Source organism: Somniosus microcephalus, chromosome 12, assembly GCF_052327205.1.
Source record: "Somniosus microcephalus isolate GS21.2 chromosome 12, FLI_Smic_1.0, whole genome shotgun sequence".
NCBI classification, from domain to species: domain Eukaryota; kingdom Metazoa; phylum Chordata; class Chondrichthyes; order Squaliformes; family Somniosidae; genus Somniosus; species Somniosus microcephalus.
Genome location: NC_140998.1, coordinates 196,357,576 through 196,934,291, shown reverse-complemented (window position 1 = coordinate 196,934,291; position 576,716 = coordinate 196,357,576). Strand labels below are relative to the sequence as shown.

The following is a 576,716-nucleotide window of genomic DNA, read 5'->3' as shown; positions in this document are numbered from 1 at the left end:
TGCGGGGTATATTACAGTGAGGGTGCGGGGTATATTACAGTGAGGGTGCGGGGTATATTGCAGTGAGGGTGCGGGGTATATTGCAGTGAGGGTGCGGGGTATATTACAGTGAGGGTGCGGGGTATATTACAGTGAGAGTGCGGGATATATTACAGTGAGGGTGTGGGATATATTACAGTGAGGGTGTGGGATATATTACAGTGAGGGTGTGGGATATATTACAGTGAGGGTGCGGGGTATATTACAGTGAGGGTGCGGGGTATATTGCAGTGAGGGTGCGGGGTATATTACAGTGAGGGTGCGGGGTATATTACAGTGAGGGTGCGGGGTATATTACAGTGAGGGTGCGGGGTATATTACAGTGAGGGTGCGGGGTATATTGCAGTGAGGGTGCGGGGTATATAACAGTGAGAGTGTGGGGTATATTGCAGTGAGGGTGCGGGGTATATTACAGTGAGGGTGCGAGGTATATTACAGTGAGGGTGTGGGGTGTATTACAGTGAGGGTGCGGAGTATATTACAGTGAGGGTGTGGGGTAAATTACACTGAGGGTGCGGGGTATATTAGTGAGGTTGTGGGATATATTACAGTGAGGGTGCGGGCTATATTACAGTGAGGGTGCGGGATATATTACAGTGAGGGTGCGGAGTATATTACAGTGAGGGTGCGGGGTATATTTCAGTGAGGATGTGGGGTATATTAGTGAGGGTGTGGGGTATATTACAGTGAGGGTGCGGAGTATATTACAGTGAGGGTGTGGGGTATATTACAGTGAGGGTGTGGGGTATATTACAGTGAGGGTGTGGGGTATATAACACTGAGGGTGCGAGGTATATTACAGTGAGGGTGCGGGGTACATTAGTGAGGGTGTGGGGTATAATACAGTGAGGGTGTGGCGTTTGCTACAGTGACTGTGAGGTATATTACAGTGAGTGTGCGGGGTATATTACAGTGAGGGTGCGGGGTATATTACAGTGAGGGTGTGGAGTATATTACAGTGAGCGTGCGTGGTATGTTAGTGAGGGTGTGGTGTATGTTACAATGAGGGTGCGGGGTATATTACAGTGAGGGTGTGGGGTATGTTACAGTGAGGCTGCGGGGTATATTACAGTGAGGGAGTTGGGTATATTACAGTGAGGTTGTGGGGTATATTACAGTGAGATTGTGGGGTATATTGCAGTGAGGTTCTGCGCTATATTACACTGAAGGTGTGGGGTATATTACAGTGAGGGTGTGGGGTATATTGCAGTGAGGGTGCGGGGTATATTGCACTGAGGGTGCGGGGTATATTGCAGTGTGGGTGCGGGGTATATTACAGTGAGAGTGCGGGGTATATTACAGTGAGGGTGCGGGATATATTACAGTGAGGGTGTGGGATATATTACAGTGAGGGTGTGGGATATATTACAGTGAGGGTGCGGGGTATATTACAGTGAGGGTGCGGGGAATATTGCAGTGAGGGTGCGGGGTATATTACAGTGAGGGTGCGGGGTATATTACAGTGAGGGTGCGGGGTATATTGCAGTGAGGGTGCGGGGTATATTGCACTGAGGGTGCGGGGTATATTGCAGTGAGGGTGCGGGGTATATTACAGTGAGGGTGCGGGGTATATTACAGTGAGGGTGCGGGATATATTACAGTGAGGGTGCGGGATATATTACAGTGAGGGTGCGGGGTATATTACAGTGAGGGTGCGGGGTATATTGCAGTGAGGGTGCGGGGTATATTACAGTGAGGGTGCGGGGTATATTACAGTGAGGGTGCGGGGTATATTACAGTGAGGGTGCGGGGTATATTACAGTGAGGGTGCGGGGTATATTACAGTGAGGGTGCGGGGTACATTACATTGAGGGTGCGGGCTGTATTTTACAGTGAGGGTGCGGTGTATATTACAGTGAGGGTGCGGGGTATATTACAGTGAGCGTGTGGGGTATATTACACTGAGGGTGTGGGGTATATTAGTGAGGGTGTGGGATATATTACACTGAGTGTGTGGGGTATATTACAGTGAGGGTGCGAGGTATATTCGTGAGCGTGCGAGTTATAGTTCAGTGAGGGTGCAGGGTATATTACAGTGAGGTTGTGGGGATTATTACAGAGAGGGTGCGGGGTATATTACAGTGAGGGTGTGAGGTATATTACAGTGAGGGTGCGGGGTATATTACAGTGAGGGTGCGGGGTATATTACAGTGAGGGTGCGGGGTATATTACAGTGAGGGTGTGTGGTATATTACAGTGAGGATGCGGGGTATAATACAGTGAGGGTGCGGGGTATATTACAGTGAGGGTGTGGGGTATATTACAGTGAGGGTGAGGGGTATATTACAGTGAGGGTGTGTGGTATAATACAGTGAGGGTGCGGGGTATATTAGAGTGAAGGTGTGGGGTATATTACACTGAGGGTGCGGGGTATATTACAGTGAGTGTGCGGGGTATATTACAGTGAGAGTGCGGGGTATATTACAGTGAGGGTGCGGGGTATATTACAGTGAGGATGTGGGTTATATTACAGTGAGGGTGAGGGGTATATTACAGTGAGGGTGCAGGGTATATTACAGTGAGGGTGCGGGGTATATTACAGTGAGGGTGCGGGGTATATTACAGTGAGGGTGTGGGGTATATTACAGTGAGGGTGCGGGGTATATTACAGTGAGGGTGCGGGATATATTACAGTGAGGCTGAAGGGTATATTACAATGAGGGTGCGGGGTATATTACAGTGAGGTTGCGGGGTATATTACAGTGAGGGTGCGGGGCATATTACAGTGAGGGTGCGGGGTATATTACAGTGATGATGTGGGGTATATTACAGTGAGGGTGTGGGGTATATTACACTGAGGGTGCGAGGTATATTACAGTGAGGGTGCGGGGTATATTCGTGAGGGTGTGGGGTATATTACAGTGAGGGTGTGGCGTTTGTTACAGTGACTGTGAGGTATATTACAGTGAGTGTGCGGGGTATATTACAGTGAGGGTGCGGGGTATATTACAGTGAGGGTGTGGGGTATATTACAGTGAGGGTGTGGGGTATATTACAGTGGGGGTGCGGGGTATATTACAGTGAGGATGCGGGGTATATTACAGTGAGGGTGCGGGGTATATTATAGTGAGGATGCGGGGTGTATTACAGTGAGGGTGCGGGGTATATTACAGTGAGAGTGCGGGGTATATTACAGTGAGGTTGCGAGGTATATTACAGTGAGTGTGCTGGGTATATTACAGTGAAGGTGCGGGGTATATTACAGTGAGGGTGTGGGGTAGATAAAAGTGAGGGTGCGGGGTATATTACAGTGAGGGTGTCGGTTATATTACAGTGAGGGTGCGGGGGATATTACAGTGAGGTTGTGGGGTGTATTACAGTGAGGGTGTGGGGTATATTACAGTGAGGGTGTGGGGTATATTACAGTGAGGGTGCGGGGTATATTACAGTGAGGGTGTGAGGTATATTACATTGAGGTTGTGGGTATATTACAGTGAGGGTGCGGGGTATATTACAGTGATGGTGTGGGGTATATTACAGTGAGGTTGCGGGTATATTACAGTGAGGGTGCGGGCTATATTACAGTGAGCGTGTGGGGTATATTACAGTGAAGGTGTGGGGTATATTACACTGAGGGTGCGGGGTATATTACAGTGAGTGTGCGGGGTATATTACAGTGAGGGTGCGGGGTATATTACGTTGAGGGTGCGGGGTATATTACAGTGAGAATGTGGGTTATATTACAGTGAGGGTGAGGGGTATATTACAGTGAGGGTGAGGGGTATATTACAGTGAGGGTGAGGGGTATATTACAGTGAGGGTGCAGGATATATTACAGTGAGGGTGCGGGGTATATTACAGTGAGGGTGCGGTTTATATTACAGTGAGGGTGTGGGGTATATTACAGTGAGGGTGCGGGGTGTATTACAGTGAGGGTGCGGGATATATTACAGTGAGGCTGAAGGGTATATTACAGTGAGGGTGCGGGGTATATTGCAGTGAGGGTGCGGGGTATATTACAGTGAGGGTGCGGGGTATATTACAGTGAGGGTGCGGGGTATATTGCAGTGAGGGTGCGGGGTATATTACAGTGAGGGTGTGGGGTACATTTCAGTGAGGGTGCGGGGTATATTACAGTGAGGGTGCAGGGTATATTACACTGAAGGTGTGGGGTATATTAGTGAGGGTGTGGGGTATATTACAGTGAGGGTGCGGAGTATATTACAGTGAGGGTGTGGGGTATATTACAGTGAGGGTGTGGGGTATATTACACTGAGGGTGCGAGGTATATTACAGTGAGGGTGCGGGGTATATTAGTGAGGGTGTGGGGTATATTACACTGAGGGTGCGAGGTATATTACAGTGAGGGTGCGGGGTATATTAGTGAGGGTGTGGGGTATATTACAGTGAGGGTGTTGGGTATATTACACTGAAGGTGTGGGGTATATTAGTGAGGGTGTGGGGTATATTACAGTGAGGGTGCGGAGTATATTACAGTGAGGGTGCGGGGTATATTACAGTGAGGGTGCGGGGTATATTACAGTGAGCGTGCGAGGGATATTACAGTCAGGGTGCGGGGTATATTACAGTGAGGGTGCGGAGTATATTACAGTGAGGGAGCGAGGTATATTGCAGTGAGGGTGTGGGGTATGTTACAGTGAAACTGCGGGGTATATTACAGTGAGGGAGTTGGGTATATTACAGTGAGGTTGTGGGGTATATTACAGTGAGATTGTGGGGTATATTGCAGTGAGGTTCTGCGCGATATTTCACTGAAGGTGTGGGGTATATTACAGTGAGGGTGCGGGGTATATTACAGTGAGGGTGTGGAGTATATTACAGTGAGGGTGCGGGATATATTACACTGAGGGTGCGGGGTATATTACAGTGAGGGTGCGGGGTATATTACAGTGAGGGTGCGGGGTATATTGCAGTGAGGGTGCGGGGTATATTACAGTGAGGGTGCGGGGTATATTACAGTGAGGGTGCGGGATATATTGCAGTGAGGGTGTGGGATATATTACAGTGAGGGTGTGGGATATATTACAGTGAGGGTGTGGGATATATTACAGTGAGGGTGCGGGGTATATTGCAGTGAGGGTGCGGGGTATATTGCAGTGAGGGTGCGGGGTATATTACAGTGAGGGTGCGGTGTATATTACAGTGAGGGTGCGGGGTATATTACAGTGAGCGTGTGGGGTATATTACACTGAGGGTGTGGGGTATATTAGTGAGGGTGTGGGATATATTACACTGAGTGTGTGGGGTATATTACAGTGAGGGTGCGAGGTATATTAGTGAGGGTGCGAGTTATAGTTCAGTGAGGGTGCAGGGTATATTACAGTGAGGGTGTGGGGTATATTAGTGAGGGTGTGGGGTATATTACAGTGAGGTTGTGGGGATCATTACAGAGAGGGTGCGGGGTATATTACAGTGAGGGTGTGAGGGATATTACAGTGAGGGTGCGGGGTATATTACAGTGAGGGTGCGGGGTATATTACAGTGAAGGTGCGGGGTATATTACAGTGAGGGTGTGTGGTATATTACAGTGAGGATGCGGGGTATAATACAGTGAGGGTGCGGGTTATATTACAGTGAGGGTGTGGGGTATATTACAGTGAGGGTGTGGGGTATATTACAGTGAGGGTGCGAGGTATATTACAGTGAGGGTGCGGGATATATTACAGTGAGCGTGTGGGGTATATTACAGTGAGGGAGTTGGGTATATTACAGTGAGGTTGTGGGGTATATTACAGTGAGATTGTGGGGTATATTGCAGTGAGGTTCTGCGCTATATTACACTGAAGGTGTGGGGTATATTACAGTGAGGGTGCGGGGTATATTACAGTGAGGGTGTGGAGTATATTACAGTGAGGGTGTGGGATATATTACAGTGAGGGTGCGGGGTATATTACAGTGAGGGTGCGGGGTATATTACAGTGAGAGTGCGGGGTATATTGCAGTGAGGGTGCGTGGTATATTACAGTGAGGGTGCGGGGTATATTACAGTGAGGGTGCGGGATATATTACAGTGAGGGTGTGGGATATATTACAGTGAGGGTGTGGGATATATTACAGTGAGGGTGCGGGATATATTACAGTGAGGGTGCGGGGTATATTACAGTGAGGGTGCGGGGTATATTGCAGTGAGGGTGCGGGGTATATTACAGTGAGGGTGCGGGGTATATTACAGTGAGGGTGCGGGGTATATTACAGTGAGGGTGCGGGGTATATTACAGTGAGGGTGCGGGGTATATTACAGTGAGGGTGCGGGGTATATTACAGTGAGGGTGCGGGGTATATTGCATTGAGGGTGCGGGCTGTATTTTACAGTGAGGGTGCGGTGTATATTACAGTGAGGGTGCGGGGTATATTACAGTGAGCGTGTGGGGTATATTACACTGAGGGTGTGGGGTATATTAGTGAGGGTGTGGGATATATTACACTGAGTGTGTGGGGTATATTACAGTGAGGGTGCGAGGTATATTAGTGAGCGTGCGAGTTATAGTTCAGTGAGGGTGCAGGGTATATTACAGTGAGGGTGTGGGGTATATTAGTGAGGGTGTGGGGTATATTACAGTGAGGTTGTGGGGATTATTACAGAGAGGGTGAGGGGTATATTACAGTGAGGGTGTGAGGTATATTACAGTGAGGGTGCGGGGTATATTACAGTGAGGGTGCGGGGTATATTACAGTGAGGGTGCGGGGTATATTACAGTGAGGGTGTGTGGTATATTGCAGTGAGGATGCGGGGTATAATACAGTGAGGGTGCGGGGTATATTACAGTGAGCGTGTGGGGTATATTGCAGTGAGGGTGAGGGGTATATTACAGTGAGGGTGTGTGGTATATTACAGTGAGGGTGCGGGGTATATTACAGTGAAGGTGCGGGGTATATTACACTGAGGGTGCGGGGTATATTACAGTGAGTGTGCGGGGTATATTACAGTGAGAGTGCGGGGTATATTACAGTGAGGGTGCGGGGTATATTACAGTGAGGATGTGGGTTATATTACAGTGAGGGTGAGGGGTATATTACAGTGAGGGTGCAGGGTATATTACAGTGAGGCTGCGGGGTATATTACAGTGAGGGTGCGGGGTATATTACAGTGAGGGTGTGGGGTATATTACAGTGAGGGTGCGGGGTATATTACAGTGAGGGTGCGGGATATATTACAGTGAGACTGAAGGGTATATTACAATGAGGGTGCGGGGTATATTACAGTGAGGTTGCGGGGTATATTACAGTGAGGGTGCGGGGCATATTACAGTGAGGGTGCGGGATATATTACAGTGAGGGTGTGGAGTATATTACAGTGAGGGTGAGGGATATATTACAGTGAGGGTGCGGGGTATATTACAGTGAGGGTGCGGGGTATATTACAGTGAGGGTGCGGGGTATATTGCAGTGAGGGTGCGGGGTATATTGCACTGAGGGTGCGGGGTATATTGCAGTGTGGGTGCGGGGTATATTACAGTGAGAGTGCGGGGTATATTACAGTGAGGGTGCGGGATATATTACAGTGAGGGTGTGGGATATATTACAGTGAGGGTGTGGGATATATTACAGTGAGGGTGCGGGGTATATTACAGTGAGGGTGCGGGGTATATTGCAGTGAGGGTGCGGGGTATATTGCAGTGAGGGTGCGGGGTATATTACAGTGAGGGTGCGGGGTATATTGCAGTGAGGGTGCGGGGTATATTGCACTGAGGGTGCGGGGTATATTGCAGTGAGGGTGCGGGGTATATTGCAGTGAGGGTGCGGGGTATATTACAGTGAGGGTGCGGGATATATTACAGTGAGGGTGCGGGATATATTACAGTGAGGGTGCGGGGTATATTACAGTGAGGGTGCGGGGTATATTGCAGTGAGGGTGCGGGGTATATTACAGTGAGGGTGCGGGGTATATTACAGTGAGGGTGCGGGGTATATTACAGTGAGGGTGCGGGGTATATTACAGTGAGGGTGCGGGGTATATTACAGTGAGGGTGCGGGGTACATTACATTGAGGGTGCGGGCTGTATTTTACAGTGAGGGTGCGGTGTATATTACAGTGAGGGTGCGGGGTATATTACAGTGAGCGTGTGGGGTATATTACACTGAGGGTGTGGGGTATATTAGTGAGGGTGTGGGATATATTACACTGAGTGTGTGGGGTATATTACAGTGAGGGTGCGAGGTATATTAGTGAGCGTGCGAGTTATAGTTCAGTGAGGGTGCAGGGTATATTACAGTGAGGTTGTGGGGATTATTACAGAGAGGGTGCGGGGTATATTACAGTGAGGGTGTGAGGTATATTACAGTGAGGGTGCGGGGTATATTACAGTGAGGGTGCGGGGTATATTACAGTGAGGGTGCGGGGTATATTACAGTGAGGGTGTGTGGTATATTACAGTGAGGATGCGGGGTATAATACAGTGAGGGTGCGGGGTATATTACAGTGAGGGTGTGGGGTATATTACAGTGAGGGTGAGGGGTATATTACAGTGAGGGTGTGTGGTATAATACAGTGAGGGTGCGGGGTATATTAGAGTGAAGGTGTGGGGTATATTACACTGAGGGTGCGGGGTATATTACAGTGAGTGTGCGGGGTATATTACAGTGAGAGTGCGGGGTATATTACAGTGAGGGTGCGGGGTATATTACAGTGAGGATGTGGGTTATATTACAGTGAGGGTGAGGGGTATATTACAGTGAGGGTGCAGGGTATATTACAGTGAGGGTGCGGGGTATATTACAGTGAGGGTGCGGGGTATATTACAGTGAGGGTGTGGGGTATATTACAGTGAGGGTGCGGGGTATATTACAGTGAGGGTGCGGGATATATTACAGTGAGGCTGAAGGGTATATTACAATGAGGGTGCGGGGTATATTACAGTGAGGTTGCGGGGTATATTACAGTGAGGGTGCGGGGCATATTACAGTGAGGGTGCGGGGTATATTACAGTGATGATGTGGGGTATATTACAGTGAGGGTGTGGGGTATATTACACTGAGGGTGCGAGGTATATTACAGTGAGGGTGCGGGGTATATTCGTGAGGGTGTGGGGTATATTACAGTGAGGGTGTGGCGTTTGTTACAGTGACTGTGAGGTATATTACAGTGAGTGTGCGGGGTATATTACAGTGAGGGTGCGGGGTATATTACAGTGAGGGTGTGGGGTATATTACAGTGAGGGTGTGGGGTATATTACAGTGAGGGTGCGGGGTATATTACAGTGAGGATGCGGGGTATATTACAGTGAGGGTGCGGGGTATATTATAGTGAGGATGCGGGGTGTATTACAGTGAGGGTGCGGGGTATATTACAGTGAGAGTGCGGGGTATATTACAGTGAGGTTGCGAGGTATATTACAGTGAGTGTGCTGGGTATATTACAGTGAAGGTGCGGGGTATATTACAGTGAGGGTGTGGGGTAGATAAAAGTGAGGGTGCGGGGTATATTACAGTGAGGGTGTCGGTTATATTACAGTGAGGGTGCGGGGTATATTACAGTGAGGGTGCGGGGGATATTACAGTGAGGTTGTGGGGTGTATTACAGTGAGGGTGTGGGGTATATTACAGTGAGGGTGTGGGGTATATTACAGTGAGGCTGCGGGGTATATTACAGTGAGGGTGTGAGGTATATTACATTGAGGTTGTGGGTATATTACAGTGAGGGTGCGGGGTATATTACAGTGATGGTGTGGGGTATATTACAGTGAGGTTGCGGGTATATTACAGTGAGGGTGCGGGCTATATTACAGTGAGCGTGTGGGGTATATTACAGTGAAGGTGTGGGGTATATTACACTGAGGGTGCGGGGTATATTACAGTGAGTGTGCGGGGTATATTACAGTGAGGGTGCGGGGTATATTACGTTGAGGGTGCGGGGTATATTACAGTGAGAATGTGGGTTATATTACAGTGAGGGTGAGGGGTATATTACAGTGAGGGTGAGGGGTATATTACAGTGAGGGTGAGGGGTATATTACAGTGAGGGTGCAGGATATATTACAGTGAGGGTGCGGGGTATATTACAGTGAGGGTGCGGTTTATATTACAGTGAGGGTGTGGGGTATATTACAGTGAGGGTGCGGGGTGTATTACAGTGAGGGTGCGGGATATATTACAGTGAGGCTGAAGGGTATATTACAGTGAGGGTGCGGGGTATATTGCAGTGAGGGTGCGGGGTATATTACAGTGAGGGTGCGGGGTATATTACAGTGAGGGTGCGGGGTATATTGCAGTGAGGGTGCGGGGTATATTACAGTGAGGGTGTGGGGTACATTTCAGTGAGGGTGCGGGGTATATTACAGTGAGGGTGCAGGGTATATTACACTGAAGGTGTGGGGTATATTAGTGAGGGTGTGGGGTATATTACAGTGAGGGTGCGGAGTATATTACAGTGAGGGTGTGGGGTATATTACAGTGAGGGTGTGGGGTATATTACACTGAGGGTGCGAGGTATATTACAGTGAGGGTGCGGGGTATATTAGTGAGGGTGTGGGGTATATTACACTGAGGGTGCGAGGTATATTACAGTGAGGGTGCGGGGTATATTAGTGAGGGTGTGGGGTATATTACAGTGAGGGTGTTGGGTATATTACACTGAAGGTGTGGGGTATATTAGTGAGGGTGTGGGGTATATTACAGTGAGGGTGCGGAGTATATTACAGTGAGGGTGCGGGGTATATTACAGTGAGGGTGCGGGGTATATTACAGTGAGCGTGCGAGGGATATTACAGTCAGGGTGCGGGGTATATTACAGTGAGGGTGCGGAGTATATTACAGTGAGGGAGCGAGGTATATTGCAGTGAGGGTGTGGGGTATGTTACAGTGAAACTGCGGGGTATATTACAGTGAGGGAGTTGGGTATATTACAGTGAGGTTGTGGGGTATATTACAGTGAGATTGTGGGGTATATTGCAGTGAGGTTCTGCGCGATATTTCACTGAAGGTGTGGGGTATATTACAGTGAGGGTGCGGGGTATATTACAGTGAGGGTGTGGAGTATATTACAGTGAGGGTGCGGGATATATTACACTGAGGGTGCGGGGTATATTACAGTGAGGGTGCGGGGTATATTACAGTGAGGGTGCGGGGTATATTGCAGTGAGGGTGCGGGGTATATTACAGTGAGGGTGCGGGGTATATTACAGTGAGGGTGCGGGATATATTGCAGTGAGGGTGTGGGATATATTACAGTGAGGGTGTGGGATATATTACAGTGAGGGTGTGGGATATATTACAGTGAGGGTGCGGGGTATATTGCAGTGAGGGTGCGGGGTATATTGCAGTGAGGGTGCGGGGTATATTACAGTGAGGGTGCGGTGTATATTACAGTGAGGGTGCGGGGTATATTACAGTGAGCGTGTGGGGTATATTACACTGAGGGTGTGGGGTATATTAGTGAGGGTGTGGGATATATTACACTGAGTGTGTGGGGTATATTACAGTGAGGGTGCGAGGTATATTAGTGAGGGTGCGAGTTATAGTTCAGTGAGGGTGCAGGGTATATTACAGTGAGGGTGTGGGGTATATTAGTGAGGGTGTGGGGTATATTACAGTGAGGTTGTGGGGATCATTACAGAGAGGGTGCGGGGTATATTACAGTGAGGGTGTGAGGGATATTACAGTGAGGGTGCGGGGTATATTACAGTGAGGGTGCGGGGTATATTACAGTGAAGGTGCGGGGTATATTACAGTGAGGGTGTGTGGTATATTACAGTGAGGATGCGGGGTATAATACAGTGAGGGTGCGGGTTATATTACAGTGAGGGTGTGGGGTATATTACAGTGAGGGTGTGGGGTATATTACAGTGAGGGTGCAAGGTATATTACAGTGAGGGTGCGGGATATATTACAGTGAGCGTGTGGGGTATATTACAGTGAGGGAGTTGGGTATATTACAGTGAGGTTGTGGGGTATATTACAGTGAGATTGTGGGGTATATTGCAGTGAGGTTCTGCGCTATATTACACTGAAGGTGTGGGGTATATTACAGTGAGGGTGCGGGGTATATTACAGTGAGGGTGTGGAGTATATTACAGTGAGGGTGTGGGATATATTACAGTGAGGGTGCGGGGTATATTACAGTGAGGGTGCGGGGTATATTACAGTGAGAGTGCGGGGTATATTGCAGTGAGGGTGCGTGGTATATTACAGTGAGGGTGCGGGGTATATTACAGTGAGGGTGCGGGATATATTACAGTAAGGGTGTGGGATATATTACAGTGAGGGTGTGGGATATATTACAGTGAGGGTGCGGGATATATTACAGTGAGGGTGCGGGGTATATTACAGTGAGGGTGCGGGGTATATTGCAGTGAGGGTGCGGGGTATATTACAGTGAGGGTGCGGGGTATATTACAGTGAGGGTGCGGGGTATATTACAGTGAGGGTGCGGGGTATATTACAGTGAGGGTGCGGGGTATATTACAGTGAGGGTGCGGGGTATATTACAGTGAGGGTGCGGGGTATATTGCATTGAGGGTGCGGGCTGTATTTTACAGTGAGGGTGCGGTGTATATTACAGTGAGGGTGCGGGGTATATTACAGTGAGCGTGTGGGGTATATTACACTGAGGGTGTGGGGTATATTAGTGAGGGTGTGGGATATATTACACTGAGTGTGTGGGGTATATTACAGTGAGGGTGCGAGGTATATTAGTGAGCGTGCGAGTTATAGTTCAGTGAGGGTGCAGGGTATATTACAGTGAGGGTGTGGGGTATATTAGTGAGGGTGTGGGGTATATTACAGTGAGGTTGTGGGGATTATTACAGAGAGGGTGAGGGGTATATTACAGTGAGGGTGTGAGGTATATTACAGTGAGGGTGCGGGGTATATTACAGTGAGGGTGCGGGGTATATTACAGTGAGGGTGCGGGGTATATTACAGTGAGGGTGTGTGGTATATTGCAGTGAGGATGCGGGGTATAATACAGTGAGGGTGCGGGGTATATTACAGTGAGCGTGTGGGGTATATTGCAGTGAGGGTGAGGGGTATATTACAGTGAGGGTGTGTGGTATATTACAGTGAGGGTGCGGGGTATATTACAGTGAAGGTGCGGGGTATATTACACTGAGGGTGCGGGGTATATTACAGTGAGTGTGCGGGGTATATTACAGTGAGAGTGCGGGGTATATTACAGTGAGGGTGCGGGGTATATTACAGTGAGGATGTGGGTTATATTACAGTGAGGGTGAGGGGTATATTACAGTGAGGGTGCAGGGTATATTACAGTGAGGGTGCGGGGTATATTACAGTGAGGGTGCGGGGTATATTACAGTGAGGGTGTGGGGTATATTACAGTGAGGGTGCGGGGTATATTACAGTGAGGGTGCGGGATATATTACAGTGAGACTGAAGGGTATATTACAATGAGGGTGCGGGGTATATTACAGTGAGGTTGCGGGGTATATTACAGTGAGGGTGCGGGGCATATTACAGTGAGGGTGCGGGATATATTACAGTGATGATGTGGGGTATATTACAGTGAGGGTGTGGGGTATATTACACTGAGGGTGCGAGGTATATTACAGTGAGGGTGCGGGGTATATTCGTGAGGGTGTGGGGTATATTACAGTGAGGGTGTGGCGTTTGTTACAGTGACTGTGAGGTATATTACAGTGAGTGTGCGGGGTATATAACAGTGAGGGTGCGGGGTATATTACAGTGAGGATGCGGGGTATATTACAGTGAGGGTGCGGGGTATATTATAGTGAGGGTGCAGGGTGTATTACAGTGAGGGTGTGGGGTATATTACAGTGAGGGTGCGGGGTATATTATAGTGAGGTTGCGAGGTATATTACAGTGAGTGTGCGGGGTATATTACAGTGAGGGTGCAGGGTATATTACAGTGAGGGTGTGGGATAGATAAAAGTGAGGGTGCGGGGTATATTACAGTGAGGGCGTGGGTTATATTACAGTGAGGGTGCGGGGTATATTACAGTGAGGGTGCGGGGGATATTACAGTGAGGTTGTGGGGTATATTACAGTGAGGGTGTGGGGTATATTACAGTGAGGGTGCGGGGTATATTACAGTGAGGGTGTGAGGTATATTACAGTGAGGTTGTGGGTATATTACAGTGAGGGTGCGGGGTATATTACAGTGAGGTTGTGGGGTATATTACAGTGAGGGTGTGGGGTATATTACAGTGAGGGTGTGGGATATATTACATTGAGGGTGCGGGGTATATTACAGTGAGGGTGCGGGGTATATTACAGTGAGGGTGCGGGGTATATTGCAGTGAGGGTGCGGGGTATATTGCAGTGAGGGTGCGGGGTATATTACAGTGAGGGTGCGGGGTATTTTACAGTGAGGGTGCGGGATATATTACAGTGAGGGTGTGGGGTATATTACAGTGAGGGTGTGGGTTATATTACAGTGAGGGTGCGGGGTATATCACAGTGAGGGTGTGGGGTATATTACAGTGAGGGTGCAGGGTATATTACAGTGAGGGTGCGGGGCATATTACAGTGAGGGTGCGAGGTATATTAGTGAGGGTGCGAGGTATATTAGTGAGGGTGCGAGGTATATTAGTGAGGGTGCGAGGTATATTAGTGATGGTGCGAGGTATATTAGTGAGGGTGCGAGGTATATTACTGAGGGTGCGGTGTATATTACAATGAGGGTGTGGGGTATATTACAGTGAGGCTGCGGGGTATATTACAGTGAGGGTGCGGGGTATATTACAGTGAGGGTGTGGGGTATATTACAGTGAGGGTGTGGGGTATATTACAGTGAGGGTGTGGGATATATTACAGTGAGGGTGCGGGATATATTACAATGAGGGTGTGGAGTATATTACAGTGAGTGTGCGGGGTATATTACAGTGAGGGTGCGGGGTATATTACATTGAGGGTGCGGGGTATATTACAGTGAGAGTGTGGGGTATATTACAGTGAGGGTGCGCAGTATATTAGTGAGGGTGCGGGGTATATTACAGTGAGGGTGTGGGGTATATTACAGTGAGGGTGCGAGGTATATTACAGTGAGGGTGCGAGGTATATTACAGTGAGGGTGTGGGGTATATTACAGTGAGGGTGCGGAGTATATTACAGTGAGGGTGCGGGGTATATTACAGTGAGGGTGCGAGGTATATTACAGTGAGTGTGTGGGGTATATTACAGTGAGGGTGCGGAGTATATTACAGTGAGGGTGTGGGGTAAATTACAGTGAGGGTGCGGGGTATATTAGTGAGGTTGTGGGATATATTACAGTGAGGGTGCGGGCTAAATTACAGTGAGGGTGCGGGATATATTACAGTGAGGGTGCGGAGTATATTACAGTGAGGGTGCGGGGTATATTTCAGTGAGGATCTGGGGTATATTACAGTGAGGTTGAGGGGTACATTACAGTGAGGGTGCGGGGTATATTACAGTGAGGGTGCGGGGTATATTACAGTGAGGGTGCAGGGTATACTTCAGTGAGGTTGCGGCGTATATTACAGTGAGGGTGCGGGATATATTACAGGGAAGGTGCGGGGTATATTATAGTGAGGGTGAGGGATATATTACAGTGAGGTTGCGGGGTATATTACAGTGAGGGTGCGGGTTATATTATAATGAGGGTGTGGAGTATATTACAGTGAGGGTGCGGGGTATATTACAGTGAGGCTGCGGGGTATATTATATTGAGGGTGCGGGGTATATTACAGTGAGAGTGTGGGGTATATTACAGTGAGGGTGCGCAGTATATTAGTGAGGGTGTGGGGTATATTACAGTGAGGGTGTGGGGTGTATTACAGTGAGGGTGCGGAGTATATTACAGTGAGGGTGTGGGTTATATTACAGTGAGGGTGCGGGGTATATTAGTGAGGTTGTGGGATATATTACAGTGAGGGTGCGGGCTATATTACAGTGAGGGTGCGGGATATATTACAGTGAGGGTGCGGAGTATATTACAGTGAGGGTGCGGGGTATATTTCAGTGAGGATGTGGGGTATATTACAGTGAGGTTGAGGGGTACATTACAGTGAGGGTGCGGGGTATATTACAGTGAGGGTGCGGGGTATATTACAGTGAGGGTGCAGGGTATACTTCAGTGAGGTTGCGGCGTATATTACAGTGAGGGTGCGGGATATATTACAGGGAAGGTGCGGGGTATATTATAGTGAGGGTGAGGGATATATTACAGTGAGGTTGCGGGGTATATTACAGTGAGGGTGCGGGGTATATTACAGTGAGGGTGCGGGATATATTACAGTGAGGGTGTGGGGTATATTACAGTGAGGGTGCGGGGTATATTACAGTGAGGGTGGGGGGTATATTACAGTGAGGGTGCGGGGTATATTTCAGTGAGGATGCGGGGTATATTACAGTGAGGGTGAGGGGTACATTACAGTGAGGGTGCGGGGTATATTACAGTGAGGGTGCGGGGTATATTACAGTGAGGGTGCAGGGTATATTTCAGTGAGGTTGCGGCGTATATTACAGTGAGGGTGCGGGATATATTACAGGGAAGGTGCGGGGTATATTATAGTGAGTGTGAGGGGTATATTACAGTGAGGATGCGGGGTATATTACAGTGAGGGTGCGGGGTATATTTCAGTGAGGGTGCGTGGTATATTACAGTGAGGGTGCGGGGTATATTACAGTGAGTGTGTGGAGCGTATTACAGTGAGGGTGCCGGGTACATTACAGGGAGGGTGCGGGGTTTATTACAGTGAGGGTGTGGGGTATATTACAGTGAGGGTGTGGGGTATATAACAGTGAGGGTGCGGGGTATATTACAGTGAGGGTGCGGGGTATATTACAGTGAGGGTGCAGGGTATGTTACAGTGACTCTGTGGGGTATATTACTGTGAGTGTGTGGAGCGTATTACAGTGAGGGTGCCGGGTACATTACAGGGAGGGTGCGGGGTATATTACAGTGAGGGTGTGGGGTATATTACAGTGAGGATGCAGGCTATATAACACTGAGGGTGCGGGGTATATTACAGTGAGGGTGCGGGGTAAATTACAGTGAGGGTGCAGGGTATGTTACAGTGACTCTGTGGGGTATATTACTGTGAGGGTGCGGGGTATATTACAGTGAAGGTGTTGGAGTGTATTACAGTGAGGGTGTGGGATATATTACAGTGAGGGTGCGGGGTATATTACAGTGAGGGTGTGGGGTATATTACAGTGAGGGTGCGGGGTATACTACAGTGAGGGTGTGGGGTGTATTACAGTGAGGGTGCGGGGTATATTACAGTGAGCGTGTGGGGTATATTACACTGAGGGTGTGGGGTATATTAGTGAGGGTGTGGGATATATTACACTGAGTGTGTGGGGTATATTACAGTGAGGGTGCGGGGTATATTACAGTGAGGGAGTGTGGTATATTACAGTGAGGATGCGGGGTATAATACAGTGAGGGTGCGGGGTATATTACAGTGAGGGTGTGGGGTATATTACAGTGAGGGTGAGGGGTATATTACAGTGAGGGTGTGTGGTATATTACAGTGAGGGTGCGGGGTATATTACAGTGAGGGTGTGGGGTATATTACAGTGAGGGTGTGGGGTATATTACAGTGAGGGTGTGGGGTATATTACAGTGAGGGTGTGGGGTATATTACAGTGAGGGTGTGGGGTATATTACAGTGAGGGTGCGAGGTATATTACAGTGAGGGTGCGGGATATATTACAGTGAGCGTGTGGGGTATATTACAGTGAGGGTGCGGGGTATATTACAGTGAGGGTGCGGGATATATTACAGTGAGCGTGTGGGGTATATTACAGTGAGGGTGTGGGGTATATTACAGTGAGGGTGTGGGGTATATTACAGTGAGGGTGTGGGGTATATTACAGTGAGGGTGTGGGTTATATTACAGTGAAGGTGTGGGGTATATTACACTGAGGGTGCGGGGTATATTACAGTGAGTGTGCGGGGTATATTACAGTGAGGGTGCGGGGTATATTACAGTGAGGGTGCGGGGTATTTTACAGTGAGGATGTGGGTTATATTACAGTGAGGGTGAGGGGTATATTACAGTGAGGGTGCAGGGTATATTACAGTGAGGGTGCGGGGTATATTACAGTGAGGGTGCGGTTTATATTACACTGAGGGTGTGGGGTATATTACAGTGAGGGTGCGGGGTATATTACAGTGAGGGTGCGGGATATATTACAGTGATGCTGAAGGGTATATTACAGTGAGGGTGCGGGGTATATTACAGTGAGGGTGCGGGGTATATTACAGTGAGGGTGCGGGGTATATTACAGTGAGGGTGCGGGGTATATTACAGTGATGATGTGGGGTATATTACAGTGAGGGTGTGGGGTACATTTCAGTGAGGGTGCGGCGTATATTACAGTGATGGTGCAGGGTATATTACAGTGAGGGTGCGGGGTATATTACAGTGAGGGTGTGGGGTATATAACAGTGAGGGTGCGGAGTATATTACAGTGAGGGTGTGGGGTATATTACAGTGAGGGTGTGGGGTATATTACAGTGAGGGTGTGGGGTATATTACACTGAGGGTGCGAGGTATATTACAGTGAGGGTGCGGGGTACATTAGTGAGGGTGTGGGGTATATTACAGTGAGGGTGTGGCGTTTGTAACAGTGACTGTGAGGTGTATTACAGTGAGTGTGCGGGGTATATTACAGTGAGTGTGCGGGGTATATTACAGTGAGGGTGTGGAGTATATTACAGTGAGCGTGCGAGGGATATTACAGTGAGGGTGTGGGGTATATTACAGTGAGGGTGCAGGGTATATTACAGTGAGGGTGCGGGGTATATTACAGTGAGGGAGCGAGGTATATTAGTGAGGGTGCGAGAGATATGCGTGAGGGTGCGGTGTATATTACAATGAGGGTGCGGGGTATATTACAGTGAGGGTGTGGGGTATGTTACAGTGAGGCTGCAGGGTATATTACAGTGAGGGTGCGGGGTATATTACAGTGAGGGTGCGGGGTATATTACAGTGAGCGTGTGGGGTATATTACAGTGAGGGAGTTGGGTATATTACAGTGAGGTTGTGGGGTATATTACAGTGAGATTGTGGGGTATATTGCAGTGCGGTTCTGCGCTATATTACACTGAAGGTGTGGGGTATATTACAGTGAGGGTGCGGGGTATATTACAGTGAGGGTGTGGAGTATATTACAGTGAGGGTGTGGGATATATTACAGTGAGGGTGCGGGGTATATTACAGTGAGGGTGCGGGGTATATTACAGTGAGGGTGCGGGGTATATTGCAGTGAGGGTGCGGGGTATATTGCACTGAGGGTGCGGGGTATATTGCAGTGAGGGTGCGGGGTATATTACAGTGAGGGTGCGGGGTATATTACAGTGAGGGTGCGGGATATATTACAGTGAGGGTGTGGGATATATTACAGTGAGGGTGCGGGATATATTACAGTGAGGGTGCGGGATATATTACAGTGAGGGTGCGGGGTATATTACAGTGAGGGTGCGGGGTATATTGCAGTGAGGGTGCGGGGTATATTACAGTGAGGGTGCGGGGTATATTACAGTGAGGGTGCGGGGTATATTACAGTGAGGGTGCGGGGTATATGACAGTGAGGGTGCGGGGTATATTACAGTGAGGGTGCGGGGTATATTACAGTGAGGGTGCGGGGTATATTACATTGAGGGTGCGGGCTGTATTTTACAGTGAGGGTGCGGTGTATGTTACAGTGAAGGTGTGGGATATATTACACTGAGTGTGTGGGGTATATTACAGTGAGGGTGCGAGGTATATTAGTGAGCGTGCGAGTTATAGTTCAGTGAGGGTGCAGGGTATATTACAGTGAGGGTGTGGGGTATATTAGTGAGGGTGTGGGGTATATTACAGTGAGGTTGTGGGGATTATTACAGAGAGGTTGCGGGGTATATTACAGTAAGGGTGTGAGGTATATTACAGTGAGGGTGCGGGGTATATTACAGTGAGGGTGCGGGGTATATTACAGTGAGGGTGCGGGGTATATTACAGTGAGGGTGTGTGGTGTATTACAGTGAGGATGCGGGGTATAATACAGTGAGGGTGCGGGGTATATTACAGTGAGGGTGTGGGGTATATTACAGTGAGGGTGCGGGGTATATTACAGTGAGGGTGTGGGGTATATTACAGTGAGGGTGTGGGGTATATAACAGTGAGGGTGCGGGGTATATTACAGTGAGGGTGCGGGGTATATTACAGTGAGGGTGCAGGGTATGTTACAGTGACTCTGTGGGGTATATTACTGTGAGTGTGTGGAGCGTATTACAGTGAGGGTGCCGGGTACATTACAGGGAGGGTGCGGGGTATATTACAGTGAGGGTGTGGGGTATATTACAGTGAGGATGCAGGCTATATAACACTGAGGGTGCGGGGGTATATTACAGTGAGGGTGCGGGGTATATTACAGTGAGGGTGCAGGGTATGTTACAGTGACTCTGTGGGGTATATTACTGTGAGGGTGCGGGGTATATTACAGTGAAGGTGTTGGAGTGTATTACAGTGAGGGTGTGGGATATATTACAGTGAGGGAGTTGGGTATACTACAGTGAGGGTGTGGGGTGTATTACAGTGAGGGTGCGGGGTATATTACAGTGAGCGTGTGGGGTATATTACACTGAGGGTGTGGGGTATATTAGTGAGGGTGTGGGATATATTACACTGAGTGTGTGGGGTATATTACAGTGAGGGTGCGGGGTATATTACAGTGAGGGTGTGTGGTATTTTACAGTGAGGATGCGGGGTATAATACAGTGAGGGTGCGGGGTATATTACAGTGAGGGTGTGGGGTATATTACAGTGAGGGTGAGGGGTATATTACAGTGAGGGTGTGTGGTATATTACAGTGAGGGTGCGGGGTATATTACAGTGAGGGTGTGGGGTATATTACAGTGAGGGTGTGGGGTATATTACAGTGAGGGTGTGGGGTATATTACAGTGAGGGTGTGGGGTATATTACAGTGAGGGTGTGGGGTATATTACACTGAGGGTGCGGGGTATATTACAGTGAGTGTGCGGGGTATATTACAGTGAGGGTGCGGGGTATATTGCAGTGAGGGTGCGGGGTATATTACAGTGAGGGTGTGGGGTATATTACAGTGAGGGTGCGGGGTATATTACAGTGAGGGTGCGGTTTATATTACAGTGAGGGTGTGGGGTATATTACAGTGAGGGTGCGGGGTATATTACAGTGAGGGTGCGGGATATATTACAGTGATGCTGAAGGGTATATTACAGTGAGAGTGCGGGGTATATTACAGTGAGGGTGCGGGATATATTACAGTGATGCTGAAGGGTATATTACAGTGAGGGTGCGGGGTATATTACAGTGAGGGTGCGGTTTATATTACAGTGAGGATGTGGGTTATATTACAGTGAGGGTGAGGGGTATATTACAGTGAGGGTGCAGGGTATATTACAGTGAGGGAGTGGGGTATATTACAGTGAGGGTGCGGGGTATATTACAGTGAGGGTGCGGGATATATTACAGTGATGCTGAAGGGTATATTACAGTGAGGGTGCGGGGTATATTACAGTGAGGGTGCGGGGTATATTACAGTGAGGGTGCGGGGTATATTACAGTGAGGGTGCGGGGTATATTACAGTGAGGGTGCAGGGTATATTACACTGAAGGTGTGGGGTATATTAGTGAGGGTGTGGGGTATATTACAGTGAGGGTGCGGAGTATATTACAGTGAGGGTGTGGGGTATATTACAGTGAGGGTGCGGGGTATATTACAGTGAGGATGTGGGTTATATTACAGTGAGGGTGAGGGGTATATTACAGTGAGGGTGCAGGGTATATTACAGTGAGGGTGCGGGGTATATTACAGTGAGGGTGCGGGGTATATTGCAGTGAGGGTGTGGGGTATATTACAGTGAGGGAGCGGGATATATTACAGTGAGGTTGCGGGGTATATTGCAGTGAGGGTGCGGGGCATATTACAGTGAGGGTGCGGGGTATATTACAGTGAGGGTGTGGGGTATATTACAATGACGGTGCGTGGTATATTACAGTGAGGTTGCGGGGTATATTACAGTGAGGGTGCGGGGTATATTACAGTGATGATGTGGGGTATATTACAGTGAGGGTGTGGGGTATATTACACTGAGGGTGCGAGGTATATTACAGTGAGGGTGCGGGGTATATTGGTGAGGGTGTGGGGTATATTACAGTGAGGGTGTGGCGTTTGTTACAGTGACTGTGAGGTATATTACAGTGAGTGTGCGGGGTATATTACAGTGAGGGTGCGGGGTATATTACAGTGAGGATGCGGGGTATATTACAGTGAGGGTGCGGGGTATATTATAGTGAGGGTGCGGGGTGTATTACAGTGAGGGTGCGGGGTATATTACAGTGAGGGTGCGGGGTCTATTACAGTGAGGTTGCGAGGTATATTACAGTGAGTGTGCGGGGTATATTACAGTGAGGGTGCGGGGTATATTACAGTGAGGGTGTGGGGTAGATAAAAGTGAGGGTGCGGGGTATATTACAGTGTGGGTTATATTACAGTGAGGGTGCGGGGTATATTACAGTGAGGGTGCGGGGGATATTACAGTGAGGTTGTGGGGTATATTACAGTGAGGGTGTGGGGTATATTACAGTGAGGGTGTGGGGTATATTACAGTGAGGGTGCGGGGTATATTACAGTGAGGGTGTGAGGTATATTACAGTGAGGCTGTGGGTATATTACAGTGAGGGTGCGGGGTATATTACAGTGATGGTGTGGGGTACATTACAGTGAGGTTGTGGGTATATTACAGTGAGGGTGCGGGGTATATTACAGTGATGGTGTGGGGTATATTACAGTGAGGTTGTGGGTATATTGCAGTGAGGGTGCGGGGTATATTACAGTGAGCGTGTGGGGTATATTACAGTGAAGGTGTGGGGTATATTACACTGAGGGTGCGGGGTATATTACAGTGAGTGTGCAGGGTATATTACAGTGAGGGTGCGTGGTATATTACGTTGAGGGTGCGGGGTATATTACAGTGAGAATGTGGGTTATATTACAGTGAGGGTGAGGGCTATATTACAGTGAGGGTGCAGGGTATATTACAGTGAGGGTGCGGGGTATATTACAGTGAGGGTGCGGTTTATATTACAGTGAGGGTGTGGGGTATATTACAGTGAGGGTGCGGGGTATATTACAGTGAGGGTGCGGGGTATATTACAGTGATGGTGCGGGGTATATTACAGTGAGGGTGCGGGGTATATTACAGTGATGATGTGGGGTATATTACAGTGAGGGTGTGGGGTACATTTCAGTGAGGGTGCGGCGTATATTACAGTGAGGGTGCAGGGTATATTACACTGAAGGTGTGGGGTATATTACAGTGAGGGTGTGGGGTATATTACAGTGAGGGTGCGGAGTATATTACAGTGAGGGTGCGGGATATATTACAGTGAGGGTGTCGGGTATATTACAGTGAGGGTGTGGGGTATATTACACTGAGGGTGCGAGGTATATTACAGTGAGGGTGCGGGGTATATTAGTGAGTGTGTGGGGTATATTACAGTGAGGGTGCGGAGTATATTACAGTGAGGGTGCGGAGTATATTACAGTGAGGGTGTGGGGTATATTACACTGAGGGTGCGAGGTATATTACAGTGAGGGTGCGGGGTATATTACAGTGAGGGTGTGGGGTATATTACAGTGAGGGTGCGGAGTATATTACAGTGAGGGTGCGGAGTATATTACAGTGAGGGTGTGGGGTATATTACAGTGAGGGTGTCGGGTATATTACAGTGAGGGTGTGGGGTATATTACACTGAGGGTGCGAGGTATATTACAGTGAGGGTGCGGGGTATATTAGTGAGGGTGTGGGGTATATTACAGTGAGGGTGTGGCGTTTGTTACAGTGACTGTGACGTATATTACAGTGAGTGTGCGGGGTATATTACAGTGAGGGTGCGGGGTATATTACAGTGAGGGTGTGGAGTATATTACAGAGAGCGTGCGAGGGATATTACAGTGAGGGTGCGGGGTATATTACAGTGAGGGTGCGGGGTATATTACAGTGAGGGTGCGGTGTATATTACAATGAGGGTGCGGGGTATATTACAGTGAGGGTGTGGGGTATGTTACAGTGAGGCTGCGGGGTATATTACAGTGAGGGAGTTGGGTATATTACAGTGAGGTTGTGGGGTATATTACAGTGAGATTGTGGGGTATATTGCAGTGAGGTTCTGCGCCTTATTACACTGAAGGTGTGGGGTATATTACAGTGAGGGTGCGGGGTATATTACAGTGAGGGTGTGGAGTATATTGCAGTGAGGGTGAGGGATATATTACAGTGAGGGTGCGGGGTATATTACAGTGAGGGTGTGGGGTATATTACAGTGAGGGTGCGGGGTATATTACAGTGAGGGTGTGGGATATATTACAGTGAGGGTGCGGGGTATATTACAGTGAGGGTGCGGGGTATATTACAGTGAGGGTGCGGGGTATATTGCAGTGAGGGTGCGGGGTATATTGCAGTGAGGGTGCGGGGTATATTACAGTGAGGGTGCGGGATATATTACAGTGAGGGTGTGGGATATATTACAGTGAGGGTGTGGGGTATATTGCAGTGAGGGTGCGGGGTATATTGCAGTGAGGGTGCGGGGTATATTCCAGTGAGGGTGCGGGGTATATTACAGTGAGGGTGCGGGGTATATTACAGTGAGGGTGCGGGGTATATTACAGTGAGGGTGCGGGGTATATTACAGTGAGGGTGCGGGGTATATTACAGTGAGGGTGCGGGGTATATTACAGTGAGGGTGCGGTGTATATTACAGTGAGGGTGCGGGGTATATTACAGTGAGCGTGTGGGGTATATTACACTGAGGGTGTGGGGTATATTAGTGAGGGTGTGGGATATATTACACTGAGTGTGTGGGGTATATTACAGTGAGGGTGCGAGGTATATTAGTGAGGGTGCGAGTTATAGTTCAGTGAGGGTGCAGGGTATATTACAGTGAGGGTGTGGGGTATATTAGTGAGGGTGTGGGGTATATTACAGTGAGGTTGTGGGGATCATTACAGAGAGGGTGCGGGGTATATTACAGTGAGGGTGTGAGGGATATTACAGTGAGGGTGCGGGGTATATTACAGTGAGGGTGTGTGGTATATTACAGTGAGGATGCGGGGTATAATACAGTGAGGGTGCGGGGTATGTTACAGTGAGGGTGTGGGGTATATTACAGTGAGGGTGAGGGGTATATTACAGTGAGGGTGTGTGGTATATTACAGTGAGGGTGCGGGGTATATTACAGTGAGGGTGTGGGGTATATTACAGTGAGGGTGTGGGGTATATTACAGTGAGGGTGTGGGGTATATTACAGTGAGGGTGTGGGGTATATTACAGTGAGGGTGCGAGGTATATTACAGTGAGGGTGCGGGATATATTACAGTGAGCGTGTGGGGTATATTACACTGAGGGTGCGGGGTATATTACAGTGAGTGTGCGCGGTATATTACAGTGAGGGTGCGGGGTATATTACAGTGAGGGTGCGGGGTATATTACAGTGAGGATGTGGGTTATATTACAGTGAGGCTGAGGGGTATATTACAGTGAGGGTGCAGGGTTTATTACAGTGAGGGTGCGGGGTATATTACAGTGAGGGTGCGGGGTATATTACAGTGAGGGTGCGGGATATATTACAGTGAGGCTGAAGGGTAGATTACACTGAGGGTGCGAGGTATATTACAGTGAGGGTGCGGGGTATATTACAGTGAGGGTGCGGGGTATATTACAGTGAGGGTGCGGGGTATATTACAGTGATGATGTTGGGTATATTACAGTGAGGGTGTGGGGTATATTACACTGAGGGTGTGGGGTACATTTCAGTGAGGGTGCGGCGTATATTACAGTGAGGGTGCGGGGTATATTACACTGAAGGTGTTCGGTATATTAGTGAGGGTGCGGGGTATATTACAGTGATGATGTTGGGTATATTACAGTGAGGGTGTGGGGTTTATTACAGTGTGGGTGCGGGGTACATTACAGTGAGGGTGCGGGGTATATTACAGTGAGGGTGCGGAGTATATTACAGTGAGGGTGTGGGGTATATTACAGTGAGGGTGTGGGGTATATTACAGTGAGGGTGTGGGGTATATTACACTGAGGGTGCGAGGTATATTACAGTGAGGGTGCGGGGTATATTGCAGTGAGGGTGCGGGGTATATTACAGTGAGGGTGCGGGGTATATTACAGTGAGGTTGCGAGGTATATTACAGCGAGTGTGCGGGGTATATTACAGTGAGGGTGCGGGCTTTATTACAGTGAGGGTGTGGGGTAGATAAAAGTCAGGGTGCCGGGTATATTACAGTGAGGGTGTGGGTTATATTACAGTGAGGGTGCGGGGTATATTACAGTGAGGGTGCAGGGGACATTACAGTGAGGTTGTGGGGTATATTACAGTGAGGGTGCGGGGTATATTACAGTGATGGTGTGGGGTATATTACAGTGAGGTTGTGGGTATATTGCAGTGAGGGTGCGGGGTATATTACAGTGAGGGTGCGGGGTATATTACAGTGATGGTGTGGGGTATATTACAGTGAGGTTGTGGGTATATTACAGTGAGGGTGCGGGGTATATTACAGTGAGGGTGTGGGGTATATTACAGTGAGGGTGTGGGGTATGTTACAGTGAGGGTGCGGGGTATATTACAGTGAGGGTGCGGGGTATATTAAAGTGAGGGTGCGGGGTATATTACAGTGAGGTTGTGAGGTATATTACAGTGAGGGTGCGGGTATATTACAGTGAGGGTGCGGGGTATATTACAGTGAGCGTGCGGGTTATATTACAGTGAGGGTGCGAGGTATATTACAGTGAGGGTGCGGGGTACAGTACAGAGAGGGTGTGGGGTATATTACAGTGAGGGTGTGGGGTATATTACAGTGAGGGTGTGGGGTATATATAAGTGAGGGTGCGGGGTATATTACAGTGAGGGTGTGGGTTATATTACAGTGAGGGTGCGCGGTATATTAGTGAGGGTGTGGGGTATATTACAGTGAGGGTGTGGGTTATATTACACCGTGGGTCCGCGGTATATTAGTGAGGGTGCGGGGTATATTACAGTGAGGGTGAGGGGTATATTACAGTGAGGGTGCGGGGTATATTCCTGTGAGGGTGCGGGGTATGTTACAGTAAGGGTGCGGGGTATATTACACTGAGGGTGTGGGGTACATTACAGTGAGGGTTGCGGCGCATATTACAGTGAGGGTGCAGGGTATATTATAGTGAAGGTGTGGAGTATAGTAGTGAGGGTGAGGGATATATTACAGTGAGGGTGTGGAGTATATTACAGTGAGGGTGCGGAATATATTACAGTGAGGGTGCGGGGTATATTGCAGTGTGGGAGCGGGGTATATTACAGGGAGGGTGCGGGGTATATTTCAGTGAGGGTGTGAGGTATATTACAGTGAGGGTGTGGGGTATATTACAGTGAGGATGAGGGGTATATTACAGTGAGCGTGCGCATTATATTAGTGAGGGTGCGGGGTATATTACAGTGAGGGTGCAGGGTATATTACAGTGAGGGTGTGGTGTATATTACCGTGAGGGTGCGGGGTATATTACAGTGAGGGTGCGGGGTATATTACAGTGAGGGTGTGGGGTATATTACAGTGAGGGTGCGGGGTATATTACAGTGAGGGTGTGGGGTATATTACAGTGAGGGTGCGGGGTATATTACAGTGAGGGTGTGGGGTATATTACAGTGAGGGTGCGCGGTATATTAGTGAGGGTGCGGGGTATATTACAGTGAGGGTGCGCGGTATATTACTGAGGGTGCGGGGTATATTACAGTGAGGGTGTGGGGTATATTACAGTGAGGGTGCACGATATATTAGTGAGGGTGCGGGGTATATTACACTGAGGGTGTGGGGTATATTACACTGAGGGTGCAGGGTATATTACAGTGAAGGTGTGGAGTATAGTAGTGAGGGTGAGGGATATATTACAATGAGGGTGTGGAGTATATTACAGTGAGGGTGCGGAATATATTACAGTGAGGGTGCGGGGTATATTGCAGTGAGGGTGTGGGGTATATTACAGTGAGGGAGCGGGGTATATTACAGGGAGGGTGCGGGGTATATTTCAGTGAGGGTGTGAGGTATATTACAGTGAGGGTGTGGGGTATATTACAATGAGGATGAGGGGTATATTACAGTGAGCGTGCGCATTATATTAGTGAGGGTGCGGGGTATATTACAGTGAGGGTGCAGGGTATATTACAGTGAGGGTGTGGTGTATATTACCGTGAGGGTGCGGGGTATATTACAGTGAGGGTGCGGGGTATATTACAGTGAGGGTGTGGGGTATATTACAGTGAGGGTGCGCGGTATATTACTGAGGGTGAGGGGTATATTACAGTGAGGGTGCGGGGTATATTACAGGGAGGGTGTGGGGTATATTACAGTGAGGGTATGGGGTATATTACAGTGAGGGTGCGGGGTATATTACAGTGAGGGTGCGGTGTATATTAGTGTGGTTGCGGGGTATATTACAGTGAGGGTATGGGGTATATTACAGTGAGGGTGCGGGGTATATTACAGTGAGGGTGCGGGGTATATTAGTGAGGGTGTGGGGTATATTACAGTGAGGGTGTGGGGTATATTACAGTGAGGGTGCGGGGTATATTAGTGAGGGTGTGGGATATATTACAGTGAGGGTGTGGAGTATATTACAGTGAGGGTGCGGAATATATTACAGTGAGGGTGAGGGGTATATTACAGTGAGGGTGCGGGGTATATTACAGTGAGGGTGTGGGGTAAATTACAGCGAGGGTGCGGGATATATTACAGTGAGGGTGCGGGATATATTACAGTGAGGGTGAAGGGTATATTACAGTGAGGGTGCGGGGTATATTACAGTGAGGGTGCGGGGTATATTACAGAGAGGGTGCGGGGGATATTACAGTGAGGGTGTGTGGTATATTACAGTGAGGGTGCGGGGTATATTACAGTGAGGGTGTGGGGTATACTACAGTGAGGGTGTGGGGTATATTACACTGAGGGTGTGGGGTACATTTCAGTGAGGGTGCGGCGTATATTACAGTGAGGGTGCGAGGTATATTACAGTGACGGTGCGGGGTATATTAGTGAGGGTGTGAGGTATATTACAGTGAGGGTGTGGGTTATATGACAGTGAGGGTCTGCGCTATATTACAGTGAGAGTTTGGGGTATATTACAGTGAGGGTGTGGGGTATATTACAGTGAGGGTGTCGAGTATATTACAATGAGGGTGAGCGGTATATTACAGTGAGGGTGCGCAGTATATTAGTGAGGGTGCGGGGTATATTACAGTGAGGGTGAAGGGTATATTACAGTAAGGGTGCAGGGTATATTTCAGTGAGGGTGTGGGGTATATTACAGTGATGGTGTGGGGTATATTACAGTGAGGGTGTAGGGTATATTACAGTGAGGGTGCGGGGTATATTACAGTGATGGTGTGGGGTATATTACAGTGAGGGTGCGGAGTATATTACAGTGAGGGTGCGGGGTATATTACAGTGAGGGTTTGGGGCATATTACAGTGAAGGTGTGGGGTATATTACAGTGAGGTTGTGGGGTATATTACAGTGAGAGTACGCGGTATATTACAGTGAGGGTGTGAGGTTTATTACAGTGAGTGTGTGGGGTATATTACAGTGAGGGCGTGGGGTATATTACAGTGAGGGTGCGGGGTCTATTACAGTGAGGGGGTGGTGTATATTACAGTGAGTCTATAGTGTATATTACAGTGATGGTGTGGAGTATATTACAGTGAGGGTGTGTGGTATATTACAGTGAGGGTGCGGGGTATATTACAGTGAGGGTGCGGGGTCTATTACAGTGAGGGGGTGGTGTATATTACAGTGAGTCTATAGTGTATATTACAGTGAGGGTGTGGGGTATATTACAGTGAGGGTGTGTGGTATATTACAGTGAGGGTGCGGGGTATATTACAGTGAGGGTGTGGGGTATATTACAGTGAGGGTGTGGGGTATATTACAGTGAGGGTGTGGGGTATATTACAGTGAGGGTGTGGGGTATATTACAGTGAGGGTGCGAGGTATATTACAGTGAGGGTGCGGGATATATTACAGTGAGCGTGTGGGGTATATTACAGTGAAGGTGTGGGGTATATTACACTGAGGGTGAGGGGTATATTACAGTGAGGGTGCGGGGTATATTACAGTGAGGGTGCGGGGTATATTACAGTGAGGGTGCGGGGTATATTACAGTGAGGATGTGGGTTATATATCAGTGAGGGTGAGGGGTATATTACAGTGAGGGTGCAGGGTATATTACAGTGAGGGTGCGGGGTATATTACAGTGAGGGTGCGGGGTATATTACAGTGAGGGTGTGGGGTATATGACAGTGAGGGTGCGGGGTATAATACAGTGAGGGTGCGGGATATATTACAGTGAGGCTGAAGAGTATATTACAGTGAGGGTGCGGGGTATATTACAGTGAGGTTGCGGGGTATATTACAGTGAGGGTGCGGGGTATATTACAGTGAGGGTGCGGGGTATATTACAGTGAGGGTGCGGGGTATATTACAGTGATGATGTGGGGTATATTACAGTGAGGGTGTGGGGTATATTACACTGAGGGTGTGGGGTACATTTCAGTGAGGGTGTGGCATATATTACAGTGAGGGTGCGGGGTATATTACACTGAAGGTGTGGGGTATATTACAGTGAGGGTGCGGAGTATATTACAATAAGGGTGTGGGGTATATTACAGTGAGGGTGTGGGGTATATTACACTGAGGGTGCGTGGTATATTACAGTGAGGGTGTGGGGTATATTACAGTGAGGGTGCGGGGTATATTACAGTGAGGGTGTGGGGTAGATTACAGTGAGGGTGCGGGGTATATTACAGTGAGGGTGTGGGGTATATTACAGTGAGGGTGTGGGGTATATTACACTGAGGGTGCGAGGTATATTACAGTGAGGGTGCGGGGTATATTAGTGAGGGTGTGGGGTATATTACAGTGAGGGTGTGGCGTTTGTTACAGTGACTCTGAGGTGTATTACATTGAGTGTGCGGGGTATATTACAGTGAGGGTGCGGGGTATATTACAGTGAGGATGCGGGGTATATTATAGTGAGGGTGCGGGGTATATTACAGTGAGGGTGCGGGGTGTATTACAGTGAGGGTGCGGGGTATATTACAGTGAGGGTGCGGGGTGTATTACAGTGAGGTTGCGAGGTATATTACAGTGAGTGTGCGGGGTATATTACAGTGAGGGTGCGGGGTATATTACAGTGAGGGTGTGGGGTAGATAAAAGTGAGGGTGAGGGGCATATTACAGTTGAGGGTGTGGGTTATATTACAGTGAGGGTGCGGGGTATATTACAGTGAGGGTGCGGGGTATATTACAGTGAGGTTGTGGGGTATTTTACAGTGAGGGTGTGGGGTATATTACAGTGAGGGTGCGGGGTATATTACAGTGAGGGTGCGGGGTATATTACAGTGATGGTGTGGGGTATATTACAGTGAGGTTGTGGGTATATTACAGTGAGGGTGCGGGGTATATTACAGTGAGGGTGCCGGGTATATTACAGTGATGGTGTGGGGTATATTACAGTGAGGTTGTGGGTATATTACAGTGAGGGTGCGGGATATATTACAGTGAGGGTGCGGGGTATATTACAGTGAGCGTATGGGTTATATTACACTGAGGGTGCGAGGTATATTACAGTGAGGTTGTGGGGTATATTACAGTGAGGGTGTGGGGTATATTACAGTGAGGGTGTGGAGTATATATAAGTGAGGGTGCGGGGTATATTACAGTGAGGGTGTGGGTTATATTACAGTGAGGGTGCGCGGTATATTAGTGAGGGTGTGGGGTATATTACAGTGAGGGTGTGGGTTATATTACACCGTGGGTCCGCGGTATATTAGTGAGGGTGCGGGGTATATTACAGTGAGGGTGAGGGGTATATTACAGTGAGGGTGCGGGGTATATTCCTGTGAGGGTGCGGGGTATGTTACAGTAAGGGTGCGGGGTATATTACACTGATGGTGTGGGGTACATTACAGTGAGGGTTGCGGCGTATATTACAGTGAAGGTGTGGGGTATATTAGTGAGGGTGCGGGGTATATTACAGTGAGGGTGTGGGGTATATTACAGTGATGGTGTGGGGTATATTACAGTGAGGGTGTGGGGTATATTACAGTGAGGGTGTGGGGCATATTACAGTGAAGGTGTGGGGTATATTACAGTGAGGTTGTGGGGTATATTACAGTGAGAGTACGCGGTAAATTACAGTGAGGGTGTGAGGTTTATTACAGTGAGTGTGTGGGGTATATTACAGTGAGGGCGTGGGGTATATTACAGTGAGGGTGCCGGGTATATTACAGTGAGGGGGTGTTGTATATTACAGTGAGTCTATGGTGTATATTACAGTGAGGGTGTGGAGTATATTACAGTGAGGGTGTGGGGTATATTACAGTGAGGGTGTGTGGTATATTACAGTGAGGATGCGGGGTATATTACAGTGAGGGTGTGGGGTATATTACAGTGAGGGTGTGGGGTATATTACAGTGAGGGTGTGGGGTATATTACAGTGAGGGTGTGGGGTATATTACAGTGAGGGTGCGAGGTATATTACAGTGAGGGTGCGGGATATATTACAGTGAGCGTGTGGGGTATATTACAGTGAAGGTGTGGGGTATATTACACTGAGGGTGAGGGGTATATTACAGTGAGGGTGCGGGGTATATTACAGTGAGGGTGCGGGGTATATTACAGTGAGGGTGCGGGGTATATTACAGTGAGGGTGCGGGGTATATTACAGTGAGGATGTGGGTTATATATCAGTGAGGGTGAGGGGTATATTGCAGTGAGGGTGCAGGGTATATTACAGTGAGGGTGCGGGGTATATTACAGTGAAGGTGCGGGGTATATTACAGTGATGGTGTGGGGTATATTACAGTGAGGGTGCGGGGTATAATACAGTGAGGGTGCGGGATATATTACAGTGAGGCTGAAGGGTATATTACAGGGAGGGTGCGGGGTATATTACAGTGAGGTTGCGGGGTATATTACAGTGAGGGTGCGGGGTATATTACAGTGAGGGTGCGGGGTATATTACAGTGAGGGTGCGGGGTATATTACAGTGAGGGTGCAGCGTATATTACAGTGAGGGTGCGGGGTATATTACACTGAAGGTGTGGGGTATATTAGTGAGGGTGTGGGGTATATTACAGTGAGGGTGCGGAGTATATTACAGTAAGGGTGTGGGGTATATTACAGTGAGGGTGTGGGGTATATTACAGTGAGGGTGTGGGGCATATTACAGTGAGGGTGCGAGGTATATTACAGTGAGGGTGCGGGGTATATTAGTGAGGGTGTGGGCTATATTACAGTGAGGGTGTGGCGTTTGTTACAGTGACTGTGAGGTATATTACATTGAGTGTGCGGGGTATATTACAGTGAGGGTGCGGGGTATATTACAGTGAGGATGCGGGGTATATTACAGTGAGGGTGCGAGGTATATTACAGTGAGGGTGCGGGGTGTATTACAGTGAGGGTGCGGGGTATATTACAGTGAGGGTGCGGGGTATATTACAGTGAGGTTGCGAGGTATATTACAGTGAGTGTGCGGGGTATATTACAGTGAGGGAGCGGGGTATATTACAGTGAGGGTGTGGGGTAGATAAAAGTGAGGGTGCGGGGTATATTACAGTGAGGGTACGGGGTATATTACAGTGAGGGTGTGGGATATATTACAGTGAGGGTGCGGGGTATATTACAGTGAGGGTGTGAGCTATATTACAGTGAGGTTGTGGGTATATTACAGTGAGGGTGCGGGGTATATTACAGTGAGGGTGCGGGGTATATTACAATGAGGGTGCGGGGTATATTACAGTGATGGTGTGGGATATATTACAGTGAGGTTGTGGGTATATTACAGTGAGGGTGCGGGGTATATTACAGTGAGGGTGCCGGGTATATTACAGTGATGGTGTGGGGTATATTACAGTGAGGTTGTGGGTATATTACAGTGAGGGTGCGGGGTATATTACAGTGAGGCTGTGGGGTATATTACAATGAGGGTGTGGGGTATATTACAGTGAGGGTGCGGGGTATGTTGCAGTGAGGGTGCGGGGTATATTACAGTGAAGGTGCGGGATATATTACAGTGAGGGTGCGGGGTATATTACAGTGAGGTTGCGAGGTATATTACAGTGAGGATGCGGGGTATATTACAGTGAGGGTGCGGGGTATATTACAGTGAGCGTGCGGGTTATATTACAGTGAGGGTGCGAGGTATATTACAGTGAGGGTGCGGGGTACAGTACAGTGAGTGTTTGGGGTATATTACAGTGAGGGTGTGGGGTATATTACAGTGAGGGTGTGGGGTATATATCAGTGATGGTGCGGGGTATATTACAGTGAGGGTGTGGGTTATATTACAGTGAGGATGCGCGGTATATTTGTGAGGGTGTGGGGTATATTACAGTGAGGGTGTGGGTTATATTACACCGTGGGTCCGCGGTATATTAGTGAGGGTGCGGGGTATATTACAGTGAGGGTGAGGGGTATATTACAGTGAGGGTGCGGGGTATATTCCTGTGAGGGTGCGGGGTATGTTACAGTAAGGGTGCGGGGTATATTACACTGAGGGTGTGGGGTATATTACACTGAGGGTGTGGGGTACATTACAGTGATGGTTGCGGCGTATATTACAGTGAGGATGCAGGGTATATTGCAGTGAGGGTGCGGAATATATTACAGTGAGGGTGCGGGGTATATTGCAGTGTGGGAGCTGGGTATATTACAGGGAGGCTGCGGGGTATATTTCAGTGACGGTGTGAGGTATATTACAGTGAGGGTGTGGGGTATATTACAATGAGGATGAGGGGTATATTACAGTGAGCGTGCGCATTATATTAGTGAGGGTGCGGGTATATTACAGTGAGGGTGCAGGGTATATTACAGTGAGGGTGTGGTGTATATTACAGTGATGGTGTGGGGTATATTACAATGAGGTTGTGGGTATATTACAGTGAGGGTGAGGGGTATATTTCGGTGAGGGTGTGTGGTATATTACAGTGAGGGTGTGGGGTATATTACAGTGAGGGTGCGCGGTATATTAGTGAGGGTGCGGGGTATATTACAGTGAGTGTGTGGGGTATATTACAGTGAGGGAGCGCGGTATATTAGTCAGGGTGCGGGGTATATGACAGTGAGGGTGTGGGGTATATTACAGTGAGGGTGTGGGATATATTACAGTGAGCGTGTGGAGTATATTACAGTGAGGGTGCGGAATATATTACAGTGAGGGTGCGGGGTATATTGCAGCGTGTGAGCGGGGTATAATTCAGTGAGGGTGCGGGGTATATTTCAGTGAGGGTGCGGGGTATATTAGTGAGGGTGCGGGGTATATTAAAGTGACGGTGTGGGTTATATTACAGTGAGGCTGTGGGGTATATTACAGTGAGAGTGCGGGGTATATTACAGTGAGGGTACGGGGTATATTAGTGAGGGTGCGGGGTATATTACAGTGAGGGCGTGGGTTATATTACAGTGAGGCTGTGGGGTATATTACAGTGAGGGTTCGGGGTATATTACAGTGAGGGTGCGGAATATATTACAGTGAGGGTGCGGTGTATATTACAGTGAGGGTGCGGGGTATATTACAGTGAGGGTACGGGGCATATTACATTGAGGGTGTGGGGTATATAAAAGTGAGGGTGCGGGGTATATTACACTGAGGGTGTGGGTTATATTACAGTGAGGGTGTGGGTTATATTACAGTGAGGATGCGGGGTATATTACAGTGAGGGTACGGGGTATATTACAGTGAGGGTGAGGGGTATATTACAGTGAGGGCGCGGAATATATTACAGTGAGGGTGCGGGGTATATTACAGTGAGAGTGCGAGGGTATATTACAGTGAGGGTACGGGGTATATTACAATGAGGGTGCGCGATATATTAGTGAGGGTGCGGGGTATATTACAGTGAGGGTGTGGGGTATATTAAAGTGAGGGTGTGGGTTGTATTACAGTGAGGCTGTGGGGTATATTACAGTGAGTGTTCGGGGTATATTACAGTGAGAGTGCGGAATATATTACAGTGAGGGTGCGGTGTATATTACAGTGAGGGTGCGGGGTATATTACAGTGAGGGTACGGGGTATATTACAGTGAGGGTGCGGAATATATTACAGTGAGGGTGCGGGGTATTTTACAGTGAAGGTGTGGGGTATATTACAGTGAGGGTGCGGGGTATATTACAGTGAGGGTGCGGGGTATATTACAGTGAGGGTGCGGGGTATATTACAGTGAGGCTGCGAGGTATATTACAGTGAGGGTGTGGGGTATATTACAGTGAGGGTGTGGGGTATATAAAAGTGAGGGTGCAGGGTATATTACACTGAGGGTGTGGGTTATATTACAGTGAGGGTGTGGGTTATATTACAGTGAGGGTGCGGGGTATATTACAGTGAGGGTACGGTGTATATTACAGTGAGGGTGAGGGGTATATTAAAGTGAGGGTGAGGCGTATATTACAGTGAGGGTGCGGGGTATATTACAGTGAGGGTGTGGGGTATATTACAGTGAGGGTATGGGGTATATTACAGTGAGGGTGCGGGCTATATTACAGTGAGGGTGCGGTGTATATTAGTGAGGTTGCGGGGTATATTACAGTGAGGGTATGGGGTATATTACAGTGAGGGTGCGGGGTATATTACAGTGAGGGTGCGGGGTATATTAGTGAGGGTGTGGGGTATATTACAGTGAGGGTGTGGGGTATATTACAGTGAGGGTGCGGGGTATATTAGTGAGGGTGTGGGATATATTACAGTGAGGCTGTGGAGTATATTACAGTGAGGGTGCGGAATATATTACAGTGAGGGTGAGGGGTATATTACAGTGAGGGTGCGGGGTATATTACAGTGAGGGTGCGGGGTAAATTACAGTGAGGGTGCGGGGTATATTACAGTGAGGGTGCGGGATATATTACAGTGAGGGTGAAGGGTATATTACAGTGAGGGTGCGGGGTATATTACAGTGAGGGTGCGGGATATATTACAGAGAGGGTGAGGGGTACATTACAGTGATGGTGCGGGGTATATTACAGTGAGGGTGTGGGGTATATTACACTGAGGGTGTGGGGTACATTTCAGTGAGGGTGCGGCGTATATTACAGTGAGGGTGCGAGGTATATTACAGTGAGGGTGCGGGGTATATTAGTGAGGGTGTGAGGTATATTACAGTGAGTGTGTGGGTTATATGACAGTGAGGGTCTGCGCTATATTACAGTGAGGGTTTGGGGTATATTGCAGTGAGGGTGTGGGGTATATTACAGTGAGGGTGTCGAGTATATTACAATGAGGGTGAGCGGTATGTTACAGTGAGGGTGCGCAGTATATTAGTGAGGGTGCGGGGTATATTACAGTGAGGGTGAAGGGTATATTACAGTGAGGGTGCAGGGTATATTTCAGTGAGGGTGCGGGGTATGTGCGGGGTATATTACAGTGAGGGTGTGGGGTATATTACAGTGATGGTGTTGGGCGGTATATTACAGTGAGTGTGAGGGGTATATTACAGTGAGGGTGCGGGGTATATTACAGTGAGGTTGTGGGGTATATTACGGTGAGAGTACGCGGTACATTACAGTGAGGGTGTGAGGTTTATTACAGTGAGTCTATGGTGTATATTACAGTGAGGGTGTGGAGTATATTACAGTGAGGGTGTGGGGTATATTACAGTGAGGGTGTGTGGTATATTACAGTGAGGGTGCGGGGTATATTACAGTGAGGGCGTGGGGTATATTACAGTGAGGGTGTGGGGTATATTACAGTGAGGGTGTGGGGTATATTACAGTGAGGGTGTGGGGTATATTACAGTGAGGGTGAGGGGTATATTACAGTGAGGGTGCAGGGTATATTACAGTGAGGGTGCGGGGTATATTACAGTGAGGGTGCGGGGTATATTACAGTGAGGGTGTGGGGTATATAACAGTGAAGATGTGGGGTATATTACACTGAGGGTGCGGGGTATATTATAGTGAGGGTGCGGGGTATATTACAGTGAGGATGTGGGTTGTATATCAGTGAGGGTGAGGGGTATATTACAGTGAGGGTGCAGGGTATATTACAGTGAGGGTGCGGGGTATATTTAAGTGAGGGTGCGGGGTATATTACAGTGAGGGTGTGGGGTATATTACAGTGAGGGTGTGGGTATATTACAGTGAGGGTGTGGGGTATATTACAGTGAGGGTGCGGGGTATATTACAGTGAAGGTGTGGGCTATATTACACTGAGGGTGCGGGGTATATTACAGTGAGGGTGCGGGGTATATTACAGTGAGGATGTGGGTTATATACCAGTGAGGGTGAGGGGTATATTACAGTGAGGGTGCAGGGTAAATTACAGTGAGGGTGCAGGGTATATTACAGTGAGGGTGCGGGGTATATTACAGTGAGGGTGTGGGGTATATTACAGTGAGGGTGCGGGGTATAATACAGTGAGGGTGCGGGATATATTACAGTGAGGCTGAAGGGTATATTACAGTGAGGGTGCGGGGTATATTACAGTGAGGGTGCGGGGTATATTACAGTGAGGGTGCGGGGTATATTACAGTGATGATGTGGGGTATATTACAGTGAGGGTGTGGGGTATATTACACTGAGGGTGTGGGGTACATTTCAGTGAGGGTGCGGCGTATATTACAGTGAGGGTGCGGGGTATATTACACTAAAGGTGTGGGGTATATTAGTGAGGGTGTGGGGTATATTACAGTGAGGGTGCGGAGTATATTACAGTGAGGGTGTGGGGTATATTACAGTGAGGGTGTGGGGTATATTACAGTGAGGGTGTGGGGTATATTACACTGAGGGTGCGAGGTATATTACAGTGAGGGTGCGGGGTATATTAGTGAGGGTGTGCGGTATATTACAGTGAGGGTGTGGCGTTTGTTACAGTGACTGTGAGGTATATTACATTGAGTGTGCGGGGAATATTACAGTGAGAGTGCGGGGTATATTACAGTGAGGATGCGGGGTATATTACAGTGAGGGTGCGGGGTGTATTACAGTGAGGGTGCGGGGTGTATTACAGTGAGGGTGCGGGGTATATTAAAGTGAGGGTGCGGGGTATATTACAGTGAGGTTGTGAGGTATATTACAGTGAGTGTGCGGGGTATATTACAGTGAGGGTGCGGGGTATATTACAGTTGAGGGTGTGGGTTATATTACAGTGAGGGTGCGGGGTATATTACAGTGAGGGTGCGGGGTATATTACAGTGAGGTTGTGGGGTATATTACAGTGAGGGTGTGGGGTATATTACAGTGAGGGTGTGGGGTATATTACAGTGAGGGTGCGGGGTATAATACAGTGAGGGTGCGGGATATATTACAGTGAGGCTGAAGGGTATATTACAGTGAGGGTGCGGGGTATATTACAGTGAGGGTGCGGGGTATATTACAGTGAGGGTGCGGGGTATATTAGTGAGGGTGTGCGGTATATTACAGTGAGGGTGTGGCGTTTGTTACAGTGACTGTGAGGTATATTACATTGAGTGTGCGGGGAATATTACAGTGAGAGTGCGGGGTATATTACAGTGAGGATGCGGGGTATATTACAGTGAGGGTGCGGGGTGTATTACAGTGAGGGTGCGGGGTGTATTACAGTGAGGGTGCGGGGTATATTAAAGTGAGGGTGCGGGGTATATTACAGTGAGGTTGTGAGGTATATTACAGTGAGTGTGCGGGGTATATTACAGTGAGGGTGCGGGGTATATTACAGTTGAGGGTGTGGGTTATATTACAGTGAGGGTGCGGGGTATATTACAGTGAGGGTGCGGGGTATATTACAGTGAGGTTGTGGGGTATATTACAGTGAGGGTGTGGGGTATATTACAGTGAGGGTGTGGGGTATATTACAGTGAGGGTGCGGGGTATAATACAGTGAGGGTGCGGGATATATTACAGTGAGGCTGAAGGGTATATTACAGTGAGGGTGCGGGGTATATTACAGTGAGGGTGCGGGGTATATTACAGTGAGGGTGCGGGGTATATTACAGTGATGATGTGGGGTATATTACAGTGAGGGTGTGGGGTATATTACACTGAGGGTGTGGGGTACATTTCAGTGAGGGTGCGGCGTATATTACAGTGAGGGTGCGGGGTATATTACACTAAAGGTGTGGGGTATATTAGTGAGGGTGTGGGGTATATTACAGTGAGGGTGCGGAGTATATTACAGTGAGGGTGTGGGGTATATTACAGTGAGGGTGTGGGGTATATTACAGTGAGGGTGTGGGGTATATTACACTGAGGGTGCGAGGTATATTACAGTGAGGGTGCGGGGTATATTAGTGAGGGTGTGCGGTATATTACAGTGAGGGTGTGGCGTTTGTTACAGTGACTGTGAGGTATATTACATTGAGTGTGCGGGGAATATTACAGTGAGAGTGCGGGGTATATTACAGTGAGGATGCGGGGTATATTACAGTGAGGGTGCGGGGTGTATTACAGTGAGGGTGCGGGGTGTATTACAGTGAGGGTGCGGGGTATATTAAAGTGAGGGTGCGGGGTATATTACAGTGAGGTTGTGAGGTATATTACAGTGAGTGTGCGGGGTATATTACAGTGAGGGTGCGGGGTATATTACAGTTGAGGGTGTGGGTTATATTACAGTGAGGGTGCGGGGTATATTACAGTGAGGGTGCGGGGTATATTACAGTGAGGTTGTGGGGTATATTACAGTGAGGGTGTGGGGTATATTACAGTGAGGGTGTGGGGTATATTACAGTGAGGGTGCGGGGTATATTACAGTGAGGGTGTGAGGTATATTACAGTGAGGTTGTGGGTATATTACAGTGAGGGTGCGGGGTATATTACAGTGAGGGTGCGGGGTATATTACAGTGATGGTGTGGGGTATATTACAGTGAGGTTGTGGGTATATTACAGTGAGGGTGCGGGGTATATTACAGTGAGGGTGCCGGGTATATTACACTGATGGTGTGGGGTATATTACAGTGAGGTTGTGGGTATATTACAGTGAGGGTGCGGGGTATATTACAGTGAGGGTGTGGGGTATATTACAGTGTGGGTGTGGGGTATGTTACAGTGAGGGTGCGGGGTATATTACAGTGAAGCTGCGGGATATATTACAGTGAGGGTGCGGGCTATATTACAGTGAGGTTGCGAGGTATATTACAGTGAAGGTGCGGGGTATATTACAGTGAGAGTGCGGGGTATATTATAGTGAGCGTGCGGGTTATATTACAGTGAGGGTGCGAGGTATATTACAGTGAAGGTGCGGGGTACCGTACAGTGAGGGTGTGGGGTATATTACAGTGAGGGTGTGGGGTATATTACAGTGAGGGTGCGGGGTATATTACAGTGAGGGTGTGGGTTATATTACAGTGAGGGTGCGCGGTATATTAGTGAGGGTGTGGGGTATATTACAGTGAGGGTGTGGGTTATATTACACCGTGGGTCCGCGGTATATTAGTGAGGGTGCGGGGTATATTACAGTGAGGATGAGGGGTATATTACAGTGAGGGTGCGGAGTATATTCCTGTGAGGGTGCGGGTTATGTTACAGTAAGGGTGAGCGGTATATTACAGTGAAGGTGTGGGGTATATTAGTGAGGGTGTGGGATATATTACAGTGAGGGTGTGGAGTATATTACAGTGAGGGTGCGGAATATATTACTGTGAGGGTGCGGGGTATATTGCAGTGTGGGAGCGGGGTATATTACAGTGAGGGTGTGGGGTATATTACAATGAGGATGAGGGGTATATTACAGTGAGCGTGCGCATTATATTAGTGAGGGTGCGGGGTATATTACAGTGAGGGTGCAGGGTATATTACAGTGAGGGTGTGGTGTATATTACAGAGATGGTGTGGGGTATATTACAGTGAGGTTGTGGGTATATTACAGTGAGGGTGCGGGGTATATTACAGTGAGGGTGCGGGGTATATTACAGTGAGGGTGTGGGGTATATTACAGTGAGGGTGCGCGGTATATTAGTGAGGGTGCGGGGTATATTACAGTGAGGGTGTGGGGTATATTACAGTGAGGGAGCGCGGTATATTAGTGAGGGTGCGGGTATATGACAGTGAGGGTGAGGGGTATATTACAGTGAGGGTGCGCGATATATTAGTGAGGGTGCGGGGTATATTACAGTGAGGGTGTGGGGTATATTACAGTGAGGGTGTGGGATATATTACAGTGAGGGTGTGGAGTATATTACAGTGAGGGTGCGGAATATATTACAGTGAGGGTGCGGGGTATATTGCAGCGTGTGAGCGGGGTATATTACAGCGAGGGTGCGGGATATATTTCAGTGAGGGTGCGGGGTATATTAGTGAGGGTGCGGGGTATATTAAAGTAACGGTGTGGGTTATATTACAGTGAGGCTGTGGGGTATATTACAGTGAGGGTACGGGGTATATTACAGTGAGGGTGCGCGATATATTAGTGAGGGTGCGGGGTATATTACAGTGAAGCTGTGGGGTATATTACAGTGAGGCTGTGGGGTATATTACAGTGAGGGTTCGGGGTATATTACAGTGAGGGTGCGGAATATATTACAGTGAGGGTGAGGTGTATATTACAGTGAGGGTGCGGGGTATATTACAGTGAGGGTACGGGGTATATTACAGTGAGGGTGTGGGGTATATAAATGTGAGGGTGCGGGGTATATTACACTGAGGGTGTGGGTTATATTGCAGTGAGGGTGTGGGTTATATTACAGTGAGGGTGCGGGGTATATTACAGTGAGGGTACGGGGTATATTGCAGTGAGGGTGAGGGGTATATTAAAGTGAGGGTGAGGGGTATATTACAGTGAGGGTGCGGGGTATATTACAGTGAGGGTGTGGGGTATATTACAGTGAGGGTATGGGGTATATTACAGTGAGGGTGCGGGGTATATTACAGTGAGGGTGCGGTGTATATTAGTGAGGTTGCGGGGTATATTACAGTGAGGGTATGGGGTATATTACAGTGAGGGTGCGGGGTATATTACAGTGAGGGTGCGGGGTATATTAGTGAGGGTGTGGGATATATTACAGTGAGGGTGTGGAGTATATTACAGTGAGGGTGTGGGGTATATTACAGTGAGGGTGCGGGGTATATTAGTGAGGGTGAGGGGTATATTAAAGTGAGGGTGAGGGGTATATTACAGTGAGGCTGCGGGGTATATTACAGTGAGGATGTGGGGTATATTACAGTGAGGGTGAGGGGTATATTACAGTGAGGGTGCGAGGTATATTAGTGAGGGTGCGGGATACATTAGTGAGGATGCGTGGTATAGTACATTGAGGGTGCGGGGTATATTACAGTGAGGTTGTGGGGTATATTACAGTGAGGGTGCGGGGTATATTACAGTGAGGGTGTGGGGTATATTACAGTGAGGGTGCGGTATATATTACAGTGAGCGTGTGGGGTATATTACAGGGAGTGTGTGTGGGGTATATTACACTGAGGGTGTGGGGTATATTACAGTGAAGGTGTGGGGTATATTACACTGAGGGTGCGGGGTATATTACAGCGAGGGTGCGTGGTATATTACAGTGAGGGTGCGGGGTATATTACAGTGAGGATGTGGGGTATATTACAGTGAGGGTGAGGGGTATATTACAGTGAGGGTGCAGGGTATATTACAGTGAGGGTGCGGTGCATATTACAGTGAGGTTGCGAGATATATTACAGTGAGGTTGCGAGGTATATTACAGTGAGGTTGCGAGGTATATTACAGTGAGCGTGCGGGTTATATTACCGTGAGTGTGCGAGGTATATTACAGTGAGGGTGTGGGGTAGATAAAAGTGAGAGTGCGGGGTATATTACAGTGAGGGTGTGGGGTATATTACAGTGAGGGTGCGGTGTATATTACAGTGAGGGTGCGGGGTATATTACAGTGATGGTGTGGGGTATATTACAGTGAGGGTGCGGGGTATATTACAGTGATGGTGTGGGGTATATTACAGTGAGGTTGTGGGTATATTACATTAAGGGTGTGGGGTATATTACAATGACGGTGTGGGGTATATTACAGTGATGTTGTGGGTATATTACAGTGAGGGTGCGGGGTATATTACAGTGAGGGTGCGGGGTATATTGCAGTGAGCGTGCGGGGTATATTACAGTGAGGGTTCGGGTTATATTACAGTGAGGTCGCGAGGTATATTACAGTGAGGTTGCGAGGTATATTACAGCGAGGTTGCGAGGTATATTACAGTGAGCATGCGGGCTATATTACAGTGAGGGTGCGAGGTATATTACAGTGAGGGTGCGGGGTATATTACAGTGAGGGTGTGGGGTATATTACAGTGAGGGTGTGGGGTATATTACAGTGAGGGTGTGGGGTATATTTCAATGAGGGTGTGGGGTATATAAAAGTGAGGGTGCGGGGTATATTACAGTGAGGGTGTGGGTTATATTACAGTGAGGGTGCGCGGTATATTAGTGAGGGTGCGGGGTATATTACAGTGAGGGTATGGGGTATATTACAATGAGGGTGCGGGGTATATTACAGTGAGGGTGAGGGTTATTTTACAGTGAGGGTGCGCGGTATTTTAGTGAGGGTGCGGGGTATATTACAGTGAGGGTGCGCGGTATATTAGTGAGGGTGCGGGGTATATTACAGTGAGGGTGCGGGGTATATTAAAGTGAGGGTTCGGGGTATATTACAGTGAGGTTGTGAGGTATATTACAGTGAGTGTGCGAGGTATATTACAGTTGAGGGTGTGGGGTATATTACAGTGAGGGTGCGTGGTATATTACAGTTGAGGGTGTGGGTTATATTACAGTGAGGGTGCGGGGTATATTACAGTGAGGGTGCGGGGTATATTACAGTGAGGTTGTGGGGTATATTACAGTGAGGGTGTGGGGTATATTACAGTGAGGGTGTGGGGTATATTACAGTGAGGGTGCGGGGTATGTTACAGTGAGGGTGTGAGGTATATTACAGTGAGGTTGTGGGTATATTACAGTGAGGGTGCGGGGTATATTACAGTGAGGGTGCGGGGTATATTACAGTGATGGTGTGGGGTATATTACAGTGAGGTTGTGGGTATATTACAGTGAGGGTGCGGGGTATATTACAGTGAGGGTGCCGGGTATATTACACTGATGGTGTGGGGTATATTACAGTGAGGTTGTGGGTATATTACAGTGAGGGTGCGGGGTATATTACAGTGAGGGTGTGGGGTATATTACAGTGTGGGTGTGGGGTATGTTACAGTGAGGGTGTGGGTTATATTACAGTGAGGGTGCGGGGTATATTACAGTGAGGGTGTGGGTTATATTACAGTGAGGGTGCGGGGTATATTACAGTGAGGGTGCGGGGTATATTACAGTGAGGTTGTGGGGTATATTACAGTGAGGGTGTGGGGTATATTACAGTGAGGGTGTGGGGTATATTACAGTGAGGGTGTGGGGTATATTACAGTGAGGGTGAGGGGTATATTACAGTGAGGGTGCAGGGTATATTACAGTGAGGGTGCGGGGTATATTACAGTGAGGGTGCGGGGTATATTACAGTGAGGGTGTGGGGTATATAACAGTGAAGATGTGGGGTATATTACACTGAGGGTGCGGGGTATATTATAGTGAGGGTGCGGGGTATATTACAGTGAGGATGTGGGTTGTATATCAGTGAGGGTGAGGGGTATATTACAATGAGGGTGCAGGGTATATTACAGTGAGGGTGCGGGGTATATTACAGTGAGGGTGCGGGGTATATTACAGTGAGGGTGTGGGGTATATTACAGTGAGGGTGTGGGTATATTACAGTGAGGGTGTGGGGTATATTACAGTGAGGGTGCGGGGTATATTACAGTGAAGGTGTGGGCTATATTACACTGAGGGTGCGGGGTATATTACAGTGAGGGTGCGGGGTATATTACAGTGAGGATGTGGGTTATATACCAGTGAGGGTGAGGGGTATATTACAGTGAGGGTGCAGGGTAAATTACAGTGAGGGTGCAGGGTATATTACAGTGAGGGTGCGGGGTATATTACAGTGAGGGTGTGGGGTATATTACAGTGAGGTTGCGGGGTATAATACAGTGAGGGTGCGGGATATATTACAGTGAGGCTGAAGGGTATATTACAGTGAGGGTGCGGGGTATATTACAGTGAGGGTGCGGGGTATATTACAGTGAGGGTGCGGGGTATATTACAGTGATGATGTGGGGTATATTACAGTGAGGGTGTGGGGTATATTACACTGAGGGTGTGGGGTACATTTCAGTGAGGGTGCGGCGTATATTACAGTGAGGGTGCGGGGTATATTACACTAAAGGTGTGGGGTATATTAGTGAGGGTGTGGGGTATATTACAGTGAGGGTGCGGAGTATATTACAGTGCGGGTGTGGGGTATATTACAGTGAGGGTGTGGGGTATATTACAGTGAGGGTGTGGGGTATATTACACTGAGGGTGCGAGGTATATTACAGTGAGGGTGCGGGGTATATTAGTGAGGGTGTGGGGTATATTACAGTGAGGGTGTGGCGTTTGTTACAGTGACTGTGAGGTATATTACATTGAGTGTGCGGGGTATATTACAGTGAGGGTGCGGGGTATATTACAGTGAGGATGCGGGGTATATTACAGTGAGGGTGCGGGGTGTATTACAGTGAGGGTGCGGGGTGTATTACAGTGAGGGTGCGGGGTATATTAAAGTGAGGGTGCGGGGTATATTACAGTGAGGTTGTGAGGTATATTACAGTGAGTGTGCGGGGTATATTACAGTGAGGGTGCGGGGTATATTACAGTTGAGGGTGTGGGTTATATTACAGTGAGGGTGCGGGGTATATTACAGTGAGGGTGCGGGGTATATTACAGTGAGGTTGTGGGGTATATTACAGTGAGGGTGTGGGGTATATTACAGTGAGGGTGTGGGGTATATTACAGTGAGGGTGTGGGGTATATTACAGTGAGGGTGCGGGGTATATTACAGTGAGGGTGTGAGGTATATTACAGTGAGGTTGTGGGTATATTACAGTGAGGGTGCGGGGTATATTACAGTGAGGGTGCGGGGTATATTACAGTGATGGTGTGGGGTATATTACAGTGAGGTTGTGGGTATATTACAGTGAGGGTGCGGGGTATATTACAGTGAGGGTGCCGGGTATATTACACTGATGGTGTGGGGTATATTACAGTGAGGTTGTGGGTATATTACAGTGAGGGTGCGGGGTATATTACAGTGAGGGTGTGGGGTATATTACAGTGTGGGTGTGGGGTATGTTACAGTGAGGGTGCGGGGTATATTACAGTGAAGCTGCGGGATATATTACAGTGAGGGTGCGGGCTATATTACAGTGAGGTTGCGAGGTATATTACAGTGAAGGTGCGGGGTATATTACAGTGAGGGTGCGGGGTATATTACAGTGAGCGTGCGGGTTATATTACAGTGAGGGTGCGAGGTATATTACAGTGAAGGTGCGGGGTACCGTACAGTGAGGGTGTGGGGTGTATTACAGTGAGGGTGTGGGGTATATTACAGTGAGGGTGCGGGGTATATTACAGTGAGGGTGTGGGTTATATTACAGTGAGGGTGCGCGGTATATTAGTGAGGGTGTGGGGTATATTACAGTGAGGGTGTGGGGTATATTACAGTGAGGGTGCGGGGTATATTACAGTGAGGGTGTGGGTTATATTACACCGTGGGTCCGCGGTATATTAGTGAGGGTGCGGGGCATATTACAGTGAGGATGAGGGGTATATTACAGTGAGGGTGCGGAGTATATTCCTGTGAGGGTGCGGGTTATGTTACAGTAAGGGTGTGCGGTATATTACAGTGAAGGTGTGGGGTATATTAGTGAGGGTGTGGGATATATTACAGTGAGGGTGTGGAGTATATTACAGTGAGGGTGCGGAATATATTACTGTGAGGGTGCGGGGTATATTGCAGTGTGGGAGCGGGGTATATTACAGTGAGGGTGTGGGGTATATTACAATGAGGATGAGGGGTATATTACAGTGAGCGTGCGCATTATATTAGTGAGGGTGCGGGGTATATTACAGTGAGGGTGCAGGGTATATTACAGTGAGGGTGTGGTGTATATTACAGAGATGGTGTGGGGTATATTACAGTGAGGTTGTGGGTATATTACAGTGAGGGTGCGGGGTATATTACAGTGAGGGTGCGGGGTATATTACAGTGAGGGTGTGGGGTATATTACAGTGAGGGTGCGCGGTATATTAGTGAGGGTGCGGGGTATATTACAGTGAGGGTGTGGGGTATATTACAGTGAGGGAGCGCGGTATATTAGTGAGGGTGCGGGTATATGACAGTGAGGGTGAGGGGTATATTACAGTGAGGGTGCGCGATATATTAGTGAGGGTGCGGGGTATATTACAGTGAGGGTGTGGGGTATATTACAGTGAGGGTGTGGGATATATTACAGTGAGGGTGTGGAGTATATTACAGTGAGGGTGCGGAATATATTACAGTGAGGGTGCGGGGTATATTGCAGCGTGTGAGCGGGGTATATTACAGCGAGGGTGCGGGATATATTTCAGTGAGGGTGCGGGGTATATTAGTGAGGGTGCGGGGTATATTAAAGTAACGGTGTGGGTTATATTACAGTGAGGCTGTGGGGTATATTACAGTGAGGGTACGGGGTATATTACAGTGAGGGTGCGCGATATATTAGTGAGGGTGCGGGGTATATTACAGTGAAGCTGTGGGGTATATTACAGTGAGGCTGTGGGGTATATTACAGTGAGGGTTCGGGGTATATTACAGTGAGGGTGCGGAATATATTACAGTGAGGGTGAGGTGTATATTACAGTGAGGGTGCGGGGTATATTACAGTGAGGGTACGGGGTATATTACAGTGAGGGTGTGGGGTATATAAATGTGAGGGTGCGGGGTATATTACACTGAGGGTGTGGGTTATATTGCAGTGAGGGTGTGGGTTATATTACAGTGAGGGTGCGGGGTATATTACAGTGAGGGTACGGGGTATATTGCAGTGAGGGTGAGGGGTATATTAAAGTGAGGGTGAGGGGTATATTACAGTGAGGGTGCGGGGTATATTACAGTGAGGGTGTGGGGTATATTACAGTGAGGGTATGGGGTATATTACAGTGAGGGTGCGGGGTATATTACAGTGAGGGTGCGGTGTATATTAGTGAGGTTGCGGGGTATATTACAGTGAGGGTATGGGGTATATTACAGTGAGGGTGCGGGGTATATTACAGTGAGGGTGCGGGGTATATTAGTGAGGGTGTGGGATATATTACAGTGAGGGTGTGGAGTATATTACAGTGAGGGTGTGGGGTATATTACAGTGAGGGTGCGGGGTATATTAGTGAGGGTGAGGGGTATATTAAAGTGAGGGTGAGGGGTATATTACAGTGAGGCTGCGGGGTATATTACAGTGAGGATGTGGGGTATATTACAGTGAGGGTGAGGGGTATATTACAGTGAGGGTGCGAGGTATATTAGTGAGGGTGCGGGATACATTAGTGAGGATGCGTGGTATAGTACATTGAGGGTGCGGGGTATATTACAGTGAGGTTGTGGGGTATATTACAGTGAGGGTGCGGGGTATATTACAGTGAGGGTGTGGGGTATATTACAGTGAGGGTGCGGTATATATTACAGTGAGCCTGTGGGGTATATTACAGGGAGTGTGTGTGGGGTATATTACACTGAGGGTGTGGGGTATATTACAGTGAAGGTGTGGGGTATATTACAGTGAGGGTGCGGGGTATATTACAGCGAGGGTGCGTGGTATATTACAGTGAGGGTGCGGGGTATATTACAGTGAGGATGTGGGGTATATTACAGTGAGGGTGAGTGGTATATTACAGTGAGGGTGCAGGGTATATTACAGTGAGGGTGCGGTGCATATTACAGTGAGGTTGCGAGATATATTACAGTGAGGTTGCGAGGTATATTACAGTGAGGTTGCGAGGTATATTACAGTGAGCGTGCGGGTTATATTACCGTGAGTGTGCGAGGTATATTACAGTGAGGGTGTGGGGTAGATAAAAGTGAGAGTACGGGGTATATTACAGTGAGGGTGTGGGGTATATTACAGTGAGGGTGCGGTGTATATTACAGTGAGGGTGCGGGGTATATTACAGTGATGGTGTGGGGTATATTACAGTGAGGGTGCGGGGTATATTACAGTGATGGTGTGGGGTATATTACAGTGAGGTTGTGGGTATATTACATTAAGGGTGTGGGGTATATTACAATGACGGTGTGGGGTATATTACAGTGATGTTGTGGGTATATTACAGTGAGGGTGCGGGGTATATTACAGTGAGGGTGCGGGGTATATTACAGTGAGCGTGCGGGGTATATTACAGTGAGGGTTCGGGTTATATTACAGTGAGGTAGCGAGGTATATTACAGTGAGGTTGCGAGGTATATTACAGCGAGGTTGCGAGGTATATTACAGTGAGCATGCGGGCTATATTACAGTGAGGGTGCGAGGTATATTACAGTGAGGGTGCGGGGTATATTACAGTGAGGGTGTGGGGTATATTACAGTGAGGGTGTGGGGTATATTACAGTGAGGGTGTGGGGTATATTTCAATGAGGGTGTGGGGTATATAAAAGTGAGGGTGCGGGGTATATTACAGTGAGGGTGTGGGTTATATTACAGTGAGGGTGCGCGGTATATTAGTGAGGGTGCGGGGTATATTACAGTGAGGGTATGGGGTATATTACAATGAGGGTGCGGGGTATATTACAGTGAGGGTGAGGGGTATTTTACAGTGAGGGTGCGCGGTATTTTAGTGAGGGTGCGGGGTATATTACAGTGAGGGTGCGCGGTATATTAGTGAGGGTGCGGGGTATATTACAGTGAGGGTGCGGGGTATATTAAAGTGAGGGTTCGGGGTATATTACATTGAGGTTGTGAGGTATATTACAGTGAGTGTGCGGGGTATATTACAGTGAGGGTGCGGGGTATATTACAGTTGAGGGTGTGGGTTATATTACAGTGAGGGTGCGGGGTATATTACAGTGAGGGTGCGGGGTATATTACAGTGAGGTTGTGGGGTATATTACAGTGAGGGTGTGGGGTATATTACAGTGAGGGTGTGGGGTATATTACAGTGAGGGTGCGGGGTATATTACAGTGAGGGTGTGAGGTATATTACAGTGAGGTTGTGGGTATATTACAGTGAGGGTGCGGGGTATATTACAGTGAGGGTGCGGGGTATATTACAGTGATGGTGTGGGGTATATTACAGTGAGGTTGTGGGTATATTACAGTGAGGGTGCGGGGTATATTACAGTGAGGGTGCCGGGTATATTACACTGATGGTGTGGGGTATATTACAGTGAGGTTGTGGGTATATTACAGTGAGGGTGCGGGGTATATTACAGTGAGGGTGTGGGGTATATTACAGTGTGGGTGTGGGGTATGTTACAGTGAGGGTGCGGGGTATATTACAGTGAAGCTGCGGGATATATTACAGTGAGGGTGCGGGCTATATTACAGTGAGGTTGCGAGGTATATTACAGTGAAGGTGCGGGGTATATTACAGTGAGGGTGCGGGGTATATTACAGTGAGCGTGCGGGTTATATTTCAGTGAGGGTGCGAGGTATATTACAGTGAAGGTGCGGGGTACCGTACAGTGAGGGTGTGGGGTATATTACAGTGAGGGTGTGGGGTATATTACAGTGAGGGTGTGGGGTATATATAAGTGAGGGTGCGGGGTATATTACAGTGAGGGTGTGGGTTATATTACAGTGAGGGTGCGCGGTATATTAGTGAGGGTGTGGGGTATATTATAGTGAGGGTGTGGGTTATATTACACCGTGGGTCCGCGGTATATTAGTGAGGGTGCGGGGTATATTACAGTGAGGATGAGGGGTATATTACAGTGAGGGTGCGGAGTATATTCCTGTGAGGGTGCGGGTTATGTTACAGTAAGGGTGTGGGGTATATTACAGTGAAGGTGTGGGGTATATTAGTGAGGGTGTGGGATATATTACAGTGAGGGTGCGGAATATATTACTGTGAGGGTGCGGGGTATATTGCAGTGTGGGAGCGGGGTATATTACAGTGAGGGTGTGGGGTATATTACAATGAGGATGAGGGGTATATTACAGTGAGCGTGCGCATTATATTAGTGAGGGTGTGGAGTATATTACAGTGAGGGTGCGGAATATATTACTGTGAGGGTGCGGGGTATATTGCAGTGTGGGAGCGGGGTATATTACAGTGAGGGTGTGGGGTATATTACAATGAGGATGAGGGGTATATTACAGTGAGCGTGCGCATTATATTAGTGAGGGTGCGGGGTATATTACAGTGAGGGTGCAGGGTATATTACAGTGAGGGTGTGGTGTATATTACAGAGATGGTGTGGGGTATATTACAGTGAGGTTGTGGGTATATTACAGTGAGGGTGCGGGGTATATTACAGTGAGGGTGCGGGGTATATTACAGTGAGAGTGTGGGGTATATTACAGTGAGGGTGCGCGGTATATTAGTGAGGGTGCGGGGTATATTACAGTGAGGGTGTGGGGTATATTACAGTGAGGGAGCGCGGTATATTAGTGAGGGTGCGGGGTATATGACAGTGAGGGTGAGGGGTATATTACAGTGAGGGTGCGCAATATATTAGTGAGGGTGCGGGGTATATTACAGTGAGGGTGTGGGGTATATTACAGTGAGGGTGTGGGATATATTACAGTGAGGGTGTGGAGTATATTACAGTGAGGGTGCGGAATATATTACAGTGAGGGTGCGGGGTATATTGCAGCGTGTGAGCGGGGTATATTACAGCGAGGGTGCGGGATATATTTCAGTGAGGGTGCGGGGTATATTAGTGAGGGTGCGGGGTATATTAAAGTAACGGTGTGGGTTATATTACAGTGAGGCTGTGGGGTATATTACAGTGAGAGTGCGGGGTATATTACAGTGAGGGTACGGGGTATATTACAGTGAGGGTGCGCGATATATTAGTGAGGGTGCGGGGTATATTACAGTGAAGGCGTGGGGTATATTACAGTGAGGCTGTGGGGTATATTACAGTGAGGGTTCGGGGTATATTACAGTGAGGGTGCGGAATATATTACAGTGAGGGTGAGGTGTATATTACAGTGAGGGTGCGGGGTATATTACAGTGAGGGTACGGGGTATATTACAGTGAGGGTGTGGGGTATATAAAAGTGAGGGTGCGGGGTATATTACACTGAGGGTGTGGGTTATATTGCAGTGAGGGTGCGGGTTATATTACAGTGAGGGTGCGGGGTATATTACAGTGAGGGTACGGGGTATATTACAGTGAGGGTGAGGGGTATATTAAAGTGAGGGTGAGGGGTATATTACAGTGAGGGTGCGGGGTATATTACAGTGAGGGTGTGGGGTATATTACAGTGAGGGTATGGGGTATATTACAGTGAGGGTGCGGGGTATATTACAGTGAGGGTGCGGTGTATATTAGTGAGGTTGCGGGGTATATTACAGTGAGGGTATGGGGTATATTACAGTGAGGGTGCGGGGTATATTACAGTGAGGGTGCGGGGTATATTAGTGAGGGTGTGGGGTATATTACAGTGAGGGTGTGGGGTATATTACAGTGAGGGTGCGGGGTATATTAGTGAGGGTGTGGGATATATTACAGTGAGGGTGTGGAGTATATTACAGTGAGGGTGCGGAATATATTACAGCGAGGGTGCGGGGTATATTACAGTGAGGCTGCGGGGTATATTACAGTGAGGATGTGGGGTCTATTACAGTGAGGGTGAGGGGTATATTACAGTGAGGGTGCGAGGTATATTAGTGAGGGTGCGGGATACATTAGTGAGGATGCGTGGTATAGTACATTGAGGGTGCGGGGTATATTACAGTGAGGTTGTGGGGTATATTACAGTGAGGGTGCGGGGTATATTACAGTGAGGGTGTGGGGTATATTACAGTGAGGGTGCGGTATATATTACAGTGAGCGTGTGGGGTATATTACAGGGAGTGTGTGTGGGGTATATTACACTGAGGGTGTGGGGTATATTACAGTGAAGGTGTGGGGTATATTACACTGAGGGTGCGGGGTATATTACAGCGAGGGTGCGGGGTATATTACAGAGAGGGTGCGGGGTATATTACAGTGAGGATGTGGGGTATATTACAGTGAGGGTGAGGGGTATATTACAGTGAGGGTGCAGGGTATATTACAGTGAGGGTGCGGTGTATATTACAGTGAGGTTGCGAGATATATTACAGTGAGGTTGCGAGGTATATTACAGTGAGGTTGCGAGGTATATTACAGTGAGCGTGCGGGTTATATTACCGTGAGTGTGCGAGGTATATTACAGTGAGGGTGTGGGGTAGATAAAAGTGAGAGTGCGGGGTATATTACAGTGAGGGTGTGGGGTATATTACAGTGAGGATGCGGTGTATATTACAGTGAGGGTGCGGGGTATATTACAGTGATGGTGTGGGGTATATTACAGTGAGGGTGCGGGGTATATCACAGTGATGATGTGGGGTATATTACAGTGAGGTTGTGGGTATATTACATTCAGGGTGTGGGGTATATTACAATGACGGTGTGGGGTATATTACAGTGAGGGTGCGGGGTATATTACAGTGAGGGTGCGGGGTATATTACAGTGAGGGTGCGGGGTATATTACAGTGAGGCTGCGGGGTATATTACAGTGAGGGTGCGGGGTATATTACAGTGAGGGTGCGGGGTATATTACAGTGAGGGTGCGGGGTATATTACAGTGAGGGTTCGGGGTATATTACAGTGAGGTAGCGAGGTATATTACAGTGAGGTTGCGAGCTATATTACAGTGAGGTTGCGAGTTATATTACAGTGAGCATGCGGGCTATATTACAGTGAGGGTGCGAGGTATATTACAGTGAGGGTGCGGGGTATATTACAGTGAGGGTGTGGGGTATATTACAGTGAAGGTGTGGGGTATATTACAGTGAGGGTGTGGGGTATATTACAATGAGGGTGTGGGGTATATAAAAGTGAGGGTGCGGGGTATATTACAGTGAGGGTGTGGGTTATATTACAGTGAGGGTGCGCGGTATATTAGTGAGGGTGCGGGGTATATTACAGTGAGGGTGCGGGGTATATTACAGTGAGGGTGAGGGGTATATTACAGTGAGGGTGCAGTGTATATTACAGTGAGGGTGCGCGGTATTTTAGTGAGGGTGCGGGGTATATTACAGTGAGGGTGCGCGGTATATTAGTGAGGGTGCGGGGTATATTACAGTGAGGGTGCGGGGTATATTACAGTGAGGGTGCGCGGTATTTTAGTGAGGGTGCGGGGTATATTACAGTGAGGGTGCGCGGTATATTAGTGAGGGTGCGGGGTATATTACAGTGAGGGTGCGGGGTATATTACAGTGAGGGTGCGGGGTATATTACAGTGTGGGTGTAGAGTATATTACAGTGAGGGTGCGGGATATATTACAGTGAGGATGTGGAGTATATTACAGTGAGGGTGTGGGGAATATTACACTGAGGGTGTGGGGTATATTACAGTGAGGGTGCGGGGTATGTTACAGTAAGGGTGCGGGGTATATTACACTGAGGGTGTAGAGTATATTACAGTGAGGGTGCGGGGTATATTACAGTGAGGATGTAGAGTATATTACAGTAAGGGTGCGGTGTATATTACACTGAGGGTGTAGAGTATATTACAGTGAGGGTGCGGGATATATTACAGTGAGGATGTGGAGTATATTACAGTGAGGGTGTGGGGAATATTACACTGAGGGTGTGGGGTATATTACAGTGAGGGTGCGGGGTATGTTACAGTAAGGGTGCGGGGTATATTACACTGAGGGTGTAGAGTATATTACAGTGAGGGTGCGGGGTATATTACAGTGAGGATGTAGAGTATATTACAGTGAGGGTGTGGGGTATATTACACTGAGGGTGTGGAGTATATTACAGTGAGGGTGCCGGGTATATTACAGTGAGGATGTAGAGTTTATTACAGTGAGGGTTGTGTCGTATATTACAGTGAGGGTGCGAGGTATATTACAGTGAGGGTGTGGAGTATATTACAATGAGGGTGCGGAATATATTACAGTGAGGGTGCGGGGTATATTACAGTGAGGGTGTGGAGTATATTTCAGTGAGGTTGCGAGGTATATTACAGTGAGCGTGCGGGTTATATTACAGTGAGGGTCCGAGGTATATTACAGTGAGGGTGCGGGGTATATTACAGTGAGGATGTGGGGTATATTACAGTGAGGGTGTAGGGTAGATAAAAATGAGGGTGCGGGGTATGTTACAGTGAGGGTGTGGGGTATATTACAGTGAGGGTGCGGTGTATATTACAGTGAGGGTGCGGGGTATATTACAGTGATGGTGTGGGGTATATTACAGTGAGGGTGCGGGGTATATTGCAGTGATGGTGTGGGTTATATGACAGTGAGGGTCTGTGCTATATTACAGTGAGGGTTTGGGGTATATTACAGTGAGGGTGTGGGGTATATTACAGTGAGGGTGTCGAGTATATTACAATGAGGGTGAGCAGTATATTACAGTGAGGGTGCGCAGTATATTAGTGAGGGTGCGGGGTATATTACAGTGAGGGTGAAGGGTATATTACAGTGAGGGTGCGGGGTATATTACAGTGAGGGTGCGGGGTATAGTACAGTGAGGGTGCGGGGTATATTACAGTGAGGGTGTGGGTATATTACAGTGAGGGTGCGGGGTATATTACAGTGAAGGTGTGGGGTATATTACAGTGAGGTTGTGGGGTATATTACAGTGAGAGTACGCGGTATATTACAGTGAGGGTGTGAGGTTTATTACAGTGAGTGTGTGGGGTATATTACAATGATGGCGTGGGGTATATTACAGTGAGGGTGCGGGGTATATTACAGTGAGGGGGTGGTGTATATTACAGTGAGTCTATGGTGTATATTACAGTGAGGGTGTGGAGTATATTACAGTGAGTGTGCGGCGTATGCTACAGTGAGGGTGCGGTGTATATTACAGTGATGGTGTGGGTTATATTAAAGTGAGGGTGTGGAGTATATTACAGTGAGGGTGCGGGGTGTATTACACTGACCATGCGGGGTATATTACACTGTGGGTGCAGGGTATATTACAGTGAGGGTGTGGGATATATTACAGTGAGGGTGTCGGGTATATTACAGTGAGGGTGTGGGGTATATTACAGTGAGGGTGTGGGGTATATCACAGTGAGGGTGTGGGGTATATTACAGTGAGGGTGCGGGGTATATTACAGTGAGGGTGTGGGGTATATTACAGTGAGGGTGTGGGGTATATTACAGTGAGGGTGTGGGGTATATTAAAGTGATGGTGCGGGGTATATTACAGTGAGAGTGCGGGGTATATTACAGTGAGGGTGTGGGGTATATTACAGTGAGGGTGTGGGGTATATTACAGTGAGGGTGTGGGTTATATTACAGTGAGGTTGTGAGGTATATTACAGTGAGGGTGCGGGGTATATTGCAGTGAGGGTGTGCGGTATATTACAGTGCGGGTGCGGGGTATATTACAGTGAGGGTGCGGGGTATATTACAGTGAGGGTGCGAGGTATATCAGTGAGGGTGCGGGGTATATTACAGTGAGGGTGTGTGGTATATTACAGTGAGGGTGCGGGGTATATTACAGTGAGGGTGTGGGGTATATTACAGTGAGGGTGCGGGGTATATTGAACTGAAGGTGTGGAGTGTATTACAGTAAGGGTGTGGGGTATATTACAATGAAGCTGTGCGGTATATTAGTGAGGGTGCGGGGAATATTACAGTGAGGGTATGGGGTATAACACAATGCGGGTGCAGGGTATATTACAGTGAGGGTGAGGGGTATATTACAGTGAGGTTCCGCGGTATATTAGTGAGGGTGCGGGGTATATTTCAGTGAGGGTGCGGGGTATATTAGTGAGAGTGCGGGGTATATTACAGTGCGGGTGTGGGGTATATTACAGTGAGGGTGCGGGATATATTACAGTGAGGGTGCGGGGAATATTACAATGAGGGTGTGGGGTATATTACAGTGAGGGTGCAGGGTATGTTACAGTGAGGGTGCGGGGTATATTACAGTGAGGGTGTGGGGTATATTACAGTGAGGATGCAGAGTATATTACAGTGAGGGTGTGGGGTATATTACACTGAGGGTGTGGAGTATATTACAGTGAGGGTGCGGTGTATATTACAGTGAGGTTGCGAGATATATTACAGTGAGGTTGCGAGGTATATTACAGTGAGGTTGCGAGGTATATCACAGTGAGCGTGCGGGTTATATTACAGTGAGTGTGCGAGGTATATTACAGTGAGGGTGCGGGGTATATTACAGTGAGGATGTGGGGTATATTACAGTGAGGGTGTGGGGTAGATAAAAGTGAGAGTGCGGGGTATATTACAGTGAGGGTGTGGGGTGTATTACAGTGAGGGTGCGGGGTATATTACAGTGAGGGTGCGGGGTATATTACAGTGATGGTGTGGGGTATATTACAGTGAGGGTGCGGGGTATATTACAGTGATGGTGTGTGGTATATTACAGTGAGGTTGTGGGTATATTACATTAAGGGTGTGGGGTATATTACAGTGATGTTGTGGGTATATTACAGTGAGGGTGCGGGGTATATTACAGTGAGGGTGCGGGGTATATTACAGTGAGGGTGCGGGGTATATTACAGTGAGGGTGCGGGGTTTATTTCAGTGAGGGTGCGGCGTATATTACAGTGAGGGTGTGGGGTATATTACAGTGAGGGTGTGGGGTGTATTACAGTGAGGGTGCGGGGTATATTAGGGTGAGGGGTATATTACAGTGAGGGTGCGGGGATATATTACAGTGAGGTTGCGAGATATATTACAGTGAGGCTGTGGGGTATATTACAGTGAGGGTGTGGGGTATATTACAGTGAGGGTGCAGGGTATATTACAGTGAGGGTGCGGAGTATATTACAGTGAGGGTGTGGGGTATATTACAGTGAGGGTGTGGGGTGTATTACAGTGAGGGTGTGGGGTGTATTACAGTGAGGGTGCGGGGTATATTAGGGTGAGGGGTATATTACAGTGAGGGTGCGGGGTATATTACAGTGAGGTTGCGAGGTATATCACAGTGAGGCTGTGGGGTATATGACAGTGAGGGTGTGGGGTATATTACAGTGAGGGTGCAGGGTATATTACAGTGAGGGTGCGGAGTATATTACAGTGAGGGTTCGGGGCATATTACAGTGAGGGTGCGGGGTATATTACAGTGAGGGTGTGGAATATATTACAGTGAGGGTGCGGGGTATATTACAGTGTGGGTGCGGGATATATTAGCGAGGATGCGGGGTATATTACAGTGAGGGTGCGGGGTATATTACAGTGATGGTGTGTGGTATATTACAGTGAGGATGCGGGGTATATTACAGTGTGCGTGCGGGGTATATTACAGTGCGGGGTATATTACAGTGAGGGTGTGGGGTATATTACAGTGAGGGTGCGGGGTATATTACAGTGAGCGTGTGGGGTATATTACAGCGAAGGTGTGGGGTATATTACAGTGAGGGTGCGGGGTATATTACAGTAAGGATGCAGGGTATATTACAGTGAGGGTGCGGGATATATTACAGTGAGCGTGTGGGGTATATTACAGCGAAGGTGTGGGGTATATTAGAGAGAGGGTGCGGGGTATATTACAGTGAGGCTGCGGAGTATATTACAGTGAGAGTGTGGGGTATATTACAATGAGGGTGTGGGGTATATTGCAGTGAGGGTGCGAGGTATATTAGTGAGGGTGCGGGGTACATTAGTGAGGATGCGTGGTATAGTACATTGAGGGTGCGGGGTATATTACAGTGAGGTTGTGGGGTATATTACAGTGAGGTTGTGGGGTATATTACAGTGAAGGTGCGGGGTATATTACAGTGAGGGTGTGGGGTATATTACAGTGAGGGTGCGGGATATATTACAGTGAGCGTGTGGGGTATATTACAGTGAGTGTGTGTGGGGTATATTACACTGAGGGTGCGGGGTCTATTACAGCGAGGGTGCGGGGTATATTACAGTGAGGGTGCGGGGTATATTACCGTGAGGATGTGGGGTATATTACAGTGAGGGTGAGGGGTATATTACAGTGAGGGTGCAGGGTATATTACAGTGAGGGTGCGGGGTATATTACAGTGAGGTTGCGAGGTATATTACAGTGAGGTTGCGAGGTATATTACAGTGAGGTTGCGATGTATATTACAGTGAGCGTGCGGGTTATATTACAGTGAGTGTGCGAGGTATATTACACTGAGGGTGCGGGGTATATTACAGTGAGGATGTGGGGTATATTACAGTGAGGGTGTGGGGTAGATAAAAGTGAGGGTGCTGGGTATATTACAGTGAGGGTGTGGGGTATATTACAGTGAGGGTGCGGGGTATATTACAGTGAGGGTTGCGGGGTATAGTACAGTGATGGTGTGGGGTATATTACAGTGAGGGTGCGGGGTATATTACAGTGATGCTGTGGGGTATATTACAGTGAGGTTGTGGGTATATTACATTTAGGGTGTGGGGTATATTACAGTGATGGTGTGGGGTATATTACAGTGAGGTTGTGGGTATATTACAGTGAGGGTGCGGGGTATATTACAGTGAGGGTGCGGGGTTTTTTCCAGTGAGGGTGCGGGGTATATTACAGTGAGGGTGCGGGGTATATTACAGTGAGGGTGCGGGGTATATTACAGTGAGGGTGCGGGGTATATTACAGTGAGGTTGCGAGGTATATTACAGTGAGGTTGAGAGGTATATTACAGTGAGGTTGCGAGGTATATTACAGTGAGCATGCGGGTTATATTACAGTGAGGGTGCGAGGTATATTACAGGGAGGGTGCGGGGTATATTACAGTGAGGGTGTGGGGTATATTACAGTGAGGGTGTGGGGTATATTACAGTGAGGGTGTGGGGTATATTACAGCAAGGGTGTGGGGTATATAAAAGTGAGGGGGCGGGGTATATTACAGTGAGGGTGTGGGTTATATTACAGTGAGGGTGCGCGGTATATTAGTGAGGGTGCGGGGTATATTACAGTGAGGGTATGTGGTATACTACAATGAGGGTGCGGGATATATTACAGTGAGGGTCAGGGGTTTTCCAGTGAGGGTGCGCGGTATATTAGTGAGGGTGCGGGGTATATTACAGTGAGGGTGCGGGATATATTACAGTGAGCGTGTGGGGTATATTACAGCGAAGGTGTGGGGCATATTACAGTGAGGGTGCGGGTTATATTACAGTGAGGCTGCGGAGTATATTACAGTGAGAGTGTGGGGTATATTACAATGAGGGTGTGGGGTATATTGCAGTGAGTGTGCGAGGTATATTAGTGAGGGTGCGGGATACATTAGTGAGGATGCGTGGTATAGTACATTGAGGGTGCGGGGTATATTACACTGAGGTCGTGGGGTATATTACAGTGAGGGTGCGGGGTATATTACAGTGAGGGTGTGGGGTATATTACAGTGAGGGTGCTGGATATATTACAGTGAGCGTGTGGGGTATATTACAGTGAGTGTGTGTCGGGTATATTACACTGAGGGTGTGGGGTATATTACAGTGAAGGTGTGGGGTATATTACACTGAGGGTGCGGGGTATATTACAGCGAGGGTGCGGGGTATATTACAGTGAGGGTGCGGGGTATATTACAGTGAGGGTGCGGGGTATATTACAGTGAGGATGTGGGGTATATTACAGTGAGGGTGAGGGGTATATTACAGTGAGGGTGCAGGGTATATTACAGTGAGGGTGCGGTGTATATTACAGTGAGGTTGCGAGATATATTACAGTGAGGTTGCGAGGTATACTACAGTGAGGTTGCGAGGTATATTACTGTGAGCGTGCGGGTTATATTACAGTGAGTGTGCGAGGTATATTACAGTGAGGGTGCGGGGTATATTAGAGTGAGGATGTGGGGTATATTACAGTGAGGGTGTGGGGTAGATAAAAGTGAGAGTGCGGGGTATATTACAGTGAGGGTGTGGGGTATATTACAGTGAGGGTGCGGGGTATATTACAGTGAGGGTGCGGGGTATATTACAGTGATGGTGTGGGGTATATTACAGTGAGGGTGCGGGGTATATTACAGTGATGGTGTGGGGTATATTACAGTGAGGTTGTGGGTATATTACATTAAGGGTGTGGGGTATATTACAATGATGGTGTGGGGTATATTACAGTGATGTTGTGGGTATATTACAGTGAGGGTGCGGGGTATATTACAGTGAGGGTGCGGGGTATATTACAGTGAGGCTGCGGGGTATATTACAGTGAGGGTGCGGGGTATATTACAGTGAGGATGCGGGGTATATTACAGTGAGGGTGCGGGGTATATTACAGTGAGGCAGCGAGGTATATTACAGTGAGGTTGCGAGGTATATTACAGTGAGGTTGCGAGGTATATTACAGTGAGGGTGCGGGGTATATTGCAGTGAGGGTGTGGGGTATATTACAGTGAGGGTGTGGGGTATATTACAGTGAGGATGTGGCGTATATTACAATGAGGGTGTGGGGTATATAAAAGTGAGGGTGCGGGGTATATTACAGTGAGGGTGTGGGTTATATTACAGTGAGGGTGCGCGGTATATTAGTGAGGGTGCGGGATTTATTACAGTGAGGGTATGGGGTATATTACAATGAGGGTGCGGGGTATATTACAGTGAGGGTGAGGGGTATATTACTGTGAGGTTGCGAGGTATATTACAGTGAGGTTGCGAGGTATATTACAGTGAGGTTGCGAGGTATATTACAGTGAGGTTGTGAGGTATATTACAGTGAGGGTGTGGGGTATATTACAGTGAGGGTGTGGGGTATATAAAAGTGAGGGTGCGGGGTATATTACAGTGAGGGTGTGGATTATATTACAAGGAGGGTGCGGGGTATATTACAGTGAGGGTATGGGGTATATTACAATGAGGGTGCGGGGTATATTACAGTGAGGGTGTGGAGTATATTACAGTGAGGGTGCGGTGTATATTACAGTGAGGTTGCGAGATATATTACAGTGAGGTTGCGAGGTATATTACAGTGAGGTTGCGAGGTATATCACAGTGAGCGTGCGGGTTATATTACAGTGAGTGTGCGAGGTATATTACAGTGAGGGTGCGGGGTATATTACAGTGAGGATGTGGGGTATATTACAGTGAGGGTGTGGGGTAGATAAAAGTGAGAGTGCGGGGTATATTACAGTGAGGGTGTGGGGTGTATTACAGTGAGGGTGCGGGGTATATTACAGTGAGGGTGCGGGGTATATTACAGTGATGGTGTGGGGTATATTACAGTGAGGGTGCGGGGTATATTACAGTGATGGTGTGTGGTATATTACAGTGAGGTTGTGGGTATATTACATTAAGGGTGTGGGGTATATTACAGTGATGTTGTGGGTATATTACAGTGAGGGTGCGGGGTATATTACAGTGAGGGTGCGGGGTATATTACAGTGAGGGTGCGGGGTATATTACAGTGAGGGTGCGGGGTTTATTTCAGTGAGGGTGCGGCGTATATTACAGTGAGGGTGTGGGGTATATTACAGTGAGGGTGTGGGGTGTATTACAGTGAGGGTGCGGGGTATATTAGGGTGAGGGGTATATTACAGTGAGGGTGCGGGGATATATTACAGTGAGGTTGCGAGATATATTACAGTGAGGCTGTGGGGTATATTACAGTGAGGGTGTGGGGTATATTACAGTGAGGGTGCAGGGTATATTACAGTGAGGGTGCGGAGTATATTACAGTGAGGGTGTGGGGTATATTACAGTGAGGGTGTGGGGTGTATTACAGTGAGGGTGTGGGGTGTATTACAGTGAGGGTGCGGGGTATATTAGGGTGAGGGGTATATTACAGTGAGGGTGCGGGGTATATTACAGTGAGGTTGCGAGGTATATCACAGTGAGGCTGTGGGGTATATGACAGTGAGGGTGTGGGGTATATTACAGTGAGGGTGCAGGGTATATTACAGTGAGGGTGCGGAGTATATTACAGTGAGGGTTCGGGGCATATTACAGTGAGGGTGCGGGGTATATTACAGTGAGGGTGTGGAATATATTACAGTGAGGGTGCGGGGTATATTACAGTGTGGGTGCGGGATATATTAGCGAGGATGCGGGGTATATTACAGTGAGGGTGCGGGGTATATTACAGTGATGGTGTGTGGTATATTACAGTGAGGATGCGGGGTATATTACAGTGTGCGTGCGGGGTATATTACAGTGCGGGGTATATTACAGTGAGGGTGTGGGGTATATTACAGTGAGGGTGCGGGGTATATTACAGTGAGCGTGTGGGGTATATTACAGCGAAGGTGTGGGGTATATTACAGTGAGGGTGCGGGGTATATTACAGTAAGGATGCAGGGTATATTACAGTGAGGGTGCGGGATATATTACAGTGAGCGTGTGGGGTATATTACAGCGAAGGTGTGGGGTATATTAGAGAGAGGGTGCGGGGTATATTACAGTGAGGCTGCGGAGTATATTACAGTGAGAGTGTGGGGTATATTACAATGAGGGTGTGGGGTATATTGCAGTGAGGGTGCGAGGTATATTAGTGAGGGTGCGGGGTACATTAGTGAGGATGCGTGGTATAGTACATTGAGGGTGCGGGGTATATTACAGTGAGGTTGTGGGGTATATTACAGTGAGGTTGTGGGGTATATTACAGTGAAGGTGCGGGGTATATTACAGTGAGGGTGTGGGGTATATTACAGTGAGGGTGCGGGATATATTACAGTGAGCGTGTGGGGTATATTACAGTGAGTGTGTGTGGGGTATATTACACTGAGGGTGCGGGGTCTATTACAGCGAGGGTGCGGGGTATATTACAGTGAGGGTGCGGGGTATATTACCGTGAGGATGTGGGGTATATTACAGTGAGGGTGAGGGGTATATTACAGTGAGGGTGCAGGGTATATTACAGTGAGGGTGCGGGGTATATTACAGTGAGGTTGCGAGGTATATTACAGTGAGGTTGCGAGGTATATTACAGTGAGGTTGCGATGTATATTACAGTGAGCGTGCGGGTTATATTACAGTGAGTGTGCGAGGTATATTACACTGAGGGTGCGGGGTATATTACAGTGAGGATGTGGGGTATATTACAGTGAGGGTGTGGGGTAGATAAAAGTGAGGGTGCTGGGTATATTACAGTGAGGGTGTGGGGTATATTACAGTGAGGGTGCGGGGTATATTACAGTGAGGGTTGCGGGGTATAGTACAGTGATGGTGTGGGGTATATTACAGTGAGGGTGCGGGGTATATTACAGTGATGCTGTGGGGTATATTACAGTGAGGTTGTGGGTATATTACATTTAGGGTGTGGGGTATATTACAGTGATGGTGTGGGGTATATTACAGTGAGGTTGTGGGTATATTACAGTGAGGGTGCGGGGTATATTACAGTGAGGGTGCGGGGTTTTTTCCAGTGAGGGTGCGGGGTATATTACAGTGAGGGTGCGGGGTATATTACAGTGAGGGTGCGGGGTATATTACAGTGAGGGTGCGGGGTATATTACAGTGAGGTTGCGAGGTATATTACAGTGAGGTTGAGAGGTATATTACAGTGAGGTTGCGAGGTATATTACAGTGAGCATGCGGGTTATATTACAGTGAGGGTGCGAGGTATATTACAGGGAGGGTGCGGGGTATATTACAGTGAGGGTGTGGGGTATATTACAGTGAGGGTGTGGGGTATATTACAGTGAGGGTGTGGGGTATATTACAGCAAGGGTGTGGGGTATATAAAAGTGAGGGGGCGGGGTATATTACAGTGAGGGTGTGGGTTATATTACAGTGAGGGTGCGCGGTATATTAGTGAGGGTGCGGGGTATATTACAGTGAGGGTATGTGGTATACTACAATGAGGGTGCGGGATATATTACAGTGAGGGTCAGGGGTTTTCCAGTGAGGGTGCGCGGTATATTAGTGAGGGTGCGGGGTATATTACAGTGAGGGTGCGGGATATATTACAGTGAGCGTGTGGGGTATATTACAGCGAAGGTGTGGGGCATATTACAGTGAGGGTGCGGGTTATATTACAGTGAGGCTGCGGAGTATATTACAGTGAGAGTGTGGGGTATATTACAATGAGGGTGTGGGGTATATTGCAGTGAGTGTGCGAGGTATATTAGTGAGGGTGCGGGATACATTAGTGAGGATGCGTGGTATAGTACATTGAGGGTGCGGGGTATATTACACTGAGGTCGTGGGGTATATTACAGTGAGGGTGCGGGGTATATTACAGTGAGGGTGTGGGGTATATTACAGTGAGGGTGCTGGATATATTACAGTGAGCGTGTGGGGTATATTACAGTGAGTGTGTGTCGGGTATATTACACTGAGGGTGTGGGGTATATTACAGTGAAGGTGTGGGGTATATTACACTGAGGGTGCGGGGTATATTACAGCGAGGGTGCGGGGTATATTACAGTGAGGGTGCGGGGTATATTACAGTGAGGGTGCGGGGTATATTACAGTGAGGATGTGGGGTATATTACAGTGAGGGTGAGGGGTATATTACAGTGAGGGTGCAGGGTATATTACAGTGAGGGTGCGGTGTATATTACAGTGAGGTTGCGAGATATATTACAGTGAGGTTGCGAGGTATACTACAGTGAGGTTGCGAGGTATATTACTGTGAGCGTGCGGGTTATATTACAGTGAGTGTGCGAGGTATATTACAGTGAGGGTGCGGGGTATATTAGAGTGAGGATGTGGGGTATATTACAGTGAGGGTGTGGGGTAGATAAAAGTGAGAGTGCGGGGTATATTACAGTGAGGGTGTGGGGTATATTACAGTGAGGGTGCGGGGTATATTACAGTGAGGGTGCGGGGTATATTACAGTGATGGTGTGGGGTATATTACAGTGAGGGTGCGGGGTATATTACAGTGATGGTGTGGGGTATATTACAGTGAGGTTGTGGGTATATTACATTAAGGGTGTGGGGTATATTACAATGATGGTGTGGGGTATATTACAGTGATGTTGTGGGTATATTACAGTGAGGGTGCGGGGTATATTACAGTGAGGGTGCGGGGTATATTACAGTGAGGCTGCGGGGTATATTACAGTGAGGGTGCGGGGTATATTACAGTGAGGATGCGGGGTATATTACAGTGAGGGTGCGGGGTATATTACAGTGAGGCAGCGAGGTATATTACAGTGAGGTTGCGAGGTATATTACAGTGAGGTTGCGAGGTATATTACAGTGAGGGTGCGGGGTATATTGCAGTGAGGGTGTGGGGTATATTACAGTGAGGGTGTGGGGTATATTACAGTGAGGATGTGGGGTATATTACAATGAGGGTGTGGGGTATATAAAAGTGAGGGTGCGGGGTATATTACAGTGAGGGTGCGCGGTATATTAGTGAGGGTGCGGGATTTATTACAGTGAGGGTATGGGGTATATTACAATGAGGGTGCGGGGTATATTACAGTGAGGGTGAGGGGTATATTACTGTGAGGTTGCGAGGTATATTACAGTGAGGTTGCGAGGTATATTACAGTGAGGTTGTGAGGTATATTACAGTGAGGGTGTGGGGTATATTACAGTGAGGGTGTGGGGTATATAAAAGTGAGGGTGCGGGGTATATTACAGTGAGGGTGTGGATTATATTACAAGGAGGGTGCGGGGTATATTACAGTGAGGGTATGGGGTATATTACAATGAGGGTGCGGGGTATATTACAGTGAGGGTGCAGGGTATATTACAGTGAGGGTGCGGGATATATTACAGTGGGGGTGTGGGGTATATTACAATGAGGGTGCGGGGTATATTACAGTGAGGATATGGGGTATATTACAATGAGGGTGCGGAGTATATTACAGTGTGGGTGCGAGGTATGTTACAGTAAGGGTGCGGGGTATATTACACTGAGGGTGTAGAGTATATTACAGTGAGGGTGTGGGGTATATTACACTGAGGGTGTGGGGTATATGACAGTGAGGGTGCGGGGTATGTTACAGTAAGTGTGCGGGGTATATTACACTGAGTGTGTGGAGTATATTACAGTGAGGGTGCGGGGTATATTACAGTGAGGATGTAGAGTATATTACAGTGAGGGTTGCGGCGTATATTACATTGAGGGTGCGGGGTATATTACAGCGAGGGTGTGGAGTATATTACAGTGAGGGTGCGGAATATATTACAGTGAGGGTGCGGGTTATATTACAGTGAGGGTGTGGAGTAGATTACAGTGAGGGTGCGGGGTATATTACAGTGAGGGTGCGGGGTAAATTACAGTGAGGGTGTGGGGTATATTACAGTGAGGGCGCGGGGTATATTACAGTGAGGGTGCGGGGTATATTACAGTGAGGGTGCGGCGTATATTACAGTGAGGGTGTGGGGTATATTACAGTGAGGGTGTGAGGTATATTACAGTGAGGGTGCGGGGTATATTACAGTGAGGGTGCGGGGTATATTACAGTGAGGGTGCGGGGTATATTACAGTGAGTGTCTGGGGTATATTACAGTGTGGGTGCGGGGTATATTACACTGAGGGTGTGGGGTATATTACAGTGAGGGTGTGGGGTATATTACAGTGAGGGTGCGGGGTATATTACAGTGAAGGTGTGGGGTATATTACAGTGAGGGTGTGGGGTATATTACAGTGAGGGTGCGGGGTATATTACAGTGAGGGTGTGGGGTATATTACAGTGAGGGAGCGGGGTATATTACAGTGAGGGAGCGGGGTATATTACGGTGAGGGAGCGGGGTATATTACAGTGAGGGTGCGGTGTATATTACAGTGAGGGTGCGGGGTATATTACAGTGAGGGTGCGGGGTATATTACAGTGAGGGTGCGGGGTATATTGCAGCGAGGTTGCGAGGTATATTACAGTGAGGGTGCAGGGTATATTACAGTGAGGGTGCGGTGTATATTACAGTGAGGGTGTGGGGTATATTACAGTGAGGGTGCGGGGTATATCACAGTGAGGGTGCGGGGTATATTACAGTGAGGGTGCGGGGTATATTGCAGCGAGGTTGCGAGGTATATTACAGTGAGTGTGCAGGGTATATTACAGTGAGGGTGTGGGGTATATTATAGTGAGGGTGCGGGGTATATTCCTGTGAGGGTGTGGGGTATATTACAGTGAGGGTGTGGAGTACATAGGAAGTGAGGGTGTGGGGTATATTACAGTGAGGATGTGGGGTATATTACAGTGAGGGTGCGGGGTATATTACAGTGAGGGTGTGCGGTATATTACAGTGAGGGTGCGGGATATATTACAGTGAGCGTGTGGGGTATATTACAGTGAGTGTGTGTGGGGTATATTACACTGAGGGTGTGGGGTATATTACAGTGAAGGTGTGGGGTATATTACACTGAGGGTGCGGGGTATATTACAGTGAGGGTGCGGGGTATATTACAGTGAGGGTGCGGGGTATATTACAGTGAGGATGTGGGGTATATTACAGTGAGGGTGAGGGGTATATTACAGTGAGGGTGCAGGGTATATTACAGTGAGGGTGCGGTGTATATTACAGTGAGGTTGCGAGATATATTGCAGTGAGGTTGCGAGGTATATTACAGTGAGGTTGCGAGGTATATTACAGTGAGCATGCGGGTTATATTACAGTGAGTGTGTGAGGTATATTACAGTGAGGGTGCGGGGTATATTAGAGTGAGGATGTGGGGTATATTACAGTGAGGGTGTGGGGTAGATAAAAGTGAGTGCGGGGTATATTACAGTGAGGGTGTGGGGTATATTACAGTGAGGGTGCGGTGTATATTACAGTGAGGGTGCGGGGTATATTACAGTGATGGTGTGGGGTATATTACAGTGAGGGTGCGGGGTATATTACAGTGATGGTGTGGGGTATATTACAGTGAAGTTGTGGGTATATTACATTAAGGGTGTGGGGTATATTACAATGATGGTGTGGGGTATATTACAGTGATGTTGTGGGTATATTACAGTGAGGGTGCGGGGTATATTACAGTGAGGGTGCGTGGTATATTACAGTGAGGCTGCGGGGTATATTACAGTGAGGATGCGGGGTATATTACAGTGAGGGTGCAGTGTATATTACAGTGAGGTAGCGAGGTATATTACAGTGAGGTTGCGAGGTATATTACAGTGAGGTTGCGAGGTATATTACAGTGAGCATGCGGGCTATATTACAGTGAGGGTGCGAGGTATATTACAGTGAGGGTGCGGGGTATATTGCAGTGAGGGTGTGGGGTATATTACAGTGAGGGTGTGGGGTATATTACAGTGAGGATGTGGGGTATATTACAATGAGGGTGTGGGGTATATAAAAGTGAGGGTGCGGGGTATATTACAGTGAGGGTATGGGGTATATTACAATGAGGGTGCGGGGTATATTACAGTGAGGGTGAGGGGTATATTACAGTGAGGGTGCGGGGTATATTAGTGAGGGTGCGGGGTATATTACAGTGAGGGTGCGGGGTATATTACAGTGAGGGTGCGGGATACATTACAATGAGGGTGTGGGGTATATTACAGTGTGGGTGCAGGGTATGTTACAGTAAGGGTGCGGGGTATATTACACTGAGGGTGTAGAGTATATTACAGTGAGGGTGCGGGATATATTACAATGAGGGTGCGGGGTATATTACAATGAGGGTGTGGGGTATATTACAGTGTGGGTGCAGTGTATGTTACAGTAAGGGTGCGGGGTATATTACACTGAGGGTGTAGAGTATATTACAGTGAGGGTGCGGGATATATTACAGTGAGGATGTGGAGTATATTACAGTGAGGGTGTGGGGAATATTACACTGAGGGTGTGGGGTATATTACAGTGTGGGTGCGGGGTATGTTACAGTAAGGGTGCGGGGTATATTACAGTGAGGGTGTAGAGTATATTACAGTGAGGGTGCGGGGTATATTACAGTGAGGATGTAGAGTATATTACAGTGAGGGTGCGGGGTATATTACAGTGAGGGTGTAGAGTATATTACAGTGAGGGTGCGGGGTATATTACAGTGAGGATGTAGAGTATATTTCAGTGAGGGTGTGGGGTATATTACACTGAGGGTGTGGAGTATATTACAGAGAGGGTGCGGGGTATATTACAGTGAGGATGTAGAGTATATTACAGTGAGGGTTGCGTCGTATATTACAGTGAGGGTGCGGGGTATATTACAGTGAGGGTGTGGAGTATATTACAGTGAGGGTGCGGAATATATTACAGTGAGGGTGCGGGGTATATTTCCGTGAGGGTGTGGAGTATATTACAGTGAGGTTGCGAGGTATATTACAGTGAGGTTGCGAGGTATATTACAGTGAGGGTGCGGGGTATATTACAGTGAGGATGTGGGGTATATTACAGTGAGGGTGTCGGGTAGATAAAAGTGAGGGTGCGGGGTATATTACAGTGAGGGTGTGGGGTATATTACAGTGAGGGTGCGGGGTATATTACAGAGAGGGTGCGGGGTATATTACAGTGATGGTGTGGGGTATATTACAGTGAGGGTGCGGGGTATATTACAGAGAGGGTGCGGGGTATATTACAGTGATGGTGTGGGGCATATTACAGTGAGGTTGTGGGTATATTACAGTGAGGGTGCGGGGTATGTTACAGTGAGGTTGCGAGGTATATTACAGTGAGGTTGTGAGGTATATTACAGTGAGGGTGTGGGGTATATTACAGTGAGGGTGTGGGGTATATAAAAGTGAGGGTGCGGGGTAAATTACAGTGAGGGTGTGGGTTATATTACAAGGAGGGTGCGGGGTATATTACAGTGAGGGTATGGGGTATATTACAATGAGGGTGCGGGGTATATTACAGTGAGGGTGCGCGGTATATTACAGTGAGGGTGTGGGGTATATTACAGTGAGGGTGCGCGGTATATTAGTGAGGGTGCGGGGTATATTACAGTGAGGGTGCGGGATATATTACAGTGGGGGTGTGGGGTATATTACAATGAGGGTGTGGGGTATATTACAGTGTGGGTGCGAGGTATGTTACAGTAAGGGTGCGGGGTATATTACACTGAGGGTGTAGAGTATATTGCAGTGAGGGTGCGGGATATATTACAATGAGGGTGCGGGGTATATTACAATGAGGGTGTGGGGTATATTACAGTGTGGGTGCAGTGTATGTTACAGTGAGGGTGCGGGATATATTACAGTGAGGATGTGGAGTATATTACAGTGAGGGTGTGGGGAATATTACACTGAGGGTGTGGGGTATATTACAGTGAGGGTGCGGGGTATGTTACAGTAAGGGGGCGGGGTATATTACAGTGAGGGTGTAGAGTATATTACAGTGAGGGTGCGGGGTATATTACAGTGAGGATGTAGAGTATATTACAGTGAGGGTGCGGGGTATATTACAGTGAGGGTGTAGAGTATATTACAGTGAGGGTGCGGGGTATATTACAGTGAGGATGTAGAGTATATTACAGTGAGGGTGTGGGGTATATTACACTGAGGGTGTGGAGTATATTACAGAGAGGGTGCGGGGTATATTACAGTGAGGATGTAGAGTATATTACAGTGAGGGTTGCGTCGTATATTACAGAGAGGGTGCGGGGTATATTACAGTGAGGGTGTGGAGTATATTACAGTGAGGGTGCGGAATATATTACAGTGAGGGTGCGGGGTATATTTCCGTGAGGGTGTGGAGTATATTACAGTGAGGTTGCGAGGTATATTACAGTGAGGTTGCGAGGTATATTACAGAGAGGGTGCGGGGTATATTACAGTGAGGATGTGGGGTATATTACAGTGAGGGTGTCGGGTAGATAAAAGTGAGGGTGCGGGGTATATTACAGTGAGGGTGTGGGGTATATTACAGTGAGGGTGCGGGGTATATTACAGAGAGGGTGCGGGGTATATTACAGTGATGGTGTGGGGTATATTACAGTGAGGGTGCGGGGTATATTACAGAGAGGGTGCGGGGTATATTACAGTGATGGTGTGGGGCATATTACAGTGAGGTTGTGGGTATATTACAGTGAGGGTGCGGGGTATGTTACAGTGAGGTTGCGAGGTATATTACAGTGAGGTTGTGAGGTATATTACAGTGAGGGTGTGGGGTATATTACAGTGAGGGTGTGGGGTATATAAAAGTGAGGGTGCGGGGTAAATTACAGTGAGGGTGTGGGTTATATTACAAGGAGGGTGCGGGGTATATTACAGAGAGGGTATGGGGTATATTACAATGAGGGTGCGGGGTATATTACAGTGAGGGTGCGCGGTATATTAGTGAGGGTGCGGGGTATATTACAGTGAGGGTGCGGGATATATTACAGTGGGGGTGTGGGGTATATTACAATGAGGGTGTGGGGTATATTACAGTGTGGGTGCGAGGTATGTTACAGTAAGGGTGCGGGGTATATTACACTGAGGGTGTAGAGTATATTACAGTGAGGGTGCGGGGTATATTACAGTGAGGATGTAGAGTATATTACATTGAGGGTGTGGGGTATATTACACTGAGGGTGTGGGGTATATTACAGTGAGGGTGCGGGGTAAGTTACAGTAAGGGTGCGGGGTATATTACACTGAGGGTGTGGAGTATATTACAGTGAGGGTGCGGGGTATATTACAGTGAGGATGTAGAGTATATTACAGTGAGGGTTGCGGCGTATATTACAGTGAGGGTGCGGGGTATATTACAGTGAGGGTGTGGAGTATATTACAGTGAGTGTGCGGAATATATTACAGTGAGGGTGCGGGGTATATTACAGTGAGGGTGCGGGGTAAATTACAGTGAGGGTGTGGGCTATATTCCTGTGAGGGTGCGGGATATATTACAGTGAGGGTGCGGGGTATATTATAGTGAGTGTGCGGGGTATATTACAGTGAGGGTGCGGGGTATATTACAGTGAGGGTGTGGGGTATATTACAGTGAGGGTGTGAGGTATATTACAGTGAGGGTGCGGGGTATATTACAGTGAGGGTGCGGGGTATATTACAGTGAGGGTGCGGGGTATATTACAGTGAGTGTGTGGGGTATATTACAGTGTGGGTGTGGGGTATATTCCACTGAGGGTGTGGAGTATATTACAGTGAGGGTGTGGGGTATATTACAGTGAGGGTGCGGGGTATATTACAGTGAAGGTGTGGGGTATAGTACAGTGAGGGTGTGGGGTATATTACAGTGAGGGTGCGGGATATATTACAGTGAGGGAGCGGGGTATATTACAGTGAGGGTGCGGTGTATATTACAGTGAGGGTGCGGGGTATATTACAGTGAGGGTGCGGGGTATATTACAGTGAGTGTGTGGGGTATATTATAGTGAGGGTGTGGGGTATATTACAGTGAGGGTGCGGGGTATATTACAGTGAGGGTGTGGGGTATATTACAGTGAGGGAGCGGGGTATATTACAGTGAGGGAGCGGGGTATATTACAGTGAGGGAGCGGGGCATATTACAGTGAGTGTGCGGTGTATATTACAGTGAGGGTGTGGGGAATATTACACTGAGGGTGTGGGGTATATTACAGTGAGGGTGCGGGGTATGTTACAGTAAGGGGGCGGGGTATATTACAGTGAGGGTGTAGAGTATATTACAGTGAGGGTGCGGGGTATATTACAGTGAGGATGTAGAGTATATTACAGTGAGGGTGCGGGGTATATTACAGTGAGGGTGTAGAGTATATTACAGTGAGGGTGCGGGGTATATTACAGTGAGGATGTAGAGTATATTACAGTGAGGGTGTGGGGTATATTACACTGAGGGTGTGGAGTATATTACAGAGAGGGTGCGGGGTATATTACAGTGAGGATGTAGAGTATATTACAGTGAGGGTTGCGTCGTATATTACAGAGAGGGTGCGGGGTATATTACAGTGAGGGTGTGGAGTATATTACAGTGAGGGTGCGGAATATATTACAGTGAGGGTGCGGGGTATATTTCCGTGAGGGTGTGGAGTATATTACAGTGAGGTTGCGAGGTATATTACAGTGAGGTTGCGAGGTATATTACAGTGAGGGTGCGGGGTATATTACAGTGAGGATGTGGGGTATATTACAGTGAGGGTGTCGGGTAGATAAAAGTGAGGGTGCGGGGTATATTACAGTGAGGGTGTGGGGTATATTACAGTGAGGGTGCGGGGTATATTACAGAGAGGGTGCGGGGTATATTACAGTGATGGTGTGGGGTATATTACAGTGAGGGTGCGGGGTATATTACAGAGAGGGTGCGGGGTATATTACAGTGATGGTGTGGGGCATATTACAGTGAGGTTGTGGGTATATTACAGTGAGGGTGCGGGGTATGTTACAGTGAGGTTGCGAGGTATATTACAGTGAGGTTGTGAGGTATATTACAGTGAGGGTGTGGGGTATATTACAGTGAGGGTGTGGGGTATATAAAAGTGAGGGTGCGGGGTAAATTACAGTGAGGGTGTGGGTTATATTACAAGGAGGGTGCGGGGTATATTACAGAGAGGGTATGGGGTATATTACAATGAGGGTGCGGGGTATATTACAGTGAGGGTGCGCGGTATATTAGTGAGGGTGCGGGGTATATTACAGTGAGGGTGCGGGATATATTACAGTGGGGGTGTGGGGTATATTACAATGAGGGTGTGGGGTATATTACAGTGTGGGTGCGAGGTATGTTACAGTAAGGGTGCGGGGTATATTACACTGAGGGTGTAGAGTATATTACAGTGAGGGTGCGGGGTATATTACAGTGAGGATGTAGAGTATATTACATTGAGGGTGTGGGGTATATTACACTGAGGGTGTGGGGTATATTACAGTGAGGGTGCGGGGTAAGTTACAGTAAGGGTGCGGGGTATATTACACTGAGGGTGTGGAGTATATTACAGTGAGGGTGCGGGGTATATTACAGTGAGGATGTAGAGTATATTACAGTGAGGGTTGCGGCGTATATTACAGTGAGGGTGCGGGGTATATTACAGTGAGGGTGTGGAGTATATTACAGTGAGTGTGCGGAATATATTACAGTGAGGGTGCGGGGTATATTACAGTGAGGGTGCGGGGTAAATTACAGTGAGGGTGTGGGCTATATTCCTGTGAGGGTGCGGGATATATTACAGTGAGGGTGCGGGGTATATTATAGTGAGTGTGCGGGGTATATTACAGTGAGGGTGCGGGGTATATTACAGTGAGGGTGTGGGGTATATTACAGTGAGGGTGTGAGGTATATTACAGTGAGGGTGCGGGGTATATTATAGTGAGTGTGCGGGGTATATTACAGTGAGGGTGCGGGGTATATTACAGTGAGGGTGTGGGGTATATTACAGTGAGGGTGCGGGGTATATTACAGTGAGGGTGTAGAGTATATTACAGTGAGGGTGCGGGGTATATTACAGTGAGGATGTAGAGTATATTACAGTGAGGGTGCGGGGTATATTACAGTGAGGGTGTAGAGTATATTACAGTGAGGGTGCGGGGTATATTACAGTGAGGATGTAGAGTATATTACAGTGAGGGTGTGGGGTATATTACACTGAGGGTGTGGAGTATATTACAGAGAGGGTGCGGGGTATATTACAGTGAGGATGTAGAGTATATTACAGTGAGGGTTGCGTCGTATATTACAGAGAGGGTGCGGGGTATATTACAGTGAGGGTGTGGAGTATATTACAGTGAGGGTGCGGAATATATTACAGTGAGGGTGCGGGGTATATTTCCGTGAGGGTGTGGAGTATATTACAGTGAGGTTGCGAGGTATATTACAGTGAGGTTGCGAGGTATATTACAGTGAGGGTGCGGGGTATATTACAGTGAGGATGTGGGGTATATTACAGTGAGGGTGTCGGGTAGATAAAAGTGAGGGTGCGGGGTATATTACAGTGAGGGTGTGGGGTATATTACAGTGAGGGTGCGGGGTATATTACAGAGAGGGTGCGGGGTATATTACAGTGATGGTGTGGGGTATATTACAGTGAGGGTGCGGGGTATATTACAGAGAGGGTGCGGGGTATATTACAGTGATGGTGTGGGGCATATTACAGTGAGGTTGTGGGTATATTACAGTGAGGGTGCGGGGTATGTTACAGTGAGGTTGCGAGGTATATTACAGTGAGGTTGTGAGGTATATTACAGTGAGGGTGTGGGGTATATTACAGTGAGGGTGTGGGGTATATAAAAGTGAGGGTGCGGGGTAAATTACAGTGAGGGTGTGGGTTATATTACAAGGAGGGTGCGGGGTATATTACAGAGAGGGTATGGGGTATATTACAATGAGGGTGCGGGGTATATTACAGTGAGGGTGCGCGGTATATTAGTGAGGGTGCGGGGTATATTACAGTGAGGGTGCGGGATATATTACAGTGGGGGTGTGGGGTATATTACAATGAGGGTGTGGGGTATATTACAGTGTGGGTGCGAGGTATGTTACAGTAAGGGTGCGGGGTATATTACACTGAGGGTGTAGAGTATATTACAGTGAGGGTGCGGGGTATATTACAGTGAGGATGTAGAGTATATTACATTGAGGGTGTGGGGTATATTACACTGAGGGTGTGGGGTATATTACAGTGAGGGTGCGGGGTAAGTTACAGTAAGGGTGCGGGGTATATTACACTGAGGGTGTGGAGTATATTACAGTGAGGGTGCGGGGTATATTACAGTGAGGATGTAGAGTATATTACAGTGAGGGTTGCGGCGTATATTACAGTGAGGGTGCGGGGTATATTACAGTGAGGGTGTGGAGTATATTACAGTGAGTGTGCGGAATATATTACAGTGAGGGTGCGGGTTATATTACAGTGAGGGTGTGGAGTATATTACAGTGAGGGTGCGGGGTATATTACAGTGAGGGTGCGGGGTAAATTACAGTGAGGGTGTGGGCTATATTCCTGTGAGGTGCGGGATATATTACAGTGAGGGTGCGGGGTATATTATAGTGAGTGTGCGGGGTATATTACAGTGAGGGTGCGGGGTATATTACAGTGAGGGTGTGGGGTATATTACAGTGAGGGTGTGAGGTATATTACAGTGAGGGTGCGGGGTATATTACAGTGAGGGTGCGGGGTATATTACAGTGAGGGTGCGGGGTATATTACAGTGAGTGTGTGGGGTATATTACAGTGTGGGTGTGGGGTATATTCCACTGAGGGTGTGGAGTATATTACAGTGAGGGTGTGGGGTATATTACAGTGAGGGTGCGGTGTATATTACAGTGAAGGTGTGGGGTATATTACAGTGAGGGTGTGGGGTATATTACAGTGAGGGTGCGGGATATATTACAGTGAGGGAGCGGGGTATATTACAGTGAGGGTGCGGTGTATATTACAGTGAGGGTGCGGGGTATATTACAGTGAGGGTGCGGGGTATATTACAGTGAGTGTGTGGGGTATATTATAGTGAGGGTGTGGGGTATATTACAGTGAGGGTGCGGGGTATATTACAGTGAGGGTGTGGGGTATATTACAGTGAGGGAGCGGGGTATATTACAGTGAGGGAGCGGGGTATATTACAGTGAGGGAGCGGGGCATATTACAGTGAGTGTGCGGTGTATATTACAGTGAGGGTGTGGGGTATATTACAGTGAGGGTGCGGGGTATATCACAGTGAGGGTTCGGGGTATATTGCAGCGAGGTTGCGAGGTATATTACAGTGAGGATGCAGGGTATATTACAGTGAGGGTGTGGAGTATATTATAGTGAGGGTGCGGGGTATATTCCTGTGAGGGTGTGGGGTATATTACAGTGAGGGTGTGGAGTTCATAGGAAGTGAGGGTGTGGGGTATATTACAGTGAGGATGTGGGGTATATTACAGTGAGGGTGCGGGGTATATTACAGTGAGTGTGTGGGGTATAATACAGTGTGGGTGCGGGGTATATTACAGTGAGGGTGCGGGGTATATTACAGTGAGGGTGCGGGGTATGTAACAGTAAAGGTGCGGGGTATATTACACTGAGGGTGTTAAGTATATTACACTGAGGGTGTGGGGTATATTACAGTGAGGGTGCGGGGTATATTGCAGTGAGGGTGCGGGGTATATTACAGTGAAGGTGTGGGGTATATTGCAGTGTGGGAGCTGGGCATGTTTCAGTGAGGGTGCGCGGTATATTACAGGGAGGGTGTGGGGTATATTACAGTGAGGGTGCGGGGTATATTACAGTGAGGGTGTGAGGTATATTACAGTGAGGGTGCGGGGTATGTTACAGTAAGGGTGCGCGGTATATTGCAGTGAAGGTGTGGGGTATATTAGTGAGGGTGTGGGATATATTACAGTGAGGGTGTGGAGTATATTACAGTGAGGGTGCGGGGTATATTTCAGTGAGGGTGCGGGGTATATTACAGTGAGGGTGCGGGATATATTACAGTGAGGGTGTGGGGTATATTACAGTGAGGGTGTGGGGTATATTACATTGAGGTTGTGGGGTATATTACAGTGAGAGTGCGGGGTATATTACAGTGAGGGTGTGAGATATGTTACAGTGACTGTGTGGGGTATATTACAGTGAGGGTGCAGGGTATATTAGTGAGGGTGCGGGGTATATTACAGTGAGGGTGTGGGGTATATCACAGTGAGGGTGTGGGGTATATTACAGTGAGGGTGCGGGGTATATTACAGTGAGGGTGCGGGGTATATTACAGTGAGGGTGTGGGGTATATTACAGTGAGGGTGCGGGGTATATTACAGTGAGGGTGCGGGGTATATTACAGTGAGGGTGTGGGGTATATTACAGTGAGGGTGTGGGGTATATTACATTGAGGGTGTCGGGTATATTACAGTGAGGGTGCGGGGTATATTACAGTGAAGGTGCGGGGTATATCACAGTGAGGGTGCGGGGTATATTACAGTGAGGGTGCGGGGTATATTACAGTGAGGGTGCGGGGTATATTACAGTGAGGGTGTGGTGTATATTAAAGTGAGGGTGGGGGTTATATTACAGTGAGGGTGCGGGGTATATTCCTGTGAGGGTGCGGGATATATTACAGTGAGGGTGCGGGGTATATTACAGTGAGTGTGTGGGGTATATTACAGTGAGGATGTGGGGTATATTACAGTGAGGGTGTGGGGTATATTACAGTGAGGGTGTGAGGTATATTACAGTGAGGGTGCGGGGTATATTACAGTGAGGGTGCGGAGTATATTACAGTGAGGGTGTGGGATTTATTACAGTAAGGGTGTGGGGTATATTACAGTGAGGGTGTGGGGTATATTACAGTGAGGTTGTGGGGTATATTACAGTGAGAGTGCGGGGTATATTACAGTGAGGGTGTGAGGTATGTGTTAAGTATGTGTATTGTATTGAACAATTAACACAAAGACTTAAACGTATAACTCAAACAGGTCTTTACTGGTTGGAGGTAGGGACTATACGTACGTCTTTACTTCATGCCCACAGGCGGGAACTGAGGGGAGATCAGTACCCACAGTACTATTTATACCCCTATGGCCAGGAGTGGTACTGCGTATCACTACGCCCTACAAGTAGTGCAGTCCTGTCCATAGGTTTAAAGTAGCACACATATTACATACACAACATTCCTCCCTTCTTAGCTTTACAGTCATCTCCCCATTTAACATAACGTAATAACATATATACATATATAACTTCAGGTTTACATAACAGAATAACATAGATACATAGATAACTTCATGTCAAAACAGATCACAGATTCAGTCTCTGCGGAAAACAGTTCACAGATTCAATCTCTGCGGAAAATAGTTCACAGATTCAGTCTCTGTGGTGTAGTCGGTTCACGTTGCTGGAGTGACTCATTCAATAGTCCTTCCATGGATTTAACAGCTTGAACTTCCGAACTGATTTGGCTCCGTTCGGAGGGACCACGTGTGTGATCTGGTAGGGGTGATAATGGTTCAGATGGTTATCATCTTCTGCTTCGTCTTTTCCTTTTCTGCTTCTTAGAGACTCTCTGGGCTCCCCTGTCAGTTGCCAGCTGTAGCGCCACCATCTCCCTTTGTTCCTTAGACTTTAAGTGATTCATCCTGATTTCTGCACTTTGGGAGTTTTCATCACAAGCTGGGCAGACCAGGTCACTATAATATTCAGTGTCACTCAATAGGTCATGGTAATATTCGGTGTCGTCCTGATCTAGGCCAGCGAGAGGGTCTTCTATTTCCTCCATACCCAGCTGGGCGTTAGCCAGCTTTTGTTCCAAGTCCAGACATCTTTCCTGAAGAGACTTCTTCATGCGTACCTCTTCATCCAGCTTTTTCTGGGCTTTCAGCAAGTCGTTTACTAATGACCTCATTTGAGATTTTACTACTTCAACTTCTTTTGGAGATTGATTGATCGGACTATTCAATCCCTCTACCGGAGCAGCTGTTTCAGCGGTCTGTTGTTCTACGTTGACGTGAGTCAGCGTACTTTTGGCATCCAAGGGCTGCTCTGTTGCAGTCATCTCAGTCTGTGTTGCCACCTCAGCTCTTCCAATAACCTTTGAGAGCTCCGAACCCCTTTCGTTTGAATATTGAAGTTCGTGTTCAAGTTTTTCCCATTTCAGAGTCCTGTCCTTCAGCATATGCAGGAGTTGGCTGACCGTTAACTCCTCTGACATCAGACGTTTTGTGTGCTCCTGCTCCATTTGCTCCAGCAGCTGCTTCTGTTGTCTTTCCAGATGTTCCCACTCTATATCAAAGAACTCTTTCATCGCATTCATCTCTTGCTCAAAACGGCGAATCATTTGTTCTAATTGCTGTTGCAGTTTGAAATGGAGTTGAGTTCGAGCCCGGTGTCCCTCAGAAATGTGCATGTCAGTAGACTGGACAGACTCAGAATTCTCTATCTCAGTGGAATTCTGTGCTGAAACTTTATCTTTTGCACACGGGTTGGTCTTACCATCATCAGTTCCAGAGTCTGGGTTGATTATGTTCACCGAGTTCTCACTCGTTATTGTTTGTAGGAAATGCCAGTCGATATTCATTTTCCTAATCCACTCCCGTCCTAGTAGTGGAGGACCTCCTTCAGATAGCACATATAAGTCCATTATTTGACATTCTTCGCCCTTGTGGACCACTGTGACCTCAATTTTCCCGATGGGGTACATTCTTTGCCCCGTGTATGTTTTCAATATGAGCTCCGTATCCTGTAGGGGAATATGCTGGAATAACCTTCCATAATCTTTCTTATTTATGACCGTCAATGCCGATCCAGTGTCCAATTCCAGTTTTACTTGGACTCCTTCTATCTGAAGAGTAACCCAAATTGTCTGGAGGTCTGCACCCTTACCAACGTTGAGTACCCTTAAGCTAGCCAGTTCAATACTGCTTAAGCCAGCCAGTTCATTACTGCTAGCGTCTGAATCGGACTCCTGTTCGGCCACCTTGTGTACTTTTGCGTATTTTCCTTGCGGTGACTTCTTGTTGCTGGTCTTCTTCCCTGACCTGCATACTCTAGCTATGTGTCCAAGCCTACCACAAGTTCTACATTCTTGGTTTTTAAACCAACACTGGTTCTGATCATCCGTTGTCTTTCCACAACGATAACATTTGCCAGAGGGGCAGCACGGTGGCATAGTGGTTAGCACTGTTGCCTCACAGCGCCAGGGACCCGGGTTCGAATCCGGCCTCGGGCGACTGTCTGTGTGGAGTTTGCACATTCTCCCCGTGTTTGCGTGGGTTTACTCCGGGTGCTCCGGTTTCCTCCCACAGTCCAAAGATGTGCGGGTTAGGTTGATTGGCTATGATAAATTGACCCTTAGTGTTAGGGGGATTAAATACATGGGGTTACGGGGATAGGGTGGGATATGTGTTGGTGTAGGGGTTACGGGGATCGGGTGGGATATGTGTCGGTGCAGGCTCGATGGGCCGAAATGGCCTCTATCTGCACTGTGGGGTTTCTGTGATTCTGTGAACTCACACCCAATTTGTGTGCACTGAGCTCCGGTGACCGTAGCTGCATTACTGCCGTGCCTCTCGCTGCGGCTTCGTGTGCTGCTGCCATAGTGACCGCCTTCTCAAGCGTCAGCTCATTCTCCTCGAGCAGTCGCTTTTGTGTATCCTGTTTAAATAAACCACACACAAATTTGTCTCGTAGTGCATCTGTCAGTCCCGTTCCAAACTGGCAATATTTCGCTAATTTACACAATTCCAGCAAGTATTCAGCATTGCTTTCATGCTGTAGCTGCCTTCTGTCGTAAAATTTAAATCGTTCCGCTAGCATCAGCGGCGTGTGGTTTAGATGATCTTTCAGGACAGTAACAATCTCATCGAACGTCTTATCCGCCGGTTCATCTGGTGATAACAGGTGTTTCAATTGCCCGTATGTCTTCGCACCCATTAAATTTAATAATGTTAGAGCTTTATCTTGGTCACGAATTTTATTGGCCTTACAATAATTTTTTACTCTTTCAACATATATGGCCCAATCTTCGAGGTCACTATCAAAGGTGCTAATATTCCCGTGTTTAGGCATTGTTCATTTGCAATTTCTCAGATTTTATTTTCTTTACTTGTTATCAAAGATGGCGGCTTCCCGCTCTTGCCGTCGTCCTCCGCCCACAAAATGGCGGTTTTCCCGCGCTTGGCGGTCTTCACCCGTCCCCCGACGCCGTCTGCCTTCAGCCCCCGAGTGCGGCCCTTATCTTCGCCGCGATCGCCCGAGTGCGGCCCTTATCAGCGGATGCGATCGCTGGATCGCGAAGTGGCTCCCGACCGAAGCGGCTCTCGGCCCTTATCTTCTGTGCGATCGATAGCACCGCGGCTCTCGCACCTTGAGCTTCTGCAGCCGCCGCGCCTTTCAGTCCGAGTGCAGCCCTTATCTTTGGTCCCGATCGCTGGCCCGCGCTGCGCCTCGCACTTGAAAGCGGCCCGGCCTTGTCTCCGATCGCGATCGATGGCCCTTATCTCCTCCGACTTCCCCAGCCCTGTCTTTGCAGCCAACGCTGTTCGGCTTACCCACCACCGAGGTTGAAAAAGAAGCTGCAGGATGTCTTCTGCACTCCAGTTTTCAGTCGCTGATGGAGGCTTCAGGGTCCTAATGCCTGTCGCTTCCAGTGGGGTGGTGCGGTTTGAAACCTCTCTTCAACGTCCTGTCTGTGGACGAAGCTGCCGTGGAATAACTGCCGCAGGGTAAGAATCTGACTCGTCGCCAGTGTTAAGCATGTGTATTGTATTGAACAATTAACACAAAGACTTAAACGTATAACTCAAACAGGTCTTTACTGGTTGGAGGTAGGGACTACACATAGGTCTTTACTTCATGCCCACAGGCGGGAACTGAGGGGAGATCAGTACCCACAGTACTATTTATACCCCTATGGCCAGGAGTGGTACTGCGTATCACTACGCCCTACAAGTAGTGCAGTCCTGTCCATAGGTTTAAAGTAGCACACATATTACATACACAACAGTATGTTACAGTGACTGTGTGGGGTATATTACAGTGAGGGTGTAGGGTATATTAGTGAGGGTGCGGGGTATATTACAGTGAGGTTGAGGGATATATTACAGTGAGGGTGTGGGTTATATTAAAGTGAGGGTGTGGAGTATATTACAGTGAGGGTGCGGGGTATATTACACTGAGGGTGTGGGGTATATTACAGTGAGGTTGAGGGGTATAATACAGTGAGGGTGTGGGTTATATTAAAGTGAGGGTGTGGAGTATATTACAGTGAGGGTGCGGGGTATATTACAGTGAAGGTGTGGGGTATAATACAGTGAGGGTGTGGGGTATATTACAGTGAGGGTGCGGGTTTTATTACAGTGAGGGTGTGGGGTATATTACAGTGAGGGTGCGGGGTATATTACACTGTGGGTGCGGGGTATATTACAGTGAGGGTGCAGGGTATATTACAGTGAGGGTGTGGAGTATATTACAGTGAGGGTGTGGGGTATGTTACAGTGAAGGTGTGGGGTATATTACACTGTGGGTGCGGGGTATATTACAGTGAGGGTGCGGGGTATATTACAGTGAGGGTGTGGAGTATATTACAGTGAGGGTGTGGGATATATTACAGTGAGGGTGCGGGATATATTACACTGAGTGTGTAGAGTATATTACAGTGAGGGTGTCGGGTATAGTACAGTGAGGGTGCGGGGTATATTACAGTGAGGGTGCGGGGTATATTACAGTGAGGGTGTGGGGTATATCACAGTGAGGGTGTGGGGTATATTACAGTGGGTGTGCGGGGTATATTACAGTGAGGGTGCGAGGTATATTACAGTGAGGGTGCGGGGTATGTTACAGTAAGGGTGCGGGGTATATTGCAGTGAAGGTGTGGGGTATATTAGTGAGGGTGTGGGATATATTACAGTGAGGGTGTGGAGTATATTACAGTGAGGGAGCGGGGTATATTACAGTGAGGGTGAAGGGTATATTACAGTGAGGGTGCAGGGTATATTTCAGTGAGGGTGCGGGGTATATTACAGTGAGGGTGCGGGGTATATTACAGTGAGGGTGTGGGGTATATTACAGTGATGGTGTGGGGTATATTACAGTGAGGTTGCGGGTATATTGCAGTGCGGGTGCGGGGTATATTACAGTGAGGGTGTGGGGTATATTACAGTGAGGTTGTGGGGTATATTACAGTGAGAGTGCGGGGTATATTACAGTGAGGGTGTGAGGTATGTTACAGTGACTGTGTGGGGTATATTACAGTGAGGGTGCGGGGTAAATTACAGTGAGGGTGCAGGGTACATTAGTGAGGGTGTGGGGTATATTACAGTGACGTTGAGGGGTATATTACAGTGAGGGTGTGGGTTATATTAAAGTGAGGGTGTGGAGTATATTACAGTGAGGGTGCGGGGTGTATTACAGTGAGGGTGTGGGATATATTACATTGAGGGTGCGGGATATATTACAGTGAGGGTGTGAGGTATATTACAGTGAGGGTGTGAGGTATATTACAGTGAGGGTGTGGGGTATATTACAGTGAGGGTGCGGCGTATATTACAGTGAGGGTGTGGGGTATATTACATTGAGGGTGCGGGATATATTACAGTGAGGGTGTAGAGTATATTACAGTGAGGGTGCAGGGTATATTACAGTGAGGTTGTGGGGTATATTACAGTGAGGGTGTGGAGTATATTACAGTGAGGGTGTGGAGTATATTACAGTGAGGGTGTGGGATATATTACATTGAGGGTGCGGGATATATTACAGTGAGGGTGTGAGGTATATTACAGTGAGGGTGCGGGATATATTACAGTGAGGGTGTAGAGTATATTACAGTGAGGGTGTGGGGTATATTACAGTGAGGGTGTTGGGAATATTACAGTGAGGGTGCGGGGTATATTACAGTGAGGGTTTGGGGTATATCACAGTGAGGGTGCGGGGTATATTACAGTGAGGGTGCGGGGTATATTACAGTGAGGGTGCGGGGTATATTACAGTGAGGGAGTGGGGTATATTACAGTGAGGGTGCGGCGTATATTACAGTGAGGGTGTGGGGTATATTACAGTGAGGGTGCGGGGTATATTACAGTGAAGGTGTGGGGTATATCACAGTGAGGGTGCGGGGTATATTACAGTGAGGCTGTGGGGTATATTACAGTGAGGGTGCAGGGTATATTACAGTGAAGGTGTGGGGTATATTACAGTGAGGCTGTGCGGGATATTACAGTGAGGGTGCGGGGTATATTACATTGAGGGTGTGGGGTATAATACAGTGAGGGTGCGGGGTATATTGCAGCGAGGTTGTGAGGTATATTACAGTGAGGGTGCGGGGTATATTACACTGAGGGTGTGGGGTATATTAAAGTGAGGGTGTGGGGTATATTACAGTGGGGGTTCGGGGTATATTACTGTGAAGGTGCGGGGTATATTACAGTAAGGGTGTGGGGTATATTACAGTGAGGGTGCGGGGTATATTACAGTGAGGGTGAGGGGTATATTACAGTGAGGGTGAGGGGTATATTACAGTGAGGGTACGGGGTATATTACAGTGAGGGTGCGGGGTATATTACAGTGAGGGTGCGGGGTATATTACAGTGAGGGTACGGGGTATATTACAGCGAGGGTGCGGGGTATATTACAGTGAGGTTGCGGGGTATATTACAGTGAGGGTGTGGGGTATATTACAGTGAGGGTGTGGGGTATATTACAGTGAGGGTGCGGGGTATATTACAGTGAGGGTGCGGGGTATATTACAGTGAGGGTGCGGGGTATATTACAGTGAGGGTGTGGGGTATATTACATTGAGGCTGTGCGGGATATTACAGTGAGGGTGCGGGGTATATTTCAGTGAGGGTGCGGGGTAAATTACATTGAGGGTGCGGGGTATATTACAGTGAGGGTGCGGGGTATATTTCAGTAAGGGTGCGGGATAAATTACATTGAGGGTGCGGGGTATATTACAGTGAGGGTGCGGAGTATATTACAGTGAGGGAGTGGGGTATATTACAGTGAGGGTGCGGGGTATATTACAGTGCAGGGTATATTACAGTGAGGGTGTGGGGTATATTACAGTGAGGGTGCGGGGTATATTACAGTGAGAGTGCGGGGTATATTACAGTGAGGGTGCGGGGTATATTACAGTGAGGGTGTGGGGTATATTACAGTGAGGGTTGCGAGGTATATTACAGTGAGGGTGTGGGGTATATTACAGTGAGGGTTGCGAGGTATATTACAGTGAGGGTGTGGGGTATATTACAGTGAGGGTGCGGGGTATATTACAGTGAGAGTGCGGGGTATATTACAGTGAGGGTGCGGGGTATATTACAGTGAGGGTGCGGGGTATATTACAGTGAGGGTTGCGAGGTATATTACAGTGAGGGTGTGGGGTATATTACAGTGAGGGTGTGGGGTATATTACAGTGAGGGTGCGGGGTATATTACAGTGAGGGTGTGGAGTATATTACATTGAGTGTGCAGGGAATATTACAGTGAGGGTGCGGGGTATATTACACTGAAGGTGTTGGAGTGTATTACAGTGAGGGTGTGGAGTATATTACAGTGAGGGTGTGGGGTATATTACAGTGAGTGTGTGGGGTATATTACAGTGAGGGTGCGGGGCATATTACAGTGAGGGTGCGGGTTATATTAGTGAGGGTGCGAGGTATATTAGTGAGGGTGCGAGGTATATTAGTGAGGGTGCGAGGTATATTAGTGAGGGTGCGAGGTATATTAGTGAAGGTGCGGTGTATATTACAGTGAGGGTGCGGGGTATATTACAGTGAGGGTGTGGGGTATGTTACAGTGAGGCTGCGGGGTATATTACAGTGAGGGTGTTGGGTAAATTACAGGGAGGTTGTGGGGTATATTGCAGTGAAGGTGTGGGGTATATTACAGTGAGGGTGCGGAGTATATTACAGTGAGGGTGCGTGATATATTACAGTGAGGGTGCGGGGTATATTACAGTGAGGGTGTGCGCTATATTACAGTGAGGGTGTGGGGTATGTTACAGTGAGGGGCTGGGGTATATTACAATGAGGGTGAGGGGTATATTACAGTGAGGGTGTGGGGTATATTACAGTGAGGGTGCTGGGTATATTTCAGTGAGGGTGCGGGGTATATTTCAGTGAGGGTGCGGGGTATATTACAGTGAGGGTGTGGGGTATATTTCAGTGAGGGTGCGGGGTATATTACAGTGAGGGTGTGGGGTATATTACAGTGAGGGTGTGGGGTATATTACAGTGAGGGTGCGGGGTATATTACAGTGAGGGTGCGGGGTATATTACAGTGAGGGTGTGGGGTATATTACAGTGAGGGTGTGGGGTATATTACAGTGAGGGTGCGGGGTATATTACAGTGAGGGTGTGGGGGATATTACAGTGAGGGTGTGGGGTATATTACAGTGAGGGTGTGGGGTATATTACAGTGAGGGTGCTGGGTATATTACAGTGAGGGTGCGGGGTATATTACAGTGAGGGTGTGGGGTATATTACAGTGAGGGTGCGCGGTGTATTACAGTGAGGGTGCGGGGTAATTACAGTGAGGGTGCGGGGTATATTACAGTGAGGGTGTGGGGTATATTACAGTGAGGGTGCGGGTTATATTAGTGAGGGTGTGGGGTATATTACAGTGAGGGCGCGGGGTATATTACAGTGAGGGAGCGGGGTATATTACAGTGAGGGCGCGGGGTATATTACAGTGAGGGTGCGGGGTATATTACAGTGAGGGTGCGGGGTATATTACAGTGAGGGTGTGGGGTATATTACAGTGAGGGTGCGGGGTATATTACAGTGAGGGTGCGGGGTATATTACAGTGAGGGTGCGCGGTGTATTACAGTGAGGGTGCGGGGTATATTACACTGAGGGTGCGGGGTATATTACAGTGGGGGTGCGGGGTATATTACAGTGAGGGTGTGGGTTATATTACAGTGAGGGTGTGGGGTATATTACAGTGAGGGTGTGGGGTATATTAAAGTGAGGGTGCGGGGTGTATTTCAGTGAGGGTGTGGGGTATATTTCAGTGTGGGTGCGGAGTATATTACAGTGAGGGTGCGGGGTATATTACAGTGAGGGTCAGGGGTAAATTACAGTGAGGGTGCGGGCTATATTACAGTGATGGTGTGGGGTATATTACAGTGAGGGTGTGGGGTATATCACAGTGAGGGTGCGGTGTATATTACAGTGAGGGTGCGGGGTATATTACAGTGAGGGTGTGGGGTATATTACAGTGAGGGTGCGGGGTATATTACAGTGAGGGTCAGGGGTAAATTACAGTGAGGGTGCGGGGTATATTACAGTGAGGGTGTGGGGTATATTACAGTGAGGGTGTGGGGTATATCACAGTGAGGGTGCGGTGTATATTACAGTGAGGGTGCGGGGTATATTACAGTGAGGGTGTGGGGTATATTACAGTGAGGGTGCGGGGTATATTACAGTGAGGGTGTGGGGTATATTACAGTGAGGGTGTGGGGTATATTACAGTGAGGGTGTGGGGTATGTTACAGTGAGGGTGTGGGGTATATTACAGTGAGGGTGTGGAGTATATTACAGCGAGGGTGTGGGGTATATTACAGTGAGGGTGCGGGGTATATTACAGTGAGGGTGTGGGGTATATTACAGTGAGGGTGTGATGTACATTACAGTGAGGGTGTGGGGTATATTACAGTGAGGGTGCGGGGTATATTACAGTGAGGGTGTGGGGTATATTACAGTGAGGGTGCGGGGTATATTAGAGTGACGGTGCGGGGTATATTACAGTGAGGTTGTGGGGTATATTACAGTGAGAGTGCGGGGTATATTACTGTGAGTGTGTGGAGTATATTACAGTGACGGTGCGGGGTATATTACAGTGAGGGTGCGGGGTATATTACAGTGACTGTGTGGGGTATATTACAGTGAGGGTGCGGGGAATATTACAGTGAGTGTGTGGGGTATATTTCAGTGAGGGTGCGGGGTATATTACAGTGAGGGTGTGGGGTATATTACAGTGAGGGTGCGGGGTATATTACAGTGAGGGTGCGGGGTATATTACAGTGAGGGTGCGGGGTATATTACATTGAGGCTGTGCGGGATATTACAGTGAGGGTGCGGGGTATATTTCAGTGAGGGTGCGGGGTAAATTACATTGAGGGTGCGGGGTATATTACAGTGAGGGTGCGGGGTATATTACAGTGAGGGAGTGGGGCATATTACAGTGAGGGTGCGGGGTATATTACAGTGAGGGAGTGGGGCATATTACAGTGAGGGTGCGGGGTATATTACAGTGCAGGGTATATTACAATGAGGGTGTGGGGTATATTACAGTGAGGGTGCGGGGTATATTACAGTGAGGGTGCGGGGTATATTACAGTGAGGGTGCGGGGTATATTACAGTGAGGGTGTGGGGTATATTACAGTGAGGGTGTGGGGTATATTACAGTGAGGGTGTGGGGTATATTACAGTGAGGGTGTGGGGTATATTACAGTGAGGGTGTGGGGTATATTACAGTGAGGGTGTGGGGTATATTACAGTGAGGGTGCGGGGCATATTACAGTGAGGGTGTGGGGGATATTACAATGAGGGTGTGGGGTATATTACAGTGAGGGTGAGGGGTATATTACAGTGAGGGTGCGGGGTATATTACAGTGAGGGTGCGGGGTATATTACAGTGAGGGTGCGGGGTATATTACAGTGAGGGTGTGGGGTATATTACAGTGAGGGTGTGGAGTATATTACAGTGAGTGTGCGGGGTATATTACTGTGAGGGTGCGGGGTATATTACACTGAAGGTGTTGGAGTGTATTACAGTGAGGGTGTGGGGTATATTACAGTGAGGGTGTGGGGTATATTACAGTGAGGGTGTGGGGTATATTACAGTGAGGATGCGGGGTATATTACAGTGAGGGTGCAGGGTATATTACAGTGAGGGTGCGGAGTATATTACAGTGAGGGTGCGGGGCATATTACAGTGAGGGTGCGGGGTATATTTGTGAGGGTGCGAGGTATATTAGTGAGGGTGCGAGGTATATTAGTGAGGGTGCGAGGTATATTAGTGAGGGTGCGAGGTATATTACAGTGAGGGTGTGGGGTTTATTGCAGTGAGGGTGTGGGGTTTATTGCAGTGAGGTTCTGCGTTATATTACAGTGAGGGTGTGGGGTATATTACAGTGAGGGTGCGGGGTATATTACAGTGAGGGTGTGGGGTATATTACAGTGAGGGTGCGGAGTATATTACAGTGAGGGTGCGGGATATATTACAGTGAGGGTGCGGAGTATATTACAGTGAGGGTGTGGGATATATTACAATGAGGGTGAGGGGTATATTACAGTGAGGGTGTGCGCTATATTACAGTGAGGGAGTGGGGTATGTTACAGTGAGGGGCTGGGGTATATTACAATGAGGGTGAGGGGTTTATTACAGTGAGGGTGCGCGGTATATTACAGTGAGGGTGTGGGGTATATTACAGTGAGGGTGCGGGGTATATTACAGTGAGGGTGTGGGGTATATTACAGTGAGGGTGCTGGGTATATTACAGTGAGGGTGAGGGGTATATTACAGTGAGGGTTTGGGGTATATTACAGTGAGGGTGTGGGGGATATTACAGTGAGGGTGTGGGGTATATTACAGTGAGGGTGCTGGGTATATTACAGTGAGGGTGAGGGGTATATTACAGTGAGGGTGTGGGGTATATTACAGTGAGGGTGTGGGGGATATTACAGTGAGGGTGTGGGGTATATTACAGTGAGGGTGCTGGGTATATTACAGTGAGGGTGAGGGGTATATTACAGTGAGGGTGTGGGGTATATTACAGTGAGGGTGCGGGGTATATTACAGTGAGGGTGTGGGGTATATTACAGTGAGGCTGCGCGGTGTATTACAGTGAGGGTGTGGGGTAATTACAGTGAGGGTGCGGGGTATATTACAGTGAGGGTGTGGGGTATATTACAGTGAGGGTGCGGGTTATATTAGTGAGGGCGTGGGGTATATTACAGTGAGGGCGCGGGGTATATTACAGTGAGGGTGCGGGGTATATTACAGTGAGGGCGCGGGGTATATTACAGTGAGGGTGCGGGGTTTATTACAGTGAGGGTGCGGGGTATATTACAGTGAGGGTGCGGGGTATATTACAGTGAGGGTGTGGGGTATATTACAGTGAGGGTGCGGGGTATATTACAGTGAGGGTGTGGGGTAGATTACAGTGAGGGTGCGGGGTATATTACACTGAGGGTGCGGGGTATATTACAGTGAGGGTGCGGGGTATATTACAGTGAGGGTGCGGGGTATATTACAGTGAGGGTGCGGGGTGTATTTCAGTGAGGGTGTGGGGTATATTTCAGTGTGGGTGCGGAGTATATTACAGTGAGGGTGCGGGGTATATTACAGTGAGGGTGCGGGGTATATTACAGTGAGGGTGCGGGGTATATTACAGTGAGGGTGCGGGGTATATTACAGTGAGGGTGTGGGGGAAATTACAGTGAGGGTCTGGGGTAAATTACAGTGAGGGTGCGGGGTATATTACAGTGAGGGTGTGGGGTATATTACAGTAAGGGTGTGGGGTATATCACAGTGAGGGTGCGGTGTATATTACAGTGAGGGTGCGGGGTATATTACAGTGAGGGTGTGGGGTATATTACAGTGAGGGTGCGGGGTATATTACAGTGAGTGTGTGGGCTATATTACAGTGAGGGTGCGGGCTATATAACAGTGATGGTGTGGGGTATGTTACAGTGAGGGTGTGGGGTATATTACAGTGAGGGTGTGTGGTATATTACAGTGAGGGTGCGGGGTATATTACAGTGAGGGTGTGGGGTATATTACAGTGAGGGTGCGGGCTATATAACAGTGATGGTGTGGGGTATGTTACAGTGAGGGTGTGGGGTATATTACAGTGAGGGTGTGGGGTATATTACAGTGAGGGTGTGGGGTATATTACAGTGAGGGTGTGGAGTATATTACAGCGAGGGTGTGGGGTATATTACAGTGAGGGTGCGGGGTATATTACAGTGAGGGTGTGGGGTATATTACAGTGAGGGTGTGGGGTATATTAGTGAGGGTGCGGGGTATATTACAGTGAGGGTGTGGGGTATATTACAGTGAAGGTGTGGAGTGTATTACAGTGAGAGTGCGGGGTATATTACAGTGAGGCTGTGCGGGATATTACAGTGAGGGTGCGGGGTATATTACGGTGAGGGTGTGGGGTATATTACAGTGAGGGTGTGGGGTATATTACAGTGAGGCTGTGCGTGATATTACAGTGAGGGTGCGGGGTATATTACAGTGAGGGTGTGGGGTATATTACAGTGAGGGTGTGGGGTTTATTACAGTGAGGGTGTGGGGTATATTAGTGAGGGTGTGGGGTATATTACAGTGAGGGTGTGGGGTATATTAGTGAGGGTGTGGGGTATATTACACTGAGGGTGCGGGGTATATCACAGTGAGGGTGTGCGGGATATTACAGTGAGGGTGCGGGGTATATTACAGTGAGGGTGTGGGGTATATTACAGTGAGGGTGTGGGGTATATTACACTGAGGGTGCGGGGTATATTACAGTGAGGGTGTTGGGTATATTACAGTGAGGGTTTGGGGTATATAACAGTGAGGGTGTGAATTATATTGCAGTAAGATGTCACTCTGACTGAGGACCCTCTGCAGGGTTGTGACCTGTGTACGCGTTGACTGTATTAATCTGACTGTAAATGATCCCAGGAGGCGAGGTTTGTTTAACTGTACAGTTTATTTTGGATGTTTAACACTCAAGTTACAAAAATGACGTGGATTAACGTCACTGTACACATCAAGCTCGTGAAACACACCAGAACGTCTACTCACTAGCACTGGACGGAGAGACTAGCACATCTTAACAGACGCCCAAATGATAAAATCAAACTGGGGAGAGAGGCAGCGAGAGACAGACACAGGCCCTCACTTCACGACTGGACCAGGTGCTCCCTCAGGTCCCGGGAGAAGGTGGGCTAGTCAACAGAAGCCGAGATCAGACAGCAGGTACTAGTATCGGCCCGGAACAGGCTCAGTGCACCGGGGTGGTGGAAGGCTGACACTGAGCCTCACACCTGTTTGGGAAGTCAGGCTCCACTTTGCGCAGGGGTTGATCAGTACGGCATCATTCGTTACTCTTAGATCAAGCAGGCAGCACACACGTGAAGGAAAGTTTCATTTTCAGGTCAGCAGGGTGAGTGTGTCACTGTAGGAGCACAGGCCCCATCACCGGGGTTACCCTCAGGCTGTGTGTGTCTCTGTGGGAGCACAGGCCCCGTTACCAGGGTTACCCTCAGGCTGTGGGTGTCTCTGTGGGAGCACAGGCCCCGTTACCGGGGTTACCTCAGGCTGTGTGTGTCTCTGTGGAAGCACAGGCCCCTTTACCGGGGTTACCCTCAGGCTGTGTGTGTCTCTGTGGGAGCACAGGCCTCATTACCGGGGTTACCCTCAGGCTGTGTGTGTCGCTGTGGGAGCACAGGCCCCGTTACCGGGGTTACCCTCAGGCTGTGTGTGTCTCTGTGGGAGCACAGGCCCCGTTTCCGGGGTTACCTCAGGCTGTGTGTGTCTCTGTGGAAGCACAGGCCCCTTTACCGGGGTTACCCTCAGGCTGTGTGTGTCTCTGTGGGAGCACAGGCCCCGTTTCCGGGGTTACCTTCAGGCTGTGTGTGTCTCTGTGGGAGCACAGGCCCCGTTTCCGGGGTTACCTTCAGGCTGTGTGTGTCTCTGTGGGAGTACAGGCCCCGTTACCAGGGTTACCCTCAGGCTGTGTGTGTCACTGTTAGTAGCCAGTGCCAGTCTCACACTTACTCTTTCCAGGGCCTGAGACATTGCTCAGCTTGATACAAGGCTTCTCTTGTTAAAGGCACACAGTGACAGTGGGAACTGGTTTCAGCACCAGATTTATCTGAGAATGTTACTGCTGGTGGAACCTTTTACACAGGTCAGGGAGCGAGCACAGCTGGCTCGCAACATGCCCCAGGATCACAAGCTCATCAATTCAGCCCAGGTAACATTCAGACCCAATCATTTCAAACAACAATAAATTGTTCTTCCAGTCCCTCTGGTGCAGGGCCCCACGGGCTCAGGATCCCACTGGTTATAGAGTCTACACTGGCTGAGGGTCCCACTGGGCTCAGTCCCGCTGGCTCAGAGTCTTATAGGCTCAGGGTCCCACTGGTACTGGAGTCCCACTGGGCCAGGGTCCCATTGGCTCAGGGTCCCGGTGGCTCAGTGTCCACACTGGCTGAGGGTCCCGCTGGCTGAGGGTCTCACTGGCTCAGGGTCGCATTGGGATGAGGGCCCCACTGGGAGGGGGGCAGTGACTGCCAGTAACGTGACTAGAGGAGGAACAGTATGAGTGTGGAACAGTGCGTCTCACTGCACAGTATTGTCACGTCGAGCTGTACCAGAGGGCAGGGCAAGCACTGGTCAGCAGGCACTGAACCAGACACAAGGGAGGGCCCTCAGGTGCCTGGCCTGTGGAAGGAGCGTTGGTGCCCCAGAGATTCTCCAGTTGAAGATGGCGCCCATGCTTTGATCTGTGATGCGGTGACAGGGGCCAGTGAGCTGGGGAGTGTGAGAGCTTGATACTGGAGCATGGGAACACTGCTTGGCAGATTGTCTCATCCACCGCTGGTTAAATGAACTGATGCTCACAACCTGCGGGAATCGTGGGGCACAGCCTGCGGCAGATTCCACAGGGCATGGATCCATCCCAAATTCTACCCAGCAGGAACCCCGCTGTCTCAGTAGATAGGGGTCCTGCCCAGTGTGGAACTGAGCCTCCCAGACACACAGAGCAGGAAAGGCCCAGGCTCCATCCCCGGCCTGTGCTGAGTTAGCCTGATCTCACCCGGTGCGGGACTGAGCCGCACACACAGAGCAGGAAAGGCCCAGGCTCCATCCCCGGCCTGTGCTGAGTTAGCCTGATCTCACCCGGTGCGGGACTGAGCCGCACACACAGAGCAGGAAAGGCCCAGGCTCCATCCCGGCCTGTGCTGAGTTAGCCTGATCTCACCCGGTGCGGGACTGAGCCCCACACACAGAGCAGGAAAGGCCCAGGCTCCATCCCCGGCCTGTGCTGAGTTAGCCTGATCTCCCCCGGTGTGGGACTGAGCCCCCCACACACACAGAGCAGGAAAGGCCCAGGCTCCATCCCCGGCCTGTGCTGAGTTAGCCTGATCTCCCCCGGTGTGGGACTGAGCCCCCCAGACACACAGAGCAGGAAAGGCCCAGGCTCCATCCCCGGCCTGTGCTGAGTTAGCCTGATCTCCCCCGGTGTGGGACTGAGCCCCCCAGACACACAGAGCAGGAAAGGCCCAGGCTCCATCCCCGGCCTGTGCTGAGTTAGCCTGATCTCACCCGGTGTGGGACTGAGCCCCACACACAGAGCAGGAAAGGCCCAGGCTTCATTCCCGGCCTGTGCTGATTTCACCAGCTCGTGGCACTCCCGAAAGACCCAGCGAGATAACGTTCCGTGCCCAGTGACGGGCTCTGCTGTCTGATAACGGAGCAGGAGGCCTGACCCAGAACTGTCTCTCACTGAATGGGGCGGGGGGGGGGGCAGAAGGGGGGGAATGGGAGGGGGTGGTATGGGTCGTGGGGAAGGGGGTGGGGGAGATGGCAAGGGGAGGGGGTGAGGGTGGGGGTAGGGTTTTGGAGGGGAGAGGGAATGAGAAGAGGGGAATGGGGAGAGCAGGGGGATGGTGAATGGGGAGGGGTGGGGAGCGGTGGGGGAATGGGGAAGATGGGGGGAATGAGGGGTGGGGGGAATGAGGGGTGTGGAGAATGGGGAGGGGTGGGGGGAATGGAGGAACAGGGAGGGGGAACGGGGAAGGTATGGGGTGGGGGAAATGGGGAACGGTGTGGGGTAGGGGGAATGGAGAAGGGTGTGGGGTAGGGGGAATGGGGAAGGGTGTGGGGTAGGGGGAATGGGGAAGGGTGTGGGATAGGGGGAATGGGGAAGGGTGTGGGGTAGGGGAATGGGGAAGGGTGTGGGGTAGGGGAATGGGGAAGGGTGTGGGATGGGGGAATGGGGAAGGGTGTGGGGTAGGGGGAATGGGGAAGGGTGTGGGGTAGGGGGAATGGGGAAGGGTGTGGGGTAGGGGGAATGGAGAAGGGTGTGGGGAGGGGGAATGGGGAAAGGTGTGGGGATGGGGAATGGTTAGAGGAGGAGGGGGAATGGGGAAGGTAGGGGAATGGGGAAGGATATGGGGCGGGGTAATGGGGAAGGTCTGAGGTAGGGGGAATGGGAAAGGGTGTGGGGAGGGGGAGGGGAAGGGTGTGGGGAGGGGGGAGGGTGTGGGGAGGGGGAGGGGGAATGGGGAAGCTATGGGGTAGGGGGAATGGGGAAGTGTGTGGGGAGGGGGGAGGGTGTGGGGAGGGGGAATGGGGGAGGGTGTGGGGAGGGGGAATGGGGGAGATATGGGGTAGGGGGAATGGAGGGAGGAGGGGGGAGATATGGGGTAGGGGGAATGGAGGGAGGAGGGGGGAGATATGGGGTAGGGGGAATGGAGGGAGGAGGGGGGAGATATGGGGTAGGGGGAATGGAGGGAGGAGGGGGGAGATATGGGGTAGGGGGAATGGAGGGAGGAGATATGGGGTAGGGGGAATGGAGGGAGGAGATATGGGGTAGGGGGAATGGAGGGAGGAGGGGGGAGATATGGGGTAGGGGGAATGGAGGGAGGAGGGGGGAGATATGGGGTAGGGGGAATGGAGGGAGGAGGGGGGAGATATGGGGTAGGGGGAATGGAGGGAGGAGGGGGGAGATATGGGGTAGGGGGAATGGAGGGAGGAGGGGGGAGATATGGGGTAGGGGGAATGGAGGGAGGAGGGGGGAGATATGGGGTAGGGGGAATGGAGGGAGGAGGGGGGAGATATGGGGTAGGGGGAATGGAGGGAGGAGGGGGAGATATGGGGTAGGGGGGAGATATGGGGGAGGAGGGGGGAGATATGGGGGAGGGGGACAGGTTCACAAACAAGAGGAGAAAAGATTTGTTTACAAAGACGTACAGAAATACAGACAAACAGCTTCTCATCTCCTACATCTAGTGGTGTCCCCCAGCACAGGGTGCTGTCGGTACAAGAGATCGAACAAGATACAGAACATTACAAAGCTAAACCCAGGACAATATAATAAAATATACAATTTCACTTTGGCTAGCTGAGGTCAAAGGTTAAAGTTCACTTTGGCTGGGTAATTAGATTTAAACACTGAAGGTAGTGGAGTTGTGGACTTTGAAGTTTCTTTGGTTTTATTCCGCAAGAAAAGCGTTTTAATTACATTTTCATTTATTTAATACTTTGTTTCTAGCTTTGGGTTAGAGCTGTTGTACAGGTCAAAGCTCCCGCTGAATGGAGGTAAGGGCATCTCACTGTGGTCTCTCTCCCCCTCGCACTCTCCACTGTGTTCTCTCCCCTGCGCTCTCCCGCTCCCTGTGGCCTCTCCCCTGTAACTTCTCCCCCCATCTCCTCTCCCCCTGAGCGCTCTCATCTCTCTCCCTCTCCCTGTGCCCTCTCCCCTTCCACTCTTCCCCAGAACTTTCTTCTCTCTCTCCCTGTGCCCTCTCCCCTTCCACTCTTCCCCAGAACTTTCTTCTCTCTCTCCCTGTGCCCTCTCCCCTTCCACTCTCTCCCCCCGAGCTCTCTCCTCTCGCCCTCTCTCTCCTCCTGCGCTCTCTCCCGTGCCCTCTCCCCTTCCACTCTCTCCCCCCGAGCTCTCTCCTCTCGCCCTCTCTCCTCCTGCGCTCTCTCCCCCGTGCCCTCTGCCCTCTGGCCTCTACTGTGCCCTCTCCCACCCAAGGCGTTTCAGGAGAGACTGGCGCGAGCTAACGCTCTTGCAGTGCTGCTCTGACAAGTTTCCTGCATGCCGGTATTGTTTCTGAAACCAGTCTCCATCTGGAGACGGAGCTGGAGTGGAGGGGGGGTGCAGTAGAAACGATGTCAGGAACTGGGCGGCGAAGGGTCCAGTGGACAGCGGAGAGGACCACACCCATCCATTGCCACCCTTGGAAAGGAATCCAGGCAGAACAGTGGGAGGGGACTGAGCGCAGGTATGAGCTGCTCGCTCTCAGTCTGACATACCTGGCCATCTGCAGGACAGGACGGAGGCAGGGCTCGAGAATCCCCATCTCGTGCGTCGAGCACAGGCCACCTGTCCAGCTGGGCGACGGAGCAGTGGGGTTCTACATGCGGGCGTGGAGAGGAGAGAGGCAGAGACACCACCAATGCCCATCATTCAGCGGAACACGTGCCCTGGAGTGCATAAATGCGAATCACCCAGCTACGAGTGATGCCCTCCTCGTCAGTGTAGGTGCCAGCAATCACCCGCATTAGCCTCTTGCTTACTGTGGCTTACGCTTGCCTTGTTACCCTCACATGCAGAATGTCACTAAACGCCAGCTCTGGCTCAGCCAGCGGTGCCAGGGAGTCAAGGTGTGCCTCCGTTCTGGGGAAGAGGGCATCGGCGCCCAGCTCTCCCCACCTGCCCCCAGGTCAGGTCTGGAGAGAGAGCGAGACGCAGAGCTCCCTCCGCGTTCAAACACTGGGCTCTGTGAGATGCGCTGGTCCCCACATCTCAGAATCGAGCAGCTCCAATCCTAGGGGACCCTGGGGACGGGCCGCCAGTGCTGGAGGGGCTTCGACAGCGGCTCTCCCTGGCCTGGATTTGATCCCAGGTTTGCCACCACGGTAAAGTGGCGGAGGATGGGGAGAGGCGGACTTCCGCCCAGTTTGGAATGGCCGCTGCTTTACGTTGAGGTCCTGAGGTGACTGTGTCCACAGGCTAAACCAGAGCTGGCACCCAAGGGTGCCCGGGCAGAGAGCTGGGTACCAACGTTCCCACCCCCCACCCCGCCCAACAACCAGGTACCACAGTCGCCCCAGTCACACAGTCTTTGGTTGTAGAATAAGTTACCGAGCTTTTCTTTGTATATTTAGTTTTCCCCTCGTGTCCACAGTACAGGTTATTGAGAACACAAGTCTTTGCCCAGGGACACTGGCGATGTAACCTTTGGTAAGTTCCTTTGGAGGTTTGTTTTGATTTATTTCTTTTTGTTAACGTTTTTCTCTGTTTGGTTAATGAGTTCGAGGGAAGCACTCAGGCAGCTGCAGTGTGACTGCTGCCCCATTTAGACTGGAGGGGTTTCGAATATCCAGAAATCACAAGCGACAGCACGAGGCGAGAGCTCAGCACGGCATCAGTCAGGGACCCCCCACAAGCTTCGTAAGTGAGTCTGTTCCCTCTGCCAAGAGGCTTCCTTTGCTTCCAGACCCAGACTCGCCTCACAAAACCCATTGGAAACAACATGGCCACTCAGCCACGTCCCACACGGTCAGTTTGACAACCCAGAGGAACAGAGCGACCCACAATCCCCTCAGCCGCAATCCCGCCGGGATTTAGAAACAGGCCCAGGTGGTGCCACAACCCATATACCTGTCCTCACCCAGGTCTCCTCAAACTCCCCTCAAAACCCACACCTTCTGCAACCCTTTTTGGGTGTCTCATCTTCACCCAGAGCTTCTCAGCCTCTAATTCTCCCTCGCTGGATTACACTCGATGCTCTGCTCTCTCTCTCATGGGATGCGCTGTTCTCTCTCGCTGGATTACACTTGATGCTCTGCTCTCTCTCTCACTGAATTACAATGGATGCTCTGTTCTCTCTCTCTGGATTATACTGGATGCTCTGCTCTCTCTCTCACAGGATTACAATGGGTGCTTTGCTCTCTCTGGATTACAATGGATGCTCTGTTCTTGCTCACTGAATGCTCTTCTCTCTGGATTATATTGGATGTTCTGTTCTTCCCTCTGGATTACATTGGATGCTCTCCCTCTCTCTCTGGGTTGCTCTGGACGCTATGCTCGCTCTCTCTCTGGATTGCACTGGATGCTCCCTCTCTCTCTTGATTGCACCGGATGCCCTCTCTCTCTCTGGTTGCACTGGATGTTCTGTTCTGTCTCTCTCTGGGTTGCACTGGATGCTCTGTTCTCTCTCTCTGTTGCACTGGATGCTCTCTCTCTCTCTCTGGGTTGCACTGGATGCTCTGTTCTCTCTCTCTCTCTGTTGCACTGGATGCTCTCTCTCTCTCTGGGTTGCACTGGATGCTCTGTTCTCTCTGTTGCACTGGATGCTCTCTCTCTCTCTCTGGGTAGCACTGGATGCTCTGTTCTCTCTCTCTCTTGCACTGGATGCTCTCTCTCTCTCTGGGTTGCACTGGATGTTCTATTCTGTCTCTCTCTGGGTTGCACTGGATGCTCTGTTCTCTCTCTCTCGCACTGGATGCTCTCTCTCTGGGTTGCACTGGATGTTCTGTTCTGTCTCTCTGGGTTGCACTAGATGCTCTCGCTCTCTCTGGGTTGCACTGGATGCTCTGTTCTCTCTCTCTCTGTTGCACTGGATGCTATCTCTCTCTGGGTTGCACTGGATGTTCTGTTCTGTCTCTTTCTGGGTTGCACTGGATACTCTGTTCGCTCTCTCTGTGGGTTGCACTGGATGCTCTGTTTTCTCTCTCTCTCTGTTGCACTGGATGCTCTCTCTCTCTCTGGGTAGCACTGGATGCTCTGTTCTCTCTCTCTCTCTGTTGCACTGGATGCTCTCTCTCTCTCTCTCTGGGTTGCACTGGATGTTCTATTCTGTCTCTCTGTGGGTTGCACTGGATGCTCTGTTCTCTCTCTCTCTCTCTCTTGCACTGGATGCTCTCTCTCTCTGGGTTGCACTGGATGTTCTGTTCTGTCTCTCTGGGTTGCACTGGATGCTCTCTCTCTCTCTGGGTTGCACTGGATGCTCTCTCTCTCTCTGGGTTGCACTGGATGCTCTGTTCTCTCTCTCTCTGTTGCACTGGATGCTATCTCTCTCTGGGTTGCACTGGATGTTCTGTTCTGTCTCTTTCTGGGTTGCACTGGATACTCTGCTCGCTCTCTCTCTGGGTTGCACTGGATGCTCTGTTCTCTCTCTCTCTGTTGCACTGGATGCTATTTCTCTCTGCGTTGCACTGGATGTTCTGTTCTGTCTCTTTCTGGGTTGCACTGGATACTCTGTTCGCTCTCTCTGTGGGTTGCACTGGATGCTCTGTTTTCTCTCTCTCTGTATTACACGGGATGTTCTGCTCTCTATCTCTGGGTTGCACTGTGTGGAGATATTTTGTAAAGTGTTGTTCCGGGGCAGGCAGTGCGGGTTCTGGAATCAAAGAGAAGGTCTGTCTGTTGCCGATGTGTGATTGCACCCTCCACCCCGCCCTCCCGGCCCCCCACCCGCTGGATTCATTATCTGTGGCATGAGATCATCCCCTTCCCACCCAGCAGACATAGAGCATGGGCCTGAAGATATTCCCAGAGCCTGAGCCCCGTCACACCACAGCTCTTGGTGGTGGAGTCAGTGTCAACGTGTCTGACTGCTGCATGCCATCCAGTCAGAAACACAAGAGAGAGGCCAAGACCCACCCTCACCGCTGGGCAGAGCGGGGGCGGGGGGGAGAAGTCCCGGGACAGGCCGAGTTAGTGCCTCCGTGTGTCACTCAGGCCCCCCCCCGCCCCGCCCCGCGCCCGGCCTCAGACAGACCCAAAGGTCCTGTGCCGTGCCGTGCTGTGCTGGGACCCGTGCTCTCTAGTGTTCCGCGAAAGCCTTTATTTGGTTCATCAAAGTATATGAGGTATATGACGGGCTATCTCCCTACCCCCGGCGTGGCTTCATGGCGCATTCGGTCGTCAAGGTATCTGCGGTTTATTTGGTTGCGTTTGTTTAAAGCTCTTTATGTGCACGGACTTGGCCCGGACAGTGTTCACTCAGCACTGGGATAGACCCCCTGACCGGGATAAACTCCCCCTGACCTGGGATAGACCCCCTGACCCGGGATAAACCCTCTGACCTGGGATAGACCCCCTGACCTGGGATAGACCCCCTGAGCCGGGATAGACCCTCTGACCCGGGATAGACCCCCTGACCCGGGATAAACTCCACCTGACCCGGGATAGACCCCCTGACCCGGGATAGACCCCCTGACCCGGGATAGATCCCCTGAACCGGATAGACCCTCCCTGATAAAGGATAAACCACCTGACCTAGGATAAACCCTCCCTGACCCGAGATAGACCCACACTGACTCGAGATAGACCCACCCTGACCCGGGATAAATCCCCATGACCGGGATAAACTCCCCCTGATCCGGAATAAGCCCCCCTGACCCGGGATAAACCATCCCCTGACCCGGGATAAACCATCCCCTGACCCGGGATAAACCCCCTGACCCGGGATAGAGCCCCCTGACCCAGGATTACCCGCTCTGACCCGAGATAAAGTCCGCCTGATCCGAGATAAACTCCGCCTGATCCGGATAAACCCCCCCGTCCTGAGATAGATCCTCCCTGACCCGAGACAGACTCTTCCTGACCCAAGATAGGCCCTCTGACCCGGGATAGACCCCCTGACCTGGGATAAACCACACACCCCCACCCGATCCAGGAGAAATCTTCCCCCCCACTTGACCCGGAACAGACCCCCTGACGCCGTGATAATCAGATTATCCAAACCCAGTGAATATCAGTGAAACAATAACAGCCATCAATGATGCTAATTAATATTAAAGGTCCATATTAATAGTAATGGGGGTAATGAATAGTGACGGTGCTTATGAATATTAATAACGCCGATGAATATTAATAGCACGGATGAATATTAATGTGATCGACGAATATTAATGATGCTAACTGCCTCTGATGACTGAGATTCACTGGGGGAGGTGGGTCACTCGGGGAAGCCCAGTGCTGAGTGAGTGAGTGAGTGGGGCCGGGGTCGGGGCTGGGGTCAGAACCTGACCCTGACCCGAACCCTGACCCCGGCCGGGATCGGGTTTTTTTTTGGTATTTCTGTGCATCAGGATTGCGCTGACAACCACCAGCCGGTTAATGTGGAGACAGGAGAATTTTTGGTCTAAAGTCAAGTTTCTTTTCGATTTTTTTTTTTATACATATGCAATAAGAGCCGAACATAGATTTCTTCTATAAAAACTATTTAGCTAAACAGATACATTCCATCTAAAGTAGGTGAGGATCACTTCAGTTCCAGGGTTGAAAGGGGGTTTTAAAGGGAGGCAGTGAGGAGGAGGCCGGGACTCCCTCTGTTCCCTGCACACACTCTCCTAAAGCTGTACTCGTGTACCACAGTCCCGTGCACGCGCTGGTTCACACACTCGTGTACACGCTTGGTTCACAGTCTAGAGTTAAAACACCTGAAATCAGAAGTCGGGAGGCGAAAAGCTAAACTGAGGTCAGAGATTCGGGGACCAGGAGGGGAGCTGGTGGCCCCCTCCCCCGCCCGGTTTAGTCCCATCCCGTCGAAATGGCCCACTCCTCCTCTCAATAATACTTTGGTTTGTTTTTTAAAAATCATTATTAAATATATTTCAGAGGAAAGCCAGGGCTTATTTTTTGGGGGGAGACGGGAAGACCCCGGGAGCAGAGAGAGAGAGAGGAGGGTCTGGGTTTCCCGCTGTGGCCCCCACCCTGGCTATGAGGTATATTGGTAGCAGAGACACAGGTGTCTGCCACTTATTTCTAACTAAAACCCACTGTCGTTTTATTTTAAAATATTAAAATGCCGGAGAAACGTTTTAAAAAGCATTGTGTGTTTTTTGGTGAGTGTGTTATTACCGGGAGTTCAGGCACTGGATTGGAGCAATAATAAGAGATGATTCTTTCTTTTGGTTTGGTGGTTATGGGGAGGTGTTTGTATCTGAATAAAATATTTCAAAGAGTAAATAAATAGATAAATTCCCTCCCCACCAGGACATAATACAAAATAAACACTACAAATGAGATAAAAACCCCCAAATCCCAGAAAAAATGGACATAAAAAAAGCAAACTGAAATCATTGCGGAATCCATTTTGAATGAATAAAAGTCGTGAGTCAGGCTGTGAGCCCCATCCTCTGGGAGCACAGGTGACGGGGCCATCGGAGTGAGCGTCACCTCTCTGGGGTTACTCCGCCTCGGGTCCAGAGGGAGCTGATGAAGTGGAGTCAGAGCGAGTGTTACTCCCCCGTCGTCCCCGGGTCACTCTGCGCTGGATCCTGCGGGGCTGATGCTGACGGTGGGCGCCCCTGGCTCGCCGCAGGCCGGGGAGGGTTTGCTTTGGAGCGAGGCGACTGAGGCCAGACTGACAGCGGCTGGGTTACTGGCGAGGAGAGGCAGGCCGGGGTGGTTGAGGAAGAGGGGTGAGGTAACAACGCTCTGTGTCCCTGCACTGCCTGCGCCACTTGACAGCACCAGGTTACCACTGGAATCAAGGCTGGTAATTGGAATGGTTCCACCACACGCGAGGGCTGCAAGAGAAGAGGGGAGAACATGAGGCACAGTGAGAACACATCATATACAGTGAGAACAGGGCGACAGTGCACAGTGAGAACACACAGGGAGAACACAGTGAGAGCACACAGTGAGAACACACAGTGAGAGCACACAGTGAGAGCACACACTGAGAAAACACAGTGAGAGCACACAGTGAGAGCACACAGCGAGAGCACACAGTGAGAACACACAGTGAGAGCACACAGTGAGAGCACACAGTGAGAACACACAGTGAGAGCACACAGTGAGAGCACACAGCGCCAACACACAGTGAGAGCACACAGTGAGAACACATCATATACAGTGAGAACAGGGCGACAGTGCACAGTGAGAACACACAGGGAGAACACAGTGAGAGCACACAGTGAGAGCACACAGTGAGAAAACACAGTGAGAGCACACAGTGAGAGCACACAGTGAGAGCACACAGCGCCAACACACAGTGAGAGTACACAGTGAGAACACACAGCGAGAGCACAATGACAGCAGGCAGTGAGAACACACAGTGAGAACATACAGTAAGAACACACAGTGAGAACACACAGTGAGAGCACACAGTGAGAGCACACAGTGAGAGCGCACAGTAAGAACACAGTGAGAACACACACTGAGAACACACAGTGGGAGCACACAGTGAGAACACACAGAGAGCACGCAGTGAGAGCACACAGTGAGCGCACACAGTGAGAGCACACAGTGAGAGCACACAGTGAGAACACACAGCGAGAGCACAATGACAGCAGGCAGTGAGAACACACAGTGAGAACATACAGTAAGAACACACAGTGAGAACACGCAGTGAGAGCACACAGTGAGCGCACACAGTGAGAGCACACAGTGAGAGCACACAGTGAGAATACACAGTGAAAGCACACAGTGAGAGCACACAGTGAGAGCACACAGTGAGAGCACACAGTGAGAGCACACAGCGAGAACACACAGCGAGAGCACACAGTGAGACCACACAGCGAGAGCACACAGTGAGAGCACACAGTGAGAGCACACAGCGAGAACACACAGCGAGAGCACACAGTGAGACCACACAGCGAGAGCACACAGTGGGAATACACAGCGAGAACACACAGCGAGAACACACAGTGAGAACACAGTGAGAACACAGTGAGAGCACACAGTGAGGGCACACACTGAAAACACACAGTAAGAGCACACAGTGAAAACACACAGTGAGAACACACAATGAGAACACAGTGAGAACACACAGTAAGAACACACAATGAGAACACAGTGAGAGCACACAGTGAGAGCACACAGTGAGAGCACAGAGTGAAGGCACACACTGAGAACACAGAGTGAGGGCACACAGTGAGAACACACAGCGAGAACACACAGCGGGAGCACACAGCGGGAGCACACAGTGAGAGCAAACAGTGAGAACACAGAGTGGGAGCACGCACTGAGAACACACAGAGCAAACAGTGAGAGCACAGTGAGAGCGCACAGTGAGAGCACACAGTGAGAATACAAAGTGAGCACACAGCGAGAGCACACAGCGAGAACACACTGAAAGCACACAGTGAGAGCACACAGTGAGAGCACACACTGGGAGCACACAGTGAGAACACACAGTGAGAACACACAGTGAGAGCACACAGCGAGAACACACAGAGAGAACACACAGAGAGAACACAGTGAGAACACACAGTGAGGGCACACAGTGAGAGCACACAGCGAGAACACACAGTGAGAACACAGTAAGAGCACACAGTGAGAGCACACAGTGAGAGCACACAGCGAGAACACACAGCGGGAGCACACAGTGAGAACACACAGTGGGAGCACAGTGAGCACACAGTGAGAGTGTACAGTGAGTACACATAGTGAGAACACACAGTGAGAACACAGAGAGAGAGCACAGTGAGAACACACAGTGAGAGCACACAGAGAGAACACAGAATGAGCACAGTGAGAACACACAGTGAGAGCACACAGTGAGAACACACAGTGCGAGCACAGAGAGAGCATACAGTGAGAGCAAACAGAGAACACACAGAGAGCACACAGTGAGCACACTGTGAGAGCACAGAGTGGGAGCACGTAGTGGGAGCACGCAGTGGGAGCACGCAGTGGGAGCACGCAGTGAGAAAAAACAGTGAGCACACAGTTAGAACACACAGTGAGAGCACACAGTGAGAGCACACAGTGAGAACACACAGTGAGAACACACAGTGAGAGCACAAAGTGAGAACACACAGCGAGAACACACAGCGAGAGCACACAGCGAGAGCACACAGCGAGAACACACAGCGAGAACACACAGCGAGAACACACAGCGAGAACACACAGCGAGGGCACACAGCGAGGGCACACAGCGAGAGCACACAGCGAGCGCACAGCGAGGGCACACAGCGAGAACACACAGAGAGAACACACAGAGAGAACACAGTGAGAACACACAGTGAGGGCACACAGTGAGAGCACACAGCGAGAACACACAGTGAGAACACAGTAAGAGCACACAGTGAGAGCACACAGTGAGCACACACAGTGAGAGCACACAGTGAGAACACAGTGAGCGCACACAGCGAGAGCACACAGCGAGAGCACACAGCGGGAGCATACAGCGGGAGAACACAGAGTGAGGGCACAGAGTGAGGGCACAGAGTGAGCGCACAGAGAGAGCGCACAGTGAGGGCACAGTGAGTGCGCACAGTGAGAACACACAGCGAGCGCACAGTGAGAGCACACAGTGAGAGCACACAGTGAGAGCACACATTGAGAACTCACAGTGAGAACACACAGTGGGAGCACATACTGAGAACACACAGCGAGAGCACACAGCGGGAGCACACAGCGAGAACACACAGTGAGAACACAGCGAGAGCACACAGTGAGCGCACACAGTGAGCACACAGTGAAAACACACAGTGAGAACACACAGTGAGGGCACACAGTGAGAACACGGAGAGCACAGGGAGAGCACACAGTGAGAATATACAGTGACAACACACAGTGAGAGCACACAATGAGAGCACACAGAAAGAACACACAGAAAGAACACACAGTGAGAACACAGTGAGAAAAAACAGTGAGCGCACACTGAGAACACACAGTGAGAACACACACTGAGAGCACAGTGAGAACACAGTGAGAACACACAGTAAGAGCACACAGTGAGAACACACAGTGAGAACACACATTGAGAGCACACAGTGAGAACACAGTGAGGACTTCACAGTGAGAGCACACATTGAGAACACACAGTGAGAACACACAGTGAGAGCACACAGTGAGAACAAACAGTGAGAGCAAAGTGCGAGCACACAGTAAGAACACACAGTGAGAACACACAGTGAGAGCACACAGTGAGAGCACACAGTGAGAGCACACAGTGAGAACACACAGTGAGAACACAGTGAGAGCACACAGTGAGAGCACACAGTGAAACACACAGTGAGAACACAGTGAGAACACACAGTGAGAGCACAGAGTGGGAGCGCAGAGTGAGAGCGCAGAGTGAGAACGCAGAGTGAGAACGCACAGTGAGAAAACAGTGAGAACACACAGTGAGAACACAGTGAGAACACACAATGAGGGCACACAGTGAGAACACACAGTGAGAGCACACAGTGAGAACATACAGTGAGAGCACACAGTGAGAGCACACAGTGAGAGCACAAAGCGAGAGCACACAGGCAGAACACACAGCGAGAGCACACAGCGAGAGCACACAGCGAGAGCACACAGCGAGGACACACAGCGAGAACACACAGCGAGAACACACAGCGAGAGTACACAGCGAGAACACACAGCGAGAACACACAGTGAGGACACGGAGAGCACACAGTGAGAATATACAGTGACAACACACAGTGAGAGCACACAGTGAGAGCACACAGTGAGAGCACACAGAACGAACACACAGAAAGAACACACAGTGAGAACACAGTGAGAAAAAACAGTGAGCGCACACTGAGAACACACAGTGAGAACACACACTGAGAGCACAGTGAGAACACACAGTGAGAACACACAGTAAGAGCACACAGTGAGAACACACAGTGAGAACACACATTGAGAGCACACAGTGAGAACACACAGTGAGAGCACACAGTGAGAACACACAGTGAGAGCATACAGTGAGAACACAGTGAGAACACACAGTGAGAGCGCACAGTGAGAGCACACAGTGAGAACAGACAGTGAGAGCACACAGTAAGAACACACAATGAGAACACACAGTGAGAACACAGTGAGAGTACACAGTGAACACACAGTGAGAGCACACAATGAGAACACAGTGAGAACACACAGTAAGAACACACAGTGAGAACACAGTGAGAGCACGCAGTGAGAGCACGCAGTGAGAACACGCAGTGAGAGCACGCAGTGAGAGCACACAGTGGGAATACACAGCGAGAATACACAGCGAGGACACACATTGAGAGCACACACTGAAAACACACAGTGAGAGCACACAGTGAGAGCACACAGTGAGAGCACACAGTGAGAGCACACAGGCAGAAGACACAGCGAGAGCACACAGCGAGAGCACACAGCGAGAGCACACAGCGAGAGCACACAGCGGGAATACACAGCGAGAACACAGAGCGAGAACAAACAATGAGGGCACACAGTGAGAACACACAGTGAAGGCACCCACTGAGAACACACAGTGAGAGCACACAGTGAGAGCACACATAGTGAGAACACACAGTGAGAACACACAGTGAGAACACACAGTGAGAGCACACAGTGAGAACACACAGTGAGAACACAGTGAGAACACACAGTGAGAGCGCACAGTGAGAGCACACAGTGAGAACAGACAGTGAGAGCACACAGTAAGAACACACAATGAGAACACACAGTGAGAACACAGTGAGAGCACACAGTGAACACACAGTGAGAGCACACAATGAGAACACAGTGAGAACACACAGTAAGAACACACAATGAGAACACACAGTGAGAACACAGTGAGAGCACACAGTGAGAACACAGAGTTAGGGCACACACAGAGAACACAGTGAGAACACACAGTGAGAGCGCACAGTGAGAGCACACAGTGAGAACAGACAGTGAGAGCACACAGTGTACACACAGTGAGAGCACACAATGAGAACACAGTGAGAACACACAGTAAGAACACACAGTGAGAACACACAGTGAGAACACACAGTGAGAACACACAGTGGGAACACACAGCGAGAACACACAGTGAGAACAAACAGTGAGGGCACACACTGAAAACACACAGTGAGAACACACAGGGAGAGCACACACTGAGAGCAGACAGTGAGAACACAAGGTGAGAGCACAGTGAGAAAACACAGTGAGAGCAAACAGTGAGCCCACACAGTTGGAGCACACAATGAAAACACACAGCGAGAGCACACAGCGAGAACACACAGTAAGAGCACACTAACACAGTGAAAACACACAGTGAGAGCACAGTGAGTGCACACACTGAGAACAGACAGTAAGAACACACTGAGAACACACAGCAAGAACACACAGATCACACAGTGAGGGCACACAGTGAAAACACAGAGTGAGGGCACACACGGAGAACACACAGTGAGAACACACAGTGAGAGCACACAGCGAGAACACACAGTGAAACACACAGCGAGAACACACAGCGAGAGCACACAGTGAGAGCACACAGTGAGAGCACACAGTGAGAGCACACAGTGAGAGCACACAGCGAGAGCACACCGCGAGAACACACAGCGAGAGCACACAGCGAGAGCACACAGCGAGAGCACACCGCGAGAACACACAGCGAGAGCACACAGCGAGAGCTCACAGCCGGAACACACAGCCGGAACACACAGCGAGAGCACACAGCGAGAGCACACCGTGAGAACACACAGCGAGAACACACAGCGAGAGCACACAGCGAGAGCACACAGCGAGAGCACACAGCGAGAGCAAACAGTGAGAGCAAACAGCGAGAGCACACAGCGAGAGCACACAGCGAGAACACACAGCGAGAACACACAGCGAGAACACACAGCGAGAGCACACAGCGAGAGCACACCGAGAACACACAGTGAGAACACTGAGAGCACAGTGAGAGCACACAGTGAGAACATACAGGGAGAGCACACAGTGAGAATATACAGTGAGAACACACAGCGAGAGCACACAGTGAGAACACAGAGTGAGGGCACACACAGAGAACACAGTGAGAACACACAGTGAGAGCGCACAGTGAGAGCACAGAGTGAGAGCACAGAGTGAGAGCACAGAGTGAGAAAACAGTGAGAGCACACAGTGAGTACTCACAGCGAGAACACACAGCGAGAGCACAGCGAGAACACACAGTGAGAGCAGTGAAAACACACAGTAAGAACACACAGTGAGAACACACAGTGAGAGCACAGAGAGAGAACACGCAGTGAGAGCACACAGTGAGAGCACGCAGTGAGAGCACGCAGTGAGAACACGCAGTGAGAGCACACAGTGGGAATACACAGCGAGAACACACAGCGAGAACACACATTGAGAGCACACACTGAAAACACACAGTGAGAGCACACAGTGAGAGCACACAGTGAGAGCACACAGGGAGAAGACACAGCGAGAGCACACAGCGAGAGCACACAGCGAGAACACACAGCGAGAGCACACAGCGAGAACACACAGCGAGAGCACACAGCGAGAGCACACAGCGAGAGCACACAGCGGGAATACACAGCGAGAACACACAGCGAGAACACACAATGAGGGCACACAGTGAGAACACACAGTGAGGACACACACTGAGAACACACAGTGAGAGCACACAGTGAGAGCACACATAGTGAGAACACACAGTGAGAGCACACAGTGAGAACACACAGTGAGAGCACACAGTGAGAACACACAGTGAGAACACAGTGAGAACACACAGTGAGAGCGCACAGTGAGAGCACACAGTGAGAACAGACAGTGAGAGCACACAGTAAGAACACAATGAGAACACACAGTGAGAACACAGTGAGAGCACACAGTGAACACACAGTGAGAGCACACAATGAGAAAACAGTGAGAACACACAGTAAGAACACACAATGAGAACACACAGTGAGAACACAGTGAGAGCACACAGTGAGAACACAGAGTGAGGGCACACACAGAGAACACAGTGAGAACACACAGTGAGAGAGCACATTGAGAGCACACAGTGAGAACAGACAGTGAGAGCACACAGTGTACACACAGTGAGAGCACACAATGAGAACACAGTGAGAACACACAGTAAGAACACACAGTGAGAACACACAGTGAGAACACACAGTGGGAACACACAGCGAGAACACACAGCGAGAACACACAGTGAGAACAAACAGTGAGGGCACACACTGAAAACACACAGTGAGAACACGCAGAGAGAACACACAGTGAGAACACAGTGAGAACACACAGGGAGAGCACACACTGAGAGCAGACAGTGAGAACACAAGGTGAGAGCACAGTGAGAAAACACAGTGAGGGCAAACAGTGAGCCCACACAGTTGGAGCACACAATGAAAACACACAGTGAGAGCACACAGCGAGAGCACACAGTAAGAGCACACTAACACAGTGAAAACACACAGTGAGAGCACACATTGAAAACACAGAGTGAGGGCACACACGGAGAACACACAGTGAGAACACACAGTCTGAGCACACAGGAGGAATACACAGTGAGAACACACAGTGAGAGCACACAGTGAAAACACACAGCGAGAGCACACAGTGAAACACACAGCGAGAACACACAGCGAGAACACACGGCGAGAGCACACGGCGAGAGCACACGGGGAGAGCACACAGTGAGAGCACACAGTGAGAGCACACAGTGAGAGCACACAGCGAGAGCACACCGCGAGAACACACAGTGAGAGCACACAGCGAGAGCACACCGCGAGAACACACAGCGAGAGCACACAGCGAGAGCTCACAGCCGGAACACATAGCGAGAGCACACCGTCAGAACAAACAGCGAGAACACACAGCGAGAACACACAGCGAGAACACACAGCGAGAGCACACAGCGAGAACACACAGCGAGAACACACAGCGAGCACACACAGCGAGAACACACAGCGAGAACACACAGCGAGAGCACACACGAGAGCACACAGCGAGAGCACACAGTGAGAACACACAGCGAGCACACACAGCGAGAACACACAGCGAGAACACACAGCGAGAGCACACACGAGAGCACACAGTGAGAGCACACAGTGAGAGCATACAGGGAGAGCACACTGAGAGCACACAGTGAGAGCACACAGTGAGAAAAACAATGAGAACACACAGTGAGAACTCACAGTGAGAACACACAGTGAGAACACACAGTGAGACCACACAATGAGAACACACAGTGAGAGCACAGTGAGAGCACACACTGAGAACACAGTGAGAACACACAGTGAGAACTTCACTGAGAGCACACAGCGGGAACACACAGCGAGAACACACAGTGAAAAAACACATAGAGCACACAGTAAGAACACAGTGAGAGCACACAGTGAGAGCACACAGCGAGAGCACACCGTGAGAACACACAGTGAGAACACACAGCGAGAACACACAGCGAGAGCACACAGCGAGAGCACACAGCGACAGCACACAGCGACAGCACACAGCGAGAACACACAGCGAGATCACACAGCGAGAGCACACAGCGAGAACACACAGCGAGAGCACACAGAACACACAGTGAGAGCACACAGTGAGAATATACAGTGAGAATACACAGTGAGAGCACACAGCGAGAACACACAGTGAGAACACACAGCGAGAACACACAGCGAGAGCAAACAGCGACAACACACAGTGAGAACACAGTGAGAGCACACAGTGAGACGACACAGTGAGATGACACAGTGAGAGCACACAGTGAGAACACACAGTAAAAACACAATGAGAACACACAGTGAGAGCACACAGTGAGAACACACAGTGAGAAAAGACAGTGAGAGCACACAGTGCGAGCACACAGTGAGAATATACAGTGAGAGCACACTGAGAACACACAGTGAGAACACAGTAAGAACACACAATGAGCACACACACTGAGAGCACACAGTGTGAACACACAGCAAGAACACACAACGAGAAGACACAGCGAGAACACACACGAGAGCACTCAGCGAGAGCACACAGCGAGAGCACACAGCGAGAGCACACAGCGAGAGCACACAGCGAGAACACACAGCGAGAGCACGCAGCGATAACACACAGCGAGAACACACAGTGAGAACACACAGTGAGAACACAGAGCACAGTGAGAGCACACAGTGAGAACACACAGGGAGAGCACACAGTGAGAGCACACAGTGAGAGCACACAGTGAGAGCACACAGTGAGAACACACAGTGAGAACACACAGTGAGAACACACAGAGAGAACACACAGCGAGAACACACACAAGAGCACACAGCGAGAGCACACAGCGAGAGCACACAGCGAGAGCACACAGCGAGAACACACAGCGAGAACACACAGCGAGAGCACACAGTGAGAACATACAGGGAGAGCACACAGTGAGAGCACACAGTGAGAGCACACAGTGAGAACACACAGTGAGAACATACAGACTGAGCACACAGTAAGAACACACAGTGAGAACACACAGTGAGAACACACAGTGAAAACACACAGCGAGAGCAGATAGCGAGTGCAGACAGCGAGAACACAGAGCGAGAACACACAGTAATAACACACAGTAAGAACACACGGTGAGAAAAAACAGTGAGAGCACTCAGTGAGAACACACAGTGAGAGCACACAGTGAGATCACACAGTGAGATCACACAGCAAGAACACACAATGAGCACACACAGTGAGAGCAAACAGTCAGAACACTGAGAACACAGTGAAAGCACACAGTGAGAGCACACAGTGAGAACACACAGTAAGAACACACAATGAGAACACACAGCGAGAGCACACAGCGAGAACACACAGCGAGAACACACAGCGAGAACACACAGCGAGAGCACACAGCGAGAACACACAGCGAGAACACACAGTGAGAACACAGAGCACAGTGAGAGCACACAGTGAGAACATACAGGGAGAGCACACAGTGAGAGCACACAGTGAGAGCACACAGTGAGAACACACAGTGAGCGCACACTGAGAACACAGTGAGAACACACAGTGAGAGCACAGTGAGAACACACAGTGAGAACACAGTGAGAACACACAGTGAGAACACACAGTGAGAACACACAGTGAGAACAACAGTGAGAGCACACAGTGGGAACACACAGCGAGAACACACACTGAGAAAACACAGTGAGAGCACACAGTAAGAACACACAGTGAGAACACAGAGAGAACATACAGGGAGAGCACACAGTGAGAACACACTGAGGGCACACAGCGAGAATACAGTGAGAACACGCAGTGAGAACACACAGTGAGAACACAGAGTGAGAGCACACAGTGAGAACACACAGGGAGAGCACATAGTGAGAATATACAGTGAGAGCAGTGAGAGCACACAGTGAGAGCACACAGTGCGAGCACACAGTGAGAACACACAGTGCGAGCACACAGTGAGAACACACAGTAAGAACACACAATGAGAACACACAGTGAGAACACAGTGAGAACACACAGTAAGAACACACAATGAGCACACTCAGTGAGAACACCCAGTGAGAGCACCCAGTGAGAGCACCCAGTGAGCGCACCCAGTGAGAGCACACAGTGAGAACACACAGTGAGAACACACAGTGAGAACACACAAGTGAGAGCACACAGTGAGAACACACAGTGAGAACACACAGTGAGAACACACAGTGAGAGCACACAGTGAGAAATTCACAGTGAGAGGACACATTGAGAGCACACACAGCGAGAACACAGTGAGAACACAGTGAGAGCACACAGTGAGAGCACACAGTGAGAGCACACAGTGAGAACACACAGTGAGAGCACACAGTGAGAACACACAGTGAGAACACACAGTGAGAAAAAACAGTGAGCGCACAGTGAGAACACACAGTGAGAGCACACAGTTAGAGCACACAGTGAAAACACACAGTGAGAACACAGTGAGAGCACACAGTAAGAACATACAGTGAGAACATACAGGGAGAGCACACAGTGAGAGCACACAGTGAGACCACAGTGAGAACACACAGTGAGAGCACACAGTGAGACCACACAATAAGAACACACAGTGAGAACACAGTGAGAGCACATAGTGAGAACACACAGTGAGAACACACAGTGAGAACACACAGTAAGACTACACAATGAAAACGCACAGTGAGGGCACACAGTGAGAGCACACAGAGAGAACACACAATGAGAGCACAGTGAGAACACACAGTGAGAACACACAGTGAGAGCACACAGTGAGAGCACACAGTGAGAGCACACAGTGAGAACACACAGTGAGAACACACAGTGAGAGCACACATTGAGAGCACACAGTGAGAGCACACAGTGAGAGCACACAGTGAGAGCACACATTGAGAGCACACAGTGAGAGCACACAGTGAGAACACACAGTGAGAACACACAGTGAGAGCAAACAGTGAGAGCACACATTGAGAGCACACAGTGAGAACACACAGTGAGAGCTCACAGTGAGAGCACACAGTGAGAGCACACATTGAGAGCACACAGTGAGAGCACACAGTGAGAACACACAGTGAGAACACACAGTGAGAGCAAACAGTGAGAACACACAGTGAGAGCACACAGTGAGAGCACACAGTGAGAACACAGTGATAACACACAGAGCACACAGTGAGGGCACACAGTGAGAACACACAGCAAGAACACACAATGAGAACACGCAGTGAGAGCACACAGTGAGAACACAAAGCGAGAGCACACAGCGAGAACACACAGTGAGAACACACAGTGAGAACACACAGTGAGAGCACACAGTGAGGGTACACACTGAGAACACACAGTGAGAACACACAGCGAGAGCACACAGTGAGAGCACACAGTGAGAGCACACAGAGAGAACACACATTGAGAGCACACAGTGAGAGCACCACAGTGAGAACACACAGCGAGAACACGCAATGAGAACACGCAGTGAGAGCACAGTGAGAACACACAGTGAGAACACACAGCGAGAACACACAGCGAGAGCACACAGCGAGAACACACTGAGAGCACACAGTGAGAGCACACAGTGAGAGCACACAGTGAGAACACACAGTGAGAGCACACAGTGAGAACACAGAGTGAGAGCACATAGTGAGAACACACAGTGAGAAAAAACAGCGAGCGCACAGTGAGAACACACAGTGAGAGCACACAGTTAGAGCACACAGTGAAAACACACTGTGAGAACACAGTGAGAGTACACAGTAAGAACATACAGTGAGAACATACAGGGAGAGCACACAGTGAGAGCACACAGTGAGAGCACACAGTGAGAGCACACAGTGAGACCACAGTGAGAACACACAGTGAGAGCACACAGTGAGACCACACAATAAGAACACACAGTGAGAACACAGTGAGAGCACATAGTGAGAACACACAGTGAGAACACACAGTAAGAATACACAATGAAAACGCACAGTGAGGGCACACAGTGAGAGCACACAGAGAGAACACACAATGAGAGCACAGTGAGAACACACAGTGAGAACACACAGTGAGAGCACACAGTGAGAGCACACAGTGAGAACACACAGTGATAGCACACAGTGAGAGCACACATTGAGAGCACACAGTGAGAGCACACAGTGAGAGCACACAGTGAGAACACAGTGAGAACACACAGTGAGAACACACAGTGAGAACACACAGAACACACTGAGCGCACACACTGAGAACACACAGTGAGAACACAGTGAGAATACAGTGAGAACATACAGGGAGAGCACACAGTGAGAATATACAGTGAGGACACACAGTGAGAGCAAACAGTGAGAGCACACAGTGAGAACCCACAGTGAGAACACAGTGATAACACACAGAGCACACAGTGAGGGCACACAGTGAGAACACACAGCAAGAACACACAATGAGAACACGCAGTGAGAGCACACAGTGAGAACACACAGTGAGAACACACAGCGAGAACACACAGCGAGAGCACACAGTGAAAGCACAGTGAGAACACGCAGTGAGAACACACAGTGAGAGCACACAGTGAGAACACACAGTGAGGGTACACACTGAGAACACACAGTGAGAACACACAGCGAGAACACACAGCGAGAGCACACAGTGAGAGCACACAGTGAGATCACACAGAGAGAACACACATTGAGAGCACACAGTGAGAGCACACAGTGAGAACACACAGCGAGAACACGCAATGAGAACACGCAGTGAGAGCACACAGTGAGAACACACAGCAAGATCACACAATGAGAACACGCAGTGAGAGCACACAGTGGGAACACACAGTGAGAACACACAGTGAGAACACACAGCAAGAACACACAGCGAGAGCACACAGTGAGAACACACTGAGGGCACACACTGAGTACACACAGTGAGAACACACAGTGAGAACATACAGGGAGAGCACACAGTGAGAATATACAGTGAGAACACACAGTGAGAGCAAACATTGAGAACACTGTGATAACACACAGAGCACACAGTGAGAGCAAACAGTGAGAACACACAGTGAGAGCACACAGTGAGAGCACACAGTGAGAACACAGTGATAACACACAGAGCACACAGTGAGGGCACACAGTGAGAACACACAGTAAGAACACACAATGAGAACACGCAGTGAAAGCACACAGTGAGAACACACAGTGAGAACACACAGTGAGAGCACACAGTGAGAGCACACAGTGATAACACACAGAGCACACAGTGAGGGCACACAGTGAGAGCACACAGTGAGAGAACACAGTGAGAGCACACAGTGAGAGCACACAGTGCGATTGGACAGTGAGAACACACAATGAGAACATACAGGGAGAGCACACAGTGAGAGCATACAGTGAGAGCACACAGTGAGAGCACACAGTGAGAGCACAGAGTGAGAGCACACAGTGAGAACACACAGTGAGAGCACACAGTGAGAGCACACAGTGAGAGCACACAGTGAGAGCACACAGTGAGAACACACAGTGAGAACACACAGTGAGAACACACAGTGAGAACACACAGGGAGAGCACACAGTGAGAGCACAGAGTGAGAGCACAGAGTGAGAGCACAGAGTGAGAGCAGAGTGAGAACACACAGTGAGAACACACAGTGAGAAAAAAGTGAGCATACAGTAAGAGCACGCAGTGAAAACACGCAGTGAAAGCACGCAGAGAGAGCACGCAGTGAGAGCACGCAGTGAGAGCACGCAGTGCGAGCACGCAGTGAGAGCACGCAGTGAGAGCACACAGTGAGAACACACAGTGAGAACACACAGTGAGAACACACAGTGAGAGCACACAGTGAGAGCACACAGAACACACAGTGAGAGCACACAGCGAGAACACACAGCGAGAGCACACAGTGAGACGATAACAGTGAGAGGACACAGTGAGAGCACACAGTGAGAACACACAGTAAGAACACACAGTGAGAGCACACAGTGAGAGCACACACTGAGAACACACAGTGAGAACACACAGTGAGAACACACAATGAGCACACACAGTGAGAGCAAACAGTCAGAACACTGAGAACACAGTGAAAGCACACAGTGAGAGCACACAGTGAGAACACACAGTAAGAACACACAATGAGAACACACAGCGAGAGCACACAGCGAGAACACACAGCGAGAACACACAGCGAGAACACACAGCGAGAACACACAGCGAGAGCACACAGCGAGAACACACAGCGAGAACACACAGTGAGAACACAGAGCACAGTGAGAGCACACAGTGAGAACATACAGGGAGAGCACACAGTGAGAGCACACAGTGAGAACACACAGTGAGCGCACACTGAGAACACAGTGAGAACACACAGTGAGAGCACAGTGAGAACACACAGTGAGAACACAGTGAGAACACACAGTGAGAACACACAGTGAGAACAACAGTGAGAGCACACAGTGGGAACACACAGCGAGAACACACACTGAGAAAACACAGTGAGAGCACACAGTAAGAACACACAGTGAGAACACAGAGAGAACATACAGGGAGAGCACACAGTGAGAACACACTGTGAGGGCACACAGCGAGAATACAGTGAGAACGCGCAGTGAGAACACACAGTGAGAACACAGAGTGAGAGCACACAGTGAGAACACACAGGGAGAGCACATAGTGAGAATATACAGTGAGAGCAGTGAGAGCACACAGTGAGAGCACACAGTGCGAGCACACAGTGAGAACACACAGTGCGAGCACACAGTGAGAACACACAGTAAGAACACACAATGAGAACACACAGTGAGAACACAGTGAGAACACACAGTAAGAACACACAATGAGCACACTCAGTGAGAACACCCAGTGAGAGCACCCAGTGAGAGCACCCAGTGAGCGCACCCAGTGAGAGCACACAGTGAGAACACACAGTGAGAACACACAGTGAGAACACACAGTGAGAACACACAGTGAGAGCACACAGTGAGAACTTCACAGTGAGAGGACACATTGAGAGCACACACAGCGAGAACACAGTGAGAACACAGTGAGAGCACACAGTGAGAGCACACAGTGAGAGCACACAGTGAGAACACACAGTGAGAGCACACAGTGAGAACACACAGTGAGAAAAAACAGTGAGCGCACAGTGAGAACACACAGTGAGAGCACACAGTTAGAGCACACAGTGAAAACACACAGTGAGAACACAGTGAGAGCACACAGTAAGAACATACAGTGAGAACATACAGGGAGAGCACACAGTGAGAGCACACAGTGAGACCACAGTGAGAACACACAGTGAGAGCACACAGTGAGACCACACAATAAGAACACACAGTGAGAACACAGTGAGAGCACATAGTGAGAACACACAGTGAGAACACACAGTGAGAACACACAGTGAGAACACACAGTAAGACTACACAATGAAAACGCACAGTGAGGGCACACAGTGAGAGCACACAGTGAGAGCACACAGTGAGAACACACAGTGAGAACACACAGTGAGAGCACACAGTGAGAGCACACAGTGAGAACACACAGTGAGAACACACAGTGAGAGCACACAGTGAGAGCACACATTGAGAGCACACAGTGAGAGCACACAGTGAGAGCACACAGTGAGAGCACACATTGAGAGCACACAGTGAGAGCACACAGTGAGAACACACAGTGAGAACACACAGTGAGAGCAAACAGTGAGAGCACACATTGAGAGCACACAGTGAGAACACACAGTGAGAGCACACAGTGAGAGCACACAGTGAGAGCACACATTGAGAGCACACAGTGAGAGCACACAGTGAGAACACACAGTGAGAACACACAGTGAGAGCAAACAGTGAGAACACACAGTGAGAGCACACAGTGAGAGCACAAAGTGAGAACACAGTGATAACACACAGAGCACACAGTGAGGGCACACAGTGAGAACACACAGCAAGAACACACAATGAGAACACGCAGTGAGAGCACACAGTGAGAACACAAAGCGAGAGCACACAGCGAGAACACACAGTGAGAACACACAGTGAGAGCACACAGTGAGGGTACACACTGAGAACACACAGTGAGAACACACAGCGAGAGCACACAGTGAGAGCACACAGTGAGAGCACACAGAGAGAACACACATTGAGAGCACACAGTGAGAGCACCACAGTGAGAACACACAGCGAGAACACGCAATGAGAACACGCAGTGAGAGCACAGTGAGAACACACAGTGAGAACACACAGCGAGAACACACAGCGAGAGCACACAGCGAGAACACACTGAGAGCACACAGTGAGAGCACACAGTGAGAGCACACAGTGAGAACACACAGTGAGAGCACACAGTGAGAACACAGAGTGAGAGCACATAGTGAGAACACGCAGTGAGAAAAAACAGCGAGCGCACAGTGAGAACACACAGTGAGAGCACACAGTTAGAGCACACAGTGAAAACACACAGTGAGAACACAGTGAGAGTACACAGTAAGAACATACAGTGAGAACATACAGGGAGAGCACACAGTGAGAGCACACAGTGAGAGCACACAGTGAGAGCACACAGTGAGACCACAGTGAGAACACACAGTGAGAGCACACAGTGAGACCACACAATAAGAACACACAGTGAGAACACAGTGAGAGCACATAGTGAGAACACACAGTGAGAACACACAGTAAGAATACACAATGAAAACGCACAGTGAGGGCACACAGTGAGAGCACACAGAGAGAACACACAATGAGAGCACAGTGAGAACACACAGTGAGAACACACAGTGAGAGCACACAGTGAGAGCACACAGTGAGAACACACAGTGAGAACACACAGTGATAGCACACAGTGAGAGCACACATTGAGAGCACACAGTGAGAGCACACAGTGAGAACACAGTGAGAACACACAGTGAGAACACACAGTGAGAACACACAGAACACACTGAGGGCACACACTGAGAACACACAGTGAGAACACAGTGAGAATACAGTGAGAACATACAGGGAGAGCACACAGTGAGAATATACAGTGAGGACACACAGTGAGAGCAAACAGTGAGAGCACACAGTGAGAACCCACAGTGAGAACACAGTGATAACACACAGAGCACACAGTGAGGGCACACAGTGAGAACACACAGCAAGAACACACAATGAGAACACGCAGTGAGAGCACACAGTGAGAACACACAGTGAGAACACACAGCGAGAACACACAGCGAGAGCACACAGTGAAAGCACAGTGAGAACACACAGTGAGAACACAGAGTGAGAGCACACAGTGAGAACACACAGGGAGAGCACATAGTGAGAATATACAGTGAGAGCAGTGAGAGCACACAGTGAGAGCACACAGTGCGAGCACACAGTGAGAACACACAGTGCGAGCACACAGTGAGAACACACAGTAAGAACACACAATGAGAACACACAGTGAGAACACAGTGAGAACACACAGTAAGAACACACAATGAGCACACTCAGTGAGAACACCCAGTGAGAGCACCCAGTGAGAGCACCCAGTGAGCGCACCCAGTGAGAGCACACAGTGAGAACACACAGTGAGAACACACAGTGAGAACACACAGTGAGAGCACACAGTGAGAACTTCACAGTGAGAGGACACATTGAGAGCACACACAGCGAGAACACAGTGAGAACACAGTGAGAGCACACAGTGAGAGCACACAGTGAGAGCACACAGTGAGAACACACAGTGAGAGCACACAGTGAGAACACACAGTGAGAAAAAACAGTGAGCGCACAGTGAGAACACACAGTGAGAGCACACAGTTAGAGCACACAGTGAAAACACACAGTGAGAACACAGTGAGAGCACACAGTAAGAACATACAGTGAGAACATACAGGGAGAGCACACAGTGAGAGCACACAGTGAGACCACAGTGAGAACACACAGTGAGAGCACACAGTGAGACCACACAATAAGAACACACAGTGAGAACACAGTGAGAGCACATAGTGAGAACACACAGTGAGAACACACAGTGAGAACACACAGTGAGAACACACAGTAAGACTACACAATGAAAACGCACAGTGAGGGCACACAGTGAGAGCACACAGTGAGAGCACACAGTGAGAACACACAGTGAGAACACACAGTGAGAGCACACAGTGAGAGCACACAGTGAGAACACACAGTGAGAACACACAGTGAGAGCACACAGTGAGAGCACACATTGAGAGCACACAGTGAGAGCACACAGTGAGAGCACACAGTGAGAGCACACATTGAGAGCACACAGTGAGAGCACACAGTGAGAACACACAGTGAGAACACACAGTGAGAGCAAACAGTGAGAGCACACATTGAGAGCACACAGTGAGAACACACAGTGAGAGCACACAGTGAGAGCACACAGTGAGAGCACACATTGAGAGCACACAGTGAGAGCACACAGTGAGAACACACAGTGAGAACACACAGTGAGAGCAAACAGTGAGAACACACAGTGAGAGCACACAGTGAGAGCACACAGTGAGAACACAGTGATAACACACAGAGCACACAGTGAGGGCACACAGTGAGAACACACAGCAAGAACACACAATGAGAACACGCAGTGAGAGCACACAGTGAGAACACAAAGCGAGAGCACACAGCGAGAACACACAGTGAGAACACACAGTGAGAGCACACAGTGAGGGTACACACTGAGAACACACAGTGAGAACACACAGCGAGAGCACACAGTGAGAGCACACAGTGAGAGCACACAGAGAGAACACACATTGAGAGCACACAGTGAGAGCACCACAGTGAGAACACACAGCGAGAACACGCAATGAGAACACGCAGTGAGAGCACAGTGAGAACACACAGTGAGAACACACAGCGAGAACACACAGCGAGAGCACACAGCGAGAACACACTGAGAGCACACAGTGAGAGCACACAGTGAGAGCACACAGTGAGAACACACAGTGAGAGCACACAGTGAGAACACAGAGTGAGAGCACATAGTGAGAACACGCAGTGAGAAAAAACAGCGAGCGCACAGTGAGAACACACAGTGAGAGCACACAGTTAGAGCACACAGTGAAAACACACAGTGAGAACACAGTGAGAGTACACAGTAAGAACATACAGTGAGAACATACAGGGAGAGCACACAGTGAGAGCACACAGTGAGAGCACACAGTGAGAGCACACAGTGAGACCACAGTGAGAACACACAGTGAGAGCACACAGTGAGACCACACAATAAGAACACACAGTGAGAACACAGTGAGAGCACATAGTGAGAACACACAGTGAGAACACACAGTAAGAATACACAATGAAAACGCACAGTGAGGGCACACAGTGAGAGCACACAGAGAGAACACACAATGAGAGCACAGTGAGAACACACAGTGAGAACACACAGTGAGAGCACACAGTGAGAGCACACAGTGAGAACACACAGTGAGAACACACAGTGATAGCACACAGTGAGAGCACACATTGAGAGCACACAGTGAGAGCACACAGTGAGAACACAGTGAGAACACACAGTGAGAACACACAGTGAGAACACACAGAACACACTGAGGGCACACACTGAGAACACACAGTGAGAACACAGTGAGAATACAGTGAGAACATACAGGGAGAGCACACAGTGAGAATATACAGTGAGGACACACAGTGAGAGCAAACAGTGAGAGCACACAGTGAGAACCCACAGTGAGAACACAGTGATAACACACAGAGCACACAGTGAGGGCACACAGTGAGAACACACAGCAAGAACACACAATGAGAACACGCAGTGAGAGCACACAGTGAGAACACACAGTGAGAACACACAGCGAGAACACACAGCGAGAGCACACAGTGAAAGCACAGTGAGAACACACAGTGAGAACACACAGTGAGAGCACACAGTGAGAACACACAGTGAGGGTACACACTGAGAACACACAGTGAGAACACACAGCGAGAACACACAGCGAGAGCACACAGTGAGAGCACACAGTGAGATCACACAGAGAGAACACACATTGAGAGCACACAGTGAGAGCACACAGTGAGAACACACAGCAAGAACACGCAATGAGAACACGCAGTGAGAGCACACAGTGAGAACACACAGCAAGATCACACAATGAGAACACGCAGTGAGAGCACACAGTGGGAACACACAGTGAGAACACACAGTGAGAACACACAGCAAGAACACACAGCGAGAGCACACAGTGAGAACACACTGAGGGCACACACTCAGTACACACAGTGAGAACACACAGTGAGAACATACAGGGAGAGCACACAGTGAGAATATACAGTGAGAACACACAGTGAGAGCAAACATTGAGAACACTGTGATAACACACAGAGCACACAGTGAGAGCAAACAGTGAGAACACACAGTGAGAGCACACAGTGAGAGCACACAGTGAGAACACAGTGATAACACACAGAGCACACAGTGAGGGCACACAGTGAGAACACACAGTAAGAACACACAATGAGAACACGCAGTGAAAGCACACAGTGAGAACACACAGTGAGAGCACACAGTGAGAACACACAGTGAGAACACACAGTGAGAACACACAGTGAGAGCACACAGTGAGAGCACACAGTGAGAGCACACAGTGATAACACACAGAGCACACAGTGAGGGCACACAGTGAGAGCACACAGTGAGAGAACACAGTGAGAGCACACAGTGAGAGCACACAGTGCGATTGGACAGTGAGAACACACAATGAGAACATACAGGGAGAGCACACAGTGAGAGCATACAGTGAGAGCACACAGTGAGAGCACACAGTGAGAGCACAGAGTGAGAGCACACAGTGAGAACACACAGTGAGAGCACACAGTGAGAGCACACAGTGAGAGCACACAGTGAGAGCACACATTGAGAGCACACAGTGTGAACACACAGTGAGAACACAGTGAGAACACACAGTGAGAACACACTGAGGGCACACACTGAGAACACACAGTGAGAACACAGTGAGAATACAGTGAGAACACACAGTGAGAACATACAGGGAGAGCACACAGTGAGAATATACAGAGAGAACACACAGTGACAGCACACAGTGAGAGCACACAGTGAGAGCACACAGTGAGAACACAGTGATAACACACAGAGCACACAGTGAGAACACACAGCAAGAACACACAATGAGAACACGCAGTGAGAGCATACAGTGAGAGCACACAGTGAGAACACACAGCAAGAACACACAGTGAGAGCACACAGTGTGAGCACACAGTGACAGCACACAGAGAGAACACACATTGAGAGCACACAGTGAGAACATACAGTGAGAGCACACAGTGAGAACACACAGTGAGTGCACACAGTGAGAGCACACAGTGAGAGCACACAGTCAGAGCACACAGTCAGAGCACACAGAGAGAACACACATTGAGAGCACACAGTGAGAACACACAGTGAGAACACACAGTGAGAGCACACAGTGAGAGCACACAGTGAGAGCACACAGCCAGTGCACGCAGTGAGAGCACGCAGTGAGAGCACGCAGCGAGAGAACACAGCGAGAGAACACAGTGAGAACACAGTGAGAACACAGTGAAAACACACAGTGAGAGCACACAGTGAGAGCACACAGTGAGAGCACACAGTGAGAGCACACAGTGAGAACACAAAGTGAGAGCACACAGAGAACACACAGTGAGAACACAGTGATAGCACACAGTGAGAGCACACAGTGAGAACACAGAGTGAGAGCACATAGTGAGAACACAGACTGAGAGCACATAGTGAGAACACACAGTGAGAGCACAAAGTAAGAGCACACAGTGAAAACACACAGTGAGAACACAGTGAGAGCACACAGTAAGAACACACAGTGAGAACACACAGTGAGAACAAACAGTGAGCGCACAGTGAGAACACACAGTGAGAGCACACAGTTAGAGCACACAGTTAGAGCACACAGTTAGGGCACACAGTGAGAACACACAGTGAGAAAACACAGTGAGAACATACAGGGAGAGCACACAGTGAGCACAGTGACAGCACACGGTGAGAACACACAGTGAGAACACACAGTGAGAACACACAGTGAGAGCACACAGTGAGAACACACAGTGAGAGCACGCAGTGAGAGCACACAGCGAGAACACACAACGACAGCACACAGGGAGAGCACACGGCGAGAGCACACGGCGAGAGCACACGGCGAGAACACACGGCGAGAGCACACGGCGAGAGCACACGGCGAGAGCACACAGTGAGAGCACACAGTGAGAACACACAGTGAGAACACACAGTGAGAACACACAGTGAGAACACACTGAGAGCACACAGTGAGAACACACAGTGAGAGCACACAGTGAGAGCACACAGTGAGAGCACACAGTGAGAGCACACAGTGAGAGCACACTGAGAGCACACAGTGAGAGCACACACTGAAAACACAGTGAGGGTACACACTGAGAACACACAGTGAGAACACACAGCAAGAACACACAATGAGAACACGCAGTGAGAGCAAACAGTGAGAACACACAGCGAGAGCACACAGTGAGAGCACACAGTGAGAGCACACAGAGAGAACTCACATTGAGAGCACACAGTGAGAACACACAGTGAGAGCACGCAGTGAGAGCACGCGAGTGCACGCAGCGAGAGCACGCAGCGAGAACACACAGTGAGAGAACACAGTGAGAACACACAGAGAACACAGTGAGAGCACAAAGTGAGAGCAGACAGTGAGAACACACAGTGCGAGCACACAGTGAGAGCACACAATCAGAACACACAGTGAGAACACACAGTGAGAACACAGTGAGAACACACAGTGAGAACACACTGAGGGCACACACTGAGAACACACAGTGAGAACACAGTGAGAATACAGTGAGAACACACAGTGAGAACATACAGGGAGAGCACACAGTGAGAATATACAGTGAGAACACACAGTGAGAGCACACAGTGAGAACACAGTGATAACACACAGAGCACACAGTGAAGGCACATAGTGAGAACACACAGCAAGAACACACAATGAGAACACGCAGTGAGAGCACACAGCGAGAACACACAGCGAGAACACACAGCGAGAACACACAGCGAGAACACACAACGAGAGCACACAGCGAGAGCACACAGCGAGAGCACACAGCGAGAGCACACAGCGAGAACACACAGCGATAACACACAGTGAGAGCACACAGTGAGAGCACACAGTGAGAGCACACAGTGAAAACACAGTGAGGACACACAGTGAGAACACACAGCAAGAACACACAATGAGAACACACAGGGAGAGCACACAGTGAGAACACACAGTGAGAGCACACCGTGAGAGCACACAGCGAGAACACACAGCGAGAACACACAGCGACAGCACACAGGGAGAGCACACGGCGAGAGCACACGGCGAGAGCACACGGCGAGAACACACGGCGAGAACACACGGCGAGAGCACACAGTGAGAGCACACAGTGAGAACACACAGTGAGAACACACAGTGAAAGCACACAGTGAGAGCACACAGTGAGAGCACACAGTGAGAGCACACAGTGAGAGCACACAGTGTGAGCACACAGTGAGAGCACACAGTGAAAACACAGTGAGGGTACACACTGAGAACACACAGTGAGAACACACAGCAAGAACACACAATGAGAACACGCAGTGAGAGCACACAGTGAGAACACACAGTGAGAACACACAGTGAGAACACACAGTGAGAACACACAGTGAGAGCACACAGAGAGAACACACATTGAGAGCACACAGTGAGAACACACAGTGAGAGCACGCAGTGAGAGCACGCAGCGAGTGCACGCAGCGAGAGCACGCAGCGAGAGCACGCAGCGAGAACACACAGTGAGAGAACACAGTGAGAGCACACAATCAGAACACACAGTGAGAACACACAGTGAGAACACAGTGAGAACACACAGTGAGAACACACTGAGGGCACACACTGAGAACACACAGTGAGAACACAGTGAGAATACAGTGAGAACACACAGTGAGAACATACAGGGAGAGCACACAGTGAGAATATACAGTGAGAACACACAGTGAGAGCACACAGTGAGAGCACACAGTGAGAACACAGTGATAACACACAGAGCACACAGTGAAGGCACATAGTGAGAACACACAGCAAGAACACACAATGAGAACACGCAGTGAGAGCACACAGCGAGAACACACAGCGAGAACACACAGCGAGAACACACAGCGAGAACACACAACGAGAGCACACAGCGAGAGCACACAGCGAGAGCACACAGCGAGAACACACAGCGATAACACACAGTGAGAGCACACAGTGAGAGCACACAGTGAGAGCACACACTGACAGCACACAGTGAAAACACAGTGAGGACACACAGTGAGAACACACAGCAAGAACACACAATGAGAACACACAGGGAGAGCACACAGTGAGAACACACAGTGAGAGCACACCGTGAGAGCACACAGCGAGAACACACAGTGAGAACACACAGTGAGAGCACACAGTGAGAGCACACAGTGAGAACACACAGTGAGAACACAAAGTGAGAGCACACAGTGAGAGCACAGTGAGAACACACAGTGAGAGCACACAGTGAGAACACACAGTGAGAGCACACAGTGAGAACACACGCTGAGAGCAAACAGTGAGAACACACAGTGAGAACACACAGTGAGAGGACACAGTGAGAATACACACTGAGAACACACAGTGAGAACACACAGAGAGAGCACACAATGAGAGCACAGTGAGAGCACACAGTGAGAACACACTGAGAGCACACAGTGAGAGCACACAGTGAGAGCACACAGTGAGAACACACAGCGAGAGCACACAGCGAGAGCACACAGTGAGAGCACACAGAGAGAACACACAGTGAGAGCACACAGTGAGAACACACAGTGCGAGCAGACAGTGAGAACACACAATGAGAACATAGAGGGAGAGCACACAGTGAGAGCACACAGTGAGAGCACACAGTGAGAGCACACAATGAGAACACACAGTGAGAGCACACAGTGAGAGCACACAGTGAGAACACACAGTGAGAACATACAGGGAGAGCACACAGTGAGAATATACAGTGAGAACACACAGTGACAGCAAACTGTGAGAGCAAACAGTGAGAGCACACAGTGAGAGCACACAGTGACAGCACACAGTGAGAACACACAGTGAGAACACACAGTGAGAGCACACAGTGAGAGCACACAGTGAGAGCACACAGTGAGAACACACAGTGAGAACACACAGAGCACACAGTGAGGGCAAACAGGGAGAGCACACAGTGAGAGCACACAGCGAGTGCACGCAGCGAGATCACGCAGCGAGAACACACAGAGAGAGAACACAGTGAGAGAACACAGTGAGAACACACAGTGAGAACACACTGAGGGCACACACTGAGAACACACAGTGAGAATACAGTGAGAACATACAGGGAGAGCACACAGTGAGAGTATACAGTGAGAACACACAGTGAGAACATACAGGGAGAGCACACAGTGAGAATATACAGTGAGAACACACAGTGAGAGCAAACAGTGAGAGCAAACAGTGAGAGCAAACAGTGAGAGCAAACAGTGGGAGCACACAGTGAGAGCACACAGTGAGAGCACACAGTGAGTGCACCCAGTGAGAGCACACAGTGAGAACACACAGTGAGTGCACCCAGTGAGAGCACACAGCAAGAACACACAGCGGGAGGGCACAGCGAGAACACACAGCGAGAGCACACAGTGAGAACACACAGTGAGAGCACACAGTGAGAGCACACAGTGAGAACATACAGGGAGAGCACACAGTGAGAGCACACAGTGAGAACACAGTGATAACACACAGAGCACACAGTGAGGGCACACAGTGAGAACACACAGCAAGAACACACAATGAGAGCACGCAGTTAGAGCACACACTGAGAACACACAGTGAGAGCACACAGTGAGAGCACACAGTGAGAACACACAGTGAGAGCACACAGTGAAAACACAGTGAGGGTACACACTGAGAACACACAGTGAGAACACAGTGAGAATACAGTGAGAACACACAGTGAGAACATACAGGGAGAGCACACAGTGAGAATATACAGTGAGAACATACAGTGAGAGCAGTGAGAGCACACAGTGAGAACACACAGTGAGAACACACAGTGAGAACACAGTGAGAGCACACAGTGAGAACACACAGTGAGAGCACACAGTGAGAGCACACAGCGAGAACACACAATGAGAGCACACAGTGAGAGCACACAGTGAGAACACACAGCGAGAGCACACAGCGAGAGCACACAGCGAGAGCACACAGAGAGAACACACATTGAGAGCACACAGTGAGAGCACACAGCGAGTGCACGCAGCGAGATCACGCGAGAACACACAGTGAGAGAACACAGTGAGAGAACACAGTGAGAACACACAGAGAACACAGAGAGAACACAGTGAGAACACAGTGAGAACACACAGTGCGAGCAGACAGTGAGAACACACAATGAGAACATAGAGGGAGAGCACACAGTGAGAGCACACACTGAGAGCACACAGTGAGAACACACAGTGAGAACACACAGTGAGAGAACACAGTGAGAACACACAGAGAACACAGTGAGAACACAGTGAGAACACAGTGAGAACACACAGTGCGAGCAGACAGTGAGAACACACAATGAGAACATAGAGGGAGAGCACACAGTGAGAGCACACAGTGAGAGCACACAGTGAGAGCACACAGTGAGAACACACAGTGAGAACACACTGTGAGAGCACACAGTGTGAACACACAGTGATAACACACAGAGCACACAGTGAGAGCACACAGTTAGAGCACACTGAGGGCACACAGTGAGGGCACACAGTGAGAGCACACTGTGAGAGCACACAGTGAGAACACACAGTGATAACACACAGAGCACACAGTGAGGGCACACAGTGAGAGCACACAGTGAGAGCACACAGCGAGTGCACGCAGCGAGATCACGCAGCGAGAGAACACAGTGAGAGAACACAGTGAGAACGCACTGAGAACACAGTGAGAACACACAGTGCGAGCACACGGCGAGAGCACAGAGCGAGAACACACAGTGAGAGCACACAGTGAGAACACACAGTGAGAGCACACAGTGAGAACACACAGGGAGAGCACACAGCGGGAGGACACAGCGAGAACACACAGCGAGAACACAGAGTGAGAACACACAGTGAGAACACAGTGAGAGCACACAGTGAGAACACAGTGAGAACACACAGTGAGAACACATTGAGGGCACACACTGAGAACACACAGTGAGAACACAGTGAGAATACAGTGAGAACACACAGTGAGAACATACAGGGAGAGCACACAGTGAGAATATACAGTGAGAACACACAGTGAGAGCACACAGTGAGAACACACAGTGAGAGCACACAGTGAGAGCACACAGTGAGAGCACACAGTGAGAGGACACAGTGAAAACACAGTGAAAACACAGTGAGGGTACACTGAGAACACACAATGAGAACACACAGCAAGAACACACAGCAAGAACACACAATGAGAACACGCAGTGAGAGCACACAGTGAAAACACACAGCGAGAGCACACAGCGAGAGCACACAGTGAGAGCACACAGAGAGAACACACATTGAGAGCACACAGTGAGAGCACACAGTGAGAGCACACAGCGAGTGCACGCAGCGAGATCACGCAGCGAGAACACACAGTGAGAGAACACAGTGAGAGAACAGTGAGAACACACAGAGAACACACAGAGAACACAGTGAGAACACAGTGAGAACACCCAGTGCGAGCAGACAGTGAGAACACACAATGAGAACATAGAGGGAGAGCACACAGTGAGAGCACACAGTGAGAGCTCACAGTGAGAAAACACTGAGGGCACACACTGAGAACACACAGTGAGAACACAGTGAGAACATACAGGGAGAGCACACAGTGAGAACACACAGTGAGAGCACACAGTGAGAGCACACAGTGAGAGCATACAGTGAGAACACACAGTGAGAGCATACAGTGAGAACACACAGTGAGAACACAGTGAGAACACACAGTGAGAGCACACAGTGAGAGCACAGTGAGAACACACAGTGAGAGCATACAGTGAGAACACACAGTGAGAGCATACAGTGAGAACACACAGTGAGAACACACAGTGAGAACACACAGTGAGAGCACACAGTGAGAGCACACAGTGATAACACACAGAGCACACAGTGAGGGCACACAGTGAGAGCACACACTGAGAGCACGCAGCGAGTGCACGCAGCGAGAACACACAGTGAGAGAACACAGTGAGACCACACAGTAAGAACACACAATGAGAACACACAGTGAGAGCACACAGTGAGCACAGTGAGAGCACACAGTGAGAGCACACAGTAAGAACACACAATGAGAACACACAGTGAGAACACAGTGAGAACACACAGTGAGAACACACAGTGAGAGCACACAGTGAGAGCACACAGTGACAACACACAGTGAGAACACAGTGAGAACACACAGTGAGAACACAGTGAGAACACACAGTGAGAACACACAGTGAAATAACAGTGAGAGCACACAGAGAGCACAGTGAGAGCACACAGTGAGAACACACAGAGAACACAGTGAGAGCACACAGTGAGAGCACACAGTGAGAACACACAGTGAGAGCACACAGTGAGAGCACACAGTGAGAACACACAGTGAGAGCACACAGTGAGAGCACACAGTGAGAGCACACAGTGAGAGCACACAGTGAGAACATACAGGGAGAGCACACAGTGAGAATATACAGTTAGAACACACAGTGACAGCAAACTGTGAGAGCAAACAGTGAGAGCACACAGTGAGAGCACACAGTGAGAGCACACAGTGAGAACACACAGTGATAACACACAGAGCACACAGTGAGGGCAAACAGTGAGAGCACACAGTGAGAGCACACAGCGAGTGCACGCAGCGAGATCACGCAGCGAGAACACACAGTGAGAGAACACATTGAGAACTCACAGAGAACACACAGAGAACACAGTGAGAACACACAGTGCGAGCAGACAGTGAGAACACACAATGAGAACATACAGGGAGAGCACACAGTGAGAGCGCACAGTGAGAGCACAAAGTGAGAGCACAAAGTGAGAGCACACAGTGAGAGCACACAGTGAGAGCACACAGTGAGAGCACACAGTGAGAACACACAGTGAGAACACAGTGAGGACACACAGTGAGAACACACTGAGGGCACACACTGAGAACACACAGTGAGAATACAGTGAGAACACAAAGTGAGAACATACAGGGAGAGCACACAGTGAGAATATACAGTGAGAACACACAGTGAGAGCAAACAGTGAGAGCAAACAGTGAGAGCAAACAGTGGGAGCACACAGTGAGAGCACACAGTGAGAGCACACAGTGAGAACACACAGAGAGAACACACAGAACACACAGAGAGAACACACAGAGAGAACCCACAAGGAGAACACACGGCGAGAGCACACGGCGAGAGCACAGAGCGAGAACACACAGTGAGAGCACACAGTGAGAGCACACAGTGAGAACACACAGTGAGAGCACACAGTGAGAACACACAGTGAGTGCACCCAGTGAGAGCACACAGCAAGAACACACAGCGGGAGGACACAGCGAGAACACACAGCGAGAGGACACAGTGAGAGCAGACAGTGAGAACACAGTGATAACACACAGAGCACACAGTGAGGGCACACAGTGAGAACACACAGCAAGAACACACAATGAGAACACGCAGTTAGAGCACACAGTGAGAACACACAGTGAGAGCACACAGTGAGAGCACACAGTGAGAACACACAGTAAGAGCACACAGTGAAAACACAGTGAGGGTACACACTGAGAACACACAGTGAGAACTCAGTGAGAATACAGTGAGAACACACAGTGAGAACATACAGGGAGAGCACACAGTGAGAATATACAGTGAGAACACACAGTGAGAGCACACAGTGAGAACACACAGTGAGAACACACAGTGAGAGCACACAGTGAGAACACACAGTGAGAGCACACAGTGAGAGCACACAGCAAGAACACACAATGAGAGCACACAGTGAGAGCACACAGTGAGAACACACAGCGAGAGCACACAGCGAGAGCACAGAGAGAGAACACACATTGAGAGCACACAGTGAGAGCACACAGTGAGAGCACACAGTGAGAGCACACAGCGAGTGCACGCAGCGAGATCACGCGAGAACACACAGTGAGAGAACACAGTGAGAACACACAGAGAACACAGTGAGCACACAGTGAGAACACACAGTGAGAGCACACAGTGAGAACACACAGTGAGAGCACACAGTGAGAAAATACAGGGAGAGCACACAGTGAGAACACAGTGAGAACACACAGTGAGAGCACACAGTGAGAACACACAGTGAGAGGACACAGTGAGAACATACAGGGAGAGCACACAGTGAGAATATACAGTGCGAACGCACAGTGAGAACACACAGTGAGGGCACACACTGAGCACAGAGTGAGAACACGCAGTGAGAGCACGCAGTGAGAACACGCAGTGAGAGCACGCAGTGAGAACACACAGTGAGAACACACAGTGAGAACACACAGTGAGAACACACAGTGAGAGCGCACAGTGAGAGCACACAGGGAGAGCACACAGTGAGAGCACACAGTGAGAGCACACAGTGAGAACACACAGTGAGAGCACACAGTGATAACACACAGAGCACACAGTGAGGGCACACAGTGAGAGCACACAGTGAGAGCACACAGTGAGAGCACACAGTGAGAACACACAGTGAGAACACACAGAGCACACAGTGAGGGCAAACAGGGAGAGCACACAGTGAGAGCACACAGCGAGTGCACGCAGCGAGATCACGCAGCGAGAACACACAGAGAGAGAACACAGTGAGAGAACACAGTGAGAACACACAGTGAGAACACACTGAGGGCACACACTGAGAACACACAGTGAGAATACAGTGAGAACATACAGGGAGAGCACACAGTGAGAGTATACAGTGAGAACACACAGTGAGAACATACAGGGAGAGCACACAGTGAGAATATACAGTGAGAACACACAGTGAGAGCAAACAGTGAGAGCAAACAGTGAGAGCAAACAGTGGGAGCACACAGTGAGAGCACACAGTGAGAGCACACAGTGAGTGCACCCAGTGAGAGCACACAGTGAGAACACACAGTGAGTGCACCCAGTGAGAGCACACAGCAAGAACACACAGCGGGAGGGCACAGCGAGAACACACAGCGAGAGCACACAGTGAGAACACACAGTGAGAGCACACAGTGAGAGCACACAGTGAGAACATACAGGGAGAGCACACAGTGAGAGCACACAGTGAGAACACAGTGATAACACACAGAGCACACAGTGAGGGCACACAGTGAGAACACACAGCAAGAACACACAATGAGAGCACGCAGTTAGAGCACACACTGAGAACACACAGTGAGAGCACACAGTGAGAGCACACAGTGAGAACACACAGTGAGAGCACACAGTGAAAACACAGTGAGGGTACACACTGAGAACACACAGTGAGAACACAGTGAGAATACAGTGAGAACACACAGTGAGAACATACAGGGAGAGCACACAGTGAGAATATACAGTGAGAACATACAGTGAGAGCAGTGAGAGCACACAGTGAGAACACACAGTGAGAACACACAGTGAGAACACAGTGAGAGCACACAGTGAGAACACACAGTGAGAGCACACAGTGAGAGCACACAGCGAGAACACACAATGAGAGCACACAGTGAGAGCACACAGTGAGAACACACAGCGAGAGCACACAGCGAGAGCACACAGCGAGAGCACACAGAGAGAACACACATTGAGAGCACACAGTGAGAGCACACAGCGAGTGCACGCAGCGAGATCACGCGAGAACACACAGTGAGAGAACACAGTGAGAGAACACAGTGAGAACACACAGAGAACACAGAGAGAACACAGTGAGAACACAGTGAGAACACACAGTGCGAGCAGACAGTGAGAACACACAATGAGAACATAGAGGGAGAGCACACAGTGAGAGCACACACTGAGAGCACACAGTGAGAACACACAGTGAGAACACACAGTGAGAGAACACAGTGAGAACACACAGAGAACACAGTGAGAACACAGTGAGAACACAGTGAGAACACACAGTGCGAGCAGACAGTGAGAACACACAATGAGAACATAGAGGGAGAGCACACAGTGAGAGCACACAGTGAGAGCACACAGTGAGAGCACACAGTGAGAACACACAGTGAGAACACACTGTGAGAGCACACAGTGTGAACACACAGTGATAACACACAGAGCACACAGTGAGAGCACACAGTTAGAGCACACTGAGGGCACACAGTGAGGGCACACAGTGAGAGCACACTGTGAGAGCACACAGTGAGAACACACAGTGATAACACACAGAGCACACAGTGAGGGCACACAGTGAGAGCACACAGTGAGAGCACACAGTGAGAACACACAGTGAGAGCACACAGTGAGAGCACACAGTGAGAACACACAGTAAGAGCACACAGTGAAAACACAGTGAGGGTACACACTGAGAACACACAGTGAGAACTCAGTGAGAATACAGTGAGAACACACAGTGAGAACATACAGGGAGAGCACACAGTGAGAATATACAGTGAGAACACACAGTGAGAGCACACAGTGAGAACACACAGTGAGAACACACAGTGAGAGCACACAGTGAGAACACACAGTGAGAGCACACAGTGAGAGCACACAGCAAGAACACACAATGAGAGCACACAGTGAGAGCACACAGTGAGAACACACAGCGAGAGCACACAGCGAGAGCACAGAGAGAGAACACACATTGAGAGCACACAGTGAGAGCACACAGTGAGAGCACACAGTGAGAGCACACAGCGAGTGCACGCAGCGAGATCACGCGAGAACACACAGTGAGAGAACACAGTGAGAACACACAGAGAACACAGTGAGCACACAGTGAGAACACACAGTGAGAGCACACAGTGAGAACACACAGTGAGAGCACACAGTGAGAAAATACAGGGAGAGCACACAGTGAGAACACAGTGAGAACACACAGTGAGAGCACACAGTGAGAACACACAGTGAGAGGACACAGTGAGAACATACAGGGAGAGCACACAGTGAGAATATACAGTGCGAACGCACAGTGAGAACACACAGTGAGGGCACACACTGAGCACAGAGTGAGAACACGCAGTGAGAGCACGCAGTGAGAACACGCAGTGAGAGCACGCAGTGAGAACACACAGTGAGAACACACAGTGAGAACACACAGTGAGAACACACAGTGAGAGCGCACAGTGAGAGCACACAGGGAGAGCACACAGTGAGAGCACACAGTGAGAGCACACAGTGAGAACACACAGTGAGAGCACACAGTGATAACACACAGAGCACACAGTGAGGGCACACAGTGAGAGCACACAGTGAGAGCACGCACTGAGAGCACGCAGCGAGTGCACGCAGCGAGATCACGCAGCGAGAACACACAGTGAGAGAACACAGTGAGACCTCACAGTAAGAACACACAATGAGAACACACAGTGAGAGCACACAGTGAACACACATGGAGAGCACACAGTGAGCACAGTGAGAGCACACAGTGAGAGCACACAGTAAGAACACACAGTGAGAGCACACAGTGAGAACACACAGTGAGAGCACACAGTGAGAGCACACAGTGAGAGCACACAGTGAGAACACACAGTGAGAGCACACAGTGAGAACACACAGTGAGAGCACACAGCGAGAGCACACAGTGAGGACACACAGTGAGAAGACACAGCGAGAGCACACAGCGAGAGCACACAGAGAGAACACACAGCGAGAGCACACAGCGAGAGCACAGCGAGAGCACACAGTTTGAGCACATAGTGTGAGCACACAGTGAGAACACACAGTGAGAGCACACAGCAAGAACACAGTGAGAGCACACAGTGAGAGCACACAGTGAGAGCACACAGTGAGAGCACACAGCAAGAACACAGTGAGAGCGCACAGTTATAGCGCGCAGTGAGAGCGCGCAGTGAGAACATGCAGTGAGAACACGCAGTGAGAACACACAGTGAGAGCACACACTGAGAACACACAGTGAGAGCACACAGTGAGAACACAGTGAGAGCACGCAGTGAGTGCACACAGTGAGAGCACACAGTGAGCGCACACAGTGAGAACACACAGTGAGAGCACACAGCGAGAGCACACAGTGATGGCACACAGTGAAAACACACAGCAAGAACACAGTGAGGGCACACATTGAGAGCACACAGTGAGAACACAGTGAGAACACACAGTGAGAACACACAGTGAGAGCACACAGTGAGAGCACAGTGAGAACACACAGTGAGAGCACACAGTGAGAACACAGTGAGAACACACAGTGAGAACACACAGTGAAATAACAGTGAGAGCACACAGAGAGCACAGTGAGAGCATACAGTGAGAACACATACTGAGAACACGCAGTGAGAACACACAGTGAGAGCACACAGTGAGAACACACAGTGAGAACACCCAGTGAGAACACAGTGAGAGCACACAGTGAGAACAGACAATGAGGGCACACAGTGAGAACACACAGTGAGAACACAGTGACAGCACAGTGAGAGCACACAGTGAGACCACACAGTGAGAGCACACAGAGAAAACACACAGTGAGAGCACACAGTGAGAACACACAGTGAGAGCACACAGTGAGAACACACAGTGAGAACACACAGAGCACACAGTGAGGGCACAAAGTGAGAGCACACAGTGAGAGCACACAGTGGGAGCACACAGTGAAAACACAGTGAGGGTACACACTGAGAACACACAGTGAGAACACACAGTGAGAGCACACAGTGAGAACACACTGAGAGCACACAGTGAGAGCACACAGTGAGAGCACACAGTGAGAACACACAGCGAGAGCACACAGCGAGAGCACACAGCGAGAGCACACAGTGAGAGCACACAGTGAGAGCACACAGTGAGAACACACAGTGCGAGCAGACAGTGAGAACACACAATGAGAACATAGAGGGAGAGCACACAGTGAGAGCACACAGTGAGAGCACACAGTGAGAGCACACAATGAGAACACACAGTGAGAGCACACAGTGAGAGCACACAGTGAGAACACACAGTGAGAACATACAGGGAGAGCACACAGTGAGAATATACAGTGAGAACACACAGTGACAGCAAACTGTGAGAGCAAACAGTGAGAGCACACAGTGAGAGCACACAGTGACAGCACACAGTGAGAACACACAGTGAGAACACACAGTGAGAGCACACAGTGAGAGCACACAGTGAGAGCACACAGTGAGAACACACAGTGAGAACACACAGAGCACACAGTGAGGGCAAACAGGGAGAGCACACAGTGAGAGCACACAGCGAGTGCACGCAGCGAGATCACGCAGCGAGAACACACAGAGAGAGAACACAGTGAGAGAACACAGTGAGAACACACAGTGAGAACACACTGAGGGCACACACTGAGAACACACAGTGAGAATACAGTGAGAACATACAGGGAGAGCACACAGTGAGAGTATACAGTGAGAACACACAGTGAGAACATACAGGGAGAGCACACAGTGAGAATATACAGTGAGAACACACAGTGAGAGCAAACAGTGAGAGCAAACAGTGAGAGCAAACAGTGAGAGCAAACAGTGGGAGCACACAGTGAGAGCACACAGTGAGAGCACACAGTGAGTGCACCCAGTGAGAGCACACAGTGAGAACACACAGTGAGTGCACCCAGTGAGAGCACACAGCAAGAACACACAGCGGGAGGGCACAGCGAGAACACACAGCGAGAGCACACAGTGAGAACACACAGTGAGAGCACACAGTGAGAGCACACAGTGAGAACATACAGGGAGAGCACACAGTGAGAGCACACAGTGAGAACACAGTGATAACACACAGAGCACACAGTGAGGGCACACAGTGAGAACACACAGCAAGAACACACAATGAGAGCACGCAGTTAGAGCACACACTGAGAACACACAGTGAGAGCACACAGTGAGAGCACACAGTGAGAACACACAGTGAGAGCACACAGTGAAAACACAGTGAGGGTACACACTGAGAACACACAGTGAGAACACAGTGAGAATACAGTGAGAACACACAGTGAGAACATACAGGGAGAGCACACAGTGAGAATATACAGTGAGAACATACAGTGAGAGCAGTGAGAGCACACAGTGAGAACACACAGTGAGAACACACAGTGAGAACACAGTGAGAGCACACAGTGAGAACACACAGTGAGAGCACACAGTGAGAGCACACAGCGAGAACACACAATGAGAGCACACAGTGAGAGCACACAGTGAGAACACACAGCGAGAGCACACAGCGAGAGCACACAGCGAGAGCACACAGAGAGAACACACATTGAGAGCACACAGTGAGAGCACACAGCGAGTGCACGCAGCGAGATCACGCGAGAACACACAGTGAGAGAACACAGTGAGAGAACACAGTGAGAACACACAGAGAACACAGAGAGAACACAGTGAGAACACAGTGAGAACACACAGTGCGAGCAGACAGTGAGAACACACAATGAGAACATAGAGGGAGAGCACACAGTGAGAGCACACACTGAGAGCACACAGTGAGAACACACAGTGAGAACACACAGTGAGAGAACACAGTGAGAACACACAGAGAACACAGTGAGAACACAGTGAGAACACAGTGAGAACACACAGTGCGAGCAGACAGTGAGAACACACAATGAGAACATAGAGGGAGAGCACACAGTGAGAGCACACAGTGAGAGCACACAGTGAGAGCACACAGTGAGAACACACAGTGAGAACACACTGTGAGAGCACACAGTGAGAACACACAGTGATAACACACAGAGCACACAGTGAGAGCACACAGTTAGAGCACACTGAGGGCACACAGTGAGGGCACACAGTGAGAGCACACTGTGAGAGCACACAGTGAGAACACACAGTGATAACACACAGAGCACACAGTGAGGGCACACAGTGAGAGCACACAGTGAGAGCACACAGCGAGTGCACGCAGCGAGATCACGCAGCGAGAGAACACAGTGAGAGAACACAGTGAGAACGCACTGAGAACACAGTGAGAACACACAGTGCGAGCACACGGCGAGAGCACAGAGCGAGAACACACAGTGAGAGCACACAGTGAGAACACACAGTGAGAGCACACAGTGAGAACACACAGGGAGAGCACACAGCGGGAGGACACAGCGAGAACACACAGCGAGAACACAGAGTGAGAACACACAGTGAGAACACAGTGAGAGCACACAGTGAGAACACACAGTGAGAACACATTGAGGGCACACACTGAGAACACACAGTGAGAACACAGTGAGAATACAGTGAGAACACACAGTGAGAACATACAGGGAGAGCACACAGTGAGAATATACAGTGAGAACACACAGTGAGAGCACACAGTGAGAACACACAGTGAGAGCACACAGTGAGAGCACACAGTGAGAGCACACAGTGAGAGGACACAGTGAAAACACAGTGAAAACACAGTGAGGGTACACTGAGAACACACAATGAGAACACACAGCAAGAACACACAGCAAGAACACACAATGAGAACACGCAGTGAGAGCACACAGTGAAAACACACAGCGAGAGCACACAGCGAGAGCACACAGTGAGAGCACACAGAGAGAACACACATTGAGAGCACACAGTGAGAGCACACAGTGAGAGCACACAGCGAGTGCACGCAGCGAGATCACGCAGCGAGAACACACAGTGAGAGAACACAGTGAGAGAACAGTGAGAACACACAGAGAACACACAGAGAACACAGTGAGAACACAGTGAGAACACCCAGTGCGAGCAGACAGTGAGAACACACAATGAGAACATAGAGGGAGAGCACACAGTGAGAGCACACAGTGAGAGCTCACAGTGAGAAAACACTGAGGGCACACACTGAGAACACACAGTGAGAACACAGTGAGAACATACAGGGAGAGCACACAGTGAGAATATACAGTGAGAGCATGCAGTGAGAACACACAGTGAGAACACACAGTGAGAACACACAGTGAGAACACACAGTGAGAGCACACAGCGAGAGCACAGTGAGAACACACAGTGAGAACACACAGTGAGAACACACAGTGAGAGCACACAGTGAGAGCACACAGTGAGAGCATACAGTGAGAACACACAGTGAGAGCATACAGTGAGAACACACAGTGAGAACACAGTGAGAACACACAGTGAGAGCACACAGTGAGAGCACAGTGAGAACACACAGTGAGAGCATACAGTGAGAACACACAGTGAGAGCATACAGTGAGAACACACAGTGAGAACACACAGTGAGAACACACAGTGAGAGCACACAGTGAGAGCACACAGTGAGAGCACACAGTGAGAACACACAGTGAGAACACAGTGAGGACACACAGTGAGAACACACTGAGGGCACACACTGAGAACACACAGTGAGAATACAGTGAGAACACAAAGTGAGAACATACAGGGAGAGCACACAGTGAGAATATACAGTGAGAACACACAGTGAGAGCAAACAGTGAGAGCAAACAGTGAGAGCAAACAGTGGGAGCACACAGTGAGAGCACACAGTGAGAGCACACAGTGAGAACACACAGAGAGAACACACAGAACACACAGAGAGAACACACAGAGAGAACCCACAAGGAGAACACACGGCGAGAGCACACGGCGAGAGCACAGAGCGAGAACACACAGTGAGAGCACACAGTGAGAGCACACAGTGAGAACACACAGTGAGAGCACACAGTGAGAACACACAGTGAGTGCACCCAGTGAGAGCACACAGCAAGAACACACAGCGGGAGGACACAGCGAGAACACACAGCGAGAGGACACAGTGAGAGCAGACAGTGAGAACACAGTGATAACACACAGAGCACACAGTGAGGGCACACAGTGAGAACACACAGCAAGAACACACAATGAGAACACGCAGTTAGAGCACACAGTGAGAACACACAGTGAGAGCACACAGTGAGAGCACACAGTGAGAACACACAGTAAGAGCACACAGTGAAAACACAGTGAGGGTACACACTGAGAACACACAGTGAGAACTCAGTGAGAATACAGTGAGAACACACAGTGAGAACATACAGGGAGAGCACACAGTGAGAATATACAGTGAGAACACACAGTGAGAGCACACAGTGAGAACACACAGTGAGAACACACAGTGAGAGCACACAGTGAGAACACACAGTGAGAGCACACAGTGAGAGCACACAGCAAGAACACACAATGAGAGCACACAGTGAGAGCACACAGTGAGAACACACAGCGAGAGCACACAGCGAGAGCACAGAGAGAGAACACACATTGAGAGCACACAGTGAGAGCACACAGTGAGAGCACACAGTGAGAGCACACAGCGAGTGCACGCAGCGAGATCACGCGAGAACACACAGTGAGAGAACACAGTGAGAACACACAGAGAACACAGTGAGCACACAGTGAGAACACACAGTGAGAGCACACAGTGAGAACACACAGTGAGAGCACACAGTGAGAAAATACAGGGAGAGCACACAGTGAGAACACAGTGAGAACACACAGTGAGAGCACACAGTGAGAACACACAGTGAGAGGACACAGTGAGAACATACAGGGAGAGCACACAGTGAGAATATACAGTGCGAACGCACAGTGAGAACACACAGTGAGGGCACACACTGAGCACAGAGTGAGAACACGCAGTGAGAGCACGCAGTGAGAACACGCAGTGAGAGCACGCAGTGAGAACACACAGTGAGAACACACAGTGAGAACACACAGTGAGAACACACAGTGAGAGCGCACAGTGAGAGCACACAGGGAGAGCACACAGTGAGAGCACACAGTGAGAGCACACAGTGAGAACACACAGTGAGAGCACACAGTGATAACACACAGAGCACACAGTGAGGGCACACAGTGAGAGCACACAGTGAGAGCACGCACTGAGAGCACGCAGCGAGTGCACGCAGCGAGATCACGCAGCGAGAACACACAGTGAGAGAACACAGTGAGACCTCACAGTAAGAACACACAATGAGAACACACAGTGAGAGCACACAGTGAACACACATGGAGAGCACACAGTGAGCACAGTGAGAGCACACAGTGAGAGCACACAGTAAGAACACACAGTGAGAGCACACAGTGAGAACACACAGTGAGAGCACACAGTGAGAGCACACAGTGAGAGCACACAGTGAGAACACACAGTGAGAGCACACAGTGAGAACACACAGTGAGAGCACACAGCGAGAGCACACAGTGAGGACACACAGTGAGAAGACACAGCGAGAGCACACAGCGAGAGCACACAGAGAGAACACACAGCGAGAGCACACAGCGAGAGCACAGCGAGAGCACACAGTTTGAGCACATAGTGTGAGCACACAGTGAGAACACACAGTGAGAGCACACAGCAAGAACACAGTGAGAGCACACAGTGAGAGCACACAGTGAGAGCACACAGTGAGAGCACACAGCAAGAACACAGTGAGAGTGCACAGTGATAGCGCGCAGTGAGAGCGCGCAGTGAGAACACGCAGTGAGAACACGCAGTGAGAACACACAGTGAGAGCACACACTGAGAACACACAGTGAGAGCACACAGTGAGAACACAGTGAGAGCACGCAGTGAGTGCACACAGTGAGAGCACACAGTGAGCGCACACAGTGAGAACACACAGTGAGAGCACACAGCGAGAGCACACAGTGATGGCACACAGTGAAAACACACAGCAAGAACACAGTGAGGGCACACATTGAGAGCACACAGTGAGAACACAGTGAGAACACACAGTGAGAACACACAGTGAGAGCACACAGTGAGAGCACACAGTGAGAACACACAGTGAGAGCACACAGTGAGAACACAGTGAGAACACACAGTGAGAACACACAGTGAAATAACAGTGAGAGCACACAGAGAGCACAGTGAGAGCATACAGTGGGAACACATACTGAGAACACGCAGTGAGAACACACAGTGAGAGCACACAGTGAGAACACACAGTGAGAACACCCAGTGAGAACACAGTGAGAGCACACAGTGAGAACAGACAATGAGGGCACACAGTGAGAACACACAGTGAGAACACAGTGACAGCACAGTGAGAGCACACAGTGAGACCACACAGTGAGAGCACACAGAGAAAACACACAGTGAGAGCACACAGTGAGAACACACAGTGAGAGCACACAGTGAGAACACACAGTGAGAACACACAGTGAGAACACACAGTGAGAGCACACAGTGAGAGCACACAGTGAGAACACACAGTGAGAGCACACAGTGAGAACACACAGTGAGAGCACACAGTGAGAGCACACAGTGAGAGCACACAGTGAGAACACACATTGAGAGCACACAGTGAGAACACACAGCGAGAGCACACAGTGACGGTACACAGTGAAAACACACAGCAAGAACACAGTGAGGGCACACAGTGAGAGCACACAGTGAGAGCACACAGTGAGAACACAGTGAGAACACACAGTGAGAGCACACAGTGAGAACACACAGTGAGAGCACACAGCGAGAGCACACAGTGAGAGCACACAGCGAGAACACACAGCGAGAACACACAGCGAGAACACACAGCGAGAGCACACAGCGAGAGCACACAGCGAGAGCACACAGTGAGAACACACAGTGTGAACACACGGTGAGAGCACACAGTGAGAGCACACAGCGAGAGCACACAGCGAGAGCACACAGCGAGAACACACAGCGAGAACACACAGCGAGAGCAGACAGCGAGAGCACACAGCGAGAGCACACAGCGAGAACACACAGCGAGAGCACACAGCGAGAGCACACAGTGAGAACACACAGTGTGAACACACGGTGAGAGCACACAGTGAGAACACACAGTGAGAGCACACAGAGAGAACACACAGTGAGAGCACACAGTGAGAGCACACAGAGAGAACACACAGAGAGAACACACCGTGAGAGCACACAGTGAGAGCACACAGAGAGAACATACAGTGAGAGCACACACTGAGAACACGCACTGAGAACACGCACTGAGAACACGCACTGAGAACACGCACTGAGAACACAGTGAGAGGACACAGTGAGAGGACACAGTGTGAACACACAGTGAGAACACACAGTGAGAAAGCACAGTGAGAAAGCACAGCGAGAGAACAGTGAGAACACACAATGAGAACACACAGTGAGAACACACAGTGAGAACACAGTGAGAGCACACAGTGAGAACACACAGTGAGAACACACAGTGAGAACACACAGTGAGAACACACAGTGAGAGCACACAATGAGAACACACAGTGAGAGCACACAGTGAGAACACACAGTGAGAACACACAGTGAGAACACACAGTGAGAGCACACAGTGAGAGCACACAGTGAGAACACACAGCGAGAGTACACAGCGAGAGCACACAGTGAGAACACACAGTGAGAAAGCACAGCGAGAGAACAGTGAGAACACAGTGAGAACACACAGTGAGAACACACAGTGAGAACACACAGTGAGAACACACAGTGAGAACACACAGTGAGAGCACACAGTGAGAACACACAGTGAGAGCACACAGTGAGAACACACAGTGAGAGCACACAGTGAGAGCACACAGCGAGAGCACACAGCGAGAACACACAGTGAGAGCACACAGTGAGAGCACACAGTGAGAGTAAACAGTGAGAGCACACAGTGAGAGCACACAGTGAGAGTACACAGTGAGAGCACAAAGTGAGAGCAGACAGTGAGAGAACAGTGAGAGCACACAGGGAGAACACACAGTGAGAACACACAGCGAGAACACACAGCGAGAACACACAGCGAGGACACACAGCGAGAGCACTCAGAGAGAGCACACACTGAGAGCACACAGGGAGAACACACAGTGAGAACACACAGTGAGAGCACACAGTGAGAGCACACAGTGAGAACACACAGTGAGAGCACACAGTGAGAGCACACAGTGAGAACACACAGTGAGAGCACACAGAGAGAGCACACAGTGAGAGCACACAGTGAGAACACACAGTGAGAGCACACAGTGAGAACACACAGCGAGAAGACAGAGCGAGAACACACAGCGAGAGCACACAGAGAGAGCAAACAGCGAGAACACACAGTGAGAGCACACAGTGGGAACACACAGTGAGAGCACACAGTGAGAACATACAGTGAGAACACACAGTGAGGGCACACACTGAGAACACACAGTGAGAACACACAGTGAGAACACACAGTGAGAACACACAGTGAGAACATACAGGGAGAGCACACAGTGAGAATATACAGTGAGAAGACACAGTGAGAGCAAACAGTGAGAACACAGTGAGAACACACAGTAGGAACACACAATGAGAACACAGTGAGACAACACAGTGAGAACACAAAGTGAGAACACACAGTGAGAACACACAGTGAGAACACACAGTGAGAACACACAGTGAGAACACACAGCGAGTGCACACAGTGAGAGCACACAGTGAGAACACAGAGAGAACACAGAGTGAGAGCACACAGTGAGCACACACAGCAAGTACACACAGTGAGAGCACAGAGTGAGGGCACACACTGAGAACACACAGCGAGAACACACAGCGAGGACACACAGCGAGGACACACAGCGAGGACACACAACGAGGACACAGAACGAGGACACACAGCGAGGACACACAGTGAGAGCACACAGTGAGAACATACAGTGAGAACACAAAGTGAGAGCACACAGTGAGAACACACAGTGAGAACACAAAGTGAGAGCACACAGTGAGAGCACAGAGCGAGAAAACACAGTGAGAACACACAGTGAGAACACACAGGGAGAACAGACAGGGAGAACACACAGTGAGAGCACACAGTGAGAGCACACAGTGAGAACACACAGTGAGAGCACACAGTGAGAACACACAGGGAGAACACACAGTGAGAGCACACAGTGAGAGCACACAGCGAGAACACACAGCGAGAGCACACAGCGAGAGAACACAGCGAGAGCACACAGCGAGAAAACACAGCGAGAACACAGTGAGAGCACACAGTGAGAACACACAGTGAGAACAAACAGTGAGAGCACACAGTGAGAGCAAACAGTGAGAACACAGAGAGAGCATACAGTGAGAACACACAGTGAGAGCACACAGTGAGAACGCACAGTAAGAACGCACAGTGAGAGCGCACAGTGAGAGCGCACAGTGAGAGCGCACAGTTAGAGCGCACAGTGAGAACGCACAGTGAGAGCGCACAGTGAGAGCGCACAGTGAGAGCGCACAGTGAGAGCACACAGCGAGAGCAAACAGTGCGAGCACACAGTGAGAGCACACAGTGAGAGCACGCAGTGAGAACACAGTGAGAGCACACAGTGAGAGCACAGTGAGAACACACAGTGAGAACACAGTGAGAGCACACAGTGAGAACACAGTGAGAACACACAGTGAGAGCACACAGTGAGAGCACACAGTGAGAACACACAGTGCGAACACACAGTGGGAACACACAGCGAGAGCACACAGTGAGAACACACAGTGAGAGCACACAGTGAGAGCACACAGTGAGAGCACACAGTGAGAACACGCAGTGAGTGCACGCAGTGAGAGCACGCAGTGAGAGCACGCAGTGAGAGCACGCAGTGAGAAAACACAGTGAGAGCACAGTGAGAACACACAGTGAGACCACACAGTGAGAGCACACAGTGAGAGCACACAGTGAGAGCACACAGTGAGAGCACACAGTGAGTGCACACAGTGAGAACACACAGTGAGAGCACACAGTGAGAGCACACAGTGAGAACACGCAGTGAGTGCACGCAGTGAGAGCACGCAGTGAGAGCACGCAGTGAGAGCACGCAGTGAGAAAACACAGTGAGAGCACAGTGAGAACACACAGTGAGACCACACAGTGAGAGCACACAGTGAGAGCACACAGTGAGAGCACACAGTGAGAGCACACAGTGAGAGCACACAGTGAGTGCACACAGTGAGAACACACAGTGAGAGCACACAGTGAGAACACACAGTGCGAACACACAGTGGGAACACACAGCGAGAGCACACAGTGAGAACACACAGTGAGAGCACACAGTGAGAGCACACAGTGAGAGCACACAGTGAGAACAGTGTGAGAACACACAGTGAGAGCACACAGTGAGAACACACGGAGAACACACAGGGAGAACACACAGTGAGAGCACACAGTGAGAGCACACAGTGAGGACACACAGTGAGGACACAGTGAGGACACACAGTGAGAGCACACAGTGAGAACACACAGTGAGAACACACTGAGAGCAAACAGTGAGAACACACAGTGAGAGCACACAGTGAGAGCACACAGTGTGAACACACAGTGAGAGCACACAGTGAGGGCACACAGTGAGAGCACACAGTGAGAACACACAGTGACAACAGACAGCGAGAGTACACACTGTAAAAACACTGAGAACACAGTGAGAACGGTGAGGGCACAGAGTGAGAACACACATTGAGAACAAAGTGAGAACACACAGTGAGAGCACAGAGTGAGAGCACAAGTGAGAACACACAGTGAGAACACACAGTGAGAACACAGTGAGAGCACAGAGTGAGAGCACAGTGAGAGCACAAGTGAGAACACACAGTGAGAGCACACAGTGAGAAAACACAGTGAGAGCACACAGTGAGAACACACAGTGAGAGCACAGTGAGAACACACAATGACAGCACACGGAGTGAACACACAGCGAGAGCACAGAAATAGAGCACACAGTGAGAGCACACAGTGAGAGCACACAGTGAGAGCACACAGCGAGAGCACACAGTGAGACCACACAGTGAGAACACACAGCGAGAGCACACAGCGAGAACACACAGGGGGAGCACACAGTGAGAGCACACAGTGAGTGCACACGGTGAGAGCGCACGGTGAGAACACACAGTGAGAGCAAACAGTGGGAACACACAGTGAGAACACAATGGGCACATCGTGAGAACACAGTGAGAGCACACAGTTAGAACACACAGTAAGAACACACAGCGAGAACACAAAGTGAGAACACACAGTGAGAGCACACAGTGCGAGCACACAGTGAGAACACACAGTGAGAGCACAATGAGAACAAACAGTGATAGCACACAGAGAGAACACACAGTGAGAGCACACAGTGTGAGCACACAGTGAGAACACACAGTGAGAACACACAGTGAGTGCACACAGTGAGAGCAAACAGTGAGAACACACAGTGAGAGCACACAGTGAGAACACACAGTGAGAGCACAACGAGAACAAACAGTGAGAGCACACAGTGAGAAAATACAGTGAGAGCACAACGAGAACAAACAGTGAGAGCACGCAGTGAGAGCACACAGAGAGCACACAGAGAGAACACAGTGTGAGCACACAGTGAGAACATACAGTGAGAGCACACAGCGAGAACACACAGTGGGAACACACAGTGATAACACAGTAAGAACACACAGCGACAACACACAGTGAGAACACACAGTGAGAGCACACAGTGAGAGCACACAGTGAGAACACACAGTGAAAAAACAGTGAGATCACACAGTGAGAACACACAGCGAGAGCACACAGTGAGAGCACACAGTGAGAACACACAGTGAGAACACACAGTGAGAGCACAGAGTGAGAACACACAGCGAGAACACAAAGTGAGAACACACAGTGAGAGCACAGTGCGAGCACACAGTGAGAACACACAGTGAGAGCACAATGAGAACAAACAGTGATAGCACACAGAGAGAACACACAGTGAGAGCACACAGTGAGAACACACAGTGAGAACACACAGTGAGTGCACACAGTGAGAGCAAACAGTGAGAACACACAGTGAGAGCACACAGTGAGAACACACAGTGAGAGCACAACGAGAACAAACAGTGAGAGCACACAGTGAGAACACACAGTGAGAGCACAACGAGAACAAACAGTGAGAGCACGCAGTGACAGCACACAGAGAGCACACAGAGAGAACACAGTGTGAGCACACAGTGAGAACACACAGTGAGAGCACACAGCGAGAACACACTGTGGGAACACACAGTGAGAACACAGTAAGAACACACAGCGACAACACACAGTGAGAACACACAGTGAGAGCACACAGTGAGAGCACACAGTGAGAACACACAGTGACAAAACAGTGAGATCACACAGTGAGAACACACAGTGAGAGCACACAGTGAGAGCACACAGTGAGAACACACAGTGAGAACACACAGTGAGAACACACAGTGAGAGCACAGAGTGAGAACACACAGTGAGAGCACAGGCCGAGAACACAGAGCGAGAACACACAGTGAGAGCACAGTGAGATCACACAGTGTGAGCACACAGTGAGAACACACAGTGAGAGCACAATGAGAACAAACAGTGAGAGCACACAGTGTGAGCACACAGTGAGAGCACACTGTGAGAGCACACAGTGGGAACACACAGTGAGAACACACAGTGAGAGCACACAGTGAGAGCACACAGTGGGAACACACAGTGAGAGCACACAGTGAGAGCACACAGTGAGAACACACAGTGAGAACACACAGTGAGAACACACAGCGAGAGCGCAGAGCGAGAACACACAGTGAGAACACACAGTGAGAGCACACAGTGAGAGCACACAGTGAGAACACACAGTGAGAGCACACAGAGAGAGCACACAGAGAGAGCACACAGTGAGAGCACACAGTGAGAACACACAGTGGGAGCACACAGTGGGAACACACAGTGAGAACACACAGTGAGAACACACAGTGAGAGCACACAGTGGGAACACACAGTGGGAGCACACAGTGAGAACACACAGTGAGAGCACACAGTGAGAGCACACAGTGAGACCACACAGTGAGAGCACACAGTGAGAGCACACAGTGAGTGCACACGGTGAGAGCGCACGGTGAGAACACACAGTGAGAGGAAACAGTGGGAACACACAGTGAGAACACAGTGGGCACATCGTGAGAACACAGTGAGAGCACACAGTTAGAACACACAGTAAGAACACACAGCGAGAACACAAAGTGAGAACACACAGTGAGAGCACACAGTGCGAGCACACAGTGAGAACACACAGTGAGAGCACAATGAGAACAAACAGTGATAGCACACAGAGAGAACACACAGTGAGAGCACACAGTGTGAGCACACAGTGAGAGCACACAGTGAGAACACACAGTGAGAACACACAGTGAGTGCACACAGTGAGAGCAAACAGTGAGAACACACAGTGAGAGCACACAGTGAGAACACACAGTGAGAGCACAACGAGAACAGTGAGAGCACACAGTGAGAACACACAGTGAGAGCACAACGAGAACAAACAGGGAGAGCACGCAGTGAGAGCACACAGAGAGCACACAGAGAGAACACAGAGTGAGAACACACAGTCAGAACACACAGTGAGAACACACAGTGAGAGCACACAGTGCGAGCACACAGTGAGAACACACTGAGCGCACACAGTGAGAACACACAGCGAGAACACACAGCGAGAGCAAACAGTGGGAACACACAGTGAGAACACAGTGGGCACACAGTGAGAACACAGTGAGAGCACACAGTGAGAACACAGTGAGAACACACAGTGAGAGCACACTGTGAGAGCACATCGTGGGAACACACAGTGAGAGCACACAGTAAGAACACACAGCGAGAACACAAAGTGAGAACACACAGTGAGAGCACACAGTGCGAGCACACAGTGAGAACACACAGTGAGAGCACAATGAGAACAAACAGTGATAGCACACAGAGAGAACACACAGTGAGAGCACACAGTGTGAGCACACAGTGAGAGCACACAGTGAGAACACACAGTGAGAACACACAGCGAGAACACACAGCGAGAACACACAGTGAGAGCAAACAGTGGGAACACACAGCGAGAACACACAGTGAGAACACAGTGGGCACATCGTGAGAACACAGTGAGAGCACACAGTTAGAACACACAGGAAAAACACACAGTAAGAACACAGTAAGAACACACAGCGAGAACACACAGTGAGAGCACACAGTGAGAGCACAGAGCGAGAACACAGTGAGAGCACACAGTGAGAGTACACAGTGAGAGCACAGTGAGAGCACACAGTGAGAACACACAGTGAGAACACACAGTGAGAACACACAGTGAGAACACACAGTGAGACCACACAGTGAGAGCACACAGTGAGAACATACAGTAAGAATACAGAGTAAGAACACAGTGAGAGCACGCAGGGAGAGCACGCAGTGAGAACACGCAGTGAGAACATGCAGTGAGAACACTGTGAGAGCACACAGTGAGAGCACACAGTGAGAGCACACAGTGAAAGCACACAGTGGGAGCACACAGTGAGAACACACAGCGAGAGCACACAGTGAGAGCACAGAGCGAGAGCACACAGCGAGAGCACACAGTGAGAGCACTCAGTGAGAACACACAGTGAGAACACACAGTGGGACCACACAGTGAGAGCACAGAGTGAGAGCACACAGTGAGAGCACGCAGAGAGAACACACAGTGAGAGCACACACAGTAAGAACACACAGTGAGAGCACAGTGAGAAGAAACAGTGAGAACACACAGTGTGAACACAGTGAGAGCACACAGTGAGAGCACACAGTGAGTGCACACAGTGAGAACACAGTGAGAGCACACTGTGAGAACACACAGTGAGAACACACAGTGAGAACACACAGTGAGAGCACAATGAGAACAAACAGTGAGAACACACAGTGAGAGCACACAGTGAGAGCACACAGTGGGAGCACACAGTGAGAATACAAAGTGAGAGCACACAGTAAGAACAGTGAGAACACACAGCGAGAACAAACAGTGAGAGCACACAGCGAGAACACACAGCGAGAGCACACAGTGAGAGCACAGAGCGAGAACACACAATGAGAGCACACAGTGAGAGCACACAGTGAGAGCACTCAGTGAGAACACACAGTGAGAACACACAGTGAGAACACACAGGGAGAACACACAGTGAGAGCACACAGCGAGAGCACACAGTGAGAACACACAGTGAGAACACACAGTGAGAACACAGTGAGAGCACACAGTGAGAACACACAGTGAGAACACACAGTAAGAACAGTGAGAGCACACAGCGAGAACACACAGTGAGAACAAACAGTGAGAGCACACAGTGCGAACACAGTGGGCACACTGAGAACACAGTGAGAGCACACAGTTTGAACACACAGGGAGAACACAGCGAGAACACACAGTGAGAGCACACAGTGAGAACACACATGTGAGAACACACAGTGAGAGCACACAGTGAGAGCACAGAGCGAGAACACACAGCGAGAACACACAGTGAGAGCACACAGTGAGAGCACACAGTGAGAGCACACAGTGAGAGCACAGAGCGAGAACACAGTGAGAGCACACAGTGAGAACACACAGTGAGAGTACACAGTGAGAGCACAGTGAGAGCACACAGTGAGAGCACACAGTGAGAACACACAGTGAGAACACACAGTGAGAACACACAGTGAGAACACACAGTGAGAACACACAGTGAGACCACACAGTGAGAGCACACAGTGAGAACATACAGTAAGAATACAGAGTACGAACACAGTGAGAGCACGCAGGGAGAGCACGCAGTGAGAGCACGCAGTGAGAGCACGCAGTGAGAACACGCAGTGAGAACACGCAGTGAGAACATGCAGTGAGAACACTGTGAGAGCACACAGTGAGAGCACACAGTGAGAGCACACAGTGAAAGCACACAGTGAGAGCACACAGTGAGAACACACAGTGAGAGCACACAGTGAAAGCACACAGTGAGAGCACACAGTGAGAACACACAGCGAGAGCACACAGTGAGAGCACACAGCGAGAGCACACAGCGAGAGCACACAGCGAGAGCACTCAGTGAGAACACACAGTGAGAACACACAGTGAGAACACACAGTGAGAGCACACAGTGCGAGCACACAGTGAGAACACACAGTGAGAGCACAATGAGAACAAACAGTGATAGCACACAGAGAGAACACACAGTGAGAGCACACAGTGTGAGCACACAGTGAGAACACACAGTGAGAAGACACAGTGAATGCACACAGTGAGAGCAAACAGTGAGAACACACAGTGAGAGCACACAGTGAGAACACACAGTGAGAGCACAACGAGAACAAACAGTGAGAGCACACAGTGAGAACACACAGTGAGAGCACAACGAGAACAAACAGTGAGAGCACGCAGTGAGAGCACACAGAGAGCACACATAGAGAACACAGTGTGAGCACACAGTGAGAACACACAGTGAGAGCACACAGCGAGAACACACAGTGGGAACACACAGTGAGAACACAGTAAGAACACACAGCGACAACACACAGTGAGAACACACAGTGAGAGCACACAGTGAGAGCACACAGTGAGAGCACACAGTGAGAACACACAGTGACAAAACAGTGAGATCACACAGTGAGAACACACAGCGAGAGCACACAGTGAGAGCACACAGTGAGAACACACAGTGAGAACACACAGTGAGAACACACAGTGAGAGCACAGAGTGAGAACACACAGTGAGAGCACAGGCCGAGAACACAGAGCGAGAACACACAGTGAGAGCACAGTGAGAGCACACAGTGTGAGCACACAGTGAGAACACACAGTGAGAGCACAATGAGAACAAACAGTGAGAGCACACAGTGTGAGCACACAGTGAGAGCACACTGTGAGAGCACACAGTGGGAACACACAGTGAGAACACACAGCGGGAGCACACAGTGAGAGCACACAGTGGGAACACACAGTGAGAGCACACAGTGAGAGCACACAGTGAGAACACACAGTGAGAACACACAGTGAGAACACACAGCGAGAGCGCAGAGCGAGAACACACAGTGAGAACACACAGTGAGAGCACACAGTGAGAGCACACAGTGAGAACACACAGTGAGAGCACACAGAGAGAGCACACAGAGAGAGCACACAGTGAGAGCACACAGTGAGAACACACAGTGGGAGCACACAGTGGGAACACACAGTGGGAACACACAGTGAGAACACACAGTGAGAACACACAGTGAGAACACACAGTGAGAGCACACAGTGGGAACACACAGTGGGAGCACACAGTGAGAACACACAGTGAGAGCACACAGTGAGAGCACACAGTGAGAGCACTCAGTGAGAGCACACAGTGAGAACACACAGTGAGACCAAACAGTGAGAACACACAGTGAGACCACACAGTGAGAACACACAGCGAGAGCACACAGCGAGAACACACAGGGGGAGCACACAGTGAGAGCACACAGTGAGAGCACACAGTGAGAACACAGTGGGCACATCGTGAGAACACAGTGAGAGCACACAGTTAGAACACACAGTAAAAACACACAGTATGAACACAGCAAGAACACACAGCGAGAACACACAGTGAGAGCACACAGTGAGAGCACAGAGCGAGAACACAGTGAGAGCACACAGTGAGAACACACAGTGAGACCACACAGTGAGAACACACAGTGAGAGCACACAGCGAGAACACACAGGGGGAGCACACAGTGAGAGCACACAGTGAGTGCACACGGTGAGAGCGCACGGTGAGAACACACAGTGAGAGCAAACAGTGGCAACACACAGTGGGAACACACAGTGAGAACACAGTGGGCACATCGTGAGAACACAGTGAGAGCACACAGTTAGAACACACAGTAAGAACACACAGCGAGAACACAAAGTGAGAACACAGTGAGAGCACACAGTGCGAGCACACAGTGAGAACACACAGTGAGAGCACAATGAGAACAAACAGTGATAGCACACAATGAGAACACACAGTGTGAGCACACAGTGAGAGCACACAGTGAGAACACACAGTGAGTGCACACAGTGAGAGCAAACAGTGAGAACACACAGTGAGAGCACACAGTGAGAACACACAGTGAGAGCACAACGAGAACAAACAGTGAGAGCACACAGTGAGAACACACAGTGAGAGCACAACGAGAACAAACAGTGAGAGCACGCAGTGAGAGCACACAGAGAGCACACAGAGAGAACACAGTGTGAGCACACAGTGAGAACACACAGTGAGAGCACACAGCGAGAACACACAGTGGGAACACACAGTGAGAACACAGTAAGAACACACAGCGACAACACACAGTGAGAGCACACGGTGAGTGCACACGGTGAGAGCGCACGGTAAGAACGCACGGTGAGAACGCACGGTGAGAACGCACGGCGAGAACGCACGGCGAGAACGCACGGCGAGAACACACGGCGAGAACACACGGCGAGAGCACACGGTGAGAGCACACAGTGAGAACACACAGCGAGAGCACAGTGAGAACACGCAGGGAGAACACACAGTGCGAGCACACAGTGAGAACACACAGTGAGAGCACAATGAGAACAAACAGTGAGAGCACACAGTGTGAGCACACAGTAAGAGCACACAGTGTGAGCACACAGTGAGAGCACACAGTGAAAACACACAGCGAGAACACACAGGGAGAGCAAACAGTGGGAACACACAGTGAGAACACAGTGGGCACATCGTGAGAACACAGTGAGAGCACACAGTAAGAACACACAGTAAGAACACAGTAAGAAAACACAGCGAGAACACAAAGTGAGAACACACAGTGAGAGCACACAGTGAGAGCACAGAGCGAGAACACAGTGAGAGCACACAGTGAGAACACACAGTGAGAGCACACAGTGAGAGCACACAGTGAGAGCACACCGTGAGACCACACAGTGAGAGCACACAGTGAGAACATACAGTAAGAATACAGAGTAAGAACACAGTGAAAGCACACAGTGAGAGCACACAGTGAGAACACACAGTGAGAGCACACAGTGAGAACACAGAGTGAGAGCACACAGTGACAACACACAGTGAGAGCACACAATGAGAACACACAGTGAGAGCACAACGAGAACAAACAGCGAGAGCACACAGTGAGAACACACAGTGAGAGCACAACGAGAACAAACAGTGAGAGCACGCAGTGAGAGCACACAGAGAGCACACAGAGAGAACACAGTGTGAGCACACAGTGAGAACACACAGTGAGAGCACACAGCGAGAACACACAGTGTGAGCACACAGTGAGAACACACAGCGACAACACACAGTGAGAACACACAGTGAGAGCACACAGTGAGAGCACACAATGAGAACACACAGTGACAAAACAGTGAGATCACACAGTGAGAACACACAGCGAGAGCACACAGTGAGAGCACACAGTGAGAGCACACAGTGAGAACACACAGTGAGAACACACAGTGAGAACACACAGTGAGAGCACAGAGTGAGAACACACAGTGAGAGCACAGGCCGAGAACACAGAGCGAGAACACACAGTGAGAGCACAGTGAGAGCACACAGTGAGAACACACAGTGAGAGCACAATGAGAACAAACAGTGAGAGCACACAGTGTGAGCACACAGTGAGAGCACACTGTGAGAGCACACAGTGGGAACACACAGTGAGAACACACAGTGAGAGCACACAGTGAGAGCACACAGTGGGAACACACAGTGAGAGCACACAGTGAGAGCACACAGTGAGAACACACAGTGAGAACACGCAGGGAGAACACACAGTGCGAGCACACAGTGAGAACACACAGTGAGAGCACAATGAGAACAAACAGTGAGAGCACACAGTGTGAGCACACAGTAAGAGCACACAGTGTGAGCACACAGTGAGAGCACACAGTGAAAACACACAGCGAGAACACACAGGGAGAGCAAACAGTGGGAACACACAGTGAGAACACAGTGGGCACATCGTGAGAACACAGTGAGAGCACACAGTAAGAACACACAGTAAGAACACAGTAAGAAAACACAGCGAGAACACAAAGTGAGAACACACAGTGAGAGCACACAGTGAGAGCACAGAGCGAGAACACAGTGAGAGCACACAGTGAGAACACACAGTGAGAGCACACAGTGAGAGCACACAGTGAGAGCACACCGTGAGACCACACAGTGAGAGCACACAGTGAGAACATACAGTAAGAATACAGAGTAAGAACACAGTGAAAGCACACAGTGAGAGCACACAGTGAGAACACACAGTGAGAGCACACAGTGAGAACACAGAGTGAGAGCACACAGTGACAACACACAGTGAGAGCACACAATGAGAACACACAGTGAGAGCACAACGAGAACAAACAGTGAGAGCACACAGTGAGAACACACAGTGAGAGCACAACGAGAACAAACAGTGAGAGCACGCAGTGAGAGCACACAGAGAGCACACAGAGAGAACACAGTGTGAGCACACAGTGAGAACACACAGTGAGAGCACACAGCGAGAACACACAGTGTGAGCACACAGTGAGAACACACAGCGACAACACACAGTGAGAACACACAGTGAGAGCACACAGTGAGAGCACACAATGAGAACACACAGTGACAAAACAGTGAGATCACACAGTGAGAACACACAGCGAGAGCACACAGTGAGAGCACACAGTGAGAGCACACAGTGAGAACACACAGTGAGAACACACAGTGAGAACACACAGTGAGAGCACAGAGTGAGAACACACAGTGAGAGCACAGGCCGAGAACACAGAGCGAGAACACACAGTGAGAGCACAGTGAGAGCACACAGTGAGAGCACAATGAGAACAAACAGTGAGAGCACACAGTGTGAGCACACAGTGAGAGCACACTGTGAGAGCACACAGTGGGAACACACAGTGAGAACACACAGTGAGAGCACACAGTGAGAGCACACAGTGGGAACACACAGTGAGAGCACACAGTGAGAGCACACAGTGAGAACACACAGTGAGAACACACAGCGAGAGCGCAGAGCGAGAACACACAGTGAGAACACACAGTGAGAGCACACAGTGAGAGCACACAGTGAGAGCACACAGAGAGAGCACACAGAGAGAGCACACAGTGAGAGCACACAGTGAGAACACACAGTGAGAGCACACAGTGAGAGCACACAGTGAGAGCACAGAGCGAGAACACAGTGAGAGCACACAGTGAGAACACACAGTGAGAGCACACAGTGAGAGCACCGTGAGAACACACAGTGAGAACACACAGTGAGAGCACACAGTGAGAGCACACAGTGAGAGCACACCGTGAGAGCACACCGTGAGACCACACAGTGAGAGCACACAGTGAGAACATACAGTAAGAATACAGAGTAAGAACACAGTGAAAGCACACAGTGAGAGCACACAGTGAGAACACACAGTGAGAGCACACAGTGAGAACACAGAGTGAGAGCACACAGTGACAACACACAGTGAGAGCACACAATGAGACCACACAGTGAGAGCACAACGAGAACAAACAGTGAGAGCACACAGTGAGAAGACACAGTGAGAGCACAACGAGAACAAACAGTGAGAGCACGCAGTGAGAGCACACAGAGAGCACACAGAGAGAACACAGTGTGAGCACACAGTGAGAACACACAGTGAGAGCACACAGCGAGAACACACAGTGGGAACACACAGTGAGAACACAGTAAGAACACACAGTGAGAGCACACAGTGAGAACACACAGTGACAAAACAGTGAGATCACACAGTGAGAACACACAGCGAGAGCACACAGTGAGAGCACACGGTGAGAGCACACGGTGAGAGCACACAGTGAGAACACACAGTGAGAACACACAGTGAGAACACACAGTGAGAGCACAGAGTGAGAACACACAGTGAGAGCACAGGCCGAGAACACAGAGCGAGAACACACAGTGAGAGCACAGTGAGAGCACAGAGTGTGAGCACACAGTGAGAACACACAGTGAGAGCACAATGAGAACAAACAGTGAGAGCACACAGTGTGAGCACACAGTGAGAGCACACTGTGAGAGCACACAGTGGGAACACACAGTGAGAACACACAGTGAGAGCACACAGTGAGAGCACACAGTGGGAACACACAGTGAGAGCACACAGTGAGAGCACACAGTGAGAACACACAGTGAGAACACACAGTGAGAACACACAGCGAGAGCGCAGAGCGAGAACACAGTGAGAACACACAGTGAGAGCACACAGTGAGAGCACACAGTGAGAACACACAGTGAGAGCACACAGAGAGAGCACACAGAGAGAGCACACAGTGAGAGCACACAGTGAGAACACACAGTGGGAGCACACAGTGGGAACACACAGTGGGAACACACAGTGAGAACACACAGTGAGAACACACAGTGAGAGCACACAGTGGGAACACACAGTGGGAGCACACAGTGAGAACACACAGTGAGAGCACACAGTGAGAGCACACAGTGAGAGCACACAGTGAGACCACACAGTGAGAGCACACAGTGAGAGCACACAGTGAGTGCACACGGTGAGAGCGCACGGTGAGAACACACAGTGAGAGCAAACAGTGGGAACACACAGTGAGAACACAGTGGGCACATCGTGAGAACACAGTGAGAGCACACAGTTAGAACACACAGTAAGAACACACAGCGAGAACACAAAGTGAGAACACACAGTGAGAGCACACAGTGCGAGCACACAGTGAGAGCACAATGAGAACAAACAGTGATAGCACACAGAGAGAACACACAGTGAGAGCACACAGTGTGAGCACACAGTGAGAGCACACAGTGAGAACACACAGTGAGAACACACAGCGAGAACACACAGCGAGAACACACAGTGAGAGCAAACAGTGGGAACACACAGCGAGAACACACAGTGAGAACACAGTGGGCACATCGTGAGAACACAGTGAGAGCACACAGTTAGAACACACAGTAAAAACACACAGTAAGAACACAGTAAGAACACACAGCGAGAACACACAGTGAGAGCACACAGTGAGAGCACAGAGCGAGAACACAGTGAGAGCACACAGTGAGAACACACAGTGAGAGTACACAGTGAGAGCACACAGTGAGAGCACACAGTGAGAACACACAGTGAGAACACAGTGAGAACACACAGTGAGAACACACAGTGAGAACACACAGTGAGACCACACAGTGAGAGCACACAGTGAGAACATACAGTAAGAATACAGAGTAAGAACACAGTGAGAGCACGCAGGGAGAGCACGCAGTGAGAGCACGCAGTGAGAGCACGTAGTGAGAACACGCAGTGAGAACACGCAGTGAGAACACGCAGTGAGAACATGCAGTGAGAACACTGTGAGAGCACACAGTGAGAGCACACAGTGTGAGCACACAGTGAGAGCACACAGTGAGAGCAAACAGTGAGAACACACAGTGAGTGCACACAGTGAGAGCAAACAGTGAGAACACACAGTGAGAGCACACAGTGAGAACACACAGTGAGAGCACAACGAGAACAGTGAGAGCACACAGTGAGAACACACAGTGAGAGCACAACGAGAACAAACAGTGAGAGCACGCAGTGAGAGCACACAGAGAGCACACAGAGAGCACACAGAGAGAACACAGAGTGAGAACACACAGTCAGAACACACAGTGCGAGCACACAGTGAGAACACACAGTGAGAGCACACAGTGAGAACACACTGAGCGCACACAGTGAGAACACACAGCGAGAACACACAGCGAGAGCAAACAGTGGGAACACACAGTGAGAACACAGTGGGCACACAGTGAGAACACAGTGAGAGCACACAGTGAGAACACAGTGAGAGCACACAGTGAGAACACACAGTGAGAGCAACCAGTGAGAGCACACAGTGAGAACACAGTGGGCACACAGTGAGAACACAGTGAGAACACACAGTGAGAGCACACTGTGAGAGCACATCGTGGGAACACACAGTGAGAGCACACAGTGAGAGCACACAGTAAGAACACACAGCGAGAACACAAAGTGAGAACACACAGTGAGAGCACACAGTGAGAACACACAGTGAGAGCACAATGAGAACAAACAGTGAGAGCACACAGAGAGAACACACAGTGAGAGCACACAGTGTGAGCACACAGTGAGAGCACACAGTGAGCACACACAGTGAGAACACACAGCGAGAACACACAGTGAGAGCAAACAGTGGGAACACACAGCGAGAACACACAGTGAGAACACAGTGGGGACATTGTGAGAACACAGTGAGAGCACACAGTTAGAACACACAGTAAAAACACACAGTAAGAACACAGTAAGAACACACAGCGAGAACACACAGTGAGAGCACACAGTGAGAGCACAGAGCGAGAACACAGTGAGAGCACAGAGTGAGAACACACAGTGAGAGTACACAGTGAGAGCACAGTGAGAGCACACAGTGAGAACACACAGTGAGAACACACAGTGAGAACACACAGTGAGAACACACAGTGAGACCACACAGTGAGAGCACACAGTGAGAACATACAGTAAGAATACAGAGTAAGAACACAGTGAGAGCACGCAGGGAGAGCACGCAGTGAGAGCACGCAGTGAGAGCACGCAGTGAGAACACGCAGTGAGAACACGCAGTGAGAACATGCAGTGAGAACACTGTGAGAGCACACAGTGAGAGCACACAGTGAGAGCACACAGTGAGAGCACACAGTGAAAGCACACAGTGAGAGCACACAGTGAGAACACACAGCGAGAGCACACAGTGAGAGCACAGAGCGAGAGCACACAGCGAGAGCACACAGTGAGAGCACTCAATGAGAACACACAGTGAGAACACACAGTGGGACCACACAGTGAGAGCACACAGTGAGAGCACAGTGAGAAGAAACAGTGAGAACACACAGTGAGAACACAGTGAGAGCACACAGTGAGAGCACACAGTGAGTGCACACAGTGAGAACACAGTGAGAGCACACTGTGAGAACACACAGTGAGAGCACACAGTGCGAGCACACAGTGAGAACACACAGTGAGAGCACAATGAGAACAAACAGTGAGAACACACAGTGAGAGCACACAGTGTGAGCACACAGTGAGAGCACACAGTGAGAGCACACAGTGGGAGCATACAGTGAGAATACACAGTGAGAGCACACAGTAAGAACAGTGAGAACACACAGCGAGAACAAACAGTGAGAGCACACAGCGAGAACACACAGCAAGAGCACACAGTGAGAGCACAGAGCGAGAACACACAATGAGAGCACACAGTGAGAGCACACAGTGAGAGCACTCAGTGAGAACACACAGTGAGAACACACAGTGAGAACACACAGTGAGAACACACAGTGAGAACACAGTGAGAGCACACAGTGAGAGCACACAGTGAGAACACACAGTGAGAACACACAGTGAGAACACAGTGAGAGCACACAGTGAGAACACACAGTGAGAACACACAGTAAGAACAGTGAGAGCACACAGCAAGAACACACAGTGAGAACAAACAGTGAGAGCACACAGTGCGAACACAGTGGGCACACTGAGAACACAGTGAGAGCACACAGTTTGAACACACAGGGAGAACACAGCGAGAACACACAGTGAGAGCACACAGTGAGAACACACATGTGAGAACACACAGTGAGAGCACACAGTGAGAGCACAGAGCGAGAACACACAGCGAGAACACACAGTGAGAGCACACAGTGAGAGCACACAGTGAGAGCACACAGTGAGAGCACAGAGCGAGAACACAGTGAGAGCACACAGTGAGAACACACAGTGAGAGTACACAGTGAGAGCACAGTGAGAGCACACAGTGAGAACACACAGTGAGAGCACACAGTGAGAACACACAGTGAGAACACACAGTGAGACCACACAGTGAGAGCACACAGTGAGAACATACAGTAAGAATACAGAGTAAGAACACAGTGAGAGCACGCAGGGAGAGCACGCAGTGAGAGCATGCAGTGAGAGCACGCAGTGAGAACACGCAGTGAGAACACGCAGTGAGAACATGCAGTGAGAACACTGTGAGAGCACACAGTGAGAGCACACAGTGAGAGCACACAGTGAAAGCACACAGTGAGAGCACACAGTGAGAACACACAGTGAGAGCACACAGTGAAAGCACACAGTGAGAGCACACAGTGAGAACACACAGCGAGAGCACACAGTGAGAGCACACAGCGAGAGCACACAGCGAGAGCACACAGTGAGAGCACTCAGTGAGAACACACAGTGAGAACACACAGTGGGACCACACAGTGAGAGCACACAGTGAGAGCACACAGTGAGAGCAGAGTGAGAACACACAGTGAGAGCACGCAGAGAGAACACACAGTGAGAGCACACACAGTGAGAACACACAGTGAGAGCACAGTGAGAAGAAACAGTGAGAACACACAGTGAGAACACAGTGAGAGCACACAGTGAGAGCACACAGTGAGTGCACACAGTGAGAACACAGTGAGAGCACACTGTGAGAACACACAGTGAGAGCACACAGTGCGAGCACACAGTGAGAACACACAGTGAGAGCACAATGAGAACAAACAGTGAGAACACATAGTGAGAGCACACAGTGTGAGCACACAGTGAGAGCACACAGCGGGAGCACACAGTGAGAATACACAGTGAGAGCACACAGCGAGAGCACACAGTGAGAGCACAGAGCGAGAACACACAATGAGAGCACACAGTGAGAGCACACAGTGAGAGCACTCAGTGAGAACACACAGTGAGAACACACAGTGAGAACACACAGTGAGAACACACAGTGAGATCACACAGTGAGAACACAGTGAGAGCACACAGTGAGAGCACACAGTGAGAACACACAGTGAGAGTACACAGTGCGAACACAGTGGGCACACTGAGAACACAGTGAGAGCACACAGTGAGAACACACAGCGAGAACACACAGCGAGAGCAAACAGCGAGAGCAAACAGTGGGAACACACAGTTAGAACACAGTGGGCACACAGTGAGAACATAGTGAGAGCACAGAGTGAGAACACACAGTCAGAACACACAGTCAGAACACACAGTCAGAACGCACAGTGCGAGCACACAGTGAGAACACACAGTGAGAGCACAAAGTAAGAGCACACAGCGAAAACAAACAGCAGAAAACACAGCGAGAACACACAGCGAGAACACACAGCGAGAACACACAGTGACAGCACACAGTGAGAGCACACAGTGAGAGCACAAAGCGAGAACACACAGTGAGAACACACAGAGAGAGCACACAGCGAGAACACACAGCGAGAGCACACAGCGAGAACACACAGCGAGAGCTCACAGCGAGAGCACACAGCGAGAACACACAGCGAGAACACACAGTGACAGCACACAGTGAGAGCACACAGTGAGAGCACACAGTGAGAGCACAAAGCGAGAACACACAGCGCGAACACACAGCGAGAACACACAGCGAGAACACACAGGGGGAGCACACAGTGAGAGTACACAGTGAGAATGCATTGCACGAACGCACAGCGAGAACGCACAGCGAGAACACACAGCGAGAGTACACGGCGAGAGTACACAGTCTGAACACAAAGTGAGAACACACAGTGAGAACGCAGTGAGAGCACACAGTGAGAGCACACAGTGAGAAAACAGAGTGAGAGCACACAGTGAGAGCAAACAGTGAGAACACAGTGCGAGCACACAGTGAGAGCACAGTGAGAACACACAGTGAGAACACACAGTGAGAGCACACAGTGTGAGCACACAGTGAGACCACACAATGAGAACACACAGCGAGAACACACAGCGAGAGCAAACAGCGAGAGCAAACAGTGGGAACACACAGTTAGAACACAGTGGGCACACAGTGAGAACATAGTGAGAGCACAGAGTGAGAACACACAGTCAGAACACACAGTCAGAACACACAGTCAGAACGCACAGTGCGAGCACACAGTGAGAACACACAGTGAGAGCACAAAGTAAGAGCACACAGCGAAAACAAACAGCAGAAAACACACAGCGAGAACACACAGCGAGAACACACAGCGAGAACACACAGTGACAGCACACAGTGAGAGCACACAGTGAGAGCACACAGTGAGAGCACAAAGCGAGAACACACAGTGAGAACACACAGAGAGAGCACACAGCGAGAACACACAGCGAGAGCACACAGCGAGAACACACAGCGAGAGCTCACAGCGAGAGCACACAGCGAGACCACACAGCGCGAACACACAGCGAGAACACACAGCGAGAACACACAGGGGGAGCACACAGTGAGAGTACACAGTGAGAATGCATTGCACGAACGCACAGCGAGAACGCACAGCGAGAACACACAGCGAGAGTACACGGCGAGAGTACACAGTCTGAACACAAAGTGAGAACACACAGTGAGAACGCAGTGAGAGCACGCAGTGAGAGCACACAGTGAGAACACAGTAAGAACACACTAAGAACAGACAGTGAGAGCACACAGTGAGAGCACACAGTGAGAGCACACAGTGAAAACACACAGTGAGAACACAGTGAGAACACACAGTGAGAACACACAGTGAGAGCACACAGTGAGACCACACAGTGAGAACACACAGTGAGAGCACAGTGAGAACACAGAATGAGAGCACACAGTGAGAGCACACAGTGAGAGCAAACAGTGAGAACACAGTGCGAGCACACAGTGCGAGCACACAGTGAGAGCACAGTGAGAACACACAGTTAGAACACAGTGGGCACACAGTGAGAGCACAGAGTGAGAGCACAGAGTGAGAACACAGAGTGAGAACACACAGTCAGAACACACAGTCAGAACACACAGTGCGAGCACACAGTGAGAACACACAGTGAGAGCACACAGTGCGAGCACACAGTGAGAACACACTGAGCGCACACAGTGAGAACACACAGCGAGAACACACAGCGAGAGCAAACAGTGGGAACACACAGTGAGAACACAGTGGGCACACAGTGAGAACACAGTGAGAGCACACAGTGAGAACACACAGTGAGAGCAACCAGTGAGAGCACACAGTGAGAACACAGTGGGCACACAGTGAGAGCAAACAGGGAGAACACACAGTGAGAACACACAGTGAGAACACACAGTGAGAACACACAGTGAGAGCACAAAGTAAGAGCACACAGCGAAAACAAACAGCAGAAAACACACAGCGAGAACACACAGCGACAACACACAGCGAGAAAACTCAGTGACAGCACACAGTGAGAGCACACAGTGAGAGCACAAAGCGAGAACACACAGTGAGAACACACAGAGAGAGCACACAGTGAGAGCACACAGTGAGAAAACAGTGAGAACACACAGTGAGAGCAAACAGTGAGTGCACACAGTGAGAACACACAGTGAGAGCACACAGTGAGAACACACAGTGAGAACACACAGTGGGAGCACACAGTGAGAGCACACAGCGAGAGCACACAGCGAGAGCACACAGCGAGAACACACAGCGAGACCACACAGCGAGACCACACAGCGAGACCACACAGCGAGACCACACAGTGAGACCACACAGCGAGAACACACAGCAAGAGCACACAGCGAGAACACACAGGGAGAACACACAGTGAGAGCAGACAGTGAGTGCACACGGTGAGAACGCACGGCGAGAACGCACGGCGAGAACACACGGCGAGAACACACGGCGAGAACACACGGCGAGAACACACGGCGAGAGCACACAGCGAGAGCACAGTGAGAACACGCAGTGAGAACACACAGTGAGAGCACACAGTGAGAACACACATTGAGAGCACAAAGAGCACACAGAGAGAGCACACAGTGAGAGCAAACAGTGAGAACACACAGTGAGAGCACACAGCGAGAGCACACGGTGAGAGCACACAGTGAGAACACACAGCGAGAGCACAGTGAGAACACGCAGTGAGAACACACAGTGAGAGCACACATTGAGAGCACACAGTGAGAACACACATTGAGAGCACAAAGAGCACACAGAGAGAGCACACAGTGAGAGCAAACAGTGAGAACACACAGTGAGAACACACAGTGAGAACACACAGTGAGAGCACACAGCAAGAACACACAGCGAGAACATACAGCGAGAACACACAGCGAGAACACACAGCGAGAACTCACAGCGAGAGCACACAGCGAGACCACACAGCGCGAACACACAGCGAGAACACACAGCGAGAACACACAGGGGGAGCACACAGTGAGAGTACACAGTGAGAATGCATTGCACGAACGCACAGCGAGAACGCGCAGCGAGAACACGCAGCGAGAGTACGCAGCGAGAGCACGCAGTGAGAGCACACAGTGAGAACACAGTGAGAGCACACAGTGAGAGCACACAGTGAAAACACACAGTGAGAACACAGTGAGAACACACAGTGAGAGCACACAGTGAGAGCACACAGTGAGAACACACAGTGAGAACACAGAGTGAGAGCAAACAGTGAGAACACAGTGCGAGCACACAGTGCGAGCACAGTGAGAACACACAGTGAGAACACACAGTGAGAGCACACAGTGTGAGCACACAGTGAGAGCAAACAGTGGGAACACACAGTTAGAACACAGTGGGCACACAGTGAGAACACAGTGAGAGCACAGCGTGAGAATACAGAGTGAGAACACACAGTGCGAGCACACAGTGAGAACACACTGAGAGCACACAGTGCGAGCACACAGTGAGAACACTCAGTGAGAGCAACCAGTGAGAGCACACAGTGAGAACACAGTGGGCACACAGTGAGAACACACAGTGAGCAGTGAGAGCAACCAATGAGAGCACACAGTGAGAACACAGTGGGCACACAGTGAAAGCACACAGTGAGAGCACACAGTGAGAGAACATAGTGAGAACACACAGTGAGAACACACAGTGAGAAAACACAGTGAGAGCACACAGTGAGAGCACACAGTGAGAACACACAGTGAGAACACACAGTGAGAGCAAACAGTGAGAACACACAGTGAGAGCACAAAGTAAGAGCACACAGCGAAAACAAACAGCAGAAAACATACAGCGAGAACACACAGCGAGAACACACAGTGACAGCACACAGTGAGAGCACAAAGCGAGAACACACAGTGAGAGCACACAGAGCGAGCACACAGTGAGAAAACAGTGAGAACACACAGTGAGAGCACACAGTGAGAACACACAGTGAGAGCACACAGTGAGAGCACACAGTGAGAAGACACAGTGAGAACACACAGTGAGAGCACACAGTGAGAACACACAGTGGGAGCACACAGTGAGAGCACACAGTGAGAGCACACAGTTGGTACACACAGTGAGAACACACAGTGAGAGCAAACAGCGAGAGCACACAGCGAGAGCACACAGCGAGAGCACACAGTGAGAACACACAGCGAGAGCACACAGTGAGACCACACAGTGAGAGCACACAGTGAGAACATACAGTAAGAATACAGAGTAAGAACACAGTGAGAGCACGCAGGGAGAGCACGCAGTGAGAGCACGCAGTGAGAGCACGCAGTGAGAGCACGCAGTGAGAACACGCAGTGAGAACACACAGTGAGAACACTGTGAGAGCACACAGTGAGAGCACACAGTGAGAGCACAGTGAGAACACACAGTGAGAGCACACAGTGAGAACACACAGTGAGAGCACGCAGAGAGAACACACAGTGAGAGCACAGTGAGAACAAACAGTGAGAACACACTGAGAGCACACAGTGAGAGCACAGTGAGAACACAGTGAGAACACACAGCGAGAGCACACAGCGAGAACATACACTAAGAATACAGAGTAAGAACACAGTAAGAGCACGCAGGGAGAGCACACAGTGAGAGCACAGTGAGAACACACAGTGAGAGCACGCAGAGAGAACACACAGTGAGAGCACAGTGAGAGAACACACAGTGAGACCACAGTGAGAACACACAGTGAGAGCACGCAGAGAGAACACACAGTGAGAGCACAGTGAGAGAACACACAGTGAGAACACACAGTGAGACCACAGTGAGAACAAACAGTGAGAACACAGTGAGAGCACACAGTGAGAACAAACAGTGAGAACACACTGAAAGCACACAGTGAGAGCACACAGTGAGAACACACAGTGAGTGCACACAGTGAGAACACAATGAGAGCACACAGTGAGAGCACACAGTGAGAGCACACAGTGAGAACACACAGTGAGAGCACACAGTGAGAGCACACAGTGAGAGCACACAGTGAGAGCACTCAGTGAGAACACACAGTGAGAGCACAATGAGAACAAACAGTGAGAGCACACAGTGTGAGCACACAGTGTGAGCACACAGTGAGAGCACAATGAGAACAAACAGTGAGAACACGCAGTGAGAACACACAGTGAGAGCACACAGTGAGAGCACACAGTGAGAACACACAGTGAGAGCACACAGTGAGAGCACAATGAGAACAAATAGTGAGAACACGCAGTGAGAACACACAGTGAGAGCACACAGTGAGAACACACAGTGAGAGCACACAGTGAGAGCACACAGTGAGAGCACACAGTGAGAGCACACAGTGAGAGCACACAATGAGAGCACACAGTGAGAACACACAGTGAGAGCACACAGTGAGAGCACTCAGTGAGAACACACTGAGAGCACACAGTGAGAGCACACAGTGAGAGCACACGGTGAGAGCACACAGTGAGAGCACACAGTGTGAGCACACAGTGAAAGCACACAGTGAGAGCACACAGTGAGAGCACACAGTGAGAACACACAGCGAGAACACACAGCGAGAACACACAGGGAGAGGAAACAGTGGGAACACACAGTGAGAACACAGTGGGCACATCGTGAGAACACAGTGAGAGCACACAGTGAGAGCACACAGTGAGAGCACACAGTGAGAGCACAGTGAGAGCACACAGTGAGAACACACAGTGAGAGCACACAGTGAGAGCACACAGTGAGAGCACACAGTGAGACCACACAGTGAGAGCACACAGTGAGAACATACAGTAAGAATACAGAGTAAGAACACAGTGAAAGCACACAGTGAGATCACACAGTGAGAGCACACAGTGAGAGCACACAGTGAGAACACACAGTGAGAGCACACAGTGAGAGCACACAGTGAGAGCACAGAGCGAGAACACACAGTGAGAGCACACAGTGAGAGCACACAGTGAGAGCACACAGTGAGTGCACAGTGAGAGCACACAGTGAGAACAAACAGTGAGAACACACAGTGAGAGCACACCGTGAGACCACACAGTGAGAGCACACAGTGAGAACATACAGTAAGAATACAGAGTAAGAACACAGTGAGAGCACGCAGGGAGAGCACGCAGGGAGAGCACGCAGTGAGAGCACGCAGTGAGAACACACAGTGAGAACACACAGTGAGGGCACAGTAAGAACACACAGCGAGAGCACAATGAGAACAAACAGTGAGAACACGCAGTGAGAGCACACAGTGAGAGCACACAGTGAGAACACACAGTGAGAGCACACAGTGAGAGCACACAGTGAGAGCACACAGTGCGAGCACACAGTGAGAGCACACAGTGAGAACACACAGTGAGAGCACACAGTGAGAGCACACATTGAGAGCACACAGTGCGAGCACACAGTGAGAGCACACAGTGAGAGCACAATGAGAACACACAGTGAGAGCACACAGTGAGAGCACACAGTGAGAGCACACAGTGAGAGCACTCAGTGAGAACACACAGTGAGAACACACAGGGAGAACACACAGGAAGAGCAAACAGTGGGAACACACAGTGAGAGCACACAGTGAGAGCACACAGTAAGAACAGACAGTAAGAACACAGTAAGAAAACACAGCGAGAACACAAAGTGAGAACACACAGTGAGAGCACACAGTGAGAGCACAGAGCGAGAACACAGTGAGAGCACACAGTGCGAGCACACAGTGAGAGCACACAGTGAGAGCACAATGAGAACACACAGTGAGAGCACACAGTGAGAGCACACAGTGAGAGCACTCAGTGAGAACACACAGTGAGAACACACAGGGAGAACACACAGGAAGAGCAAACAGTGGGAACACACAGTGAGAACATACAGTAAGAATACAGAGTAAGAACACAGTGAAAGCACACAGTGAGATCACACAGTGAGAGCACACAGTGAGAGCACACAGTGAGAACACACAGTGAGAGCACACAGTGAGAGCACACAGTGAGAGCACAGAGCGAGAACACACAGTGAGAGCACACAGTGAGAGCACACAGTGAGAGCACACAGTGAGTGCACAGTGAGAGCACACAGTGAGAACAAACAGTGAGAACACACAGTGAGAGCACACCGTGAGACCACACAGTGAGAGCACACAGTGAGAACATACAGTAAGAATACAGAGTAAGAACACAGTGAGAGCACGCAGGGAGAGCACGCAGGGAGAGCACGCAGTGAGAGCACGCAGTGAGAACACACAGTGAGAACACACAGTGAGAACACACAGTGAGGGCACAGTAAGAACACACAGCGAGAGCACAATGAGAACAAACAGTGAGAACACGCAGTGAGAGCACACAGTGAGAGCACACAGTGAGAACACACAGTGAGAGCACACAGTGAGAGCACACAGTGAGAGCACACAGTGCGAGCACACAGTGAGAGCACACAGTGAGAACACACAGTGAGAGCACACAGTGAGAGCACACATTGAGAGCACACAGTGCGAGCACACAGTGAGAGCACACAGTGAGAGCACAATGAGAACACACAGTGAGAGCACACAGTGAGAGCACACAGTGAGAGCACACAGTGAGAGCACTCAGTGAGAACACACAGTGAGAACACACAGGGAGAACACACAGGAAGAGCAAACAGTGGGAACACACAGTGAGAGCACACAGTGAGAGCACACAGTAAGAACAGACAGTAAGAACACAGTAAGAAAACACAGCGAGAACACAAAGTGAGAACACACAGTGAGAGCACACAGTGAGAGCACAGAGCGAGAACACAGTGAGAGCACACAGTGCGAGCACACAGTGAGAGCACACAGTGAGAGCACAATGAGAACACACAGTGAGAGCACACAGTGAGAGAACACAGTGAGAGCACTCAGTGAGAACACACAGTGAGAACACACAGGGAGAACACACAGGAAGAGCAAACAGTGGGAACACACAGTGAGAACACAGTGGGCACATCGTGAGAACACAGTGAGAGCACACAGTTAGAACACACAGTAAGAACAGACAGTAAGAACACAGTAAGAAAACACAGCAAGAACACAAAGTGAGAACACACAGTGAGAGCACACAGTGAGAGCACAGTGAGAACACACAGTGAGAGCACGCAGAGAGAACACACAGTGAGAGCACAGTGAGAACACAGTGAGAGCACACAGTGAGAGCACACAGTGAGAGCACACAGTGAGAGCACTCAGTGAGAACACACACTGAGAGCACACAGTGAGAGCACACAGTGAGAGCACAGAGCGAGAACACACAGTCAGAACACACAGTGAGAGCACACAGTGAGAGCACACAGTGAGAGCACTCAGTGAGAACACACAGTAAGAACAGACAGTAAGAACAGTGAGAGCACACAGCGAGAACACAAAGCGAGAGCACACAGTGAGAGCACACAGTGAGAGCACAGAGCGAGAACACACAATGAGAGCACACAGTGAGAGCACACAGTGAGAGCACACAGTGAGAGCACTCAGTGAGAGCACACAGTGAGAACACACAGTGAGAACACACAGTGTGAGCACACAGTGAGAAAACACAGTGAGAGCACACAGCGCGAGCACACAGTCAGAACACACAGTGAGAGTACAATGAGAACAAACAGTGAGAGCACACAGTGAGAGCACACAGAGAGAACAAACAGTGAGAGCACACAGTGAATACAAACAGTGAGAGCACACACTGAGAGCACACAGTGAGAACAAACAGTGAGAACACACTGAAAGCACACAGTGAGAGCACACAGTGAGAACACACAGTGAGTGCACACAGTGAGAACACAATGAGAGCACACAGTGAGAGCACACAGTGAGAGCACACAGTGAGAGCACACAGTGAGAGCACTCAGTGAGAACACACAGTGAGAGCACAATGAGAACAAACAGTGAGAGCACACAGTGTGAGCACACAGTGTGAGCACACAGTGAGAGCACAATGAGAACAAACAGTGAGAACACGCAGTGAGAACACACAGTGAGAGCACACAATGAGAACAAACAGTGATAACACGCAGTGAGAACACACAGTGAGAGCACACAGTGAGAACACACAGTGAGAGCACGCAGTGAGAGCACACAGTGAGAGCACACAGTGAGAGCACACAGTGAGAGCACACAGTGAGAGCACACAGTGAGAGCACACAGTGAGAACACACAGTGAGAGCACACAGTGAGAGCACTCAGTGAGAACACACAGTGAGAGCACACAGTGAGAGCACACAGTGAGAGCACACGGTGAGAGCACACAGTGAGAGCACACAGTGTGAGCACACAGTGAGAGCACACAGTGAGAGCACACAGTGAGAGCACACAGTGAGAGCACACAGTGAGAACACACAGCGAGAACACACAGCGAGAACACACAGGGAGAGTAAACAGTGGGAACACACAGTGAGAACACAGTGGGCACATCGTGAGAACACAGTGAGAGCACACAGTGAGAACACACAGTGAGAGCACACAGTGAGAGCACAGTGAGAGCACACAGTGAGAACACACAGTGAGAGCACACAGTGAGAGCACACAGTGAGAGCACACAGTGAGACCACACAGTGAGAGCACACAGTGAGAACATACAGTAAGAATACAGAGTAAGAACACAGTGAAAGCACACAGTGAGATCACACAGTGAGAGCACACAGTGAGAGCACACAGTGAGAACACACAGTGAGAGCACACAGTGAGAGCACACAGTGAGAGCACAGAGCGAGAACACACAGTGAGAGCACACAGTGAGAGCACACAGTGAGAGCACACAGTGAGTGCACAGTGAGAGCACACAGTGAGAACAAACAGTGAGAACACACAGTGAGAGCACACCGTGAGACCACACAGTGAGAGCACACAGTGAGAACATACAGTAAGAATACAGAGTAAGAACACAGTGAGAGCACGCAGGGAGAGCACGCAGGGAGAGCACGCAGTGAGAGCACGCAGTGAGAGCACGCAGTGAGAACACACCGTGAGAACACACAGTGAGGGCACAGTAAGAACACACAGCGAGAGCACAATGAGAACAAACAGTGAGAACACGCAGTGAGAGCACACAGTGAGAGCACACAGTGAGAGCACACAGTGAGAACACACAGTGAGAGCACACAGTGAGAGCACACAGTGAGAGCACACAGTGAGAGCACACAATGCGAGCACACAGTGAGAGCACACAGTGAGAACACACAGTGAGAGCACACAGTGAGAGCACACATTGAGAGCACACAGTGCGAGCACACAGTGAGAGCACACAGTGAGAGCACAATGAGAACACACAGTGAGAGCACACAGTGAGAGCACACAGTGAGAGCACACAGTGAGAGCACTCAGTGAGAACACACAGTGAGAACACACAGGGAGAACACACAGGAAGAGCAAACAGTGGGAACACACAGTGAGAACACAGTGGGCACATCGTGAGAACACAGTGAGAGCACACAGTTAGAACACACAGTAAGAACAGACAGTAAGAACACAGTAAGAAAACACAGCGAGAACACAAAGTGAGAACACACAGTGAGAGCACACAGTGAGAGCACAGAGCGAGAACACAGTGAGAGCACACAGTGCGAGCACACAGTGAGAGCACACAGTGAGAGCACAATGAGAACACACAGTGAGAGCACACAGTGAGAGCACACAGTGAGAGCACTCAGTGAGAACACACAGTGAGAACACACAGTGAGAACACACAGGGAGAACACACAGGAAGAGCAAACAGTGGGAACACACAGTGAGAACACAGTGGGCACATCGTGAGAACACAGTGAGAGCACACAGTGAGAGCACACAGTGAGAGCACAGTGAGAACACACAGTGAGAGCACGCAGAGAGAACACACAGTGAGAGCACAGTGAGAGCACACAGTGAGAGCACACAGTGAGAGCACACAGTGAGAGCACTCAGTGAGAACACACAGTGAGAGCACACAGTGAGAGCACACAGTGAGAGCACAGAGCGAGAACACACAGTGAGAACACACAGTGAGAGCACACAGTGAGAGCACACAGTGAGAGCACTCAGTGAGAACACACAGTAAGAACAGACAGTAAGAACAGTGAGAACACACAGCGAGAAAAAACAGTGAGAGCACACAGCGAGAACACAAAGCGAGAGCACACAGTGAGAGCACACAGTGAGAGCACAGAGCGAGAACACACAATGAGAGCACACAGTGAGAGCACACAGTGAGAGCACACAGTGAGAGCACTCAGTGAGAGCACACAGTGAGAACACACAGTGAGAACACAGTGTGAGCACACAGTGAGAAAACACAGTGAGAGCACACAGTGCGAGCACACAGTCAGAACACACAGTGAGAGTACAATGAGAACAAACAGTGAGAGCACACAGTGAGAGCACACAGAGAGAACAAACAGTGAGAGCACACAGTGAATACAAACAGTGAGAGCACACAGTGAGAACACACAGCGAGAACACACAGCGAGAGCAAACAGTGGGAACACACAGTGAGAGCACACAGTGAGAGCACACAGTGAGAACAAACAGTGAGAACACACAGTGAGAGCACACCGTGAGACCACACAGTGAGAGCACACAGTGAGAACATACAGTAAGAATACAGAGTAAGAACACAGTGAGAGCACGCAGGGAGAGCACACAGGGAGAGCACGCAGTGAGAGCACGCAGTGAGAGCACGCAGTGAGAACACACAGTGAGAACACACAGTGAGAACACAGTAAGAACACACAGCGAGAGCACAATGAGAACAAACAGTGAGAACACGCAGTGAGAGCACACAGTGAGAGCACACTGTGAGAACACACAGTGAGTGCACACAGTGAGAGCACACAGTGAGAGCACACAGTGCGAGCACACAGTGAGAGCACAATGAGAACACACAGTGAGAGCACACAGTGAGAGCACAGTGTGAGCACACAGTGAGAGCACTCAGTGAGAACACACAGGGAGAACACACAGGGAGAGCAAACAGCGGGAACACACAGTGAGAACACAGTGGGCACATCGTGAGAACACAGTGAGAGCACACAGTTAGAACACACAGTAAGAACAGACAGTAAGAACACAGTAAGAAAACACAGCGAGAACACAAAGTGAGAACACACAGTGAGAGCACACAGTGACAGCACAGAGCGAGAACACAGTGAGAGCACACAGTGCGAGCACACAGTGAGAGCACACAGTGAGAGCACAATGAGAACACACAGTGAGAGCACACAGTGAGAGCACAGTGTGAGCACACAGTGAGAGCACTCAGTGAGAACACACAGGGAGAACACACAGGGAGAGCAAACAGCGGGAACACACAGTGAGAACACAGTGGGCACATCGTGAGAACACAGTGAGAGCACACAGTTAGAACACACAGTAAGAACAGACAGTAAGAACACAGTAAGAAAACACAGCGAGAACACAAAGTGAGAACACACAGTGAGAGCACACAGTGACAGCACAGAGCGAGAACACAGTGAGAGCACACAGTGAGAACACACAGTGAGAGCACACAGTGAGAGCACAGTGAGAGCACACAGTGAGAGCAGACAGTGAGAGCACACAGTGAGAGCACACAGTGAGAAAACACAGTGAGAGCACACAGTGAGAGCACAGAGCGAGAACACACAGTGAGAGCACACAGTGAGAGCACACAGTGAGAGCACACAGTGAAAGCACTCAGTGAGAACACACAGTGAGAACACACAGTGAGAACACAGTGAGAACACACAGTGGGACCACACGGTGAGAGCACACAGTGAGAGCACAGTGAGAACACAGTGAGAACACACAGTGAGAGCACGCAGAGAGAACACACAGTGAGAGCACAGTGAGAACAAACAGTGAGAACACACAGTGAGAGCACACAGTGAGAGCACACAGTGAGACCACACAGTGAGAGCACACAGTGAGAGCACACAGTGAGAACATACAGTAAGAATACAGAGTAAGAACACAGTGAAAGCACACAGTGAGAGCACACAGTGAGAGCACACAGTGAGAACACACAGTGAGAGCACACAGTGAGAAAACACAGTGAGAGCACACAGTGAGAGCACAGAGCGAGAACACACAGTGAGAGCACACAGTGAGAGCACACAGTGAGAACACACAGTGAGAACACACAGTGGGACCACACGGTGAGAGCACACAGTGAGAGCACACAGTGAGAGCACAGTGAGAACACACAGTGAGAGCACGCAGAGAGAACACACAGTGAGAGCACAGTGAGAACAAACAGTGAGGACACACTGAGAGCACACAGTGAGAGCACAGTGAGAACACAGTGAGAGCAAACAGTGAGAACACACAGTGAGAGCACACAGTGAGAGCACTCAGTGAGAACACACAGTGAGAGCACACAGTGAGAGCACACAGTGAGAGCACTCAGTGAGAACTTCACAGTGAGAGCACACAGTGAGAGTGCATGGGGAGAGCACACAGTGAGAGCACACAGTGAGAACACACAGCGAGAACACACAGCGAGAACACACAGTGAGAGCACAAAGTGAGAGCACACAGTGAGAGCACACAGCGAGAACACACAGCGAGAGCACACAGTGAGAGTACACAGTGAGAGCACAGAGCGAGAACACACCGTGAGAGCACACAGCGAGAACACACAGCGAGAGCACACAGTGAGAACACACAGCGAGAACGCACAGTTAGAACACACAGTGAGAACACACAATCAAAGCACACAGTGAGAACACACAGTGAGAGCACACAGTGAGAGCACACAGTGAGAGCACACAGTGAGAACACAGTGAGAACACACAGTGGGACCACACGGTGAGAGCACACAGTGAGAGCACACAGTGAGAGCACAGTGAGAACACACAGTGAGAGCACGCAGAGAGAACACACAGTGAGAGCACAGTGAGAACAAACAGTGAGAACACACTGAGAGCACACAGTGAGAGCACAGTGAGAACACAGTGAGAGCAAACAGTGAGAACACACAGTGAGAGCACACAGTGAGAGCACTCAGTGAGAACACACAGTGAGAGCACACAGTGAGAGCACTCAGTGAGAACTTCACAGTGAGAGCACACAGTGAGAGTACATGGGGAGAGCACACAGTGAGAGCACACAGTGAGAACACACAGCGAGAACACACAGCGAGAACACACAGTGAGAGCACAAAGTGAGAGCACACAGTGAGAGCACACAGCGAGAACACACAGCGAGAGCACACAGTGAGAGTACACAGTGAGAGCACAGAGCGAGAACACACCGTGAGAGCACACAGCAAGAACACACAGCGAGAGCACACAGTGAGAACACACAGCGAGAACGCACAGTTAGAAGACACAGTGAGAACACACAATCAAAGCACACAGTGAGAGCACACAGTGAGAGCACACAGTGAGAGCACACAGTAAGAACACACACAGAGAACAAACAGTCAGAACACACAGTGAGAACACACAGTGGGACCACACAGTGAGAGCAAACAGTGAGTGCACTCAGTGAGAACACACAGTGGGAACACACAGTGAGAACACACAGAGAACACAGAGAGAACATACATTGAGAATACAGTGAGAACACACAGTGAGAACACACAGTGAGGGCACACAGTGAGTGCACACAGTGAGAACACACAGTGAGAGCACACAGTGAGAGCACACAGTGAGAGCACACAGTGAGAACACACAGTGAGAACACACAGTGAGAGCACACAGTGAGAGCACACAGTGAGAGCACACAGTGAGAACACACAGTGAGAGCACAATGAGAACAAACAGTGAGAGCACACAGAGAAAACACACAGTGTGAGCACACAGTGAGAACACACAGTGAGAGCACACAATGAGAACACACAGTGAGAACACACAGTGAGAACACACAGCGAGAACACACAGTGAGAGCAAACAGTGGGAACAAACAGTGAGAACACAGTGGGCACATCGTGACAACACAGTGAGAGCACACAGTTAGAACACACAGTAAGAACACACAGTAAGAACACAGTAAGAACACACAGTGAGAACACAAAGTGAGAACACACAGTGAGAGCAAACAGTGAGAGCACAGAGCGAGAACACAGTGAGAGCACACAGTGAGAACACACAGTGAGAGCACACAGTGAGAGCACAGAGAGAGCACACAGAGAGAGCACACAGTGAGAACAGACAGTGAGAACACACAGTGAGAGCACACAGTGAGAGCACACAGTGAGAGCACATAGTGAGAGCACACAGTGAGAGCACACCGTGAGACCACACAGTGAGAACATACAGAAAGAATACAGAGTAAGAACACAGTGAGAGCACGCAGGGAGAGCATGCAGGGAGAGCACGCAGGGAGAGCACGCAGAGAGAACACGCAGTGAGAGCACGCAGTGAGAACACGCAGTGAGAACACTGTGAGAGCACACAGTGAGAGCACACAGTGAGAGCACACAGTGAGAACACACAGTGAGAGCACACAGTGAGAGCACACAGTGAGAACACACAGCGAGAGCACACAGTGAGAGCACAGAGCGAGAACACACAGTGAGAGCACACAGTGAGAGCACACAGTGAGAGCACACAGTCAGAACACACAGTGAGAACACAGTGAGAACACACAGTGTGACAACACAGTGAGAGCAAACAGTGAGAGCACACAGTGAGAGCACAGTGAGACCACACAGTGAGAGCACAGTGAGAACAAACAGTGAGAACACACTGAGAGCACACAGTGAGAGCACACAGTGAGAGCACACAGTGTGAGCACACAGTGAGAGCACACTGAGAGCACACAGTGAGAGCACACAGTGAGAATACACAATGAGAGCAAACAGTAAGAACACACAGTAAGAACAGTGAGAACACACAGCGAGAACAAACAGCGAGAGCACACAGCGAGAACACACAGCGAGAGCACACAGCGAGAGCACACAGCGAGAGCACAGAGCGAGAGCACAGAGCGAGAACACAAAGTGAGAGCACACAGTGAGAGCACACAGTGAGAGCAGAGTGAGAGCACTCAGTGAGAACACACAGTGAGAACACACAGTGAGAACACACAGTGAGAGCACACAGTGAGAGCACACAGTGAGAGCACACAGTGTGAGCACACAGTGAGAGCACACAGTGAGAGCACACAGTGAGAACACAGTGAGAACACACAGTGAGAGCACACAGCGAGAACACACAGCGAGAGAACACAGCGAGAACACACAGCGAGAGCACACAGCGAGAACACACAGCGAGAACACACAGCGAGAGCACACAGCGAGAACACACAGCGAGAGCACACAGCGAGAGCACACAGCGAGAGCACACAGCGAGAGCAGACAGCGAGAACACACAGCGAGAGCACACAGCGAGAGCACTCAGCGAGAACACACAGCGAGAACACACAGTGAGAGCACACAGTGAGAGCACACAGTGAGAGCACACAGCGAGAGCACACAGCGAGAACACACAGTGAGTGCACACAGTGAGAACACAGTGAGAGCAAACAGTGAGAACACACAGTGAGAGCACACAGTGCGAGCACACAGTGAGAGCACACAGTGAGAGCACACAGTGCGAGCACACAGCGAGTGGAAAGAGTGAGAGCACACAGTGAGAGCACACAGTGAGAGCACACAGTGAGAACACACAGTGAGAGCACACAGTGGGAACACAGTGAGAACACACAGCGAGAACACACAGCGAGAACACACAGCGAGAGCAGACAGTGGGAACACAGTGAGAGCACACAGTGAGAGCACACAGCGAGAACACACAGCGAGAGCAGACAGTGGGAACACAGTGAGAGCACACAGTGAGAACACAGTGAGAACACACAGCGAGAACACACAGCGAGAACACACAGCGAGAGCAGACAGTGGGAACACAGTGAGAACACACAGCGAGAACACACAGCGAGAACACACAGCGAGAGCAGACAGTGGGAACACAGTGAGAGCACACAGTGAGAGCACACAGTGCGAGAACACAGTGAGAACACACAGTGAGAGCACAATGAGAACAAACAGTGAGAGCACAGTGAGAGCACACAGTGAGTACACACAGTGAGAGCACACAGTGAGAGCACACAGTAAGAACAAATAGTAAGAGCACACAGTGAGAGCACGCAGAGAGAACACACAGTGAGAGCACAGTGAGAACAAACAGTGAGAACACACTGAGAGCACACAGTGAGAGCACAGTGAGAACACAGTGAGAGCAAACAGTGAGAACACACAGTGAGAGCACACAGTGAGAGCACTCAGTGAGAACATACAGTGAGAGCACACAGTGAGAGCACACAGTGAGAGCACTCAGTGAGAACTTCACAGTGAGAGCACACAGTGAGAGTACATGGGGAGAGCACACAGTGAGAGCACACAGTGAGAACACACAGTGAGAACACAGTGAGAACACACAGTGAGAACACACAGCGAGAACACACAGCGAGAACACACAGTGAGAGCACAAAGTGAGAGCACACAATGAGAGCACACAGCGAGAACACACAGCGAGAGCACACAGTGAGAGTACACAGTGAGAGCACAGAGCGAGAACACACCGTGAGAGCACACAGCGAGAACACACAGCGAGAGCACACAGTGAGAACACACAGCGAGAACGCACAGTTAGAACACACAGTGAGAGCACACAATGAAAGCATACAGTGAGAGCACACAGTGAGAGCACACAGTGAGAACACACACAGAGAACAAACAGTCAGAACACACAGTGAGAACACACAGTGGGACCACACAGTGAGAGCAAACAGTGAGAGCACTCAGTGAGAACACACAGTGGGAACACACAGTGAGAACACACAGAGAACACAGAGAGAACATACATTGAGAATACAGTGAGAACACACAGTGAGAGCACACAGTGAGAGCACACAGTGAGTGCACACAGTGAGAACACACAGTGAGAGCACACAGTGAGAGCACACAGTGAGAGCACTCAGTGAGAACTTCACAGTGAGAGCACACAGTGAGAGTACATGGGGAGAGCACACAGTGAGAGCACACAGTGAGAACACACAGTGAGAACACAGTGAGAACACACAGTGAGAACACACAGCGAGAACACACAGCGAGAACACACAGTGAGAGCACAAAGTGAGAGCACACAGTGAGAGCACACAGCGAGAACACACAGCGAGAGCACACAGCGAGAGTACACAGTGAGAGCACAGAGCGAGAACACACCGTGAGAGCACATAGCGAGAACACACAGCGAGAGCACACAGTGAGAACACACAGCGAGAACGCACAGTTAGAACACACAGTGAGAACACACAATGAAAGCACACAGTGAAAACACACAGTGAGAACACACAGTGAGAGCACACAGTGAGAGCACACAGTGAGAACACACAGTGAGAGCAAACAGTGAGAGCACTCAGTGAGAACACACAGTGGGAACACACAGTGAGAACACACAGAGAACACAGAGAGAACATACATTGAGAATACAGTGAGAACACACAGTGAGAGCACACAGTGAGAGCACACAGTGAGAGCACACAGTGAGAACACACAGTGAGAGCACACAGTGAGAACACACAGCGAGAACACACAGTGAGAGCAAACAGTGGGAACAAACAGTGAGAACACAGTGGGCACATCGTGACAACACAGTGAGAGCACACAGTTAGAACACACAGTAAGAACACACAGTAAGAACACAGTAAGAACACACAGTGAGAACACAAAGTGAGAACACACAGTGAGAGCAAACAGTGAGAGCACAGAGTGAGAACACAGTGAGAGCACACAGTGAGAACACACAGTGAGAGCACACAGTGAGAGCACAGAGAGAGCACACAGTGAGAGCAGACAGTGAGAAAAGACAGTGAGAACACACAGTGAGAGCACACAGTGAGAGCACACAGTGAGAGCACACAGTGAGAACACACAGTGGGACCACACAGTGAGAGCACACAGTGAGAGCACACAGTGAGAGCACACAGCGAGAGCACAGTGAGAACACACAGTGTTAGCACGCAGTGAGAACACACAGTGCGAGCACAAAGTGAGAACAGACAGTGAGAGCACAGTGAGAACAAACAGTGACAACACACTGAGAGCACACAGTGTGAGCACACAGTGAGAACACACTGAGAGCACACACTGAGAACACAGTGAGAGCACACAGTGAGAGCACACAGTGAGTGCACACAGTGAGAACACAGTGAGAACACACAGTGAGAACACACAGTGAGAGCACAGTGAGAACAAACAGTGAGAACACACTGAGAACACACAGTGAGAACACAGTGAGAGCACACAGTGTGAGCACACAGTGAGAACACACTGAGAGCACACAGTGAGAAAACACAGTGAGAACACAGTGAGAGCAAACAGTGAGAACACAGTGCGAGCACACAGTGAGAACACACAGTGAGTGCACACAGTGAGAAAACAGTGAGAACACACAGTGAGAGCACACAGTGAGTGCACACAGTGTGAGCACACAGTGAGAGCACACAGTGAGAGCACACAGTGAGAGCACACAGTGAGAACACACAGTGAGAACACAGTGAGAGCACACAGTGAGAGCACACAGTGAGAGCACACAGCGAGAACACACAGTGAGAACACACAGTGAGAGCACACACTGAGAGCACACAGTGCAAGCACACAGTGAGAACACACTGTGAGAGCACAATGAGAACAAACAGTGAGAGCACACAGCGAGAACACACAGTGAGAACACAGTGAGAGCAAACAGTGAGAACACACAGTGCGAGCACACAGTGAGAACACACAGTGAGAACACACAGTGAGAGCACACAGTGAGAACACACAGTGAGAACACACAGTGAGAACACAGTGAGAGCACACAGTGAGAACACAGTGAGAGCACACAGCGAGAGCACACAGTGAGAGCACTCAGTGAGAACACACAGTGCGAGCACACAGTGAGAACACACAGTGGGACCACACAGTGAGAGCACACAGTGAGAGCACACAGTTGGAGCACACAGCGAGAGCACACAGAGAGAACACACACTGAGAGCACACAGTGAGAGCACACAGTGTGAGCACAGAGTGAGAGCACACAGTGAGAGCACACAGTGAGAGCACACAGTGAGAGGACACAGTGAGAGCACACAGTGGGAGCACACAGTGAGAGCGCACAGTGAGAGCACACAGTGAGAACACACAATAAGAACACACAGTAAGAACAGTGAGAACACACAGCGAGAACACACAGCGAGAGCACAGCGAGAACACACAGCGAGAGCACACAGCGAGAGCACACAGTGAGAGCACAGAGTGAGAACACACAGCGAGAACACACAGTGAGAGCACACAGTGAGAGCACACAGTGAGAGCACACAGTGAGAGCACTCAGTGAGAGCACTCGGTGAGAACACACAGTGAGAACACACAGTGAGAGCACACAGTGAGAACACACAGTGTGAGCACACAGTGAGAACACACAGTGAGAACACACAGTAAGAACAGTGAGAACACACAGCGAGAACACACAGCGAGAACACACAGTGAGAGCACACAGCGAGAACACACAGTGGGAGCACACAGTGAGAGCACAGAACAAGAACACACAGTGAGAACACACAGTGCGAGCACACAGTGAGAACACAGTGAGTGCACACAGTGAGAACACAGTGAGAGCACACAGTGAGAGTACACAGTGAGAACACACAGTGAGAGCACACAGTGCGAGCACACAGTGAGAACACACAGTGAGAGCACAATGAGAAGGAACAGTGAGAGCACACAGTGAGAGCACACAGAGAGAACACAGTGAGAGCACACAGTGTGAGCACACAGAGTGAGAGCACACAGTGAGAACACAGTGAGAACACAGAGTAAGAGCACACAGTGAGAACACACAGTAAGAGCACAATGAGAGCACTCAGTGAGAACACACAGTGAGAGCACACAGTGAGTGCACACAGTGAGAACACAGTGAGAGCACACAGTGAGAACACACAGCGAGAACACACAGTGAGAGCACACAGTGGGAACACACAGTGAGAACACAGTGAGAGCACACAGTAAGAACACACAGTGAGAGCACACAGTGAGAACACAGTGAGAACACAGTGAAAGCAAACAGTGAGAACACACTGAGAGCACACAGTGTGAGCACACAGTGAGAACACAGTGAGAGCATACAGTGAGAACACAGTGAGTGCACACAGTGAGAACACAGTGAGAGCACACAGTGAGTGCACAGTGAGAACACAGTGAGAGCACACAGTGAGAACACACAGTGAGAGCACAATGAGAACAAACAGTGAGAGCACACAGAGAGAACACACAGTGAGAGCACACAGTGTGAGCACACAGTGAGAACACACAGTGAGAGCACAATGAGAACAAACAGTGAGAGCACACAGAGAGAACACACAGTGAGAGCACACAGTGTGAGCACACAGTGAGAACACACAGTGAGAGCACAATGAGAACAAACAGTGAGAGCACACAGAGAGAACACACAGTGAGAGCACACAGTGTGAGCACATAGTGTGAGCACACAGTGAGAACACACAGTGAGAGCACACAGTGAGAGCACACAGTGAGAACACACAGTAAGAACAGTGAGAACACACAGCGAGGACACACAGTGAGAGCACACAGTAAGAACACGCAGTGAGAGCACACAGTGAGAACACACTGAGAGCACACAGTGTGAGCACACAGTGAGAGCACACAGTGAGAACACACAGTGAGAACACAGTGAGAGCATACAGTGAGAACACAGTGAGTGCACACAGTGAGAACACAGTGAGAGCACACAGTGAGAGCACACAGTGAGTGCACACAGTGAGAACACAGTGAGAGCACACAGTGAGAGCACACAGTGAGAACACACAGCGAGAACACACAGTGAGAGCACACAGTGTGAGCACACAGAGTGAGAGCACACAGTGAGAACACAGTAAGAAGACAGTGAGAACAGACAGCGAGAACAGACAGCGAGAACACAGTGAGAGCACACAGCGAGAACACACAGCGAGAGCACACAGCGAGAGCACACAGTGAGAGCACACAGTGAGAGCACACAGTAAAAACACAAAGTGTGAGCACACAGTGAGAACACACAGTGAGAACACACAGTGAGAGCACACAGTGAGAACACACAGTAAGAGCACACAGTGAGAACACACAGTAAGAGCACAATGAGAGCACTCAGTGAGAACACACAGTGAGAACACACAGTGAGAGCACACAGTGAGAGCACTCAGTGAGAACACACAGTGAGAACACAGTGAGAACAAACAGTGGGACCACACAGTGAGAGCACACAGTGAGAGCACACAGTGAAGCACACAGTGAGAACACACAGTGAGAACACACAGTGAGAGCACAATGAGAACAAACAGTGAGAGCACACAGAGAGAACACACAGTGAGAGCACACAGTGTGAGCACATAGTGTGAGCACACAGTGAGAACACACAGTGAGAGCACACAGTGAGAGCACACAGTGAGAACACACAGTAAGAACAGTGAGAACACACAGCGAGGACACACAGTGAGAGCACACAGTAAGAACACGCAGTGAGAGCACACAGTGAGAACACACTGAGAGCACACAGTGTGAGCACACAGTGAGAGCACACAGTGAGAACACACAGTGAGAACACAGTGAGAGCATACAGTGAGAACACAGTGAGTGCACACAGTGAGAACACAGTGAGAGCACACAGTGAGAGCACACAGTGAGTGCACACAGTGAGAACACAGTGAGAGCACACAGTGAGAGCACACAGTGAGAACACACAGCGAGAACACACAGTGAGAGCACACAGTGTGAGCACACAGAGTGAGAGCACACAGTGAGAACACAGTAAGAAGACAGTGAGAACAGACAGCGAGAACAGACAGCGAGAACACAGTGAGAGCACACAGCGAGAACACACAGCGAGAGCACACAGCGAGAGCACACAGTGAGAGCACACAGTGAGAGCACACAGTAAAAACACAAAGTGTGAGCACACAGTGAGAACACACAGTGAGAACACACAGTGAGAGCACACAGTGAGAACACACAGTAAGAGCACACAGTGAGAACACACAGTAAGAGCACAATGAGAGCACTCAGTGAGAACACACAGTGAGAACACACAGTGAGAGCACACAGTGAGAGCACTCAGTGAGAACACACAGTGAGAACACAGTGAGAACAAACAGTGGGACCACACAGTGAGAGCACACAGTGAGAGCACACAGTGAAGCACACAGTGAGAACACACAGCGAGAACACACAGTGAGAGCACACAGTGGGAACACACAGTGAGAACACAGTGAGAGCACACAGTAAGAACACACAGTGAGAGCACACAGTGAGAACACAGTGAGAACACAGTGAAAGCAAACAGTGAGAACACACTGAGAGCACACAGTGAGAACACAGTGAGAGCACACAGTGAGAACACACAGAGAGAACACAGTGAGAGCATACAGTGAGAACACAGTGAGTGCACACAGTGAGAACACAGTGAGAGCACACAGTGAGAGCACACAGTGAGTGCACACAGTGAGAACACAGTGAGAGCACACAGTGAGAACACACAGTGAGAACACAGTGAGAACAAACAGTGGGACCACACAGTGAGAGCACACAGTGAGTGCACACAGTGAGAACACAGTGAGAGCACACAGTGAGAACACACAGCGAGAACACACAGTGAGAGCACACAGTGGGAACACACAGTGAGAACACAGTGAGAGCACACAGTAAGAACACACTGAGAGCACACAGTGTGAGCACACAGTGAGAACACAGTGAGAGCATACAGTGAGAACACAGTGAGTGCACACAGTGAGAACACAGTGAGAGCACACAGTGAGTGCACACAGTGAGAACACATTGAGAGCACACAGTGAGAACACACAGTGAGAGCACAATGAGAACAAACAGTGAGAGCACACAGAGAGAACACACAGTGAGAGCACACAGTGTGAGCACACAGTGAGAACACACAGTGAGAGCACAATGAGAACAAACAGTGAGAGCACACAGAGAGAACACACAGTGAGAGCACACAGTGTGAGCACACAGTGAGAACACACAGTGAGAGCACAATGAGAACAAACAGTGAGAGCACACAGAGAGAACACACAGTGAGAGCACACAGTGTGAGCACATAGTGTGAGCACACAGTGAGAACACACAGTGAGAGCACACAGTGAGAGCACACAGTGAGAGCACACAGTGAGAACACACAGTAAGAACAGTGAGAACACACAGCGAGGACACACAGTGAGAGCACACAGTAAGAACACGCAGTGAGAGCACACAGTGAGAACACACTGAGAGCACAGTGTGAGCACACAGTGAGAGCACACAGTGAGAGCACACAGTGAGAACACACAGTGAGAACACAGTGAGAGCATACAGTGAGAACACAGTGAGTGCACACAGTGAGAACACAGTGAGAGCACACAGTGAGAACACACAGTGAGAACACAGTGAGAACAAACAGTGGGACCACACAGTGAGAGCACACAGTGAGTGCACACAGTGAGAACACAGTGAGAGCACACAGTGAGAACACACAGTAAGAACACACAGTGAGAGCACACAGTGAGAACACAGTGAGAACACAGTGAAAGCAAACAGTGAGAACACACTGAGAGCACACAGTGTGAGCACACAGCGAGAACACACAGCGAGAGCACACAGCGAGAGCACACAGCGAGAGCACAGAGCGAGAGCACAGAGCGAGAACACAAAGTGAGAGCACACAGTGAGAGCACACAGTGAGAGCAGAGTGAGAGCACTCAGTGAGAACACACAGTGAGAACACACAGTGAGAACACACAGTGAGAGCACACAGTGAGAGCACACAGTGAGAGCACACAGTGTGAGCACACAGTGAGAGCACACAGTGAGAGCACACAGTGAGAACACAGTGAGAACACACAGTGAGAGCACACAGCGAGAACACACAGCGAGAGCACACAGCGAGAACACACAGCGAGAGCACACAGCGAGAACACACAGCGAGAACACACAGCGAGAGCACACAGCGAGAACACACAGCGAGAGCACACAGCGAGAGCACACAGCGAGAGCACACAGCGAGAGCAGACAGCGAGAACACACAGCGAGAGCACACAGCGAGAGCACTCAGCGAGAACACACAGCGAGAACACACAGTGAGAGCACACAGTGAGAGCACACAGTGAGAGCACACAGCGAGAGCACACAGCGAGAACACACAGTGAGTGCACACAGTGAGAACACAGTGAGAGCAAACAGTGAGAACACACAGTGAGAGCACACAGTGCGAGCACACAGTGAGAGCACACAGTGAGAGCACACAGTGCGAGCACACAGCGAGTGGAAAGAGTGAGAGCACACAGTGAGAGCACACAGTGAGAGCACACAGTGAGAACACACAGTGAGAGCACACAGTGGGAACACAGTGAGAACACACAGCGAGAACACACAGCGAGAACACACAGCGAGAGCAGACAGTGGGAACACAGTGAGAGCACACAGTGAGAGCACACAGCGAGAACACACAGCGAGAGCAGACAGTGGGAACACAGTGAGAGCACACAGTGAGAACACAGTGAGAACACACAGCGAGAACACACAGCGAGAACACACAGCGAGAGCAGACAGTGGGAACACAGTGAGAACACACAGCGAGAACACACAGCGAGAACACACAGCGAGAGCAGACAGTGGGAACACAGTGAGAGCACACAGTGAGAGCACACAGTGCGAGAACACAGTGAGAACACACAGTGAGAGCACAATGAGAACAAACAGTGAGAGCACAGTGAGAGCACACAGTGAGTACACACAGTGAGAGCACACAGTGAGAGCACACAGTAAGAACAAATAGTAAGAGCACACAGTGAGAGCACGCAGAGAGAACACACAGTGAGAGCACAGTGAGAACAAACAGTGAGAACACACTGAGAGCACACAGTGAGAGCACAGTGAGAACACAGTGAGAGCAAACAGTGAGAACACACAGTGAGAGCACACAGTGAGAGCACTCAGTGAGAACATACAGTGAGAGCACACAGTGAGAGCACACAGTGAGAGCACTCAGTGAGAACTTCACAGTGAGAGCACACAGTGAGAGTACATGGGGAGAGCACACAGTGAGAGCACACAGTGAGAACACACAGTGAGAACACAGTGAGAACACACAGTGAGAACACACAGCGAGAACACACAGCGAGAACACAGTGAGAGCACAAAGTGAGAGCACACAATGAGAGCACACAGCGAGAACACACAGCGAGAGCACACAGTGAGAGTACACAGTGAGAGCACAGAGCGAGAACACACCGTGAGAGCACACAGCGAGAACACACAGCGAGAGCACACAGTGAGAACACACAGCGAGAACGCACAGTTAGAACACACAGTGAGAGCACACAATGAAAGCATACAGTGAGAGCACACAGTGAGAGCACACAGTGAGAACACACACAGAGAACAAACAGTCAGAACACACAGTGAGAACACACAGTGGGACCACACAGTGAGAGCAAACAGTGAGAGCACTCAGTGAGAACACACAGTGGGAACACACAGTGAGAACACACAGAGAACACAGAGAGAACATACATTGAGAATACAGTGAGAACACACAGTGAGAGCACACAGTGAGAGCACACAGTGAGTGCACACAGTGAGAACACACAGTGAGAGCACACAGTGAGAGCACACAGTGAGAGCACTCAGTGAGAACTTCACAGTGAGAGCACACAGTGAGAGTACATGGGGAGAGCACACAGTGAGAGCACACAGTGAGAACACACAGTGAGAACACAGTGAGAACACACAGTGAGAACACACAGCGAGAACACACAGCGAGAACACACAGTGAGAGCACAAAGTGAGAGCACACAGTGAGAGCACACAGCGAGAACACACAGCGAGAGCACACAGTGAGAGTACACAGTGAGAGCACAGAGCGAGAACACACCGTGAGAGCACATAGCGAGAACACACAGCGAGAGCACACAGTGAGAACACACAGCGAGAACGCACAGTTAGAACACACAGTGAGAACACACAATGAAAGCACACAGTGAAAACACACAGTGAGAACACACAGTGAGAGCACACAGTGAGAGCACACAGTGAGAACACACAGTGAGAGCAAACAGTGAGAGCACTCAGTGAGAACACACAGTGGGAACACACAGTGAGAACACACAGAGAACACAGAGAGAACATACATTGAGAATACAGTGAGAACACACAGTGAGAGCACACAGTGAGAGCACACAGTGAGAGCACACAGTGAGAACACACAGTGAGAGCACACAGTGAGAACACACAGCGAGAACACACAGTGAGAGCAAACAGTGGGAACAAACAGTGAGAACACAGTGGGCACATCGTGACAACACAGTGAGAGCACACAGTTAGAACACACAGTAAGAACACACAGTAAGAACACAGTAAGAACACACAGTGAGAACACAAAGTGAGAACACACAGTGAGAGCAAACAGTGAGAGCACAGAGTGAGAACACAGTGAGAGCACACAGTGAGAACACACAGTGAGAGCACACAGTGAGAGCACAGAGAGAGCACACAGTGAGAGCAGACAGTGAGAAAAGACAGTGAGAACACACAGTGAGAGCACACAGTGAGAGCACACAGTGAGAGCACACAGTGAGAGCACACAGTGAGAACACACAGTGGGACCACACAGTGAGAGCACACAGTGAGAGCACACAGTGAGAGCACACAGCGAGAGCACAGTGAGAACACACAGTGTTAGCACGCAGTGAGAACACACAGTGCGAGCACAAAGTGAGAACAGACAGTGAGAGCACAGTGAGAACAAACAGTGACAACACACTGAGAGCACACAGTGTGAGCACACAGTGAGAACACACTGAGAGCACACACTGAGAACACAGTGAGAGCACACAGTGAGAGCACACAGTGAGTGCACACAGTGAGAACACAGTGAGAACACACAGTGAGAACACACAGTGAGAGCACAGTGAGAACAAACAGTGAGAACACACTGAGAACACACAGTGAGAACACAGTGAGAGCACACAGTGTGAGCACACAGTGAGAACACACTGAGAGCACACAGTGAGAAAACACAGTGAGAACACAGTGAGAGCAAACAGTGAGAACACAGTGCGAGCACACAGTGAGAACACACAGTGAGTGCACACAGTGAGAAAACAGTGAGAACACACAGTGAGAGCACACAGTGAGTGCACACAGTGTGAGCACACAGTGAGAGCACACAGTGAGAGCACACAGTGAGAGCACACAGTGAGAGCACACAGTGAGAACACACAGTGAGAACACAGTGAGAGCACACAGTGAGAGCACACAGCGAGAACACACAGTGAGAACACACAGTGAGAGCACACACTGAGAGCACACAGTGCAAGCACACAGTGAGAACACACTGTGAGAGCACAATGAGAACAAACAGTGAGAGCACACAGCGAGAACACACAGTGAGAACACAGTGAGAGCAAACAGTGAGAACACACAGTGCGAGCACACAGTGAGAACACACAGTGAGAACACACAGTGAGAGCACACAGTGAGAACACACAGTGAGAACACACAGTGAGAACACAGTGAGAGCACACAGTGAGAACACAGTGAGAGCACACAGCGAGAGCACACAGTGAGAGCACTCAGTGAGAACACACAGTGCGAGCACACAGTGAGAACACACAGTGGGACCACACAGTGAGAGCACACAGTGAGAGCACACAGTTGGAGCACACAGCGAGAGCACACAGAGAGAACACACACTGAGAGCACACAGTGAGAGCACACAGTGTGAGCACAGAGTGAGAGCACACAGTGAGAGCACACAGTGAGAGCACACAGTGAGAGGACACAGTGAGAGCACACAGTGGGAGCACACAGTGAGAGCGCACAGTGAGAGCACACAGTGAGAACACACAATAAGAACACACAGTAAGAACAGTGAGAACACACAGCGAGCACACACAGCGAGAGCACAGCGAGAACACACAGCGAGAGCACACAGCGAGAGCACACAGTGAGAGCACAGAGTGAGAACACACAGCGAGAACACACAGTGAGAGCACACAGTGAGAGCACACAGTGAGAGCACACAGTGAGAGCACTCAGTGAGAGCACTCGGTGAGAACACACAGTGAGAACACACAGTGAGAGCACACAGTGAGAACACACAGTGTGAGCACACAGTGAGAACACACAGTGAGAACACACAGTAAGAACAGTGAGAACACACAGCGAGAACACACAGCGAGAACACACAGTGAGAGCACACAGCGAGAACACACAGTGGGAGCACACAGTGAGAGCACAGAACAAGAACACACAGTGAGAACACACAGTGCGAGCACACAGTGAGAACACAGTGAGTGCACACAGTGAGAACACAGTGAGAGCACACAGTGAGAGTACACAGTGAGAACACACAGTGAGAGCACACAGTGCGAGCACACAGTGAGAACACACAGTGAGAGCACAATGAGAAGAAACAGTGAGAGCACACAGTGAGAGCACACAGAGAGAACACAGTGAGAGCACACAGTGTGAGCACACAGAGTGAGAGCACACAGTGAGAACACAGTGAGAACACAGAGTAAGAGCACACAGTGAGAACACACAGTAAGAGCACAATGAGAGCACTCAGTGAGAACACACAGTGAGAGCACACAGTGAGTGCACACAGTGAGAACACAGTGAGAGCACACAGTGAGAACACACAGCGAGAACACACAGTGAGAGCACACAGTGGGAACACACAGTGAGAACACAGTGAGAGCACACAGTAAGAACACACAGTGAGAGCACACAGTGAGAACACAGTGAGAACACAGTGAAAGCAAACAGTGAGAACACACTGAGAGCACACAGTGTGAGCACACAGTGAGAACACAGTGAGAGCATACAGTGAGAACACAGTGAGTGCACACAGTGAGAACACAGTGAGAGCACACAGTGAGTGCACACAGTGAGAACACAGTGAGAGCACACAGTGAGAACACACAGTGAGAGCACAATGAGAACAAACAGTGAGAGCACACAGAGAGAACACACAGTGAGAGCACACAGTGTGAGCACACAGTGAGAACACACAGTGAGAGCACAATGAGAACAAACAGTGAGAGCACACAGAGAGAACACACAGTGAGAGCACACAGTGTGAGCACACAGTGAGAACACACAGTGAGAGCACAATGAGAACAAACAGTGAGAGCACACAGAGAGAACACACAGTGAGAGCACACAGTGTGAGCACATAGTGTGAGCACACAGTGAGAACACACAGTGAGAGCACACAGTGAGAGCACACAGTGAGAGCACACAGTGAGAACACACAGTAAGAACAGTGAGAACACACAGCGAGGACACACAGTGAGAGCACACAGTAAGAACACGCAGTGAGAGCACACAGTGAGAACACACTGAGAGCACACAGTGTGAGCACACAGTGAGAGCACACAGTGAGAACACACAGTGAGAACACAGTGAGAGCATACAGTGAGAACACAGTGAGTGCACACAGTGAGAACACAGTGAGAGCACACAGTGAGAGCACACAGTGAGTGCACACAGTGAGAACACAGTGAGAGCACACAGTGAGAGCACACAGTGAGAACACACAGCGAGAACACACAGTGAGAGCACACAGTGTGAGCACACAGAGTGAGAGCACACAGTGAGAACACAGTAAGAAGACAGTGAGAACAGACAGCGAGAACAGACAGCGAGAACACAGTGAGAGCACACAGCGAGAACACACAGCGAGAGCACACAGCGAGAGCACACAGTGAGAGCACACAGTGAGAGCACACAGTAAAAACACAAAGTGTGAGCACACAGTGAGAACACACAGTGAGAACACACAGTGAGAGCACACAGTGAGAACACACAGTAAGAGCACACAGTGAGAACACACAGTAAGAGCACAATGAGAGCACTCAGTGAGAACACACAGTGAGAACACACAGTGAGAGCACACAGTGAGAGCACTCAGTGAGAACACACAGTGAGAACACAGTGAGAACAAACAGTGGGACCACACAGTGAGAGCACACAGTGAGAGCACACAGTGAAGCACACAGTGAGAACACACAGCGAGAACACACAGTGAGAGCACACAGTGGGAACACACAGTGAGAACACAGTGAGAGCACACAGTAAGAACACACAGTGAGAGCACACAGTGAGAACACAGTGAGAACACAGTGAAAGCAAACAGTGAGAACACACTGAGAGCACACAGTGTGAGCACACAGTGAGAACACAGTGAGAGCATACAGTGAGAACACAGTGAGTGCACACAGTGAGAACACAGTGAGAGCACACAGTGAGTGCACACAGTGAGAACACATTGAGAGCACACAGTGAGAACACACAGTGAGAGCACAATGAGAACAAACAGTGAGAGCACACAGAGAGAACACACAGTGAGAGCACACAGTGTGAGCACACAGTGAGAACACACAGTGAGAGCACAATGAGAACAAACAGTGAGAGCACACAGAGAGAACACACAGTGAGAGCACACAGTGTGAGCACACAGTGAGAACACACAGTGAGAGCACAATGAGAACAAACAGTGAGAGCACACAGAGAGAACACACAGTGAGAGCACACAGTGTGAGCACATAGTGTGAGCACACAGTGAGAACACACAGTGAGAGCACACAGTGAGAGCACACAGTGAGAGCACACAGTGAGAACACACAGTAAGAACAGTGAGAACACACAGCGAGGACACACAGTGAGAGCACACAGTAAGAACACGCAGTGAGAGCACACAGTGAGAACACACTGAGAGCACAGTGTGAGCACACAGTGAGAGCACACAGTGAGAACACACAGTGAGAACACAGTGAGAGCATACAGTGAGAACACAGTGAGTGCACACAGTGAGCACACAGTGAGTGCACACAGTGAGAACACAGTGAGAGCACACAGTGAGAACACACAGTGAGAACACAGTGAGAACAAACAGTGGGACCACACAGTGAGAGCACACAGTGAGTGCACACAGTGAGAACACAGTGAGAGCACACAGTGAGAACACACAGCGAGAACACACAGTGAGAGCACACAGTGGGAACACACAGTGAGAACACAGTGAGAGCACACAGTAAGAACACACAGTGAGAGCACACAGTGAGAACACAGTGAGAACACAGTGAAAGCAAACAGTGAGAACACACTGAGAGCACACAGTGTGAGCACACAGTGAGAACACAGTGAGAGCATACAGTGAGAACACAGTGAGTGCACACAGTGAGAACACAGTGAGAGCACACAGTGAGTGCACACAGTGAGAACACAGTGAGAGCACACAGTGAGAACACACAGTGAGAGCACAATGAGAACAAACAGTGAGAGCACACAGAGAGAACACACAGTGAGAGCACACAGTGTGAGCACACAGTGAGAACACACAGTGAGAGCACAATGAGAACAAACAGTGAGAGCACACAGAGAGAACACACAGTGAGAGCACACAGTGTGAGCACACAGTGAGAACACACAGTGAGAGCACAATGAGAACAAACAGTGAGAGCACACAGAGAGAACACACAGTGAGAGCACACAGTGTGAGCACATAGTGTGAGCACACAGTGAGAACACACAGTGAGAGCACACAGTGAGAGCACACAGTGAGAGCACACAGTGAGAAAACACAGTAAGAACAGTGAGAACACACAGCGAGGACACACAGTGAGAGCACACAGTGAGAACACGCAGTGAGAGCACACAGTGAGAACACACTGAGAGCACAGTGTGAGCACACAGTGAGAGCACACAGTGAGAACACACAGTGAGAACACAGTGAGAGCATACAGTGAGAACACAGTGAGTGCACACAGTGAGAACACAGTGAGAGCACACAGTGAGAGCACACAGTGAGTGCACACAGTGAGAACACAGTGAGAGCACACAGTGAGAGCACACAGTGAGAACACACAGCGAGAACACACAGTGAGAGCACACAGTGGGAACACACAGTGAGAACACAGTGAGAGCACACAGTAAGAACACACAGTGAGAGCACACAGTGAGAACACAGTGAGAACACAGTGAAAGCAAACAGTGAGAACACACTGAGAGCACACAGTGTGAGCACACAGTGAGAACACAGTGAGAGCACACAGTGAGAACACACAGTGAGAACACAGTGAGAGCATACAGTGAGAACACAGTGAGTGCACAGTGAGAACACAGTGAGAGCACACAGTGAGAGCACACAGTGAGTGCACACAGTGAGAACACAGTGAGAGCACACAGTGAGAACACACAGTGAGAACACACAGTGAGAGCACAATGAGAACAAACAGTTAGAGCACACAGAGAGAACACACAGTGAGAGCACACAGTGTGAGCACACAGTGAGAACACACAGTGAGAGCACAATGAGAACAAACAGTGAGAGCACACAGAGAGAACACACAGTGAGAGCACACAGAGTGAGCACATAGTGTGAGCACACAGTGAGAACACACAGTGAGAACACACAGTGAGAGCACACAGTGAGAACACACAGTAAGAACAGTGAGAACACACAGCAAGAACACACAGTGAGAGCACACAGCGAGAACACACAGTGACAGCACACAGTGGGAGCTCACAGTGAGAGCACAGAGCGAGAACGCACAGTGAGAGCACACAGTAAGAGCACACAGTGAGAACAGACAGCGAGAGCACACAGTGAGAACACAGTGAGAACACACAGTGAGAGCACACAGTGAGAACACACAGTGACAGCACACAGTGAGAGCACACAGTGAGAGCACACAGTGAGAGCACCGAGCGAGAACACACAGTGAGAGCACACAGTGAGAGCACACAGTGAGAACACAGTGAGAGCAAACAGTGAGAACACACAGTGCGAGCACACAGTGAGAACACTCAGTGAGAACACAGTGACAGCACACAGTGAGAACACACAGTGAGAACACAGTGAGATAAACAGTGAGAATACACAGTGCGAGCACACAGTGAGAACACACTGAGAGCACACAGTGAGAGCACACAGAGAGAACACACAGTGAGAGCACACAGTGAGAGCACACAGTGAGAACACACAGTGAGAACACACAGTGAGAACACACAGTAAGAACAGCGAGAACACACAGCGAGAACACACAGTGAGAGCACACAGTGGGAGCTCACAGTGAGAGCACAGAGCGAGGACACACAATGAGAGCACACAGTGAGAACACAGTGAGAGCACACAGTGAGAACACACAGTGAGAACACACAATGAGAGCACACAGTGAGAGCACACAGTGAGAGCAGTGAGAACACACAGTGAGAACACACAGTGAGAGCACACAGTGAGAGCAAACAGTGAGAGCACACAGTGCGAGCACACAGTGAGAACACACAGTGAGAGCACAATGAGAACCAACAGTGAGAGCACACAGTGAGAGCACACAGTGAGAGCACGCAGTGAGAACACACAGTGCGAGCACACAGTGAGAACAGACAGTGAGAGCAAACAGTGAGAACACACTGAGAGCACACAGTGTGAGCACACAGTGAGAACACACTGAGAGCACACAGTGAGAACACACAGTGAGAACGCACAGTGAGTGCACACAGTGAGAACACACAGTGAGAGCCCACAGTGAGAGCACACAGTGAGAGCACACAGTGAGAGAACACACAGTGAGAACACACAGTGAGAGCACACAGTGAGAGCACACAGCGAGAACACACAGCGAGAGCACACAGTGAGAACACACAGTGAGAGCACACAGTGAGAGCACACAGTGAGAACACAGTGTGAGCACACAGTGAGAACACACTGAGAGCACACAGTGAGAACACAGTGAGAGCACACAGTGAGAACACACAGTGAGAGCACACAGTGAGAGCACACAGTGAGAACACACAGCGAGAGCACACAGTGAGAGCACACAGTGAGAACACACAGTGAGAGCACACAGTGAGAGCTCACAGTGAGAACACACAGTGAGAACACACAGGGAGAACACACAGTGAGAACACACAGTGAGAACACACAGTGAGAACACACAGTGAGAACACAGTGAGAACAAACAGTGGGACCACACAGTGAGAGCACACAGTGAGAGCACACAGTGAGAACACACAGTGAGAGCACCGAGCGAGAACACACAGTGAGAGCACACAGTGAGAGCACACAGTGAGGACACACAGTGAGAACACAGTGAGAGCAAACAGTGAGAACACACAGTGAGAACACACAGTGAGAGCACACAGTGAGAACACACAGTGTGAGCACACAGTGAGAACACACAGTGAGAACACACAGTAAGAACAGTGAGAACACACAGCGAGAACACACAGCGAGAACACACAGTGAGAGCACACAGCGAGAACACACAGTGGGAGCACACAGTGAGAGCACAGAACAAGAACACACAGTGAGAACACACAGTGCGAGCACACAGTGAGAACACAGTGAGTGCACACAGTGAGAACACAGTGAGAGCACACAGTGAGAGTACACAGTGAGAACACACAGTGAGAGCACACAGTGCGAGCACACAGTGAGAACACACAGTGAGAGCACAATGAGAAGAAACAGTGAGAGCACACAGTGAGAGCACACAGAGAGAACACAGTGAGAGCACACAGTGTGAGCACACAGAGTGAGAGCACACAGTGAGAACACAGTGAGAACACAGAGTAAGAGCACACAGTGAGAACACACAGTAAGAGCACAATGAGAGCACTCAGTGAGAACACACAGTGAGAGCACACAGTGAGTGCACACAGTGAGAACACAGTGAGAGCACACAGTGAGAACACACAGCGAGAACACACAGTGAGAGCACACAGTGGGAACACACAGTGAGAACACAGTGAGAGCACACAGTAAGAACACACAGTGAGAGCACACAGTGAGAACACAGTGAGAACACAGTGAAAGCAAACAGTGAGAACACACTGAGAGCACACAGTGTGAGCACACAGTGAGAACACAGTGAGAGCATACAGTGAGAACACAGTGAGTGCACACAGTGAGAACACAGTGAGAGCACACAGTGAGTGCACACAGTGAGAACACAGTGAGAGCACACAGTGAGAACACACAGTGAGAGCACAATGAGAACAAACAGTGAGAGCACACAGAGAGAACACACAGTGAGAGCACACAGTGTGAGCACACAGTGAGAACACACAGTGAGAGCACAATGAGAACAAACAGTGAGAGCACACAGAGAGAACACACAGTGAGAGCACACCGTGTGAGCACACAGTGAGAACACACAGTGAGAGCACAATGAGAACAAACAGTGAGAGCACACAGAGAGAACACACAGTGAGAGCACACAGTGTGAGCACATAGTGTGAGCACACAGTGAGAACACACAGTGAGAGCACACAGTGAGAGCACACAGTGAGAGCACACAGTGAGAACACACAGTAAGAACAGTGAGAACACACAGCGAGGACACACAGTGAGAGCACACAGTAAGAACACGCAGTGAGAGCACACAGTGAGAACACACTGAGAGCACACAGTGTGAGCACACAGTGAGAGCACACAGTGAGAACACACAGTGAGAACACAGTGAGAGCATACAGTGAGAACACAGTGAGAGCACACAGTGAGAGCACACAGTGAGTGCACACAGTGAGAACACAGTGAGAGCACACAGTGAGAGCACACAGTGAGAACACACAGCGAGAACACACAGTGAGAGCACACAGTGTGAGCACACAGAGTGAGAGCACACAGTGAGAACACAGTAAGAAGACAGTGAGAACAGACAGCGAGAACAGACAGCGAGAACACAGTGAGAGCACACAGCGAGAACACACAGCGAGAGCACACAGCGAGAGCACACAGTGAGAGCACACAGTGAGAGCACACAGTAAAAACACAAAGTGTGAGCACACAGTGAGAACACACAGTGAGAACACACAGTGAGAGCACACAGTGAGAACACACAGTAAGAGCACACAGTGAGAACACACAGTAAGAGCACAATGAGAGCACTCAGTGAGAACACACAGTGAGAACACACAGTGAGAGCACACAGTGAGAGCACTCAGTGAGAACACACAGTGAGAACACAGTGAGAACAAACAGTGGGACCACACAGTGAGAGCACACAGTGAGAGCACACAGTGAAGCACACAGTGAGAACACACAGCGAGAACACACAGTGAGAGCACACAGTGGGAACACACAGTGAGAACACAGTGAGAGCACACAGTAAGAACACACAGTGAGAGCACACAGTGAGAACACAGTGAGAACACAGTGAAAGCAAACAGTGAGAACACACTGAGAGCACACAGTGAGAACACAGTGAGAGCACACAGTGAGAACACACAGAGAGAACACAGTGAGAGCATACAGTGAGAACACAGTGAGTGCACACAGTGAGAACACAGTGAGAGCACACAGTGAGAGCACACAGTGAGTGCACACAGTGAGAACACAGTGAGAGCACACAGTGAGAACACACAGTGAGAACACAGTGAGAACAAACAGTGGGACCACACAGTGAGAGCACACAGTGAGTGCACACAGTGAGAACACAGTGAGAGCACACAGTGAGAACACACAGCGAGAACACACAGTGAGAGCACACAGTGGGAACACACAGTGAGAACACAGTGAGAGCACACAGTAAGAACACACAGTGAGAGCACACAGTGAGAACACAGTGAGAACACAGTGAAAGCAAACAGTGAGAACACACTGAGAGCACACAGTGTGAGCACACAGTGAGAACACAGTGAGAGCATACAGTGAGAACACAGTGAGTGCACACAGTGAGAACACAGTGAGAGCACACAGTGAGTGCACACAGTGAGAACACAGTGAGAGCACACAGTGAGAACACACAGTGAGAGCACAATGAGAACAAACAGTGAGAGCACACAGAGAGAACACACAGTGAGAGCACACAGTGTGAGCACACAGTGAGAACACACAGTGAGAGCACAATGAGAACAAACAGTGAGAGCACACAGAGAGAACACACAGTGAGAGCACACAGTGTGAGCACACAGTGAGAACACACAGTGAGAGCACAATGAGAACAAACAGTGAGAGCACACAGAGAGAACACACAGTGAGAGCACACAGTGTGAGCACATAGTGTGAGCACACAGTGAGAACACACAGTGAGAGCACACAGTGAGAGCACACAGTGAGAGCACACAGTGAGAACACACAGTAAGAACAGTGAGAACACACAGCGAGGACACACAGTGAGAGCACACAGTAAGAACACGCAGTGAGAGCACACAGTGAGAACACACTGAGAGCACAGTGTGAGCACACAGTGAGAGCACACAGTGAGAACACACAGTGAGAACACAGTGAGTGCACACAGTGAGAACACAGTGAGAGCACACAGTGAGAGCACACAGTGAGTGCACACAGTGAGAACACAGTGAGAGCACACAGTGAGAGCACACAGTGAGAACACACAGCGAGAACACACAGTGAGAGCACACAGTGGGAACACACAGTGAGAACACAGTGAGAGCACACAGTAAGAACACACAGTGAGAGCACACAGTGAGAACACAGTGAGAACACAGTGAAAGCAAACAGTGAGAACACACTGAGAGCACACAGTGTGAGCACACAGTGAGAACACAGTGAGAACACACAGTGAGAACACAGTGAGAGCATACAGTGAGAACACAGTGAGTGCACAGTGAGAACACAGTGAGAGCACACAGTGAGAGCACACAGTGAGTGCACACAGTGAGAACACAGTGAGAGCACACAGTGAGAACACACAGTGAGAACACACAGTGAGAGCACAATGAGAACAAACAGTTAGAGCACACAGAGAGAACACACAGTGAGAGCACACAGTGTGAGCACACAGTGAGAACACACAGTGAGAGCACAATGAGAACAAACAGTGAGAGCACACAGAGAGAACACACAGTGAGAGCACACAGAGTGAGCACATAGTGTGAGCACACAGTGAGAACACACAGTGAGAACACACAGTGAGAGCACACAGTGAGAACACACAGTAAGAACAGTGAGAACACACAGCAAGAACACACAGTGAGAGCACACAGCGAGAACACACAGTGACAGCACACAGTGGGAGCTCACAGTGAGAGCACAGAGCGAGAACGCACAGTGAGAGCACACAGTAAGAGCACACAGTGAGAACAGACAGCGAGAGCACACAGTGAGAACACAGTGAGAACACACAGTGAGAGCACACAGTGAGAACACACAGTGACAGCACACAGTGAGAGCACACAGTGAGAGCACACAGTGAGAGCACCGAGCGAGAACACACAGTGAGAGCACACAGTGAGAGCACACAGTGAGAACACAGTGAGAGCAAACAGTGAGAACACACAGTGCGAGCACACAGTGAGAACACTCAGTGAGAACACAGTGACAGCACACAGTGAGAACACACAGTGAGAACACAGTGAGATAAACAGTGAGAATACACAGTGCGAGCACACAGTGAGAACACACTGAGAGCACACAGTGAGAGCACACAGAGAGAACACACAGTGAGAGCACACAGTGAGAGCACACAGTGAGAACACACAGTGAGAACACACAGTAAGAACAGCGAGAACACACAGCGAGAACACACAGTGAGAGCACACAGTGGGAGCTCACAGTGAGAGCACAGAGCGAGGACACACAATGAGAGCACACAGTGAGAACACAGTGAGAGCACACAGTGAGAACACACAGTGAGAACACACAATGAGAGCACACAGTGAGAGCACACAGTGAGAGCAGTGAGAACACACAGTGAGAACACACAGTGAGAGCACACAGTGAGAGCAAACAGTGAGAGCACACAGTGCGAGCACACAGTGAGAACACACAGTGAGAGCACAATGAGAACCAACAGTGAGAGCACACAGTGAGAGCACACAGTGAGAGCACACAGTGAGAGCACGCAGTGAGAACACACAGTGCGAGCACACAGTGAGAACAGACAGTGAGAGCAAACAGTGAGAACACACTGAGAGCACACAGTGTGAGCACACAGTGAGAACACACTGAGAGCACACAGTGAGAACACACAGTGAGAACGCACAGTGAGTGCACACAGTGAGAACACACAGTGAGAGCACACAGTGAGAGCACACAGTGAGAGCACACAGTGAGAGAACACACAGTGAGAACACACAGTGAGAGCACACAGTGAGAGCACACAGCGAGAACACACAGCGAGAGCACACAGTGAGAACACACAGTGAGAGCACACAGTGAGAGCACACAGTGAGAACACAGTGTGAGCACACAGTGAGAACACACTGAGAGCACACAGTGAGAACACAGTGAGAGCACACAGTGAGAACACACAGTGAGAGCACACAGTGAGAGCACACAGTGAGAACACACAGCGAGAGCACACAGTGAGAGCACACAGTGAGAACACACAGTGAGAGCACACAGTGAGAGCTCACAGTGAGAACACACAGTGAGAACACACAGGGAGAACACACAGTGAGAACACACAGTGAGAACACACAGTGAGAACACACAGTGAGAACACAGTGAGAACAAACAGTGGGACCACACAGTGAGAGCACACAGTGAGAGCACACAGTGAGAACACACAGTGAGAGCACCGAGCGAGAACACACAGTGAGAGCACACAGTGAGAGCACACAGTGAGGACACACAGTGAGAACACAGTGAGAGCAAACAGTGAGAACACACAGTGCGAGCACACAGTGAGAACACACAGTGAGAACACAGTGAGAGCACACAGTGAGAACACACAGTGAGAACACAGTGAGAGCAAACAGTGAGAACACACAGTGCGAGCACACAGTGAGAACACACAGTGAGAACACAGTGAGAGCACACAGTGAGAGCACAGTGAGAACACACAGTGAGAGCACACAGTGAGAGCACACAGTGAGAGCACACAGCGAGAGCACAGTGAGAACACAGTGAGAGCACACAGTGAGAGCACACAGTGAGAGCACACAGTGAGAACACACAGTGAGAACACACAGTGAGAACACGCAGTGCGAACACACAGTGAGAGCACACAGTGAGAGCACACAGTGAGAGCACACAGCGAGTACACACAGCGAGAGCACACAGTGAGAGCACACAGCGAGAGCACACAATGAGAACACACAGTGAGAGCACACAGTGAGAGCACAGAGCGAGAACACACAATGAGAGCACACAGTGAGAGCACACAGTGAGAGCACACAGTGAGAACACTCAGTGAGAACACTCAGTGAGAGCACACAGTGAGAGCACTCAGTGAGAACACACAGTGAGAGCACACAGTGGGACCACACAGTGAGAGCAGACAGTGAGAGCACTCAGTGAGAACACACAGTGAGAGCACACATTGAGAGCACACAGTGAGAGCACACAGTAAGAGCACACAGTAAGAGCACACAGTAAGAGCACACAGTCAGAGCACACAGTGAGAGCAAACAGTGAGAACACACAGTGAGAACACACAGCGAGAACACACAGCGAGAACACACAGCGAGAGCACACAGAGAGAACACACAGCGAGAGCACACAGCGAGAGCACACAGCGAGAGCACACAGTGAGAGCACAGAGCGAGAACACACAATGAGAGCACACAGTGAGAGCACACACTGAGAGCACACAGTGAGAGCACACAGTGAGAGAACACAGTGAGAGCACTCAGTGAGAACACACAGTGAGACCACACAGTGAGAGCACACATTGAGAACACACAGTGAGAGCACACAGTGAGAGCACACAGTGAGAGCACACAGTGAGAACACACAGTGAGAGCACACAGTGGGACCACACAGTGAGAGCACACAGTGAGAGCACAGAGCGAGAACACACAATGAGAGCACACAGTGAGAGCACACAGTGAGAACACACAGTGAGAGAACACAGTGAGAGCACTCAGTGAGAACACACAGTGAGAGCACACAGTGAGAGCACACAGTGAGAACACACAGTGAGAACACCCAGTGGGACCACACAGTGAGAGCACACAGTGGGACCACACAGTGAGAGCACACATTGAGAACACACAGTGAGAGCACACAGTGAGAGCACACAGTGAGAGCACACAGTGAGAACACACAGTGAGAACACACAGCAAGAACACACAGTCAGAGCACACAGCGAGAGCACACAGCGAGTGCACACAGCGAGAACACAGAGTGAGAGCACAGAGTGAGAGCACAGAGTGAGAGCGCACAGTGAGAGCACACAGTGAGAGCACACAGTGAGAGCACACTGAGAGCACACAGTGAGAACACACAGTGAGAACACACAGCGAGAACACACAGCGAGAACACACAGCGAGAACACACAGTGAGAGCACACAGTGAGAACACACAGTGAGAGAACACAGTGAGAGCACTCAGTGAGAACACACAGTGAGAGCACACAGTGAGAGCACACAGTGAGAACACACAGTGAGAACACCCAGTGGGACCACACAGTGAGAGCACACAGTGGGACCACACAGTGAGAGCACACATTGAGAACACACAGTGAGAGCACACAGTGAGAGCACACAGTGAGAGCACACAGTGAGAACACACAGTGAGAACACACAGCAAGAACACACAGTCAGAGCACACAGCGAGAGCACACAGCGAGTGCACACAGCGAGTGCACACAGCGAGAACACAGAGTGAGAGCACAGAGTGAGAGCACAGAGTGAGAGCACAGAGTGAGAGCGCACAGTGAGAGCACACAGTGAGAGCCCACAGTGAGAGCACACTGAGAGCACACAGTGAGAACACACAGTGAGAACACACAGCGAGAACACACAGCGAGAACACACAGCGATAGCAAACAGTGGGAACACACAGTGAGAACACAGTGAGAGCACACAGTGAGAACACACAGTGAGAGTAAATAGTGAGAGCACACAGTGAGCACACAGTGGGCACACAGTGAGAACAGATTGAGAGCACACAGTGAGAACACACAGTGAGAACACACAGTGAGAGCACACTGTGAGAACACAGTGAGAACACACAGGGAGAACACACAGTGAGAACACACAGTGAGAGCAAACAGTGAGAACACAGTGAGAACACACAGTGAGAACACACAGGGAGAACACACAGTGAGAACACACAGTGAGAGTAAATAGTGAGAGCACACAGTGAGAACACAGTGGGCACACAGTGAGAACACAGTGAGAACACACAGTGAGAACACACAGTGAGAGAACACAGTGAGAGAACACAGTGAGAGAACACAGTGAGAACACACAGTGAGAACACACAGTGAGAACACACAGTGAGAACACACAGGGAGAACACACAGGGAGAACACACAGTGAGAACACACAGTGAGAGAACACAGCGAGAGCACAGTGAGAACACACATTGAGAGCACAAAGTAAGAGCACACAGCGAGAACAACAGCAGAAAACACACAGCGAGAGCAGACAGCGAGAGCACACAGTGAGAGCACAGAGCGAGAACACAGTGAGAACATACAGTGAGAGCACACAGTGAGAACACACAGTGAGAGCACACAGTGAGAGCACACACTGAGAACACAGTGAGAACACACAGTGAGAGCACACAGTGGGAGCACACAGTGAGTGCACACAGTGAGAGAACACAGTGAGAACACACAGTGAGAGCACACAGCGACAACACACAGGGAGAGCACACAGGGAGTGCAAACAGTGAGAGCGCACAGTGAGAGCGTACGGCGAGAACGCACGGCGAGAACGCACGGCGAGAACACACAGTGAGAACAAACAGCAAGAACACACAGTGAGAGCAAACAGTGGGAACACACAGTGAGAACACAGTGGGCACATTGTGAGAACACAGTGAGAGCACACAGTTAGAACACACAGTAAGAACACACAGTAAGAACACAGTAAGAACACACAGCGAGAACACAAAGTGAGAACACACAGTGAGAGCACACAGTGAGCGCACAGAGCGAGAACACAGTGAGAACACACAGTGAGAGCACACACTGAGAGCACACAGTGAGAGCACACAGTGAGGGCACACCGTGAGACCACACAGTGAGAGCACACAGTGAAAACATACAGTAAGAATACAGAGTAAGAACACAGGGAGAGCACGCAGGGAGAGCACGCAGGGAGAGCACGCAGTGAGAACACACAGTGAGAGCACACAGTGAGAGCACACAGTGAGAGCACACAGTGAGAACACACAGTGAGAGCACACAGTGAGAGCACACAGTGAGAGCACACAGTGAGAACACACAGTAAGAACACACAGTAAGAACACAGTGAGAACAGACAGCGAGAACACACAGCGAGAACACACAGCGAGAGCACACAGTGAGAGCACACAGCGAGAGCACACAGTGAGAGCACAGAGCGAGAACACACAGTGAGAGCACACAGTGAGAGCACACAGTGAGAGCACTCAGTGAGAACACACAGCGCGAGCACAGTGAGAACACACAGTGGAGCACGCAGTGAGAACACACAGTGCGAGCACACAGTGAGAACAGACAGTGAGAGCACAGTGAGAACAAACAGTGAGAACACATTGAGAGCACACAGTGTGAGCACACAGTGAGAACACACTGAGAGCACGCAGTGAGAACACACAGTGAGAACACCCAGTGGGACCACACAGTGAGAGCACACAGTGACAGCACACAGTGAGAACACACAGTGAGAACACACAGTGAGAGCACACAGTGAGAACACACAGTGAGAGCACACAGTGAGAACACACAGTGTGAGCACACAGTGAGAGCAAAGAACGAGAACACACAGTGAGAACACACAGTGCGAGCACACAGTGAGAACACAGTGAGAGCACAGTGAGAACAAACAGTGAGAGCACACAGTGGGAGCACACAGTGAGAACACACAGTGAGAACACACAGTAAGAACACACAGTAAGAACAGTGAGAACACAGAGCGAGAACACAGAGCGAGAGCACACAGTGAGAGCACACAGTGACAGCACACAGTGAGAACACACAGTGAGAACACACAGTAAGAACACACAGTAAGAACAGTGAGAACACACAGCACGAACACACAGCGAGAACACACAGTGAGAGCACACAGCGAGAACACACAGTGAGAGCACACAGTGGGAGCACACAGTGAGAGCAAAGAACGAGAACACACAGTGAGAACACACAGTGCGAGCACACAGTGAGAACACAGTGAGAGCACAGTGAGAACAAACAGTGAGAATACACAGAGCACACAGTGTGAGCACACAGTGAGAGCACACAGTGAAATCACTCAGTGAGAACACAGTGAGTGCACACAGTGAGAACACAGTGAGAGCACACAGTGAGAACACGCAGTGAGAGCACACAGTGCGAGCACACAGTGAGAACACACAGTGAGAGCACAATGAGAACAAACAGTGAGAGCACACAGTGAGAGCACACAGTGAGAGCACACAGAGAGAGCACAGTGAGAACACAGTGAGAACACACAGTAAGAACACACAGTAAGAACACAGTGAGAACAGACAGCGAGAACAGACAGTGAGAACAAACAGTGAGAGCACACAGCGAGAACACACAGCGAGAGCACACAGCGAAAGCACACAGTGAGAGCACACAGTGAGAGCACACAGTGAGAGCACACAGTGACAGCACACAGTGAGAGCACACCGTGAGAACACACAGTGAGAGCACAGTGACAGCACTCAGTGCGAACACACAGTGAGAACACACAGTGAGAGCACTCAGTGAGAACACACAGTGAGAACACACAGTGAGAACACACAGTGAGAACAAACAGTGGGACCACACAGTGATAGCACACAGTGAGAACACACAGTGAGAACACACAGTGAGAATACAGTGAGAGCACACAGTGAGAGCACACAGTGCAAGCACACAGTGAGAGCACACAGAGAGAACACACAGTGATAGCACACAGTATGAGCACATAGTGTAAGCACACAGTGAGAACACACAGTGAGAGCACACAGTGAGAGCACACAGTGAGAGCACACAGTGAGAGCACACAGTGAGAACACACAGTAAGAACAGTGAGAACACACAGTGAGAGCACACAGCGAGAACACACAGTGAGAGCACACAGTGGGAGCTCACAGTGAGAGCACAGAGCGAGAACACACAATGAGAGCACACCGTGAGACCACACAGTGAGAGCACACAGTGAGAACACACAGTGAGAACACAGTGAGAACACACAGTAAGAAGACACAGTAAGAACACAGTGAGAACACACAGCGAGAACACACAGCGAGAACACACAGCGAGAACACACAGCGCGAACACACAGCGAGAGCACACAGCGAGAGCACACAGCGAGAGCACACAGTGAGAGCACAGAGCGAGAAAACACAGTGAGAACACACAGTGAGAGCACACAGTGAGAGCACACAGTGAGAACACACAGTGAGAGCACACAGTGAAAGCACACAGTGAGAGCACAGAGAGAACACACAGTGACAGCAAACAGTGAGAACACACAGTGCGAGCACACAGTGAGAACACACAGTGAGATCAAACAGTGTGAGCACACAATGAGTGCACACAGTGAGAGCACACAGTGAGAACACACAGTGAGAGCACACAGTGCGAGCACACAGTGCGAGCACACAGTGAGAACACACAGTGAGAGCACAATTAGAACAAACAGAGAGAACACACAGAGAGAGCACAATGAGAACAAACAGTGAGAGCACACAGTGAGAGCACACAGTGAGAGCACACAGTGAGAGCACTCAGTGAGAACACACAGTGAGAACACACAGTGAGAGCACACAGTGAGAACCCACAGTGAGAACACACAGTGAGAACACACAGTGGGACCACACAGTGAGAGCACACAGTGAGAGCACTCAGTGAGAACACACAGTGAGAACACACAGTGAGAACACACAGTGAGAGCACACAGTGAGAGCACACAGTGAGAGCACACAGTGAGAGCACTCAGTGAGAACACACAGTGAGAACACACAGTGAGAGCACACAGTGAGAACACACAGTGAGAACACACAGTGAGAACACACAGTGGGACCACACAGTGAGAGCACACAGTGAGAGCACTCAGCGAGAACACACAGCGAGATCACACAGCGAGAACACACAGCGAGAGCACACAGCGAGAGCACACAGCGAGAGCACACAGCGAGAACACACGAGAGCACACAGTGAGAGCACACAGTGAGAGCACACAGTGAGAACACACAGTGAGAGCATACAGTGAGAGCACTCAGTGAGAACACACAGTGAGAGCACACAGTGAGAGCACACAGTGAGAGCACACAGTGAGAACACACAGTGAGAACACACAGTGAGAACACACAGTGAGAACACACAGTGGGACCACACAGTGAGAGCACACAGTGAGACCACTCAGTGAGTACACACAGTGAGGGCACACATTGAGAACACACAGCGAGAACACACAGTCAGAGCACACAGTCAGAGCACACAGCGAGAGCACACAGCGAGTGCACACAGCGAGTGCACACAGCGAGAGCACAGAGTGAGAGCACACAGTGAGAGCAAACCGTGTGAGCACACAGTGAGAACACACAGTGAGAACACACAGCGAGAACACACAGTGAGAGCAAACAGTGGGAACACACAGTGAGAACACAGTAGGCACATCGTGAGAACACAGTGAGAGCACACATTTGGAAAACACAGCAGGAAAACACAGCGAGAACACGCAGTGAGAGCACACAGTGAGAGCACACAGCGAGAATACACAGTGAGAGCACACAGCGAGAACACACAGCGAGAGCACACAGTGAGAACACACAGCGAGAACGCACAGCGAGAGCACAGTGAGAACACACAGTGAGAGCTCACAGTGAGAGCACACAGTGAGAACACACAGTGAGATCACACAGTGAGAGGTCACTGTGAGAGGTCACAGTGAGAGCACACAGTGAGAGCACACAGTGAGAACACACAGTGAGAACACACAGAGAGAACACAGTGACAACACAGTGAGAGCACACAGTGAGAGCACACAGTGAGAACACACACTGAGAGCACCCAGTGAGAGCACCCAGCGAGAATACACAGTGAGAGCAGGCAGTGAGAACACGCAGTGAGAACACACAGTGAGAGCACCGTGAGAACACGCAGAGAGAGCACGCAGTGAGAACACATAGTGAGAGCACACAGTGAGAGCATACAGTGAGAGCACACAGTGAGAACACACAGTGAGAGCACACAGCGAGAACACACAGCGAGAGCACACAGCGAGAGCACACAGTGAGAGCACACAGTGAGAGCACACAGTGAGAACACACAGTGAGAGCACACAGCGAGAACACAGTGAGTGCGCACAGTGAGAATGCACAGTGCGAACACACAGTGAGAACACACAGTGAGGCCACTAAGTGAGACCACACAGAGAGACCCCACAGTGAGTTCACACAGTGAGAGCAAACAGTGAGAACACACAGTGCGAGCACACAGTGAGAACACACAGTGAGAGCACAGTGAGAAGATACAGCGAGAACAAACAGTGAGAGCACACAGTGAGAGCACACAGTGAGAACACACAGTGAGAGCACACAGTGAGAACACACCTTGAGAACACAGTGAGAACACAGTGAGAACACACAGTGAGAATACAGTGAGAGCACAGAGAGCACACAGTGATAGCACGCAGTGAGAGCACGCAGTGAGAACACGCAGTGAGAACACGCAGTGAGAACACACAGTGAGAGCACACAGTGAGAGCACACTGTGAGAACACACAGTGAGAGCACACAGTGAGAACACACAGCGAGAGCACAGTGAGAGCACACAGTGAAAGCACACAGTGAGAGCACACAGTGAGAGTACACTGAGAGTACACTGTGAGAACACACAGCGAGAGCACAGTGAGAGCACACAGTGAGAACAGACAGTGAGAACACACAGTGAGAACATACAGTGAGAAAACACACTGAGAACACACACTGAGAGCACACAGTGAGAGCACACAGTGAGAACACACAGTGAGAACACACAGACAGAGCACACAGTGAGCGCACACAGGGAGAACACACAGGGAGAACACACAGTGAGAGCACACAGTGAGAGCACACAGTGAGAGCACACAGTGAGAACACACAGTGAGGGCACACAGTGAGAACACACAGCGAGAACACACAGCGAGAACACAGTGAGAACACACAGTGAGAGCACACAGTGAGAACACACACACAGCACACAGTGAGCGCACACAGGGAGAACACACAGGGAGAACACACAGTGAGACCACACAGTGAGAGCACCCAGCGAGAGCGCACAGCGAGAGCGCATAGCGAGAGCGCACAGCGAGTGCGCACAGCGAGTGCGCACAGCGAGTGCGCACAGCGAGAGCGCACAGCGAGAGCGCACAGAGAGAGCACAGAGTGAGAGCGCACAGAAGAACACACAGTAAGAGCACACAGTGAAAGCACAAAGTGAGAACACACAGTGAGAACACACAGTGAGAACACAGTAAGAACACACAGTGAGAGAACACAGTGAGAACAGACAGTGAGAGCATACTTGAGAACACGCAGTGAGAACACACAGTGAAAGCACAAAGTGAGAACACACAGTGAGAACACACAGTGAGAACACAGTAAGAACACACAGTGAGAGAACACAGTGAGAACACACAGTGAGAGCATACTTGAGAACACACAGTGAGAGCAAACAGTGAGAACACGCAGTGCGAGCACATAGTGAGAACACGCAGTGAGAACACGCAATGAGAACACGCAGTGAGAGCACACAGTGGGAACACACAGTGAGAGGACACAGTGAGAATACACACTGAGAACACACAGTGAGAACACAGTGAGAGCACACTGCGAGCACACAGCAAGAACACATAGCGAGAGCACACAGTGAGAACAAACAGCGAGAACGCACAGCAAGAGCAGAGTGAGCACACACAGTGAGAACACACAGTGAGAGCACTCAGTGAGAGCACTCAGTGAGAACACAGTGAGAGCACACAGCGAGAATACAGTGAGAGCATGCAGTGAGAACACGCAGTGAGAACACGCAGTGAGAACACGCAGTGAGAGCACAGAGTGAGAGCACAGAGTGAGAGCACACAGCGAGAGCACACAGCGAGAGCACACAGCGAGAACACAGTGAGAGCACACAGAAGAACACACAGTGAGAACACACAGTGAGAACACACAGTGAGAACACACAGTGAGAACGCATAGTGAGAGCACACAATGAGAGCACACAGTGTGAGCACACAGTGAGAGCACACAGTGAGAGCACACAGTGAGAACACACAGTGAAAACACACAGTGAAAACACACAGTGAGTGCACACAGTGAGAGCGCCCATGGAGCGCAGAGTGAGAGCACACAGCGAGAACACACAGCGAGAACACACTGCGAGAACACACAGCGAGAACACAGTGAGAACACACAGTCAGAGCACACAGTGAGCGCACACAGGGAGAACACACAGGGAGAACACACAGTGAGAGCACACAGTGAGAGCACCCAGCGAGAGCGCACAGCGAGAGCGCACAGCGAGTGCGCGCAGCGAGTGCTCGCAGTGAGAGCGCACAGTGAGAGCGCACAGTGAGAGCGCACAGTGAGAGCGCACAGTGAGAGCACACAGAAGAACACACAGTAAGAGCACACAGTGAGAGCACAAATTGAGAACACACAGTGGGAACACACAGTGAGAACACACAGTGAAAGCACACAGTTAGAACACAGTGAGAGCACACAGTGAGAACACACAGTGAGAGCAAACAGTGAGAACACACAGTGAGAACACACAGTGAGAACACAGTGAGAACACACAGTGAGCGCACACTTGACAACACACAGTGAGAACACACAGTGAGAGCAAACAGTGAAAACACACAGTGAGAACACACAGTGAGAGCACACAGTGAGAGCACACAGTGAGAGCACACAGTGAGAGGACACAGTGAGAGGACACAGTGAGAATACACACTGAGAACACACAGTGAGAACACAGTGAGAAGACGCAGTGAGAGCACGTAGTGAGAGCACGTAGTGAGAACACGCTGTGAGAACACGCAATGAGAACACGCAGTGAGAGCACACAGTGGGAACACACAGTGAGAGGACACAGTGAGAACACACAGAGAGAGCCCACAATGAGAGCACACACTGCGAGCAGACAGCAAGAACACACAGCGAGAGCACACAGTGAGAACACACAGCGAGAACGCACAGCGAGAGCAGAGTGAGAACACACAGTGAGAGCACACAGTGAGAGCACACAGTGAGAACACACAGTGAGAACACACAGTGAGAGCACACAGCGAGAATACAGTGAGAGCATGCAGTGAGAACCTGCAGTGAGAACACACGTGTGAGCGCACAGTGAGAGCACACAGTGAAAACACACAGTGAGAACACACAGTGAGAGCACACAGCGAGAATACAGTGAGAGCATGCAGTGAGAACACGCAGTGAGAACACGCAGTGAGTGTACACAGTGAGAGCATAGAGTGAGAGCACAGAGTGAGAGCACACAGCAAGAACACAGTGAGTGCGCACAGTGAGAGCACACTGAGAGCACACAGAAGAACACACAGTAAGAGCACACAGTGAGAACACACAGTGAGAACGCACAGCGAGAACGCACAGCGAGAGCGCACAGCGAGAACACAGGGAGAACACAGTGAGAGCACACAGTGAGAGCACTCAGTGAGAACACACAGTGAGAACACACAGTGAGAACACACAGTGAGAGCAAACATTGAGAGCACACAGTGAGAGCACACAGTGAGAACACAGTGAGAGCACACAGTGAGAGCACACAGTGAGAACACACAGTGAGAACACAGTGAGAGGACACAGTGAGAACACACAGTGAGAACACACAGTGAGAGCACCCAGCGAGAATACACAGTGATAGCATGCAGTGAGAACACGCAGTGAGAACACACAGTGAGAGCACACTGAGAGCACGCAGTGAGAGCACTCAGTGAGAGCACGCAGTGACAGCACACAGTGAGAACACACAGTGAGAGCACACAGCGAGTACACACAGTGAGAACACACAGTGAGAACACACAGTGAGAGCACACAGAAGAACACACAGTAAGAGCACAGTGAGAACACACTGCGAGAACACACAGTGAGAGCAAACAGTGAGAACAAACAGTGCGAGCACACAGTGAGAACACACAGTGAGAGCACACAGAAGAACACACAGTAAGAGCACAGTGAGAACACACTGCGAGAACACACAGTGAGAGCAAACAGTGAGAACAAACAGTGCGAGCACACAGTGAGAACACACAGTGAGAGCAGTGAGAAGAAACAGCGAGAACACACAGTGAGGACACACAGTGGGAACACACAGTGGGAACACAGAGTGAGAGCACACAGTGAGAACACAGTGAGAACACACATTAAGAGCATACAGTGAGAGCACACAGCGAGAACACAGTGAGTGCGCACAGTGAGTGCGCACAGTGAGAGCACACTGAGAGCACACAGAAGAACACACAGTAAGAGCACACAGTGAGAACGCACAGTGAGAACGCACAGCGAGAGCGCACAGCGAGAGCGCACAGCGAGAACACAGGGAGAACACAGTGAGAGCACACAGTGAGAGCACACAGTGAGAGCACAGAGAGAACACACAGTGGGAGCACACAGTGAGAGCACACAGTGAGAGCACACAGTGGGAGCACACAGTGAGAACAGACAGTGAGAACACACAGTGAGAACATACAGTGAGAAAACACACTGAGAACACACACAGAGCACACAGTGAGAGCACACAGTGAGAACACACAGACAGAGCACACAGTGAGAACACACAGTGAGGGCACACAGTGAGAACACACAGTGAGAACACACAGCGAGAACACACAGCGAGAACACACAGTGAGAGCACATAGTGAGAACACACAGTGAGAGCAAACAGTGAGAACACACAGTGAGAACACACAGTGAGAACACACAGTGAGAGCAAACAGTGAGAACACACAGTGAGAACACACAGTGAGAGCAAACAGTGAGAACACGCAGTGAGAGCACGTAGTGAGAACACGCAGTGAGAACACGCAATGAGAACACGCAGTGAGAGCACACAGTGGGAACACACAGTGAGAGGACACAGTGAGAATACACACTGAGAACACACAGTGAGAACACACAGAGAGAGCACACAGTGAGAACACAGTGAGAGCACACTGCGAGCACACAGCAAGAATACACAGCGAGAGCAGTGAGAACCCACAGCGAGAACGCACAGCAAGAGCAGAGTGAGCAAACACAGTGAGAATACACAGTGAGAGCACTCAGTGAGAACACCTAGTGAGAACACACAGTGAGAACACACAGTGAGAGCACACAGCGAGAATACACAGTGAGAGCATGCAGTGAGAACACGCAGTGAGAACACGCAGTGAGAGCACACAGTGAGAGCATAGAGTGAGAGCACAGAGTGAGAGCACAGAGCGAGAGCACACAGCGAGAACACAGTGAGAGAACACACAGTGAGAACACACAGTGAGAACGCATAGTGAGAGCACACAATGAGAGCACACAGTGAGAGCACACAGTGAGAGCACACAGTGAGAACACACAGTGAGAACACACAGTGAGGGCACACAGTGAGAACACACAGTGAAAACACACAGTGAGTGCACACAGTGAGAGCGCCCATGGAGCGCAGAGTGAGAGCACACAGCGAGAACACACAGCGAGAACACACAGCGAGAACACACAGCGAGAACACACAGCGAGAACACAGTGAGAATACACAGTCAGAGCACACAGTGAGCGCACACAGGGAGAACACACAGGGAGAACACACAGCGAGAGCACACAGTGAGAGCACCCAGCGAGAGCGCACAGCGAGAGCGCACAGCGAGAGCGCACAGTGAGAGCGCACAGTGAGAGCACACAGTGAGAGCACACAGAAGAACACACAGTAAGAGCACACAGTGAGAGCACAAAGTGAGAACACACAGTGGGAACACACAGTGAGAACACACAATGAAAGCACACACTGAGAACACACAGTGAGAACACACAGTGAGAGCAAACAGTGAGAACACACAGTGAGAACACACAGTGAGCGCACACTTGAGAACACACAGTGAGAACACACAGTGAGAGCAAACAGTGAGAACACGCAGTGAGAACACACAGTGAGAGCACACAGTGAGAGGACACAGTGAGAGGACACAGTGAGAATAAACACTGAGAACACACAGTGAGAACACAGTGAGAAGACGCAGTGAGAGCACGTAGTGAGAACACGCAGTGACAACACGCAATGAGAGCACACAGTGAGAGCACACAGTGGGAACACACAGTGAGAGGACACAGTGAGAATACACACTGAGAACACACAGTGAGAACACACAGTGAGAACACACAGTGAGAGCACACAGTGAGAGCCCACAATGAGAGCACACAGTGGGAGCACACAGTGAGAACACACAGTGAGAGCACACTGCGAGCACACAGCAAGAACACACGGCGAGAGCACACAGTGAGAACACACAGCGAGAACGCACAGCGAGAGCAGACTGAGCACACACAGTGAGAACACACAGTGAGAGCACACATTGAGAGCACTCAGTGAGAACACAGTGAGAACACACAGTGAGAGCACACAGTGAGAACACACAGTGAGAGCACACAGCGAGAATACAGTGAGAGCACAGAGTGAGAGCACACAGCGAGAACACACAGCGAGAACGCACAGCGAGAGCAGACTGAGCACACACAGTGAGAACACACAGTGAGAGCACACATTGAGAGCACTCAGTGAGAACACAGTGAGAACACACAGTGAGAACACACAGTGAGAACACACAGAGAGAAGACACAGTGAGAACACGCAGTAAGAGTACACAGTGAGAGTACACAGTGAGAGCATAGAGTGAGAGCACAGAGTGAGAGCACACAGCGAGAACACAGTGAGTGCGCACAGTGAGTGCGCAAAGTGAGAGCACACTGAGAGCACACAGAAGAACACACAGTGAGAGCACACAGTGAGAACACACAGTGAGAACACACAGTGAGAACGCACAGCGAGAACGCACAGCGAGAACACAGGGAGAACACAGTGAGGGCCCACAGTGAGAGCACACAGTGAGAGCACAGAGAGAACACACAGTGGGAGCACACAGTGAGAACACACAGTGAGAACACACAGTGAGAGCACACAGTGAGAGCACACATTGAGAGCACACAGTAAGAACACACAGTGAGAAGACACAGTGAGAACAGTGAGACCACACAGTGAGAACACACAGCGAGAACACACAGCGAGAACACACAGCGAGAGCACACAGCGAGAAGACACAGTGAGAGCACACAGTGAGTGCACACAGTGAGAGCACACAGTGAGAACACACAGTGAGAGCAAACAGTGAGAACACACAGTGAGAACAGAGTGAGAACACACAGTGAGAGCAAACAGTGAGAACACACAGTGAGAACACAGTGAGAGCACACAGTGAGAGCACACAGTGAGAACACACAGTGAAAGCACACAGTGAAAACACACAGTGAGAACACACAGTGAGAACACAGTTCGAACACACAGTGAGAACGCACAGTGAGAGCGCACAGTGAGAGCGCACAGTGAGAACGCACAGTGAGAACGCACAGTGAGAACATACAGTGAGAACACAGTGAGAGCACGCAGTGAGAACACGCAGTGAGAACACAGTGAGAGCACACAGTGGGAACACACAGAGAGAGCACACAATGAGAGCACAGTGAGAGCACACAGTGAGAGCACACAGCGAGAACACACAGTGAGAGCACACAGCGAGAACGCACAGCGAGAGCAGAGTGAGGGCACACAGTGAGAACACACAGTGAGAACACACAGTGAGAGCTCACAGTGAGAGCTCACACTGAGAGCTCACAGTGAGAGCACTCAGTGAGAACACACAGTGAGAGCGCACAGTGAGAACACACAGTGAGAACACACAGTGAGAACACACAGTGAGAACACACAGTGAGAACACAGTGAGAACACACAGTGAGAGCACAGTGAGTGCACACAGTGAGAGCACACAGTGAGAGGACACAGTGAGAGGACACAGTGAGAACAAACACTGAGAACACACAGTGAGAACACACAGTGAGAACACGCAGTGAGAACACGCAATGAGAACACACAGTGAGAGCACACAGTGAGAGCACACAGTGGGAACACACAGTGAGAGGACACAGTGAGAATACACACTGAGAACACACAGTGAGAACACACAGTGAGAACACACAGTGAGAACACACAGTGAGAACACACAGTGAGAGCACACAGTGAGAGCACACATTGAGAGCACACAGTGAGAACACAGTGAGAACACGCAGTGAGAACACACAGCGAGAACACACAGCAAGAACACACAGCGAGAAGACAGTGAGAGCACACAGTGAGTGCACACAGTGAGAACACAGAGTGAGAGCACACAGTGAGAGCACACAGTGAGAACACACAGTGAGAGCACAGTGAGAACTCACAGTGAGAGCACACAGTGAGAGCACACAGTGAGAACACACAGTGAAAGCACACAGTGAAAGCACACAGTGAAAACACACAGTGAAAGCACACAGTGAAAGCACACAGTGAAAACACACAGTGAAAACACAGTGAGAGCAAACAGTGAGAGCACACAGTGGGAACACACAGTGAGAGCACACAGTGGGAACACACAGTGAGAGGACACAGTGAGAATACACACTGAGAACACACAGTGAGAAAACACAGAGAGAGCGCACAATGAGAGCACAGAGAGTGCACACAGTGAGAGCACAGAGCGAGAACATACAGTGAGAGCACACAGCGAGAACACACAGCGAGAACGCACAGCGAGAGCAGAGTGAGGACACACAGTGAGATCAGTGAGAACACACAGTGAGAACACACAGTGAGGACACACAGTGAGTGCACACAGTGAGTGCACACAGTGAGTGCACACAGTGGGAGCACACAGTGAGAGCACACAGTGAGAGCACACAGTGAGAGCACACAGTGAGAGCAAACAGTGAGAACACACAGTGAGAGCAAACAGTGAGAGCAAACAGTGAGAGCACACAGTGAGAGCACATAGTGAGAGCACACAGTGAGAACACACAGTGAGAGCACACAGTGAGAACACACAGTGAGAGCAAACAGTGAGAACACACAGTGAGAGGATACAGTGAGAACACACAGAGAGAGCACACAGTGAAAGCACAGAGCAAGAACACACAGAGAGCACACAGCGAGAACACACAGTGAGAGCACACTGAGAGGACACAGCGAGAACGCACAGCGAGAGCAGATTGAGAACACACAGTGAGAACTCACAGTGAGAGCTCACAGTGAGAGCACACAATGAGAACACACAGTGAGAACACAGTGAGAGCAAACAGTGAGAGCACACAGTGAGAGAACTCAGTGAGGACACACAGTGAGAACACACAGTGAGAACACACAGTGAGAGCAAACATTGAGAGCACACAGTGAGAACACACAGTGAGAGCACACAGTGAGAACACACAGAGAGCACACAGTGAGAGCACATAGTGAGAGCACACAGTGAGAGCACGCAGTGAGAGCACACAGTGAGAACACACAGTGAGAGCACAGTGAGAAGAAACAGCGAGAACACACAGTGAGAGCACACAGTGAGAACACACAATGAGAGCACACAGTGAGAGCATACAGTGATAGCGCACAGTGAGAACACACAGTGAGAGCACACAGTGAGAACACAGTGAGAACACACATTAAGAGCATACAGTGAGAGCACACAGCCAGAAGACAGTGAGTGCGCACAGTGAGTGCGCACAGTGAGAGCACACAGTGAGAGCAAACAGTGAGAACACACAGTGAGAGCAAACAGTGAGAACACACTATGAGAGCACACAGTGAGAGCATACAGTGATAGCGCACAGTGAGAACACACAGTGAGAACACACAGTGAGAACACACAGTGAGAACACACAGTGAGAACATACAGTGAGAACACACAGTGAGAACACACAGTGAGAGCAAACAGTGAGAACACACAATGAGAGCACACAGTGAGAGCACAGAACGAGAACACACAGTGAGAGCACACAGCGAGGACACACAGCGATTGCACACAGTGAGAACACACAGTGAGAGCACTCAGTGAGAACACACAGTGAGAACACACAGTGAGAACACACAGTGAGAACACACAGTGAGAACACACAGTGATGGCACACTGAGAGCACACAGTGAGAACACACACTGAGAACACGCAGTGAGAACACACAGTGAGAGCACCCAGCGAGAATACAGTGAGAGCATGCAGTGAGAACACGCAGTGAGAACACACAGAGAGAGCACACAGTGAGAGCACACAGTGAGAGCACACAGTGAGAGCACATTGTGAGAACACACAGTCGGAACACACAGTGAGAGCACACAGTGAGAACACACAGCGAGAACACACAGTGAGAACACAGTGAGAACACACAGTGAGAACACACAGTGAGAGCAAAGTGAGAATTCACACTGAGAACACACAGTGAGAGCACACAGTGAGAACACACAGTGAGAGCACACAGTGAGAGCACACAGCGAGTACACACAGTGAGAACACACAGCGAAGGCACACAGTGAGAACACACAGCGACAACGCACAGCGAGAGCAGTGAGAACACACAGTGAGAGAACTCAGTGAGAACACAAAGTGAGAACACACAGTGATGTCACACTGAGAGCACACAGTGAGAGCACACAGTGAGAACACACAGAGAGAGCACACAGTGAGAACACACAGTGAGAACACACAGTGAGAGCACACAGTGAGAGCACACAGTGAGAGCACACAGTGAGAGCACACAGCGAGAACACAAAGTGAGAGCACACAGTGAGAACACAGTGAGAACAGAGTGAGAGCACACAGCGAGGACACACAGTGAGAACACACAGTGAGAGCACACAGTGAGAGCACACAGTGAGAACACACAGTGAGAGCGCACAGCGAGAACACAGTGAGTGCGCACAGTGAGAGCGCACAGTGAGACCACCCAGTGAGTGCACACAGTGAGAGCAAACAGTGAGAACACACAGTGCGAGCACACTGAGAACACACAGTGAGAGCACAGTGAGAAGAAACAGCGAGAAGACACAGTGAGAGCACACAGTGAGAACACACAGTGTGAACACGGCGAGAACACACATTAAGAGCACACAGCGAGAGCACACAGCGAGAACATACAGTAAGAACACGTAGTGAGAGCACACAGTGAGAATACACACTGAGAACACGCAGTGAGAGCACACAGTGAGAGTGCCCATTGAGAGCACACAGCGATAACACACAGCGAGAACACAGTGTGAACACACAGTGAGAGCACACAGTGAGAACACACAAGTCAGAGCACACAGTGAGCGCACACGGGGAGAACACACAGGGAGAACACACAGTGAGAGCAAACAGTGAGAGCACACAGTGAGAGCACAGAGTGAGAGCACACAGTGCGAGCACACAGCGAGAGCACACAGTGAGAACACAGTGACTGCGCACAATGAGAGCACACAGTGAGAGCACACAGTGAGAACACACAGTGAGCACGCACAGCGAGAGTGCACAGTGAGAACACAGGGAGAACACAGTGAGAGCACACAGTGAGAACACACAGTGAGAGCACAGAGAGAACACACAGTGAGAACACACAGTGAGAACACACAGTGAGAGCACACTGAGAATACACAGTGAGAGAACACAATGAGAACACACAGTGAGAGCACACAGTGAGAACACACAATGAGAGCACACAGTGAGAACACACAGCGAGAACACACAGCGAGAGCACACAGCGAGAGCACACAGTGAGAACACACAGTGAGAACACACAGTGAGAACACACAGTGAGAGCACACAGTGAGAGCACACAGTGAGAACACACAGTGAGAGGACACAGTGAGAACACACCCTGAGAGCAAACAGTGAGAACACACAGTGAGAGGACAGTGAGAATACACACTGAGAACACACAGTGAGAACACACAGAGAGAGCACACAATGAGAGCACAGTGAGAGCACACAGTGAGAACACACAGTGAGAACACACAGTGAGAGCACACAGTGAGAACACACAGAGAGAGCGCACAGTAAGAACACACAGTAAGAACACAGTGAGAACACACTGCGAGAACACAGTGAGAACACACAGTGAGAGCACACAGCGAGAACACACAGTGAGAGCACACAGCGAGGAAACACAGCGAGAGCACACAGCGAGAACGCACAGCGAGATCAGAGTGAGAACACACAGTGAGAGCACACAGTGAGAGCACACAGTGAGAACACAGTGAGAGCACACAGCGAGAACACACAGTGAGAGCACACAGTGAGAGCACGCAGTGAGAGCACACTGTGAGAACACAGTGAGAGCACACTGTGAGAACACAGTGAGAGCACACACTGAGAGCACACAGTGAGAACACACAGTGAGAGCACACAGTGAGAACACACGCTGAGAGCAAACAGTGAGAACGCACAGAGAGAGCACACAATGAGAGCGCAGTGAGAGCACACAGTGAGAGCACACAGTGAGAGCACACAGTGAGAACACACAGTGAGAACACACAGATAGAGCACACAGTAAGAACACACAGTAAGAACACAGTGAGAACACACAGCGAGAACACAGTACGAACACACAGTGACAGCACACAGCGAGAACACACAATGAGAGCACACAGTGAGTGCACAGAGCGAGAACACACAGTGAGAGCACACAGCGAGGACACACAGCGAGAGCACACAGTGAGAACACACAGCGAGAACGCACAGCGAGAGCAGAGTGAGAACACAGTGTGAACACACAGTGAGAACATACAGTGAGAGCACACACTGATGGCACACAGTGAGAGCACACAGTGAGGCCAAACAGTGAGAACACACAGCAAGAACAGTGATGGCACACAGTGAGAGCACACAGTGAGAGCACACAGTGAGAACACACAGTGAGAACACAGAGTGAGAGCACACAGTGAGAACACACAGCGAGAACACAGCGAGAACACAGTGAGAACACACAGTGAGAGCACACAGTGAGAACACACAGCGAGAACTCAGTGAGAACACAGTGAGAGCACACAGCGAGTACACACAGTGAGAGCACACAGTGAGAACACACAGTGAGAGCACACAGTGAGAGCACACAGTGAGAACACAGTGAGAACACACAGCGAGAACACACAGCGAGAACACACAGTGAGAACAGACAGTGAGAACACACAGTGAGAACACACAGTGAGAGTACACTGTGAGAGTACACTGTGAGAGTACACAGTGAGAACACACAGTGAGAACACAGTGAGAGTACACAGTGAGAGTACACTGTGAGAGCACATAGTGAGAGCACACAATGAGAGCACACAGTGAGAACACACAGTGAGAGCACACATTGAGAGCACACAGTGAGGACACACAGTGAGAACACACAGTGAGAACACACAGGGAGAACACAGTGAGAGCACACAGCGAGAGCACACAGCGAGAGCACACAGCGAGAACATACAGTAAGAACACAGAGTGAGCACGCAGGGAGGGCACGCAGTGAGAGCACGCAGTGAGAACACGTAGTGAGAGCACACAGTGAAAACACACAGTGAGAGCACACAGTGAGAGCACACAGTGAGAACACACAGAGAGAGCACACAGTGAGAACACACAGTGAGAGCACACAGTGAGAGCACACAGTGAGAGTGCACTGTGAGAGTACACAGTGAGAACACACAGTGAGAACACAGTGAGAGTACACTGTGAGAGCACATAGTGAGAGCACACAATGAGAGCACACAGTGAGAACACACAGTGAGAGCACACAGTGATAGCACACAGTGAGGACACACAGTGAGAACACACAGTGAGAACACACAGCGAGAGCACACAGCGAGAGCACACAGCGAGAACATACAGTAAGAACACAGAGTGAGCACGCAGGGAGAGCACGCAGTGAGAGCACGCAGTGAGAACACGTAGTGAGAGCACACAGTGAAAACACACAGTGAGAGCACACAGTGAGAGCACACAGTGAGAACACACAGTGAGAGCACACAGTGAGAGCACACAGTGAGAGCACACAGCGAGAACACAAAGTGAGAGCACACAGTGAGAACACAGTGAGAACAGAGTGAGAGCACACAGCGAGAACACAGTGAGAACACACAGTGAGAGCACACAGTGAGAGCACACAGTGAGAGCACACAGAAGAACACACAGTAAGAGCACACAGTGAGAACACACCGCGAGAACACACAGTGAGAGCACACAGTGAGAACACACAGTGAGAGCGCACAGCGAGAACACAGTGAGTGCGCACAGTGAGAGCGCACAGTGAGACCACCCAGTGAGTGCACACAGTGAGAGCAAACAGTGAGAACACACAGTGCGAGCACACTGAGAACACACAGTGAGAGCACAGTGAGAAGAAACAGCGAGAAGACACAGTGAGAGCACACAGTGAGAACACACAGTGAGAACACGGTGAGAACACACATTAAGAGCACACAGCGAGAACATACAGTAAGAACACGTAGTGAGAGCACACAGTGAGAATACACACTGAGAGCACGCAGTGAGAGCACACAGTGAGAGCGCCCACTGAGAGCACACAGCGATAACACACAGCGAGAACACAGTGTGAACACACAGTGAGAGCACACAGTGAGAACACACAAGTCAGAGCACACAGTGAGCGCACACGGGGAGAACACACAGGGAGAACACACAGTGAGAGCAAACAGTGAGAGCACACAGTGAGAGCACAGAGTGAGAGCACACAGTGAGAGCACACAGCGAGAGCACACAGTGAGAACACAGTGACTGCGCACAATGAGAGCACACAGTGAGAGCACACAGTGAGAACACACAGTGAGAACGCACAGCGAGAGTGCAGTGAGAACAGTGAGAGCACACAGTGAGAACACACAGTGAGAGCACAGAGAGAACACACAGTGAGAACACACAGTGAGAACACACAGTGAGAACACAGTGAGAACACACAGTGAGAGCACACAGTGAGAGCACACAGTGAGAACACACAGTGAGAACACAGTGAGAGCACAGTGAGAACACACAGTGAGAACACACAATGAGAGCACACAGTGAGAACACACAGCGAGAACACACAGTGAGAATACACAGTGAGAGCACACAGTGAGAACACACAGTGAGAACACAAAGTGAGAACACAAAGTGAGAGCACACAGAGAACACACAGTGAGAACACACAGTGAGAGCACACAGTGAGAGCACACAGTGAGAACACACAGTGAGAGCAGACAGTGAGAGCACACAGTGAGAACACACGCTGAGAGCAAACAGTGAGAACACACAGTGAGAGCACACAGTGAGAGCACACAGTGAGAGCACACAGTGAGAACACACCGCGAGAACTCACAGTGAGAGCACACAGTGAGAGCACACAGTGAGAACACACCGCGAGAACACACAGTGAGAGCGCACAGCGACAACACAGTGAGTGCGCACAGTGAGAGCGCAGAGTGAGACCACACAGTGAGTGCACACAGTGAGAGCAAACAGTGAGAACACACAGTGCGAGCACACAGTGAGAACACACAGTGAGAGCACAGTGAGAAGAAACAGCGAAAACACACAGTGAGAGCACACAGTGAGAGCACACAGTGAGAACACACAATGAGAACACGGCGAGAACACACAGCGAGAGCACAGAGCGAGAACATACAGTAAGAACACAGAGTGAGCACGCAGGGAGAGCACGCAGTGAGAACACGCAGTGAGAACACGTAGTGAGAGCACACAGTGAGAGCACAGAGTGAGAACACACAGTGAGAGTACACTGTGAGAGTACACAGTGAGAACACACAGTGAGAACACATAGTGAGAACACACAGTGAGAGTACACTGTGAGAGTACACAGTGAGAGTACACTGTTAGAGCACATAGTGAGAGCACACAATGAGAGCGCACAGCGAGAACACAGTGAGTGCGCACAGTGAGAGCGCACAGTGAGACCACCCAGTGAGTGCACACAGTGAGAGCAAACAGTGAGAACACACAGTGAGAGCACAGTGAGAAGAAACAGCGAGAAGACACAGTGAGAGCACACAGTGAGAACACACAGTGAGAACACGGTGAGAACACACATTAAGAGCACACAGCGAGAACATACAGTAAGAACACGTAGTGAGAGCACACAGTGAGAATACACACTGAGAGCACGCAGTGAGAGCACACAGTGAGAGCGCCCACTGAGAGCACACAGCGATAACACACAGCGAGAACACAGTGTGAACACACAGTGAGAGCACACAGTGAGAACACACAAGTCAGAGCACACAGTGAGCGCACACGGGGAGAACACACAGGGAGAACACACAGTGAGAGCAAACAGTGAGAGCACACAGTGAGAGCACAGAGTGAGAGCACACAGTGAGAGCACACAGCGAGAGCACACAGTGAGAACACAGTGACTGCGCACAATGAGAGCACACAGTGAGAGCACACAGTGAGAACACACAGTGAGAACGCACAGCGAGAGTGCAGTGAGAACAGTGAGAGCACACAGTGAGAACACACAGTGAGAGCACAGAGAGAACACACAGTGAGAACACACAGTGAGAACACAGTGAGAACACACAGTGAGAGCACACAGTGAGAGCACACAGTGAGAACACACAGTGAGAACACAGTGAGAGCACACAGTGAGAACACACAGTGAGAACACACAATGAGAGCACACAGTGAGAACACACAGCGAGAACACACAGTGAGAATACACAGTGAGAGCACACAGTGAGAACACACAGTGAGAACACAAAGTGAGAACACAAAGTGAGAGCACACAGAGAACACACAGTGAGAACACACAGTGAGAGCACACAGTGAGAGCACACAGTGAGAACACACAGTGAGAGCAGACAGTGAGAGCACACAGTGAGAACACACGCTGAGAGCAAACAGTGAGAACACACAGTGAGAGCACACAGTGAGAGCACACAGTGAGAGCACACAGTGAGAACACACCGCGAGAATTCACAGTTAGACCACACAGTGAGAGCACACAGTGAGAACACACCGCGAGAACACACAGTGAGAGCGCACAGCGAGAACACAGTGAGTGCGCACAGTGAGAGCGCAGAGTGAGACCACACAGTGAGTGCACACAGTGAGAGCAAACAGTGAGAACACACAGTGCGAGCACACAGTGAGAACACACAGTGAGAGCACAGTGAGAAGAAACAGCGAAAACACACAGTGAGAGCACACAGTGAGAGCACACAGTGAGAACACACAATGAGAACACGGCGAGAACACACAGCGAGAGCACAGAGCGAGAACATACAGTAAGAACACAGAGTGAGCACGCAGGGAGAGCACGCAGTGAGAACACGCAGTGAGAACACGTAGTGAGAGCACACAGTGAGAGCACAGAGTGAGAACACACAGTGAGAGTACACTGTGAGAGTACACAGTGAGAACACACAGTGAGAACACATAGTGAGAACACACAGTGAGAGTACACTGTGAGAGTACACAGTGAGAGTACACTGTGAGAGCACATAGTGAGAGCACACAATGAGAGCACACAGTGAGAACACACAGTGAGAGCACACAGTGAGAACACACAGTGAGAACACACAGTGAGAGCACACAGTGAGAGCGCCCATTGAGCGCACAGTGAGAGCACACAGCGAGAACACACAGCGAGAGCACACAGCGAGAGCACACAGCGAGAACATACATTAAGAACACAGAGTGAGCATGCAGGGAGAGCACGCAGTGAGAGCACGCAGTGAAAACACGTAGTGAGAGCACACAGTGAAAACACACAGTGAGAGCACACAGTGGGAACACACCGTGAGAGCACACAGTGAGAGCACACAGTGTGAGCACACAGTGAGAGTACACTGAGAGTACACAGTGAGAGTGCCCATTGAGCGCACAGTGAGAGCACACAGCGAGAACACACAGCGAGAACACAGTGAGAGCACACAAGTCAGAGCACACAGTGAGAGCACACAGCGAGAGCACACAGTGAGAACACAGTGAGTGCGCACAATGAGAGCACACAGTGAGAGCACACAGTGAGAACACACAGTGAGAACGCACAGCGAGAACACAGGGAGAACACAGTGAGAGCACACAGTGAGAACACACAGTGAGAGCACAGAGAGAACACACAGTGAGAACACACAGTGAGAACACAGTGAGAACACACAGTGAGAGCACACAGTGAGAACACACAGTGAGAGCACGCAGTGAGAACACGCAGTGAGAACACGCAGTGAGAGCACACAGTGAGAGCACACAGTGAGAGCAAACAGTGAGAGCAAACAGTGAGAGCAAACAGTGAGAGCACACAGTGAGAGCACACAGTGAGAGCACACAGTGAGAACACACAGTGAGAACACACGGTGAGAGCACACGGTGAGAACACACGCTGAGAGCAAACAGTGAGAACACACAGTGAGAGGACACAGTGAGAATACACACTGAGAACACACAGTGAGAACAGACAGAGAGAGCACACAATGAGAGCACAGTGAGAGCGCACAGTGAGAGCACACAGTGAGAACACACAGTGAGAGCACACAGTGAGAGCACACAGTGAGAGCACACAGTGAGAACACACAGTGAGAACACACAGTGAGAACACACAGAGAGAGCGCATATTACGAACACACAGTAAGAACACAGTGAGAACACACAGCGAGAACACAGTGAGAACACACAGTGCGAGCACACAGCGAGAACACACAATGAGAGCACACAGTGAGAGCACAGTGAGAACACACAGTGCGAGCACACAGCGAGAACACACAATGAGAGCACAGAGCGAGAACACACAGTGAGAGCACTCAGCGAGGACACACAGCGAGAACGCACAGCGAGAGCAGAGTGAGAACACACAGTGAAAGCACACAGTGAGAACACACAGTGAGAACACACAGTGAGAACACACAGTGAGAACACAGTGAGAGCACACAGCGAGAACACACAGTGAGAGCACACAGCGAGAACACACAGTGAGAGCACACAGTGAGAACACAGTGAGAGCACAGTGAGAACACACAGTGAGAGCACACAGTGAGAACACACGCTGAGAGCAAACAGTGAGAACACACAGTGAGAACACAGTGAGAACAGACAGTGAGAACACACAATGAGCGCAGTGAGAGCACACAGATAGAGCACACAGTGAGAGTACACAGTGAGAGCACACAGTGAGAGCACACAGTGAGAGCACACAGTGAGAACACACAGTGAGAACACACAGAGAGAACACACAATGAGAGCACACAATGAGAGCACACAGTGAGTGCACAGAGCGAGAACACACAGTGAGAACACACAGCGAAGGCACACAGTGAGAACACACAGCGACAACGCACAGCGAGAGCAGTGAGAACACACAGTGAGAGCACACGGTGAGAACACACGCTGAGAGCAAACAGTGAGAACACACAGTGAGAGGACACAGTGAGAATACACACTGAGAACACACAGTGAGAACACACAGAGAGAGCACACAATGAGAGCACAGTGAGAGCGCACAGTGAGAGCACACAGTGAGAACACACAGAGAGAGCACACAGTGAGAACACAGTGAGAACACACAGAGAGAGCACACAGTGAGAACACACAGTGAGAGCACACAGTGAGAGCACACAGTGAGAGCACACAGTGAGAGCACACAGCGAGAACACAAAGTGAGAGCACACAGTGAGAACACAGTGAGAACAGAGTGAGAGCACACAGCGAGAACACACAGTGAGAAAACACAGTGAGAGCACACAGTGAGAGCACACAGAAGAACACACACTAAGAGCACACAGTGAGAACACACCGCGAGAACACACAGTGAGAGCACACAGTGAGAACACACAGTGAGAGCGCACAGCGAGAACACAGTGAGTGCGCACAGTGAGAGCGCACAGCGAGACCACGCAGTGAGTGCACACAGTGAGAGCAAACAGTGAGAACACACAGTGCGAGCACACTGAGAACACACAGTGAGAGCACAGTGAGAAGAAACAGCGAGAAGACACAGTGAGGGCACACAGTGACAACACACAGTGAGAACACGGCGAGAACACACATTAAGAGCACACAGCGAGAGCACACAGCGAGAACATACAGTCAGAACACGTAGTGAGAGCACACAGTGAGAATACACACTGAGAACACGCAGTGAGAGCACACAGTGAGAGCGCCCATTGAGAGCACACAGCGATAACACACAGCGAGAACACAGTGTGAACACACAGTGAGAGCACACAGTGAGAACACGGCGAGAACACACATTTAGAGCACACAGCGAGAGCACACAGCGAGAACATACAGAAAGAACACGTAGTGAGAGCACACAGTGAGAATACACACTGAGAACACGCAGTGAGAGCACACAGTGAGAGCGCCCATTGAGAGCACACAGCGATAACACACAGCGAGAACACAGTGTGAACACACAGTGAGAGCACACAGTGAGAACACACAAGTCAGAGCACACAGTGAGCGCACACGGGGAGAACACACAGGGAGAACACACAGTGAGAGCAAACAGTGAGAGCACACAGTGAGAGTACAGAGTGAGAGCACAGAGTGAGAGCACACAGTGCGAGCACACAGCGAGAGCACACAGTGAGAACACAGTGACTGCGCACAATGAGAGCACACAGTGAGAGCACACAGAGAGAACACACAGTGAGAACGCACAGCGAGAGTGCACAGTGAGAACACAGGGAGAACACAGTGAGAGCACACAGTGAGAACACACAGTGAGAGCACAGAGAGAACACACAGTGAGAACACACAGTAAGAACACACAGTGAGAACACAGTGAGAACACACAGTGAGAGCACACAGTGAGAACACACAGTGAGAGCACCCAGTGAGAACACACAGTGAGAACACACAATGAGAGCACACAGTGAGAACACACAGCGAGAACACACAGTAAGAATACACAGTGAGAGCACACAGTGAGAACACACAGTGAGAACACACAGTGAGAGCACACAGTGAGAGCACACAGTGAGAACAAACAGTGAGAGCACACAGTGAGAACACACGCTGAGAGCAAACAGTGAGAACACACAGTGAGAGGACACAGTGAGAATACACACTGAGAACACACAGTGAGAACACACAGAGAGAGCACACAATCAGAGCACAGTGAGAGCGCACAGTGAGAGCACACAGTGAGAACACACAGTGAGAACACACAGAGAGAGCGCATATTACGAACACACAGTAAGAACACAGTGAGAACACACAGCGAGAACACAGTGAGAACACACAGTGCGAGCACACAGCGAGAACACACAATGAGAGCACACAGTGAGAGCACAGTGAGAACACACAGTGCGAGCACACAGCGAGAACACACAATGAGAGCACAGAGCGAGAACACACAGTGAGAGCACACAGCGAGGACACACAGCGAGAACGCACAGCGAGAGCAGAGTGAGAACACACAGTGAAAGCACACAGTGAGAACACACAGTGAGAACACACAGTGAGAACACAGTGAGAGCACACAGCGAGAACACACAGTGAGAGCACACAGCGAGAACACACAGTGAGAGCACACAGTGAGAACACAGTGAGAGCACAGTGAGAACACACAGTGAGAGCACACAGTGAGAACACACGCTGAGAGCAAACAGTGAGAACACACAGTGAGAACACAGTGAGAACAGACAGTGAGAACACACAATGAGCGCAGTGAGAGCACACAGATAGAGCACACAGTGAGAGTACACAGTGAGAGCACACAGTGAGAGCACACAGTGAGAGCACACAGTGAGAACACACAGTGAGAACACACAGAGAGAACACACAATGAGAGCACACACTGAGAACACACAGTGAGAACACACAGAGAGAGCACACAATGAGAGCACAGTGAGAGCACACAGTGAGAACACACAGTGAGAACACACAGTGAGAACACACAGAGAGAGCGCACAGTAAGAACACACAGTAAGAACACAGTGAGAACAGACAGCGAGAACACACAGCGAGAACACAGTGAGAACACACAGTGAGAGCACACAGCGAGGAAACACAGCGAGAGCACACAGCGAGAACGCACAGCGAGATCAGAGTGAGAACACACAGTGAGAGCACTCAGTGAGAACACACAGTGAGAGCACACAGTGAGAGCACACAGTGAGAACACAGTGAGAGCACACAGCGAGAACACACAGTGAGAGCACACAGTGAGAGCACACAGTGAGAGCACACTGTGAGAACACAGTGAGAGCACACTGTGAGAACACAGTGAGAGCACACAGTGAGAGCACACAGTGAGAACACAGTGAGAGCACACAGTGAGAACACACGCTGAGAGCAAACAGTGAGAACACAGAGAGAGAGCACACAATGAGAGCGCAGTGAGAGCACACAGTGAGAGCACACAGTGAGAGCACAAAGTGAGAACACACAGTGAGAACACACAGTGAGAACACACAGATAGAGCACACAGTGAGAGCACACAGTGAGAACACAGTGAGAACACACAGAGAGAGCGCACAGTAAGAACACACAGTAAGAACACAGTGAGAACACACAGCGAGAACACAGTGAGAACACACAGTGACAGCACACAGCGAGAACACACAATGAGAGCACACAGTGAGTGCACAGAGCGAGAACACACAGTGAGAGCACACAGCGAGGACACACAGCGAGAGCACACAGTGAGAACACACAGCGAGAACGCACAGCGAGAGCAGAGTGAGAACACAGTGTGAACACACAGTGAGAACACACAGTGAGAACACACAGTGATGGCACACAGTGAGACCACACAGTGAGAACACACAGCAAGAACAGTGATGGCACACTGAGAGCACACAGTGAGAGCACACAGTGAGAACACACACTGAGAGCACACAGTGAGAGCACACAGTGAGAACACAGAGTGAGAGCACACAGTAAGAACACACAGCGAGAACACAGTGAGAACACAGTGAGAGCACACAGCGAGAACACACAGTGAGAGCACACAGTGAGAACACACAGCGAGAACTCAGTGAGAACACAGTGAGCGCACACAGCGAGTACACACAGTGAGAGCACACAGTGAGAAAACACAGTGAGAGCACACAGTGAGAGCACACAGTGAGAACACAGTGAGAACACACAGCGAGAACAAACAGCGAGAACACACAGTGAGAACTGACAGTGAGAACACACAGTGAGAACATACAGTGAGAGTACACTGTGAGAGTACACAGTGAGAACACACAGTGAGAACACAGTGAGAGTACACAGTGAGAGTACACTGTGAGAGCACATAGTGAGAGCACACAATGAGAGCACACAGTGAGAACACACAGTGAGAGCACACAGGGAGAGCACACAGTGAGGACACACAGTGAGAACACACAGTGAGAGCACACAGTGAGAGCGCCCATTGAGCGCACAGTGAGAGCACACAGCGAGAACACAGTGAGAGCACACAGCGAGAGCACACAGCGAGAGCACACAGCAAGAACATACAGTAAGAACACAGAGTGAGCACGCAGGGAGAGCACGCAGTGAGAGCACTCAGTGAGAACACGTAGTGAGAGCACACAGTGAAAACACACAGTGAGAGCACACAGTGGGAACACACAGTGAGAGCACACAGTGAGAGCACACAGTGTGTGCACACAGTGAGAGTACACTGTCAGAGTACACAGTGAGAGCGCCCATTGAGCGCACACTGAGAGCACACAGCGAGAACACACAGCGAGAACACAGTGAGAACACACAGTGAGAGCACACAAGTCAGAGCACACAGTGAGCGCACACGGGGAGAACACACAGGGAGAACACACAGTGAGAGCACACAGTGAGAGCACAGAGTGAGAGCACACAGTGAGAGCACACAGCGAGAGCACACAGTGAGAACACAGTGACTGCGCACAATGAGAGCACACAGTGAGAGCACACAGTGAGAACACACAGCGAGAACACAGTGAGAACACACAGTGAGAGCACACAAGTCAGAGCACACAGTGAGCGCACACGGGGAGAACACACAGGGAGAACACACAGTGAGAGCACACAGTGAGAGCACAGAGTGAGAGCACACAGTGAGAGCACACAGCGAGAGCACACAGTGAGAACACAGTGACTGCGCACAATGAGAGCACACAGTGAGAGCACACAGTGAGAACGCACAGTGAGAACGCACAGCGAGAGTGCACAGCGAGAACACAGGGAGAACACACAGTGAGAGCACAGAGAGAACACACAGTGAGAACACACAGTGAGAACACAGTGAGAACACACAGTGAGAGCACACAGTGAGAGCACACAGTGAGAACACGCAGTGAGAACACGCAGCGAGAACACGCAGCGAGAACACGCAGCGAGAGCACACAGCGAGAGCACACAGTGAGAGCACACAGTGAGAGCACACAGTGAGAGCACACAATGAGAGCACACAGTGAGAACACACAGTGAGAACACACAGCGAGAACACACAGTAAGAAGACACAGTGAGAGCACACAGTGAGAGCACACAGTGAGAACACAAAGTGAGAACACACAGTGAGAGCACAGTGAGAACACACAGTGAGAGCACAATGAGAACACACAGTGAGAGCAAACAGTGAGAACAGTGAGAACACACAGTGAGAGCAAACAGTGAGAGCAAACAGTGAGAGCACACAGTGAGAGCACACAGTGAGAGCACACAGTGAGAACACACAGTGAGAACACACAGTGAGAACACACAGTGAGAACACACAGAGCGAGCGCACAGTACGAACACACAGTAAGAACACAGTGAGAACACACAGCGAGAACACAGTGAGAACACACAGTGCGAGCACACAGCGAGAACACACAATGAGAGCACACACTGAGAGCACAGTGAGAACACACAGTGCGAGCACACAGCGAGAACACACAATGAGAGCACAGAGCGAGAACACACAGTGAGAGTACACAGCGAGGACACACAGCGAGAGCACACAGTGAGAACACACAGCGAGAACGCACAGCGAGAGCAGAGTGAGAACACACAGTGAAAGCACACAGTGAGAACACACAGTGAGAACACACAGTGAGAGCACACAGTGAGAGCACACAGTGAGAACACACAGAGAGCACACAGCGAGAACACACAGTGAGAGCACACTGCGAGAACACACAGTGAGAGCACACAGTGAGAGCACACAGTGAGAGCACAGTGAGAACAGACAGTGAGAACACACAATGAGAGCACACAGTGAGAGCACACAGATAGAGCACACAGTGAGAGCACACAGTGAGAGCACACAGTGAGAGCACAGTGAGAACACACAGTGAGAGCACACAGTGAGAACACACGCTGAGAGCAAACAGTGAGAACACACAGTGAGAACAGACAGTGAGAGCACCCAGTGGGAGCACACAGATAGAGCACACAGTGAGAGCACACAGTGAGAGCACACAGTGAGAACACACAGTGAGAACACAGAGAGAGAGCGCACAGTAAGAACACACGGTAAGAACACAGTGAGAACACACAGCGAGAACACAGTGAGAACACACAGTGAGAGCACACAGTGAGAACACACGCTGAGAGCAAACAGTGAGAACACACAGTGAGAACACAGTGAGAACAGACAGTGAGAACACACAATGAGAGCACACAGTGAGAGCACACAGATAGAGCACACAGTGAGAACACAGTGAGAGCACAGTGAGAACACACAGTGAGAGCACACAGTGAGAACACACGCTGAGAGCAAACAGTGAGAACACACAGTGAGAACACAGTGAGAACAGACAGTGAGAACACACAATGAGAGCACACAGATAGAGCACACAGTGAGAGCACACAGTGAGAGCACACAGTGAGAACACAGTGAGAGCACAGTGAGAACACACAGTGAGAGCACACAGTGAGAACACACGCTGAGAGCAAACAGTGAGAACACACAGTGAGAACACAGTGAGAACAGACAGTGAGAACACACAATGAGAGCACAGTGAGAGCACCCAGTGAGAGCACACAGATCGAGCACACAGTGAGAGCACACAGTGAGAGCACACAGTGAGAACACACAGTGAGAACACAGAGAGAGAGCGCACAGTAAGAACACACGGTGAGAACACAGTGAGAACACACAGTGAGAACACAGTGAGAACACACAGTGAGAGCACACAGTGAGAACACACACTGAGAGCACACAGTGAGAGCACACAGTGAGAACACACAGTGAGAGCACACAGTGAGAACACACAGTGAGAACACACAATGAGAGCACACAGTGAGAACACACAGCGAGAACACACAGTGAGAATACACAGTGAGAGCACACAGTGAGAGCACACAGTGAGAACACACAGTGAGAACACAAAGTGAGAACACAAAGTGAGAGCACACAGTGAGAGCACAGTGAGAGCACACAGTGAGAGCACACAGTGAGAACACACGCTGAGAGCAAACAGTGAGAACACACAGTGAGAGCACACAGTGAGAGCACACAGTGAGAATACACAGCGAGAACGCACAGCGAGAGCAGAGTGAGAACACACAGTGAAAGCACACAGTGAGAACACACAGTGAGAACACACAGTGAGAGCACACAGTGAGAGCACACAGTGAGAACACACAGTGAGAGCACACAGTGAGAACACAGTGAGAGCACAGTGAGAACACACAGTGAGAGCACACAGTGAGAACACACGCTGAGAGCAAACAGTGAGAACACAGTGAGAACAGACAGTGAGAACACACAATGAGAGCGCAGTGAGAGCACCCAGGGAGAGCACACAGATAGAGCACACAGTGAGAGCACACAGTGAGAGCACACAGTGAGAGCACACAGTGAGAACACACAGTGAGAACACACAGAGAGAACACACAGTGAGAACACAGTGAGAACACACAGTGAGAACACACAGTGAGAACACACAGAGAGAGCGCACAGTAAGAACACACAGTAAGAACACAGTGAGAACGCACAGCGAGAACACAGTGAGAACACACAGTGACAGCACACGGCGAGAACACACAATGAGAGCACACCGTGAGTGCACAGAGCGAGAACACACAGCGAAGGCACACAGTGAGAACACACAGCGACAACGCACAGCGAGAGCAGTGAGAACACACAGTGAGAGAACTCAGTGAGAACACAAAGTGAGAACACACAGTGATGTCACACTGTGAGAGCACACAGTGAGAGCACACACTGAGAACACACAGAGAGAGCACACAGTGAGAACACACAGTGAGAGCACACATTGAGAGCACACAGTGAGAGCACACAGTGAGAGCACACAGTGAGAGCACACAGCGAGAACACAAAGTGAGAGGACACAGTGAGAACAGAGTGAGAGCACACAGCGAGAACACACACTAAGAGCACACAGTGAGAACACACCGCGAGAACACACAGTGAGAGCACACAGTGAGATCACACAGTGAGTGCACACAGTGAGAGCAAACAGTGAGAACACACAGTGCGAGCACACTGAGAACACACAGTGAGAGCACAGTGAGAAGAAACAGCGAGAAGACACAGTGAGAGCACACAGTGAGAACACACAGTGAGAACACGGCGAGAACACACATTAAGAGCACACAGCGAGAGCACACAGCGAGAACATACAGTAAGAATACGTAGTGAGAGCACACAGTGATAATACACACTGAGAACACGCAGTGAGAGCACACAGTGAAAGCGCCCATTGAGAGCACACAGCGATAACACACAGCGAGAACACAGTGTGAACACACAGTGAGAGCACACAGTGAGAACACACAAGTCAGAGCACACAGTGAGCGCACACGGGGAGAACACACAGGGAGAACACACAGTGAGAGCTAACAGTGAGAGCACACAGTGAGAGCACAGAGTGAGAGCACACAGTGCGAGCACACAGCGAGAGCACACAGTGAGAACACAGTGACTGCGCACAATGAGAGCACACAGTGAGAGCACACAGTGAGAACACACAGTGAGAACGCACAGCGAGAGTGCACAGTGAGAACACAGGGAGAACACAGTGAGAGCACACAGTGAGAACACACAGTGAGAGCACAGAGAGAACACAGAGTGAGAACACACAGTGAGAACACACAGTGAGAACACACAGTGAGAACACAAAGTGAGAACACAGTGAGAACACACAGTGAGAGCACACAGTGAGAACACAGTGAGAGCACACAGTGAGAACACACAGAGAGCACACAGTGAGAACACACAGCGAGAACACACAGTGAGAATACACAGTGAGAGCACACAGTGAGAGCAGACAGTGAGAACACACAGTGAGAACACAAAGTGAGAGCACACAGTGAGAACACACAGTGAGAACACACAGTGAGAGCACACAGTGAGAGCACACAGTGAGAACACACAGTGAGAGCACACAGTGAGAACACACGCTGAGAGCAAACAGTGAGAACACACAGTGAGAGGACACAGTGAGAATACACACTGAGAACACACAGTGAGAACACACAGAGAGAGCACACAATGAGAGCACAGTGAGAGCACACAGTGAGAACACACAGTGAGAACACACAGTGAGAACACACAGTGAGAGCACACAGTGAGAACACACAGTGAGAACATACAGAGAGAGCGCATAGTAAGAACACACAGTAAGAACACAGTGAGAACACACTGCGAGAACACAGTGAGAACACACAGTGAGAGCACACAGCGAGAACACACAGTGAGAGCACACAGCGAGGAAACACAGCGAGAGCACACAGCGAGAACGCACAGCGAGATCAGAGTGAGAACACACAGTGAGAGCACTCAGTGAAAACACACAGTGAGAGCACACAGTGAGAGCACACAGTGAGAACACAGTGAGAGCACACAGCGAGAACACACAGTGAGAGCACACAGTGAGAGCACACAGTGAGAGCACACTGTGAGAACAGTGAGAGCACACACTGAGAGCACACAGTGAGAACACACAGTGAGAGCACACAGTGAGAACACACGCTGAGAGCAAACAGTGAGAACACACAGAGAGAGCACACAATGAGAGCGCAGTGAGAGCACACAGTGAGAGCACACAGTGAGAGCACACAGTGAGAACACACAGTGAGAACACACAGATAGAGCACACTGTGAGAGCACACAGTGAGAGCACACAGTGAGAACACAGTGAGAACACACAGAGAGAGCGCACAGTAAGAACACACAGTAAGAACACAGTGAGAACACACAGCAAGAACACAGTGAGAACACACAGTAGCAGCACACAGCGAGAACACACAATGAGAGCACACAGTGAGTGCACAGAGCAAGAACACACAGTGAGAGCACACAGCGAGGACACACAGCGAGAGCACACAGTGAGAACAAACAGCGAGAACGCACAGCGAGAGCAGAGTGAGAACACAGTGAGAACACACAGTGAGAACACACAGTGAGAACACACAGTGATGGCACACAGTGAGAGCACACAGTGAGACCAAACAGTGAGAACACACAGCAAGAACAGTGATGGCACACTGAGAGCACACAGTGAGAGCACACAGTGAGAACAGAGTGAGAGCACACAGTGAGAACACACAGCGAGAACACAGTGAGAACACAGTGAGAGCACACAGCAAGAACACACAGTGAGAGCACACAGTGAGAACACACAGCGAGAACTCATTGAGAACACAGTGAGCGCACACAGCGCGTACACACAGTGAGAGCACACAGTGAGAACACACAGTGAGAGCACACAGTGAAAGCACACAGTGAGAACACAGTGAGAACACACAGCGAGAACACACAGAGAGAACACACAGTGAGAACAGACAGTGAGAACACACAGTGAGAGTACACTGTGAGAGTAGACAGTGAGAACACACAGTGAGAACACACAGTGAGAGCACACAATGAGAGCACACAGTGAGAACACACAGCGAGAACACACAGCGAGAACACACAGCGAGAACACAGTGAGAGCACACAGCGAGAGCACACAGCGAGAGCACACAGCGAGAACATAGAGTAAGAACACAGAGTGAGCACGCAGGGAGAGCACGCAGTGAGAGCACGCAGTGAGAACACGTAGTGAGAGCACACAGTGAAAACACACAGTGAGAGCACACAGTGGGAACACACAGTGAGAGCACACAGTGAGAGCACACAGTGTGAGCACACAATGAGAGTACACTGTCAGAGTACACAGTGAGAGCGCCCATTGAGCACACAGCGAGAACACACAGCGAGAACACAGTGAGAACACATAGTGAGAGCACACAAGTTAGAGCACACAGTGAGCGCACACGGGGAGAACACACAGGGAGAACACACAGTGAGAGTACACAGTGAGAGCACAGAGTGAGAGCACAGAGTGAGAGCACACAGTGAGAGCACACAGCGAGAGCACACAGTGAGAACACAGTGTGTGCGCACAATGAGAGCACACAGTGAGAGCACACAGTGAGAACACACAGTGAGAACGCACAGCGAGAGTGCACAGCGAGCACACAGGGAGAACACAGTGAGAACACACAGTGAGAGCTGAGAGAGAACACACATTGAGAACACACAGTGAGAGCACACAGTGAGAGCACACAGTGAGAGCACACAGTGAGAACACAGTGAGAGCACGCAGTGAGAACACGCAGTGAGAACACGCAGTGAGAACACGCAGTGAGAACACGCAGTGAGAACACGCAGTGAGAGCACGCAGTGAGAGCACACAGTGAGAGCACACTGTGAGAACACACAGTGAGAACACAGTGAGAACACACAGCGAGAACACACAGCAAGAAGACACAGTGAGAGCACACAGTGAGAGCACACAGTGAGAACACAAAGTGAGAACACACAGTGAGAGCACAGTGAGAACACACAGTGAGAGCAAACAGTGAGAACAGTGAGAACACACAGTGAGAGCACACAGTGAGAACACACAGTGAGAGCAAACAGTGAGAGCAAACAGTGAGAGCACACAGTGAGAGCACACAGTGAGAGCACACAGTGAGAGCACACAGTGAGAACACACAGTGAGAACACACAGTGAGAACACAGTGAGAACACACAGTGAGAACACACAGTGAGAAGACACAGAGAGAGCGCACAGTACGAACACACAGTAAGAACACAGTGAGAATACACAGCGCGAACACAGTGAGAACACACAGTGCGAGCACACAGCGAGAACACACAATGAGAGCACACAGTGAGAGCACAGTGAGAACACACAGAGCGAGCACACAGCGAGAACACACAATGAGAGCACAGAGCGAGAACACACAGTGAGAGCACACAGCGAGGACACACAGCGAGAGCACACAGTGAGAACACACAGCGAGAACGCACAGCGAGAGCAGAGTGAGAACACACAGTGAAAGCACACAGTGAGAACACACAGTGAGAGCACACAGTGAGAGCACGCAGTGAGAACACACATAGAGAGCACACAGTGAGAACACACAGTGAGAGCACACAGTGAGAACACACAGTGAGAGCACACAGTGAGAGCACACAGTGAGAACACAGTGAGAGCACAGTGAGAACACACAGTGAGAGCACACAGTGAGAACACACAGTGAGAACACACAGTGAGAGCACACAGTGAGAGCACACAGTGAGAACACACAGAGAGAGCACACAGTGAGAACACACAGTGAGAGCACACAGCGAGAACACACAGTGAGAGCACACAGTGAGAACACACAGTGAGAGCACACAGTGAGAGCACACAGTGAGAACACAGTGAGAGCACAGTGAGAACACACAGTGAGAGCACACAGTGAGAACACACGATGAGAGCGCAGTGAGAGCACACAGTGAGAGCACCCAGTAAGAGCACACAGATAGAGCACACAGTGAGAGCACACAGTGAGAGCACACAGTGAGAACACACAGTGAGAACACACAGCGAGAACACAGTGAGAACACACAGTGACAGCACACAGCGAGAACACACAATGAGAGCACACAGTGAGTGCACAGAGCGAGAACACACAGTGAGAGCACACAGCGAGAACACACAGCGAAGGCACACAGTGAGAACACACAGCGACAACGCACAGCGAGAGCAGAGTGAGAACACACAGTGAGAGCACTCAGTGAGACCACAAAGTGAGAACACACAGTGATGGCACACTGAGAGCACACAGTGAGGACACACAGAGAGAGCACACAGTGAGAACACACAGTGAGAGCACACAGTGAGAACACACAGTGAGAGCACACAGTGAGAGCACACAGTGAGAGCACACAGTGAGAGCACACAGCGAGAACACAAAGTGAGAGCACACAGTGAGAACACAGTGAGAACAGAGTGAGAGCACACAGCGAGAACACACAGTGAGAACACACAGTGAGAACACACAGTGAGAGCACAGTGAGAGCACACAGTGAGAGCACACAGAAGAACACACAGTAAGAGCACACAGTGAGAACACACAGCGAGAACACACAGTGAGAACACACAGTGAGAGTGCACAGCGAGAACACAGTGAGTGCGCACAGTGAGACCACACAGTGAGTGCACACAGTGAGAGCAAACAGTGAGAACACACAGTGCGAGCACACTGAGAACACACAGTGAGAGCACAGTGAGAAGAAACAGCGAGAAGACACAGTGAGAGCACACAGTGAGAACACACAGTGAGAACACGGCGAGAACACACATTAAGAGCACACAGCGAGAACATACAGTAAGAACACATAGTGAGAGCACACAGTGAGAATACACACTGAGAACACGCAGTGAGAGCACACAGTGAGAGCGCCCATTGAGAGCACACAGGGATAACACACAGCGAGAACACAGTGTGAACACACAGTGAGAGCACACAGTGAGAACACACAAGTCAGAGCACACAGTGAGCGCACACGGGGAGAACACACAGGGAGAACACACAGTGAGAGCAAACAGTGAGAGCAAACAGTGAGAGCACAGAGTGAGAGCACACAGTGAGAGCACACAGCGAGAGCACACAGTGAGAACACAGTGACTGCGCACAATGAGAGCACACAGTGAGAGCACACAGTGAGAGCATACAGTGAGAACGCACAGAGAGAGCACAGAGAGAACACACAGTGAGAACACAGTGAGAACACACAGTGAGAGCACACAGTGAGAGCACACAGTGAGAGCACACAGTGAGAACACACAGTGAGAACACACAGTGTGAACACACAGTGAGAGCACACAGTGAGAACACACAGTGAGAACACACAATGAGAGCACACAGTGAGAACACACAGCGAGAACACAGTGAGAACACAGTGAGAGCACACAGCGAGAACACACAGCGAGAGCACACAGTGAGAACACACAGCGAGAACTCAGCGAGAACACAGTGAGCGCACACAGCGAGTACACACAGTGAGAGCACACAGTAAGAGCACACAGTGAGAACACACAGTGAGAGCACACAGTGAGAGCACACAGTGAGAACACAGTGAGAACAGACAGTGAGAACACACAGTGAGAGTACACTGTGAGAGTACACAGTGAGAACACACAGTGAGAACACAGTGAGAGTACACAGTGAGAGTACACTGTGAGAGCACATAGTGAGAGCACACAATGAGAGCACACAGTGAGAACACACAGTGAGAGCACACAGTGAGAGCACACAGTGAGGACACACAGTGAGAACACACAGTGAGAACACACAGTGAGAGCACACAGTGAGAGCGCCCATTGAGCGCACAGTGAGAGCACACAGCGAGAACACACAGCGAGAACACACAGCGAGAACACAGTGAGAGCACACAGCGAGAGCACACAGCGAGAGCACACAGCGAGAGCACACAGCGAGAACATAGAGTAAGAACAGAGAGTGAGCACGCAGGGAGAGCACGCAGTGAGAGCACGCAGTGAGAACACGTAGTGAGAGCACACAGTGAAAACACACAGTGAGAGCACACAGTGGGAACACACAGTGAGAGCACACAGTGAGAGCACACAGTGTGAGCACACAGTGAGAGTACACTGTCAGAGTACACAGTGAGAGCGCCCATTGAGCACACAGCGAGAACACACAGCGAGAACACAGTGAGAATACACAGTGAGAGCACACAAGTTAGAGCACACAGTGAGCGCACACGGGGAGAACACACAGGGAGAACACACAGTGAGAGTACACAGTGAGAGCACAGAGTGAGAGCACACAGTGAGAGCACACAGCGAGAGCACACAGTGAGAACACAGTCAGTGCGCACAATGAGAGCACAAAGTGAGAGCACACAGTGAGAACACACAGTGAGAACGCACAGCGAGAGTGCACAGCGAGAACACAGGGAGAACACAGTGAGAACACACAGTGAGAGCTCAGAGAGAACACACAGTGAGAACACACAGTGAGAGCACACAGTGAGAGCACACAGTGAGAACACACAGTGAGAGCACACAGTGAGAACACGCAGTGAGAACACGCAGTGAGAACACGCAGTGAGAACACGCAGTGAGAGCACGCAGTGAGAGCACGCAGTGAGAGCACGCAGTGAGAGCACGCAGTGAGAGCGCACAGTGAGAGCACACAATGAGAGCACACAATGAGAGCACACAGCGAGAGCACACAGTGAGAACACAAAGTGAGAACACACAGTGAGAGCACAGTGAGAACACACAGTGAGAGCACAGTGAGAACACAGTCAGAACACACAGTGAGAGCAAACAGTGAGAACAGTGAGAACACACAGTGAGAGCACACAGTGAGAACACACAGTGAGAACACACAGTGAGAGCAAACAGTGAGAGCAAACAGTGAGAGCACACAGTGAGAGCACACAGTGAGAGCACACAGTGAGAACACACAGTGAGAGCACACAGTGAGAACACACGCTGAGAGCAAACAGTGAGAACAAACAGTGAGAGCACACAGTGAGAACACACAGTGAGAACACAGTGAGAACACACAGTGAGAACACACAGTGAGAACACACAGAGAGAGCGCACAGTACGAACACACAGTAAGAACACAGTGAGAATACACAGCGAGAACACAGTGAGAACACACAGTGCGAGCACACAGCGAGAACACACAATGAGAGCACACAGTGAGAGCACAGTGAGAACACACAGTGCGAGCACACAGCGAGAACACACAATGAAAGCACAGAGCGAGAACACACAGTGAGAGCACACAGCGAGGACACACAGCGAGAGCACACAGTGAGAACACACAGCGAGAACGCACAGCGAGAGCAGAGTGAGAACACACAGTGAAAGCACACAGTGAGAACACACAGTGAGAGCACACAGTGAGAGCACACAGAGAGAGCACACAGTGAGAACACACAGTGAGAGCACACAGTGAGAACACACAGTGAGAGCACACAGCGAGAACACACAGTGAGAGCACACAGTGAGAACACACAGTGAGAGCACACAGTGAGAGCACACAGTGAGAGCACACAGTGAGAACACAGTGAGAACACACAGTGAGAGCACACAGTGAGAACACACGCTGAGAGCAGTGAGGACACACAGTGAGAACACAGTGAGAACAGACAGTGAGAACACACAATGAGAGCGCAGTGAGAGCACACAGTGAGAGCACCCAGTAAGAGCACACAGATAGAGCACACAGTGAGAGCACACAGTGAGAGCACACAGTGAGAACACACAGTGAGAACACACAGAGAGAGCGCACAGTAAGAACACACAGTAAGAACACAGTGAGAACACACAGCGAGAACACAGTGAGAACACACAGTGACAGCACACAGCGAGAACACACAATGAGAGCACACAGTGAGTGCACAGAGCGAGAACACACAGTGAGAGCACACAGCGAGAACACACAGCGAAGGCACACAGTGAGAACACACAGCGACAACGCACAGCGAGAGCAGAGTGAGAACACACAGTGAGAGCACACAGTGAGAACACACAGTGAGAGCACACAGTGAGAACACACAGTGAGAGCACACAGTGAGAGCACACACTGAGAGCACACAGTGAGAGCACACAGCGAGAACACAAAGTGAGAGCACACAGTGAGAACACAGTGAGAACAGAGTGAGAGCACACAGCGAGAACACACAGTGAGAACACACAGTGAGAACACACAGTGAGAGCACAGTGAGAGCACACAGTGAGAGCACACAGAAGAACACACAGTAAGAGCACACAGTGAGAACACACCGCAAGAACACACAGTGAGAGCACACAGTGAGAACACACAGTGAGAGTGCACAGCGAGAACACAGTGAGTGCGCACAGTGAGACCACACAGTGAGTGCACACAGTGAGAGCAAACAGTGAGAACACACAGTGCGAGCACACTGAGAAGACACAGTGAGAGCACAGTGAGAAGAAACAGCGAGAAGACACAGTGAGAGCACACAGTGAGAACACACAGTGAGAACACGGCGAGAAGACACATTAAGAGCACACAGCGAGAACATACAGTAAGAACACGTAGTGAGAGCACACAGTGAGAATACACACTGAGAACACGCAGTGAGAGCACACAGTGAGAGCGCCCATTGAGAGCACACAGCGATAACACACAGCGAGAACACAGTGTGAACACACAGTGAGAGCACACAGTGAGAACACACAAGTCAGAGCACACAGTGAGCGCACACGGGGAGAACACACAGGGAGAACACACAGTGAGAGCAAACAGTGAGAGCAAACAGTGAGAGCACAGAGTGAGAGCACACAGTGAGAACACACAGCGAGAGCACACAGTGAGAACACAGTGACTGCGCACAATGAGAGCACACAGTGAGAGCACACAGTGAGAACACACAGTGAGAACGCACAGCGAGAGTGCACAGTGAGAACACAGTGAGAGCACACAGTGAGAACACACAGTGAGAGCACAGAGAGAACACACAGTGAGAACACACAGTGAGAACACAGTGAGAACACACAGTGAGAGCACACAGTGAGAGCACACAGTGAGAACACACAGTGAGAACACACAGTGAGAGCACACAGTGAGAACACACAGTGAGAACACAGTGAGAACACACAGTGAGAGCACACAGTGAGAGCACACAGTGAGAACACACAGTGAGAACACACAGTGAGAGCACACAGTGAGAACACACAGTGAGAACACACAATGAGAGCACACAGTGAGAACACACAGCGAGAACACACAGTGAGAGCACACAGTGAGAGCACACAGTGAGAGCACACAGTGAGAGCACACAGTGAGAACACACGCTGAGAGCAAACAGTGAGAACACACAGTGAGAACACACAGTGAGAGGACACAGTGAGAATACACATTGAGAACACACAGTGAGAACACACAGAGAGAGCACACAATGAGAGCACAGTGAGAGCACACAGTGAGAACACACAGTGAGAACACACAGTGAGAGCACACAGTGAGAGCACACAGTGAGAACACACAGTGAGAACACACAGTGAGAACACACAGAGAGAGCGCACAGTAAGAACACAGTGAGAACACACAGCGAGGAAACACAGCGAGAGCACACAGCGAGAACGCACAGCGAGATCAGAGTGAGGACACACAGTGAGAGCACTCAGCGAGAACACACGGTGAGAGCACACAGTGAGAGCACACAGTGAGAACACAGTGAGAGCACACAGCGAGAACACAGAGCGAGAGCACACAGCAAGAGCACACAGTGAGAGCACACAGTGAGAGCACACTGTGAGAACACAGTGAGAGCATACAGTGAGAGCACACAGTGAGAACACACAGTGAGAGCACACAGCGAGAGCACACAGCGAGAACGCACAGCGAGATCAGAGTGAGGACACACAGTGAGAGCACTCAGCGAGAACACACGGTGAGAGCACACAGTGAGAGCACACAGTGAGAGCACACAGTGAGAACACACAGTGAGAACACACAATGAGAGCACACAGTGAGAACACACAGCGAGAACACAGTGAGAACACAGTGAGAGCACACAGCGAGAACACACAGCGAGAGCACACAGTGAGAACACACAGCGAGAACTCAGCGAGAACACAGTGAGCGCACACAGCGAGTACACACAGTGAGAGCACACAGTAAGAGCACACAGTGAGAACACACAGTGAGAGCACACAGTGAGAGCACACAGTGAGAACACAGTGAGAACAGACAGTGAGAACACACAGTGAGAGTACACTGTGAGAGTACACAGTGAGAACACACAGTGAGAACACAGTGAGAGTACACAGTGAGAGTACACTGTGAGAGCACATAGTGAGAGCACACAATGAGAGCACACAGTGAGAACACACAGTGAGAGCACACAGTGAGAGCACACAGTGAGGACACACAGTGAGAACACACAGTGAGAACACACAGTGAGAGCACACAGTGAGAGCGCCCATTGAGCGCACAGTGAGAGCACACAGCGAGAACACACAGCGAGAACACACAGCGAGAACACAGTGAGAGCACACAGCGAGAGCACACAGCGAGAGCACACAGCGAGAGCACACAGCGAGAACATAGAGTAAGAACAGAGAGTGAGCACGCAGGGAGAGCACGCAGTGAGAGCACGCAGTGAGAACACGTAGTGAGAGCACACAGTGAAAACACACAGTGAGAGCACACAGTGGGAACACACAGTGAGAGCACACAGTGAGAGCACACAGTGTGAGCACACAGTGAGAGTACACTGTCAGAGTACACAGTGAGAGCGCCCATTGAGCACACAGCGAGAACACACAGCGAGAACACAGTGAGAATACACAGTGAGAGCACACAAGTTAGAGCACACAGTGAGCGCACACGGGGAGAACACACAGGGAGAACACACAGTGAGAGTACACAGTGAGAGCACAGAGTGAGAGCACACAGTGAGAGCACACAGCGAGAGCACACAGTGAGAACACAGTCAGTGCGCACAATGAGAGCACAAAGTGAGAGCACACAGTGAGAACACACAGTGAGAACGCACAGCGAGAGTGCACAGCGAGAACACAGGGAGAACACAGTGAGAACACACAGTGAGAGCTCAGAGAGAACACACAGTGAGAACACACAGTGAGAGCACACAGTGAGAGCACACAGTGAGAACACACAGTGAGAGCACACAGTGAGAACACGCAGTGAGAACACGCAGTGAGAACACGCAGTGAGAACACGCAGTGAGAGCACGCAGTGAGAGCACGCAGTGAGAGCACGCAGTGAGAGCACGCAGTGAGAGCGCACAGTGAGAGCACACAATGAGAGCACACAATGAGAGCACACAGCGAGAGCACACAGTGAGAACACAAAGTGAGAACACACAGTGAGAGCACAGTGAGAACACACAGTGAGAGCACAGTGAGAACACAGTCAGAACACACAGTGAGAGCAAACAGTGAGAACAGTGAGAACACACAGTGAGAGCACACAGTGAGAACACACAGTGAGAACACACAGTGAGAGCAAACAGTGAGAGCAAACAGTGAGAGCACACAGTGAGAGCACACAGTGAGAGCACACAGTGAGAACACACAGTGAGAGCACACAGTGAGAACACACGCTGAGAGCAAACAGTGAGAACAAACAGTGAGAGCACACAGTGAGAACACACAGTGAGAACACAGTGAGAACACACAGTGAGAACACACAGTGAGAACACACAGAGAGAGCGCACAGTACGAACACACAGTAAGAACACAGTGAGAATACACAGCGAGAACACAGTGAGAACACACAGTGCGAGCACACAGCGAGAACACACAATGAGAGCACACAGTGAGAGCACAGTGAGAACACACAGTGCGAGCACACAGCGAGAACACACAATGAAAGCACAGAGCGAGAACACACAGTGAGAGCACACAGCGAGGACACACAGCGAGAGCACACAGTGAGAACACACAGCGAGAACGCACAGCGAGAGCAGAGTGAGAACACACAGTGAAAGCACACAGTGAGAACACACAGTGAGAGCACACAGTGAGAGCACACAGAGAGAGCACACAGTGAGAACACACAGTGAGAGCACACAGTGAGAACACACAGTGAGAGCACACAGCGAGAACACACAGTGAGAGCACACAGTGAGAACACACAGTGAGAGCACACAGTGAGAGCACACAGTGAGAGCACACAGTGAGAACACAGTGAGAACACACAGTGAGAGCACACAGTGAGAACACACGCTGAGAGCAGTGAGGACACACAGTGAGAACACAGTGAGAACAGACAGTGAGAACACACAATGAGAGCGCAGTGAGAGCACACAGTGAGAGCACCCAGTAAGAGCACACAGATAGAGCACACAGTGAGAGCACACAGTGAGAGCACACAGTGAGAACACACAGTGAGAACACACAGAGAGAGCGCACAGTAAGAACACACAGTAAGAACACAGTGAGAACACACAGCGAGAACACAGTGAGAACACACAGTGACAGCACACAGCGAGAACACACAATGAGAGCACACAGTGAGTGCACAGAGCGAGAACACACAGTGAGAGCACACAGCGAGAACACACAGCGAAGGCACACAGTGAGAACACACAGCGACAACGCACAGCGAGAGCAGAGTGAGAACACACAGTGAGAGCACACAGTGAGAACACACAGTGAGAGCACACAGTGAGAACACACAGTGAGAGCACACAGTGAGAGCACACACTGAGAGCACACAGTGAGAGCACACAGCGAGAACACAAAGTGAGAGCACACAGTGAGAACACAGTGAGAACAGAGTGAGAGCACACAGCGAGAACACACAGTGAGAACACACAGTGAGAACACACAGTGAGAGCACAGTGAGAGCACACAGTGAGAGCACACAGAAGAACACACAGTAAGAGCACACAGTGAGAACACACCGCAAGAACACACAGTGAGAGCACACAGTGAGAACACACAGTGAGAGTGCACAGCGAGAACACAGTGAGTGCGCACAGTGAGACCACACAGTGAGTGCACACAGTGAGAGCAAACAGTGAGAACACACAGTGCGAGCACACTGAGAAGACACAGTGAGAGCACAGTGAGAAGAAACAGCGAGAAGACACAGTGAGAGCACACAGTGAGAACACACAGTGAGAACACGGCGAGAAGACACATTAAGAGCACACAGCGAGAACATACAGTAAGAACACGTAGTGAGAGCACACAGTGAGAATACACACTGAGAACACGCAGTGAGAGCACACAGTGAGAGCGCCCATTGAGAGCACACAGCGATAACACACAGCGAGAACACAGTGTGAACACACAGTGAGAGCACACAGTGAGAACACACAAGTCAGAGCACACAGTGAGCGCACACGGGGAGAACACACAGGGAGAACACACAGTGAGAGCAAACAGTGAGAGCAAACAGTGAGAGCACAGAGTGAGAGCACACAGTGAGAACACACAGCGAGAGCACACAGTGAGAACACAGTGACTGCGCACAATGAGAGCACACAGTGAGAGCACACAGTGAGAACACACAGTGAGAACGCACAGCGAGAGTGCACAGTGAGAACACAGTGAGAGCACACAGTGAGAACACACAGTGAGAGCACAGAGAGAACACACAGTGAGAACACACAGTGAGAACACAGTGAGAACACACAGTGAGAGCACACAGTGAGAGCACACAGTGAGAACACACAGTGAGAACACACAGTGAGAGCACACAGTGAGAACACACAGTGAGAACACAGTGAGAACACACAGTGAGAGCACACAGTGAGAGCACACAGTGAGAACACACAGTGAGAACACACAGTGAGAGCACACAGTGAGAACACACAGTGAGAACACACAATGAGAGCACACAGTGAGAACACACAGCGAGAACACACAGTGAGAGCACACAGTGAGAGCACACAGTGAGAGCACACAGTGAGAGCACACAGTGAGAACACACGCTGAGAGCAAACAGTGAGAACACACAGTGAGAACACACAGTGAGAGGACACAGTGAGAATACACATTGAGAACACACAGTGAGAACACACAGAGAGAGCACACAATGAGAGCACAGTGAGAGCACACAGTGAGAACACACAGTGAGAACACACAGTGAGAGCACACAGTGAGAGCACACAGTGAGAACACACAGTGAGAACACACAGTGAGAACACACAGAGAGAGCGCACAGTAAGAACACAGTGAGAACACACAGCGAGGAAACACAGCGAGAGCACACAGCGAGAACGCACAGCGAGATCAGAGTGAGGACACACAGTGAGAGCACTCAGCGAGAACACACGGTGAGAGCACACAGTGAGAGCACACAGTGAGAACACAGTGAGAGCACACAGCGAGAACACAGAGCGAGAGCACACAGCAAGAGCACACAGTGAGAGCACACAGTGAGAGCACACTGTGAGAACACAGTGAGAGCATACAGTGAGAGCACACAGTGAGAACACACAGTGAGAGCACACAGTGAGAACACACGCTGAGAGCAAACAGTGAGAACACACAGAGAGAGCACACAATGAGAGCGCAGTGAGAGCACACAGTGAGAGCACACAGTGAGAGCACACAGTGAGAACACACAGATAGAGCACACAGTGAGAGCACACAGTGAGAGCACACAGTGAGAACACAGTGAGAACACACAGAGAGAGCGCACAGTAAGAACACACAGTAAGAACACAGTGAGAACACACAGCGAGAACACAGTGAGAACACACAGCGAGAGCACACAGCGAGAACGCACAGCGAGAGCAGAGTGAGAACACAGTGTGAACACACAGTGAGAACACACAGTGAGAACACACAGTGAGAACACACAGTGATGGCACACAGTGAGAGCACACAGTGAGAGCACACAGTGAGACCACACAGTGAGAACACACAGCAAGAACAGTGATGGCACACTGAGAGCACACAGTGAGAGCACACAGTGAGAACACACACCGAGAACACACAGTGAGAGCACACAGTGAGAACACACAGCGAGAACACAGTGAGAACACAGTGAGCGCACACAGCGAGTGCACACAGGGAGAGCACACAGTGAGAACACACAGTGAGAGGACACAGTGAGAGCACACAGTGAGAACACACAGCGAGAACACACAGCGAGAACACACAGCGAGAACACACAGCGAGAACACACAGTGAGAACAGACAGTGAGAACACACAGTGAAAGCACACAGTGAGAACACACAGTGAGAGCACACAGTGAGAACACACAGTGAGAGCACACAGTGAGAACACACAGTGAGAGCACACAGTGAAAGCACACAGTGAGAACACACAGTGAGAGCACACAGTGAGAACACACAGCGAGAACACACAGCGAGAACACACAGTGAGAACACACAGTGAGAACACATAGTGAGAGCACAGTGAGAACACACATTGAGAACACAGTGAGAACACACAGTGAGAACACACAGTGAGAACACAGTGAGAGCACACAGTGAGAACACAGTGAGAGCACACAGTGAGAACACACAGTGAGACCACACAGTGAGAGCACACAGTGAGAGCACACAGTGAGAGCACACAGTGAGAACACACAGTGAGAACACACAGTGAGAACACACAGTGAGAGCACACAGTGAGAGCACACAGTGATAACACACAGTGAGAGCAAAAAGTGAGAGCACACAGTGAGAACACACAGAGAGAGCACACAGAGAGAACACACAGTGAGAGCACACAGGGAGAGCACACAGCGAGAGCACACAGCGAGAACACACAGTGAGAGCACACAGTGAGAGCACACAGTGAGAACACAGTGAGAGCACACAGCGAGAACACACAGTGAGAGCACAAAGTGAGAGCACACAGTGAGAGCACACAGAAGAACACACAGTAAGAGCACACAGTGAGAACACACAGTGAGAACACACCGCGAGAACACACAGTGAGAGCGCACAGCGAGAACACAGTGAGTGCGCACAGTGAGAGCGCAGAGTGAGACCACACAGTGAGTGCACACAGTGAGAGCAAACAGTGAGAACACACAGTGAGAGCACAGTGAGAAGAAACAGCGAGAACACACAGTGAGAGCACACAGTCAGAGCACACAGTGAGAACACACAGTGAGAACACGGCGAGAACACACATTAAGAGCACACAGCGAGAGCACAGAGCGAGAACATACAGTAAGAACACAGAGTGAGCACGCAGGGAGAGCACGCAGTGAGAGCACGCAGTGAGAACACGCAGTGAGAACACGCAGTGAGAACACGTAGTGAGAGCACACAGTGAAAAAACACAGTGAGAGCACACAGAGGGAACACACAGTGAGAGCACAGAGTGAGAACACACAGTGAGAGTACACTGTGAGAGCACATAGTGAGAGCACACAATGAGAGCACACAGTGAGAACACACAGTGAGAGCACACAGTGAGAGCACACAGTGAGAACACACAGTGAGAACACACAGTGAGAGCACACAGTGAGAGCGCCCATTGAGCGCACAGTGAGAGCACACAGCGAGAACACACAGCGAGAACACAGTGAGAGCACACAGCGAGAGCACACAGCGAGAGTACACTGTGAGAGTACACAGTGAGAACACACAGTGAGAACACAGTGAGAGCACACAGTGAGAGTACGCTGTGAGAGCACATAGTGAGAGCACACAATGAGAGCACACAATGAGAGCATACAGTGAGAACACACAGTGAGAGCACACAGTGAGAACACACAGTGAGGGCACACAGTGAGGGCACACAGTGAGAACACACAGTGAGAACACACAGTGAGAGCACACAGTGAGAGCGGCCATTGAGCGCACAGTGAGAGCACACAGCGAGAACACACAGCGAGATCACAGTGAGAACACACAGTGAGAGCACACAGTGAGAGCACACAAGTCAGAGCACACAGTGAGCGCACACGGGGAGAACACACAGGGAGAACACACAGTGAGAGCACACAGTGAGAGCACAGAGTGAGAGCACACAGCGAGAGCACAGAGTGAGAACACACAGTGAGAGCACACAGTGAGAACACACAGTGAGAACGCACAGCGAGAGTGCACAGAGAGAACACAGGGAGAACACAGTGAGAGCACACAGTGAGAACACACAGTGAGAGCACAGAGAGAACACACAGTGTGAACACACAGTGGGAGCACACAGTGAGAGCACACAGTGAGAACACACAGTGAGAGCACACAGTGAGAGCACACAGTGAGAGCACACAGTGAGAGCACACAATGAGAGCACACAGTGAGAACACACAGTGAGAACACACAGCGAGAACACACAGTAAGAAGACACAGTGAGAGCACACAGTGAGAGCACACAGTGAGAATACACAGTGAGAGCAAACAGTGAGAGCAAACAGTGAGATCACACAGTGAGAGCAAACAGTGAGAGCACACAGTGAGAACACACAGTGAGAGCACACAGTGAGAACACACGCTGAGAGCAAACAGTGAGAACACACAGTGAGAGGACACAGTGAGAATACACACTGAGAACACACAGTGAGAGCACAGTGAGAGCACACAGTGAGAGCACACAGTGAGAACACACAGTGAGAGCACACAGTGAGAGCACACAGTGAGAGCACACAGTGAGAACACACAGTGAGAACACACAGTGAGGGCACACAGTGAGAGCACACAGTGAGAACAGAGAGAGAGAGCGCACAGTAAGAACACACAGTAAGAACACAGTGAGAACACACAGCGAGAACACAGTGAGAACACACAGTGACAGCACACAGCGAGGACACACAGCGAGAGCACACAGTGAGAACACACAGCGAGAATGCACAGCGAGAGCAGAGTGAGAACACAGTGTGAACACACAGTGAGAACACACAGTGAGAACACACAGTGAGAACACACAGTGATGGCACACAGTGAGAGCACACAGTGAGACCACACAGTGAGAACACACAGCAAGAACAGTGATGGCACACTGAGAGCACACAGTGAGAGCACACAGTGAGAGCACACAGTGAGAACACACACCGAGAACACAGTGAGAGCACACAGTGAGAACACACACTGAGAGCACACAGTGAGAGCACACAGTGAGAGCACACAGTGAGAACACACTCCGAGAACACAGTGAGAACACAGTGACTGCGCAAAATGAGAGCACACAGTGAGAGCACACAGTGAGAACGCACAGCGAGAGTGCACAGTGAGAACACAGGGAGAACACAGTGAGAACACACAGTGAGAGCACACAGTGAGAACACAGTGAGAACACACAGTGAGAACACACAGTGAGAGCACACAGTGAGAGCACACAGTGAGAACACAAAGTGAGAGCACACAGTGAGAACACACAGTGAGAACACACAGTGAGAGCAAACAGTGAGAGCACACAGTGAGAACACACAGTGAGAGCACACAGCGAGAACACACAGTGAGAGCACACAGCGAGAACACACAGTGAGAGCACACAGTGAGAACACAGTGAGAACACAGTGAGAACACACAGTGAGAGCACACAGTGAGAACACACGCTGAGAGCAAACAGTGAGAACACACAGTGAGAACAGACAGTGAGAACACACAATGAGAGCGCAGTGAGAGCACACACTGAGAGCACCCAGTGAGAGCACACAGATAGAGCACACAGTGAGAGCACACAGTGAGAGCACACAGTGGGAGCACACAGTGAGAACACACAGTGAGAACACACAGAGAGAGCGCACAGTAAGAACACACAGTAAGAACACACAGTAAGAACACAGTGAGAACACACAGCGAGAACACAGAGAGAACACACAGTGACAGCACAGAGCGAGAACACACAGTGAGAGCACACAGCGAGAACACACAGCGAAGGCACACAGCGACAACGCACAGCGAGAGCAGAGTGAGAACACACAGTGAGAGCACTCAGTGAGAACACAAAGTGAGAACACACAGTGAGAACACAAAGTGAGAGCACAGTGAGAACACAGTGAGAACAGAGTGAGAACACACAGCGAGAACACAGTGAGAACACACAGTGAGAGCACACAGTGAGAGCACACAGTGAGAGCACACAGCGAGAGCACACAGTGAGAGCACACAGCGAGAACACAAAGTGAGAGCACACAGTGAGAACACAGTGAGAACAGAGTGAGAGCACACAACGAGAACACAGTGAGCACACACAGTGAGAACACACAGTGAGAGCACACAGTGAGAGCACACAGTGAGAGCACACAGAAGAACACACAGTAAGAGCACACAGTGAGAACACACCGCGAGAACACACAGTGAGAGCACACAGTGAGAACGCACAGTGAGAGCGCACAGCGAGAACACAGTGAGTTTGCACAGTGAGAGCGCACAGTGAGACCACACAGTGAGTGCACACAGTGAGAGCAAACAGTGAGAACACACAGTGAGAACACACAGAGAGAGCGCACAGTAAGAACACACAGTAAGAACACAGTGAGAACACACAGCGAGAACACAGTGAGAACACACAGTGAGAGCACACAGCGAGAACACACAGTGAGAGCACACAGCGAGGAAACACAGCGAGAGCACACAGCGAGAACGCACAGCGAGATCAGAGTGAGAACACACAGTGAAAGCACTCAGTGAGAACACAGTGAGAGCACACAGTGAGAGCGCACAGTGAGAGCACACAGTGAGAACACAGTGAGACCACACAGCGAGAACACACAGTGAGAGCACACAGTGAGAGCACACAGTGAGAGCACACTGTGAGAACACAGTGAGAGCACAGTGAGAGCACACAGTGAGAACACACAGTGAGAGCACACAGTGAGAACACACGCTGAGAGCAAACAGTGAGAACACACAGAGAGAGCACACAATGAGAGCGCAGTGAGAGCACACAGTGAGGACACACAGTGAGAGCACACAGTGAGAGCACACAGTGAGAGCACACAGTGAGAACACAGTGAGAACACACAGAGAGAGCGCACAGTAAGAATACACAGTAAGAACACAGTGAGAACACACAGCGAGAACACAGTGAGAACACACAGTGACAGCACACAGCGAGAACACACAATGAGAGCACACAGTGAGTGCACAGAGCGAGAACACACAGTGAGAGCACACAGCGAGGACACACAGCAAGAGCACACAGCGAGAACGCACAGCGAGAATGCACAGCGAGAGCAGAGTGAGAACACAGTGTGAACACACAGTGAGAACACACAGTGATGGCACACAGTGAGAGCACACAGTGAGACCACACAGTGAGAACACACAGCAAGAACAGTGATGGCACACTGAGAGCACACAGTGAGAGCACACAGTGAGAGCACACAGTGAGAACACAGTGAGAGCACACAGTGAGAGCACACACTGAGAGCACACAGTGAGAGCACACAGTGAGAGCACACAGTGAGAACACACAGTGAGAGCACACAGTGAGAACACATGCTGAGAGCAAACAGTGAGAACACACAGTGAGAACACACAGTGAGAGGACACAGTGAGAATACACACTGAGAACACACAGTGAGAACACACAGAGAGAGCACACAATGAGAGCACAGTGAGAGCACACAGTGAGAACACACAGTGAGAACACACAGTGAGAACACACAGTGAGAGCACACAGTGAGAGCCCACAGTGAGAACACACAGTGAGAACACACAGTGAGAACACACCGTGAGAACACACAGAGAGAGCGCACAGTAAGAACACACACTAAGAACACAGTGAGAACACACAGCGAGAACACAGTGAGAACACACAGTGAGAGCGCACAGCGAGAACACACAGTGAGAGCACACAGCGAGGAAACACAGCGAGAGCACACAGCGAGAACGCACAGCGAGATCAGAGTGAGAACACAGTGAGAGCACTCAGTGAGAACACACATTGAGAACACACAGTGAGAGCACACAGTGAGAGCACACAGTGAGAGCACACAGTGAGAACACAGTGAGAGCACACAGCGAGAACACACAGCGAGAACACACAGTGAGAGCACACAGTGAGAGCACACAGTGAGAGCACACAGTGAGAACACAGTGAGAGCACACAGTGAGAGCACACAGTGAGAACACACAGTGAGAACACACAGATAGAGCACACAGTGAGAGCACACAGTGAGAGCACACAGTGAGAACACACAGTGAGAACACACAGAGAGAGCGCACAGTAAGAACACACAGTAAGAACACAGTGGGAACACACAGCGAGAACACAGTGAGAACACACAGTGACAGCACACAGCGAGAACACACAATGAGAGCACACAGTGAGTGCACAGAGCGAGAACACACAGTGAGAGCACACAGCGAGGACACACAGCGAAAGCACACACTGAGAACACACAGCGAGAATGCACAGCGAGAGCAGAGTGAGAACACAGTGTGAACACACAGTGAGAACACACAGTGAGAACACACAGTGATGGAACACACTGAGAGCACACAGTGAGAGCACACAGTGAGACCACACAGTGAGAACACACAGTGAGAACACACAGCAAGAACAGTGATGGCACACTGAGAGCACACAGTGAGAGCACACAGTGAGAGCACACAGTGAGAACACACACTGAGAACACAGTGAGAGCATACAGTGAGAACACACAGCGAGAACTCAGTGAGAACACAGTGTTAGCACGCAGGGAGAGCACGCAGTGAGAGCACGCAGTGAGAACACGTAGTGAGAGCACACAGTGAAAACACACAGTGAGAGCACACAGAGGGAACACACAGTGAGAGCACACAGTGAGAACACACAGTGAGAACACACAATGAGAACACACAGCGAGAACACAGTGAGAACACACAGTGACAGCACACAGCGAGAACACACAATGAGAGCACACAGTGAGTGCACAGAGCGAGAACACACAGTGAGAGCACACAGCGAGGACACACAGCGAGAGCACACAATGAGAACACACAGCGAGAACGCACAGCGAGAGCAGAGTGAAAACACAGTGTGAACACACAGTGAGAACACACAGTGATGGCACACAGTGAGAGCACACAGTGAGACCACACAGTGAGAACACACAGCAAGAACAGTGATGGCACACTGAGAGCACACAGTGAGAACACACACTGAGAACACAGTGAGAGCACACAGTGAGAACACACACTGAGAGCACACAGTGAGAACACACAGCGAGAACACACAGCGAGAGCAGAGTGAGAACACAGTGTGAACACACAGTGAGAACACACAGTGAGAACACACAGTGATGGCACACAGTGAGAGCACACAGTGAGACCACACAGTGAGAACACACAGCAAGAACAGTGATGGCACACTGAGAGCACACAGTGAGAGCACACAGTGAGAACACACACTGAGAACACACACTGAGAACACAGTGAGAGCACACAGTGAGAACACACACTGAGAGCACACAGTGAGAGCACACAGTGGGAACACAGAGTGAGAGCACACAGTGAGAACACACAGCGAGAACACAGTGAGAACACAGTGAGAGCACACAGCAAGAACACACAGTGAGAGCACACAGTGAGAACACACAGCGAGAACTCAGTGAGAACACAGTGAGCGCACACAGCGAGAACACACAGTGAGAACACACAGTGAGAACACACAGAGAGAGCGCACAGTACGAACACACAGTAAGAACACAGTGAGAACACACAGCGAGAACACAGTGAGAACACAGAGTGCGAGCACACAGCGAGAACACACAATGAGAGCACACAGTGAGAGCACAGTGAGAACACACAGTGCGAGCACACAGCGAGAACACACAATGAGAGCACAGAGCGAGAACACAAAGTGAGAGCACACAGCGAGGACACACAGCGAGAGCACAGTGAGAACACACAGCGAGAACGCACAGCGAGAGCAGAGTGAGAACACACAGTGAAAGCACACAGTGAGAACACACAGTGAGAACACACAGTGAGAGCACACAGTGAGAGCACACAGTGAGAACACAGTGAGAGCACAGTGAGAGCACACAGTGAGAACACACGCTGAGAGCAAACAGTGAGAACACACAGTGAGAACACAGTGAGAACAGACAGTGAGAACACACAATGAGAGCGCAGTGAGAGCACACACTGAGAGCACCCAGTGAGAGCACACAGATAGAGCACACAGTGAGAGCACACAGTGAGAGCACACAGTGGGAGCACACAGTGAGAACACACAGTGAGAACACACAGAGAGATCGCACAGTAAGAACACACAGTAAGAACACACAGTAAGAACACAGTGAGAACACACAGCGAGAACACAGTGAGAACACACAGTGACAGCACAGAGCGAGAACACACAGCGAGAACACACAGCGAAGGCACACAGTGAGAACACACAGCGACAACGCACAGCGAGAGCAGAGTGAGAACACACAGTGAGAGCACTCAGTGAGAACACAAAGTGAGAATACACAGTGAGAACACAAAGTGAGAGCACACAGTGAGAACACAGTGAGAACAGAGTGAGAGCACACAGCGAGAACACAGTGAGAACACACAGTGAGAGCACACAGTGAGAGCACACAGTGAGAGCACACAGCGAGAGCACACAGTGAGAGCACACAGCGAGAACACAAAGTGAGAGCACACAGTGAGAACACAGTGAGAACAGAGTGAGAGCACACAGCGAGAACACAGTGAGAACACACAGTGAGAACACAGTGAGAGCACACAGTGAGAGCACACAGTGAGAGCACACAGAAGAACACACAGTAAGAGCACACAGTGAGAACACACCGCGAGAACACACAGTGAGAGCACACAGTGAGAACACACAGTGAGAGCGCACAGCGAGAACACAGTGAGTGCGCACAGTGAGAGCGCACAGTGAGACCACACAGTGAGTGCACACAGTGAGAGCAAACAGTGAGAACACACAGTGCGAGCACACTGAGAACACACAGTGAGAGCACAGTGAGAAGAAACAGCGAGAAGACACAGTGAGAGCACACAGTGAGAACACACAGTGAGAACACGGCGAGAACACACATTAAGAGCACACAGCGACAACATGCAGTAAGAACACGTAGTGAGAGCACACAGTGAGAATACACACTGAGAACACGCAGTGAGAGCACACAGTGAGAGCGCCCATTGAGAGCACACAGCGATAACACACAGCGAGAACACAGTGTGAACACACAGTGAGAGCACACAGTGAGAACACACAAGTCAGAGCACACAGTGAGCGCACACGGGGAGAACACACAGGGAGAACACACAGTGAGAGCAAACAGTGAGAGCACACAGTGAGAGCACACAGCGAGAGCACACAGTGAGAACACAGTGACTGCGCACATTGAGAGCACACAGTGAGAGCACACAGTGAGAACACACAGTGAGAACGCACAGCGAGAGTGCACAGTGGGAACACAGGGAGAACACAGTGAGAGCACACAGTGAGAACACACAGTGAGAGCACAGAGAGAACACACAGTGAGAACACACAGTGAGAACACAGTGAGAACACAGTGAGAACACAGTGAGAACACACAGTGAGAGCACACAGTGAGAACACACAGTGAGAGCACACAGTGAGAGCACACAGTGAGAACACACAGTGAGAACACAAAGTGAGAGCACACAGTGAGAGCACAGTGAGAACACACAGTGAGAGCACACAGTGAGAACACACAGTGAGAGCACACAGTGAGAACACACGCTGAGAGCAAACAGTGAGAACACACAGTGAGAGGACACAGTGAGAATACACACTGAGAACACACAGTGAGAACACACAGAGAGAGCACACAATGAGAGCACAGTGAGAGCACACAGTGAGAACACACAGTGAGAGCACACAGTGAGAACACACAGTGAGAACACACAGAGAGAGCGCACAGTAAGAACACACAGTAAGAACACAGTGAGAAAACACAGCGAGAACAGTGAGAACACACAGTGAGAGCACACAGCGAGAACACACAGTGAGAGCACACAGCGAGGAAACACAGCGAGAGCACACAGCGAGAACGCACAGCGAGATCAGAGTGAGAACACACAGTGAGAGCACTCAGTGAGAACACACAGTGAGAGCACACAGTGAGAGCACACAGTGAGAGCACAGTGAGAACACACAGTGAGAACACACAGTGAGAGCACACAGTGAGAACACACAGTGAGAGCACACAGTGAGAACACACGCTGAGAGCAAACAGTGAGAACACACAGTGAGAACACACAGTGAGAGGACACAGTGAGAATACACACTGAGAACACACAGTGAGAACACACAGAGAGAGCACACAATGAGAGCACAGTGAGAGCACACAGTGAGAACACACAGTGAGAACACACAGTGAGAGCACACAGTGAGAGCACACAGTGAGAACACACAGTGAGAACACACAGAGAGAGCGCACAGTAAGAACACACAGTAAGAACACAGTGAGAACACACAGCGAGAACAGTGAGAACACACAGTGAGAGCACACAGCGAGAACACACAGTGAGAGCACACAGCGAGGAAACACAGCGAGAGCACACAGCGAGAACGCACAGCGAGATCAGAGTGAGAACACACAGTGAGAGCACTCAGTGAGAACACACAGTGAGAGCACACAGTGAGAGCACACAGTGAGAACACAGTGAGAGCACACAGCGAGAACACACAGTGAGAGCACACAGTGAGAGCACACAGTGAGAGCACACTGTGAGAACACAGTGAGAGCACACAGTGAGAGCACACAGTGAGAACACACAGTGAGAGCACACAGTGAGAACACACGCTGAGAGCAAACAGTGAGAACACACAGAGAGGGCACACAATGAGAGCGCAGTGAGAGCACACAGTGAGAGCACACAGTGAGAACACACAGTGAGAGCACACAGTGAGAGCACACAGTGAGAGCACACAGTGAGAACACAGTGAGAACACACAGAGAGAGCGCACAGTAAGAACACACAGTAAGAACACAGTGAGAACACACAGCGAGAACACACAGTGACAGCACACAGCGAGAACACACAATGATAGCACACAGTGAGTGCACAGAGCGAGAACACACAGTGAGAGCACACAGCGAGGACACACAGCGAGAGCACACAGTGAGAACGCACAGCGAGAATGCACAGCGAGAGCAGAGTGAGAACACAGTGTGAACACACAGTGAGAACGCACAGTGAGAACACACAGTGATGGCACACAGTGAGAGCACACAGTGAGACCACACAGTGAGAACACACAGCAAGAACAGTGATGGCACACTGAGAGCACACAGTGAGAGCACACAGTGAGAACACACACTGAGAACACAGTGAGAGCACACAGTGAGAACACACACTGAGAGCACACAGTGAGAACACACAGTGAGAGCACACAGTGAGAACACACGCTGAGAGCAAACAGTGAGAACACACAGTGAGAACACACAGTGAGAGGACACAGTGAGAATACACACTGAGAACACACAGTGAGAACACACAGAGAGAGCACACAATGAGAGCACAGTGAGAGCACACAGTGAGAACACACAGTAAGAACACACAGTAAGAACACAGTGAGAACACACAGCGAGAACACAGTGAGAACACACAGTGAGAGCGCACAGCGAGAACACACAGTGAGAGCACACAGCGAGGAAACACAGCGAGAGCACACATCAAGAACGCACAGCGAGATCAGAGTGAGAACACACAGTGAGAGCACTCAGTGAGAACACACAGTGAGAACACACAGTGAGAGCACACAGTGAGAGCACACAGTGAGAACACACAGTGATGGCACACAGTGAGAGCACACAGTGAGACCACACAGTGAGAACACACAGCAAGAACAGTGATGGCACACCGAGAGCACACAGTGAGAGCACACAGTGAGAACACACACTGAGAACACAGTGAGAGAACACAGTGAGAACACACACTGAGAGCACACAGTGAGAGCACACAGTGAGAACACAGAGTGAGAGCACACAGTGAGAACACACAGCGAGAACACAGTGAGAACACAGTGAGAACACAGTGAGCGCACACAGCGAGAACACACAGTGAGAGCACACAGTGAGAACACACAGTGAGAGCACACAGTGAGAGCACACAGTGAGAGCACACAGTGAGAACACACAGTGAGAACACACTGTGTGTTCGTACTGTGCGCTCTCTCTGTGTGTTCTCACTGTGTGTTCTCACTGTGTGTTCTCACTGTGTGCTCTCACTGTGTGCTCTCACTGTGTGTTCTCGCTGTGTGCTCGCACTGTGTTCTTACTGTATGTTCGCACTGTGCGCTCTCTCTGTGTGTTCTCACTGTAAGAACACAGTGAGAACACACAGCGAGAACACAGAGTGCGAGCACACAGCGAGAACACACAATGAGAGCACACAGTGAGAGCACAGTGAGAACACAGTGCGAGCACACAGCGAGAACACACAATGAGAGCACAGAGCGAGAACACAAAGTGAGAGCACACAGCGAGGACACACAGCGAGAGCACAGTGAGAAGACACAGCGAGAACGCACAGCGAGAGCAGAGTGAGAACACACAGTGAAAGCACACAGTGAGAACACACAGAGAGAGCACACAGAGAGAGCACACAGTGAGAACACACAGTGAGAGCACACAGCGAGAACACACAGTGAGAGCACAAAGCGAGAACACACAGTGAGAGCACACAGTGAGAGCACACAGTGAGAACACAGTGAGAGCACAGTGAGAACACACAGTGAGAGCACACAGTGAGAACACACGCTGAGAGCAAACAGTGAGAACACAGAGTGAGAACACAGTGAGAACCGACAGTGAGAACACACAATGAGAGCGCAGTGAGAGCACACACTGAGAGCACCCAGTGAGAGCACACAGATAGAGCACACAGTGAGAGCACACAGTGGGAGCACACAGTGAGAACACACAGTGAGAACACACAGAGAGAGCGCACAGTAAGAACACACAGTAAGAACACACAGTAAGAACACACACAGAGAGCGCACAGTAAGAACACACAGTAAGAACACACAGTAAGAACACAGTGAGAACACACAGCGAGAACACAGTGAGAACACACAGTGAGAACACACAGTGAGGGCACACAGTGAGAACACACAGTGCGAACACACAGAGAGAACACACAGTGAGAATACACAGTGAGAGCGCCCATGGAGCGCACAGTGAGAGCACACAGCAAGAACACACAGCGAGAACACAGTGAGAACACACAGTGAGAGCACACAGTGAGAGCACACAGTGAGAACACACAAGTCAGAGCCCACAGTGAGCGCACACGGGGAGAACACACAGTGAGAGCACACAGTGAGAGCAAACAGTGAGAGCACACAGTGCGAGCACAGAGTGAGAGCACACAGCGAGAGCACACAGTGAGAACACAGTGAGTGCGCACAATGAGAGCACACAGTGAGAGCACACAGTGAGAACACACAGTGAGAACGCACAGCGAGTGCACCGCGAGAACACAGTGAGAGCACACAGTGAGAACACACAGTGAGAGCACAGTGAGAGCACACAGTGAGAACACACAGTGAGAACACACAGTGAGAGCACACAGTGACAGCACACAATGAGAGCAGACAATGAGAGCACACAGTGACAACACACAGTGACAACACACAGCGAGAACACACAGTAAGAAGACAAAGTGAGAGCACACAGTGAGATCACACAGTGAGTGCACACAGTGAGAACACACACTGAGAGCACACAGTGAGAACACACAGTGAGAACACAAAGTGAGAAAACACAGTGAGAGCACAGTGAGAACATACAGTGAGAGCAAACAGTGAGAACACAGTGAGAGCACACAGTGAGAACACGCTGAGAGCAAACAGTGTGCGAACACACAGTGAGAACACAGTGAGAACACACAGTGAGAGGACACAGTGAGAATACACACTGAGAACACACAGTGAGAACACAGAGAGAGAGCACACAATGAGAGCACAGTGAGAGCACACAGTGACAGCACACAGTGACAGCACACAGTGAGAGCACACAGTGAGAACACACGCTGAGAGCAAACAGTGAGAACACACAGTGAGAACACAGTGAGAACACACAGTGAGAGGACACAGTGAGAATACACACTGAGAACACACAGTGAGAACACACAGAGAGAGCACACAGTGAGAACACGCAGGGAGAACGCACAGCAAGAAGACACAGTGAGAGCACACAGCCAGTGCACACAGTGAGAACACAGTGAGAGCACACAGTCATAGCACACAGTGAGAGCACACAGTGAGAGCACACAGTGAGAGCACACAGTGAGAACACACAGTGAGAACACACAGTGAGAACACACAGTGAGAACACAGTGAGAGCACACAGTGAGAATACACAGTGAGAACACACAGTGAGAACACACAGCGAGAGCACACAGTGAGAGCACACAGTGAGAGCAAACAGTGAGAGCATACAGTGAGCGCACACAGTGAGAGCACACAGTGAAAGCACACAGTGAGAACACGCAGTGAGAGCACACAGTGAGAACACACGCTGAGAGCAAACAGTGAGAACACAAAGTGAGTAGACACAGTGAGAGGACACAGTGAGAATACACAATGAGAACACACAGTGAGAACACACAGTGAGAACACACAGTGAGAACACACAGCGAGATCACACTGAGAACACACAGTGAGAGCACAGAGCGAGAACACAAAGTGACAGCACACAGCGAGGACACACAGCGAGAGCACACAGTGAGAACACACAGCGAGAGCAGAGTGAGAACACACAGTGAGAGCACTCAGTGAGAACACACAGTGAGAGCACAGTGAGAACACACAGTGAGAACACACAGTGAGAGCACACTGAGAGCATACAGTGAGAGCACACAGTGAGAGCACACAGTGAGAACACACAGTGAGAACACACAGTGAGAGCACTCAGTGAGAACACACAGTGAGAACACACAGTGAGAACACACAGTGAGAGCACACAGTGAGAACACAGTGAGAACACACAGCGAGAGGACACAGCGAGAGCACACAGTGAGAACACACAGTGAGAGCACACAGCGAGAACACACAGCGAGAGCACACAGCGAGAGCACACAGCGAGAGCACACAGTGAGAATACAGTGAGAGCACACAGTGAGAGCACACAGTGAGAGCACACAGCGAGAACACACAGTGAGAACACACAGTGAGAGCACACAGCGAGAGCACACAGCGAGAGCACACAGTGAGAACACACAGTGAGAGCACACAGCGAGAACACACAGCGAGAGCACACAGCGAGAGCACACAGCGAGAGCACACAGTGAGAATACAGTGAGAGCACACAGTGAGAGCACACAGTGAGAGCACACAGTGAGAGCACACAGCGAGAACACACAGCGAGAGCACACAGTGAGAGCACACAGAGAGAACACAGTGAGAGCACACAGCGAGAACACACAGTGAGAGCACACAGTGAGAACACACAGTGAGAGCACACAGTGAGAGCACAAAGTGAGAGCACACAGTGAGAAGACACAGTGAGAGCACACAGTGAGTGCACAGTGGAACACACAGAGAGAGCACACAGTGAGAGCAAACAGTGAGAGCACACAGTGAGAGCACACAGCGAGAGCACACAGTGAGAACACAGTGACTGCGCACAATGAGAGCACACAGTGAGAGCACACAGTGAGAACACACAGTGAGAACGCACAGCGAGAGTGCACAGTGAGAACACAGGGAGAACACAGTGAGAGCACACAGTGAGAACACACAGTGAGAGCACAGAGAGAACACACAGTGAGAACACACAGTGAGGACACACAGTGAGAACACAGTGAGAACACATTGAGAACACACAGTGAGAGCACACAGTGAGAACACACAGTGAGAGCACACAGTGAGAGCACACAGTGAGAACACACAGTGAGAACACACAGTGAGAGCACACAGTGAGAACACACAGTGAGAACACACAGTGAGAGCACACAGTGAGAACACACAGCGAGAACACACAGTGAGAATACACAGTGAGAGCACACAGTGAGAGCACACAGTGAGAACACACAGTGAGAACACAAAGTGAGAGCACACAGTGAGAGCACAGTGAGAACACACAGTGAGAACACACAGTGAGAGCACACAGTGAGAGCACACAGTGAGAACACACAGTGAGAGCACACAGTGAGAACACACGCTGAGAGCAAACAGTGAGAACACACAGTGAGAACAAACAGTGAGAGGACACAGTGAGAATACACACTGAGAACACACAGTGAGAACACACAGAGAGAGCACACAATGAGAGCACAGTGAGAGCACACAGTGAGAACACACAGTGAGAACACACAGTGAGAGCACACAGTGAGAACACACAGTGAGAACACACAGTGAGAACACACAGAGAGAGCGCACAGTAAGAACACACAGTAAGAACACAGTGAGAACACACAGCGAGAACACAGTGAGAACACACAGTGAGAGCACACAGCGAGAACACACAGTGAGAGCACACAGCGAGGAAACACAGCGAGAGCACACAGCGAGAACGCACAGCGAGATCAGAGTGAGAACACACAGTGAGAGCACTGTGAGAACACACAGTGAGAGCACACAGTGAGAACACAGTGAGAGCACACAGCGAGAACACACAGTGAGAGCACACAGTGAGAGCACACAGTGAGAGCACACTGTGAGAACACAGTGAGAGCACACACTGAGAGCACACAGTGAGAACACACAGTGAGAGCACACAGTGAGAACACACGCTGAGAGCAAACAGTGAGAACAAACAGAGAGAGCACACAATGAGAGCGCAGTGAGAGCACACAGTGAGAGCACACAGTGAGAACACACAGTGAGAGCACACAGTGAGAGCACACAGTGAGAGCACACAGTGAGAACACAGTGAGAACACACAGAGAGAGCGCACAGTAAGAGCGCACAGTAATTACACACAGTAAGAACACAGTGAGAACACACAGCGAGAACACACAGTGACAGCACATAGCGAGAACACACAATGAGAGCACACAGTGAGTGCACAGAGCGAGAACACACAGTGAGAGCACACAGCGAGGACACACCGCGAGAGCACACAGTGAGAACGCACAGCGAGAATGCACAGCGAGAGCAGAGTGAGAACACAGTGTGAACACACAGTGAGAACACACAGTGAGAACACACAGTGATGGCACACAGTGAAAGCACACAGTGAGTACACACAGCAAGAACAGTGATGGCACACTGAGAGCACACAGTGAGAGCACACACTGAGAACACAGTGAGAGCACACACTGAGAGCACACAGTGAGAACACACAGTGAGAGCACACAGTGAGAACACACGCTGAGAGCAAACAGTGAGAACACACAGTGAGAACACACAGTGAGAGGACACAGTGAGAATACACACTTAGAACACACAGTGAGAACACACAGAGAGAGCACACAATGAGAGCACAGTGAGAGCACACAGTGAGAACACACAGTGAGAACACACAGTGAGAGCACACAGTGAGAGCCCACAGTGAGAACACACAGAGAGAGCGCACAGTAAGAACACACAGTAAGAACACAGTGAGAACACACAGCGAGAACACAGTGAGAACACACAGTGAGAGCGCACAGCGAGAACACACAGTGAGAGCACACAGCGAGGAAACACAGCGAGAGCACACAGTGAGAACGCACAGCGAGATCAGAGTGAGAACACACAGTGACAGCACTCAGTGAGAACACACAGTGAGAACACACAGTGAGAGGACACAGTGAGAGCACACAGTGAGAACAGACAGTGATGGCACACAGTGAGAGCACACAGTGAGACCACACAGTGAGAACACACAGCAAGAACAGTGATGGCACACTGAAAGCACACAGTGAGAGCACACAGTGAGAACACAAACTGAGAACACAGTGAGAGCACACAGTGAGAACACACACTGAGAACACACACTGAGAGCACACAGTGAGAGCACACAGTGAGAACAAACAGCGAGAACACAGTGAGAACACAGTGAGAACACAGCGAGAACACACAGTGAGAGCACACAGTGAGAGCACACAGTGAGAACACAGTGAGAGCACAGTGAGAACACACAGTGAGAGCACACAGTGAGAACACACGCTGAGAGCAAACAGTGAGAACACACAGTGAGAACAGACAGTGAGAACACACAATGAGAGCGCAGTGAGAGCACACACTGAGAGCACCCAGTGAGAGCACACAGATAGAGCACACAGTGAGAGCACACAGTGAGAGCACACAGTGGGAGCACACAGTGAGAACACACAGTGAGAACACACAGTGAGAACACACAGAGAGAGCGCACAGTAAGAACACACAGTAAGAACACACAGTAAGAACACAGTGAGAACACACAGCGAGAACACAGTGAGAACACACAGTGAGAACACACAGTGAGGGCACACAGTGAGAACACACAGTGCGAACACACAGTGAGAACACACGGTGAGAATACACAGTGAGAGCGCCCATGGAGCGCACAGTGAGAGCACACAGCAAGAACACACAGCGAGAACACAGTGAGAACACACAGTGAGAGCACACAGTGAGAGCACACAGTGAGAACACACAAGTCAGAGCCCACAGTGAGCGCACACGGGGAGAACACACAGTGAGAGCACACAGTGAGAGCAAACAGTGAGAGCACACAGTGCGAGCACAGAGTGAGAGCACACAGCAAGAGCACACAGTGAGAACACAGTGAGGGCGCACAATGAGAGCACACAGTGAGAGCACACAGTGAGAACACACAGTGAGAACGCACAGCGAGAGTGCACCGCGAGAACACAGTGAGAGCACTCAGTGAGAACACACAGTGAGAGCACAGAGTGAACACACAGTGAGAGCACACAGTGAGAACACACAGTGAGAACACAGTGAGAGCACACAGTGAGAGCACACAATGAGAGCAGACAATGAGAGCACACAGTGACAACACACAGTGACAACACACAGCGAGAACACACAGTAAGAAGACAAAGTGAGAGCACACAGTGAGATCACACAGTGAGTGCACACAGTGAGAACACACAATGAGAGCACACAGTGAGAACACACAGTGAGAACACAAAGTGAGAAAACACAGTGAGAGCACAGTGAGAACACACAGTGAGAGCACAGTGAGAACACACAGTGAGAACACACAGTGAGAGCAAACAGTGAGAACACAGTGAGAGCACACAGTGAGAACACACAGTGAGAGCAAACAGTGAGAGCAAACAGTGAGAGCAAACAGTGAGAGCACACAGTGAGAACACACAGTGAGAGCACACAGTGAGAACACGCTGAGAGCAAACAGTGTGAGAACACACAGTGAGAACACAGTGAGAACACACAGTGAGAGGACACAGTGAGAATACACACTGAGAACACACAGTGAGAACACAGAGAGAGAGCACACAATGAGCGCACAGTGAGAGCACACAGTGAGAGCACACAGTGAGAGCACACAGTGAGAGCACACAGTGAGAACACACGCTGAGAGCAAACAGTGAGAACACACAGTGAGAACACGCAGCGAGAATGCACAGCAAGAAGACACAGTGAGAGCACACAGCCAGTGCACACAGTGAGAACACAGTGAGAGCACACAGTCATAGCACACAGTGAGAGCACACAGTGAGAGCACACAGTGAGAGCACACAGTGAGAACACACAGTGAGAACACACAGTGAGAACACAGTGAGAGCACACAGTGAGAATACACAGTGAGAACACACAGTGAGAAAACACAGCGAGAGCACACAGTGAGAGCACACAGTGAGAGCAAACAGTGAGAGCATACAGTGAGCGCACACAGTGAGAGCACACAGTGAAAGCACACAGTGAGAACACACAGTGAGAGCACACAGTGAGAACACACGCTGAGAGCAAACAGTGAGAACACAAAGTGAGTAGACACAGTGAGAGGACACAGTGAGAATACACATTGAGAACACACAGTGAGAACACACAGCGAGATCACACTGAGAACACCCAGTGAGAGCACAGAGCGAGAACACAAAGTGACAGCACACAGCGAGGACACACAGCGAGAGCACACAGTGAGAACACACAGCGAGAGCAGAGTGAGAACACACAGTGAGAGCACTCAGTGAGAACACACAGTGAGAACACACAGTGAGAGCACAGTGAGAACACACAGTGAGAACACACAGTGAGAGCACACTGAGAGCATACAGTGAGAGCACACAGTGAGAGCACACAGTGAGAGCACACAGTGAGAGCACACAGCGAGAACACACAGCGAGAGCACACAGTGAGGGCACACAGTGAGAGCACACAGTGAGAGCAGACAGTGAGAGCACACAGCGAGAACACACAGTGAGAGCACACAGTGAGAACACACAGTGAGAACACACAGTGAGAGCACACAGTGAGAGCACACAGTGAGAGCACACAGAAGAACACACAGTGAGAGCACACGGTGAGAACACACCGCGAGAACACACAGTGAGAGTGCACAACGAGAACACAGTGAGAACACACAGTGAGAGCACAGTGAGAAGAAACAGCGAGAACATACAGTGAGAGCACACAGTGAGAGCACACAGTGAGAACACGGCGAGAGCACACTGCGAGAGCACACAGCGAGAACATACAGTAAGAACACAGAGTGAGCACGCAGGGAGAGCACGCAGTGAGAACACGCATTGAGAACACGTAGTGAGAGCACACAGTGAGGATACACACTGAGAACACACAGTGAGAACACACAGTGAGAGCACACAGTGGGAACACACAGTGAGAGCACACAGTGGGAACACACAGTGAAAGCACACAGTGAGAGCACACAGTGAGAATACACTGTGAGAGTACACAGTGAGAACACACAGTGAGAACACACAGTGAGAGCACACAGTGAGAGCACACAGTGAGAGCACACAGTGAGAGCACACAGCGAGAACACACAGCGAGAGCACACAGTGAGAGCACACAGTGAGAGCACACAGTGAGAGCACACAGCGAGAACACACAGTGAGAGCACACAGTGAGAACACACAGTGAGAACACACAGTGAGAGCACACAGTGAGAGCACACAGTGAGAGCACACAGAAGAACACACAGTGAGAGCACACGGTGAGAACACACCGCGAGAACACACAGTGAGAGTGCACAACGAGAACACAGTGAGAACACACAGTGAGAGCACAGTGAGAAGAAACAGCGAGAACATACAGTGAGAGCACACAGTGAGAGCACACAGTGAGAACACGGCGAGAGCACACTGCGAGAGCACACTGCGAGAGCACACAGCGAGAACATACAGTAAGAACACAGAGTGAGCACGCAGGGAGAGCACGCAGTGAGAACACGCATTGAGAACACGTAGTGAGAGCACACAGTGAGGATACACACTGAGAACACACAGTGAGAACACACAGTGAGAGCACACAGTGGGAACACACAGTGAGAGCACACAGTGGGAACACACAGTGAAAGCACACAGTGAGAGCACACAGTGAGAATACACTGTGAGAGTACACAGTGAGAACACACAGTGAGAACACACAGTGAGAGCACACAGTGAGAGTACACTGTGAGAGAACATAGTGAGAGCACACAATGAGAGCACACAGTGAGAACACACAGTGAGGGCACACAGTGAGAACACACAGTGAGAACACACAGTGCGAACACACAGTGAGAACACACAGTGAGAGCGCCCATTGAGCGCACAGTGAGAGCACACAGCAAGAACACACAGCGAGAACATAGTGAGAACACACAGTGAGAGCACACAGTGAGAGCACACAGTGAGAACACACAAGTCAGAGCCCACAGTGAGCGCACACGGGGAGAACGCACAGCGAGAGTGCACCGCGAGAACACAGTGAGAGCACACAGTGAGAAGACAGAGAGAACACACAGTGAGAGCACACAGTGAGAACACACAATGAGAGCACACAGTGAGAACACACAGTGAGAACACACAGTGAGAACACACAGTGACAACACACACTGAGAGCACACAGTGAGAGCACACAGTGAGAACACAGAGTGAGAACACAGTGAGAAAACACAGTGAGAGCACACAGTGAGAACACACAGTGAGAGCAAACAGTGAGAGCAAACAGTGAGAGCACACAGTGAGAGCACACAGTGAGAACACACAGTGAGAACACACAGTGACAGCACACAGTGAGAACACGCTGAGAGCAAACAGTGTGAGAGCACACAGTGAGAACACAGTGAGAACACACAGTGAGAGGACACAGTGAGAATACACACTGAGACCACACAGTGAGAACACAGAGAGAGAGCACACAATGAGAGCACAGTGAGAGCACACAGTGAGAGCACACAGTGAGAACACACGCTGAGAGCAAACAGTGAGAACACACAGTGAGAACACAGTGAGAACACACAGTGAGAGGACACAGTGAGAATACACACTGAGAACACACAGTGAGAACGCACAGTGAGAACAGACAGCGAGAGCACACAGTGAGAATACACACTGAGAACACACAGTGAGAACACACAGTGAGAGCACACAGTGAGAGCACACAGTGAGAACACACAGTGAGAACACACAGAGAGCACACAGTAAGAACACACAGTAAGAACACAGTGAGAACACACAGCGAGATCACAGTGAGAACACACAGTGAGAGCACACAGCGAGAACACACAATGAGAGCACACAGTGAGAGCACAGAGCGAGAACACACAGTGAGAGCAGACAGCGAGGACACACAGCGAGAGCACACAGCGAGAGCACACAGCGAGAACACACAGCGAGAACGCACAGTGAGAGCATAGTGAGAACACACAGTGAGAGCACTCAGTGAGAACACACAGTGAGAACACACAGTGAGAGCACACAGTGAGAACACACAGTAAGAGCACACAGTGAGAGCACACAGTGATGGCACACTGAGAGCATACAGTGAGAGCACAAAGTGAGAGCAAACAGTGAGAACACACACTGAGAACACAGTGAGAGCACACAGTGAGAACACACAGTGAGAACACACAGTGAGAGCAGACAGTGAGAGCACACAGTGAGGGCACACAGTCAGAACACACAGTGAGAGCATGCAGTGAGAGCACACAGTGAGAGCACACAGTGAGAACACACAGTGAGAGCACAGAGAGAGAGCACACAGTGAGAACACACACTGAGAACAGTGAGAGCACACTGTGAGAGCACACAGTGAGAACACACAGTGAGAACACACAGTGAGAGCACACAGTGACAGCACACAGCGAGAACACACAGCGAGAGCACACAGTGAGAGCACACAGTGAGAGCACACAGCGAGAACACACAGTGAGAGCACACAGTGAGAGCACACAGTGAGAACACACAGTGAGAGCACACAGTGAGAGCCCACAGAAGAACACACAGTAAGAGCACACAGTGAAAACACACCGCGAGAACTCACAGTGAGAGCGCACAGCGAGAACACAGTGAGAACACACAGTGAGAACACACAGTGAGAGCACAGTGAGAAGAAACAGCGAGAACACAGAGTGAGAGCACACAGTGAGAGCACACAGCGAGAGCACACAGTGAGAGGACACAGTGAGAATACACACTGAGAACACACAGTGAGAACACACAGAGAGAGCACACAATGAGAGCACAGAGAGAGCACACAATGAGAGCACAGTGAGAGCACACAGTGAGAGCACACAGTGAGAACACACAGTGAGAGCACACAGTGATGGCACACTGAGAGCATACGGTGAGAGCACACAGTGAGAACACACAGTGAGAACACACAGTGAGAACACACAGTGAGAGCAGACAGTGAGAGCACACAGTGAGAGCACACAGTGAGAATCGCAGTCAGAGCATGCAGTGAGAACACGCAGTAAGAACACAGTGAGAGCACACAGTGAGAGCACACACTCATAGCACACTGTGAGAGCACACAGTGAGAACACACAGTGAGAGCACAGTGAGAACACACAGTGAGAGCAAACAGTGAGAACACAGTGAGAACAGTGAGAACACACAGTGAGAGCACACAGTGAGAACACACAGTGAGAGCACTCAGTGAGAACACACAGTGAGAGCAAACAGTGAGAACACAGTGAGAACAGTGAGAACACACAGTGAGAGCACACAGTGAGAGCACACAGTGAGAACACACAGCGAGAGCACACAGTGAGAATACACACTGAGAACACACACTGAGAACACACAGTGAGAGCACACAGTGAGCACAGTGAGAGCACACAGTGAGAACACACAGTAAGAAGACACAGTGAGAACACACAGTGAGAGCACACAGTCATAGCACACAGTGAGAGCACACAGTGAGCGCACACAGTGAGAACACACAGTGAGAGCACACAGCGAGAGCAGAGTGAGAACACACATTGAGAGCACACAGCGAGAACACACAGTAAGAAGACACAGTGAGAGCACACAGCCAGTGCACACAGTGAGAACACACAGTGAGAGCACACAGTCATAGCACACACTGAGAGCACACAGTGAGAGCACATTGAGAACACACAGTAAGAGCACAGTGAGAACACACAGTGAGAGCAAACAGTGAGAACACAGTGAGAACAGTGAGAACACACAGTGAGAGCACACAGTGAGAGCACACAGTGAGAATACACACTGAGAACACACAGTGAGAACACACAGTAAGAGCACACAGTGAGAACACACAGAGAGCACACAGTAAGAACACACAGTAAGAACACAGTGAGAACACACAGCGAGATCACAGTGAGAACACACAGTGAGAGCACACAGCGAGAACACACAATGAGAGCACACAGTGAGAGCACAGAGCGAGAACACACAGTGAGAGCACACAGCGAGGACACACAGTGAGAGCATACAGTGAGAACACACAGCGAGAACGCACAGCGAGAGCAGAGTGAGAACACACAGTGAGAGCACTCAGTGAGAACACACAGTGAGAACACACAGTGAGAGCACACAGTGAGAACACACAGTGAGAGCACACAGTGATGGCACACTGAGAGCATACATTGAGAGCACACAGTGAGAGCAAACAGTGAGAACACACACTGAGAACACAGTGAGAGCAGACCGTGAGAACACACAGTGAGAACACACAGTGAGAGCACAGTGAGAGCACACAGTGAGAACACACACTGAGAACACAATGAGAGCACACAGTGAGAACACAGTGAGAACACACAATGAGAGCACACAGAGAGAGCACACAGAGAGCACACAGAGAGAGAACACAGTGAGAACACACACTGAGAACACAGTGAGAGCACACAGTGAGAACACAGTGAGAACACACAGTGAGAGCACACAGTGAGAACACACAGTGAGAACACACAGTGAGAACACACAGTGAGAGCACACAGTGAGAGCACACAGCGAGAACACACAGCGAGAGCACACAGTGAGAGCACACAGCGAGAACACACAGTGAGAGCACACAGTGAGAACACACAGTGAGAGCACACAGTGAGAGCACACAGTGAGAGCACACAGAAGAGCACACAGTAAGAGCACACAGTGAGAACACACAGTGAGAGCACACAGTGAGAGCACACAGTGAGAACACACAATGAGAGCACACAGAGAGAGCACACAGAGAGAGCACACAGAGAGAGCACACAGTGAGAACACACACTGAGAACACAGTGAGAGCACACAGTGAGAACACAGTGAGAACACACAGTGAGAGCACACAGTGAGAACACACAGTGAGAACACACAGTGAGAGCACACAGTGAGAGCACACAGCGAGAACACACAGCGAGAGCACACAGTGAGAGCACACAGCGAGAACACACAGTGAGAGCACACAGTGAGAACACACAGTGAGAGCACACAGTGAGAGCACACAGTGAGAGCACACAGAAGAGCACACAGTAAGAGCACACAGTGAGAACACACAGTGAGAGCACACCGCGAGAACTCACAGTGAGAGCACACAGTGAGAACACACCGCGAGAACTCACAGTGAGAGCGCACAGCGAGAACACAGTGAGAACACACAGTGAGAACACACAGTGAGAGCACAGTGAGAAGAAACAGCGAGAACACACAGTGAGAGCACACAGCGAGAGCACACAGCAAGAACATAAAGTAAGAACACAGAGTGAGCACGCAGGGAGAGCACGCAGTGAGAGCACGCAGTGAGAACACGCAGTGAGAACATGTAGTGAGAGCACACAGTGAGAATACACACTGAGAACACACAGTGAGAACACACAGTTAGTGCACACAGTGAAAACACACAGTGAGAGCACACAGTGGGAACACACAGTGAGAGCACACAGTGAGAGCACACAGTGAAAACAAACAGTGAGAGCACACAGTGAGAGCACACAGTGAGAGCACACAGTGAAAACACACAGTGAGAGGACACAGTGAGAATACACACTGAGAACACACAGTGAGAACACACAGAGAGAGCACACAATGAGAGCAGAGTGAGAGCACACAATGAGAGCACAGTGAGAGCACACAGTGAGAACACACAGCGAGTGCACACAGTGAGAACACACAGTGAGAGCACACAGTGATAGCACACAGTGAGAGCACACAGTGAGAACACACGCTGAGAGCAAACAGTGAGAACACACGCTGAGAGCAAACAGTGAGAACACACAGTGAGAACACACAGCGAGAGCACACAGCGAGAGCACACAGTGAGAGCACACAGTGAGAGCACACAGTGAGAGCACACAGTGAGAGGACACAGTGAGAATACACAGTGAGAACACACAGTGAGAGCACACAGTGAGAGCACACAGTGAGAACACACAGTGAGAACACACAGAGAGCACACAGTAAGAACACACAGTAAGAAAACAGTGAGAACACACAGCAAGAACACACAGCGAGATCACAGTGAGAACACACAGTGAGTGCTCACAGCGAGAACACACAATGAGAGCACACAGTGAGAGCACAGAGCGAGAACACACAGTGAGATCACACAGCGAGGACAAACAGCGAGAGCACACAGTGAGAGCACACAGTGAGAGCACACAGTGAGAGCACACAGTGATGGCACACTGAGAGCAGACAGTGAGAGCACACAGTGAGAACACACAGTGAGAACACACAGTGAGAACACACAGTGAGAGCAGACAGAGAGAGCACACAGTGAGAGCACACAGTGTGAATCGCAGTCAGAGCATGCAGTGAGAACACGCAGTAAGAACACACAGTGAGAGCACACAGTGAGAGCACACACTCATAGCACACAGTGAGAGCACACAGTGAGAACACACAGTGAGAGCACAGTGAGAACACACAGTGAGAGCAAACAGTGAGAACACAGTGAGAACAGTGAGAACACACAGTGAGAGCACACAGTGAGAACACACAGTGAGAGCACTCAGTGAGAACACACAGTGAGAGCAAACAGTGAGAACACAGTGAGAACAGTGAGAGCACACAGTGAGAGCACACAGTGAGAACACACAGCGAGAGCACACAGTGAGAATACACACTGAGAACACACACTGAGAACACACAGTGAGAGCACACAGTGAGAGCACACAGTGAGAGCACACAGTGAGAACACACAGTAAGAAGACACAGTGAGAAGACACAGTGAGAACACACAGTGAGAGCACACAGTCATAGCACACAGTGAGAGCACACAGTGAGAACACACAGTGAGAGCACAGTGAGAACACACAGTGAGAGCAAACAGTGAGAACACAGTGAGAACAGTGAGAACACACAGTGAGAGCACACAGTGAGAACACACAGTGAGAGCACACAGCGAGAGCAGAGTGGGAACACACAGTGAGAGCACACAGCGAGAACACACAGTAAGAAGACACAGTGAGAGCACACAGCCAGTGCACACAGTGAGAACACAAGTGAGAGCACACAGTCATAGCACACACTGAGAGCACACAGTGAGAGCACATTGAGAACACACAGTGAGAGCACAGTGAGAACACACAGTGAGAGCAAACTGAGAACAGAGTGAGAACAGTGAGAACACACAGTGAGAGCACACAGTGAGAGCACACAGTGAGAATACACACTGAGAACACACAGTGAGAGCACAGAGCGAGAACACACAGTGAGAGCACACAGTGAGAGCACACAGCGAGAACACACAGTGAGAGCACACAGCGAGGACACACAGCGAGACCACACAGTGAGAACACACAGCGAGAACGCACAGCGAGAGCAGAGTGAGAACACACAGTGAGAGCACTCAGTGAGAACACACAGTGAGAGCACACAGTGACAGCACACAGTGAGAGCACACAGTGAGAACACACGCTGAGAGCAAACAGTGAGAACACACGCTGAGAGCAAACAGTGAGAACACAGAGAACACACAGTGAGAGGACACAGTGAGAATACACACTGAGAACACACAGTGAGAACACACAGCGAGAACGCACAGCGAGAGCAGAGTGAGAACACACAGTGAGAGCACACAGCGAGAACATACAGTAAGAAGACACAGTGAGAGCACACAGCCAGTGCACACAGTGAGAACACACAGTGAGAGCACACAGTCATAGCACACAGTGAGAACACACAGTGAGAGCACAGTGAGAACACACAGTGAGAGCAAACAGTGAGAACACAGTGAGAACAGTGAGAACACACAGTGAGAGCACACAGTGAGAGCACACAGTGAGAACACACAGTGAGAACACACAGCGAGAGCACACAGTGAGAGCACACAGTGAGAACACACAGTGAGAACACACAGCGAGAGCACACAGTGAGAGCACACAGTGAGAGCACACAGTGAGCGCACACAGTGAGAGCACACAGTGGGAGCACAGTGAGAGCACACAGTGAGAGCACACAGTGAGCGCACACAGTGAGAGCACACAGTGGGAGCACACAGTGAGAACACACAGTGAGAGGACACAGTGAGAATACACACTGAGAACACACAGTGAGAACACACAGAGAGCACACAGTAAGAACACACAGTAAGGACACAGTGAGAACACACAGCGAGATCACAGTGAGAACACACAGTGAGAGCACACAGCGAGAACACACAATGAGAGCACACAGTGAGAGCACAGAGCGAGAACACACAGTGAGAGCACACAGCGAGGACACACAGCGAGAGCACACAGTGAGAACACACAGCGAGAACGCACAGCAAGAGCAGAGTGAGAACACACAGTGAGAACACACAGTGAGAGCACACAGTGAGAACACGCTGAGAGCAAACAGTGTGAGAACACACAGTGAGAACACGCAGTGAGAGCATGCAGTGAGAGCACACAGTGAGAGCACACAGTGAGAGCACACAGAGAGTGCAGACAGAGAGAACACACACTGAGAACACAGTGAGAGCACACAGTGAGAGCACACAGTGAGAACACACAGTGAGAACACACCGTGAGAGCACACAGTGAGAGCACACAGTGAGAGCAAACAGCGAGAACACACAACGAGAGCACACAGTGAGAGCACACAGTGAGAGCACACAGCGAGAACACACAGTGAGAGCACACAGTGAGAGCACAGTGAGAACACACAGTCAGAGCACACAGTCAGAGCACACAGTGAGAGCACACAGAAGAACACACAGTAAGAGCACACAGTGAGAACACACCGCGAGAACTCACAGTGAGAGCACACAGTGAGAGCACACAGTGAGAACACACAGTGAGAACACACAGTGAGAACACACAGTGAGAACACACCGCGAGAACTCACAGTGAGAGCGCACAGCGAGAACACAGTGAGAACACACAGTGAGAACACACAGTGAGAGCACAGTGAGAAGAAACAGCGAGAACACATAGTGAGAGCACACAGTGAGAGCACACAGCGAGAGCACACAGCGAGAGCACACAGCGAGAACATACAGCAAGAACACAGAGTGAGCACGCAGGGAGAACACGCAGTGAGAGCACGCAGTGAGAACACGCAGTGAGAACACGCAGTGAGAACATGTAGTGAGAGCACACAGTGAGAATACACACTGAGAACACACAGTGAGAACACACAGTTAGTGCACACAGTGAAAACACACAGTGAGAGCACACAGTGGGAACACACAGTGAGAGCACACAGTGAGAGCACACAGTGAAAACAAACAGTGAGAGCACACAGTGAGAGCACACAGTGAAAACACACAGTGAGAGGACACAGTGAGAATACACACTGAGAACACACAGTGAGAACACACAGAGAGAGCACACAATGAGAGCAGAGAGAGAGCACACAATGAGAGCACAGTGAGAGCACACAATGAGAACACACCGTGAGAGCACACAGTGAGAGCACACAGCGAGAACACACAACGAGAGCACACAGTGAGAGCACACAGTGAGAGCACACAGCGAGAACACACAGTGAGAGCACACAGTGAGAGCACAGTGAGAACACACAGTCAGAGCACACAGTCAGAGCACACAGTGAGAGCACACAGAAGAACACACAGTCAGAGCACAAAGTGAGAACACACCGCGAGAACTCACAGTGAGAGCACACAGTGAGAGCACACAGTGAGAACACACAGTGAGAACACACAGTGAGAACACACAGTGAGAACACACCGCGAGAACTCACAGTGAGAGCGCACAGCGACAACACAGTGAGAACACACAGTGAGAACACACAGTGAGAGCACAGTGAGAAGAAACAGCGAGAACACATAGTGAGAGCACACAGTGAGAGCACACAGCGAGAGCACACAGCGAGAGCACACAGTGAGAATACACACTGAGAACACACAGTGAGAACACACAGGTAGAGCACACAGTGAAAACACACAGTGAGAGCACACAGTGGGAACACACAGTGAGAGCACACAGTGAAAACACACAGTGAGAGGACACAGTGAGAATACACACTGAGAACACACAGTGAGAACACACAGAGAGAGCACACAATGAGAGCAGAGAGAGAGCACACAATGAGAGCACAGTGAGAGCACACAGTGAGAACACACAGCGAGTGCACACAGTGAGAACACACAGTGAGAGCACACAGTGATAGCACACAGTGAGAACACACAGCGCGTGCACACAGTGAGAACACACAGTGAGAGGACACAGTGAGAATACACACTGAGATCACACAGTGAGAACACACAGAGAGAGCACACAGTGAGAGCACAGTGAGAAGAAACAGCGAGAACACATAGTGAGAGCACACAGTGAGAGCACACAGCGAGAGCACACAGCGAGAGCACACAGCGAGAACATACAGTAAGAACACAGAGTGAGCACGCAGGGAGAACACGCAGTGAGAGCACGCAGTGAGAACACGCAGTGAGAACACGCAGTGAGAGCACACAGTGAGAATACACACTGAGAACACACAGTGAGAACACACAGGTAGAGCACACAGTGAAAACACACAGTGAGAGCACACAGTGGGAACACACAGTGAGAGCACACAGTGAAAACACACAGTGAGAGGACACAGTGAGAATACACACTGAGAACACACAGTGAGAACACACAGAGAGAGCACACAATGAGAGCAGAGAGAGAGCACACAATGAGAGCACAGTGAGAGCACACAGTGAGAACACACAGCGAGTGCACACAGTGAGAACACACAGTGAGAGCACACAGTGATAGCACACAGTGAGAACACACAGCGCGTGCACACAGTGAGAACACACAGTGAGAGGACACAGTGAGAATACACACTGAGATCACACAGTGAGAACACACAGAGAGAGCACACAGTGAGAACACACAGCGAGAACGCACAGCGAGAGCAGAGTGAGAACACACAGTGAGAGCACACAGCGAGAACACACAGTAAGAAGACACAGTGAGAGCACACAGTGAGAGCACACAGCCAGTGCACACAGTGAGAACACACAGTGAGAGCACACAGAGAGAACACACAGTGAGAACACAGTGAGAACAGTGAGAACACACAGTGAGAGCACACAGTGAGAACACACAGTGAGAACACACAGCGAGAGCACACAGTGAGAGCACACAGTGAGAGCACACAGTGAGAGCACACAGTGAGCGCACACAGTGAGCGCACACAGTGAGAGGACACAGTGAGAATACACACTGAGAACACAGTGAGAATACACAGTGAGAGCACACAGTGAGAGCACACAGTGAGAACACACTGTGAGAACACAGTGAGAACACACAGCGAGATCACAGTGAGAGGACACAGCGAGAACACACAATGAGAGCACACAGTGAGAGCACAGAGCGAGAACACACAGTGAGAGCACACAGCGAGGACACACAGCGAGAGCAGACAGTGAGAACACACAGCGAGAACGCACAGTGAGAGCAGAGTGAGAACACACAGTGAGAGCACTCAGTGAGAACACACAGTGAGAACACACAGTAAGAGCACACAGTGATGGCACACTGAGAGCATACAGTGAGAGCACACAGTGAGAGCACACAGTGAGAACACACAGTGAGAACACAGTGAGAGCACACAGTGAGAACACACAGTGAGAACACACAGTGAGAACACAGTGAGAATACACAGTGAGAGCAGGCAGCGAGAGCAGACAGCGAGAGCACACAGCGAGAGCACACAGCGAGAGCACACAGTGAGAACACACAGTGAGAACACACAGTGAGAACACACAGTGAGAGCATGCAGTGAGAACACGCAGTAAGAACACACAGTGAGAGCACACAGTGAGAGCACACACTCATAGCACACAGTGAGAGCACACAGTGAGAACACACAGTGAGAGCAAACAGTGAGAACACACAGTGAGAACACACAGTGAGAGCACACAGTGAGAACACACAGCGAGAGCACACAGTGAGAACACACAGTGAGAGCACACAGTGAGAACACAGTAAGAAGACACAGTGAGAGCACACAGTCATAGCACACAGTGAGAGCACACAGTGAGAGCACACAGTCGTAGCACACATTGAGAGCACACAGTGAGAGCACAGTGAGAACACACACTGAGAGCACAGTGAGAACACACAGTGAGAGCAAACAGTGAGAACACAGTGAGAACAGTGAGAGCACACAGTGAGAGCACACAGTGAGAACACACAGTGAGAACACACAGTGAGAACACACAGAGAGCACACAGTAAGAACACACAGTAAGAACACAGTGAGAACACACAGCGAGATCACAGTGAGAACACACAGTGAGAGCACACAGCGAGAATACACAATGAGAGCACACAGTGAGAGCACAGAGCGAGAACACACAGTGAGAGCACACAGCGAGGACACACAGCGAGAGCACACAGTGAGAACACACAGCGAGAACGCACAGCGAGAGCAGAGTGAGAACACACAGTGAGAGCACTCAGTGAGAACACACAGTGAGAACACACAGTGAGAGCACACAGTGAGAGCACACAGTGAGAACTCAGTGAGAGCACACAGTGAGAGCACACGGTGAGAGCACACAGTGAGAGCACACGGTGAGAACTCACAGCGAGAGCACACAGCGAGAGCACACAGTGAGAGCACACAGTGAGAGCACACAGTGAGAGCACACAGTGAGAACACACCGCGAGAACTCACAGTGAGAGCGCACAGCGAGAACACAGTGAGAACACACCGTGAGAACACACAGTGAGAGCACAGTGAGAAGAAACAGCGAGAACACACAGTGAGAGCACACAGTGAGAGCACACAGCGAGAGCACACAGCGAGAGCACACAGCGAGAACATACAGTAAGAACACAGAGTGAGCATGCAGGGAGAGCACGCAGTGAGAGCACACAGTGAGAACACACAGTGAGAGCACACAGTGAGAGCACACAGAAGAACACACAGTAAGAGCACACAGTGAGAACACACCGCGAGAACTCACAGTGGGAGCACACAGTGAGAGCACACAGTGAGAACACACCGCGAGAACTCACAGTGAGAGCGCACAGCGAGAACACAGTGAGAACACACAGTGAGAACACACAGTGAGAACACACAGTGAGAGCACAGTGAGAAGAAACAGCGAGAACACACAGTGAGAGCACACAGTGAGAGCACACAGCGAGAGCACACAGCGACAGCACACAGCGAGAACATACAGTAAGAACACAGAGTGAGCACGCAGGGAGAGCACGCAGTGAGAACACGCAGTGAGAACATCTAGTGAGAGCACACAGTGAGAATACACACTGAGAACACACAGTGAGAACACACAGTTAGAGCACACAGTGAAAACACACAGTGAGAGCACACAGTGGGAACAAACAGTGAGAGCACACAGTGAGAGCACACAGTGAAAACAAACAGTGAGAGCACACGGTGAGAGCACACAGTGAGAACACACAGTGAGAGCACACAGTGAGAGCACACAGTGAGAGCACACAGTGAGAGCACACAGTGAGAGCACACACTGAGAACACACAGTGAGAACACACAGAGAGAGCACACAATGAGAGCAGAGAGAGCACACAATGAGAGCACACAGTGAGAACACACAGCGAGTGCACACACTGAGAACACACAGTGAGAGCACACAGTGATAGCACACAGTGAGAACACACAGCGAGTGCACACAGTGAGAACACACAGTTATAGCACACAGTGAGAGCACACAGTGAGAACACACAGTGAGAACACACAGTGAGAACACACAGTGAGAACACAGGCTGAGAGCAAACAGTGAGAACACACGCTGAGAGCAAACAGTGAGAACACACAGTGAGAACACAGTGAGAACACAGTGAGAGGACACAGTGAGAATACACACTGAGAACACACAGTGAGAACACAGAGAGAGAGCACACAGTGAGAACACACAGCGAGAACGCACAGCGAGAGCAGAGTGAGAACACACAGTGAGAGCACACAGCGAGAACACACAGTAAGACACAGTGAGAGCACACAGTGAGAGCACACAGCCAGTGCACACAGTGAGAACACACAGTGAGAGCACACAGTCATAGCACACAGTGAGAGCACACAGTGAGAACACACAGTGAGAACAAACACTGAGAGCACAGTGAGAACACACAGTGAGAGCAGTGAGAACACAGTGAGAACAGTGAGAACACACAGCGAGAGCACACAGCGAGAGCACACAGTGAGAGCAAACAGTGAGAGCACACAGTGAGCGCACACAGTGACCGCACACAGTGAGAGCACACAGTGAGAGCACACAGCGAGAACACACAGCGAGAGCACACAGTGAAAGCACACAGCGATAACACACAGTGAGAGCACACAGTGAGAACACACAGTGAGAGCACACAGAAGAACACACAGTAAGAGCACACAGTGAGAACACACAGTGAGAGCACACCGCGAGAACTCACAGTGAGAGCACACAGTGAGAACACACCGCGAGAACTCACAGTGAGAGCGCACAGCGAGAACACAGTGAGAACACACAGTGAGAACACACAGTGAGAGCACAGTGAGAAGAAACAGCGAGAACACACAGTGAGAGCACACAGCGAGAGCACACAGCAAGAACATAAAGTAAGAACACAGAGTGAGCACGCAGGGAGAGCACGCAGTGAGAGCACGCAGTGAGAACACGCAGTGAGAGCACGCAGTGAGAACACGCAGTGAGAACACGGCGAGAACACACATTAAGAGAACACAGCGAGAGCACACAGCAAGAGCACACAGCGAGAACATACAGTAAGTACACGTAGTGAGAGCACACAGTGAGAATACACACTGAGAACACACAGTGAGAACACACAGTGAGAGCACACAGTGAAAAAACACAGTGAGAGCACACAGTGGGAACACAGTGAGAACACACAGTGAGAGCACACAGTGAGAACACACAGCGAGAGCACACAGTGAGAACACACAGTGAGAGCACACAGTGAGAACACACAGTAAGAAGACACAGTGAGAGCACACAGTCATAGCACACAGTGAGAGCACACAGTGAGAGCACACAGTCATAGCACACATTGAGAGCACACAGTGAGAACACACAGTGAGAGCACAGTGAGAACACAGTGAGAGCAAACAATGAGAACACAGTGAGAACAGTGAGAACACATAGTGAGAGCACACAGTGTGAACACACAGTGAGAACACACAGTGAGAACACACAGTGAGAACACACAGTGAGAGCACACAGTGAGAGCACACAGTGAGAACACACAGTGAGAACACACAGAGAGCACACAGTAAGAACACACAGTAAGAACACAGTGAGAACACACAGCGAGATCACAGTGAGAACACACAGTGAGAGCACACAGCGAGAATACACAATGAGAGCACACAGTGAGAGCACAGAGCGAGAACACACAGTGAGAGCACACAGCGAGGACACACAGCGAGAGCACACAGTGAGAACACACAGCGAGAACGCACAGCGAGAGCAGAGTGAGAACACACAGTGAGAGCACTCAGTGAGAACACACAGTGAGAACACACAGTGAGAGCACACAGTGAGAGCACACAGTGAGAACACAGTGAGAGCACACAGTGAGAACACACAGTGAGAGCACACAGAGAGAGCACACAGAGAGAGCACACAGTGAGAACACACACTGAGAACACAGTGAGAGCACACAGTGAGAGCACACGGTGAGAACACACAGTGAGAGCACACAGTGAGAGCACACAGCGAGAACTCACAGCGAGAGCACACAGTGAGAGCACACAGTGAGAGCACACAATGAGAGCACACAGTGAGAACACACCGCGAGAACTCACAGTGAGAGCGCACAGCGAGAACACAGTGAGAACACACAGTGAGAACACACAGTGAGAGCACAGTGAGAAGAAACAGCGAGAAAACACAGTGAGAGCACACAGCGAGAGCACACAGCGAGAGCACACAGCGAGAGCACACAGCGAGAACATACAGTAAGAACACAGAGTGAGCATGCAGGGAGAGCACGCAGTGAGAGCACACAGTGAGAACACACATTGAGAGCACACAGTGAGAGCACACAGTGAGAGCACACAGAAGAACACACAGTAAGAGCACACAGTGAGAACACACCGCGAGAACTCACAGTGGGAGCACACAGTGAGAGCACACAGTGAGAACACACCGCGAGAACTCACAGTGAGAGCGCACAGCGAGAACACAGTGAGAACACACAGTGAGAACACACAGTGAGAACACACAGTGAGAGCACAGTGAGAAGAAACAGCGAGAACACACAGTGAGAGCACACAGTGAGAGCACACAGCGAGAGCACACAGCGAGAGCACACAGCGAGAACATACAGTAAGAACACAGAGTGAGCACGCAGGGAGAGCACGCAGTGAGAGCACGCAGTGAGAACACGCAGTGAGAACATGTAGTGAGAGCACACAGTGAAAACAAACAGTGAGAGCACACAGTGAGAGCACACAGTGAGAACACACAGTTAGAGCACACAGTGAAAACACACAGTGAGAGCACACAGTGGGAACAAACAGTGAGAGCACACAGTGAGAGCACACAGTAAGAACACAGAGTGAGCACGCAGGGAGAGCACGCAGTGAGAGCACGCAGTGAGAACACGCAGTGAGAACATGTAGTGAGAGCACACAGTGAAAACAAACAGTGAGAGCACACAGTTAGAGCACACAGTGAAAACACACAGTGAGAGCACACAGTGGGAACAAACAGTGAGAGCACACAGTGAGAGCACACAGTGAAAACAAACAGTGAGAGCACACAGTGAGAACACACAGTGAGAGGCACACAGTGAGAGCACACAGTGAGAGCACACAGTGAGAGCACACACTGAGAACACACAGTGAGAACACACAGAGAGAGCACACAATGAGAGCAGAGAGAGGCACACAATGAGAGCACACAGTGAGAACACACAGCGAGTGCACACACTGAGAACACACAGTGAGAGCACACAGTGATAGCAGACAGTGAGAACACACAGCGAGTGCACACAGTGAGAACACACAGTTATAGCACACAGTGAGAGCACACAGTGAGAACACACAGTGAGAACACACAGTGAGAACACACAGTGAGAACACACAGTGAGAACACAGGCTGAGAGCAAACAGTGAGAACACACGCTGAGAGCAAACAGTGAGAACACACCAGTGAGAACACAGTGAGAGGACACAGTGAGAATACACACTGAGAACACACAGTGAGAACACAGAGAGAGAGCACACAGTGAGAACACACAGCGAGAACGCACAGCGAGAGCAGAGTGAGAACACACAGTGAGAGCACACAGCGAGAACACACAGTAAGACACAGTGAGAGCACACAGTGAGAGCACACAGCCAGTGCACACAGTGAGAACACACAGTGAGAGCACACAGTCATAGCACACAGTGAGAGCACACAGTGAGAACACACAGTGAGAACAAACACTGAGAGCACTGTGAGAACACAAAGTGAGAGCAAACAGTGAGAACACAGTGAGAACAGTGAGAACACACAGCGAGAGCACACAGCGAGAGCACACAGTGAGAGCAAACAGTGAGAGCACACAGTGAGCGCACACAGTGAGCGCACACAGTGAGAGCACACAGTGAGAGCACACAGTGAGAATACACACTGAGAACACACAGTAAGAACACAGTGAGAACACACAGCGAGATCACAGTGAGAACACACAGTGAGAGCACACAGTGAGAACACACAATGAGAGCACACAGTGAGAGCACAGAGCGAGAAAACACAGTGAGAGCACACAGCGAGGACACACAGCGAGAGCAGAGTGAGAACACACAGTGAGAACACACAGTGAGAACACACAGTGAGAGCACACAGTGAGAACACACAGTGAGAGCACACAGTGATGGCACACTGAGAGCATACAGTGAGAGCACACAGTGAGAGCACACAGTGAGAACACACACTGAGAACACAGTGAGAACACACAGTGAGAACACACAGTGAGAGCAGACAGTGAGAGCACGCAGTGAGAGCACGCAGTGAGAGCACGCAGTGAGAGCACGCAGTGAGAACACGCAGTGAGAACACGCAGTGAGAGCACGCAGTGAGAGCACACAGTGAGAGCACACAGTGAGAGCACACAGTGAGAACACACAGTGGGAACAAACAGTGGGAACACACAGTGGGAACACACAGTGAGAACACACAGTGAGAACACACAGTGAGAACACACAGTGAGAGCACACAGTGAGAGCACAGTGAGAGCACAGTGAGAGCACACAGTGAGAGCACAGTGAGAGCACACAGTGAGAACACACAGAGAGAGCACACAGTGAGAAAACACAGTGAGAGCACACAGTGAGAGCACACAGTGAGAGCACACAGCGAGAACTCACAGTGAGAGCGCACAGCGAGAACACAGTGAGAACACACAGTGAGAACACACAGTGAGAGCACAGTGAGAAGAAACAGCAAGAACACACAGTGAGAGCACAAAGTGAGAACACACAGTGAGAACACGGCGAGAACACACATTAAGAGCACACAGCGAGAGCACACAGCAAGAGCACACAGCGAGAACACACAGTAAGAGCACGCAGTGAGAGCATGCAGTGAGAACACGCAGTGAGAACACGCAGTGAGAACACGCAGTGAAAACACGCAGTGATAGCACACAGTGAGAATACACACTGAGAACACACAGTGAGAACACACAGTTAGAGCACACAGTGAAAACACACAGTGAGAGCACACAGTGGGAACACACAGTGAGAGCACACAGTGAGAGCACACAGTGAGAGCACACAGTGCGAGCACACTGTGAGAGTACACAGTGAGAACACACAGTGAGAACACACAGTGAGAACACACAGTGAGAGCACACAGTGAGAGCACACAGTGAGAGAACACAGTGAGAGAACATAGTGAGAGCACACAAAGAGAGCACACAGTAAGAACACACAGTGAGAGCACACAGTGAGAACACACAGTGAGGGCACACAGTGAGAACACACAGTGAGAACACACAGTGAGCGCACACGGGGAGAACACACAGGGAGAACACACAGTGAGAGCACACAGTGAGAGCAAACAGTGAGGGCACACAGTGAGAGCACAGAGTGAGAGCACACAGTGAGAGCACACAGCGAGAGCACACAGTGAGAACACAGTAAGTGCGCACAGTGAGAGCACACAGTGAGAACGCACAGCGAGAGTGCACCGCGAGAACACAGGGAGAACACAGTGATAGCACACAGTGAGAACACACAGTGAGAGCACAGAGAGAACACACAGTGAGAGCACACAGTGAGTGCACACAGTGAGAAAACACAGTGAGAGCAAACAGTGAGAGCACACAGTGAGAGCACACAGTGAGAACACACGCTGAGAGCAAACAGTGTGAGAACACACAGTGAGAACACAGTGAGAACACACAGTGAGAGCACACAGCGAGAACACACAATGAGAGCACACAGTGAGAGCACAGAGCGAGAACACACAGCAAGAGCACACAGTGAGAACACACAGCGAGAATGCACAGCAAGAGCAGAGTGAGAACACACAGTGAGAGCACTCAGTGAGAACACACAGTGAGAACACACAGTGAGAACACACAGTGATGGCACACAGTGAGAGCACAAACTGAGAACACAGTGAGAACACACAGTGAGAACACACAGTGAGAATACACAGTGAGAACACACAGTGAGGGCACACAGTGAGAGCACACAGTGAGAACACACAGTGAGAACACACAGTGAGAGCACCCAGCGAGAATACACAGTGAGAGCATGCAGTGAGAACACGCAGTGAGAACACACAGTGAGAGCACACAGTGAGAACACAGAGAGAGACCACACAGTGAGAACACTCAGTGAGAGCACACAGTGAGAGCACACAGTGAGAGCACACAGTGAGAGCACACAGCGAGAACACACAGTGAGAGCACACAGCGAGAACACACAGTGAGAGCACACAGTGAGAGCACAAGGGGAGATCACACAGTGAGAGCACACAGTGAGAGCACACAGTGGGAGCACCCAGTGAGAATACACAGTGAGAGCATGCAGTGAGAACACGCAGTGAGAACACACAGTGAGAACACACAGAGAGAGCACACAGTGAGAGCACACAGCGAGAGCACACAGCGAGAGCACACAGCGAGAGCACACAGTGAGAACACAGTGAGAGCACAGAGCGAGAACACACAGTGAGAGCACACAGTGAGAACACACAGTGAGAGCACACAGTGAGAACACACAGTGAGAGCACAAAGTGAGAGCACACAGTGAGAGCACACAGTGAGAACACACAGTGAGATCACACAGTGAGAACACGGCGAGAACACACATTAAGAGCACACAGCGAGAACATACAGTAAGAACACGTAGTGAGAGCACACAGTGAGAATACACACTGAGAACAAACAGTGAGAACACACAGTGAGAGCACACAGTGAAAACACACAGTGAGAGCACACAGTGGGAACACACAGTGAGAGCACACAGTGAGAGCACACAGTGAGAGCACACAGTGAGAGTACACAGTGAGAACACACAGTGAGAGCACAGAGTGAGAGGACACAGTGAGAATACACACTGAGAACACACAGGGAGAGCACACAGTGAGAGCACACAGTGAGAGTACACAGTGAGAACACACAGTGAGAGCACACAGTGAGAACACACAGTGAGAGGACACAGTGAGAATACACACTGAGAACACACAGTGAGAGCACACAGTGAGAGCACACAGTGAGAGCACACAGTGAGAACACACAGTGAGAACACAGTGAGAGCACACAGTGAGAGCACACAGTGAGAGCACACAGTGAGAGTACACAGTGAGAACACACAGTGAGAGCACACCGTGAGAACACACAGTGAGAGGACACAGTGAGAATACACACTGAGAACACACAGTGAGAGCACACAGTGAGAGCACACAGTGAGAGCACACAGTGAGAGCACACAGTGAGAGCACACAGTGAGAATACACACTGAGAACACACAGTGAGAGCACACAGTGAGAGTACACAGTGAGAACACACAGTGAGAGCACACAGTGAGAACACACAGTGAGAGGACACAGTGAGAATACACACTGAGAACACACAGTGAGAGCACACAGTGAGAGCACACAGTGAGAGCACACAGTGAGAGTACACAGTGAGAACACACAGTGAGAGCACACAGTGAGAACACACAGTGAGAGGACACAGTGAGAATACACACTGAGAACACACAGTGAGAGCACACAGTGAGAGCACACAGTGAGAGCACACAGTGAGAAAACACAGTGAGAACACAGTGAGAGCACACAGTGAGAGCACACAGTGAGAGCACACAGTGAGAGTACACAGTGAGAACACACAGTGAGAGCACACAGTGAGAACACACAGTGAGAGGACACCGTGAGAATACACACTGAGAACACACAGTGAGAGCACACAGTGAGAGCACACAGTGAGAGCACACAGTGAGAACACACAGTGAGAACACAGTGAGAGCACACAGAGAGCACACAGTGAGAACACACAGTGAGAGCACACAGTGAGAGCACACAGTGAGAGCACACAGCGAGGACACACAGCGAGAGCACACAGTGAGAACACACAGCGAGAACACACAGCGAGAATGCACAGCGAGAGCAGAGTGAGAACACACAGTGACAGCACTCAGTGAGAACACACAGTGAGAACACACAGTGACAACACACAGTGAGAGCACAAAGTGAGTGCACACAGCGAGGACACACAGCGAGGACACACAGCGAGGACACACAGCGAAAGCACACAGTGAGAACACACAGCGAGAACGCACAGCAAGAGCAGAGTGAGAACACACAGTCAGAGCACTCAGTGAGAACACACAGTGAGAACACACAATGAGAGCACACAGTGAGAGCACACAGTGAGAACACACAGTGAGAACACACAGTGAGAACACACAGTGAGAACACAGTGAGAACACACAGTGAGAGCACACAGTGAGAACACACAGTGAGAACACAGTGAGAGCACACAGTGAGAACACACAGTGAGAACACAGTGAGAACACAGTGAGAACACACAGTGAGAACACAGTGAGAACACACAGTGAGAACACAGTGAGAGCACACACTGAGAACACAGTGAGAGCACACAGTGAGAGCACACAGTGAGAGAACACAGTGAGAACACAGTGAGAGCACACAGTGAGAGCACCCAGTGAGAGCACACAGCGAGAGCACACAGTGAGAGAACACAGTGAGAACACAGTGAGAACACAGTGAGAGCACACAGCAAGTGCACACAGTGAGAGCACACAGTGAGAACACACGCTGAGAACAAAAAGTGAGAACACACAGTGAGAGGACACAGTGAGAGGACACACTGAGAACACACAGTGAGAACACACAGCGAGAACACAGTGATTGCGCACAGTGAGAGCGCACAGTGAGAACACACAGTGAGAGCACAGTGAGAAGAAACAGCGAGAACACACAGTGAGAGCACACAGTGACAACACACAGTGAGAACACACAGTGAGAACACGGCGAGAACACACATTAAGAGAACACAGCGAGAGCACACAGCAAGAGCACACAGCGAGAACATACAGTAAGTACACGTAGTGAGAGCACACAGTGAGAATACACAGTGAGAGCACACAGTGAAAAAACACAGTGAGAGCACAAAGTGGGAACACACAGTGAGAGCACACAGTGAGAGCACACAGTGAGAGCACACAATGAGTGCACACAGTGAGAACACACAGTGAGAGCACACAGTGAGAACACACAGTGACAGCACACAGTGAGAACACACAGTGAGACCACACAGTGAGAACACACGCTGAGAGCAAACAGTGAGAACACACAGTGAGAACACACAGTGAGAACACACAGTGAGAGGACACAGTGAGAATACACAGTGAGAACACACAGTGAGAACACACAGTGAGAACACACAGTGAGACAACACAGTAAGAACACACAGTAAGAACACAGTGAGGACACACAGCGAGAGCACAGTGAGAACTCACAGTGAGAGCACACAGCGAGAACACACAATGAGAGCACACAGTGAGAGCACAGAGCGAGGACACACAGCAAGAGCACACAGTGAGAACACAGCGAGAAAGCACAGCGAGAGCAGAGTGAGAACACACAGTGAGAGCACTCAGTGAGAACACACAGTGAGAACACACAGTCACAACACACAGTGAGAGCACACAGTGAGAGCACACAGTGAGAACACACAGTGAGAACACACAGTGAGAACACAGTGAGAGCACAGAGCGAGAACACACAGTGAGAGCACACAGTGAGAACACACAGTGAGAGCACACAGTGAGAACACACAGTGAGAGCACACAGTGAGAGCACACAGTGAGAGCACACAGTGAGAACACACAGTGAGAACACACAGTGAGAACACGGCGAGAACACACATTAAGAGCACACAGCGAGAACATACAGTAAGAACACGTAGTGAGAGCACACAGTGAGAATACACACTGAGAACAAACAGTGAGAACACACAGTGAGAGCACACAGTGAAAACACACAGTGAGAGCACACAGTGGGAACACACAGTGAGAGCACACTGTGCGAGTACACAGTGAGAACACACAGTGAGAGCACACAGTGAGAGGACACAGTGAGAATACACACTGAGAACACACAGTGAGAGCACACAGTGAGAGCACACAGTGAGAGCACACAGTGAGAACACACAGTGAGAGCACACAGTGAGAACACACAGTGAGAGGACACAGTGAGAATACACACTGAGAACACACAGTGAGAGCACACAGTGGGAGCACACACTGAGAGCACACAGTGAGAACACACAGTGAGAACACAGTGAGAACACACAGTGAGAGCACACAGTGAAAACACACAGTGAGAGCACACAGTGGGAACACACAGTGAGAGCACACAGTGAGAGCACACTGTGCGAGTACACAGTGAGAACACACAGTGAGAGAACACAGTGAGAGGACACAGTGAGAATACACACTGAGAACACACAGTGAGAGCACACAGTGAGAGCACACAGTGAGAACACACAGTGAGACCACACAGTGAGAACACAGTGAGAACACAGTGAGAGCACACAGTGAGAGCACACAGTGAGAGCACACAGTGAGAGTACACAGTGAGAACACACAGTGAGAGCACACAGTGAGAACACACAGTGAGAGGACACAGTGAGAGCACACAGTGAGAGCACACAGTGAGAGTACACAGTGAGAACACACAGTGAGAGCACACAGTGAGAACACACAGTGAGAGGACACAGTGAGAATACACACTGAGAACACACAGTGAGAGCACACAGTGAGAGCACACAGTGAGAGCACACAGTGAGAACACACAGTGAGAACACAGTGAGAGCACACAGTGAGAGCACACAGCGAGGACACACAGAGAGCACACAGTGAGAACACACAGTGAGAGCACACAGTGAGAGCACACAGTGAGAGCACACAGCGAGGACACACAGCGAGAGCACACAGTGAGAACACACAGCGAGAACACACAGCGAGAATGCACAGCGAGAGCAGAGTGAGAACACACAGTGACAGCACTCAGTGAGAACACACAGTGAGAACACACAGTGACAACACACAGTGAGAGCACAAAGTGAGTGCACACAGTGAGAACACACAGTGAGAGCACACAGTGAGAGCACACAGTGAGAACACACAGAGAGAGCACACAGTGAGAACACACGATGAGAGCACACAGTGAGAGCACACAGTGAGAGCACACAGCGAGGACACACAGCGAGGACACACAGCGAGGACACACAGCGAGAGCACACAGAGAGAACACACAGCGAGAACGCACAGCAAGAGCAGAGTGAGAACACACAGTCAGAGCACTCAGTGAGAACACACAGTGAGAACACACAATGAGAGCACACAGTGAGAGCACACAGTGAGAACACACAGTGAGAACACACAGTGAGAACACACAGTGAGAGCACACAGTGAGAACACACAGTGAGAACACACAGTGAGAGCACACAGTGAGAACACACAGTGAGAACACAGTGAGAGCACAGTGAGAACACACAGTGAGAACACACAGTGAGAACACAGTGAGAACACAGTGAGAACACACAGTGAGAACACAGTGAGAACACACAGTGAGAACACAGTGAGAACACACAGTGAGAACACAGTGAGAGCACACACTGAGAACACAGTGAGAGCACACAGTGGGAACACACAGTGAGAGCACACAGTGAGAGCACACAGTGAGAGCACACTGTGCGAGTACACAGAGAGAACACACAGTGAGAGCACACAGTGAGAGGACACAGTGAGAATACACACTGAGAACACACAGTGAGAGCACACAGTGAGAGCACACAGTGAGAGTACACAGTGAGAACACACAGTGAGAGCACACAGTGAGAACACACAGTGAGAGGACACAGTGAGAATACACACTGAGAACACACAGTGAGAGCACACAGTGGGAGCACACAGTGAGAGCACACAGTGAGAACACACAGTGAGAACACAGTGAGAGCACACAGTGAGAGCACACAGTGAGAGCACACAGTGAGAGTACACAGTGAGAACACACAGTGAGAGCACACAGTGAGAACACACAGTGAGAGGACACAGTGAGAGCACACAGTGAGAGCACACAGTGAGAGTACACAGTGAGAACACACAGTGAGAGCACACAGTGAGAACACACAGTGAGAGGACACAGTGAGAATACACACTGAGAACACACAGTGAGAGCACACAGTGAGAGCACACAGTGAGAACACACAGTGAGAACACAGTGAGAGCACACAGTGAGAGCACACAGCGAGGACACACAGCGAGAGCACACAGCGAGAGCACACAGTGAGAACACACAGCGAGAACACACAGCGAGAATGCACAGCGAGAGCAGAGTGAGAACACACAGTGACAGCACTCAGTGAGAACACACAGTGAGAACACACAGTGACAACACACAGTGAGAGCACAAAGTGAGTGCACACAGTGAGAACACACAGTGAGAGCACACAGTGAGAGCACACAGTGAGAACACACAGAGAGAGCACACAGTGAGAACACACGATGAGAGCACACAGTGAGAGCACACAGTGAGAGCACACAGCGAGGACACACAGCGAGGACACACAGCGAGGACACACAGCGAGAGCACACAGTGAGAACACACAGTGAGAGCACACAGTGAAAACACACAGTGAGAGCACACAGTGGGAACACACAGTGAGAGCACACAGTGAGAGCACACAGTGAGAGCACACTGTGAGAACACACAGTGAGAGCACACAGTGAGAGGACACAGTGAGAATACACACTGAGAACACACAGGGAGAGCACACAGTGAGAGCACACAGTGAGAGTACACAGTGAGAACACACAGTGAGAGCACACAGTGAGAACACACAGTGAGAGGACACAGTGAGAATACACACTGAGAACACACAGTGAGAGCACACAGTGAGAGCACACAGTGAGAGCACACAGTGAGAACACACAGTGAGAACACAGTGAGAGCACACAGTGAGAGCACAGTGAGAACACACAGTGAGAGGACACAGTGAGAATACACACTGAGAGCACACAGTGAGAGCACACAGTGAGAGCACACAGTGAGAGCACACAATGAGTGCACACAGTGAGAACACACAGTGAGAGCACACAGTGAGAACACACAGTGACAGCACACAGTGAGAACACACAGTGAGACCACACAGTGAGAACACACGCTGAGAGCAAACAGTGAGAACACACAGTGAGAACACACAGTGAGAACACACAGTGAGAACACACAGTGAGAGGACACAGTGAGAACACACAGTGAGAACACACAGTGAGAGCACACAGTGAGAACACACAGTGAGAGGACACAGTGAGAATACACACTGTGAGAGCACACAGTGGGAACACACAGTGAGAGCACACAGTGAGAGCACACAGTGAGAGCACACTGTGCGAGTACACAGTGAGAACACACAGTGAGAGCACACAGTGAGAGGACACAGTGAGAATACACACTGAGAACACACAGTGAGAGCACACAGTGAGAGCACACAGTGAGAGTACACAGTGAGAACACACAGTGAGAGCACACAGTGAGAACACACAGTGAGAGGACACAGTGAGAATACACACTGACAACACACAGTGAGAGCACACAGTGGGAGCACACAGTGAGAGCACACAGTGAGAACACACAGTGAGAACACAGTGAGAACACACAGTGAGAGCACACAGTGAAAACACACAGTGAGAGCACACAGTGGGAACACACAGTGAGAGCACACAGTGAGAGCACACTGTGCGAGTACACAGTGAGAACACACAGTGAGAGCACACAGTGAGAGGACACAGTGAGAATACACACTGAGAACACACAGTGAGAGCACACAGTGAGAGCACACAGTGAGAACACACAGTGAGAGCACACAGTGAGAACACAGTGAGAACACAGTGAGAGCACACAGTGAGAGCACACAGTGAGAGCACACAGTGAGAGTACACAGTGAGAACACACAGTGAGAGCACACAGTGAGAACACACAGTGAGAGGACACAGTGAGAGCACACAGTGAGAGCACACAGTGAGAGTACACAGTGAGAACACACAGTGAGAGCACACAGTGAGAACACACAGTGAGAGGACACAGTGAGAATACACACTGAGAACACACAGTGAGAGCACACAGTGAGAGCACACAGTGAGAGCACACAGTGAGAACACACAGTGAGAACACAGTGAGAGCACACAGTGAGAGCACACAGCGAGGACACACAGAGAGCACACAGTGAGAACACACAGTGAGAGCACACAGTGAGAGCACACAGTGAGAGCACACAGCGAGGACACACAGCGAGAGCACACAGTGAGAACACACAGCGAGAACACACAGCGAGAATGCACAGCGAGAGCAGAGTGAGAACACACAGTGACAGCACTCAGTGAGAACACACAGTGAGAACACACAGTGACAACACACAGTGAGAGCACAAAGTGAGTGCACACAGTGAGAACACACAGTGAGAGCACACAGTGAGAGCACACAGTGAGAACCCACAATGAGAGCACACAGTGAGAGCACACAGTGAGAACACACAGTGAGAACACACAGTGAGAACACACAGTGAGAGCACACAGTGAGAACACACAGTGAGAACACACAGTGAGAGCACACAGTGAGAACACACAGTGAGAACACAGTGAGAGCACACAGTGAGAACACACAGTGAGAACACACAGTGAGAACACAGTGAGAACACACAGTGAGAACACAGTGAGAACACACAGTGAGAACACAGTGAGAACACACAGTGAGAACACAGTGAGAGCACACACTGAGAACACAGTGAGAGCACACAGTGGGAACACACAGTGAGAGCACACAGTGAGAGCACACTGTGCGAGTACACAGTGAGAACACACAGTGAGAGCACACAGTGAGAGGACACAGTGAGAATACACACTGAGAACACACAGTGAGAGCACACAGTGAGAGCACACAGTGAGAGTACACAGTGAGAACACACAGTGAGAGCACACAGTGAGAACACACAGTGAGAGGACACAGTGAGAATACACACTGAGAACACACAGTGAGAGCACACAGTGGGAGCACACAGTGAGAGCACACAGTGAGAACACACAGTGAGAACACAGTGAGAGCACACAGTGAGAGCACACAGTGAGAGCACACAGTGAGAGTACACAGTGAGAACACACAGTGAGAGCACACAGTGAGAACACACAGTGAGAGGACACAGTGAGAGCACACAGTGAGAGCACACAGTGAGAGTACACAGTGAGAACACACAGTGAGAGCACACAGTGAGAACACACAGTGAGAGGACACAGTGAGAATACACACTGAGAACACACAGTGAGAGCACACAGTGAGAGCACACAGTGAGAACACACAGTGAGAACACAGTGCGAGCACACAGTGAGAGCACACAGCGAGGACACACAGCGAGAGCACACAGTGAGAACACACAGCGAGAACACACAGCGAGAATGCACAGCGAGAGCAGAGTGAGAACACACAGTGACAGCACTCAGTGAGAACACACAGTGAGAACACACAGTGACAACACACAGTGAGAGCACAAAGTGAGTGCACACAGTGAGAACACACAGTGAGAGCACACAGTGAGAACACACAGAGAGAGCACACAGTAAGAACACACGATGAGAGCACACAGTGAGAGCACACAGTGAGAGCACACAGCGAGGACACACAGCGAGGACACACAGCGAGGACACACAGCGAGAGCACACAGTGAGAACACACAGTGAGAGCACACAGTGAAAACACACAGTGAGAGCACACAGTGGGAACACACAGTGAGAGCACACAGTGAGAGCACACAGTGAGAGCACACAGTGAGAGCACACTGTGAGAACACACAGTGAGAGCACACAGTGAGAGGACACAGTGAGAATACACACTGAGAACACACAGGGAGAGCACACAGTGAGAGCACACAGTGAGAGCACACAGTGAGAGTACACAGTGAGAACACACAGTGAGAGCACACAGTGAGAACACACAGTGAGAGGACACAGTGAGAATACACACTGAGAACACACAGTGAGAGCACACAGTGAGAGCACACAGTGAGAACACACAGTGAGAACACAGTGAGAGCACACAGTGAGAGCACACAGTGAGAGCACACAGTGAGAACACACAGTGAGAGGACACAGTGAGAATACACACTGAGAACACACAGTGAGAGCACACAGTGAGAGCACACAGTGAGAGCACACAGTGAGAGCACACAATGAGTGCACACAGTGAGAGCACACAGTGAGAACACACAGTGACAGCACACAGTGAGAACACACAGTGAGACCACACAGTGAGAACACACGCTGAGAGCAAACAGTGAGAACACACAGTGAGAACACACAGTGAGAACACACAGTGAGAACACACAGTGAGAGGACACAGTGAGAACACACAGTGAGAGCACACAGTGAGAACACACAGTGAGAGGACACAGTGAGAATACACACTGAGAACACACAGTGAGAGCACACAGTGGGAGCACACAGTGAGAGCACACAGTGAAAACACACAGTGAGAGCACACAGTGGGAACACACAGTGAGAGCACACAGTGAGAGCACACTGTGCGAGTACACAGTGAGAACACACAGTGAGAGCACACAGTGAGAGGACACAGTGAGAATACACACTGAGAACACACAGTGAGAGCACACAGTGAGAGCACACAGTGAGAACACAAAGTGAGAGCACACAGTGAGAACACACAGTGAGAACACAGTGAGAGCACACAGTGAGAGCACACAGTGAGAGCACACAGTGAGAGTACACAGTGAGAACACACAGTGAGAGCACACAGTGAGAGCACACAGTGAGAACACACAGTGAGAGGACACAGTGAGAGCACACAGTGAGAGCACACAGTGAGAGTACACAGTGAGAACACACAGTGAGAGCACACAGTGAGAACACACAGTGAGAGGACACAGTGAGAATACACACTGATAACACACAGTGAGAGCACACAGTGAGAGCACACAGTGAGAGCACACAGTGAGAGCACACAGTGAGAACACACAGTGAGAACACAGTGAGAGCACACAGTGAGAGCACACAGCGAGGACACACAGAGAGCACACAGTGAGAACACACAGTGAGAGCACACAGTGAGAGCACACAGTGAGAGCACACAGCGAGGACACACAGCGAGAGCACACAGTGAGAACACACAGCGAGAACACACAGCGAGAATGCACAGCGAGAGCAGAGTGAGAACACACAGTGACAGCACTCAGTGAGAACACACAGTGAGAACACACAGTGACAACACACAGTGAGAGCACAAAGTGAGTGCACACAGTGAGAACACACAGTGAGAGCACACAGTGAGAGCACACAGTGAGAACACACAGAGAGAGCACACAGTGAGAACACACGATGAGAGCACACAGTGAGAGCACACAGTGAGAGCATACAGCGAGGACACACAGCGAGGACACACAGCGAGGACACACAGCGAGAGCACACAGAGAGAACACACAGCGAGAACGCACAGCAAGAGCAGAGTGAGAACACACAGTCAGAGCACTCAGTGAGAACACACAGTGAGAACACACAATGAGAGCACACAGTGAGAGCACACAGTGAGAACACACAGTGAGAACACACAGTGAGAACACACAGTGAGAGCACACAGTGAGAACACACAGTGAGAACACACAGTGAGAGCACACAGTGAGAACACACAGTGAGAACACAGTGAGAGCACACAGTGAGAACACACAGTGAGAACACAGTGAGAACACAGTGAGAACACACAGTGAGAACACAGTGAGAACACACAGTGAGAACACAGTGAGAACACACAGTGAGAACACAGTGAGAGCACACACTGAGAACACAGTGAGAGCACACAGTGGGAACACACAGTGAGAGCACACAGTGAGAGCACACAGTGAGAGCACACTGTGCGAGTACACAGTGAGAACACACAGTGAGAGCACACAGTGAGAGGACACAGTGAGAATACACACTGAGAACACACAGTGAGAGCACACAGTGAGAGCACACAGTGAGAGCACACAGTGAGAGCACACAGTGAGAACACACAGTGAGAGCACACAGTGAGAACACACAGTGAGAGGACACAGTGAGAATACACACTGAGAACACACAGTGAGAGCACACAGTGGGAGCACACAGTGAGAGCACACAGTGAGAACACACAGTGAGAAAACAGTGAGAGCACACAGTGAGAGCACACAGTGAGAGCACACAGTGAGAGTACACAGTGAGAACACACAGTGAGAGCACACAGTGAGAACACACAGTGAGAGGACACAGTGAGAGCACACAGTGAGAGCACACAGTGAGAGTACACAGTGAGAACACACAGTGAGAGCACACAGTGAGAACACACAGTGAGAGGACACAGTGAGAATACACACTGAGAACACACAGTGAGAGCACACAGTGACAGCACACAGTGACAGCACACAGTGAGAACACAGTGAGAGCACACAGTGAGAGCACACAGTGAGAGCACACAGCGAGGACACACAGCGAGAGCACACAGTGAGAACACACAGCGAGAACACACAGCGAGAATGCACAGCGAGAGCAGAGTGAGAACACACAGTGACAGCACTCAGTGAGAACACACAGTGAGAACACACAGTGACAACACACAGTGAGAGCACAAAGTGAGTGCACACAGTGAGAACACACAGTGAGAGCACACAGTGAGAGCACACAGTGAGAACACACAGAGAGAGCACACAGTGAGAACACACGATGAGAGCACACAGTGAGAGCACACAGTGAGAGCACACAGCGAGGACACACAGCGAGGAAACACAGCGAGAGCACACAGTGAGAACACACAGTGAGAGCACACAGTGAGAACACACAGTGAGAGCACACAGTGGGAACACACAGTGAGAGCACACAGTGAGAGCACACAGTGAGAGCACACTGTGAGAACACACAGTGAGAGCACACAGTGAGAGGACACAGTGAGAATACACACTGAGAACACACAGGGAGAGCACACAGTGAGAACACACAGTGAGAGCACACAGTGAGAGTACACAGTGAGAACACACAGTGAGAGCACACAGTGAGAACACACAGTGAGAGGACACAGTGAGAATACACACTGAGAACACACAGTGAGAGCACACAGTGAGAGCACACAGTGAGAGCACACAGTGAGAACACACAGTGAGAACACAGTGAGAGCACACAGTGAGAGCACACAGTGAGAGCACACAGTGAGAACACACAGTGAGAGGACACAGTGAGAATACACACTGAGAACACACAGTGAGAGCACACAGTGAGAGCACACAGTGAGAGCACACAGTGAGAGCACACAATGAGTGCACACAGTGAGAACACACAGTGAGAGCACACAGTGAGAACACACAGTGACAGCACACAGTGAGAACACACAGTGAGACCACACAGTGAGAACACACGCTGAGAGCAAACAGTGAGAACACACAGTGAGAACACACAGTGAGAACACACAGTGAGAACACACAGTGAGAGGACACAGTGAGAACACACAGTGAGAACAGACAGTGAGAGCACACAGTGAGAACACACAGTGAGAACACAGTGAGAGCACAGAGTGAGAACACACAGTGAGAGCACACAGTGGGAGCACACAGTGAGAGCACACAGTGAGAACACACAGTGAGAAAACAGTGAGAGCACACAGTGAGAGCACACAGTGAGAGCACACAGTGAGAGTACACAGTGAGAACACACAGTGAGAGCACACAGTGAGAACACACAGTGAGAGGACACAGTGAGAGCACACAGTGAGAGCACACAGTGAGAGTACACAGTGAGAACACACAGTGAGAGCACACAGTGAGAACACACAGTGAGAGGACACAGTGAGAATACACACTGAGAACACACAGTGAGAGCACACAGTGACAGCACACAGTGAGAACACACAGTGAGAACACAGTGAGAGCACACAGTGAGAGCACACAGTGAGAGCACACAGCGAGGACACACAGCGAGAGCACACAGTGAGAACACACAGCGAGAACACACAGCGAGAATGCACAGCGAGAGCAGAGTGAGAACACACAGTGACAGCACTCAGTGAGAACACACAGTGAGAACACACAGTGACAACACACAGTGAGAGCACAAAGTGAGTGCACACAGTGAGAACACACAGTGAGAGCACACAGTGAGAGCACACAGTGAGAACACACAGAGAGAGCACACAGTGAGAACACACGATGAGAGCACACAGTGAGAGCACACAGTGAGAGCACACAGCGAGGACACACAGCGAGGAAACACAGCGAGAGCACACAGTGAGAACACACAGTGAGAGCACACAGTGAGAACACACAGTGAGAGCACACAGTGGGAACACACAGTGAGAGCACTCAGTGAGAGCACACAGTGAGAGCACACTGTGAGAACACACAGTGAGAGCACACAGTGAGAGGACACAGTGAGAATACACACTGAGAACACACAGGGAGAGCACACAGTGAGAACACACAGTGAGAGCACACAGTGAGAGTACACAGTGAGAACACACAGTGAGAGCACACAGTGAGAACACACAGTGAGAGGACACAGTGAGAATACACACTGAGAACACACAGTGAGAGCACACAGTGAGAGCACACAGTGAGAGCACACAGTGAGAACACACAGTGAGAACACAGTGAGAGCACACAGTGAGAGCACACAGTGAGAGCACACAGTGAGAACACACAGTGAGAGGACACAGTGAGAATACACACTGAGAACACACAGTGAGAGCACACAGTGAGAGCACACAGTGAGAGCACACAGTGAGAGCACACAATGAGTGCACACAGTGAGAGCACACAGTGAGAACACACAGTGACAGCACACAGTGAGAACACACAGTGAGACCACACAGTGAGAACACACGCTGAGAGCAAACAGTGAGAACACACAGTGAGAACACACAGTGAGAACACACAGTGAGAACACACAGTGAGAGGACACAGTGAGAACACACAGTGAGAACACACAGTGAGAGCACACAGTGAGAACACACAGTGAGAACACAGTGAGAGCACAGAGTGAGAACACACAGTGAGAACACAGTGAGAACACAGTGAGAACACACAGTGAGAACACAGTGAGAACACACAGTGAGAACACAGTGAGAGCACACACTGAGAACACAGTGAGAGCAAACAGTGGGAACACACAGTGAGAGCACACAGTGAGAGCACACAGTGAGAGCACACTGTGCGAGTACACAGTGAGAACACACAGTGAGAGCACACAGTGAGAGGACACAGTGAGAATACACACTGAGAACACACAGTGAGAGCACACAGTGAGAGCACACAGTGAGAGTACACAGTGAGAACACACAGTGAGAGCACACAGTGAGAACACACAGTGAGAGAACACAGTGAGAATACACACTGAGAACACACAGTGAGAGCACACAGTGGGAGCACACAGTGAGAGCACACAGTGAGAACATACAGTGAGAACACAGTGAGAGCACACAGTGAGAGCACACAGTGAGAGCACACAGTGAGAGTACACAGTGAGAACACACAGTGAGAGCACACAGTGAGAACACACAGTGAGAGGACACAGTGAGAGCACACAGTGAGAGCACACAGTGAGAGTACACAGTGAGAACACACAGTGAGAGCACACAGTGAGAACACACAGTGAGAGGACACAGTGAGAATACACACTGAGAACACACAGTGAGAGCACACAGTGAGAGCACACAGTGAGAACACACAGTGAGAACACAGTGAGAGCACACAGTGAGATCACACAGCGAGGACACACAGCGAGAGCACACAGTGAGAACACACAGCGAGAACACACAGCGAGAATGCACAGCGAGAGCAGAGTGAGAACACACAGTGACAGCACTCAGTGAGAACACACAGTGAGAACACACAGTGACAACACACAGTGAGAGCACAAAGTGAGTGCACACAGTGAGAACACACAGTGAGAGCACACAGTGAGAGCACACAGTGAGAACACACAGAGAGAGCACACAGTGAGAACACACGATGAGAGCACACAGTGAGAGCACACAATGAGAGCACACAGCGAGGACACACAGCGAGGACACACAGCGAGGACACACAGCGAGAGCACACAGTGAGAACACACAGTGAGAGCACACAGTGAAAACACACAGTGAGAGCACACAGTGGGAACACACAGTGAGAGCACACAGTGAGAGCACACAGTGAGAGCACACAGTGAGAGCACACTGTGAGAACACACAGTGAGAGCACACAGTGAGAGGACACAGTGAGAGGACACAGTGAGAATACACACTGAGAACACACAGGGAGAGCACACAGTGAGAGCACACAGTGAGAGCACACAGTGAGAGTACACAGTGAGAACACACAGTGAGAGCACACAGTGAGAACACACAGTGAGAGGACACAGTGAGAATACACACTGAGAACATACAGTGAGAGCACACAGTGAGAGCACACAGTGAGAGCACACAGTGAGAACACACAGTGAGAACACACAGTGAGAACACAGTGAGAGCACACAGTGAGAGCACACAGTGAGAGTACACAGGGAGAACACACAGTGAGAGCACACAGTGAGAACACACAGTGAGAGGACACAGTGAGAATACACAGTGAGAGGACACAGTGAGAGCACACAGTGAGAGCACACAGTGAGAGCACACAGTGAGAACACACAGTGAGAACACACAGTGAGAGCACACAGTGAGAGCACACAGTGAGAGCACACAGTGAGAGGACACAGTGAGAATACACACTGAGAACACACAGTGAGAGCACACAGTGAGAGTACACAGTGAGAACACACAGTGAGAGCACACAGTGAGAACACACAGTGAGAGGACACAGTGAGAATACACACTGAGAACACACAGTGAGAGCACACAGTGAGAGCACACAGTGAGAGCACACAGTGAGAGTACACAGTGAGAACACACAGTGGGAGCACACAGTGAGAACACACAGTGAGAGGACACAGTGAGAATACACACTGAGAACACACAGTGAGAGCACACAGTGAGAGCACACAGTGAGAGCACACAGTGAGAACACACAGTGAGAACACAGTGAGAGCACACAGTGAGAGCACACAGTGAGAGTACACAGTGAGAACACACAGTGAGAGCACACAGTGAGAGGACACAGTGAGAATACACACTGAGAGCACACAGTGAGAGCACACAGTGAGAGCACACAGTGAGAACACACAGTGAGAACACAGTGAGAGCACACAGTGAGAGCACACAGTGAGAGCACACAGAGAGCACACAGTGAGAGCACACAGTGAGAGCACACAGCGAGGACACACAGCGAGAGCACACAGTGAGAACACACAGCGAGAACACACAGCGAGAATGCACAGCGAGAGCAGAGTGAGAACACACAGTGACAGCACTCAGTGAGAACACACAGTGAGAACACACAGTGACAACACACAGTGAGAGCACAAAGTGAGTGCACACAGTGAGAACACACAGTGAGAGCACACAGTGAGAGCACACAGAGAGAGCACACAGTGAGAACACACGGTGAGAGCACACAGTGAGAGCACACAATGAGAGCACACAGCGAGGACACACAGCGAGGACACACAGCGAGGACACACAGCGAGAGCACACAGTGAGAACACACAGCGAGAACGCACAGCAAGAGCAGAGTGAGAACACACAGTCAGAGCACTCAGTGAGAACACACAGTGAGAACACACAATGAGAGCACACAGTGAGAGCACACACTGAGAACACACAGTGAGAACACACAGTGAGAACACACAGTGAGAGCACACAGTGAGAACACACAGTGAGAACACACAGTGAGAGCACACAGTGAGAACACACAGTGAGAACACAGTGAGAGCACACAGTGAGAACACACAGTGAGAACACAGTGAGAACACACAGTGAGAACACAGTGAGAACACACAGTGAGAACACAGTGAGAGCACACACTGAGAACACAGTGAGAGCACACAGTGAGAGCACACAGTGAGAGAACACAGTGAGAACACAGTGAGAACACAGTGAGAGCACACAGTGAGAGCACACAGTGAGAACACACAGTGAGAGGACACAGTGAGAATACACACTGACAACACACAGTGAGAGCACACAGTGGGAGCACACAGTGAGAGCACACAGTGAGAACACACAGTGAGAACACACAGTGAGAGCACACAGTGAAAACACACAGTGAGAGCACACAGTGGGAACACACAGTGAGAGCACACAGTGAGAGCACACTGTGCGAGTACACAGTGAGAACACACAGTGAGAGCACACAGTGAGAGGGCACAGTGAGAATACACACTGAGAACACACAGTGAGAGCACACAGTGAGAGCACACAGTGAGAACACACAGTGAGAGCACACAGTGAGAACACACAGTGAGAACACAGTGAGAGCACACAGTGAGAGCACACAGTGAGAGCACACAGTGAGAGTACACAGTGAGAACACACAGTGAGAGCACACAGTGAGAACACACAGTGAGAGGACACAGTGAGAGCACACAGTGAGAGCACACAGTGAGAGTACACAGTGAGAACACACAGTGAGAGCACACAGTGAGAACACACAGTGAGAGGACACAGTGAGAATACACACTGAGAACACACAGTGAGAGCACACAGTGAGAGCACACAGTGAGAGCACACAGTGAGAACACACAGTGAGAACACAGTGAGAGCACACAGTGAGAGCACACAGCGAGGACACACAGAGAGCACACAGTGAGCACACAGTGAGAGCACACAGTGAGAGCACACAGTGAGAGCACACAGCGAGGACACACAGCGAGAGCACACAGTGAGAACACACAGCGAGAACACACAGCGAGAATGCACAGCGAGAGCAGAGTGAGAACACACAGTGACAGCACTCAGTGAGAACACACAGTGAGAACACACAGTGACAACACACAGTGAGAGCACAAAGTGAGTGCACACAGTGAGAACACACAGTGAGAGCACACAGTGAGAGCACACAGTGAGAACCCACAATGAGAGCACACAGTGAGAGCATACAGTGAGAACACACAGTGAGAACACACAGTGAGAGCACACAGTGAGAACACACAGTGAGAACACACAGTGAGAGCACACAGTGAGAACACACAGTGAGAACACAGTGAGAGCACACAGTGAGAACACACAGTGAGAACACACAGTGAGAACACAGTGAGAACACACAGTGAGAACACACAGCGAGAACACAGTGAGAACACACAGCGAGAACACAGTGAGAGCACACACTGAGAACACAGTGAGAGCACACAGTGGGAACACACAGTGAGAGCACACAGTGAGAGCACACAGTGAGAGCACACTGTGCGAGTACACAGTGAGAACACACAGTGAGAGCACACAGTGAGAGGACACAGTGAGAATACACACTGAGAACACACAGTGAGAGCACACAGTGAGAGCACACAGTGAGAGCACACAGTGAGAGTACACAGTGAGAACACACAGTGAGAGCACACAGTGAGAACACACAGTGAGAGGACACAGTGAGAATACACACTGAGAACACACAGTGAGAGCACACAGTGGGAGCACACAGTGAGAGCACACAGTGAGAACACACAGTGAGAACACAGTGAGAGCACACAGTGAGAGCACACAGTGAGAGCACACAGTGAGAGTACACAGTGAGAACACACAGTGAGAGCACACAGTGAGAACACACAGTGAGAGGACACAGTGAGAGCACACAGTGAGAGCACACAGTGAGAGTACACAGTGAGAACACACAGTGAGAGCACACAGTGAGAACACACAGTGAGAGGACACAGTGAGAATACACACTGAGAACACACAGTGAGAGCACACAGTGAGAGCACACAGTGAGAACACACAGTGAGAACACAGTGCGAGCACACAGTGAGAGCACACAGTGAGAGCACACAGCGAGGACACACAGCGAGAGCACACAGTGAGAACACACAGCGAGAACACACAGCGAGAATGCACAGCGAGAGCAGAGTGAGAACACACAGTGACAGCACTCAGTGAGAACACACAGTGAGAACACACAGTGACAACACACAGTGAGAGCACAAAGTGAGTGCACACAGTGAGAACACACAGTGAGAGCACACAGTGAGAACACACAGAGAGAGCACACAGTGAGAACACACGATGAGAGCACACAGTGAGAGCACACAGTGAGAGCACACAGCGAGGACACACAGCGAGGACACACAGCGAGGACACACAGCGAGAGCACACAGTGAGAACACACAGTGAGAGCACACAGTGAAAACACACAGTGAGAGCACACAGTGGGAACACACAGTGAGAGCACACAGTGAGAGCACACAGTGAGAGCACACAGTGAGAGCACACTGTGAGAACACACAGTGAGAGCACACAGTGAGAGGACACAGTGAGAATACACACTGAGAACACACAGGGAGAGCACACAGTGAGAGCACACAGTGAGAGCACACAGTGAGAACACACAGTGAGAACACAGTGAGAGCACACAGTGAGAGTACACAGTGAGAACACACAGTGAGAGGACACAGTGAGAATACACACTGAGAACACACAGTGAGAGCACACAGTGAGAGCACACAGTGAGAGCACACAGTGAGAGCACACAATGAGTGCACACAGTGAGAACACACAGTGAGAACACACAGTGAGAACACACAGTGAGACCACACAGTGAGAACACACGCTGAGAGCAAACAGTGAGAACACACAGTGAGAACACACAGTGAGAACACACAGTGAGAACACACAGTGAGAGGACACAGTGAGAACACACAGTGAAAACACACAGTGAGAGCACACAGTGGGAACACACAGTGAGAGCACACAGTGAGAGCACACTGTGCGAGTACACAGTGAGAACACACAGTGAGAGCACACAGTGAGAGGACACAGTGAGAATACACACTGAGAACACACAGTGAGAGCACACAGTGAGAGCACACAGTGAGAACACAAAGTGAGAGCACACAGTGAGAACACACAGTGAGAACACAGTGAGAGCACACAGTGAGAGCACACAGTGAGAGCACACAGTGAGAGTACACAGTGAGAACACACAGTGAGAGCACACAGTGAGAACACACAGTGAGAGGACACAGTGAGAGCACACAGTGAGAGCACACAGTGAGAGTACACAGTGAGAACACACAGTGAGAGCACACAGTGAGAACACACAGTGAGAGGACACAGTGAGAATACACACTGAGAACACACAGTGAGAGCACACAGTGAGAGCACACAGTGAGAGCACACAGTGAGAACACACAGTGAGAACACAGTGAGAGCACACAGAGAGCACACAGTGAGAACACACAGTGAGAGCACACAGTGAGAGCACACAGTGAGAGCACACAGCGAGGACACACAGCGAGAGCACACAGTGAGAACACACAGCGAGAACACACAGCGAGAATGCACAGCGAGAGCAGAGTGAGAACACACAGTGACAGCACTCAGTGAGAACACACAGTGAGAACACACAGTGACAACACACAGTGAGAGCACAAAGTGAGTGCACACAGTGAGAACACACAGTGAGAGCACACAGTGAGAGCACACAGTGAGAACACACAGAGAGAGCACACAGTGAGAACACACGGTGAGAGCACACAGTGAGAGCACACAGTGAGAGCACACAGCGAGGACACACAGCGAGGACAGACAGCGAGGACACACAGCGAAAGCACACAGTGAGAACACACAGCGAGAACGCACAGCAAGAGCAGAGTGAGAACACACAGTCAGAGCACTCAGTGAGAACACACAGTGAGAACACACAATGAGAGCACACAGTGAGAGCACACAGTGAGAACACACAGTGAGAACACACAGTGAGAACACACAGTGAGAACACAGTGAGAACACACAGTGAGAGCACACAGTGAGAACACACAGTGAGAACACAGTGAGAGCACACAGTGAGAACACACAGTGAGAACACACAGTGAGAACACAGTGAGAACACACAGTGAGAACACAGTGAGAGCACACACTGAGAACACAGTGAGAGCACACAGTGAGAGCACACAGTGAGAGAACACAGTGAGAACACAGTGAGAACACAGTGAGAGCACACAGTGAGAGCACCCAGTGAGAGCACACAGCGAGAGCACACAGTGAGAGAACACAGTGAGAACACAGTGAGAACACAGTGAGAGCACACAGCAAGTGCACACAGTGAGAGCACACAATGAGAGCACACAGTGAGAGCATACAGTGAGAACACACAGTGAGAACACACAGTGAGAGCACACAGTGAGAACACACAGTGAGAACACACAGTGAGAGCACACAGTGAGAACACAGTGATTGCGCACAGTGAGAGCGCACAGTGAGAACACACAGTGAGAGCACAGTGAGAAGAAACAGCGAGAACACACAGTGAGAGCACACAGTGACAGCACACAGTGAGAACACACAGTGAGAACACGGCGAGAACACACATTAAGAGAACACAGCGAGAGCACACAGCAAGAGCACACAGCGAGAACATACAGTAAGTACACGTAGTGAGAGCACACAGTGAGAATACACAGTGAGAGCACACAGTGAAAAAACACAGTGAGAGCACAAAGTGGGAACACACAGTGAGAGCACACAGTGAGAGCACACAGTGAGAGCACACAGTGAGAGCACACAATGAGTGCACACAGTGAGAACACACAGTGAGAGCACACAGTGAGAACACACAGTGACAGCACACAGTGAGAACACACAGTGAGACCACACAGTGAGAACACACGCTGAGAGCAAACAGTGAGAACACACAGTGAGAACACACAGTGAGAACACACAGTGAGAGGACACAGTGAGAATACACAGTGAGAACACACAGTGAGAACACACAGTGAGAACACACAGTGAGACAACACAGTAAGAACACACAGTAAGAACACAGTGAGGACACACAGCGAGAGCACAGTGAGAATACACAGTGAGAGCACACAGCGAGAACACACAATGAGAGCACACAGTGAGAGCACAGAGCGAGGACACACAGCAAGAGCACACAGTGAGAACACAGCGAGAAAGCACAGCGAGAGCAGAGTGAGAACACACACTGAGAGCACTCAGTGAGAACACACAGTGAGAACACACAGTCAGAACACACAGTGAGAGCACACAGTGAGAGCACACAGTGAGAACACACAGTGAGAACACAGTGAGAGCACAGAGCGAGAACACACAGTGAGAGCACACAGTGAGAACACACAGTGAGAGCACACAGTGAGAACACACAGTGAGAGCACACAGTGAGAGCACACAGTGAGAGCACACAGTGAGAACACACAGTGAGAACACACAGTGAGAACACGGCGAGAACACACATTAAGAGCACACAGCGAGAACATACAGTAAGAACACGTAGTGAGAGCACACAGTGAGAATACACACTGAGAACAAACAGTGAGAACACACAGTGAGAGCACACAGTGAAAACACACAGTGAGAGCACACAGTGGGAACACACAGTGAGAGCACACAGTGAGAGCACACAGTGAGAGCACACTGTGCGAGTACACAGTGAGAACACACAGTGAGAGCACACAGTGAGAGGACACAGTGAGAATACACACTGAGAACACACAGTGAGAGCACACAGTGAGAGCACACAGTGAGAGCACACAGTGAGAACACACAGTGAGAGCACACAGTGAGAACACACAGTGAGAGGACACAGTGAGAATACACACTGAGAACACACAGTGAGAGCACACAGTGGGAGCACACACTGAGAGCACACAGTGAGAACACACAGTGAGAACACAGTGAGAACACACAGTGAGAGCACACAGTGAAAACACACAGTGAGAGCACACAGTGGGAACACACAGTGAGAGCACACAGTGAGAGCACACTGTGCGAGTACACAGTGAGAACACACAGTGAGAGCACACAGTGAGAGGACACAGTGAGAATACACACTGAGAACACACAGTGAGAGCACACAGTGAGAGCACACAGTGAGAACACACAGTGAGAGCACACAGTGAGAACACACAGTGAGAACACAGTGAGAGCACACAGTGAGAGCACACAGTGAGAGCACACAGTGAGAGTACACAGTGAGAACACACAGTGAGAGCACACAGTGAGAACACACAGTGAGAGGACACAGTGAGAGCACACAGTGAGAGTACACAGTGAGAACACACAGTGAGAGCACACAGTGAGAACACACAGTGAGAGGACACAGTGAGAATACACACTGAGAACACACAGTGAGAGCACACAGTGAGAACACACAGTGAGAACACAGTGAGAGCACACAGTGAGAGCACACAGTGAGAGCACACAGTGAGAGTACACAGTGAGAACACACAGTGAGAGCACACAGTGAGAACACACAGTGAGAGGACACAGTGAGAGCACACAGTGAGAGCACACAGTGAGAGTACACAGTGAGAACACACAGTGAGAGCACACAGTGAGAACACACAGTGAGAGGACACAGTGAGAATACACACTGAGAACACACAGTGAGAGCACACAGTGAGAGCACACAGTGAGAGCACACAGTGAGAACACACAGTGAGAACACAGTGAGAGCACACAGTGAGAGCACACAGCGAGGACACACAGAGAGCACACAGTGAGCACACAGTGAGAGCACACAGTGAGAGCACACAGTGAGAGCACACAGCGAGGACACACAGCGAGAGCACACAGTGAGAACACACAGCGAGAACACACAGCGAGAATGCACAGCGAGAGCAGAGTGAGAACACACAGTGACAGCACTCAGTGAGAACACACAGTGAGAACACACAGTGACAACACACAGTGAGAGCACAAAGTGAGTGCACACAGTGAGAACACACAGTGAGAGCACACAGTGAGAGCACACAGTGAGAACCCACAATGAGAGCACACAGTGAGAGCATACAGTGAGAACACACAGTGAGAACACACAGTGAGAGCACACAGTGAGAACACACAGTGAGAACACACAGTGAGAGCACACAGTGAGAACACACAGTGAGAACACAGTGAGAGCACACAGTGAGAACACACAGTGAGAACACACAGTGAGAACACAGTGAGAACACACAGTGAGAACACACAGCGAGAACACAGTGAGAACACACAGCGAGAACACAGTGAGAGCACACACTGAGAACACAGTGAGAGCACACAGTGGGAACACACAGTGAGAGCACACAGTGAGAGCACACAGTGAGAGCACACTGTGCGAGTACACAGTGAGAACACACAGTGAGAGCACACAGTGAGAGGACACAGTGAGAATACACACTGAGAACACACAGTGAGAGCACACAGTGAGAGCACACAGTGAGAGCACACAGTGAGAGTACACAGTGAGAACACACAGTGAGAGCACACAGTGAGAACACACAGTGAGAGGACACAGTGAGAATACACACTGAGAACACACAGTGAGAGCACACAGTGGGAGCACACAGTGAGAGCACACAGTGAGAACACACAGTGAGAACACAGTGAGAGCACACAGTGAGAGCACACAGTGAGAGCACACAGTGAGAGTACACAGTGAGAACACACAGTGAGAGCACACAGTGAGAACACACAGTGAGAGGACACAGTGAGAGCACACAGTGAGAGCACACAGTGAGAGTACACAGTGAGAACACACAGTGAGAGCACACAGTGAGAACACACAGTGAGAGGACACAGTGAGAATACACACTGAGAACACACAGTGAGAGCACACAGTGAGAGCACACAGTGAGAACACACAGTGAGAACACAGTGCGAGCACACAGTGAGAGCACACAGTGAGAGCACACAGCGAGGACACACAGCGAGAGCACACAGTGAGAACACACAGCGAGAACACACAGCGAGAATGCACAGCGAGAGCAGAGTGAGAACACACAGTGACAGCACTCAGTGAGAACACACAGTGAGAACACACAGTGACAACACACAGTGAGAGCACAAAGTGAGTGCACACAGTGAGAACACACAGTGAGAGCACACAGTGAGAACACACAGAGAGAGCACACAGTGAGAACACACGATGAGAGCACACAGTGAGAGCACACAGTGAGAGCACACAGCGAGGACACACAGCGAGGACACACAGCGAGGACACACAGCGAGAGCACACAGTGAGAACACACAGTGAGAGCACACAGTGAAAACACACAGTGAGAGCACACAGTGGGAACACACAGTGAGAGCACACAGTGAGAGCACACAGTGAGAGCACACAGTGAGAGCACACTGTGAGAACACACAGTGAGAGCACACAGTGAGAGGACACAGTGAGAATACACACTGAGAACACACAGGGAGAGCACACAGTGAGAGCACACAGTGAGAGCACACAGTGAGAACACACAGTGAGAACACAGTGAGAGCACACAGTGAGAGTACACAGTGAGAACACACAGTGAGAGGACACAGTGAGAATACACACTGAGAACACACAGTGAGAGCACACAGTGAGAGCACACAGTGAGAGCACACAGTGAGAGCACACAATGAGTGCACACAGTGAGAACACACAGTGAGAACACACAGTGAGAACACACAGTGAGACCACACAGTGAGAACACACGCTGAGAGCAAACAGTGAGAACACACAGTGAGAACACACAGTGAGAACACACAGTGAGAACACACAGTGAGAGGACACAGTGAGAACACACAGTGAAAACACACAGTGAGAGCACACAGTGGGAACACACAGTGAGAGCACACAGTGAGAGCACACTGTGCGAGTACACAGTGAGAACACACAGTGAGAGCACACAGTGAGAGGACACAGTGAGAATACACACTGAGAACACACAGTGAGAGCACACAGTGAGAGCACACAGTGAGAACACAAAGTGAGAGCACACAGTGAGAACACACAGTGAGAACACAGTGAGAGCACACAGTGAGAGCACACAGTGAGAGCACACAGTGAGAGTACACAGTGAGAACACACAGTGAGAGCACACAGTGAGAACACACAGTGAGAGGACACAGTGAGAGCACACAGTGAGAGCACACAGTGAGAGTACACAGTGAGAACACACAGTGAGAGCACACAGTGAGAACACACAGTGAGAGGACACAGTGAGAATACACACTGAGAACACACAGTGAGAGCACACAGTGAGAGCACACAGTGAGAGCACACAGTGAGAACACACAGTGAGAACACAGTGAGAGCACACAGAGAGCACACAGTGAGAACACACAGTGAGAGCACACAGTGAGAGCACACAGTGAGAGCACACAGCGAGGACACACAGCGAGAGCACACAGTGAGAACACACAGCGAGAACACACAGCGAGAATGCACAGCGAGAGCAGAGTGAGAACACACAGTGACAGCACTCAGTGAGAACACACAGTGAGAACACACAGTGACAACACACAGTGAGAGCACAAAGTGAGTGCACACAGTGAGAACACACAGTGAGAGCACACAGTGAGAGCACACAGTGAGAACACACAGAGAGAGCACACAGTGAGAACACACGGTGAGAGCACACAGTGAGAGCACACAGTGAGAGCACACAGCGAGGACACACAGCGAGGACAGACAGCGAGGACACACAGCGAAAGCACACAGTGAGAACACACAGCGAGAACGCACAGCAAGAGCAGAGTGAGAACACACAGTCAGAGCACTCAGTGAGAACACACAGTGAGAACACACAATGAGAGCACACAGTGAGAGCACACAGTGAGAACACACAGTGAGAACACACAGTGAGAACACACAGTGAGAACACAGTGAGAACACACAGTGAGAGCACACAGTGAGAACACACAGTGAGAACACAGTGAGAGCACACAGTGAGAACACACAGTGAGAACACACAGTGAGAACACAGTGAGAACACACAGTGAGAACACAGTGAGAGCACACACTGAGAACACAGTGAGAGCACACAGTGAGAGCACACAGTGAGAGAACACAGTGAGAACACAGTGAGAACACAGTGAGAGCACACAGTGAGAGCACCCAGTGAGAGCACACAGCGAGAGCACACAGTGAGAGAACACAGTGAGAACACAGTGAGAACACAGTGAGAGCACACAGCAAGTGCACACAGTGAGAGCACACAGTGAGAACACACGCTGAGAACAAAAAGTGAGAACACACAGTGAGAGGACACAGTGAGAGGACACACTGAGAACACACAGTGAGAACACACAGCGAGAACACAGTGATTGCGCACAGTGAGAGCGCACAGTGAGAACACACAGTGAGAGCACAGTGAGAAGAAACAGCGAGAACACACAGTGAGAGCACACAGTGACAGCACACAGTGAGAACACACAGTGAGAACACGGCGAGAACACACATTAAGAGAACACAGCGAGAGCACACAGCAAGAGCACACAGCGAGAACATACAGTAAGTACACGTAGTGAGAGCACACAGTGAGAATACACAGTGAGAGCACACAGTGAAAAAACACAGTGAGAGCACAAAGTGGGAACACACAGTGAGAGCACACAGTGAGAGCACACAGTGAGAGCACACAGTGAGAGCACACAATGAGTGCACACAGTGAGAACACACAGTGAGAGCACACAGTGAGAACACACAGTGACAGCACACAGTGAGAACACACAGTGAGACCACACAGTGAGAACACACGCTGAGAGCAAACAGTGAGAACACACAGTGAGAACACACAGTGAGAACACACAGTGAGAGGACACAGTGAGAATACACAGTGAGAACACACAGTGAGAACACACAGTGAGAACACACAGTGAGACAACACAGTAAGAACACACAGTAAGAACACAGTGAGGACACACAGCGAGAGCACAGTGAGAATACACAGTGAGAGCACACAGCGAGAACACACAATGAGAGCACACAGTGAGAGCACAGAGCGAGGACACACAGCAAGAGCACACAGTGAGAACACAGCGAGAAAGCACAGCGAGAGCAGAGTGAGAACACACACTGAGAGCACTCAGTGAGAACACACAGTGAGAACACACAGTCAGAACACACAGTGAGAGCACACAGTGAGAGCACACAGTGAGAACACACAGTGAGAACACAGTGAGAGCACAGAGCGAGAACACACAGTGAGAGCACACAGTGAGAACACACAGTGAGAGCACACAGTGAGAACACACAGTGAGAGCACACAGTGAGAGCACACAGTGAGAGCACACAGTGAGAACACACAGTGAGAACACACAGTGAGAACACGGCGAGAACACACATTAAGAGCACACAGCGAGAACATACAGTAAGAACACGTAGTGAGAGCACACAGTGAGAATACACACTGAGAACAAACAGTGAGAACACACAGTGAGAGCACACAGTGAAAACACACAGTGAGAGCACACAGTGGGAACACACAGTGAGAGCACACAGTGAGAGCACACAGTGAGAGCACACTGTGCGAGTACACAGTGAGAACACACAGTGAGAGCACACAGTGAGAGGACACAGTGAGAATACACACTGAGAACACACAGTGAGAGCACACAGTGAGAGCACACAGTGAGAGCACACAGTGAGAACACACAGTGAGAGCACACAGTGAGAACACACAGTGAGAGGACACAGTGAGAATACACACTGAGAACACACAGTGAGAGCACACAGTGGGAGCACACACTGAGAGCACACAGTGAGAACACACAGTGAGAACACAGTGAGAACACACAGTGAGAGCACACAGTGAAAACACACAGTGAGAGCACACAGTGGGAACACACAGTGAGAGCACACAGTGAGAGCACACTGTGCGAGTACACAGTGAGAACACACAGTGAGAGCACACAGTGAGAGGACACAGTGAGAATACACACTGAGAACACACAGTGAGAGCACACAGTGAGAGCACACAGTGAGAACACACAGTGAGAGCACACAGTGAGAACACACAGTGAGAACACAGTGAGAGCACACAGTGAGAGCACACAGTGAGAGCACACAGTGAGAGTACACAGTGAGAACACACAGTGAGAGCACACAGTGAGAACACACAGTGAGAGGACACAGTGAGAGCACACAGTGAGAGTACACAGTGAGAACACACAGTGAGAGCACACAGTGAGAACACACAGTGAGAGGACACAGTGAGAATACACACTGAGAACACACAGTGAGAGCACACAGTGAGAGCACACAGTGAGAGCACACAGTGAGAACACACAGTGAGAACACAGTGAGAGCACACAGTGAGAGCACACAGCGAGGACACACAGAGAGCACACAGTGAGAACACACAGTGAGAGCACACAGTGAGAGCACACAGTGAGAGCACACAGCGAGGACACACAGCGAGAGCACACAGTGAGAACACACAGCGAGAACACACAGCGAGAATGCACAGCGAGAGCAGAGTGAGAACACACAGTGACAGCACTCAGTGAGAACACACAGTGAGAACACACAGTGACAACACACAGTGAGAGCACAAAGTGAGTGCACACAGTGCGAACACACAGTGAGAGCACACAGTGAGAGCACACAGTGAGAACACACAGAGAGAGCACACAGTGAGAACACACGATGAGAGCACACAGTGAGAGCACACAGTGAGAGCACACAGCGAGGACACACAGCGAGGACACACAGCGAGGACACACAGCGAGAGCACACAGAGAGAACACACAGCGAGAACGCACAGCAAGAGCAGAGTGAGAACACACAGTCAGAGCACTCAGTGAGAACACACAGTGAGAACACACAATGAGAGCACACAGTGAGAGCACACAGTGAGAACACACAGTGAGAACACACAGTGAGAACACACAGTGAGAGCACACAGTGAGAACACACAGTGAGAGCACACAGTGAGAACACACAGTGAGAACACAGTGAGAGCACAGTGAGAACACACAGTGAGAACACACAGTGAGAACACAGTGAGAACACAGTGAGAACACACAGTGAGAACACAGTGAGAACACACAGTGAGAACACAGTGAGAACACACAGTGAGAACACAGTGAGAGCACACACTGAGAACACAGTGAGAGCACACAGTGGGAACACACAGTGAGAGCACACAGTGAGAGCACACAGTGAGAGCACACTGTGCGAGTACACAGAGAGAACACACAGTGAGAGCACACAGTGAGAGGACACAGTGAGAATACACACTGAGAACACACAGTGAGAGCACACAGTGAGAGCACACAGTGAGAGCACACAGTGAGAGCACACAGTGAGAGTACACAGTGAGAACACACAGTGAGAGCACACAGTGAGAACACACAGTGAGAGGACACAGTGAGAATACACACTGAGAACACACAGTGAGAGCACACAGTGGGAGCACACAGTGAGAGCACACAGTGAGAACACACAGTGAGAACACAGTGAGAGCACACAGTGAGAGCACACAGTGAGAGCACACAGTGAGAGTACACAGTGAGAACACACAGTGAGAGCACACAGTGAGAACACACAGTGAGAGGACACAGTGAGAGCACACAGTGAGAGCACACAGTGAGAGTACACAGTGAGAACACACAGTGAGAGCACACAGTGAGAACACACAGTGAGAGGACACAGTGAGAATACACACTGAGAACACACAGTGAGAGCACACAGTGAGAGCACACAGTGAGAACACACAGTGAGAACACAGTGAGAGCACACAGTGAGAGCACACAGTGAGAGCACACAGCGAGGACACACAGCGAGAGCACACAGCGAGAACACACAGCGAGAACACACAGCGAGAATGCACAGCGAGAGCAGAGTGAGAACACACAGTGACAGCACTCAGTGAGAACACACAGTGAGAACACACAGTGACAACACACAATGAGAGCACAAAGTGAGTGCACACAGTGAGAACACACAGTGAGAGCACACAGTGAGAGCACACAGTGAGAACACACAGAGAGAGCACACAGTGAGAACACACGATGAGAGCACACAGTGAGAGCACACAGTGAGAGCACACAGCGAGGACACACAGCGAGGACACACAGCGAGGACACACAGCGAGAGCACACAGTGAGAACACACAGTGAGAGCACACAGTGAAAACACACAGTGAGAGCACACAGTGGGAACACACAGTGAGAGCACACAGTGAGAGCACACTGTGAGAACACACAGTGAGAGCACACAGTGAGAGGACACAGTGAGAATACACACTGAGAACACACAGGGAGAGCACACAGTGAGAGCACACAGTGAGAGCACACAGTGAGAGTACACAGTGAGAACACACAGTGAGAGCACACAGTGAGAACACACAGTGAGAGGACACAGTGAGAATACACACTGAGAACACACAGTGAGAGCACACAGTGAGAGCACACAGTGAGAGCACACAGTGAGAACACACAGTGAGAACACAGTGAGAGCACACAGTGAGAGCACACAGTGAGAACACACAGTGAGAGGACACAGTGAGAATACACACTGAGAGCACACAGTGAGAGCACACAGTGAGAGCACACAGTGAGAGCACACAATGAGTGCACACAGTGAGAACACACAGTGAGAGCACACAGTGAGAACACACAGTGACAGCACACAGTGAGAACACACAGTGAGACCACACAGTGAGAACACACGCTGAGAGCAAACAGTGAGAACACACAGTGAGAACACACAGTGAGAACACACAGTGAGAACACACAGTGAGAGGACACAGTGAGAACACACAGTGAGAACACACAGTGAGAGCACACAGTGAGAACACACAGTGAGAGGACACAGTGAGAATACACACTGTGAGAGCACACAGTGGGAACACACAGTGAGAGCACACAGTGAGAGCACACTGTGCGAGTACACAGTGAGAACACACAGTGAGAGCACACAGTGAGAGGACACAGTGAGAATACACACTGAGAACACACAGTGAGAGCACACAGTGAGAGCACACAGTGAGAGCACACAGTGAGAGTACACAGTGAGAACACACAGTGAGAGCACACAGTGAGAACACACAGTGAGAGGACACAGTGAGAATACACACTGACAACACACAGTGAGAGCACACAGTGGGAGCACACAGTGAGAGCACACAGTGAGAACACACAGTGAGAACACAGTGAGAACACACAGTGAGAGCACACAGTGAAAACACACAGTGAGAGCACACAGTGGGAACACACAGTGAGAGCACACAGTGAGAGCACACTGTGCGAGTACACAGTGAGAACACACAGTGAGAGCACACAGTGAGAGGACACAGTGAGAATACACACTGAGAACACACAGTGAGAGCACACAGTGAGAGCACACAGTGAGAACACACAGTGAGAGGACACAGTGAGAATACACACTGAGAACACACAGTGAGAGCACACAGTGGGAGCACACAGTGAGAGCACACAGTGAAAACACACAGTGAGAGCACACAGTGGGAACACACAGTGAGAGCACACAGTGAGAGCACACTGTGCGAGTACACAGTGAGAACACACAGTGAGAGCACACAGTGAGAGGACACAGTGAGAATACACACTGAGAACACACAGTGAGAGCACACAGTGAGAGCACACAGTGAGAACACAAAGTGAGAGCACACAGTGAGAACACACAGTGAGAACACAGTGAGAGCACACAGTGAGAGCACACAGTGAGAGCACACAGTGAGAGTACACAGTGAGAACACACAGTGAGAGCACACAGTGAGAACACACAGTGAGAGGACACAGTGAGAGCACACAGTGAGAGCACACAGTGAGAGTACACAGTGAGAACACACAGTGAGAGCACACAGTGAGAACACACAGTGAGAGGACACAGTGAGAATACACACTGAGAACACACAGTGAGAGCACACAGTGAGAGCACACAGTGAGAGCACACAGTGAGAACACAGTGAGAGCACACAGAGAGCACACAGTGAGAACACACAGTGAGAGCACACAGTGAGAGCACACAGTGAGAGCACACAGCGAGGACACACAGCGAGAGCACACAGTGAGAACACACAGCGAGAACACACAGCGAGAATTCACAGCGAGAGCAGAGTGAGAACACACAGTGACAGCACTCAGTGAGAACACACAGTGAGAACACACAGTGACAACACACAGTGAGAGCACAAAGTGAGTGCACACAGTGAGAACACACAGTGAGAGCACACAGTGAGAGCACACAGTGAGAACACACAGAGAGAGCACACAGTGAGAACACACGGTGAGAGCACACAGTGAGAGCACACAGTGAGAGCACACAGCGAGGACACACAGCGAGGACACACAGCGAGGACACACAGCGAAAGCACACAGTGAGAACACACAGCGAGAACGCACAGCAAGAGCAGAGTGAGAACACACAGTCAGAGCACTCAGTGAGAACACACAGTGAGAACACACAATGAGAGCACACAGTGAGAGCACACAGTGAGAACACACAGTGAGAACACACAGTGAGAACACAGTGAGAACACACAGTGAGAGCACACAGTGAGAACACACAGTGAGAACACACAGTGAGAACACACAGTGAGAACACACAGTGAGAACACAGTGAGAACACACAGTGAGAACACAGTGAGAACACACAGTGAGAGGACACAGTGAGAGCACACAGTGAGAGCACACAGTGAGAGTACACAGTGAGAACACACAGTGAGAGCACACAGTGAGAACACACAGTGAGAGGACACAGTGAGAATACACACTGAGAACACACAGTGAGAGCACACAGTGAGAGCACACAGTGAGAGCACACAGTGAGAACACACAGTGAGAACACAGTGAGAGCACACAGAGAGCACACAGTGAGAACACACAGTGAGAGCACACAGTGAGAGCACACAGTGAGAGCACACAGCGAGGACACACAGCGAGAGCACACAGTGAGAACACACAGCGAGAACACACAGCGAGAATGCACAGCGAGAGCAGAGTGAGAACACACAGTGACAGCACTCAGTGAGAACACACAGTGAGAACACACAGTGACAACACACAGTGAGAGCACAAAGTGAGTGCACACAGTGAGAACACACAGTGAGAGCACACAGTGAGAGCACACAGTGAGAACACACAGAGAGAGCACACAGTGAGAACACACGGTGAGAGCACACAGTGAGAGCACACAGTGAGAGCACACAGCGAGGACACACAGCGAGGACAGACAGCGAGGACACACAGCGAAAGCACACAGTGAGAACACACAGCGAGAACGCACAGCAAGAGCAGAGTGAGAACACACAGTCAGAGCACTCAGTGAGAACACACAGTGAGAACACACAATGAGAGCACACAGTGAGAGCACACAGTGAGAACACACAGTGAGAACACACAGTGAGAACACACAGTGAGAACACAGTGAGAACACACAGTGAGAGCACACAGTGAGAACACACAGTGAGAACACAGTGAGAGCACACAGTGAGAACACACAGTGAGAACACACAGTGAGAACACAGTGAGAACACACAGTGAGAACACAGTGAGAGCACACACTGAGAACACAGTGAGAGCACACAGTGAGAGCACACAGTGAGAGAACACAGTGAGAACACAGTGAGAACACAGTGAGAGCACACAGTGAGAGCACCCAGTGAGAGCACACAGCGAGAGCACACAGTGAGAGAACACAGTGAGAACACAGTGAGAACACAGTGAGAGCACACAGCAAGTGCACACAGTGAGAGCACACAGTGAGAACACACGCTGAGAACAAAAAGTGAGAACACACAGTGAGAGGACACAGTGAGAGGACACACTGAGAACACACAGTGAGAACACACAGCGAGAACACAGTGATTGCGCACAGTGAGAGCGCACAGTGAGAACACACAGTGAGAGCACAGTGAGAAGAAACAGCGAGAACAGACAGTGAGAGCACACAGTGACAGCACACAGTGAGAACACACAGTGAGAACACGGCGAGAACACACATTAAGAGAACACAGCGAGAGCACACAGCAAGAGCACACAGCGAGAACATACAGTAAGTACACGTAGTGAGAGCACACAGTGAGAATACACAGTGAGAGCACACAGTGAAAAAACACAGTGAGAGCACAAAGTGGGAACACACAGTGAGAGCACACAGTGAGAGCACACAGTGAGAGCACACAGTGAGAGCACACAATGAGTGCACACAGTGAGAACACACAGTGAGAGCACACAGTGAGAACACACAGTGACAGCACACAGTGAGAACACACAGTGAGACCACACAGTGAGAACACACGCTGAGAGCAAACAGTGAGAACACACAGTGAGAACACACAGTGAGAACACACAGTGAGAGGACACAGTGAGAATACACAGTGAGAACACACAGTGAGAACACACAGTGAGAACACACAGTGAGACAACACAGTAAGAACACACAGTAAGAACACAGTGAGGACACACAGCGAGAGCACAGTGAGAACACACAGTGAGAGCACACAGCGAGAACACACAATGAGAGCACACAGTGAGAGCACAGAGCGAGGACACACAGCAAGAGCACACAGTGAGAACACAGCGAGAAAGCACAGCGAGAGCAGAGTGAGAACACACACTGAGAGCACTCAGTGAGAACACACAGTGAGAACACACAGTCAGAACACACAGTGAGAGCACACAGTGAGAGCACACAGTGAGAACACACAGTGAGAACACACAGTGAGAACACAGTGAGAGCACAGAGCGAGAACACACAGTGAGAGCACACAGTGAGAACACACAGTGAGAGCACACAGTGAGAACACACAGTGAGAGCACACAGTGAGAGCACACAGTGAGAGCACACAGTGAGAACACACAGTGAGAACACACAGTGAGAACACGGCGAGAACACACATTAAGAGCACACAGCGAGAACATACAGTAAGAACACGTAGTGAGAGCACACAGTGAGAATACACACTGAGAACAAACAGTGAGAACACACAGTGAGAGCACACAGTGAAAACACACAGTGAGAGCACACAGTGGGAACACACAGTGAGAGCACACAGTGAGAGCACACAGTGAGAGCACACTGTGCGAGTACACAGTGAGAACACACAGTGAGAGCACACAGTGAGAGGACACAGTGAGAATACACACTGAGAACACACAGTGAGAGCACACAGTGAGAGCACACAGTGAGAGCACACAGTGAGAACACACAGTGAGAACACACAGTGAGAGGACACAGTGAGAATACACACTGAGAACACACAGTGAGAGCACACAGTGGGAGCACACACTGAGAGCACACAGTGAGAACACACAGTGAGAACACAGTGAGAACACACAGTGAGAGCACACAGTGAAAACACACAGTGAGAGCACACAGTGGGAACACACAGTGAGAGCACACAGTGAGAGCACACTGTGCGAGTACACAGTGAGAACACACAGTGAGAGCACACAGTGAGAGGACACAGTGAGAATACACACTGAGAACACACAGTGAGAGCACACAGTGAGAGCACACAGTGAGAACACACAGTGAGAGCACACAGTGAGAACACACAGTGAGAGCACACAGTGAGAACACACAGTGAGAACACAGTGAGAGCACACAGTGAGAGCACACAGTGAGAGCACACAGTGAGAGTACACAGTGAGAACACACAGTGAGAGCACACAGTGAGAACACACAGTGAGAGGACACAGTGAGAGCACACAGTGAGAGCACACAGTGAGAGTACACAGTGAGAACACACAGTGAGAGCACACAGTGAGAACACACAGTGAGAGGACACAGTGAGAATACACACTGAGAACACACAGTGAGAGCACACAGTGAGAGCACACAGTGAGAGCACACAGTGAGAACACACAGTGAGAACACAGTGAGAGCACACAGTGAGAGCACACAGCGAGGACACACAGAGAGCACACAGTGAGAACACACAGTGAGAGCACACAGTGAGAGCACACAGCGAGGACACACAGCGAGAGCACACAGTGAGAACACACAGCGAGAACACACAGCGAGAATGCACAGCGAGAGCAGAGTGAGAACACACAGTGACAGCACTCAGTGAGAACACACAGTGAGAACACACAGTGACAACACACAGTGAGAGCACAAAGTGAGTGCACACAGTGCGAACACACAGTGAGAGCACACAGTGAGAGCACACAGTGAGAACACACAGAGAGAGCACACAGTGAGAACACACGATGAGAGCACACAGTGAGAGCACACAGTGAGAGCACACAGCGAGGACACACAGCGAGGACACACAGCGAGGACACACAGCGAGAGCACACAGAGAGAACACACAGCGAGAACGCACAGCAAGAGCACAGTGAGAACACACAGTCAGAGCACTCAGTGAGAACACACAGTGAGAACACACAATGAGAGCACACAGTGAGAGCACACAGTGAGAACACACAGTGAGAACACACAGTGAGAACACACAGTGAGAGCACACAGTGAGAACACACAGTGAGAGCACACAGTGAGAACACACAGTGAGAACACAGTGAGAGCACAGTGAGAACACACAGTGAGAACACACAGTGAGAACACAGTGAGAACACAGTGAGAACACACAGTGAGAACACAGTGAGAACACACAGTGAGAACACAGTGAGAACACACAGTGAGAACACAGTGAGAGCACACACTGAGAACACAGTGAGAGCACACAGTGGGAACACACAGTGAGAGCACACAGTGAGAGCACACTGTGCGAGTACACAGAGAGAACACACAGTGAGAGCACACAGTGAGAGGACACAGTGAGAATACACACTGAGAACACACAGTGAGAGCACACAGTGAGAGCACACAGTGAGAGCACACAGTGAGAGTACACAGTGAGAACACACAGTGAGAGCACACAGTGAGAACACACAGTGAGAGGACACAGTGAGAATACACACTGAGAACACACAGTGAGAGCACACAGTGGGAGCACACAGTGAGAGCACACAGTGAGAACACACAGTGAGAACACAGTGAGAGCACACAGTGAGAGCACACAGTGAGAGCACACAGTGAGAGTACACAGTGAGAACACACAGTGAGAGCACACAGTGAGAACACACAGTGAGAGGACACAGTGAGAGCACACAGTGAGAGCACACAGTGAGAGTACACAGTGAGAACACACAGTGAGAGCACACAGTGAGAACACACAGTGAGAGGACACAGTGAGAATACACACTGAGAACACACAGTGAGAGCACACAGTGAGAGCACACAGTGAGAACACACAGTGAGAACACAGTGAGAGCACACAGTGAGAGCACACAGTGAGAGCACACAGCGAGGACACACAGCGAGAGCACACAGCGAGAACACACAGCGAGAACACACAGCGAGAATGCACAGCGAGAGCAGAGTGAGAACACACAGTGACAGCACTCAGTGAGAACACACAGTGAGAACACACAGTGACAACACACAATGAGAGCACAAAGTGAGTGCACACAGTGAGAACACAGTGAGAGCACACAGTGAGAGCACACAGTGAGAACACACAGAGAGAGCACACAGTGAGAACACACGATGAGAGCACACAGTGAGAGCACACAGTGAGAGCACACAGCGAGGACACACAGCGAGGACACACAGCGAGGACACACAGCGAGAGCACACAGTGAGAACACACAGTGAGAGCACACAGTGAAAACACACAGTGAGAGCACACAGTGGGAACACACAGTGAGAGCACACAGTGAGAGCACACAGTGAGAGCACACTGTGAGAACACACAGTGAGAGCACACAGTGAGAGGACACAGTGAGAATACACACTGAGAACACACAGGGAGAGCACACAGTGAGAGCACACAGTGAGAGCACACAGTGAGAGTACACAGTGAGAACACACAGTGAGAGCACACAGTGAGAACACACAGTGAGAGGACACAGTGAGAATACACACTGAGAACACACAGTGAGAGCACACAGTGAGAGCACACAGTGAGAGCACACAGAGAGACCACACAGTGAGAACACAGTGAGAGCACACAGTGAGAGCACACAGTGAGAGCACACAGTGAGAACACACAGTGAGAGGACACAGTGAGAATACACACTGAGAGCACACAGTGAGAGCACACAGTGAGAGCACACAGTGAGAGCACACAATGAGTGCACACAGTGAGAACACACAGTGAGAGCACACAGTGAGAACACACAGTGACAGCACACAGTGAGAACACACAGTGAGACCACACAGTGAGAACACACGCTGAGAGCAAACAGTGAGAACACACAGTGAGAACACACAGTGAGAACACACAGTGAGAACACACAGTGAGAGGACACAGTGAGAACACACAGTGAGAACACACAGTGAGAGCACACAGTGAGAACACACAGTGAGAGGACACAGTGAGAATACACACTGTGAGAGCACACAGTGGGAACACACAGTGAGAGCACACAGTGAGAGCACACTGTGCGAGTACACAGTGAGAACACACAGTGAGAGCACACAGTGAGAGGACACAGTGAGAATACACACTGAGAACACACAGTGAGAGCACACAGTGAGAGCACACAGTGAGAGCACACAGTGAGAGTACACAGTGAGAACACACAGTGAGAGCACACAGTGAGAACACACAGTGAGAGGACACAGTGAGAATACACACTGACAACACACAGTGAGAGCACACAGTGGGAGCACACAGTGAGAGCACACAGTGAGAACACACAGTGAGAACACAGTGAGAACACACAGTGAGAGCACACAGTGAAAACACACAGTGAGAGCACACAGTGGGAACACACAGTGAGAGCACACAGTGAGAGCACACTGTGCGAGTACACAGTGAGAACACACAGTGAGAGCACACAGTGAGAGGACACAGTGAGAATACACACTGAGAACACACAGTGAGAGCACACAGTGAGAGCACACAGTGAGAACACACAGTGAGAGCACACAGTGAGAACACATAGTGAGAACACAGTGAGAGCACACAGTGAGAGCACACAGTGAGAGCACACAGTGAGAGTACACAGTGAGAACACACAGTGAGAGCACACAGTGAGAACACACAGTGACAGGACACAGTGAGAGCACACAGTGAGAGCACACAGTGAGAGTACACAGTGAGAACACACAGTGAGAGCACACAGTGAGAACACACAGTGAGAGGACACAGTGAGAATACACACTGAGAACACACAGTGAGAGCACACAGTGAGAGCACACAGTGAGAGCACACAGTGAGAGCACACAGTGAGAGCACACAGTGAGAGCACACAGCGAGGACACACAGAGAGCACACAGTGAGAACACACAGTGAGAGCACACAGTGAGAGCACACAGCGAGGACACACAGCGAGAGCACACAGTGAGAACACACAGCGAGAACACACAGCGAGAATGCACAGCGAGAGCAGAGTGAGAACACACAGTGACAGCACTCAGTGAGAACACACAGTGAGAACACACAGTGACAACACACAATGAGAGCACAAAGTGAGTGCACACAGTGAGAACACACAGTGAGAGCACACAGTGAGAACACACAGTGAGTACACACAGTGAGAACACACAGTGAGAGCACACAGTGAGAACACACAGTGAGAACACACAGTGAGAGCACACAGTGAGAACACACAGTGAGAACACAGTGAGAGCACACAGTGAGAACACACAGTGAGAACACAGTGAGAACACACAGTGAGAACACAGTGAGAACACACAGTGAGAACACAGTGAGAACACACAGTGAGAACACAGTGAGAGCACACACTGAGAACACAGTGAGAGCACACAGTGGGAACACACAGTGAGAGCACACAGTGAGAGCACACAGTGAGAGCACACTGTGCGAGTACACAGTGAGAACACACAGTGAGAGCACACAGTGAGAGGACACAGTGAGAATACACACTGAGAACACACAGTGAGAGCACACAGTGAGAGCACACAGTGAGAGCACACAGTGAGAGTACACAGTGAGAGCACACAGTGAGAACACACAGTGAGAGGACACAGTGAGAGCACACAGTGAGAGCACACAGTGAGAGTACACAGTGAGAACACACAGTGAGAGCACACAGTGAGAACACACAGTGAGAGGACACAGTGAGAATACACACTGAGAACACACAGTGAGAGCACACAGTGAGAGCACACAGTGAGAACACACAGTGAGAACACAGTGCGAGCACACAGTGAGAGCACACAGTGAGAGCACACAGCGAGGACACACAGCGAGAGCACACAGTGAGAACACACAGCGAGAACACACAGCGAGAATGCACAGCGAGAGCAGAGTGAGAACACACAGTGACAGCACTCAGTGAGAACACACAGTGAGAACACACAGTGACAACACACAGTGAGAGCACAAAGTGAGTGCACACAGTGAGAACACACAGTGAGAGCACACAGTGAGAACACACAGAGAGAGCACACAGTGAGAACACACGATGAGAGCACACAGTGAGAGCACACAGTGAGAGCACACAGCGAGGACACACAGCGAGGACACACAGCGAGGACACACAGCGAGAGCACACAGTGAGAACACACAGTGAGAGCACACAGTGAAAACACACAGTGAGAGCACACAGTGGGAACACACAGTGAGAGCACACAGTGAGAGCACACAGTGAGAGCACACAGTGAGAGCACACTGTGAGAACACACAGTGAGAGCACACAGTGAGAGGACACAGTGAGAATACACACTGAGAACACACAGGGAGAGCACACAGTGAGAGCACACAGTGAGAGCACACAGTGAGAGTACACAGTGAGAACACACAGTGAGAGCACACAGTGAGAACACACAGTGAGAGGACACAGTGAGAATACACACTGAGAACACACAGTGAGAGCACACAGTGAGAGCACACAGTGAGAGCACACAGTGAGAACACACAGTGAGAACACAGTGAGAGCACACATTGAGAGCACACAGTGAGAGCACACAGTGAGAACACACAGTGAGAGGACACAGTGAGAATACACACTGAGAACACACAGTGAGAGCACACAGTGAGAGCACACAGTGAGAGCACACAGTGAGAGCACACAATGAGTGCACACAGTGAGAACACACAGTGAGAGCACACAGTGAGAACACACAGTGACAGCACACAGTGAGAACACACAGTGAGACCACACAGTGAGAACACACGCTGAGAGCAAACAGTGAGAACACACAGTGAGAACACACAGTGAGAACACACAGTGAGAACACACAGTGAGAGGACACAGTGAGAAGACACAGTGAGAACACACAGTGAGAGCACACAGTGAGAACACACAGTGAGAGGACACAGTGAGAATACACACTGAGAACACACAGTGAGAGCACACAGTGGGAGCACACAGTGAGAGCACACAGTGAAAACACACAGTGAGAGCACACAGTGGGAACACACAGTGAGAGCACACAGTGAAAACACACAGTGAGAGCACACAGTGGGAACACACAGTGAGAGCACACAGTGAGAGCACACAGTGAGAGCACACTGTGAGAACACACAGTGAGAGCACACAGTGAGAGGACACAGTGAGAATACACACTGAGAACACACAGGGAGAGCACACAGTGAGAGCACACAGTGAGAGCACACAGTGAGAGTACACAGTGAGAACACACAGTGAGAGCACACAGTGAGAACACACAGTGAGAGGACACAGTGAGAATACACACTGAGAACACACAGTGAGAGCACACAGTGAGAGCACACAGTGAGAGCACACAGTGAGAACACACAGTGAGAACACAGTGAGAGCACACAGTGAGAGCACACAGTGAGAGCACACAGTGAGAACACACAGTGAGAGGACACAGTGAGAATACACACTGAGAGCACACAGTGAGAGCACACAGTGAGAGCACACAGTGAGAGCACACAATGAGTGCACACAGTGAGAACACACAGTGAGAGCACACAGTGAGAACACACAGTGACAGCACACAGTGAGAACACACAGTGAGACCACACAGTGAGAACACACGCTGAGAGCAAACAGTGAGAACACACAGTGAGAACACACAGTGAGAACACACAGTGAGAACACACAGTGAGAGGACACAGTGAGAACACACAGTGAGAACACACAGTGAGAGCACACAGTGAGAACACACAGTGAGAGGACACAGTGAGAATACACACTGTGAGAGCACACAGTGGGAACACACAGTGAGAGCACACAGTGAGAGCACACTGTGCGAGTACACAGTGAGAACACACAGTGAGAGCACACAGTGAGAGCACACAGTGAGAGCACACAGCGAGGACACACAGAGAGCACACAGTGAGAACACACAGTGAGAGCACACAGTGAGAGCACACAGCGAGGACACACAGCGAGAGCACACAGTGAGAACACACAGCGAGAACACACAGCGAGAATGCACAGCGAGAGCAGAGTGAGAACACACAGTGACAGCACTCAGTGAGAACACACAGTGAGAACACACAGTGACAACACACAGTGAGAGCACAAAGTGAGTGCACACAGTGAGAACACACAGTGAGAGCACACAGTGAGAGCACACAGTGAGAACCCACAATGAGAGCACACAGTGAGAGCACACAGTGAGAACACACAGTGAGAACACACAGTGAGAGCACACAGTGAGAACACACAGTGAGAACACACAGTGAGAGCACACAGTGAGAACACACAGTGAGAACACAGTGAGAGCACACAGTGAGAACACACAGTGAGAACACACAGTGAGAACACAGTGAGAACACACAGTGAGAACACAGTGAGAACACACAGTGAGAACACAGTGAGAACACACAGTGAGAACACAGTGAGAGCACACACTGAGAACACAGTGAGAGCACACAGTGGGAACACACAGTGAGAGCACACAGTGAGAGCACACAGTGAGAGCACACAGTGAGAGCACACAATGAGTGCACACAGTGAGAACACACAGTGAGAGCACACAGTGAGAACACACAGTGACAGCACACAGTGAGAACACACAGTGAGACCACACAGTGAGAACACACGCTGAGAGCAAACAGTGAGAACACACAGTGAGAACACACAGTGAGAACACACAGTGAGAGGACACAGTGAGAAGACACAGTGAGAACACACAGTGAGAACACACAGTGAGAGCACACAGTGGGAGCACACAGTGAGAACACACAGTGAGAGGACACAGTGAGAATACACACTGAGAACACACAGTGAGAGCACACAGTGGGAGCACACAGTGAGAGCACACAGTGAAAACACACAGTGAGAGCACACAGTGGGAACACACAGTGAGAGCACACAGTGAGAGGACACAGTGAGAATACACAGTGAGAACACACAGTGAGAGCACACAGTGAGAGCACACAGTGAGAACACAAAGTGAGAGCACACAGTGAGAACACACAGTGAGAACACAGTGAGAGCACACAGTGAGAGTACACAGTGAGAGCACACAGTGAGAGTACACAGTGAGAACACACAGTGAGAGCACACAGTGAGAACACACAGTGAGAGGACACAGTGAGAGCACACAGTGAGAGCACACAGTGAGAGTACACAGTGAGAACACACAGTGAGAGCACACAGTGAGAACACACAGTGAGAGGACACAGTGAGAATACACACTGAGAACACACAGTGAGAGCACACAGTGAGAGCACACAGTGAGAGCACACAATGAGTGCACACAGTGAGAACACACAGTGAGAGCACACAGTGAGAACACACAGTGACAGCACACAGTGAGAACACACAGTGAGACCACACAGTGAGAACACACGCTGAGAGCAAACAGTGAGAACACACAGTGAGAACACACAGTGAGAACACACAGTGAGAGGACACAGTGAGAATACACAGTGAGAACACACAGTGAGAACACACAGTGAGAACACACAGTGAGACAACACAGTAAGAACACACAGTAAGAACACAGTGAGGACACACAGCGAGAGCACAGTGAGAACACACAGTGAGAGCACACAGCGAGAACACACAATGAGAGCACACAGTGAGAGCACAGAGCGAGGACACACAGCAAGAGCACACAGTGAGAACACAGCGAGAAAGCACAGCGAGAGCAGAGTGAGAACACACACTGAGAGCACTCAGTGAGAACACACAGTGAGAACACACAGTCAGAACACACAGTGAGAGCACACAGTGAGAGCACACAGTGAGAACACACAGTGAGAACACACAGTGAGAACACAGTGAGAGCACAGAGCGAGAACACACAGTGAGAGCACACAGTGAGAACACACAGTGAGAGCACACAGTGAGAACACACAGTGAGAGCACACAGTGAGAGCACACAGTGAGAGCACACAGTGAGAACACACAGTGAGAACACACAGTGAGAACACGGCGAGAACACACATTAAGAGCACACAGCGAGAACATACAGTAAGAACACGTAGTGAGAGCACACAGTGAGAATACACACTGAGAACAAACAGTGAGAACACACAGTGAGAGCACACAGTGAAAACACACAGTGAGAGCACACAGTGGGAACACACAGTGAGAGCACACAGTGAGAGCACACAGTGAGAGCACACTGTGCGAGTACACAGTGAGAACACACAGTGAGAGCACACAGTGAGAGGACACAGTGAGAATACACACTGAGAACACACAGTGAGAGCACACAGTGAGAGCACACAGTGAGAGCACACAGTGAGAACACACAGTGAGAGCACACAGTGAGAACACACAGTGAGAGGACACAGTGAGAATACACACTGAGAACACACAGTGAGAGCACACAGTGGGAGCACACACTGAGAGCACACAGTGAGAACACACAGTGAGAACACAGTGAGAACACACAGTGAGAGCACACAGTGAAAACACACAGTGAGAGCACACAGTGGGAACACACAGTGAGAGCACACAGTGAGAGCACACTGTGCGAGTACACAGTGAGAACACACAGTGAGAGCACACAGTGAGAGGACACAGTGAGAATACACACTGAGAACACACAGTGAGAGCACACAGTGAGAGCACACAGTGAGAACACACAGTGAGAGCACACAGTGAGAACACACAGTGAGAACACAGTGAGAGCACACAGTGAGAGCACACAGTGAGAGCACACAGTGAGAGCACACAGTGAGAACACACAGTGAGAGCACACAGTGAGAACACACAGTGAGAGGACACAGTGAGAGCACACAGTGAGAGCACACAGTGAGAGTACACAGTGAGAACACACAGTGAGAGCACACAGTGAGAACACACAGTGAGAGGACACAGTGAGAATACACACTGAGAACACACAGTGAGAGCACACAGTGAGAGCACACAGTGAGAGCACACAGTGAGAACACACAGTGAGAACACAGTGAGAGCACACAGTGAGAGCACACAGCGAGGACACACAGAGAGCACACAGTGAGAACACACAGTGAGAGCACACAGTGAGAGCACACAGTGAGAGCACACAGCGAGGACACACAGCGAGAGCACACAGTGAGAACACACAGCGAGAACACACAGCGAGAATGCACAGCGAGAGCAGAGTGAGAACACACAGTGACAGCACTCAGTGAGAACACACAGTGAGAACACACAGTGACAACACACAGTGAGAGCACAAAGTGAGTGCACACAGTGAGAACACACAGTGAGAGCACACAGTGAGAGCACACAGTGAGAACACACAGAGAGAGCACACAGTGAGAACACACGATGAGAGCACACAGTGAGAGCACACAGTGAGAGCACACAGCGAGGACACACAGCGAGGACACACAGCGAGGACACACAGCGAGAGCACACAGAGAGAACACACAGCGAGAACGCACAGCAAGAGCAGAGTGAGAACACACAGTCAGAGCACTCAGTGAGAACACACAGTGAGAACACACAATGAGAGCACACAGTGAGAGCACACAGTGAGAACACACAGTCAGAACACACAGTGAGAACACACAGTGAGAGCACACAGTGAGAACACACAGTGAGAGCACACAGTGAGAACACACAGTGAGAACACAGTGAGAGCACAGTGAGAACACACAGTGAGAACACACAGTGAGAACACAGTGAGAACACAGTGAGAACACACAGTGAGAACACAGTGAGAACACACAGTGAGAACACAGTGAGAACACACAGTGAGAACACAGTGAGAGCACACACTGAGAACACAGTGAGAGCACACAGTGGGAACACACAGTGAGAGCACACAGTGAGAGCACACAGTGAGAGCACACTGTGCGAGTACACAGAGAGAACACACAGTGAGAGCACACAGTGAGAGGACACAGTGAGAATACACACTGAGAACACACAGTGAGAGCACACAGTGAGAGCACACAGTGAGAGCACACAGTGAGAGTACACAGTGAGAACACACAGTGAGAGCACACAGTGAGAACACACAGTGAGAGGACACAGTGAGAATACACACTGAGAACACACAGTGAGAGCACACAGTGGGAGCACACAGTGAGAGCACACAGTGAGAACACACAGTGAGAACACAGTGAGAGCACACAGTGAGAGCACACAGTGAGAGCACACAGTGAGAGTACACAGTGAGAACACACAGTGAGAGCACACAGTGAGAACACACAGTGAGAGGACACAGTGAGAGCACACAGTGAGAGCACACAGTGAGAGTACAGAGTGAGAACACACAGTGAGAGCACACAGTGAGAACACACAGTGAGAGGACACAGTGAGAATACACACTGAGAACACACAGTGAGAGCACACAGTGAGAGCACACAGTGAGAACACACAGTGAGAACACAGTGAGAGCACACAGTGAGAGCACACAGTGAGAGCACACAGCGAGGACACACAGCGAGAGCACACAGCGAGAACACACAGCGAGAACACACAGCGAGAATGCACAGCGAGAGCAGAGTGAGAACACACAGTGACAGCACTCAGTGAGAACACACAGTGAGAACACACAGTGACAACACACAATGAGAGCACAAAGTGAGTGCACACAGTGAGAACACACAGTGAGAGCACACAGTGAGAGCACACAGTGAGAACACACAGAGAGAGCACACAGTGAGAACACACGATGAGAGCACACAGTGAGAGCACACAGTGAGAGCACACAGCGAGGACACACAGCGAGGACACACAGCGAGGACACACAGCGAGAGCACACAGTGAGAACACACAGTGAGAGCACACAGTGAAAACACACAGTGAGAGCACACAGTGGGAACACACAGTGAGAGCACACAGTGAGAGCACACAGTGAGAGCACACTGTGAGAACACACAGTGAGAGCACACAGTGAGAGGACACAGTGAGAATACACACTGAGAACACACAGGGAGAGCACACAGTGAGAGCACACAGTGAGAGCACACAGTGAGAGTACACAGTGAGAACACACAGTGAGAGCACACAGTGAGAACACACAGTGAGAGGACACAGTGAGAATACACACTGAGAACACACAGTGAGAGCACACAGTGAGAGCACACAGTGAGAACACACAGTGAGAACACAGTGAGAGCACACAGTGAGAGCACACAGTGAGAGCACACAGTGAGAACACACAGTGAGAGGACACAGTGAGAATACACACTGAGAGCACACAGTGAGAGCACACAGTGAGAGCACACAGTGAGAGCACACAATGAGTGCACACAGTGAGAACACACAGTGAGAGCACACAGTGAGAACACACAGTGACAGCACACAGTGAGAACACACAGTGAGACCACACAGTGAGAACACACGCTGAGAGCAAACAGTGAGAACACACAGTGAGAACACACAGTGAGAACACACAGTGAGAACACACAGTGAGAGGACACAGTGAGAACACACAGTGAGAACACACAGTGAGAGCACACAGTGAGAACACACAGTGAGAGGACACAGTGAGAATACACACTGTGAGAGCACACAGTGGGAACACACAGTGAGAGCACACAGTGAGAGCACACTGTGCGAGTACACAGTGAGAACACACAGTGAGAGCACACAGTGAGAGGACACAGTGAGAATACACACTGAGAACACACAGTGAGAGCACACAGTGAGAGCACACAGTGAGAGCACACAGTGAGAGTACACAGTGAGAACACACAGTGAGAGCACACAGTGAGAACACACAGTGAGAGGACACAGTGAGAATACACACTGACAACACACAGTGAGAGCACACAGTGGGAGCACACAGTGAGAGCACACAGTGAGAACACACTGAGAACACACAGTGAGAGCACACAGTGAAAACACACAGTGAGAGCACACAGTGGGAACACACAGTGAGAGCACACAGTGAGAGCACACTGTGCGAGTACACAGTGAGAACACACAGTGAGAGCACACAGTGAGAGGACACAGTGAGAATACACACTGAGAACACACAGTGAGAGCACACAGTGAGAGCACACAGTGAGAACACACAGTGAGAGCACACAGTGAGAACACATAGTGAGAACACAGTGAGAGCACACAGTGAGAGCACACAGTGAGAGCACACAGTGAGAGTACACAGTGAGAACACACAGTGAGAGCACACAGTGAGAACACACAGTGACAGGACACAGTGAGAGCACACAGTGAGAGCACACAGTGAGAGTACACAGTGAGAACACACAGTGAGAGCACACAGTGAGAACACACAGTGAGAGGACACAGTGAGAATACACACTGAGAACACACAGTGAGAGCACACAGTGAGAGCACACAGTGAGAGCACACAGTGAGAGCACACAGCGAGGACACACAGAGAGCACACAGTGAGAACACACAGTGAGAGCACACAGTGAGAGCACACAGCGAGGACACACAGCGAGAGCACACAGTGAGAACACACAGCGAGAACACACAGCGAGAATGCACAGCGAGAGCAGAGTGAGAACACACAGTGACAGCACTCAGTGAGAACACACAGTGAGAACACACAGTGACAACACACAGTGAGAGCACAAAGTGAGTGCACACAGTGAGAACACACAGTGAGAGCACACAGTGAGAGCACACAGTGAGAACCCACAATGAGAGCACACAGTGAGAGCACACAGTGAGAACACACAGTGAGAACACACAGTGAGAACACACAGTGAGAACACACAGTGAGAGCACACAGTGAGAACACACAGTGAGAACACACAGTGAGAGCACACAGTGAGAACACACAGTGAGAACACAGTGAGAGCACACAGTGAGAACACACAGTGAGAACACACAGTGAGAACACAGTGAGAACACACAGTGAGAACACAGTGAGAACACACAGTGAGAACACAGTGAGAGCACACACTGAGAACACAGTGAGAGCACACAGTGGGAACACACAGTGAGAGCACACAGTGAGAGCACACAGTGAGAGCACACAGTGAGAGCACACTGTGCGAGTACACAGTGAGAACACACAGTGAGAGCACACAGTGAGAGGACACAGTGAGAATACACACTGAGAACACACAGTGAGAGCACACAGTGAGAGCACACAGTGAGAGTACACAGTGAGAACACACAGTGAGAGCACACAGTGAGAACACACAGTGAGAGGACACAGTGAGAATACACACTGAGAACACACAGTGAGAGCACACAGTGAGAGCACACAGTGAGAACACACAGTGAGAACACAGTGCGAGCACACAGTGAGAGCACACAGTGAGAGCACACAGCGAGGACACACAGCGAGAGCACACAGTGAGAACACACAGCGAGAACACACAGCGAGAATGCACAGCGAGAGCAGAGTGAGAACACACAGTGACAGCACTCAGTGAGAACACACAGTGAGAACACACAGTGACAACACACAGTGAGAGCACAAAGTGAGTGCACACAGTGAGAACACACAGTGAGAGCACACAGTGAGAACACACAGAGAGAGCACACAGTGAGAACACACGATGAGAGCACACAGTGAGAGCACACAGTGAGAGCACACAGCGAGGACACACAGCGAGGACACACAGCGAGGACACACAGCGAGAGCACACAGTGAGAACACACAGTGAGAGCACACAGTGAAAACACACAGTGAGAGCACACAGTGGGAACACACAGTGAGAGCACACAGTGAGAGCACACAGTGAGAGCACACTGTGAGAACACACAGTGAGAGCACACAGTGAGAGGACACAGTGAGAATACACACTGAGAACACACAGGGAGAGCACACAGTGAGAGCACACAGTGAGAGCACACAGTGAGAGTACACAGTGAGAACACACAGTGAGAGCACACAGTGAGAACACACAGTGAGAGGACACAGTGAGAATACACACTGAGAACACACAGTGAGAGCACACAGTGAGAGCACACAGTGAGAGCACACAGTGAGAACACACAGTGAGAACACAGTGAGAGCACACAGTGAGAGCACACAGTGAGAGCACACAGTGAGAGGACACAGTGAGAATACACACTGAGAACACACAGTGAGAGCACACAGTGAGAGCACACAGTGAGAGCACACAGTGAGAGCACACAGTGAGAGCACACAATGAGTGCACACAGTGAGAACACACAGTGAGAGCACACAGTGAGAACACACAGTGACAGCACACAGTGAGAACACACAGTGAGACCACACAGTGAGAACACACGCTGAGAGCAAACAGTGAGAACACACAGTGAGAACACACAGTGAGAACACACAGTGAGAACACACAGTGAGAGGACACAGTGAGAAGACACAGTGAGAACACACAGTGAGAGCACACAGTGAGAACACACAGTGAGAGGACACAGTGAGAATACACACTGAGAACACACAGTGAGAGCACACAGTGGGAGCACACAGTGAGAGCACACAGTGAAAACACACAGTGAGAGCACACAGTGGGAACACACAGTGAGAGCACACAGTGAAAACACACAGTGAGAGCACACATTGGGAACACACAGTGAGAGCACACAGTGAGAGCACACAGTGAGAGCACACTGTGAGAACACACAGTGAGAGCACACAGTGAGAGGACACAGTGAGAATACACACTGAGAACACACAGGGAGAGCACACAGTGAGAGCACACAGTGAGAGCACACAGTGAGAGTACACAGTGAGAACACACAGTGAGAGCACACAGTGAGAACACACAGTGAGAGGACACAGTGAGAATACACACTGAGAACACACAGTGAGAGCACACAGTGAGAGCACACAGTGAGAGCACACAGTGAGAACACACAGTGAGAACACAGTGAGAGCACACAGTGAGAGCACACAGTGAGAGCACACAGTGAGAACACACAGTGAGAGGACACAGTGAGAATACACACTGAGAGCACACAGTGAGAGCACACAGTGAGAGCACACAGTGAGAGCACACAATGAGTGCACACAGTGAGAACACACAGTGAGAGCACACAGTGAGAACACACAGTGACAGCACACAGTGAGAACACACAGTGAGACCACACAGTGAGAACACACGCTGAGAGCAAACAGTGAGAACACACAGTGAGAACACACAGTGAGAACACACAGTGAGAACACACAGTGAGAGGACACAGTGAGAACACACAGTGAGAACACACAGTGAGAGCACACAGTGAGAACACACAGTGAGAGGACACAGTGAGAATACACACTGTGAGAGCACACAGTGGGAACACACAGTGAGAGCACACAGTGAGAGCACACTGTGCGAGTACACAGTGAGAACACACAGTGAGAGCACACAGTGAGAGGACACAGTGAGAATACACACTGAGAACACACAGTGAGAGCACACAGTGAGAGCACACAGTGAGAGCACACAGTGAGAGTACACAGTGAGAACACACAGTGAGAGCACACAGTGAGAACACACAGTGAGAGGACACAGTGAGAATACACACTGACAACACACAGTGAGAGCACACAGTGGGAGCACACAGTGAGAGCACACAGTGAGAACACACAGTGAGAACACAGTGAGAACACACAGTGAGAGCACACAGTGAAAACACACAGTGAGAGCACACAGTGGGAACACACAGTGAGAGCACACAGTGAGAGCACACTGTGCGAGTACACAGTGAGAACACACAGTGAGAGCACACAGTGAGAGGACACAGTGAGAATACACACTGAGAACACACAGTGAGAGCACACAGTGAGAGCACACAGTGAGAACACACAGTGAGAGCACACAGTGAGAGCACACAGTGAGAGTACACAGTGAGAACACACAGTGAGAGCACACAGTGAGAACACACAGTGACAGGACACAGTGAGAGCACACAGTGAGAGCACACAGTGAGAGTACACAGTGAGAACACACAGTGAGAGCACACAGTGAGAACACACAGTGAGAGGACACAGTGAGAATACACACTGAGAACACACAGTGAGAGCACACAGTGAGAGCACACAGTGAGAGCACACAGTGAGAGCACACAGCGAGGACACACAGAGAGCACACAGTGAGAACACACAGTGAGAGCACACAGTGAGAGCACACAGCGAGGACACACAGCGAGAGCACACAGTGAGAACACACAGCGAGAACACACAGCGAGAATGCACAGCGAGAGCAGAGTGAGAACACACAGTGACAGCACTCAGTGAGAACACACAGTGAGAACACACAGTGACAACACACAGTGAGAGCACAAAGTGAGTGCACACAGTGAGAACACACAGTGAGAGCACACAGTGAGAGCACACAGTGAGAACCCACAATGAGAGCACACAGTGAGAGCACACAGTGAGAACACACAGTGAGAACACACAGTGAGAGCACACAGTGAGAACACACAGTGAGAACACACAGTGAGAGCACACAGTGAGAACACACAGTGAGAACACAGTGAGAGCACACAGTGAGAACACACAGTGAGAACACACAGTGAGAACACAGTGAGAACACACAGTGAGAACACAGTGAGAACACACAGTGAGAACACAGTGAGAACACACAGTGAGAACACAGTGAGAGCACACACTGAGAACACAGTGAGAGCACACAGTGGGAACACACAGTGAGAGCACACAGTGAGAGCACACAGTGAGAGCACACTGTGCGAGTACACAGTGAGAACACACAGTGAGAGCACACAGTGAGAGGACACAGTGAGAATACACACTGAGAACACACAGTGAGAGCACACAGTGAGAGCACACAGTGAGAGCACACAGTGAGAGTACACAGTGAGAACACACAGTGAGAGCACACAGTGAGAACACACAGTGAGAGGACACAGTGAGAGCACACAGTGAGAGCACACAGTGAGAGTACACAGTGAGAACACACAGTGAGAGCACACAGTGAGAACACACAGTGAGAGGACACAGTGAGAATACACACTGAGAACACACAGTGAGAGCACACAGTGAGAGCACACAGTGAGAACACACAGTGAGAACACAGTGCGAGCACACAGTGAGAGCACACAGTGAGAGCACACAGCGAGGACACACAGCGAGAGCACACAGTGAGAACACACAGCGAGAACACACAGCGAGAATGCACAGCGAGAGCAGAGTGAGAACACACAGTGACAGCACTCAGTGAGAACACACAGTGAGAACACACAGTGACAACACACAGTGAGAGCACAAAGTGAGTGCACACAGTGAGAACACACAGTGAGAGCACACAGTGAGAACACACAGAGAGAGCACACAGTGAGAACACACGATGAGAGCACACAGTGAGAGCACACAGTGAGAGCACACAGCGAGGACACACAGCGAGGACACACAGCGAGGACACACAGCGAGAGCACACAGTGAGAACACACAGTGAGAGCACACAGTGAAAACACACAGTGAGAGCACACAGTGGGAACACACAGTGAGAGCACACAGTGAGAGCACACAGTGAGAGCACACAGTGAGAGCACACTGTGAGAACACACAGTGAGAGCACACAGTGAGAGGACACAGTGAGAATACACACTGAGAACACACAGGGAGAGCACACAGTGAGAGCACACAGTGAGAGCACACAGTGAGAGTACACAGTGAGAACACACAGTGAGAGCACACAGTGAGAACACACAGTGAGAGGACACAGTGAGAATACACACTGAGAACACACAGTGAGAGCACACAGTGAGAGCACACAGTGAGAGCACACAGTGAGAACACACAGTGAGAACACAGTGAGAGCACACAGTGAGAGCACACAGTGAGAGCACACAGTGAGAACACACAGTGAGAGGACACAGTGAGAATACACACTGAGAACACACAGTGAGAGCACACAGTGAGAGCACACAGTGAGAGCACACAGTGAGAGCACACAATGAGTGCACACAGTGAGAACACACAGTGAGAGCACACAGTGAGAACACACAGTGACAGCACACAGTGAGAACACACAGTGAGACCACACAGTGAGAACACACGCTGAGAGCAAACAGTGAGAACACACAGTGAGAAGACACAGTGAGAACACACAGTGAGAACACACAGTGAGAGGACACAGTGAGAAGACACAGTGAGAACACACAGTGAGAGCACACAGTGAGAACACACAGTGAGAGGACACAGTGAGAATACACACTGAGAACACACAGTGAGAGCACACAGTGGGAGCACACAGTGAGAGCACACAGTGAAAACACACAGTGAGAGCACACAGTGGGAACACACAGTGAGAGCACACAGTGAGAGGACACAGTGAGAATACACAGTGAGAACACACAGTGAGAGCACACAGTGAGAGCACACAGTGAGAACACAAAGTGAGAGCACACAGTGAGAACACACAGTGAGAACACAGTGAGAGCACACAGTGAGAGTACACAGTGAGAGCACACAGTGAGAGTACACAGTGAGAACACACAGTGAGAGCACACAGTGAGAACACACAGTGAGAGGACACAGTGAGAGCACACAGTGAGAGCACACAGTGAGAGTACACAGTGAGAACACACAGTGAGAGCACACAGTGAGAACACACAGTGAGAGGACACAGTGAGAATACACACTGAGAACACACAGTGAGAGCACACAGTGAGAGCACACAGTGAGAGCACACAGTGAGAACACACAGTGAGAACACAGTGAGAGCACACAGTGAGAGCACACAGCGAGGACACACAGAGAGCACACAGCGAGGACACACAGCGAGAGCACACAGTGAGAACACACAGCGAGAACACACAGCGAGAATGCACAGCGAGAGCAGAGTGAGAACACACAGTGACAGCACTCAGTGAGAACACACAGTGAGAACACACAGTGACAACACACAGTGAGAGCACAAAGTGAGTGCACACAGTGAGAACACACAGTGAGAGCACACAGTGAGAGCACACACTGAGAACACACAGAGAGAGCACACAGTGAGAACACACGATGAGAGCACACAGTGAGAGCACACAGTGAGAGCATACAGCGAGGACACACAGCGAGGACACACAGCGAGGACACACAGCGAGAGCACACAGAGAGAACACACAGCGAGAACGCACAGCAAGAGCAGAGTGAGAACACACAGTCAGAGCACTCAGTGAGAACACACAGTGAGAACACACAATGAGAGCACACAGTGAGAGCACACAGTGAGAACACACAGTGAGAACACACAGTGAGAACACACAGTGAGAGCACACAGTGAGAACACACAGTGAGAACACACAGTGAGAGCACACAGTGAGAACACACAGTGAGAACACAGTGAGAACACACAGTGAGAACACAGTGAGAGCACACACTGAGAACACAGTGAGAGCACACAGTGGGAACACACAGTGAGAGCACACAGTGAGAGCACACAGTGAGAGCACACTGTGCGAGTACACAGTGAGAACCCACAATGAGAGCACACAGTGAGAGCACACAGTGAGAACACACAGTGAGAACACACAGTGAGAGCACACAGTGAGAACACACAGTGAGAACACACAGTGAGAGCACACAGTGAGAACACACAGTGAGAACACAGTGAGAGCACACAGTGAGAACACACAGTGAGAACACACAGTGAGAACACAGTGAGAACACACAGTGAGAACACAGTGAGAACACACAGTGAGAACACAGTGAGAACACACAGTGAGAACACAGTGAGAGCACACACTGAGAACACAGTGAGAGCACACAGTGGGAACACACAGTGAGAGCACACAGTGAGAGCACACAGTGAGAGCACACTGTGCGAGTACACAGTGAGAACACACAGTGAGAGCACACAGTGAGAGGACACAGTGAGAATACACACTGAGAACACACAGTGAGAGCACACAGTGAGAGCACACAGTGAGAGCACACAGTGAGAGTACACAGTGAGAACACACAGTGAGAGCACACAGTGAGAACACACAGTGAGAGGACACAGTGAGAGCACACAGTGAGAGCACACAGTGAGAGTACACAGTGAGAACACACAGTGAGAGCACACAGTGAGAACACACAGTGAGAGGACACAGTGAGAATACACACTGAGAACACACAGTGAGAGCACACAGTGAGAGCACACAGTGAGAACACACAGTGAGAACACAGTGCGAGCACACAGTGAGAGCACACAGTGAGAGCACACAGCGAGGACACACAGCGAGAGCACACAGTGAGAACACACAGCGAGAACACACAGCGAGAATGCACAGCGAGAGCAGAGTGAGAACACACAGTGACAGCACTCAGTGAGAACACACAGTGAGAACACACAGTGACAACACACAGTGAGAGCACAAAGTGAGTGCACACAGTGAGAACACACAGTGAGAGCACACAGTGAGAACACACAGAGAGAGCACACAGTGAGAACACACGATGAGAGCACACAGTGAGAGCACACAGTGAGAGCACACAGCGAGGACACACAGCGAGGACACACAGCGAGGACACACAGCGAGAGCACACAGTGAGAACACACAGTGAGAGCACACAGTGAAAACACACAGTGAGAGCACACAGTGGGAACACACAGTGAGAGCACACAGTGAGAGCACACAGTGAGAGCACACAGTGAGAGCACACTGTGAGAACACACAGTGAGAGCACACAGTGAGAGGACACAGTGAGAATACACACTGAGAACACACAGGGAGAGCACACAGTGAGAGCACACAGTGAGAGCACACAGTGAGAGTACACAGTGAGAACACACAGTGAGAGCACACAGTGAGAACACACAGTGAGAGGACACAGTGAGAATACACACTGAGAACACACAGTGAGAGCACACAGTGAGAGCACACAGTGAGAGCACACAGTGAGAACACACAGTGAGAACACAGTGAGAGCACACAGTGAGAGCACACAGTGAGAGCACACAGTGAGAACACACAGTGAGAGGACACAGTGAGAATACACACTGAGAACACACAGTGAGAGCACACAGTGAGAGCACACAGTGAGAGCACACAGTGAGAGCACACAATGAGTGCACACAGTGAGAACACACAGTGAGAGCACACAGTGAGAACACACAGTGACAGCACACAGTGAGAACACACAGTGAGACCACACAGTGAGAACACACGCTGAGAGCAAACAGTGAGAACACACAGTGAGAAGACACAGTGAGAACACACAGTGAGAACACACAGTGAGAGGACACAGTGAGAAGACACAGTGAGAACACACAGTGAGAGCACACAGTGAGAACACACAGTGAGAGGACACAGTGAGAATACACACTGAGAACACACAGTGAGAGCACACAGTGGGAGCACACAGTGAGAGCACACAGTGAAAACACACAGTGAGAGCACACAGTGGGAACACACAGTGAGAGCACACAGTGAGAGGACACAGTGAGAATACACAGTGAGAACACACAGTGAGAGCACACAGTGAGAGCACACAGTGAGAACACAAAGTGAGAGCACACAGTGAGAACACACAGTGAGAACACAGTGAGAGCACACAGTGAGAGTACACAGTGAGAGCACACAGTGAGAGTACACAGTGAGAACACACAGTGAGAGCACACAGTGAGAACACACAGTGAGAGGACACAGTGAGAGCACACAGTGAGAGCACACAGTGAGAGTACACAGTGAGAACACACAGTGAGAGCACACAGTGAGAACACACAGTGAGAGGACACAGTGAGAATACACACTGAGAACACACAGTGAGAGCACACAGTGAGAGCACACAGTGAGAGCACACAGTGAGAACACACAGTGAGAACACAGTGAGAGCACACAGTGAGAGCACACAGCGAGGACACACAGAGAGCACACAGCGAGGACACACAGCGAGAGCACACAGTGAGAACACACAGCGAGAACACACAGCGAGAATGCACAGCGAGAGCAGAGTGAGAACACACAGTGACAGCACTCAGTGAGAACACACAGTGAGAACACACAGTGACAACACACAGTGAGAGCACAAAGTGAGTGCACACAGTGAGAACACACAGTGAGAGCACACAGTGAGAGCACACACTGAGAACACACAGAGAGAGCACACAGTGAGAACACACGATGAGAGCACACAGTGAGAGCACACAGTGAGAGCATACAGCGAGGACACACAGCGAGGACACACAGCGAGGACACACAGCGAGAGCACACAGAGAGAACACACAGCGAGAACGCACAGCAAGAGCAGAGTGAGAACACACAGTCAGAGCACTCAGTGAGAACACACAGTGAGAACACACAATGAGAGCACACAGTGAGAGCACACAGTGAGAACACACAGTGAGAACACACAGTGAGAACACACAGTGAGAGCACACAGTGAGAACACACAGTGAGAACACACAGTGAGAGCACACAGTGAGAACACACAGTGAGAACACAGTGAGAGCACACAGTGAGAACACACAGTGAGAACACAGTGAGAACACAGTGAGAACACACAGTGAGAACACAGTGAGAACACACAGTGAGAACACAGTGAGAACACACAGTGAGAACACAGTGAGAGCACACACTGAGAACACAGTGAGAGCACACAGTGGGAACACACAGTGAGAGCACACAGTGAGAGCACACAGTGAGAGCACACTGTGCGAGTACACAGTGAGAACACACAGTGAGAGCACACAGTGAGAGGACACAGTGAGAATACACACTGAGAACACACAGTGAGAGCACACAGTGAGAGCACACAGTGAGAGCACACAGTGAGAACACACAGTGAGAGCACACAGTGAGAACACACAGTGAGAGGACACAGTGAGAATACACACTGAGAACACACAGTGAGAGCACACAGTGGGAGCACACAGTGAGAGCACACAGTGAGAACACACAGTGAGAAAACAGTGAGAGCACACAGTGAGAGCACACAGTGAGAGCACACAGTGAGAGTACACAGTGAGAACACACAGTGAGAGCACACAGTGAGAACACACAGTGAGAGGACACAGTGAGAGCACACAGTGAGAGCACACAGTGAGAGTACACAGTGAGAACACACAGTGAGAGCACACAGTGAGAACACACAGTGAGAGGACACAGTGAGAATACACACTGAGAACACACAGTGAGAGCACACAGTGAGAGCACACAGTGAGAACACACAGTGAGAACACAGTGAGAGCACACAGTGAGAGCACACAGTGAGAGCACACAGCGAGGACACACAGCGAGAGCACACAGTGAGAACACACAGCGAGAACACACAGCGAGAATGCACAGCGAGAGCAGAGTGAGAACACACAGTGACAGCACTCAGTGAGAACACACAGTGAGAACACACAGTGAGAACACACAGTGAGAGCACACAGTGAGAGCACACAATGAGAACACACAGAGAGAGCACACAGTGAGAACACACGATGAGAGCACACAGTGAGAGCACACAGTGAGAGCACACAGCGAGGACACACAGCGAGGACACACAGCGAGAGCACACAGTGAGAACACACAGTGAGAGCACACAGTGAGAACACACAGTGAGAGCACACAGTGGGAACACACAGTGAGAGCACACAGTGAGAGCACACAGTGAGAGCACACTGTGAGAACACACAGTGAGAGCACACAGTGAGAGGACACAGTGAGAATACACACTGAGAACACACAGGGAGAGCACACAGTGAGAGCACACAGTGAGAGCACACAGTGAGAGTACACAGTGAGAACACACAGTGAGAGCACACAGTGAGAACACACAGTGAGAGGACACAGTGAGAATACACACTGAGAACACACAGTGAGAGCACACAGTGAGAGCACACAGTGAGAGCACACAGTGAGAACACACAGTGAGAACACACAGTGAGAACACAGTGAGAGCACACAGTGAGAGCACACAGTGAGAGCACACAGTGAGAACACACAGTGAGAGGACACAGTGAGAATACACACTGAGAACACACAGTGAGAGCACACAGTGAGAGCACACAGTGAGAGCACACAGTGAGAGCACACAATGAGTGCACACAGTGAGAACACACAGTGAGAGCACACAGTGAGAACACACAGTGACAGCACACAGTGAGAACACACAGTGAGACCACACAGTGAGAACACACGCTGAGAGCAAACAGTGAGAACACACAGTGAGAACACACAGTGAGAATACACAGTGAGAACACACAGTGAGAGGACACAGTGAGAACACACAGTGAGAACACACAGTGAGAACACACAGTGAGAGCACACAGTGAGAACACACAGTGAGAACACAGTGAGAGCACACAGTGAGAACACAGTGAGAACACAGTGAGAACACAGTGAGAACACACAGTGAGAACACAGTGAGAACACACAGTGAGAACACAGTGAGAGCACACACTGAGAACACAGTGAGAGCAAACAGTGGGAACACACAGTGAGAGCACACAGTGAGAGCACACAGTGAGAGCACACTGTGCGAGTACACAGTGAGAACACACAGTGAGAGCACACAGTGAGTGGACACAGTGAGAATACACACTGAGAACACACAGTGAGAGCACACAGTGAGAGCACACAGTGAGAGCACACAGTGAGAGTACACAGTGAGAACACACAGTGAGAGCACACAGTGAGAACACACAGTGAGAGGACACAGTGAGAATACACACTGAGAACACACAGTGAGAGCACACAGTGGGAGCACACAGTGAGAGCACACAGTGAGAACATACAGTGAGAACACAGTGAGAGCACACAGTGAGAGCACACAGTGAGAGCACACAGTGAGAGTACACAGTGAGAACACACAGTGAGAGCACACAGTGAGAGGACACAGTGAGAGCACACAGTGAGAGCACACAGTGAGAGTACACAGTGAGAACACACAGTGAGAGCACACAGTGAGAACACACAGTGAGAGGACACAGTGAGAATACACACTGAGAACACACAGTGAGAGCACACAGTGAGAGCACACAGTGAGAACACACAGTGAGAACACAGTGAGAGCACACAGTGAGATCACACAGCGAGGACACACAGCGAGAGCACACAGTGAGAACACACAGCGAGAACACACAGCGAGAATGCACAGCGAGAGCAGAGTGAGAACACACAGTGACAGCACTCAGTGAGAACACACAGTGAGAACACACAGTGACAACACACAGTGAGAGCACACAGCGAGGACACACAGCGAGGACACACAGCGAGGACACACAGCGAGAGCACACAGTGAGAACACACAGTGAGAGCACACAGTGAAAACACACAGTGAGAGCACACAGTGGGAACACACAGTGAGAGCACACAGTGAGAGCACACAGTGAGAGCACACAGTGAGAGCACACTGTGAGAACACACAGTGAGAGCACACAGTGAGAGGACACAGTGAGAATACACACTGAGAACACACAGGGAGAGCACACAGTGAGAGCACACAGTGAGAGCACACAGTGAGAGTACACAGTGAGAACACACAGTGAGAGCACACAGTGAGAACACACAGTGAGAGGACACAGTGAGAATACACACTGAGAACACACAGTGAGAGCACACAGTGAGAGCACACAGTGAGAGCACACAGTGAGAACACACAGTGAGAACACACAGTGAGAACACAGTGAGAGCACACAGTGAGAGCACACAGTGAGAGTACACAGTGAGAACACACAGTGAGAGCACACAGTGAGAACACACAGTGAGAGGACACAGTGAGAATACACAGTGAGAACACACAGTGAGAGCACACAGTGAGAGCACACAGTGAGAGCACACAGTGAGAACACACAGTGAGAGCACACAGTGAGAGCACACAGTGAGAACACACAGTGAGAGGACACAGTGAGAATACACACTGAGAACACACAGTGAGAGCACACAGTGAGAGCACACAGTGAGAGCACACAGTGAGAGTACACAGTGAGAACACACAGTGGGAGCACACAGTGAGAACACACAGTGAGAGGAGACAGTGAGAATACACACTGAGAACACACAGTGAGAGCACACAGTGAGAGCACACAGTGAGAGCACACAGTGAGAACACACAGTGAGAACACAGTGAGAGCACACAGTGAGAGCACACAGTGAGAGTACACAGTGAGAACACACAGTGAGAGCACACAGTGAGAACACACAGTGAGAGGACACAGTGAGAATACACACTGAGAACACACAGTGAGAGCACACAGTGAGAGCACACAGTGAGAGCACACAGTGAGAACACACAGTGAGAACACAGTGAGAGCACACAGTGAGAGCACACAGTGAGAGCACACAGAGAGCACACAGTGAGAACACACAGTGAGAGCACACAGTGAGAGCACACAGTGAGAGCACACAGCGAGGACACACAGCGAGAGCACACAGTGAGAACACACAGCGAGAACACACAGCGAGAATGCACAGCGAGAGCAGAGTGAGAACACACAGTGACAGCACTCAGTGAGAACACACAGTGAGAACACACAGTGACAACACACAGTGAGAGCACAAAGTGAGTGCACACAGTGAGAACACACAGTGAGAGCACACAGTGAGAGCACACAGAGAGAGCACACAGTGAGAACACACGGTGAGAGCACACAGTGAGAGCACACAATGAGAGCACACAGCGAGGACACACAGCGAGGACACACAGCGAGGACACACAGCGAGAGCACACAGTGAGAACACACAGCGAGAATGCACAGCAAGAGCAGAGTGAGAACACACAGTCAGAGCACTCAGTGAGAACACACAGTGAGAACACACAATGAGAGCACACAGTGAGAGCACACAGTGAGAACACACAGTGAGAACACACAGTGAGAGCACACAGTGAGAACACACAGTGAGAACACAGTGAGAGCACACAGTGAGAACACACAGTGAGAACACAGTGAGAACACACAGTGAGAACACAGTGAGAACACACAGTGAGAACACAGTGAGAGCACACACTGAGAACACAGTGAGAGCACACAGTGAGAGCACACAGTGAGAGAACACAGTGAGAACACAGTGAGAACACAGTGAGAGCACACAGTGAGAGCACCCAGTGAGAGCACACAGCGAGAGCACACAGTGAGAGAACACAGTGAGAACGCAGTGAGAGCACACAGCAAGTGCACACAGTGAGAGCACACAGTGAGAACACACGCTGAGAACAAAAAGTGAGAACACACAGTGAGAGGACACAGTGAGAGGACACACTGAGAACACACAGTGAGAACACACAGCGAGAACACAGTGATTGCGCACAGTGAGAGCGCACAGTGAGAACACACAGTGAGAGCACAGTGAGAAGAAACAGCGAGAACACACAGTGAGAGCACACAGTGACAGCACACAGTGAGAACACACAGTGAGAACACGGCGAGAACACACATTAAGAGAACACAGCGAGAGCACACAGCAAGAGCACACAGCGAGAACATACAGTAAGTACACGTAGTGAGAGCACACAGTGAGAATACACACTGAGAACACACAGTGAGAACACACAGTGAGAGCACACAGTGAAAAAACACAGTGAGAGCACAAAGTGGGAACACACAGTGAGAGCACACAGTGAGAGCACACAATGAGTGCACACAGTGAGAACACACAGTGAGAGCACAGTGAGAACACACAGTGACAGCACACAGTGAGAACACACAGTGAGACCACACAGTGAGAACACACGCTGAGAGAAAACAGTGAGTACACACAGTGAGAACACACAGTGAGAACACACAGTGAGAACACACAGTGAGAGGACACAGTGAGAATACACAGTGAGAACACACAGTGAGAACACACAGTGAGAACACACAGTGAGACAACACAGTAAGAACACAGTGAGAACACACAGCGAGAGCACAGTGAGAACACACAGTGAGAGCACACAGCGAGAACACACAATGAGAGCACACAGTGAGAGCACAGAGCGAGGACACACAGCAAGAGCACACAGTGAGAACACAGCGAGAAAGCACAGCGAGAGCAGAGTGAGAACACACAGTGAGAGCACTCAGTGAGAACACACAGTGAGAACACACAGTCAGAACACACAGTGAGAGCACACAGTGAGAGCACACAGTGAGAACACACAGTGAGAACACACAGTGAGAACACAGTGAGAGCACAGTGAGAGCACAGAGCGAGAACACACAGTGAGAGCACACAGTGAGAACACACAGTGAGAGCACACAGTGAGAACACACAGTGAGAGCACACAGTGAGAACACACAGTGAGAACACACAGTGAGAACACGGCGAGAACACACATTAAGAGCACACAGCGAGAACATACAGTAAGAACACGTCGTGAGAGCACACAGTGAGAATACACACTGAGAACAAACAGTGAGAACACACAGTGAGAGCACACAGTGAAAACACACAGTGAGAGAACACAGTGGGAACACACAGTGAGAACACACAGTGAGAGCACACAGTGAGAGCACACAGTGAGAGTACACAGTGAGAACACACAGTGAGAGCACACAGTGAGAACACACAGTGAGAGGACACAGTGAGAATACACACTGAGAACACACAGTGAGAGCACACAGTGGGAGCACACAGTGAGAGCACACAGTGAGAACACACAGTGAGAAAACAGTGAGAACACACAGTGAGAGCACACAGTGAAAACACACAGTGAGAGCACACAGTGGGAACACACAGTAAGAGCACACAGTGAGAGCACACAGTGAGAGCACACTGTGCGAGTACACAGTGAGAACACACAGTGAGAGCACACAGTGAGAGGACACAGTGAGAATACACAGTGAGAACACACAGTGAGAGCACACAGTGAGAGCACACAGTGAGAGCACACAGTGAGAGTACACAGTGAGAACACACAGTGAGAGCACACAGTGAGAACACACAGTGAGAGGACACAGTGAGAATACACACTGAGAACACACAGTGAGAGCACACAGTGGGAGCACAGAGAGCACACAGTGAGAACACACAGTGAGAACACAGTGAGAGCACACAGTGAGAGCACACAGTGAGAGCACACAGTGAGAGCACACAGCGAGGACACACAGTGAGAACACACAGTGAGAGCACACAGTGAGAAAAGACAGTGAGAGCACAAAGTGGGAACACACAGTGAGAACACACAGTGACAGCACACAGTGAGAACACACAGTGAGACCACACAGTGAGAACACACGCTGAGAGCAAACAGTGAGAACACACAGTGAGAACACACAGTGAGAACACACAGTGAGAACACACAGTGAGAACACACAGTGAGAGGACACAGTGAGAATACACAGTGAGAACACACAGTGAGAACACACAGTGAGAACACACAGTGAGACAACACAGTAAGAACACACAGTAAGAACACAGTGAGAACACACAGCGAGAGCACAGTGAGAACACACAGTGAGAGCACACAGCGAGAACACACAATGAGAGCACACAGTGAGAGCACAGAGCGAGGACACACAGCAAGAGCACACAGTGAGAACACAGCGAGAAAGCACAGCGAGAGCAGAGTGAGAACACACAGTGAGAGCACTCAGTGAGAACACACAGTGAGAACACACAGTCAGAACACACAGTGAGAGCACACAGTGAGAGCACACAGTGAGAACACACAGTGAGAACACACAGTGAGAACACAGTGAGAGCACAGTGAGAGCACAGAGCGAGAACACACAGTGAGAGCACACAGTGAGAACACACAGTGAGAGCACACAGTGAGAACACACAGTGAGAGCACACAGTGAGAACACACAGTGAGAACACACAGTGAGAACACGGCGAGAACACACATTAAGAGCACACAGCGAGAACATACAGTAAGAACACGTAGTGAGAGCACACAGTGAGAATACACACTGAGAACAAACAGTGAGAACACACAGTGAGAGCACACAGTGAAAACACACAGTGAGAGAACACAGTGGGAACACACAGTGAGAACACACAGTGAGAGCACACAGTGAGAGCACACAGTGAGAGTACACAGTGAGAACACACAGTGAGAGCACACAGTGAGAACACACAGTGAGAGGACACAGTGAGAATACACACTGAGAACACACAGTGAGAGCACACAGTGGGAGCACACAGTGAGAGCACACAGTGAGAACACACAGTGAGAAAACAGTGAGAACACACAGTAAGAGCACACAGTGAGAGCACACAGTGAGAGCACACTGTGCGAGTACACAGTGAGAACACACAGTGAGAGCACACAGTGAGAGGACACAGTGAGAATACACAGTGAGAACACACAGTGAGAGCACACAGTGAGAGCACACAGTGAGAGCACACAGTGAGAGTACACAGTGAGAACACACAGTGAGAGCACACAGTGAGAACACACAGTGAGAGGACACAGTGAGAATACACACTGAGAACACACAGTGAGAGCACACAGTGGGAGCACAGAGAGCACACAGTGAGAACACACAGTGAGAACACAGTGAGAGCACACAGTGAGAGCACACAGTGAGAGCACACAGTGAGAGCACACAGCGAGGACACACAGTGAGAACACACAGTGAGAGCACACAGTGAGAAAAGACAGTGAGAGCACAAAGTGGGAACACACAGTGAGAGCACACAGTGAGAGCACACAGTGAGAGCACACAATGAGTGCACACAGTGAGAACACACAGTGAGAGCACACAGTGAGAACACACAGTGACAGCACACAGTGAGAACACACAGTGAGACCACACGCTGAGAGCAAACAGTGAGAACACACAGTGAGAACACACAGTGAGAACACACAGTGAGAGGACACAGTGAGAACACACAGTGAAAACACACAGTGAGAACACACAGTGAGAACACACAGTGAGAGCACACAGCGAGAACACACAATGAGAGCACACAGTGAGAGCACAGAGCGAGGACACACAGCAAGAGCACACAGTGAGAACACAGCGAGAAAGCACAGCGAGAGCAGAGTGAGAACACACAGTGAGAGCACTCAGTGAGAACACACAGTGAGAACACAGTCAGAACACACAGTGAGAGCACACAGTGAGAACACACAGTGAGAACACACAGTGAGAACACAGTGAGAGCACAGAGCGAGAACACACAGTGAGAGCACACAGTGAGAACACACAGTGAGAGCACACAGTGAGAACACACAGTGAGAGCACACAGTGAGAGCACACAGTGAGAGCACACAGTGAGAGCACACAGTGAGAACACACAGTGAGAACACACAGTGAGAACACGGCGAGAACACACATTAATAGCACACAGCGAGAACATACAGTAAGAACACGTAGTGAGAGCACACAGTGAGAATACACACTGAGAACAAACATTGAGAACACACAGTGAGAGCACACAGTGAAAACACACAGTGAGAGCACACAGTGGGAACACACAGTGAGAGCACACAGTGAGAGCACACAGTGAGAGCACACTGTGCGAGTACACAGTGAGAACACACAGTGAGAGCACACAGTGAGAGCACACAGTGAGAGCACACAGTGAGAGTACACAGTGAGAACACACAGTGAGAGCACACAGTGAGAACACACAGTGAGAGGACACAGTGAGAATACACACTGAGAACACACAGTGAGAGCACACAGTGGGAGCACACAGTGAGAGCACACAGTGAGAACACACAGTGAGAACACAGTGAGAGCACACAGTGAGAGCACACAGTGAGAGCACACAGTGAGAGTACACAGTGAGAACACACAGTGAGAGCACACAGTGAGAACACACAGTGAGAGGACACAGTGAGAGCACACAGTGAGAGCACACAGTGAGAGTACACAGTGAGAACACACAGTGAGAGCACACAGTGAGAACACACAGTGAGAGGACACAGTGAGAATACACACTGAGAACACACAGTGAGAGCACACAGTGAGAGCACACAGTGAGAGCACACAGTGAGAACACACAGTGAGAACACAGTGATAGCACACAGTGAGAGCACACAGTGAGAGCACACAGCGAGGACACACAGTGAGAACACACAGTGAGAGCACACAGTGAGAGCACACAGCGAGGACACACAGCGAGAGCACACAGTGAGAACACACAGCGAGAACACACAGCGAGAATGCACAGCGAGAGCAGAGTGAGAACACACAGTGACAGCACTCAGTGAGAACACACAGTGAGAACACACAGTGACAACACACAGTGAGAGCACAAAGTGAGTGCACACAGTGAGAACACACAGTGAGAGCACACAGTGAGAGCACACAGTGAGAACACACAGAGAGAGCACACAGTGAGAACACACGATGAGAGCACACAGTGAGAGCACACAGTGAGAGCACACAGCGAGGACACACAGCGAGGACACACAGCGAGGACACACAGCGAGAGCACACAGTGAGAACACACAGCGAGAACGCACAGCAAGAGCAGAGTGAGAACACACAGTCAGAGCACTCAGTGAGAACACACAGTGAGAACACACAATGAGAGCACACAGTGAGAGCACACAGGGAGAACACACAGTGAGAACACACAGTGAGAACACACAGTGAGAGCACACAGTGAGAACACACAGTGAGAACACACAGTGAGAGCACACAGTGAGAACACACAGTGAGAACACAGTGAGAGCACACAGTGAGAACACACAGTGAGAACACACAGTGAGAACACAGTGAGAACACAGTGAGAACACACAGTGAGAACACAGTGAGAACACACAGTGAGAGCACACTGTGCGAGTACACAGTGAGAACACACAGTGAGAGCACACAGTGAGAGGACACAGTGAGAATACACACTGAGAACACACAGTGAGAGCACACAGTGAGAGCACACAGTGAGAGCACACAGTGAGAGCACACAGTGAGAGTACACAGTGAGAACACACAGTGAGAGCACACAGTGAGAACACACAGTGAGAGGACACAGTGAGAATACACACTGAGCACACACAGTGAGAGCACACAGTGAGAGCACACAGTGAGAGCACACAGTGAGAACACAGTGAGAGCACACAGTGAGAGCACACAGCGAGGACACACAGAGAGCACACAGTGAGAACACACAGTGAGAACACACAGTGAGAACACACAGTGAGAACACAGTGAGAACACAGTGAGAACACACAGAGAGAGCACACAGTGAGAACACACGATGAGAGCACACAGTGAGAGCACACAGTGAGAGCACACAGCGAGGACACACAGCGAGGACACACAGCGAGGACACACAGCGAGAGCACACAGTGAGAACACACAGCGAGAACGCACAGCAAGAGCAGAGTGAGAACACACAGTCAGAGCACTCAGTGAGAACACACAGTGAGAACACACAATGAGAGCACACAGTGAGAGCACACAGTGAGAACACACAGTGAGAACACACAGTGAGAACACACAGTGAGAGCACACAGTGAGAACACAGTGAGAACACACAGTGAGAGCACACAGTGAGAACACACAGTGAGAACACAGTGAGAGCACACAGTGAGAACACACAGTGAGAACACACAGTGAGAACACAGTGAGAACACAGTGAGAACACACAGTGAGAACACAGTGAGAACACACAGTGAGAACACAGTGAGAGCACACACTGAGAACACAGTGAGAGCACACAGTGGGAACACACAGTGAGAGCACACAGTGAGAGCACAGTGAGAGCACACTGTGCGAGTACACAGTGAGAACACACAGTGAGAGCACACAGTGAGAGGACACAGTGAGAATACACACTGAGAACACACAGTGAGAGCACACAGTGAGAGCACACAGTGAGAGCACACAGTGAGAGTACACAGTGAGAACACACAGTGAGAGCACACAGTGAGAACACACAGTGAGAGGACACAGTGAGAATACACACTGAGAACACACAGTGAGAGCACACAGTGGGAGCACACAGTGAGAGCACACAGTGAGAACACACAGTGAGAACACAGTGAGAGCACACAGTGAGAGCACACAGTGAGAGCACACAGTGAGAGTACACAGTGAGAACACACAGTGAGAACACACAGTGAGAGCACACAGTGAGAACACACAGTGAGAGGACACAGTGAGAGCACACAGTGAGAGCACACAGTGAGAGTACACAGTGAGAACACACAGTGAGAGCACACAGTGAGAACACACAGTGAGAGGACACAGTGAGAATACACACTGAGAACACACAGTGAGAGCACACAGTGAGAGCACACAGTGAGAGCACACAGTGAGAACACAGTGAGAGCACACAGTGAGACACACAGTGAGAGCACACAGCGAGGACACACAGAGAGCACACAGTGAGAACACACAGTGAGAGCACACAGTGAGATCACACAGTGAGAGCACACAGCGAGGACACACAGCGAGAGCACACAGTGAGAACACACAGCGAGAACACACAGCGAGAATGCACAGCGAGAGCAGAGTGAGAACACACAGTGACAGCACTCAGTGAGAACACACAGTGAGAACACACAGTGACAACACACAGTGAGAACACACGATGAAAGCACACAGTGAGAGCACACAGTGAGAGCACACAGCGAGGACACACAGCGAGGACACACAGCGAGGACACACAGCGAGAGCACACAGTGAGAACACACAGCGAGAACGCACAGCAAGAGCAGAGTGAGAACACACAGTCAGAGCACTCAGTGAGAACACACAGTGAGAACACACAATGAGAGCACACAGTGAGAGCACACAGTGAGAACACACAGTGAGAACACACAGTGAGAACACACAGTGAAAGCACACAGTGAGAACACACAGTGAGAACACACAGTGAGAGCACAGTGAGAACACACAGTGAGAACACAGAGAGCACACAGTGAGAACACACAGTGAGAACACACAGTGAGAACACAGTGAGAACACAGTGAGAACACACAGTGAGAACACAGTGAGAACACACAGTGAGAACACAGTGAGAGCACACACTGAGAACACAGTGAGAGCACACAGTGAGAGCACACAGTGAGAGAACACAGTGAGAACACAGTGAGAACACAGTGAGAGCACACAGCAAGAGCACACAGTGAGAGCACACAGTGAGAACACACAGTGAGAACACAGTGAGAGCACACACTGAGAACACAGTGAGAGCACACAGTGAGAGCACACAGTGAGAGCACACAGCGAGAGCACACAGTGAGAGAACACAGTGAGAACACAGTGAGAACACACTGAGAGCACACAGCAAGAACACACAGTGAGAGCACACAGTGAGAGCACACAGTGAGAGCACACAGTGAGAACACAGTGAGAACACAGTGAGAACACAGTGAGAGCACACACTGAGAACACAGTGAGAGCACACAGTGAGAGCACCCAGTGAGAGCACACAGCGAGAGCACACAGTGAGAGAACACAGTGAGAACACAGTGAGAACACAGTGAGAGCACACAGCAAGTGCACACAGTGAGAGCACACAGTGAGAACACACACTGAGAACAAAAAGTGAGAACACACAGTGAGAGGACACAGTGAGAGGACACACTGAGAACACACAGTGAGAACACACAGTGAGAACACAGTGAGAGCACACAGTGAGAGCACACAGTGAGAGTACACAGTGAGAACACACAGTGAGAGCACACAGTGAGAACACACAGTGAGAGGACACAGTGAGAGCACACAGTGAGAGCACACAGTGAGAGTACACAGTGAGAACACACAGTGAGAGCAAACAGTGAGAACACACAGTGAGAGGACACAGTGAGAATACACACTGAGAACACACAGTGAGAGCACACAGTGAGAGCACACAGTGAGAACACACAGTGAGAACACAGTGAGAGCACACAGTGAGAGCACACAGTGAGAGCACACAGTGAGGACACACAGAGAGCACACAGTGAGAACACACAGTGAGAGCACACAGCGAGAGCACACAGCGAGGACACACAGCGAGAGCACACAGTGAGAACACACAGCGAGAACACACAGCGAGAATGCACAGCGAGAGCAGAGTGAGAACACACAGTGACAGCACTCAGTGAGAACACACAGTGAGAACACACAGTGACAACACACAGTGAGAGCACAAAGTGAGTGCACACAGTGAGAACACACAGTGAGAGCACACAGTGAGAGCACACAGTGAGAACACACAGAGAGCAAACAGTGAGAACACACGATGAGAGCACACAGTGAGAGCACACAGCGAGGACACACAGCGAGGACACACAGCGAGGACACACAGCGAGAGCACACAGTGAGAACACACAGCGAGAACGCACAGCAAGAGCAGAGTGAGAACACACAGTCAGAGCACTCAGTGAGAACACACAGTGAGAACACACAATGAGAGCACACAGTGAGAGCACACAGTGAGAACACACAGTGAGAACACACAGTGAGAACACACAGTGAGAGCACACAGTGAGAACACACAGTGAGAACACACAGTGAGAGCACACAGTGAGAACACACAGTGAGAACACAGTGAGAGCACACAGTGAGAACACACAGTGAGAACACACAGTGAGAACACAGTGAGAACACAGTGAGAACACAGTGAGAACACACAGTGAGAACACAGTGAGAGCACACACTGAGAACACAGTGAGAGCACACAGTGGGAACACACAGTGAGAGCACACAGTGAGAGCACAGTGAGAGCACACTGTGCGAGTACACAGTGAGAACACACAGTGAGAGCACACAGTGAGAGGACACAGTGAGAATACACACTGAGAACACACAGTGAGAGCACACAGTGAGAGCACACAGTGAGAGCACACAGTGAGAGTACACAGTGAGAACACACAGTGAGAGCACACAGTGAGAACACACAGTGAGAGGACACAGTGAGAATACACAGTGAGAGCACACAGTGAGAGCACACAGTGGGAGCACACAGTGAGAGCACACAGTGAGAACACACAGTGAGAACACAGTGAGAGCACACAGTGAGAGCACACAGTGAGAGCACACAGTGAGAGTACACAGTGAGAACACACAGTGAGAACACACAGTGAGAGCACACAGTGAGAACACACAGTGAGAGGACACAGTGAGAGCACACAGTGAGAGCACACAGGGAGAGTACACAGTGAGAACACACAGTGAGAGCACACAGTGAGAACACACAGTGAGAGGACACAGTGAGAATACACACTGAGAACACACAGTGAGAGCACACAGTGAGAGCACACAGTGAGAACACAGTGAGAGCACACAGTGAGAGCACACAGTGAGAGCACACAGCGAGGACACACAGAGAGCACACAGTGAGAACACACAGTGAGAGCACACAGTGAGAGCACACAGTGAGAGCACACAGCGAGGACACACAGCGAGAGCACACAGTGAGAACACACAGCGAGAACACACAGCGAGAATGCACAGCGAGAGCAGAGTGAGAACACACAGTGACAGCACTCAGTGAGAACACACAGTGAGAACACACAGTGACAACACACAGTGAGAACACACGATGAAAGCACACAGTGAGAGCACACAGTGAGAGCACACAGCGAGGACACACAGCGAGGACACACAGCGAGGACACACAGCGAGAGCACACAGTGAGAACACACAGCGAGAACGCACAGCAAGAGCAGAGTGAGAACACACAGTCAGAGCACTCAGTGAGAACACACAGTGAGAACACACAATGAGAGCACACAGTGAGAGCACACAGTGAGAACACACAGTGAGAACACACAGTGAGAACACACAGTGAGAGCACACAGTGAGAACACACAGTGAGAACACACAGTGAGAGCACACAGTGAGAACACACAGTGAGAACACAGTGAGAGCACACAGTGAGAACACACAGTGAGAACACACAGTGAGAACACAGTGAGAACACACAGTGAGAACACAGTGAGAACACACAGTGAGAACACAGTGAGAGCACACACTGAGAACACAGTGAGAGCACACAGTGAGAGCACACAGTGAGAGAACACAGTGAGAACACAGTGAGAACACAGTGAGAGCACACAGCAAGAGCACACAGTGAGAGCACACAGTGAGAACACACAGTGAGAACACAGTGAGAGCACACACTGAGAACACAGTGAGAGCACACAGTGAGAGCACACAGTGAGAGCACACAGCGAGAGCACACAGTGAGAGAACACAGTGAGAACACACTGAGAGCACACAGCAAGAACACACAGTGAGAGCACACAGTGAGAGCACACAGTGAGAGCACACAGTGAGAACACAGTGAGAACACAGTGAGAACACAGTGAGAGCACACACTGAGAACACAGTGAGAGCACACAGTGAGAGCACCCAGTGAGAGCACACAGCGAGAGCACACAGTGAGAGAACACAGTGAGAACACAGTGAGAACACAGTGAGAGCACACAGCAAGTGCACACAGTGAGAGCACACAGTGAGAACACACACTGAGAACAAAAAGTGAGAACACACAGTGAGAGGACACAGTGAGAGGACACACTGAGAACACACAGTGAGAACACACAGCGAGAACACAGTGATTGCGCACAGTGAGAGCGCACAGTGAGAACACACAGTGAGAGCACAGAGTGAGAACACGGCGAGAACACACATTAAGAGAACACAGCGAGAGCACACAGCAAGAGCACACAGCGAGAACATACAGTAAGTACACGTAGTGAGAGCACACAGTGAGAATACACACTGAGAACACACAGTGAGAACACACAGTGAGAGCACACAGTGAAAAAACACAGTGAGAGCACAAAGTGGGAACACACAGTGAGAGCACACAGTGAGAGCACACAGTGAGAGCACACAATGAGTGCACACAGTGAGAACACACAGTGAGAGCACACAGTGAGAACACACAGTGACAGCACACAGTGAGAACACACAGTGAGACCACACAGTGAGAACACACGCTGAGAGCAAACAGTGAGAACACACAGTGAGAACACACAGTGAGAACACACAGTGAGAGGACACAGTGAGAATACACAGTGAGAACACACAGTGAGAACACACAGTGAGAACACAGTGAGACAACACAGTAAGAACACACAGTAAGAACACAGTGAGAACACACAGCGAGAGCACAGTGAGAACACACAGTGAGAGCACACAGCGAGAACACACAATGAGAGCACACAGTGAGAGCACAGAGCGAGGACACACAGCAAGAGCACACAGTGAGAACACAGCGAGAAAGCACAGCGAGAGCAGAGTGAGAACACACAGTGAGAGCACTCAGTGAGAACACACAGTGAGAACACACAGTGAGAACACACAGTGAGAACACACAGTGAGAACACAGTGAGAGCACAGAGCGAGAACACAGTGAGAGCACACAGTGAGAACACACAGTGAGAGCACACAGTGAGAACACACAGTGAGAGCACACAGTGAGAGCACACAGTGAGAGCACACAGTGAGAACACACAGTGAGAACACACAGTGAGAACACACAGTGAGAACACAGTGAGAGCACAGTGAGAGCACAGAGCGAGAACACACAGTGAGAGCACACAGTGAGAACACACAGTGAGAGCACACAGTGAGAACACACAGTGAGAGCACACAGTGAGAGCACACAGTGAGAGTACACAGTGAGAACACACAGTGAGAACACACAGTGAGAGCACACAGTGAGAACACACAGTGAGAGGACACAGTGAGAGCACACAGTGAGAGCACACAGTGAGAGTACACAGTGAGAACACACAGTGAGAGCACACAGTGAGAACACACAGTGAGAGGACACAGTGAGAATACACACTGAGAACACACAGTGAGAGCACACAGTGAGAGCACACAGTGAGAGCACACAGTGAGAACACAGTGAGAGCACACAGTGAGAGCACACAGCGAGGACACACAGAGAGCACACAGTGAGAACACACAGTGAGAGCACACAGTGAGAGCACACAGTGAGAGCACACAGCGAGGACACACAGCGAGAGCACACAGTGAGAACACACAGCGAGAACACACAGCGAGAATGCACAGCGAGAGCAGAGTGAGAACACACAGTGACAGCACTCAGTGAGAACACACAGTGAGAACACACAGTGACAACACACAGTGAGAACACACGATGAGAGCACACAGTGAGAGCACACAGTGAGAGCACACAGCGAGGACACACAGCGAGGACACACAGCGAGGACACACAGCGAGGACACACAGCGAGAGCACACAGTGAGAACACACAGCGAGAACGCACAGCAAGAGCAGAGTGAGAACACACAGTCAGAGCACTCAGTGAGAACACACAGTGAGAACACACAATGAGAGCACACAGTGAGAGCACACAGTGAGAACACACAGTGAGAACACACAGTGAGAGCACACAGTGAGAACACACAGTGAGAACACACAGTGAGAGCACACAGTGAGAACACACAGTGAGAACACAGTGAGAGCACACAGTGAGAACACACAGTGAGAACACACAGTGAGAACACAGTGAGAACACAGTGAGAACACACAGTGAGAACACACAGTGAGAACACACAGTGAGAACACACAGTGAGAACACAGTGAGAGCACACACTGAGAACACAGTGAGAGCACACAGTGAGAGCACACAGTGAGAGAACACAGTGAGAACACAGTGAGAACACAGTGAGAGCACACAGCAAGAGCACACAGTGAGAGCACACAGTGAGAACACACAGTGAGAACACAGTGAGAGCACACACTGAGAACACAGTGAGAGCACACAGTGAGAGCACACAGTGAGAGCACACAGCGAGAGCACACAGTGAGAGAACACAGTGAGAACACAGTGAGAACACACTGAGAGCACACAGCAAGAACACACAGTGAGAGCACACAGTGAGAGCACACAGTGAGAGCACACAGTGAGAACACAGTGAGAACACAGTGAGAACACAGTGAGAGCACACACTGAGAACACAGTGAGAGCACACAGTGAGAGCACCCAGTGAGAGCACACAGCGAGAGCACACAGTGAGAGAACACAGTGAGAACACAGTGAGAACACAGTGAGAGCACACAGCAAGTGCACACAGTGAGAGCACACAGTGAGAACACACACTGAGAACAAAAAGTGAGAACACACAGTGAGAGGACTCAGTGAGAGGACACACTGAGAACACACAGTGAGAACACACAGCGAGAACACAGTGATTGCGCACAGTGAGAGCGCACAGTGAGAACACACAGTGAGAGCACAGAGTGAGAACACGGCGAGAACACACATTAAGAGAACACAGCGAGAGCACACAGCAAGAGCACACAGCGAGAACATACAGTAAGTACACGTAGTGAGAGCACACAGTGAGAATACACACTGAGAACACACAGTGAGAACACACAGTGAGAGCACACAGTGAAAAAACACAGTGAGAGCACAAAGTGGGAACACACAGTGAGAGCACACAGTGAGAGCACACAGTGAGAGCACACAGTGAGAGCACACAATGAGTGCACACAGTGAGAACACACAGTGAGAGCACACAGTGAGAACACACATTGACAGCACACAGTGAGAACACACAGTGAGACCACACAGTGAGAACACACGCTGAGAGCAAACAGTGAGAACACACAGTGAGAACACACAGTGAGAACACACAGTGAGAGGACACAGTGAGAATACACAGTGAGAACACACAGTGAGAACACACAGTGAGAACACACAGTGAGAACACAGTGAGACAACACAGTAAGAACACACAGTAAGAACACAGTGAGAACACACAGCGAGAGCACAGTGAGAACACACAGTGAGAGCACACAGCGAGAACACACAATGAGAGCACACAGTGAGAGCACAGAGCGAGGACACACAGCAAGAGCACACAGTGAGAACACAGCGAGAAAGCACAGCGAGAGCAGAGTGAGAACACACAGTGAGAGCACTCAGTGAGAACACACAGTGAGAACACACAGTGAGAACACACAGTGAGAGCACACAGTGAGAGCACACAGTGAGAACACACAGTGAGAACACACAGTGAGAACACAGTGAGAGCACAGTGAGAGCACAGAGCGAGAACACACAGTGAGAGCACACAGTGAGAACACACAGTGAGAGCACACAGTGAGAACACACAGTGAGAGCACACAGTGAGAGCACACAGTGAGAGCACACAGTGAGAACACACAGTGAGAACACACAGTGAGAACACGGCGAGAACACACATTAAGAGCACACAGCGAGAACATACAGTAAGAACACGTAGTGAGAGCACACAGTGAGAATACACACTGAGAACAAACAGTGAGAACACACAGTGAGAGCACACAGTGAAAACACACAGTGAGAGCACACAGTGGGAACACACAGTGAGAGCACACAGTGAGAGCACACTGTGCGAGTACACAGTGAGAACACACAGTGAGAGCACACAGTGAGAGGACACAGTGAGAATACACACTGAGAACACACAGTGAGAGCACACAGTGAGAGCACACAGTGAGAGTACACAGTGAGAACACACAGTGAGAGCACACAGTGAGAACACACAGTGAGAGGACACAGTGAGAATACACACTGAGAACACACAGTGAGAGCACACAGTGGGAGCACACAGTGAGAGCACACAGTGAGAACACACAGTGAGAACACAGTGAGAGCACACAGTGAGAGCACACAGTGAGAGCACACAGCGAGGACACACAGAGAGCACACAGTGAGAACACACAGTGAGAGCACACAGTGAGAGCACACAGTGAGAGCACACAGCGAGGACACACAGCGAGAGCACACAGTGAGAACACACAGCGAGAATGCACAGCGAGAGCAGAGTGAGAACACACAGTGACAGCACTCACTGAGAACACACAGTGAGAACACACAGTGACAACACACAGTGAGAGCACAAAGTGAGTGCACACAGTGAGAACACACAGTGAGAGCACACAGTGAGAGCACACAGTGAGAACACACAGAGAGAGCACACAGTGAGAACACACGGTGAGAGCACACAGTGAGAGCACACAGTGAGAGCACACAGCGAGGACACACAGCGAGGACACACAGCGAGGACACACAGCGAGAGCACACAGTGAGAACACACCGAGAACACACAGCAAGAGCAGAGTGAGAACACACAGTCAGAGCACTCAGTGAGAACACACAGTGAGAACACACAATGAGAGCACACAGTGAGAGCACACAGTGAGAACACACAGTGAGAGCACACAGTGAGAACACACAGTGAGAACACACAGTGAGAGCACACAGTGAGAACACACAGTGAGAACACAGTGAGAGCACACAGTGAGAACACACAGTGAGAACACACAGTGAGCACACAGTGAGAACACAGTGAGAACACACAGTGAGAACACAGTGAGAACACACAGTGAGAACACAGTGAGAGCACACACTGAGAACACACTGAGAGCACACAGTGAGAGAACACAGTGAGAACACAGTGAGAGCACACAGCAATAGCACACAGTGAGAGCACACAGTGAGAACACACAGTGAGAACACAGTGAGAGCACACACTGAGAACACAGTGAGAGCACACAGTGAGAGCACACAGTGAGAGCACACAGCGAGAGCACACAGTGAGCGAACACAGTGAGAACACAGTGAGAACACAGTGAGAGCACACAGCAAGAACACACAGTGAGAGCACACAGTGAGAGCACACAGTGAGAGCACACAGTGAGAACACAGTGAGAACACAGTGAGAACACAGTGAGAGCACACACTGAGAACACAGTGAGAGCACACAGTGAGAGCACCCAGTGAGAGCACACAGCGAGAGCACACAGTGAGAGCACACAGTGAGAACACACGCTGAGAACAAAAAGTGAGAACACACAGCGAGAACACAGTGATTGCGCACAGTGAGAGCGCACAGTGAGAACACACAGTGAGAGCACAGTGAGAAGAAACAGCGAGAACACACAGTGAGAGCACACAGTGACAGCACACAGTGAGAACACACAGTGAGAACACGGCGAGAACACACATTAAGAGAACACAGCGAGAGCACACAGCAAGAGCACACAGCGAGAACATACAGTAAGTACACGTAGTGAGAGCACACAGTGAGAATACACACTGAGAACACACAGTGAGAACACACAGTGAGAGCACACAGTGAAAAAACACAGTGAGAGCACACAGTGGGAACACACAGTGACAGCACACAGTGAGAACACACAGTGAGACCACACAGTGAGAACACACACTGAGAGCAAACAGTGAGAACACACAGTGAGAACACACAGTGAGAGGACACAGTGAGAATACACAGTGAGAACACACAGTGAGAACACACAGTGAGACAACACAGTAAGAACACACAGTAAGAACACAGTGAGAACACACAGCGAGAGCACAGTGAGAACACACAGTGAGAGCACACAGCGAGAACACACAATGAGAGCACACAGTGAGAGCACAGAGCGAGGACACACAGCAAGAGCACACAGTGAGAACACAGCGAGAAAGCACAACGAGAGCAGAGTGAGAACACACAGTGAGAGCACTCAGTGAGAACACACAGTGAGAACACACAGTGAGAACACACAGTCAGAACACACAGTGAGAGCACACAGTGAGAGCACACAGTGAGAGCACACAGTGAGAGCACACAGTGAGAACACACAGTGAGAGCACACAGTGAGAGCACACAGTGAGAGCACACAGTGAGAACACACATTGACAGCACACAGTGAGAACACACAGTGAGACCACACAGTGAGAACACACGCTGAGAGCAAACAGTGAGAACACACAGTGAGAACACACAGTGAGAACACACAGTGAGAGGACACAGTGAGAATACACAGTGAGAACACACAGTGAGAACACACAGTGAGAACACACAGTGAGAACACAGTGAGACAACACAGTAAGAACACACAGTAAGAACACAGTGAGAACACACAGCGAGAGCACAGTGAGAACACACAGTGAGAGCACACAGCGAGAACACACAATGAGAGCACACAGTGAGAGCACAGAGCGAGGACACACAGCAAGAGCACACAGTGAGAACACAGCGAGAAAGCACAGCGAGAGCAGAGTGAGAACACACAGTGAGAGCACTCAGTGAGAACACACAGTGAGAACACACAGTGAGAACACACAGTGAGAGCACACAGTGAGAGCACACAGTGAGAACACACAGTGAGAACACACAGTGAGAACACAGTGAGAGCACAGTGAGAGCACAGAGCGAGAACACACAGTGAGAGCACACAGTGAGAACACACAGTGAGAGCACACAGTGAGAACACACAGTGAGAGCACACAGTGAGAGCACACAGTGAGAGCACACAGTGAGAACACACAGTGAGAACACACAGTGAGAACACGGCGAGAACACACATTAAGAGCACACAGCGAGAACATACAGTAAGAACACGTAGTGAGAGCACACAGTGAGAATACACACTGAGAACAAACAGTGAGAACACACAGTGAGAGCACACAGTGAAAACACACAGTGAGAGCACACAGTGGGAACACACAGTGAGAGCACACAGTGAGAGCACACTGTGCGAGTACACAGTGAGAACACACAGTGAGAGCACACAGTGAGAGGACACAGTGAGAATACACACTGAGAACACACAGTGAGAGCACACAGTGAGAGCACACAGTGAGAGTACACAGTGAGAACACACAGTGAGAGCACACAGTGAGAACACACAGTGAGAGGACACAGTGAGAATACACACTGAGAACACACAGTGAGAGCACACAGTGGGAGCACACAGTGAGAGCACACAGTGAGAACACACAGTGAGAACACAGTGAGAGCACACAGTGAGAGCACACAGTGAGAGCACACAGCGAGGACACACAGAGAGCACACAGTGAGAACACACAGTGAGAGCACACAGTGAGAGCACACAGTGAGAGCACACAGCGAGGACACACAGCGAGAGCACACAGTGAGAACACACAGCGAGAATGCACAGCGAGAGCAGAGTGAGAACACACAGTGACAGCACTCACTGAGAACACACAGTGAGAACACACAGTGACAACACACAGTGAGAGCACAAAGTGAGTGCACACAGTGAGAACACACAGTGAGAGCACACAGTGAGAGCACACAGTGAGAACACACAGAGAGAGCACACAGTGAGAACACACGGTGAGAGCACACAGTGAGAGCACACAGTGAGAGCACACAGCGAGGACACACAGCGAGGACACACAGCGAGGACACACAGCGAGAGCACACAGTGAGAACACACCGAGAACACACAGCAAGAGCAGAGTGAGAACACACAGTCAGAGCACTCAGTGAGAACACACAGTGAGAACACACAATGAGAGCACACAGTGAGAGCACACAGTGAGAACACACAGTGAGAGCACACAGTGAGAACACACAGTGAGAACACACAGTGAGAGCACACAGTGAGAACACACAGTGAGAACACAGTGAGAGCACACAGTGAGAACACACAGTGAGAACACACAGTGAGCACACAGTGAGAACACAGTGAGAACACACAGTGAGAACACAGTGAGAACACACAGTGAGAACACAGTGAGAGCACACACTGAGAACACACTGAGAGCACACAGTGAGAGAACACAGTGAGAACACAGTGAGAGCACACAGCAATAGCACACAGTGAGAGCACACAGTGAGAACACACAGTGAGAACACAGTGAGAGCACACACTGAGAACACAGTGAGAGCACACAGTGAGAGCACACAGTGAGAGCACACAGCGAGAGCACACAGTGAGCGAACACAGTGAGAACACAGTGAGAACACAGTGAGAGCACACAGCAAGAACACACAGTGAGAGCACACAGTGAGAGCACACAGTGAGAGCACACAGTGAGAACACAGTGAGAACACAGTGAGAACACAGTGAGAGCACACACTGAGAACACAGTGAGAGCACACAGTGAGAGCACCCAGTGAGAGCACACAGCGAGAGCACACAGTGAGAGCACACAGTGAGAACACACGCTGAGAACAAAAAGTGAGAACACACAGCGAGAACACAGTGATTGCGCACAGTGAGAGCGCACAGTGAGAACACACAGTGAGAGCACAGTGAGAAGAAACAGCGAGAACACACAGTGAGAGCACACAGTGACAGCACACAGTGAGAACACACAGTGAGAACACGGCGAGAACACACATTAAGAGAACACAGCGAGAGCACACAGCAAGAGCACACAGCGAGAACATACAGTAAGTACACGTAGTGAGAGCACACAGTGAGAATACACACTGAGAACACACAGTGAGAACACACAGTGAGAGCACACAGTGAAAAAACACAGTGAGAGCACACAGTGGGAACACACAGTGACAGCACACAGTGAGAACACACAGTGAGACCACACAGTGAGAACACACACTGAGAGCAAACAGTGAGAACACACAGTGAGAACACACAGTGAGAGGACACAGTGAGAATACACAGTGAGAACACACAGTGAGAACACACAGTGAGACAACACAGTAAGAACACACAGTAAGAACACAGTGAGAACACACAGCGAGAGCACAGTGAGAACACACAGTGAGAGCACACAGCGAGAACACACAATGAGAGCACACAGTGAGAGCACAGAGCGAGGACACACAGCAAGAGCACACAGTGAGAACACAGCGAGAAAGCACAACGAGAGCAGAGTGAGAACACACAGTGAGAGCACTCAGTGAGAACACACAGTGAGAACACACAGTGAGAACACACAGTCAGAACACACAGTCAGAACACACAGTGAGAGCACACAGTGAGAGCACACAGTGAGAGCACACAGTGAGAACACACAGTGAGAGCACACAGTGAGAGCACACAGTGAGAGCACACAGTGAGAACACACATTGACAGCACACAGTGAGAACACACAGTGAGACCACACAGTGAGAACACACGCTGAGAGCAAACAGTGAGAACACACAGTGAGAACACACAGTGAGAACACACAGTGAGAGGACACAGTGAGAATACACAGTGAGAACACACAGTGAGAACACACAGTGAGAACACACAGTGAGAACACAGTGAGACAACACAGTAAGAACACACAGTAAGAACACAGTGAGAACACACAGCGAGAGCACAGTGAGAACACACAGTGAGAGCACACAGCGAGAACACACAATGAGAGCACACAGTGAGAGCACAGAGCGAGGACACACAGCAAGAGCACACAGTGAGAACACAGCGAGAAAGCACAGCGAGAGCAGAGTGAGAACACACAGTGAGAGCACTCAGTGAGAACACACAGTGAGAACACACAGTGAGAACACACAGTGAGAGCACACAGTGAGAGCACACAGTGAGAACACACAGTGAGAACACACAGTGAGAACACAGTGAGAGCACAGTGAGAGCACAGAGCGAGAACACACAGTGAGAGCACACAGTGAGAACACACAGTGAGAGCACACAGTGAGAACACACAGTGAGAGCACACAGTGAGAGCACACAGTGAGAGCACACAGTGAGAACACACAGTGAGAACACACAGTGAGAACACGGCGAGAACACACATTAAGAGCACACAGCGAGAACATACAGTAAGAACACGTAGTGAGAGCACACAGTGAGAATACACACTGAGAACAAACAGTGAGAACACACAGTGAGAGCACACAGTGAAAACACACAGTGAGAGCACACAGTGGGAACACACAGTGAGAGCACACAGTGAGAGCACACTGTGCGAGTACACAGTGAGAACACACAGTGAGAGCACACAGTGAGAGGACACAGTGAGAATACACACTGAGAACACACAGTGAGAGCACACAGTGAGAGCACACAGTGAGAGTACACAGTGAGAACACACAGTGAGAGCACACAGTGAGAACACACAGTGAGAGGACACAGTGAGAATACACACTGAGAACACACAGTGAGAGCACACAGTGGGAGCACACAGTGAGAGCACACAGTGAGAACACACAGTGAGAACACAGTGAGAGCACACAGTGAGAGCACACAGTGAGAGCACACAGCGAGGACACACAGAGAGCACACAGTGAGAACACACAGTGAGAGCACACAGTGAGAGCACACAGTGAGAGCACACAGCGAGGACACACAGCGAGAGCACACAGTGAGAACACACAGCGAGAATGCACAGCGAGAGCAGAGTGAGAACACACAGTGACAGCACTCACTGAGAACACACAGTGAGAACACACAGTGACAACACACAGTGAGAGCACAAAGTGAGTGCACACAGTGAGAACACACAGTGAGAGCACACAGTGAGAGCACACAGTGAGAACACACAGAGAGAGCACACAGTGAGAACACACGGTGAGAGCACACAGTGAGAGCACACAGTGAGAGCACACAGCGAGGACACACAGCGAGGACACACAGCGAGGACACACAGCGAGAGCACACAGTGAGAACACACCGAGAACACACAGCAAGAGCAGAGTGAGAACACACAGTCAGAGCACTCAGTGAGAACACACAGTGAGAACACACAATGAGAGCACACAGTGAGAGCACACAGTGAGAACACACAGTGAGAGCACACAGTGAGAACACACAGTGAGAACACACAGTGAGAGCACACAGTGAGAACACACAGTGAGAACACAGTGAGAGCACACAGTGAGAACACACAGTGAGAACACACAGTGAGCACACAGTGAGAACACACAGTGAGAACACAGTGAGAACACACAGTGAGAACACAGTGAGAGCACACACTGAGAACACACTGAGAGCACACAGTGAGAGAACACAGTGAGAACACAGTGAGAGCACACAGCAATAGCACACAGTGAGAGCACACAGTGAGAACACACAGTGAGAACACAGTGAGAGCACACACTGAGAACACAGTGAGAGCACACAGTGAGAGCACACAGTGAGAGCACACAGCGAGAGCACACAGTGAGCGAACACAGTGAGAACACAGTGAGAACACAGTGAGAGCACACAGCAAGAACACACAGTGAGAGCACACAGTGAGAGCACACAGTGAGAGCACACAGTGAGAACACAGTGAGAACACAGTGAGAACACAGTGAGAGCACACACTGAGAACACAGTGAGAGCACACAGTGAGAGCACCCAGTGAGAGCACACAGCGAGAGCACACAGTGAGAGCACACAGTGAGAACACACGCTGAGAACAAAAAGTGAGAACACACAGCGAGAACACAGTGATTGCGCACAGTGAGAGCGCACAGTGAGAACACACAGTGAGAGCACAGTGAGAAGAAACAGCGAGAACACACAGTGAGAGCACACAGTGACAGCACACAGTGAGAACACACAGTGAGAACACGGCGAGAACACACATTAAGAGAACACAGCGAGAGCACACAGCAAGAGCACACAGCGAGAACATACAGTAAGTACACGTAGTGAGAGCACACAGTGAGAATACACACTGAGAACACACAGTGAGAACACACAGTGAGAGCACACAGTGAAAAAACACAGTGAGAGCACACAGTGGGAACACACAGTGACAGCACACAGTGAGAACACACAGTGAGACCACACAGTGAGAACACACACTGAGAGCAAACAGTGAGAACACACAGTGAGAACACACAGTGAGAGGACACAGTGAGAATACACAGTGAGAACACACAGTGAGAACACACAGTGAGACAACACAGTAAGAACACACAGTAAGAACACAGTGAGAACACACAGCGAGAGCACAGTGAGAACACACAGTGAGAGCACACAGCGAGAACACACAATGAGAGCACACAGTGAGAGCACAGAGCGAGGACACACAGCAAGAGCACACAGTGAGAACACAGCGAGAAAGCACAACGAGAGCAGAGTGAGAACACACAGTGAGAGCACTCAGTGAGAACACACAGTGAGAACACACAGTGAGAACACACAGTCAGAACACACAGTGAGAGCACACAGTGAGAGCACACAGTGAGAGCACACAGTGAGAGCACACAGTGAGAACACACAGTGAGAGCACACAGTGAGAGCACACAGTGAGAACACACAGAGAGAGCACACAGTGAGAACACACAGTGAGAGCACACAGTGAGAGCACACAGTGAGCACACAGTGAGAACACACAGCGAGAGCACAGACTGAGAGCACACAGTGAGAACACAGTGAGAGCACACAGCGAGAACACACAATGAGAGCACACAGTGAGAACACAGTGAGAACACAGTGAGAGCACACAGTGAGAACACACAGTGAGAACACACGCTGAGAGCACACTGTGAGAACACACAGTGAGAACACACAGTGAGAGGACTCAGTGAGAATACACACTGAGAACACACATTGAGAACACACAGTGAGAACACACAGTGAGAGCACACGCTGAGAGCAAACAGTGAGAAGACAGTGAGAACACAGTGAGAACACACAGTGAGAGGACACAGTGAGAATACACAGAGATAGCACACAATGAGAGCACAGAGAGAGCACACAATGAGAGCACAGTGAGAGCACACAGTAAGAACACACAGTAAGAACACAGTGAGAACACACAGCGAGAACATAGTGAGAAAACACAGTGAGAACACACAGTGAGAGCACACAGCGAGAACACACAATGAGAGCACACAGTGAGAGCGCAGAGTGAGAACACACAGTGAGAACACACAGTGAGAACACACAGTGAGAGCACACAGTGAGAACACACAGTGAGAACACACAGTGAGAGCACACAGTGAGAACACACAGTGAGAACACAGTGAGAACACAGTGAGAACACACAGTGAGAACACAGTGAGAACACACAGTGAGAACACAGTGAGAGCACACACTGAGAACACAGTGAGAGCACACAGTGGGAACACACAGTGAGAGCACACAGTGAGAGCACACAGTGAGAGCACACTGTGCGAGTACACAGTGAGAACACACAGTGAGAGCACACAGTGAGAGGACACAGTGAGAATACACACTGAGAACACACAGTGAGAGCACACAGTGAGAGCACACAGTGAGAGTACACAGTGAGAACACACAGTGAGAGCACACAGTGAGAACACACAGTGAGAGGACACAGTGAGAATACACACTGAGAACACACAGTGAGAGCACACAGTGGGAGCACACAGTGAGAGCACACAGTGAGAACACACAGTGAGAACACAGTGAGAGCACACAGTGAGAGCACACAGTGAGAGCACACAGTGAGAGTACACAGTGAGAACACACAGTGAGAACACACAGTGAGAGGACACAGTGAGAGCACACAGTGAGAGCACACAGTGAGAGTACACAGTGAGAACACACAGTGAGAGCACACAGTGAGAACACACAGTGAGAGGACACAGTGAGAATACACACTGAGAACACACAGTGAGAGCACACAGTGAGAGCACACAGTGAGAGCACACAGTGAGAACACAGTGAGAGCACACAGTGAGAGCACACAGTGAGAGCACACAGCGAGGACACACAGAGAGCACACAGTGAGAACACACAGTGAGAGCACACAGTGAGAGCACACAGTGAGAGCACACAGTGAGAGCACACAGCGAGGACACACAGCGAGAGCACACAGTGAGAACACACAGCGAGAACACACAGCGAGAATGCACAGCGAGAGCAGAGTGAGAACACACAGTGACAGCACTCAGTGAGAACACACAGTGAGAACACACAGTGACAACACACAGTGAGAGCACAAAGTGAGTGCACACAGTGAGAACACACAGTGAGAGCACACAGTGAGAGCACACAGTGAGAACACACAGAGAGAGCACACAGTGAGAACACACGATGAGAGCACACAGTGATAGCACACAGTGAGAGCACACAGCGAGGACACACAGCGAGGACACACAGCGAGGACACACAGCGAGGACACACAGCGAGAGCACACAGTGAGAACACACAGCGAGAACGCACAGCAAGAGCAGAGTGAGAACACACAGTCAGAGCACTCAGTGAGAACACACAGTGAGAACACACAATGAGAGCACACAGTGAGAGCACACAGTGAGAACACACAGTGAGAACACACAGTGAGAACACACAGTGAGAGCACACAGTGAGAACACACAGTGAGAACACACAGTGAGAGCACACAGTGAGAACACACAGTGAGAACACAGTGAGAGCACACAGTGAGAACACACAGTGAGAACACACAGTGAGAACACACAGTGAGAACACAGTGAGAACACACAGTGAGAACACAGTGAGAACACAGTGAGAACACACAGTGAGAACACAGTGAGAGCACACACTGAGAACACAGTGAGAGCACACAGTGAGAGCACACAGTGAGAGAACACAGTGAGAACACAGTGAGAACACAGTGAGAGCACACAGCAAGAGCACACAGTGAGAGCACACAGTGAGAACACACAGTGAGAACACACAGTGAGAACACAGTGAGAGCACACACTGAGAACACAGTGAGAGCACACAGTGAGAGCACACAGCGAGAGCACACAGTGAGAGAACACAGTGAGAACACAGTGAGAACACACTGAGAGCACACAGCAAGAACACACAGTGAGAGCACACAGTGAGAACATAGTGAGAACACAGTGAGAACACAGTGAGAGCACACACTGAGAACACAGTGAGAGCACACAGTGAGAGCACCCAGTGAGAGCACACAGCGAGAGCACACAGTGAGAGAACACAGTGAGAACACAGTGAGAACACAGTGAGAGCACACAGCAAGTGCACACAGTGAGAGCACACAGTGAGAACACACACTGAGAACAAAAAGTGAGAACACACAGTGAGAGGACACAGTGAGAGGACACACTGAGAACACACAGTGAGAACACACAGCGAGAACACAGTGATTGCGCACAGTGAGAACACACAGTGAGAGCACAGTGAGAAGAAACAGCGAGAACACACAGTGAGAGCACACAGTGACAGCACACAGTGAGAACACACAGTGAGAACACGGCGAGAACACACATTAAGAGAACACAGCGAGAGCACACAGCAAGAGCACACAGCGAGAACATACAGTAAGTACACGTAGTGAGAGCACACAGTGAGAATACACACTGAGAACACACAGTGAGAACACACAGTGAGAGCACACAGTGAAAAAACACAGTGAGAGCACAAAGTGGGAACACACAGTGAGAGCACACAGTGAGAGCACACAGTGAGAGCACATAGTGAGAGCACACAATGAGTGCACACAGTGAGAACACACAGTGAGAGCACACAGTGAGAACACACAGTGACAGCACACAGTGAGAACACACAGTGAGACCACACAGTGAGAACACACGCTGAGAGCAAACAGTGAGAACACACAGTGAGAACACACAGTGAGAACACACAGTGAGAACACACAGTAAGAACACACAGTAAGAACACAGTGAGAACACACAGCGAGAGCACAGTGAGAACACACAGTGAGAGCACACAGCGAGAACACACAATGAGAGCACACAGTGAGAGCACAGAGCGAGGACACACAGCAAGAGCACACAGTGAGAACACAGCGAGAAAGCACAGCGAGAGCAGAGTGAGAACACACAGTGAGAGCACTCAGTGAGAACACACAGTGAGAACACACAGTCAGAACACACAGTGAGAGCACACAGTGAGAGCACACAGTGAGAACACACAGTGAGAACTCACAGTGAGAACACAGTGAGAGCACAGTGAGAGCACAGAGCGAGAACACACAGTGAGAGCACACAGTGAGAACACACAGTGAGAGCACACAGTGAGAACACACAGTGAGAGCACACAGTGAGAGCACACAGTGAGAGCACACAGTGAGAACACACAGTGAGAACACACAGTGAGAACACGGCGAGAACACACATTAAGAGCACACAGCGAGAACATACAGTAAGAACACGTAGTGAGAGCACACAGTGAGAATACACACTGAGAACAAACAGTGAGAACACACAGTGAGAGCACACAGTGAAAACACACAGTGAGAGCACACAGTGGGAACACACAGTGAGAGCACACAGTGAGAGCACACAGTGAGAGCACACTGTGCGAGTACACAGTGAGAACACACAGTGAGAGCACACAGTGAGAGGACACAGTGAGAATACACACTGAGAACACACAGTGAGAGCACACAGTGAGAGCACACAGTGAGAGCACACAGTGAGAGTACACAGTGAGAACACACAGTGAGAGCACACAGTGAGAACACACAGTGAGAGGACACAGTGAGAATACACACTGAGAACACACAGTGAGAGCACACAGTGGGAGCACACAGTGAGAACACACAGCGAGAACACACAGCGAGAATGCACAGCGAGAGCAGAGTGAGAACACACAGTGACAGCACTCAGTGAGAACACACAGTGAGAACACACAGTGACAACACACAGTGAGAGCACAAAGTGAGTGCACACAGTGAGAACACACAGTGAGAGCACACAGTGAGAGCACACAGTGAGAACACACAGAGAGAGCACACAGTGAGAACACACGATGAGAGCACACAGTGAGAGCACACAGTGAGAGCACACAGCGAGGACACACAGCGAGGACACACAGCGAGGACACACAGCGAGAGCACACAGTGAGAACACACAGCGAGAACGCACAGCAAGAGCAGAGTGAGAACACACAGTCAGAGCACTCAGTGAGAACACACAGTGAGAACACACAATGAGAGCACACAGTGAGAGCACACAGTGAGAACACACAGTGAGAACACACAGTGAGAACACACAGTGAGAACACACAGTGAGAGCACACAGTGAGAACACACAGTGAGAACACACAGTGAGAGCACACAGTGAGAACACACAGTGAGAACACAGTGAGAGCACACAGTGAGAACACACAGTGAGAACACACAGTGAGAACACACAGTGAGAACACAGTGAGAACACAGTGAGAACACAGTGAGAACACACAGTGAGAACACAGTGAGAGCACACACTGAGAACACAGTGAGAGCACACAGTGAGAGCACACAGTGAGAGAACACAGTGAGAACACAGTGAGAACACAGTGAGAGCACACAGCAAGAGCACACAGTGAGAGCACACAGTGAGAACACACAGTGAGAACACAGTGAGAGCACACACTGAGAACACAGTGAGAGCACACAGTGAGAGCACACAGTGAGAGCACACAGCGAGAGCACACAGTGAGAGAACACAGTGAGAACACAGTGAGAACACACTGAGAGCACACAGCAAGAACACACAGTGAGAGCACACAGTGAGAGCACACAGTGAGAACACAGTGAGAACACAGTGAGAACACAGTGAGAGCACACACTGAGAACACAGTGAGAGCACACAGTGAGAGCACCCAGTGAGAGCACACAGCGAGAGCACACAGTGAGAGAACACAGTGAGAACACAGTGAGAACACAGTGAGAGCACACAGCAAGTGCACACAGTGAGAGCACACAGTGAGAACACACACTGAGAACAAAAAGTGAGAACACACAGTGAGAGGACACAGTGAGAGGACACACTGAGAACACACAGTGAGAACACACAGCGAGAACACAGTGATTGCGCACAGTGAGAGCGCACAGTGAGAACACACAGTGAGAGCACAGTGAGAAGAAACAGCGAGAACACACAGTGAGAGCACACAGTGACAGCACACAGTGAGAACACACAGTGAGAACACGGCGAGAACACACATTAAGAGAACACAGCGAGAGCACACAGCAAGAGCACACAGCGAGAACATACAGTAAGTACACGTAGTGAGAGCACACAGTGAGAATACACACTGAGAACACACAGTGAGAACACACAGTGAGAGCACACAGTGAAAAAACACAGTGAGAGCACAAATTGGGAACACACAGTGAGAGCACACAGTGAGAGCACATAGTGAGAGCACACAATGAGTGCACACAGTGAGAACACACAGTGAGAGCACACAGTGAGAACACACAGTGACAGCACACAGTGAGAACACACAGTGAGACCACACAGTGAGAACACACGCTGAGAGCAAACAGTGAGAACACACAGTGAGAACACACAGTGAGAACACACAGTGAGAACACACAGTGAGAACACACAGTAAGAACACAGTGAGAACACACAGCGAGAGCACAGTAAGAACACACAGTGAGAGCACACAGCGAGAACACACAATGAGAGCACACAGTGAGAGCACAGAGCGAGGACACACAGCAAGAGCACACAGTGAGAACACAGCGAGAAAGCACAGCGAGAGCAGAGTGGGAACACACAGTGAGAGCACACAGTGAGAACACACAGTGAGAACACACAGTGAGAACACAGTGAGAGCACAGTGAGAGCACAGAGCGAGAACACACAGTGAGAGCACACAGTGAGAACACACAGTGAGAGCACACAGTGAGAACACACAGTGAGAGCACACAGTGAGAGCACACAGTGAGAGCACACAGTGAGAACACACAGTGAGAACACACAGTGAGAACACGGCGAGAACACACATTAAGAGCACACAGCGAGAACATACAGTAAGAACACGTAGTGAGAGCACACAGTGAGAATACACACTGAGAACAAACAGTGAGAACACACAGTGAGAGCACACAGTGAGAGCACACAGTGAGAGCACACAGTGAGAGCACACAGTGAGAGTACACAGTGAGAACACACAGTGAGAGCACACAGTGAGAACACACAGTGAGAGGACACAGTGAGAATACACACTGAGAACACACAGTGAGAGCACACAGTGGGAGCACACAGTGAGAGCACACAGTGAGAACACACAGTGAGAACACAGTGAGAGCACACAGTGAGAGCACACAGTGAGAGCACACAGTGAGAGTACACAGTGAGAACACACAGTGAGAGCACACAGTGAGAACACACAGTGAGAGGACACAGTGAGAATACACACTGAGAACACACAGTGAGAGCACACAGTGAGAGCACACAGTGAGAACACACAGTGAGAACACAGTGAGAACACACAGTGAGAGCACACAGTGAGAGCACACAGTGAGAGCACACAGCGAGGACACACAGAGAGCACACAGTGAGAACACACAGTGAGAGCACACAGTGAGAGCACACAGTGAGAGCACACAGCGAGGACACACAGCGAGAGCACACAGTGAGAACACACAGCGAGAACACACAGCGAGAATGCACAGCGAGAGCAGAGTGAGAACACACAGTGACAGCACTCACTGAGAACACACAGTGAGAACACACAGTGACAACACACAGTGAGAGCACAAAGTGAGTGCACACAGTGAGAACACACAGTGAGAACACACAGTGAGAGCACACAGTGAGAGCACACAGTGAGAACACACAGTGAGAACACACAGTGAGAGCACACAGTGAGAACACACAGTGAGAACACACAGTGAGAGCACACAGTGAGAACACACAGTGAGAACACAGTGAGAGCACACAGTGAGAACACACAGTGAGAACACACAGTGAGCACACAGTGAGAACACAGTGAGAACACACAGTGAGAACACAGTGAGAACACACAGTGAGAACACACAGTGAGAGCACAGACTGAGAGCACCCAGTGAGAACACAGTGAGAACAGTGAGAACACAGTGAGAGCACACAGCGAGAACACACAGTGAGAGCACACAGTGAGAGCACACAGTGAGAACACAGTGAGAACACTGTGAGAGCACAGTGAGAGCACAGTGAGAGCACACAGTGAGAACACAGAGTGAGAACACATGCTGAGAGCACACAGTGAGAACACACAGTGAGAACACACAGTGAGAAAACACAGTGAGAACACACAGTGAGAGGACACAGTGAGAATACACACTGAGAACACACATTGAGAACACACAGTGAGAACACACAGTGAGAGCACACGCTGAGAGCAAACAGTGAGAACACACAGTGAGAACACACGCTGAGAGCACACAGTGAGAACACACAGTGAGAACACACAGTGAGAGGACACAGTGAGAATACACACTGAGAACACACAGTGAGAACACACAGAGAGAGCACACAATGAGAGCACAGAGAGAGCACACAATGAGAGCACAGTGAGAGCACACAGTAAGAACACACAGTAAGAACACAGTGAGAACACACAGCGAGAACACAGTGAGAAGAAACAGCGAGAACACACAGTGAGAGCACACAGTGACAGCACACAGTGAGAACACACAGTGAGAACACGGCGAGAACACACATTAAGAGAACACAGCGAGAGCACACAGCAAGAGCACACAGCGAGAACATACAGTAAGTACACGTAGTGAGAGCACACAGTGAGAATACACATTGAGAACACACAGTGAGAACACACAGTGAGAGCACACAGTGAAAAAACACAGTGAGAGCACAAAGTGGGAACACACAGTGAGAGCACACAGTGAGAGCACACAGTGAGAGCACATAGTGAGAGCACACAATGAGTGCACACAGTGAGAACACACAGTGCGAGCACACAGTGAGAACACACAGTGACAGCACACAGTGAGAACACACAGTGAGACCACACAGTGAGAACACACGCTGAGAGCAAACAGTGAGAACACACAGTGAGAACACACAGTGAGAACACACAGTGAGAACACACAGTAAGAACACACAGTAAGAACACAGTGAGAACACACAGCGAGAGCACAGTGAGAACACACAGTGAGAGCACACAGCGAGAACACACAATGAGAGCACACAGTGAGAGCACAGAGCGAGGACACACAGCAAGAGCACACAGTGAGAACACAGCGAGAGCAGAGTGAGAACACACAGTGAGAGCACTCAGTGAGAACACACAGTGAGAACACACAGTCAGAACACACAGTGAGAGCACACAGTGAGAACACACAGTGAGAACACACAGTGAGAACACAGTGAGAGCACAGTGAGAGCACAGAGCGAGAACACACAGTGAGAGCACACAGTGAGAACACACAGTGAGAGCACACAGTGAGAACACACAGTGAGAGCACACAGTGAGAGCACACAGTGAGAGCACACAGTGAGAACACACAGTGAGAACACACAGTGAGAACACGGCGAGAACACACATTAAGAGCACACAGCGAGAACATACAGTAAGAACACGTAGTGAGAGCACACAGTGAGAATACACACTGAGAACAAACAGTGAGAACACACAGTGAGAGCACACAGTGAAAACACACAGTGAGAGCACACAGTGGGAACACACAGTGAGAGCACACAGTGAGAGCACACAGTGAGAGCACACTGTGCGAGTACACAGTGAGAACACACAGTGAGAGCACACAGTGAGAGGACACAGTGAGAATACACACTGAGAACACACAGTGAGAGCACACAGTGAGAGCACACAGTGAGAGCACACAGTGAGAGTACACAGTGAGAACACACAGTGAGATCACACAGTGAGAACACACAGTGAGAGGACACAGTGAGAATACACACTGAGAACACACAGTGAGAGCACACAGTGGGAGCACACAGTGAGAGCACACAGTGAGAACACACAGTGAGAACACAGTGAGAGCACACAGTGAGAGCACACAGTGAGAGGACACAGTGAGAGTACACAGTGAGAACACACAGTGAGAGCACACAGTGAGAACACACAGTGAGAGGACACAGTGAGAATACACACTGAGAACACACAGTGAGAGCACACAGTGAGAACACACAGTGAGAACACAGTGAGAGCACACAGTGAGGGCACACAGTGAGAGCACACAGCGAGGACACACAGAGAGCACACAGTGAGAACACACAGTGAGAGCACACAGTGAGAGCACACAGTGAGAGCACAGAGCGAGGACACACAGCGAGAGCACACAGTGAGAACACACAGCGAGAACACACAGCGAGAATGCACAGCGAGAGCAGAGTGAGAACACACAGTGACAGCACTCACTGAGAACACACAGTGAGAACACACAGTGACAACACACAGTGAGAGCACAAAGTGAGTGCACACAGTGAGAACACACAGTAAGAACACACAGTGAGAGCACACAGTGAGAGCACACAGTGAGAACACACAGTGAGAACACACAGTGAGAGCACACAGTGAGAACACACAGTGAGAACACACAGTGAGAGCACACAGTGAGAACACACAGTGAGAACACAGTGAGAGCACACAGTGAGAACACAGTGAGAGCACACAGTGAGAACACACAGTGAGAACACACAGTGAGCACACAGTGAGAACACAGTGAGAACACACAGTGAGAACACAGTGAGAACACACAGTGAGAACACACAGTGAGAGCACAGACTGAGAGCACACAGTGAGAACACAGTGAGAACAGTGAGAACACAGTGAGAGCACACAGCGAGAACACACAGTGAGAGCACACAGTGAGAGCACACAGTGAGAACACAGTGAGAACACTGTGAGAGCACAGTGAGAGCACAGTGAGAGCACACAGTGAGAACACAGAGTGAGAACACATGCTGAGAGCACACAGTGAGAACACACAGTGAGAACACACAGTGAGAAAACACAGTGAGAACACACAGTGAGAGGACACAGTGAGAATACACACTGAGAACACACATTGAGAACACACAGTGAGAACACACAGTGAGAGCACACGCTGAGAGCAAACAGTGAGAACACACAGTGAGAACACACACTGAGAGCACACAGTGAGAACACACAGTGAGAACACACAGTGAGAGGACACAGTGAGAATACACACTGAGAACACACAGTGAGAACACACAGAGAGAGCACACAATGAGAGCACAGAGAGAGCACACAATGAGAGCACAGTGAGAGCACACAGTAAGAACACACAGTAAGAACACAGTGAGAACACACAGCGAGAACACAGTGAGAACACACAGTGAGAGCACACAGCGAGAACACACAATGAGAGCACACAGTGAGAGCGCAGAGCGAGAACACACAGTGAGAGCACACAGCGAGGACACACAGCGAGAGCACACAGAAAGAACGCACAGCGAGAGCAGAGTGAGAACACACAGTGAGAGCACTCAGTGAGAACACACAGTGAGAACACACACTGAGAACACACAGTGAGAACACACAGTGAGAACACACAGTGAGAACACACAGTGAAAACACACAGTGAAAACACACAGTGAAAACACACAATGAAAACACACAGTGAGAGAACACAGTGAGAGCACACAGCGAGAACACACAGTGAGAGCACACAGTGAGAACACACAGTGAGAACGCACAGAGAGCACACAATGAGAGCACAGTGAGAGCACACAGTGAGAGCACACAGTGAGAACACACAGTTAGAGCACACAGTGAGAGCACACAGTGAGAGCACACAGTGAGAACACACAGTGAGAGCACACAGCGAGAACACACAGTGAGAGCACACAGTGAGAGCACACAGTGAGAGCACATAGCGAGAACACACAGTGAGAGCACACAGCGAGGGCACACAGTGAGAGCACACAGTGAGAACAAACAGTGAGAACACACAGTGAGAGCACACAGTGAGAGCACACAGTGAGAGCACACAGTGAGAGTACACAGTGAGAGCACACAGTGAGAGCAAACAGTGAGAACACAGTGAGAACACAGTGAGAGCACACAGTGAGAACAAACAGTGAGAACACACAGTGAGAACAAACAGTGAGAACACACAGTGAGAACACACAGTGAGAACACACAGTGAGAGCACACAGCGAGAATACACAGTAAGAGCATGCAATGGGAACACTCAGTGAGAACACACAGTGAGAGCACACAGTGAGAACATACAGTGAGAGCACACAGTGAGAACACACGCTGAGAGCAAACAGTGAGAACACACTGAGAACACACAGTGAGAACACACAGTGAGAACACACACTGAGAACACATAGAGAGAGCACACAATGAGAGCACAGTGAGAGCACACAGTGAGAACACACAGTGAGAGCACACAGTGAGAACACACAGTGAGAACACACAGTGAGAACACACAGAGAGAGCGCACAGTAAGAACACACAGTAAGAACACAGTGAGAACACACAGAGAGAGCGCACAGTATGAACACACAGTAAGAACACAGTGAGAACACACAGCGAGAACACAGTGAGAACACACAGTGAGAGCACACAGCGAGAACACACAATGAGAGCACACAGTGAGAGCACAGAGCGAGAACACACAGTGAGAGCACACAGCGAGGACACACAGCGAGAGCACAGTGAGAACACAGCGAGAATGCACAGCGAGAGCAGAGTGAGAACACACAGTGAGAGCACTCAGTGAGAACACACAGTGAGAACACACAGTGAGAACACACACTGAGAACACAGTGGGAGCACACAGTGAGAACACACACTGAGAACACACACTGAGAACACAGTGAGAGCACACAGTGAGAACAGTGAGAACACACAGTGAGAGCACACAGTGAGAGCACACAGTGAGAACACACAGTGAGAACACACAGTGAGAACGCGCAGTGAGAGCACCCAGCGAGAATCCACAGTGAGAGCACACAGTGAGAACACACAGAGAGAACACACAGAGAGAACACACAGTGAGAGCACACAGTGAGAGCACACAGTGAGACCACACAGCGAGAACACACAGTGAGAGCACACAGTGAGAACACACAGTGAGAGCACACAGTGAGAACACACAGTGAGAGCACACAGCGAGAACACACAGTGAGAGCACACAGTGAGAACACACAGTGAGAGCACACAGTGAGAGCACACAGAAGAACACACAGTAAGAGCACACAGTGAGAACACACCGCGAGAACACACAGTGAGAGCACACAGTGAGAACACACCGCGAGAACACACAGTGAGAGCACACAGCGAGAACACAGTGAGTGCGCACAGTGAGAGCAAACAGTGAGAACACACATTGCGAGCACACAGTGAGAACACACAGTGAGAGCCCCGTGAGAAGAAACAGCGGGAACACACAGTGACAGCACACAGTGAGAGCACACAGTGAGAACACACAGTGAGAACACGGCGAGAACACACTTTAAGAGCACACAGCGAGAGCACACAGCGAGAGCACACAGCGAGAACATACAGGAAGAACAAAGAGTGAGCACGCAGTGAGAGCACGCAGTGAGAACACGTAGTGAGAGCACACAGTGAGAATACACACTGAAAACACACAGTGAGAGCAGAGTGAGAGCACACAGCGAGAACACAGTGAGAGCACAGTGAGAACACACAGTGAGAGCACACAGTGAAAACACACAGTGAGAATACACAGTGAGAGCACACAGTGAGAGCACACAGTGAGAGCACACAGTGAGAACACACAGAGAGAGCGCACAGTAAGAACACACAGTAAGAACACAGTGAGAACACACAGAGAGAGCGCAGAGTAAGAACACAGTGAGAACACACAGCGAGAACACAGTGAGAACACACAGTGAGAGCACACAGCGAGAACACACAATGAGAGCACACAGTGAGAGCACAGAGCGAGAACACACAGTGAGAGCACTCAGTGAGAACACACAGTGAGAACACACACTGAGAACACAGTGAGAGCACACAGTGAGAACACACAGTGAGAACACACAGTGAGAGCACACAGTGAGAGCACACAGTGAGAGCACACAGTGAGAACACACAGTGAGAACACACAGTGAGAACACACAGTGAGAACACACAGTGAGAACACAGTGAGAACACACAGTGAGAGCACACAGTGAGAGCACAGTGAGAGCACACAGTGAGAGCACAGTGAGAGCACACAGTGAGAACACACAGAGAGAGCACACAGTGAGAACACACAGTGAGAGCACAGTGAGAGCACACAGCGAGAACTCACAGTGAGAGCGCACAGCGAGAGCACACAGTGAGAACACACAGTGAGAACACACAGTGAGAGCACAGTGAGAAGAAACAGCGAGAACACACAGTGAGAACGCACAGCGAGAGCACACAGCGAGAACACAGTGAGTGTGCACAGTGAGTGAGCATAGTGAGTGCGCACAGTGAGAGCACACAGAAGAACACACAGTGAGAGCACAGAGAGAACACACAGTGAGAACACAGTGAGAGCACACAGTGAGAGCACACAGTGAGAGCACACAGTGAGAGCACACAGTGAGAACACACAGTGAGAACACAATGAGAACACACAGTGAGAACACAATGAGAGCACACAGTGAGAACACAGTGAGAGCACACAGTGAGAACACACAGTGAGACCAGACAGTGAGAACACACAGCGAGAACACACAGCGAGAGCACACAGTGAGAGCACACAGTGAGAGCACACAGTGAGAGCACACAGTGAGAACACACAGCGAGAACACAAAGTGAGAACACACAGTGAGAGCACACAGCGAGAGCACACAGCGAGAGCACAGAGCGAGAACACACAGTGAGAGCACACTGTGAGAGCACACAGTGAGAGCACACACTGAGAACACACAGTGAGAGCACACAGTGAGAGCACACAGTGAGAGCACACAGTGAGAACACACAGTGAGAACACACAGTGAGAGCACACAGTGGGAACACACAGTGAGCAAACAGTAAAACACGCAGTGACAGCACGCAGTGAGAACACGTAGTGAGAGCACGTAGTGAGAACACGCAGTCAGAACACGCAGTGAGAGCACACGGTGGGAACACACAGTGAGAGGACACAGTGAGAATACACACTGAGAACATGCAGTGAGAGCACACAGTGAGAGCACACAGTGAGAGCACAGTGAGAGCACACAGTGAGAGCGCACAGTGAGAACGCACAATGAGAACGCACAGAGAGAGCACACAGTAAGAACACACAGTGAGAACACAGAGCGAGAAGACACAGTGAGAGCACACAGTGAGAGCACACAGTGAGAGCACACAGTGAGAGCACACAATGGGAGCACACAGTGAGACCACACAGTGCGACCACACAGTGCGACCACACAGGGAGAACACACAGCGAGAGCACACAGCGGGAACGCACAGTGAGAACACAGTGAGAGCACACAATGAGAACAGACAGTGAGACCACACAGTGAGAGCACACAGTGAGAGCACACAGTGAGAACACACAGTGAGAACACACAGAGAGAGCGCACAGTAAGAACACACAGTAAGAACACAGTGAGAACACACAGCGAGAACACACAGTGAGAAAACACAGTGAGAGCACACAGTGACAGCACACAGTGAGAACACACAGTGAGAGCACACAGTGAGAACACACAGTGAGACCACACAGTGAGACCACACAGTGAGACCACACAGTGAGACCAGACAGTGAGAACACACAGCGAGAACACACAGCGAGAGCAAACAGCGAGAAGACACAGCGAGAAGACACAGCGAGAGCACACAGTGAGAGCACACAGTGAGAACACACAGTGAGAGCACACAGCAGTGAGAGCACACAGTGAGAGCACACAGTGAGAGCACACAGTGAGAGCACACAGTGCGACCACACAGTGAGAACACACAGCGAGAACACACAGCGAGAACACACAGCGAGAGCACACAGTGAGAAGACACAGTGAGAGCACACAGTGAGTGCACACAGTGAGAACACACAGAGAGAGCACACAGTGAGAACACACAGTGAGAGCACACAGTGAGAGCACACAGTGAGAACACACAGTGAGAGCAAACAGTGAGAACACACAGTGAGAACACAGTGAGAGCACGCAGTGAGAGCACGCAGTGAGAGCACGCAGCGAGAGCACAGTGAGAGCACACAGTGGGACCACACAGTGAGAGGACACAGTGAGAATACACAGTGAGAACACACTGAGAGCAAACATTGAGAACACAGTGAGAACACACAGTGAGAGCAAACAGTGAGAACACACAGTGAGAGCACACAGTGAGAGCACACAGTGAGAGCACACAGTGAGAACACAGTGAGAGCACACAGTGAGAACACACAGTGAGAGCACACAGTGAGAACACACAGTGAGAGCACACAGTGAGAACACACAGTGAGAGCACACAGTGAGAACACACAGTGAGAACACACTGAGAGCAAACAGTGAGAACACACAGTGAGAACACACAGTGAGAACACACAGTGAGAACACACAGTGAGACCACACAGTGAGACCACACAGTGAGAACACACAGTGAGAACACACAGTGAGAACACACAGTGAGACCACACAGTGACAGCACACAGTGAGAGCACACAGTGAGAACACACAGTGAGAACACAGCGAGAACACACATTAAGAGCACACAGCGAGAGCACACAGCGAGAACATACAGTAAGAACACAGAGTGAGCACGCAGAGAGAGCACGCAGTGAGAGCACGCAGTGAGAACACGTAGTGAGAGCACACAGTGGGAACACACAGTGAGAGCACACAGTGAGTGCACACAGTGAGAGCACAGAGTGAGAGGACAGAGTGAGAGCACACAGCGAGAGCACACAGCGAGAACACAGTGAGTGTGCACAGTGAGTGCGCACAGTGAGTGCGCACAGTGAGAGCACACAGAAGAACACACAGTGAGAGCACAGAGAGAACACACAGTGAGAGCACACAGTGAGAACACACAGTCAGAACACACAGTGAGAGCACACAGTGAGAACACAGTGACAGCACACAGTGAGAACACACAGTGCGAGCACACAGTGAGAACACACAGTGAGACCACACAGTGAGACCACACAGTGAGACCACACAGTGAGACCAGACAGTGAGAAGACACAGCGAGAACACACAGCGAGAGCAAACAGCGAGAAGACACAGCGAGAGCACACAGTGAGTGCACACAGTGAGAGCACACAGTGAGAACACACAGTGAGAACACAGTGAGAGCACACAGTGAGAGCACACAGTGAGAGTACACAGTGAGAACACACAGTGAGAGCACACAGTGAGAACACACAGTGAGAGGACACAGTGAGAATACACACTGAGAACACACAGTGAGAGCACACAGTGAGAGCACACAGTGAGAACACACAGTGAGAACACAGTGAGAGCACACAGTGAGGGCACACAGTGAGAGCACACAGCGAGGACACACAGAGAGCACACAGTGAGAACACACAGTGAGAGCACACAGTGAGAGCACACAGTGAGAGCACACAGCGAGGACACACAGCGAGAGCACACAGTGAGAACACACAGCGAGAACACACAGCGAGAATGCACAGCGAGAGCAGAGTGAGAACACACAGTGACAGCACTCACTGAGAACACACAGTGAGAACACACAGTGACAACACACAGTGAGAGCACAAAGTGAGTGCACACAGTGAGAACACACAGTGAGAACACACAGTGAGAGCACACAGTGAGAGCACACAGTGAGAACACACAGTGAGAACACACAGTGAGAGCACACAGTGAGAACACACAGTGAGAACACACAGTGAGAGCACACAGTGAGAACACACAGTGAGAACACAGTGAGAGCACACAGTGAGAACACACAGTGAGAACACACAGTGAGCACACAGTGAGAACACAGTGAGAACACACAGTGAGAACACACAGTGAGAGCACAAAGTGAGTGCACACAGTGAGAACACACAGTGAGAACACACAGTGAGAGCACACAGTGAGAGCACACAGTGAGAACACACAGTGAGAACACACAGTGAGAGCACACAGTGAGAACACACAGTGAGAACACACAGTGAGAGCACACAGTGAGAGCACACAGTGAGAACACAGTGAGAGCACACAGTGAGAACACACAGTGAGAACACACAGTGAGCACACAGTGAGAACACAGTGAGAACACACAGTGAGAACACACAGTGAGAACACACAGTGAGAGCACAGACTGAGAGCACCCAGTGAGAACACAGTGAGAACAGTGAGAACACAGTGAGAGCACACAGCGAGAACACACAGTGAGAGCACACAGCGAGAACACACAGTGAGAACGCACAGCGAGAGCACACAGCGAGAACACAGTGAGTGTGCACAGTGAGTGAGCATAGTGAGTGCGCACAGTGAGAGCACACAGAAGAACACACAGTGAGAGCACAGAGAGAACACACAGTGAGAACACAGTGAGAGCACACAGTGAGAGCACACAGTGAGAGCACACAGTGAGAGCACACAGTGAGAACACACAGTGAGAACACAATGAGAACACACAGTGAGAACACAGTGAGAGCACACAGTGAGAACACAGTGAGAGCACACAGTGAGAACACACAGTGAGACCAGACAGTGAGAACACACAGCGAGAACACACAGCGAGAGCACACAGTGAGAGCACACAGTGAGAGCACACAGTGAGAGCACACAGTGAGAACACACAGCGAGAACACAAAGTGAGAACACACAGTGAGAGCACACAGCGAGAACACACAGCGAGAGCACACAGCGAGAGCACAGAGCGAGAACACACAGTGAGAGCACACTGTGAGAGCACACAGTGAGAGCACACACTGAGAACACACAGTGAGAGCACACAGTGAGAGCACACAGTGAGAGCACACAGTGAGAACACACAGTGAGAACACACAGTGAGAGCACACAGTGGGAACACACAGTGAGCAAACAGTAAAACACGCAGTGACAGCACGCAGTGAGAACACGTAGTGAGAGCACGTAGTGAGAACACGCAGTCAGAACACGCAGTGAGAGCACACGGTGGGAACACACAGTGAGAGGACACAGTGAGAATACACACTGAGAACATACAGTGAGAGCACACAGTGAGAGCACACAGTGAGAGCACAGTGAGAGCACACAGTGAGAGCGCACAGTGAGAACGCACAATGAGAACGCACAGAGAGAGCACACAGTAAGAACACACAGTGAGAACACAGAGCGAGAAGACACAGTGAGAGCACACAGTGAGAGCACACAGTGAGAGCACACAGTGAGAGCACACAATGGGAGCACACAGTGAGACCACACAGTGCGACCACACAGTGCGACCACACAGGGAGAACACACAGCGAGAGCACACAGCGGGAACGCACAGTGAGAACACAGTGAGAGCACACAATGAGAACAGACAGTGAGACCACACAGTGAGAGCACACAGTGAGAGCACACAGTGAGAACACACAGTGAGAACACACAGAGAGAGCGCACAGTAAGAACACACAGTAAGAACACAGTGAGAACACACAGCGAGAACACACAGTGAGAACACACAGTGAGAGCACACAGTGACAGCACACAGTGAGAACACACAGTGAGAGCACACAGTGAGAACACACAGTGAGACCACACAGTGAGACCACACAGTGAGACCACACAGTGAGACCAGACAGTGAGAACACACAGCGAGAACACACAGCGAGAGCAAACAGCGAGAAGACACAGCGAGAAGACACAGCGAGAGCACACAGTGAGTGCACACAGTGAGAGCACACAGTGAGAACACACAGTGAGAGCACACAGCAGTGAGAGCACACAGTGAGAGCACACAGTGAGAGCACACAGTGCGACCACACAGTGAGAACACACAGCGAGAACACACAGCGAGAGCACACAGTGAGAAGACACAGTGAGAGCACACAGTGAGTGCACACAGTGAGAACACACAGAGAGAGCACACAGTGAGAACACACAGTGAGAGCACACAGTGAGAGCACACAGTGAGAACACACAGTGAGAGCAAACAGTGAGAACACACAGTGAGAACACAGTGAGAGCACGCAGTGAGAGCACGCAGTGAGAGCACGCAGCGAGAGCACAGTGAGAGCACACAGTGGGACCACACAGTGAGAGGACACAGTGAGAATACACAGTGAGAACACACTGAGAGCAAACAGTGAGAACACAGTGAGAACACACAGTGAGAGCAAACAGTGAGAACACACAGTGAGAGCACACAGTGAGAGCACACAGTGAGAGCACACAGTGAGAACACAGTGAGAGCACACAGTGAGAACACACAGTGAGAGCACACAGTGAGAACACACAGTGAGAGCACACAGTGAGAACACACAGTGAGAGCACACAGTGAGAACACACAGTGAGAACACACTGAGAGCAAACAGTGAGAACACACAGTGAGAACACACAGTGAGAACACACAGCGAGAACACACAGTGAGACCACACAGTGAGACCACACAGTGAGAACACACAGTGAGAACACACAGTGAGAACACACAGTGAGACCACACAGTGACAGCACACAGTGAGAGCACACAGTGAGAACACACAGTGAGAACACAGCGAGAACACACATTAAGAGCACACAGCGAGAGCACACAGCGAGAACATACAGTAAGAACACAGAGTGAGCACGCAGAGAGAGCACGCAGTGAGAACACGTAGTGAGAGCACACAGTGGGAACACACAGTGAGAGCACACAGTGAGTGCACACAGTGAGAGCACAGAGTGAGAGGACAGAGTGAGAGCACACAGCGAGAGCACACAGCGAGAACACAGTGAGTGTGCACAGTGAGTGCGCACAGTGAGTGCGCACAGTGAGAGCACACAGAAGAACACACAGTGAGAGCACAGAGAGAACACACAGTGAGAGCACACAGTGAGAACACACAGTCAGAACACACAGTGAGAGCACACAGTGAGAACACAGTGACAGCACACAGTGAGAACACACAGTGCGAGCACACCGTGAGAACACACAGTGAGACCACACAGTGAGACCACACAGTGAGACCACACAGTGAGACCACACAGTGAGAAGACACAGCGAGAACACACAGCGAGAGCAAACAGCGAGAAGACACAGCGAGAGCACACAGTGAGTGCACACAGTGAGAGCACACAGTGAGAACACACAGTGAGAGCACACAGTGAGAGCACACAGCAGTGAGAGCACACAGTGAGAGCACACAGTGAGAGCACACAGTGAGAGCACACAGTGCGACCACACAGTGAGAACACACAGCGAGAACACACAGCGAGAGCACACAGTGAGAAGACACAGTGAGAGCACACAGTGAGTGCACACAGTGAGAACACACAGAGAGAGCACACAGTGAGAGCACACAGTGAGAGCACACAGTGAGAAAACACAGTGAGAGCAAACAGTGAGAACACACAGTGAGAACACAGTGAGAGCACGCAGTGAGAGCACGCAGTGAGAGCACGCAGCGAGAGCACAGCGAGAGCACACAGTGGGACCACACAGTGAGAGGACACAGTGAGAATACACAGTGGGAACACACTGAGAGCAAACAGTGAGAACACAGTGAGAACACACAGTGAGAGCAAACAGTGAGAACACACAGTGAGAGCAAACAGTGAGAACACACAGTGAGAGCACACAGTGAGAACACACAGTGAGAGCACACAGTGAGAACACAGTGAGAGCACACAGTGAGAACACACAGTGAGAGCACACAGTGAGAACACACAGTGAGAGCACACGGTGAGGACACACAGTGAGAGCACACAGTGAGAACACACAGTGAGAACACACAGTGAGAACACACTGAGAGCAAACAGTGAGAACACACAGTGAGAGCACACAGTGAGAACACAGCGAGAACACACATTAAGAGCACACAGCGAGAGCACACAGCGAGAACATACAGTAAGAACACAGAGTGAGCACGCAGGGAGAGCACGCAGGGAGAGCACGCAGTGAGAGCACGCAGTGAGAACACGTAGTGAGAGCACCAAGTGAGAATACACACTGAAAACACACAGTGAGAGCACACAGTGGGAACACACAGTGAGAGCACACAGTGAGAGCACACAGTGAGAGCACAGTGAGAACACACAGTCAGAGCACAGTGAGAGCACACAGTGAGAACACACAGCGAGAACACAGTGAGTGCGCACAGCGAGTGCTCACAGTGAGAGCAAACAGTGAGAACACGCAGTGAGAACGCGCAGTGAGAACGCGCAGTGAGAACGCGCAGTGAGAACGCGCAGTGAGAACGCGCAGTGAGAACACGCAGTGAGAGCACACAGTGGGAACACACAGTGAGAGAACACAGTGAGAATACACACTGAGAACACACAGTGAGAATACACAGAGAGAGCACACAGAGAGAGCACACAGTGAGAACACACATTGAGGGCACATAGTGAGAGCACACAGTGAGAGCACACAGTGAGAGCACACAGTGAGAGCACACAGCGAGAACACGGAGTACACAGTGAGAGCAGACAGTGAGAACACACATTAAGAGCACACAGCGAGAGCACACAGCGAGAACATACAGTAAGAACACAGAGTGAGCACGCAGAGAGAGCACGCAGTGAGAACACGTAGTGAGAGCACACAGTGGGAACACACAGTGAGAGCACACAGTGAGTGCACACAGTGAGAGCACAGAGTGAGAGGACAGAGTGAGAGCACACAGCGAGAGCACACAGCGAGAACACAGTGAGTGTGCACAGTGAGTGCGCACAGTGAGAGCACACAGAAGAACACACAGTGAGAGCACAGAGAGAACACACAGTGAGAGCACACAGTGAGAACACACAGTCAGAACACACAGTGAGAGCACACAGTGAGAACACAGTGACAGCACACAGTGAGAACACACAGTGCGAGCACACAGTGAGAACACACAGTGAGACCACAGAGTGAGACCACACAGTGAGACCACACAGTGAGACCAGACAGTGAGAAGACACAGCGAGAACACACAGCGAGAGCAAACAGCGAGAAGACACAGCGAGAGCACACAGTGAGTGCACACAGTGAGAGCACACAGTGAGAACACACAGTGAGAGCACACAGTGAGAGCACACAGCAGTGAGAGCACACAGTGAGAGCACACAGTGAGAGCACACAGTGAGAGCACACAGTGCGACCACACAGTGAGAACACACAGCGAGAACACACAGCGAGAGCACACAGTGAGAAGACACAGTGAGAGCACACAGTGAGTGCACACAGTGAGAACACACAGAGAGAGCACACAGTGAGAGCACACAGTGAGAGCACACAGTGAGAAAACACAGTGAGAGCAAACAGTGAGAACACACAGTGAGAACACAGTGAGAGCACGCAGTGAGAGCACGCAGTGAGAGCACGCAGCGAGAGCACAGCGAGAGCACACAGTGGGACCACACAGTGAGAGGACACAGTGAGAATACACAGTGGGAACACACTGAGAGCAAACAGTGAGAACACAGTGAGAACACACAGTGAGAGCAAACAGTGAGAACACACAGTGAGAGCAAACAGTGAGAACACACAGTGAGAGCACACAGTGAGAACACACAGTGAGAGCACACAGTGAGAACACAGTGAGAGCAGACAGTGAGAACACACAGTGAGAGCACACAGTGAGAACACACAGTGAGAGCACACGGTGAGGACACACAGTGAGAGCACACAGTGAGAACACACAGTGAGAACACACAGTGAGAACACACTGAGAGCAAACAGTGAGAACACACAGTGAGAGCACACAGTGAGAACACAGCGAGAACACACATTAAGAGCACACAGCGAGAGCACACAGCGAGAACATACAGTAAGAACACAGAGTGAGCACGCAGGGAGAGCACGCAGGGAGAGCACGCAGTGAGAGCACGCAGTGAGAACACGTAGTGAGAGCACCAAGTGAGAATACACACTGAAAACACACAGTGAGAGCACACAGTGGGAACACACAGTGAGAGCACACAGTGAGAGCACACAGTGAGAGCACAGTGAGAACACACAGTCAGAGCACAGTGAGAGCACACAGTGAGAACACACAGCGAGAACACAGTGAGTGCGCACAGCGAGTGCTCACAGTGAGAGCAAACAGTGAGAACACGCAGTGAGAACGCGCAGTGAGAACGCGCAGTGAGAACGCGCAGTGAGAACGCGCAGTGAGAACGCGCAGTGAGAGCACACAGTGGGAACACACAGTGAGAGAACACAGTGAGAATACACACTGAGAACACACAGTGAGAATACACAGAGAGAGCACACAGAGAGAGCACACAGTGAGAACACACATTGAGGGCACATAGTGAGAGCACACAGTGAGAGCACACAGTGAGAGCACACAGTGAGAGCACACAGCGAGAACACGGAGTACACAGTGAGAGCAGACAGTGAGAACACACAGTGAGAGCACAGAGAGAACACAGTGAGAACATACAGTGGGAGCACACTGAGTGCACACAGTGAGAACACACAGCGAGACCGCACAGAAGAACACACAGTAAGAGCACACAGTGAGAACACACAGTGAGAACACACAGCGAGAACACGGAGTACACAGTGAGAGCACACAGTGAGAACACACAGTGAGAGCACAGAGAGAACACACAGTGAGAACACAGTGAGAACATACAGTGAGAACACACAGTGAGAGCACACAGTGGGAGCACACAGTGAGAGCACACAGTGAGAACACACAGTGAGAACACACAGTGAGAACACACAGTAAGAACACACAGTAAGAACACACAGTGAGAGCACAGAGAGAACACACAGTGAGAACACAGTGAGAACACACAGTGAGACCACACAGTGAGAGCACACAGTGAGAACACACAGTGAGGGCACACAGTGAGAGCACACAGTGAGTGCACACAGTGAGTGCACACAGGGAGAACACACAGGGAGAACACACAGTGAGAGCACAGAGTGGGAGCACACAGTGATAGCAAACAGTGATAGCACACAGTGAGAGCACACAGCGAGAGCACACAGTGAGAACACACAGAGAGAGCGCACAGTAAGAACACACAGTAAGAACACAGCGAGAACACACAGCGAGAACACACAGTGAGAACACACGGTGAGAGCACAGGGCGAGAACACACAGTGAGAACACACAGTGAGAGCACACAGTGAGAGCACACAGTGAGAGCACACAGTGAGACCACACAGTGCGACCACACAGGGAGAACACAAAGGGAGAACACACAGCGAGAACACACAGCGAGAACACACAGTGAGAACACACGGTGAGAGCACAGGGCGAGAACACACAGTGAGAGCACACACTGAGAACACACAGTGAGAGCACACAGTGAGAGCACACAGTGAGAACACACAGTGAGAGCACACAGTGGGAACACACAGTGAGGACACAGTGAGAGCACACAATGACAGCACACAGTGAGAACACACAGAGAGAGCGCACAGTAAGAAAACACAGTGAGAACACACAGCGAGAACACACAGCGAGAGCACACAACGAGACCACAGCGAGAGCACTCTGCGAGAGCACACAGTGAGAGCACACAATGAGAGCACACAATGAGAGCACACAGTGAGAAAACAGTGAGAGCACACAGTGCGACCACACAGCGAGAACACACAGCGAGAACACACAGCGAGAGCACACAGTGAGAAGACACAGTCAGAGCACACAGTGAGTGCACACAGTGAGAGCACAGAGTGAGAGGACAGAGTGAGAGCACACAGCGAGAACACAGTGAGAGCACACAGTGAGAAGACACAGTGAGAACACAGTGTGAACACACAATGGGAGCACACAGTGGGAGCACACAGTGAGAACACACAGTGAGAACACACAGTGAGAGCACACAGTGAGAGCACACAGTGAGAGCACACAGCGAGAACAGTGAGAGCACACAGTGAGAACACACAGTGAGAACACACAGTGAGAGCACACAGTGAGAACACACAGTGGGAACACACAGTGAGAGCGCACAGCGAGAACACAGTGAGAGCACACAGTGAGAACACACAGTGAGAACACACAGCGAGAGTACACAGTGAGAAGACACAGTCAGAGCACACAGGGAGTGCACACAGTGAGAGCACAGAGTGAGAGGACAGAGTGAGAGCACACAGCGAGAGCACACAGCGAGAACACAGTGAGTGCGCACAGTGAGAGCACACAGAAGAACACACAGTGAGAGCACAGAGAGAACACACAGTGAGAACACAGTGAGAACACACAGTGAGAACACACAGTGAGAGCGCACAGCGATAACACAGTGAGAGCACACAGTGAGAACACAGTGAGAACACACAGTGAGAGCACACAGTGAGAACACACAGTGAGAGCACACAGTGAGAGCACACAGTGAGAGCACACAGTGAGAGCACACAGTGAGAGCACACAGTGAGAACACAGTGAGAACACACAGTGAGAACACAGTGAGAACACACAGTGAGAACACAGTGAGAGCACACAGTGAGAACACAGTGAGAGCACACAGTGAGAACACACAGTGAGAACACACAGTGATACCAGACAGTGAGAACACACAGCGAGAACACACAGCGAGAGCACACAGCGAGAACACACAGTGAGAACACACAGTGAGAGCACACAGTGAGAGCACACAGTTAGAGCACAGTGAGAGCACACAGTGAGAGCACACAGTGATAGCACACAGTGAGAACACACAGAGAGAGCGCACAGTAAGAACACACAGTAAGAACACAGTGAGAACACACAGCGAGAACACAAAGTGAGAACACACAGTGAGAGCACACAGCGAGAACACACAGCGAGAGCACACAGTGAGAGCACAGAGCGAGAACACACAGTGAGAACACACAGTGAGAGCACACAGTGAGAGAACACAATGAGAGCACACACTGAGAACACGTAGTGAGAGCACGTAGTGAGAACACACAGTGAGAGCACACAGTGGGAACACACAGTGGGAACACACAGTGAGAGGACACAGTGAGAATACACACTGAGAACATACAGTGAGAGCACACAGTGAGAGCACACAGTTAGAGCACAGTGAGAGCACACAGTGAGAATGCACAGAGAGAGCGCACAGTAAGAACACAGTGAGAACACACAGCGAGATCACACAGTGCGACCACACAGCGAGAACACACAGCGAGAACACACAGCGAGAACACACAGCGAGAACACACAGCGGGAACACACAGTGAGAACACAGTGAGAGCATACAATGAGAGCACACAGTGAGAACAGACAGTGATAGCACAAAGTGAGAGCGCACAGTGAGAGCACACAGTGAGAGCACACAGAGAGAGCACACAGTAAGAACACACAGTAAGAACACAGTGAGAACACACAGCGAGAACACACTGTGAGAGCACACAGTGAGACACACAGTGAGACCACACAGTGCGACCACACAGGGAGAACACACAGCGAGAACACACAGCGAGAACACACAGCGAGAACACACAGCGAGAACACACATCGAGAGCACACAGTGAGAAGACACAGTGAGAGCACACAGTGAGAGCGCACAGTGGGAACACACAGTGAGACCACACAGTGAGAGCACACAGTGAGAGCACACAGTGATAGCACACAGCGAGAGCACACAGTGAGAACACACAGAGAGAGCGCACAGTAAGAAAACACAGTGAGAACACACAGCGAGAACACACAGCGAGAACACACAGTGAGAACACACAGTGAGAGCACAGAGCGAGAACACACAGTGAGAACACACAGTGAGGACACACAGTGAGAGCACACAGTGAGAGCACACAGTGAGAGCACACAATGAGAGCACACAGTGAGAAAACAGTGAGAGCACACAGTGCGACCACACAGTGAGAACACACAGCGAGAACACACAGCGAGAGCACACAGTGAGAAGACACAGTGAGAGCACACAGTGAGAGCACACAGTGAGAGGACAGAGTGAGAGCACACAGCGAGAGCACACAGCGAGAACACAGTGAGTGTGCACAGTGAGTGCGCACAGTGAGAGCACACAGAAGAACACACAGTGAGAGCACAGAGAGAACACACAGTGAGAACACAGTGAGAACACACAGTCAGAACACACAGTGAGAGCAAACAGTGAGAACACACAGTGAGAGCACACAGTGAGAACACACTGAGAGCAAACAGTGAGAACACACAGTGAGAGCAAACAGTGAGAACACACAGTGAGAGCACACAGTGAGAACACACAGTGAGAGCACACAGTGAGAACACAGTGAGAGCACACAGTGAGAACACACAGTGAGAACACACTGAGAGCAAACAGTGAGCACACAGTGAGAACACAGTGAGAGCACACAGTGAGAACAAACAGTGAGACCACACAGTGAGACCACACAGTGAGACCACACAGTGAGAACACACAGCGAGAACACACAGCGAGAAGACACAGTGAGAGCACACAGTGAGTGCACACAGTGAGAGCACACAGTGAGAACACACAGTGAGAGCACACAGTGAGAGCACACAGCAGTGAGAGCACAGTGAGAGCACACAGTGAGAGCACACAGTGATAGCACACAGTGAGAGCACACAGTGCGACCACACAGTGAGAACACACAGAGAGAACACACAGCGAGAGCACAGTGAGAGCACACAGTGAGAACACACAGTGAGGGCACAGTGAGAACACACAGTGCGAACACACAGTGAGAGCAAACAGTGAGAACACACAGTGAGAACACAGTGAGAACACGCAGTGAGAGCACACAGTGAGAACACACAGTGAGAGCAAACAGTGAGAACACAGTGGGAGCACGCAGTGAGAGCACGCAGTGAGTGCACGCAGTGAGAACACACAGTGAGAGCACACAGTGAGAACACACTGAGAGCAAACAGTGAGAACACACAGTGGGACCACACAGTGAGAGGACACAGTGAGAATACACAGTGAGAACACACTGAGAGCAAACAGTGAGAACACACAGTGAGAGCAAACAGTGAGAACACACAGTGAGAACACACAGTGAGAGCACACAGTGAGAACACAGTGAGAGCACACAGTGAGAACACACAGTGAGAGCACACAGTGAGAACACACAGTGAGAGCACACAGTGAGAACACACAGTGAGAACACACTGAGAGCAAACAGTGAGAACACACAGTGAGAACACACAGTGAGAACACACAGTGAGAGCACACAGTGAGAACACACAGTGAGAACACAGTGAGACCACACAGTGAGACCACACAGTGAGAACAGACAGCGAGAGCACACAGCGAGAGCACACAGCGAGAGCACACAGCGAGAAGACACATTGAGAAGGCACAGTGAGAGCACACAGTGCGAGCACACAGTGAGAGCACACAGTTGGAGCACAGTGAGAGCACACTGTGAGAGCACACAGTGATAGCACACAGCGAGAACACACAGCGAGAGCACACAGTGAGAGCGCAGAGCGAGAACACACAGTGAGAGTACACTGTGAGAGTACACTGTGAGAGTACACTGTGAGAGTACACAGTGAGAACACACAGTGAGAACACAAAGTGGGAACACACAGTTGGAACACACAGTGAGAGTACACTGTGAGAGTACACAGTGAGAACACACAGTGAGAACACACATCGAGAGCACAGTGAGAGCACACAGTGAGAGTACACTGTGAGAGCACACAGTGAGAGCACACAATGAGAGCACACAGTGAGAGCACACAGTGAGAACACACAGCGAGAACACACAGCGAGAAGACACAGTGAGAGCACACAGAGAGTGCACACAGTGAGAGCACCGTGAGAGCACACAGTGAGAGCACAGTGAGAACACACAGTGAGAGCACACAGTGAGAACACACAGTGAGAACACACTGAGAGCAAACAGTGAGCACACAGTGAGAACACAGTGAGAGCACACAGTGAGAACAAACAGTGAGACCACACAGTGAGACCACACAGTGAGACCACACAGTGAGAACACACAGCGAGAACACACAGCGAGAAGACACAGTGAGAGCACACAGTGAGTGCACACAGTGAGAGCACACAGTGAGAACACACAGTGAGAGCACACAGTGAGAGCACACAGCAGTGAGAGCACAGTGAGAGCACACAGTGAGAGCACACAGTGATAGCACACAGTGAGAGCACACAGTGCGACCACACAGTGAGAACACACAGAGAGAACACACAGCGAGAGCACAGTGAGAGCACACAGTGAGAACACACAGTGAGGGCACAGTGAGAACACACAGTGCGAACACACAGTGAGAGCAAACAGTGAGAACACACAGTGAGAACACAGTGAGAACACGCAGTGAGAGCACACAGTGAGAACACACAGTGAGAGCAAACAGTGAGAACACAGTGAGAGCACGCAGTGAGAGCACGCAGTGAGAGCACGCAGTGAGAGCACGCAGTGAGAACACACAGTGAGAGCACACAGTGAGAACACACTGAGAGCAAACAGTGAGAACACACAGTGGGACCAAACAGTGAGAGGACACAGTGAGAATACACAGTGAGAACACACTGAGAGCAAACAGTGAGAACACACAGTGAGAGCAAACAGTGAGAACACACAGTGAGAACACACAGTGAGAGCACACAGCGAGAACACAGTGACAGCACACAGTGAGAGCACACAGTGAGAGCACACAGTGAGAACACACAGTGAGAACACACAGTGAGAACACACTGAGAGCAAACAGTGAGAACACACAGTGAGAACACACAGTGAGAGCACACAGTGAGAACACACAGTGAGACCACACAGTGAGAACACACAGCGAGAGCACACAGCGAGAGCACACAGCGAGAGCACACAGCGAGAAGACACATTGAGAAGGCACAGTGAGAGCACACAGTGCGAGCACACAGTGAGAGCACACAGTTGGAGCACAGTGAGAGCACACTGTGAGAGCACACAGTGATAGCACACAGCGAGAACACACAGCGAGAGCACACAGTGAGAGCGCAGAGCGAGAACACACAGTGAGAGTACACTGTGAGAGTACACTGTGAGAGTACACTGTGAGAGTACACTGTGAGAGTACACAGTGAGAACACACAGTGAGAACACAAAGTGGGAACACACAGTTGGAACACACAGTGAGAGTACACTGTGAGAGTACACAGTGAGAACACACAGTGAGAACACACATCGAGAGCACAGTGAGAGCACACAGTGAGAGCACACAGTGAGAGCACACAGTGAGAGTACACTGTGAGAGCACACAGTGAGAGCACACAATGAGAGCACACAGTGAGAGCACACAGTGAGAACACACAGCGAGAACACACAGCGAGAAGACACAGTGAGAGCACGCAGTGAGTGCACACAGTGAGAGCACCGTGAGAGCACACAGTGAGAGCACACAGTGAGAACACACAGTGAGAGCACACAGTGAGAACACACAGTGAGAACACACAGTGAGAACACACAGTGAGAGCACACAGTGAGAGCACACAGTGAGAGCACACAGTGAGAACACAGTGAGAGCACACAGTGAGAGCGCCCATTGAGCGCACAGTGAGAGCACACAGCGAGAACACACAGCGAGAACACACAGTGAGAGCACACAATGTGAACACACAAGTCATAGCACATAGTGAGCGCACACGGGGAGAACACACAGGGAGAACACACAGTGAGAGGACAGAGTGAGAGCACACAGCGAGAGCACACAGCGAGAACACAGTGAGTGTGCACAGTGAGTGCGAACAGTGAGTGCGCACAGTGAGAACACACAGAAGAACACACAGTGAGAGCACAGAGAGAACACACAGTGAGAACACACAGTGAGAACGCACAGTGAGAACACACAGCGAGAGCGCACAGCGAGAACACAGTGAGAGCACACAGTGAGAGCACAGAGAGAACACACAGTGAGAATACAGTGAGAACACACAGTGGGAGCACACAGTGAGAGCACACAGTGAGAACACACAGTGAGAGCACACAATGAGAGCACAGTGAGAACACACAACGAGAACATACAGCGAGAGCACACAGTGAGAGCACAGTGAGAACACACAGTGAGAGCACACAGTGAGAACACACTGAGAGCAAACAGTGAGAACACACAGTTTGAACACAGTGAGAACACACAGTGAGAGAAAACAGTGAGAACACACAGTGAGAGCACACAGTGATAACACACAGTGAGAGCACACAGTGAGAACACAGTGAGAGCACACAGTGAGAACACAGTGAGAGCACACAGTGAGAACACACAGTGAGAGCACACAGTGAGAACACACAGTGAGAGCACACAGTGAGAGCACACAGTGAGAACACACAGTGAGAACACACTGAGAGCAAACAGTGAGAACACAATGAGAGCACACAGTGAGAACACACAGTGAGAACACACAATGGGAACACACAATGGGAACACACAGTGAGAACACACAGTGAGACCTCACAGTGAGACCACACAGTGAGACCACACAGTGAGAACACACAGCGAGAACACACAGCGAGAGCACACAGCGAGAAGACACAGCGAGAAGACACAGTGAGAGCACACAGTGAGTGCACACAGTGAGAGCACACAGTGAGAACACACAGTGAGAGCACACAGTGAGAGCACACAGTGAGAGCACACAGTGAGAACACACAGAGAGAGCGCACAGTAAGAACACACAGTAAGAACACAGTGAGAACACACAGCGAGAACACCCAGTGAGAACACACAGCGAGAGCACACAGCAGTGAGAGCACACAGTGAGAGCACACAGTGAGAGCACACAGTGAGAGCACACAGTGAGAACACACAGTGAGAACACACAGTGAGAACACAGAGAGAGAGCGCACAGTAAGAACACACAGTAAGAACAGTGAGAACAAACAGCGAGAACACACAGTGAGAACACCCAGTGAGAACACACAGCGAGAGCACACAGCGACAGCACAGAGCGAGAACACACAGTGAGAACACACAGTGAGAACACACAGTGAGACCACACAGTGAGAGCGCACAGTGAGAGCACACAGTGAGAACACACAGTGAGAGCACTCAGTGAGAACACACAGTGAGAACACACAGCGACAGCACACAGTGAGAGCACAGAGCGAGAGCACACAGTGAGAGCACACAGTGAGAGCACACAGTGAGAGCTAACAGTGAGAACACACAGTGAGAACACAGTGAGAGCACACAGTGAGAACACACAGTGAGAGCACTCAGTGAGAACACACAGTGAGAACACACAGCGACAGCACACAGTGAGAGCACAGAGCGAGAGCACACAGTGAGAGCACACAGTGAGAGCACACAGTGAGAGCTAACAGTGAGAACATACAGTGAGAACACAGTGAGAACACACAGTGAGACCACACAGTGAGACCACACAGTGAGACCACACAGCAGGAACACACAGCGAGAGCACACAGCGAGAGCACACAGTGAGTGCACACAGTGAGAGCACACAGAGAGAGCACATAGTGAGAACACACAGTGAGAGCACAGTGAGAACACACAGTGAGAGCACACAGTGAGAACACAGTGAGAGCACAGTGAGAACACACAGTGAGAACAGAGTGAGAACACACAGTGAGAGCAAACAGTGAGAACACAGTGAGAACACAGTGAGAACACAGTGAGAACACACAGTGAGAGAAAACAGTGAGAACACACAGTGAGAGCACACAGTGATAACACACAGTGAGAGCACACAGTGAGAACACAGTGAGAGCACACAGTGAGAACACAGTGAGAGCACACAGTGAGAACACACAGTGAGAGCACACAGTGAGAACACACAGTGAGAGCACACAGTGAGAGCACACAGTGAGAACACACAGTGAGAACACACAATGGGAACACACAGTGAGAACACACAGTGAGACCACACAGCGAGAACACACAGCGAGAGCACACAGCAGTGAGAGCACACAGTGAGAGCACACAGTGAGAGCACGCAGTGAGAGCACACAGTGAGAACACAGAGAGAGAGCGCACAGTAAGAACACACAGTAAGAACAGAGTGAGAACACACAGCGAGAACACACAGTGAGAACACCCAGTGAGAACACACAGCGAGAGCACACAGCGACAGCACAGAGCGAGAACACACAGTGAGAACACACAGTGAGACCACACGGTGAGAGCGCACAGTGAGAGCACACAGTGAGAACACACAGTGAGAGCACTCAGTGAGAACACACAGTGAGAACACACAGCGACAGCACACAGTGAGAGCACAGAGCAAGAGCACACAGTGAGAGCACACAGTGAGAGCACACAGTGAGAGCTAACAGTGAGAACACACAGTGAGAACACAGTGAGAGCACACAGTGAGAACACACAGTGAGAGCACTCAATGAGAACACACAGTGAGAACACACAGCGACAGCACACAGTGAGAGCACAGAGCGAGAGCACACAGTGAGAGCACACAGTGAGAGCACACAGTGAGAGCACACAGTGAGAGCTAACAGTGAGAACATACAGTGAGAACACAGTGAGAACACACAGTGAGAACAGAGTGAGAACACACAGTGAGAGCAAACAGCGAGAGCACACAGTGAGTGCACACAGTGAGAGCACACAGAGAGAGCACATAGTGAGAACACACAGTGAGAGCACAGTGAGAACACACAGTGAGAGCACACAGTGAGAACACAGTGAGAGCACAGTGAGAACACACAGTGAGAACAGAGTGAGAACACACAGTGAGAGCAAACAGTGAGAACACAGTGAGAACAGAGTGAGAACACACAGTGAGTGCAAACAGTGAGAACACAGTGAGAACACACAGTGAGAACACACAGTGAGAGGAAACAGTGAGTACACAGTGAGAACACAGTGAGAGCACACAGTGAGAGCACACAGTGAGAACACAGTGAGAACACACAGTGAGAGCACACAGTGAGAACACACAGTGAGAGCACTCAGTGAGAACACACAGTGAGAACACACAGCGACAGCACACAGTGAGAGCACAGAGCGAGAACACACAGTGAGAACACACAGTGAGAGCACACAGTGAGAGCACACAGTGAGAGCACACAGTGAGAGCTAACAGTGAGAACACACAGTGAGAACACAGTGAGAACACACAGTGAGCCCACACAGTGAGACCACACAGTGAGACCACACAGCAAGAACACACAGCGAGAACACACAGCGAGAGCACACAGCGAGTGCACACAGCGAGAGCACACAGAGAGAGCACATAGTGAGAACACACAGTGAGAGCACACAGTGAGAACACAGTGAGAGCACAGTGAGAACACACAGTGAGAACACAGTGAGAGCACAGTGAGAACACACAGTGAGAACACAGAGTGAGAACACACAGTGAGAGCAAACAGTGAGAACACAGCGAGAACAGAGTGAGAACACACAGTGAGAGCAAACAGTGAGAACACAGTGAGAACACAGTGAGAGCACACAGTGAGAGCACACAGTGAGAGCACACAGTGAAAACACACAGTGAAAACACACAGTGAGAGCAAACAGTGAGAACACACAGTGAGAACACAGTGAGAGCACACAGTGAGAAAACACAGTGAGAGCAAACAGTGACAACACATAGTGAGAACACAGTGAGAACACACAGTGAGAGCACGCAGTGAGAGCACGCAGTGAGAGCACGCAGTGAGAACACGCAGTGAGAACACGCAGTGAGAACACGCAGTGAGAGCACAGTGAGAATACACACTGAGAACACACAGTGAGAACACACAGAGCACACAATGAGAGCACAGTGAGAACACAGTGAGAACACACAGTGAGAGCACAGTGAGAGCACACAGTGAGAACACACAGTGAGAGCACAGTGAGAACACACAGTGAGAGCAAACAGTGAGAACAAGTGAGTGCACACAGTGAGAGCACACAGTGAGAACACACAGTGAGAGCACACAGTGAGAACACACAGTGAGAGCAAACAGTAAGAACACACAGTGAGAACACAGTGAGAACACACAGTGAGAGGACACAGTGAGAGCACTCAGTGAGTGCACACAGAGAGAACACACAGAGAGAACACACACTGAGAGCACACAGTGAGAGAACACAGTGAGAACACACAGTGAGAGCACACAGTGAGAGCACAGTGAGAACACACAGTGAGAGCACAGTGAGAACACAGTGAGAACACAATGAGAACACACAGTGAGAACAGAGTGCGAACACAGTGAGAGCAAACAGTGAGAACACACAGTGAGAACACAGTGAGAGCACGCAGTGAGAGCACGCAGTGAAAACACAGTGAGAGCAAACAGTGAGAACACACAGTGAGAACACAGTGAGAGCACACAGTGAGAGCACACAGTGAGAGCACACAGTGGGAACACACAGTGGGAACACACAGTGAGAGGACACAGTGAGAATACACACTGAGAACACACAGTGAGAACACACAGAGAGCACACAATGAGTGCACAGTGAGAACACATAGTGAGAACACAAAGTGAGAGCACACAGTGAGAGCACACAGTGAGAGCACACAGTGAGAGCACACAGTGAGAACACACAGTGAGAGCACACAGTGAGAGCACACAGTGAGAACACAGTGAGAGCACACAGTGAGAACACACAGTGAGAGCACACAGTGAGAACACACAGTGAGAGCACACAGTGAGAGCATACAGTGAGAGCACACAGTGAGAGCAAACAGTGAGAGCACACAGTGAGAACACACAGTGAGAACACACAGTGAGAACACACAGTGAGAGCATACAGTGAGACCACACAGTGAGATCACACAGTAAGAACACACAGTGAGAACACACAGTGAGAACACACAGTGAGACCACACAGTGAGATCACACAGTGAGACCACACAGTGAGACCACAGCGAGAACACACAGCGAGAGCACACAGCGAGAGCACACAGCGAGTGCGCACAGTGAGAGCACACAGTGAGAACACAGTGAGAACACACAGTGAGAACACACAGTGAGAGCAAACAGTCAGAACACAGTGAGAACAGAGTGAGAACACACAGTGCGAGCAAACAGTGAGAACACAGTGAGAACACAGTGAGAGCACACAGTGAGAGCACACAGTGAAAACACACAGTGAAAACACACAGTGAGAGCAAACAGTGAGAACACACAGTGAGAACACAGTGAGAGCACACAGTGAGAACACACAGTGAGAACACACAGTGAGAGCAAACAGTGAGAACACATACTGAGAACACAGTGAGAACACGCAGTGAGAGCACGCAGTGAGAGCACGCAGTGAGAGCACACAGTGAGAGCACACAGTGGGAACACACAGTGGGAACACACAGTGAGAATACACACTGAGAACACACAGTGAGAAAACACAGAGAGCACACAATGAGAGCACAGTGAGAACACAGTGAGAACACACAGTGAGAGCACACAAGTGAGAGCAAACAGTAAGAACACACAGTGAGAACACAGTGAGAGCACACAGTGAGAGCACAGTGAGAACACACAATGAGAACTCACTGAGAGCAAACAGTGAGAACACACAGTGAGAGCACGCAGTGAGAGCACACAGTTAGAGCACACAGTTAGAGCACACAGTGCGAACACACAGTGAGAACACACAGAGAGAGCGCACAGTAAGAACACACAGTAAGAACACAGTGAGAACACACAGCGAGAACACAGTGAGAACACACAGTGAGAGCACACAGCAAGAACACACAGCGAGAGCACAGAGCGAGAACACAAAGAGAGAACACACAGTGAGACCACACAGTGAGACCAAACAGTGAGACCACACAGTGAGACCACACAGTGAGACCACACAGTGAGAACTCACAGCGAAAACACACAGCAAGAACACACAGCGAGAGCACACAGCGAGAGCACACAGCGAGAAGACACAGTGAGAGCACACAGTGAGTGCACACAGTGAGAACACAGAGAGGGAGCACATGGTGAGAACACACACTGAGAGCACACAGTGAGAACACACAGTGAGAGCACAGTGAGAACACACAGTGAGAACACACAGTGAGAACACACAGTGAGAGCAAACAGTGAGAACACACAGTGAGAACACACAGTGAGAACACACAGTGAGAGCACAGTGAGAACACACAGTGAGAACACACAGTGAGAACACACAGTGAGAACACACAGTGAGAACACACAGTGAGAGCAAACAGTGAGAACACACAGTGAGAACACACAGTGAGAACACACAGTGAGAACACACAGTGAGAGCAAACAGTGAGAACACACAGTGAGAACACACAGTGAGAACACGGTGAGAGCACACAGTGAGAACACACAGTGAGAGCACACAGTGAAAACATACAGTGAGAGCAAACAGTGAGAACACACAGTGAGAACACAGTGAGAACACGCAGTGAGAGCACGCAGTGAGAGCACACAGTGAGAACACGCAGTGAGAGCACGCAGTGAGAGCACACAGTGAGAACACACAGTGAGAACACACAGTGAGAACACGCAGTGAGAGCACGCAGTGAGAGCACGCAGTGAGAACACGCAGTGAGAACACGCAGTGAGAATACACAGTGGGAACACACAGTGAGAGGACACAGTGAGAATACACACTGAGAACACACAGTGAGAGCACACAGTGAGAGCACAGAGCGAGAACACACAGTGAGAGCACACAGCGAGAACGCACAGCGAGAACGCACATCGAGAGCAGAGTGAGGACACACAGTGAGAGCACGCAGTGAGAACACACAGTGAGAACACACAGTGAGAACACACAGTGAGAGCACGCAGTGAGAACACACAGTGAGAACACACAGTGAGAACACACAGTGAGAGCACACATTGAGAACGCACAGTGAAAACGCACAGTGAGAGCGCACAGTGAGAGCGCACAGTGAGAGCGCACAGTGAGAGCAGAGTGAGAGCACACAGCGAGAACACACAGCGAGAACACACAGTAAGAGCATACAGTGATAACACACAGTGAGAGCACACAGTGAGAGCACACAATGAGAGCACACAGTGAGCGCACACAGTGAGCGCACACAGGGAGAACACGCAGTGAGAGCACATAGTGAGAGCACACAGTGAAAGCACACAGTGAGAACACACAGTGACAGCACACAGTGAGAGCACACAGTGTGAACACACAGAGAGCGCACAGGCAGAACACACAGTAAGAACACAGTGAGAACACACAGTGAGAACACACAGTGAGAACACACAGCGAGAACACACAGCGAGAACACACAGCGAGAGCACACAGTGAGAGCACAGAGCGAGAGCACACAGTGAGAGCACACAGCAAGAACACACAGCGAGAGCACACAGTGAGAACACACAGTGAGAACGCACAGCGAGAGCAGAGTGAGAACGCACAGTGAGAACACACAGTGAGAGCACACAGCGAGAGCAGGCAGCGAGAACACGCAGTGAGAACACGCAGTGAGAGCACACAGTGAGAGCACACTGAGAGCACACTGAGAACACACAGTGAGAGCACACAGTGAGAACACACAGTGAGAGCAGAGTGAGAACGCACAGTGAGAACACACAGTGAGAGCACACAGCGAGAGCAGGCAGCGAGAACACGCAGTGAGAACACGCAGTGAGAGCACACAGTGAGAGCACACTGAGAGCACACTGAGAACACACAGTGAGAGCACACAGTGAGAACACACAGTGAGAACACACAGTGAGAACACACAGTGAGAACACACAGCGAGAGCACAGTGAGAGCACACAGTGAGAACAGACAGTGAACCCACAGTGAGAACACACAGTGAGAACACACAGTGAGAGCACACAGTGAGAGCACACAGTGAGAACACACAGTGAGAGCACACAGTGAGAGCACACAGTGAGAACACACAGTGAGGGCACACAGTGAGAAAACACAGTGAAAACACACAGTGAGAGCACAAAGCGAGAACACACAGCGAGAACACGGTGAGAGCACGGTGAGAACACACAGTGAGAGCACACAGCGAAAACACACATTGAGAGCAGACAGTGAGAGCACACAGTGAGAACACACAGTCAGAGCACACAGTGAGCGCACACAGGGAGAACACACAGGGAGAACACACAGTGAGAACACACAGTGAGAGCACACAGTGAGAGCACACAGTGAGAGCACACAGTGAGAGCACACAGCGAGAACACAGTGAGTGCGCACAGTGAGAGCACAAAGTGAGAGCACACTGTAAGAGCACAGAGTGAGAGCACAAAATGAGAACACACAGCGAGAGCGCAGAGCGAGAACGCACCGTGAAAACACAGGGAGAACACAGTGAGAGCACACAGCGAGAACACACAGCGAGAACACACAGTAAGAGCACACAGTGATAACACACAGTGAGAGCACACAGTGAGAGCACACAGTGAGAGCACACAGTGAGCGCACACAGGGAGAACACGCAGTGAGAGCACATAGTGAGAGCACACAGTGAAAGCACACAGTGAGAACACACAGTGACAGCACACAGTGAGAGCACACAGTGGGAACACACAGAGAGCGCACAGGCAGAACACACAGTAAGAACACAGTGAGAACACACAGTGAGAACACACAGTGAGAACACACAGCGAGAACACACAGTGAGAGCACACAGTGAGAGCACAGAGCGAGAGCACACAGTGAGAGCACACAGCAAGAACACACAGCGAGAGCACACAGCGAGAACACACAGTGAGAACGCACAGCGAGAGCAGAGTGAGAACGCACAGTGAGAACACACAGTGAGAGCACACAGCGAGAGCAGGCAGCGAGAACACGCAGTGAGAACACGCAGTGAGAGCACACTGAGAGCACACTGAGAACACACAGTGAGAGCATACAGTGAGAACACACAGTGAGAACACACAGCGAGAGCACAGTGAGAGCACACAGTGAGAACAGACAGTGAACCCACAGTGAGAACACACAGTGAGAACACACAGTGAGAGCACACAGTGAGAGCACACAGTGAGAACACACAGTGAGAGCACACAGTGAGAGCACACAGTGAGAACACACAGTGAGGGCACACAGTGAGAAAACACAGTGAAAACACACAGTGAAAACACACAGTGAGAGCACAAAGCGAGAACACACAGCGAGAACACAGTGAGAGCACGGTGAGAACACACAGTGAGAGCACACAGTGAGCGCACACAGGGAGAACACACAGTCAGAGCACACAGTGAGCGCACACAGGGAGAACACACAGGGAGAACACACAGTGAGAACACACAGTGAGAGCACACAGTGAGAGCACACAGTGAGAGCACACAGCGAGAACACAGTGAGTGCGCACAGTGAGAGCACAAAGTGAGAGCACACTGTAAGAGCACAGAGTGAGAGCACAAAATGAGAACAAACAGCGAGAGCGCAGAGCGAGAACGCACCGTGAAAACACAGGGAGAACACAGTGAGAACGCACATTGAGAGCACAGTGAGAAAACACAGTGAGAACACAGTGAGAACACACAGTGAGAACGCACAGCGAGAACGCACAGCGAGAGCAGAGTGAGAACACACAGTGAGAACACAGAGTGAGAGCACACAGTGAGAACACAGAGTGAGAGCACACAGTGAGAACACACAGTGAGAGCACACAGTGAGAGCACACAGTGAGAGCACACAGTGAGAGCACAGAGTGAGAACACACAGTGAGAGCACACAGTGAGTGCACAGTGGAACACACAGTGAGAGCACACAGTGAGAGCACACAGTGAGAACACACAGTGAGAGCAAACAGTGAGAACACACAGTGAGAGCACACAGTGAGAGCACACAGTGAGAACACACAGTGAGAGCAAACAGTGAGAGCACACAGTGAGAGCACACAGTGAGAACACGGTGAGAGCAAACAGTAAGAACACACAGTGAGAACACAGTGAGAACACACAGTGAGAGCACACAGTGAGAACACACAGTGAGAACACACTGAGAGCAAACAGTGACAACACGCAGTGAGAGCACGCAGTGAGAACACAAAATGAGAGCACACAGTGGGAACACACAGTGAGAGGACACAGTGAGAATACACAGTGAGAACACACAGTGAGAGCACACAGTAAGAAAACACAGTAAGAACACACAGTAAGAACACAGTGAGAACACACAGCGAGAACACAGTGAGAACACAGTGAGAGCACACAGCGAGAACACACAGCGAGAGCACACAGCGAGAGCACAGAGCAAGAACACACAGAGAGAACACACAGTGAGACCACTCAGTGAGACCACACAGTGAGACCACACAGTGAGAACACACAGCGAGAACACACAGCGAGAACACACAGCTAGAGCACACAGCGAGAAGACACAGTGAGAGCACACAGTGAGAACACACAGTGAGAGCACAGTGAGAACACACAGTGAGAACACACAGTGAGAACAGAGTGAGAACACACAGTGAGAGCAAACAGTGAGAACACACAGTGAGAACACACAGTGAGAGCACACAGTGAGAACACACAGTGAGAACACGCAGTGAGAGGACACATATTAGCATCGAGAGGGAGGAGGTGCTAGCGGTTTTAGCAGGCCAAAAAGTGGATAAATCCCCAGGCCCAGACGAGATGTATCCCAGGCTGCTGTGGGAGGCAAAGGAGGAGATTGCAGGGGCTCTGACACAAATTTTCAGAACCTCTCTGGCCACAGGGGATGTACCAGAGGACTGGAGAACAGCTAACGTAGTACCATTATTCAAGAAGGGTAGCAGGGATAAACCAGGGAATTACAGGCCAGTGAGCCTAACATGTGGTAGGGAAATTATTGGAAAAATTTCTGAGGGACAAAATTAGTCTCCACTTGGAGAGGCAAGGATTAATCGGGGATAGTCAGCATGGCTTTGTCAAGGGTAAATCATGTCTGACAAATCTGATTGAATTTTTCGAGGGGGTGACTAGGGGGGTGGATGAGGGAAATGCTGTGGATGTGGTTTACATGGACTTCAGTAAAGCTTTTGACAAAGTCCCGCATAGGAGACTGGTCAAGAAGGTAAGAGCCCATGGGATCCAGGGTGCCTTGGCGCGTTGGATCATAAACTGGCTGAGTGGCAGGAGGCAGAGGGTGATGGTCGAAGGTTGCTTTTGTGACTGGAAGCCTGTGTCCAGTGGGGTACCTCAGGGATCGGTGCTGGGTCCCTTGTTGTTTGTGATCTACATAAATGATTTGGATGAGAATGTAAAAGGTATGATCAGTAAGTTCGCAGATGACACGAAAATTGGTGGGGTGGTAAATTGTGAGGAGGAAAGCCTCAGGCTACAGGACGATATAAACGGGTTGGTCAGATGGGCGGAAAAGTGGCAAATGGAATTTAACCCTGAAAAGTGCGAGGTGATGCATTTTGGACGGACAAATAAGGCAAGGGAATGCACAATGAGTGGTAGGACCCTAGGAAGTACAGAGGGTCAGAGGGACCTTGGTGTACATGTACATAGATCCCTGAAGGCAGCGGAACAGGTAGATAAGGTGGTTAAAAAGGCATATGGGATACTTGCCTTCATTAGCCGAGGCATAGAATATAAGAGCAGGGAGGTTATGATGGAGCTGTACAAAACGCTGGTGAGGCCACAGCTGGAGTACTGTGTGCAGTTCTGGTCGCCTCACTATAGGAAGGATGTGATTGCTTTGGAGAGGGTGCAGAGAAGATTCATCAGGATGTTACCTGGGATGGAGCGCCTCAGCTATGAAGAGAGGCTGGACAGGCTGGGGTTGTTTTCCTTGGAGCAAAGAAGGCTGAGGGGGGACCTGATTGAGGTGTACAAAATGATGAGGGGCATAGATAGGGTAGACAAAGAGGAACTTTTCCCCTTAGTAGGGGGGTCAATAACAAGGGGGCATAGATTCAGGGTAAGGGGCAGGAGATTTAGAGGGGATTTGAGGAGGAACTTTTTCACCCAGAGGGTGGTTGGAATGTGGAACTCAATGCCTGAAAGGGTGGTAGAGGCAGGAACCCTCACAACATTCAAGAAGCATTTGGATGAGCACTTGAAATGCCATTGCATACAAGGCTATGGACCAAATGCTGGAAAATGGGATTAGACTGGACAGGGATGGATGGGCGGCGCAGACACGATGGGCCGAAGGGCCTCTTTCTGTGCTGTAAAACTCTATGGCTCTATGACTCTATGACACAGTGAGAATACACACTGAGAACACACAGTGAGAGCACACAGTGAGAGCACAGAGCGAGAACACACAGTGAGAGCACACAGCGAGAACACACAGCGAGAACGCACATCGAGAGCAGTGAGGACACAGTGAGAGCACGCAGTGAGAACACACAGTGAAAACACACAGTGAGAGCGCACAGTGAGAGCGCACAGTGAGAGCAGAGTGAGAGCACACAGCGAGAACACACAGCGAGAACACACAGTAAGAGCACACAGTGATAACACACAGTGATAGCAAACAGTGAAAGCACACAGTGAGAACACACAGTGAGAACACACAGTGACAGCACACAGTGAGAACACACAGTGAGAACACACAGAGAGCACACAGGCAGAACACACAGTAAGAACACAGTGAGAACACACAGTGAGAACACACAGCGAGACCACACAGTGAGAGCACACAGTGAGAGCACAGAGCGAGAGCACACAGTGAGAGCACACAGCAAGAACACACAGCGAGAGCACACAGTGAGAACACACAGTGAGAACGCACAGCGAGAGCAGAGTGAGAACGCACAGCGAGAACACGCAGTGAGAGCACACAGTGAGAGCACACAGCGAGAGCACACTGAGAGCACACTGAGAACACACTGAGAACACACTGAGAACACACAGTGAGAACACACAGTGAGAACACACAGCGAGAGCACAGTGAGAACACAGTGAGAACAGACAGTGAACCCACAGTGAGAACACACAGTGAGAACACACAGTGAGAGCACACAGTGAGAGCACACAGTGAGAACACACAGTGAGAGCACACAGTGAGAGCACACAGTGAGAACACACAGTGAGGGCACACAGTGAGAAAACACAGTGAAAACAAACAGTGAGAGCACACAGCGAGAACACACAGCGAGAACACAGTGAGAGCACGGTGAGAACACACAGTGAGAGCACACAGCGAAAACACACATGGAGAGCAGACAGTGAGAGCACACAGTGAGAACACACAGTCAGAGCACACAGTGAGCGCACACAGGGAGAACACACGGAGAACACACAGTGAGAACACACAGTGAGAACACACAGTGAGAGCACACAGTGAGAGCACACAGTGAGAGCACACAGTGAGAGCACACAGCGAGAACACAGTGAGTGCGCACAGTGAGAGCACAAAGTGAGAGCACACTGTAAGAGCACACAGTGAGAACACACAGCGAGAGCGCACAGCGAGAACGCACCGTGAAAACACAGGGAGAACACAGTGAGAGCACACAGTGAGAACACACATTGAGAGCACAGTGAGAAAACACAGTGAGAACACAGTGAGAACACACAGTGAGAACACAGTGAGAACACAGTGAGAACACACAGCGAGAACGCACAGCGAGAGCAGAGTGAGAACACACAGTGAGAACACAGAGTGAGAGCACACAGTGAGAACACACAGTGAGAGCACACAGTGAGAGCACACAGTGAGAGCACACAGTGAGAGCACACAATGAGAGCACAGAGTGAGAACACACAGTGAGAACACACAGTGAGAGCACACAGTGAGTGCACAGTGGAACACACAGTGAGAGCACACAGTGAGAGCACACAGTGAGAGCACACAGTGAGAACACGCAGTGAGAGCACAGTGAGAACACACAATGAGAGCAAACAGTGAGAACACACAGTGAAAGCACACAGTGAGAACACACAGTGAGAGCAAACAGTGAGAGCACAAAGTGAGAGCACACAGTGAGAACACACAGTGAGAGCACACAGTGAGAACACAGTGAGAGCAAACAGTAAGAACACACAGTGAGAACACAGTGAGAACACACAGTGAGAGCACACAGTGAGAACACACAGTGAGAACACACTGAGAGCAAACAGTGAGAACACGCAGTGAGAGCACGCAGTGAGAACACACAATGAGAGCACACAGTGGGAACACACAGTGAGAGGACACAGTGAGAATACACAGTGAGAACACACAGTGAGAGCACACAGTGAGAAAACACAGTTAGAGCACACAGTGAGAGCACACAGTGAGAACACACAGTGAGAGCAAACAGTAAGAACACACAGTGAGAACACACAGTGAGAGCACACAGTGAGAGCACACAGTGAGAACACACAGTGAGAGCACGCAGTGAGAGCACACAGTGAGAGCACAGAGCGAGAACACACAGCAAGAACACACAGTGAGTGCACACAGTGAGAACACACAGAGAGAGCACACAGTGAGAGCACACAGTGAGAGCACACAGTGAGAACACAAAGTGAGAGCAAACAGTAAGAACACACTGAGAACACAGTGAGAACACACAGTGAGAGCACACAGTGAGAACACACAGTGAGAACTCACTGAGAGCAAACAGTGAGAACACACAGTGAGAGCACACAGTTAGAGCACAGTGAGAGCACACAGTGAGAACACACAGAGAGAGCGCACAGTAAGAACACACAGTAAGAACACAGTGAGAACACACAGCAAGAACACAGTGAGAACACACAGTGACAGCACACAGCGAGAATACACAGCGAGAGCACACAGTGAGAGCACAGAGCGAGAACACACAGCAAGAACACACAGTGAGTGCACACAGTGAGAACACACAGAGAGAGCACACAGTGAGAGCACACAGTGAGAACACAATGAGAGCACAGTGAGAACACACAGTGAGAGCACGCAGTGAGAACACGCAGTGAGAACACACAGCGAGAGCGCACAGCGAGAACGCACCGTGAAAACAGAGGGAGAACACAGTGAGAGCACACAGTGAGAACACACATTGAGAGCACAGTGAGAAAACACAGTGAGAACACAGTGAGAACACACAGTGAGAACACAGTGAGAACACAGTGAGAACACAGTGAGAACACAGTGAGAACACACAGCGAGAACGCACAGCGAGAGCAGAGTGAGAGCACACAGTGAGAACACAGAGAGCACACAGTGAGAACACACAGTCAGATCACACAGTGAGAGCACACAGTGAGAGCACACAGTGAGAGCACACAATGAGAGCACAGAGTGAGAACACACAGTGAGAACACACAGTGAGAGCACACAGTGAGTGCACAGTGGAACACACAGTGAGAGCACACAGTGAGAGCACACAGTGAGAGCACACAGTGAGAACACACAATGAGAGCAAACAGTGAGAACACACAATGAGAGCAAACAGTGAGAACACACAGTGAGAGCACACAGTGAGAACACACAGTGAGAGCACACAGTGAGAACACAGTGAGAGCAAACAGTAAGAACACACAGTGAGAACACAGTGAGAACACACAGTGAGAGCACACAGTGAGAACACAGTGAGAACACACTGAGAGCAAACAGTGAGAACACGCAGTGAGAGCACGCAGTGAGAACACACAATGAGAGCACACAGTGGGAACACACAGTGAGAGGACACAGTGAGAATACACAGTGAGAACACACAGTGAGAGCACACAGTGAGAAAACACAGTTAGAGCACACAGTGAGAGCACACAGTGAGAACACACAGTGAGAGCAAACAGTAAGAACACACAGTGAGAACACACAGTGAGAGCACACAGTGAGAGCACACACTGAGAACACACAGTGAGAACTCACTGAGAGCAAACAGTGAGAACACACAGTGAGAGCACGCAGTGAGAGCACACAGTTAGAGCACACAGTGAGAGAACAGAGCGAGAACACACAGCAAGAACACACAGTGAGTGCACACAGTGAGAACACACAGTGAGAGCACACAGTGAGAACACACAGTGAGAGCAAACAGTGAGAGCAAACAGTAAGAACACACTGAGAACAGTGAGAACACACAGTGAGAGCACACAGTGAGAACACACAGTGAGAACTCACTGAGAGCAAACAGTGAGAACACACAGTGAGAGCACACAGTTAGAGCACAGTGAGAGCACACAGTGAGAACACACAGAGAGAGCGCACAGTAAGAACACACAGTAAGAACACAGTGAGAACACACAGCGAGAACACAGTGAGAACACACAGTGACAGCACACAGCGAGAACACACAGCGAGAGCACACAGTGAGAGCACAGAGCGAGAACACACAGCAAGAACACACAGTGAGTGCACACAGTGAGAACACACAGAGAGAGCACACAGTGAGAACACACACTGAGAGCACACAGTGAGAGCACACAGTGAGAACACAATGAGAGCACAGTGAGAACACACAGTGAGAGCACGCAGTGAGAGCACACAGTGGGAACACACAGTGAGAGGACACAGTGAGAATACACACTGAGACCACACAGTGAGAACACACAGAGAGCACACAATGAGAGCACAGTGAGAACACACAGTGAGAACACACAGTGAGAGCACACAGTGAGAACACACAGTGAGAGCAAACAGTAAGAACACAGTGAGAACACAGTGAGAACACACAGTGAGAGCACACAGTGAGAACACACAGTGAGAACTCACAGTGAGAGCACTCAGTGAGAACACACAGTGAGAACACACAGCGAGAGCACACAGTGAGACCACACAGTGAGACCACACAGTGAGACCACACAGCGAGAACACACAGCGAGAGCACACAGCGAGAGCACACAGCGAGAGCACACAGCGAGTGCACAGTGAGTGCACACAGTAAGAGCACACAGTGAGAGCACACAGTGAGAGCACAGTGAGAACACACAGTGAGAACACACAGTGAGAACACACAGTGAGAACACACTGAGAGCAAACAGTGAGAACACGCAGTGAGAGCACGCAGTGAGAACACACAATGAGAGCACACCGTGGGAACACAGTGAGAACAGAGTGAGAGCACACAGTGAAAACACACAGTGAGAGCAAACAGTGAGAACACACAGTGAGAACACAGTGAGAGCACACAGTGAGCACACTCAGTGAGAACACACAGTGAGAGCAAACAGTGAGAACACATACTGAGAACACAGTGAGAACACACAGTGAGAGCACACAGTGAGAGCACACAGTGAGAGCACACAGTGAGAACACAGTGAGAACACACAGTGAGAACACACAGTGAGAACACACAGAGAGAGCGCACAGTAAGAACACACAGTAAGAACACAGTGAGAACACACAGCGAGAACACAGTGAGAACACACAGTGAGACCACACAGTCAGACCATAGTGAGAACACACAGCGAGAACACACAGCGAGAACACACAGCGAGAACACACAGCGAGAACACAGCGAGAGCACACAGCGAGAAGACACAGTAAGAGCACACAGTGAGAACACACAGAGAGAGCACAGTGAGAACACACACTGAGAGCACACAGTGAGAGCACACAGTGCGAACACACAGTGAGAGCACAGTGAGAACACACCGTGAGAGCACACAGTGAGTGCACAGTGACAACACACAGAGAGAGCACACAGTGAGAACACACACTGAGAGCACACAGTGAGAGCACAGTGAGAACACACAGTGAGAGCAGTGAGAACACACAGTGAGAACACACAGTGAGAAGACACAGTGAGAGCAAACAGTGAGAACACACAGTGAGAACAGAGTGAGAACACACAGTGAGAGCAAACAGTGAGAACACACAGTGAGAACACAGTGAGAGCACACAGTGAGAACACACAGTGAGAACGCGCAGTGAGAGCACGCAGTGAGAGCACACAGTGGGAACACACAGTGAGAGGACACAGTGAGAATACACACTGAGAACACACAGTGAGAACACACAGAGAGCACACAATGAGAGCACACAGTGAGAACACACAGTGAGAGCACAGAGCGAGAACACACAGTGAGAGAACACAGCGAGAACGCACAGCGAGAGCAGAGTGAGGACACACAGTGAGAGCACAGAGTGAGGACACACAGTGAGAACACACAGCGAGAGCACACAGCGAGAGCACAGTGAGAACACACAATGAGAGCACAGTGAGAACACACAGTCAGAACACACAGTGAGAGCAAACAGTGAGAACACACAGTGAGAACACACAGTGAGAACACACTGAGAGCAAACAGTGAGAACACACAGTGAGAACACAGTGAGAACACACAGTGAGAGCAAACAGTGAGAACACACAGTGAGAGCACACAGTGAGAACACACAGTGAGAGCACACAGTGAGAGCACACAGTGAGAGCACACAGTGAGAACACACAGTGAGCGCACACAGTGAGAACACACAGTGAGAACACACTGAGAGCAAACAGTGAGAACACACAGTGAGAACACAGTGAGAGCACTCAATGAGAACACACAGTGAGAACACACAGTGAGAACACACAGTGAGACCACACAGTGAGACCAGACAGTGAGAACACACAGCAAGAACACACAGCGAGAAGACACAGTGAGAGCACACAGTGAGAGCACACAGTTAGAGCACACAGTTAGAGCACACAGTTAGAGCACACAGTGAGAGCACACAGGGAGAGCACACAAGTGAGAACACACAGTGAGAACACACAGAGAGAGCGCACAGTAAGAACACACAGTAAGAACACAGTGAGAACACACAGCGAGAACACACAGCGAGAGCACACAGCGAGAACACACAGTGAGAGCACACAGTGAGAGCACACAGTGAGAGCATACAGTGAGAGCACACAGTGAGAACACAGTGAGAGCACACAATGAGAGCACACAGTGAGAACACACAGTGAGAACACACAGTGAGAACACACAGTGAGAGCACACAGTGGAAACACACAGTGAGAGCACACAGTGAGAGCACACAGTGATAGCACACAGTGAGAGCACGCAGTGAGAACACACAGAGAGAGCGCACAGTAAGAAAACACAGTAAGAACACAGTGAGAACACACAGCGAGAACACACAGTGAGAGCACACAGTGAGAGCACAGAGCGAGAACACACAGTGAGAGCACACAGTGAGAGCACACAGTGAGAGCACACAGTGAGAACACACAGTGAGAACACACAGTGCGACCACACAGCGAGAACACACAGCGAGAACACACAGCGAGAACACACAGCGAGAGCACACAGTGAGAAGACACAGTGAGAGCACACAGTGAGTGCACACAGTGAGAGCACACACTGAGAACACACAGTGAGAGCACACAGTGAGAACACACAGTGAGAGCACACAGTGAGAACACACAGTGAGAACACACAGCGAGAACACACAGCGAGAACACACAGTGAGAGCACACAGTGAGTGCACAGTGGAACACACAGTGAGAGCACACAGTGAGAACACACAGTGAGAGCACACAGTGAGAGCACACAGTGAGAGCACACAGTGAGAACACACAGTGAGAGCACACAGTGAGAGCACACAGTTAGAGCACACAGTGAGAACACACAGTGAGAGCAAACAGTGAGAACACATAGTGAGAACACAGTGAGAGCACGCAGTGAGAGCACGCAGTGACAGCACGCATTGAGAGCACGCAGTGATAGCACAGGGAGAACACACAGAGAGCACACAATGGGAGCACAGTGAGAGCACACAGTGAGAACACACAGTGAGAGCACAGTGAGAACACACAGTGAGAACAAAGTGAGAGCACACAGTGAGAGCACACAGCGAGAACACACACTAAGATAACACAGTGAGAGCACACAGTGAGAACACACAGTGAGAGCACACAGTGAGAGCACACAGTGAGAACACACAGCAAGAGCACAGTGAGAGTACACAGTGAGAACAGACAGTGAACCCACAGTGAGAACACACAGTGAGAGCACACAGTGAGAGCGCTCATGGAGTGCACAGAGAGCGCAGAGTGAGAGCACACAGCGAGAACACACAGCGAGAACACAGTGAGAGCACGGTGAGAACACACAGTGAGAGCACACAGCGAAAACACACAGTGAGAGCAGACAGTGAGGGCACACAGTGAGAACACACAGTCAGAGCACACAGTAAGCGCACACAGGGAGAACACACAGGGAGAACACACAGGGAGAACACACAGTGAGAGCACACAGCGAGAAGACAGTGAGAGCACACGGCGAGCACGCACCGTGAGAACACAGGGAGAACACAGTGAGTGCGCACACTGAGTGCGCACAGTGAGAGCACAAAGTGAGAGCACACTGTAAGAGCACACAGTGAGAGCACAAAGTGAGAGCACACAGCGAGAACACACAGCGAGAGCGCACAGCAACAACGCACCGTGAGAACACAGGGAGAACACAGTGAGAGCACACAGTGAGAACACAGAGTGAGAACACAGTGAGAACACAGCGAGAACGCACAGCGAGAGCAGAGTGAGAACACACAGTGAGAGCACACAGTGAGAACACACAGTGAGAGCACACAATGAGAGCACAGAGTGAGAACACACAGTGAGAGCACTCAGTGAGAACACACAGTGAGCACAGTGAGAACACACAGTGAGAGCACACAGTGAGCACACACAGTGAGAACACACAGTGAGAGCACACAGTGAGAGCACACAGTGAGTGCACAGTGGAACACACAGTGAGAGTACACAGTGAGAACGCACAGTGAGAACACACAGTGAGAACACAGTGAGAACACAGTGAGAACACACAGTGATAGCAAACAGTGAGAGCAAACAGTGAGAGCACACAGTGAGAGCACACAGTGAGAGCACACAGTGAGAACACAGAGTGAGAGCAAACAGTGAGAGCACACAGTGAGAACACACAGTGAGAGCAGTGAGAACACAGTGAGAACAGAGTGAGAACACACAGTCAGAGCAAACAGTGAGAACACACAGTGAGAGCAGTGAGAACACAGTGAGAACAGAGTGAGAACACACAGTCAGAGCAAACAGTGAGAGCACACAGTGAGCACACACAGTGAGAACACACAGTGAGAGCACACAGTGAGAACACAGTGAGAGCACACAGTGAGAGCAAACAGTGAGAACACACAGTGAGAGCAAACAGTGAGAACACACAGTGAGAACACACAGTGAGAACACACAGTGAGAACACACAGTGAGAGCAAACAGTGAGAACACATAGTGAGAACACAGTGAGAACACGCAGTGAGAGCACGCAGTGAGAGCACGCAGTGAGAACACACAGTGAGAGCACACAGTGGGAACACACAGTGAGAATACACACTGAGAACACACAGTGAGAACACACAGAGCACACAATGAGAGCACAGTGAGAACACACAGTGAGAGCACAGTGAGAGCACACAGTGAGAACACACAGTGAGAGCACAGTGAGAGCAAACAGTGAGAACACAGTGAGAGCACACAGTGAGAGCACACAGTGAGAACACACAGTGAGAGCACACAGTGAGAACACACAGTGAGAGCACACAGTGAGAACACACAGTGCGAACCCACTGAGAGCAAACAGTGAGAACACACAGTGAGAGCACGCAGTGAGAGCACACAGTTAGAGCACAGTGAGAGCACACAGTGAGGGCACACAGTGAGAACACACAGTAAGAACACACAGTAAGAACACAGTGAGAACACACAGCGAGAACACAGTGAGAACACACAGTGAGAGCACACAGCGAGAACACACAGTGAGAGCACAGAGCGAGAACACACAGTGAGAACACACAGTGAGAACACACAGTGAGACCACACAGTGAGAACACACAGTGAGACCACACAGCGAGAACACACAGCGAGAACACACAGCGAGAACACACAGCGAGAACACACAGCGAGAACACACAGCGAGAGCACAGTGAGAAGATACAGTGAGAGCACACAGTGAGTGCACACAGTGAGAACACACAGTGAGAACACACAGTGAGAACACACAGTGAGAACACACAGTGAAAGCAAACAGTGAGAACACACAGTGAGAACACAGTGAGAACACACAGTGAAAGCAAACAGTGAGAACACACAGTGAGAACAGAGTGAGAACACACAGTGAGAGCAAACAGTGAGAACACAGTGAGAACACAGTGAGAGCACACAGTGAGAACACACAGTGAGAACACACAGTGATCGCAAACAGTGAGAACACACAGTGAGAGCACACAGTGAGAGCACACAGTGAGAGCACGCAGTGAGAACACGCAGTGAGAGCACACAGTGAGAGCACACAGTGAGAGCACGCAGTGAGAACACGCAGTGAGAACACGCAGTGAGAATACACAGTGGGAACACACAGTGAGGGGACACAGTGAGAACACACAGTGAGAACACGCAGTGAGAGCACGCAGTGAGAACACGCAGTGAGAACACGCAGTGAGAATACACAGTGGGAACACACAGTGAGAGCACACAGTGAGAGCACAGAGCGAGAACACGCAGTGAGAGCACACAGTGAGAGCACACAGTGAGAGCACGCAGTGAGAACACGCAGTGAGAACACGCAGTGAGAACACGCAGTGAGAATACACAGTGGGAACACACAGTGAGGGGACACAGTGAGAACACACAGTGAGAGCACACAGTGAGAGCACACAGTGAGAGCACGCAGTGAGAGCACACAGTGAGAGCACACAGTGAGAGCACGCAGTGAGAACACACAGTGAGAGCACACAGTGAGAACACGCAGTGAGAACACGCAGTGAGAACACGCAGTGAGAATACACAGTGGGAACACACAGTGAGGGGACACAGTGAGAACACACAGTGAGAGCACACAGTGAGAGCACACAGTGAGAGCACAGAGCGAGAACACACAGTGAGAGCACACAGCGAGAGCACACAGTGAGAGCACAGAGCGAGAGCACACAGTGAGAGCACACAGTGAGAGCACAGAGCGAGAACACAGAGTGAGAGCACACAGTGACAGCACAGAGCGAGAACACACAGTGAGAGCACACAGTGAGAGCACACAGTGAGAGCACAGAGCGAGAACACACAGTGAGAGCACACAGCGAGAACACACAGCGAGAACGCACAGCGAGAGCAGAGTAAGGAGACACAGTGAGAGCACACAGTGAGAGCACACAGTGAGAACACACAGTGAGAACACACAGTGACAACACACAGTGAGAGTACACAGTGAGAGCACTCAGTGAGAACACACAGTGAGAACACAAAGTGAGAGCACACAGTGAGAGCACACAGTGAGAGTACACAGTGAGAGCACACAGTGAGAACACACAGTGAAAACACACAGTGAGAGCACACAGTGAGAGCACACAGCGAGAAAACACAGCGAGAACACACAGTGAGAGCACACAGTGATAACACACAGTGAGAGCACACAGTGAGAATACACAGTGAGAATACACAGTGAGAACACACAGTGAGAGCACACAGTGAGAGCACACAGTGAGAACAGAGTGAGAACACACAGTGAGAGCAAACAGTGAGAACACAGTGAGAGCACACAGTGAGAACACACAGTGAGAGCACAGTGAGAGCACACAGTGAGAGCACACAGAAGAACACACAGTAAGAGCACACAGTGAGAACACACAGTGAGAGCACACAGTGAGAACACACCGCGAGAACACACAGTGAGAGCACACAGCGAGAACACAGTGAGAGCGCACAGTGAGGCCACACAGTGAGAGCAAACAGTGAGAACACACAGTGAGAGCAAACAGTGAGAACACACAGTGAGAACACAGTGAGAGCACACAGTGAGAACACACAGTGAGAACACACAGTGAGAACACACAGTGAGAACACACAGTGAGAGCAAACAGTGAGAACACATAGTGAGAACACAGTGAGAACACGCAGTGAGAGCACACAGTGAGAACACACAGTGAGAGCACACAGTGGAAACACACAGTGAGAATACACACTGAGAACACACAGTGAGAACACAGAGCACACAATGAGAGCACAGTGAGAACACACAGTGAGAGCACAGTGAGAGCACACAGTGAGAGCACAGTGAGAGCAAACAGTGAGAACACAGTGAGAGCACACAGTGAGAGCACACAGTGAGAACACACAGTGAGAGCACACAGTGAGAACACACAGTGAGAGCACACAGTGAGAACACACAGTGAGAGCACACAGTGAGAACACACAGTGCGAACCCACTGAGAGCAAACAGTGAGAACACACAGTGAGAGCACACAGTGAGAGCACACAGTGAGAGCACACAGTGAGAACAGAGTGAGAACACACAGTGAGAGCAAACAGTGAGAACACAGTGAGAGCACACAGTGAGAGCACACAGTGAGAGCACACAGTGAGAGCACACAGTGAGAACAGAGTGAGAACACACAGTGAGAGCAAACAGTGAGAACACAGTGAGAGCACACAGTGAGAACACACAGTGAGAGCACAGTGAGAGCACACAGTGAGAGCACACAGAAGAACACACAGTAAGAGCACACAGTGAGAACACACAGTGAGAGCACACAGTGAGAACACACCGCGAGAACACACAGTGAGAGCACACAGCGAGAACACAGTGAGAGCGCACAGTGAGGCCACACAGTGAGAGCAAACAGTGAGAACACACAGTGAGAGCAAACAGTGAGAACACACAGTGAGAACACAGTGAGAGCACACAGTGAGAACACACAGTGAGAACACACAGTGAGAACACACAGTGAGAACACACAGTGAGAGCAAACAGTGAGAACACATAGTGAGAACACAGTGAGAACACGCAGTGAGAGCACACAGTGAGAACACACAGTGAGAGCACACAGTGGAAACACACAGTGAGAATACACACTGAGAACACACAGTGAGAACACAGAGCACACAATGAGAGCACAGTGAGAACACACAGTGAGAGCACAGTGAGAGCACACAGTGAGAGCACAGTGAGAGCAAACAGTGAGAACACAGTGAGAGCACACAGTGAGAGCACACAGTGAGAACACACAGTGAGAGCACACAGTGAGAACACACAGTGAGAGCACACAGTGAGAACACACAGTGAGAGCACACAGTGAGAACACACAGTGCGAACCCACTGAGAGCAAACAGTGAGAACACACAGTGAGAGCACGCAGTGAGAGCACACAGTGAGAACACACAGTAAGAACACACAGTAAGAACACAGTGAGAACACACAGCGAGAAAACAGTGAGAACACACAGTGAGAGCACACAGCGAGAACACACAGTGAGAGCACAGAGCGAGAACACACAGTGAGAACACACAGTGAGAATACACAGTGAGACCACACAGTGAGAACACACAGTGAGACCACACAGCGAGAACACACAGCGAGAACACACAGCGAGAACACACAGCGAGAGCACAGTGAGAAGATACAGTGAGAGCACACAGTGAGTGCACACAGTGAGTGCACACAGTGAGAGCACACAGTGAGAACACACAGTGAGAGCACAGTGAGAACACACAGTGAGAACACACAGTGAGAACACACAGTGAAAGCAAACAGTGAGAACACAGTGAGAACACAGTGAGAGCACACAGTGAGAACACACAGTGAGAACAGAGTGAGAACACACAGTGAGAGCAAACAGTGAGAACACAGTGAGAACACAGTGAGAGCACACAGTGAGAACACACAGTGAGAACACACAGTGATCGCAAACAGTGAGAACACATAGTGAGAACACAGTGAGAACACGCTGTGGGAGGACGCAGTGAGAGCACGCAGTGAGAACACGCAGTGAGAATACAGTGAGAACACGCTGTGGGAGGACGCAGTGAGAACATGCAGTGAGAACACGCAGTGAGAATACACAGTGGGAACACACAGTGAGAGGACACAGTGAGAACACACAGTGAGAACACACAGTGAGAGCACACAGTGAGAGCACACAGTGAGAGCACACAGTGAGAGCACAGAGCGAGAACACACAGTGAGAGCACACAGCGAGAACACACAGCGAGAACGCACAGCGAGAGCAGAGTGAGGAGACACCGTGAGAGCACACAGTGAGAGCACACAGTGAGAACACACAGTGAGAACACACAGTGAGAACACACAGTGAGAGTACACAGTGAGAGCGCACAGTGAGAGCACTCAGTGAGAACACACAGTGAGAACACAAAGTGAGAGCACACAGTGAGAGCACACAGTGAGAACACACAGTGAGAGCACACAGTGAGAACACACAGTGAAAACACACAGTGAGAGCACACAGTGAGAGCACACAGCGAGAACACACAGCGAGAACACACAGTGAGAGCACACAGTGATAACACACAGTGAGAGCACACAGTGAGAGCACACAGTGAGCGGACACAGGGAGAACACGCAGTGAGAGCACACAGTGAGCGCACACAGGGAGAACACGCAGTGAGAGCACATAGTGAGAGCACTCAGTGAGAACACACAGTGAGAACACACAGCGAGAACCTCAGTGAGAGCACACAGTGAGAGCACTCAGTGAGAACACACAGTGGGAACACACAGTGAGAGTACGCAGCGAGAGCGGGCAGCGAGAACACGCAGTGAGAACACGCAGTGAGTGCACACAGTGAGAGCACACAGTGAGAGCACACGGAGAGAACACGGCGAGAACACACATTAAGAGCACACAGTGAGAGCACACAGTGAGAGCACACAGCGAGAGCACACAGCGAGAACATACAGTAAGAACATACAGTAAGAACACAGAGTGAGAACACAGTGAGAGCACGCAGGGAGAGCACGCAGGGTGAACACGCAGTGAGAGCACGCAGTGAGAGCACACACTAAGATAACACAGTGAGAGCACACACTGAGAACACACAGTGAGAGCACACAGTGAGAGCACACAGTGAGAACACACATTAAGAGCACACAGTGAGAACACACAGTGAGAACAGACAGTGAACCCACAGTGAGAGCACACAGTGAGAACACACAGTGAGAACACACAGTGAGAATACACAGTGAGAACACACAGTGAGGCCACACACTGAGAGCACACAGTGAGATCACACAGCGAGAACACACAGCGAGAACACACAGCGAGAGCACACAACGAGAGCACACAGCGAGAGCACACAGCGAGAGCACACAGTGAGTGCACACAGAGAGAACACACAGTGAGAACACACAGTGAGAACACAGTGAGAACACACTGTGAGAACAGAGTGAGAACACAGTGAGAGTAAACAGTGAGAACACACAGTGAGAACACAGTGAGAACACAGTGAGAACACAGTGAGAGCACACAGAGAGCACACAGTGAGAACACACAGTGAGAGCAAACAGTGAGAACACACAGTGAGAACACAGTGAGAGCACACAGTGAGCGCACACAGTGACAGCACACAGTGAGAAGACACAGTGAGAGCACACAGTGAGTGCACAGTGGAACACACAGAGAGAGCACAAAGTGAGAGCACACAGTGAGAGCAAACAGTGAGAGCACAAAGTGAGAGCACACAGTGAGAACACACAGTGAGAGCACACAGTGAGAGCACACAGTGAGAACACACAGTGAAAGCACACAGTGAGAGCACACAGTGAGAACACACAGGGAGAGCACACAGTGAAAACACACAGTGAGAGCAAACAGTGAGAACACACAGTGAGAACACAGTGAGAACACAGTGAGAACACAGTGAGAGCACACAGTGAGAGCACACAGTGAGAGCACAGAGCGAGAACACACAGTGAGAGCACACAGTGAGAACACACAGCGCGAACCCACAGCGAGAGCAGAGTGAGGACAAACAGTGAGAGCACACAGTGAGAGCACTCAGTGAGAGCACTCAGTGAGAACACACAGTGAGAACACACAGTGAGAACACTCAGTGAGAACACACAGTGAGAACGCACAGTGAGCACGCACAGTGAGCGCGCACAGTGAGAACGCACAGTGAGAACACACAGTGAGAACACACAGTGAGAACACACAGTGAGAGCACACAGTGAGAACGCACAGTGAGAGCGCACAGTGAGAACGCACAGTGAGAGCGCACAGTGAGAGCACTCAGTGAGAGCACTCAGTGAGAACACACCGTGAGAACACACAGTGAGAGCACACAGTGAGAGCACACAGTGAGAACACACAGTGAGAGCACACAATGAGAACACACAGTGAGAGCACACAGTGAGAACACACAGTGAGAACACACAGTGAGAACACTCAGTGAGAACACACCGTGAGAACACACAGTGAGAGCACACAGTGAGAGCACACAGTGAGAGCACACAGTGAGAACACACAGTGAGAGCACACAATGAGAACACACAGTGAGAGCACACAGTGAGAACACACAGTGAGAACACACAGTGAGAACACACAGTGAGAGCAAACAGTGAGAACACACAGTGAGAGCAAACAGTGAGAACACATAGTGAGAACACAGTGAGAACACACAGTGAGAGCACACAGTGAGAGAACACAGTGAAAACACACAGTGAGAGCAAACAGTGAGAACACACAGTGAGAACACGCAGTGAGAACACACAGTGAGAGCACACAGTGAGAGCACACAGTGAGAGCACACAGTGAGAGCACACAGTGAGAACACACAGTGAGGGCACACAGTGAAGGCACACAGTGAGAACACACAGTGAAAGCACACAGTGACAGCGCCCATAGAGCGCACAGTGAGAGCAGAGTGAGAGCACACAGCGAGAACACACAGCGAGAACACAGTGAGTGCACACTGAGAACACCCAGTGACAGCACACAGTGACAGCACACAGTGAGAACACACAGTGAGAATACACAGTGAGAATACACAGTGAGAACACACAGTGAGAGCACACAGTGAGAGCACAGTGAGCACACAGTGAGAACACACAGTGAGAACACACAGTGAGAACACACAGTGAGACCACACAGTGAGACCACACAGTGAGAACACAGCGAGAGCACACAGCGAGAAGACACAGTGAGAGCACACAGTGAGTGCACACAGTGAGAGCACACAGTGAGAACACACAGTGAGAAGACACAGTGAGAGCACACAGTGAGTGCACAGTGGAACACACAGAGAGAGCACACAGTGAGAACACACAGTGAGAGCACACAGTGAGAACACACAGTGAGAACACACAGTGAGAACACACAGTGAGAGCACACAGTGACAGCACACAGTGAGAGCACACAGTGAGAGCACACAGTGAGAGCACACAGTGAGAACACACAGTGAGAGCACACAGTGAGAACACACAGTGAGAGCACACAGTGAGAACACACAGTGAGAGCACACAGTGAGAACACACAGTGAGAACACACAGTGAGAACACACAGTGAGAGCAAACAGTGAGAACACACATTGAGAGCAAACAGTGAGAACACACAGTGAGAACACAGTGAGAACACACAGTGAGAGCACACAGTGAGAGAACACAGTGAAAACACACAGTGAGAGCACACAGTGAGTGCACACAGTGAGAGCACACAGTGAGAACACACAGTGAGAGCACACAGTGAGTGCACAGTGGAACACACAGAGAGAGCACACAGTGAGAACACACAGTGAGAGCACACAGTGAGAACACACAGTGAGAACACACAGTGAGAACACACAGTGAGAACACAGTGAGAGCACACAGTGAGAGCACACAGTGAGAGCACACAGTGAGAACACACAGTGAGAGCACACAGTGAGAACACAGTGAGAGCACACAGTGAGAACACACAGTGAGAACACACAGTGAGAACACACAGTGAGAGCAAACAGTGAGAACACACAGTGAGAGCAAACAGTGAGAGCACATAGTGAGAACACAGTGAGAACACACAGTGAGAGCACACAGTGAGAGAACACAGTGAAAACACACAGTGAAAGCCAACAGTGAGAACACGCAGTGAGAACACACAGTGAGAACACACAGTGAGAGCACACAGTGAGGGCACACACTGAGAGCACACAGTGAGAACACACAGTGAGAACACACAGTGAGGGCACACAGTGAAGGCACACAGTGAGAACACACAGTGAAAGCACACAGTGAGAGCGCCCATAGAGCGCACAGTGAGAGCAGAGTGAGAGCACACAGCGAGAACACACAGCGAGAACACAGTGAGTGCACAGTGAGAGCACACAGTGACAGCACACAGTGACAGCACACAGTGACAGCACACAGTGAGAACACACAGTGAGAATACACAGTGAGAATACACAGTGAGAACACACAGTGAGAGCACACAGTGAGAGCACACCGTGAGCACACAGTGAGAACACACAGTGAGAACACACAGTGAGAACACACAGTGAGAAGACACAGTGAGACCACACAGTGAGACCACACAGTGAGAACACAGCGAGAGCACACAGCGAGAAGACACAGTGAGAGCACACAGTGAGTGCACACAGTGAGAGCACACAGTGAGAGCTCACAGTGAGAGGATACAGTGAGAACACACAGTGAGAGCACACAGTGGGAACACACAGTGAGAACACAGTGAGAGCACACAGTGAGAGCACACTGTGAGGGCACACAGTGAGAACACACAGTGAGGGCACACAGTGAGAACACACAGTGAGAGCACACAGTGAGAGCGCCCATTGAGCGCACTGTGAGAGCACACAGCGAGAACACACAGCAAGAACACAGTGAGTGCGCACAGTGAGTGCGCAAAGTGAGAGCGCACAGTGAGAGCGCACAGTGAGAGCGCACAGAAGAACACACAGTGAGAGCACAGAGAGAACACACAGTGAGAACACAGTGAGAAGACACAGTAAGAGCACACAGTGAGTGCACAGTGGAACACACAGAGAGAGCACACAGTGTGTGCACACAGTGAGAACACACAGTGAGAGCACACAGTGAGAGAACACAGTGAAAACACACAGTGAGAACACACAGTGAGGGCACACAGTGAAGGCACACACTGAGAGCACACAGTGAGAACACACAGTGAGAACACACAGTGAGGGCACACAGTGAAGGCACACAGTGAGAACACACAGTGAAAGCACACAGTGAGAGCGCCCATAGAGCGCACAGTGAGAGCAGAGTGAGAGCACACAGCGAGAACACACAGTGAGAACACACAGTGACAGCACACAGTGACAGCACACAGTGACAGCACACAGTGAGAACACACAGTGAGAATACACAGTGAGAATACACAGTGAGAACACACAGTGAGAGCAAACAGTGAGAACACAGTGAGAGCACACAGTGAGAACAGAGTGAGAACACACAGTGAGAGCAAACAGTGAGAACACAGTGAGAGCACACAGTGAGAACACACAGTGAGAACACACAGTGATCGCAAACAGTGAGAACACATAGTGAGAACACAGTGAGAACACGCTGTGGGAGCACGCAGTGAGAACACGCAGTGAGAACACACAGTGAGAACACACAGTGAGAGCACACAGTGAGAGCACACAGTGAGAGCACAGAGCGAGAGCACACAGTGAGAGCACACAGCGAGAACACACAGCGAGAGCACAGTGAGAAGATACAGTGAGAGCACACAGTGAGTGCACACAGTGAGAACACACAGTGAGAACACACAGTGAGAACACACAGTGAGAACACACAGTGAAAGCAAACAGTGAGAACACACAGTGAGAACACAGTGAGAACACACAGTGAAAGCAAACAGTGAGAACACACAGTGAGAACAGAGTGAGAACACACAGTGAGAGCAAACAGTGAGAACACAGTGAGAACACAGTGAGAGCACACAGTGAGAACACACAGTGAGAACACACAGTGATCGCAAACAGTGAGAACACACAGTGAGAGCACACAGTGAGAGCACACAGTGAGAGCACGCAGTGAGAACACGCAGTGAGAGCACACAGTGAGAGCACACAGTGAGAGCACGCAGTGAGAACACGCAGTGAGAACACGCAGTGAGAATACACAGTGGGAACACACAGTGAGGGGACACAGTGAGAACACACAGTGAGAACACGCAGTGAGAGCACGCAGTGAGAACACGCAGTGAGAACACGCAGTGAGAATACACAGTGGGAACACACAGTGAGAGCACACAGTGAGAGCACAGAGCGAGAACACGCAGTGAGAGCACACAGTGAGAGCACACAGTGAGAGCACGCAGTGAGAACACGCAGTGAGAACACGCAGTGAGAACACGCAGTGAGAATACACAGTGGGAACACACAGTGAGGGGACACAGTGAGAACACACAGTGAGAGCACACAGTGAGAGCACACAGTGAGAGCACGCAGTGAGAGCACACAGTGAGAGCACACAGTGAGAGCACGCAGTGAGAACACACAGTGAGAGCACACAGTGAGAACACGCAGTGAGAACACGCAGTGAGAACACGCAGTGAGAATACACAGTGGGAACACACAGTGAGGGGACACAGTGAGAACACACAGTGAGAGCACACAGTGAGAGCACACAGTGAGAGCACAGAGCGAGAACACACAGTGAGAGCACACAGCGAGAGCACACAGTGAGAGCACAGAGCGAGAGCACACAGTGAGAGCACACAGTGAGAGCACAGAGCGAGAACACAGAGTGAGAGCACACAGTGACAGCACAGAGCGAGAACACACAGTGAGAGCACACAGTGAGAGCACACAGTGAGAGCACAGAGCGAGAACACACAGTGAGAGCACACAGCGAGAACACACAGCGAGAACGCACAGCGAGAGCAGAGTAAGGAGACACAGTGAGAGCACACAGTGAGAGCACACAGTGAGAACACACAGTGAGAACACACAGTGACAACACACAGTGAGAGTACACAGTGAGAGCACTCAGTGAGAACACACAGTGAGAACACAAAGTGAGAGCACACAGTGAGAGCACACAGTGAGAGTACACAGTGAGAGCACACAGTGAGAACACACAGTGAAAACACACAGTGAGAGCACACAGTGAGAGCACACAGCGAGAAAACACAGCGAGAACACACAGTGAGAGCACACAGTGATAACACACAGTGAGAGCACACAGTGAGAATACACAGTGAGAATACACAGTGAGAACACACAGTGAGAGCACACAGTGAGAGCACACAGTGAGAACAGAGTGAGAACACACAGTGAGAGCAAACAGTGAGAACACAGTGAGAGCACACAGTGAGAACACACAGTGAGAGCACAGTGAGAGCACACAGTGAGAGCACACAGAAGAACACACAGTAAGAGCACACAGTGAGAACACACAGTGAGAGCACACAGTGAGAACACACCGCGAGAACACACAGTGAGAGCACACAGCGAGAACACAGTGAGAGCGCACAGTGAGGCCACACAGTGAGAGCAAACAGTGAGAACACACAGTGAGAGCAAACAGTGAGAACACACAGTGAGAACACAGTGAGAGCACACAGTGAGAACACACAGTGAGAACACACAGTGAGAACACACAGTGAGAACACACAGTGAGAGCAAACAGTGAGAACACATAGTGAGAACACAGTGAGAACACGCAGTGAGAGCACACAGTGAGAACACACAGTGAGAGCACACAGTGGAAACACACAGTGAGAATACACACTGAGAACACACAGTGAGAACACAGAGCACACAATGAGAGCACAGTGAGAACACACAGTGAGAGCACAGTGAGAGCACACAGTGAGAGCACAGTGAGAGCAAACAGTGAGAACACAGTGAGAGCACACAGTGAGAGCACACAGTGAGAACACACAGTGAGAGCACACAGTGAGAACACACAGTGAGAGCACACAGTGAGAACACACAGTGAGAGCACACAGTGAGAACACACAGTGCGAACCCACTGAGAGCAAACAGTGAGAACACACAGTGAGAGCACACAGTGAGAGCACACAGTGAGAGCACACAGTGAGAACAGAGTGAGAACACACAGTGAGAGCAAACAGTGAGAACACAGTGAGAGCACACAGTGAGAGCACACAGTGAGAGCACACAGTGAGAGCACACAGTGAGAACAGAGTGAGAACACACAGTGAGAGCAAACAGTGAGAACACAGTGAGAGCACACAGTGAGAACACACAGTGAGAGCACAGTGAGAGCACACAGTGAGAGCACACAGAAGAACACACAGTAAGAGCACACAGTGAGAACACACAGTGAGAGCACACAGTGAGAACACACCGCGAGAACACACAGTGAGAGCACACAGCGAGAACACAGTGAGAGCGCACAGTGAGGCCACACAGTGAGAGCAAACAGTGAGAACACACAGTGAGAGCAAACAGTGAGAACACACAGTGAGAACACAGTGAGAGCACACAGTGAGAACACACAGTGAGAACACACAGTGAGAACACACAGTGAGAACACACAGTGAGAGCAAACAGTGAGAACACATAGTGAGAACACAGTGAGAACACGCAGTGAGAGCACACAGTGAGAACACACAGTGAGAGCACACAGTGGAAACACACAGTGAGAATACACACTGAGAACACACAGTGAGAACACAGAGCACACAATGAGAGCACAGTGAGAACACACAGTGAGAGCACAGTGAGAGCACACAGTGAGAGCACAGTGAGAGCAAACAGTGAGAACACAGTGAGAGCACACAGTGAGAGCACACAGTGAGAACACACAGTGAGAGCACACAGTGAGAACACACAGTGAGAGCACACAGTGAGAACACACAGTGAGAGCACACAGTGAGAACACACAGTGCGAACCCACTGAGAGCAAACAGTGAGAACACACAGTGAGAGCACGCAGTGAGAGCACACAGTGAGAACACACAGTAAGAACACACAGTAAGAACACAGTGAGAACACACAGCGAGAAAACAGTGAGAACACACAGTGAGAGCACACAGCGAGAACACACAGTGAGAGCACAGAGCGAGAACACACAGTGAGAACACACAGTGAGAATACACAGTGAGACCACACAGTGAGAACACACAGTGAGACCACACAGCGAGAACACACAGCGAGAACACACAGCGAGAACACACAGCGAGAGCACAGTGAGAAGATACAGTGAGAGCACACAGTGAGTGCACACAGTGAGTGCACACAGTGAGAGCACACAGTGAGAACACACAGTGAGAGCACAGTGAGAACACACAGTGAGAACACACAGTGAGAACACACAGTGAAAGCAAACAGTGAGAACACAGTGAGAACACAGTGAGAGCACACAGTGAGAACACACAGTGAGAACAGAGTGAGAACACACAGTGAGAGCAAACAGTGAGAACACAGTGAGAACACAGTGAGAGCACACAGTGAGAACACACAGTGAGAACACACAGTGATCGCAAACAGTGAGAACACATAGTGAGAACACAGTGAGAACACGCTGTGGGAGGACGCAGTGAGAGCACGCAGTGAGAACACGCAGTGAGAATACAGTGAGAACACGCTGTGGGAGGACGCAGTGAGAACATGCAGTGAGAACACGCAGTGAGAATACACAGTGGGAACACACAGTGAGAGGACACAGTGAGAACACACAGTGAGAACACACAGTGAGAGCACACAGTGAGAGCACACAGTGAGAGCACACAGTGAGAGCACAGAGCGAGAACACACAGTGAGAGCACACAGCGAGAACACACAGCGAGAACGCACAGCGAGAGCAGAGTGAGGAGACACCGTGAGAGCACACAGTGAGAGCACACAGTGAGAACACACAGTGAGAACACACAGTGAGAACACACAGTGAGAGTACACAGTGAGAGCGCACAGTGAGAGCACTCAGTGAGAACACACAGTGAGAACACAAAGTGAGAGCACACAGTGAGAGCACACAGTGAGAACACACAGTGAGAGCACACAGTGAGAACACACAGTGAAAACACACAGTGAGAGCACACAGTGAGAGCACACAGCGAGAACACACAGCGAGAACACACAGTGAGAGCACACAGTGATAACACACAGTGAGAGCACACAGTGAGAGCACACAGTGAGCGGACACAGGGAGAACACGCAGTGAGAGCACACAGTGAGCGCACACAGGGAGAACACGCAGTGAGAGCACATAGTGAGAGCACTCAGTGAGAACACACAGTGAGAACACACAGCGAGAACCTCAGTGAGAGCACACAGTGAGAGCACTCAGTGAGAACACACAGTGGGAACACACAGTGAGAGTACGCAGCGAGAGCGGGCAGCGAGAACACGCAGTGAGAACACGCAGTGAGTGCACACAGTGAGAGCACACAGTGAGAGCACACGGAGAGAACACGGCGAGAACACACATTAAGAGCACACAGTGAGAGCACACAGTGAGAGCACACAGCGAGAGCACACAGCGAGAACATACAGTAAGAACATACAGTAAGAACACAGAGTGAGAACACAGTGAGAGCACGCAGGGAGAGCACGCAGGGTGAACACGCAGTGAGAGCACGCAGTGAGAGCACACACTAAGATAACACAGTGAGAGCACACACTGAGAACACACAGTGAGAGCACACAGTGAGAGCACACAGTGAGAACACACATTAAGAGCACACAGTGAGAACACACAGTGAGAACAGACAGTGAACCCACAGTGAGAGCACACAGTGAGAACACACAGTGAGAACACACAGTGAGAATACACAGTGAGAACACACAGTGAGGCCACACACTGAGAGCACACAGTGAGATCACACAGCGAGAACACACAGCGAGAACACACAGCGAGAGCACACAACGAGAGCACACAGCGAGAGCACACAGCGAGAGCACACAGTGAGTGCACACAGAGAGAACACACAGTGAGAACACACAGTGAGAACACAGTGAGAACACACTGTGAGAACAGAGTGAGAACACAGTGAGAGTAAACAGTGAGAACACACAGTGAGAACACAGTGAGAACACAGTGAGAACACAGTGAGAGCACACAGAGAGCACACAGTGAGAACACACAGTGAGAGCAAACAGTGAGAACACACAGTGAGAACACAGTGAGAGCACACAGTGAGCGCACACAGTGACAGCACACAGTGAGAAGACACAGTGAGAGCACACAGTGAGTGCACAGTGGAACACACAGAGAGAGCACAAAGTGAGAGCACACAGTGAGAGCAAACAGTGAGAGCACAAAGTGAGAGCACACAGTGAGAACACACAGTGAGAGCACACAGTGAGAGCACACAGTGAGAACACACAGTGAAAGCACACAGTGAGAGCACACAGTGAGAACACACAGGGAGAGCACACAGTGAAAACACACAGTGAGAGCAAACAGTGAGAACACACAGTGAGAACACAGTGAGAACACAGTGAGAACACAGTGAGAGCACACAGTGAGAGCACACAGTGAGAGCACAGAGCGAGAACACACAGTGAGAGCACACAGTGAGAACACACAGCGCGAACCCACAGCGAGAGCAGAGTGAGGACAAACAGTGAGAGCACACAGTGAGAGCACTCAGTGAGAGCACTCAGTGAGAACACACAGTGAGAACACACAGTGAGAACACTCAGTGAGAACACACAGTGAGAACGCACAGTGAGCACGCACAGTGAGCGCGCACAGTGAGAACGCACAGTGAGAACACACAGTGAGAACACACAGTGAGAACACACAGTGAGAGCACACAGTGAGAACGCACAGTGAGAGCGCACAGTGAGAACGCACAGTGAGAGCGCACAGTGAGAGCACTCAGTGAGAGCACTCAGTGAGAACACACCGTGAGAACACACAGTGAGAGCACACAGTGAGAGCACACAGTGAGAACACACAGTGAGAGCACACAATGAGAACACACAGTGAGAGCACACAGTGAGAACACACAGTGAGAACACACAGTGAGAACACTCAGTGAGAACACACCGTGAGAACACACAGTGAGAGCACACAGTGAGAGCACACAGTGAGAGCACACAGTGAGAACACACAGTGAGAGCACACAATGAGAACACACAGTGAGAGCACACAGTGAGAACACACAGTGAGAACACACAGTGAGAACACACAGTGAGAGCAAACAGTGAGAACACACAGTGAGAGCAAACAGTGAGAACACATAGTGAGAACACAGTGAGAACACACAGTGAGAGCACACAGTGAGAGAACACAGTGAAAACACACAGTGAGAGCAAACAGTGAGAACACACAGTGAGAACACGCAGTGAGAACACACAGTGAGAGCACACAGTGAGAGCACACAGTGAGAGCACACAGTGAGAGCACACAGTGAGAACACACAGTGAGGGCACACAGTGAAGGCACACAGTGAGAACACACAGTGAAAGCACACAGTGACAGCGCCCATAGAGCGCACAGTGAGAGCAGAGTGAGAGCACACAGCGAGAACACACAGCGAGAACACAGTGAGTGCACACTGAGAACACCCAGTGACAGCACACAGTGACAGCACACAGTGAGAACACACAGTGAGAATACACAGTGAGAATACACAGTGAGAACACACAGTGAGAGCACACAGTGAGAGCACAGTGAGCACACAGTGAGAACACACAGTGAGAACACACAGTGAGAACACACAGTGAGACCACACAGTGAGACCACACAGTGAGAACACAGCGAGAGCACACAGCGAGAAGACACAGTGAGAGCACACAGTGAGTGCACACAGTGAGAGCACACAGTGAGAACACACAGTGAGAAGACACAGTGAGAGCACACAGTGAGTGCACAGTGGAACACACAGAGAGAGCACACAGTGAGAACACACAGTGAGAGCACACAGTGAGAACACACAGTGAGAACACACAGTGAGAACACACAGTGAGAGCACACAGTGACAGCACACAGTGAGAGCACACAGTGAGAGCACACAGTGAGAGCACACAGTGAGAACACACAGTGAGAGCACACAGTGAGAACACACAGTGAGAGCACACAGTGAGAACACACAGTGAGAGCACACAGTGAGAACACACAGTGAGAACACACAGTGAGAACACACAGTGAGAGCAAACAGTGAGAACACACATTGAGAGCAAACAGTGAGAACACACAGTGAGAACACAGTGAGAACACACAGTGAGAGCACACAGTGAGAGAACACAGTGAAAACACACAGTGAGAGCACACAGTGAGTGCACACAGTGAGAGCACACAGTGAGAACACACAGTGAGAGCACACAGTGAGTGCACAGTGGAACACACAGAGAGAGCACACAGTGAGAACACACAGTGAGAGCACACAGTGAGAACACACAGTGAGAACACACAGTGAGAACACACAGTGAGAACACAGTGAGAGCACACAGTGAGAGCACACAGTGAGAGCACACAGTGAGAACACACAGTGAGAGCACACAGTGAGAACACAGTGAGAGCACACAGTGAGAACACACAGTGAGAACACACAGTGAGAACACACAGTGAGAGCAAACAGTGAGAACACACAGTGAGAGCAAACAGTGAGAGCACATAGTGAGAACACAGTGAGAACACACAGTGAGAGCACACAGTGAGAGAACACAGTGAAAACACACAGTGAAAGCCAACAGTGAGAACACGCAGTGAGAACACACAGTGAGAACACACAGTGAGAGCACACAGTGAGGGCACACACTGAGAGCACACAGTGAGAACACACAGTGAGAACACACAGTGAGGGCACACAGTGAAGGCACACAGTGAGAACACACAGTGAAAGCACACAGTGAGAGCGCCCATAGAGCGCACAGTGAGAGCAGAGTGAGAGCACACAGCGAGAACACACAGCGAGAACACAGTGAGTGCACAGTGAGAGCACACAGTGACAGCACACAGTGACAGCACACAGTGACAGCACACAGTGAGAACACACAGTGAGAATACACAGTGAGAATACACAGTGAGAACACACAGTGAGAGCACACAGTGAGAGCACACCGTGAGCACACAGTGAGAACACACAGTGAGAACACACAGTGAGAACACACAGTGAGAAGACACAGTGAGACCACACAGTGAGACCACACAGTGAGAACACAGCGAGAGCACACAGCGAGAAGACACAGTGAGAGCACACAGTGAGTGCACACAGTGAGAGCACACAGTGAGAGCTCACAGTGAGAGGATACAGTGAGAACACACAGTGAGAGCACACAGTGGGAACACACAGTGAGAACACAGTGAGAGCACACAGTGAGAGCACACTGTGAGGGCACACAGTGAGAACACACAGTGAGGGCACACAGTGAGAACACACAGTGAGAGCACACAGTGAGAGCGCCCATTGAGCGCACTGTGAGAGCACACAGCGAGAACACACAGCAAGAACACAGTGAGTGCGCACAGTGAGTGCGCAAAGTGAGAGCGCACAGTGAGAGCGCACAGTGAGAGCGCACAGAAGAACACACAGTGAGAGCACAGAGAGAACACACAGTGAGAACACAGTGAGAAGACACAGTAAGAGCACACAGTGAGTGCACAGTGGAACACACAGAGAGAGCACACAGTGTGTGCACACAGTGAGAACACACAGTGAGAGCACACAGTGAGAGAACACAGTGAAAACACACAGTGAGAACACACAGTGAGGGCACACAGTGAAGGCACACACTGAGAGCACACAGTGAGAACACACAGTGAGAACACACAGTGAGGGCACACAGTGAAGGCACACAGTGAGAACACACAGTGAAAGCACACAGTGAGAGCGCCCATAGAGCGCACAGTGAGAGCAGAGTGAGAGCACACAGCGAGAACACACAGTGAGAACACACAGTGACAGCACACAGTGACAGCACACAGTGACAGCACACAGTGAGAACACACAGTGAGAATACACAGTGAGAATACACAGTGAGAACACACAGTGAGAGCACACAGTGAGAGCACACAGTGAGAACAGAGTGAGAACACACAGTGAGAGCAAACAGTGAGAACACAGTGAGAGCACACAGTGAGAACACACAGTGAGAACACACAGTGATCGCAAACAGTGAGAACACATAGTGAGAACACAGTGAGAACACGCTGTGGGAGCACGCAGTGAGAACACGCAGTGAGAACACACAGTGAGAACACACAGTGAGAGCACACAGTGAGAGCACACAGTGAGAGCACAGAGCGAGAGCACACAGTGAGAGCACACAGCGAGAACACACAGCGAGAACGCACAGCGAGAGCAGAGTGAGGAGACACAGTGAGAGCACACAGTGAGAGCACACAGTGAGAACACACAGTGAGAACACACAGTGAAAACTCACAGTGAGAGCACTCAGTGAGATCACACAGTGAGAACACACAGTGAGAACACACAGTGAGAACACACAGTGAGAGTACACAGTGAGAGCGCACAGTGAGAGCACTCAGTGAGAACACACAGTGAGAACACAAAGTGAGAGCACACAGTGAGAGCACACAGTGAGAGTACACAGTGAGAGCACACAGTGAGAACACACAGTGAAAACACACAGTGAGAGCACACAGTGAGAGCACACAGTGAGAGCACACAGCGAGAACACACAGTGAGAGCACACAGTGATAACACACAGTGAGAGCACACAGTGAGAGCACACAGTGAGCGGAAACAGGGAGAACACGCAGTGAGAGCACACAGTGAGCGCACACAGGGAGAACACGCAGTGAGAGCACATAGTGAGAGCACTCAGTGAGAACACACAGTGAGAACACACAGCGAGAACACTCAGTGAGAACACACAGTGAGAACGCACAGCGAGAGCAGAGTGAGAACGCACAGTGAGAACACACAGTGAGAGCACACAGTGAGAGCACACAGTGAGAGCACACAGTGAGAGCACTCAGTGAGAACACACAGTGGGAACACACAGTGAGAGTACGCAGCAAGAGCGGGCAGCGAGAACACGCAGTGAGAACACGCAGTGAGAGCACGCAGTGAGAGCACACAGTGAGAGCACACAGTGAGAACACACAGTGAGAACACACAGTGAGAACACACAGTGAGAACACACAGTGAGAACACACAGTGAGACCACACAGTGAGACCACACAGTGAGACCACACAGTGAGACCACACAGTGAGACCACACAGTGAGAACACAGCGAGAGCACACAGCGAGAAGACACAGTGAGAGCACACATTGAGTGCACACAGTGAGAGCACACAGTGAGAACACACAGTGAGAAGACACAGTGAGAGCACACAGTGAGTGCACAGTGGAACACACAGAGAGAGCACACAGTGAGAACACACAGTGAGAGCACACAGTGAGAACACACAGTGAGAACACACAGTGAGAGCACACAGTGAGAGCACACAGTGAGAGCACACAGTGAGAGCACACAGTGAGAACACACAGTGAGAACACACAGTTAGAGCACACAGTGAGAACACACAGTGAGAACACACAGTGAGAACACACAGTGAGAGCAAACAGTGAGAACACACAGTGAGAGCAAACAGTGAGAACACATAGTGAGAACACACTGAGAACACACAGTGAGAGCACACAGTGAGAGAACACAGTGAAAATACACAGTGAGAGCAAACAGTGAGAACACGCAGTGAGAACACACAGTGAGAACACACAGTGAGAGCACACAGTGAGAGCACACACTGAGAGCACTCAGTGAGAACACACAGTGAGAACACACAGTGAGGGCACACAGTGAAGGCACACAGTGAGAACACACAGTGAAAGCACACAGTGAGAGCGCCCATAGAGCACACAGTGAGAGCAGAGTGAGAGCACACAGCGAGAACACACAGCGAGAACACAGTGAGTGCACAGTGACAGCACACAGTGACAGCACACAGTGACAGCACACAGTGAGAACACACAGTGAAAATACACAGTGAGAACACACAGTGAGAGCACACAGTGAGAGCACACAGTGAGCACACAGTGAGAACACACAGTGAGAACACAGTGAGAACACACAGTGAGACCACACAGTGAGACCACACAGTGAGAACACAGCGAGAGCACACAGCGAGAAGACACAGTGAGAGCACACAGTGAGTGCACACAGTGAGAGCACACAGTGAGAACACACAGTGAGAACACACAGTGAGAGGATACAGTGAGAACACACAGTGAGAGCACACAGTGGGAACACACAGTGAGAACACAGTGAGAGCACACAGTGAGAGCACACTGTGAGGGCACACAGTGAGAACACACAGTGAGGGCACACAGTGAAAACACACAGTGAGAGCACACAGTGAGAGCGCCCATTGAGCGCACTGTGAGAGCACACAGCGAGAACACACAGCAAGAACACAGTGAGTGCGCACAGTGAGTGCGCAAAGTGAGAGCACACAGTGAGAACACACAGTGAGAGCACACAGTGAAAACACACAGTGAGAGCAAAAAGTGAGAACACACAGTGAGAGCACACAGTGAGAGCACACAGTGAGAGCACACAGTGAGAACACACAGTGAGAGCACACAATGAGAACACACAGTGAGAGCACACAGTGAGAACACACAGTGAGAACACACAGTGAGAACACACAGTGAGAGCAAACAGTGAGAACACACAGTGAGAGCAAACAGTGAGAACACATAGTGAGAACACAGTGAGAACACACAGTGAGAGCACACAGTGAGAGAACACAGTGAAAACACACAGTGAGAGCAAACAGTGAGAACACACAGTGAGAACACGCAGTGAGAACACACAGTGAGAGCACACAGTGAGAGCACACAGTGAGAGCACACAGTGAGAGCACACAGTGAGAACACACAGTGAGGGCACACAGTGAAGGCACACAGTGAGAACACACAGTGAAAGCACACAGTGAGAGCGCCCATAGAGCGCAGAGTGAGAGCAGAGTGAGAGCACACAGCGAGAACACACAGCGAGAACACAGTGAGTGCACAGTGAGAACACACAATGACAGCACACAGTGACAGCACACAGTGAGAACACACAGTGAGAACACACAGTGAGAATACACAGTGAGAATACACAGTGAGAACACACAGTGAGAGCACACACTGAGAGCACACAGTGAGCACACAGTGAGAACACACAGTGAGAACACACAGTGAGAACACACAGTGAGACCACACAGTGAGACCACACAGTGAGACCACACAGTGAGACCACACAGTGAGAACACAGCGAGAGCACACAGCGAGAGCACACAGTGAGAACACACAGTGAGAAGACACAGTGAGAGCACACAGTGAGTGCACAGTGGAACACACAGAGAGAGCACACAGTGAGAACACACAGTGAGAGCACACAGTGAGAACACACAGTGAGAACACACAGTGAGAACACAAAGTGAGAACACACAGTGAGAACACAGTGAGAGCACACAGTGAGAGCACACAGTGAGAGCACACAGTGAGAACACACAGTGAGAGCACACAGTGAGAACACACAGTGAGAGCACACAGTGAGAACACACAGTGAGAACACACAGTGAGAACACACAGTGAGAGCAAACAGTGAGAACACACAGTGAGAGCAAACAGTGAGAACACATAGTGAGAACACAGTGAGAACACACAGTGAGAGAACACAGTGAAAACACGCAGTGAGAACACACAGTGAGAGCACACAGTGAGAGCACACACTGAGAGCACACAGTGAGAACACACAGTGAGAACACACAGTGAGAACACACAGTGAGAGCACACAGTGAGAGCACACACTGAGAGCACACAGTGAGAACACACAGTGAGAACACACAGTGAGGGCACACAGTGAAGGCACACAGTGAGAACACACAGTGAAAGCACACAGTGAGAGCGCCCATAGAGCGCACAGTGAGAGCAGAGTGAGAGCACACAGCGAGAACACACAGCGAGAACACAGTGAGTGCACAGTGACAGCACACAGTGACAGCACACAGTGACAGCACAGTGAGAACACACAGTGAGAATACACAGTGAGAGCACACAGTGAGAGCACACAGTGAGCACACAGTGAGAACACACAGTGAGAACACACAGTGGGAACACACAGTGAGAACACAGTGAGAACACACAGTGAGACCACACAGTGAGAACACAGCGAGAGCACACAGCGAGAAGACACAGTGAGAGCACACAGTGAGAACACACAGTGAGAGGATACAGTGAGAACACACAGTGAGAGCACACAGTGGGAACACACAGTGAGAACACAGTGAGAGCACACAGTGAGAGCACACTGTGAGGGCACACAGTGAGAACACACAGTGAAGGCACACAGTGAAAACACACAGTGAGAGCACACAGTGAGAGCGCCCATTGAGCGCACTGTGAGAGCACACAGCGAGAACACACAGCAAGAACACAGTGAGTGCGCACAGTGAGTGCGCAAAGTGAGAGCACACAGTGAGAGCACACAGTGAAAACACACAGTGAGAGCAAAAAGTGAGAACACACAGTGAGAACACACAGTGAGAGCACGCAGTGAGAACACACAATGAGAGCACACAGTGAGAAAACACAATGAGAGCACACAGAGAGAGCACACAGTGAGAACACACAATGAAAGTACACAGTGAGAGCACACAGTGAGAGCACACAGTGAGAGCACACAGTGAGAACACACAGTGAGAGCACACAGTGAAAACACACAGTGAGAGCAAAAAGTGAGAACACACAGTGAGAACACACAGTGAGAGCACGCAGTGAGAACACGCAGTGAGAACACGCAGTGAGAGGACACAGTGAGAATACACACTGAGAACACACAGTGAGAACACACAGAGAGCACACAATGAGAGCACACAATGAGAGCACAGTGAGAACACACAGTGAGAACACGTAGTGAGAACACGCAGTGAGAGCACGCAGTGGGAACACACACTGAGAGCAAACAGTGAGAGCACACAGCGAGAACACACAGTGAGAGCACAGAGCGAGAACACACAGTGAGAGCACACAGCGAGAACAAACAGCGAGAGCAGAGTGAGGACACACAGTGAGAGCACACAGTGAGAACACAAAGTGAGAACACACAGTGAGAGCACTCAGTGAGAACACACAGTGAGAACACACAGTGAAAACACACAGTGAGAGCACTCCGTGAGAGCACTCAGTGAGAACACACAGTGAGAACACACAGTGAGAGCACACACTGAGAGCACACAGTGAGAACACACCGTGAGAACACACAGTGAGAGCACACAGTGAGAGCGCCCATGGAGCGCACATTGAGAGCAGAGTGAGAGCACACAGCGAGAACACACAGCGAGAACACACAGCGAGAACACACAGAGAGCGCACAGGAAGAACACACAGTAAGAACACAGTGAGAACACACAGTGAGAACACCCAGTGAGCGCACACAGGGAGAACACGCAGTGAGAGCACATAGTGAGAGCACACAGTGAGAGCACACAGTGAGAACACACAGTGAGAACACACAGTGAGAACACACAGTGAGAACACGCAGAGAGCGCACAGGAAGAACACACAGTAAGAACACAGTGAGAGCACACAGCGAGAACACACAGCGAGAACACACAGCGAGAGCACAGAGCGAGAGCACACAGTGCGAGCACACAGCGAGAACACACAGCGAGAGCACACAGCGAGAACCCACAGTGAGAACGCACAGCGAGAGCAGAGTGAGAACGCACAGTGAGAACACACAGTGAGAACACACAGTGAGAACACACAGTGAGAACACACAGTGAGAGCACTCAGTGAGAGCACTCAGTGAGAACACACAGTGAGAACACACAGTGAGAGCACACAGTGAGAGCGCCCATGGAGCGCACATTGAGAGCAGAGTGAGAGCACACAGCGAGAACACACAGCGAGAACACACAGAGAGCGCACAGCAAGAACACACAGTAAGAACACAGTGAGAACACACAGTGAGAACACAGAGAGAACACACAGGGAGAGCACACAGCGAGAGCACGCAGCGAGAACACGCAGCGAGAACACGCAGTGAGAACACGCAGTGAGAGCACACAGTGAGAGCACACAGTGAGAGCACGCAGTGAGAGCACGCAGTGAGAGCACACAGAGGGAACACGGCGAGAACACACATTAAGAGCACATAGTGAGAGCACACAGTGAGAGCACACAGCAAGAGCACACAGCGAGAGCACACTGAGAGCACACAGCGAGAACATACAGTAAGAACACAGAGTGAGAACACAGTGAGAGCACGCAGGGAGAGCACGCAGTGAGAGCATGCAGTGAGAACACGCAGTGAGAGCACACACTAAGATAACACAGTGAGAGCACACAGTGAGAACACACAGTGAGAGCACACAGTGAGAGCAAACAGTGAGAACACACAGTGAGAACACACAGTGAGAACACAGTGAGAGCACACAGTGAGAACACACAGCTAGAGCACAGTGAGAGCACACAGTGAGAACAGACAGTGAACACACAGTGAGAACACACAGTGAGTGCACACAGCGAGAGCACAGTGAGAGCACACAGTGAGAACAGACAGTGAACACACAGTGAGAGCACACAGTGAGAACATACAGTGAGAGCACACAGTGAGAGCACACAGTGAGAGCACACAGTGAGAGCACACAGTGAGAGCACACACAGTGAGAACACACAGTGAGGGCACACAGTGAGAACACACAGTGAAAACACACAGTGAGAGCACACAATGAGAGCGCCCATGGAGTGCACAGAGAGCGCAGAGTGAGAGCACACAGCGAGAACACAGTGAGAGCACAGTGAGAACACATAGTGAGAGCACACAGCGAAAACACACAGTGAGAGCAGACAATGAGAGCACACAGTGAGAACACACAGTCAGAGCACACAGTGAGAACACACAGTGAGAACACACAGTGAGAACACACAGTGAGAGCACACAGTGAGAGCACAGAGTGAGAGCACACAGCGAGAGCACACAACAAGAGCACACAGCGAGAACACAGTGAGTGCGCACACTGAGTACGCACAGTGAGAGCACAAAGTGAGAGCACACAGTGGGAACACAGAGCGAGAACGCACAGTGAGAGCGCACAGCGAGAACGCACCGTGAGAACACACAGTGAGAACACAGTGAGAACACACAGCGAGAACGCACAGTGAGAGCAGAGTGAGCACACACAGTGAAAATACATAGTGAGAGCACACAGTGAGAGCACACAGTGAGAACACACAGTGAGAACACACAGTGAGAACACACAGTGAGAACACTCAGTGAGAACACACAGTGAGAACACACAGTGAGAGCAAACAGTGAGAGCAAACAGTGAGAACACATAGTGAGAACACACAGTGAGAGCACTCAGTGAGAGCAAACAGTGAGAACACATAGTGAGAACACACAGTGAGAGCACACAGTCAGAGCACGCAGTGAGAGCACGCAGTGAGAGCACACAGTGGGAACACAAAGTGAGAGGACACAGTGAGAATACACACTGAGAACACACAGTGAGAACACACAGTGAGAACACACAGTGAGAACACACAGTGAGAACACTCAGTGAGAACACACAGTGAGAACACACAGTGAGAGCAAACAGTGAGAGCAAACAGTGAGAACACATAGTGAGAACACACAGTGAGAGCACTCAGTGAGAGCAAACAGTGAGAACACATAGTGAGAACACACAGTGAGAGCACACAGTCAGAGCACGCAGTGAGAGCACGCAGTGAGAGCACACAGTGGGAACACAAAGTGAGAGGACACAGTGAGAATACACACTGAGAACACACAGTGAGAACACACAGACAGCACACAATGAGAGCACAGTGAGAGCACAGAGTGAGAGCACACAGTGAGAGCACACAGCGAGAGCACACTGAGAGCACACAGAGAGAACACACAGTAAGGACACAGAGTGAGAACACAGTGAGAGCACACAGTGAGAACACACAGTGAGAACACACAGTGAGAACACACAGTGAGAACACACAGTGAGAGCACTCAGTGAGAGCACTCAGTGAGAGCACTCAGTGAGAACACACAGTGAGAACACACAGTGAGAGCACACAGTGAGAGCGCCCATGGAGCGCACATTGAGAGCAGAGTGAGAGCACACAGCGAGAACACACAGCGAGAACATACAGAGAGCGCACAGGAAGAACACACAGTAAGAACACAGTGAGAACACACAGTGAGAACACACAGTGAGAGCACGCAGCGAGAGCACGCAGCGAGAACACGCAGTGAGAACACGCAGTGAGAACACGCAGTGAGAGCACACAGTGAGAGCATGCAGTGAGAGCACGCAGTGAGAGCACACAGTGAGAGCACACAGCGAGAGCACACAGCGAGAGCACACTGAGAGCACACAGCGAGAACATACAGTAAGAACACAGAGTGAGAACACAGTGAGAGCACGCAGGGAGAGCACGCAGTGAGAGCATGCAGTGAGAACACGCAGTGAGAGTACACACGAAGATAACACAGTGAGAGCACACAGTGAGAACACACAGTGAGAGCACACAGTGAGAGCAAACAGTGAGAACAGACAGTGAGAACACAGTGAGAGCACACAGTGAGAACACAATGAGAGCACACAGTGAGAACAAACAGCGAGAGCACAGTGAGAGCACACAGTGAGAACAGACAGTGAACACACAGTGAGAACACACAGTGAGAACACACAGTGAGTGCACACAGCGAGAGCACAGTGAAAACAGACAGTGAACACACAGTGAGAGCACACAGTGAGAACACACAGTGAGAGCACACAGTGAGAGCACACAGTGAGAGCACACAGTGAGAACACACAGTGAGAGCACACAGTGAGAGCACACAGTGAGAGCACAAAGTGAGAGCACACAGTGAGCACACACACTGAGAACACACAGTGAGGGCACACAGTGAGAACACACAGTGAAAACACACAGTGAGAGCACACAATGAGAGCGCCCATGGAGTGCACAGAGAGCGCAGAGTGAGAGCACACAGCGAGAACACAGTGAGAGCACGGTGAGAACACACAGTGAGAGCACACAGCGAACACACACAGTGAGAGCAGACAATGAGAGCACACAGTCAGAGCACACAGTGAGCGCACACAGGGAGCGCACACAGGGAGAGCACACAGTGAGAGCACACAGTGAGAGCACACAATGAGAGCACAGTGAGAACACACAGTGAGAACACGTAGTGAGAACACGCAGTGAGAGCACGCAGTGGGAACACACACTGAGAGCAAACAGTGAGAGCACACAGTGCGAACACACAGTGAGAGCACACAGTGAGAGCACAGAGCGAGAACACACAGTGAGAGCACACAGCGAGAACACACAGCGAGAGCAGAGTGAGGACACACAGTGAGAGCACACAGTGAGAACACAAAGTGAGAACACACAGTGAGAGCACTCAGTGAGAACACACAGTGAGAACACACAGTGAAAACACACAGTGAGAGCACTCCGTGAGAGCACTCAGTGAGAACACACAGTGAGAACACACAGTGAGAGCACACACTGAGAGCACACAGTGAGAACACACCGTGAGAACACACAGTGAGAGCACACAGTGAGAGCGCCCATGGAGCGCACATTGAGAGCAGAGTGAGAGCACACAGCGAGAACACACAGCGAGAACACACAGCGAGAACACACAGAGAGCGCACAGGAAGAACACACAGTAAGAACACAGTGAGAACACACAGTGAGAACACCCAGTGAGCGCACACAGGGAGAACACGCAGTGAGAGCACATAGTGAGAGCACACAGTGAGAGCACACAGTGAGAACACACAGTGAGAACACACAGTGAGAACACACAGTGAGAACACGCAGAGAGCGCACAGGAAGAACACACAGTAAGAACACAGTGAGAGCACACAGCGAGAACACACAGCGAGAACACACAGCGAGAGCACAGAGCGAGAGCACACAGTGCGAGCACACAGTGAGAACACACAGCGAGAGCACACAGCGAGAACCCACAGTGAGAACGCACAGCGAGAGCAGAGTGAGAACGCACAGTGAGAACACACAGTGAGAACACACAGTGAGAACACACAGTGAGAGCACTCAGTGAGAACACACAGTGAGAACACACAGTGAGAGCACACAGTGAGAGCGCCCATGGAGCGCACATTGAGAGCAGAGTGAGAGCACACAGCGAGAACACACAGCGAGAACACACAGAGAGCGCACAGCAAGAACACACAGTAAGAACACAGTGAGAACACACAGTGAGAACACAGAGAGAACACACAGGGAGAGCACACAGCGAGAGCACGCAGCGAGAACACGCAGCGAGAACACGCAGTGAGAACACGCAGTGAGAGCACACAGTGAGAGCACACAGCAAGAGCACACAGCGAGAGCACACTGAGAGCACACAGCGAGAACATACAGTAAGAACACAGAGTGAGAACACAGTGAGAGCACGCAGGGAGAGCACGCAGTGAGAGCATGCAGTGAGAACACGCAGTGAGAGCACACACTAAGATAACACAGTGAGAGCACACAGTGAGAACACACAGTGAGAGCACACAGTGAGAGCAAACAGTGAGAACACACAGTGAGAACACACAGTGAGAACACAGTGAGAGCACACAGTGAGAACACACAGCTAGAGCACAGTGAGAGCACACAGTGAGAACAGACAGTGAACACACAGTGAGAAAACACAGTGAGTGCACACAGCGAGAGCACAGTGAGAGCACACAGTGAGAACAGACAGTGAACACACAGTGAGAGCACACAGTGAGAACATACAGTGAGAGCACACAGTGAGAGCACACAGTGAGAGCACACAGTGAGAGCACACAGTGAGAGCACACAGTGAGCACACACAGTGAGAACACACAGTGAGGGCACACAGTGAGAACACACAGTGAAAACACACAGTGAGAGCACACAATGAGAGCGCCCATGGAGTGCACAGAGAGCGCAGAGTGAGAGCACACAGCGAGAACACAGTGAGAGCACAGTGAGAACACATAGTGAGAGCACACAGCGAAAACACACAGTGAGAGCAGACAATGAGAGCACACAGTGAGAACACACAGTCAGAGCACACAGTGAGAACACACAGTGAGAACACACAGTGAGAACACACAGTGAGAGCACACAGTGAGAGCACAGAGTGAGAGCACACAGCGAGAGCACACAACAAGAGCACACAGCGAGAACACAGTGAGTGCGCACACTGAGTACGCACAGTGAGAGCACAAAGTGAGAGCACACAGTGGGAACACAGAGCGAGAACGCACAGTGAGAGCGCACAGCGAGAACGCACCGTGAGAACACACAGTGAGAACACAGTGAGAACACACAGCGAGAACGCACAGCGAGAGCAGAGTGAGAACACACAGTGAAAATACATAGTGAGAGCACACAGTGAGAGCACACAGTGAGAGCACACAGTGAGAACACACAGTGAGAACACACAGTGAGAACACACAGTGAGAACACTCAGTGAGAACACACAGTGAGAACACACAGTGAGAGCAAACAGTGAGAGCAAACAGTGAGAACACATAGTGAGAACACAGTGAGAGCACTCAGTGAGAGCAAACAGTGAGAACACATAGTGAGAACACACAGTGAGAGCACACAGTCAGAGCACGCAGTGAGAGCACGCAGTGAGAGCACACAGTGGGAACACAAAGTGAGAGGACACAGTGAGAATACACACTGAGAACACACAGTGAGAACACACAGACAGCACACAATGAGAGCACAGTGAGAGCACATAGTGAGAGCACACAGTGAGAGCACACAGCGAGAGCACACTGAGAGCACACAGCGAGAACACACAGTAAGGACACAGAGTGAGAACACAGTGAGAGCACACAGTGAGAACACACAGTGAGAACACACAGTGAGAACACACAGTGAGAACACACAGTGAGAGCACTCAGTGAGAGCACTCAGTGAGAGCACTCAGTGAGAACACACAGTGAGAGCACACAGTGAGAGCGCCCATGGAGCGCACATTGAGAGCAGAGTGAGAGCACACAGCGAGAACACACAGCGAGAACATACAGAGAGCGCACAGGAAGAACACACAGTAAGAACACAGTGAGAACACACAGTGAGAACACACAGTGAGAGCACGCAGCGAGAGCACGCAGCGAGAACACGCAGTGAGAACACGCAGAGAGAACACGCAGTGAGAGCACACAGTGAGAGCATGCAGTGAGAGCACGCAGTGAGAGCACACAGTGAGAGCACACAGCGAGAGCACACAGCGAGAGCACACTGAGAGCACACAGCGAGAACATACAGTAAGAACACAGAGTGAGAACACAGTGAGAGCACGCAGGGAGAGCACGCAGTGAGAGCATGCAGTGAGAACACGCAGTGAGAGTACACACGAAGATAACACAGTGAGAGCACACAGTGAGAACACACAGTGAGAGCACACAGTGAGAGCAAACAGTGAGAACAGACAGTGAGAACACAGTGAGAGCACACAGTGAGAACACAATGAGAGCACACAGTGAGAACAAACAGCGAGAGCACAGTGAGAGCACACAGTGAGAACAGACAGTGAACACACAGTGAGAACACACAGTGAGAACACACAGTGAGTGCACACAGCGAGAGCACAGTGAAAACAGACAGTGAACACACAGTGAGAGCACACAGTGAGAACACACAGTGAGAGCACACAGTGAGAGCACACAGTGAGAGCACACAGTGAGAACACACAGTGAGAGCACACAGTGAGAGCACACAGTGAGAGCACAAAGTGAGAGCACACAGTGAGCACACACAGTGAGAACACACAGTGAGGGCACACAGTGAGAACACACAGTGAAAACACACAGTGAGAGCACACAATGAGAGCGCCCATGGAGTGCACAGAGAGCGCAGAGTGAGAGCACACAGCGAGAACACAGTGAGAGCACGGTGAGAACACACAGTGAGAGCACACAGCGAACACACACAGTGAGAGCAGACAATGAGAGCACACAGTCAGAGCACACAGTGAGCGCACACAGGGAGCGCACACAGGGAGAGCACACAGTGAGAGCACACAGTGAGAGCACACAGTGAGAGCACACAGTGAGAACACACAGTGAGAACACACAGTGAGAACACACAGTGAGAGCACACAGTGAGAGCACACAGTGAGAGCACACAGTGAGAGCACACAGTGGGAACACACAGCGAGAACGCACAGTGAGAGCGCACAGCGAGAACGCACCGTGAGAACACAGTGAGAATACACAGCGAGAACGCACAGCGAGAGCAGAGTGAGAACACAAAGTGAGAATACATAGTGAGAGCACACAGTGAGAGCACACAGTGAGTGCACACAGTGAGAGCACACAGTGAGAGCACACAGTGAGAGCACACAGTGAGAACACACAGTGAGAACACACAGTGAGAACACACAGTGAGATCACACAGTGAGTGCACATAGTGAGAGCACACAGCGAGAACACGGCGAGAACACACATTAAGAGCACACAGTGAGAGCACACAGCGAGCGCACACAGCGAGAGCACACAGCGAGAGCACACAGCGAGAACATACAGTAAGAACAAAGAGTGAGCACGCAGGGAGAGCACACAGTGAGAGTACACTGAGAGTACACAGTGAGAACACACAGTGAGAACACACAGTGAGAGCACACAGTGAGAACACAGTGAGTGCGCAGTGAGTGCGCACAGTGAGTGCGCACAGTGAGAGCACAAAGTGAGAGCGCACAGTGAGAGCGCACAGTGAGAGCACACATTGAGAACACACAGTGAGAGCACACAGTGAGAACACACAGTGAGAACACACAGTGAGAACACACAGTGAGAGCACACAGTGAGAGCACACAGTGAGAGCACACAGTGAGTGCGCACTGAGAGCATACAGCGAGAATACACAGTGAGAGCATGCAGTGAGAACACGCAGTGAGAGCACGCAGTGAGAGCACACAGTGAGAGCACACAGTGAGAACATACAGTGAGACTACAGTGAGAGCACAGAGAGAGAGCACACAGTGAGAACACACAGTGAAGGCACACAGTGAGATCACACAGTTAGAGCACACAGTGAGAGCACTCAGTGAGAACACAGTGAGAACACACAGTGAGAACACACCATGAGAGCACACAGTGAGAGCACACAGTGAGAGCACACAGTGAGAACACACAGTGAGAACACACAGTGAGAACACACAGTGAACACACAGTGAGAGCACACAGTGAGAATACACAGTGAGAGCATGCAGTGAGAACACACAGTGAGAGCACTCAGTGAGAGCACTCAGTGAGAGCACTCAGTGAGAACACACAGTGAGAACACACAGTGAGAACACACAGTGAGAACACACAGTGAGAGCACTCAGTGAGAGCACTCAGTGAGAGCACTCAGTGAGAACACACAGTGAGAACACACAGTGAGAGCACACAGTGAGAGCGCCCATGGAGCGCACATTGAGAGCAGAGTGAGAGCACACAGCGAGAACACACAGCGAGAACATACAGAGAGCGCACAGGAAGAACACACAGTAAGAACACAGTGAGAACACACAGTGAGAACACACAGTGAGAGCACGCAGCGAGAGCACGCAGCGAGAACACGCAGTGAGAACACGCAGTGAGAACACGCAGTGAGAGCACACAGTGAGAGCATGCAGTGAGAGCACGCAGTGAGAGCACACAGTGAGAGCACACAGCGAGAGCACACAGCGAGAGCACACTGAGAGCACACAGCGAGAACATACAGTAAGAACACAGAGTGAGAACACAGTGAGAGCACGCAGGGAGAGCACGCAGTGAGAGCATGCAGTGAGAACACGCAGTGAGAGTACACACGAAGATAACACAGTGAGAGCACACAGTGAGAACACACAGTGAGAGCACACAGTGAGAGCAAACAGTGAGAACAGACAGTGAGAACACAGTGAGAGCACACAGTGAGAACACAATGAGAGCACACAGTGAGAACAAACAGCGAGAGCACAGTGAGAGCACACAGTGAGAACAGACAGTGAACACACAGTGAGAACACACAGTGAGAACACACAGTGAGTGCACACAGCGAGAGCACAGTGAAAACAGACAGTGAACACACAGTGAGAGCACACAGTGAGAACACACAGTGAGAGCACACAGTGAGAGCACACAGTGAGAGCACACAGTGAGAACACACAGTGAGAGCACACAGTGAGAGCACACAGTGAGAGCACAAAGTGAGAGCACACAGTGAGCACACACACTGAGAACACACAGTGAGGGCACACAGTGAGAACACACAGTGAAAACACACAGTGAGAGCACACAATGAGAGCGCCCATGGAGTGCACAGAGAGCGCAGAGTGAGAGCACACAGCGAGAACACAGTGAGAGCACGGTGAGAACACACAGTGAGAGCACACAGCGAACACACACAGTGAGAGCAGACAATGAGAGCACACAGTCAGAGCACACAGTGAGCGCACACAGGGAGCGCACACAGGGAGAGCACACAGTGAGAGCACACAGTGAGAGCACACAATGAGAGCACAGTGAGAACACACAGTGAGAACACGTAGTGAGAACACGCAGTGAGAGCACGCAGTGGGAACACACACTGAGAGCAAACAGTGAGAGCACACAGTGCGAACACACAGTGAGAGCACACAGTGAGAGCACAGAGCGAGAACACACAGTGAGAGCACACAGCGAGAACACACAGCGAGAGCAGAGTGAGGACACACAGTGAGAGCACACAGTGAGAACACAAAGTGAGAACACACAGTGAGAGCACTCAGTGAGAACACACAGTGAGAACACACAGTGAAAACACACAGTGAGAGCACTCCGTGAGAGCACTCAGTGAGAACACACAGTGAGAACACACAGTGAGAGCACACACTGAGAGCACACAGTGAGAACACACCGTGAGAACACACAGTGAGAGCACACAGTGAGAGCGCCCATGGAGCGCACATTGAGAGCAGAGTGAGAGCACACAGCGAGAACACACAGCGAGAACACACAGCGAGAACACACAGAGAGCGCACAGGAAGAACACACAGTAAGAACACAGTGAGAACACACAGTGAGAACACCCAGTGAGCGCACACAGGGAGAACACGCAGTGAGAGCACATAGTGAGAGCACACAGTGAGAGCACACAGTGAGAACACACAGTGAGAACACACAGTGAGAACACACAGTGAGAACACGCAGAGAGCGCACAGGAAGAACACACAGTAAGAACACAGTGAGAGCACACAGCGAGAACACACAGCGAGAACACACAGCGAGAGCACAGAGCGAGAGCACACAGTGCGAGCACACAGTGAGAACACACAGCGAGAGCACACAGCGAGAACCCACAGTGAGAACGCACAGCGAGAGCAGAGTGAGAACGCACAGTGAGAACACACAGTGAGAACACACAGTGAGAACACACAGTGAGAGCACTCAGTGAGAACACACAGTGAGAACACACAGTGAGAGCACACAGTGAGAGCGCCCATGGAGCGCACATTGAGAGCAGAGTGAGAGCACACAGCGAGAACACACAGCGAGAACACACAGAGAGCGCACAGCAAGAACACACAGTAAGAACACAGTGAGAACACACAGTGAGAACACAGAGAGAACACACAGGGAGAGCACACAGCGAGAGCACGCAGCGAGAACACGCAGCGAGAACACGCAGTGAGAACACGCAGTGAGAGCACACAGTGAGAGCACACAGCAAGAGCACACAGCGAGAGCACACTGAGAGCACACAGCGAGAACATACAGTAAGAACACAGAGTGAGAACACAGTGAGAGCACGCAGGGAGAGCACGCAGTGAGAGCATGCAGTGAGAACACGCAGTGAGAGCACACACTAAGATAACACAGTGAGAGCACACAGTGAGAACACACAGTGAGAGCACACAGTGAGAGCAAACAGTGAGAACACACAGTGAGAACACACAGTGAGAACACAGTGAGAGCACACAGTGAGAACACACAGCTAGAGCACAGTGAGAGCACACAGTGAGAACAGACAGTGAACACACAGTGAGAACACACAGTGAGTGCACACAGCGAGAGCACAGTGAGAGCACACAGTGAGAACAGACAGTGAACACACAGTGAGAGCACACAGTGAGAACATACAGTGAGAGCACACAGTGAGAGCACACAGTGAGAGCACACAGTGAGAGCACACAGTGAGAGCACACAGTGAGCACACACAGTGAGAACACACAGTGAGGGCACACAGTGAGAACACACAGTGAAAACACACAGTGAGAGCACACAATGAGAGCGCCCATGGAGTGCACAGAGAGCGCAGAGTGAGAGCACACAGCGAGAACACAGTGAGAGCACAGTGAGAACACATAGTGAGAGCACACAGCGAAAACACACAGTGAGAGCAGACAATGAGAGCACACAGTGAGAACACACAGTCAGAGCACACAGTGAGAACACACAGTGAGAACACACAGTGAGAACACACAGTGAGAGCACACAGTGAGAGCACAGAGTGAGAGCACACAGCGAGAGCACACAACAAGAGCACACAGCGAGAACACAGTGAGTGCGCACACTGAGTACGCACAGTGAGAGCACAAAGTGAGAGCACACAGTGGGAACACAGAGCGAGAACGCACAGTGAGAGCGCACAGCGAGAACGCACCGTGAGAACACACAGTGAGAACACAGTGAGAACACACAGCGAGAACGCACAGCGAGAGCAGAGTGAGAACACACAGTGAAAATACATAGTGAGAGCACACAGTGAGAGCACACAGTGAGAGCACACAGTGAGAACACACAGTGAGAACACACAGTGAGAACACACAGTGAGAACACTCAGTGAGAACACACAGTGAGAACACACAGTGAGAGCAAACAGTGAGAGCAAACAGTGAGAACACATAGTGAGAACACAGTGAGAGCACTCAGTGAGAGCAAACAGTGAGAACACATAGTGAGAACACACAGTGAGAGCACACAGTCAGAGCACGCAGTGAGAGCACGCAGTGAGAGCACACAGTGGGAACACAAAGTGAGAGGACACAGTGAGAATACACACTGAGAACACACAGTGAGAACACACAGACAGCACACAATGAGAGCACAGTGAGAGCACATAGTGAGAGCACACAGTGAGAGCACACAGCGAGAGCACACTGAGAGCACACAGCGAGAACACACAGTAAGGACACAGAGTGAGAACACAGTGAGAGCACACAGTGAGAACACACAGTGAGAACACACAGTGAGAACACACAGTGAGAACACACAGTGAGAGCACTCAGTGAGAGCACTCAGTGAGAGCACTCAGTGAGAACACACAGTGAGAGCACACAGTGAGAGCGCCCATGGAGCGCACATTGAGAGCAGAGTGAGAGCACACAGCGAGAACACACAGCGAGAACATACAGAGAGCGCACAGGAAGAACACACAGTAAGAACACAGTGAGAACACACAGTGAGAACACACAGTGAGAGCACGCAGCGAGAGCACGCAGCGAGAACACGCAGTGAGAACACGCAGAGAGAACACGCAGTGAGAGCACACAGTGAGAGCATGCAGTGAGAGCACGCAGTGAGAGCACACAGTGAGAGCACACAGCGAGAGCACACAGCGAGAGCACACTGAGAGCACACAGCGAGAACATACAGTAAGAACACAGAGTGAGAACACAGTGAGAGCACGCAGGGAGAGCACGCAGTGAGAGCATGCAGTGAGAACACGCAGTGAGAGTACACACGAAGATAACACAGTGAGAGCACACAGTGAGAACACACAGTGAGAGCACACAGTGAGAGCAAACAGTGAGAACAGACAGTGAGAACACAGTGAGAGCACACAGTGAGAACACAATGAGAGCACACAGTGAGAACAAACAGCGAGAGCACAGTGAGAGCACACAGTGAGAACAGACAGTGAACACACAGTGAGAACACACAGTGAGAACACACAGTGAGTGCACACAGCGAGAGCACAGTGAAAACAGACAGTGAACACACAGTGAGAGCACACAGTGAGAACACACAGTGAGAGCACACAGTGAGAGCACACAGTGAGAGCACACAGTGAGAACACACAGTGAGAGCACACAGTGAGAGCACACAGTGAGAGCACAAAGTGAGAGCACACAGTGAGCACACACAGTGAGAACACACAGTGAGGGCACACAGTGAGAACACACAGTGAAAACACACAGTGAGAGCACACAATGAGAGCGCCCATGGAGTGCACAGAGAGCGCAGAGTGAGAGCACACAGCGAGAACACAGTGAGAGCACGGTGAGAACACACAGTGAGAGCACACAGCGAACACACACAGTGAGAGCAGACAATGAGAGCACACAGTCAGAGCACACAGTGAGCGCACACAGGGAGCGCACACAGGGAGAGCACACAGTGAGAGCACACAGTGAGAGCACACAGTGAGAGCACACAGTGAGAACACACAGTGAGAACACACAGTGAGAACACACAGTGAGAGCACACAGTGAGAGCACACAGTGAGAGCACACAGTGAGAGCACACAGTGGGAACACACAGCGAGAACGCACAGTGAGAGCGCACAGCGAGAACGCACCGTGAGAACACAGTGAGAATACACAGCGAGAACGCACAGCGAGAGCAGAGTGAGAACACAAAGTGAGAATACATAGTGAGAGCACACAGTGAGAGCACACAGTGAGTGCACACAGTGAGAGCACACAGTGAGAGCACACAGTGAGAGCACACAGTGAGAACACACAGTGAGAACACACAGTGAGAACACACAGTGAGATCACACAGTGAGTGCACATAGTGAGAGCACACAGCGAGAACACGGCGAGAACACACATTAAGAGCACACAGTGAGAGCACACAGCGAGCGCACACAGCGAGAGCACACAGCGAGAGCACACAGCGAGAACATACAGTAAGAACAAAGAGTGAGCACGCAGGGAGAGCACACAGTGAGAGTACACTGAGAGTACACAGTGAGAACACACAGTGAGAACACACAGTGAGAGCACACAGTGAGAACGCAGTGAGTGCGCAGTGAGTGCGCACAGTGAGTGCGCACAGTGAGAGCACAAAGTGAGAGCGCACAGTGAGAGCGCACAGTGAGAGCACACATTGAGAACACACAGTGAGAGCACACAGTGAGAACACACAGTGAGAACACACAGTGAGAACACACAGTGAGAGCACACAGTGAGAGCACACAGTGAGAGCACACAGTGAGTGCGCACTGAGAGCATACAGCGAGAATACACAGTGAGAGCATGCAGTGAGAACACGCAGTGAGAGCACGCAGTGAGAGCACACAGTGAGAGCACACAGTGAGAACATACAGTGAGACTACAGTGAGAGCACAGAGAGAGAGCACACAGTGAGAACACACAGTGAAGGCACACAGTGAGATCACACAGTTAGAGCACACAGTGAGAGCACTCAGTGAGAACACAGTGAGAACACACAGTGAGAACACACCATGAGAGCACACAGTGAGAGCACACAGTGAGAGCACACAGTGAGAACACACAGTGAGAACACACAGTGAGAACACACAGTGAACACACAGTGAGAGCACACAGTGAGAATACACAGTGAGAGCATGCAGTGAGAACACGCAGTGACAGCACACAGTGAGAGCACACAGTGTAGGCACACAGTGAGATCACACAGTGAGAGCACACAGTGAGAGCACACAGTGAGAGCACACAGTGAGAACACACAGTGAGAACACACAGTGCAAGCACACAGTGAGAATACACAGTGAGAGCACGCAGTGAGAACACGCAGTGAGAGCACACAGTGAGAGCACACAGTGAGAGCACACAGAGAGAACACAGTGAGAACACAGTGAGAACACACAGTGAGAATACAGTGAGAGCACAGAGGGAGAGCACACAGCGAGAACACACAGTGAGAACACACAGCGAGAACACACAGCGAGAACACACAGCGAGAGCACACAGCGAGAGCACACAGTGGGAACACACAGTGAGAGCACACAGCGAGAACACACAGTGAGAGCACACAGTTAGAACACACAGTGAGAGCACACAGTGAGAACACACAGCGAGAACACACAGTGAGAGCACACAGTGGGAACACACAGTGAGAACACAGTGAGAGCACACAGTAAGAACACACAGTGAGAGCACACAGTGAGAACACAGTGAGAACACACAGCGAGAGCACACAGCGAGAGCACACAGCGAGAGCACACAGCAAGAACACACAGCAAGAACACAGTGAGAGCACAGTGGGAACACACAGTGAGAACACAGTGAGAGCACACAGTAAGAACACACAGTGAGAGCACACAGCGAGAGCACACAGCGAGAGCACACAGCAAGAACACACAGCGAGAACACAGTGAGAGCACAGTGAGAGCACAGTGAGAACACACAGTGAGAACACAGTGTGAGCACAGCGAGAACACACAGTGAGAGCACACGGTTAAAACACACAGTGAGAGCACACAGTGAGAACACACAGTGAGCGCACACAGTGAGAACACACAGTGAGAACACAGTGAGAGCACACAGTGAGAACACACAGTGAGCGCACACAGTGAGAACACACAGTGAGAACACAGTGAGAGCACACTGTGAGAGCAAACAGTCAGAGCATACAGTGAGAGCACACAGTGAGAGCACACAGTGAGAACACACAGTGAGAACACACAGTGAGAGCACACAGTGAGAACACACAGTGAGCGCACACAGTGAGCGCACACAGTGAGAGCGCACAGTGAGAGCACAGTGAGAGCGCACCGTGAGCACACAGTGAGAGCACAGTGATAGCACACAGCGAGAACACACAGTGAGAGCACACAGTGAGAACACACAGTGAGAGCACACAGTGAGAGCAAACAGTGAGAGCACACAGTGAGAGCACACAGTGAGAGCACACAGTGAGAGCACACAGCGAGAACACTCAGCGAGAACAGACAGCGAAAAGACACAGTGAGAGCACAAAGTGAGAACACACAGTGAGAGCACACAGAGAGCACACAGTGACAGCAAACAGCGAGAGCGTACTGTGAGAACACAGTGAGCGCAGTGAGAACACACAGTGAGATCAGAGCTAGAACAGTGAGAGCACACAGTGAGAACACACAGTGAGAGCACACAGTGAGAACACACAGTGAGAGCACACAGTGAGAGCACACAGTGAGAGCACACAGTGAGAGCACACAGTGGGAGCACACAGTGAGAGCACACAGTGGGAGCACACAGTGGGAGCACACAGTGAGAGCACACAGTGCGAGCAGAGTGAGAATACACAGTGAGAGCACACAGTGAGAGCAAACAGTGCGAGCAGAGTGAGAATACACAGTGAGAGCACGCAGTGAGAGCACGCAGTGAGAGCACGCAGTGAGAGCACACAGTGAGAGCACACAGTGAGAACACACAGTGAGAGCACGCAATGAGAGCACGCAATGAGAGCACACAGTGAGAGCACACAGTGAGAACACACTGAGAGCACACAGTGAGAACACACAGCTAGAGCACAGTGAGAGCACACAGTGAGAACAGACAGTGAACACACAGTGAGAACACACAGTGAGAACACACAGTGAGTGCACACAGCGAGAGCACAGTGAGAGCACACAGTGAGAACAGACAGTGAACACACAGTGAGAGCACACAGTGAGAGCACACAGTGAGAGCACACAGTGAGAGCACACAGTGAGAGCACACAGTGAGAACACACAGTGAGAGCACACAGTGAGAGCACACAGTGAGAACACACAGTGAGAACACACATTGAGAACACACAGTGAGAGCATACAGCGAGAATACACAGTGAGAGCATGCAGTGAGAGCACACAGTGAGAGCACACAGTGAGAGCACACAGTGAGAACACAGTGAGAGCATGCAGTGAGAACACGCAGTGAGAAAACGCAGTGAGAAAACGCAGTGAGAGCACACAGTGAGAACACACAGTGAGAGCACACAGTGAGAGCACACAGTGAGAGCACACAGAGAGAACACAGTGAGAACATACAGTGAGACTACAGTGACAGCACAGAGAGAGAGCACACACTGAGAACAGACAGTGAAGGCACAAAGTGAGATCACACAGTTAGAGCACACAGTGAGAGCACTCAGTGAGAACACACAGTGAGAACACACAGTGAGAACACACAGTGAGAACACACAGTGAGAACACACAGTGAGAGCACACAGTGAGAGCACACAGTGAGAGCACACAGTGAGAGCACACAGTGAGAACACACAGTGAACACACAGTGAGAGCACACAGTGAGAATACACAGTGAGAGCATGCAGTGAGAACACGCAGTGACAGCACACAGTGAGAGCACACAGTGTAGTCACACAGTGAGATCACACAGTGAGAGCACACAGTGAGAGCACACAGTGAGAGCACACAGAGAGAACAGAGTGAGAACACACAGTGAGAATACAGTGAGAGCACAGAGAGAGAGCACACAGCGAGAACACACAGCGAGAACACACAGCGAGAACACACAGCGAGAACACACAGCGAGAGCACACAGCGAGAGCACACAGTGGGAACACACAGTGAGAGCACACAGCGAGAACACACAGTGAGAGCACACAGTTAGAACACACAGTGAGAGCACACAGTGAGAACACACAGCGAGAACACAGTGTGAGCACAGCGAGAACACACAGTGAGAGCACACGGTTAAAACACACAGTGAGAGCACACAGTGAGAACACACAGTGAGCGCACACAGTGAGAACACACAGTGAGAACACAGTGAGAGCACACTGTGAGAGCAAACAGTGAGAGCATACAGTGAGAGCATACAGTGAGAGCACACAGTGAGAGCACACAGTGAGAACACACAGTGAGAACACACAGTGAGAGCACACAGTGAGCGCACACAGTGACCGCACACAGTGAGAGCACACAGTGAGAGCGCACCGTGAGCACACAGTGAGAGCACAGTGATAGCACACAGCGAGAACACACAGTGAGAGCACACAGTGAGAACACACAGTGAGCGCACACAGTGAGAACACACAGTGAGAACACAGTGAGAGCACACAGTGAGAACACACAGTGAGCGCACACAGTGAGAACACACAGTGAGAACACAGTGAGAGCACACTGTGAGAGCAAACAGTCAGAGCATACAGTGAGAGCACACAGTGAGAACACACAGTGAGAGCATAAAGTGAGAACACACAGTGAGCGCACACAGTGAGCGCACACAGTGAGAGCACACAGTGAGAGCACAGTGAGAGCGCACCGTGAGCACACAGTGAGAACACACCGTGACCACACACAGTGAGAACACTCAGTGAGAGCACACAGTGAGAGCACTCAGTGAGAACACAGAGTGAGAACACAGTGAGACCACACAGTGAGTGCACACAGTGAGAGCACACAGTGAGAGCACACAGTAAGAGCACACAGTGAGTGCACATAGTGAGAGAACACAGTGAGAGCACGGCGAGAACACACATTAAGAGCACACAGTGACAGCACACAGCGAGCGCACACAGTGAGAGCACACAGCGAGAACACGGCGAGAACACACATTAAGAGCACACAGTGAGAGCACAGAGCGAGCGCACACAGCGAGAGCACACAGCGAGAACATACAGTAAGAACAAAGAGTGAGCACGCAGGGAGAGCACACAGTGAGAGCACACATTGAGAACACACAGTGAGAGCATACAGCGAGAATACACAGTGAGAGCATGCAGTGAGAGCACACAGTGAGAGCACACAGTGAGAGCACACAGTGAGAACACAGTGAGAGCATGCAGTGAGAACACGCAGTGAGAAAACGCAGTGAGAGCACACAGTGAGAACACACAGTGAGAGCACACAGTGAGAGCACACAGTGAGAGCACACAGAGAGAACACAGTGAGAACATACAGTGAGACTACAGTGAGAGCACAGAGAGAGAGCACACACTGAGAACACACAGTGAAGGCACACAGTGAGATCACACAGTTAGAGCACACAGTGAGAGCACTCAGTGAGAATACACAGTGAGAAAACACAGTGAGAACACACAGTGAGAACACACAGTGAGAACACACCGTGAGAGCACACAGTGAGAGCACACAGTGAGAACACACAGTGAACACACAGTGAGAGCACACAGTGAACACACAGTGAGAGCACAGTGAGAATACACAGTGAGAGCATGCAGTGAGAACACGCAGTGACAGCACACAGTGAGAGCACACAGTGTAGTCACACAGTGAGATCACACAGTGAGAGCACACAGTGAGAGCACACAGTGAGAGCACACAGAGAGAACACAGTGAGAACACACAGTGAGAATACAGTGAGAGCACAGAGAGAGAGCACACAGCGAGAACACACAGCGAGAACACACAGCGAGAACACACAGCGAGAACACACAGCGAGAGCACACAGCGAGAGCACACAGTGGGAACACACAGTGAGAGCACACAGCGAGAACACACAGTGAGAGCACACAGTTAGAACACACAGAGAGAGCACACAGTGAGAACACACAGCGAGAACACAGTGTGAGCACAGCGAGAACACACAGTGAGAGCACACGGTTAAAACACACAGTGAGAGCACACAGTGAGAACACACAGTGAGCGCACACAGTGAGAACACACAGTGAGAACACAGTGAGAGCACACTGTGAGAGCAAACAGTGAGAGCATACAGTGAGAGCATACAGTGAGAGCACACAGTGAGAGCACACAGTGAGAACAAAAAGTGAGAGCACAGTGATAGCACACAGCGAGAACACACAGTGAGAGCACACAGTGAGAGCACACAGTGAGAACACACAGTGAGAGCACACAGTGAGAGCAAACAGTGAGAGCACACAGTGAGAGCACACAGTGAGAGCACACAGTGAGAGCACACAGCGAGAACACTCAGCGAGAACAGACAGCGAGAACACACAGTGAGAGCACAAAGTGAGAACACACAGTGAGAGCAGACAGAGAGCACACAGTGACAGCAAACAGCGAAAGCGCACTGTGAGAACACAGTGAGCGCAGTGAGAACACACAGTGAGATCACAGCTAGAACAGTGAGAGCACACAGTGCGAACACACAGTGAGAACACACAGTGAGAACACACAGTGAGAGCACACAGTGAGAACACACAGTGAGAGCACACAGTGAGAGCACACAGTGAGAGCACACAGTGCGAGCAGAGTGAGAATACACAGTGAGAGCACACAGTGAGAGCAAACAGTGCGAGCAGAGTGAGAATACACAGTGAGAGCACACAGTGAGAGCACGCAGTGAGAGCACGCAGTGAGAGCACGCAGTGAGAGCACGCAGTGAGAACACACAGTGAGAGCACACAGTGAGAACACACAGTGAGAGCACGCAATGAGAGCACACAGTGAGTGCACGCAGTGAGAGCACACAGTGAGAGCACACAGAGAGAGCACAGTGAGAGCACCCAGTAAGAGCACGCAGTGAGAACACAGTGAGAGCACACAGCGAGAACACACAGTGAGAGCACACAGTGAGAACACAGAGAACACACAGAGAGAGCACACAGTGAGAGCACACAGTGAGAACACACAGTGAGAAAACACAGTGAGAACACTCAGTGAGAATACACAGTGAGTGCACACAGTGAGAGCACACAGTGAGTGCACACAGTGAGAACACACAGTGAGAGCGCACAGTGAGAACGCACAGTGAGAGCGCACAGTGAGAACGCACAATGAGAGCGCACAGTGAGAACGCACAGTGAGAGCGCACACGGAGAGCGCACACTGAGAGCGCACAGTGAGAACGCACACCGAGAACGCACACCGAGAACGCACAGTGAGAACACACAGTGAGAACACACAGTGAGAACACACAGTGCAAGCTCACAGTGAGAACACACAGAGAGAGCTCACAGTGAGAACACACAGTGAGAGCACACAGTGAGAACACACAGTGAGAACACACAGTGAGAGCACACAGTGAGAGCACACAGGGAGAACACACAGGGAGAACACACAGGGAGAACACACAGGGAGAACACACAGGGAGAACACACAGTGAGGCCACACAGTGAGACCACACAGTGAGAGCACACAGTGAGAGCACACAGTGAGAGCACACAGTGAGAACGCACAGTGAGAGCGCACAGTGAGAACACAGAGGGAGAACACAGAGGGAGAACACAGAGGGAGAACACACAGTGAGAACACACAGTGAGAGCACACAGTGAGAGCACACAGTGAGAGCACACAGTGAGAACACACAGAGAACACAGTGAGAGCACACAGTGAGAACACACAGTGAGAACACACAGTGAGAACACACAGTGAGAGCACACAGTAAGAGCACACAGTGAGAGCACACAGTGAGAACACACAGTGAGAACACAGTGAGAGCACACAGTGAGAGCACAGTGAGAGCGCACAGTGAGAGCGCACAGTAAGAACACACAGTGAGAGCACAATGTGAGAGCACAGTGAGAGCACACAGTGAGAGCACAGTGAGAACACAGTGAGAATACAGTGAGAATACAGTGAGAGTGCACAGTGAGAGCGCACAGTGAGAGCGCACAGTGAGAACACACAGTGACAGCACAGTGAGAGCACACTGTGAGAGCACACAGTGAGAACACACAGTGAGAGCACAGTGAGAGCACACAGTGAGAGCACACAGTGAGAGCACACAGTGGGAACACACATTGAGAACACACAGTGAGAACGCACAGTGAGAACGCACAGTGAGAGCGCACAGTGAGAACGCACAGTGAGAACGCACAGTGAGAGCACACACAGTGAGAGCGCACAGTGAGAACACACAGTGAGAACACACAGTGAGAGTACACAGTGAGAGCACACAGTGAGAGCGCACAGTGAGAGCACACAGTGAGAGCACACAGTGACAGCACACAGTGAGAGCACACAGTGAGAACACAGCGAGAACACACATTGAGAGCGCGCAGTGAGAGCACACAGTGAGGGCACACAGTGAGAGCACACAGCGAGAGCACACAGCGAACACACATTAAGAGCGCGCAGTGAGAGCACACAGTGAGAACACACAGTGAGAGCACAGTGAGAGCATACAGTGAGAACCACACAGTGACAGCACAGTGAGAGCACACAGTGAGAGCACACAGTGAGAGCACACAGTGAGAACACACAGTGAGAACACACAGTGAGAACACACAGTGAGAACACACAGTGAGAACACAGTGAGAACAGTGAGAGCACACAGTGAGAACACACAGTAAGAACACACAGTGAGAGCAAACAGTGAGAGCACACAGTGAGAGCAAACAGTGAGAGCACACAGTGAGAGCACACAGTGAGAGCACACAGCGAGAGCACACAGTGAGAACACTCAGCGAGAACACTCAGCGAGAACACTCAGCGATAACACACAGCGAGAGCACACAGCGAGAACACACAGCGAGAGCACCCAGCGAGAACGCACAGCGAGAACGCACAGCGAGAACGCACAGCGAGAGCGCATAGCGAGAGCGCACAGCGAGAGCGCACAGCACACACAGTGTGAGCCCACAGTGAGAACACACAGTGAGAGCACACAGTGAGAGCACACAGTGAGAGCACAGTGAGAACACAGCGAGAACACACAGCGAGAACACACAGTGAGAGCACAGTGAGAACACACAGTGACAGCACACAGTGAGAACACACAGTGAGAACACAGAGTGAGACCACACAGTGAAAGCACACAGTGAGAGCACAGTGAGAACACACAGTGAGAAGACAGTGAGAACACACAGTGAGAACACAGCGAGAACACACATTGAGAGCGCACAGCGAGAGCACACAGCGAGAGCACACAGCGAGAGCACACAGCGAGAACACACAGTGAGAACACACAGAGAACACAGTGAGAACACACAGTGAGAGCACACAGTGAGAACACACAGTGAGAACACACAGTGAGAACACACAGTGAGAGCACACAGTGAGAACACACAGCGAGAGCACACAGTGAGAACACACAGCGAGAACACACAGCGAGAGCACACAGTGAGAACACGCAGTGAGAGCACACAGTGGGAACACACAGTGAGAGAACACACAGTGAGAGCCCACAGTGAGAACACACAGTGAGAACACACAGTGAGAGCACACAGTGAGAACACACAGCGAGAGCACACAGTGAGAACACACAGCGAGAACACACAGTGAGAACACACAGTGAGAACACACAGCGAGAGCACACAGCGAGAGCACACAGCGAGAGCACACAGCGAGAACACACAGCGAGAACACACAGCGAGAACACACAGCGAGAGCACACAGCGAGAGCACACAGCGAGAACACACAGGAAGAACACACAGTGAGAACACACAGTGAGAACAGACAGTGAGAGCACACAGTGAGAGCACACAGCAAGAATGCACATAGAGAACACACAGTAAGAACACACTGGGGTATAGAGTGACCGCACTGGGGAACAGAGGGATAGAGAGGGGACACACTGGGGAACAGAGGGATATCTCGGGAACACACTGGGGAACAGATGGATATGGAGGGAACACACTGGGGAACAGAGAGCTAGAGAGAGAACACACTGGGGAACAGAGGGATAGGGAGGGGACATACTGGGGAACAGAGGGATATATAGGCAACACACTGGGGAACAGAGGGATAGAGTGGGGACACGCTGGGGAACAGAGGGATATATAGGGAACACACTGGGGAACAGAGGGATCGAGGGGGGACACACTGGGGAACAAAGGGATAGAGAAAGGACACACTGGGGAACAGAGGGACCAGGAACACAGGGCCACCAAAATAGATAGTCTGCATCCAAAAGGAACAAATATAATTTAATCCTTCAGGGGAGCGGGGAGAGAGTCAGCACCTTCAGGGGAGGGGGGAGAGAGTCAGCACCTTCAGGGGAGGGGGGAGAGAGTCAGTACCTTCAGGGGAGGGGAGAGTCAGCACCTTCAGGGGAGGGGAGAGTCAGCACCTTCAGGGGAGGGGAGAGTCAGCACCTTCAGGGGAGGGGGGAGAGAGTCAGCACCTTCAGGGGAGGGGAGAGTCAGCACCTTCAGGGGAGGGGGGAGAGAGTCAGCACCTTCAGGGGAGGGGAGAGAGAGTCAGCACCTTCAGGGGAGGGGAGAGAGTCAACACCTTCAGGGGAGGGGGGAGAGAGTCAGCACCTTCAGGGGAGGGGAGAGAGTCAGCACCTTCAGGGGAGGGGGGAGAGAGTCAGCACCTTCAGGGGAGGGGGGAGAGAGTCAGCACCTTCAGGGGAGGGGGGAGAGAGTCAGCACCTTCAGGGGAGGGGGGAGAGTCAGCACCTTCAGGGGAGGGGGAGAGAGTCAGCACCTTCAGGGGAGGGGGGAGAGAGTCAGCACCTTCAGGGGAGGGGGAAGAGAGTCAGCACCTTCAGGGGAGGGGGGAGAGAGTCAGCTCCTTCAGGGGAGGGGAGATTCAGCACCTTCAGGGGAGGGGGGAGAGAGTCACCACCTTCAGGGGAGGGGGAAGAGAGTCAGCACCTTCAGGGGAGGGGGGAGAGAGTCAGCACCTTCAGGGGAGGGGGGAGAGTCACCACCTTCAGGGGAGGGGGGAGAGAGTCAGCACCTTCAGGGGAGGGGGGAGAGAGTCAGCACCTTCAGGGGAGGGGGGAGAGAGTCACCACCTTCAGGGGAGGGGGAAGAGAGTCAGCACCTTCAGGGGAGGGGGGAGAGAGTCAGCACCTTCAGGGGAGGGGGGAGAGTCACCACCTTCAGGGGAGGGGGGGAGAGAGTCAGCACCTTCAGGGGAGGGGGGAGAGAGTCAGCACCTTCAGGGGAGGGGAGAGAGTCAGCACCTTCAGGGGAGGGGGGAGAGAGTCAGCACCTTCACGGGAGGGGGGGAGAGAGTCAGCACCTTCAGGGGAGGGGGAGAGAGTCAGCACCTTCAGGGGAGGGGAGAGAGTCAGCACCTTCAGGGGAGGGGGGAGAGAGTCAGCACCTTCAGGGGAGGGGGGAGAGAGTCAGCACCTTCAGGGGAGGGGGAGAGAGTCAGCACCTTCAGGGGAGGGGGGGGAGAGTCAGCACCTTCAGGGGAGGGGGAGAGAGTCAGCACCTTCACGGGGAGGGGGGGAGAGAGTCAGCACCTTCAGGGGAGGGGGGGAGAGAGTCAGCACCTTCAGGGGAGGGGGAGAGAGTCAGCACCTTCAGGGGAGGGGGGAGAGAGTCAGCACCTTCAGGGGAGGGGGGGAGAGAGTCAGCACCTTCAGGGGAGGGGGGAGAGAGTCAGCACCTTCAGGGGAGGGGGGGGAGAGTCAGCACCTTCAGGGGAGGGGGGAGAGAGTCGGCACCTTCAGGGGAGGGGGGGGAGAGTCAGCACCTTCAGGGGAGGGGGGAGAGAGTCAGCACCTTCAGGGGAGGGGGAAGAGAGTCAGCGCCATCAGGGGAGGAGGGAGAGAGTCAGCACCTTCAGGGGAGGAGAGAGAGTCAGTACCTTCAGGGGAGGGGGGAGAGAGTCAGCACCTTCAGGGGAGGGGGGGAGAGAGAGTCAGCACCTTCAGGGGAGGGGGGAGAGAGTCAGCACCTTCAGGGGAGGGGGGAGAGAGTCGGCACCTTCAGGGGAGGGGGGAGAGAGTCAGCACCTTCAGGGGAGGGGGGGAGAGAGTCAGCACCTTCAGGGGAGGGGGGAGAGAGTCAGCACCTTCAGGGGAGGGGGGAGAGAGTCAGCACCTTCAGGGGAGGGGGAGAGAGTCAGCACCTTCAGGGGAGGGGGGAGAGAGTCAGCACCTTCAGGGGAGGGGGGAGAGAGTCAGCACCTTCAGGGGAGGGGGGAGAGAGTCGGCACCTTCAGGGGAGGGGGGAGAGTCAGCACCTTCAGGGGAGGGGGGAGAGAGTCAGCACCTTCAGGGGAGGGGGGAGAGAGTCAGCACCTTCAGGGGAGGAGGGAGAGAGTCAGCACCTTCAGGGGAGGGGAGAGAGTCAGCACCTTCAGGGGAGGGGGGAGAGAGTCAGCACCTTCAGGGGAGGGGGAAGAGAGTCAGCGCCATCAGGGGAGGGGGGAGAGTCAGCACCTTCAGGGGGAGGGGGAAGAGAGTCAGCGCCATCAGGGGAGGGGGGAGAGTCAGCACCTTCAGGGGAGGGGAGAGAGTCAGCACCTTCAGGGGAGGGGGGAGAGAGTCAGCACCTTCAGGGGAGGGGGAAGAGAGTCAGCACCTTCAGGGGAGGGGGGAGAGAGTCAGCACCTTCAGGGGAGGGGGGAGAGAGTCAGCACCTTCAGAGGAGGGGGGAGAGAGTCAGCACCTTCAGGGGAGGGGGGAGAGAGTCAGCACCTTCAGGGGAGGGGGGGAGAGAGTCAGCACCTTCAGGGGAGGGGGGAGAGAGTCAGCACCTTCAGGGGAGGGGAGAGAGTCAGCACCTTCAGGGGAGGGGGAGAGAGTCAGCACCTTCAGGGGAGGGGGGGTGAGAGTCAGCACCTTCAGGGGAGGGGGAAGAGAGTCAGCGCCATCAGGGGAGGAGGGAGAGAGTCAGCACCTTCAGGGGAGGGGGAAGAGAGTCAGCACCTTCAGGGGAGGGGGGAGAGAGTCAGCACCTTCAGGGGAGGGGGAAGAGAGTCAGCGCCATCAGGGGAGGAGGGAGAGTCAGCACCTTCAGAGGAGGGGGGAGAGAGTCAGCACCTTCAGGGGAGGGGGGAGAGAGTCAGCACCTTCAGAGGAGGGGGGAGAGAGTCAGCACCTTCAGGGGAGGGGGGAGAGAGTCAGCACCTTCAGGGGAGGGGGGAGAGAGTCAGCACCTTCAGGGGAGGGGGGAGAGTCAGCACCTTCAGGGGAGGGGGGAGAGAGTCAGCACCTTCAGGGGAGGGGGGAGAGAGTCAGCACCTTCAGGGGAGGGGGGAGAGAGTCAGCACCTTCAGGGGAGGGGGGAGAGAGTCAGCACCTTCAGGGGAGGGGGGAGAGAGTCAGCACCTTCAGGGGAGGGGGAAGAGAGTCAGCACCTTCAGGGGAGGGGGGAGAGAGTCAGCACCTTCAGGGGAGGGGGAAGAGAGTCAGCACCTTCAGGGGAGGGGGGAGAGAGTCAGCACCTTCAGGGGAGGGGGAGAGAGTCAGCACCTTCAGGGGAGGGGGGAGAGAGTCAGCACCTTCAGGGGAGGGGGGAGAGAGTCAGCACCTTCAGGGGAGGGGGAAGAGAGTCAGCACCTTCAGGGGAGGGGGGAGAGAGTCAGCACCTTCAGGGGAGGGGGAAGAGAGTCAGCACCTTCAGGGGAGGGGGGAGAGAGTCAGCACCTTCAGTGGAGGGGGGAGAGAGTCAGCACCTTCAGGGGAGGGGGGAGAGAGTCAGCACCTTCAGGGGAGTGGGGAGAGAGTCAGCACCTTCAGGGGAGGGGGGAGAGAGTCAGCACCTTCAGGGGAGGGGGGAGAGAGTCAGCACCTTCAGGGGAGGGGGGAGAGAGTCAGCACCTTCAGGGGAGGGGGGAGAGAGTCAGCACCTTCAGGGGAGGGGGAAGAGAGTCAGCACCTTCAGGGGAGGGGGGAGAGAGTCAGCACCTTCAGGGGAGGGGAGAGAGTCAGCACCTTCAGGGGAGGGGGGAGAGAGTCAGCACCTTCAGGGGAGGGGGGAGAGAGTCGGCACCTTCAGGGGAGGGGGGAGAGTCAGCACCTTCAGGGGAGGGGGAGAGAGTCAGCACCTTCAGGGGAGGGGGAGAGAGTCGGCACCTTCAGGGGAGGGGGAGAGTCAGCACCTTCAGGGGAGGGGGGAGAGAGTCAGCACCTTCAGGGGAGGGGGGAGAGAGTCAGCACCTTCAGGGGAGGGGGGAGAGAGTCAGCACCTTCAGGGGAGGGGGGAGAGAGTCAGCACCTTCAGGGGAGGGGGGAGAGTCAACACCTTCAGGGACATGGATGGAACAGGATATGGGACACGGATGTAACGGGATGTGGAGCACGGATGGAACGGAATGTGGAACAGCGATGGAGCGGGATGTGGAACACGGTTGGTGCGGGATGTGGGACACGGATGGACCGGGATGTGGGACACGGATGGAGCGGGATGTGGGACACGGATGGAGCGGGATGTGGGACACGGATGGAGCGGGATGTGGGACACGGATGGAGCGGGATGTGGGACACGGATGGAGCGGGATGTGGAACACGGATGGAGCGGGATGTGAGACACGGATGGAGCGGGATGTGAGACACGGATGGAGCGGGATGTGGGACACGGATGGAGGGGGATGTGGAACACGGATGGAGCGGGATGTGGGAACCGGATGGAGCGGGATGTGGGACACGGATGGAGCGGGATGTGGGACACGGATGGAGCGGGATGTGGGACACGGATGGAGCGGGATGTGGGACACGGATGGAGCGGGATGTGGGACACGGATGGAGCGGGATGTGGGACACGGATGGAGCGGGATGTGGGAAACGGATGGAGCGGGATGTGGGACACGGATGGAGCGGGATGTGGGACACGGATGGAGCGGGATGTGGGACACTGATGGAGCGGGATGTGGGACACGGATGGAGCGGGATGTGGGACACGGATGGAGCGGGATGTGGGACACGGATGGAGCGGGATGTGGGACACGGATGGAGCGGGATGTGGGACACGGATGGAGCGGGATGTGGGACACGGATGGAGCGGGATGTGGGACACGGATGGAGCGGGATGTGGAACACGGATGGAGCGGGATGTGGGACGCGGATGGAGCGGGATGTGGGACGCGGATGGAGCGGGATGTGGGACGCGGATGGAGCGGGATGTGGGACACGGATGGAGCGGGATGTGGGACACGGATGGAGCGGGATGTGGGACACCGATGGAGCGGGATGTGGGACACGGATGGAGCGGGATGTGGGACACGGATGGAGCGGGATGTGGGACGCGGGTGGAGGGGGATGTGAGACACGGATGGAGCGGGATGTGAGACACGGATGGAGCGGGATGTGAGACACGGATGGAGCGGGATGTGGGACGCGGATGGAGCGGGATGTGAGACACGGATGGAGCGGGATGTGGGACACGGATGGAGGGGGATGTGGAACACGGATGGAGCGGGATGTGGGAACCGGATGGAGCGGGATGTGGGACACGGATGGAGCGGGATGTGGGACACGGATGGAGCGGGATGTGGGACACGGATGGAGCGGGATGTGGGACACGGATGGAGCGGGATGTGGGACACGGATGGAGCGGGATGTGGGAAACGGATGGAGCAGGATGTGGGACACGGATGGAGCGGGATGTGGGACACGGATGGAGCGGGATGTGGGAAACGGATGGAGCGGGATGTGGGACACGGATGGAGCGGGATGTGGGACACGGATGGAGCGGGATGTGGGACACTGATGGAGCGGGATGTGGGACACGGATGGAGCGGGATGTGGGACACGGATGGAGCGGGATGTGGGACACGGATGGAGCGGGATGTGGGACACGGATGGAGCGGGATGTGGGACACGGATGGAGCGGGATGTGGGACACGGATGGAGCGGGATGTGGGACACGGATGGAGCGGGATGTGGGAACCGGATGGAGCGGGATGTCGGACACCGATGGAGGGAGATGTGGGATACGGATGGAGCGGGATCTGGGACGCGGATGAAGCGGGATGTGGGACGCGGATGAAGCGGGATGTGGGACGCGGATGGAGCGGGATGTGGGACGCGGATGGAGCGGGATGTGGGACGCGGATGGAGCGGGATGTGGGACGCGGATGGAGCGGGATGTGGGACGCGGATGGAGCGGGATGTGGGACGCGGCTGGAGCGGGATGTGGGACGCGGCTGGAGCGGGATGTGGGGCGCGGGTGGAGCGGGATGTGGGGCGCGGGTGGAGCGAAAGGTGGGGCACGGATGGAGCGGGACGTGGGACACGGATGGAGCGGGATGTGGGGCGCGGGTGGAGCGGGATGTGGGACGCGGCTGGAGCGGGATGTGGGGCGCGGGTGGAGCGGGATGTGGGGCGCGGGTGGAGCGGGATGTGGGGCACGGGTGGAGCGAAAGGTGGGGCACGGATGGAGCGGGACGTGGGACACGGATGGAGCGGGACGTGGGACACGGATGGAGCGGGACGTGGGACACGGATGGAGCGGGACGTGGGACACGGATGGAGCGGGACGTGGGACACGGATGGAGCGGGACGTGGGACACGGATGGAGCGGGACGTGGGACACGGATGGAGCGGGACGTGGGACACGGATGGAGTGGGACGTGGGACACGGATGGAGCGTGATGTGGGACACAATCACTGCACGAACAGTACTATGGGGTGTGTGTGGGAATGGAGTGAGTTGACACACAGATACAAACAAACCTTGGATGGTGGCCAAGGGATTGTTGGCCATTAGCGAGGGGTTAATCCCGTGGTTCATACCCAGCATTGAACTCCTGTAATCCAACCAAACAACAGGCATTCAGAACCTGTGCTCACCCTGTACACACAGTGATGTAGGTGAGAAGGGCGGTGACTAACTCAGAGACCAGCAACCCTTCAACTACCTCTCACCTGAAACCAGCTTACTCTACATCATAATCTCCCTCTCTATCTCACCTTTTTCTCCCTCTCTCTCACTTCTTTATCTCTATGTCTCTGCCTCTCTCTTTGTCTGTCTTTCTCTCTCTCTCCATTCTCTGCCTCGCTCTCTCTCCATTCTCTGCCTCTCTCTCGCTCCATTCTCTGCGAGGTAAATCATGCTTGACTAATCTACTGGAATTTTTTGAGGATGTAACTGGTAGAATAGATAAGGGAGAACCAGTGGATGTGGTCTATTTGGGTTTTCAGAAGGCTTTCGATAAGTCCCGCATAAGAGATTAGCGTGTAAAAAAGCACATGGGATTGGGGGTAAGGTACTGTCTTGGATAGAACTGGCTGGCAGACAGGATGCAAACAGTTGGAATAAACGGGTCTTTTTCCGAGTGACAGGCTGTGACTAGTGGGGTACCGCAGGGATCGGTGCTCGGACTCCAGCTATTCACAAAATATATATACTAGCTGGGGGTGCCCGGCGGTGCCAAGGCTTTTTCGAGGGCATGTTGTTGTTGGAAGAGAGAGAGAGAGCGACTGGGGGTGGGGGTGGGGGGGCCGCAGGGATCGGTGCTCGGACTCCAGCTATTCACAATATATATATATATAAATGATCTAGACGAGGGAACTAGATGTAATATCTCCAAATTTGCAGACGACTCAAAGCTGGGTGGGTGTGTGTGCTGTGCGATTTGGACAGGTTGGGTGACTGGGCAGATGCATGGCAGATGCAGTATAATGTGGAGAAATGCAAGGTTATCCACTTCGGTGGCAAAAACAGGAAGACAGATTATTATCTGAACGACAATAGATTGGGAAAAGGGGAAGTGCAACGAGACCTGGGTGTTCTTGTGCATCAGTCGCTGAAGGTAAGCATGCAGGCGCAGCAGGCGGTTAAGAAGGCAAATGGTATGTTGGCCTTCATAGCGAGAGGATTCGAGTACAGGAGCAAGGAAGTCTTGCTGCAGTTGTACAGGGCCTTGGTGAGACCACACCTTGAGTATTGTGTGCAGTTTTGGTCGCCTTAGCTGAGGAAGGATGTTCTTGCCATGGAGGCAGTGCAGCAAAGATTTACCAGACTGATACCTGGGTTGGCAGGAATGACGTATGAGGAGAGATTGGGTCGATTCGGCTTATATTCGCTGGAGTTTAGAAGAATGAGAGGGGATCTCATTGAAACTTATAAAATTCTAACAGGACTAGACAGACTAGATGCAGGAAGGATGTTCCCGATGGCGGGGGAGTCCAGAACCAGGGGTCACAGTCTAAGGATAAGGGGTAAGCCATTTAGGACTGAGATGAGGAGGAATTTCTTCACCCAGAGAGTGGTGAACCTGTGGAATTCTCTGCCACAGAAGGCAGTTGAGGTCAATTCATTAAATATATTCAAGAAGGAGTTAGATATATTTCTTAAGGATAAAGGTATCAAGGGATATGGGCAGAAAGCAGGGACAGGGTACTGAATTTGGATGATCAGCCATGATCTCATTAAATGGCGGAGCAGGCTCGAGGGGCCGAATGGCCTACTCCTGCTCCTATCTTCTATGTTTCTGCCTCTCTCTCTCGCGCCATTCTCTGCCTGTCCCTCGCTCCATTCTCTGCCTCTCTCTCTCACTCCATTCTCTGCCTCTCTCTCTCTCCATTCTCTCTCTCCATTCTCTCTCTCCATTCGCTGCCTCTCTCTCTCCATTCGCTGCCTCTCTCTCTCCATTCTCTGCCTCTCTCTCTCGCTCCATTCTCTGCTTCTCTCTCTCTCCATTCGCTGCCTCTCTCTCTCCATTCTCTCTCTCTTCATTCTCTGCCTCTCTCTCTGTCCATTCTCTCTCTCCATTCTCTGCCTCTCTCTCTCTCTCCATTCGCTGCCTCTCTCTCTCCATTCTCTCTCTCTTCATTCTCTGCCTCTCTCTCTGTCCATTCTCTCTCTCCATTCTCTGCCTCTCTCCATTCTCTGCCTCTCTCTCTGTCCATTCTCTCTCTCCATTCTCTGCCTCTCTCTCTCTCTCCATTCTCTGCCTCTCTCTCTCGCTCCATTCTCTGCCTCTCTCTCTCTCTCCATTCTCTCTCTCCATTCTCTGCCTCTCTCTCTCTCTCTCCATTCTCTGCCTCTCTCACACCATTCTCTGCCTCTCAATTCAATTCAATTCAAATGCTTTATTGGCATGAAAGTTTACAGGGAACCATATTGCCAAAGCTTACATAACAAAAAGTACAGTTTTCCAACATTCTGTAGGTGTCAAACAATTTTGACCTTCGTTGGGTACATACAATATTAGTTTAAACAATATTAATTTAAAGTCGTTGAACATCGTTGGGTACATTCAGTATTAATTTTTAAACAGTCCTCAGGTTGTGACATGTTTTTACATATTTGGCACCAAGGTATGGTCTGTCTCCTTCTCCCAGGACTAATCTTAATTTTGACAGGTCATCCAATTCTTTGAAACCTGGGGTTGTTTGGCTGAGCTTGTCAAATAATATGTTTCTTGTTGTGTTGAATTTTTTGCATTTTAGGAGGAAATGCATCTCTGTCTCAACCTCGCCGGCCAGACATTGATCACATATTCTATTCTCTCTAGGCTGCCAGGATTTCTTGTATCTTCCTTTTTCAATTGCCAGTTGGTGGTCGCTTAGTCTGTACCTGGTGAGGGTCTGTCTCTGTTTTGTGTCTCTGATGGTCGAGAGGTAGTCTGCCAGTTTATATTCTCTTTTTAGGGCCCGGTAACATTCTAATCTGCTTTGGCTTTTGGTTACATTGTTCCAATTTTCCAGGTAGGTTTCTTTGCATTGTTTAATGATTTGGTTCACTCGGATTGGTGTTTGGACGGCAGTGTTGGTCTGGGACTGGTCAGGGTCCGCCTGAGTAGGAGTACTTAGTTTCAGTAGCAGCTGACTCAGGGGACTCTTTTCTGGGTTTAGCTCTTGGGTCTGGAAGGCTTTAAAATGAAGGGTGCCTGGGGAGCTAGATTTGAGGTGATTTAGGAAGTTTAGTGCTCGTTTGTGGATGTTTATTATCAGTGGGTATCTGCCTAGTTCGGCTCTGCATGCATTTGTTGGTGTTTTCCTTTGGGTGCGAAGAATGCTTCGGCAAAATTTTGCATGTAGGGCTTCTTATTGTGTGTTTTTCCCATTTAGTGTAGCTATGGTGATTGAGCGGGCCCCATACTTCACTACCGTACAGCGCAATGGGCAGGATTATGCTGTCAAATATTTTGAGCCAGATTTTGATTGGGATTTGGATGTTGTAGAATTTTCTTTTTATTGCATATAGGGCTCTTCGGGCTTTTTCTTTTAGTGCATTCACTGCTATGCTGAAGCTCCCTGATACTGTAATGGTCAGACCAAGGTAAGTGTAGCTCATAGTGTGTCCTATGATGGTATCACTGAGAGTAAACTGGTATTTGTTCTCCTGACACCTGGGCCTTTTTTGAAAAATCATGATGTTGGTTTTCTTTAGATTTACTGTTAGGGCCCAATTTTGGCAGTATTTGTCGAGTAGGTCTAGTTGTTGCTGTAATCCCTGTTCTGTGGGAGACAGCAGAACCAGGTCGTCCGCATAGAACAGGGATTTCACTTCTCCATCCAGGAGACAGAGACCCGGTGACTCGCTTTTCTCCAGCATGTCTGCTAATTCATTTATGTATATGTTGAACAGGGTCGGGCTCAAATTGCAGCCCTGCCGGACGCCTCTTCTCTGGGTGAAGAAACCGGTGCGTTTGTCTCCAATTTTGACACCGCATTTATTTTTCAGATACATCGATTTAATAAGGTCATAGACTTTGCCCCCTATTCCACACTGAAGAAGTTTATAATAGAGCCCTTCGTGCCAGATAGAGTCAAAGGCTTTCTTGAAGTCAATGAAACAAGCGAATATTTTCCCATTTTTTGTTTGGTGTATATGTTTTTCAATGAGAGTGTGAAGGGTATAGATATTCTCTCTCTCTCTCTCCATTCTCTCTCTCTCCATTCTCTCTCTCTCTCCATTCTCTCTCTCTCTCTCCATTCTCTCTCTCTCTCTCCATTCTCTCTCTCTCCATTCTCTCTCTCTCTCCATTCTCTCTCTCTCTCTCCATTCTCTCTCTCTCTCTCCATTCTCTCTCTCTCCATTCTCTCTCTCTCTCCATTCTCTCTCTCTCTCCATTCTCTCTCTCTCTCTCCATTCTCTCTCTCTCCATTCTCTCTCTCTCCATTCTCTCTCTCTCTCTCCATTCTCTCTCTCTCTCTCTCCATTCTCTCTCTCTCTCTCTCCATTCTCTCTCTCTCTCTCCATTCTCTCTCTCTCTCCATTCTCTCTCTCTCTCTCTCCATTCTCTCTCTCTCTCTCCATTCTCTCTCTCTCTCTCTCCATTCTCTCTCTCTCTCTCCATTCTCTCTCTCTCTCTCCATTCTTTCTCTCTCTCTCCATTCTCTCTCTCTCTCCATTCTCTCTTTCTCTCTCTCTCTCTCTATTCTCTCTCTCTCTCCATTCTCTCTCTCTCTCTCCATTCTCTCTCTCTCTCTCCATTCTCTCTCTCTCTCCATTCTCTCTCTCTCTCTCTCCATTCTCTCTCTCTCTCTCTCCATTCTCTCTCTCTCTCTCCATTCTCTCTCTCTCTCCATTCTCTCTCTCTCTCTCCATTCTCTCTCTCTCTCCATTCTCTCTCTCTCCATTCTCTCTCTCTCTCCATTCTCTCTCTCTCTCTCCATTCTCTCTCTCTCTCCATTCTCTCTCTCTCTCTCTTCTCTCTCTCTCTCCATTCTCTCTCTCTCTCCATTCTCTCTCTCCATTCTCTCTCTCTCTCTACATTCTCTCTCTCTCCATTCTCTCTCTCTCTCCATTCTCTCTCTCTCTCCATTCTCTCTCTCCCTCTCCATTCTCTCTCTCTCTCTCTCCATTCTCTCTCTCTCTCCATTCTCTCTCTCTCTCTCCATTCTCTCTCTCTCTCCATTCTCTCTCTCCCTCTCCATTCTCTCTCTCTCTCTCTCCATTCTCTCTCTCTCTCTCCATTCTCTCTCTCTCTCTCCATTCTCTCTCTCTCTCCATTCTCTCTCTCTCTCTCCATTCTCTCTCTCTCTCCATTCTCTCTCTCTCTCCATTCTCTCTCTCTCCATTCTCTCTCTCTCCATTCTCTCTCTCTCTCTCCATTCTCTCTCTCTCTCTCCATTCTCTCTCTCTCCATTCTCTCTCTCTCTCTCCATTCTCTCTCTCTCCATTCTCTCTCTCTCTCTCCATTCTCTCTCTCTCTCCTTTCGCTCTGTCTCTCTCTCCTTTCGCTCTGTCTCTCTCTCCTTTCGCTCTGTCTCTCTCCTTTCGCTCTGTCTCTCTCTCCTTTCGCACTGTCTCACTCTCCTTTCGCACTGTCTCACTCTCCTTTCGCACTGTCTCTCTCTCCTTTCGCACTGTCTCTCTCTCCTTTCGCACTGTCTCACTCTCCTTTCGCTCTGTCTCTCTCTCCTTTCGCACTGTCACTCTCCTTTCGCACTGTCTCTCTCTCCTTTTGCTCTGTCTCTCTCCTTTTGCTCTGTCTCTCTCCTTTCGCACTGTCTCTCTCTCCTTTCGCACTGTCTCACTCCTTTCGCACTGTCTCTCTCTCCTTTCGCACTGTCTCACTCCTTTCGCACTGTCTCTCTCTCCTTTCGCACTGTCTCACTCTCCTTTCGCACTGTCTCACTCTCCTTTCGCACTGTCTCACTCTCCTTTCGCACTGTCTCACTCTCCTTTCGCTCTGTCTCTCTCTCCTTTCGCTCTGTCTCTCTCTCCTTTCGCTCTGTCTCACTCTCCTTTCGCTCTGTCTCTCCTTTCGCTCTGTCTCTCTCTCCTTTCGCTCTGTCTCTCTCTCCTTTCGCACTGTCTCTCTCTCCTTTCGCACTGTCTCTCTCTCCTTTCGCTCTGTCTCTCTCTACTTTCGCTCTGTCTCTCTCTCTCTCCTTTCTCACTTTCCTTCTTCATTCTCTGTCTGTCTGTCTCTGCCTCTCCCTCCTTTCTCTCTGTCTCTCCTTTCTCTTTCTCTCCCTCCTTTCTCTGTCCCCATCACATCTCTGTCTCCCTCTCTCTGTATTGTTCCCTGTGAGGATGGGATGGTGGGTCAGCGTTTGCGAGTGATGATAGGCCCCTGGTTTGTCCATTACACCCACTGCTAGCTGATCCTTCTTACCCTGTGCTCGAGGTCAGGCCCGAGAGTGCCAGTGAGTGGCTGCTGTTTGTGCTGTTGAGGGGTGGGGTGGGTGAGGAGTTCAGTGCCGATAGTGAGCTTCCGGTTATCCCCGAAGTGTGCATTGTCCCAGCTGCAGACATCGTCGTCACTGCAAGGTGAAACAGTCACGGTCAACATCAACTCTCAGCACAACATTCCATCCCTCCCTATACCAGTCCCACACCCTGTACCGGTCCCTCGCCCTGTACCGGTCCCACACCCTGTACCGGTCCCTCACCCTGTACCGGTCCCACACCCTGTACCGGTCCCTCGCCCTGTACCAGTCCCACACCCTGTACCGGTCCCTCGCCCTGTACCGGTCCCACGCCCTGTAGCGGTCCCTCACCCTGTACCGGTCCCTCGCCCTGTACCGGTCCCACGCCCTGTACCGGTCCCACACCCTGTACCGGTCCCTCGCCCTCTAGCGGTCCCTCACCCTGTACCGGTATCTCACTCTGTACCGGTCCCACACCCTGTCCCGGTCCCACACCCTGTACCGGTCCCTCACCCTGTACCGGTCCCTCACCCTGTAACGGTCCCACGCCCTGTACCGGTCCCACACCCTGTACCGGTCCCTCACCCTGTGCCGGTCCCTCGCCCTGTACCGCTCCCGCACCCTGTCCCGGTCCCACACCCTGTACCGGTCCCACACCCCGTCCCGGTCCCACACCCTGTGCCGGTCCCTCGCCCTGTACCGGTCCCTCGCCCTCTACCGGTCCCTCGCCCTGTACCGCTCCCGCACCCTGTCCCGGTCCCACACCCTGTACCGGTCCCACACCCCGTCCCGGTCCCACGCCCTGTCCCGGTCCCACACCCTGTCCCGGTCCCACACCCTGTACCGGTCCCACGCCCTGTGCCGCTCCCACGCCCTGTACCGGTCCCACGCCCTGTACCGCTCCCACGCCCTGTACCGGTCCCACGCCCTGTACCGGTCCCTCGCCCTGTACCAGTCCCACACCCTGCACCGGTCCAACCCCCTGCACCGGTCCCACGCCCTGTACCGGTCCCTCGCCCTATACCGGTCCCTCGCCCTGTACCGGTCCCTCGCCCTGTACCGGTCCCGCACCCTGTACCGGTCCCACGCCCTGTACCGGTCCCTCACCCTGTACCGGTCCCTCAACCTGTACCGGTCCCTCACCCTGTACCGGTCCCACACCCTCTACCAGTAGCTAGCCCTGGACCGCTCCCACACCCTGTACCGGTCTCACACCCTGTACCTCTGTACCGGTCCCACACCCTGTACCGGTCCCTCACCCTGTACCGGTCCCACACCCTGTCCCGGTCCCACACCCTGCACCGGTCCAACCTCCTGTACCGGTCCCTCGCCCTGTACCGGTCCCTCGCCCTGTACCGGTCCCTTCGCCCTGTACCGCTCCCACGCCCTGTAGCGGTCCCACGCCCTGTAGCGGTCCCACGCCCTGTAGTGGTCCCACGCCCTGTAGCGGTCCCACGCCCTGTAGCGGTCCCACGCCCTGTACCGGTCGCACGCCCTGTACCGGTCCCACGCCCTGTACCGGTCCCACGCCCTGTACCGGTCCCACACCCTGTACCGGTCCCTCGCCCTCTAGCGGTCCCTCACCCTGTACCGGTATCTCACTCTGTACCGGTCCCACACCCTGTCCCGGTCCCACACCCTGTACCGGTCCCTCACCCTGTACCGGTCCCTCACCCTGTAACGGTCCCACGCCCTGTACCGGTCCCACACCCTGTACCGGTCCCTCACCCTGTGCCGGTCCCTCGCCCTGTACCGCTCCCGCACCCTGTCCCGGTCCCACACCCTGTACCGGTCCCACACCCCGTCCCGGTCCCACACCCTGTGCCGGTCCCTCGCCCTGTACCGGTCCCTCGCCCTCTACCGGTCCCTCGCCCTGTACCGCTCCCGCACCCTGTCCCGGTCCCACACCCTGTACCGGTCCCACACCCCGTCCCGGTCCCACACCCTGTGCCGGTCCCTCGCCCTGTACCGGTCCCTCGCCCTCTACCGGTCCCTCGCCTGTACCGCTCCCGCACCCTGTCCCGGTCCCACACCTGTACCGGTCCCTCGCCCTGTACCGGTCCCGCACCCTGTACCGGTCCCACGCCCCTGTACCGGTCCCTCACCCTGTACCGGTCCCTCAACCTGTACCGGTCCCACACCCTGTACCGGTCCCACGCCCTGTGCCGCTCCCACGCCCTGTACCGGTCCCACGCCCTGTACCGCTCCCACGCCCTGTACCGGTCCCAGCCCTGTACCGGTCCCTCGCCCTGTACCAGTCCCACACCCTGCACCGGTCCAACCCCCTGCACCGGTCCCACGCCCTGTACCGGTCCCTCGCCCTATACCGGTCCCTCGCCCTGTACCGGTCCCCTCGCCCTGTACCGGTCCCGCGCCCTTTACCGGTCCCACGCCCTGTACCGGTCCCCTCACCCTGTACCGGTCCCTCAACCTGTACCGGTCCCTCACCCTGTACCGGTCCCACACACCCTCTACCAGTAGCTAGCCCTGGACCCGCTCCCACACCCTGTACCGGTCTCACACCCCTGTACCTCTGTACCGGTCCCCACACCCCTGTACCCGGTCCCCTCACCCTGTACCGGTCCCACACCCTGTCCCGGTCCCACACCCTGCACGGTCCAACCTCCTGTACCGGTCCCTCGCCCTGTACCGGTCCCTCGCCCTGTACCGGTCCCTCGCCCTGTACGCTCCCACGCCCTGTAGCGGTCCCACGCCCTGTAGCGGTCCCACGCCCTGTAGCGGTCCCACGCCCTGTAGCGGTCCCACGCCCTGTAGCGGTCCCACGCCCTGTACCGGTCGCACGCCCTGTACCGGTCCACGCCCTGTACCGGTCCCACGCCCTGTACCGGTCCCAGATTGTTGCAGAGTTAACCCTTTCCTTTACCTGTTGTGCTGAGGCTGTTTGTGCCCTGTGACATCGGGAGGTTCAAACCCGTCGGCTGCGGAGAGACCTGATTGAGAGGGGCGAAGGGACAAAGGTTAGAGATGACGTTTAAAGACACTCTGGGATGTTGCGAGCGTTGAGACCATCCTGGTGCAGTCAATGGAGACAGAAGTCGATATCGTCGCGATGGACATCACTAAACAGGCGTAACTGCATCAGAATCAATGAGTAATAAAGGGTTAATGAGAAAGAGAGGGCCTGGACACATAGCATTCTAACCCACTCGACCCATCACCCCTGTGCTCGCTGACCTACATTGCCTCCCCGGACCGAAACGCCTCGATTTTAAATTCTCATCCTTGTTTTCAAATCCCTCCATGGCCCTCGCCCCTCATATCTCTGTAATCTCCTTCAGCCCCACAACCCCCCTCTGAGATCTCTGCGCTCCTCTAATTCTGGCCTCTTGAGCATCCCCAATTTTAATCACTCACCATTGGCGGCCGTGCCTTCAGCTGCCTGGGCCCCCGAGCTCTGGAATTCCCACCCTAAACCACCCCGCCTCTCTTATCTCTCTCTTCTTCTTTAAGACGCTCCTGAAAACCCACTGATTTGACCAATCTTTTGGTCACCTACCCCAAGAATCTCCTGATGTGGCTCGGGCTGTCTATTTTAGCCTGAGAATCGCGCCTGGGAAGCAATTTGGGATGTTTTACTACGTTAAAGGCGCTATATAAATGCAAGTTGTTGCTGTTAGACTCAGCTCCCTGCACCATCCTTACTTCCTGTCGAACATTCCTTGAATTCCAGTCCACAGTGCTGCAACTTCATCGAGTGTACAGCAGGCCATTCGGCCCAGCTGGTCCATGCTGCTGTTTGTGCTCCACACGAGCCTCCTCCCACTCTTCTACATCTAACCCCAGCAACGTATCCTTCTGTTCCTTTCTACCTCTACTTACTCTCTCTCTGGGACAGTAACTCTCTCTCTCTCTCTCTGGGACAGTAACTCTCTCTCTCTCTCTCTCTGGCACTGTAACTCTCTCTCTCTCTGGGGCAGTAACTCTCTCTCTCTCTGGGACTGTAGCTCTCTCTCTCTCTGGGACAGTAACTCTCTCTCTCTCTCTCTCTGGCACTGTAGCTCTCTCTCTCTCTGGGACAGTAACTCTCTCTCTCTCTGGCACTGTAGCTCTCTCTCTCTCTGGGACAGTAACTCTCTCTCTCTCTCTCTCTCTCTCTGGCACTGTAACTCTCTCTCTCTCTCTCTCTCTCTGGGACAGTAACTCTCTCTCTCTGGGACAGTAACTCTCACTCTCATTCTCTGGGACAGTAACTCTCTCTCTCTCTCTCTGGGACTGTAACTCTCTCTCTCTGGGACAGTAACTCTTGCTCTCTCTCTCTCTCTCTCTGGGACTGTAACTCTCTCTCTCTCTCTCTCTCTCTCTCTGGGACAGTAACTCTCTCTCTCTCTCTCTCTCTCTCTGGGACAGTAACTCTCTCTCTCTCTCTGGCACTGTAACTCTCTCTCCTCTCTCTCTGGGACAGTAACTCTCTCTCTCTCTCTGGCACTGTAACTCTCTCTCTCTCTCTCTCTCTCTCTGGGACAGTAACTCTCTCTCTCTCTGGGACAGTAACTCTCCTCTCTCTCTCTCTGGGACAGTAACTCTCTCTCTCTGGGACAGTAACTCTCTCTCTCTCTCTGGGACAGTAACTCTCACTCTCTCTCTGGCACTGTAGCTCTCTCTCTCTCTGGGACAGTAACTCTCTCTCTCTCTGGGCACTGTAGCTCTCTCTCTCTCTGGGACAGTAACTCTCTCTCTCTCTCTCTCTCTGGCACTGTAACTCTCTCTCTCTCTCTCTCTGGGACAGTAACTCTCTCTCTGGGACAGTAACTCTCACTCTCATTCTCTGGGACAGTAACTCTCTCTCTCTCTCTCTGGGACTGTAACTCTCATTCTCTGGGACAGTAACTCTTGCTCTCTCTCTCTCTCTCTCTGGGACAGTAACTCTCTCTCTCTCTCTCTCTCTCTCTGGGACAGTAACTCTCTCTCTCTCTCTGGCACTGTAACTCTCCTCTCTCTCTCTCTGGGACAGTAACTCTCTCTCTCTCTCTGGCACTGTAACTCTCTCTCTCTCTCTCTCTCTCTCTCTGGGACAGTAGCTCTCTCTCTCTGGGACAGTAACTCTCTCTCTCTCTCTCTGGGACAGTAACTCTCTCTCTCTGGGACAGTAACTCTCTCTCTCTCTCTGGGACAGTAACTCTCTCTCTCTCTCTCTCTCTCTCTGGGACAGTAACTCTCACTCTCTCTCTCTGGCACTGTAACTCTCTCTCTCTCTCTCTCTGGGACAGTAACTCTCTCTCTCTCTCTGGCACTGTAACTCTCTCTCTCTCTCTCTCTCTCTCTGGGACAGTAACTCTCTCTCTCTGGGACAGTAACTCTCTCTCTCTCTCTGGGACAGTAACTCTCTCTCTCTGGGACAGTAACTCTCTCTCTCTCTCTGGGACAGTAACTCTCACTCTCTCTCTGGCACTGTAGCTCTCTCTCTCTCTGGGACAGTAACTCTCTCTCTCTCTGGCATTGTAGCTCTCTCTCTCTCTGGACAGTAACTCTCTCTCTCTCTCTCTCTCTGGCACTGTAACTCTCTCTCTCTCTCTCTGGGACAGTAACTCTCTCTCTGGGACAGTAACTCTCACTCTCATTCTCTGGGACAGTAACTCTCTCTCTCTCTCTCTGGGACTGTAACTCTCATTCTCTGGGACAGTAACTCTTGCTCTCTCTCTCTCTCTCTCTGGGACAGTAACTCTCTCTCTCTCTCTCTCTCTCTCTGGGACAGTAACTCTCTCTCTCTCTCTGCACTGTAACTCTCTCTCTCTCTCTGGGACAGTAACTCTCTCTCTCTCTCTGGCACTGTAACTCTCTCTCTCCTCTCTCTCTGGGACAGTAGCTCTCTCTCTCTGGGACAGTAACTCTCTCTCTCTCTCTCTGGGACAGTAACTCTCTCTCTGGGACAGTAACTCTCTCTCTCTCTCTGGGACAGTAACTCTCACTCTCTCTCTCTGGGACAGTAACTCTCTCTCTCTGGACAGTAACTCTCTCTCTCTCTCTCTCTCTCTCTCTCTGGGACAGTAACTCTCTCTCTGGGACAGTAACTCTCTCTCTCTCTCTGGGACAGTAACTCTCTCTCTCTGGGACAGTAACTCTCTCTCTCTCTATGGGACAGTAACTCTCACTCTCTCTCTCTGGGACAGTAACTCTCTCTCTCTGGGACAGTAACTCTCACTCTCATTCTCTGGGACAGTAACTCTCTCTCTCTCTCTGGGACAGTAACTCTCTCTCTCTCTCTGGGACAGTAACTCTCTCTCTCTCTCTCTCTGGGACTGTAACTCTCTCTCTCTGGGACAGTAACTCTCTCTCTCTCTCTCTGGGACAGTAACTCTCTCTCTCTGGACAGTAACTCTCTCTCTCTCTCTCTGGGACAGTAACTCTCTCTCTCTGGGACAGTAACTCTCTCTCTCTCTCTCTGGGACTGTAACTCTCTCTCTCTGGGACAGTAACTCTCTCTCTCTCTCTGGGACAGTAACTCTCTCTCTCTGGGACAGTAACTCTCTCTCTCTCTCTCTGGGACTGTAACTCTCTCTCTCTCTCTGGGACAGTAACTCTCTCTCTCTGGCACTGTAACTCTCGCTCTCTCTCTCTGGGACAGTAACTCTCTCTCTCTCTCTGGGACAGTAACTCTCGCTCTCTCTCTCTGGGACAGTAACTCTCTCTCTCTCTCTCTGGGACAGTAACTCTCTCTCTCTCTCTCTGGGACTGTAACTCTCTCTCTCTCTCTCTCTCTCTCTGGGACAGTAACTCTCTCTCTCTCTGGGACAGTAACTCTCTCTCTCTCTCTCTCTGGGACAGTAACTCTCTCTCTCTCTCTCTGGGACAGTAACTCTCTCTCTCTCTCTCTCTCTGGGACAGTAACTCTCTCTCTCTCTCTCTCTCTGGGACAGTAACTCTCTCTCTCTCTCTCTCTCTGGGACAGTAACTCTCTCTCTCTCTCTGGGACAGTAACTCTCTCTCTCTCTCTGGGACTGTAACTCTCTCTCTCTCTGGGACTGTAACACTCTCTCTCTCTCCCTGGGACTGTAACACACTCTCTCTCTCTCTCTCTGGGACTGTAACTCTCTCTCGCTCTCTCTCTCTGGCACTGTAACAGTTCAGTTCAGTTCAGTTCAGTTCAAATGCTTTATTGGCATGAAAGTTTACAGAGAACCATATTGCCAAAGCTTACATAGCAAAAAGGTACAGTTTTCCAACATTCTGTAGGTGTCAATCGATTTGACATTTGTTGGGTATATACAATATTACTTTTAAACAATATTAATTTTAAACAGTCTTTCTACTTCATTTGGTACGTTCAATATTAATTTTAAACAGTCTTACTTTTAAACAGTCCTCAGGTTGTGACATGTTGTTACATATTTAGCCCCAAGGTATGGTCTGTCTCCTTCTCCTAGGATTAATCTCAATTTTGACAGATCATCCAATTCCTTGAAATCTGGGGTTGTTTGGCTTAGCTTGTTGAATAATATGTTTCTTGATGTGTTGAATTTTTCGCATTTTAGGAGGAAATGCATTTCTGTTTCAACCTCGCCAGCCAGACATTGATCGCATATTCTATTCTCTCTAGGCTGCCAGGATTTCTTGTATCTGCCTTTTTCAATTTCCAGTTGGTGGTCGCTTAGTCTGTACCTGGTGAGGGTCTGTCTCTGTTTTGTGTCTCTGATGGTCGTGAGGTAGTCTGCCAGTTTATATTCTCTTTTTAGGGCCCCGGTAACATTCTAATCTGCTTTGGCTTTCGGTTATTTTGTTCCAATGTTCCAGGTAGGTTTCTTTGCATTTTTTAATGATTTGGTTCACTCGGATTGGTGTTTGGACGGCTGTGTTGGTCTGGGGCTGGTCAGGGTCCGGCTGAGTACTTAGTTTCAGTAGCAGCTGACTCAGGGGACTCTTTTCTGGGTTTAGCTCTTGGGTCTGAAAGGCTTTGAAATGAAGGGTGTCTGGGGAGCTAGATTTGAGGTGATTTAGGAAGTTTAGTGCTCGTTTTTGGATGTTTATTATCAGTGGGTATCTGCCTAGTTCGGCTCTGCATGCATTTGTTGGCGTTTTTCTTTGGGTGCGAAGGATGCTTCGGCAGAATTCTGCATGTAGGGCTTCTATTGTGTGTTTTTCCCATTTAGTGTAGCTTTGGTGATTTAGCGGGCCCCATACTTCACTACCGTACAGTGCAATGGGCAGGATTATGCTGTCAAAAATTTTGAGCCAGATTTTGATTGGGATTTGGATGTTGTAGAATTTTCTTTTTATTGCATATAGGGCTCTTCGGGCTTTTTCTTTTAGTGCATTCACTGCTATGCTGAAGCTCCCTGATGCTGTAATAGTTAGACCAAGGTAGGTGTAGCTCATAGTGTGTCCTATAGTGGTATCACTGAGGGTAAACTGGTATTTGTTTTCCTGACATCTGGGTCTTTTCTGAAAAATCATGATGTTGGTTTTCTTTAGATTTACTGTTAGAGCCCAATTTTGGCAGTATTTGTCGAGTAGGTCTAGTTGTTGCTGTAATCCCTGTTCTGTGGGAGACAGCAGAACCAGTAACTCTCTCTCTCTCTGGGACAGTAACTCTCTCTCTCTCTCTCTCTCTGGGACAGTAACTCTCTCTCTCTCTCTGGGACAGTAACTCTCTCTCTCTCTCTCTCTCTGGCACTGTAACTCTCTCTCTCTCTCTCTGGGACAGTAACTCTCTCTCTCTCTCTCTGGGACAGTAACTCTCTCTCTCTCTCTCTGGGACAGTAGCTCTCTCTCTCTGGGACAGTAACTCTCTCTCTCTCTCTCTGGGACAGTAACTCTCTCTCTCTGGGACAGTAACTCTCTCTCTCTCTCTGGGACAGTAACTCTCTCTCTCTCTCTCTCTCTCTCTGGGACAGTAACTCTCACTCTCTCTCTGGCACTGTAACTCTCTCTCTCTCTCTCTCTGGGACAGTAACTCTCTCTCTCTCTCTGGCACTGTAACTCTCTCTCTCTCTCTCTCTCTCTCTGGGACAGTAACTCTCTCTCTCTCTGGGACAGTAACTCTCTCTCTCTCTCTCTGGGACAGTAACTCTCTCTCTCTGGGACAGTAACTCTCTCTCTCTCTCTGGGACAGTAACTCTCACTCTCTCTCTGGCACTGTAGCTCTCTCTCTCTCTGGGACAGTAACTCTCTCTCTCTCTGGCATTGTAGCTCTCTCTCTCTCTGGGACAGTAACTCTCTCTCTCTCTCTCTCTCTGGCACTGTAACTCTCTCTCTCTCTCTCTGGGACAGTAACTCTCTCTCTGGGACAGTAACTCTCACTCTCATTCTCTGGGACAGTAACTCTCTCTCTCTCTCTCTGGGACTGTAACTCTCATTCTCTGGGACAGTAACTCTTGCTCTCTCTCTCTCTCTCTCTGGGACAGTAACTCTCTCTCTCTCTCTCTCTCTCTCTCTGGGACAGTAACTCTCTCTCTCTCTCTGGCACTGTAACTCTCTCTCTCTCTCTGGGACAGTAACTCTCTCTCTCTCTCTGGCACTGTAACTCTCTCTCTCTCTCTCTCTGGGACAGTAGCTCTCTCTCTCTGGGACAGTAACTCTCTCTCTCTCTCTCTGGGACAGTAACTCTCTCTCTCTGGGACAGTAACTCTCTCTCTCTCTCTGGGACAGTAACTCTCACTCTCTCTCTCTGGGACAGTAACTCTCTCTCTCTGGGACAGTAACTCTCTCTCTCTCTCTCTCTCTCTCTCTCTGGGACAGTAACTCTCTCTCTCTGGGACAGTAACTCTCTCTCTCTCTCTGGGACAGTAACTCTCTCTCTCTGGGACAGTAACTCTCTCTCTCTCTATGGGACAGTAACTCTCACTCTCTCTCTCTGGGACAGTAACTCTCTCTCTCTGGGACAGTAACTCTCACTCTCATTCTCTGGGACAGTAACTCTCTCTCTCTCTCGGGACAGTAACTCTCTCTCTCTCTCTCTGGGACAGTAACTCTCTCTCTCTCTCTCTCTGGGACTGTAACTCTCTCTCTCTGGGACAGTAACTCTCTCTCTCTCTCTCTGGGACAGTAACTCTCTCTCTCTGGGACAGTAACTCTCTCTCTCTCTCTCTGGGACAGTAACTCTCTCTCTCTGGGACAGTAACTCTCTCTCTCTCTCTCTGGGACTGTAACTCTCTCTCTCTGGGACAGTAACTCTCTCTCTCTCTCTCTGGGACAGTAACTCTCTCTCTCTGGGACAGTAACTCTCTCTCTCTCTCTCTGGGACTGTAACTCTCTCTCTCTCTCTCTGGGACAGTAACTCTCTCTCTCTGGCACTGTAACTCTCGCTCTCTCTCTCTGGGACAGTAACTCTCTCTCTCTCTCTGGGACAGTAACTCTCGCTCTCTCTCTCTGGGACAGTAACTCTCTCTCTCTCTCTCTGGGACAGTAACTCTCTCTCTCTCTCTCTGGGACTGTAACTCTCTCTCTCTCTCTCTCTCTCTCTGGGACAGTAACTCTCTCTCTCTCTGGGACAGTAACTCTCTCTCTCTCTCTCTCTGGGACAGTAACTCTCTCTCTCTCTCTCTGGGACAGTAACTCTCTCTCTCTCTCTCTCTCTGGGACAGTAACTCTCTCTCTCTCTCTCTCTCTGGGACAGTAACTCTCTCTCTCTCTCTCTCTCTGGGACAGTAACTCTCTCTCTCTCTCTGGGACAGTAACTCTCTCTCTCTCTCTGGGACTGTAACTCTCTCTCTCTCTCTCGGGACAGTAACTCTCTCTCTCTGGGACAGTAACTCTCTCTCTCTCTCTGGGACAGTAACTCTCACTCTCTCTCTCTGGGACAGTAACTCTCTCTCTCTGGGACAGTAACTCTCTCTCTCTCTCTCTCTCTCTCTCTCTGGGACAGTAACTCTCTCTCTCTGGGACAGTAACTCTCTCTCTCTCTCTGGGACAGTAACTCTCTCTCTCTGGGACAGTAACTCTCTCTCTCTCTATGGGACAGTAACTCTCACTCTCTCTCTCTGGGACAGTAACTCTCTCTCTCTGGGACAGTAACTCTCACTCTCATTCTCTGGGACAGTAACTCTCTCTCTCTCTCTGGGACAGTAACTCTCTCTCTCTCTCTCTGGGACAGTAACTCTCTCTCTCTCTCTCTCTGGGACTGTAACTCTCTCTCTCTGGGACAGTAACTCTCTCTCTCTCTCTCTGGGACAGTAACTCTCTCTCTCTGGGACAGTAACTCTCTCTCTCTCTCTCTGGGACAGTAACTCTCTCTCTCTGGGACAGTAACTCTCTCTCTCTCTCTCTGGGACTGTAACTCTCTCTCTCTGGGACAGTAACTCTCTCTCTCTCTCTCTGGGACAGTAACTCTCTCTCTCTGGGACAGTAACTCTCTCTCTCTCTCTCTGGGACTGTAACTCTCTCTCTCTCTCTGGGACAGTAACTCTCTCTCTCTGGCACTGTAACTCTCGCTCTCTCTCTCTGGGACAGTAACTCTCTCTCTCTCTCTGGGACAGTAACTCTCGCTCTCTCTCTCTGGGACAGTAACTCTCTCTCTCTCTCTCTGGGACAGTAACTCTCTCTCTCTCTCTCTGGGACTGTAACTCTCTCTCTCTCTCTCTCTCTCTCTGGGACAGTAACTCTCTCTCTCTCTGGGACAGTAACTCTCTCTCTCTCTCTCTCTGGGACAGTAACTCTCTCTCTCTCTCTCTGGGACAGTAACTCTCTCTCTCTCTCTCTCTCTGGGACAGTAACTCTCTCTCTCTCTCTCTCTCTGGGACAGTAACTCTCTCTCTCTCTCTCTCTCTGGGACAGTAACTCTCTCTCTCTCTCTGGGACAGTAACTCTCTCTCTCTCTCTGGGACTGTAACTCTCTCTCTCTCTCTCTGGGACTGTAACACTCTCTCTCTCTCTCCCTGGGACTGTAACACACTCTCTCTCTCTCTCTCTGGGACTGTAACTCTCTCGCTCTCTCTCTCTGGCACTGTAACAGTTCAGTTCAGTTCAGTTCAGTTCAAATGCTTTATTGGCATGAAAGTTTACAGAGAACCATATTGCCAAAGCTTACATAGCAAAAAGGTACAGTTTTCCAACATTCTGTAGGTGTCAATCGATTTGACATTTGTTGGGTATATACAATATTACTTTTAAACAATATTAATTTTAAACAGTCTTTCTACTTCATTTGGTACGTTCAATATTAATTTTAAACAGTCTTACTTTTAAACAGTCCTCAGGTTGTGACATGTTGTTACATATTTAGCCCCAAGGTATGGTCTGTCTCCTTCTCCTAGGATTAATCTCAATTTTGACAGATCATCCAATTCCTTGAAATCTGGGGTTGTTTGGCTTAGCTTGTTGAATAATATGTTTCTTGATGTGTTGAATTTTTCGCATTTTAGGAGGAAATGCATTTCTGTTTCAACCTCGCCAGCCAGACATTGATCGCATATTCTATTCTCTCTAGGCTGCCAGGATTTCTTGTATCTGCCTTTTTCAATTTCCAGTTGGTGGTCGCTTAGTCTGTACCTGGTGAGGGTCTGTCTCTGTTTTGTGTCTCTGATGGTCGTGAGGTAGTCTGCCAGTTTATATTCTCTTTTTAGGGCCCGGTAACATTCTAATCTGCTTTGGCTTTCGGTTATTTTGTTCCAATGTTCCAGGTAGGTTTCTTTGCATTTTTTAATGATTTGGTTCACTCGGATTGGTGTTTGGACGGCTGTGTTGGTCTGGGGCTGGTCAGGGTCCGGCTGAGTACTTAGTTTCAGTAGCAGCTGACTCAGGGGACTCTTTTCTGGGTTTAGCTCTTGGGTCTGAAAGGCTTTGAAATGAAGGGTGTCTGGGGAGCTAGATTTGAGGTGATTTAGGAAGTTTAGTGCTCGTTTTTGGATGTTTATTATCAGTGGGTATCTGCCTAGTTCGGCTCTGCATGCATTTGTTGGCGTTTTTCTTTGGGTGCGAAGGATGCTTCGGCAGAATTCTGCATGTAGGGCTTCTATTGTGTGTTTTTCCCATTTAGTGTAGCTTTGGTGATTTAGCGGGCCCCATACTTCACTACCGTACAGTGCAATGGGCAGGATTATGCTGTCAAAAATTTTGAGCCAGATTTTGATTGGGATTTGGATGTTGTAGAATTTTCTTTTTATTGCATATAGGGCTCTTCGGGCTTTTTCTTTTAGTGCATTCACTGCTATGCTGAAGCTCCCTGATGCTGTAATAGTTAGACCAAGGTAGGTGTAGCTCATAGTGTGTCCTATAGTGGTATCACTGAGGGTAAACTGGTATTTGTTTTCCTGACATCTGGGTCTTTTCTGAAAAATCATGATGTTGGTTTTCTTTAGATTTACTGTTAGAGCCCAATTTTGGCAGTATTTGTCGAGTAGGTCTAGTTGTTGCTGTAATCCCTGTTCTGTGGGAGACAGCAGAACCAGTAACTCTCTCTCTCTCTGGGACAGTAACTCTCTCTCTCTCTCTCTCTCTGGGACAGTAACTCTCTCTCTCTCTCTGGGACAGTAACTCTCTCTCTCTCTCTCTCTCTGGCACTGTAACTCTCTCTCTCTCTCTCTGGGACAGTAACTCTCTCTCTCTCTCTCTGGGACAGTAACTCTCTCTCTCTCTCTCTGGGACTGTAACTCTCTCTCTCTGGGACAGTAACTCTCTCTCTCTCTCTCTCTGGGACTGGAACTCTCTCTCTCTCTCTGGGACAGTAACTCTCTCGCTCTCTCTCTCTCTGGGACTGTAACTCTCTCTCTCTCTCTGGGACAGTAACTCTCACTCACTCTCTCTCTGGGACTGGAACTCTCTCTCTCTCTCTGGGACAGTAACTCTCTCGCTCTCTCTCTCTGGCACTGTAACTCTCTCTCTCTCTCTCTGGGACAGTAACTCTCTCTCTCTCTCTCTCTGGGACAGTAACTCTCTCTATCTCTCTCTGGGACTGTAACTCTCTCTCTCTCTCTCTCTGGGACTGTAACTCTCTCTCTCTCTCTCTCTCTCTGGGACAGTAACTCTCTCTCTCTCTCTGGGACAGTAACTCTCTCTCTCTCTCTCTCTCTGGGACAGTAACTCTCTCTCTCTCTCTGAGACAGTAACTCTCTCTCTCTCTCTCTCTCTGGCACTGTAACTCTCTCTCTCTCTCTCTGGGACAGTAACTCTCTCTCTCTCTCTCTGGGACAGTAACTCTCTCTCTCTCTCTCTGGGACTGTAACTCTCTCTCTCTGGGACAGTAACTCTCTCTCTCTCTCTCTCTGGGACTGGAACTCTCTCTCTCTCTCTGGGACAGTAACTCTCTCGCTCTCTCTCTCTCTGGGACTGTAACTCTCTCTCTCTCTCTCTCTCTGGGACAGTAACTCTCACTCACTCTCTCTGGGACAGTAACTCTCTCGCTCTCTCTCTCTGGCACTGTAACTCTCTCTCTCTCTCTCTGGGACAGTAACTCTCTCTCTCTCTCTCTCTGGGACTGTAACTCTCTCTCTCTCTCTCTGGCACTGTAACTCTCTCTCTCTCTCTCTGGGACAGTAACTCTCTCTCTCTCTCTGGGACTGTAACTCTCCCTCTCTCTCTCTCTCTCTGGGACAGTAACTCTCTCTCTCTCTCTCTGGGACAGTAACTCTCTCTCTCTCTCGCTCTGGGACTGTAACTCTCGCTCTCGCTCTCTGGGACAGTAACTCTCTCGCTCTCTCTCTCTCTGGGACTGTAACTCTCGCTCTCGCTCTCTCTCTCTGGGACTGTAACTCTCTCTCTCTCTCTCTCTCTCTGGGACTGTAACTCTCTCTCTCTCTCTCTCTCTGGCACTGTAACTCTCTCTCTCTGGGACAGTAACTCTCTCGCTCTGGGACTGTAACTCTCGCTCTCTCTCTCTGGGACAGTAACTCTCTCGCTCTCTCTCTCTCTGGGACTGTAAATCTCGCGCTCTCTCGCTCTCTGGGACAGTAACTCTCTCTCTCGCTCTCTGGGACAGTAACTCTCTCTCTCTCTCTCTGGGACCGTAACTCTCTCTCTCTCTCTCTCTCTGGCACTGTAACTCTCTCTCTCGCTCTCTGGGACTGTAACTCTCGCTCTCTCTCTCTGGGACAGTAACTCTCTCGCTCTCTCTCTCTCTGGGACTGTAACTCTCGCGCTCTCTCGCTCTCTGGGACAGTAACTCTCTCTCTCGCTCTCTGGGACAGTAACTCTCTCGCTCTCTCTCTCTCTGGGACAGTAGCTCTCTCGCTCTCTCTCTCTCTGGGACAGTAACTCTCTCTCTCTCTCTCTCTGGGACTGTAACTCTCTCTCTCTCTCTCTGGCACTGTAACTCTCTCGCTCTCTCGCTCTGGGACTGTAACTCTCGCTCTCGCTCTCTGGGACAGTAACTCTCTCGCTCTCTCTCTCTCTCTCTGGGACAGTAACTCTCTCGCTCTCTCTCTCTCTGGGACAGTAGCTCTCTCGCTCTCTCTCTCTCTGGGACAGTAACTCTCTCTCTCTCTCTCTCTGGGACTGTAACTCTCTCTCTCTCTCTCTGGCACTGTAACTCTCTCGCTCTCTCGCTCTGGGACTGTAACTCTCGCTCTCGCTCTCTGGGACAGTAACTCTCTCGCTCTCTCTCTCTCTCTCTGGGACAGTAACTCTCTCGCTCTCTCTCTCTGGGACTGTAACTCTCTCTCTCTCTCTCTGGGACAGTAACTCTCTCGCTCTCTCTCTCTCTGGGACAGTAACTCTCTCGCTCTCTCTCTCTCTCTCTCTGGGACAGTAGCTCTCTCGCTCTCTCTCTCTGGGACAGTAACTCTCTCTCTCTCTCTCTGGGACTGTAACTCTCTCTCTCTCTCTCTCTGGGACTGTAACTCTCTCGCTCTCTCGCTCTGGGACTGTAACTCTCGCTCTCGCTCTCTGGGACAGTAACTCTCTCTCTCTCTCTCTCTGGGACTGTAACTCTCTCTCTCTCTCTCTCTGGGACAGTAACTCTCTCTCTCTCTCTCTCTCTCTCTCTCTCTGGGACAGTAACTCTCTCGCTCTCTCTCTCTCTCTCTGGGACTGTAACTCTCGCTCTCTCTCTCTGGGACAGTAACTCTCTCGCTCTCTCTCTCTGGGACAGTAACTCTCTCTCTCTCTCTCTCTCTGGGACAGTAACTCTCTCGCTCTCTCTCTCTCTCTCTGGGACTGTAACTCTCTCTCTCTCTCTCTGGGACAGTAACTCTCTCGCTCTCTCTCTCTGGGACAGTAACTCTCTCTCTCTCGCTCTCTGGGACTGTAACTCTCTCTCTCTCTCTCTGGGACTGTAACTCTCTCTCTCTGGGACTGTAACTCTCTCTCTCTCTCTCTCTGGGACAGTAACTCTCTCTCTCTCTCTCTCTCTGGGACTGTAACTCTCTCTCTCTCTCTCTGGGACTGTAACTCTCTCTCAATTCAATTCAATTCAATTCAAATGCTTTATTGGCATGAAAGTTTACAGGGAACCATATTGCCAAAGCTTACATAACAAAAAGTACAGTTTTCCAACATTCTGTAGGTGTCAAACAATTTTGACCTTCGTTGGGTACATACAATATTACTTTAAACAATATTAATTTAAACAGTCTTTGTACATCAGTGGGTACATTCAGTATTAATTTTAAACAGTCCTCAGGTTGTGACATGTTGTTACATATTTGGCACCAAGGTATGGTCTGTCTCCTCCCAGGACTAATCTTAATTTTGACAGGTCATCCAATTCCTTGAAATCTGGGGTTGTTTGGCTGAGCTTGTCAAATAATATGTTTCTTGATGTGTTGAATTTTTCGCATTTTAGGAGGAAATGGATCTCTGTCTCAACCTCGCCGGCCAGACATTGATCACATATTCTATTCTCTCTAGGCTGCCAGGATTTCTTGTATCTTCCTTTTTCAATTGTCAGTTGGTGGTCGCTTAGTCTGTACCTGGTGAGGGTCTGTCTCTGTTTTGTGTCTCTGATGGTCGAGAGATAGTCTGCCAGTTTATATTCTCTTTTTAGGGCCCGGTAGCATTCTAATCTGCTTTGGCTTTTGGTTATTTTGTTCCAATGTTCCAGGTAGGTTTCTTTGCTTTGTTTAATGATTTGGTTCACTCGGATTGGTGTTTGGATGGCAGTGTTGGTCTGGGACTGGTCAGGGTCCGGCTGAGTAGGAGTACTTAGTTTCAGTAGCAGCTGACTCAGGGGACTCTTTTCTGGGTTTGGCTCTTGGGTCTGGAAGGCTTTAAAATGAAGGGTGTCTGGGGAGCTAGATTTGAGGTGATTTAGGAAGTTTAGTGCTCGTTTTTGGATGTTTATTATCAGTGGGTATCTGCCTAGTTCGGCTCTGCATGCATTTGTTGGTGTTTTCCTTTGGGTGCGAAGGATGCTTCGGCAAAATTCTGCATGTAGGGCTTCTATTGTGTGTTTTTCCCATTTAGTGTAGCTATGGTGATTGAGCGGGCCCCATACTTCACTACCGTACAGCGCAATCGGCAGGATTACGCTGTCAAATATTTTTAGCCAGATTTTGATTGGGATTTGGATGTTGTAGAATTTTCTTTTTATTGCATATAGGGCTCTTCGGGCTTTTTCTTTTAGTGCATTCACTGCTATGCTGAAGCTCCCTGATGCGGTAATGGTTAGACCAAGGTAAGTGTAGCTCATAGTGTGTCCTATGATGGTATCACTGAGAGTAAACTGGTATTTGTTTTCCTGACACCTGGGCCTTTTCCTTTTTGAAAAATCATGATGTTGGTTTTCTTTAGATTTACTGTTAGGGCCCAATTTTGGCTCTCTGGGACTGTAACTCTCTCTCTCTCTGGGACAGTAACTCTCTCTCTCTCTGGGACAGTAACTCTCTCTCTCTCTCTCTGGGACAGTAACTCTCTCTCTCTCTCTCTCTGGGACTGTAACTCTCTCTCTCTCTCTCTCTCTCTGCGACAGTAACTCTCTCTCTCCCTGGGACAGTAACTCTCTCTCTCTCTCTCTGGGACAGTAACTCTCTCTCTCTCTCTCTCTGGGACTGTAACTCTCTCTCTCTCTGGGACAGTAACTCTCTCTCTCTGGGACTGTAACTCTCACTCTATCTCTCTGGGACAGTAACTCTCTCTCTCTCTGGGACAGTAACTCTCTCTCTCTCTGGGACAGTAACTCTCTCTCTCTGGGACAGTACCTCTCTCTCTCTCTCTCTGGGACAGTAACTCTCTCTCTCTCTCTCTGGGACAGTAACTCTCTCTCTCTCTCTCTGGGACTGTAACTCTCTCTCTCTCTCTCTCTGGGGCAGTAACTCTCTCTCTCTCTCTCTGGGACAGTAACTCTCACTCTCTCTCTCTGGGACTGTAACTCTCGCTCTCTCTCTCTGGGACAGTAACTCTCTCTCTCTCTCTCTCTCTGGGACTGTAACTCTCGCTCTCTCTCTCTCTGGGACAGTAACTCTCGCTCTCTGGGACAGTAGCTCTCTCTCTCTCTCTCTGGGACAGTAACTCTCACTCTCTCTCTCTGGGACAGTAACTCTCTCTCTCTCTGGGACAGTAACTCTCTCGCTCTCTCTCTCTGGGACAGTAACTCTCACTCTCTCTCTCTGGGACAGTAACTCTCTCTCTCTCTCTCTCTCTCTGGGACAGTAACTCTCTCTCTCTCTCTCTCTGGGACAGTAACTCTCTCTCTCTCTCTCTGGGACTGTAACTCTCGCTCTCTCTCTCTGGGACAGTAACTCTCTCTCTCTCTCTCTGGGACTGTAACTCTCGCTCTCTCTCTCTGGGACAGTAACTCTCTCTCTCTCTCTCTGGGACAGTAACTCTCTCTCTCTCTCTCTCTCTGGGACTGTAACTCTCTCTCTCTCTCTCTGGGACAGTAACTCTCTCTCTCTCTCTCTGGGACAGTAACTCTCTCTCTCTCTCTGGGACAGTAACTCTCTCTCTCTCTCTCTCTGGGACAGTAACTCTCTCTCTCTCTCTCTCTGGGACAGTAACTCTCACTCTCTCTCTCTGGGACAGTAACTCTCACTCTCTCTCTCTGGGACAGTAACTCTCTCTCTCTCTCTGGGACAGTAACTCTCTCTCTCTCTCTGGGACAGTAACTCTCTCTCTCTCTCTCTCTGGGACAGTAACTCTCTCTCTCTCTGGGACGGTAACTCTCTCTCTCTCTCTCTCTGGGACAGTAACTCTCTCTCTCTCTCTCTCTGGGACAGTAACTCTCTCTCTCTCTCTCTCTGGCACTGTAACTCTCATTCTCTGGGACAGTAACTCTCTCTCTCTCTCTCTCTCTGGGACAGTAACTCTCTCTCTCTCTCTCTGGGACTGTAACTCTCGCTCTCTCTCTCTGGGACAGTAACTCTCTCTCTCTCTCTCTCTCTGGGACTGTAACTCTCACTCTCTCTGGGGAGTAATCTCACTCTGATGCCAGTACTCACCATGTGAGTGCTGTAGATGGATGGTTTGCTGTGTGTGTGCGTGGACACCCCGCTGTTGCTGGCTGGATTGATTCGTTTTTCTTTCTGTCTCCTGTTGCAGAACCAGACTCGAATCACCTCCTTCTCCATGGTCAGCTGGTCTGCAATCAGCTGAATCTCCTCTGAGGTCGGCTTCTGATTCTGTTGGGACACAGACAGCCCCGTCACACTCTCCCGTCACACCCTACCGTCAGACGGTCCCCGTCACACTATCCTGTCACACCCTGCTGTCAGACAGTCCCCGTCACACTCTCCCATCACACCCTGCTGTCAGACAGTCCCCGTCACACTCTCCCGTCACACCCTGCTGTCAGACGGTCCCTGTCACACTCTCCTGTCACACCCTGCTGTCAGACAGCCCCGTCACACTCTTCCGTCACACCCTGCTGTCAGACGGTCCCTGTCACACTCTCCTGTCACACCCTGCTGTCAGACAGCCCCGTCACACTCTCCTGTCACACCCTGCTGTCAGACAGCCCCGTCACACTCTCCTGTCACACCCTGCCGTCAGACGGTCCCTGTCACACAGTCCCCTCACAAAGACCCGTCACACAGCCCCGTCACACTCTCCTGTCACACCCTGCCGTCAGACAGCCCCGTCACACTCTCCTGTCACACCCTGCCGTCAGACGGTCCCCGTCACACTCTCCTGTCACACCCTACCGTCAGACGGTCCCCGTCACACTCTCCTGTCACACCCTACCGTCAGACGGTCCCCGTCACACTCTCCTGTCACACCCTACCGTCAGACGGTCCCCGTCACACTCTCCTGTCACACCCTGCCATCAGACAGTCCCCGTCACACTCTCCTGTCACACCCTACCGTCAGACGGTCCCCGTCACACTCTCCTGTCACACCCTGCCATCAGACGGTCCCCGTCACACTCTCCTGTCACACCCTGCCGTCAGACGGACCCCGTCACACTCTCCTGTCACACCCTGCCGTCAGACGGTCCCCGTCACACTCTCCTGTCACACCCTGCCGTCAGACGGTCCCTGTCACACAGTCCCCTCACAAGGGCCCCTCACACAGACCCGTCACACCCTCCCGTCAGACAGTCCCCGTCACACAGTCCCCTCACAAAGACCCGTCACACAGCCCCGTCACAGACTCCTTCACACCCTACCGTCAGACGGTCCTCGTCACACAGTCCCGTCACACAGCCCCGTCACACACTCCTTCACACCCTACCGTCAGACGGTCCTCGTCACACAGTCCCCTCACAAAGACCCGTCACACTCTCCTGTCACACCCTACCGTCAGACGGTCCTCGTGACACAGTCCCCTCACAAAGACCTGTCACACACTCCTGTCATATCCTGCCGTCAGACGGTCCCCGTCACACTCTCCCGTCACACCCTGCTGTCAGACAGCCCCGTCACACTCTCCTGTCACACCTACCATCAGACAGCCCCGTCACACTCTCCTGTCACACCCTACCGTCAGACAGCCCCGTCACACTCTCCGTCACACGTCAGATGGTCCCCGTCACACTCTCCTGTCACACCCTACCGTCAGACGGTTCCCATCACACTTTCCTGTCACACCCTACCGTCAGACGGTCCCCGTCACACTCTCCTGTCATACCCTATCGTCAGACAAACCCATCACACAGTCCCCTCACAAAGACCCGTCACACAGACCCGTCACACCCTGCCATCACACCGTGTCTCATCACACCGTCTTGTCACAGTATTCTCGTCGCATGGATTCCGTCACACCGTGCCTGTCACAGGCCCTTGTTTCGGGCAGTGACTGGGGCCTGGGCACTGGTTTTGGGCCTTGACTGGGACCTGGGCCCTGGTTCGGGCAGTGACTGGGGCCTGGGCCCTGGTTTCGGACAGTGACTGGAGACTGGGCCCTGGTTTCGGACATTGACTGGTGCCTAGGCCTTGGTTCTAGGCAGTGACTGGGGCCTGGGCCCTGGTTTCAGGCAGTGACTGGTGCCTGGGCCCTGGTTTTAGGCAGTGACTGGTGCTTGGGCCCTGGTTTGAGGCAGTGACTGGGGCCTGGGCCCTGGTTTCTAGGCAGTGACTGGGGCCTAGGCCCTGGTTCTAGGCAGTGACTGGGGCCTAGGCCCTGGTTCTAGGCAGTGACTGGGGCCTGGGCCCTGGTTTCAGGCAGTGACTGGTGCCTGGGCCCTGGTTTCGGGCAGCGACTGGTGCCTGGGCCCTGGTTTTGGGCAGTGACTGGTGCCTGGGCCCTGGTTCTAGGCAGTGACTGGGGCCTGGGTTTCACCCACACACCGTTACCCGCCTAGTATTTGGATTATTTACCGCGAGGAAGCTCTTCTCTAAGGCCACTCGGACATTGGTCTCGATGCTTGTTCGCTTTTTCCTCCGTCGCCCTCCCATTCCCTCTATGCCAATCGGAGGACTGCTCATGGAATTCGGGCTGGGCAGTGTGGAGTCCGCGGACATGTTTTCTAAAGAAAGAAGGGAGAAATATAAGGGAGGTGCACACAATCCACAACTCCCCCTCCCCCCTAATCCATCTCCCCCAACTCCCTCACCCCTTCACCCCTCACTCAACATCCCTCACCCAAATCCCCCTCAACTGAATCTCCCTCACCCCTCATCCAACTCCCCCTCACCGCCTCCTTTTTCACCAGAACCTGACATGTGACGAACTCCAGGAGGATTAAAGAACAATCCTCCTTGGATATGGGGGTGGTGCCAGAGGACTGGAGGACTGAAAATGTTAACACCCCTGTTCAAAAAAAGGGAGAGGGATAAACCTGGTAACTACAGGCCAGTCAGCCTAACATCAGTGGTGGGAAAACTGGAGTCCATTGTCAAGGACAAAATTAATTCTCACTTGGAGAAGCATGGGTTAATAAGGGACACTCAGCACGGATTTGTCAAAGGCAAATCGTGTCTGACTAACCTGACAGAGTTCTTTGATGAAATAACTGAGAGGGTTGATGAAGGTAGTGCAGTAGATGTTGTATATATGGACTTTGAAAAGGCATTTGATAAAGTACCTCATAAAAGATTTATTCGGAAAATAGAAGCGGATGGGATTAAAGGGACGGTGGTAACTTCATAGAAACATAGAAGATAGAAGCAGGAGTAGGCCATTCGGCCCCTCGAGCCTGTTCCGCCATTTAATGAGATCATGGCTGATCATCCAAATTCAGTACCCTGTCCCTGCTTTCTCCCCATATCCCTTGATCCCTTTGGCCTTAAGAAATATATCTAACTCCTTGAATATATTTAATGAATTGGCCTCAACTGCCTTCTGTGGTAGAGAATTCCACAGGTTCACCACTCTCTGGGTGAAGAAATTCCTCCTCATCTCTGTCCTAAATGGCTTACCCCTTATCCTTAGACTGTGACCCCTGGTTCTGGACTCCCCCGCCATCGGGAACATCCTACCTGCATCGAGTCTGTCTAGTCCTGTTAGAATTTTATAAGTTTCAATGAGATTCCCTCTCATTCTTCTAAACTCCAGCGAGTACAAGCCCAATCGACCCAATCTCTCCTCATACGTCATTCCTGCCATCCCAGGTATCAGTCTGGTGAATCTTCGCTGCACTCCCTCCATGGCAAGAGCATCCTTCCTCAGATAAGGCGACCAAAACTGCACACAATACTCAAGGTGTGGTCTCACCAAGGCCCTGTACAACTGCAGCAAGACATCCTTGCTCCTGTACTCGAATCCCCTCGCTATGAAGGCCAACATCTCCTTAGAGCAGAGAAGGCTCAGAGGAGATTTGATCGAGGTGTTTGAAATCATGAAGGGTTTAGATAGAGTAACTAAAGAGAAACTATTCTTAATGGCTGAAGGGTCGATAACCAGAGGGCAGAGATTGGCAAAAGAACCAAAGGCGACATGAGTAAACCTTTTTTATGCAACGAATGGTTAGGATTTGGAATGCACTGCCTGATTCAATACAGGTACAGATTCAATAGCAGCCTTCAAAAGGGAATTGGATAAATACTTGGAACGAGAAAGAACTGCAGGTATATGGGGAAAGAGCGGGGGAGTGGGACTAACTGGATTGCTCTTCGAAAGAGCCGGTGCAGACTCAATGGCTGAATGGCCTCCTTCTGTGCGGTACTATTATATTCTATAAGAAATTTGAGGTGATCATGATAAAAGAGGATGTTGAAAGGTCAGAGTTGAAGAATCAGAGGTCACGTACCTGCATCATTCAGCCATTTCTCCAGTAAGGGTTTCAGTTTGCACATGTTCTTAAAGCTGAGGTTCAGGGCCTCAAAACGGGAGATTGTCGTCTGGCTGAAGTCATTGCCGTAGAGCTTCCCCATCGCTAGCCCAACATCGCCCTGCAGACACAGCACAGACTGAGTGACAGGCTCGGTTACAGCACAGACTGAGTGACAGGCTCGGTCACAGCACAGACTGAGAGACAGGCTGGGTCACAGCACAGACTGAGTGACAGGCTCGGTCACAGCACAGACTGAGTGACAGGCTGGGTTACAGCACAGACTGAGTGACAGGCTGGGTTACAGCACAGACTGAGTGACAGGCTGGGTTACAGCACACCCTGAGAGACAGGCTGGGTCACAGCACAGACTGAGTGACAGGCTGGGTCACAGCACACCCTGAGTGACAGGCTGGGTTACAGCACAGACTGAGTGACAGGCTGGGTTACAGCACACCCTGAGTGACAGGCTGGGTCACAGCACACCCTGAGTGACAGGCTGGGTTACAGCACACCCTGAGTGACAGGCTGGGTCACAGCACAGACTGAGTGACAGGCTGGGTCACAGCACAGACTGAGTGACAGGCTCGGTCACAGCACAGACTGAGTGACAGGCTGGGTTACAGCACAGACTGAGTGACAGGCTCGGTCACAGCACAGACTGAGAGACAGGCTGGGTCACAGCACAGACTGAGTGACAGGCTCGGTCACAGCACAGACTGAGTGACAGGCTGGGTTACAGCACAGACTGAGTGACAGGCTCGGTCACAGCACAGACTGAGAGACAGGCTGGGTCACAGCACAGACTGAGTGACAGGCTCGGTCACAGCACAGACTGAGTGACAGGCTGGGTTACAGCACAGACTGAGTGACAGGCTGGGTTACAGCACAGACTGAGTGACAGGCTGGGTTACAGCACACCCTGAGAGACAGGCTGGGTCACAGCACAGACTGAGTGACAGGCTGGGTCACAGCACACCCTGAGTGACAGGCTGGGTTACAGCACAGACTGAGTGACAGGCTGGGTTACAGCACACCCTGAGTGACAGGCTGGGTCACAGCACACCCTGAGTGACAGGCTGGGTTACAGCACACCCTGAGTGACAGGCTGGGTCACAGCACAGACTGAGTGACAGGCTGGGTCACAGCACAGACTGAGTGACAGGCTGGGTTACAGCACAGACTGAGTGACAGGCTGGGTCACAGCACAGACTGAGTGACAGGCTCGGTCACAGCACAGACTGAGTGACAGGCTGGGTTACAGCACACCCTGAGTGACAGGCTCGGTTACAGCACAGACTGAGTGACAGGCTGGGTTACAGCACAGACTGAGTGACAGGCTGGGTTACAGCACAGACTGAGTGACAGGCTCGGTCACAGCACAGACTGAGTGACAGGCTGGGTTACAGCACACCCTGAGTGACAGGCTGGGTTACAGCACAGACTGAGTGACAGGCTGGGTTACAGCACAGACTGAGTGACAGGCTGGGTTACAGCACACCCTGAGTGACAGGCTGGGTTACAGCACAGACTGAGTGACAGGCTGGGTTACAGCACAGACTGAGTGACAGGCTGGGTTACAGCACAGACTGAGTGACAGGCTGGGTTACAGCACAGACTGAGTGACAGGCTGGGTCACAGCACAGACTGAGTGACAGGCTGGGTTACAGCACAGACTGAGTGACAGGCTGGGTTACAGCACAGACTGAGTGACAGGCTGGGTCACAGCACAGACTGAGTGACAGGCTCGGTCACAGCACAGACTGAGTGACAGGCTGGGTTACAGCACACCCTGAGTGACAGGCTGGGTTACAGCACAGACTGAGTGACAGGCTGGGTTACAGCACAGACTGAGTGTCAGGCTGGGTTACAGCACACCCTGAGTGACAGGCTGGGTTACAGCACAGACTGAGTGACAGGCTGGGTTACAGCACACCCTGAGTGACAGGCTGGGTTACAGCACAGACTGAGTGACAGGCTGGGTCACAGCACAGACTGAGTGACAGGCTGGGTTACAGCACACCCTGAGTGACAGGCTGGGTTACAGCACACCCTGAGTGACAGGCTGGGTTACAGCACAGACTGAGTGACAGGCTGGGTTACAGCACACCCTGAGTGACAGGCTGGGTTACAGCACAGACTGAGTGACAGGCTGGGTTACAGCACAGACTGAGTGACAGGCTGGGTTACAGCACAGACTGAGTGACAGGCTGGGTTACAGCACAGACTGAGTGACAGGCTGGGTGACAGCACACCCTGAGTGACAGGCTGGGTTACAGCACACCCTGAGTGACAGGCTGGGTTACAGCACAGACTGAGTGACAGGCTGGGTTACAGCACAGACTGAGTGACAGGCTGGGTTACAGCACAGACTGAGTGACAGGCTGGGTTACAGCACAGACTGAGTGACAGGCTGGGTTACAGCACAGACTGAGTGACAGGCTGGGTTACAGCACAGACTGAGTGACAGGCTGGGTCACAGCACAGACTGAGTGACAGGCTCGGTCACAGCACAGACTGAGTGACAGGCTGGGTTACAGCACAGACTGAGTGACAGGCTGGGTCACAGCACAGACTGAGTGACAGGCTGGGTGACAGCACACCCTGAGTGACAGGCTGGGTGACAGCACACCCTGAGTGACAGGCTGGGTTACAGCACACCCTGAGTGACAGGCTGGGTAACAGCACAGACTGAGTGACAGGCTGGGTTACAGCACACCCTGAGTGACAGGCTGGGTTACAGCACACCCTGAGTGACAGGCTGGGTTACAGCACAGACTGAGTGACAGGCTGGGTTACAGCACAGACTGAGTGACAGGCTGGGTCACAGCACAGACTGAGTGACAGGCTGGGTTACAGCACAGACTGAGTGACAGGCTGGGTTACAGCACACCCTGAGTGACAGGCTGGGTTACAGCACACCCTGAGTGACAGGCTGGGTCACAGCACAGACTGAGTGACAGGCTGGGTTACAGCACAGACTGAGTGACAGGCTGGGTAACAGCACAGACTGAGTGACAGGCTGGGTTACAGCACAGACTGAGTGACAGGCTCGGTCACAGCACACCCTGAGTGACAGGCTGGGTTACAGCACAGACTGAGTGACAGGCTGGGTCACAGCACAGACTGAGTGACAGGCTGGGTTACAGCACACCCTGAGTGACAGGCTGGGTTACAGCACAGACTGAGTGACAGGCAGGGTTACAGCACAGACTGAGTGACAGGCTGGGTTACAGCACAGACTGAGTGACAGGCTGGGTTACAGCACAGACTGAGTGACAGGCAGGGTTACAGCACAGACTGAGTGACAGGCTGGGTTACAGCACAGACTGAGTGACAGGCTGGGTTACAGCACAGACTGAGTGACAGGCTGGGTTACAGCACAGACTGAGTGACAGGCTGGGTCACAGCACAGACTGAGTGACAGGCTGGGTTACACCACAGACTGAGTGACAGGCTCGGTCACAGCACAGACTGAGTGACAGGCTGGGTTACAGCACAGACTGAGTGACAGGCTGGGTTACAGCACAGACTGAGTGACAGGCTGGGTTACAGCACAGACTGAGTGACAGGCTGGGTTACAGCACAGACTGAGTGACAGGCTGGGTTACAGCACACCCTGAGTGACAGGCTGGGTTACAGCACAGACTGAGTGACAGGCTGGGTTACAGCACAGACTGAGTGACAGGCTGGGTTACAGCACAGACTGAGTGACAGGCTGGGTTACAGCACAGACTGAGTGACAGGCTGGGTTACAGCACAGACTGAGTGACAGGCTGGGTTACAGCACAGACTGAGTGACAGGCTGGGTTACAGCACAGACTGAGTGACAGGCTGGGTTACAGCACAGACTGAGTGACAGGCTGGGTTACAGCACAGACTGAGTGACAGGCTGGGTTACAGCACAGACTGAGTGACAGGCTGGGTTACAGCACACCCTGAGTGACAGGCTGGGTCACAGCACACCCTGAGTGACAGGCTGGGTCACAGCACAGACTGAGTGACAGGCTGGGTTACAGCACAGACTGAGTGACAGGCTGGGTTACAGCACAGACTGAGTGACAGGCTGGGGTACAGCACAGACTGAGTGACAGGCTGGGTTACAGCACAGACTGAGTGACAGGCTGGGTTACAGCACAGACTGAGTGACAGGCTGGGTTACAGCACAGACTGAGTGACAGGCTGGGTTACAGCACAGACTGAGTGACAGGCTGGGTTGCAGCACAGACTGAGTGACAGGCTGGGTTACAGCACAGACTGAGTGACAGGCTGGGTTACAGCACACCCTGAGTGACAGGCTCGGTCACAGCACAGACTGAGTGACAGGCTGGGTTACAGCACACCCTGAGTGACAGGCTGGGTTACAGCACAGACTGAGTGACAGGCTGGGTTACAGCACAGACTGAGTGACAGGCTGGGTTACAGCACACCCTGAGTGACAGGCTGGGTTACAGCACAGACTGAGTGACAGGCTGGGTGACAGCACAGACTGAGTGACAGGCTCGGTCACAGCACAGACTGAGTGACAGGCTGGATTACAGCACAGACTGAGTGACAGGCTGGGTTACAGCACACCCTGAGTGACAGGCTGGGTTACAGCACACCCTGAGTGACAGGCTCGGTCACAGCACAGACTTAGTGACAGGCTGGGTTACAGCACACCCTGAGTGACAGGCTGGGTTACAGCACACCCTGAGTGACAGGCTGGGTTACAGCACAGACTGAGTGACAGGCTGGGTTACAGCACAGACTGAGTGACAGGCTGGGTTACAGCACACCTTGAGTGACAGGCTGGGTTACAGCACAGACTGAGTGACAGGCTGGGTCACAGCACAGACTGAGTGACAGGCTGGGTTACAGCACAGACTGAGTGACAGGCTGGGTTACAGCACAGACTGAGTGACAGGCTGGGTTACAGCACACCCTGAGTGACAGGCTGGGTTACAGCACACCCTGAGTGACAGGCTGGGTTACAGCACAGACTGAGTAACAGGCTGGGTTACAGCACAGACTGAGTGACAGGCTGGGTTGCAGCACACCCTGAGTGACAGGCTGGGTTACAGCACAGACTGAGTGACAGGCTGGGTTACAGCACAGACTGAGTGACAGGCTGGGTTACAGCACAGACTGAGTGACAGGCTGGGTCACAGCACAGACTGAGTGACAGGCTGGGTTACAGCACAGACTGAGTGACAGGCTGGGTTACAGCACACCCTGAGTGACAGGCTGGGTTACAGCACAGACTGAGTGACAGGCTGGGTCACAGCACAGACTGAGTGACAGGCTGGGTTACAGCACACCCTGAGTGACAGGCTGGGTTACAGCACAGACTGAGTGACAGGCTGGGTTACAGCACAGACTGAGTGACAGGCTGGGTTACAGCACAGACTGAGTGACAGGCTGGGTTACAGCACAGACTGAGTGACAGGCTGGGTTACAGCACAGACTGAGTGACAGGCTGGGTTACAGCACAGACTGAGTGACAGGCTGGGTTACAGCACAGACTGAGTGACAGGCTGGGTTACAGCACAGACTGAGTGACAGGCTGGGTTACAGCACACCCTGAGTGACAGGCTGGGTCACAGCACAGACTGAGTGACAGGCTGGGTCACAGCACAGACTGAGTGACAGGCTGGGTTACAGCACAGACTGAGTGACAGGCTGGGTTACAGCACAGACTGAGTGACAGGCTGGGTTACAGCACAGACTGAGTGACAGGCTGGGTTACAGCACAGACTGAGTGACAGGCTGGGTTACAGCACAGACTGAGTGACAGGCTGGGTTACAGCACAGACTGAGTGACAGGCTGGGTTACAGCACACCCTGAGTGACAGGCTGGGTTACAGCACAGACTGAGTGACAGGCTGGGTTGCAGCACAGACTGAGTGACAGGCTGGGTTACAGCACAGACTGAGTGACAGGCTGGGTTACAGCACAGACTGAGTGACAGGCTGGGTTACAGCACACCCTGAGTGACAGGCTGGGTTACAGCACAGACTGAGTGACAGGCTCGGTCACAGCACACCCTGAGTGACAGGCTCGGTCACAGCACAGACTGAGTGACAGGCTGGGTTACAGCACAGACTGAGTGACAGGCTGGGTTACAGCACAGACTGAGTGACAGGCTGGGTTACAGCACACCCTGAGTGACAGGCTGGGTTACAGCACAGACTGAGTGACAGGCTCGGTCACAGCACACCCTGAGTGACAGGCTCGGTCACAGCACAGACTGAGTGACAGGCTGGGTTACAGCACAGACTGAGTGACAGGCTGGGTTACAGCACAGACTGAGTGACAGGCTGGGTCACAGCACAGACTGAGTGACAGGCTGGGTTACAGCACAGACTGAGTGACAGGCTGGGTTACAGCACAGACTGAGTGACAGGCTCGGTCACAGCACACCCTGAGTGACAGGCTGGGTTACAGCACAGACTGAGTGACAGGCTGGGTTACAGCACGGACTGAGTGACAGGCTGGGTTACAGCACAGACTGAGTGACAGGCTCGGTCACAGCACAGACTGAGTGACAGGCTGGGTTACAGCACACCCTGAGTGACAGGCTGGGTTACAGCACAGACTGAGTGACAGGCTGGGTCACAGCACAGACTGAGTGACAGGCTGGGTTACAGCACACCCTGAGTGACAGGCTGGGTTACAGCACAGACTGAGTGACAGGCTGGGTTACAGCACAGACTGAGTGACAGGCTGGGTTACAGCACAGACTGAGTGACAGGCTGGGGTACAGCACAGACTGAGTGACAGGCTGGGTTACAGCACAGACTGAGTGACAGGCTCGGTCACAGCACAGACTGAGTGACAGGCTGGGTTACAGCACACCCTGAGTGACAGGCTGGGTTACAGCACAGACTGAGTGACAGGCTGGGTTACAGCACAGACTGAGTGACAGGCTGGGTTACAGCACAGACTGAGTGACAGGCTGGGTTACAGCACACCCTGAGTGACAGGCTGGGTTACAGCACAGATTGAGTGACAGGCTGGGTCACAGCACAGACTGAGTGACAGGCTGGGTTACAGCACACCCTGAGTGACAGGCTGGGTCACAGCACACCCTGAGTGACAGGCTGGGTTACAGCACACCCTGAGTGACAGGCTGGGTCACAGCACAGACTGAGTGACAGGCTGGGTCACAGCACAGACTGAGTGACAGGCTGGGTTACAGCACAGACTGAGTGACAGGCTGGGTCACAGCACACCCTGAGTGACAGGCTGAGTTACAGCACAGACTGAGTGACAGGCTGGGTCACAGCACACCCTGAGTGACAGGCTGGGTCACAGCACAGACTGAGTGACAGGCTGGGTTGCAGCACAGACTGAGTGACAGGCTGGGTTACAGCACAGACTGAGTGACAGGCTGGGTTACAGCACAGACTGAGTGACAGGCTGGGTCACAGCACAGACTGAGTGACAGGCTGGGTTACAGCACACCCTGAGTGACAGGCTGGGTCACTGCACACCCTGAGTGACAGGCTGGGTCACAGCACACCCTGAGTGACAGGCTGGGTTACAGCACAGACTGAGTGACAGGCTCGGTCACAGCACAGACTGAGTGACAGGCTGGGTTACAGCACAGACTGAGTGACAGGCTGGGTTACAGCACAGACTGAGTGACAGGCTGGGTTACAGCACAGACTGAGTGACAGGCTGGGTCACAGCACAGACTGAGTGACAGGCTGGGTTACAGCACAGACTGAGTGACAGGCTGGGTCACAGCACACCCTGAGTGACAGGCTGGGTTACAGCACAGACTGAGTGACAGGCTGGGTTACAGCACAGACTGAGTGACAGGCTGGGTCACAGCACAGACTGAGTGACAGGCTGGGTTACAGCACAGACTGAGTGACAGGCTGGGTTACAGCACACCCTGAGTGACAGGCTGGGTCACAGCACAGACTGAGTGACAGGCTGGGTCACAGCACAGACTGAGTGACAGGCTGGGTTACAGCACAGACTGAGTGACAGGCTGGGTTACAGCACACCCTGAGTGACAGGCTGGGTTACAGCACAGACTGAGTGACAGGCTGGGTTACAGCACACCCTGAGTGACAGGCTGGGTTACAGCACAGACTGAGTGACAGGCTGGGTTACAGCACACCCTGAGTGACAGGCTGGGTTACAGCACAGACTGAGTGACAGGCTGGGTTACAGCACACCCTGAGTGACAGGCTGGGTTACAGCACAGACTGAGTGACAGGCTGGGTTACAGCACAGACTGAGTGACAGGCTGGGTTACAGCACAGTCTGAGTGACAGGCTGGGTTACAGCACAGACTGAGTGACAGGCTGGGTCACAGCACAGACTGAGTGACAGGCTGGGTCACAGCACAGACTGAGTGACAGGCTGGGTCACAGCACAGACTGAGTGACAGGCTGGGTTACAGCACAGACTGAGTGACAGGCTGGGTTACAGCACACCCTGAGTGACAGGCTGGGTTACAGCACAGACTGACTGACAGGCTGGGTCACAGCACAGACTGAGTGACAGGCTGGGTTACAGCACACCCTGAGTGACAGGCTGGGTTACAGCACAGACTGAGTGACAGGCTGGGTTACAGCACACCCTGAGTGACAGGCTGGGTTACAGCACACCCTGAGTGACAGGCTGGGTTACAGCACAGACTGAGTGACAGGCTGGGTTACAGCACAGACTGAGTGACAGGCTGGGTTACAGCACAGACTGAGTGACAGGCTGGGTCACAGCACAGACTGAGTGACAGGCTGGGTTACAGCACAGACTGAGTGACAGGCTGGGTTACAGCACAGACTGAGTGACAGGCTGGGTCACAGCACAGACTGAGTGACAGGCTGGGTCACAGCACAGACTGAGTGACAGGCTGGGTCACAGCACAGACTGAGTGACAGGCTGGGTTACAGCACAGACTGAGTGACAGGCTGGGTTACAGCACACCCTGAGTGACAGGCTGGGTTACAGCACAGACTGACTGACAGGCTGGGTCACAGCACAGACTGAGTGACAGGCTGGGTTACAGCACACCCTGAGTGACAGGCTGGGTTACAGCACAGACTGAGTGACAGGCTGGGTTACAGCACACCCTGAGTGACAGGCTGGGTTACAGCACACCCTGAGTGACAGGCTGGGTTACAGCACAGACTGAGTGACAGGCTGGGTTACAGCACAGACTGAGTGACAGGCTGGGTTACAGCACAGACTGAGTGACAGGCTGGGTCACAGCACAGACTGAGTGACAGGCTGGGTTACAGCACAGACTGAGTGACAGGCTGGGTTACAGCACAGACTGAGTGACAGGCTGGGTCACAGCACAGACTGAGTGACAGGCTGGGTCACAGCACAGACTGAGTGACAGGCTGGGTTACAGCACAGACTGAGTGACAGGCTGGGTTACAGCACAGACTGAGTGACAGGCTGGGTTACAGCACAGACTGAGTGACAGGCTGGGTTACAGCACAGACTGAGTGACAGGCTGGGTTACAGCACAGACTGAGTGACAGGCTGGGTTACAGCACAGACTGAGTGACAGGCTGGGTTACAGCACACCCTGAGTGACAGGCTGGGTTACAGCACAGACTGAGTGACAGGCTGGGTTACAGCACACCCTGAGTGACAGGCTGGGTTACAGCACAGACTGAGTGACAGGCTCGGTCACAGCACACCCTGAGTGACAGGCTCGGTCACAGCACAGACTGAGTGACAGGCTGGGTTACAGCACAGACTGAGTGACAGGCTGGGTTACAGCACAGACTGAGTGACAGGCTGGGTTACAGCACAGACTGAGTGACAGGCTGGGTCACAGCACAGACTGAGTGACAGGCTGGGTTACAGCACAGACTGAGTGACAGGCTGGGTCACAGCACAGACTGAGTAACAGGCTGGGTTACAGCACACCCTGAGTGACAGGCTGGGTTACAGCACAGACTGAGTGACAGGCTGGGTTACAGCACAGACTGAGTGACAGGCTGGGTTACAGCACAGACTGAGTGACAGGCTGGGTTACAGCACAGACTGAGTGACAGGCTCGGTCACAGCACAGACTGAGTGACAGGCTGGGTTACAGCACACCCTGAGTGCCAGGCTGGGTTACAGCACAGACTGAGTGACAGGCTGGGTCACAGCACAGACTGAGTGACAGGCTGGGTTACAGCACAGACTGAGTGACAGGCTGGGTTACAGCACACCCTGAGTGACAGGCTGGGTCACAGCACAGACTGAGTGACAGGCTGGGTCACAGCACAGACTGAGTGACAGGCTGGGTTACAGCACAGACTGAGTGACAGGCTGGGTTACAGCACAGACTGAGTGACAGGCTGGGTTACAGCACACCCTGAGTGACAGGCTGGGTTACAGCACACCCTGAGTGACAGGCTGGGTTACAGCACAGACTGAGTGACAGGCTGGGTTACAGCACAGACTGAGTGACAGGCTGGGTCACAGCACACCCTGAGTGACAGGCTGGGTTACAGCACAGACTGAGTGACAGGCTGGGTTACCGCACACCCTGAGTGACAGGCTGGGTCACAGCACAGACTGAGTGACAGGCTGGGTCACAGCACACCCTGAGTGACAGGCTGGGTTACAGCACAGACTGAGTGACAGGCTGGGTTACAGCACAGACTGAGTGACAGGCTGGGTTACAGCACAGACTGAGTGACAGGCTGGGTTACAGCACAGACTGAGTGACAGGCTGGGTTACAGCACACCCTGAGTGACAGGCTGGGTTACAGCACAGACTGAGTGACAGGCTGGGTTACAGCACACCCTGAGTGACAGGCTGGGTTACAGCACAGACTGAGTGACAGGCTGGGTTACAGCACACCCTGAGTGACAGGCTGGGTTACAGCACAGACTGAGTGACAGGCTGGGTTACAGCACAGACTGAGTGACAGGCTGGGTTACAGCACAGTCTGAGTGACAGGCTGGGTTACAGCACAGACTGAGTGACAGGCTGGGTCACAGCACAGACTGAGTGACAGGCTGGGTCACAGCACAGACTGAGTGACAGGCTGGGTCACAGCACAGACTGAGTGACAGGCTGGGTTACAGCACAGACTGAGTGACAGGCTGGGTTACAGCACACCCTGAGTGACAGGCTGGGTTACAGCACAGACTGACTGACAGGCTGGGTCACAGCACAGACTGAGTGACAGGCTGGGTTACAGCACACCCTGAGTGACAGGCTGGGTTACAGCACAGACTGAGTGACAGGCTGGGTTACAGCACACCCTGAGTGACAGGCTGGGTTACAGCACACCCTGAGTGACAGGCTGGGTTACAGCACAGACTGAGTGACAGGCTGGGTTACAGCACAGACTGAGTGACAGGCTGGGTTACAGCACAGACTGAGTGACAGGCTGGGTCACAGCACAGACTGAGTGACAGGCTGGGTTACAGCACAGACTGAGTGACAGGCTGGGTTACAGCACAGACTGAGTGACAGGCTGGGTCACAGCACAGACTGAGTGACAGGCTGGGTCACAGCACAGACTGAGTGACAGGCTGGGTCACAGCACAGACTGAGTGACAGGCTGGGTCACAGCACAGACTGAGTGACAGGCTGGGTTACAGCACAGACTGAGTGACAGGCTGGGTTACAGCACACCCTGAGTGACAGGCTGGGTTACAGCACAGACTGACTGACAGGCTGGGTCACAGCACAGACTGAGTGACAGGCTGGGTTACAGCACACCCTGAGTGACAGGCTGGGTTACAGCACAGACTGAGTGACAGGCTGGGTTACAGCACACCCTGAGTGACAGGCTGGGTTACAGCACACCCTGAGTGACAGGCTGGGTTACAGCACAGACTGAGTGACAGGCTGGGTTACAGCACAGACTGAGTGACAGGCTGGGTTACAGCACAGACTGAGTGACAGGCTGGGTCACAGCACAGACTGAGTGACAGGCTGGGTTACAGCACAGACTGAGTGACAGGCTGGGTTACAGCACAGACTGAGTGACAGGCTGGGTCACAGCACAGACTGAGTGACAGGCTGGGTCACAGCACAGACTGAGTGACAGGCTGGGTTACAGCACAGACTGAGTGACAGGCTGGGTTACAGCACAGACTGAGTGACAGGCTGGGTTACAGCACAGACTGAGTGACAGGCTGGGTTACAGCACAGACTGAGTGACAGGCTGGGTTACAGCACAGACTGAGTGACAGGCTGGGTTACAGCACAGACTGAGTGACAGGCTGGGTTACAGCACACCCTGAGTGACAGGCTGGGTTACAGCACAGACTGAGTGACAGGCTGGGTTACAGCACACCCTGAGTGACAGGCTGGGTTACAGCACAGACTGAGTGACAGGCTCGGTCACAGCACACCCTGAGTGACAGGCTCGGTCACAGCACAGACTGAGTGACAGGCTGGGTTACAGCACAGACTGAGTGACAGGCTGGGTTACAGCACAGACTGAGTGACAGGCTGGGTTACAGCACAGACTGAGTGACAGGCTGGGTCACAGCACAGACTGAGTGACAGGCTGGGTTACAGCACAGACTGAGTGACAGGCTGGGTCACAGCACAGACTGAGTAACAGGCTGGGTTACAGCACACCCTGAGTGACAGGCTGGGTTACAGCACAGACTGAGTGACAGGCTGGGTTACAGCACAGACTGAGTGACAGGCTGGGTTACAGCACAGACTGAGTGACAGGCTGGGTTACAGCACAGACTGAGTGACAGGCTCGGTCACAGCACAGACTGAGTGACAGGCTGGGTTACAGCACACCCTGAGTGACAGGCTGGGTTACAGCACAGACTGAGTGACAGGCTGGGTCACAGCACAGACTGAGTGACAGGCTGGGTTACAGCACAGACTGAGTGACAGGCTGGGTTACAGCACACCCTGAGTGACAGGCTGGGTCACAGCACAGACTGAGTGACAGGCTGGGTCACAGCACAGACTGAGTGACAGGCTGGGTTACAGCACAGACTGAGTGACAGGCTGGGTTACAGCACAGACTGAGTGACAGGCTGGGTTACAGCACAGACTGAGTGACAGGCTGGGTTACAGCACAGACTGAGTGACAGGCTCGGTCACAGCACAGACTGAGTGACAGGCTGGGTTACAGCACACCCTGAGTGACAGGCTGGGTTACAGCACAGACTGAGTGACAGGCTGGGTTACAGCACAGACTGAGTGACAGGCTGGGTTACAGCACAGACTGAGTGACAGGCTGGGTTACAGCACACCCTGAGTGACAGGCTGGGTTACAGCACAGACTGAGTGACAGGCTGGGTTACAGCACACCCTGAGTGACAGGCTGGGTTACAGCACAGACTGAGTGACAGGCTGGGTCACAGCACAGACTGAGTGACAGGCTGGGTTACAGCACAGACTGAGTGACAGGCTGGGTTACAGCACACCCTGAGTGACAGGCTGGGTCACAGCACAGACTGAGTGACAGGCTGGGTCACAGCACAGACTGAGTGACAGGCTGGGTTACAGCACAGACTGAGTGACAGGCTGGGTTACAGCACAGACTGAGTGACAGGCTGGGTTACAGCACACCCTGAGTGACAGGCTGGGTTACAGCACACCCTGAGTGACAGGCTGGGTTACAGCACAGACTGAGTGACAGGCTGGGTTACAGCACAGACTGAGTGACAGGCTGGGTCACAGCACACCCTGAGTGACAGGCTGGGTTACAGCACAGACTGAGTGACAGGCTGGGTTACCGCACACCCTGAGTGACAGGCTGGGTCACAGCACAGACTGAGTGACAGGCTGGGTCACAGCACACCCTGAGTGACAGGCTGGGTTACAGCACAGACTGAGTGACAGGCTGGGTCACAGCACACCCTGAGTGACAGGCTGGGTTACAGCACACCCTGAGTGACAGGCTGGGTTACAGCACAGACTGAGTGACAGGCTGGGTTACAGCACAGACTGAGTGACAGGCTGGGTTACAGCACACCCTGAGTGACAGGCTGGGTTACAGCACAGACTGAGTGACAGGCTGGGTTACAGCACAGACTGAGTGACAGGCTGGGTTACAGCACACCCTGAGTGACAGGCTGGGTTACAGCACAGACTGAGTGACAGGCTGGGTTACAGCACAACCTGAGTGACAGGCTGGGTTACAGCACAGACTGAGTGACAGGCTGGGTTACAGCACAGACTGAGTGACAGGCTGGGTTACAGCACAGACTGAGTGACAGGCTGGGTTACAGCACAGACTGAGTGACAGGCTGGGTTACAGCACACCCTGAGTGACAGGCTGGGTCACAGCACAGACTGAGTGACAGGCTGGGTTACAGCACAGACTGAGTGACAGGCTGGGTTACAGCACAGACTGAGTGACAGGCTGGGTTACAGCACAGACTGAGTGACAGGCTGGGTTACAGCACAGACTGAGTGACAGGCTGGGTTACAGCACAGACTGAGTGACAGGCTGGGTTACAGCACACCCTGAGTGACAGGCTGGGTTACAGCACAGACTGAGTGACAGGCTGGGTTACAGCACACCCTGAGTGACAGGCTGGGTCACAGCACAGACTGAGTGACAGGCTGGGTTACAGCACAGACTGAGTGACAGGCTGGGTTACAGCACAGACTGAGTGACAGGCTGGGTTACAGCACAGACTGAGTGACAGGCTGGGTTACAGCACACCCTGAGTGACAGGCTGGGTTACAGCACACCCTGAGTGACAGGCTGGGTTACAGCACACCCTGAGTGACAGGCTGGGTTACAGCACAGACTGAGTGACAGGCTGGGTTACAGCACACCCTGAGTGACAGGCTGGGTTACAGCACAGACTGAGTGACAGGCTGGGTTACAGCACAGACTGAGTGACAGGCTGGGTTACAGCACAGACTGAGTGACAGGCTGGGTTACAGCACAGACTGAGTGACAGGCTGGGTTACAGCACAGACTGAGTGACAGGCTGGGTTACAGCACAGACTGAGTGACAGGCTGGGTTACAGCACAGACTGAGTGACAGGCTGGGTTACAGCACACCCTGAGTGACAGGCTGGGTTACAGCACAGACTGAGTGACAGGCTGGGTTACAGCACAGACTGAGTGACAGGCTGGGTTACAGCACACCCTGAGTGACAGGCTGGGTTACAGCACAGACTGAGTGACAGGCTGGGTTACAGCACACCCTGAGTGACAGGCTGGGTCACAGCACAGACTGAGTGACAGGCTGGGTTACAGCACAGACTGAGTGACAGGCTGGGTTACAGCACAGACTGAGTGACAGGCTGGGTTACAGCACAGACTGAGTGACAGGCTGGGTTACAGCACACCCTGAGTGACAGGCTGGGTTACAGCACACCCTGAGTGACAGGCTGGGTTACAGCACACCCTGAGTGACAGGCTGGGTTACAGCACAGACTGAGTGACAGGCTGGGTTACAGCACAGACTGAGTGACAGGCTGGGTTACAGCACAGACTGAGTGACAGGCTGGGTTACAGCACAGACTGAGTGACAGGCTGGGTTACAGCACAGACTGAGTGACAGGCTGGGTCACAGCACAGACTGAGTGACAGGCTGGGTTACAGCACACCCTGAGTGACAGGCTGGGTTACAGCACAGACTGAGTGACAGGCTGGGTTACAGCACAGACTGAGTGACAGGCTGGGTTACAGCACAGACTAACTGTTCCCGGCACGGTTACAGGACAGACTGACTGTTCCCGGCACGGTTACAGGACAGACTGACTGTTCCCGGCACGGTTACAGGACAGACTGACTGTTCCCGGCACGGTTACAGGACAGACTGACTGTTCCCGGCACGGTTACAGGACAGACTGACTGTTCCCAGCAGTTACAGGACAGGCTGACTGTTCCCAGCACAGTTACAGGACAGACTGACTGTTCCCAGCACAGTTACAGGACAGACTGCCTGTTCCCAGCACAGTTACAGGACAGACTGCCTGTTCCCGGCACGGTTACAGAACGGACTGACTGTTCCCAGCACGGTTACAGGAAATACTGACTGTTCCCGGCATGGTTACAGGACAGCCTGACTGTTCCCGGCACGGTTACAGGACAGCCTGACTGTTCCCAGCATGGTTACAGTACTGACTGACTGTTCCCGGCACGGTTACCGGACAGACTGACTGTTCCTGGCACGGTTACAGGACTGACTGACTGTTCCCAGCACAGTTACAGGACAGGCTGACTGTTCCCAGCACAGTTACAGGACAGACTGCCTGTTCCCAGCACAGTTACAGGACAGACTGCCTGTTCCCAGCACAGTTACAGGACAGACTGCCCTTTCCCGGCACGGTTACAGAACGGACTGACTGTTCCCGGCACGGTTACAGGATATACTGACTGTTCCCGGCACGGTTACAGGACAGCCTGACTGTTCCCAGCATGGTTACAGTACTGACTGACTGTTCCCGGCATGGTTACAGTACTGACTGACTGTTCCCGGCACGGTTACCGGACAGACTGACTGTTCCCGGCACGGTTACAGGACTGACCCACCTCATTCTGTTTACCCACACAGCACTACCTCTGCCCACCCGCCATTGAGCACGTTACCTGGGTGAAGCCCAGCTTGATGCGCCGCTGTTTGAAGGTGCGAGCGAACTGCTCCAGCTCTTCCAGGTCGCTGGGCTCCTCGGGGTGTGACGGGGCCTCCACACCTTTGGTTGTCTGTGAGTGAGGGAGTCCCTGCAGGTGAGGCTCATGGGCTAAGGACCCGGAGAGGCCTGGCCGGGTCACTGCCTGCAACACAAGAGTCAGATTCACACATTAAAGAATATTAAGGACTGTCCTATTGAGTTGGCACTACCTACAACCCCTCCACCAAGACAGGCTCCCCTCTCAGAGAATGGTGTCTGTTACAGGAGAGGAGTCTCCATAATACAGTCCCATCATTCGCATGCACTACCCCTCTCTGCAATCTGCCTCTCCATCCCCTCTCTCTCCCATGCCCTCCCCTCTCTCTCTCCCATGTTCTCCCCTCTCTCTCTCTCATGCCTTCTGTCCCTCTCTCCCTACTTCACTCTTGCCTCTTCCCAATACATCGTAATACACAGTGTTTACAGCACAGAAACAGGCCATTCGGCCTAACTGGTCTATGCTGGTGTTTATGCTCCACACGAGCCTCCTCCCTTCCTACTTCATCTCACCTCATCAACATATCCTTCTATTCCTTTCCCTCATGTACTTATCTAGCCTCCCCTTAAATACATCTGTGCTATTTGCCTCAACTACTCCCTGTGGTAGCGAGTTCCACAGTCTCACCACTCTCTGGATAAAGAATGTTTCTCCTGAATTCCCGATTGGATTTATTGGAGATTATCTTATAATTATGGCCCTCAGTTCGAGTCTCCCCCCACAATTGGAAACATCTTCTCTACGTCAGAATTTTAAAGACCTCTGTCAGGTCAGCCCTCAGCCTTTTCTTTGCGAGAAAAAGAGCCCCAGCCTGTGCAAGCTTTCCCGATAGGTATAACCTCTCAGTTCTGGTCTCATCATTGTAAATCTTGTTTTGCACCTTCTCCAATGCCTCTATATCCTTTATATAATACTAGCTGGGGGGGCCCGGCGTTGCCAGGGCAGTTTAGAGGGCCGCGCGGTTGACGGCCGGCCGCTGCCGCTCCCCCACTCTGTGTCTCGGGCCGAGCGGTTGTGAGGCCCGGCCCGAGTGACCCCAATTCACCTCCCGCTCCAGCGGGCCAACGCAGCTGCCCCGCTCGCTGTTGAGGAAAAGCAGGGGGAAAAATGGCGGCGACGTTGGGGAGGCTGCAGGATTAGGTCCCGCCTGTGATGCACCGATTGGTCAACCATCACGTCACTCAACGCTAATGAGCGGTAGGATTGGTCAACCGCTAATGAGCGGATTTTTGAACTTGTTTGTATACTGTCCGAACAATCTTTGTCTGACCAAAAAGTAAATACGCCTATGACACTCCCCTGATCATAACCTTTCTTTTTATATAACATATGTGTAGGTACGCTCTATAACTTTTGAGTCTATAGCGGACACACAGACAGACAGACAGACAGACAAACCAACTGCTTTTTATATAGATAGATGGAGACCAGAACTGTGCACAGTACGCCAAGTGTGGTCTAACCAAGGTTTGATACAAGTTTAACATAACTGCTTTTCAATTCTATCCCTCTAGAAATAAACCCTACTGCTTGGTGTGCTTTTCTTTAATGGCCTTATTGACCTGCATCACTACTTTTAGTGATTCGTGAATCTGTACCCCTAGATCCCTTTGCTCCTCTACCCCATTTAGACACTTACTTTCCAAGGAGTATGTGGCCTCCTCATTCTTCCTACCAAAATACACCACCTCACACTTATCTGTACTGAAATTAATTTGCCAATTACACGCCCATTCGGCAAGCTTATTAATGTCTTCCTGTATTTTGTCGCAGTCCTCTTCTGTATTAGCTATGCTTCCCGATTTGGTGTCATCCGCAAATTTTGAAATTGTACTTCCGATTCCCCAAGTCCAAATCAATTGTCAATTGTAAACAACAGTGGTCCCAGCACCAATCCTTGTGGAACACCACTTCCCACCCCTTGCCAGTTTGAGTAACTACCCTGATCCCCTACTCTCTGTTTTCTATTTTGTAGCCAGCTTGCATTCCATTCTGCGACTTGTCCCCTGACTCCACATGCTCTGACCTTAGCCTACCTTATTGAAAGCCTTTTGAAAATCCAAATATATTACATCTACTGCATTACCCTTGTCTACCCTTTCTGTTGCTTCTTCAAAGAATTCACTAAGGTTGGTCAAGCATGACCTTCCCTTTTGAAATCCGTGCTGAATACTCTGTTACATTTTCGGTTTCCAGATGTTTGTTTATTACATCTTGAAGTAAGGATTCCATTATATATCCTACCACCGATGTTAAGTTAATTGGTCCATAGTTTCCTGGGCTTGTTCTATCTCCCTTTTTAAATATAGGAATAACATTAGCTGTCCGACAGTCCTCTGGCACTATTTCCTTTTCTAATGAATTTTTATATATATGGAATAGTGCCTCTGTTATCCCTTCCCTGACTTCTTTTAATATGTGCCGATGCAATCCATCCGGACCAGGGGTTTTATCCTCCTAAGTTTGATTAGTTTATGAATTATCTCCCCCCTTTCTACCTTAAATGTCTTGATATCTTTTTTGATCTCTTCATCTAATGTCATGATCACCATGTTAGTCTCCCTGGTAAATACTGAGGCAAAGTAATTATTTAATATTTCTGCCATTTCGCTGTCATTACCTGTGAGTTTATTGTGTGTATGCCTATCCCTATCCTAATTTCTCATTTGTTATTTATGTGTGTATAGAATACTTTATTTATTTTGATATTCTTTGATAATTTAATTTTATAGTTGCTCTTTGCTTTCCTAATTTATTTTTGACTTCTTTCCTAACCTCTTCGTATTCCCTTTTGTCATCCTCTCCTTTATTGTCTACTAGCTGGAGTGCCCGGCGGTGCCGAGGCTTTTTCGAGGGCATGTTGTTATTGGAAGAGAGAGAGAGAGCGACTGGGGGGAAGAGAGAGAGCGACTGGGGGGAAGAGAGAGAGCGACTGGGGGGAAGAGAGAGCGCGACTGGGGGGAAGAGAGAGCGCGACTGGGGGGAAGAGAGAGCGCGACTGGGGGGAGAGAGAGCGCGACTAGGGGGAAGAGAGAGAGCGACTGGGGGGAAGAGAGAGAGCGACTGGGGGAAGAGGGGGGAAGGGGGGAAGAGGGGGGAAGGGGAGGGGAGGAGGGGAGGGGAGGGGGAGGGGAGGGGAGGGAGGGGAGGGGAGGGGGGAGGGAGGGGGGAGAGGGGAGGGGAGGGAGAGAGGGGAGGGGAGGGGAGGGAGAGGGGGGAGGGGAGGGGAGGGGGGGAGGAGGGGGAGGGGGGTAGCCCCGCGCCCCGCCCCCCGATGTCCCGAGCCCCACCCCCCGATGTCCCAAGCCCCGCCCTCCCGAGGCCCGATCTCACGAGGCCCAATCTCCTGAGCCCCGCGCCCCAATCTCCCGAGCGCCGATCTCCCGAGGCCCAATCTCCCGAGCCCCGCCCCCCCCCCCAATCTCCCGAGGCTCGCCCCCCCCCACCCCCGATCTCCAGAGGCCCGATCTCCCGAGCCCCGCCCCTGCCCGAGCCGGCTTCAAGAGCAGAGAGAGAGACGCCGCCGCGCAACCTACCGCGTGAGGCCCGGCCGGACTCAAGTCGCGCGCGCTGACTCCTGCCCCACCCGCCTTTACTAACATGGCGGCGGTGGCGACGCTTGGCTCAGGCCCGCCCCCTCCAGCCTTCACAAAGATGGCAGAGATCGCGAGCCGCTTGTTCAGTGCGACGGGAGGTGCCTAGCTCGGGCGTGGCTGGGCAACAGAGGCCCAGGCTTACAGGCTTGGAAAAACGGTTAAAGGTAGGAAAATTCTAGATGTTACAGAAAAGATTTACAAATTAATTAACTTTTTTTTAAAAACAATTTGTGTTTTAAAAGCAACTTTTTTTTTGCTGGAAATGTAGATTTGAAAAGAAACACGCAGAAAGCGGGAAAAAGAAATGAAAAGTTTGGAATCAAGATGGCGGCGACTCACCTCGGTTCAGAACGATAAGGCCCGCCCACACACGCACCGATTGCTCGACCATCAGGTCACCGAAGCGTAGGATTGGTCAATCGTCCCGTCACTCGACTCTAGGAGGGCTCGCCCGCAAGCGCCAGGAACCCGCCCCCGCCACGCAGCGATTGGTGGACCATCGGGTTGCTCGACCGTACGATTGGTCGACCTCGACGTCACTCGATGCTAATGAGCGGATAATGAGCGGAATGTTGAACGTTTTTTGGATACCGCGGGCGCAATTTTTGTCTGGCCGAAACGTAAATACGCTTCTGACGGTTCTGGAATCGTAAGCTTTCTTTCAATGTAACACACGTGTAGGTACGCTCTAAGACAGACAGACAGACAGACAGACGGAATGACAGACAGACAGATCAACCGCTTTATATATATAGATAGATGTACTTAGTGTAGGCCTTTATCTTTAGTTTTAATTTTTCCCCCAAGTCTTTAATCACCAAAGGTGTTTCATTATAGTGCTTTACATCTGTCTTCACAAAGGAAGCGGAGGATGTGAAGGTTACACTAAACGAGGAGAGGGAAGTTATGGACAGGATAGCAATAGATTGAGAAGACGTACTAAAAAGATTAGCATTACTGAAAGTTGGTAAGTCACCTGGTCCGGATGGAATGCATCCTAGGTTGCTGAAAGAAGCAAAGGTAGAAATAGCAGAGGCATTGGTCACAATCTTTCAACCCTCATTGGATACAGGGGTAGTGCCAGAGGGCGGCTAACGTTATACCACTATTCAAGAAAGGCGAGAGGGATAAACCAGGAAACTACAGGCCAGTCAGCCTAACATCAGTGGTGGGGAAGTTATTGGAAATCATTATCAGGGACAAAATAAACTTTCATTTGGAAATGCATGGGTTAATCAAGGGTAATCATGGATTTGTTAAAGGCAAATTGTGTCTGACTAACTTGATTCAATTCTTTGATGAGGTAACAGAGAAGGTTGATCAAGGTAGTGCAGTAGATGTTTTTTTATATATATATGGACTTTCGGAAGGCATTCGACAAAGTGCCACACAAGAGGCTTATTAAGAAGATGGAAACCCACGGAATTAAGGGGAAAGTGGCGGAGTGGATACGGAATTGGCTCAGTGACAGGAAGCAGAGGGTGGTGGTGGATGGATCATTTTCAGACTGGGAGGTGATTTTCAGTGGTGTTCCAAGGGTCAATTTTGGGTCCATTACTCTAGACTTCAGGATGACACAGACAGGATGGTGAAATGGGCAGAAGCATGGCAGACGGAGTTCAATGAGGAGAAGTGTGAATTGATGCATTTTGGAAGGACTAATATGGAAAGACAGTACACTATAAATGACACGATTTTGAAGAGTGTAGATGAGCAGAGAGATCTTGGTGTCCATATACACAAATCCTTAACGATGGCAGGGCAACTTGATAAGGTGGTTAAAAAAATATGGTTTATTGGGGTTTATAAATAGAGGAACACAATATAAAAGCAAAGTGCTTTATAAATCACTGGTTAGACCTCAGCTGGAGTATTTGGATAATTATGGGCACCACCCTTCAGGAAAAGAGATAAAGGCCTTAGAAAGGGTATGAGGAGATTTACCAGAATGTTACCAGGGTTGAGGTACTTCAGTTATGAGGAGAGATTGGAAAAGTTAGTTCTCCTTGGAACAGAGAAGGTTAAGATGATGAGGGGTTTTGATAGAGTAGATAGCGAAAAATTATTCCTTCTGGCAAGTAGGTGAATAGCCAGGGATCATACATTGAAAATCATTGGTAAAAGATCTAGAGGGGAGATGAGGAGAGAGTTTTTCACTCAGAGTTGTCGGGATCTGGAACGCTCTCCCTGAAAAGCTGGTGGAAGCTGATTCCATAAATAATTTTAAAAGGGAGTTGGGACAGGTAGTTGAGGATGAGGAACTTACGGGGTTATGGACAAAAAGCGGGGATGTGGGACTGAGCACGACTGGAGCCAGCACGGGCACGACGGGCCGAATGGCCTCCTTCTGTGCTGTAAATTTCTAGGATTCTATGAGTGTTGGCTGGTTTGTTTTTGCTTTAAGCGGGATCTATTTTTCCTGGACGCAATTGTGAACATTATTTTACAGTTTATTTTCCCTAGTTCCATTCTCATCCTCTCAAAATCAGGCACTGAGTGTGTGTACAGTCTAACACAGGCACTGAGTGTGTGTAGAGACTAACACAGGCTCTGATTGTGTGTACAGTCTAACACAGGCACTGAGTGTGTGTAGAGACTAACACAGGCACTCAGTGTGTGTACAGTCTAACACAGGCACTGAGTGTGTGTAGAGACTAACACAGGCACTGAGTGTGTGTACAGTCTAACACAGGCACTGAGTGTGTGTAGAGACTAACACAGGCACTCAGTGTGTGTACAGTCTAACACAGGCACTGAGTGTGTGTAGAGACTAACACAGGCACTGAGTGTGTGTACAGTCTAACACAGGCACTGAGTGTGTGTAGAGACTAACACAGGCACTGAGTGTGTGTACAGTCTAACACAGGCACTGAGTGTGTGTACAGTCTAACACAGGCAGTGAGTGTGTGTACAGTCTAACACAGGCACTGAGTGTGTGTAGAGACTAACACAGGCACTGAGTGTGTGTACAGTCTAACACAGGCACTGAGTCTGTGTAGAGACTAACACAGGCTCTGAGTGTGTGTACAGTCTAACACAGGCACTGAGTGTGTGTAGAGACTAACACAGGCACTGAGTGTGTGTACAGTCTAACACAGGCACTGAGTGTGTGTAGAGACTAACACAGGCACTGAGTCTGTGTAGAGACTAACATAGGCACTGAGTGTGTGTAGAGACTGACACAGGCACTGAATGTGTGTAGAGACTAACACAGGCTCTGAGTGTGTGTACAGTCTAACACAGGCACTGAGTGTGTGTAGAGACTAACACAGGTACTGAGTGTGTGTAGAGACTAACACAGGCACTGAGTGTGTGTACAGTCTAACACAGGCATTGAGTGTGTGTAGAGACTAACACAGGCACTGAGTGTGTGTAGAGACTAACACAGGCACTGAGTGTGTGTAGAGACTAACACAGGCACTGAGTGTGTGTAGAGACTAACACAGACACTGAGTGTGTGTAGAGACTAAGACAGGCACTGAGTGTGTGTAGAGACTAACACAGGCACTGAGTGTGTGTAGAGACTAACACAGGCACTGAACGTGTGTACAGTCTAACACAGGCTCTGAGTGTGTGTACAGTCTAACACAGGCACTGAGTGTGTGTAGAAACTAACACAGGCACTGAGTGTGTGTAGAGACTAACACAGGCACTGAGTGTGTGTAGAGACTAAATGTAATGAAATCTGTTTGTCTTGATCCTGTATTCATTTTGCACTCATGTATATTACCCTCCCCCACTGTGTATAGTTTCACTTCCTCTTTCCCGACTAACCTGGGGGGTTCCAGGTCTTGGCTCTGCCCCTGACTTCTCTTACATAAAGATCCCAGGATCTGTATGACTCATTCCTGTGAACCAGTCGGCGTGTTGAGATGTTAGCTCTGATCTTAGTGATTAAAAGCCAACTTGTTTAAGTCTATAACTTCTAGTTTTGTGGTTATTGAAGGCCCATCAATTTTAATCACTAAAGAATACTAGGATGGATCGACTCCTAAAACCAGAGCGTCTGGACTTGGATCCACATTCTACTGAAGCATCAAATCAATTTGGACACTGGCTCAAATGCTTCGAACTCTTCGCGGGGGCCTCATCCGCTAGCGAGGTAGATAAACTGAGTCTACTGACTACTCGTGTAAGTCATCGGATTTATTCGTTCATCCGGGACGCCACCTCTTACACGGAGGCTATCACTATCCTGAAGGCCCAATACCAGAGGCCGGTAAACGAAGTGTACGCCAGACATCTGCTGGCTACACGCAGGCAGCGGCCAGAGGAATCAATGGACGATTTCTTACAGGGCCTAAAGGACCTGGTCCGGGACTGTAACTGCAAGGCCGTGACGGCCAACGCGTACTCTGACGAATTGGTCCGCGATTCCTTCATCACGGGCCTCAAATCGAATTATATCCGGCAGAGACTGCTGGAGAAGGAGGTCCTGGACTTAAAAAAGGCAGTGGCCACTGTGCGATCGCTGGACGTGGCCCAGAGAAACTCTGACTCTAATTCTTCCGGCCATGCGGCCCTCACCGCCTCGTGCGCGCCGAGGGGCCCGCCATCTTGGAATCAGCCATCTTCCCCATCCAGGTCTCAGACCAGCTCTACGCCGCCGGAGTCCCCACACAGAAGTTCACCCAGGAGTCCTACTACAGCGGCAATGTCTCGAGGCCCAAAATGCTACTTCTGCGACCAGGCCAAACACCCCAGACAACGATGCCCAGCGAAGGACGCTACATGCTTCAAATGTAAGAAAAAGGGGCATTTTAGCAAAGTCTGCAGGGGGATTCCGATTTCCAACTCCGTCACCGCCTCGTGCGTGCTGTGCGGGCCGCCATCTTGGCATCCGCCATCTTTTCCCGACTCAACGGCCGCCCAGGGCCCAACAGTGGCTGCGATCACGGTGGATCAATCCAGGCCACACCCGTTGACAAAATCCATGATGGACATACAGGTAAACGGGAATTTAACGAAATGTTTAATTGACTGTGGGACTGAGGTTTGCTAGCACTGTTGGGGGGGGTTTAAACTAACTTGGCAGGGGGATGGGATACAGAGGGGAGCTGAAATAGGGGGTGATGTGCTGCCAATTATAGAGAAAAAAACAAGTCAGCTTGGTAGACAGAGCAAATATATAAGGGCAAGGCTGGATGGCATCTATTTTAATGCAAGGAGTCTTGCAAATAAGGTGGATGAACTGAAGGTGTTGATAAACACATGGGAGTATGATATTGTTGCTATCACGGAGACATGGTTGAGGGAGGGGCAAGACTGGCAGCTCAATATTCCGGGGTACAGAATCTTCAGGCGAGACAGAGGGGGAGGTATAAGAGGAGGGGGTGTCGCAATATTAATTAAGGAGTCAATTACTGCAGTAAGGAGGGATGATATATTAGCAGGTTCCTCTAATGAGGCCATATGGGTGGAGCTTAAAAACAAAAAGGGGGCAAGCACTTTGCTGGGAGTGTACTATAGGCCTCCAAACAGTCAGGGGGAGATAGAGGAACAGATATGTAGGCAAATCTCAGAGAAATGTGCAAATAATAGGGTAATAATAATGGGGGATTTCAACTTCCCCAATATTAACTGGGATAGTCAGAGTGTGAAAGGCTCAGAGGGTGTAGAATTCTTAAAGTGCATCCAGGAGAGCTTTTTGAGCCAGCATGTAGAAAGTCCTACAAGAGAGGGGGCGGTACTGGACCTAATTCTAGGGAATGTGGCCGGCCAAGTGGAAAAAGTGCTAGTAGGTGAGCACTTTGGTGATAGTGACCATAATATGGTAAGATTTAAGGTGGTCATGGAAAAGGACAGGGATGGGCCGGAAATAAAGGTTCTAAATTGGGGGAAGGCCGATTTTAATAGGATAAGGCAGGATCTGGCCAAAATGGACTGGGATCAGCTACTTGTAGGAAAATCCACATCGGAGCAATGGGAGGCTTTCAAAAGGGAGATTGAGATCATACAATGGCAACATGTTCCCGTAAAGGTCAAGGGTGGTTCCAAAAACCACAGGGAACCTTGGATGTCAGGGGATATACGAGAATGGATTAGGAAAAAAAGGAGGGCTTTTGGTAGATACAAAAGGCTAAAGACAGAGGAAGCCCTAGAGGAGTACAAAAAGTGCAGGGGAATACTTAAAAAAGAAATTAGGAGATCAAGGAGGGGCCATGAAATAACACTGGCGAGCAAAATAAAGGAAAATCCTAAGATGTTTTATAAGTATATTAAGGGCAAGAGGATAACTAGGGAAAAAATAGGGCCCATTAGGGACAAAAGTGGCAATCTGTGTGTGGAGCCGGAAGATGTAGGAGGGGTTCTAAATGAATTTTTTGCATCTGTTTTCACTATGGAGAAGGACGATGTAGACATAGAAATAGGGCGGGGGGACTGTGATATGCTCGAACATATTAACATCGAGAGGGAGGAGGTATTGGCGGTTTTAGCTGGCCGAAAAATGGATAAATCCCCAGGCCCGGATGAAATGTATCCCAGGCTGCTGTGTGAGGCAAAGGAAGAGATTGCGGGGGCTCTAACACATATATTCAGGACCTCTCTGGCCACAGGGGATGTGCCAGAGGACTGGAGAACCGCTAATGTTGTACCATTATTCAAGAAGGGTAGTAGGGAAAAACCGGGGAACTACAGGCCAGTGAGCCTAACATCAGTGGTAGGAAAATTATTGGAAAAAATTCTGAGGGACAAAATTTGTCTCCACTTGGAGAGGCAAGGATTAATCAGGGATAGTCAACATGGCTTTGTCAAGGGAAGATCATGTCTGACTAATTTGATTGAATTTTTTGAGGGGGTGACTAGGTGTGTGGATGAGGGTAACGCAGTGGATGTGGTATACATGGATTTCAGTAAGGCCTTCGATAAAGTCCCGCACAGGAGACTGGTCAAGAAGGTAAGAGCCCATGGAATCCAGGGTGCCTTGGCACATTGGATACAAAACTGGCTTAGTGGCAGAAGGCAGAGGGTGATGGTCGAAGGTTGTTTTTGTGACTGGAAGCCTGTGGCCAGTGGGGTACCACAGGGATCGGTGCTGGGTCCCTTGCTGTTTGTGGTCTACATTAATGACTTGGATATGAATGTAAAAGGTATGATCAGTAAGTTCGCGGATGATACAAAAATTGGTAGGGTGGTAAATAGCGAGGAGGGTAGCCTCAGTCTGCAGGACGATATAGATGGGTTGGTCAGATGGGCGGAACAGTGGCAAATGGAATTTAACCCGGAAAAGTGCGAGGTGATGCACTTTGGGGGGACTAACAAGGCAAGGGAATACACAATGAATGGAAAGACCCTAGGCAAGACGGAGGGTCAGAGGGATCTGGGTGTGCAAGTACACAGATCCCTGAAGGCGGCGGAACAGGTGGATAAGGTGGTAAAAAAGGCATATGGGATACTTGCCTTCATTAGCCGAGGCATTGAATATAAGAGCAAGGAGGTTAGGATGGAGCTGTATAAAACACTGGTTAGGCCACAGCTGGAATACTGTGTGCAGTTCTGGTCGCCACACTACAGGAAGGATGTGATCGCGTTAGAGAGGGTGCAGAGGAGGTTCACCAGGATGTTACCAGGGCTGGAGCGCTTCAGCTATGAAGAGAGACTGGGCAGATTGGGTTTGTTTTCCTTGGAGCAGAGGAGGCTGAGGGGGGACATGATTGAGGTGTACAAAATTATGAGGGGCGTAGATAGGATGGATGCTGAGGAGCTTTTTCCCTTAGTAGAAGGGTCAATAACTAGGGGGCATAGATTCAAGGTAAAGGGCGGTGTTGTGTATGTAATATGTGTGCTACTTTGAACCTATGGACAGGACTGCACTACTTGTTGGGCGTAGTGATACGCAGTACCACTCCTGGCCATAGGGGTATAAATAGTACTGTGGGTACTGATCTCCCCTCAGTTCCCGCCTGTGGGCATGAAGTAAAGACCTATGTATAGTCCCTACCTCCAACCAGTAAAGACCTGTTTTATTGTTACTGATTAAGTCTGAGTATTAATTACTTGAACAACTCACAGATTTAACACTGGCGACGAGTCTGATTCGGACCCTGCGGCAGTCACTCCACGGCAGCTTCGTCCACAGCCAGGACGTTGCAGAGAGGTTTCCACCCTCTCCACCCCACTGGAAGACATCCTGACCTCGGAGCCTCCATCGGCGACCGTCAGCTTCTTCTCCAGCTTGGTGGTGGGTAAGCCGTTGTCTGAGCCGGGCAGCGGCGCGACAGGCAGTCGACCGCGTTGGCCGCACGAACGGGGCTGGGGGAGCTGGAGGAATAGGGCGCGAGAGCCGCTTCGAGCGGGAGGCGTTTCAACAGAGCGATCGCATCTCCTGATAAGAGCCGAGAGCCGCTTCGCGATCCAGCGATCGCATCCGCTGATAAGGGCCGCACTCGGGCGATCGCGGCGAAGATAAGGGCCGCACTCGGGGGCTGAAGGGAGACGGCGTTGGGGGACGGGTGAAGACCGCCAAGCGCGGGAAAACCGCCATTTTGTGGGCGGAGGACGACGGCAAGAGCGGGAAGCCGCCATCTTGGATAGCAGTAAAAAAAAAAAAAATCTGAGAAATTGCAAATCTACAATGCCTAAACACGGGAATATTAGCACCTTTGATAGTGACCTCGAAGATTGGGCCATATATGTTGAAAGAGTAAAAAATTATTGTAAGGCCAATAAAATTCGTGACCAAGATAAAGCTCTAACATTATTAAATTTAATGGGTGCGAAGACATACGGGCAATTGAAACACCTGTTATCACCAGATGAACCGGCGGATAAGACGTTCGATGAGATTGTTACTGTCCTGAAAGATCATCTAAACCCCACGCCGCTGATGCTAGCGGAACGATTTAAATTTTACGACAGAAGGCAGCTACAGCATGAAAGCAATGCTGATTATTTGCTGGAATTGCGTAAATTAGCGAAATATTGCCAGTTTGGAACGGGACTGACAGAGGCACTTCGAGACAAATTTGTGTGTGGTTTATTTAAACAGGATACACAAAAGCGACTGCTCGAGGAGAATGAGCTGACGCTTGAGAAGGCGGTCACTATGGCAGCAGCACACGAAGCCGCAGCGAGAGGCACGGCAGTAATGCAGCTACGGTCACCGGAGCTCAGTGCACACAAATTGGGTGTGAGTTCTGGCAAATGTTATCGTTGTGGAAAGACAACGCATGATCAGAACCAGTGTTGGTTTAAAAACCAAGAATGTAGAACTTGTGGTAGGCTTGGACATATAGCTAGAGTATGCAGGTCAGCGAAGAAGACCAGCAACAAGAAGTCACCGCAAGGAAAATACGCAAAGGTACACAAGGTGACCGAACAGGAGTCCGATTCAGACGCTAGCAGTAATGAACTGGCTAGCTTAAGAGTACTCAACGCTGGTAAGGGTGCAGACCTCCAGACAATTTGGGTCACTCTTCAGATAGAAGGAGTCCAAGTAAAACTGGAATTGGACACTGGATCGGCATTGACGGTCATAAATAAGAAAGATTACGGAAAGTTATTCCAACATATTCCCCTACAGGATACGGGGATTATATTGGAAACATACACGGGGCAAAGAGTGTACCCCATCGGGAAAATAGAGGTTGCAGTGGTCCACAAGGGCGAAGACAGTCAAATAATGGACTTATATGTGATATCTGAAGGAGGTCCTCCACTACTAGGACGGGAGTGGATTAGGAAAATGAATATGGACTGGCATTTCCTACAAACAATAACGAGTGAGAACTCGGTGAAGATAGTCGGCCCAGACTCTGGAACGGATGATGGTAAGCCCAACTCAGGTGCAAAAGACAAAGTTTCAGCACAGAATTCCACTGAGCAACAACAACATAGTTTAACTGTGGATTCTGAGTCTGGCAAGTCTACTGATGTGCCCATTTCTGAGGGACACCGGGCTCGAACTCAACTCCATTTCAAACTACAACAGCAATTAGAACAAATGCTTCGCCATTGTGAGCAAGAGTTGAATGCAACGAAAGAGTTCTTTGATATAGAGTTGGAGAATCTGGAAAGACAACAGAAGCAGCTGATGGAGAAAATGGAGCAGGAGCACACAAAACGTCTGACGTCAGAGGAGTTAACGGTCAGCCAACTCCTGCATATGCTGAAGGACAGGACTCTGAAATGGGAAAAACTTGAACACGAACTTCAATATTCAAACGAAAGGGGTTCGGAGCTCTCAAAGGTTATTGGAAGAGCTGAGGTGGCAACACAGACTGAGATGACTGCAACAGAGCAGCCCTTGGATGCCAAAAGTACGCTGACTCACGTCAACGTAGAACAACAGACCGCTGAAACAGCTGCTCCGGTAGAGGGATTGAATAGTCCGATCAATCAATCTCCAAAAGAAGTTGAAGTAGTAAAATCTCAAATGAGGTCATTAGTAAACGACTTGCTGAAAGCCCAGAAAAAGCTGGATGAAGAGGTACGCATGAAGAAGTCTCTTCAGGAAAGATGTCTGGACTTGGAACAAAAGCTGGCTAACGCCCAGCTGGGTATGGAGGAAATAGAAGACCCTCTCGCTGGCCTAGATCAGGACGACACCGAATATTACTATGTCCTGTCCTGCCCAACTTGTAACTTCGACTCCCACCATACAGAAATCATGGAGGAGCACCGAAAGTCTACGGAACATCGGGAGAAGGTGGCTCTACTACGGAAAAAGGAGGGAGAGAAGGAGGAACTGCGCATGCAGCTGGCAGCTGACAGTGGAGCCCAGAGAGTCTCCAAGAAGCAGAAAAGGAAAAGTCGAAACAGAAGATGACCCATCTGAACCATTATTACCTCTACCAGATCACACACGTGGTCCCTCCGAACGGAGCCAATTCAGTTCGGAAGTTCAAACTGTTAAATCCATGGAAGGACTATTGAATGAGTCACTCCAGCAACGTGAACCGACTCCACCACAGAGATTGAATCTGTGAACTGTTTTCCGCAGAGACTGAATCTGTGATCTGTTTTGACATGAAGTTATCTATGTATCTATGTTATTCTGTTATGTAAACCTGAAGTTATATATGTATATATGTTATTACGTTATGTTAAATGGGGAGATGACTGTAAAGCTAGGAAGGGAGGAATGTTGTGTATGTAATATGTGTGCTACTTTGAACCTATGGACAGGACTGCACTACTTGTTGGGCGTAGTGATACGCAGTACCACTCCTGGCCATAGGGGTATAAATAGTACTGTGGGTACTGATCTCCCCTCAGTTCCCGCCTGTGGGCATGAAGTAAAGACCTATGTATAGTCCCTACCTCCAACCAGTAAAGACCTGTTTTATTGTTACTGATTAAGTCTGAGTATTAATTACTTGAACAACTCACAGATTTAACAGGCGGGAGGTTTAGAGGGGATTTGAGAAAGAACTTTTTCACCCAGAGGGTGGTTGGAGTCTGGAACTCACTGCCTGAAAGGGTTGTGGAGGCAGGAACCCTCACAACATTTAAGAAGCATTTGGATGAGCACTTGAAATGCCATAGCATACAAGGCTACGGACCAAATGCTGGAATATGGGATTAGATTAGACAGGGCTGGATGGCCGGCGCGGACACGATGGGCCGAAGGGCCTCTATCCGTGCTGTATAACTCTATGACTCTATGACTCTACCGAGAGTTTTATCCACCCTAGCCTGGTACGGCGGCACTCATTAACGGTAACCCCTACACGGAGCAGAATTGCTATGGCTGCTAAGCCCCACACTTTGGACATTTTGGGCTACTGTGTGGTAACACTGACTGTAAAAGGCACGGACTACAAGGATTTTAAACTCCTCGTGATGCCAGAACTCTGTGTTAATGTAATCTTGGGCCTGGACTTCCAGTGCCACCACGAAAGTGTCGCGCTAGCATATGGCAGGTCCCAGCCGCCACTCACAGTCTGTGGCCTATCAACCTTAAAAATCAGCCCGCCCTCTTTATTCGCTAATCTCGCTCCGAACTGTAGGCCCATAGCGACCAAAAGTAGACGGTACAGTCTGGAAGACAGACACTTTATCAAGGCGGAAGTGGACAGACTCCTGCGGGAAGGCATTATTGAATGCAGTACCAGCCCGTGGCGTGTCCAAGTAGCCATAGTTAAAAATAGCGAAAAGAAACGGATGGTAATTGACTACAGCCAGACTGTTAATATTTATACCCAGCTGGACGCCTACCCTTTACACCGCATATCAGAAATGGTCAACCAGGTTGCGCAATACTGAGTCTTCTCGACTATCGACCTCAAATCCGCGTATCACCAGCTCCCCATTAGAACGGAGGACCGCCCATACACCGCCTTCGAGGTGAACGGGCGCCTCTACCATTTTCTAAGAGTGCCCTTCGAGGTAACAAATGGGGTCTCGGTCTTCCAACGTGAGATGGACCGCATGGTTGACGAGAATAAACTACAAGCTACCTACCCCTATCTGGACAATGTCACTATCTGCAGGCACAACCAGCAAGACCACGATCTAAATCTTGCGAGATTTTTAAAAACTGCCCTAAAGCTGAATCTAACCTACAACGAAGACAAATGTGTCTTCAACACAACCCGTCTCTGTATCCTCGGCTGTGTGGTGGAAGATGGGGTAATTGGACCGGACCCTGACCGATTACGCCCCCTAAAGGAACTGCCCCTGCCACACAATCCCAAAGCTTTAAAAAGGTGCCTGGGATTTTTTTCGTATTATGCCCAATGGGTGCCCAATTACTCTGATAAGGCCCGACCCCTCATTAAATCGACGTCCTTCCCACTATCAGCTGAAGCTCGGGAGGCTTTCACCAGTATTAAACAGGACATTGAAAGGGGTGCAGTGGACGAATGCATTCCCTTTCAAGTCGAAAGCGATGCGTTAGACTTTGCCTTAGCTGCGACCCTCAATCAGGCTGGGAGACCTGTGGCCTTCTTCTCCCGAACCCTTCAGGGACCTGAAATCAGGCACTCTTCTGTCGAGAAGGAGGCACAGGCTATAGTGGAGGCAGTGCGGCACTGGAGACACTACCTAGCCGGCAAACGTTTCACCCTGCTCACCGACTAGCGGTCGGTGGCTTTCAGGTTTAATAACAAACCAAGGGGGAAAATCAAGAATGACAAAATACTCAGGTGGAGGATCGAACTATCCACGTTCGACTATGATATTATGTACAGGCCGGGAGCCCTTAATGAACCCCCAGACGCCCTATCGCGGGGAATGTGTGCCAGCATTCATACGGACAAATTACAAGGTCTCCACAACGACCTCTGTCACCCAGGGGTCACCCGACTATACCATTTTATAAAGTCCCGCAATCTGCCCCTCTCCATCGAGGAGGTCAGGGCAATGACCAGAGCCTGCCGCATCTGTGCGGAATGCAAGCCTCGTTTCTACAGGCCTGACCGTGCACACCTTATCAAAGCCACACGGCCATTCGAGCGCCTAAGTCTGGACTTCAAGGGATCCCTTCCCTCTGCCGACCGTAACGTATACTTCCTCAAGATCATTGATGAATATTCCCGCTTCCCCTTCGCCATTCCCTGCCCAGACATGACCAGTGCCACGGTCATCAAGTGTCTCTGTAATCTATTCTGCATGTTTGGCATGCCGAACTACATACACAGCGATAGGGGGACGTCATTCATGAGTGACGAGCTGCGCCAGTTCTTGCTCTCGAAGGGGATAACCACCAGCAGAACCACTAGCTACGAGCCCCGGGGTAATGGGCAAGTGGAAAGGGAGAATGCTACTGTTTGGAAGGCTGTCACGTTAGCCTTAAAGTCAAAAGGCCTTCCGACCTCCCGCTGGCAGGAAGTCCTCCCAGACGTGCTCCACTCCATAAGGTCTCTGTTATGTACAGCCACTAACGCTACCCCTCACGAAAAGATGTTCGTTTCCCCCCGGAAATCCACCTCGGGCATATCTCTACCCGCGTAGCTGACGTCTCCGGGGACAGTACTATTACGGAAGCACGTGAGAGGCCATAAAACGGACCCCCTTGTGGAAAAGGTACAGCTCCTCCATGCAAACCCTCAGTACGCCTATATCGAATACTCTGACGGGCGAGAGGACACTGTTTCCATAAAAGACCTCGCTCCCTCGGGGAGCGGAGAGAACGATGGGAGACTACCCGATGAAGACCTACACTACAAAGAGACAGGACGCCCAGAGGTATCAATACCCAACTTTAACCTGGAGGACACTGCAGATAACCTGGAAGACACTGCGGAGGCCCGGACAGCGGAGGAACCAGAATCCACTCCCCTGGAGGCACCCTAACCGGCTTTGCGCCGATCACTGAGAACTGCAAAACCTCCTGACAGACTCACTTATACCAACTTTTAAGAAACATCACCCCGATGGACTAAATCTATAGAAGGGGTGAATGTAATGAAATCTGTTTGTCTTGATCCTGTATTCGTTTTGCACTCATGTATATTACCCTCCCCCACTGTGTATAGTTTCACTTCCTCTTTCCCGACTAACCTGGGAGGTTCCAGGTCTTGGCTCTTGGCTCCGCCCCTGACTTCTCTTACATAAAGATCCCAGGATCTGTATGACTCATTCCTGTGAACCAGTCGGCGTGTTGAGATGTTAGCTCTGATCTTAGTGATTAAAAGCCAACTTGTTTAAGTCTATAACTTCTAGTTTTGTGGTTATTGAAGGCCCATCACTAACACAGGCACTGAGTGTGTTTAGAGACTAACACAGGTACTGAGTGTGTGTAGAGACTAACACAGGCACAGAGTGTGTGTAGAGACTAACACAGGCACAGAGTGTGTGTAGAGACTAACACAGGCACTGAGTGTGTGTAGAGACTAACACAGGCACTGAGTGTGTGTAGAGACTAAGACAGGCACTGAGTGTGTGTAGAGACTAACACAGGCACTGAGTGTGTGTAGAGACTAACACAGGCACTGAGTGTGTGTAGAGACTAACACAGGCACTGAGTGTGTGTAGAGACTAACACAGGCACTGAGTGTGTGCAGAGACTAACACAGGCACTGAGTGTGTGTAGAGACTAACACAGGCACTGAGTGTGTGTAGAGACTAACAGGCACTGAGTGTGTGTAGAGACCAACACAGGCACTGAGTGTGTGTAGAGACTAACACAGGCACTGAGTGTGTGTAGAGACTAACACAGGCACTGAGTGTGTGTAGAGACTAACACGGGCACTGAGTGTGTGTAGAGACTAACACAGGCTCCGATTGAGGAGATTGAAGGTAATTCTGCCCTTTAACTATCGGTGGGTGGTGACTGTCTACGGCCTGGGATGTAGCAGATTGACTGACCTGTGCAGCGAGCCCCAGGCGGGGTTGGGCCTGCAGGATTCCTCCTTGGCTTTGCTGAGGTAGCTGTAGAAGATTTGGTGTCGAGAGCAGACCTGAAATGGAAAGGAGAGTGGTGGATCAGTGAGATCAGAACCTCAGAGCACAGGGACAGTGAGATCAGAGCCCCAGAGCACAGGGACAGTGAGATCAGAGCCCCAGAGCACAGGGACAGTGTGATCAGAGCCCCAGAGCACAGGGACAGTGAGATCAGAGCCCCAGAAAGCAGCGACAGCGAGAGCAGAGCCCCAGAGCGCAGGGACAGTGAGATCAGAGCCCCAGAGCACAGAGACAGTGAGATCAGAGCCCCAGAGCGCAGGGACAGTGAGATCAGAGCTCCAGAGTGGTGGATCGGTGAGATCAGAGCCCCAGAGCACAGGAACAGTGACAGCAGAGCCCCAGAGCACAGGGACAGTGAGATCAGAGCTCCAGAGTGGTGGATCGGTGAGATCAGAGCCCCAGAGCACAGGAACAGTGAGAGCAGAGCCCCAGAGCGCAGGGACAGTGAGATTAGAGCCCCAGAGTGTTGGATCAGTGAGATCAGAGCCCCGGAGTGCAGGGACAGTGAGATCAGAGCCCCAGAGCACAGGGACAGTGAGAGCAGAGCCCCAGAGCACAGGGACAGTGAGATCAGAGCCCCAGAGCACAGGGACAGTGAGATCAGAGCCCCAGAGTGCAGGGACAGTGAGATCAGAGCCCCAGAGCACAGGGACAGTGAGATCAGAGCCCCAGGGCGCAGGGACAGTGTGATCAGAGCCCCAGAGCGCAGGTACAGTGAGATCAGAGCCCCAGAGCACATGCACAGTGATATCAGAGCCCCAAAGCACAGGGACAGTGAGATCAGAGCCTCACAGCGCATGGACAGTGTGATCAGAGCCCCAGAGTGCACGGACAGTGAGATCAGAGCCCCAGAGTGCAGGGACAGTGAGATCAGAGCCCCAGAGTGCAGGGACAGTGAGATCAGAGCCCCAGAGCACAGGGACAGTGAGATCAGAGCCCCAGAGTGCAGGGACAGTGAGTTCAGAGCCCCAGAGTGCAGGGACAGTGAGATCAGAGCCCCAGAGCACAGGGGCAGTGAGATCAGAGCCCCAGAGCGCAGGGACAGTGAGATCAGCGCCCCGGAGCACAGGGACAATGTGATCAGAGCCCCGGAGTGCAGGGACAGTGAGATCAGAGCCCCAGAGCACAGAGACAGTGAGATAAGAGCCCCAGAGTGCAGGGTGAGTGAGATCAAAGCCCCAGAGCGCAGAGACAGTGAGATCAGAGCAACAGAGCACAGGGACAGGGAGAGCACAGGGTCAATGTGATCAGAGCCCCAGAGCACAGGGACAGTGAGGTCAGAGCCCCAGAGCACAGGAACAGTGACAGCAGGGCCCCAGAGTGCAGGGATAGTGACATCAGAGTCCCAGAGTGCAGGAACAGTGAGATCAGAGCCCCAGAGCACAGGGACAGTGAGATCAGAGCCCCAGAGCACAGGGACAGTGAGATCAGAGCCCCAGAGCACAGGGACAGTGAGATCAGAGCCCCAGAGCACAGGTACAGTGAGATCAGAGCGCTAGAGTGCAGGGACATTGAGATCAGGGCCCCAGAGTGCAGGAACAGTGAGATCAGAGCCCCAGAGTGCAGGGACAGTGAGGTCAGAGCCCCAGAGGGCAGGGACAGTGTGATCAGAGCCCCAGAGCACAGGGACAGTGAGATCAGAGCCCCAGAGCACAGGGACAGTGAAATCAGAGCCCCAGAGTGCAGGGACAGTGAGATCAGAGCCCCAGAGCACAGGGACAATGAGATCAGAGCCCCAGCGCACAGTCACAGTGATATCAGAGCCCCAAAGCACAGGGACAGTGAGATCAGAGCCTCACAGCGCATGGACAGTGAGATCAGAGCCCCAGAGCACAGGGACATTGAGATCAGAGCCCCAGAGCACAGGGACAGTGAGATCAGAGCCCCAGAACGCAGGTACAGTGAGATCAGAGCCCCAGAGCACAGGGACAGTGACATCAGAGCCTCAGAGCGCAGGGACAGTGAAATCAGAGCCCCAGATTGCAGGGACATTGAGATCAGAGCCCCAGAGCAGAGGGACAGTGAGGTCAGAGCCCCAGAACGCAGGGACAGTGAGATCAGAGCCCCAGAACACAGGGACAGTGATATCAGAGCCCCAAAGCACAGGGACAGTGTGATCAGAGCCCCAGAGCGCAAGGACAGTGTGATCAGAGCACCAGAGCGCAGGGACATTGAGATCAGAGCCCCAGAGTGCAGGGACATTGAGATCAGAGACCCAAAGCGCAGGGAGAGTGAGATCAGAGCCCCAGAGTGCAGGGACAGTGAGATTAGAGCCATGGAGCACAGGGACAGTGAGATCAGAGCCCCAGAGCGCAGGGACAGTGACATCAGAGCCCCAGAGTGCAGGGACACTGAGATCAGAGCCATAGAGCACAGGGACAGTGAGATCAGAGCCCCAGAGCACAGGTACAGTGAGATCAGAGCCCCAGAGTGCAGGGACATTGAGATCAGAGCCCCAGAGCGCAGTGACAGTGAGATCAGAGCCCCAGAGCACAGTGACAGTGAGATCAGAGCCCCAGAGCACAGGTACAGTGAGATCAGAGCGCCAGAGTGCAGGGACATTGAGATCAGAGCCCCAGAGCACAGGGGCAGCGAGATCAGCGCCCCAGAGCGCAAGGACAGTGAGATCAGAGCCCCAGAGCGCAGGGACAGTGAGAGCAGAGCCCCATAGCACAGGGACAGTGCGATCAGAGCCCCAGAGTGCAGGGACAGTGAGATCAGAGCCCCAGAGTGCAGGGACAGTGAGATCAGAGCCCCAGAGTTCAGGGACAGTGTGATCAGAGCCCCAGAGCACAGCAACAGTGCGATCAGAGCCCCAGAGCGCAGTGATAGTAAGATCAGAGACCCAGAGCGCAGGGAGAGTGTGATCAGAGCCCCAGAGCACAGAAACAGTGAAATCAGAGCCCCAGAGCACAGGGACAGTGAGATCAGAGCCCCAGAGCACAGGTACAGTGAGATCAGAGCCCCAGAGTGCAGGGACATTGAGATCAGAGCCCCAGAGCGCAGGGACAGTGGGACCAGAGCCCCAGAGCACAGGGACAGTGTGATCAGAGCCCCAGAGCACAGGGGCAGTGAGATCAGAGCCCCAGAGCACAGGGACAGTGAGATCAGAGCCCCAGAGCACAGGCACAGTGAGATCAGAGCCCCAGAGCACAGGGACAGTGAGATCAGAGCCCCAGAGCGCAGCGACAGTCTGATCAGAGCCCCAGAGCACAGGAACAGTGAGATCAGAGCAACAGAGCACAGGAACAGTGAGATCAGAGCCCCACAGCGCACGCACAGTGAGATCAGAGCCCCAGAGCACAGGGACAGTGAGATCAGAGGTCCAGAGCACAGGGACAGTGAGATTAGAGCCCCAGAGCGCAGGCACAGTGTGATCAGAGCCCCAGAGCACAGGGACAGTGAGATCAGAGCCCCAGAGCACAGGGACAGTGAAATCAGAGCCCCAGAGTGCAGGGACAGTGAGATCAGAGCCCCAGAGCGCATGGACAATGAGATCAGAGCCCCAGCGCACAGGCACAGTGAGATCAGAGCCCCAATGCACAGGGACAGTGAGATCAGAGCCCCACAGCACAGGGACAGTGAGATCAGAGCCCCACAGCACAGGGACAGTGAGATCAGAGCCCCAGAGCACAGGGACAGCGAGAGCAGAGCCCCAGAGTGCAGGGACAGTGAGATCAGAGCCCCAGAGCGCATGGACAATGAGATCAGAGCCCCAGCGCACAGGCACAGTGAGATCAGAGCCCCAATGCACAGGGACAGTGAGATCAGAGCCCCACAGCACAGGGACAGTGAGATCAGAGCCCCAGAGCACAGGGACAGCGAGAGCAGAGCCCCAGAGCGCAGGGACAGTGAGATCAGAGCCCCAGAGCACAGGGACAGTGAGATCAGAGCCCCAGAGCACAGGGACAGAGAGATCAGAGCTCCAGAGTGGTGGATCGGTGAGATCAGAGCCCCAGAGCACAGGAACAGTGACAGCAGAGCCCCAGAGCGCAGGGACAGTGAGATCAGAGCTCCAGAGTGGTGGATCGGTGAGATCAGAGCCCCAGAGCACAGGAACAGTGAGAGCAGAGCCCCAGAGCTCAGGGACAGTGAGTTCAGAGCCCCAGAGTGCAGGGACAGTGAGATCAGAGCCCCCGAGCACAGGGACAGTGAGATCAGAGCCCCAGGGCGCAGGGACAGTGAGATCAGAGCCCCAGAGCACAGGGACAGTGAGGTCAGAGCCCCAGAGTGCAGGGACAGTGAGATCAGAGCCCCAAAGCACAGGGACAGTGTGATCAGAGCCCCAGAGCACAGGGACAGTGATATCAGAGCCCCAAAGCACAGGGACAGTGTGATCAGAGCCCCAGAGCGCAGGGACGTTGGGCTCAGAGCCCCAGAGTGCAGGGACAATGAGATCAGAGCCCCAGAGCGCAGGCACAGTGATATCAGAGCCCCAAAGCACAGGGACAGTGAGATCAGAGCCCCAGAGCGCAGGTACAGTGAGATCAGAGCCCCAGAGCACAGGGACAGTGAGATCAGAGCCCCAGAGCGCAGGTACAGTGAGATCAGAGCCCCAGAGCGCAGGGACAGTGAGATCAGAGCCCCAGAGCGCAGGGACAGTGAGATCAGAGCCCCAGAGAGCAGGGACAGTGAGATCAGAGCCCCAGAGCACAGTGAGATCAGAGCCCCAGAGCACAGAGGCAGTGAGATCAGAGCCCCAGAGCACATGGACAGTGAGATCAGAGCTCCAGAGCACAGAGACAGTGAGATCAGAGCCCCAGAGCGCAGGGACAGTGAGATCAGCGCCCCAGAGCGCAGGGACAGTGAGATCAGAGCCCCAGAGCGCAGGCACAGTGAGATCAGAGCCCCAGAGCACAGGGACAGTGAGATCAGAGCCCCAGAGCGCAGGGACACTGAGATCAGAGCCCCAGAGCACAGAGGCAGTGAGATCAGAGCCCCATAGCACATGGACACTGAGATCAGAGCTCCAGAGCACAGAGACAGTGAGATCAGAGCCCCAGAGCGCAGGGACAGTGAGATCAGCGCCCCAGAGCGCAGGGACAGTGAGATCAGAGCCCCAGAGCGCAGGCACAGTGAGATCAGAGCCCCAGAGCACAGGGACAGTGAGATCAGAGCCCCAGAGTGCAGGAACACTGAGATCGGAGCCCCAGAGCGCAGGGACAGTGAGATCAGAACCCCAGAGCACAGGGACAGTGTGATCAGAGCCCCAGAGCACAGGGACAGTCAGATCAGGGCCCCAGAGTGCAGGGACAGTGAGATCAGAGCCCCAGAGTGCAGGGACAGTGCGACCAGAGCCCCAGAGTGCAGGGACAGTGAGATCAGAGCCCCAGAGCGCAGGGACAGTGACATCAGAGCCCCAGAGTGCAGGGACACTGCGATCAGAGCCCCAGAGCACAGGGACAGTGAGATCAGAGCCCCAGAGCACAGTACAGTGAGATCAGAGCCCCAGAGTGCAGGGACATTGAGATCAGAGCCCCAGAGCGCAGTGACAGTGAGGTCAGAGCCCCAGAGCACAGGGACAGTGAGATCAGAGCCCCAGAGCACAGGTACAGTGAGATCAGAGCGCCAGAGTGCAGGGACATTGAGATCAGAGCCCCAGAGCACAGGGGCAGTGAGATCAGCGCCCCAGAGCGCAAGGACAGTGAGATCAGAGCCCCAGAGCGCAGGTACAGTGAGAGCAGAGCCCCATAGCACAGGGACAGTGCGATCAGAGCCCCAGAGTGCAGGGACATTGAGATCAGAGCCCCAGAGCGCAGTGACAGTGAGATCAGAGCCCCACAGCACAGGGACAATGAGATCCGAGCCCCAGAGCACAGGGACAGTGAGATCAGAGCCCCAGAGCACAGGTACAGTGAGATCAGAGCCCCAGAGTGCAGGGACATTGAGATCAGAGCCCCAGAGTGCAGGGACAGTGAGATCAGAGCCCCACAGCACAGGGACAATGAGATCAGAGCCCCAGAGCACAGGAACAGTGTGATCAGAGCCCCAGAGTGCAGGGACAGTGCGATCAGAGCCCCAGAGCACAGCAACAGTGCGATCAGAGCCCCAGAGCGCAGTGATAGTGAGGTGAGAGACCCAGAGTGCAGGGAGAGTGTGATCAGAGCCCCAGAGCACAGGGACAGTGAGATCAGAGCCCCAGAGCGCAGGGACAGTGGGACCAGAGCCCCAGAGCACAGGGACAGTGTGATCAGAGCCCCAGAGCACAGGGGCAGTGAGACCAGAACCCCAGAGCACAGGGACAGTGAGATCAGAGCCCCAGAGCACAGGGACAGTGAGAGCAGAGCCCCAGAGCGCAGCGACAGTCTGATCAGAGCAACAGAGCGCAGGCACAGTGAGATCAGAGCCCCAGAGCACAGGGACAGTGAGATCAGACGTCCAGAGCACAGGGACAGTGAGATCAGAGCCCCAGAGTGCAGGGACAGTGAGATCAGAGCCCCAAAGCACAGGGACAGTGTGATCAGAGCCCCAGAGCACAGGGACAGTGATATCAGAGCCCCAAAGCACAGGGACAGTGTGATCAGAGCCCCAGAGCGCAGGGGCGTTGGGCTCAGAGCCCCAGAGCGCAGGGACAATGAGATCAGAGCCCCACAGCGCAGGCACAGTGATATCAGTGCCCCAAAGCACAGGGACAGTGAGATCAGAGCCCCAGAGCGCAGATACAGTGAGATCAGAGCCCCAGAGCACAGGGACAGTGAGATCAGAGCCCCAGAGCGCAGGTACAGTGAGATCAGAGCCCCAGAGCGCAGGGACAGTGAGATCAGAGCCCCAGAGCGCAGGGACAGTGAGATCAGAGCCCCAGAGAGCAGGGACAGTGAGATCAGAGCCCCAGAGCACAGTGAGATCAGAGCCCCAGAGCACAGAGGCAGTGAGATCAGAGCCCCAGAGCACATGGACAGTGAGATCAGAGCTCCAGAGCACAGAGACAGTGAGATCAGAGCCCCAGAGCACAGGGGCAGTGAGATCAGCGCCCCAGAGCGCAGGGACATTGAGGTCAGAGCCCCAGAGTGCAGGGACAGTGAGATCAGAGCCCCACAGCAAAGGGACAATGAGATCAGAGCCCCAGAGCACAGGGACAGTGAGATCAGAGCCCCAGAGCACAGGTACAGTGAGATCAGAGCCCCAGAGTGCAGGGACATTGAGATCAGAGCCCCAGAGCGCAGTGACAGTGAGATCAGAGCCCCACTGCACAGGGACAATGAGATCAGAGCCCCAGAGCACAGGGACAGTGAGATCAGAGCCCCAGAGCACAGGTACAGTGAGATCAGAGCCCCAGAGTGCAGGGACATTGAGATCAGAGCCCCAGAGTGCAGGGACAGTGTGATCAGAGCCCCAGAGCACAGGGACAGTGAGATCAGAGTCCCAGAGCACAGGTACAGTGAGATCAGAGCCCCAGAGTGCAGGGACATTGAGATCAGAGCCCCAGAGTGCAGGGACAGTGAGATCAGAGCCCCACAGTACAGGGACAATGAGATCAGAGCCACAGAGCACAGGAACAGTGTGATCAGAGCCCCAGAGTGCAGGGACAGTGTGATCAGAGCCCCAGAGCACAGCAACAGTGCGATCAGAGCCCCAGAGCGCAGTGATAGTGAGGTGAGAGACCCAGAGCGCAGGGAGAGTGTGATCAGAGCCCCAGAGCAAAGGGACAGTGAGATCAGAGCCCCAGAGCGCAGGGACAGTGGGACCAGAGCCCCAGAGCACAGGGACAGTGTGATCAGAGCCCCAGAGCACAGGGGCAGTGAGACCAGAACCCCAGAGCACAGGGACAGTGAGATCAGAGCCCCAGAGCACAGGGACAGTGAGAGCAGAGCCCCAGAGCGCAGCGACAGTCTGATCAGAGCAACAGAGCACAGGAACAGTGAGATCAGAGCCCCAGAGCGCAGGCACAGTGAGATCAGAGCCCCAGAGCACAGGGACAGTGAGATCAGACGTCCAGAGCACAGGGACAGTGAGATCAGAGCCCCAGAGCGCAGGCACAGTGAGATCAGAGACCCAGAGCACAGGGACAGTGAGAGCAGGGCCCCAGAGTGCAGGAACAGTGAGATCAGAGCCCCAGAGTGCAGGGACAGTGAGGTCAGAGCCCCAGAGGGCAGGGACAGTGTGATCAGAGCCCCAGAGCACAGGGACAGTGAAATCAGAGCCCCAGAGTGAAGGGACAGTGAGATCAGAGCCCCAGAGCGCAGGGACAATGAGATCAGAGCCCCAGCGCACAGGCACAGTGATATCAGAGCCCCAAAGCACAGGGACAGTGAGATCAGAGCCCCAGAGCGCAGGTACAGTGAGATCAGAGCCCCAGAGCACAGGGACAGTGAGATCAGAGCCCCAGAGCGCAGGTACAGTGAGATCAGAGCCCCAGAGCGCAGGGACAGTGAGATCAGAGCCCCAGAGCGCAGGGACAGTGAGATCAGAGCCCCAGAGAGCAGGGACAGTGAGATCAGAGCCCCAGAGCACAGTGAGATCAGAGCCCCAGAGCACAGAGGCAGTGAGATCAGAGCCCCAGAGCGCAGGGACAGTGAGATCAGAGCCCCAGAGCGCAGGTACAGTGAGATCAGAGCCCCAGAGCGCAGGGACAGTGAGATCAGAGCCCCAGAGCGCAGGGACAGTGAGATCAGAGCCCCAGAGAGCAGGGACAGTGAGATCAGAGCCCCAGAGCACAGTGAGATCAGAGCCCCAGAGCACAGAGGCAGTGAGATCAGAGCCCCAGAGCGCAGGGACAGTGAGATCAGAGCCCCAGAGCGCAGGGACAGTGAGATCAGAGCCCCAGAGAGCAGGGACAGTGAGATCAGAGCCCCAGAGCACAGTGAGATCAGAGCCCCAGAGCACAGGGACAGTGAGATCAGAGCCCCAGAGCACAGGTACAGTGAGATCAGAGCCCCAGAGTGCAGGGACATTGAGATCAGAGCCCCAGAGTGCAGGGACAGTGTGATCAGAGCCCCAGAGCACAGGGACAGTGAGATCAGAGTCCCAGAGGACAGGTACAGTGAGATCAGAGCCCCAGAGTGCAGGGACATTGAGATCAGAGCCCCAGAGTGCAGGGACAGTGAGATCAGAGCCCCAGAGCAAAGGGACAGTGAGATCAGAGCCCCAGAGCGCAGGGACAGTGGGACCAGAGCCCCAGAGCACAGGGACAGTGTGATCAGAGCCCCAGAGCACAGGGGCAGTGAGACCAGAACCCCAGAGCACAGGGACAGTGAGATCAGAGCCCCAGAGCACAGGGACAGTGAGAGCAGAGCCCCAGAGCGCAGCGACAGTCTGATCAGAGCAACAGAGCACAGGAACAGTGAGATCAGAGCCCCAGAGCGCAGGCACAGTGAGATCAGAGCCCCAGAGCACAGGGACAGTGAGATCAGACGTCCAGAGCACAGGGACAGTGAGATCAGAGCCCCAGAGCGCAGGCACAGTGAGATCAGAGACCCAGAGCACAGGGACAGTGAGAGCAGGGCCCCAGAGTGCAGGAACAGTGAGATCAGAGCCCCAGAGTGCAGGGACAGTGAGGTCAGAGCCCCAGAGGGCAGGGACAGTGTGATCAGAGCCCCAGAGCACAGGGACAGTGAAATCAGAGCCCCAGAGTGCAGGGACAGTGAGATCAGAGCCCCAGAGCGCAGGGACAATGAGATCAGAGCCCCAGCGCACAGGCACAGTGATATCAGAGCCCCAAAGCACAGGGACAGTGAGATCAGAGCCTCACAGCGCATGGACAGTGAGATCAGAGCCCCAGAGCACAGGGACAGTGAGATCAGAGCCCCAGAGCGCAGGTACAGTGAGGTCAGAGCCCCAGAGCGCAGGGACAGTGAGATCAGAGCCCCAGAGCGCAGGGACACTGAGATCAGAGCCCCAGAGCGCAGGGACAGTGAGATCAGAGCCCCAGAGCGCAGGGACAGTGAGATCAGAGCCCCAGAGCGCAGGGACAGTGAGGTCAGAGCCCCAATGCACAGGGACAGTGAGATCAGAGCCCCACAGCACAGGGACAGTGAGATCAGAGCCCCAGAGCACAGGGACAGCGAGAGCAGAGCCCCAGAGCGCAGGGACAGTGAGATCATAGCCCCAGAGCACAGGGACAGTGAGATCAGAGCCCCAGAGCGCAGGGACAGTGAGATCAGAGCTCCAGAGTGGTGGATCGGTGAGATCAGAGCCCCAGAGCACAGGAACAGTGACAGCAGAGCCCCAGAGCGCAGGGACAGTGAGATCAGAGCTCCAGAGTGGTGGATCGGTGAGATCAGAACCCCAGAGCACAGGAACAGTGAGAGCAGAGCCCCAGAGCGCAGGGACAGTGAGATTAGAGCCCCAGAGTGTTGGATCAGTGAAATCAGAGCCCCAGAGTGCAGGGACAGTGAGATCAGAGCCCCAGAGTACAGGCACAGTGAGAGCAGAGCCCCAGAGCACAGGGACAGTGAGATCAGAGCCCCAGAGCACAGGGACAGTGAGATCAGAGCCCCAGAGTGCAGGGACAGTGAGATCAGAGCCCCAGAGCACAGGGACAGTGAGATCAGAGCCCCAAGGCGCAGGGGCAGTGAGATCAGAGCCCCAGAGTGCAGGGACAGTGAGATCAGAGCCCCAGAGCACAGGGACAGTGAGATCAGAACCCCAGAGCACATGTACAGTGAGATCAGAGCGCCAGAGCACAGGGACAGTGTGATCATAGCCCCCGAGTGCAGGGACAGTGAGATCAGACCCCAGAGTGCAGGGGCAGTGAGATCAGAGCCCCAGAGTGCAGGGAGAGTGTGATCAGAGCCCCAGAGCACAGCGACAGTGCAACCAGAGCGCAGTGATAGTGAGATCAGAGACCCAGAGCACAGGGTCAGTAAGATCAGAGCCCCACAGCGCAGGGACAGTGAGTTCAGAGCCCCAGAGTGCAGGGACAGTGAGATCAGAGCCCCAGAGCACAGGGACAGTGAGATCAGAGCCGCAGGGCGCAGGGACAGTGAGATCAGAGCCCCAGAGCACAGGGACAGTGAGGTCAGAGCCCCAGAGTGCAGGGACAGAGAGATCAGAGCCACAAAGCACAGGGACACTGTGATCAGAGCCCCAGAGCACAGGGACAGTGATATCAGAGCCCCAAAGCACAGGGACAGTGTGATCAGAGCCCCAGAGCGCAGGGACGTTGGGATCAGAGCCCCAGAGCGCAGGGACAATGAGATCAGAGCCCCAGAGCACAGGCACAGTGATATCAGAGCCCCAAAGCACAGGGACAGTGAGATCAGAGCCCCAGAGCGCAGGTACAGTGAGATCAGAGCCCCAGAGCACAGGGACAGTGAGATCAGAGCCCCAGAGCGCAGGTACAGTGAGATCAGAGCCCCAGAGCGCAGGGACAGTGAGATCAGAGCCCCAGAGCGCAGGGACAGTGAGATCAGAGCCCCAGAGCGCAGGGACAGTGAGATCAGAGCCCCAGAGCACAGGGACAGTGAGATCAGAGCCCCAGAGCACAGAGGCAGTGAGATCAGAGCCCCAGAGCACATGGACAGTGAGATCAGAGCTCCAGAGCACAGAGACAGTGAGATCAGAGCCCCAGAGCGCAGGGACAATGAGATCAGCGCCCCAGAGCACAGAGACAGTGAGATCAGAGCCCCAGAGCGCAGGCACAGTGAGACCAGAGCCCCAGAGCACAGGGGCAGTGAGATCAGAGCCCCAGAGTGCAGGAACACTGAGATCGGAGCCGCAGAGTGCAGGGACAGTGAGATCAGAGCCCCAGAGTGCAGGGACAGTGTGCTCAGAGCCCCAGAGCACAGGGACAGTGAGATCAGAGCCCCAGAGCACAGGGACAGTGTGATCAGAGCCCCAGAGCACAGGGACAGTGAGATCAGGGCCCCAGAGTGCAGGGACAGTGAGATCAGAGCCCCAGAGTGCAGGGACAGTGCGACCAGAGCCCCAGAGTGCAGGGACAGTGAGATCAGAGCCCCAGAGTGCAGGGACAGTGAGATCAGAGCCCCAGAGTGCAGGGACAGTGAGGTCAGAGCCCCAGAGCGCAGGGACAGTGAGATCAGAGCCCCAGAGTGCAGGTAAAGTGCGATCAGCACCCCAGAGCGCAGGGACAGTGTGATCAGAGCCCCAGAGCACAGAGGCAGTGAGATCAGAGCCCCAGAGCGCAGGGACAGTGAGATCAGAGCCCCAGAGCGCAGGGACAGTGAGATCAGAGCCCCAGAGAGCAGGGACAGTGAGATCAGAGCCCCAGAGCACAGTGAGATCAGAGCCCCAGAGCACAGGGACAGTGAGATCAGAGCCCCAGAGCACAGGTACAGTGAGATCAGAGCCCCAGAGTGCAGGGACATTGAGATCAGAGCCCCAGAGTGCAGGGACAGTGTGATCAGAGCCCCAGAGCACAGGGACAGTGAGATCAGAGTCCCAGAGGACAGGTACAGTGAGATCAGAGCCCCAGAGTGCAGGGACATTGAGATCAGAGCCCCAGAGTGCAGGGACAGTGAGATCAGAGCCCCAGAGCAAAGGGACAGTGAGATCAGAGCCCCAGAGCGCAGGGACAGTGGGACCAGAGCCCCAGAGCACAGGGACAGTGTGATCAGAGCCCCAGAGCACAGGGGCAGTGAGACCAGAACCCCAGAGCACAGGGACAGTGAGATCAGAGCCCCAGAGCACAGGGACAGTGAGAGCAGAGCCCCAGAGCGCAGCGACAGTCTGATCAGAGCAACAGAGCACAGGAACAGTGAGATCAGAGCCCCAGAGCGCAGGCACAGTGAGATCAGAGCCCCAGAGCACAGGGACAGTGAGATCAGACGTCCAGAGCACAGGGACAGTGAGATCAGAGCCCCAGAGCGCAGGCACAGTGAGATCAGAGACCCAGAGCACAGGGACAGTGAGAGCAGGGCCCCAGAGTGCAGGAACAGTGAGATCAGAGCCCCAGAGTGCAGGGACAGTGAGGTCAGAGCCCCAGAGGGCAGGGACAGTGTGATCAGAGCCCCAGAGCACAGGGACAGTGAAATCAGAGCCCCAGAGTGCAGGGACAGTGAGATCAGAGCCCCAGAGCGCAGGGACAATGAGATCAGAGCCCCAGCGCACAGGCACAGTGATATCAGAGCCCCAAAGCACAGGGACAGTGAGATCAGAGCCTCACAGCGCATGGACAGTGAGATCAGAGCCCCAGAGCACAGGGACAGTGAGATCAGAGCCCCAGAGCGCAGGTACAGTGAGGTCAGAGCCCCAGAGCGCAGGGACAGTGAGATCAGAGCCCCAGAGCGCAGGGACACTGAGATCAGAGCCCCAGAGCGCAGGGACAGTGAGATCAGAGCCCCAGAGCGCAGGGACAGTGAGATCAGAGCCCCAGAGCGCAGGGACAGTGAGGTCAGAGCCCCAATGCACAGGGACAGTGAGATCAGAGCCCCACAGCACAGGGACAGTGAGATCAGAGCCCCAGAGCACAGGGACAGCGAGAGCAGAGCCCCAGAGCGCAGGGACAGTGAGATCATAGCCCCAGAGCACAGGGACAGTGAGATCAGAGCCCCAGAGCGCAGGGACAGTGAGATCAGAGCTCCAGAGTGGTGGATCGGTGAGATCAGAGCCCCAGAGCACAGGAACAGTGACAGCAGAGCCCCAGAGCGCAGGGACAGTGAGATCAGAGCTCCAGAGTGGTGGATCGGTGAGATCAGAACCCCAGAGCACAGGAACAGTGAGAGCAGAGCCCCAGAGCGCAGGGACAGTGAGATTAGAGCCCCAGAGTGTTGGATCAGTGAAATCAGAGCCCCAGAGTGCAGGGACAGTGAGATCAGAGCCCCAGAGTACAGGCACAGTGAGAGCAGAGCCCCAGAGCACAGGGACAGTGAGATCAGAGCCCCAGAGCACAGGGACAGTGAGATCAGAGCCCCAGAGTGCAGGGACAGTGAGATCAGAGCCCCAGAGCACAGGGACAGTGAGATCAGAGCCCCAAGGCGCAGGGGCAGTGAGATCAGAGCCCCAGAGTGCAGGGACAGTGAGATCAGAGCCCCAGAGCACAGGGACAGTGAGATCAGAACCCCAGAGCACATGTACAGTGAGATCAGAGCGCCAGAGCACAGGGACAGTGTGATCATAGCCCCCGAGTGCAGGGACAGTGAGATCAGACCCCAGAGTGCAGGGGCAGTGAGATCAGAGCCCAGAGTGCAGGGAGAGTGTGATCAGAGCCCCAGAGCACAGCGACAGGCAACCAGAGCGCAGTGATAGTGAGATCAGAGACCCAGAGCACAGGGTCAGTAAGATCAGAGCCCCACAGCGCAGGGACAGTGAGTTCAGAGCCCAGAGTGCAGGGACAGTGAGATCAGAGCCCCAGAGCACAGGGACAGTGAGATCAGAGCCGCAGGGCGCAGGGACAGTGAGATCAGAGCCCCAGAGCACAGGGACAGTGAGGTCAGAGCCCCAGAGTGCAGGGACAGAGAGATCAGAGCCACAAAGCACAGGGACACTGTGATCAGAGCCCCAGAGCACAGGGACAGTGATATCAGAGCCCCAAAGCACAGGGACAGTGTGATCAGAGCCCCAGAGCGCAGGGACGTTGGATCAGAGCCCCAGAGCGCAGGGACAATGAGATCAGAGCCCCAGAGCACAGGCACAGTGATATCAGAGCCCCAAAGCACAGGGACAGTGAGATCAGAGCCCCAGAGCGCAGGTACAGTGAGATCAGAGCCCCAGAGCACAGGGACAGTGAGATCAGAGCCCCAGAGCGCAGGTACAGTGAGATCAGAGCCCAGAGCGCAGGGACAGTGAGATCAGAGCCCCAGAGCGCAGGGACAGTGAGATCAGAGCCCCAGAGCGCAGGGACAGTGAGATCAGAGCCCCAGAGCACAGGGACAGTGAGATCAGAGCCCCAGAGCACAGAGGCAGTGAGATCAGAGCCCCAGAGCACATGGACAGTGAGATCAGAGCTCCAGAGCACAGAGACAGTGAGATCAGAGCCCCAGAGCGCAGGGACAATGAGATCAGCGCCCCAGAGCACAGAGACAGTGAGATCAGAGCCCCAGAGCGCAGGCACAGTGAGACCAGAGCCCCAGGAGCACAGGGGCAGTGAGATCAGAGCCCCAGAGTGCAGGAACACTGAGATCGGAGCCGCAGAGTGCAGGGACAGTGAGATCAGAGCCCCAGAGTGCATGGACAGTGTGCTCAGAGCCCCAGAGCACAGGGACAGTGAGATCAGAGCCCCAGAGCACAGGGACAGTGTGATCAGAGCCCCAAGCACAGGGACAGTGAGATCAGGGCCCAGAGTGCAGGGACAGTGAGATCAGAGCCCCAGAGTGCAGTGGACAGTGCGACCAGAGCCCCAGAGTGCAGGGACAGTGAGATCAGAGCCCCAGAGTGCAGGGACAGTGAGATCAGAGCCCCAGAGTGCAGGACAGGTGAGGTCAGAGCCCCAGAGCGCAGGGACAGTGAGATCAGAGCCCCAGAGTGCAGGTAAAGTGCGATCAGCACCCCAGAGCGCAGGACAGTGTGATCAGAGCCCCAGAGCATAGGGACAGTGAGATCAGAGCCCCAGAGCACAAGGACAATGAGCTCAGAGCGCCAGAGTGCAGAGACAGTGAGATCAGAGCCCCAGAGCACAGGGACAGTGTGATCAGAGCCCCAGAGTGCAGGACAGTGAGTTCAGAGCCGCAGAGTGCAGGGACAGTGTGATCAGAGCCCCAGAGCACGGGGACAGTGAGATCAGAGCCCAGAACGGAAGGACAGTGAGATCAGAGCCCCAGAGCAGAGGGACAGTGAGATCAGAGCCTCTTAGCACAGGGACAGTGAGGTCAGAGCCCAGAGCACAGGGACAGTGAGATCAGAGCCCCAGAGCGCAGGGACAGTGAGATAAGAGCCCCAGAGTGCAGGGCAGTGAGATCAGAGCCCCAGAGCACAGGGACAGTGAGATCAGAGCCCAGAGCACAGGTACAGTGAGATCAGAGCCCAGAGTGCAGGACAGTGAGTCAGAGCCCCAGAGCACAGGGACAATGAGATCAGAGCCCCAGAGCGCAGACACAGTGAGAGCAGAGGCCCAGAGCACAGGGACAGTGTGATCAGAGCCCCAGAGTGCAGGGACAGTGAGATCAGAGCCCCAGAGTGCAGGGACAGTGAGATCAGAGCCCCAGAGCACAGGTACAGTGAGATCAGAGCGCCAGAGTGCAGGACATTGAGATCAGAGCCCAGAGCACAGAGGCAGTGAGATCAGAGCCCCAGAGCGCAAGGACAGTGAGATCAGAGCCCCAGAGAGCAGGACAGTGAGAGCAGAGCCCCAGAGCACAGGGGACAGTGCGATCAGAGCCCCAGAGTGCAGGGACAGTGAGATCAGAGCCCCAGAGCGCAGTGATAGTGAGATCAGAGACAAAGAGCGCAGGGACAGTGGGACCAGAGCCCCAGAGCACAAGGGCAGTGTGATCAGAGCCCCAGAGCAGAGGGGCAGTGAGATCAGAGCCCCAGAGTGCTAGGGGCAGTGTGATCAGTGCCCCAGAGCACAGGCGACAGTAAGACCAGAGCCCCAGAGCGCAGGCACAGTGGGACCAGA

The 576,716-nt window shown here is 50.9% G+C and overlaps 1 protein-coding gene across 1 annotated transcript; it reads right to left on the bottom strand.

The window, feature by feature from the left end:
* Positions 1 to 97,280: 97,280 nt before the first annotated feature.
* On the bottom strand, positions 97,281 to 560,278 carry LOC147109865 (POU domain, class 2, transcription factor 2-like; the record flags this gene model as incomplete). Its single annotated transcript, XM_086002405.1, has 8 exons — positions 97,281 to 105,284; positions 501,242 to 501,389; positions 504,160 to 504,226; positions 520,538 to 520,717; positions 522,854 to 523,002; positions 524,725 to 524,866; positions 541,239 to 541,424; positions 560,168 to 560,278. Coding segments are annotated over 8 exons (1,023 nt in total), but the record flags the coding sequence as incomplete, so codon positions are not given.
* Positions 560,279 to 576,716: the final 16,438 nt, after the last annotated feature.